The sequence below is a fragment of the Ambystoma mexicanum genome, chromosome 10 (genome assembly GCF_040938575.1).
Source record: "Ambystoma mexicanum isolate Mex_15411 chromosome 10, UKY_AmexF1_1, whole genome shotgun sequence".
Taxonomy (NCBI): domain Eukaryota; kingdom Metazoa; phylum Chordata; class Amphibia; order Caudata; family Ambystomatidae; genus Ambystoma; species Ambystoma mexicanum.
Genome location: NC_090932.1, coordinates 1,682,125,753 through 1,682,702,468, shown reverse-complemented (window position 1 = coordinate 1,682,702,468; position 576,716 = coordinate 1,682,125,753). Strand labels below are relative to the sequence as shown.

Below are 576,716 nucleotides of genomic sequence, written 5' to 3'. Positions count from 1 at the left end.
TTAAATGAATCAAGTGTGTCTCCATTCAAGGATGGACGTCAGACATCTGTGCTCCCAATGGATGAAGGTCTGGTCGCTGTGAAACAGGGTGGTCACTATCTATCTAAGCTAACATAACATATTCTCGATAATGCATGCACTAAATAACACTTGTTCAAGGTCTTTCAGTAGGTTATGTCTCTTTAAAAGTCACACATATATCTATACTAACAATTACCATTGGATTATAAAGGCCTTAGGGTCTTGACCGCTATAATACACCGGTTGAAGTGTGGGTCTGTGCTCACAAGAATCTCCGGTATGTGGCATTTGTTATTGATAAGCAACGATATACTATCAAAGGCAGTTCGCACCCGTGGATGAGCGCTGCATTGTGGGGCTGTCTGGGGCGCGAACGGCCAATGTGCCAAACAACATGTACACTTCAAAAGGTATCCCACGCCAAGGGGCCATCGGTCACATGGCCTCCTCAGACCCTGTGTCTCCAGCCAGGCCTCCCCTTGAAGCAGGCCGCCCCCCTGCAATCCACATAAGTGTGTCTCCATTCAGCAGTCTTCCTGTGCCTTATCTGCACGCCCCAGGCCCCTCCATCCCACCCACCCTCTATCAAAGGCGGTTCGCGCCAGTGGATGCGCGCTGTCAGGGGCGCGAAAGGCCAAGGTGCCAAACTACATGTACACTTCAAAAGGTATCCCACGCCAAGGGGCCATCGGTCACATGGCCTCCTCAGACCCCGTGTCTCCAGCCAGGCCTCCCCTTGAAGCAGGCCGCCCCCCTGCAATCCACATAAGTGTGTCTCCATTCAGCAGTCTTCCTGTGCCTTATCTGCACGCCCCAGGCCCATCCATCCCACCCCCTCTATCAAAGGCGGTTCGCACCCGGGGATGAGCGCTGGCATGGGGGGCTGTCACGGGCGCAAACGGCCAAGGTGCCAAACAGCATGTACACTTCAAAAGGTATCCCACGCCAAGGGGCCATCGGTCACATGGCCTCCTCAGACCCTGTGTCTCCAGCCAGGCCTCCCCTTGAAGCAGGCTGCCCCCCTGCAATCCACATAAGTGTGTCTCCATTCAGCAGTCTTCCTGTGCCTTATCTGCACGCCCCGGGCCCCTCCATCCCACCCACCCTCTATCAAAGGCGGTTCGCGCCAGTGCATGCGCACTGTCAGGGGCGCGAAAGGCCAAGGTGCCAAACTACATGTACACTTCAAAAGGTATCCCACGCCAAGGGGCCATCGGTCACATGGCCTCCTCAGACCCCGTGTCTCCAGCCAGGCCTCCCCTTGAAGCAGGCCGCCCCCCTGCAATCCACATAAGTGTGTCTCCATTCAGCAGTCTTCCTGTGCCTTATCTGCACGCCCCAGGCCCATCCATCCCACCCCCTCTATCAAAGGCGGTTCGCACCCGGGGATGAGCGCTGGCATGGGGGGCTGTCACGGGCGCAAACGGCCAAGGTGCCAAACAGCATGTACACTTCAAAAGGTATCCCACGCCAAGGGGCCATCGGTCACATGGCCTCCTCAGACCCTGTGTCTCCAGCCAGGCCTCCCCTTGAAGCAGGCTGCCCCCCTGCAATCCACATAAGTGTGTCTCCATTCAGCAGTCTTCCTGTGCCTTATCTGCACGCCCCGGGCCCCTCCATCCCACCCACCCTCTATCAAAGGCGGTTCGCGCCAGTGCATGCGCACTGTCAGGGGCGCGAAAGGCCAAGGTGCCAAACTACATGTACACTTCAAAAGGTATCCCACGCCCAGGAGCCATCGGTCACATGGCCTCCTCAGAGCCCGTGTCTCCAGCCAGGCCTCCCCTTCAAGCAGGCCGCCCCCCTAACACCACAAGATACATACGTCATTCATTCACAAACACACCCCTGTTTCTAATACTTTATAAACCACTTGATATGTCTCATGAGAACATCTTTGTGCTTTGCAAGTCAACTCCTGAACGTGCTACCTGGCAACCACTGAGATCTACGCTAATCTGCTTGTCGTCGTGCTATCCGTGAACTTCTGTGACCGCTTAGAGCAAACCCATCAGTGTGCTACCTGTGCCACCCACCTATTGTCCTGCAACATACTGCTCTGCTTGCTGAATCCAACTGTTTGTTGGTCAAGGTAAGGCCATGTATCCTAGTCATATTTCGCAGAGTTTTAAATTTCTATATATTTGCGAGTAGAGTACACAATATTGCTATGTTCATTGGTCTCATTGCTATTGACTTGAGTTTCCATTGCTATGCTATCAATAGATCTATTTATTTTCATCTTTGTCTATTGTCATCGAATTGCATCCTTCGGGGGTCCAGTCTATAATGTAAGCATGTTTCCTTCTCGTGCAAGACAGAACATCCAAGGGACGAGTCACATGTTCAGATTTTAGTCACATCATTTATACATTTCTGCAGCTTATGCAAATACTAAGCCGCACATAATAAACTGGTATAGTTCCGGCGACCAAAACAAACCTTGCATTGATCATTGTATGATTCATTTACTTTTGTATAAAATCTTTATTCATGAAGATTGTATAATAATGTCGAAATTTACTTTTCAGATTTATCAACAATGCCTGCCTGTTCAATTAGCGGTTGCCCTACGAAGACCCATGCGAAATCTGAAGGCACTACAATGCATGTATTCCCGAAAACTGTTGATCGAATAAGAGAATGGATCAAACATTGCGGATATCCACTGGATGAGCTGGAAAGTAGAGTCCAACAAGTCTTACAGGACAAGAGGGGTGATCGATACCGCATCTGCAGCCGGCACTTTTCCTTGGACATGTACACAACATCTTGGGTAACAAAGAAGAATAAACGGCGAACAACACGGAAATTGCTCGAAAACGCTATTCCCACTCTATTCGTCCACATTCCACCACCGGTGAGTCAAGTGTCTGGATTTAGTTTTAGGCCTTGCGGTAGTGTGTAGGTAGCCGAATGGATTAATTGATATTGTAGGTGTTCTATCCCTTGTAATAATTTCGATATTGATATGAGTGTATAGCTTTTTGAATAATGACATTTATCAATATATTCTTTTTCAATTTTATAACCCACAAACGAAATGTATATATATGTAAACAGGGAACTGTGCTGTATTGAGCATTTTTCAAGTATTCTGTCGCCATACATGGCTATTTTTAATATTGGCATTTCATTATCAATCATTAATTTACCTTTACAACTTCTTTACTATCCCTTGAATCTGAAGCAAGAACATTCTACATCCTTGACGTGGTCGCAGTTATCAACCACTTCTAGCGCGCATCAGGTAATCTTACTAGGCTAATCCGCTACAGACTTGTTTTATGCATGTCAAGTAATAGTTTTATTCTATCGTTTTATTATTTTACCAAATGTTTGGTTAGTGCTTTCCAATTGATATATACCTTAGTTATCGTCCACTGGTGTTTGTTTTCAGTTATAATTAGTGTTATCCATACTAATGCAAGTACTGTCTTTCAGGGAGAGGCTGAAGCGTCCGCCACATCTACAACATTTCTAGATGTTCTTCACCAGCAGGAGGTATGGATACTGACAGGTCCATTGTTTGATTGTTCTACACAATGTTTCATTCGTGGTTAGCCGTTGATATGTACCTGTGCTGTCGACCCCATGTGTGTATTATGTTTTCACTATTGTAATCCTCACTAATGCAAGTACTATGTTTCAGGCAGTTGATGGAGCGTCAACCCCTGCACTTGATGCAGAGCCTGACATTCAAGTAATTCCAGTGGAAGTGGAAGCGGGACCATGCGTATACGAATCGGCACAACAGCTTTCGGAAGTGCGCACTACATTTGCAACATCCATAGATATTCTTCAGCAGCACGAGGTATGGATACTGACAGCTCCATCATGCGTGATCATATAACGTGATTCCATTTGCTATACTTTCTTCCCTATTAACGCAAGTGCTGTGTTTCAGGGAGACGACGGAGCTTCCACTACAATCACAACATCCCATTTTGATGATGCAGATGTAAAGGAATCGGAGAAATAAGTCGATGAAATCTGCATATTTATATTTTCCTTGATTGTTTTAGACAATGCATCATTTGTGGTTATCTCTTTATATGTACCTGTGCCGTCGACCCCATGTGTGTGTTATGTTTCCAATATTGAAAACCATACTAATGCAAGTACTGTGTTTCAGGGAGATGCTGATGCCTCCTCTCCAATACAACCATTCATGGCAGTCCTTGCAGAGCCAGAGGTATGGATACTGACAGCTCCATCGAAATAGATCATCACTGGTTGAATACTTGTCGTTTGATTTTTGCACACAATGTTTAAATCGTGTTTGGCTATTGAGATGTACCTGTGTGTTCGTCCTCATGTATGTTTTATGCTAACAATATTTTGATACATAGCAATGAAAGTACTATGTTTCAGGGAGACGATGGAGCCTCATTCCGTGCTGTCTATGCGGATACAGAAAATATAGTCGTTGCAGCGCAAGAGGAATGGAGGACATGCGGAAACGAATCGGAGCTACAGCGTGCAGATGTTGAAGGTCGAGTCAAAAAAGTTGCAAAAAAAAAAAACAAAAAAAGGTTAGTTACAAACAGTTAATAACTTTAAAACATTGTTTGTGCTGGGGACTATTGTATGTTTTTTTCAAGTCAATTGGACTACACTTTATTTTATGTTTAAACTGAACATCCCTTTTCCAATCTCTCCTCTAGTTACCCGTGGGTGTCAGAACTATACATACACAGACAGTGAAGCGAATGAGAGATGTTGCTTGCCAGACCATGTACACTATGGAGGAACTATTAATTGAGGCGAGGCGTGTTCAGGCTCGAGATGCTCATGTCCAATGGCCAGAACATGAATTAACTGTGTTTGGAGAATACAGCAAAGTTGCATTGGACCATTGCTACAGTGCGACCGCACCACCACAAGAAGATGATATTGAATGTATTGAAGATAGCTCTTAAGTAGTTTCAGATCAATTCACACAATCTACACCCGCCAAAAAATTGCCACCCAAAAGCATGTCAAAATTGTTGTGTTCTCCCATCAATGTTGAAGTAGCAGATCTCGAAATGACAGAATGAACCAGCCGCAGCATCCATAGACGCATCAGAACTTGATAGCAGCGATATTACTTTCCAATGTGTTGAAATCTCTGCAACATCACAGGCCGAAACAACGTTGACGCAGGATGACAGTCTAATGAAAGAGAGCAAATACATTGTATTCGACAGTTGTTTGATGGAAATTATAAGTATGCTGAAATGTGGGCATTCAGTTAGAGGGAAAGTATGTGGGAAGCATTTGATTAATGTAACTCGTCAAATAAAAGGCAGTAACGTCAAATTAAATGCCGCCTGTCGATTAAATCATAGGTTCTCATGGTCTGCACAAACGATGCTGGGGAAAATGCCAGCAGGCAATCTACTGTGTGCAGCTGCATCACTTTTTAGTGGCTCCAGTTTTAGAAAGTTAGAGGCTTTCTTTCAGTTTGTGGGACTCCATTTCATTTCTAAATCGCTGTACTACATATACCAACGTGATTATCTGTTTTCAGGCCATTAGTGATGCTTGGAAAATTGAACAATTGTCTCTAGCAAGTACATTCGAAGGGAAACGTTTCAGGCTAGCCGGCGATGGAAAGTGCGACAGCCCTGGATTTTCTGCCAAGTACTGCACCTACCACTTTCAGGACATGGATAGTAAGAAAATTGTGAGTTTGGTGGTCGTGCAGGTAACACAATGTACATCCTCAGTGGCCATGGAGAAACTAGGATTTATAAAATCAGTGGAATATCTACAATCAAGGGGAATGCACATCGACCTCATAGCCACGGACAGACATGTTTCAATTGCCAAGACAATGAGAGAGCAGTTCCCGCTTATTAATTATCAATTTGACGTATTGCATCTTGCTAAATCAATCAGTAAGAAAATCTCGGCTGCAGGAAAAAAAAAGGTTATGAAAGTATTTTGCAGTGGTCCCAGTCTATTACCAACCATCTTTGGTGGAGCTCAAAAACTTGTGAAGGGTCAGTGGAAATACTACTTGAAAAATGGCGGTCACTGATGCACCACTGTACCAATGTTCACCGCTGGTCAGAAAACCTACATTTCCACCAATGTGAACATGACCCTTTGTCCCCAGAGGAGGCACGGAAGAAGAAGTGGTTGAATCCATCTTCACCGACACACAAAGCCATTGAGAAGATTGTTTTCGACAAAACTCTATCAAGAGATTTAAGAGGACTGACAGAATTCTGTCACACAGGAGATTTGGAGGTGTTCCACAATATGTGCCTAAAGTACAGGCCAAAGCGCTTGCATTTTAGCTTTCGGGGCATGAAACATCGCACTCTACTAGCGGTCTTGGCCGATAACAGCAATGTCGGACGTGAACAATCTAGGACTAGGGGTAAAGTAAGGATGCCTCGCTACACTAAGGTGTTTTCAAAACGAAGTAAGCAATGGGTGATCAAACCAGTCTATGATGAAATGCAGTTCGACTTTGTGAAAGGCCTTATTGTTGCTGTGTTAGAGAAGCACAGATATGGAATTTTGGACGTTTCTGTGCAGAGCAGTGATCCATTGCCACCGAACATTGCAACTGTGCCATGTGCACCAGAAGCACAGCTGGTTGTGAAGTACAAATCCCGGTTTAAATAATTGCAATACGATTCTCTTTTTGTAAATAAATGTTATTGTACAGTGTACCTGTAACCCTAACCCCTACCTTCACCAACATGGGTGGAGAACAAGCTGGTTGTCATCTTTGAATTCTCTCTATTCACCTCATATATGTGTATGTATATATTTTTCTCATGTCTCATCTCATGTAAATGTAAATGCTGCGCACTGTTGCGCACTGTTAACGGAGGGGAGGCTTGCGTATTGCAAATAATAAAACAAACAAACAAACAATAAATCTCACTTTTAACTCAACTCCTGTGGTACTTTATACTTTCCCTGACCTTCCGCCAAAAATTAAATGTCTCCATTTGGTCTGCAAAGCTCGCAGACAACAGGACAAAATTGGGGGCCTTAGAACGCACCAAGCGGGCCGTGGCATTTGGGAGAGAAGCCAGTTCGCATTTGCACATTGTGGCTCACTACATAGAGGGATTCTAAACTTCAAGTTCTCACAGATGCCTTTACTACGGGATGTTGCAAATAAAGAATAGGAAGGACAGCGCCCAGATGAGGCCCACAAGTCGCACTGGAAGTATAAGGGTCTATTGTTTTTTGACCTTGAGACAGGGACCATGCCGAAAGAACTTCATTTGAAGGGGGTGCGCAATAACGTAAGAGACGATAAGGCAGAAAATTTAGAAACTAGACCTAGTTTCATTTTAGTTCAGTATACGAAAAATCGTTGTCAAGAGCACGGTCCGATTTACAGACTACATTACGCAGAGACACAATGGAAATTTCAAATATAATGTGAGTAAATCTTTAGACGCTTTTATACCGGAATGATGAATTAATGAATGGATGCATGAATAAATGAATGAATGAAGAGCTAGGAAAAGCAAGGAAAACGTGTTCGTAGTGGGCACATGGGCATGCAGGTCCACTTGTCTCACCGATGTCGGTCCTTGGTCCAGCCACGTTTCCCTGCACTGCCTACCTGCACTACGGGACTGTCTCTGTATCCTTCAGCCCCTTCTCCCGGCATTTACCTTGCACTTGCCACCAGCTGGCCCTATTATTTATCTTGTATTCTACTAACCATGTACAGCACTTTTACCCCCCTCTCCCCTTCCCCATGCGCGATCTGAAAGACACCTGGCCTAGTAGGGTCGTTGTCTGTCTGCCCTTGTTCCCCCCTGCCTCATCGCGCCTTGAAACACTTGTGTATAGGCGCGTTACAAATGCCATATCATATATCATATCATTCCACACGCATGTAGACTAACTGTCGTTTCTCATTGTGTGTTGGCCTCGATTTATTTCGTTACTTTTCACATTGATTTTAGAGCCGAACATACTCCATTGAACTATCCTTGCAAGCAAATAGTTTCTCATCGGCCGTAATAAATAAAATGAGTAATATTAATGAAGATCGGCTGGCGAGACTAATTATAATTTTTTTGTTTTCATAACAGGTATTTGCTCCCCTTCTGCTACTGTCATCGGTTTGAGACACCGGCAGACGGATTCTTCAATAGACACCTGCAGCTTCGTGTGAACAACTGGAGCACGTTGACCATATTATGGGACGATCGCCAAGGGCCCACATCCCCTTACGCTGTACTAGTGGCTAGAAGCAACATATCAACCTTTACGGTGGACTAGTGCCTAGTTGATGGAACAGCCTTGCGGTTCACCGTGCTTCCAAAGTGCTTCTTTTAACGAAAAGCAACACCCTGTGTACCATAAAGGAACAGCGCGTGACTCAATATTAACTTAGACGGATTTGCGGATACAGATAAAAGAAAATAAATGGCTTTCGGAGTTCATATGGCAATTGCTGAATATTCTCTAAACATTTAATGTCAAATAAATGTACTTTACCAAATCTACCGTGTTGCTGTTTGATTTTAAAGTACAGTTTCATATTCCAAATTGTGGCGCGCTGTGTTGTGAGATGGTCTGTGTTGGTTTCCGGGTTCTGTGTGGAGTCGCGTAGAAGACGACTGGGCGCGTTTGCCTACGCAGCACAGAAACATCACGGAGAGAGGCGGGGAATATGAATGTTTTGATAATGACAGGCTCAGGGGCGGGGGATTTGATTTAGTGCCGCAGAAGCAGGTCAGCCAGGGCGATGCAGCAAGTGATAGTATTATCACAAAATGGCGGCTCCCTGGTGCCTGTTTTCGCTTGCGTTTAATGGACGAAAACTCGGGTAAGGTCCATAGGAACGTTTTCTAAAATTGAGCCACTTAGGCTTAAAAAAACATGCCCGACCCGTAGGGACAATAATATTTTTTACTGGACCATGCCTTTAAAGTCATCAGGGGTAAGTGACAAGGGTTCAGTCAGTAGAATACATGCGGAATGCAAGAGTGGCCACGGATACAAGAGTGCCCACAGGACATTAAAGTAATCAGGGGAAAGTGACAAGGGTGCAGTGAGTGGCAATACCTGCAGCATGCAAGAGTGCCCACAGGATGTTAAAGTCAACAGGGGTAAGTGACGAGGGTGCAGTCAGTGGCAATACCTGCAGCATGCAAGAGGGACCACAGGAAGTTAAAGTCATCAGGGGTAAGTGACGAGGGTTCAGTCAGTAGAATACATGCGGAATGCAAGAGTGACCACGGATACAAGAGTGCCCACAGGACATTAAAGTAATCAGGGGAAAGTGACGAGGGTGCAGTGAGTGGCAATACCTGCAGCATGCAAGAGTGCCCACAGGAAGTTAAAGTCATCAGGGGTAAGTGACGAGGGTGCAGTCAGTGGCAATACCTGCAGCATGCAAGAGGGACCACAGGAAGTTAAAGTCATCAGGGGTAAGTGACGAGGGTGCAGTCAGTGGCAATACCTGCAGCATGCAAGAGTGCCCACGGGATGTTAAAGTCAACAGGGGTAAGTGACGAGGGTGCAGTCAGTGGCAATACCTGCAGCATGCAAGAGTGCCCACGGGATGTTAAAGTCATCAGGGGTAAGTGATGAGGGTGCAGTCAGTGGCAATACCTGCAGCATGCAAGAGTGCCCACAGGATGTTAAAGTCATCGGGGGTAAGTGACGAGGGTGCAGTCAGTGGCAATACCTGCAGCATGCAAGAGTGCCCACAGGATGTTAAATTCATCAGGGGTAAGTGACGAGGGTGCAGTCAGTGGCAATACCTGCAGCATGCAAGAGTGCCCACAGGATGTTAAAGTCATCAGGGTAAAGTGACGAGGGTGCAGTGATTGACAATACCTGCAGCATGCAAGAGGGACCACAGGAAGTTAAAGTCATCAGGGGTAAGTGACGAGGGTTCAGTCAGTGGAATACATGCGGAATGCAAGAGTGACCACGGATACAAGAGTGCCCACAGGACATTAAAGTAATCAGGGGAAAGTGACGAGGGTGAAGTCAGTGGCAATACCTGCAGCATGCAAGAGGGAATACAGGAAGTTAAAGTCATCAGGGGTAAGTGACGAGGGTGCAGTCAATCAGTAAAATACATGCGGAATGCAAGAGTGCCCACAGGATACAAGAGTGCCCACAGGACATTAATGTCATCAGGAGTAAGTGACGAGGGTGCAATCCATCAGTTGAATACATGCAGAATGCAAGAGTACCCACAGGATGCAAGAGTGCCAACAGGACATTAATGTCATCAGGGAAAGTGACGAGGGTGCAGTCAGTCAGTTGAATACATGCGGAATGCAAGAGTGCCCACAGAATGCATGAGTGCCCACAGGACATTAATATCATCAGGAGTAAGTGACGAGGGTAAAGTCAGTGGCAAAATGCATACAAGAATGCAAGACTGCCCACAGGATGCAAGAGTGCCTACAGAATGTTAAAGGCATCCGCGGTAAGTGAAGAGGATGCAGTCAGTGGCAATACCTGCAGCATGCAAGACTGCCCACAGGATGTTAAAGTCATCAAGGGTAAGTGACAAGGGTGCAGTCAGTCAGTAGAATACATGCAGAATACAAGAGTGCCCACAGGATACAAGAGTGCCCACAGGACATTAATGTCATCAGGGTAAGTGACGAGGGTGAAGTCAGTCAGCAGAATACATGCAGAATGCAAGAGTGCCCACAGGATACAAGAGTGCCCACAGGATGTTGAAGTCATCAAGGGTAAGTGACAAGGGCCCAGTCAGTCAGTGGATGTGACTAATCAACTTCTGGGGCACCACTGGTCCAGGGATGAATATCGGTTTCTAAACCATCAAGGGATCCGAACAGATTGGAACACAAGTCAATTATAAACCGCCTTGTCCAATTTTTGGTAACGTGGAGGGAACGGCAGGCTTATCTCGGCAAGGTCGTGGATCGTTTGCAACGCAGCTCAAATACAATTATTACCCAATGATAAAAGAGACTGTCCAGTCAAGGTTGTATCAAAAATATCTACTTTATTATTCTTACAACAGACAGTTCTAGCACACTACAAAAAGCAACCCACACTATAAAGGAACACAGAGGACAGACAGTCTCACAAAGGAAATTGATGCACTCTGGATACTGACAGGAGGGTAGTCGGTAAAGCAATCAGTCTTAACTGTTCAAGGTTGTTTGGTTTCAGCACCAAGGGAGCAAGGGGTTGTAAATGTCACTAGGGCCCTTTGGGGAAGGACCAGGGGGACAGAACCACAATGTACCTGGTGCTTGAGATCATCTTGATGCACGACAGCGTCGAGTCGGTTCCAGGATGCTTTTCAGCTCCTGCGACAGAGTTCAAGAAAGGAGACAGCTGCAGGTATCAGGCGGCAGGCAATTTGGCAAGCAAGGCTGGACAGGCGGCTGCAGGTTGGCCTACATGGCAGCTCAGTGTCAAGAATCATTGTCTATGTGCTGGTTGGCAGATCTGGAAAGTTGGTCGAAGCGTCTCAAACAGCTTTAGTGACTGCAGCGTGACAAAAGTCAGTGGCACAGCCAGTCACGGTTCGAGGGCTCACTGCCTCAAAAATGTCCTTAAAAGATGGACACTGCTTGATGCTTGTGTGGCACTACTCCTAGCTTATTTTCAGGGATCGTGGCGTCCTCTCAAGGCGGATGGCCCAAAGCTGAGGAGAATGTTTGCAGGCAACATCCTTGTCCTTTGTTCAGAGACTCTCTGGCTTGCTGGCAGAACCTAGCAGGGCACGCTGTGTGCTGGCTGGGTGCAGGTTCAGGAGCTGGTGGACGGGTCCTCTGAGTCCGGTATCTCCCTCTGTTCTCTGGGAGATGTCTAGGGTAGGGATCTTGCTTCCCTCTTGGAAATCCTGGCCTTCCTTCACTGGTGGAAGATGTAAGGTAGACTGTGCCTTCAGACAGGGTCCAAATGAGTCCTTCTTGTTACTCCATGTGAGGTCTTCAGATGATCTGCTAACTGAGGGATTCAGCCCCCTTTCATAGTCAAATGGACCCCAGTGTTTGGTGCAGGCCATCCCTACCTTAATAAATCAATCCTGGGTCCCCACCAACAACATTCTGTTATGAATGAGGTCAGGACCAGAGTGCTTTTCAACAGGAAAGGTGAGGGGTGCCAACATATATTCCTAGGTCCCACCCATTGTCCTGTCTGTTGTACATCTAAGTGTTTCTCTGGTTAACTGAGCCCTCTGTGGATCTTGATCAAAGCGCAGGTCTCCCTTCAAGTTTATGATGAGAGCAGATGTCCTGTCACCCCAAATCACATACTTCTCTCTCTGAAATGGGTCGGCTCTGCAGGAGTTGCTTACGGTAATGGTGGACCCAGACATGCGATTCACTGGGCCTCATTCCGAGTAGGGCGGTAAGGGTTAACGGTCACTGGTAACGAGACTGGTGCCGTTAAACTCTTACCGTCCTACTACGAGTTCCCTTTGCGGGTCCTTCCTTAACACCTGCTTTTAGCAGGCATTAAGGACGGGACCCGCAAAGGGACTTTAGTGCTAATAACGGTACTGTAGTTTACGGTACCGTTATTAGCGCCTTCCCCATTCCCATCGAGCCCTATGGATGCTCAAATGGGAATGGGGAAGGGCCCTGGTGAATGGGGAATTACCGGTCCCTCCAACCTTGGAATGGACCGGTAATTACTCCATTCACCAGGCCGGAGTAGGAACGATTCTGGAGGCAGCCATGCCGCAAATAGTGGCATGGTTACCTCCAAAGTCAGAATGAGGCCCACTGCCTTTCATACGGAGGGGTGGGAACTAGCTTCAAGTTGACACATTGCATACCAAAGAGGTGTTAGTCCCACCTTCCTGTTGTCTGTCCTTCGACCAAGCCCCGTTGCAGGCTTGCCTTAATTATTTCTCATTAGTATGCACTGCCACCAGCAGAACTGGACATTATAGAGGCAGATCCATGGAGCCTTTGATATTTTAATTAGGCTGCGCAATGTCCGCCGGAAGGTGTGCCTTCCCCTTCTTGAGATGCTTTGATGTAGCTGGGGCTGTCACATTCAGATGAACATGACAGGGGAGGATGGCGCCTGGAGGCTGGGTCCTCCCGGAGTACATGTGACTATACGTTTCGGGCAGGGAAAATTAGTGCAGAATGGTCCCACACATTTTCGGAGGTTGGTCTCCTATTAATCGTTTTCATTTTTTTTTAAATTGAAAACCCCAGGTGAGCGGACACTCCCAGTGTGGATCGTCAAATTCCTCACATGCCCCCCAGCCTCAACATGTGAACCACTACCCCACTGAGGGTCTGGTTTGTCATCAAGACGAAAGTACCGGTTGAGGCCATCTGCATTTCCATGCTGGGAGACTGGCTTGTGCTGGATGTCCATAGTTAATCCCTGTAGGGACAGGGGCCAATGCAAAAGATTAGGGTACTCTCCCTGCATGGCCATTAACCATCGCAGAGGCCTGTGGTCCACCTGGATCGTAAAGTGAGACCCACAGATGTAGGGTTTCAGCTTCTTTATGGCCTACACGACCACATATGCCTCTTTTTCTATGACAGCCCAGTTCCTTTCCCTTTTTGTCAATCACCTGCTAATGTAGGCGCCAAGTGGCTCTATCCCTTCGGAGTTCAGCAGTGCTAACACTGCTCCAATCCCAAAATCACAAGCGCCTGTCTGGATAATTAATTCCTGACCATAGTCTGGCACTTTCAGAACTGGGGCCTTGCACAATCCATCCTTTAAATCCTGAAAGAAGATTTAACAGGCAGGGTTCCAAGTTACCTTCTTTGGCATTGTCTTGGAGGTTACATCATTCAGGTAAATGGCAATGGTCCCATACCCTCTGATTAATGACCGGTAGTACCCGGTGAGACCTAGAAAGGCTCTCACCTGCGTCTGTGTGGTGAGGATGTCCCAATCCTTCACAGCCTGCACCTTTGCTTCGAGAGGTTGTTTCTTACCTCCAGCAACTAGGTGGCCTAGGTAAGTCGCTGTGCCCTGCTCTATCTTTCATTTCGTGGTCTTGATAGTCAGGCCTGCATTCTGCAGCGCATGAAGCACTTGTTTCAGGTGGGATACATGATATGATATGATATGGCATTTATAACGCGCCTATACACAAGTGTTTCAAGGCAAGTGTTTCATGATCTACCCAGGTGTGGCTGAACACAGCAATGCTGTCTAAATAGGCGACACTGAGGTTTTCCATACCAGACAAAACCTTGTTAACCATCCGCTGAAAAGTGGCAGGGGCATCCTTAAATCCAAAGGGCATCACAGTGAACTGATAATGTCCTTCCGGGGTTGACATGCTTTGTTGACATTCCTTGGCTGAGATATGTGCATTAGAACTGGATCTGTACAGATGTGAGGACACACATACATTCTGTTTGGCTACAACTGATTTGATCACAGACTGACATGCAGTGAGAACCTGAAAATAACTTGGACTGAAAATGTAACTGAATTGGCCTGAATGACCAATACACTGATATGTATACACCGACACACAAAATGAATGCTTTTGACACTTTGACACTTGTGAAAGAGATATTGGCCCTCATTACGACCCTGGCGGAAAGGGGAAAACGATGGCGGAAAAGCAATACCGCCATCGAAAAGCGCTCGGTGCGACTATGACCCGTCACCGCAAAGTACGAAGCCATTAGCGACACCGTAGTGAACGCCAACGCTAACTGCACTAAGCACGCGCGCGCGCACCATGCCAAACCGCAAACACCACCATGGTGCAACGGTACGCCAATTCCGACCCTAGCGGACATGTACCTAACGCCATCAGGCATGGCGGAATGGACCATCCCGCCATGGCGAGAAATACGGCATCGTGAACCAACCGTAAATGGCCCACTGAGTGCCTGTACTCCACTCCCTGGCCACATTGCACAACTCCTGGCAGGCGCAATGTACTCACACCATGCAACCAGTGAAATCTACAATTCACCCATGCATGCCAACGTAGAAATGCATGCAGGTGTTCAAAGCGCCCCGTGAGTGGGCATCCATGTACGGCATGTCACCATAGCCGTACTGATGCAGCACAGGCATGTGAAGGTACAAGACATCAAAATGGAAATCAAGAACACATGACACAAAACAACAGTAGTCCCCCATCGCTTGCCACCAGCGCAAGGCAACATCCAAAACAGCATCCTGAGGGGGATTGCACCAGCCCTGTACTCTTGCCAGTAAACAAACCAACCATCAGCAGAAGCATGTACCACACAAGTTGGCAGAGTGACTGAGCAGCCAGGCACATCCCAAGAGGGGCCGATGGGAGCTGCAGGGCACAGATGGCATCAATACAGAAGCTATTCCAATGGACATGACCCCAGTCCCCCTCCAACAAACGCACGCAAACACAGGCACCTGTGACCAGCCACATTCTGAACATCCCATCATACCATCAATCGACCTGGCTGACAGGCACCAGTCGGCCAAAAGCCAATCCCCCGCCCCTGAACAGCACATCATGTAAACAGTCACAATGGCAGCCCCTATCCGTGACCACACTGTGCTACGTAGGCAAAAGCGGCCAGTACTGTACCACACAACTCAACTCAGAAGGCGGAACACAATGCAGATCATCTCGCAATACATACCGCCACAAATCGAAAATCGCCACATCACCTGCAAAGAATAACGCAACACGCCAAATATCGGAATACAATTTAAATGCACATCCAAATGACAAAGGCCTCACAGCAATTTGTAAAATAACACCAAAACATCCATCATCACCGAGGGCTGCATCTGCAATAATTGACCAGCTTCCACTTGTGTGACGCCCTGTACCATCATGGCACACAGGGCCAACATCAACGTTCCAAAAGGCAACATGGAAGCGGCAAGAACCGCAGGTCCGTCCCATGAGGCAGGCACTAGTCCAGCTGAAAGGCCGAAATGTTGCACCTAGCCACCAGAACAGCGTAAGGGCATGTGGCCCATTGGCGATCGTCCCATAAGATCGTAATGGTGCTCCACTGATTCACCCGAAGCTGCAGGTGTCGAGAGTAAAATCCATCTGGAGGAGTGGCGTACAGATGGCATCTGCAATAGGGCAGGAGATACCTGTCACCAAAATGAAACACAAATTAACCGATTGCACTACAGGACACATGATGCATCACTATCTTCATTCAACACACCAAATCCACACCCATATGCATGCTAGCCCACTCCAAAGGAATATACACACCCCTAAATCAGTATCGATACATAACGAAACCAATCGAGGTTAATACACCATTGGCAACGTCGGTTACTGTGCATGCGTCCGTCAAGATAGAACCCATGACATGGGATTAGTAACGTGCCTAGACACAAGTGTATGAAGGCGCGTCGAGACAGGGAGGATCCGACAAGGGCAGATAGACGTAAGTCCCACTATGGCAGCCTTGCATCACATAGCGCAGGGGAAGGGGATTGAATCAAAAAACACATGTACATGGCAGACCCTAAATGGAATCATCTGTCCATGCATCCATTCATCATTCCCTCATCCCGCAATGAAAACGCATGAACATTCACTCACATAATATGTGAAACTTCCATCGCGTCTGTGCGTAATGCAGTCTGCAAAAACCACTGTGCTCCTGGCCGGATCTGTAGTGTCGTGAAGCTAGATGGACTTGGGAACGTCCTGCCTTATCGTCCACTACGCTATTGCGCATCCCATTCAATTCATGTCATTCATTGCTTGCTCGTTATGGGCCCTGTCCCAAGGACATTCAACAATAGAACGTTACATTTCCAGGCAGACCTGTGGGCGTCTCCTCACCGCTACTTCGCAACCAAAAATCCTGGCCTTCGAATTCCTCACTTGCAACATTACGTCGAAAAGGCTTCTGTGAACGCTTGCATTCACAATTACATCAATGTAGTGCGGCTGTGTGTCATAATGCTAACTGGCTGCAATCACAAATGGGACGCCACGCCCGTCGGTGAAGTACGATACTGTGCTGCATGAGGGTCGGCCATCGATCGAGCCCTACATACCACTGACTCTTCACAGGTATGTAAGCGGCTGCAATCATAGCATGTGTAACAATGGGAGCATAGCATGAAAATCAGTCAAAGTACATCACACTGCCATCGGGATTTGATACATGATTCCAATCCCAAGATGCCATGCGGCCAAATGCAGCCTTACGTGCGGGACGTGCTCGGCCAGAAGGGATTGCATCCGCCACAGATTCATTCAATCAGCACAGGTGGAGGCCATACAGGCCGACAGCACATATATAGCAGACCCAAACCCCTCCCACAACCACTCCCACTCCAAAATGCTACCGGCAGGACTAGCGATGTTGGGCCTGGGGCACCAGATAGCACTGCAAGTGCTACAACTACAAGAAGACGACGAACAACAACAGGTACAACAACCGGGCGCACAGGGGAGACGGAGGAGAAGGAGGAGGAGGAGGGCAAGGCAGGGTCAGCAAGGCCCACAAGCACTGCCACTACCAACACGCAGGCGGCCCGCAATCCCACGCCTCCGAGCTGATCCGTTCAACCTCACTGCTGAGCAGATCCACACCCTCTACCGTTTGGACCGGGACACCATAATCGCCATTGTGGACATGACACATGCTGACCTCGTGAGCATGATAGATAGCCCAACCGCCATCCCACCCCTACTGAAGGTGGTGTCTGTACTCCACTTCCTGGCCACAGGCACCTACCAGCACACAGTGGGACAGTTGCATGGCATTTCACAGCCACTGTTCTCACGGACACTCTCCCAAGTGCACGATGCCCTCCTGAAGCACGCCGACGACCACATCACACTACCACGCACGTACCAGGAGATTACCAACGCAAAGGTGGGATTCCATGCACTTGGCGGCATCCCGGGTTGCATTGGTGCCATCGACTGCACCCATGTTGAATTGGTTGTCCCACATGCCATGGAGGTCCAGTACCGCAACCGGAAACAATTTCATTCAATCAATGTGCAAATGGTGTGTGACTCCAACAAGATCTTTACGCATTGTTGTGCCAGATTTCCAGGATCTACCCATGATTCTATGGTCCTGAGGAACACAAGAATACCACGCTACATGGAGCGACACGCAGGGCACAGATCCTGGCTACTCGGTGAGTCTCATTCCATGCATGACATCGTGGCCCATTTGATGCGTCAATGACCTTGCAGGAGGGGGGGGGGGCTACTTAGCACTATCATTCCACTGACACCCTTTATTCGTCCCATACAGGTGATGCCGGGTATCCACTGAAGAGATGGCTCCTTACACCAATCCGGAACCCACAGAACCAGCATGAGGAGGACTACAACCATGCCCACTCACGTAGCCGTGTGGTCATTGAACAGGCATTCGGCCTACTGAAGGCTCGTTTCCGCAGCCTCAGCAGGTCTGGCGGGGCACTCATGTACAGCCATGAGAGGGTTTCTAAGATGGTCATGGCATGTGTCATGCTGCACAACATGTGCATACGTAGGAATGTGCCCATGCCCCCTGACGCTGTACTGCATGCACCTGAAGATGATGATGATGAGGGTGGGGATGTGGAGGCACCCCAAGGAGTCCATGAGGCACAGGATGCACGTGCAATCCGACAGAGCATCATAGATGCATGCTTCTAGCAACCACGCATGGTGCCTATTACACGGAAAGGGGACCTGTGGCACTGTGTGTGTGTAGTACAGGCACATAGTGGACTGTACGCCTATGAAGGCCTCGTACGCAAATATCAATGTCCACACATGTCATTGGATGATAATGAAGTGCTGTATTGTTAATGTGATTTGATTCATACACCCTATGGACCCGCCACCCAGTGAAGCCCAACACACCCCCTCCACCCTACTTCCTCCCCCCCCAACACCAGTGTCCAAATATGCATGCTGCCCGTGGGTAGACGCTATTGCAAGCCCCCTCTACGGGTATCAGGGGCACCCCTGCCCGTGGAGCGCAGGTTCCTGCCAGATCTGCGTTGGGGGCTGCCCTGGACGGAACTTGCCACGGATGACGTCTCTGCCTGCTCGCGTCCATGCATGTCTCTGAGGGTTTGTGAGAGCTCCGAGAGCACACGGCGCACAGCAGCAAGTTCAGCACAAACGTCTTTGGACGTCGCATTCAGTTCCCCCCTCAGGCTCTCGGTGCTTTTCTCCATTTGTGCTCTCAGGCTCTCGGTGCTTCTCTCCATTTCTCCCCTGAGGCTCTCACTACTTTTCTCTATTTGTGCCCTGAGTGTCTCGGTGGATGTTTCCATGGCTGCCCTGGAACCCCCGCATTCATTCGCATGGTCCTTGAGTAGCGTGGACACTTCCTGCTGTTGCTCGATCAGCAGGTCGAGGGACTGTTGCCTCTGCTGGGCCATGGACATTTGCGGTGGTGTGACAGGGGGGCTGCTCAACACATGTTGCCTTGGCACAGGACTTGTGGGGGTTGGCCAGTCGTCGTCTTCTGGGTGCCCCTGCGTGGTTTCGTCATGGTGTAGGGGATGGGACATGCAGGGGGATTGGGAAAGGTCATGGATGGTACCTACGTCGCCAGCACTGTTTTCCGTGTCGGAGCATGCTGGCATGACAGCTGTGTCACCTATGGTGCTGCTACCACCAGAGGCAGTGCCATCAGATACGTTCTTTGGGGGGACCTGTGGTGCTGGGGTTGTGGACTTGCTGGCTGCTGGGGTGCCTGTTGCAGTCCCCTCCAGTGTGCTGGCACTTGATTCCTGCTGCTGCCGTGTCTTGATCCTTGCACCTGAGGTGGAGGCTCTTGGGACGTTGGTCCTGGCCCTCTTTGCAGGCGTGCTGGTAGGGGTGTCCTGCAGCTCGTCGTTGGTATCGGACCCTGTGGTGGAGTAAAGAGGGGCGAACGTTAGTTATGGGTCTGTCGGATTTGGAATGGCAACGTATCAAATGCATTGGGGTGGTACATGAGGCTGATATGGGACTGGGCCTTGGAGGTGGTCTCATTTTCGTGTGGATTGAGGATGCATTCATTTGGCTGCCTGCAGTTAGGGGGTGCATGCTGCACATGTAGGGGTTGTTTATGGCATCTTGATTAATTTGTTTATTCATTCTGACTTTTAGAGGGCGCTGTCAGGGCAAAGTATGTATTGCACTATGGGGTCACATGGTACTGCACATGTTCGTGGTTTGTGGATTTCGCATTGTTTCTCTTGGCCAACCTACCTGATTCTCCGGATGTCGGCACTCCTTTCTCCATCCCTCCGACTCCCTCTATGCTCTCCATTCCTATGGTGGAGGCGCAGATCTCCTCCCAGGGGGTCAACTTGATGGGCGACTCTGATCCCCCCCCGGTAGCTGTGGCGATGTTCCTGTTCGCAGAAAGTATGCTGCGTACGCGGATCCGCAGGTCGTCCCACCGCTTGCGACATTGCTGTGGCGTGCGGGGTGTTGTCCCCACCGCACTTACGCGCTGTGCCACAAGGGCCCATATGGCCTTCTTGTTGGCAAGGGCCGTCCTGGTCATTTGACTGGAGAAGACGACGGCGGCATTTTCCTGCAGGGTCTCGGTCAGCACGGTCAGTTCCTCTCGGGAGAAGTGGACCTGCCGCTTGCGATCACACGCTTTCTTGGCTACCTTTCCCATATTTATTTTTTTAACTGGGGTTGCTAACGGGTTGGGATGTGTGTCAGGGTCGGATTTTTAATGGTTGTGTTGGGATTCGGATTTTATAGTTGTGCGGCGTGCTGTTTCCCGTTCCGGCCACATGCTTTTACTTCCGTTTCCGTATATTTACGGTGCCCGTAATTTGCGGTGCCCGCTCATTACGGTGCCCGCTCATTACGGTGACCGCTAAGATGGGTGGCGGTATTGCACCTGGTGCAGCGTACGGCGGCGGTAAGGGCCGTTTTGGGGTCATTTCCGCCATCGCAGCCTTTCGGATTCCGCCATGGCGTAATGCTCGTGCCCGATGGGTCGTAATTAGCCGCACTTTGCTCCTTCGTGCAATGGCGGAAACGCTATTTACGCTGTTGCGGTCCGGTCAGTCAATTTCCGCAAGGGTCGTAATGAGGGCCATTGTCATTTTGTGCTTGACACACTGAAACTGAATCCACAGTACATATGCATTGATTCTATGCATTGCATTTTTCGTTTTGAATAATCTGCTTGTAGACACACTTTTGGCTTTACACTTTTGACTTGACTTTTTGCAATGAGAAACTTGAATATGCTATTCTGAATTTTGACACATTTGCAGCTATGCATTTGAAGTTTAGCTTGCCACTGCTAGAGTGAAATGCTTGCATTTTCTAGGGTTATTTGCATTATGAGATAGAATGTTTTTTCCCTTTGCAAATTTTGCTTGATGTAGCATGCCACATTGAGACATGTTTTGACAAATTGTTACTAATGATCATATAATGAAATGGGAGAGATTGTAAAACCTGATAGTATGGAGAAGCCTGGTTTGTTATCATTATGGAATCATTACCCATTATTATGAAATCATTGCCCATTGTTAGAGAATCATTACCCATTTAGGGATTAGTTATCCATCATTGCAGCCTGTTTAGTTATCCATCATACATTCTGATTAGTAGTGACATTAGACTATCCACATTATTCTGCCACTTTGTATGTATTTGCAATTCACTATAGAATGAGGCCTGTTTTATTTGAAGTGCCATGCAGAGACATATTTTATATTTGTAGAGACATGTTATATTTGTAGAGATATGTTGTTATATATTATGTATGCATTGTAGAGAGACACGAATGAGTGTGTACTTAAAATATGCATTAAGTCTGCATTATAGATAGCGCTTGGGTTTGCGAGAGAGAGAGTAAGCACTACATTCGAGAATAGAGAAAGCATGAAACCATTCTATTGAGACAGAACAGAACCACCACTTGGTTCTGTGCAAAGTTGTTATGGTACACTGTGAAAGATTGGAATGCGTAAACAGTTTGGTTGATAAGAGGTCGCCTTTGCCTTAGTAGAGACACGGAGAAGGAGGCTTTATCAGCCTGGCTGGTGCTTCGCAGACAGAGAGAAGGTGGGGGCAGGCAGCACAATGAAGAGAGAGGGAGAGCTTTGCAGGGAGAGACATGCAAGGATAGAAGGAGAGAGGGATTTGAATGGAGAAATATGAGAAGATGGTGACTGCAGGCAGACAGAAGAAGATATGGTATAGATATGATGAAAAATGTCATGATGACAAGAACACGCAGTGATTGAAAAGTACAAGTACATGCATCACAGACTTTTAGGCACTGCTCACATTTAGAAATGCTGGCAGACAGAAAGAGAGGCATTTTAGCTTAGAGAGAATGAGTGCAACCATGGATATGTATACATCATTGAAAGGTATAATGAGAGGTGAGGCTCTGAGATTTGAGGTGGTGGCTGCTCTCTGCTGCTCTGCTCTCTGAGGAGAGAGGGAGTTAGTAGTTCAAGATGCTAGTTGGAGTTGGAGATGACACACTGACACTCTGAGAGATCGAGAGTTGACTTGGAGAGGCGTTTGGGAGTGATTGGATGTACCTCGGGAAGCGGTTTTGGGTGCAGAAGAGCTGATGAGATCAATCTGGCAGGGAGAGGCCTGGCCCTGACTGACTGGCTGGTTGCAGAATTAGCTGGAGAGGAGAGACAGAGCAACACAGAGCAAAAGGGGAGTATTGAATAAGACACGTGCATGGGGAATTAGAACAGACACTCACACAGAGCTTTGGCTGACATGATAGATGGGGTAATCAGACAGGGTTTGTCTTAGATAGAGAGTGTGAAGTATGGTGTGGAATGAAGTTGCTATTAGATTGCTTGCATTAGAAGCCTGTAAGGCTTATAGTTATTGCATTGCTAGTAGATTTGCACCAAAAGCATAAAAGGTGCAAATTTGAGAGCTGCATTATAGTAGCGTTTGCATCATACATTGCTATGTATGAATAAAAGTGTTTCTATTGTTGAATCGATGCATGTGTTTTCTTTGTGTGTTATGTTAGTGTGTCCATAGGAGTAAGATAGGAGTAATCGAGGAGTAACACAGTGCACATGGGCCCTGCGATACAAGACCAGGGGGGCATAGTGATCCACACCCCCCTAGGAGTTTATCTAAGAATGACAACATGGTTGTCCACCAGGGGCTAGGCCAAAGGTAGATTTGTGGCAACTTTCCACAGCCATTCCTTCTGTTCGCCTACAGGGAGGTGTCACAGGACGGAGTAGGGCTTAGCCCCTTTGAGCTTCTGTTTGGACACCCTGTAGGAGGTCTCCTCAGTCTAGTGAAGGAGGGATTGGAAAGCAAACCCTCATCCCTGTCATGAGGTGTGGTGGGCTATGTATTTGGCTTTCAGTCTAGAATAGCAAAGTACATGGAAAAGTCAGCAAAGAATCTAAAGGCCAGTCAGGAGCTGATGAAGGACTGGCATGACCAAATGGCCACAGTGACAGTCTATTCTCCAGGACAGTGGGTGTGGATTATGGAGCCTGTCAAACCAAGTTCCCTTCAGGACAAGTGAACTGAGCCTCACTGTGTGCTGTAATAGGTCAGTGAGATGAATTATCTCATTGACGTGAAGGTACCTAAACAGATGTGCAGGGTCTTTCACGTCAACCGACTAAAACCCCATTATAACCAGGATGACTTGGTCATGGCCTTTGTTACTGACGGAGAGACTGAGGAGGAGACCGATTCCCTCCCAGGCCTCCTGCACACTGAAGCCACAGATAGGTCGGTTGAAGGGGTCTATCTTGCAACGGACCTGTCAGACCAGCAACTGACAGACTGTTGCTGTTTACAGGGTCAGCTTGCCGGTCTGTTCCGCTGACTCCCAGTCATGCAGATTGTTGCACCCATGATGTGGATACTGAAGACAGTAAGCCGGTGAAGAGTAGAATTCACCAGATGTCCGATAAGGTCAGGGACACCATCAAGGAGGAAGTTTACAAGATGTTTTCCCTAGGAGTGATAGAGCCATTCCTCAGCCCCTGGGATAGCCCAGTGCTACTGGTCCCTAAAAAGACCAGCAGTGGGAAACTGATGTTGGCTTTTGTGTGGACTACAGGGAGCTCAATTCTGTCACAAAGACAGATGCTCACCCATTCCTCAGGCAGATGAGTTAATTGACAAGCTCTGCGCTACCAAGTACATGAGTACCTTTGACCTCATGGCAGGGTACTGGCAGGTTGGCTTGACAGATGGAGTGAAAAAGAGTATGGCATTCTCAACCAAGGAAGGACATTATCAGTTCAATATGATGCCCTTCGGATTGAAGAATGCCCCTAACACTTTTCAGAGAATGGTTAACCAGGTTCTGTCTGAGCTGAACGTCAGTGTGGCCTACTTAGACAGCCTTGCTGTGTTCAGCCATACCTGGTAGGATCATTTATCCCACCTAAAACAAGTGCTTCAGACGCTGCAGAATGTAGGTCTGACTATGAAGGCCACAAGTTCCAGATATCGCAGGGTACCGTGACTTAGCTAGGCCATTTGGTCAGTGGAGGGAAAAAACAACCTCTCGAAGCGAAGGTACAGGCTGTGAAGGATTGGGACATCCCCACCACACAGACGCAGGTGAGAGCCTTTCTAGGTCTCACCGGGTACTAACGGTCGTCCAACAGGGGGTATGGGACCATTGCCATGCCGCTGAATGATGTAACATCCAAAAAGATGCAAAACAAGGTAACTTGGACCCCCACCTGTCAAACCTCCTTTCAGGATTTAAAGGATGGATTCTGCAGGACCCCAGTTCTGAAAGTGCCAAGCTATGGTCAGGAATTCATTATCCAGACAGACGCCTGTGATTTTGGGTTTCGAGCAGTGTCAGCCCCACTGAACTCTGAAGGTGTAGAGCAACCTTTCACCTACATTAGCAGGCGGTTGACAAAAAGGGAAAGGAACTGGGCTGTCATAGAAAATGAGGTGTATGCGGTCATGTGGGCCGTAAAGAAGCTGAAACCCTACATCTTTGGGTCTCACTTTACGATCCAGATGGACCACACGCCTCTGCAATGGTTAATGGCCATGCAAAGGGAGAATCCTAAGCTTTTGCTCCCCACAGGGATTAGATATGGACATCCAGCACAAGCCAGGGTCCCAGCATGGAAAGGCAGATGGCCTCTGCTGGTACTTTTGCCTTGATTATGAACCAGACCCTCAGTAGGGTGGTGGTTCACAGGTTGAGGCTGGGGGGCATGTGAGGGATTCGACCATCCGCACGGGAAGAGTGTGCTCGCTTGGGCTTTTTTTGTTTATTTAAAAGAATGAATGATGGGAGAACAACCTCTGAAAATATGTGGGGCCATTCCCGCACATATTTTCCACGCTCACTGCACAGCAGAAAAATAGTCGTGTACTTTGGTAGGACACAGCTTACCAGCGCCGCCCTCACCTGCCATGTGTGGCTGACAGCCATGGGTACATCAAAAGCCTTCAGCTGTGGGTAGCCTGATTAGAATTTCAAGGCCCCATGGATTGCATTTCCATTGTCAAACCCTGCTGGTGGTAGCCAACAACGAAGAATGTTAATTAGCAGACCTCATGGGAGGCCTGGGTGCAGAAAGTGACAATGGAGATCAGACACCCACACCTCTTTGTAATGCAGTGTGTCTACTTGGTACTAACACCCTTCCTTGGTATGAAAGGGCACTGAATGTCCTGTCTGGAACCACTCCTTTCAGAGCAGGGAAGTCTGTGAATTGTAGGAGACAAAAGTCTGCCTGCAACCCCCTACTTCAAAGGAGGTCCATGTTGTGATCAAGTGCCGCATAGGGCTCCGTTAATTAGGGAGACACGTTGATGTATAGCAGACAAGATGGGTGGGAATTAGAAGTATATGTTGTCATCCTTCCCCTGTCTGTTGCCAAAGGCCCTGGTTCTGACCTGAAGCATCACTGAAGATTGTTGGTGGAGACCCAGGATTGGCTCACTTAAGTTAGGCCTGGCCTACACCAATCCCTGGGCCCTGTTTGGCTTTAAAAGAGGGGTGAGCCCCTCACTGATCAGATCATCTGAAGACTTTGCATGGAGTAAGAAGAAGGAATCATTTGGACCCGAGTTGAAGGTACAGTCTACCTTACATCTTCTGCCAGTGAAGGAAGGCCAGCAGCACCAAGAGGGACGCAAGATCCCCCCTAAACACCTTCCAGGGAACAGAGGGAGATACCGGACTCAGAAGATCCATCCAGCAGCTCCAGAACTGGTACCCAGCCAGCACACAGCATGCCCTGCTAGGTTCTGGACTTCCCTGGATCCTAACCTATTGCTGGACTCCCCTGGCGCTTACCCTATTGCTGAACTCCCCTGGAAAATATCCTATTGCTGGACTTTTTTGACTCGTAGACTATTGCTGGACTCCCCTGGCTCTTAGCCTAACACTGGACTCCCCTGGATTGTATCCTATTGCTGGACTTCCTTGGCTCCTAGTCTATTCCTTATCCTATGGCTGGACTCCCCTGGGTCTTATTCTATTGCTGGACGTCCTCAGCTCCTAGTCTTTTGCTGGACTCCCCTGGCTCTTAGCCTATGGTTGGACTCCCCTAGAGCCTAGCCTGTTTCTGGACTCCCCAAGCTCTTATCCTATGGCTGGACTCCCCTGGATCCTAGACTATTTCTGGACTCCCCTGGATCCTAACCTGTTGCTGGATTCCCCTGGATCTTACACTATTGCTGGACTCCCCTGGCTCCTAGCAATAACAATAACCATAACAATTTGGCATTTATATAGCGCTACGAACCCTCAGGTATCTGAGCGCTGCTTATTATTACCCACGGTGTGTGGTGCTCATTTATCGACCTCGGAAGGATGAAACGCTGAGTTTGGCGCTGCCGGGATTCGAACCTGCGTTCGCAGGCTCTGCACTGATGTCAAAGCGAGCGCTCTACTCGCTGTGCCACTTGACCTAGCCTATTGCTCGCCTCCCCTGCCTCTTACTCTATTGCTGGACTCCCCTGGATCCTAGCCTATTGTTGTGCTTGCCTGGCTCCTATCTTATTGATGGACTCCCCTTGTTCTTACCCTATTGCTGGACTCCCCTGGCTCTTACTCTATTGCTGCACTCTCCAGGATCTTAGCCTATTGCTGGACTTCCCTGGCTCCTAACCTATTGCTGGACTCTCCTGGCTCTTACCCTATTGCTGGACTCCCCTGGATCTTACCCTATTGCTGGACCTCCCTGGCTCCTAGCCTATGGCTGGAATCTCTTGGCCTATGGCTGGACTCCCTGGCTCGGAGCCTATTGCTGGACTTCCCTGGCTCTCAACCTATTGCTGGACTCCCCTGGCTTGTATCCTATTGCTGGACTCTGCTGGCTCTTTGCCTATGCTGAACTCCCCTGGAGCTTACCCTATTGCTGGACTCCCCTGGATCCTACCCTATTGCTGGACCTCCCTGGCTCCTAGCCTATGGCTGGACTCTCTTGGCCTATGGCTGGACTCCCTGGCGCTGGGCCTATTGCTGGACTCTCCAGGCTCTTATCCTATTGATGGACTCCCCTGGCTCTTTGCCTATGCTGAACTCCCCTGGAGCTTATCCTATTGCTGGACTTCCTTGGCTCCTAGACTATTCCTGGACTCCCTTGGCTCTTAGCCTATGGTTGAACTCCCCTGGAGCCTAGCCTATTGCTGGACCCCCTGGCTCTTAAATTATTGCCGGACTCCCCTGAATTCTAGCCTATTGCTGGATTACCCTGGCTCCCAACCTATTGTTGGACTCCCCTGGCTGTTATATTGCTCGACTTCCCTGGATCCTAGCCTATTGCTGAACTCCCCTGGATTTTATCCTATTGCTGGACTTCCTTGACTCCTACACTATTGCTGGATTCCTTGGACTCTTAGTCTATTGCTGGACGCCCTGGGCTCTTACCATATTGCTCATCTTCCCAGGTTCCTAGCCTATTGCTGGACTCCCCTGGCTCTTACTCTATTGCTGCACTCCCGCAGATCGTAACCTATTGCTGGACTCCCCTGGCTCTTACCCTATTGCCGGACTCCCCTGGCTCTTACCCTATTGCTGGACTCCCTGGATCCTAACCTAATACTGGACCCCCCTTGTTCTTACCACGTTGCTGGGCTCCCCTGGATCCTAGCCTATTACTGGACTCCCCTGGATCTTATCCTATTGCTGAGTTCCCTGGCTCCTAACCTATTGCTGGACTCCCCTGACTCTTACCCTATTATTGGATTCCCCTGACTCTTAGCCTATTGCTGGACTCCCTTGGCTCTTAGCCTATTGCTGGACTCCCTGGCTCTTATCCTATTGCTGGACTCTCCTGGATCTTAGCCTATTGCTGGACTCCCCTGGCTCTAACACTATTGCTGGATTCCCCTGGCTCTTACCTATTGCTTGGACTCCCCTGGCTCTTGGCCTATTGCTGGACTCCTTTGGCTCTTAGCCTATTGCTGGACTCCCCCGGCTCTTAGCCTATCCCTGGCTCTTACTCTATTGCTTGACTCCCCTGGCTCCTAGCCTATTGCTGGACTCCCTGGCTCTTAGCCTATTGCTGGACTCCCCTGGCTCTTACACTATTGCTGGATTCCCCTGGCTCTTACCCTATTGCTGGACTCCCCTGACTCTTAGCCTATCCCCTGGCTCTTTACTCTATTGTTGGACTCCCCTGGCTCCTAGCCTATTGCTGAACTCCCCTGGCTCTTAGCCTATTGCTGAACTCCCCTGGCTCTTAGCCTATTGCTGTACTTCCCTGGCCCCTAACATATTGGGGGACTCGGCTGGCTCTTGGATCCTAGCCTGTTAGGCAGAATCCTGTACAGTGCCCTTAGGGACCACTACACACAATTAAGACTACAAGTGGTAATACAAGTTCACCTTTGGTACAAGCCTGTACTACACTGTTAAAGTGGTAGCAGTAGCGGAGCAGCCAGACTTATCTAAAGAGTATATGAGCAGTAGCAGAGATTACACAAAGGACTACAATTACTGTGACTCAAGCAAACACTGACTCAAGGTTTTTAGTTAAAAAGTAAAAGTACATTTATTTTAAACCATTTGTTCACAAAACACTTCACTTCTATTAAATTAGAACCACACGTAAAATGCACTACACACAACCAATTCACTTAGTGCAGCACCACTCAAGGTAAGTACCTTTAGTTTTGACAGACCAGTGTTATGAAACAACGACGTTACCCGGACTACATATGCGATCACTTTTTGACAGTAATGACAGTTCGGTCTTACTAAAGATATGCATAACCGCGGGAAGAAACGTTACAGGGGTAAAACAACACTTAGCACCTGAGTTACCACGAGAGAGTTGGGGCCAAACATTATAGGCAATACTTTTGTCAAGGCAGACAGAATCAGAGAACACTTTCTAACCAGAAGATAAAAGTCAATAAGCCTGCGCCAGTGTCAAGTGGAACAGGGTTCCTGTTGTCGAGGATTACACAGGCAGATAGTTCACGATTCACGGTTGCCAGGAGTACTTAGATATTGTCAACAGAGGAAGCAAAAGTTATAAGAGGGAAGGAAGACAAGGGCAAGCCTTGGATGAGGAGAAAAGGGTTCAGCCTTGTTCCTCGAAGCTGGACACAGTACCTTATTTCTTTGAAGAAGCTGATGCCACGAAAGGTGTTCCTCGTAGTTTCCTGCAGACTCACGGTTCCTAGTGCTTCCATCGTGGAGACAAGAAGGAGGACATCTGGAGTGATCTGCACTACCCAGGGATGAGGCCAGCAACAGCGACGGTGAATAAAAGGTGCGCTCCTTTAAAACAGGAGAGGCTCTTCAGATGGCTATCCGGACCACTACAGCAGTGTGCACCGATTTCAACCACGAATAGGATCCTCTGGCTGTGGAAGATGAGCTGGTTGACACCACCAGGCTCAAGGGAAGAAGACTCCAGACTGGATCTTCTCTGGTCGTTGAAGGGTAGATAGCTCAGGACTGCAGCAGGGCTTCACCGGGACTCGGGGGTTGCAGCAGCCGTCATCTTCTCCGCTTCTCTTCGGTTCCTTGCAGTTTCAGTGGTGACTTTGACTTCCAGTGCAAGAGTCCTGCCTTTTATGCGAAAACCCCCATTCACACAGCCTGGCTGTCAATCACGCAGCTGGGGGGGTTGTCCGGCCCAGAAAACGACCTCAGCCAATCGACAAAGTGCGACTTGGGTCTCCAAGGAGACCCTGTACAGGGGGTGACTACACCCCTCCCTCAAATTCAGCCCACCTAGACACCCAGGCACCTGGAGGAGGGCTTCTGAACAGAAGCCCGCCAAAAGACGGTGAACTAAGAAGGCAAACCTGGTTTGCCACGCAAAGTAAAACACAAGAAGGACTTTAACTAAAATAAATGGCGCATAAACCCGACCGGAGCCAAAAGAAAGAGTATTTCGTCAAGCGGGTTTATTTTCGAGGCTATTATAATAGCCTGGAACAATACCACGTTTAGATAGTATAATCTCGGTAGAAAAGTTAGGGTAGATACCACTGCCACCAGCCAAGTCTAAGGGCCTCATTACACGGATGGTGGTGGACCAAGGTGCTATTAGCAACTTGGTCCATGCCGGTAAAATACTGGCACCGCCTTGGTGGAAAGGGGAATTAACGCCCTATTCCAAGGTTGGCGGGGCGGTAATTCCCCTTTCCCCCATTGCCCTTCCCCATTCCCATTTTTGCCCCATAGGGCTCTATGGGAATGGGGAAGGCGCTAATTACGGTGCCGCAAATTGCGGTACCGTAATTAGCACCCAAGTCCCTTTGCGGGTTGGTTTTTAACGCCTGCAAAAATCAGGGGTTAAATTCACCAACCCGCAAAGGGACCTCGTAGTAAGGCGGTAAGGGTTTACCGGTACCGGTAAACCCTTACCGCCTACCATGTAATGAGGCCCTAAATGTTAAAAGAGCAAAACAAAGCTCAGAGAGGCACAGACAGAAAGGGGTAAGAATTAACCCTTTCCAGTACTCCATGTAAAACGGGGTGAACTGGGTCTCCAGTTTTTAAATGACTACATAAAGTAAATGGCAACTTTACCTGTTTCTGGGGGACAATAGTCAGCCCCAGAAAAATGGAGTCAGAGGGAAGTCTAAAAGACAACCCTGTGTCACTGCACTGAAGGTGCTGTGTAAAACACACAAAAAGTGGGGCTCATGGAGTAGTGTAGCTCCAGAGCCCAAGATCACACAAACAGTAGAAAAACACATGGCAAAACACATGCAAGGCTGGAAAAAAGGCTCACACTCTTACCAAGTGGCCAAAATAAACTCCAGAAATCCAGCAAAGCTGCTGAGGGACTCACTAGGTGAGGGAAATTAGCCATAGAATGAGAGTTCTCCCTAACATAGCCTATTGGTGGACTCCCCTGAATCCGAGCCTATTGCTGGACTCCCCTGAATCCGAGCCTATTGCTGGACTTTGCTGGCTCCTAGCCTATGGCTGGACTGCCCACGATCTTAGCCTGCTTCTGGATTTGCCTGTGACATGGAACTGAGACTGACCTGGCATGGGGTGATCTCTTTGCTTCAGACCAGGTTTTGTGTCACTCTTGGTTAGGCCGTGTGTAGCGGTCATCTTGGATACAGTGGACCATTGCATTCTTCTAACCAGGCTCTCCTCTACAGTTGGGGTTTTCGAACGGCTGCCAAGTAAACGGTTGCCCCACAACAACCTTCCTCCCCATCGTTCACTTCACTGAGAAAAGGGTGAATGCCACCAACTGAAAACTGAAGGCCGCCTTTGCGACTCAAGTCATATGTTGGCCACTCTTGGGCTGGACCGCTTTCTTGCCAGGACCAGACAGCCTTCAATTTTCCCCACTCGGAGGCAAGAACAGATTTAATCATCGCCCTTTCCCGCCCATACGTCCCCAAAATAGCTCTAAAAACACAACTCCTCTTCCCCACCTACTTCTTTGACTCCAGGGGGTCAAATGTGGACCTCAACCAAACTTCAATGGAAGGGATTGTCGACATGGGTGACCGCTTGGAGGCGGAATGAAAGCCACCTCTTATTTAAATGGACGGTGTATCTTCATCTACTTCTGTGCTCCTGGGGGAGGACACATTTGGACTTTGCAAAGCTGCTCTTCAGTTTGGTGAATAATTAAAGAAATTCAAATTGGCGCTCAGTGATGTGCTACATAATCTCGGCCCACAATGGCGCGCAGGCTTCCCGGTCTTTTGCGCCTGCGAGGAGCTCATCTCATCAGCTGCCTTGAAATCCCATTGGCCATCAGGAGCAATCATGAGGAATATGTTGGACAGCTGCTGAGCCCTACATTCATATTTTGGGACTTGTTTTTGTTCTTGGCTGAAATTGTTCGGCGCGAGATGCGCGCACTGACTAATGCGGTTTCAGGGGACGGCATGGCCTCCTGCTTTGCATAGGAGATGAGTGTCCTCCCAACACACAATTCTTGTAGCAAAAAAACAGGGCTCAACTTTTGTTGATTATCTCATGATTTTAATCTAAAAAGGTCCCTTAATCCCAACAAGATGGAAATTTGCATTCGCCGAGTCGCTGACGCGGACAAACCGCTGCAACTCGGATCTTGGATCCTACGTGCAAACCTCTATTTTCCATGCTATTTACATAATGGCAAATTTGCTTTTGCTAAAAAAAAGTAGATATGGCTGATTGAATCTTTTCCCTAGCCCCTTCCATTATCCCAGTGTTTCCCAAGGTGCCCGAGATGCCCTCTGCAATCTCCGGCATTGCCAATGGAAGCCCAGAGCCTCCTGCTCTACCATCAGAGCTCAGCCAGTAGGGTTGAGGTACCCCGTACACTGGGAAATCATGGTGCTTGATAATGAGCTGAGAGGAGTCGCCCGCCACATGTTCACAGCACAAAGGTATCGCAAAACAGGTGATGAACAGAGAGCAAACCTCGGATCCATCCTTCAAGGCCAAGTGTGCGAGGAGTTCAAGGTGAACAATGTTTTCACATTTCAATCCTGCATGCAGCCACGGCACCAAAGAAGGCCCTGCGGAGCGGATTGCGGGCTCTAGATCGATGATAACCTCCTTCTTCAGGAGAATGCCTTGACACGACTCTGCATTTTCAGTTACCTGGAATGTTCTAAATGCAGCCGCAGACCACCTCCCACTACCTTGAGGATACAGGAACAGCAAAGTACAGCAAATTCCCCTTTCTCAACAGCTATAAGGCAGTGTGACAGATTAACGAGGATTCTGTGCTGCGCCCCTACTTCTCTTCTCTCCAACCATATAAGTGTAGTAAAGTGGCCTCCATGCTTCTTTATAGGTGAAGCCCTGCTGCAGTCCTGAGGTTACAGTTATGTATATAGGACATAAAAACACTGGCACCCATCACCCAGGCAGGGGGAGCTCTCACTGCCCGAGTGCGGAACCCGCAACCAAACATTCTCACATTCCCATCACAACATTCCTCATGACATCACAGGCTTGCAACATGCACAGACAGGCACTATACAACAATAAGCTATATATTAGAAGGCATGTGGGGCTCCAGGAAGGCAGCCCAGCCCCTGCCTTCATAGGTACACAGGGAAGTAGCCGGTCCTGCTGGCTGCCAGCCACCATCTTCGATCACTAGGGGCTCCCCCCTTTTGATCATCAGTGCTGGCTTTCGGTGTGGTGGATCAAAGGGCACCAGCTGTGCCATCATGCTGTAACCTGGCAAAGAAAGGCCGAGTGCCCCACGGCTGCCTGGAGCGTGTCCTGGGGCTGGAAGCCATCAGGTTGGGCTCTGATCAGCTACAGGTGCAGCTGACTCTGGGGTGCCACCACAGGTTCGAGACTGTGCTCAAATCATAAACACTGAAGAAAGACTAAGCATGTGAAAGGGTAAAAGCGCCCATTGGCACCCACTCACCACCTCTTCTTGCCCAGAAAAATGCCATCAGTAAGGGAGATTGTCCACAATTTCGGGACACCCTCGACTGATAACGAGCACAGCCAAATCCCCTGCTCAGTGCGGCTCAAAAGCGGGTTTCCAGGAAATTCAGTTTTATTCTCTGGGGGTTACGGGCGATGTTCACAAAATGTAGGTGCCACTGTATTCCTGGGTGAATATGTTGCCCTCAAGACCACTCAAAGCGTGGGAGTTGAACCACACTAGAGAGGCTGCCCATCGTGTTTCCAGTGCAGATATTGGCTGCTGGGCTTCTATTTCCGTCTCCAAGACCCCCTGTTCCACAAGCTTCCTGCTCCCAGGAGCCCACCCTGGGGCACCCACCCAGTACCAGCTACACGACATAAAGCAACGGCCCCATGCCTTGCCCCCCAGGAACTAACATGACGATGAAAGAGGACCCTGTGTGGGGTGCAGGGCCCGAACATGTCATCAGATGGACAATAGCGCCCCCTCTGCCACAGAGGACACATTCCTCTTCTAAAAGTAGCGCCGACATTGCGACCATTGGGCTTAAAGAGGGCGCGTAACACGTCGATTAACTCCACGAATCAAGTCAACAATACGATTACAGAGGGTACACATCCAGATGCCTCCATCCCGGATATGCCCGCTGGCGGAATGTTACAACGCAAGTTGAGGGGTCGCAATGATGAGCCAGGAGACCAGGTTGGGTTAAGAGACTTTAGTGGGTTCGTGGTACATAAGTCACAGGTAATAAGTTACAGGCAGGATAAGTACATAAGGGAGGGAAGCATCCACCGGTCCCCCCTCTGTTCAGCTCATTTTACAACTGAACAGGGAGAACCTTGGCACTCACACCAAAATATTCTAGATGGAACACTATAATAGAAGCATTCCAGGCACAGGCTCACATATACTTAGGAAACAGCTAATGAACCAGGATAGGTAAGACATAACACATCTCCCCCTTACATGACAATACAATGAAGGAAGGAAACAGAAGGAAAAGTCATAAATGGACAATATATCTATAAAAAACTATCCTTCCATATCCCATCCAGCAAACCACTAATAGTCATATGCTATTCCCTTCCAATTCCATGATATAGCTAAAAATAGCTAATCCACTACAAGACACTAGCCAGAACCATAATGGCCATTTATGGAACTCAGCTACAGGGAACCAGCCCACAATCTAATAAACAAACCTGACCACCTACATCATATCATTAACCCTGTTACAACATTCTCCAACATCAAAAGCTTCTTGAAAGAAACTACAGGGTTAATACCCTCTACCTGCCTAATGCATATCATTTAGAGACACAAATTGCCTCCACATAACATCCTGCTGAGCACCAACCACGTTAACGGTGACAAATAGCACCAATGTTGATACCCAACCAAATGATCAATCATTAACTAACTAACACATTGACACAAAAAATGTGCCAACATTAAACCAGGTCTGTAACCTAGCTACTAACCTTGAAACACCAATGCTCACCACTGAGCACATTAACATTTGAACCTATGTAAGTTCACTACCTGAACAAGAGAATGCTCGCCACAACTAAGCATATTAAACATAGGCATGCTTAAAGGTCAAGGAACTAACCTATTACTAGACAATGAGCAAACCATGCTCTCATACTGGCAAACAGACGTTCACACAACCACAATCACACAGCTGACTTATTAATAACCTACACAGTTTGTTAAATAAACTAATGAACGAATTCAGCTTGAAAAATGTGGGAATATAAAACGTTTTAAGTGACACCACCATAGCGAGTCACAAGAATCATGCTGGCAAAGTTCAGTTTTGACATATACCTGTGGAAAAATTGTTAGGTTAATAAAAACATTGTCAAAGTGAACATATCAAAGAAATGCAGTAGTTCTATGGCACTCACAATATCCACACAAAAACAACAAGACGAATTCAGCATAACAAATGTTGATAATCCGAAAATTAGGTGCGCCGCAATAAAAGTTCAAAATGTTATGCCTGCAGAGTCTTTGTTGATATGTAACTGTGGGTTAGTTACTGCAAACTACACTATACATTTTATTACCTGCCATTTCTTTTGGTTGCATTAATTCCATTCCATTACCACTTAAAACCTGCTAAAAACATTGGTGCCATAGCCATTTCCAATTAAAACTTGCCAATAACCAACATTGGCACCATAACTTTAGGTCCAATGCAATTACTAAAACACTTGCCAAACAAACACATTGGCACCATAATAAAACACTGCTTATTGGCACATAGCCACCATATGGCTCCAAAAAAGAATTCAATTGCCCACCCTTGGGTAACACTCATGCTTACAGTTTGGCACACACCAATACCTATATTCACACCAATAAAGAGACCCACAGCACATGGCCACTGTTAATCAACACTCCTGCCAACGCTATTGGCACAAAAAACAGGAAACTCCTTTCCCAGAAGCATGTTATAGAATGCCATATAACAAACCATAAAAACTACACCACAATGCCTGCAAAATGTGACCCATGTTTGCATATATCACATTCCCAAAGTGATGCATTGCCTTCATTTTCATTTTCCAAACAACATTTTAGCAAGTGATGGCCTTTGCATTTACAATATAAAGAAACGTTGCATGCGTACATTGCATGTTGCTTTTTAACTCTTAAATATCAGCTCAATAAAATGGCAATGTCACAAAAAAAAAATTGCAATGTACATAAGGCAAAACATTTTGAGTTCACACATTACACTTTCAAGAGAATCGAAAGGCAGAAACACTTTCCTGAAGATCCGATCAGACAAAATGGAAATGCTAATAGAAAATAAATGCCTGCGCTTTCATTTTGATAGCCTTGAAATGCATCCTCCAGTCATTGCAGTACATGTAACGTTCCAGTAATGCCGAAGGTAATGAACAGTCAATCCAGCTGCGCCTTTAACTCAGTGTTAATATGACTTGCAGCCGCTCCTTTTTACAGCATGTTCAAACACAGCTTGTAAGAGTCTTATGAACGTGGGCGTGCTGTCAAATGCCCGGCTACTTCTATGCGCATTATCGCTGGAGCCACTTGCACTGCTGATAAGCAGAGTCTCTCTTTTGTTCCCCCGACCCCTTGCTCTGCCAATAACACGCCATTGACTTCTTGTGAAGCACCAAACTAAAAATGCGCCTATGCCTTCATATATTAAGTAGCCCTTGCTGTGGCAGATGCAGAACAAATGAAAGTGAGCAGCGCTGCCCCCCAAAATCACTATAAATGTCCCTCACTAATCAGTCATGCAGGACATGGGGCGCGCTCACCTTGGGTCCGGAGGGTGGGGGGGGCCGGTGGATGCTTCTGGTTCCTCACTCCTTTTTGGTGGGCAACTTCCTGTGCACCATATTCCTTCTGGCACATGTTTGCTTCTTTTCTGTCCTTTCTTGCTGCTTTTGAGCCCCAGGTACACCTCAATCACCAAAATCCTCGTTGCCAGTGTTACAACGCAAGTTGAGGGGTCGCAATGATGAGCCAGGAGACCAGGTTGGGTTAAGAGACTTTAGTGGGTTTGTGGTACATAAGTCACAGGTAATAAGTTACAGGCAGGATAAGTACATAAGGGAGGGAAGCATCCACCGGTCCCCCCTCTGTTCAGCTCATTTTCCAACTGAACAGGGAGAACCTTGGCACTCACACCAAAACATTCTAGATGGAACACTATAATACAAGCATTCCAGGCACAGGCTCACATATACTTAGGAAACAGCTAATGAACCAGGATAGGTAAGACATAACACGGAACCATAGCCACATGGCACAAAACCTCTATATAGTGATGGCATCATGGATGGGTGCACAGGCGCTGGCACCACGTTTATGTAGCCCTTCTTGACAGCTGTGCGGACAAATTCAGCAATGGGCACAAAGCCATCATCAGATGGAGGGGCAGTGCACATATGCCAGGGCATGCCAAACACAACCATGCACCCGAATATGCAAGTGGGTAGGTGAAGGACACCCTTCACGGTGGATGCAGAGGCCCACCGGGAAATCTCCAGAGTTCCCTATAGGCCAGTCCACCCCTGCCAGGGTGCAGAGGCTCACCGGGAAATCTCCAGAGTTCCCTACAGGCCAGTCCACCCCTGCCCTGGGGTGCAGAGGCCCACCGGGAAATCACCCACCTGGAAATCTCCAGAACTCCCTATAGGCCAGTCCACTCCTGCCAGGGTGCACAGGCCCACCGAGAAATCTACAGAGTTCCCTATAAGCCAGTCCACACCTGCCCAGGGTGCAGTGGCCCACCAGGAAATCTACGGAGTACCCGATAGGCCAGTCCACCCCTGCCCAGGGTGTAGAGGCCCACCAGGAAATCTACAGAGTTCCCCATAGGCCAGTCCACCCCTGCCCAGGGTGCAGAGGCCCACCGGGAAATAGCGCTCCGGGAAATCACCAGAGTTTCCTATAGGCCAGTCCTCCCCTGCCCAGGGTGCGTAGGCCTAACGGGAAATCTCCAGAGTGTCCCATAGGCCAGTCAACCCCTGCCCAGGGTGCATAGGCCTATCAGAAAATCTCCAGAGTTGCCTATAGGCCAGATCACCCCTGCCCAGCGCGCAGAGGCCCGCCGAGAAATCTCCAGAGTTCCCTATAGGCCACTCCACCCCTGCCCAGTGTGCAGTGGCCCACCAGGAAATCTCCATAGTTCCCTATAGGCCAGTCCAGCCCTGCCCAGCGTGCAGAGGCCCGCCGAGAAATCTCCGGAGTTTCCTATAGGCCAGTCCACCTCTGCCTAGGGTGGAGAGGCCTGCGGGAAATCTCCAGAGTTCCCTATAGGCCAGTCCACCCCTGCGATAGATCCTCTGGAAGCAAAGGACACAGATGTGACAGGGCAAAAGGACGTCATTCTTTGACCCCCCCTCCCCTCGCCCCCACTGCGGACAGAACTAGATGTAGATGCGGTCATCCATCATGCAGGCACACTAGGCCCCTAATAAACGACGATGGCCCTCATTACGACCCTGGCGGATTTTTTCCGCCATCGGCGGACTTTTCCGCCATGGCGCAAAGTCCCTTTACGCCATGGCGGATGGCGGACTTACCGCCCCATTCCGAGGTCGGCGGGGCGGTAAGTCCCCATTGGGCCTCATTACGACCCTGGCGCTAAGGGGTCTGCGCCAGCGTTAGCTGCGCGGACCCCTTACCGCCAACTACGAGTTCCTGGAGCGCCATGGTCATTTTTCCGCCCGCTTTTTGCGGGCGGAAAAATCCATGGCGCTCTGGGACCTTGGTGTTAATTACGCCACCGTATTTTACGGTGGCGTAATTAACTCCTTCCCCACTCCCATTGAGCCCTATGGGGCCGAAATGGGAATGGGGAAGGGTAAATGGGTCAATGGGGACTTACCGCCCCGCCGACCTCGGAATGGGGCGGTAAGTCCGCCATCCGCCATGGCGTAAAGGGACTTTGCGCCATGGCCGGAAAGTCCGTCGCTGGCGGAAAAAATCCGCCAGGGTCGTAATGAGGGCCATTGACCCATTTACCCTTCCCCATTCCCATTTCGGCCCCATAGGGCTCAATGGGAGTGGGGAAGGTGTTAATTACGCCACCGTACACTACGGTGGCGTAATTAACACCGAGGTCCCATAGCGCCATGGATTTCTACGCCCGCAAAAAGCGGGCGGAAAAATGACCATGGCGCTATGGGAACTCGTAGTTGGCGGTAAGGGGTCGGCGCAGCTAACGCTGGCGCAGACCCCTTAGCGCCAGGGTCCTAATGAGGGCCGATGAGCCATTTCAGGCCGCCAGAGCCGGGGCCCATCCCGCCACTGGGTCTGCGGCATGCTTCACTGCTCCCTCAGTGCACCCCTGGCACCTTGGCATCGGAGATCTCTGATATGCCACCACTCCACTGTCTGTACCATGAATGGTAAGCATGCCCGCTGGCCTGGCATAATGACACCAGCCGCCATCTCATGTGCCCTGGCGGCCAGTGATCCTGCGGCCTTGGTGGAATGAAGGGGGCGACACCAGTCCATCCCCAAAAGCAAGACTGGCCTGAGCCAACAGATAGTGCAGCAGACCCCGGCAACGAGATCCGAGTCCGTGCGGTGCGGTGCGCTAACTCGAGTGAGCTCCTCCACCCCAACTCTCTAACAGAACCGAAAAATGACAAAAGAAAAGGAAACAGTACACAAAGAAGCACCACAAAGAAACCCACCAGAGAGGCCTGAGACGAGAGAACCAGTAGAAGTCAGTCAAGCATTGCTGGTGACCGTCATCAGCACTGCACGCAGCACTCACTGAAGCCACCCCTGCAAGGCACCGTGCAGGACTCTGTCTGATTTTCTAACCATGACACACACATTACAGTGGCTTCATGAAAACTCCGCCTGAATATGTCCAGCCACACACGAACGCTATTGATCATGTACATGTGTGAACCACTTCCACGCGCACCTTGGCCACCTGGATTCATGCAGCACACTCCAGGGGCCTCCGCTGCACATGAGAGAAGGACTGATGTAGGCTCGACACTCGCTGCAACTCACTCCCTGCACGCTTAGCCACCGGCTGCTAGCACTCAGAGCAACCCTCCACATGGCAAGGTTGCAAGAGCTGGCAGGGCTTATTCCACTAACATGAAGTCACATGGTAGAGGCTCAGCAGCGCATGATGCCAAGATCCACAGGTCAGCCCCGCATGATGCCAAGATCCACATCCACAGCTCCACAATGCATAATACCAAGATCTACATTCACAGCTCAGCAACGAATGATACCAATATCCACAGGTCAGCAACGCCTGATGCCAAGATCCACATCCACAGGTCAGCAACGCATGATGCCAAGATCCACATCCACAGCTCTGCAATGCATAATACCAAGATCCACATCCACAGCTCAGCAACGCATAATGCCAGTATCCACATCCACAGCTCCACAATGCATAATACCAAAATCTACATTCACAGCTCAGCAACGAATGATACCAATATCCACAGGTCAGCAACGCATGATACCAAGATCCACATCCAAAGCTCAGATGTGCATGAAGCCAAGATCCACATCCACAGGTCAGCAACGCATAATGCCAAGATCCACATCCACAGCTCCACAATGCATAATACCAAGATCCACATCCACAGGTCTGCAATGCATAATAGCAAGATCCACATCCACAGGTCAGCAACGCATGATGCCAAGATCCACATCCACAGCTCTGCAATGCATAATACCAAGATCCACATCCACAGGTCAGCAACGCATGATGCCAAGATCCACATCCACAGGTCAGCAACGCATGATACCAAGATCCACATCCACAGGTCAGCAACGCATGATGCCAAGATCCACATCCACAGCTCTGCAATGCATAATACCAAGATCCCCATCCACAGCTCAGCAACGCATAATGCCAGTATCCACATCCACAGCTCCACAATGCATAATACCAAGATCCACATCCACAGCTCAGCAACGAATGATACCAATATCCACAGGTCAGCAACGCATGATGCCAAGATCCACATCCACAGCTCTGCAATGCATAATACCAAGATCCACATCCACAGCTCAGCAACGCATAATGCCAGTATCCACATCCACAGCTCCACAATGCATAATACCAAAATCTACATTCACAGCTCAGCAACGAATGATACCAATATCCACAGGTCAGCAACGCATGATACCAAGATCCACATCCAAAGCTCAGATGTGCATGAAGCCAAGATCCACATCCACAGGTCAGCAACGCATAATGCCAAGATCCACATCCACAGCTCCACAATGCATAATACCAAGATCCACATCCACAGGTCTGCAATGCATAATAGCAAGATCCACATCCACAGGTCAGCAACGCATAATGCCAAGATCCACATCCACAGCTCCACAATGCATAATACCAAAATCCACATCCACAGCTCAGCAACGAATGATACCAATATCCACAGGTCAGCAACGCATGATGCCAAGATCCACATCCACAGGTCAGCAACGCATGATGCTAAGATCCACATCCACTGGTCAGCAACGCATGATGCTAAGATCCACATCCACTGGTCAGCAACGCATGATGCTAAGATCCACATCCACTGGTCAGCAGTGCATGATACCAAGATCCACATCCAAAGCTCAGATGTGCATGAAGCCAAGATCCACATCCACAGGTCAGCAATGCATAATACCAAGATCCACATCCACAGGTCAGCAACGCATAATGCCAAGATCCACATCCACAGCTCCACAATGCATAATACCAAAATCTACATTCACAGCTCAGCAACGAATGATACCAATATTCACAGGTCAGCAACGCATGATGCCAAGATCCACATCCACAGCTCTGCAATGCATAATACCAAGATCCACATCCACAGGTCAGCAACGCATGATGCCAAGATCCACATCCACAGGTCAGCAACGCATAATGCCAAGATCCACATCCACAGCTCCACAATGCATAATACCAAAATCCACATCCACAGCTCAGCAACGAATGATACCAATATCCACAGGTCAGCAACGCATGATGCCAAGATCCACATCCACAGCTCCACAATGCATAATACCAAAATCTACATTCACAGCTCAGCAACGAATGATACCAATATCCACAGGTCAGCAACGCATGATGCCAAGATCCACATCCACAGCTCCACAATGCATAATACCAAGATCTACATTCACAGCTCAGCAACACATGATGCCAAGATCCACAGGCCAGCAATGCATGATGCCAAGATCCACATCTACAGCTCAACAAGGCATAATACCAAAATCTACCTTCACAGCTCAGCAACGCATGATGCCAAGATCCAAATGCACAGCTCAGCAAAGCAGGATGCCAAGATCCACAGCTCAGCAATGCATGATACCCAGATCCCCAGCTCAGCAACGCCTGATGGCAAGATCCACATCCACATCTCTGCAATGCATAATATCAAGATCCACATCCACAGCTCAGCAATGCATGATGCCAAGACCACATCTACAGCTCAGCAATGCATGATACCAATATCCACATTTACAGCTCAGCAACGCATGATACCCAGATCCACAGCTCAGCAACGCCTGATGCCAAGATCCACATCCACAGCTCAGCAATGCATGATATCATTATCCACATCTACAGCTCAGCAATGCATGATATCAATATCCACATCTACAGCTCAGCAACGCATGATACCCAGATCCACAGCTCAGCAACACCTGATGCCAAGATCCACATCCACAGCTCAGTAATGCATGATACCAAGATCCACATCCAGAGCTCAGCAATGCATGATATCAATATCCACATTTACAGCTCAGCAACGCATGATACCCAGATCCACAGCTCAGCAACGCCTGATGCCAAGATCCACATCCACAGCTCAGCAATGCATGATACCAAGATCCACATCCACAGCTCAGCTGTGCATGATGCCAAGATCCACATACACAGGTCAGCAATGCATGATGCCAAGATCCACATCCACTGGTCAGCAACACGTGATGCCAAGATCCACATCCACTGGTCAGCAGTGCATGATACCAAGATCCGCATCCACAGGTCAGCAACAGGTGATGCCAAGATCCACATCCACTAGTCAGCAGTGCATGATACCAAGATCCACATCCAAAGCTCAGATGTGCATGAAGCCAAGATCCACATCCACAGGTCAGCAATGCATGATGCCAAGATCCACATCCACTGATCAGCAACACGTGATGCCAAGATCCACATCCACAGCTCAGCAGTGCATGATGCCAAGATCGACATGCACAGGTCAGCAACGCATGATGCCAAGATCCACATCCACAGGTCAGCAACGTGTGATACCACTATCCACATCTACAGCTGAGCAACATGTGATGCCAAGATCCATAGCTCAGCAGCGTGTGATGCCAAGATCCACATCCACAGCTAAGCAACGAATGATACCAATATCCACATCTACAGCTCAGTAATGCACGATACCCAGATCCACAGCTCAGCAAAGCATGATGCCAAGATCCACATCCACAGCTCAGCAACAAATGATACAAATATCCACATCTATAGCTCAGCAATGCATGATACCAATATCCACATCTACAGCTCAGTAACGCATGATACTCAGATCCACAGCTCAGCAACGCATGATGCCAAGATCCACATCTACAGCTCAGCAACGCGTGATGCCAAGATCCACATCCACAGCTCTGCAATGCATGATACCAAAATCTAAACCCACAGCTCAGCAACACATGATACCAAGATCCACATCCACAGCTCAGCAGTGCATGATGCCAAGATCCACATCCACAGCTCAGCAATGCATGATACCCAGATCCACAGCTCAGCAATGTATGATGCCAAGATCCACATCCACACAATGCATGATACCAAAATCTACATTCACAGTTCAGCAACGCATGATGCCAAGATCAACATCCACAGCTCAGCAACGCATGATACCCAGATCCACAGCTCAGCAACACGCAATGCCAAGATCCACATCCACAGCTCAGCAACACATGATACAAATATCCACATCTAATGCTCAGCAACGCATGATACCAATATCCACATCTACAGCTCAGTGGCGCATAATACTCAGATCCACAGCTCAGCAACGCGTGCTGCCAAGATCCACATCCACAGCTCTGCAATGCATGATACCAAAATCTAAATCCACAGCTCAGCAATGCATGATGCCAAGATCCACATCCACAGCTCAGCAGTGCATGATGCCAAGATCCACATCCACAGCTCAGCAATGCATGATACCCAGATCCACAGCTCAGCAATGTATGATGCCAAGATCCACATCCACACAATGCATGATACCAAAATCTACATCCACAGCTCAGCAACGCATGATGCCAAGATCAACATCCACAGCTCAGCAACGCGTGATGCCAAAATCCACATCCACAGCTCCACAGCGCATGATACCAAGATCTACATCGATAGCTTAGCAATGCACGATGCAAATATCCACAGCTCAGCAACACATGATATCAAGATCCACAGCTCAGCAACGCATGACACCAAGATCCGGATCCACAGCTCTGCAACGCATGACACCAAGATCCACATCCACAGCTCAGCGACGCATAATACCAGAATCCACATCCACAGCTCAGCAACGCATGTTACCAAAATCCACATCAACAGCTCAGCAACGCATTATACCAAGATCCACCTATGACAGCCCCTCAACAGTGGGGCAGTTGGCCACAGCAAAGCATCATCCCATGCCAGACAGCAGACATCCAGTCACTGGTTGGGTTTGATTCCAGGTAGTGGCCATTGCCCCGCAGAGCTGCACTAAAACCACTTTGCCTCAATTCTTCACTTGAACCCAATTGGTGGTATTTGTGCACTCTGGACGGAAGGTATCCACAACAATGTCTAAAAATGAAAACAGACAAGGATGTGTGCAGTGCTACAGCTGGAAACACAATAACATATTCACAAGGGTCAACGAGAATTGGAAGCCCGGTTGAGGGCTCATTGACACAGGGCCATCTGCCCTAATCAAGTTGTATGTCCTGTATAACAGCCACAACCACATTTTCCTGCAACAAGCACTGTTAGGCAAGATTGTATGCAGTACCCGGCGGGAGACTGCACCATCCTTGTCCTCTTGGCAATAGGTAACCCAACCTTTGGTATAAGTCTGTACTACACAGGTTGGTAGAGTGACTGAGCAGCCAGGCTTATCTCAAGAGGGGTCAATGTGAGCTGTAGTGTTGCAACATCGAGTTTCACAGTGACAAGTATTCAAATAGCACTTATACTCAAGGTTTCTTGATTAAATAATTATTTATTAATTTAACGTTTGGTTTTAAAATAAGCCTTCTTTAGAAGGGAGCAAATGTGTAACACTTAAATATACTTCAAAATACACACTCTCAGTTTCAATAAACCAGTAGATAGCCATTTGGGTTGGCACAAAGCCACTTCCTACACCCTGGGGTGACTTCAATAACTAGGACACTGTGAACAATGATATATCAATGGTACATTTAGAGCAATACTGAGTTTGGTGTCAAAAAGGAAAAGGTTAGGGAAGGAAACAATGGTTAACAAGTTTCTCAAACAGGTAAGCACTTTTGAACCCCCAATGCAATGTACATTAACCCTTTCCCAGCTATACAAGTAGAGAATGTATGACATTTTGGAGGGACAGATCAAACACAAAGTCAGAGGTTAAAAGAGTCTTCAGGGAGCCAGGACAGCCAATGTCAATTGAGCAAAGTCCAGGCGAGATGAAGCACTTCCTGAAGGTAAGTAAAAAGTCTTGCACAATGTTATAAAGAGTTTTGTAGAAACATAAATCACTGTTGGCCCACAAGCTGGGAGGCTTGTGATGGGCAAAGCTGCAAACAACTCTGCAAAAGGCAGCAAATGCAAGTCTCAACTGAGAGCAAGTAAGCTACACAACAAGAGGTAAGTACCCCTTAGTTCACAGTTCCTTAGGTCTGAAGAAATTGGTTCCAGCTGGCTTCTGTTCCTGTTGTAGTATGGCAGGTCCTGTTGTTCCTGGGCCTCAGTCGTGGGGACAAGAGGGCGGACATCTGGGGACTCCTGCACCACGATTCGAAGGTCAGCGGCAGCAATGGGCAAAGTTTAGATCAGCAGCATTTTGCAGTTTCAGCTTCTCACTAATAGCACCACTGCAGTTCTTGGACACCTTGTAGGCTTTCCTTGCTTCTGGGGTCCAGCACTCTGTTGAGGTGGCTCAGGCTTGGTCAGCCATGCTTCGAGGTAGTCAGGGGGATCTTCCTGGAGCTGGGGTCCGGCTTAAAAATGATGCACTAAATTCTGGTGTTCCTGTCCCCTGGCACTCTGTTCCTGCAGCAGCAATGGAAGTACAGCCAGCAGAGAGAGAATTTCCAGTCGAGTTCGTCTTGGGGTCGATTCGTCCCACCAACCCAAGGGGAGAAAGGGTCCTTTGCCGGGCTTCTCTAGTCGAGGTGAATTCAGAGTTTCGGCACTGCAGCAGGGCTTCACCAGGAAAACCAACAGTCCAGGAGTTACAGCAAGCTTCTCTTCCAAGTTCTTCTTCAGATTCCTTCGTCCATTCGTCGACTCTGCCTTCTGTCTAAAACACCCCCCCTTTTATGCAGGTTTCTCCCATTCATTCACAGCCTAGATGTCACTCGCACAGCCGAGTGGCTGTCCTCCAAGGACAGTCAGTCAGCCAATCACCTTTGGGTGCATTCCTGTAACCAAGGAGACTAAAGCTTGTGCCCAGCCAGACACGCTGGAGCCAGATATATTATCAGGGATAATGATTATGGCGTGCCTACAAGCAGTAGGAGGAAGTGGTGAAGATCAGGTGTAGAGCTGCACACCCGGATGTACATGCAACAGCTGGAGGTTTCAGGGATAATGATTATGGCGTGCCTACAAGCAGTAGGAGGAAGTGGTGAAGATCTGGTGTAGAGCTGCACACCCGGATTTACATCCTACAGCTGAAGGTTTTGGGGACAATGATTAAGGCGTGTCTACACGTTGTAGGCGGAAGTGGTGAAGATCTGGTGTAGAGCTGCACCCCGATGTACATGCAACAGCTGTAGGTTTCAGGAATAATGATCATGGCATGTCTACAAGCAGTAGGAGGAAGTGGTGAAGATCAGGTGTACAGCTGCACCCCCGATGTACATGCAACAGCTGGAGGTTTCAGGGATAATGATTATGGCATGCCTACACGTTGTAGGCGGAAGTGGTGAAGATCTGGTGTAGAGCTGCGCCCCCGATGTACATGCAACAGCTGGAAGTTTCAGGGATAATGATTATGGCGTGCCTACACGTTGTAGGCGGAAGTGGTGAAGATCTGGTGTAGAGCTGCACACCCAGATGTACATGCAACAGCTGTAGGTTTCAGGGATAATGATCATGGCATGCCTACAAGCAGTAGGAGGAAGTGGTGAAGATCAGGTGTACAGCTGCACCCCCGATGTACATGCAACAGCTGGAGGTTTCGGGGACAATGATTATGATGTGCCTACACGTGGTAGGAGGAAGTGGTGAAGATCAGGTGTACAGCTGCACCCCCGATGTACATGCAACAGCTGGAGGTTTCAGGGTTAATGATTATGGTGTGCCTACACATTGTAGGAGGAAGTGGTGACAATCAGGTGTACAGCTGCACCCCCGATGTACATGCAACAGCAGGAGTTTTCAGGGATAATGATTATGGCGTGCCTACACGTAGTAGGAGGAAGTGGTGAAGATCAGGTGTAGAGCTGCACACCCGGATGTACATGCAACAGCTGGAGGTTTCCGGCATAATGATTATGGGATGCCTACACAAACTTAGTTGTGAGGAAAGCAATATATGGGTTACCTGTTTATCGTATTTTATTTATTTATTACATTTGTCTAACGCCCGACCCAAGGACATCAGGTAGAACATGGGGGTAAGAGAGGGAAGGAGCAAAAGGAGGGCATAGAAACAAAGGACTATAAGTCAGCCGGTCCGGTATTAAAGTGCCATTATTAACATTTACTGGCACTTTACCGGACTGGCCAACTAGTTACCTCTAGGTTCCCTACTGGCAAAAATCATTGCTTTTACTGGTACTGGTACTGCCAGTGCTGGTAATAAAGGCAAATATCCCATGGAGTCCTATGGAACGCCATGATCGGGGATTTACATCGTCACTCCGCCACTCGTAATCTGGCAGTAATACCACCGGACCGAGTGCCGGAGATAGTAATAGCATTTGCCGGTATCCTGGCGAAATTACCACCAGGGTACCAGCAACCTCATAATCAGGCCCAAAGTGTGGTAAAGAGTCAGTGATGGCCAATTAGTCATATTTGTTAAAGAGCCAGGTTTTAACAAGTTTTCTGAAAGTCAGGTAGGTGCATTTGTTTCTGCTGTTGGGCGGCGGCGACCAGAAAGCATCTGCCGCCTGCTTTTTTGCTGTCGAATCTGGATGTGCAGAGAGAGATGCTGGTGGAGGAGCGCAAAAGGTGCACATACGTTTTCGGGACAATGCAGTTGTTGAGGTAGAGCGGGCATCTTTGTCGATGCATCGATGGGCAAGGATCAACATTTGAAATTGAATGCAGGCTTTGATAGGGAGCCAGTGAGCATCTCGTCTGGAGGCTGAAATGTTATCTAAATGCCTTAGACCCAGTGCTGCGCTAAGTGCTTTGTTTTGTAGGAGCTGCAACTTGGCATTATTTCTCAAGGATGTACCCATGTAGAGGGCATTGCAGTAATCCAATTTACTGAGGATGATGGCCCGCGCGAGTGTGAGGCAGTTGACGTGAGAGAGGAACTGTCTGCTCAAGGATATGAGCTTGGTTGGAAGCCCTGGAGCCCTGCCCTGGAGGAAGCAAGGGCATTGATGTGGTTGTTCATCATGTGCTCAGCGTCGAGGTGCATATCTAAGGTTGTAACATGTTGTGAGACTGAGACGGGGATGCCGTCAATTGTGAATGAGGTGTAGGTGGGGTCTAGGCTTTTGAGGTGGGCAGGGGAGGTTGAGACGGAGGTTGTAAGTGGCCATCCAGAATTGAATGACGCTGTACGCTCTGTTTACAGTGGCTGCGTCTTGGGTATGATTTCCTGAGAGGGGGATCAGAATTTGGGTATCGTCTGCAAAGTTGGTATAACTGATACTGAGAGAACTAAGCAGGTCAAAAGAGGATTTAGTATATGTATTGTAGAGAGCAGGGGAGAGACAGGAGCCTTGGGGGACTCCAGAGGGAACCGGAATGGGGTCGGCAGCAGAGGGTCTAATTGAGACCCTAAAGTCTGAAGCAGCAGTGGAGAAGTGGAGGTTTGTGCTGAGGTGATTGTGGAGTAGATCCTGGTCGAACAGGTCAAAAGCCACTGAAAGGTCTAGTAGCAGGAGCAAGGCTCGGATGGAGTCTAACTGAATTTTGAGGTCAAGTTGTGTCGATTCAGTGCTATATTTAGGGCAGAATCATGATTGTCTGGGACCTAGGAGATTGTGGTGTTTGAGGCGGAATTGTACTTGCTGGTAGGCCATGTGGTCTAGAAATCTGTAGTAGAACGGCACTGTGGCGGTGGGGTGGCAGTTGGTAGGGAGAGCAGGGTTAAGTGATGGTTTCTTGATGTAAGGGGAGAGTGTTCCCTACTACTCTCTCCTCCCCTGTCCCTCCGATCTTTCATACTCTACTTCCCTCTCTCTCTATCCCTCTCCTACTACTCTCTCCTCCCCTGTCCCTCTGATCTTTCATACTCTACTTCCATCTTCCTCTATCCCTCTCCTACTACTCTCTCCTCCCCTGTCCCTCCGATCTTTCATACTCTACTTCCCTCTCTCTCTATCCCTCTCCTACTACTCTCTCCTCCCCTGTCCCTCCGATCTTTCATACTCTACTTCCCTCTCTCTCTATCCCTCTCCTACTACTCTCTCCTCCCCTGTCCCTCTGATCTTTCATACTCTACTTCCATCTTCCTCTATCCCTCTCCTACTACTCTCTCCTCCCCTGTCCCTCCGATCTTTCAGACTCTACTTCCCTCTCTCTCTATCCCTCTCCTACTACTCTCTCCTCCCCTGTCCCTCCGATCTTTCATACTCTACTTCCCTCTCTCTCTATCCCTCTCCTACTACTCTCTCCTCCCCTGTCCCTCCGATCTTTCATACTCTACTTCCCTCTCTCTCTATCCCTCTCCTACTACTCTCTCCTCCCCTGTCCCTCTGATCTTTCATACTCTACTTCCCTCTCTCTCTCTATCCCTCTCCTACTACTCTCTCCTCCCCTGTCCCTCTGATCTTTCATACTCTACTTCCATCTTTCTCTATCCCTCTCCTACTACTCTCTCCTCCCCTGTCACTCCGATCTTTCATACTCTAGTTCCATCTTCCTCTATCCCTCTCCTACTACTCTCTCCTCCCCTGTCCCTCCGATCTTTCATACTCTACTTCCATCTTCCTCTATCCCTCTCCTACTACTCTCTCCTCCCCTGTCCCTCCGATCTTTCATACTCTACTTCCCTCTCTCTCTATCCCTCTCCTACTACTCTCTCCTCCCCTGTCCCTCCGATCTTTCATACTCTACTTCCATCTTCCTCTATCCCTCTCCTACTACTCTCTCCTCCCCTGTCCCTCCGATCTTTCATACTCTACTTCCCTCTCTCTCTATCCCTCTCCTACTACTCTCTCCTCCCCTGTCCCTCCGATCTTTCATACTCTACTTCCATCTTCCTCTATCCCTCTCCTACTACTCTCTCCTCCCCTGTCCCTCCGATCTTTCATACTCTACTTCCATCTTCCTCTATCCCTCTCCTACTACTCTCTCCTCCCCTGTCCCTCCGATCTTTCATACTCTACTTCCATCTTCCTCTATCCCTCTCCTACTACTCTCTCCTCCCCTGTCCCTCCGATCTTTCATACTCTACTTCCATCTTCCTCTATCCCTCTCCTACTACTCTCTCCTCCCCTGTCCCTCCGATCTTTCATACTCTACTTCCATCTTCCTCTATCCCTCTCCTACTACTCTCGCCTCCCCTGTCCCTCCGATCTTTCATACTCTACTTCCATCTTCCTCTATCCCTCTCCTACTACTCTCACCTCCCCTGTCCCTCCGATATTTCATACTCTACTTCCCTCTTCCTCTATCCCTCTCCTACTACTCTCTCCTCCCCTGTCCCTCCGATCTTTCATACTCTACTTCCCTCTCTCTCTATCCCTCTCCTACTACTCTCTCCTCCCCTGTCCCTCCGTTCTTTCATACTCTACTTCCCTCTCTCTCTATCCCTCTCCTACTACTCTCTCCTCCCATGTCCCTCCGATCTTTCATACTCTACTTCCATCTTCCTCTATCCCTCTCCTACTAATCTCGCCTCCCCTGTCCCTCCGATCTTTCATACTCTACTTCCCTCTTTCTCTATCCCTCTCCTACTACTCTCGCCTCCCCTGTCCCTCCGATCTTTCATACTCTACTTCCCTCTCTCTCTATCCCTCTCCTACTACTCTCTCCTCCCCTGTCCCTCCGATCTTTCATACTCTACTTCCCTCTCTCTCTATCCCTCTCCTACTACTCTCTCCTCCCCTGTCCCTCCGATCTTTCATACTCTACTTCCCTCTTCCTCTATCCCTCTCCTACTACTCTCTCCTCCCCTGTCCCTCCGATCTTTCATACTCTACTTCCCTCTCTCTCTATCCATCTCCTACTACTCTCTCCTCCCATGTCCCTCCGATCTTTCATACTCTACTTCCCTCTTTCTCTATCCCTCTCCTACTACTCTCGCCTCCCCTGTCCCTCCGATCTTTCATACTCTACTTCCCTCTCTCTCTATCCCTCTCCTACTACTCTCTCCTCCCCTGTCCCTCCGATCCTTCATACTCTACTTCCCTCTTTCTCTATCCCTCTCCTACTACTCTCTCCTCCCATGTCCCTCCGATCTTTCATACTCTACTTCCCTCTTCCTCTATCCCTCTCCTACTACTCTCTCCTCCCCTGTCCCTCCGATCTTTCATACTCTACTTCCCTCTCTCTCTATCCATCTCCTACTACTCTCTCCTCCCATGTCCCTCCGATCTTTCATACTCTACTTCCCTCTTTCTCTATCCCTCTCCTACTACTCTCTCCTCCCCTGTCCCTCCGATCTTTCATACTCTACTTCCCTCTTTCTCTATCCCTCTCCTACTACTCTCTCCTCCCCTGTCCCTCCGATCTTTCATACTCTACTTCCCTCTCTCTCTATCCATCTCCTACTACTCTCTCCTCCCATGTCCCTCCGATCTTTCATACTCTACTTCCCTCTCTCTCTATCCATCTCCTACTACTCTCTCCTCCCATGTCCCTCCGATCTTTCATACTCTACTTCCCTCTCTCTCTATCCCTCTCCTACTACTCTCTCCTCCCATGTCCCTCCGATCTTTCATACTCTACTTCCCTCTTTCTCTATCCCTCTCCTACTACTCTCGCCTCCCTGTCCCTCCGATCTTTCATACTCTACTTCCCTCTCCCTCTATCCCTCTCCTACTACTCTCTCCTCCCCTGTCCCTCCGATCTTTCATACTCTACTTCCCTCTCCCTCTATCCCTCTCCTACTACTCTCTCCTCCCCTGTCCCTCCGATCTTTCATACTCTACTTCCATCTTCCTCTATCCCTCTCCTACTACTCTCTCCTCCCCTGTCCCTCCGATCTTTCATACTCTACTTCCATCTTCCTCTATCCCTCTCCTACTACTCTCTCCTCCCCTGTCCCTCCGATCTTTCATACTCTACTTCCATCTTCCTCTATCCCTCTCCTACTACTCTCTCCTCCCCTGTCCCTCCGATCTTTCATACTCTACTTCCATCTTCCTCTATCCCTCTCCTACTACTCTCGCCTCCCCTGTCCCTCCGATCTTTCATACTCTACTTCCATCTTCCTCTATCCCTCTCCTACTAATCTCGCCTCCCCTGTCCCTCCGATCTTTCATACTCTACTTCCATCTTCCTCTATCCCTCTCCTACTACTCTCACCTCCCCTGTCCCTCCGATCTTTCATACTCTACTTCCCTCTTCTACTACTCTCTCCTCCCCTGTCCCTCCGTTCTTTCATACTCTACTTCCCTCTCCCTCTATCCCTCTCCTACTACCCTCTCCTCCCCTGTCCCTCCGATCGATCTTTCATACTCTACTTCCATCTCCCTCTATCCCTCTCCTACTACTATCTCTAGGAGGAGGAGAAAGAGGAAGGAATGCCAGGCTAGGCACAGGCAGCCGGATACTCACAAGCATAGTTTTCTGGAAGCTTGGAGCAGCTCCAACATGAAGCTGGGTGGTTACATGAAGTCAGAGACCACAGCTCTTGCAGAGGTCTCAGCAATGGCGGGATAAAATCAGCAAGGCAGCACCCAGGAGGGCCCAGGGCCTGCTAGGGGGACTGGCCTCAGGCAGACCAGACAGAAGAACACAGGCGGACGCAGAGACTCTCCCAGCCACACCCAAGCCCAGAGGCGTGGACTAAAATAACCAAAGAGACAGACAAAGTGGGTATGGAGGCAGCGAGCCTCTGGGGAAGTACCACTGTCTACCGATAAAAGGGTGCCAACAGCAAACAGATACACAATGAATTGCAAACCAAGTGCTACCTGAATAATGCGCATTACAACAACGCTCCTAATATTGAAATTACACAATGGGCCTCATTACGACCCAGGCGGACTTCGCGGTGCTAAATGCACCGCGAAGCATGGCGGAAAGCCGCCGATAGCGCCATGGGGGTTGGCGGATTTACCGCCCCATTCCGACCTCGGCGGAGCGGTAAATCCCCAATCCCCATTCTGCCCTTCCCCATTCCCATTTTCGCCCCATAGGGTATAATGGGAGTGGGGAAGGAGTTAATTACGCCACCGTAAAATACGGTGGCGTAATTAACAACGAGGTCCCGTAGCGCCATGGTTTTCTCCGGCTGGTAAAACCAGGCGGAGAAAACCTCCATGGCGCTACGGGAACTCGTAGTATGGCGGAGAGGTACGCCATGCACTACGCTGGCGTAATACCCTCTCCGCCAGGGTCCTAATGAGGCCCAATGACATGAGCATTCATACAATTAAACATAGTCTTCTGTGTCCATAAATGTTAAATAAATAAATGCAGGTGCCCGGAGGTGTAACTGCCATCTTGTAGTTCTGCACAAGTGGGGCTGCCTTTTCCTGAGGAGAGAAACAGGCCATGAACCCTCTTCAATTATAGGGACCGGGAGAGAGAGGAAAAAAACAAAGTGACATGTTCCAAATGAAAGGGATTGTAAACAAGATCTGGGGCGTGGTCTGAGCAGCAAATCCGGTATACAGGAAAGGTCCAAGCCATTAAAATCAATGCAGTCCATTGAAAAGAGTGAGGCTCTATAGAAGACAATGGTTGTTCATAGGAATCCATGACCTTTAAAGCCACAGTTTACATAAAGGTTTTCCTTTCAGCCCAAGTCTGCTACATAGAGCACATTCTGTCAGTCCTTTCTGTTCCAGGGTCCACCTGGATCTAGGGCCAGGCCTTTTCTATCTATCAGTCACACGGTACACATGGGTGACCACCCACAAATCCACCTCCACAGGGTATGCGTGCCCACAGACCACTGCACTGTACTCCGGGTACCATTCTGAGTGCCGGCCTGTAATTTGATGGCACTGCATACAGGGATCATGTTCAGTTGCGCAACTCCCATGTGTCTGACAGGCTGCAGCTGCCCCATGGCATTCAATCCCAAATGGGTGGCAGAGAGTAGGCTGCACGGGGGGCACTAAAGATTGCGGGCGCTGGGCAGCCACTCAAGCGGTATTAGCCCTCCGTGGGGGGTGGTCATAGTTATTACATTTGGAAGTGGATGTTCCTCAGTATTGGGCTAAAGGCAATGCGGCTGGTGCACGATTGATGGCACCGCCAACCATCAGCATGCAGACGATGCCCAATTGTACCTTCAAATTTCATTGGAAAGTGATATTCTGAGATTGCACCAATGTCTGCTAGATCACGAAGCTTGGAAGAAAGCACGATGGCTGAAGTTTAAAAATCCCAAACTGAATTCATATGGTTTGGTGCTAAGAACATTCTGGAAATGGTCTCACCCCTATTCCAATCTTTATTTCCAGGCAACTATCAATTGGACTCAAATTCACCTGTGATAACTTTAGGATTCTTTCTGGATCCTAAGCTTTTTTTTTAAAACACACATTTATAAGAAAGTACAACTAGTTAATTATCAACCATCGTTACATCCTAAAATCAGATAATGTTTTTCCTTGGAGTTGTTGCCGCTCCCTTGTACAATCTTAGGTTCTGTCACGTGTGGATTGAGGGAATGCGCTACTGATTTGAGGTCACACTCTGCGTTAAAACCCTTAGAAATCGATGTTCCTATTGCAGAAAAAGCCGGAAGAAGAAAAATGGAGGTTCAGAATGATTCCCGGAGACAGAACAACCTGGCAAATCGCACTAGTAAAGATCCTCGAACAGTCTATGAAAATGATATCCGGACTTTAAAAAGTTTAAAAGTTTGAAAGAAAAACTCGGCTCAACAGAAATTTACTTTTGTAATAATCCAAACTGGATTAAACACAAATAATAAAAAAAAATTGCAGCAAAATTGATTGCTGGGGCCAGGACAGTTCACTCGATTCCACCCATTTTAAGGTCCTAACATTGGCCTTCTCTACACTCTAGAATTCTTTTTAAATGTAAAGGTCTGCGGTTACACCACGCTGCCTATCTTTCCAACAAATGTTGTATTTTAGGTAAAAAATGAAAATTCCAGAAATAAGGCTAATTTGGTACTTTTTATCCCAAAGACGAAGAAAGCTCAACCTAAAAAAACAAGCATTTTCCATCGCAGCTCCAATCTTTTGGTATTTCTGTCCAAGTCATATCCGTAGAACAGACTCTTAACCTAATTTTAGAAAATTGTTGAAAAGGTATCTTTTTTCTAGAAATTGAATCTGTTTATGTTGGATGTGATAAGTTCTTATTTTCTGTTATCTGAATCTTGTTCGTATGCTTGGATCATTTGTTGATAAAGTTCTTGCTACATCAATAAATTGAATAAATGATTTGAGGAAAGGGTAGGCTATTACACAGCTTAGAGCTTGCAATGCAGAATGCCCAGGTCTTCTCTGACATGTTTGGGTGTGTGTGATGATCCATGATGGATCGTTTGTCCAAGTGGGTCTGTGGGTGTTTACGATGCAGTCTTTTTACAGACTAGGTAGGGCTGGATACCGAGAATAATTTGAAAGATGGCGAAGGATATTGAATTTGATTCTGGAGTTCACATGGAGTGGGGTGAGGTTGCACAGGATAACTCCTGCACAAGCTAAGTTCTTCAAATAATGGTCTAGTTTGGCAGCTACATTCCTCATGTTCTAGACCATGTAAAGCTGATACTCTGGGAGTTCAGCATAGAGTATGATGGGCAGCACTGCTCTTTGGTGGTCTGGGCCACTCTATGGGAGGGGTTTTCTGGGCTGTCCAACCTGCTAGTTGGCTTATTTTGGGTTAACTTGGGGGGTAGGCTACGGACGCGCCTCAAGTAGAGACTAGACCGTTGTCTGATGTGGTGAATGAGTCAAGTGGTTGGGGAGGGAGGGTGCAAGGGGGCTGTCAGAGTTCCTTGAGAAGGCTGTAGGGTCCAAACACAAGGACCTTAACCATAGATCTGGAACCTCTGTCGCATCTCAAATATGTCCAGGTGCTACAGAATGTCCTGTAATTATATTTGCTGTCTGGGAAGTAGTGGAAGTTGAATAGGTGCAGATGGAGGACAGTCATTTGTGGGAGAATTGGGATGTCAAAACGGATAGCATACAATCTGAGTGCCTGGGGAAACCTTGCATATGACGAGCATTGATTCGGATGTGATGGAGACCAGGTTCAACACTTGAGTGCAACTTTGGAGAAATTATTTGTGCCAGTCCAGGGCCAAATCCCTGTTTCCTGTAGATGCTCTGATGAATCAAGGTTATGTGTCCTTTCTCCCCAAGGGGGAGACAACCCCTTTGAGGCTAGGGAGGCAAGCCCACTCCGCAAGACTCTCCCTGGGGGTCTGGGCAAGTGGGACCTCAATGGGAATGACTCCTCATTGGGGGGGCAAAGACTCCCATTCTGATGAGGAATCCCCTAGACAAAATACCTTATCTGCATATGTGGGAATGCCTACTAAGAAGACTAATCTGTCATCCTTATGTCTGGCTTCAAGCAATGTGGGAACAAAACAGCCATATCAAGGAAAAGGAGGTATCTCATTAAAAAGACATATGTACATAGCTAGGACGAGTAGCTCCTGTGAGGAGAGAGAATGTGTTACATAGGGGATGCCCCCTGAAGTGATTACGCCTCTGAGACGCCGAGTAGAATGAAGACGCAAGCCTGCAACTTTTGGAAAGGTGAAAAACACCAGAGTGAGACTCCGTAGAGCTGACAAATACAGCGGGAGACCCGTTGTACGAACAGGGAACGAAGACCCGTGGAAGGTGGTGGCATGACCATGGCTGGTTTGTGGTGGGTGAGCCGCCCAACTAATGATGCTGAGACCACCGGAGAAGGGAATATGGCAGCTCCTTGCAGTCCACATCCATAGATGGCACCCTACTTCAGAGAACGCTACACGGCGAAGCCAGGCACAGAGAAGAGCAAACGAGAAGCCAAATACCAGAGTGCGTGCCGGGCCCTGTGAGAATCCCTGCATCACAAAATCTACTGGGGAGAATGGGAGAGGCAGCAGGCTTCCGGGGGAACGTATTGGGAGGAGAGAAAACTCTCAAAGTAAAAAGTATGAAAGTTGAACATTAAGTGACCAGAATTGGAGATATCTGAACCCAATACAGAAGGTGATGAATAAAGCTGTTTGGGAAATATATAAAAAGTGGAACCGAATACACTGGGAAAAGGGAGAAACACCCAGGCACTGAGGCTTGGAGCGGAGAGAGCCCACTGCAAATACATATAACAAGTATTGTGAAATTAGACTGTCACAGGAACTGAGTCATAAAAGAGAGAATGCAAGGAACTAGCCAACCCTTCCGCAGTCTCCACCTCACCTCTTCCCTCCCAGGCCCCCTGCAAAGTACTGACTTCACGGCAAAAACTCAGGCCATCCTGAGCACCCTCACTTATCCTTCCCCCTCTCCTTACCCCACCCTCCTGCCACCTATGGCATCCCATCCCCCCTCCCTTTCTCTCCTCCTTCTCTCCTCCTTCACTCCTATCACATCTGATGAGGTCACTAGTGTTTTCCGCTCTATGAAGTTCTCCTCCAAACAGATCTCCCCCCTGTTCTTCCAGAACTATTAAGGACAATATTGGCACTCTTTCCCCGCCACTTGCTGAGTTCTGGAATCACTCTTTTGTTACTGGGTCTTTCCCCTCTTCCCTCAAGCACCCTCTTGTGCGTCCCCTCCTGAAAAAACTTTCTGCAGACTTGTCTTGTCTGGCTAACTACCGCCCGATCTCTGTCACCCCCTTCCTTGGGAAACCTTTGGAGAAGCTGGTCTTCCCCCAACTGACCCAGCATACTGGGCTTGTTGGGTGCCTACACGACCATCAATCTGGATTCTGAGCATCTAGAGGCAGGGAAACTGCTCTTCTGAACCTGTGAAGAACTGCTTGCAGCTCTTGATTCTATCCCTCCTGCCGTTGTCATTCTACTTGATCTCTCCTCTCCATTTGACACGGTTATCCACTCCATCCTCATAAAACGGCTCCACCCTAGGTATCTCAGAGTGTGCACTGGACTGCTGACCTCCTTCTCCACTGACTGTCCCTCTCAGGTTATCCTGGGCTCTTCCTCCTCTCCCACCTCTATCTCCATCTGTGGTGTCCCCCAGGGCTACAACCTTTCCCCTTGGCTCTTTAACATATATCTTGCCCCTTGCACACCTAATTTCCACCTACTCCCCTTACTTCCAGTGTTATGCAGATGACACACAGCTCTTCTTCAGACTTACCTCAGATCCTCTCCTTACCTCCTCCATTATTCCTGACTGTGTTTCTGCCATCCAGTCCTGGTGTGACTCCAATGATCTCTGCTTCAATGTCAGCAAGACTGAGATCCTTCCCATTGGTACTCCTGCTCCCTCTTTCTTCCCCTGACTCTAGCCACCCTCTATGGGTTCTCCACCTTCTCATTCATCTGTAGCCAAAAACCTTGGAGTCATCTTCGACTCCTCTCTTTCCTTCCTCCCTCCCATCTAGGACCTTGCCAAGAAGGTCCACTTTTAACTCCACCTCCTCAAAGGAATCCTTCCTTTCCCCAATTTCCCTCAGAAGCTCAATGTCTCTAGAGCTCTGGTTCTCTCTAGGTTGGACTACTGCAATAGCCTCTTCCTTAATCTACCCTCTTCCTCTCTACGTTCCCTCCAGCTAAGCCAGAATAGGGCTGGAGAGACTTATGCTTGGCCTCAAGCCCAAGGACTGCATCTCTCCAGCCCTAAAAACTCTTCACTGGCTCCCGGTTGCAGCAAGGATCACATTCAAATCCCGCTGCATCATCTACAAGGCTGTCCAGGACCAGCGCCACACTATCTACAACTGGCTCTCACTAAATTCACTCCCTCCTGATCTCGACGTTCCTCCGGCACAGCCTCTGTGTGTGTCAAATAATCTGCTATAAAGTGAGCTGGTTGACAATTTCTTTCTTGGTTAGCTCCCTCCTTCGGAACAGCCTCTCCTTCTTCTTTGTCTTGAGCCGGATCTCCTCAAATTCTGGAAGGTCCTCAAGACTTTCCTTTTCACCTCCTCCTCCCTCCTTTGCTAAACCCCACAGACACTGAGATTGGTGACCAGGGTCTTTATGTGCCCGCCTGGGTCCTGGACTTCCACCCCAATCGCCTTCAGCCATCACCCACTCCCAGCACTTGCCTTAGGTGCCCACTGGCCTGTGCTACCATAGGCCTGCACTTTCATTGGCAGTTGACCACTTACAGTGTGCTTCACCAAGCCTGCCAAATTCGTATTTTGCTGCTCCCAACTGCTGCAGTGTGCCTGGCACCTAGTCCTGCCAAAACAGTTTTTAGCTTTGCCTAGTCGCTGTGCGGTATCTTCATTACTTGTGTGTGCTACCCTCTGTCTCCTCCCCTCTGCCCCCCTCCACCCTTCCTTGTGTGCATCAGTGCTTCAGAGCTGTAAGTGTCCCCCACTCTGCAGCCTACCATGTCGCTATCTATCTCCTATCCCTCTCCTATCACTAAATCTGGCCGGAAGAAACTTAAGAAGGACATCCTGGCCTCCAACCCAGGCCTTCCCATTGCAAACACCTATGTCATGGCTTCCACCAGAGAGACTCTCACTGACATCCTCTTCTTCGTTAACTCGCCTGACCTATGGACTAGTTACATGGTCGGTTTTCTCTCTCCTATCACCTATTCTCCCATTAATGGTGGCACTCGCTGGGAGGTTATCCTTGACCTCTTCGCCATTTCAAGAGTCCCCATTAATGTCTATTTCAATGGAACCATCATGGTTCAGGGTCCTCAACCCAACCTTCTTCTCTTTGACAGGCTCCTCCCTCACCTCTCTCACCTACACCTCTCCCTCCGGCCCGGGTCCCTCACCCTCTGTGCCTTCCTCCACCTCCGACCAGGCTCCCTCGCCCTCTGTGCCTTCTTCCAACTCCAGCCAGACCCCCTTGCCCTGCCATACTGTCCTGGCCCCCTTGTCGGCCATGGCTCCTTCGCCATCCTCCACTTTCTCTATGGCCCTCTTGTCACCCTCGGGTGGGACCACTGTCCCCTGTGCCCCCCAGAGGAAGACCCTCAAAGATGGCAATCTACTCCACATTGCCACTCTCAACACTCGCTCTGCTATCAAACACTTGTCTGACATCTGTAACTTCCTCGAGCTCATGGATCTTGATGTGCTCTCCATCACCGAGACTTGGTTCAATGGGAGCTCTGTCACAAGCTTTGACACACTCCTTCCTGAAGGCTACAAAATCCTCTCTGTGCCTAGGCCTAAGATGAAATGTGGGGAGTGGCACTTACCTTTCCAGAATGGATACCTGTGTCCATTATCCCTACCCAGGTCTACTCCTCCTTCGAGGGCCTAGTATGCAGACTCTCACCTAAATCTTATCTAATTTTGGTCCACATGCTATTGGCCACCAGGATAGTCCTCTCGGAATGGGCTGACCTGGGGTCCTCTCTACTCACTTCCTCTTCACAACTCCTCCTGATGGGTGATCTCAACATCCATCTGGACTCCCCTGACTCCTCAGGACCGCTCCGTAAGCTATGAGATTCTCTCTCCCTATCTATCGTACCGTCTGCCTCCACGCACACTGCGGCCCACACCTTGGATGTTCTCATGCCTACTGACATCCCTATCTCTATGCCTCTCACTACCTCTCTCTCTTGGACTGACCACTCTCTTCTCGCAACACACCTGAAGCTCTCCTCCCCTCTTGCAGCAACACACCTGAAGCTCTCCTCCCCTCTTGCAGCAACACACCTGAAGCTCTCCTCCCCTCTTGCAGCAACACACCTGAAGCTCTCCTCCCCTCTTGCAGCAACACACCTGAAGCTCTCCTCCCCTCTTGCAGCAACACACCTGAAGCTCTCCTCTCCTCTCCTCTTGCAGCAACACACCTGAAGCTCTCCTCCCCTCTTGCAGCAACACACCTGAAGCTCTCCTCCCCTCTTGCAGCAACACACCTGAAGCTCTCCTCCCCTCTTGCAGCAACACACCTGAAGCTCTCCTCCCCTCTTGCAGCAACACACCTGAAGATCTCCTCTCCTCTTGCAGCAACACACCTGAAGCTCTCCTCCCCTCTTGCAGCAACACACCTGAAGCTCTCCTCCCCTCTTGCAGCAACACACCTGAAGCTCTCCTCCCCTCTTGCAGCAACACACCTGAAGCTCTCCTCCCCTCTTGCAGCAACACACCTGAAGCTCTCCTCCCCTCTTGCAGCAACACACCTGAAGCTCTCCTCCCCTCTTGCAGCAACACACCTGAAGCTCTCCTCCCCTCTTGCAGCAACACACCCGGCGCAGCCACTCCACTTCAAAGTCACCAGGCCCATGAAAAAAGTGACAGTAGCTGTTTTTGCCTAAACCTACTCTCCTCCTCCCATTCCAGCGGCTGACTCCCACCCTGTCAGAGCCCTCACCAACATCAAGCTTTCTATCTCCAACACTCTTGCCCCTGCCATGAGGGTCCGTCTGAAGCCTTCCAAAAAGTGCAGCTCTTGGTATGACTCCGAACTGGCTGCCCTTAAACGCAAATGTAGGGCAGCTGAGCGGGAAGATAACTCATCGGACGCACCATCTGACAAACTGGCCTGCAGCCTCCTTCAAAGGCAATATGGACTCTTCTGAACACCTGCGAAGACCTGCTCTCAAATTCTGACACTAACACTAACTGTCCTCATTCTCCTTGACCTGTCTTCTGCCTACAATGGTTAACCACAACATCCTGATTGAACATCTCCGGGACTCCCTCTGAATCACTGGTCAGGCTCTGGCGTGGCTAATCTCCTTTCTCTCAGACCGTCCATCATAGGTGGAACTCTGTGCCTTTCACTCAACTATTGCTATCTCAACCTGTGGCGGCCCTCAGGGATCTAATCTCTCCCCCTGGTTCTTCAACGTCTATATGGCTGCCTTGACATGTGTGATTTCCACTTTCACCTCTAACTTTCATTGCTACGCGATGACACGCAACTATCTTTTGGCTATCCTCAGCCACCTACTCCTCCACGTTCATATTCTACTGCCTGTCCGCCATTTAGTCATGGTGTGCTGCAAACTACCTCTGCCTCAATGTCAGTAAGACTGAGATTGCTTGCATCGGGACCCCTGCTCCCGTTTTTCCACTTTCGCTCTGGCTGGCCTCCCTTGGCCCTGTGCCCATACACCTGCGAGGCAAAAAACCTTGGGGTCATCTTTGACTCCAGCTTCTCCTTCTCTTCTCACATCTCTGCAATCTCAAAAAAATCTAACTATCAGCTATACCTCCTCAGAGGTATTCTTCATTTCCTCTCCTTCCTCCAGAGGCTCACTGTCTCTAGAGCCTTGGTTCTTTCTAGGCTGGACTACTGCAACAGCCTCTTCCACAACCTCCCTTCTTCGACCCTTCGCCCCCTGGAACACATCCAGAACAGAACTGTGAGACTTATCCTTGGCCTCAAGCCCAGAGACCGCATCTCTCCAGCACTGAAATGCCTTCACTGGCTCCCCGTGGCTGCGACAATCAAGTACAAGTCCCTCTGCATTGTCCATGAGGCTTTCTGGGGCCTGGGACCTACCTACCTGCAACGACTGTCCCTCACGAGCCCTCCGCTCATCTACCTCCAACCTTCTGTCAGTGAGCTGCTTCTCCAAGCAGAGAGTTGGTGGGAGATCCTTATCCTCAGCAGGTGCCTCCCTCTAGAATAGCCTCCCTGCCGCCCTACATCTTGATCCTGACCTTCTTAAGTTCCAGAAACTCCTCAAGACCTTCCTCTTCTCCTACTTCTTTCTCCCTCTACCTTGCTAACCTAGGTCTCTGCTCTTTCCCACTCTCCCTCCTCTTCCCTGCAGCTTGCTGACTGGCTGCCTGGTGTACCTCAAAGTCTCACAGGTCCCGGGCACCCCGCCAGTCCTCTCTGCACTTGCCTCAGGGCCCTGCACTCCACCCTCACCCGTGCAATTGAGAATTAACCCAAAAGCGTGTCTCTGTCTGCACTTACTCCAGTCTCCACCGACAGGGTGCACCTGGACCTCCCCCTCCCCGTGACCATCTGGGCCCGTGCAAGTTACGAATGCCCCTTTGCCTGGAAATCGTCTGTCTGTTCTCCCTTGTCTTCACCCTTTAATGTGCACTTGGTAAAACTGCAGAATCGCCGTCAGGCCTATTTGCTATATCTAAATTGTGAAATGTAATATATTCACATACTCTGCCTGTGCAGACTATTATCGTCTCAGAAATTCAAGGACTCTGAGTGACTGTTGTTTTTACCCTTGTTCCCGCCCTCCTTTAGTGCTTTGAAACACTGTCTTGTGTGCCAGTCACTTAACAGTTGCCACCCTCCTTGAGTGCTTTGAAACACTGTCTTGTGTGCCAGTCACTTAACAGTTTGCAACTTCCTAGCACTTCCCTCCCTGTTAGTCCTAGCACTTACCCCCTCCCACACCCCTCTCTCTCACTCTGCACTTGCACACTCTGAATGCTCACAGGGCCTAGTAGGACCTCTCTCTTTCATTGTTGTATTTGCCTTTCATTCCCATGTTCCCTCCCCGTTGCCCTGTGGGCCCTTTGAAACACAATTTACTTGATGTATAAGCACCTTACAAATGCACAATAAATAAATGAATAAATAACACGTGCCCAGGAGAAGAAGACTCATAATTTGGATAAAGCGATACAATACCTAAGGAATATTAACCTTAAATAAGAGATATACAAGTAAATACCAGAGTGTGAGAACCTATTTCAAGGATAATTGTTGTAAGTCAGGCATTAAAGAGAATGCAAGGCCCACAAGTACATGGGAAGAGCTACATGAGCTCATGCTGGAACCCTCAAAAGACTATCAGGGAAGATAACTTAAAGAAACCTTGATTCTAAAGAGAGACCTTTGTGTATCAATAACCACAGGAGAGAAGATACAGACTCAAAGAGAAAGACGCTGGGAAGAAAGCAAGGAGAGAGACGACCAGGCGAAGCGAGACATTCTCTTGGCCTATGTTGAGCTGTTAGTGATAGGGTCAGCTAGAGTTAGGTTTGGGACTGAGGACGAATCATACTATTTGACTTCTGACGACAGACATGAAGAGGGGCAGATGAATGTGGTCCCTCACTCATCCAGACATACAGAAATGACAGATGTACATAGTTCCTGACCCCCTCTTTGCCATTACCACTTTACCGCTGATGTGAGAAACCCCATTCACCCAGACAACCATTCAGGCCCTATCGTGATGGTGTTGTAGAGGAGATAAACCTGCAGACGATGGAGCAAATGTATTGATTGTGACTGCGCAGCAAGCCGAGGGCATCACAACTAAGGCCAAGATGTAGAGCATCCCTGCACAAAGCTACAAAGACACTTAGATTGAACCTTCTCTTAGACACAAAGAACATGCCTCTGGCCCACTTAGATAGAGGACATATACTCTTTGCAATACTGCAACACAAGACGCACGGAAATAAGACTTAAAGCTTGCCCAACGCTGAATGCAATTAAAATAAAGTAGCCACGAGAATCAAGATGGAGGATGGAGCAACATTAGAGTGAATGGAAAGCACAGAGAAGACACGAGAATGCAGTGAGAGGCCTGACTTGCTGATTCAGCAGGAAAGCACAGCCCAGACTGTTTGTGTAGCAGGTGAACGTGTTCCAGCCAAGGCTATCAAGGAAGAGAGTTTCACATCGACACTCAAGGATACAAAGACAGACATCAGAAACCGTTTGCTAGATTAAACACCTGCATGCATAAATGTTAGGAAACCCTCGTAAACGTGAAGCAGAAAAGTCAAGCCAGTGGTCTCTACACACGTGATCTGAGACTGGGGGACAAAGCCTATTCACTTGAGTCACACAGATATCTCTGTTCCCACCCAGCTCAGGGTAGACAATACAAAATATTATCAGGATGAAAGCTAAATGTACCATGCTCAAGGCCTGTAGGATCAGAGATGGTAGCCTTATTGTTGCTCATGGGCTGGTAACCGTCCAGAGTGCAAGGCTGAGATGGTCCTCACTAACCGATCCCTACCCACCTTCCACACCAGTACACATTTTATTGCACTGTCCAATTGTAATGCACTAACCTGACATGCTTGTATTTGCAACATTTGGGGGGTGGTCACAGGTGGAGCCACCAGAGAGTGTGCAGTCAATTAAAACACTAACCTCATATAGAGTCTATATGTAGTCTGCCTCACTAACCAAGCCCAGATTGCCTTAGATTTTGTGAAGTAGCGTGTCACTTATCACGTCGCAAGCCGTTAAAAGATGATGACAAGCCTGTAACGAGCTGAGAGAATATTGGAAATCATGTCGTATCCATTTCTGTCCCTGTTTCCGAGATCTCACAATAAAAAGTCGGGTTTGTCACATTTTTGGGCTTTTTCCATTTCTTGGGCAGAGGGATTTCCCCCAAATTGAACCTCTTGTTATTGTAATTGGGGCTTTTCCTCCCCCTCCCTCTTCAGACAAGCACCTTTAGTTAATTTAGATAGGCAGGGTGATCCCTTTAGTAATAAGGAGAGAGGGGCCTGTTTCCTTATATTTTCATTAATCAGAGGTAACATGTCTTCCATGTGTCCAACTCCTTCTTCTGACCCGCTGCAATGCAGACATTCTTTGTGGTTGTGAGAATGGCCTGGAAGGTTCTCAAAAGTGAGCTGCACTCAAGCTGAGTAGTGAGTTGGACACTTGGAGCCCCAGTGTCAGTGGCATGGGAGGATATAAAAGCCAGCTTTAGGCAAGGATGCTGGCGGTGTCAAGAGTTTGTTCATCTGTAGGGGTGTCTGTATGCTTCCAAATCACCCCAAGACCTCACCACACACCTGGCAGCATAGGTACCATCTTGTTTATAGTTCAGGACTTTGGGCTGCTTGCATTCTCAAGGTGGCTGCTGTCTTCTATAATGTTGCCATACGTATGGTAACACGGCAGGGAAAGATTTTAACCCTTCAGGGTTCCTGTATACATCCTTCCTGTCAAGCAGTAGTTAAAGGTGCTAAATGGGAAGGAAATTGGGTCACAACTACTTCTGTGGTTGTGGTGTTGTGATATCTTTTGTGTTCTGCCTGTGCGCTTTTGCTTTTTTCCACTTGTTAGGGTCTTCTCTCAAGGTCAATCCCCAAACCCAAGTTTTCCTCCCAGACAGGGCATAGCGGAATCAGGCATGGGTTGCCCATTTCTATGTGTACAGGAAGATCTTCTAGGAAGCAAGCAGTTTGTCTGGAGGCAGTGACATGGAAAGCCCCACAGCCCAGTATGCCTATAGAAGCCCCTGACCAGTGATAATACATACCCAGGTCTCTGGCTGCTCCCAAAACAAACACACTCAAATTCTAAGTTCCAACAAACAGTAGGCATATGAACTATGCCACCAACACATGGCAATTGAACTCCCCTCCCAAAAGACATCAAGCGCCAGACCGCTGGACATCTCCAACCAACTTACATGTCTTGAAACCTTGCGCTATAGGCACTCAAGGCTTCCCTCTTAACACAGGTACCCCAAGTGCTCTCTGCCCAAAGCCCCTAGAAAAGACTCACACAGCACACAGGTACTCCCAAACTGCATGGGTCAACACAATAGCAAAGATATCCTAAATATTCCTTCTCTCCCATCTAACCAAACCCAGACCCCCAACACTTTTCAGATCTGTCAGGTGCCAAGAGGCAATGCAAATGGCAGCACAGTGGGTTAATGTAATGGCACATGGTCGAGTTCTCTAGGCATTTTTGGGGAAGGCCTTCTCTTACTTATTTTATTAAGCATTTGTTGGGCACTTATACAACTGAATAGTGTTTCAAAGTGCCATAAGGCTCAATGGGAAGGGAACAGGGAAATAATAACAATGGCAAAAACAGTAAAATACAGTCATGGTCCTACCAGGCATGTGGCATTCAGACGTACAAGTGCAGTGAGGAGAAGAGCACGAGATAGGTGGGGGCAGAAGAGTGGGCAATTGCTGGTGGAGGGCATAGGCCCACAAGGCCAGTGCATTGGGGAGGGGTGCTAGTTTTGACTGGGAAGATGGGCCTGGATTACTGTGAGATTCATGAGGACCAGGCCACTGGTCACAGCGGCAGTGGGGTGATTAGCAGGGAAAGGAAAGAGGTAGAGAACCGCAGAGGCCAAGGATAAGTCTTGCAGACCTATTCTGGGTTAGCTGGAGGTATACGAAGGAAGGAGGGAGATTGAGAAAGATGCTGTTGCAGTAGTCCAGCCTGGAGAGGACCAGAGCTCAGGAGATAGTGAGCTTCTGGGGGAAGGTGAGGAAAGGAAGAACACCGCTAACAGGGTGGAGCTGGAAGTGGGGCTTCCTAGTAAGGTCCATGATGTGAGGGATGAAAGAGAGAGCGGAATCAAAGATGACCACAAGGTATTCGGCCTCACAAGATGGTAGAGGGCCCAAAGTGGTGGGCCAGAGAGTGGGGGGAAAGAGGGCGCGGGTTTCCTAATCAGAAGGATCTGCGTCTTATTGGCATTAGGGAAAAGATTGTTAGCTGCACCCCATGCCTGAATGGTGGACAGACAGTCAGGGAACAGAGAGGAGGGAGTAGAGGGAAGTTTGAAAGAAAGCTACGTATCATCGGCATAACACTGGAAATGAGGAGAGAAGGAGGAAATCAGGTGAGCAAGAGGGGCAAGATAGATATTGAAGAGCCATGGCGATAAGATAGAGCCCTGGGGGATGCCACAGGTAGAGAGTTAAGTGGTGGAGGAGAAAGGGCCCAATTGCAACTGGGAAGGGCGGTTAGTGAGAGAAGAGGTCAGCCAATCCAGTGCCTGGTCAGTGATGCCGATGGTGTCAAGGAGTCGTTTTATGAGGATGGCATGGTTGGCCGTCTCAAAAGCAGAGCAGAGATCAAAGGAGCATGAGAACAGCGGGAGAGTTGGAATCGAGATTTGCAAGCATGGTTTCACGCAGGTTCAGGAGGGCAGTAACGTGTAATGGACCGGCCCTGAATCTACTGCCTTTAAACATGTATGTTCTTATCTTGCTTCCTAGCTACGAGCCTGGCCTTGCATTACCAGGTTACTCTAGGAGATTTGCATCTCTATGTTTGCCACTTTCCTCCATTCACTGGGATAGTCCCATGGGAATCTATGAGAGATACCAATCCTGGCGAACAGGAGTTACCGGTAAGTATCTTCCTTCTCCGGCAATGGGTCTTTCACAGATTCACATGGTGCCTCTGGATGCCCGGAATCCAGATTGACGGTCATGAAGGCAACCAACAAAATCAGTGTGGGGGGTCAGTTGGGGAGGGCCAGCTGCTCCAGGAGTTTACCCGGGAAGGGGGTAGTGGAAATAGGGTGGTAGTTAGCCAGGCAGGAGGGGTCAGCAGATGGCTTTTTTAAGGGAGGGTGCACAAGGGAGTGCTTGAGGGATAGAGGGAAGGAGCCAGTGGTGAATGAGTGGTTATAGAAGCCAGCAAGAGCTGGGGCACAAAAGGAGATGTTGTCCTTAATGGTTCAGGAGGAGCTGGGGAGCAGTTGTTTGGAGGAGACCATCATAGAGCGGACCACTTTAGAGACTCATTCGGTGCTATTGGCAAGAAGGAGGAGAGTGAAGGCGGTGGAAGGAGAGGAGCCAAGGGAGACAGGGAGGCAGACGAGGGAGTGGAGGAAAGAGAGGACAAGATGTGAAATGGGTGGCCAAAGGGGTGCAGGGAGCCTGGTAACGGTGTGGGGAGGTGTAAACTGCAGCTGAATTGGCGAGTTCCTTACAGATTTTTGAAAACTTTGGCCGTGATGTTAGTGGATCCGGAGATGCAGGGTTGGATATGGGCCTGCTTCTTGGAGCGGATAGAGAAGCAATATTGCCTTTCGAAGAGGTGCCAGGCCAGTTTGTCAGAGGATGAGCCCAAGGTCTGCCACTTCCTTTCAGCAAGTCTGTACTTGTGTTTCAGAGATGCTAGATCAGAGTCATACCAGCTGTTGCTCTTGGAGGCAGGTTTTAGACAGATCCTCGTGACAGGGGCAATGATGTCAAGGGTGTTAGAGATGGAGAGGTGCAGGTTAGCAAGGACAGAGTCAGAGAGAGAGTCAGGGGTGGGGGTCGGAGGGATGAAGGTGCAGGAAAAAGCAGTGACTGATACTCGCTTCATGGGTCGGATGACAGCAAAGGAGGCTGGCAGTACTGGGGGTGGCTCGGATACAGTGCCAAGGGGTCCCAAGTAAGAGGAGAGACGAGAGTGGTCAGATCAAGAGAGGGGGGAGGCGACCGGATTAAAGATAGGGATGTTGCCAGAAATGAGTGTGACCTGGTTGTGACCTGCAGAGTGGGCCAGGCCGGAAGGGAGAATAGAGAGAGAGAGGGAGTCACAGAGGACACAGAACTGAGAGGTGGATGATTCAAGCGAGTTGAGGTGAATGTTGAAGTCACCAGGGAGGAGGAGTTTGGAAGAAGAGGTTGAGAGGCAGGAGGCAAGTTTGGCCCATTCAGAGAGGAAGAGAGAGATAGACCAGGGGGCCTATAGATGGTGAAATGGGTAAGAGAGAGTAGGTGAGACCCCAAGTTTGCAGACGAGGCATTCAAAAGAGGGGTATGATTGAGTAGGTAAGATGGAGTCAGGGACCCACTCAGAGAAGATCTGGAGGTGGAGTGGCCCTGGTCTGTTAGGTCCAGGTTTGGAGAGGATTTTGTAGCCCTCAGGAGGGAGAGTGTCAAGAGCATTGAACCATATCTCGATAAGAGCGAGGACGTCTAGGTCAAAGTCTTTGAGAAGGAGACTGATGTCAGAGGAGAGTTTGAGAGCAGAGCAAGAATTCAGAGTAGCTAAGTAAAGCTTGTTACCACCTTTGAAGGTTTTTTGAAGTGGTACAGGTGTGTGGTACTCCCATTGGTGGTGGTGAAGAAATTAGAGGAGAGGAAGAAGGAGTGGCAGGAGAAGGGAGAACGTTTTTGAGAGAGCGCAGGTGCCAGTCGAGTAGGAGAAGAGTAGGTTGAGAACCTTGGGCCATGATACTACCATTATGATAGACATTAATGATACACCTAGAGGATGAGATGTATGCCAGGAGTACTTCCCACCTACTGCCACCATTAATGGGTGAGGAGGAGGACGGAGAAGAGTGGAGACCAGATGGGGGGTCCATAGGTCAGGCGAGGGGACAGAGAAGAGGATGCCCATAATAGTCTGCCTGGAAGTGGCATTGACGTAGTGTCAACAAAGGGTAGGCCTGGGTTAGAGTCAAGGAGAGCATTTTTCAGCTTTTTTCTTCCAGACTTTGTGAGCGGGGTAAGATAGGTGACAGAATAGCAGTTGGAATATATAGGAGAGATAGAGAGTGCCATGGGAGTCGTGGAGGAGAGAGAGAGAAAGGGAGAGAGAGAGAGAGAAATAGGGGAGTTGTGCAGTGCACAGGAACTCACCAAGTGACCTAGCAGCCAGGCAGGTACAGCAGGAGGAGGTGTACAATGGAAGACAATCAATGCACAGATTTAAAAGCACTAAATACAGCACAAAATGGAGGATGCCCAGGCTTAGAAGGCACACCTGGTGCAACTTTCCTGAGTACACTAGAATGCACAGGTTTTTAAAAACACAACTAGATGCAACTAGAAAGCAGCAGAGCAGTGGTGGAGCAAAGTGGCAAACAGAGATGCAAATCTCCTAGAGTAACCTGGTAATGCGAGCCCAGGCTCATAGCTAGGAAGCAAGATAAGAACATACATGTGAAAAGGCAGCAGATTCAAGGCCGGGAATTCAAAGGTTTTTCTACACGTTTAAAGCAACTATTTCTGATGCCTGTATTTTGGACGTATTTAAAACTTTAAAATTCAAAAGAGAAACACTTACACTCTCCACTTGATGATGAGACAATGAAGCTAGAATCACTCCTATTTTGCATTATGCGCTTCTATTCCATTTTTTTTTAAATGGTCATGTTTGTTTATGTGATTTGTGTACTTTCCCTGCCCCTATGCTAGAACACAAGTCCCTTCATCATGTCTGTTATAGATGAAAAGTGCCCTGTCCCTATGATAGAACAAAAGTCCCTTCCTCGTGGACTGTTATTGATGAAAAGTGTCCTGTACCTATGCTAGAACAAAAGTCCCCTCCTCCTGGACTGCTATTGATGAAAAGTGTCTTGTACCTATGCTAGACCACAATTCCCTTCATCGTGACTGCTATTGATGAAAAATATCCTGTACCTATGCTAGAACAAAAGTCCCCTCCTCCTGGACTGCTATTGATGAAAAGTGTCTTGTACCTATGCTAGACCACAATTCCCTTCATCGTGACTGCTATTGATGAAAAATATCCTGTACCTATGCTAGAACACAAGTCACTTAATCGTGACTGCTATTGATGAAAAGTGTCCTGTACGTATGCTAGACCACAAGTCCCTTCATCGTGACTGCTAATGATTAAAGTGTCCTGTACATATGCTAGAACACAAGTCCCTTCCTTGTGGACTGCTACAAGTCCCTTCATCGTGACTGCTAATGATGAAAAGTGTCCTGTCCCTATGCTAGAAAACAAGTTCCTTCTTCGCGGACTGCTATTGATGAAAAGTGTCCTGTACCTATGCTAGAACACAAGTACCTTCATCATGGACTGCTATTGATAAAACGTGTCCGTCTCTATGCTAGAACACAAGTCCATGTCATTGTGGACTGCTATTGATGAAAAGTTCCTGTACCTATGCTAGAACACAAGTCCCTTCATCGTGGACTGATATTGATGAGAACACAAGTCCCTTCCTCGTAGACTGCTGTTGATGAAAAGTGTCCTGTACCTATGCTAGAACGCAAGTCACTTTGTCGTGGACTGCTATTGATGAAAAGTGTCCTGTCCCTATGCTAGAACACAAGGCCCTTCATCGTGGACTGCTATTGATGAAAAGTGTGCTGTACCTATGCCAGAACGCAAGTCCCTTCATTGTGGACTGATATTAATGAGAACACAAGTCCCTTCATCATGGATTGCTATTGATGAAAAGTGTCCTGTCCCTATGCTAGAACGCAAGTCCCTTCATCGTGGACTGCTATTGATGAAAAGTGTCCTGTACCTATGCTAGAACACAAGTCCCTTCATCGCGGACTGATATTGATGAGAACACAAGTCCCTTCATCGTAGACTGTTATTGATGAAAAGTGTCCTGTCCCTATGCTTGAACACAAGTCCCTTCGTCATGGACTGCTATTGATGAAAAGTGTCCTGTACCTATACTAGAACACAAGTCCCTTCATCGTGAACTGCTATTGATGAAAAGTGACCTGGACCTATGCTAGAATGCATGTCCCTTCGTCGTGGACTGCTATTGATGAAAACTGTCCTGTACCTTTGCTAGAACACAAGTCCCTTTATTGTGGACTGCTATTGATGAAAAGTGTCCTGTACCTTTGCTAGTCCACACGTCCCTTCATTGTGGCCTGCTATTGATGAAAAGTGTCCTGTACCTATGCTAGAACAAAAGTCCCTTCATTATGACTGCTATTGATTAAAAGTGTCCTGTACCTGTGCTAGAAAAGAAGTCCCTTCATCGTGGACTGCTATTGATGAAAAGTGTCCTGTCCCTATGCCAGAACACACGTCCCTTCGTCATGGACTGCTATTGATGAAAAGTGTCCTGTACCTATGCTAGAACACAAGTCCCTTCATCGTGAACTGCTATTGATGAAAAGTGTCCTGGACCTTTGCTAGAACACCAGTCCCTTCATTGTGGACTGCTATTGATGAAAAGTGTCCTGTACCTATGCTAGAACACGCGTTCCTTCATCGTGGATTGCTATTGATGAAAAGTGTCCTGTCCCTATGCTAGAACGCAAGTCCCTTCATCTTGGACTGCTATTGATGAAAAGTGTCCTGTACCTATGCTAGCACACAAGTCCCTTCATCGCGGACTGATATTGATGAGAACACAAGTCCCTTCATCGTAGACTGTTATTGATGAAAAGTGTCCTGTCCCTATGCTAGAACACAAGTCCCTTCGTCATGGACTGCTATTGATGAAAAGTGTCCTGTACCTATGCTAGAACACAAGTCCCTTCATCGTGAACTGCTATTGATGAAAAGTGACCTGGACCTATGCTAGAATGCATGTCCCTTCGTCGTGGACTGCTATTGATGTAAACTGTCCTGTACCTTTGCTAGAACACAAGTCCCTTTATTGTGGACTGCTATTGATGAAAAGTGTCCTGTACCTTTGCTAGACCACAAGTCCCTTCATTGTGGACTGCTATTGATGAAAAGTGTCCTGTACCTATGCTAGAAAACAAGTCCCTTCATTATGACTGCTATTGATGAAAAGTGTCCTGTACCTGTGCTAGAAAAGAAGTCCCTTCATCGTGGACTGCTATTGATGAAAAGTGTCCTGTCCCTATGCCAGAACACACGTCCCTTCGTCATGGACTGCTATTGATGAAAAGTGTCCTGTACCTATGCTAGAACACAATTCCCTTCATCATGAACTGCTATTGATGAAAAGTGTCCTGGACCTTTGCTAGAACACAAGTCCCTTCATTGTGGACTGCTATTGATGAAAAGTGTCCTGTACCTATGCTAGAACACGCGTTCCTTCATTGTGGACTGCTATTTATGAAAAGTGTCCTGTACCAGTGCTAGAACACAAGTCCCTTCATTGTGGACTGCTATTGATGAAAAGTGGCCTGTGCCTATGCTAGAACACACGTCCCTTCATCTTGTACCACTATTGATGAAAAGTGTCCTGTACCTTTGCTAGAACACACGTCCCTTCATCGAGGACTGCTATTGATGAGAACACAAGTTCCTTCATCGTGGACTGCTATTGATGAAAAGTGGCCTGTGCTTATGCTAGAACACAAGTCCCTCATGAGAGGACAACACAGACACTGTGGCAGTTCGAGTCCAAGCATCTTCTTGGGTCTTTAATTATTCATAATGACTTATTAAATAGGGTGTCCTGTCATCTCCAGTGTAGTTGTACAAAAGAAAGCACGGCGATGAAGCAGGAATGTATATTCATAAATGCGCTTCATTTTACGGCCGCCATGTCTCTCTCCCGGGGTGGGGGGAGGTTAGGGGAGTGCAAAAGATGCAAAGGCTCAAAGCAGAGAACCTTCTCCTCAAATATATTGTGCGTGGAAATGTGACCGCGATTGGACGAGACTAGTTAGTTGTACAGGGATAAAGCAGAGAGACGCCGGTAAGAGAGTCATCCTAGTGAGAGAGTAATCCCGGGGAAAGAGCGAGAGATCCTGGGCAGAGAGAGAGAGATACTAGGGAGAAAGAGAGATCCTGGGCAGAAGAGAGATCCTGGGGAGAGAGATCCTAAGTAGTGAATAGATGCTGGGAAGAGAGTTATCTAGGTAGAGAGTGATCCTGGGGAGAGAAAGACATCCTAGGGAGAGGGAGAAATCTAAGGCGAGAAGGACGCTGGGCAGAGAGTGATCCTGGGGAGAGAGTGAGATTCTAGGGAGAGGGAGAAATCTAGGTAGAGAGAGACCCTGGGAAGAGAGTTATCCTAGTGAGACAATGATCCTGGGCAGAGTGAGATCCTGGGGAGAGGGAGAAATCTAGGGCGAGAGAGATCCTGGGGGGAGAGAGAGATCCTAGGGAGAGGGAGAAATCTAGGGAGAGAGAGATCCTGGGGGGAGAGAGAGATCCTAGGGAGAGGGAGAAATCTAGGGAGAGAGAGATCCGGGGGGGACAGAGATCCTAGGGAGAGGGAGAAATCTAGGCGAGAGAGATCCTGGGGGGAGAGTGAGATCCTAGGGAGAGGGAGAAATCTAGTCAGAGAGAGAGAGAGACCCTGGGCAGAGAGAAATTCTGAGGAGAGAGAGAGGGAGAGCCTAGGGAGGCGGAGAGACCCTGGGCAGAGAGAGATCCCAGGGAGAGAGTGATCCTGGGGAGAGAAAGAGATCCTATGGAGAGGGAGAAATCTAGGGAGAGAGAGACCCTGGGCAGAGATATCCTAGAGAGAGAGTGATCCTGGGGAGAGAAAGAGATCCCAGGGAGAGGGAGAAATCTAGGGAGAGAGAGACCCTGACCAGAGAGAGATTCTGGGGAGAGGGAGAGAGAGGGAGAGTCTAGGGAGGCGGAGAGATCTGGGGATAGAGATCCTGGGCAGAGAGAGATCCCAGGGAGAGAGTGATCCTGGGGAGAGAAAGCGATCCTATGGAGAGGGATAAATCTAGGGAGAGAGAGACCGTGGGCAGAGAGATCCTAGGGAGATAGTGATCCTGGGGAGAGAAAGAGATCCTAGGGAGAGGGAGAAATCTAGGGCAAGAGAGATCCTGGGGGGAGAGAGAGATCCTAGGGATAGGGAGAAATCCAGGGAGAGAGAGAGACCCTGGGCAGAGAGAGATTCTGGGAAGAGAGAGAAGGAGAGCCTAGGGAGGGAGAGAGATCTGGGGAGAGAGATCCTGGGGGGGAGAGATCCTGGACAGAGAGAGATCCTGGGGAGAGACAGAGAGAGATCCTGGGCAGAGAGAGAGAGATACTAGGGAGAAAGAGAGATCCTGGTCAGATGAGAGATCCTGGGGAGAGAGATCCTAACTACCGAAGAGATGCTGGGAAGAGAGTTATCCTAGGTAGATAGTGATCCTGGGGAGAGAAAGACATCTTAGGGAGAGGGAGAAATCTAGGGAGAGAAATACGCTGGGCAGAGAGTGATCCTGGGGAGAGAGTGAGATCCCAGGGAGAGGGGGAAATCTAGGGAGAGAGAGAGACACTGGGCAGAGGAAGATTCTGGCAGAGAGAGAGGGAGAGCCTAAGGAGGCATAGAGATCTGGGGAGAGAGATCCTGGTCGGAGAGAGATCCTGGGGAAAGAGATAGAGAGAGAGGGATCCTGGGCAGAGAGAGAGAGAGATACTAGGGAGAAATAGACATCATGGGCAGCAGAGAGATGCTGGGAAGAGAGTTATCCTAGGTAGAGAGTGATCCTGGGGTTAGAAAGAGATCCTAGGGAGAGGGAGAAATTTAGGGAGAGAGAGACCCTGGGAAGATAGTTATCCTAGTGAGACATTGATTATGGGCAGAGAGAGAGATCCTGTGGAGAGGGAGAAATCTACAGAGAGACGCTGGGCAGAGGAAGATTCTGGCAGAGAGAGAGGGAGAGCCTAGGGAGGCAGAGAGATCTGGGGAGAGAGATCCTGGGCAGAGAGAGATCCTGGGGAGAGAGAGAGAGAGATCCTGGGTAGAGAGAGCGATACTAGGGAGAAAGATAGATCCTGGGCAGCAGAGAGATGCTGAGAAGAGAGTTATCCTAGGTAGAGAGTGATCCTGGGGTTAGAAAGAGATCCTAGGGAGAGGGAGAAATCTAGGGAGAGAGAGACCCTGGAAAGAGAGTTATCCTAGTAAGACATTGATCCTGGGCAGAGAGAGATCCTGGGGAGAGGGAGAAATCTAGAAAGAGAGAAATCCTGGGGGGAGAGAGAGATCCTAGGGAGAGGGAGAAATCTAGGCAGAGAGAGTTCCGGGGGGACAGAGATCCTAGGGAGAGGGGGAAATCTAGGGAGAGGGAGAAATCTAGGGAGAGAGAGAGACCCTGGGCAGAGAGAGATTCTGGGGAGAGAGAGGGAGAGCCTAGGGAGGCAGAGAGATCTGGGGATAGAGATCCTGGGCAGAGAGAGATCCTAGGGAGAGAGTGATCCTGGGGAGAGAAATAGATCCTAGGGAGAGGGAGAAATCTAGGGAGAGAGAGATCCTCAGCAGAGAGAGATCGTAGGGAGAGAGTGATCCTGGGGAGAGAAAGAGATCCTAGGGAGAGAGAGAAATCTAGGGAGAGAGAGACCCTGGCCAGAGAGATTCTGGGGAGAGAAAGGGAGACCCTAGTGGGGCAGAGAGATCTGGGAGAGAAATCCTGGGGAGAGACAGAGAGAGATCCTGGGCACACAGAGAGAGATACTAGGGAGAAAGAGAGATCCTGGGCAGAGGAGAGATCCTGGGGAGAGAGATCATAACTACTGAAGAGATGTTGGGAATAGAGTTATCCTAGGTAGACAGTGATCCTGGGGAGAAAAAGACATCCTAGGGAGAGGGAGAAACCTAGGGAGAGAAAGACGTTGGGCAGAGAGTGATCCTGGGGAGAGAGTGAGATCCTAGGGAGAGGGAGAAATCTAGGGAGAGAGAGAGACGCTGGGCAGAGGAAGATTCTGGCAGAGAGATCTGGGGAGAGAGATACTGGGCAGAGAGAGATCCTAGGGAGAAAGAGAGATCCTGGGCAGCAGAGAGATGCTGGGAAGAGAGTTATCCTAGGTAGAGAGTGATCCTGGGGTAAGAAAGAGATCATAGGGAGAGAGTGATCCCGGGAGGGAAAGAGATCCTAGGGAGAGAGTGATCCTGGGGGGAGAGATCCTAGGGCGAGGGAGATATCTAGGGCACAGAGAGAGACTCTGGGCAAAGAGAGATTTGGGGGAGCGAGAGAGGGAGAGCCTAGGGATGCAGAGAGATCTGGGGGGAGAGATCCTGGGCAGAGAGAGATCCTGGGGGGAGAGAGAGAGATCCTGGGCAGAGAGAGAGATACTAGGGAGAAAGAGAGATCCTAGGCAGAGGAGAGATCCTGGGGAGAGATATCCTAAGTACTGAAGAGATGCTGGGAAGAGAGTTATCCTAGGTAGATAGTGATCCTGGGGAGAGAAAGACATCCTAGGGAGAGGGAAAAATCTAGGGAGAGAAAGACGCTGGGCAGAGAGTGATCCTGGGGAGGGAGTGAGTCCTAGGGAGAGGGAGAAATCTAGGTAGAGAGAGACCCTGGGAACAGAGTTATCCTAGTGAGACAATGATCCTGGGCAGAGAGAGATCCTGGGGAGAGGGAGAAATCTAGGGAGAGAGAGATCCTGGGGGGAGAGAGAGATCCTAGGGAGAGGGAGAAATCTAGCCAGAGAGAGAGAGACGCTGGGCAGAGAGAGATTCTGAGGAGAGAGTGATCCTGGGGAGAGAAAGAGATCCTAGGGAGAGGGAGAAATCTAGGGAGAGAGAGACCCTGGGCAGAGAGGGATTCTGGGGAGAGAGAGGGAGAGCCTAGGGGGGCAGAGAGATCTGGGGATAGAGATCCTGGGCAGAGAGAGATCGCAGGGAGAGAGTGATCCTGGGGAGAGAAAGAGATCCTATGGAGAGGGAGAAATCTAGGGAGAGAGAGAGACCCTGGGCAGAGAGAGATCCTAGGGAGAGAGTGATCCTGGGGAGAGAAAGAGATCCTAGGGAAAGGGAGAAATCTAGGGAGAGAGAGAGACCATGGGCAGAGAGGGATTCTGGGGAGAGAGAGGGAGAACCTAGGGGGGCAGAGAGATCCTGGGCAGAAGGAGATACTGGGGAGGGAGAGCGAGAGATCCTGGGCAGACGGAGAGATACTAGGGAAAAAGAGAGATCCTGGGCAGCAGAGAGATACTGGGAAGAGAGTTATCCTAGGTAGGGAGTGATCCTGGGGTTAGAAAGAGATCCTAGGGAGAGGGAGAAATCTAGGGAGAGAGAGTCCCTGGAAAGAGAGTTATCCTAGTGAGACATTGATCCTGGGCAAAGAGAGATCCTAGGAGAAGGAGAAATCTAGGGAGAGAGACATCCTGGGGGAGAGAGAGATCCTAGGGAGAGGGAGAAATCTAGGGAGAGAGAGACCCTGGGCAGAGACAGATCCTGGGGAGAGAGATCCTAACTACCGAAGAGATGCTGGGAAGAGAGTTATCCTAGGTAGATAGTGATCCTGGGGAGAGAAAGACATCCTAGGGAGAGGGAGAAATCTAGGGAGAGATAGACGCTGGGCTGAAAGTGATCCTGGGGAGAGAGTGAGATCCTAGGGAGAGGGAGAAATCTAGGGTGCGACAGACGCTGGGCAGAGGAAGATTCTGGCAGAGAGAGAGAGGGAGAGGCTGGGGAGGCAGAGAGATCTGGGGAGAGAGATCCTGGGCACAGAACGATCCTGGGGTGAGAGAGAGAGAGAGATCCTGGGCAGAGGGAGAGATACTAGGGAGAAAGAGAGATCCTGGGAAGAGAGTTATCCTAGTGAGACATTGATCCTGGGCAGAGAGAGATCCAGGGGAGAGGGAGAAATCTAGGGAGAGAGAGACCCTGGGAAGAGAGTTATCCTAGTGAGACATTGATCCTGGGCAGAGAGAGATCCAGGGGAGAGGGAGAAATCTAGGGAGAGAGAGAGAGATCCTGGGGGGAGAGAGAGAGAGATCCTAGGGAGAGGTAGAAATCTAGGGAGAGAGAGATCCGGCGGGGGCAGAGATCCTAGGGAGAGGGAGAAATCTAGGGAGAGAGAGGTCCTGGGGGAGAGAGAGATCCTAGGGAGAGGGAGAAATCTAGGGAGAGAGAGACCCTGGGCAGAAAGAGATCCTAGGGAGAGAGTGATCCTGGGGAGAGAAAGAGATCCTAGGGAGAGGGAGAAATATAGGGAGAGAGAGACCCAGGCCAGAGAGAGATTCTGGTGAGAGAGAGGGAGGGCCTAGGGGGGCAGAGAGATCTGGGGAGAGAGATCCTGGGCTGAGAGAGATCCTAGGGAGATAGTGATCCTGGGGAGAGAAAGAGATCCTAGGCAGAGGGAGAAATCCAGGGAGAGAGAGAGACCCTGGGCAGAGAGAGATCCTGGGCAGAGAGAGAGAGATACCAGGGAGAAAGAGAGATCCTGGGCAGAGGAGAGATCCTGGGGAGAGAGATCCTAACAGCCGAAGAGTTGCTGGGAAGAGAGTTATCCTAGGTAGACAGTGTTCCTGGTGTTAGAAAGAGATCCTAGGGAGAGGGAGAAATCTAGGGGGAGAGAGACCCTGGAAAGAGAGTTATCATAGTGAGACATTGATCCTGGGCAAAGAGAGATCCTAGGAGAGGGAGAAATCTAGGGAGAGAGAGATCCTGGGGGGAGAGAGAGATCCTAGGGAGAGGGAGAAATCTAGGGAGAGACCCTGGGCAGAGGCAGATCCTAGGGAGAGAGTGATCCTGGGGGGAGAAAGAGATCCTGGGGAGAGAGATCCTAACTACCGAAGAGATGCTGGGAAGAGAGTTATCCTAGGTAGATAGTGATCCTGGGGAGAGAAAGACATCCTAGGGAGAGGGAGAAATCTAGGGAGAGAAAGACGCTGGGCAGAGAGTGATCCTGGGGAGAGAGTGAGATCCTAGGGAGAGGTAGAAATCTAGGGTAGACAGACGCTGGGCAGAGGAAGATTCTGGCAGAGAGAGAGGGAGAGCCTAGGGAGGCAGAGAGATCTGGGGAGAGAGATCCTGGGCAGAGAAAGATCCTGGGGTGAGAGAGAGAGAAAGATCCTGGGCAGAGGGAGAGATACTAGGGAGAAAGAGAGATCCTGGGCAGCAGAGAGATGCTGGGAAGAGAGTTATCCTAGGTAGAGTGTGATCCTGGGGAGAGAAAGAGATCCTAGGCAGAGGGAGAAATCCAGAGAGAGAGAGAGACCCTGGGCAGAGAGAGATTCTCGGGAGAGAGAGAGAGAGATCCTGGGCAGAGAGAGAGAGATACTAGGGGGAAAGAGAGATCCTGGGCAGAGGAGAGATCCTGGGGAGAGAGATCCTAACAGCTGAAGAGTTGCTGGGAAGAGAGTTATCCTAGGTAGATAGTGATCCTGGTGTTAGAAAGAGATCCTAGGGAGAGGGAGAAATCTAGGGGGAGAGAGACCCTGGAAAGAGAGTTATCATAGTGAGACATTGATCCTGGGCAAAGAAAGATCCTAGGAGAGGGAGAAATCTAGGGAGAGAGAGATCCTGGGGGAGAGAGAGATCCTAGGGAGAGGGAGAAATCTAGGGAGAGAGAGACCCTGGGCAGAGACAGATCCTAGGGAGAGAGTGATCCTGGGGGGAGAAAGAGATCCTGGGGAGACAGATCCTAACTACCGAAGAGATGCTGGGAAGAGAGTTATCCTAGGTAGATAGTGATCCTGGGGAGAGAAAGACATCCTAGGGAGAGGGAGAAATCTAGGGAGAGAAAGACGCTGGGCAGAGAGTGATCCTGGGGAGAGAGTGAGATCCTAGGGAGAGGGAGAAATCTAGGGTGAGACAGACGCTGGGCAGAGGAAGATTCTGGCAGAGAGAGAGGGAGAGCCTAGGGAGGCAGAGAGATCTGGGGAGAGAGATCCTGGGCAGAGAAAGATCCTGGGGTGAGAGAGAGAGAGAGATCCTGGGCAGAGGGAGAGATGCAAGGGAGAAAGAGAGATCCTGGGCAGCAGAGAGATGCTGGGAAGAGAGTTATCCTAGGTAGAGTGTGATCCTGGGGTTAGAAAGAGATCCTAGGGAGAGGGAGAAATCTAGGGAGAGAGAGAACCTGGGAAGAGAGTTATATTAGTGAGACATTGATCCTGGGCAGAGAGAGATCCAGGGGAGAGGGAGAAATCTAGGGAGAGAGATCCTGGGGGGGAGAAAGAGATCCTAGGGAGAGGGAGAAATCTAGGGAGCGAGAGAGACCCTGGGCAGAGAGAGATTCTGGGGAGAGAGAGGGGGAGCCTTGGGAGGCAGAGAGATCTGGGGATAGAGATCCTGGGCAGAGAGAGATCCTAGGGAGAGTGGGATCCTGGGGAGAGAAAGAGTTCCTAGGGAGAGGGATACATCTAGGGAGAGAGAGATCCTCAGCAGAGAGAGATCCTAGAGAGAGGGATAAATCTAGGGAGAGAGAGATCCTCAGCAGAGAGAGATCCTAGGGAGAGAGTGATCCTGGGGATAGAAAGAGATCGTAGGTAGAGGGAGAAATCTAGGGCGAGAGAGACCCTGGCCAGAGAGAGATTCTGGGGAGAGAGAGGGAGACCCTAGGGGGCAGAGAGATCTGGGGAGAGAGATCCTGGGCAGAGAGAGATCCTAGGGAGAGAGTGATCCTGAGGAGAGAAAGAGATCCTAGGGAGAGGGAGAAATCCAGGGAGAGAGAGAGAGAGACCCTGGGCAGAGAGAGATTCTGGGGAGAGAGAGAAGGAGAGCCTAGGGAGGCAGGGAGGTCTGGGGAGAGAGATCCTGGGCAGAGAAAGATCCTAGGGAAAGAGTGATCCTGGGAAGAGAAAGAGATCCTAGTGAGAGGGAGAAATCTAGGGAGCGAGAGCGCCCCTGGGCAGGGATAGATTCTGGGGAGAAAGAGAGGTAGAGCCTAGGGAGGCAGAGAGCTCTGGGGAGAGAGATCCTGGGCAGAGAGAGATCCTAGGGCGAGAGTGATTGTGGGGAGAGATAGAGATCCTAGGGAGAGGGAGAAATCTAGGGAGAGAGAGACGCTGGGCAGAGAGAGATTCTGCAGAGAGAGAAATCCTGGGCAGAGAGAAAGAGAGGTCCTAGGGAGGCAGAGAGATCCTGGCCAGAGAGTCATCCTGGGGGTGAGAGAGATCCTGGGCAGAGATAGAGATACTAGGGAGAAAGAGAGATCCTGGGCAGAGAGAGTACCTGGGCAGAGAGAGATCCTGGGGAGAGAGAGAGAGATATTGGGCAGCGAGAGATCCTGTGGGGGGGGAAGAGATCCTGGACAGCAGAGAGATCCTGGGCAACAGAGAGATGCTGGGAAGAGAGTTGTCTAGGTATGGAATGATCCTGGGCAGAGAGAAAGAGAGATCCTAGGGAGGCAAAGAGATCTGGAGAGAGAGATCCTGGGCAGAGAGAGATCCTGGGGGAGAGAGAGATCCTGGGCAGAGAGACAGAAATACTAGGGAGAAAGAAAGATCCTGGGCAGCAGAGAGATCTTGTGCAGCGGAGAGATGCTGGGAAGAGAGTTATCTAGGTAGAGATCGATCCTGGGCAGAGAGAGAGATCACGAGCAGAGAGAGATCCTGGGGGAGAGAGAGATCCTGGGCAGCCGAGAGATCCCAGGCAGCAGAGAGATGCTGGGAAGAGAGTTATCTAGGTAAAGAGTGATCCTGGGCAGAGAGATCCTGAGTAGCGAAGAGATGCTGGGAAGAGAGTTATCTTGGTAGAGAGTGATCCTGGGCAGAGAGATCCTGAGTAGTGAAGAGATGCTGGGAAGAGAGTTATCTAGGTTGAGAGTGATCCTGGGCAGAGAGTGCTCCTGGGCAGAGAGAGACCCTGGGCAGAGAGAGTTTCTGCGGAGAGAGAGATCCTGGGCAGAGAGAAATAGAGATCCTAGGGAGGCAGAGAGATCTGGGGAGAGAGATCCTGGGCAGAGAGAGATCCTGGGGAGAGAGAAAGATCTTGGGCAGAGAGAGATCCTGGGGGAGAGAGAGATCCTGGGCAGCAGAGAGATCATGGGCAGCGGAGAGATGCTGGGAAGAGAGTTATCTACGTAGAGAGTGATCCTGGGCAGAGAGATCCTGAGTAACAAAGAGATGCTGGGAAGAGAGTTATCTAGGTAGAGAGTGACCCTGGGCAGAGAGTGCTCCTGGGCAGAGGGAGACCATGGGCAGTGAGAGGTTCTGCGGAGAGAGAAATCCTGGGCAGAGAGAGAGAGAAATCGTAGGGGGCAGAGATATCTAGGGAGAGAGATCCTGGGCAGAAAGAGAGATTCTGGGGAGAGGGAGATCCTTGGCAGAGGGAGAGATACTACGGCAAAAGAGAGATCCTGGGCAGCAGAGAGATCCTGGGCAGCGGAGAGATGCTGGAAAGAGAATTATCTAGGTAGAGAGTGATCCTGGGCAGAGAGAGATCCTGGAGAGAGAGAGAGAGATCTTGGGCATAGTGAGATCCTGGGGGAGAGAGAGATCCTGGGGAGAGAGAGGGATCCTGGGGAGAGAGAGAGATCTTGGAGAGAGGGAGATGTTGGGCACAGAGAGATATTGGGGAGCGAGAGATCCCGAGTAGCGAAGAGATGCTGGGAAGAGAGTTATCCTAGGCAGAGAGTGATCCTGGGCAGAAAGAGATCCTGGGCAGAGAGAGATCCCAGGGAGAAAGAGATCCTGGGCCGCAAACAGATCCTAGATAGCACAGAGATCCTGGGGAGAGAGAGATCCTGGTCAAAGAGAGTGACCCTGCAGGGAGCAGGAGAGAGAGAGATTCTGGGGTGAAACAGAGATCCTGGGTAGCAAAGAGATCCTGGGAAGCAAGGAGATACTGGGAAGAGAGTGATCAAAGGGAGTGAGTGATCCTGGCCAGAGAGAGACCCTGGGGAGAAAGAGAGATCATGGACAGAGACAGATCCTGGGGGGAGAGAGATCCTGGGCAGTGAACAAATCCCGGGGAGAGAGAGAGAGATCCTGGGTAGCAAAGAAATCATAGGAAGAGAGTGATCCTAGGTAGAGGTACTCTGGGGAGAGAGAGATCCTGGGTAGAGAGAGATCCTGGGGAGAAAGAGAGCTTCTGGGCAGTGAAGAGATCTTGGTCAGCACAGAGATCCTGGGGAGAGAGAGATTCTGGGGAGACAGAGATCCTGGGCAGAGAGAGAGATCCTGGGGCTTGGGGGGAGAGAGAATGAGAGAGACAGAGAGAGAAATATCCTGGGGAGAAAAAGAGATCCTGGGTAGCAAAGAGATACTGGCAAGAGAGTGATCCTAGGGAGAGAGTGATCCTGGGCAGAGAGAGATCCTGGGGAGAAGGAGAGATCCTGTGCAGCAAAGAGATCATGGGGAGAGAGAAATCCTGGGGAGAGAGAATTACTGCCAAACCCGATTACTTTTACCACCACCTGGTCCCGTGGGTTTACCACAGGATTACAAGTGGTGGTAATTCCCCATTTTTTAAATCCATAGGACTTTATGCAGATTATTGTTCGATTTACCACAGGCGGATTTACTGCACTGTAAATCCACTTATTTTTACAGGTAAAGTGGTGAATTCAGCTCCAGCTTATTTCTGGAGGTAAATTCTCTACTTTACCTCCAAATTTATAATCCAGCGGTGCTGGAAAAATGCTGGTAAGTCTGTTACCACCACTTTTTTCCTGCACTGCCAAACTTGTAATATGGCCCAATGGTGCAGGTCATAGAATGAGTAAAGACACAAGAAGCCTGGATAGTGATTTTGGATGTCTGAGCCCAAATAGTCTGTACACATTATCGAGCAAGATGCAGGCCCGGCCATTAGGGGAAATTTCACCATTCTAACAGTGGTAACACATTATCAAGCAAGATGCACGCCCGGCCATCAGGGGAAATTTCACCATTCTAACAGTGGTAACACGTTATCGAGCAAGATGCACGCCCAGCCATCAGGGGAAATTTCACCATTCTAACAGTGGTAACACGTTATCGAGCAAGATGCACGCCCAGCCATCAGGGGAAATTTCACCATTCTAACAGTGGTAACACGTTATCGAGCAAGATGCACGCCCAGCCATCAGGGGAAATTTCACCATTCTAACAGTGGTAACACGTTATCGAGCAAGATGCACGCCCAGCCATCAGGGGAAATTTCACCATTCTAACAGTGGTAACACGTTATCGAGCAAGATGCACGCCCAGCCATCAGGGGAAATTTCACCATTCTAACAGTGGTAACACGTTATCGAGCAAGATGCACGCCCAGCCATCAGGGGAAATTTCACCATTCTAACAGTGGTAACACGTTATCGAGCAAGATGCACGCCCAGCCATCAGGGGAAATTTCACCATTCTAACAGTGGTAACACGTTATCGAGCAAGATGCACGCCCAGCCATCAGGGGAAATTTCACCATTCTAACAGTGGTAACACATTATCGAGCAAGATGCACGCTCAGCCATCAGTGGACATTTCACCATTCTAACAGTGGTAACACGTTATCGAGCAAGATGCACGCCCAGCCATCAGGGGAAATTTCACCATTCTAACAGTGGTAACACGTTATCGAGCAAGATGCACGCCCAGCCATCAGTGGACATTTCACCATTCTAACAGTGGCAACACGTTATCGAGCAAGATGCACGCCCGGCCATCAGGGGACATTTCACCATTCTAACAGTGGAAACACATTATCGAGCAAGATGCACGCCCGGCCATCAGGGGAAATTTCACCATTCTAACAGTGGTAACAAATTATCGAGCAAGATGCACGCCCGGCCATCAGGGGACATTTCACCATTCTAACAGTGGTAACACGTTATCGAGCAAGATGCACGCCCAGCCATCAGTGGACATTTCACCATTCTAACAGTGGTAACACGTTATCGAGCAAGATGCACGCCCAGCCATCAGGGGAAATTTCACCATTCTAACAGTGGTAACACGTTATCGAGCAAGATGCACGCCCAGCCATCAGGGGAAATTTCACCATTCTAACAGTGGTAACACGTTATCGAGCAAGATGCACGCCCAGCCATAAGTGGACATTTCACCATTCTAACAGTGGCAACACGTTATCGAGCAAGATGCACGCCCAGCCATAAGTGGACATTTCACCATTCTAACAGTGGCAACACGTTATCGAGCAAGATGCACGCCCAGCCATCAGTGGACATTTCACCATTCTAACAGTGGCAACACGTTATCGAGCAAGATGCACGCCCGGCCATCAGGGGACATTTCACCATTCTAACAGTGGAAACACATTATCGAGCAAGATGCACGCCCGGCCATCAGGGGAAATTTCACCATTCTAACAGTGGTAACACATTATCGAGCAAGATGCACGCCCGGCCATCAGTGGACATTTCACCATTCTAACAGTGGTAACACATTATCGAGCAAGATGCACGCTCAGCCATCAGTGGACATTTCACCATTCTAACAGTGGTAACACGTTTTCGAGCAAGATGCACGCCCAGCCATCAGGGGAAATTTCACCATTCTAACAGTGGTAACACGTTATCGAGCAAGATGCACGCCCAGCCATAAGTGGACATTTCACCATTCTAACATTGGTAACACTTTATCGAGCAAGATGCACGCCCAGCCATCAGGGGACATGTCACCATTCTAACAGTGGTAACACATTATCGAGCAAGATGCACGCCCGGCCATCAGTGGACATTTCACCATTCTAACAGTGGTAACACGTTATCGAGCAAGATGCACGCACAGCCATCAGTGGACATTTCACCATTCTAACAGTGGTAACACGTTATCGAGCAAGATGCACGCCCAGCCATCAGGGGAAATTTCACCATTCTAACAGTGGTAACATATTTTTGTTTTTGCTACTTTGTATGCAAGCCGGCAAGGCACTGTCAAAAATGAGACACAAGAAAGAGACTTTTGGGCAGGGCACCTTGGAAGCTTAGGAAATATTTCTGTATTGTTTCCATCAAATGTAGACAAGAGGCCTAAGTAACTCCAATTGACCTACTGTATGACCCTAGAAAAGCATGGGGGCTACGAAAACATGTACTGGCCTCTGACACTGTTTTAGTCTCAACACACTGCAGGACGCCTTTCTTAGTCCGGTTGGATTAAACATTCACAGCAGGCAATAATTTGGATGGGGCTGGCAGGGAAGACGTATTATGGTTTGAAAAACTGGAAGCATGTTGAAACGTTGGAAAGATAGCCCACTGCACAGCACACATGAAAACCTCTGGATGTGTGAAAAACATTAGACTGTGCAGGGAAGGCATGAAAAGCTACATTCCTTTTTACACAAACTGTGTGCCTCATTACGAGGTTGACGGTAAACCGCCGGTACCTCGTAACACTGTTCCCGCCGCTTGATATCCCTGTGCCAATGGGACATTACAAGTCGCAGCGGTCCGGGATGTCAGGCGCCGGGAACTTTAAGTCCCCATTCCCATGGAGTAACATGGGACCCAATGGGAATGGGGACACAGAAGGGTGCTGGTGCTTCTGTGAGAAAAAATGCGTGCCAGGAGATCTGGCCCCTGCAGGCATTCTTGGGGTCTGGCGTACGTTGCTACGGGCACCCTTATTTCCGGACCGCCAGACTTAGAATGAGGCCTGTCTCTTTTTGAATGTTATATTTTGGAATTTCTCAGCATCATTCTTTATTTTCATACTGGGTCCCACTTAGAGTCGTGGTGCTTAAGTGTTTGGACACATTACTTGCAAAACACTGGGTGACTAAGGCGGCCGTGCACTAGTGCCGCGACTGCTTATTAAGGCTTGAGTACGTGCCTGTTTCTTCCCAATTCTATTGCCCTGTGCATAAAGGGCCGTGCAGGACTGAGTTCCTTGCATGCTTCTTCTTGCAACCCATGGAGTTGTTTGAAGAGGTGGTATTTTCATTATTACTCTTTTATCGCTGGCTCTTGGTGGTATTTTCATTATTACTCTTTTATCGCTGGCTCTTGGTGGTATTTTCATTATTACTCTTTTATCGCTTGACCACCATCAGATGAAGACGTCTCTGGGACTTCGAAAGCTTATGCACATACCATCTCAGGCTAATATTTTCAGTTAGTCCAATAAAAGCTATCAAAACTTTGTGTTTGATTGTTAAAATTGGCCTTACACAGCGTGAAACCCTCTCTATACACACTATTTTGCCCATAAAGTGTATTTTCAGACATTAAAACATGTAAAGCTAGAATTGCGGTGAGTTTCTAGTCTGCGATTTCAGTGTCCATCCTGACACTAGACTGAGGGCTTACTGTAGCCCTCAGCATTCTGGTTTCATCTTCTTCCTGCATGTATGACTAGCTTGCGGTTGCACGCTATTCCCGCTATGCCCGCTATGCCCGCTGTTAAATGACCATAAGAAATAACTGATTTACCTGTAACTCCTATTCTCCGGCATTGGTTTCATAGATTCACTTGCAGTATGAATATTCCCTGCCGTCTGGCTGGCAATCCTCTGTACCATTAAAGCAGTTTGGATTTGAATCAGAAAAACTGCAGTCACTTTACTGTTCTCTTAGAGTCGTTGTAGGGCGGCTCCCTATCGTGTCTGCGGGTGTCATCAGGGGAAGCCAGTGGCCAGCCGTTAACCAGCAGCGACTACTCAGGTAGGAGGGGCCTGGGTTAGGAATAGAGCCTCACTCTACCCAGTAAACCTGGCCACATAGCAGACTCTCAGACTTAGGTGGTTTTTTTCTCTGGTATTTAAAACTGCATTGTGAAAGTATTTAACATTGCATTGTGAAACCTAGGCCTTTTTTCCCACTTACAGGGTTCTCAGACCTAGGTGTGTTTTCTCCATGCCCAGATCCAAACGTTCCGCGGGGGTGTGGCCCTGATCTTCCCTGAGTGGATTCCTGCCTCTGTCATTCCTACACAGGCCTACTCATCATTTGAATGCCTCATCTGTAGTCTCTCTCTCTCTCTCTCTCTCCTGGCCATTCTCTTACTGTGGCTACCATCTATCGGCCACTTGGTCAGATCTCCCCCTTCCTCTCCGAGTGGGTGTATCACTTCTCTTCTCTCTTTTCCTCAACCACTCAACTCCTCCTTCTTGGAGAATTTAACATCCACCTGGATGCTTCCTGTCCTTCCTCTGGACTCTTTCGTGACCTTTGCAATTCTCTCTCAATCTCTATTCTCCCTTCTGGCCTGACTCACTCTGCAGGACACACCCTGGATGTTCTGATCTCTGTAGACCTTCCCCTTTCTATCCCTCTCACCACTCCTCTCTCTTGGAGTGATCACTTTCTCGTTTCCTCCCAGCTCACCCGCCCCCCCGCAGGCCAAGCCAACTGAGCACTGCCACCTACCTTCTCGGTTATCCGACCCATGAAGCGTGTGTCAGTTGAGGCTTTCGCCACCACTTTCTCCCTCCCACCCCCGGCTGACTCACACCCTGACACAGCCCTTTCCACGCTCCACTCTGCCGTATCTGATACCCTCAATGTTCTTGCCCCAGTCATGAGGATCTGCTTGAAGCCTAAGGCCAAGTGCAACTATTGGTATGACTCTGACCTTCTCACCCTTAAACGCAAGTGCAGGGTGACTGAGAGGAAATGGAGTGCTTCTGGTACATCCTCTAACAAACTGGCCTGCCGCCTTCTCCAAAGGCAATACCGGCTCTGTCTGCACCAAGAAGAGAGCCCACATCCAAGCCCGCGTCTCTGCGGCCTCCAACAACTCGGCTGAATTCTTTAAAATCTGCAAGGAGGTGGCCAATCCTGCTGCATTCTCTACCTCTCCTGTCCCATCCCAGGCCTTCTGCATGGCCCTGGCTTCTCATTTCATCTATAAAACTCAGGACATCCTGTCATCTCTCTCTACCTCTCCCACTCCTCCCTCTATCTCTGGCCGTTCGTCTGCCACCTCTCCTCCTTCTTTGCCTTTCCACTGTTCTCCCCAGACGAGGTTTCCAGACAAGTCCGATCTATGAAAGTCTAGTCAAAACAGGCTCACCCCTGTTCCTCCAAAACCATCAAGGACCACATTGACACCCTGGCTCCTGCTTTGGCTGACTTCTGCAACCACTCCTTCGACACTGGAGTCTTCCCTTTCCCCCTGAAGCACTCTCTTGTGCACCATCTTCTTAAGAAAGCTTCTGCCGACTCTTCCAGCCCAGCTAACTATCGCCCGATCTCCATCACTCCTTTCCTGGACAAACTCCTGGAAAAGCTGGCCATCTCCCAGCTTAATCTTCACACTGAATTTGTTGGTTGTCTCCATGACCATCAGTCTAGCTTCGGAGCTGCCTGAAGCACGGAAAGTGATCTCCTGAACATCCGTGAAGACCTGCTCTCCAACCTTGATTCCAACACTCCATGTCCTCATCTTACTTGATCTCTCTCCTGCCTTTGACACGGTCAACCATGCCATCCTGCACAACCGTCTCTGTGATAACCTGGGTATCACTGATCAGGCCCTGGATTGGCTGACTTTTTTCCTCTCTGATCGACCCTCCCAGGTCCAACTTGGGTCCTTCCTCTCCTCTATCTCCATCTCTACCTGTGGTGTTCCCCAGGGGTCTAACCTCTCTCCCTGGCTGTTCAACCAATACCTGGCACTTCTTGCCCACCGCATTGCCACTCCCTGCACCAACTTTCAGCGCTACGCATATGACACTCAACTCATTTTCAGGCACCTTTTCACCACCTCTTCTCCTTCTCTCATCTCTGACTGTCTGTCTGCTATCCAGGAGTGGTGTGCTGCCAATGATCTATGCCTTAATGCCAGTAAGACTGAAATTCTCCTCATCAGCACACCTGCTCCCTCCTTTCCTGTCAGTTTCTGGGTGGCCTCTCTTGGCCCTCTTGCTGCTCCCACCTTTGAGGCTAAAAACCTCGGGGTCATCTTCGACTCCACACTCTCCTTCTCTCCTCACATCTCTGACGTCTCTAAGAATTCACGCTACCAGCTGCACCTCCACAGAGATATTCTTCCTTTCCTCTCCTTCCCCCAGAAGCTCACTTTCTCCAGAGCTCTGGTTGTCTCTAGGCTGGACTACTGCAACAGCCTCTTTCTAAATCTGCCTGCTTCTACTCTCCGCCCTTTGCAACTCATCCAAAACAGGACCGCAAGACTTGTTTTGGCCTCAAGCCCAGGGATCGTATCTCTCCAGGACTGAAATCGCTGCACTGGCTCCCTGCAGCGATGAGGATTAAGTCCAAAACCCTCTGCATTGTCCATAAGGCCTTCTGCTGTCTGGGGCCTCAATACCTTCAACTCTCTCTTCCTAAATATCTTCCCTATCAACCTCCCTGCCTCTCTGAAACCTGAGGAGAACCATCTCCGGTTCCGGAAGCACCTTAGAACCTGCCTCTTTGCTTCTGCTTTCTCTACTCTGCTCCCTTGCTGGTCTCCTGGTTTAAACTGAAACTACACTGGTTTACCTGGGCACCCTCTGATCTCCGTCCCAGGTCCCCTCCCCACCAGTTGCACACCTGCACTGCCCCCCCTGGCACCCCTTGCACTCAGGGACTGTTTCTGTAGCCCTACAACCCCCTACCAGCACTTGACAACTGATGTCTGCCCTTACCCTTGCACTTGCCACCAGCTGGCCGCACTTGCCACCAACTGGCCGCACTTTTTATTTATTGTCTTATTTATTTTTCCTTTTACTGTTATCTTATGTACCGCAGTGCCCCCTCCCCTTTCCCCTGCACTTCTCCCCTTACAACTTCCCAGCACTTGTGCAATCTCAATGTCACTTGGCCTAGTAAGATCGTTGACTCTGTCTTCCCTGTTCCGCTCCCTTGCCTCGTCGCGTCTTTAAACACTTGTGTATAGGCGCATTATAAATGCCATATCATATATCAGGTCATCTTGCCCAATAGACAATAGGAGGTGTCTCTCTTAGCTCCACCCCTGGAGGCCTCCTTCGTATTAGCATACTGCACATACCAGTGGTATTATGCGCCAAGAAGAGCCATAAGAGGAGTAGACGGGAGAGTCCCATGTGAATCCACGAAAGATACCAATGCTAGAAGACTGGGGTTACAGGTAAGTAACATAGTCCTTCTCCGGCAATGGATCTTTTACAAATTCACATGATCCTTACAAGATTACAAAGCAGTATGCACTAACACCTCCAATGTAAAATGGGCAGAGGAAATAGTCTGACGTTCAGCAATAGCTCATCTTATGCAAACAGATGGCAAAGCACTGCTTGTTCAACCCCGGACTCCTCGGTGGAATGCCTGTCGACACAGTAGAACCTTGTGAAGATGTGGACAGACCTCCATGAAGCTGCCCTGCATATATCCAACAGTAAGACACTGGGGAGGAAAACAGGGAGCGGCCTGTAGCCATGTTGTGACCGTAGGAGAAGCAAATAGACAGCAATCTGGAGATGGGGGATTTAGACAGCTCCTTGTCCACAGAAATAGGGGTGAAACTCCACGAGCAATAGATGATTTGCGGCACTGTTTGGTACAGGCCAGATAATACTTCAAGCCTACATAACATACAAGGAATGCAGCAAGCGTTCCACCGGAGTAGGAGAGCCTACGCAAACAGGCAGAACCGATGCCTCATTCAGATGGAACGGTGAAGGAACCTTGAACATGAAGTTGGGATCGGTTCATAAAAGGACGTTGGCATTGTGGAACACAAGACCGGGCAGCTTGCAGGATAGAGATTGGAACTCCCCCACTCTGCTGCAAGAGGTGATGGTGACCAAGAAGGCAGTCTTCCATGAGAGAAATGTGATGCTCACTTTGTGCATTGGTTCAAAGGGAGGCCCCTTTAACTTGGTAAGAACAAGGTTCAACTCCCAAGCAGGAGCCATTGCCTACACTGGAAGAGTCCCTTCAGGAATTATTTAATAAGCCTACGAGACAATAACGAAGGTGTGTCAGAGGTGCGAGTAAATCCTGAGATCGCAGCCAGATGGACTTTAATAGAGGAATGTGCAAGGCCACTCTGGGGCACTACGTAAGGTAGAATCTCTTGAGCCCGGAAGTGTAAAGCATCAACATTATTGGTGGCACACATTGTGAAACACTTCCACTTGCTTGCATAGTAAGAGATCGTAGAGGGCGCACAACCTTTAGCAAGAATGGCTCTGCACTCCTGAGGCCTGGGGACATGTCTGAATTCTAGGAAAGCAGGAACCAGGCAGTCAGATTTAGGGAGGACAGATTTCTTGTCCCTGAACAGGAGGTTGAAGATTTGAGGCGGTCTGATGAGAGGTGCAGACGAGAGACTGAGGAGCTCCGAAAAACAGAACTTCCTCAGCCAGGCCGGAGCCACTAAAATCAATTTGCAATGATGTTGCCTGAAAGCATGAAGGACCGGGATGAGTGGAAATGGAGGGGATGCATAAAGAAACTGGTTGGTCCAGAGGAACGTGAAGGAGTCACCCAGGATTCCTGCTTGTGGGAATCTGCTGGCATTTGTACAGCATTCCTTTTTTTTCCTAGAGGTGAAGAGATCTCTGTAACCACTCATGTGTGGAAGATGTGTAGAACTTGATCGTGGCGAGCTACGGCTCGTGGCTGGAGCGTAGTTCTCTCCTGAGGGATTGTGCCGCCAAATTGTGTATACCTGGGCAGTTGGAAAAGGGACAGGAACATCCTTTATGTCAGAGGCAATTAACAGAGGGAGTCACCTTCTGGTGATAGAAGTGGCACTGCCTTATTTCCGTATATAAAGCATGGTGATCATCCAAACCCCATTCCCTTGGAGATGGAGGCGAAAGGACTTCAGCTCTGAGAACATCACTCATAGCTCCAGGACGTGGATGATTAACAACTATTTGTCTTGCGACCACAGGCCTCTAGCGTGGTAGCTGCCAGTGTGGGCTCCCCAACCCTCCAAGGAGACATCAGTTATGACTGTGACCAGATGGACCTGCGGTTGAAAAACTGCTCCTTCCGTGAGGCTGGTGAGCATCGACTCCCAGCGCAGGCTGTCATGAAAGGGGCATGCATGCTGTACTTTGTTGTCCCAGTCATTAGAGACTTGCTTCCAATGGAACTCCTGAAGAAGCCTCATAGAAAGCCGCTAGTGCTGGATTAGAGGAATGCAAGAAGACCTCATCCCAAGGAGGTACTTTAGGTTGTGGACTGACATGACCTACTTCTATGAGAGCAAGTGTGTTTTCACAAGAATGGACTTGGCTCTGTCGGCCGATGGGGTAGCTGTGTAGTGTATAGTGTTCAGTTACACACCCGGGAACAACATTTGCTGGGAAGGAGCCGAGCAGGATTTTCTGTAATTGAAGGAGATCCCAGCAAGGATAAACAGCTGATTGTTGCTTTGGTTTGTTTGATGGCCTGAGGAAGGGGGCTCTGATCATCCGATCACCGAGGTATGGGTACACATGGACCACCGACTGACAGATATGAGCCGCTGCAAGAGCTACACATTTGGTGAATACCCTCAGTGCGGATTTGAGGCCGACGGGTAAGGCCTTGAACTGATAGTGTATTCCTGCCATGGTAAATCATAGGAATTGACATGGCAAATATGAATCGGGATGTTAATGCCCTTCCCAAAGTGTTTAGTTGTCGCCCTTCTTTGTTCGGAGGCACAGAACCTGGAGACGTGGATTTGGTAGAGCGTTTTTGAGCTGCCACGGACACCATGGAATCTGGGCTTGGTTGGGTAAGTAGGCATTTAGGGGCATTGACATGTCCTTTTTAGCAGGGGCCATGAATGGTTTCTTCATGGTCTGAAGACCATCCTCCAAGATGTCGTCCAATACTGGAATGGTCACTACTGTCTTTCGAGGCTGTTGCCTGCACTAATACAGGAAATCTTTCCTTTGCTCGGTAGGAAACAGGTCAAACATGTTGGTGGCTCGCAACATGGTTTCAATGCTTGATAGAGGGATCATAAGGTTCACCATCCTCAGGGACCAAGTCGTGAAACTCATCCATGGTAGCAGTGTGAGTGGATGTCCCTTCTTTAGAAGTGTTGTCCTCCAATTCAGATTTGGAGAACTCAGAAAGTAGGGAAGGGGCTGCTGGAGAGACGTGGGTAAGGTGTCTAGGTGGAGCAGGAGGCCGATCTAGTGGAGGAGGAAACAATCAGAATGACAGGAACACTGGACTACAATTCCAGAAACCAGTTTCTGCAATGGGGATAAAATAGCCATTACCAGATAGTGGGCTTCCGGTTGACTGGGTGCAGGCATCGGCTGAAGATAGTAAGTACACAGCATGCACAAGATGGCTGCAGAAGTGGTTAAGCTGCCGGCAATGAGAGGTCTTCCTCCACCTTTCCTTGATATCTGAGAAAAAACTTTCCAGGCCCTCAAAACCGGTCCTTCAGAGGCATGCGTTAAGGGCCAGGAATAGCAGGGGGGATGTGTTTTTATGGATGAGAGAATGTATCTGTAGATGGCGTTGAGACAGCTGAAGATTTAGTCGCTGACAAAACCATCGTCAATGTAAATGGAGATCTTATCATCGACAAAGTTGTTGTGGTTGTAGATGCGGTTAGGGCCATTGTTGACAGAGTAGATAACGACAAAGTAGTAGACAGAGTGGTGGATGAGGTTGTCAACAGAGTGGTGGACAAAAACATGAGTTTATGGTCATCGACAAGGAATGTGTTGACAGGACAGTCAGTTGAGTAAGCTTCATCGACAAATGTATCGTGGACCAAAGATGAGCCGTGCATGCCACAAGCATTTGAGCTTATGTCCCTTAGTTACGTGCCTATGCAATGGATGGGATCACACCAGAGTAATTCTGAGTACAAATAACAGAACTGAAGATGGCAAAGTACTGTTTTATTACAAATTATCTAAAACAGGTTACAACGAACATCAATGGACGTACGCTCAGTCGCTCAATGATCTCCACACAAAATATGGTTTTTATAATGAAAATGCGTCAGAGTGACGTCATGCTACGTGGCAATAGTGAAAAACCTATCAAGTATCGGGATTGGTTAAGGGAGACATCTAGGTATACATTTCTATAGTAGCTACGATCGTTATTGGCTCTCCGTTATCAGATGGACAACTTATGCCTACCTCTAAAAACATGTAATTTCAGAAAGATTTAGATACCCAGTTTCTCAATGGTCTTCAAACTATAAGGTCCTTCATTATATTATTTAGGTGTGTATTATTTGAAAATCAACCTTTCCGAGAAAACATTTGTTGCCATCACTTCAAAGCCCAGCATTGCGAGCCGACAAGGGGCTCTTGCTGGTGGCCGTGCGCTTCCTGGAGGAGGCGGGGCCTGTCCTGCACACGTGATCTATCACGTGATTTCTACCATCTACAAAGGCCAGAGCAAACCGCCCGAGCGGCGTGTGTATTATTTGAAAATCAACCTTTCCGAGAAAACATTTGTTGCCATCACTTCAAAGCCCAGCATTGCAAGCCGACAAGGGGCTCTTGCTGGTGGCCGTGCGCTTCCTGGAGGAGGCGGGGCCTGTCCTGCACACGTGATCTATCACGTGATTTCTACCATCTACAAAGGCCAGAGCGAACCGCCCGAGCGGCGTGTGTATTATTTGAAAATCAACCTTTCCGAGAAAACATTTGTTGCCATCACTTCAAAGCCCAGCATTGCGAGCCAACAAGGGGCTCTTGTTGGTGGCCGTGCGCTTCCTGGAGGAGGCGGGGCCTGTCCTGCACACGTGATCTATCACGTGATTTCTACCATCTACAAAGGCCAGAGCGAACCACCCTTGCAGCGTTAAGCCTGGCAGGGGTAAAGGCCGACTACTGTTACGTGACTGTTACGTGCTGGAGGTGCGAATTTCCGTTCGGGAGACTGCAAAGGCCTCCCTCTTTGATCCCCAGGATTCTTCTATGCCCCATTGGAGCATTACAACGAATTGAGTAGGCGTGATCCATACACAGGTGAGAAAGTATAATAGTGTGTAATACACTATCCCTCAAAATCTGATTGCTTACAGTAAGGAATAGTACAGATAAAGGGCAACTCTAGCAACATGGCTAAACCAAAGCCTGCCAAAGCCCAGTACGATTTGCGTAAAGGCAACGCTGTGAAAACGGACAAACTTCCATCTAAAAGCTCCAAGAAGGACAAACAAAATGGAGCAGATGGTGCTCCTGAGAAAGGCACGATCCCGGCTATGTTTGGTAAAAATAACACCAAAGTATCTTCTCTTACTGATAAATCGACAATTGATAATTACAATTCAGCACCCCCACTCCCACATAACAACAGTGAGGCTCTTGATTCTACTAATTTTAATGACATTGATAACAACTCACTTCTTGACCTGTGTCTGTCAATCCAAAAATCAATGGCCTCTTTCAACAAACCTTTTACCCCTCGAAAGGATACCCCAATAGTGGTAGAAGCACAAATCTTGAACGAGGCTCAGAATGATCAACAGAGACCCTTGGTCCCACTTAGCCCTAAACAAACAGGCAAGTCTACCTCAAACCTGTCTGGTATCCACTTTATACACCCTACCCCCATTTCACCCGTAGTACCAACTGCAGGGCGACTATCGGCTTCTCCAAATCTTTATATCGACACTGAAGAATTGGAACATACCGATAGAGGACCGAGCAACGTTACAGTGAGTTTAAATAATGCAGCAATCGTTGAATTACAAGCCTCAATGGCCTCCGTCCAATTTGCCCTGAAAATCCTTCTAAAGCTGTGTGGGAGAATCCATACCAATTCTATAATCCAGCTAGGGCTCCCTAACCCTATTGAAAGTATGGACCAAATACCGCAAAAATTGCCAACACTGAAGGGGGATCGGGACCCAGTGGCCCTGCTTGAAGTGGAAAACTTGGCGGAACCTAAGGAGATCGCTGTGGAAGCACCTTTAACTAAAAAACAACGTCGACAACCAAGACGAGAGGCCGCAAAAAATGTGGCGGTTGAGATAGCTTCCCCCTTACCAGCCACTAATGCTCCTGTCGTACGATCCAAAAAAGCTAAAAAAAGGGGTCGGAAAACAAAGAAGCATGCAAATAAGGGTGCAGGAACCTTAACGAGCTGGATTATTCCAGACATACCACAGGAAGCTACCAGCACGATCCTGGAAGATCCAGAATCTGAACTCTCAATTAATTCAATTGATGATACTTCAAAATGCTCTACCCTATCCGGGAATGTGAGAATCGAGGAAGATGAACATCATGATTCCATGGAGGTAACAGATAATGATGACCCTAACGTAAGTGAAATCTGCATTATTAAAAACCTAAATCAGAAGAAAAGGGACAAGTGGCTGACAAGATCTGAGGTCTTGACAAAACTACATCTGATCCCACAGTTACGTGTTATACGCTCTGAAGACTTTTCTTTTGTGGAACCACTCACAGTATGTAACCCTAATGTTACAGCCCTCCATTGCTGTGTCATGGCATCGGCCAAACTGATTCGATCTTACAAAAAAAGCCTTATGCGGGTTGGGATAGAGGTGGACGCCAGTAAAGAGAAGGAAGATCCCCACCTCCCAAGAGGTGATCATGTTCCATCCAAGGTTAATGGTTGCAGACCTGCCCAACCATTGGGGAGGAAAGTTCAGATGACGGACATACAAAATACCATGAAATGGTTGGCTGATTCACTACCAATGGTCCTACAACAACCATGAGATTATTCCTTATTAAGCTGGAACACTCACGGTCACCAACATTTTCTTATTGATAAGGGTTCTCTGGCACTCATCAATAGCCACCCTATTATTTTGTTGCAAGAGACTTGGCTGTTACAGCCCACGGCCATGGATGGTTACTCAACCCACCACACCCTGGCTAAGAAAGGAACAAGGGGGCGCCCCTATGGGGGTTTAGCTATTGGTGTGTCAAATAAAATTAAAAGTAAAATGATTCCAGTAGAGAGCAGTCATATATGCGCTGCAGCTATGTCCCTTAGAATACGAGATGCTTGGGAAGAAACACTGCTAATAAACATATATAATCCCCCGGGGGCAGAATATAGAGACCACATACAAGACGTTCTACATGATCTTCTGACTAATTGGAGGTTAACAAATGAAAAATATTTTGTCATTGTTGCTGGGGATTTAAATTGCCGGATAAATTGTGGGGGGGGCACTACTAATAACCGGAATCTAGCCAGTAACAGCCACTGGAAACAGGTAAACACCGATAATGAGGGGGAGTGCTGGAGCGGCTTCTTCAACTGCTGGGACCTTGAAATAATCAATGGCAGAACAAGAAGTGATAGACCTGCAAAATTCACTTGGAAGAATGGGAGGAGTGGGAGTACCCTCGACTATATCTTTACGAGTGCTGAAATTGCAACTATTATCGAAGATATGGTGGTGAGGGAATGTGAATGGAGCGATCACGAACCCCTGATATTAAATTTGGGATCTTGCATTCCGAGGGAGGGAATGGTCAACTTAGGTGAGCTCACAATTAACCATTCTTTAAATCGCATATCCTGGTCGGCACAAAATGTGCTGAAGGCATCTAAGGCATCGGGTGAATGGGGGTTCGATCAATCTAAGCTATTCACGCAGATGTCTCTTGAACAAATAGAAGGATGGATCAGAAACTTCTCTGGTCTGCACGGTTCCTGCAAAATGCGGTCGATGGCAGGAAAAGTGCCGCAAGAGGCCATCTATGACCGTGCCATCAGTGATAGGAAACGTAAGCTCAGAGGTGATATCCACGCTATCAGAAAGGGCCCACACCCTTCAGATGTCAAAGCCATCAAAATAAGAAAGCTGAAGGCTTCTTATCAAAAATGGCTAAAAATACACAAAAGACATAGGAAATTGGAGAGATGGCAGTTCACAGTTAGATCTTTAGGTAGTAAGAACTCCCGCAAAATTTGGTCTATATTAGGGGAGGTGAAGGGCAAGAAGACCATTAGTATGGTGAACCCCATTTGTTGTGATAAATGGATCTCCCATCTGGAAAAGCGAAACGCTGGGATCAGTAATAAGATCTATTCTTCTACCCTTTCTAATCCTCCCGATCCCCCCTTTCATGTCTCCACTGAGGACCTACAATGCAGAATTAAGGAACTAAACACCTCACAAGCTCCAGGACCAAATGGCCTCTCGAACGTGGTGATGAGAAACAACCCTTCCTTTTGGGCCAATCTACTTAAAATTTTGTTTGATAAAATCATGTCTGAAGGTCGTATACCAACATCTTGGCAGGCGGCCATCATCATACCAGTTTTTAAAAAAGGTAGCAGGACCGAACCAGAGAACTATCGGCTACTATCTATATTGGATTGTACCGGGAAGATGTTTGCTGCTCTCATTCTCAATGAATTACAAAAATGGACTGCGGGGGCAGGTATCTTGGACCAATTTCAATGTGGTTTCAGGGCTGGCTATTCCACCTCACTTTATTTATTTATTTATTATGAATACACTAAGAAATAAGGCCCTGGTACACGCCAATCCTCCACTATATGCACTTTATGTAGATTTCAGGGCCGCCTTTGATTCAGTTAATCGTTCCCTTTTATGGGAAAAACTGAGGAATCTGGGCTGCCCTGCGCCTCTGCTATATTACCTTGAGCTACTACACACTAACAACACTGTACAAGTTAGGTTGGATAATCAGGGTGCGGTGACTAAACCCATCTCTCTGATGCAAGGGGTAAAACAGGGATGTGTGACGGCCCCCATCTTATATAACCTATTTTTGTCTGACGTGCCTAAATGCTTTTTGGGGATTAACAACTGTCCCCCTAAGATAGGCTCCCACCATTGTCCCATACTGGCTTATGCGGATGACCTGGTGATACTAGACCACACTTTTAGTGGAATACTAAGGTCAACAAACCAGTTATGGCGATATGCAGAATCCAATGAACTCATCATTAACCACAGCAAAACCAAATTGGTATTATATACAGCAGGAAGGGTTGCCAGGCCTCGTATGATGGTGGGCCCAATTGAAATTGAATACACTTCCTCATATAAATACCTAGGTGTAGAGTTTGACAATAAAGGAAACTACCACATGTGTATTCAGGAACGTAGAACAAAAGCCGCCCAGCTTACAGCACTAATATATAAATTTACGTGCGAGCAGTGTGGCTTCTCAATCTGGGCTGCACGCCAGCTATATTTGCAATGCCTGGCCCCTATGGTTACGTATGGATTAGAGTCCCTGATTAACATGAACCTAGGATGGCTACAACTCGTGGAGGGGAAGTTCTGGAGAAAAGTTCTCGGTCTTCCCCAATGCATCCCCATGGCCATGATTAGGCTAGAGTTAGGTATTCCTTCCCTCAAGGCTATGGTTCTGAGGAAAAGGATGGAATTTTACATCAGGCGTAACAACAACCCTACAAATAAGCTCCTCAAGACCATCAAAGAGGACACTATTGCAGGTAGACAGGTAAAACTAGAAACCCAGACCAACATTCTGATTGAAGAAATCAGTTGGTCCCCGGAGTGGGGTAGGGAAAATGAACACATGATTACCCGCATGCGTAGTCGCTTAAACCTGTGGGACTGGCAGAGTAATTTCACCCACCTCAGATGCCTGAAAAGCTATAGTTTCATCACGTTTATACTCTATACCTATACGAAGCCACAGCCATACCTAAATCTTTGCCCGTCGGAACAATTGAGGCGTTTCATACTACTCTTAGGGCCTCATTAAACGATGGCGGTATTAGCACATGGACCAAGGTGCTATTAGCACCTTGGTCCATGCCGGTAAAATACCGGCACCGCCTTGGTGGAAGGGGGAATTACCACCCCATTCCAAGGTTGGTGGGGCGGTAATTCCCCCTTCCACCACTGCCCTTCCCCATTCCCATTTTTGCCCTATAGGGCATAATGGGTATGGGCAAGGTGCTAATTACGGCACCGCAATTTTGCGGTGCCGTAATTAGCACCAAGGTCCCTTAGCGGGTTGGTTTTTAACGCCTGCAAAAAGCAGGCGTTAAAGCACCAACCCGCTAAGGGACCTCGTAGTAAGGCGGTAATGGTTAACGGTCACTGTTAGCATTAACGGTGACCGTTAACCATTACCGCCATCCGTGTAATGAGGCCCTTACTCTTCAATTACTTACCAGTTTTGACAGCCCAAGGTTCAGCGATGGGCTTGGCTGCAACAACAAGGTATTGTAGGATATGTGAACTTTCGACTGAGCCGGAGAAGGCATGTCATGTATTAACGAAATGTTGCAGGTTGAAAACAAAGTGCAAGAAATATCTGAAGGAGTTTGTTCATGAGACTGATCATATCGAATACTCAGATTTTTGGGATCAGTGTGTTAATACCTTAAACCCCAAATTGCACCTAGCACTTTTCCAGGTGTGGCGTGAGGCCACCATTTATCTGAAAACAAGCACAAGGGTGGCCACCCATACGCACAAAGGATTTTACCTTTAGTAAATGGCTCCACAATGTTAATATGGAAGATAATTAGCCACACTGATAGGAGTAAAAGGATTGCCCTATGTCTCGTATCAGGTCCTATTAAGGATTTGATTTGTTTATCTTTCTCTGCCTTGATCGATTGATTTGTGGTGAATCTTATCATGTTTATAATGGTTTTATATAATCTGTATATTGAATACTCTTCTACATTTTAATTGTTTAATGTAATTATGTGTAAAGTTTTTTACATTTTGTACAAAACTGTATCACATTAATAAATAATAATAATAATAATATATTTGGTTGGCACGCTTGTGCCATATCTGGAACATTTGGTTCACTTAGCAGCACATAAGCCCAGACCCAGGTGCAAGGAGATAGGACATGAAACTACCTCACCACCCAATTAGCCCAGCATCTCTCATCGCGCATGCCTGAAATTGTCTCTGTACTTGGCCTTGCAGAGTATCCATGTCTTCGAAAATGTACAGGAGTGAGGGCACTCACTATTGTGTCTGGAACTTCAAGTTCAAATGTTATCTCCATCCTTGGCTCACGTGACAGGAGACTATGATGTGGTCCATTTTACAGCTTTTAATTGCTCTAAATGAATCAAAGCTTAGCATCCTTTTTGTTCTTTCTTGCACCTTAACGTGAGAAGGTTCATCCTGTGCATACTTCTTCTTCAGAATAAATAGTTGACTTTGCTTCGTGAATCTTGACTCCAAACCAGGCAGCCTCGCCACGCAGCTCCATGAGCCTATTATTCTTGCTCTGCCACAGTTTTCCATTCCCGCTTCATAGGCTCTGACTCACTCAATTCATGATACCAATGTCCAGTTTCTGTAAAATGGCGGCTTCGCCTGCATTCTATTCATTACTTACAGCTGGCTGCTATGATGACTTAAACTACCTTGCGTTTCAGCGTCTGTACATTTATTGGCCCTCATTACGACCCAGGCGGTAAGCGGAAAACGATGCCGATAAATGAATACCGGCATCGTTTTCCGCTAGGTCCGATTATGACCCGCGAAAGTGCAATTAGCGGCATCGTAGTTTACGGTGCCGCTAACAGCACCAAGGTCGCGCGCGCGCAACCCACCATGCCGTAAATACCGGCATGGCGCAAAGCTACGCAGATCACAAACCAAGCGGACATGCCCCTAACGCCATCCACAAGGCCGTAAAGTACCTTACCGCCATGGCGCTAATTCCGCCATCGCGAACCAACCGTAAATGGCCATGTGCAGTGTTCCCAGCTGCCACAGGTGCACAGAATCAGCAAAGGTAGAGGCAATACAGACTCTCCCAGTGCAAAAAGAGCACACCCCACCCCTACCAGCCCCAGTCACACTCCATAATGATACCAATAGGACTAGCAATGTTGGGGCTGGAGGACCTGATAGCAATGCGAGTGCTACAACTGAAACAACAACAACAACAAGCTGCACAGAGGAGACGCAGGAGGAGAAGGAGGGCAAGGCAGGGCCAGCAAGCCCCACCAGCACAGCCAGTGGTGCCACCAGGCAGCCCCCAATCCCACGCATCAGAGCCAGTCCATTCAACCTCACCGCAGAGCAGATCCACACCCTGTACCGACTGGACCGGGACACCATCACCAACATTGTGCACATGATACACAACGACATCGTCAGCATGATAGAAACACCCACCGCCATCCCGCCCCTACTGAAGGTCGTGTCCGTGCTCCACTTCCTGGCCACAGGCACCTACCAGCACACAGTGGGCCACTTGCATGGCATATCCCAACCATTATTCTCACGTACACTGATCCAAGTGCTCGATGCCCTCCTCAAGCATACAGACGACCACATCTCATTGCCACGGTCTGCCCAGGAGATTGCCAACACCAAAGTGGGTTTCCATGCACTAGCTGGCATACCTGGTTGCATTGGTGCCATCGACTGCACCCATGTTGAATTGGTGGTCCCACATGCCATGGAGGTACCATACCGCAACCGTAAACTATTTCACTCAATCAACGTGCAAATGGTCTGCGACTCCAACAGGATCTTCACACATTGTTGTGCCCGATTCCGCGGATCAACCCATGATTCAATGGTCCTTCGGAACTCCACAATACCACGCTACATGGAACGACATGCAGGCCCAAGATCCTGCCTACTCGGTGAGTCTAATGTCATGAGCATGGAAATGCGAAGTGTGTAGGTGATCGACGTACCAATGCATATTTCACCTGGCAGAAAGGGGGGGGGGATGATGCATACGTCACATGGCTGCGACTAGCAGTAGCCAGATCATACCCTGAGGCAGCACTCACGTCATCTGACAACTGTATACATGATGCCTGATCTAATCAGCCCTAACATGTGAATGAAAGTGTACCCCAACCATGACACAACCATCTGCAAGTGCATTGTACGAAATGTGACCACATTGACTCCAAAGGAACGCACCTACATGCACGTCACCAAACACCATCAACTGAAAGGCCTGTCCCCCATAACTGCGCACAAAGGAGGCACATGTCGGACAGGAACATCAATGCACCACTACACAGACAGCAAGACCCACAAACTCCCCCCATTGACACCAGTATTGTTCCCTGGGGTCATAATGAGCCAGACAGCAATGTTGCAATCATGTGAGCTTTGACATCACAGGACACGTGCCAGGTCACATAAAGTAACGGCCTGAACGGACACAGTGGATGGGCACTCACAAGGCACAAGGCAATTGTCCCCCCTGAATTGTGTCTTGGCATGCAAAACAGTACATGAGAGCCATGAACATATACCGGTTGCATAGTGTGAATCCATTAGCACAACTAAATTTGGTGCAAAGGAACAGTTGAATGCAAGGCATGGTGGCGCGTCATGTTCAGAAAGCGATCTCATTCCTGACACATACATTGTTGCCCATTTACAGGTGATGTAGGCTATCCCCTGAAGAGGTGGCTCCTTAGACCAGTCCGGAACCCACAGAACCAGCATGAGGAGGACTTCAACCGTGCCCATGCACGTACCCGTGTGGCGATAGAGCAGGCCTTTGGCCTACTGAAGGCACGTTTCCGCTGCCTCAGCAGGTCTGGCGGGGCACTCCTGTACCGCCATGAGAAGGTTGCGAAGATCGTCATGGCATGTGTCATGCTACACAATATGTGCGTCAGACGTAACATGCCTATGCCCCCTGACGCAGAACTGCAACCACCTGATGATGAGGATGATGAGGGTGGGGATGGGCCAGCACCTCAAGGAGGCAGCGATGCACAGGAGGGGCGTGAAATGCGTCAGAATCTCATTGACCAATACTTCTAGCACACACAGCGTGTGCGTGTAACATGTGGACGGCACTTGGGGCACTGTGTGTGTCTGGTATATGCACACTGTAGACTGTACAACAATAAAGCACACATACACAATGAGCAATGTCCACACATTTGGTTTGTGATAAACGAAAAAGTGTATTGTGCTTCTGAAAAGTTATGACACACCCAATCCCCTCTCCCCCCTGAACACCCCAACACACCCAATCCCCCCTCCCCCCTGAACACCCCAACACACCCAATCCCCCCTCCCCCTGAACACCCCAACACACCCAATCCCCCCTGCCCCCTGAACACCCCAACACACCCAATCCCCCCTCCCCCCTGAACACCCCAACACACCCAATCCCCCCTCCCCCCTGAACACCACAACACACCCAATCCCCCCTCCCCCTGAACACCCCAACACACCCAATCCCCCCTCCTCCCTGAACACCCCAACACACCCAATCCCCCCTCCCCCCTGAACGCCCCCAACACACCCAATCCCCTCTCCCCCCTGAACACCCCAACACACCCAATCCCCCCTCCGCCTCCCCCCAGAAATCCCTGCAAAGGAGTGCCAGTGCCTGTGGTGAAGTGGGTAATGTTTTAGTGGTCCACTGGACGGGCACTATTGGCAGCCCCCTGTCCCGGAACCTGGGGCCCCCCTGCCTGTACTCCTCCGGGTCCTGGATGACCTGCGGACGGGGCTGGATGGGGCCGAACTTGCAGATGAGGAGGTACCGGCCTGCTCGGTACGCCTTGTGTCCATGATTGTCCGTATCAGTTCACCAATCATATTCCGCACTGCGGCTAGTTCTGTGCATATGTTCGTGCTTGCTGATTGGATGGCTGCCTTGATGCTGTCAGCACACCTCTCCATGCCTGAATTGGCAACTCCACAATCAGCAACATGCTGCGTTAGGATTGACGCCAGTTGTTCTTGCCTCGCTGATATTTGGTCCAGCACCTGGCTGAAATCAGGCACAATGGAGGTTGCAATTGCAGGCCCAATAGGACTACTCCCCTCTTCCCCTACTCCCACTGGGCTTGGAGTGGCTGGCCATGAACCTCCAGGGGATTGCCCCTGTGTGTCCTGTCCAGCAGGCTACATGGGGACAGGTGTGGGGAGGTAAGTTGGGTGTTGGGGGGACCTTCCATGTCATCATCCCCATTCGCCACATCGCTGTCAGAACAGGCTGCGATGGCTGCAGTCTCCCCGACTGTACTGCTCCCCGCAGACACGATCCCCTCAGTGGGCGGCAGTGGTTGTGGGTCTGCCGTGGGTGCCATCATGTCCCTTTCCTCGGGGGGAATTGCTGCCCTGGGCTGTTCGGCAACAGGAATTGTGGCCTGCTGTGGGTTGGCCATGGGTCCAGCAGAGGTGGATGGTTGGTGGCCTCTTCCCTCTGTCCTGGTCTTCTTGGCTGGGGTGGTGCCACTCTCGTCCCTGCCGGTGTCCGAGTGTGAGCCTGTGGTGGAGCAGAGGAGGGAAAGTGTTATTGATGGTTCAGCGGACATTGAGCAGGCATTGTGATGAGTGCCATGGTTTAGATGGATAGATGGTGGACTTTGTAGGCCGTGACATACAGGTTGTCTCCCTTTTGGGTGGGTTGAGCATGCAGGAATGTGTGTGCCTGCTGTAGAGTGTACATGCTGCATGTGTGCAGGGTGTGGGTCTTCTGCTGATGTGTTGCGTTTGCCATATGGGGCGACATTGTGATTCCCATGTAAGTGTGATTCAGGGTGTTTTGCAAGGCTGCATTGGAGGCACCTAACTGTGTCTCCTGATGTCGAGGCTCCTCTCTCCATTCCGCCGACGCCCTCAATGCACTCTATGCCGATCAATGAGGCACATGTCTCCTCCCATGGCTGCAACTTCAGTGGGGAGTCTGCTCCACCGCCAGTTGCCAGTCCCAGGTTGCGGTTTGCTGACAGCATGCCCCTTACTTGGAGCCGGAGGTCATCCCACCTTTTGTGGCACTGTCTGGCGGTGCGTGGGGTGGTACCTACGGCACTGACGCGTTGTGCCACGAGTTCCCATGCTGCTTTTTTCCGGGCTATGGCTGGTCTCGTCATCTCTGATGAGAAGACGACGTCTGCCTTCTCCTGCAGCGTTTCTGCAAGCAAGGTTACTTCTTCGCGACTGAAGCGGTCCTACCGCTGCCTGTCGCAGGCTTTTTTAACAACTTTTGGCATGGTTAGGTGAGGAAATGGGTGGGTAATGGGATTCACAGGGTTTCAGGGTCGAATGTAGTGTGGTTGGGTAGGATGGCAATGGATTGTGTTTTTAAAGATGGCCGCTGTGCTCTTTCCCGTTCCGCCGCGATGACGCTACTTCCGGTTCCGCTTATTTGTGGTGACCGCTAATTACGGTGCCCGCTAATTACGGTGCCCGCTGATAACGGGGCCCGCTGATTACGGTCGGCGCAATGATGGGTGGCGGTAGGTCACCCAGCGTGGCATTCGATGCCGGTAAGGGCTGTTTACGCCATGGCCTAGTTTACATTACCGCCATGGCGTAATGCTCGTGCGCGATGGGTCGGAATATGGCGCTCTTTACGCCATCGGTACATGGCGTAAACGATGATTACGCCATGGCGGTAATGTATATTACTTACCGCCAGGGTCGTAATGAGGGCCATTGAATGGTTGTTCTCTGCAGCACTTTGTGTACATGTGATCTTTTTTATACTTGAGAGTACACTTGATCCTTACTTCACCATTAGCCCTCTAGGATCCACACATCATCTTCATCCAGTGCCTCAAGACGTCGTGCACACTTTCTTATGATGTCACTAGCCCCTCTTCTTTGCTCCTTTTTATATTCCATCAGGGAATTCCTCCCACAGGTTATCGTCACTTCAGGGGTACATTTGATAAGGATCTCTTATTGGGTATCTTCTTCCAAACACTTGCTGCAGTATGAACACAACGGCTGGTGTCAAACACAGCACGGTCTAATGTCGCCAATATAGTGGAAGTAGGGACACGGGATCTCCTGCAGAGGTATACAGCTGCTCCTCTACATTCCCCGCTCTGGTCGAGTCCTCGACCACCTCCTCAAGTCTCTCTGTGTCATTGTATTTTCTCTTGAAGAAGTGTTTCTTCAGTGTCCATATGTTCATCACGCCCCTCAAAAAGCCTACCATTTTAATTTGTTCATCCACACTCCAGGGCGTGTAATTACATTGTCCATTTTGGGTACAATAGACCCAACCTCCCACGTATTGTTATGATCCTTTGGGTACCAGAACTTCGTTCCTTCAGGTGCTACAATGCTTGCCTTTATATAATCTCTGACGGCATCGTCAGTCAGCTCCTTTGCTTCTGGTTCATCCTTTGCATCAACCATGATCTTCATTCCTACTGCTTTCCTTGCTGCTTTCTGACATTGTGCAATTATTATCGGGATTACCTAGAATCCAAACATGATCAGCACCAGTATTGCTCCAAGAAACTTGAATAAGTTTGTCATCCAATGAGGAATCCATGAGAACAGGAACGCGAACCAATTGTCATCTTCAATGCCATCTGTCTCTTCCTCCACCTTTGTGTGCAAGTCTGTCAGCATTGATATGACCTCCGCCAAGGTCCCATTCTCACAGTCATGAGAAGGTGTGAATGCGCAACATGATGGCCCGATCTTGGCACACACACCTCGTTCCATTGCTGTGATCATGTCAAGGACATACCTGTTCTGGAGGTTCATCAGTCGTATGGCCCTCAGCTCTTCGTATATTGCGTTAAATCCCTTTATAGTAGAATTGATTGTCTGTAGAAGCTCCCACCTGGTGATCTGTAGCCATTTGGCTAAAGTCCAGGCATAAATATAGATGTCATTATCATAGCAGTCTTGCTGAAGAATTTGTGTTAATCAGGAATGGCTTCATAAGCCTTTATTGATTTGGATAAAAATAGTTCTCTCTTTTCATCCTTCGAAGTTTAAGTGATCTTTTCTTTCTCAAATGGTCATCCACTTTTGGGAATAAATCAATGTTCAGATCGCTCTGAGGAATCACCAAGACTGGAACATGGACGAAGACCAAGGAACACCCTCTGCCTCAATTCCTGGGCAACTTCATGTAGGCTCTAGATCCGCAGGCCCAATATCGATCCATTAGGACAGCTGTACCTTTTCTCATTCCTGGAACGTCAATTGTAGTTTTGCACCTTTTATTCTGTCCAACGTAATTCTTTCTATGACCCTGGAAACACATTGTCACATTTACCAATGGAACTACAGCTACTGGGCCTGCTTCGTCGTCCACCCATGTCAGTAATTTGGAGTACTTGGCCCACAACTTCAGGCATTCAACATTCACCTTCTGTATTCCTTGCATTGCAGATGAGCCGCACAAGACATCATTCCATCTTCCCATGCTGTACTTGTGCTAACTCCTCCATTGATCAGCAGCTGATATTGGGCCTCATTACGAGTTATGCCGGTAAGGGAAAAATGATGCCGGTATGCAAATACCGGCATCATTTAACGTTCCGTAGCATTCTGACCCACAAACCCGGTATTAACGGCACCGTTATTTACGGTGCCGCCAATAGCGGCATAGGCGCGTACACGCACCTCCTCAGGTAGTAAATACCGGCATGCCGGTAATAGGGGACTATCACAACCCACGCAAACATGCAAATACCGGCATCACAAACACGGTAATAACGGGCTGCATGATGCCGGAAAAACAGGCATCGCGGACTACCCGCAAACAGCAACCAAGATACAAGGCAGCTGCCACAGGTGCACACAATCCCCACAGGTGGAGTCAAAGGAGGCTGTGCCAGTATGAACTGAGCACACCCACACACCACAACCCCCCCCCACAGGTGTAGGCAATGCAGAGTGGCCCAGTACAAAAGGAGCACACCTACACACCACACCCCTTCCTACACTAAAATGCTACCACTAGCATTTGCAATCATGGCACAGGAGGACATGCCTATACTGCTACCACTACAGCAACAACAGCAACAACAGCAACAACAGCAACAACAGCAACAACAACAACAACAACAACTACAGCAGCAAGAACAGGCAGCACAGAGGAGACGCAGGAGGAGAAGGAGGGTGAGACAGGCCCATCAATTACCACCAGCGCAGCCACCAGCGCCTCGTAGGCAGCCACCAATCCCTCGCACCAGACCCAGCCCATTCAACCTAACCCCTTGGCAGATCCACACCCTGTACCGGTTGGACCGTGACACCATCACCACCATAGTGGACATGATACACAACGACATTGCCAGCCACATACAAATACGCACTGCCATCCCCCCACTACTGAAGGTGGTGTCTTTGCTACACTTCCTGGCCACAGGCACCTACCAACACACAGTGGGCCAGCTGCACGCCATTTCACAACCACTATTCTCACGCATGCTGAACCAAGTGCTCGATGCCCTCCTGAAGCACGCAAGCACCCACATATCCCTACCACGGACTGGCCAGGAGATAGCCGAAACCAAAGTAGGCTTCCATGCACTGGCCGGCATGACAATTGTGTTGGTGCCATCGACTGCACCCATGTGGAATTGGTAGTCCCCCATGCCATAGAGGCGGTGTACCGCAATCGCAAGCAATACCACTCTATCAATGTGCAAATGGTATGTGACTCCAGCAAAATCATCACCCATTGCTGCACCAGATTTCCTGGATTCACACATGATGCCATGGTACTGCGCAACTCCTCGCTACCCCGTCACATGGAGCGACATGCTGGACCACGTGCCTGGCTGCTCGGTGAGTTGCACAACAGGCCCATGGCCATGCTGTGGGATACTCATGTGTGCGGATGCAGAAGGGGGGGATAGTACACCCGGGTGGGAAAGGGGGGGGATAGTTCACCAGGGTGGGAAAGGGGGGGTTAAAAGTACACCTGGGTGGCAATAGCCAGTGAGTGGAGAATGAATGCAGAGCTAAACACTCCTCACCTGACACAGCCAAACGGAAAATGACACATCACTGGGCCACATATCACAAATAATGCAAATGGATAACAACAAGTAAGAGGCACAACCGGGGCACCATGGTGATGGCAAGCAATGCATGACTGAATAGGATGGCAACTGTGCCAATGCGGCCAGTGTGACCATGCATAGCAAAGAGTATACTGCATGAATTGGAGGCTAAACATTGTTGCACTGCCACAGCACCTCTGCCTCAGCATGCATGCTTACACCCTGCATCATCTATTCAACCCCATCCAGTGTTCCACACCTCTTTACAGTATACATCCCATATAGGTGACTATTTTGTACAAGTACAGGGACATGTGCATGCTCACACCTAATAGCTGCTGCCATGACCGTGCTCCCTGAAGGTGTCAGTTCAGAGTGACACACACCTATTTGTATCTGCTTGCAGGTGATGGAGGATATCCCTTGAGGCCGTGGCTACTTACCCCTGTGCGGAACCCGCAGAACAGCCATGAAGAGGAGTACAATCGTGTGCACACCCGCACCCGTGTCGTGATTGAGCAGACCTTTGGCCTGGTGAAGGCGCGGTTCCGCTGCCTAAGCAGGTCTGGTGGGGCACTCCTATATAGGCCTGAGAAGGTGGCAAAGATCACCATGGCCTGTGTCATACTGCACAACATGTGCGTCCGAAGGAATGTACCACTGCCACCTGACATTGACATGCATGGCCCGGGTGAGGATGAAGGGGATGGAGACGGAGGCGAAGGAGCCCCCCTGCCAGTACGTGATGCACGGGACGGCCATGCTGTACGCCAAGCACTATTTGACGAATACTTTTAAGACACAGGGACCATGAATAACCTTTGTCAGTCAGACACTGGGCCAATGTGAAAATGCACAAAGGGAATGCTGTAATTTTGAGACGTAACACATTAAATGGATGCACACCAAAAATGACAATGTCCAGCCATGGATTGTTCTCCAGAAAACTTGTGTATTATATGAAAGTGCAAAACTGTGCCCACTCCCCCCTCCCACGATCCCCCAACATACTCCCTCACCCACCCCACAGACCCCAGTGAACAGCCCAACAAACTCCCTCACCCACCCCACAGACCCCAGTGAACAGCCCAACAAACTCCCTCACCCACCCCACAGACCCCAGTGAACAGCCCAACAAACTCCCTCACCCACCCCACAGACCCCAGTGAACAGCCCAACAAACTCCCTCACCCACCCCACAGATCCCAGATGTCCCCATGTGTGCAACAAACAGTGTTGCCTTCAACAATCCTACTCCTCACATTTCTTCCATTTTTCAAAAAGTCACTTTTTGGTGACTTTCAGGTCTGGGGGTGCCATGGCCATGCACCGTGCACTCCTGCGCGTTAAGCGCACGGGGCTTGATTGGACAGAGGTGGAAGGTGTTGATGTGGTCGAGGTGTCAATTGTCAATCCTCTGTCAGACCCATGGTGTGGCTGCTGCACTTGCCTGATGTTGGCTAGTAGGGCCTCGGTCAGTGACCCCATGCACTGCCTGAATGCAGATGTGGACGCCTCCACGGCTGCTGTATTTGCGGCAATGGCCGTGGCTATGGCCTTCATGGCCTCATTACCGGCAAGGACCTGTTGCCGCATTATCTGCAGCATCTCGTCTTGACGGGCCTCCACCCTTGTCAGACGGACCTCAAAGGGGGTTTCTGTCGCAGGTGTACCGGTGGAGGGCTGGGTGGTGGAGGGCTGGGTGGTGGAGGGCTGGGTGGTGGCAGGCACCGGTGTGGGGCCCTCGTCCTGGGCACTGTCGTCCTCAAATATGCCGATGTCCGAGTCCCCTAGGTCGGAGTCATGGAGACATGGGTCATCCAGGCTCTCTGTCTCCGCAGGCGGTGAGGGGGGGCCAATGGGTGTTGGGCTGGGCGATCCCAAAAATTCTTCGGCCTCTTCAACCACCTCTGTGGACAGGACGTCCATGGTGGCCGGCGGTACAGCTGGCACTGTCGCAGCAGGTGCCCCCTGCAGAGATGATGCCTTGCGTGGCACACTGGGAGTGGTCAGAGGAAATTTTTTGGAGGAGGGGGTTGCGGTGTCCCTGGTCCCCTTGCTTGCACTGGATGTGCCTAGCCCCCTGTCCTGGGTTCCACCTTCTTCATCGGTGCCTGAGGGATAGAAGAGATGCAGGTCATCAGTGAGATTGCCAAATGGCAGCTGTGATTTGTGGCAGTGTTATATCTTGATACATTCAGGCATGATTTCATTTCTGTTGTGTGGCATTTGGTGTACTGAGGGGACATGTTGGAAATGATTGCATGGCTTGTGGCAATGGATTGTCTAGGTGTGGGGGGGACATGGGCATGGATGGGTTTACAGATTTCACACAGCATGCGTGTGGTGCAGGGGGTGGCAATCAATATTCTGTTGGTGAGTTGATGTTGCCTTGGGTATGGGAATTGCCTTGCCTATTCTGACTCCCACCTCACTTGTGTCACATCATGTTTTGTTATAGGTGGATGTGATGGTTCACTCACCTTCCTCTGTTGTAGTAGCTGCCCCGTACTCCTGCTCTCCAATCCCCTCGATGGATTCTGGATCGATGAATCCACTTGCAATCTCCTCCCATGTGTTGAGCTTAACAGGGGAGTGTGTGCCACTGCCTGTCGCCATTGCGGCCCTCCGGTTCTCCGCAAGGATCTTCCGCACACGGAGGCGGAGGTCGTCGTAGCGCTTTCTGCAATCCCGGACACTCCTTGGGGTAACCCCCACTGCTGTTACCCTTTGCGCAACCTCCTGCCACACCTGTTTTTTATGCGTTTGGGCCGCATGCTTCAGGTCCGTGCTTCGGATAATGTCAGCATGCTGTTGTAGGGGGTCCGCTAGCATTGTCAATTCTGCATCTGAGAAGCGCTGCTTCCTCTTCCTTTGTTTGCTTTGTTTGCTTTTTCCGGTGGCCTTTGACATCCTGGTTCTGTTTTGGCACTCAACAACACGGGTGTAGTGGTAGTAATGGAGGATGGCAATGGATTGTGTTTTTAAAGATGGCCGCCAGCCCATTTCCCATTCCTGCGCGATGACGTAATTTCCGGGTCTGTTTTTTGCGAAAACGGTAATACCATGGTGGTATTACCGTGCCGGTATTTACGGGTTAGTGAGAGGCGGTAGCGCAATGGGCGGCCCCCGCGATGCCGGTATAGGGGGTTTGGAGGCCCTTTATCGGCATGGCGGTGTTGCCACTACCGGCATGGGGGAACGCGCATGCTCGCACACTCGTAATGACCCGCTATTAGCGGGTTCATACGTGCACGGACCCGCTCATTCCGGTATGAACACGGTTTTACCGGCATACTCGAATGAGGCCCATTGTTCCCAGCATCCAGGCAACCAAGCTTTTTCTGTCATATCAGAACAGTTCATCTTCTTAATTTCCTCAATAATCACCTTATCTTGTCCTGCAGCAGGATATACAAGCATCTTGTCTGTCCATCCAGGGTCCTCCATCTGAGTAGTCTTAATATATTCATCTTGGTATGGGAACGACTGTCTTGTTATCCATCGAAGAGTTGCCCAACTCCCTTGGAATAGTCCCCGAGTAGTACATGCTGCAGGATTGCTGAGGCATTTTGCATCGGATGCCGACAACTCCTTTGAAATAATAATAATAATAATAATAATAATAATTTAGCATTTATATAGCACTACGAACCCTCAGGTATCTGAGCGCTGCTTATTATTACCCACGGTGTGTGGGAAGGTCGAACCTGCGTCAGCCCTGATGTCAAAGCGACCGCTCTACTCGCTGTGCCACTTGACCGGTGTGGAAATGAAAGTCTTTACTGTAGTCATGGCATGGGGGAAAGGCACATGGAAAATAATATGTGCTGATGGCACATATTATTCTTTAGGTGAGCTGAATTATCTAGATACGTATTTATCCCCTGGTTATCTTCCTCTGCATTCCTTTTGTGTCATCTAACACATCCATAAAAATCAAAGAAGTTATGGTCATTTGTACTCATAGTAGGGAAAATCATAGGAGCTCTTTCTTCAACGACTCTGAAATGTGAGGTACAAAAAGATAAAGAGAATACACATGCATATGTACATTACGCATAGAAGTCTGGGGAACCATTTGTTGTGCCATCCCAATGCTTGCTGAGCTAGTGCTCTCTCTATAATCACATTATCCTCCTCACAAACCATTTTTAATACAGATATTCAATTCTTTACATTTGTAACTGCACAATCTGTTCAATTATAGTGATAAGGCGTCTTCTTATCACTGGACCATTTTCGGGATTCTATAAAAAGGTATGGTTATTGATGTCCCTTCTGACAAGAGCAGGGTAAGACTGAAGTATAAACACAAAAATGACAACCACAAGCCGATGTGTGTCGCTGTCGACAGGTATCATGTATTTTATCAATTAGAACAAATATTCTCCCTGAAATTAATCTGGATACTGATCTTTCCAATTTCTATTCAAGAACTGACATTTAGGCATAATGTTGATGCAACATTCACTTCTTCAATGAATTTCTAAAAGTTTGTTTCAATCTCTGGAATTTCTCTGCAAGTCTATGCACTTCCTGCTAAAATATATAAGGAGTGTCCATTGAATTCCAGTCCAAAATAAATATGTGGTAATCACTTGCTGCCTTATCGTCCTTCTTCTTGGTCATTGATTAGGTCTGCACACGTGGAAATTCTTCTTCTTGTCTTGCTTCTGGTTCAGCAACCGTTAGAGCGAGGGTCTCGCCTTTATAAACCTTCACGTCACTAAAATGCAGCTAAGCCCATCTTCCCAATACCTTAACTGCAGAAGGGGAGACTTCCTCAACAACAAAGGGGCCATTGAACCTAGGTTTGTGCCACCTTCTAGTGAAACTCTTTTAAGGATCAGACTCCCAACATATAATTTTGGCAGTGGCAATTGTTCACTTGGATTGATTACTGGATAGTCCTCTTCCATATTCCTAGACCTCTACCACCGATGCTTGACTTGATCTGAAATGAAAGAAATATTGGTAGTCATACATGTCAAATAATCATGCATCTCATCTCCTAAAGTCTTTGCTACACTCTGGCATCAATCCTCACTCTAGAGGGAGGCATAAGAGGCATTCTCATCCGACTCCCTGTCACTAACTCATGAGGTGTGAGGTGGTGGTCAGCGCTTGGCTGACTCCGGAGGGCATATAAGGCTAGGGGTAGCCTATAAAGCCATCCCATTTTAAAGTCAATTTAATCTTAGCGATCCTCTCTTTGAGGAGGCGGTTAAATCTCTCACATATTCAATTTGCTTGCGGGTGATACGGAGAAGAAAACATGTGCTTTATACTCAATAGAAGCCCTATTTGTTCGAATAGCTCATTGACAAAATGTGGCCCATTATCGGATCTTTTACTTCGCACACACCCCACCTTGGGAAGACTTTGTGCACTAAAAACCTTGCTGCGCAAGTGGCATCAGGGTGTGCACATGGACTGGCTTCGATCCACCTCGAGAAGGGGTACACCACCACTAATAGATACCTGTATCCATTACATGTCTACAGCATATCGACATAGTCGATGTGTAAATGCAGAAAAGTCTCATTCGGTTGAAGGTATTACTCCTCTGATTGTTCTCAGAGCATGCCCAGCAGTAAACATTTGACAAATGATGCAATTCACCATGAGCTTTGCAACGTGTTCCAGTAGATTAGGAACTAACCAGTCTTCTGCAATGGTGGCAGCAAGGCTTTCTCTGGTTATATGTGCATGGTAATGCAGTTGTTCAAGTGCAACTTTCAATAATGCCACCATCATCACTGGCTTTCCAGTGCTTTCCTGTTGCCATAATGCTTCTCCTTTGTTTCCATAGTGCTTGCTCTTCTCGAGGGACTCTTCCCTGAATCTCTATTAGTTGCGTAACTGACAGAAGCATGTTAGTATGAGAGGGGTTTAATATGCTGTCACAATGCCTGCCCCCAGACATCTGATGCAGATCAGTCAACCCAAAATCCTGGCACCCATGAGGACCTATAAGGCCCCAAAAGATTGCCTAAGGGCTTCCTGGACTCAGTACTGGCACCATTGGCGCCAGGCTCATATGGCCTTTTTCAGGCAAGTCAAATTATCAAGTGGTAAAGCCAGGTACAGCCCACCATGAGGCTGCTTGAAGGGACTACTTTATTCAAGGGACTATTTCATTGGGTGTGGTACTGGGACTACTTTACCTGGGAACTAGTTTTGGGAGACTATTTAAACCACGCCTGGAGAATAGAACACTCTTCGCGTTATTCTGCACTCGTGCAGCGTAACGCTCACTGTGCCTGTAGCTCCGGTCCAGTCTTCAGCCACGCCCGATCCGTCTACTCGATCTGCATCTGCAAAGGAAGAGAAGAGAACAGGTTATAGCAAGAACCTTACCTGGATTCACCCCCGCAAGCATTTGGGAGTTTGTACCTGCAAGGGAAGGAACACCAGGGGCCGCGCTATTCAAGGAAACATTTCAAGAACAATTAGCATAGCGCAGCGAAATACTCACCGATGCTCCGTTCATCCAGGCGATCCAGCGAGACACTGTAGAGTAATCACCGCCCGGAACAGCCACATCTGTGCAAGACAAAAAAGTCAATCGGTGAGTTACTTCTCGCTATACGACATTAAATCCGGCGCCGCAAGATACTTACCCGAACCTATATTCGTTTGCGGTCTTGCTAACCTCCCTCACACGAGCTTCATTTCTGAAAGTGCCGCACCTGCAGACAAGAAAGAGAGCAACAGGTGAAAAGAGTGAATGAACAATACCGCATTTTAAGACATTATTCTTTCTTCGTAATACTGAAACTTACCTTGGCATTTACATCGCTCTCTCAGAGAAAGAGACACCTGTCTGCGGCAATTCTGCAAAAAGGGAAAAACACACTATGAAGACAATAGTGCAAAAGTGAACTAAAGACAATTAGAATTTAAAAGCAAGACATAAGACTTACCTCGGAATCCTTATTGTCAGGAACTCAGCCACGGGATCAGTGAAGCTAACTGAGTACCCAAGCTTCAACGCACCCCTGCATGCAGATGCAGGATGGTGAGCTCATCTTTCTTAACAATCAGGTGAGACGCAGTAAGGAGAACATAAGGAGGGTACAGAAGCAGAAGCAGTAGTTAGATATTCTCCTATTGGTTAGCTAATTTACCATTGTCCTATTCTAGGAAAATCCTCCTTCGTGCCAGACAGACAAAAATCAGAGGGCAGGTGCAGTCGCTAGTCAATTCACTACGAGTCAAGCTGGTGGAGACCGTTGCAGTCCAGTTTCGTTCGGCGCCCCTGTGGAATCCAGGTGAGCGTAACAGCTTCTAGTTGAACTTTCTTTAATATCTTCAGTGTCAAACTTGATATATCTGGGGCATGTGCAACCCTTTTGGCTTCTACGGGCCTCATTACACGTTGTGCGGTAAAAATCTCAAATTACCAGCATGGCGCTCTTAACGTGTCCGCCCTCGCAAGAGGGCGCTAATAGCGTACCATTACGAGTACGCGGACACGAGCATAGTGCCATGCCGGTAATGACCCTGCCGCTAAAGACCCCAAAAAGTCACTTACCGCCCTCGACGAAAGTGCAGATAGCACCTCCGCCCTCACGCTGCATGCAAATAGCGGTCACTGCTATTAGCGGTGACCGTTAAATTGCGGAACCGGAAATAGCGTCATCGCACAGGAACAGGAAAGAGCACGGCGGCCACCTTTAAAAACACAATCCATTGCCATCCTCTGCCCCCTGGACCTGCTTGGAGTAGCTTGCAGTTGCAAATCATCAGGGACAACCTCAACATGCCCAAGGCATTGAAAAAACCACCAACCGGCAGCAGAAAGAAAAATTCACCTCAGAGGAGCTAATCATGCTGACCCAGACCCTTGCTGACAATGCCGCTGTTGTCTTTGCCAACAACATGCGGCGGGAGACACTTCTTAAAAAAAAGGCAATCTGGGCTGATGTTGCAGTGAAAGCTAGTGCAGTGGGGACCACCACCCGCAATGTGCGTGAGTGCAGGAAAAGGTGGGACGACCTCAGACTCCGGGTGAGAAGCATCCTTGCCAAAAACCACAAAATAGCCACTGCAGGTGGATCCCGGTCACCCATCAAACTAAAGGAATGTGAGGAGACCTGTGCGAACCTAATCGGAGTGGAATCCATTGAGGGAATCGGCACTATGGAGCATGGCGTGGCAACCACTTCAGATGGAGGTGAGTGCACATATGACAGGATGCTATGTGAATGTACTGGTCCCCCCAAATGTGAGCCCAGAATCATCTCATGGATGGACAAAAATCCACACATGCATCCATCCCTGCCCATGTCAGTGTCAGACCCAAAAACACATACATGCACACATCACTAGAAACAAGTGCAAAACACAACCATGCATGGATGAGGCACTGAACTGACACATCACCTGCATCCCCAACAATGAAGTCCCAATGGCCACAATTGCATTATTGATGTATTCTGCATAAAGTACATAGAAACGTAAACATGCCATCCCCCTTCTTGTCCCTGACAGGCTCACATACAGACGGTGAGGATGCCGGAAATGCATCCCAGGCACCAGCTACGAGTAAGAGACCAAGGGCACAGGACTCTGAGGACACCCCCACGACATCAATGGGCAAGGGGGGAAGGTTCCACATGATGAGTGTCAAGCATCGGAGGAGTGCCACTGCCAGGATAGAAGTAGCCACACCACTAACTACAGCCCCACCATCGGAGGTGAACCCACAACCACCAATCCCAGCCACGGAGGGCCCACCATCAGCTGCGCCAAGCTCCGCAGGAGAGGCAGCAGCCACTGCCCCACTATCTGATGTTGAGGACACAACAGATGTCACAATGGAGATGCACACCCCAACCCCCCCTGGCACCCCGAGCCATCACCACTCCAGACACCTGGGTCTGATGCCACTGGCGAGGACAACATTCTAGGTTCTATGACCCCCACGGTGGCTTCACCTGCTGACATGGATGCATCAGAGGGCACAGCAGCCACTCCACCAGCACCCAGCACTGCCCTCGACCTGGCCACCATCAGCCAGCGGCAACAGGAACTAACTGTGCTGGTTGGCCAGCATGTGGAGGAGGCTGCCCATCTCAGGGAGGAGATTGTGGAGACAGCAAGGCACTCCAGGGAGGGGATGGAGGCCTGTACAGACAGGCTGTGTCAGGAGATAGGCAGATTTAGGGAGGTCCTCACTCGAATAGCAGACACATTGGACCGCCACTTCACACCACCAGGACAGTCAGCCACGTTGTCATCCGCCGGTTCAATGCAGACAAGCCCCCTCCGCCGCTCCACACGCACCACCAGGCGCATGTCTAGCCAGCCTCCAAATGCTGCTGCAGACAATGGCCAATAGGGAGTTTATGGCGAAGCTTCTGCGTGCATGGCCGGATGGGAACATAGTGGCAGACACATGAGGAACTGTTGGGGGGGGTGGGGTAAAGGGTGTTATGGGTCTGTTGGAGGGGGTGGGGGAAAGGGTGTTCTGGGTCTGTTGTGGGGGGTGGGGGAAAGGGTGTTATGGGTCTGTTGTGGGGGGTGGGGGAAAGGTTGTTATGGGTCTGTTGTGGGTGTGGGGGAAAGGGTGGTGGGATGTTTGGGGACATGCACTTTTTCATCTTTCCGTTACTTAATACACTGGTGTCTGATCAAAACACATGCTTGGACATCTTCATTGTGTTTGTGTACTTTATTGGCGACAGGGTCCATTGCGTGCTTCAAACATACACCAGTGCATTCATACCCATATCCATGTGACAGTAAAAAACAACGTTACTCAGAATATTTGGTTGATCAGATGCTGCCTCACAGCACGTCCCTCCTGACCATCCCCTCTTGCATGTCCTGCATCCCCTTCACCTCCATCCTCATCACCATCATCATCCTCATCAGGTGCTTCTATTTCAACGTCAGGGGCCAGTGGCACATTCCGTCTGATACACATATTGTGCAGCATGACACATGCCATGGTGATCTTGGCCACCTTCTCATGGCCATACAAGAGAGCGCCACCAGACCTGCTAATGCACCTAAACCGTATCTTCAAAAGGCCAAAAGTCTGCTCAATCACGTTGCGGGTACGGGTATGTGCACGATTGTATTCCTCCTCGTGCCTGTTCTGTGGGTTCTGTTCAGAGGTAAGGAGCCACCTCTTCAGGGGATAGCCAGCATCACCTGTATGGGGGGACGAATGGGGACCTGTTACTGTTCAGCTCAAGTGCGGCCAGTTCATTTCAGGCTTTTTTAATTTGCATTGTGATTGAAGTGCACAATTAACAGCATACATGCAGACTGTCTGTGTGACTAGAATGTGCAAAGGTAAGGGCGACCATGCAAGTACACATGCCCCGTCAATGCCCACAACAGTAATTGACATGTCCTGGCCGAAGCCGTGTTAGGGGTTCCTTGGTCCTAGGCAGATTTGGTATATTCCAACATTTGTTTGTTTGTTTATTTGTTTGTTTGTTTGTTTGTTTGTTTGTTTATTATTTATAATGCGCACCAGACCCAGGAGCATCAGGGCGCAGCAGAAAGGATATGTTAAACTTAGTTACATGGCCAACAGGCCTACATATATAATAACACATCAGTATAAATATATGGCTACTGGGAGTTGTAGTGCCTTAATGAGCCAGTCCAATAAGGACGTGTGTTGTACTGGGGAGTTGCCTGTGTGGCGATAGCCCCTCCTTTTCCAAAGTGACATCACATAGGCGGAGTCACTGCACACCGTCACTTCCTGTTCTTCATGCTTCTCGAACGAGTCAATAAGCACTAGTAATTCTGCTGTTTGCGCTGAAAAGTGAGACGGTAGCCTTGCACTTGCTACGACTTCAAATTTCTCATGTAATCTATGTCTTACCACAATGGAGCCTGCATGGCTCACCCAACTTGTCCGGTAAATTTTTGAAGAACCATCAATAAAAATAATCTCCCTTCCCACTAAGGCATTCTCTTTCACATGGGGTATATCATCACAGAATTCAACATGATTCGCACAGTCATGCACATGATCACCTTCTTCTACTGGTTCAGCTACAAACGTGGCTGGGTTCACTATTTTACATCTTACGATTTTAATTGCTGGATTGGAAATCATTACTTCGAAAGCTGAAGCTCTTTGGGATGTCAACGTGCCTTTGGGTATCTCTAAAATAGCAAATAAGGCATGCTCCATGTAAAGAGTCATAGAGCAACCCATGACAAAACTGTGGACTTTTCAATTGTAAATGTGGTAGCATCCAAAGATTGTTTACACAGTTGTTTCATAACTGGATCTAGGATCCCGCTAGAGTATGCCAAAGGTTTGTACCCCAAAGTCGTCCTTTGTGTGAGCACTGCTGTCATTACTGCCCCATTCATGTGTGAAAACAAATAAAATTCCTCGCTGTAGTTGGGAATCCCTAAAACTGGAGCTGTACAAATTGCACTTTTCAACTCCTCACATCCTTCCTCCATTTCTTCAGTCCATTCTATCTTTTCCTTAGCCACTTCTGCCTTTTTTATTGCTTACAAAAGTGGCTTGGTGTACATGCTGTAATCAAACACCCAGGCTCTGCAGTAATTGCACAAGCCCAGATACTGCTGCATCTGTCTAACTGTGTTCGGTTTTGGTGTCTTCATAATTGTCTCAGCCCTTTCAGGTGTCACTTTCTTTCCTTCATGTGAAATTAACTGAACTATGTACAATACTTCATCTTGACAATACTGTAATTTCTCCTTGTCCACCTTATATCCTTTGCCTGCTAAAATAGTCATTAATTGGACAGAGTCTTGCCTACATTCATCCTCTGTTTTACTGCAAATTAATGTCATCTACGTACTGTATCACAGCGGTTTTAAGATCGATAATGCCTAGATCCATCTGTTGGACCATGTTAAAGATTTATGGGGACTCACAATACCTTTGAGGAAGACAAGTATGTTTTACTCTTTTTTGTCTAAACATAAATTAAGTCAGGTCTTGTGAGTCCTTATACAACAGGATCGTGAAAAATTCATTTTTCAAATCGATCACCGTGAAATACTGAGCTTCAACTGGAATGCTACACAATGTTGTTGCAGGATTAGGAACTAAAGGAAACTCTCCCTTTAGAATCTGATTTAGAGGCCCAAGGTCCCGGATAAATCTCCACGACCCCACTTTAGATGTTTTAATCGGATACACTGCAGTATTGCACAATGATTCCGATGGCACTAGGATATCCTGATTCATCCGTGCTGAAATATTTTGGAATATGCCCTCATCAGGTTCTCAGGATATAGGGTATTGTTTCGGTCAGGGTAAAATTGTTCCTGCCTTAAGTTGTATTTAAACCTCCCCTATTCCCTTTAATGGACCTACATCATAGGGGCCCGTTGACCACAGGACACTTGGCACCTTTTCTAAATCTTCCTGAAAATATGCTGGTCTTTTTCGCATTATCACAATTCGCTGTGGGATATCTCTTTTCTCAATCCTTATCCAGTATGTAATGCTCATAAAGAACACTAATTCGTCATTGATTCATTCTTCTCTGAACATATCTTCATCCGTTATGTCATTCAATCTTTACCCCTCGTCAAGGACAATCACTGTTCTCCATGATCTATCTTCCTCATCTACCACTTCAAGCATAGCTATCTTGCCTCGTATTTGTATTTGTTTTATTTATAAGGCGCAGACCATCAGGCCCGGAGGCATCAGGGTGCAATTTGTACAAAGTTACAATAATGCATATATACAGACATTAACAGAATACTAACAGTGTTTCTATCTACATACATTACAGGGGTTTCAGTGCCGCTAGGCTTAACAGTGGATATACCCATAGGGTTTACAGAAAATAGTAACGGAGGTCAGAGGGCCAGCGTATGTAAAACAAGAGCGCAGAGCATGTCTTAGTGCTGGTCAAAAAGCCAAGATTTGGTTATGGCCTTGAATGTGTTGAATGAGTCTTCAGCTCCGATTGTAGCGGGGAGGGAGTTCCATAGCTTAGAGGCTAGGACAGGGAAGCTAGTGCCCCCCGTTTTTGAAGTTTAAACCTAGGGATCGATAGACAGTGAGTCTGGGCAGTTTTTAGAGGTCGAGAGGTCGATTGGCGAGACAGCCGACTGCAGAGGTAGATAGGGGCCTTGTTAGCCAAGCATTTGAGCGTGAGGGCAAGTGTTTTTAGTGAGATTCTCTGCTTGACAGGTAGCCACTTTAGGTTGGTTCTGGATTCTGAAATGTGGTGGTTGCGGGGGGATGTTTAGGGCAGCTCGAACGGCATTGTTCTGGGTTGTTTGGAGTTTATTCAAGTTCTCTTGGCTAGTACCTAAGTAAAGGGCACTACAATAATCAATTTTGGCCATAATGAGAGTTCTAGCTAGTGTGACACTGTTAGGGGTGGTAAGAAACGGTCTGCAAACTGCAATAAGTTTTCACGTGTATGCAGAGGCAGATCTGACTGCATTTATTTGTCGAGATAAGGATAGGGTGGTGTCAAGGTAAAAACCTAACGTTTTGGTGTCTTTCAAGACTCGTATGGTATTACCGTCTATGGTGAATGACTGATAGGACGGCTCTAGTTTGCTCAGGCGTTGTGAGGTGCCCAGGATAAGGAGCTCTGTCTTGTTGTCATTTAGGCATAACTGGTGTTGGGCCATCTAGGCTTGGATGACCAGGTAGACGTCTTTAAGGGCCTTGGTGTCAGCTAGATAATCACCTGTGATGGGAATGAGTATCTGGGTGTCGTCCGAATAGTTAGTGTAGGAGACACCCAGATAGTCAAGCACATCGAAGAGTGGTTTCATGAAAATGTAACATTCCTCTGTAGAAACTGGTAACTTATCACTAAAAGGAACTACATTTTGCTAGCACGAGAGGAGTATGTGTATTCTGAGGGGTGCGCGGGTAGTTTTACATGCGATTTCGCTAGCGCAAGAGGGGTACGTGTATTCTGAGGGGTGCGCGGGGAGTTTTACATGCGATTTCGCTAGCGAGAGAGGTACGTGTATTCTGAGGGGTGCGCGGGGAGTTTTATACGCGATTTTGCTAGCGCGAGAGGGGTACATGTATTCTGAAGGGTGCGTGGGGAGTTTTACATGCGTTTTCGTGGTTGAGGGGCTGTATGCTGGTCCACTGGCCTTTGCGCCATGTACACGCAATCTGGCAGTATGGGCCATCCTGGGTGTGCCCCCTCCCCAGGCCCTGCAGGCAGCCCACACCACAGGGCACTACCCTACACCCCTGGCCATGCCCTGCAGGCAGCCCATCCACCCTGGCCATGCCCCGCAGGCAGCCCATCCACCCTGGGCATGCCCCGCACGCAGCCCACATGGCACCATGCTCTTGTGAGCCCCAACACATGTCCCACCCAGCATTGACAGGCAACTGCCAGCAGGCCCCCGACTCATGTCCCCCCACAACACGTCATCAGGATCCACACTCATGCCCCTTATGGCCACCCAAATCCCACCCCACGCCACCCCTGTCCAAACACTCAACCAAGTATCCCATGCACCCCACAAAGAAATCCCCATTACATGATACATCCCAAATGGCAAGTATGCACATCAATACATGTCCGTCACACACACACAATGGGTGCAAGTGAATGAGAAAACCCACATCGTGACATGCATGAAACCAATGATAGAATACCACACAAATGAAGTATGAAACCAAAATGTATTAAATATAAAAGCAAGGGAATCAAAGAAAACCACACAATGATAGGAATAATAAACAAAAGGCTGCATGTCCAAAATAATAGAAAAAAAAGAATATGAATGCAGAATCCAAATAAATACAAATGAAAATGGCTCCAAAGGGTTCGTCCATCAAAGGAAATCCAAAGGAAAAAAGAAAAATTAACATCCATTGCTCCATGGTAAAAAAATTAAAAAATGAAGTCTAATCCAGTCTTCAACTATATACAATGTACATATCCAGGGTCCATGAGCCCAACAATCCAAATGAAACCTACACAAAACCCTACCTAATAAACTTCTATATACAAAAAGGTGGGGCATGGTCCATGCGCCCGAAATTAAAGTAAAATGGAAAGAAAACCTAAGACTAATTAACTATATACAATGGCGGCGGGCAAGTCCTAAGACTCACTCTGTGATGTTCCGGGCCAGGGCATCATCGAACTCCACGTCGATGTCCCTGAGGTGGGCCTCTTCCCTGTCCTCGAGGTCTGGCAGGGATGCAGTCATGGCCTGTTCCAACTCCCTGCGAGTTGCCTCGAGGCACTCAGCCCGCCTCAATGTCCTGCACATGGAGTTCTCCGCCCTGACCATAGTGAGCCATGCCTCCTCCGCCCGCCGCCGCTCCGCATCTATCCGCTGGCCCAACCGCTGCCACAAGGAAGACACTCCCATTCCAGGATCCTCCTGCCCTCCGGCCGATGCCTGCCCCTCTGATGTTGATGGCCCCGAGCCATGATGCCTCCCACGTTAAGCCTGCCGCTGCCTCCGACGCAACTGCCTCTGCAAGCATGACGGCATCCGGGCTGATGGAATCCACTGGTGCCGTCGTGCACGTGCCCTGCCCGATGATGCCGGCACATCCTCCGTCTGCTGGGGTCCAGTTGCTGGGGTGTCCACCCCTGCTGGACCTCCGACTCCCGACTGTGGCAGGGATGGGATCTCCACCGAGCTGGCTGCGTTGGTCGGGGCAGGTCCACAGGGGGCTCTGGTGGCATCTGGGCCGGAAGACGGCATGGAGAATGACTGGCGCATAGTCTCCACAGAGGAGGAGAGGGCCGCCAGAGTGCCCGACACAAGTAGGAAACCCCCGACCATGGCCCCTCCCAACTGGGCCACGTTGGCACGCAGCTCTTCGTGATGATGTGCGTGCTCCCCCCAGGAAGCACGCACGTCATCACGAATGTCACGCGTGTGCAACGTGACACCAATCAGGATGGTCTCCATATGGTCACGGGTGCCCTCGTCCGCAGGTAGAGGAGTGCCAGATGACGTGGACCTTCCTCTACCTGCAGACGGGCCTGGGATGGGGCATCCCTGCTGGTGCATGGTGGTGCAGTCACAGTGTCAGGGACAGTGACATGCACAGGCCCCTCCATGGCGACCTGTGCTGCCTCCTGCCCCTGCCCCTGGACTGCACCACTTGCACTAGTGGTACCACCCCCACCAGGCCCCATGTGCAGCTCAGTAGCGGCCTCCTCCTCCTCTGTGCAAACCAACAACCTGGATGGCTCCACACCGCCTTCCGCCGTCGCAAGCCCCCTGTGGGGGCTCACCCACCCCTTCTGCTGCAGCCGTAGTGGCAGACGCGGCACCAGTCCCCTCGCTCCCGGATGATGGTAATTCCTGGGAGGGTGACTGGGCCTTGCGTCGCCAGCCTGTGGAGGCATCCCTGCCGCTTTGCTCCACAGCGCTGTCTCCGCCGTCTTATTCACTCGCTGCTGTGTAGATGGAGACATAGAACACAAGCATCAGGGTACTGTACAATAGTCCCCTAGACAGGAAACAATAGCACATGAGTGGCACTATCAAACGTCACTTCCATCATGTCTCCCAACAACACATGGGTCAGTGCAGGCAACACACATGCAGAAACCGGCATGGCACATGCAACAAAAACTTGCATCCATGTCCACCGCACCGTACATACATCCAATGGTGGGCTGCAACTCACATGCATCATGGGACATACTGATCGTATGCACACGCATCCCTGGAGAGTCATGCATCCATGGCGCACACACTACTCTGACACATGGACATGTACATCATGCATGTCCATGACAGCAGCACATTTCTATCACACCACGAACATGTCAAGGTACAGACACAGGCATGCATACATGTGTGCATTCCGCATGCTGCTCAGCATGATGCATTGTAACACATACACCATCCATGTGAGTCACACCTGACTAGACTCACATGCAGCACCGTCATTTCCCTGCACACACACATCCATACATGACCCATGTCACACATGCAGCCGAGTAGCTAACTACCACCACGCCTCAACATGCACTGTTTCAAATAGGAATAAATGGCCACTTAACGCTTGACTCCAGACGGGCCTGCATCCTGAGGATCTGGTGGTGAAGCACTGGGCGAATGCGCTCCAGGACCCTCATCTGCTGGGTGGTAAGATGGGCCCGGTGCCCCACTGCATCCACTGCCTCCAAGAGACACTGGGCCTTCGTGAGGGTCCTGGATTTGTAATCCTCCGAGCGCTTCCGGAGGTGTTTGATGTTGCGGGGTGCCACCCCCTCCGCGTTGATGGCACCCACTATGTCCTCCCAGATCATCTCCCGTCCTTCCTTGTTGGCGCGCGATGGTGTGAAGAGGGCATCATAATGCCCCAGAACTTGCTCCACCAGGATACCAACTTCCTTGTCACTGAAGCTGGTAGCCCTCTGCCTCTCTGGCTGGGGGTCGCCAGTGGTCTCTGATGGTGTTTGCCCCGACATGGCGACCCCCGAGGCAGGTGTGGGTGGGCAACTGGGTCCTGGGGCTGGGCTGGGAGTGATGGAACACCAGTTGGGAGTCTTCTGTTCCAGCAGGGGTGGTCACAGCCACTGGACCCCTGCAGATGGCAGATGTGCAGGCACCAAACGGCAGGGCACGGTGGCAGCAGGCATGCAGGCAGCAGCAGTTGGCTCATGGAAAGCTGCTCGGGGATCTGGGGGCAGTAAATTGGCTTTCTGGGAAGGAGCGTGGTCTTCCGTGTGTTGTTGCGTGGCCAGCTTGATACGTGGTGATTTGGCACGTGAAAAAACTGCACGTCAGCGTGTAATTCGAGGAAAGGGCCTTAGCGTGTAAGCGCGTATGTGACATAACACGCGCGGGCGTTTCCCTGCAACGGGTTGAGGGTCCCACGTGGGTTTCCATCGCTCTGTACGTGCTTTTCGTGAAAAGCGGTGCGTGTGTTTTCCAGGCATTGGGGTCACATGCAATTACTTCACAGCGGGTGGGTGTTGGCTACGTGTTCTTCTTCTACACGCAAGGCAGACGGTGAGTCGCACACAATATTTTTCCCACTGCGAGTGTCCCTGTTTGTCGTGTACCCCTTTTTTTCCGCCCATACTAGCCTGCGTGTTGATCATGTACGTATTTTTGGGGTTCCTGGCTGCCACAGCGTACTGCATGTGTTTTTCAACACGCACGTGGGCTACAGGGGTTGCTTATCTCTTTTTCTTGCTTTTATGGGATGCCTGTGTTGCGTGACACGTCATTTCTCCTAGGGGGCCACAGAATGGGACATTCATCGTAGCTGGATGTACGTGTTTGTTGTTTGCGCACACTTTTGTTATGCGCAGGGACGCTACCGCCTGCCTTTGTGTGGTGGACGTGTTTAGGCCGTGCGCATATTTGTTTGATTCCATGAATACGTGTTGTTAGCGCACGTGTGGGCATTGCGAGCATTTACCTCCCGTACTTCCCGTCACACCTAAATTTTCGCGAGTTGTTCCCCATTCCACGTGTTACGCCCCGTGTTCTGCCCACTTTTCTTGTGTGCGCTACACGTTGTGCGCTTTCCCTGTGCTCTTCACGCACAGCATTTAGTGACATGTGCGCCCGCGTGCGCCACCCACAGATTTGGCGCACATCCCAGATTTTACACGCGCAGCGCATTCCATGAATTGATGAACGGCTGCGTGTGCGGCTTTTGCACGCGTGCGCTGCATTTTTCACACTTGCGCTCCGCTTATCTCAAGAGGGAAATAAGCAGTATTCAGGGTTTACAGATTAGGGCTTCAGTACTATGGAACAAGGAAACATTGACCAAAGCTTTGTATTGTACACACTCTGATGTTCATATACAAATCACTATTATTAAAGTAAATTAAAACCAGTCAAGAAAAGTATACACAACTCCCTATTTAAATTGTAGACAAGTTTGAGCAAAAGTGAAAACTGAGCAAAACGGCACAGTGTACACCAGCAGAAATGGCACTCTAACAATTTCTCAGAAGGGAGGGAAAGGACAAGTTATACAGGGTTAAACTCTTCAACACACCAGCAACACTTCCCAAGTAGATTGTGAACAAGTTAGGCAAGGCAGTACTTTAGCATTTGCAATACTGAGGTGAAAACCAAGCAAAATGGCACTTCACAATATTAAAAAGGGGAAGGAAAAAGGGGGTTATAAGAGTTAGGTGCACCAACACATTTCTAGGTGAGAAGCAATCTAGAGAATGCAGTTGTAACAGATTTAGCCAAAGTCAATAGGCCTGTGCCAGAGTCAATGGTACAAGGCAATATGCCCAGGATCAAACTGTTCTACTAGCTGCAGTCAAGTCTTTGTTTAACGATTTGAAAAGGTGGTTGAAGAAGGTAAAAGACAATGTTAGATGATAGGGGCGGCCAACCAAGTAGGTAAGTAAAGGATTTAAAACACCTTTAGCGATACCCAATGAAACGGGAGGCCTGGCAGAACAATGTACCTTAAAAGTGGAAGAAGCTCCTTTGGTGGTGGTAGTTACTGGCAGTTCCTGCAGTTTGGGAGATCCAGCTGTCGGGGGGAAATTCTCTCGGGGTCGGCTGGGCCGTCCGCGGACCTCCGGGCAGGGAGGCCCCAACTCCTCCCGCGTATCCCAAAAATGAGTATGAGGCACACGCAAGAAGCAAGGTGGTTCTGCTGTTTATTAAACAACGGCAGGGATGGGTCAAGGATCGTACGCGTCCGTCCTGACTCTCTCTCAAAATTCGTGGGGCTCGCAGGCCCTTTTTACCTCAGTATGACGCGCTATTTGCGTCACCTGGGAAAGTTAGCAAAAAACCTATCGCCACTCTGGATTGGTTCCTCGAGTGGTAGGGTTAGTATAGCATACGTATAGAGAACGCTGTTAGTGGTTGAGGGTCAGTCAGGTGGTATACTTGGGTTGTCCCTTCTATTAGATACATGAAAATTGTTACATGAAGACCCCTGAGGATTGGCTAATGTTAATGGCGTCAGTGATAAGTGCCCCATGTTCTGATTGGTCCACTCGCGAGCCCCCCAGTCTGGGACCATCGTTGTTCCCAGCTTGCGGTGCACCTGTCGTTTGCAACAATGTGTAACTATGTGTTTGTGCAGACAATGCGTGGATTTGTTCATATGCTTGAGGGCAGACTACTCCCACCGCCGCAGATGTCCATTGAGTCGCTTCAGTGTTGCTGCCTGTGTCTCAAAACGTGGGATCCAGGCGCTTCCTCCCTCCTGGGTCTGGCACCCTGTCAGGTTCGGCTTGGTCACGTGAGGAGAGACCGTGGTTGAGGCAGAATTCTGCACATTTAATATTGCATTTTCCACTGTGTGTCTGGCTTAGTTTGCAGGTGTGACCTTGGCTTCGGCTTGTGGCATGCGAGTTTGCAACATTGTTCCCTTGGCTGTCCATTCTCGCCGGGCTCATTCTGCAGGGTCAGCAATTGTACTCTTGCTCGTTCAATGTTCGTGGAGGCTCTTGCTTGCGGCCTACTTGGGTCTGGTGCATAGGTGGGGATGTTTGATGCACGGCACTTTAAGTTACGGTATCATATTGCTTTATCCCCAGTATCATGTCTTCGTTATATTTCTCATTGCAATGCATGGGTTAGGGGAAGCGTCAGCAAGCATTTTAGATGAGTTCGTTGTGCGTCTTGCGTTTCTGCATTTTATAAAACCTATGTGAAAAATAATAAAGATGCGCGTCAGTGGGTGTGTCCGTCACCTACGTCATAGCACTGAATATGTTCTTTGTGTGGATTGGTGTGGGAGTGTCCAGTGTGCATGTTTGCACGGGTGTTCTGACCGTTGGCTAGGTCGTCATGGCATCTCTAACGATGTGTTTATTTACTGTTGAATGGTTCAGTCGAGTTCATCCATGCCGCAGGTGTCGGCTTGGGCAGGGCAGGCTGGTGGGCAGGCTGGTGGGCACATCCGTATGTTCCTGTACCAGGGTATTTGGTCGTCTGGTAGATAGGCAAACTCCTCTTGTGGCGGTGTCTGGGCCGCGATCCTCTAGGCCAGGGGCGCGAGGGGATTGGTGGGACTCTTTTGTACCATTCTCCCACTTCAGTCCCCCCTCTGGTCGACTTGTCGACCACAAACATATCTTTTTCCTTATCTCCTCTTACTCTCCATATTTTAGTTACTCCTCCCAAGTGTCCATAGTAGTTGACATGGTCTTCAAATGACCAATACATATATACACATGTTCCTCCAGGTGTGCAGTATACCCATTTCCCTATGTAGCTCCTTGGGTTTCTTGGGTTTTCGAGCTTCACAGATGGTGGGTCCAGGTGGTTGGTGATGATCTGTTTGCGCAGTTTTTCTCTTTCTTTTATTATTGTGCCTGTGTGCTGGCCATCACCTGTCGGCATCAAGGGGTGCATACCAACCATTTCGATCATTTCGTCTGTAGTGCGTGCCTTCCGGGCCTTCCAAAATCTTATTATGATCAGTGCAGCTCCAGCCAGTATTATGCATCCAACTATAATCTTCAGTCCGTCCGACAGCCAAGATGGCATCCATGATCATAACATTGAAAACCAGCTGTCATCCTTCTTCACTCCTTTACTTTCTTCCATCATTTTGGAGTGCATCTGCGCCAGTTGTGATACTGCTTCTGTCAGTGTACCATTGTCAGCATCGTTAGCAGGAATAAATGTGCAGCATGATTGTCCTATCTTTGCGCAAACTCCTCCTTCCATTGCTGTAAGGAGATCTAATATATATCTGTTCTGTAGTGCTACCATCCTCACTGCTTGCAGTTCCTCTTTTATTGCGTTGAATCCATTTACTGTAGAGTTAATTGTCATCATTAGCTCCCATTGAGTTATCTGGAGCCATTTTGCATTTGCGTAAGCTTGTAGTCCCGGATGTATTATGGACGAGAAGAACATTGCTGCTCTGCTGAATAGTCTGTGGTCTGGTGGGATTGAAGTGAGTGCTGTTTCCGACCTTCCCCATAGGTAATTTCCTGTCAGAGGTTCTCCTTGTCTCTTCTTTCTATTCAGGACATTGTTGTTGTTGTTGTTTTCGTTCTCTGACTCCTTCTGAGGTTTTACAGATCTCTTCTTCCTCTTGTTTCCTTCATCCATTTTAGGGAAGTTCGCCTTGTTCACATGTTTCTGGGGCACCACTAGTGATGGTACATTAACGTGTACCATTGTGCATATACCATTCCACAGAGGGGGCAGTGTGTGGTATGCCTTGTTTCCGCAGGCCCAGTAATGGTCCATTAATACTGCTGTTCCTGCTCCCCCCTCAGGTAACTCTATCACGCTTGCACAGTTGGTGTTGTATCCCACGTCCACTTCTCCTCTATGTTGGTAGCATATCTTAGGTGCAGACAGCGGCAGTATGCTTATTGGGTCTTCATCCTTCTCCATCCACGTCAGCATGGGTACATACTTGCCCCAAATCGTCCAACATCTGTTATTGTGTTCATCAATAGTTGTAATATTTTCTCTTGTTACCATGTTGCTGCCAATCACTCCTATGTCCCATTTGTTGTCCATGTACACCTTCCCTGTTATTGTTACCAGTGGTCTTTCCCAAAATCCTTGTTTACCAGGAACTTCAGTGGCGTACCAGTCACATGGTAGGTATTGTAGTGTTACTTTCTTCGTTTCTCCCTTTTCAGGACCACTTGTCATGTAACTGAATGCTTCAGTATGCAAACTGCTCTTGTGGTAACTCAAATAAGTCTTGAGGAAGTTGTTTTCGTATGGATATGTGTCTCGCGTTTTCCACACCAGTTTCACCACCGTCCCTTGAAATCTTCCTTTCGTTTGGAACAGTGCCAGGTATATTATACATCGTGCTGTCTTTTCACCTATTTCCGTGGCAACGAATGTTCGAGAAGCGCTCATGGCATATGGGATCAATGAGCAGACGTAGCAGCTGTCTTCTGTTGTCTGCTTACCTATTTGGGTCATGTGTTGGTACCACATGTTGTTCGAGATGTGTGCTGAATCTGTTATGTAATTATCAATACCTTTATTATCTGAGTATGTGCTGCGTTTAACACTATTTCCCTTATGTGGAGTACCACCTGACGTAACACCTGTTGCAGCCGTGGGTGGGGGTACATTAGGTTTGGGTACAGCCAAAATATTGATAGCATAACCTTTCTGCCATACAGAGGCAGCCAAAAACCCAGTGATCATCAAAATCCCTATTATCTTTATTACAGAAGCTAATCTCACCGGCATTTTGCTCTTACCTTGCTGCAGTCCGGCAGCTTATTCTTGCGACGTTAAAGTTGCCCGCCTGAAAATTCTCAATAGGCTTGTTATTAGTGTTAGTTGTTGTTTTCAAGCTCTCCCTATCAAGTAGTCGTTCAGTGCCCAGGCGAAGAGCTGTTCCCACGCCAATCTAAGCGATCTGTCTCTTAGGGCAGGCAAGTGTTGGTGAAGATGGGGCATTGATTGTTCTATGGCCAAGATAAATGCTGTGTAGTAGACACGTACCCTCCTTCTTTTTAGGTACTTTGGCCTTTTTATGTGATAGACAAATTGGTGTGATAGGGCTTCAGGGTAGTTATCGTCTGAGGGTAGCATCTACTCCTGGGCAATGAACTTTATTAGTTATCTGTTTTCTTAGCAATACAATAATACGCGGTACCTGCATGTGCGAAAAAGAAAAAAGAGAACATTCAAGTGGTTACATGTGTATATGTGCAAGACAATGTCCTTCAATTGGGTGGTTACTGTAGTGGGTGGGAGGTCGATGGGCAGAGGGTTTGGGGTTCAACTGGCCGAAGTCTCTTTACTCTTTGATCGTGTGACCATGGGGTGGGCGGTATGGGAATTACCAGTTTCTATTTCAGTGGTTGTCTCTGGGGAATCTGGGGGGTGGCAGGGTATGGAGACACTTATGTCGTCAGCTGTGGTAGAAGTCTCTTCCTCCGTGGGTGACGCTGTCGCTGTTCTTCCAATGGCCCTGTCGGTGACGCTAGGGCGGGTCTGGAGTTTACAGATCTTTACGTCGTGTAGGTGATTCCAAGCACGCTTATCCTGCAACTTTACTGCTCTCGTAGATACCTCCTCTACAAGGTGGGGACCAGTGAAGCATGGGCTGTTCCACTTTCTATTGAAATTGCGGAGTAGCACGTGGTCACCTTTAGCAATTTTGCACAGTTTTTCCTTTTCTGATCCTTGGTCCTCGTCTTCTTGTTGATAACTCTTAGACCCGCCCCGCGTGCGCTCGAGCTGTTGAGACACAAACACTACACTAGTAATCAAAGAAGACACATATTGGTACATTTCATCACCAAGAACAGTTGCAGTGTTTTCATAGTCTGTGAATGCCCTTGATGTTGGCATTAGAGGAAGGCGCATTTGACGTCCGGTCACCACCTCGTGAGGAGTGAGGTGGTGGTCGGAGCCTGGTCTATTCCTCAGCTCAAATAGAGCTAACGGAAGGCAATACAACCAACTCTTCTTTGTTGTTTGCTGTATCTTTGCAATTGCCTTCTTCAGTAGGCCATTCAGGCGTTCGCATATACCGTTGGCCTGCGGGTGATATGCACATGCAAATTTATGCTTGATGTTCAGTAAGGATGTGATGTGCTGGAACATTTCATTAGCGAAATGCGGGCCGTTGTCTGACCGCAGTACCTCGCACACTCCCCACCTGGGGAAAACCTCCCTCACTAGAAATTTAGCTGCTCTAAATGCATCTGGATGTGAGCAGGGTCCTGCCTCAATCCACCTGGAAAATGGGCATACCACTACAATCATGTACCTATTTCCTTGACATACGTTGATCATATCAACGTAATCAATATGGATGTGCAGGAAGGGTCCCTCTGGCCGGGGTATAGTACCTTTTATCACTTTCAGCGTGTGACCGGCCGTAAACTGTTGACACGTGAGACAATTGCTGATAAAATTTGTCACATGGGAATTTAACTCGGGACAGAACCAATCTTCCCTAATTCGTGCTGCAATAACTTCCTTGCCTGTGTGGGCTGGGTGGTGGAGTTGGCTCAGGGCGGTGTTCAATAGTGCCAATGGCATTACCATCTTTCCAGTGTTACCCTGGCACCATAGTGCGTCAGTTGGCGACATTGTACATCCTCTTTTTACCCATATTTCTTTTTCTGCCATTGGTGCAGCCGCTTGTAACTCCATTATCTGCGTGGCTGGGAGATGAGTGTACCCTTCTCTTATCAACATCTCGTTAGCTATCCCCCTCCCTCTCCCTCTCTCTGACTCTGGTGGGTTCCATATCTCACCAAAATATGCGGCATACTTCGCATGTGCGTCTGCTGCTGCATTTCCTTTTGAGATATGATCTTCTCCATTAGTGTGTGCGGTACATTTCACCAAAGCTAATTCTTCGGGGTCATTTATTACTTCAATTAATTCAGCTAATAAGAGAGCATGTTGCACTGGGGTGCCGTCAGCTCTCCTAAACCCTCTTCTCCTCCATTTGGACAATCCTGAGTGGACAGTAGATGTGACATATGCGCTGTCAGAATATATAGTCACTCTTTTGTCAAAGCTTTCCTTCAACGCCAAGATCAGTGCAACCAATTCTGCTGCTTGAGCAGAGTAATGTTGTGGTAATTGTACGCATTTCACCGCCACACACACCAATTCCTCTGTCATTTTTACCACTGCTGCCCCAGTTCTCCTTATCCCATCACTTTGGTCTATTGTTGATGACTCATCAATGAACAAGAGCTCTCCTCCATTTAGCGCGTCCTCTTCAACTTTTCTCGTACATGAGTACATTTCGGTAGTCTGCGTACAATCATGTGCATAGTCTCCTTCCTCAATGACTTCCGCTATAAACCTTGCAGGATTAGCTGTACTGCATCTAACAATTGATAATTCTGGTCTAGATAAGATGATCTCATAACCTGACGCCCTCTGCGTGGTTAGTGTGGACTTAGGCTTGTTCAATATTGCAAATAGTGCATGTTCCACAAATAGTGTGGTTGGGCACCCCATTGTAATTGATGATGCTTTCTCTACCGCGAAGGCAGCTGCGGCGAGACCTTGTTCGCAAGGGAAATGTCCTAACATTACAGGATCCAAGTGACTGCTGTAAAATGCTACTGGTTTGTAACCCATGCTTGTTTTTTGAGCCAACACTGCTTTCATTACTGCTGAGTCGCAATGTGAAAATATAAAGAATTGTCGTTCATAATCTGGGGTGGCCAGTACCGGAGCAGTTGATATTGCATCTTTCAGTTCATCAAAGGCCTCTTTCATTTCCATTGTCCACCCCAGTTTTTTCTCCCCTTTGTTAGCTTCCCTTTATGCCTCAAGTAGGGGTCCATTGTATGAGCTGTAATCAAATACCCATGCTCTACAGTAGTTGCACAGTCCCAGGAACTGCTGCAGTTCCCTCACAGTTTGTGGCAACGGCGTTTCTGATATGGCCTGTGCTCTTTGTGGTGCAATCTTTCTTCCGTATTGGGATATGAGCTGACCAATGTATAGTACCTGTTCCTGACAGTACTGTAACTTTTCTTTGTCTACCTTGTAACCCTTTTCAGCCAATATTGTCAGCATCTTCAATGAGTCCTCTCTGCATTTTTTTTCACTTGTGCTGCAAATTATTATATCGTCAACATACTGCAACACTGTGCTTTCCAATTCAATGTTTCCCAAGTCCATCTGTATTACTCTGTTGAAAATTGAGGGTGACTCGCAGTACCCTTGTGGCAATCTGGTGTGTTTCCATTTTGTGTTTCTCTACTTGAAGCTTGTTAGATCTTGTGAGTCTGGATGCAGGGGTATTGAGAAAAAGGCATTTTTGAAGTCAATCACTGTAAATCGTGATGCCTCTGCTGGAATGCCACACAATATTGTGGCCGGGTTTGCTGCTATGGGGTATTCTGCTTCCACTATGTTGTTCAGGGGCCTGAGGTCCTGGATGAAACGCCAAGACCCTCCTTTAGCTTTGCGCACTGGATACACGGCTGTGTTACATGGTGATTCTGATGGTACCAATATGCCATTATTTATAAGGGCCGTTATTGTTTCATACATGCCCTCATCTGCCTCTTTTGATAGTGGGTATTGCTTCACTCTAGGGAGTATTGCACCTTTTTTCAATTTTATTCTTACTCCCCCTATACTCTTTATGCACCCCACGTCATAGGGACTAGTAGTCCATAATGATGTTGGGACTTTTGCCATATCCTCCTCAAAGAAGGGAACTGGGCTGGATGTGGGTGTTTCAAGTGCCATTGCAATTTTCTGTGCCACTTGTTTGTATGTCACTCTTAGCCATATTTCTACACTCATCATAAACACCATTTCACCTTCTTCCTTTTCTTCTGAAAAGAGCTCCTCGTCTGACACCTGGGTGAGCCTGCATCCCTCAGCTAGGGCTATCACTGCCCTCCATGCTCTTCCTTCCCTGTCTTGGGCATGTACTGCAATATAATCAGCAGTTGCTATAATGCTCTCCATGCTCACTGAAATCACCTTTCCTTCTGGTTCATTGGCTGGTGTTTCTGGTACTGGAACAGTTCGCCATCTACTGGCTCAGCCCTCATCACTGTCTGTCCACAGTATGCTTGCATAATTTGTCGTGCAGTGAGCATGTTTATTCCTGGAGTGGAGCAAATTATGCCGTCCTCCGTAAAGGAGATCGTCATATTCAACCTGCTCATTAGGTCTCTCCCGAGTATGTTTACTGGTGAGGCCCTAGAATATAAAAGCGGGACGGACATGTCATAATCCCCTATTGATAAGGGAATGTTATCAGTAAAGGGAACCAACCCCCTAGCCCCAGAGAATCCTTGGGTGTTCATGGCATCACCTGACATCTTAAATTTACCTTCCCTTATGCAAGACCGGGTCGCCCCGGTGTCAACAAGGAATGATAATTTTTTGTCACCTATCGTTACCTCTATGCGTGGTTCCTCCGCACTATTAGGTGTTACCGACAGGATGGGACACACCAAGGCCGTCTGTGGGCTGTCCTATTGAGGGTATAATGATTGACCACTTCCTGTGTAAGGGTTGTGTCCCAGGACCGTCACCCTTCCCAGTTGTGTTTGCTGTAGTTGTGTATTGGTAGAGGTTATTTTATGGTCTTGAATTTGGGCAGGTTGCTGTACTTGCTGCACTTGAGGTTGTTGTGTTATCGCTACCTGTTGTTGTGGTAGTGAATATGTCTGTGGCTGTTGTTGTGTTACTAGTTGTTGCTGCACATTTCCCGGTTGCAGTGCCTGCTGTTGCTGGATGCCCTGCTGTTCCCTTGTAGGCCCTTGTTGTCCCTGTTCTCCCCATGATGGTGTGCCGAGTCTCATTCTACATGTGCGTGACATGTTCCCTAGTAATCCACAAATCCAACACACCGGTGGTTCCCTGTTCTGCCATGGAAAGCTCCCTGAATTGTCCTGGTATACTGGTTGCCCGGTGGGGTGGACATTTCTGAATCCTCCCCCTTGCTGTTGTGTGTTATAGCCGTATCCCCTCCCCCTCATCATTCCTCCCCTTCCCCTGTTATAATTATAATATCCAGCTCCTTGTGTTGAGTTTCCTCCTCCCATGTTTGTCGTGTATGGTTGGGGTGGTGGCAGCTGTTGTGCTTCAATCTGTGATGATTGTATTTGGGAGGGATCTTGTGCAGCCACTACTTGTGTGGGGTTTTGAGTCATTGTTGTAGGTGTAGTTATTAGTGCACCTTCCATCGTGTATTTAATAAGTTTTTTCTGTACCAATTTAGCCTCTTCCGCTTTTCTATCCTCTTCCTTTTGTTTCATCTTTTCTTGCCATGTCCTACAATGATGTACTATCGTCAGTTGTATTTCTGGCCATGCTTTTGCTTCCATCCCCACTATCTTCTTCAGTTGTTTCTGAACTGCTTCTGGGAGCCCTTGTATTAATATATGATAGAATATTGCTGGTGTTTTGTCCCATTGTTCTCTAGTTTCCCTACGCCACTTCTCTTGAATTTCCTGGATATAATCAACAGGATCCTCGTTCTCACGCATCTTGCGTGATGTAATTGCTCCTATGTCTGATGTGTCTGGGTACTGTACCCTCAGCGCTTGCCATAATGCATGTCTGCAGTTTGCGAATGGTGCCCCAACGTGTGATGTGTTTGTTATTGTGACCCCGGGGAAGCCTGCTCTCTTCCAGATGTCATCTGCTGCATCCCCCAATATTGATATTAGAAGGCCCTTTACATCCCCCACTGCCAGTTTCTGTCCTGCGGTGTGTTTTTCCATTTCATATATCCATTTTCCCGCACCTCCACTTAATGATGGGAGCCTGCACTTTATATTTTCCTTGTCTGCATGCTTCCAAGGGACGTATTGTGGTCTAACCCCTCCCCTCTCCAGAAGTGGCATTAAGTTGTGTCCTGTTATACCCCCTCAGTTCCCCAAAGTCGAGTCCGTGTACCCCTCCTCTTCTTCCGTGTCGTCTACATCGTCAATTGTGTCCATATTTCCCCTGCTCGTAACTGTTTCTCCTCCATCTCTTCCCCTTCTTTTATCATTTCCTTTATTTGATGTGGGTGTGTGTATTCGTTCTCCCTGCCTGCGTCCAGGGAGATCTCTAAGCCTGCCTGCATAGGGTGTGAATTCGTGAGGGGCGGGTGCGGGTGTAGGTGGGCATGTTGCACGGGATGAGTGTGGGGTGGTGGAGCATGTTGGACGGGATGATGAGGGTGTAGCTGCACGTGTCTGCCTTCCCGCCATTCCTCGCTCTTCCCCCTCACTTCCCTCCAGTTCTTCCTTTCTCCTGCAAGCCCATGGTGATTCTCTATTTGTCCGGGTGATGTATAATTTATCTAGGCTTTCTCTTTCACTATTTCTTCCTTCCTTCTCCATTCCTTCTTCTTCCTCACTACAAAAGCCATCCAGGAATGACAACCCCCAATCTGTCTTTTTCCCCCTAATCGTTACTGTTTTTAAGTCTATTAGATCCGTTCCTCCCGTTTCTTCTTTACCAATTGCTCCCCTTTGCGCTGATGTTGTTGCTACTTCTGTGTCTCTGCGTACATACCTCCTTACTTCACTCTCCCCTCTCCTATCTTCTCTTTCTCCTTCTTTTTCCTCTGCTATTTCTCTACCAATTTCCTCTCTTTTCTTTATTAATTCCTCCATTACTTCACTATTCATCTTTTCCAATATCCTTTCTTCTTCTCTCTTCCTTTCCCATCTCGCTCTTTCCCGCTCTAATATACTCTCTATCATCCTCCCTTCTTCGTATTTCTTTGTCGTTTCTGATAGTAATCTCCTCTTCCATATTTCCATTTCTTTTTCTTTCTCTTCTTCCTCTCTTTTCTTGTCACGCAGTGCTGCTCTGGATACCCTTTCTGCTACCGCCTTTACCCTTTCGGCCTCTCTCTTTTGCTCCTCAGTTCGTTCCCTCATTTTCTCCAACTCATTCTTACTTTCTTTCCTTTCCCGTGCTCTCTCTCTTTCCTCTCTCTCAAGCTGCTTGATCAGTGCATTCTGCTCATCCCTTAATTCTGCTAATCGTTCCTCCAAAATCTCTTCCTTTTGTCTTAACAGCTCTTCCTCCTTTCTTTTTCCCTCTTCCCCTTTCATTTCACTCTTTCTGGTATTATCCTCGTCTATTTTCCTTACTACCTCCTTCTCTTCTCCTGTTAATGAACCTCGTAATTTTAATAATACCTGCGCAGCTATCTACTCATGTCCTATTGCCGCGATCTGTTCTTCGCCAGTCCTCCCCTCCCCTGCGGGCATCTTCGTACGAGCTGATCCCGTCGTACTAGCCTGCTCCCCTCCCGTGTGGCCACCTGTAGCTGTATATGGTGGCGGGCTGTATGCTGGGTTCGAGTACCCCTCAGCCGCCCTTAATTGTTCTCTTACTATTTCTCGTAGTTCTGTTAAAGGATATAACCCCCCTTCCTCCTTTTTCACTACCTTCTCTAGGGGCGTATCGTCGCTCTGTTCCTTTTTTATTTCTTTTTCGTTTAGGTTGTTACTCTTTTCTCCTCCCTCTTGTCTGTTCCCCGTGTTCTGTGTGCCTTCACTCTCTTTTTCCCCATTCTCTTCTTCCTCCCTATTTTCTTCTCCTCCGTTGTTTCCCCCATAGTGAACATTCCGTTTGGTCCTGGTCGGGACCCTTGGAACATCCTCCATAAGTTAAACACCTCCACGTGGTGTGTCAAATTCTTCCCCTTGTATGTGTTATGCAGATGGGTTAATAGTGAATGTTGGGTATATAGATCCAAACTGCCATTAGGCGGCCATGGTGTCGTCATTTTGTTGTCCGTCCCCTGTGTCCATTCTATGCTGTATTTGATCAGTTTCTCCCTATGGGGTGACAGTGTTTTACATATATGCTGTAGCGGGGTAGTGAGGGTGCTCCCCGACCCTCCCGATCCTGTCCCGTATGACATAGTAGCACTTCACTTGTTATCCTGCCCCTATTTGGTAGCGGTTATCTTGCTAACAGTGTACGCTATACAATCTTAGATCTTTACCTGGCCCCGTAATTTTGGGGACTTGCGATTGTCCGCTAAGGAAAAATAGTAAAATATAGCATTTGCATTTGTATATTCTTTTCTTTCTTTTCTTCCTTTACCAAACACCTTTACGGCCCCCTACGGCCGAGGCGCACGTAGCCCCCTGCGGCTGCGTGCCCTGTGTGACGTTCTTATACAGCCGTCCCACTTTGTTTTACCCCTCCTCCTCTTTCTTCACTTTGTCGTGGCCGGCGTTCTCCGTGCGCGGCCACGTCCCCCTTTTCACCTTGCCCCGATCTACTCGTTGCCGTTTATCTCCGTCTCCACTCCCTTACCGTTATTCTCTTCCCCACCACTCTCCAAAAAATGCCTTGTGTTCAAGATATCCTATGAAAGCCCTACTGGTGACGTCACCGATCTCTTCCAAAACTACTGGTAAGTTCTTTACATGTTTTTTTTTTTTAAAAGTACGAAATACGCTTGCAATCTACCCCCGTTAACCCCACAGCTGTCCTCTTGTCACGCCTGGAACAAGGAAATCAACAATATAATCAGACTGCGCACGCTGCGTCGCCTCGCGTGTGATACGCCCCTCGACAGGAGGGCTTAACCAGCCAATTATCTTCCGTATTAGGCAACCAGCTAGCTACCGCCTACAGGGAAACGTCATCTATCTATCGAGTTTTCTGCTCGATCAATAGGGATCCTCATCTACTCATTGATCAATAATCACCAAATCGTAGGAAACCGCACATACACACACCCTTACAGGTGGTCGCGACTTAGGCCAATCAGTGTCTACGAGCGGCCGCACGTGATGTTTTCGTGCTCCGCCCCCTCCTCTTCCGTAACGTAGCGGACTGCTCTCGCACTTGTCCAGCTACCATTCACTTCACCGTCAACACTAATTTATCAAACCTTCGCCGCGCACCTGTGTAACACCTCCCACCTCCCGTATTCTATCCCCCCCTCCCTCACAATTTCACATTGCTTGTTGGGCGTGGCATACTCACCAAGTTCTCTTGATGCGGGGCCGCTCGACTGCGTGCACCCCTCCAAGCGGCTCGCCACCTCCCCTCGTCTGGACCACGTCTGGACACTCGCCAACCGCGGGCGGGATACTTCTCAACCGGTTCCCGAAGGCCAATATCCGGATTGTGCTGTCCGGTCTTCTCGCAGTTCCGCGATGGTCCTGTAGTCCTCAAAAAGGGGGCAGCGGCAGAGGGGGCCGCACTGCCGGGCCTCCTCGCAACGAGAGCACTTGGAAAAATAAAATAAAAGCAGATCTTAAACAGATCTCAGCAGTGCCTCCAACTTGTCGGGGGGAAATTCTCCCAGGGTCGGCTGGGCCGTCCGCGGACCTCTGGGCAGGGAGGCCCCAACTCCTCCCGCGTATCCCAAAAATGAGTATGAGGCACACGCAAGAAGCAAGGTGGTTCTGCTGTTTATTAAACAACGGCAGGGATGGGTCAAGGATCGTACGCGTCCGTCCTGACTCTCTCTCAAAATTCGTAGGGCTCGCAGGCCCTTTTTACCTCAGTATGACGCGCTACTTGCGTCACCTGGGAAAGTTAGCAAAAAACCTATCGCCACTCTGGATTGGTTCCTCGAGTGGTAGGGTTAGTATAGCATACGTATAGAGAACGCTGTTAGTGGTTGAGGGTCAGTCAGGTGGTATACTTGGGTTGTCCCTTCTATTAGATACATGAAAATTGTTACATGAAGACCCCTGAGGATTGGCTAATGTTAATGGCGTCAGTGATAAGTGCCCCATGTTCTGATTGGTCCACTCGCGAGCCCCCCAGTCTGGGACCATCGTTGTTCCCAGCTCGCAGTGCACCTGTCATTTGCAACAATGTGTAACTATGTGTTTGTGCAGACAATGCGTGGATTTGTTCATATGCTTGAGGGCAGACTACTCCCACCGCCGCAGATGTCCATTGAGTCGCTTCAGTGTTGCTGCCTGTGTCTCAAAACGTGGGATCCAGGCGCCTCTTCCCTCCTGGGTCTGGCACCTTGTCAGGTTCGGCTTGGTCACGTGAGGAGAGACCGTGGTTGAGGCAGAATTCTGCACATTTAATATTGCATTTTCCACTGTGTGTCTGGCTTAGTTTGCAGGTGTGACCTTGGCTTCGACTTGTGGCATGCGAGTTTGCAACATTGTTCCCTCGGCTGTCCGTTCTCGCCGGGCTCATTCTGCAGGGTCAGCAATTGTACTCTTGCTCGTTCAATGTTCGTGGAGGCTCTTGCTTGCGGCCTACTTGGGCCTGGTGCATAGGTGGGGATGTTTGATGCATGGCACTTTAAGTTACAGTATCATATTGCTTTATCCCCAGTATCATGTCTTCGTTATATTTCTCATTGCAATGCATGGGTTAGGGGAAGCGTCAGCAAGCATTTTAGATGAGTTTGTTGTGCGTCTTGCGTTTCTGCATTTTGAAAAACCTATGTGAAAAATAATAAAGATGCGCGTCAGTGGGTGTGTCCGTCACCTACGTCATAGCACTGAATATGTTCTTCGTGTGGATTGGTGTGGGAGTGTCCAGTGTGCATGTTTGCACGGGTGTTCTGACCGTTGGCTAGGTCATCATGGCATCTCTAACGATGTGTTTATTTACTGTTGAATGGTTCAGTCGAGTTCATCCATGCTGCAGGTACTGTTGAATGGTTCAGTCGAGTTCATCCATGCCGCAGGTGTCGGCATGGGCAGGGCAGGCTGGTGGGCAGGCTGGTGGGCACATCCGTATGTTCCTGTACCAGGGTATTTGGTCGTCTGGTAGATAGGCAAACTCCTCTCGTGGCAGGTGTCTGGGCCGTGATCCTATAGGCCAGGGGCGCGAGGGGATTGGTGGGACTCTTTTGTCCCATTCTCCCACTTCACAGCAGAGGAGGAGAGGCTCTCGTCGTGAAGAAAGTTACTGCACTGCCCAGGGATGAAGCCAGCCGCGGTGTTGCCAAAACGAATAAAAGGTACGCTCCTTTAAATCGTGGTCGTGGTGGACGGGTGCCTGGCTATCTGGTCTCCGAGTGCAGGGCACTGGCGATTCGACCAAGGCAGGTCCTGGAAGGCGATTGGTGAACTGGTTGGCCCCACCAGCTCAAGGGAAGAAGACTCTTGCAGGCGAAGATCTTCTCGAGTCGTTGGAGAAAAGTGGTGAGGATCTGCAGTAGGGCTTCACCGGTGGTTTAGTCACTTGCAGATTTCTTCAGCTTCTCTCCTCTTTGGGTTTCTAGTTCCAGTGGTGACGTCTTGTCCTCCAGTCCTCAGGACCCTGCTTTTATGCAGCAAGACCCCCATTCATACAGCCTAGCTGTCACTCACACAGTGGGGTGGCTCTCCTGGCGGGAGAACCCCCCAGCCTATCAGGGCAGAGTGTGACTTGGGTTGCGTAGGCAACCCTGTCCAGGGTGCTTATTCCCCCTCCCACACATCCTGTCTACCCCAGACTCAGTGGCGCCGAGAGGAGGGCTTCTGCGCAGAAGCCCGCCAAAAGGACGAACAACGTATCCCCGACCCGGGTTAGGATTTCAGAGAAAGACACGATTAAAAAAACACCAGATTAAAGTTAATATTAAAATAAACCGGTGGTATGTTAGAGGCTGTCAGTAAAAGTGGTAGCCTCGAACAATGGGAAAATCCCATTGGGAAATATTTGCGGTCGAATATTTACGGTAGTAAGCACTGCCACCAGCCAGAAACTTTGGAGAGAGGGACTGTACGGTACCCCCTCGAAAATGAACACTAGGGGAAAAACTATTAACCCTTTCCAGTACTTCCATAGTAAGATGGGTTGTACTGGTTGTCACGGTCCATACCCCCAAACATCAGGTACAGACCACCTTGCCCAAGGCGTTGGGTCCCATTGGGGCCTTGAAGGCCCCAAGGAATCTTACAGGGGCTTCCTGGACTCGGTCCTGGCGCCGTTGGCACCAGGCTCATACTGCCATCACCAACATGGCACGTTTCAGACCCAGAGAGGCACGTGCAAACAAATATGAGGCAGGGTGAAGGGATTATTTTCCATGGGACTATTTGCTTGGGTGTGGTTGCTGGAACTACTTTACCTGAGAACTACTTTCAGAAGACTATATAAACCACACCCTTCATACAGAACACGCAACGCTCACCGTATCTGCAGCTCCAGGCCAGCCATCAGCCACGCCCGTCCAGTTGTCTCGAGTTACCTGCAAAGAAGAGTGAGAAAGAAGAGAAGAACAAGATACTTCCCAGTCTCTTCATCGCGGCCGCTCGGGAGTCCACGCTTCTTCAGAACTGAAAAGGAAAGAACATCAGATTAGCCTTGCAGACCACACGCTCTTCATCGCAGTTCAGCGCCACACTAACACTTACCGGCGAACCATCGAAACGCCATCACTCGATCTCCGCTTCATCTTCCGATCGCCGCTCCGGGACTGCCGCATCTGTGTGACTTATAATCCTGCACGAGGCAGCTCTCACCTGAAGGCAGCAATCCTCACGGGCTCACAATTCTTCATCACGCAGCCTTTGTTCAGGAGATTCCGCAACTGCAGATTATAAAAGCAGCAAGTTAGTTGTGCAGAAAAACAGTATCGGGTGGAAAGACTTTTGCATAGCACTGGCGCAAATCTTACCTTGGGAAGCCAGCTACCAAGAACGTTGCTCCATCGTATGCACGAAGAGGGAATCTGTAAAGAAAGGTACAGACTGAACTTTTGCAACTTGAGCTCTTAGCTATCCATATCTTTGGAATAATACTTACCATAGAGTCACAGTTGTCTGGAACTTTCAATAGGATCAGTGAAGTAACTAGATCCAAGAACTACGACGAACCCCTGTGAACAGTGGCAGGACGGAGAGCCCGCTATTCGTAACTCAAAGGTGATATATAGCGGGGGGTGCAAGAGGACGCCACGGAAGGCGGGAGTCGCCCTCATCCACATGACTGGGTAATCTGTGATTTACCTTTCTAGGCAAGCCTGCTTTTGTTTCGGAGGGGAGTACAAGACACCACTCACCACCAGATCATCCAGCTCCGTTCGGCGCCCCTGTGGAGATCAGGTGAGCATAACAAAACGCAACACCTACACACAAACCTCTACCTGGGTTCCATGGAAACCTCAGAGACAGACCAATTAGCCCAGATTTTAGGTGAACTCAGAGCAGAGGTGCACTCGGCTAGACAAGAGACTAACGCTTTACGAAGAGAACTGATTGTAGCGAAAGAGCGCACTGATGATTTAGCCCAGCAACTACTCCAGGCTCAGGCTGGCCACACACCGTTGCCAACAATGGGAGCTTCAGTCCCAACCCAGTCCAGTAATCCAGTGCAAGTGGTCCTTCCAGGAGCCATACCTTTGGCTCCACCGGAACGCTTTGCGAGCGATCCTAAGCGGCTTGTGGTTTTTATGAACCAGTGCCGTCTACACTTCCTATGCAGACCAGGGGCCTTTCCGAATGACCAAGCTAAGGTGGCCATTATTCTTTCATACCTCAGTGGGAGTGCAGCGGATTGGTCCATACCGCTAGTGAATCAAGACGACCCCCTTCTTCGAGACTTTCAGGGGTTTCAGCAGAATATGGAGAAGTTGTTTGCTCGGCACTCCCAAGGTCAAGCCTTGCATAACGAACTGCTCTCTCTTCGTCAAGGGAACCAAGACCTGTTAACTTATATTGCGACCTTTAACAGACTAGTGGTGGAAACCAGTTGGCCGGAGGAAAAAAGGGTCACGTTATTTCATCGTGGGTTGAGAGGTGAGCTAAAAGATGTCTTGGCTCAAGTGGTCAACCCACCTCAAGATTGTTCGGAATACATTGACCTAGTGGTACAACTAGATCATAGACTGCAGAACCGGAAAGCTGATCGAACTAGATTTGAGAGTCGAGTGTTTGTGCGTCCTAAAGATACCACCGCCAAGACTACAGACACGTCGGAACCCATGCAAATCGGAGGTGTGCGAGGACCGCTATCTAAGTCCGAAAGGGATAAGAGAAGACAACAACAATTGTGCCTATATTGCGGCACGGCAGGCCATTTCCTCCGAGACTGTCCAGTGAAACCTCCCAAGAAAGCAGTCGGGGTTGCTGACAAGGTTAGCACTGAACCTTAGTCGGAAAACTACCCTGCCCGGCAAGCGTAGAGGTCCACTTGTCGAGTGAGAAGAAGGGTACCCAGACCTCACATCTAGCCTTGCCAATCATCCACATCAGTCACCAGCACCCGTCTCGTATGCACGCGGTCAGAGCTCACATCGACAGTGGAGCTATAGGTAACTATATGGATCAGGAATTGGCTTCAAGGATGAGTCTATCTCTTTGCCCAAAGGCAACAACTGATCTGGTCACCACTGTCGATGGAACAGAGATCTCTTCTGGTCCTGTAACGCACTCAAAGAGGGAGATGACACTGTTGTGCCAAGATGGACATCGAGAAACCATTGTGTTTGACTTAATTAAGGCCCCCAATTTCAAGTGATCCTAGGTATGCCGTGGTTAGAAACACATAATCCTTGTATAGACTGGCGAGAGAAGAGGTTGACCTTCGCAAATTGTGCTCACGCCTGCTACCCAGAAGAATCCAAGGCAATTGCAACAGTCCCAAGTCCGACAAACCGACTACCTCCGGAATACCAGGACTTTCAGGATGTCTTTCAGAAGGACAAAGCCAACACCTTACCACCCCATAGACCGTATGATTGCCAGATCGACTTAGAGAGTAGTATCTATGCACTCACAGAACATGAAAATCTTCACCTAAAACAATATCTGGACCAGTACCTGGCTAACGGCTTCATCCGTACTGTTAGAACTGATATAATATTGTTTTGTCCTCATTGTATATGTTGGCCTATGTCCATTCGCTTTGCGAGGAAAATCCGTATTACAAGGTCGTGACCTCAAGTGAATCGAGCCTCCATTTTAGGTTAGAACCGCCATTTTAGTTTATTATAAAATCACCCTGTAGTCTAAAATGGCCATCTCATGTGCTCTTGTTCTTGCCTTAACCTCTTCAACCTCTGTAGGAGGGTTAATGTCCACCCTGCCTTAGGCTACATGTTAGGGTCATGTAGACCTTGTCCTTTGTTGACCTCGGGATCAGGGGATTACTTGAATTAGCAATGTTAACCTACAAGTATACAAGAACAATAATGATATCCAAATACGACATACAAAACATTTGTTTGATTTGTATTAAAGCAATATGTAAAGAGTGTAACGTTAAATCAGAGAATAATAATGTCTGTTAGTAAATGTATTTAAAAGTAAACCGCGTGCACAAGATATGTAAATTAGAAAATGAACCTGGCGCGACCCTAGCCCAGTGTATAATTAACTTGTAAGAGGCTGGACATCATTATAACAAACGGTATAAATACGCTGATGTCCAGCTAGGAAATTCTGCTCACTGCTCACATTGAACCCTGCTGGTGGTCTCTGTGATGTATTGACAGCCAAATAGCTATTTGTGTACTTTGTCCAATGCTGTTCAGTTTTGTAATAAAGATTCTGGGAATCTTTACAAGCCTGTGTCAGTGTATTTTCATTTGCTTGGTGTAACAGCCTTAATATTGTATTTTTCTGATTCCACAGATGGCGCCCGAATAGGGACCCTCAAGATTGACTTTGTCTCGCTGAAGGTTGGCTCGTCTATCGGACCGGGATCGGACGGTGCCAACAGAAACGGCCACACTAGACGAGAAGCGAATTCATTGACGAAACTGCACAATCTGATCCCTGAACGGTGAGCTGTAGCCCAAGACGACGTCTTGACGAGGGTCCATGTATCGAGGTGGGTAAATTTGCCGAAAATCACCAGACACGTGGGTCCTTAGCATTTTCCTTAGTAACCCGATCGGGCCTCCCAGTCCTTTGGTAAGGTAAATCGTGTCCTGATTCTTAATCTAACCCTGACAATTTGAATTTGGAGCACTGTACTCGCGAGCACAATTATTTAACCAGGTAACACCAGAACTTTGATATGCCTGGGAAATTGTCTGCCTGCTTTAGGGCATTATTCCGCAGCGACAGACAATCTTTGGAAGATAGCCGCCCCGCACCATAGGAGGGGTCGCCGGCATGTACTATGTACTGTAAGAAAGGCTTTGGTAGTATAGCATTTAATGACATTTGGCACAGACAGACCAGACATAATTCTAATCTTTGGTGACCAACCAATGGCAGTTTTGAAATCCCTCATATAGAATATTTAGAGTCTGTATTAGTAAAGAAAAAGGCTAGACCTGCAGCATTTGACGCATTGCATAGTTGGAAAACAGAAGCTTTGCAGCAACAAAAGAGTAGAGAGAAACATATGCATAGACATATGACAAGTGTCGAAAAGGCACGGTTGTATGATCAAAATAAACAATTGGAGTCAGTTAGAAACACGGACAGGGCATTTCAATTAGGCATTCAGAAAATCTATCCTTCAAAAGATTTTCATACGTCAGACAAATTGATTAATAAACTTTTGCATGAACGAAGGCCCGGTGCCTCTGCACCACCTCCGTACGTCCCTCCTCCTGGCGCTTTGCCCCTTCCCGTTGTTGTTCCCCCTCCTATAGTTCCTCCGGTTCTCCCTGCTGTTCTTCCTATTGTTCTTCCAGCTGTCGTTCCTTTGCCTGCCCCCTTGCCTCCACCTGTTGATATTCAGAATGTGCCTACTCTTCCTCTTCCAAGTGATTCTGCACCACTTGTAGTAGACCAGTGAGCGAGACCAAGGGTTGTGACTCGTAATACTGTGTCCCAGATAAAAGGAGTGAATTGATTGCTTGGGCTAAACATTGTATGGAGAAGGGTGAGCAAGCCGATGTTTGTTCCACACTCGAAAATTTAAAAAGTATTCCTGAGAAAAATGTTTTTATTGAGGGATTAGGGACTCAGTTGAGTATAATGTGGAATAGACTAAATGATGTAGATTTCCCACAAGGGTTACGGGATTTGAATGCCTTAGCGTTGTCCAGAGATACTGCGGAGAAGATATATGAGCATGTTGAGAGGATTTTTGAGTATAGGAAGGAGTTGGAAGGGTTACAGAATGAGGAAGCAGATGGTGGTAGTTTAGATATTATGTACTTACAGAAACGGTTTTCTCCTCGCCGTGAATTAAAAGGTGAGGAAGCGCGAATTTGTACAAAGGATGCAAGAAGATGGATTTCGGATATGTTGATAACTCCAGATAAAGTATATGACACATATAGTCAGTATACGTTAGAAATGCAAAAGAAAGTGATACAGGTGATGGTAGAGTACCTGCAGAATGAGTGTGTAAAAGGAAATATTTGTTGTCCCGCAGAATTGTTGAGTGTTTATAAGAGAGCTTTTTCGATTGATACTTCTTCGACTGCCCTAGCGCTTGATTTGGCGTAAGCGTTCGGAGCTGCCTACTTCTCAGTTGCCTATGAGAGAGGTCGCTCGGACATTTGTCCCGAAAGTTGAGATTGCGGCCGATCCTGGACGAGGAATAGTCGCCGGAGAAATTCCTGCACATTACGTATCACAGTTTGATCACGTCCCTTTTTCAAGACAGGAAGTGAACACCATAAAGCAATCTATTCCCGATATAAGAAAGAATCTGACCGGGTTCTATAAGGAAATAGAGGCGGTCTTGCAGTCGTCGGTATTCACCTTAAGTGATATTGACCTATTATTTCCCGTACTCCTGCCAGTCGATTTGTGGAAACAGATTAGGACTATAGATGACATACCTGGGTTGGGAGATACATGGGATAACATGGTTAGGCTAGATAGAGAAAGACCAGCTGGCGAACGACCGCCTCAAGTGATATTAACCTTGCCTGATCGAATTATTGTAAAATTGAAAACTATAGTTCCTGAAAAAAGAATCATTTGGGACAAGCTTACGGCCTGTGTCCAAGGAAAGTCTGAGGGTGCTACCGATTTCTTCAATCGGTTCGAGGAGGTATTCTCATATTTCAGTGGACAAGACTTAGGCACAGAGTCAGGGAAAAGGCTGTTTGTCGACAAATTTGTACGTGGATTGCTGCCTGACATCCAGTTACAGATTATGTCTTCTGAAAGCGCTTGGCAGGCGAAGTCTCAATCAGAAGTACTGCATATGGCTCAGTACTTTGAAAATCGTGTAAATACTGAAAAGGAAAAACTTGAGAAAAAAAAGGGTGACCTGAAAACAAAAGTTTTATTACAACAGATTGTTAGAAGCCTTAGAGGGGGTAATCAATTTAGAGGTCAGTACATTCCACAGGGAAGTGCGCCCTTGGCTCCCGTAACCATTAACCAGTGTGCCTACTGCCGGCAGGAAGGTCACTGGCGCGCACAATGTCCGACCTTGCAGCAAAGGTCATTTGGGAACATGGGTAGATGATCCAGAGGTCACCCAGGTGCAGAGGGCCCTGGCAGAGGTCAGTTTGCACCAGAATCACAGCAACCTCCTTCACAAGATAAGCAAGTTTCGAATGTGGATAATAGAAACATTTTTGATCACCCTTCTGCCGCGTACGTCTCTGAAGAGCTTCCTTTTGATAATATTCTGTTTCGCTAGGATTGCCCGAAGCAGGATTTGGAACCTACGCCTATTCCCGTTCATCAGAAAGGCCCCTACGTTGAGATGGCGGTGGGAAATAGGAAGCATCTATTTTTAGTAGATACGGGAGCACAGAAATGTTCCATTGATCATTCACAGGTTCCAAATATTCCCCTGTCAGGGCAGTCCAACGTTTCCATAGGGTTTTCAGGCACACCTGTAGTTTGTCCGGTCTCTTTGCCGGTACCGATAACACTGGGTCCCTTCCTGGAACAGTGTCCATTTCTACTTACCACAAACTGTGGGGAGAACTTGCTGGGGCTAAATTTGTTGAAGGCATTGCATGCAGTAATACATTGTTCTCCGGACGGAGTTCGGTTAACAATTTCACCTCAGCAATCACTCGCCTCTCACTTTTTGACTCGACCTTTACCGCCAGAATTCAGTAATGTCCCAGAATGCTTATGGGCAGTTGATGATAATGATGTGGGCATTCTTCAAATTGAACCGTTAAAATTATTTTGAAACTTGGAGTAAAATTGCCTCGCATCCCGCAATATAAGATCTCAGTTGAAGGCGAACAGACTTTGAAATGTATAGTTTCTGATTTTGTACATCGTGGAGTAATTGAGGAGATTACAGGTAGCATATGTAACAGCCCCATTTTTCAGGTATACAAAAAAGGTGATAATGCGATTCCCTTTAGTTTTATAATTGATTTACGTGCTATTAACAAAATTGTGGCTCCTCAATTTCCTGTTGTACCTGATGTTACAACAATACTAACCATGATTCCGGCTTCTGCCACTCATTTTAGCGTTGTTGATCTTAAAAACGCGTTTTTCAGTATTCCCATACACAAGGATAGCAGGTATTTGTTTGCGTTTACCCTGGGTGGAAGCTCGTTCACATTCACTCGTGCACCACAAGGGTACACTGAGAGTCAAGTATTTATCGTAGGGCATTGAAGGAGCAGCTTGATATTCTCGAGTTGCCTACTACTTGCACATTACTACAGTATGTAGATGACCTCCTCTTGGCTGCTGATTCTGAGAGCTCCTGTAAAGAAGGCACTGTGTTGTTGTTTTGTCATCTAGCAAAACATGGCCACAAAGCTTCACTTAAAAAATTCCAATATTGTTGTCAGGAGGTCGCCTATTTAGGCTACCTACTGTCAAAGGAGGAAAGACGGTTGACACCTGAACAAATAAAGACTATTTCTGGCATGTCTGTCCCAAATACACAGAAGGAAGTCAGAGCCTTGATAGGTATGGCTTCTTATTGTAGATTGTAGATCCCTAACTTTTCGTTAACGATTAAACCAATGTTGGCTTTGACAAAGAAGGGCATTTCTTTGCTATTGCCATGGACTTTGGAACACCAGACAGCATTTAATTTGCTAAAATTCGCACTGTGTTCAGTGCCGGTTTTAGGAACTCTGAATTATGACAAGGCCTTTGTATTGTTTGTGCATGAACGAGATGGATGTGCTTTGGCTGTATTAACGCAGGAGCATGGAGGGAAGAATAGGCTGTGCGGTTACTATTCCTCCGCCCTTGATCCTGTAGCATGCGCTTTGCCAATATGTTTGCGCGCTGTTGCTGCTGCATCTGTAAAACAGAGTGAGGGAATGGTCCTGGGTCATGCGTTAACCCTAATGGTACCTCACTCTGTAGATATTTTATTGAATAGAACTCAAATGCAACACCTCACTTCTGCACGATTGACAAGATATGAACTAATCTTGTTTGCCCCCCACATTCAAATTCAGAGGTGTTGTGTATTAAATCCGGCTGAACTTTTACCTGTCTCGCAAGATACTGCTGATGGTGACGAAATGTCACACGATTGCCTTTATATGACAGAACAGGAGACTAAAGGCAGAATCGATCTGAAAGACACGCCTTTGAATAGCCCACAAGGAGAGCTATTTTGTGATGGCTCTTGTTTTAAACTTCCAGATGGTACATCCACGGCGGTTTATGCCGTTACTACTTTAAACACGATTGTGGAAACCAAAAGAATTATGCATAATTCCACGCAGGCTGCAGAAATTATAGCGTTAACTCGAGCTTGTGAACTTTCTGAAGGGCTTACAGTAAATATATATACTGATAGTCAGTATGCTTTTGGGGTGGTCCACAATTTCGGTAGACTTTGGAAAGAACAAGGTTTCTTGACCTCGCACGGAACGAAAACTCAGCACGGCACTTTAATAGTGCGATTACTTTCAGAACTCGCACTCCCTGTTCAGTTAGCTATTATAAAATGTTCAGCACATCAAAAGGTTACAGATGATGTAGGCAAAGGCAATGCTTTTGCCGATCAGATAGCTAAACAAACTGCCACTGATTTCAGTTCAGAAATGTATGCTGTAAAAGAAATTGTAAATGTTTGCACTTTGGGTGAACGTATCGATGCTGTAAAAGACATTCAAGCAGATGCTACCATAGAGGAAACTAAGAGATGGATCGAGGGTGCAGGGAGACTGGATGATGATGGGTGTTGGGTGGACAATATTGAAGGAAAATGGTTACTCCCTGACGCTTACATTACAATGATGGTTATTATGGCTCATGGTCCGACACATGTTTGTGCGCGTAAATTGACTAAAATGCAACACAGTGTATGGGCCAATGATAAGATTTTCAAAACTGTGGAGCGTTTTGTCCAAAGCTGCATGGTCGGCTTGCAGCACAATGTAGGAAAAGGTACCTCGACTCCTAGAGGAAGTTTCGCTCCACCTTCTGTCCCGTTTGAGGTTATTCACTTTGATTTTATTGAAATGGAACGTTGTAACAATCTTAAATATGTGTTGGTTGTCATTTGTGCCTTTAGTAAGTGGGTTGAGGCCTTCCCGGTTAGAGATGCAACGGCCATAACCACGGGAAAAACTCTGTTGAAAGATAATGGCCCACACTTTATCGCTACTGTAATCCTACAAATTTGCAAAGGATTACAGATTGACAAACGGTTCCATTCGGCCAGACATGCCCAAAGTACCGGATTAGTGGAAAGGCATAACGGCATTATAAAGAACAAGCTCACTAAGACGTGTGCTGGCACCAAGTTAAAATGGCCGGATGCCTTACTGATCGTGTTACTGTCGATGAGAACAACCCCTCAAACTAAGACTGGGCTCTCTCCCTTTGAGGTGGTAATGGGGAGGCCTGCTAATATTTGGGGTATGCCAAAAAGTCGCTCGTTGCGGGACATAGAAAATGTGCTTCTTTCAGATTACTGTAACCAGTTGACTAAAAATCTGTTTTCAATTTATCACCAGGTTCGAGAGGCATCACCTGTACGCTACGAGGGTCCCGGTCACAGTCTATGACCGGGGGACTGGATCCTCACGAAGGTTTCTGAGAGGTCGTCTTGCCTTGCACCTCGGTGGAGGGGTCCCTACCAAGTCCTGCTAGTCACTCAGACTGCTGTGCAGGTAGCGGGTCGTAAGAACTGGATCCATGTGATGCACACCAAACGGATCCCACAGCCCATGCCATATGATACAGAAGATACAGAATCCCTTCCCACTGCTGTAACTAGCGTGCCTGAAACAGCAACCACCAACAAGGGAGAATCGGAGACCGCTCCAGAATCCGCAAGGCCAGACAAAACGGCCATCTTGTCTCCGCACTCCCCAACAGTGGAACCTCCGGATCAATCCTTTTCTGATCCCATTTCCGTTCATTCGCCACTTCCAGGAGGAAGTGACGACACTTTGTCCTCATCAGAAATTGTGAAATATAATTTGCGTCCAAGGAAGTAAACATACAGCATGGTCTGACTGTGCGATTGGAAAAAAATCATTTGAGGGCTTGTCTTTTGGCCCGACTGTACGGGAAGATTCTGTTGGCTAAGGGTTGTGGGAAAGACATTAAGAAGACGCGTGACTGGAGTCGCCAGCAAACGAACAATTGGTTTCGGTTGAAGACTACAATGCCTGCACCCGCTACCGCTCGTACCAAACTTTTAGATAAATATGTGACTAGCATATATTTATGCATGTAAGGGGACCCACAAAGTGTATTGTTGCCTTTTTGTGATAATTACTGGATTTTTAGTAACTGTTGGTTTTGGGTTATGGTATCTGGAGGAAGCATATCCGCTAGAGGACTTTTTACCTATTGAAAATGTATCTGTTATCCCTACTTCTTCCGTGCAATTGCATACTTTATCGCCTACAGATTCTTTGCATAGACGGAACTATCAGAATAATACCCTTTTGTTAATTATGAATGCCAATCATGCAATTTTAAATAAGACCAATTGTTGGATCTGTTCACACCTACCGCAACATGGGGATAAGGGGCTAGGTTGGTATATTCATCCTTTACCTTTGACAACTGCCTGTTACGCTTCTCTTAGAGCACTATTTTTTGGCCGATGGAATGACAGCATCTCAGGGAACTTTGATGGTACAAATTTAAATATCTTTGAAAAGCATGTTTTGATGCCCCTCGGTTGCTCGCTTTTTGCAAATAAAAGTAAGCCAAAGGTTGCTTCTGTTAGGCCCTCTGATAGATTGTCTCGTCCTTTTCAGTCTTTAATTTCTTTCAAAATGGCTCCTATAGGCAATAAGGATGTCACGCCTCCATCTTATTCTGTTAACCATAGCCCCGATTCAGTATCCTTCTGCATACAGAGGAATGGAACACGGTCAATGGGTAATTTTAGAAAGTGCGCCAACGTTGCGAATTTGACTAGTGAAAACAGACCTCTGTACGTAGGCGAATCTGTCTATTTTGTTTGCGGTAATGTGGCATTTCCATGGTTGCCCAGGAATTGGCAAGGAACCTGCTATTTAGGGATTCTACTACCTGGGGTATTTATTGCTAGTACTGCAGATGTTTCGAAAACTCGTCCACGACGAGGTGTGAAAGGGGATGCTCCAGCGCAAACTCTAGGAGATATCATGAAATCCTTTGTGCCATTTTTTGGGCAAATTACGAATTCAGAAGATATCAGGGGACTAGCGAGAGTATTGGAGAGAACCATCAATCGAACCATTGACATATTCTATAATATGACGTTAGAACAGAAAGCGATAAGATTAGTGGCTCTTCAGAACCGGATGGAATTAGATGGCATTCTGGCCGAGCGTGGAGGAGTATGTAAATTAGTGGGGTCCGCTTGCTGTGTTTACGTACCAGACTCCTCTCCGACGATCTTTAGGGCTATCCAAAATCTACATGTTCTTAGTTCAGAAGTAGATGTTACTGAGGGAAACTGGGAACTTAGTGCATGGTTTTGGGACCTCCTACGGTCATGGGGATGGAAGTTGTTTTCGGCCCTGCTGATTATCTTGGAAAGTTTTCTGTTTCTTTGCTGTTGTATACAGTGTCTCCCTGGTATATGCTCAGTATTAGGGGGATGTTGCGTGCAAGCAACAAGTGTATTAGGGCATAAAATATACGCCCCAGAGAAGGTTTCCAAAGAGTATGTGTTAAAAGAAACTCTGGTGTCAGATCTGATGGCAAAAGATACGTCAGACAATGATTCGGGATGTATAGATGTTGAAGTGTGGAGTTAGTCGCAAAGTGATTGAAGGTAGTTTAGAACTTGGCATAGGCCAAAAGGAGGGTTTGTTAGAACTGATATAATATTGTTTCGTCCTCATTGTATATGTTGGCCTATGCCCATTCGCTTTGCGAGGAAAATCCGTATTACAAGGTTGTGACCTCAAGTGAATCGAGCCTCCATTTTAGGTTAGAACCGCCATTTTAGTTTATTGGACAAAGTCACCCTTTAGTCTAAAATGGCCGTCTCATGTGCTCTTGTTCTTGCCTTAACCTCTTCAACCTCTATAGGAGGGTTAATGTCCAACCTGCCTTCAGGCTACATGTTAGGGTCATGTAGACCTTGTCCTTTGTTGACCTCGGGATCAGAGGATTACTTGAATTAGCAATGTTAACCTACAAGTATACAAGAACAATAATGCTATCCAAATACGACATGCGAAACATTTGTTTGATTTGTATTAAAGCAATATGTAAAGAGTGTAACGTTAAATCAGAGAATAATAATGTCTGTTAGTAAATGTATTTAAAAGTAAACCGCATGCACGAGATATGTAAATTAGGAAATGAACCTGGCGCGACCCTAGCCCAGTGTATAATTAACTTGTAAGAGGCTGGACATCATTATAACAAACTGTATAAATACGCTGATGTCCAGCTAGGAAATTCTGCTTACTGCTCACATTGAACCCTGCTGGTGGTCTCTGTGATGCATTGACAGCCAAATAGCTATTTGTGCACTTTGTCCAATACTGTTCAGTTTTGTAATAAAGATTCTGGGAATCTTTACAAGCCTGTGTCGGTGTATTTTCCTTTGCTTGGTGTAACAGCCTTAATATTGTATTTTTCTGATTCCACAGTACATCCAAATCTCCAGCGGCTTCGCCCTTATTCTTCGCCACCAAAAAGGAAGGAGATCTAAGAACTTGTATAGACTACCGCGCATTAAACCAGGTGACAATTAAAAACCGATATCCCCTGCCTCTAATCCCAGAACTGCTGGACCAAGTAAAAGAAGCTCAAATTTATACTAAGTTGGATCTTAGAGGGGCCTACCATCTCGTAAGAGTTAAACAGGGGGACGAATGGAAGACCGCCTTCTGCACTAAGTATGAGCTCTTCGAATATCAAGTGATGCCCTTTGGGCTTTGTAATGCCCCAGCAGCCTTTCAATATTTTATGAACGATGTCCTTTGAGAGCTGATCGATGTTTGTGTCATCGTATATATATTGACGATATCCTAGTGTACTCAGCTTCTAAGCAGGATCATGTGAACCACGCCCGCGCCGTACTTGAAAAACTCTGGCAACATAAGTTGTATGCTAAATTGGAAAAATGTTTCTTCCATGTTACAGAGGTTGAGTTTCTTGGTTTCGTTCTATCTCTATGTGGTGTTCGTATGGACTCAAGGAAGGTGGAGGCTATCCTCAAATGGCCCTCTCCAACTTCAATTAAAGGAGTTCAGAGTATGCTTGGATTTACAAACTTTTATCGCAGATTCATCCCCAGCTTTTCACAATTGGTGCATCCCATCAAATCCTTATTACGAAAGAACAAACGCTTCCATTGGTCGGACGAAGCGGAAAAGGCCTTCCAAGACTTAAAAGGAAAATTCACCTCAGCTCCAGTCCTAAAACACCCTCGCCCGGATCTCCCATACGTAGTAGAAACTGATGCTTCTAGTTTGGCGATGGGAGCGGTTCTTTCCCAGAAAGATCTGGAGACAGGTCAACTTCACCCAGTGGCCTTTTGGTCGTGGAAATTCACAGCACCAGAACTGAACTATGCCGTAACCGATAACGAGCTGCTGGCCATCAAGGCAGCATTCAAGGCTTGGCGGCATTATCTCCTAGGGGCCAGACACACCATTACTGTGATTACAGATAACCGAAATTTACAATACCTAAAGTCGGTCAAGGCTCAGTCTTCTCCTCAGCTCCGATGGCCACTATTTTTTGCAGGATACGATTTTGTGATCACTTACCGACCTGGTTGCCGAAACGGCAAAGCTGATGCGCTGTCTCGCATAGGGATGGAAGAAGCATATTCAAATCCGGATCCGGTACCCATCATCCCAGGAGGGAGAATCCTTGGAATCACTACCACATTGACCCTGGATGACATCCACAAGGAAATTCCACGCCTCCTCGATTCCAAGGCCTTACAAGACTGGTCGACCAAAAGTGAACACCATTCAGTTGTCAATCATTTACCTTATTTCCAAGGACGTCTCTACTTGCCTAGTAAGGAACTTCAAAAACGGGTCATCTCAAATTATCATGAGTCATTGGTAGAAGGTCACCCTGGAATTGCAAAAACCGAAGCCAAGATCAAGAGACATTTTTGGTGGCCAACATGGCGTAAGGATATCAAACAATTTGTGCTTTTGTGCGGCATTTGTGCTCAGAACAAGGCCCAGAAAAAGAAACCACCCGGTCTACTTCAGCCTCTAGATGTACCACCTACACCCTGGCATACGTTGTCTCTTGATTTCAACACGGATCTGCCCCCCTGTAATGGTTTCAACACCATATTGGTGGTGGTGGACCTGTTTTCTAAAATGGCCCATTTCATTCTGTTAAAAGGTTTGCCCTCCGCTTCAATCTTGGTGAAAGAATTCCTAGAATAATTATTCGGATACATGGATTCCCCTCCGTCTTAGTCTCAGATCGGGGCAGTCAGTTTATTCTCAATTTTGGAGAAAATGGTGTCAGTGGCCCAGATTGACTTAAGACTTTCGACCAGCCACCATCCCCAAACAGACGGTCAAACCGAAAGAACCAACCAAACTCTGGAACAATACCTAAGGTGCATGTTACATCAAACTGAAAGCAATTGGAAAGACATCTTATGGATTACTGAGTACGCCTACAATAACTCTTTGCATTCCAGCACGGGGCAAACTCCATTCTATACAATTTATGGAATGCATCCACGAACCTCAGAACTCGACCCACATCAACATTTAGAAATGCCTGCCGTAAGTAGCCTACATGCAACCATCACCCAAGCTTTGAAAAGAGCAACAGAACATCTGAGGCAAGCTAAGGGGAGGTTCAGGAAATTTCCAGATCAACATAGGAGTGAAGCTCCGAACTACCAGATTGGAGATGAGGTTTGGTTAGCTTCCAGACATATACCACTAAAAGGAACCCACATGTTTAACCCCAGGTATTTGGGACCATACACCATCAAGGCCATCATCAACCCTGTGGCAGTAAAACTGAACTTACCACCGAACATGCGAGTCCATCCCGTATTTCACGTCTCCCTGTTGAAACCAGTACAACCAGGAACTCGGATAACAAAACCGCCAAAACCCATTTTGGTAAATGGGGAATCAGAATTTGAAGTCAAAGACATTATAGACTCAAAGTGGGTTAGATAAAAACTTTTCTACCTAGTTGATTGCAAAGGCTATGGTCCCCAAGAAAGGTCATGGGAACCAAGTGACTTTGTTCATGCACCACGCCTAGTAAACCGTTTCCATCGAAACCACCCGAGCAAACCTGGACCAGTGGGACAAACCCCCTTGTGAGGGGCCTTGGGGGGGAGTGCTGTCACGGTCCATACCCCCAAACATCAGGTACAGACCACCCTGCCCGAGGCGTTGGGTCCCATGGGGGCCTTGAAGGACCCAAGGAGTCTTGCAGGGGCTTCCTGGACTCGGTCCTGGCGCTGTTGGTGCCAGGCTCATACTGCCATCACCAACATGGCATTTCAGACCCAGAGAGGCACGTGCAAACCAATATGAGGCAGGGTGAAGGGATTATTTGCCGTGGGACTATTTGCTTGGGTGTGATTGCTGGAACTACTTTACCTGAGAACTACTTTCAGAAGACTATATAAGCCACACCCTTCATACAGAACACGCTTCGCGTTATTCTGCACTCCTGCAGCGAAACGCTCACTGTGTCTGCAGCTCCAGGCCAGCCATCAGCCACGCCCATCCAGTTGTCTCGAGTTACCTGCAAAGAAGAGTGAGAAAGAAGAGCAGAACAAGATACTTACCAGTCTCTTCATCGCAGCCGCTCGGGAGTCCACACTTCTTCAGAACTGAAAAGGAAAGAACATCAGATTAGCCTTGCAGACCACACGCTCTTCATCGCAGTTCAGCGTCGCACTAATACCAGCGAACCATCGTAACGTCATCACTCGATCTCTGCTTCATCTTCTGATCGCCGCTCCGGGACTGCGCATCTGTAAAACAGAAAGAAGACATCAGGTTAGCAGAGCAGTGGGAAGGCCTCATTCTGATTTATAATCCTGCAAGCGGCAGCTCTCACCTGAAGGCAGCAATCCTCACGGGCTCGAAATTCTTCAACACGCAGCCTTTGTTCAGGAGATTCCGCACCTGCAGAATATAAAAGCAGCAAGTTAGTTGTGCAGAAAAACAGTATCAGGTGGAAAGACTTTTGCATAGCACTGGCGCAAATCTTACCTTGGGAAGCCAGCTGCCAAGAACCTCGCCCCATCGTATGCACGAAGAGGGAATTTGTAAAGAAAGGTACAGAGTGAACTTTTGCAACTTGAACTCTTAGCTATCCATATCTTTGGAATAAGACTTACCATAGAGTCACAGTTGTCTGGAACTTTCAATATGATCAGTGAAGTAACTAGATCCAAGAACTACGACGCACCCCTGCGAACAGTGACAGGACGGAGAACCCGCTATTCGTAACTCAAAGGTGAGATATAGCAGGGGGGTGCAAGAGGACGCCACAGGAGGCGGGAGTCGCCCTCATTCACATGACTGGGTAATCTGTGATTTACCTTTCTAGGCAAGCCTGCTTTCGTATCGAAGGGGAGTACAAGACACCACTCACCACCAGATCATCCAGCTCCGTTCGGCGCCCCTGTGGAGATCAGGTGAGCGTAACACTGGTTTAGTTCATAATTATTGACTAGTAAGGTCAATGGGGACTTTACATGCCCTGGGAGACAGCAGTCAGTCCAGGGTATGGAGTCTATGTTTGATGGTCACTGTGACACTCCTGTGTTACTGCACTAAGGGTGCTGTGTAACACACATGTTAAAAAGATGATTCCTATGAGGGTGAGAAAAGCCCTATAGACCATAAGCACACGAGATAGCCTAAAACACACACTAGCAATCTGTCTAAGAGTGGGAAAAAAGGGTCTCACTATTAGCAGGAGAAAAAAAGAAACCCTTCAAATCCAGCAAAGCTGCTGGGGGACTCTATAGGTAAGGGAAATTAGCCCTAGAAGAGAATTCTCCCTAACACCTGTGAGCTGTCCTATTCTGGGTATAAGCTTATCCCCGTCCCTGTGAAAGGGTTTCCTCCCACCACAGTGACACTCCCTATCCTAGGTCTGAGTATGTGCCCCATATTCGCGTTTTGCTGTGATTACATAGGTGCTTACATTTGTGGAGGGTACATTTGTGGTGGGTGCATTTGTACTTTTCCCTGCTGCACTTGTGGCGCTTGTGCCTGATAGGATGTGTGATGCTGGGCAAAGCCTTCTCTTGCTTGTGTGCTGTATGGTGATGGATAAGCTGGCCCCCTCTTGAAAACTGCCCATTCTGCACATTCCCTCAGCTCCTGTATGCACGTGCAATATGCCCTGTTATTCCGCAATTCCAACACACTGGAGGTGGCCCACTGGCAAACCCTCCTTGGTTATATCCTTCCTAGGCATTCTGACTGTCATTCTGAAATCCACCAGGGTTGTTCTGAAATCGACCTCCTCTTCCCCTAAACCCCATACCTCGGCCTCTTGGCACAAATCCATATGCACCATGATCCATTAAAGGTGACTTATTCACCTGCGATGTACCCACTGCGTCTTGTATTCCCAGTCCTTCTCCACTTGTCAGTGGCGCCCCTTCTATGATAAATTTTAACAATTTTTTCTCAACTAATTTGGCTTCCTCAATGTTTCTATTCTCATCTTTCCTTTTGTTTTTCTCTTGTAATAACCAACAATGATGCACAATCGTGACCTATATTTCAGCCCATGGCTCCGCTTCCATCCCCACTTGTTTTTCCATCTGTCTCAGTACTGGTTCTGGCAATGCCTGACACAAAATATGATAAAATAGTGCCACTGTCATTTCCCATGGTTCACAAATTTCAAGCTGCCATTTCTCCTCAATATCTTGAATATAAGCAATAGGGTCTTCATCCGCCTTCATTTTTCATGTCATAATTGCACCCATATCTCATGTGTCTGGATATTGTACCCTGAGAGCTCTCCAAACATCTGCCCTACAATTATTAAATGGTGCGCCATCAAACCCTGTTTTTTGCACCGTCACACCTGCGTACCCTGCTCGCCTCCATATGCCATCAGCCCTTTCACCAAGAATAGCAGCCAGTAGACCTTTTATGTCTCCTAGGGCCAGTGTTTTTCTCCTGTCATTTTCTCTAATTCGCATATCAATTTCCCAGAAGTGGAACTAGGGAGCTTGCATTTTAAGTTATCCATATCCATCTGTGGCCACTGAATGTATTGCGGTCTTGCTCCCCCTTCTCTAACAAGGGGAACTGCGAGAACCCCATCCCGTAGTCAGGTCCCACTAATTGTCCCTATTCACCTTCTTGCTGGTAAGCTCAGGATATGATAATGGATCTGGTGTTCTTTCTTTCGGGTGTTCCAGATCTGACCATCTCACTTCTCTATCCATTGGAAAATTTCCTTGGGACATACACGCAACCGCTCCCTCTACCCCACGGCCCGATTCTCTTTGTTCATCTGACATTGCTAAACCCCAACTGGTGTGACTATCCTCCTCTTCTCGGTCTAAATCTAACCTACTTAAGGACACTGCTCTATGTTCACTGGTAAGCATATTTTCTTCTTCGACCCGTGATATTGGGTATTGCCCATCACTTCCTTGTATCCTATACTCATTATCCTGTCTCAGTTGTTGGTATACCTTATCGATCCTTTCCCCAATACTTTCCACATCATCTCTTTCTTCTTCTCGTATTATCCTAGACATCTCTGGCATTATTCCCTCTATCGGGTATCAGGTAATATTATCCCCACCAAAAATATCGCCGTACATATGGTCGTCGGGAACGGCCATAGGCAATATATTTGGTGGGGATAATTTATGGGGTAAATGGATGGGGGGGTTGCGGGGGTGTCCCTCGCTCCCTTTTAAAATATATGGGTGTTGCGGGGGTGTCCCCCGCAGGTTCCATGGGGTAATATCGCTACAAAAATATGGCGAAATGTTTGTTTGGCGATATTTTTGCGGCGATATTATCACATGGAACCCTTTATCGGGGGGATCTCTTTTATTCTATCCCATTGTATTTCTTCGTCCACTTCCCTTGGCTTTCTCGCATGCCTTCTTACCCTCTCTTCCTCTTGCCTTTGTTCTTCTCTTCTCACTTCCTGTATTCGTTCTTCTCTCCTTCTCTGTCCTTTGTCCTTCACACTTTGTGCTTCTTCCTCCTCTCTCTTTCTTTCCTTCCTATCCCTTTCTTCTATCGCTCTTTGTCTGTTGTCATACTTCCTTTGTTCCACTGCCCGCTTTTGGTCCTTTTCTTGTTCCTTTCTGTATATCTGTTCCTGTCGAACCCGGCTTTTCCTTCCTTGCTCATCCTCCCTTAATCTACTTTCTCGTTCCCTATCCTTCTTTTCTTGTTCGTCCTTATCTTCTCTCTGCCTAACTCCTTGATGCTTTTTTTCCATCCAATTCGAGTAATATCTGTCCACCCATCCATTTGTTCTGTACGAGCGTTACCTCGTCAGCGCTATTCTTTTCTCTCTTCCATCGCTTAATTTCTCAGTCTATATCTGTCGAAATATTCAACCTCTCACCTCTTTGTTCATTATCTCGTACAAACTTACAGGAATTTTCCTTTCTTTTACTCTCTTCTGGACTATCATCACTACTGTAAGCAGGGGGTTCATATCTCGGGTTACTATACCCCGCCACTGCTTTTAGTTCCTTTGAAGGATAAACTCCTATCTCATCTGTAATTGCAGACAAGAGGAGCTGAGGGCTCAATGCCCTCCCCCTTATGCTGATTAAGCATCCACTCCTCCAGTGGTGGGTCTTTCTTCTCCTCTTGGTAGATCTTCCAAAGTTCTAAAATTGCTAGCCTTTTCTCTAATGTCTTTCCCGTGTACACAGCGTGCACGTATGTGGTCATGTGTTGCAATACCACTTTTGACAATGATGCTCTTGTGACCATGGCATGAACATCTTATCTGCTTTGGCCTTTACCCATGCTGCACTGTACAGTTTGAGCTTGGGCGCATGTTTTGGTAATGTTTTACAAAGGTGCATGAGAGGAGTGTCTTCCATAATGACAAGTCAAGATTGACTGCGATACTTATCAGATTGTTAACTAAACTTTTTATATTATCTTAAATCACGACCTTCAATTTCTTTTTTAAAACACAAATATGAGCAAGCACCATCAATCACCACTCAATCCTCTTTTTTGTTTCAATAACCTATCTGTCTTTTGATTAGCGCCATTCGTTTACTACACCTTGACTTCAACCTCTATTACTGCCAACTTTTCATAGTTTTATTACTTCTTAATACATCACACAACAAATAACACTTAAAATAACCACACACTACACATTAATAACCACAGTGATCAGCTTCCCTTCATTATTAACCATTTACAATAAGGGGTATACTCCTCTCGCCTCTACTTATTTTACCCTATACAGGGTTTAAGATGTCACCTTTCACGGTCCTGACTGCGCGTATTCCCTTTTCGTTAATACTCCTGTTGGAGTTTGAGACGCCTTCTTCTAATTCCCTTGAAATAGGAATACTTAGGTGTTCCTTTATCTACACAAGATTCCCTGTTACTCAAAATATCAAAATCCTGCCCCTTTATATTGCCATTTGCCTTAGTCTGCTAACATTTGTTTATCAACTTGAGGCCTTCGGTATTGACTCCACATTCAATCCAACCACTTTACCTTCCGTCCGCAGAGTGCCCGTGGAAACCAAGGTGGGATTTCTTCAAAAAAGGACCTGCCCTCCGTCTCGATTCTTCTTGCAAGTTTATTTCCATCAGCCACTCTCCACAGGAAACACTGCAATCTCCCAGCTGATGGCGGAGGATGCCTGAGCGTCTGAAATTCTGGATCCAAACTGGTTTGGATCTTGAAACCATCCGCACTGCTACCACGTGAGCTTATGGCCCTTAGGAACGTGCATATGGAATGGATGGGATCACACCAGAGTAATTCTGAGGCCAAATAACGGAACCGACTCATGAAAATGGCAAAGTACTGTTTTATTAACAATTATCTAAAACAGGGAGGTTACAGCGAACATCAACTGACATACGCTCCGTCTCTCAATGATCTCCACAAAAAATATAGTTTTTATAAACAAAATGCATCAGAGTGATGTCATGCTACGTGGCAAAAGTGAAAAACCTATCAAGGGTCGGGATTGGTTAAAGGAGACATCTATGTATACTTTTCTTTAGTAGCTACGATCGTTATTGGTTGTCGGTTATCAGGTTGACAACTTATGCCCACCTCTAAAAACATGTAATTTCAGAAACATTTAGATACACAGTTTCTCATTGGTCTTCAAACTATAAGGTCCTTCGTAATATGGAATGGTATGATTGGTCGGCACGCTTGTGGCATGTCTGGAACATTCGGTTCACTTAGAAGCACGTAAGCCCAGACCCAGGTGCAAGGAGATAGGACATGAAGCTACCATTAGCCAAGCATCTCTCATCACCCATGCCTTCAACCATGAAATTGTCTTTGTACCTAGCCTTGCAGACTATCCTTCTCTTTGAGAATGTACTGGAGTTGGGGCACTCGCTATCGTGTCTGGAACTCCAAGTTCAAACTCTATTTCCATCCTTGGCTCACGTGACAGGAGACCATAATTTGATCAATTTTACAGCTTTTAAATATTCTAAATGAATGAAAGCTTGGCATCCCATGTGTTCTTTCTTGCACCTTAACGTGAGAAGGTTCATCCTCTGCATACTCATTCTTCGTCACAATAGATAGCCGACCTTGCTTCGTGAATCTTGACTCCAGGTTAGGCAGTCTTGCCAGGCAGCTCCATGAGCCTATTATTCTTGCTGCACCACAGTTATCCGTTCCCGCTTCATGGGTTCTGTCTTACTCAATTCATGTTACCAATGTCCAGTTTCTGATTCTATTCACTATTTATAGCTGGCTTCCATGATGACTTAATCTACCTTGCGTTTCAGCGTCTGTACATTTATTGAACAGTTGTTCTCTGCAGCACTTTGTGTACACATAATCTTTTTTATACTTGAGAGTACACTTGATTCTTACTTCACTGTTAGCCCTCTAGGATCCACACATCATCTTCAGTCAGTGTCTCGAGACGTCGTGCACACTATCTTATGACGTCACGTCTTCTTCGTTGCTCCTTTTCATATTCTTCAGGGAGTTTCTCCCGCAGGTAATCGTCACTTCGGGGTACATTTGATAAGGTTTCATAATGGGTATCTTCTTCCAAACACTCGCTGTACTGTTGGCACAACAGCTGATGTCAAACTCAGCACTGTCTCATGTCTCCAATATAGGTGGGGCGGGATCTCCTGCAGAGGTATACAGATGCTCCTCTACACATTGTTGAAGTGGTCATCGACGTAGCCACCACCCCGGCCTTCATTGACCCAGTCTGCTTATGAAGGATTTTGGTGGCAAGGCACCTTTTCGTGGGCATTCTGAGCGTGGGTGGAATGCCCTTTCTACACCATTTTCCCACTTTTGCTTCACCTGCCTCAGTGCTTTCCTGTAGCCAAGCGACTCCAGTCCTCCATATTTATCCATCTTTGTTTAATTTTTTGTTTTCCTGCGTTCGTCCGCTCTCTCCTGCCCACTCCATTCCCGCTTTCTGATTTCATCTTCACTCCAGCCTCATACCCCGTACCCGCCATCCGATTGTGCCATGTTGTACTGTGAGTCTAAAATCCCGGGTATACCTCGCACTGCTGCAAGCTTTGCTTTTGGGTACTTCTTGCCCATCTCTACACACCATGCCTCACACATCGCAGCTCAGAGCGGCACGCTGGCGCTCCAGTAACTTAAATATTGACCCATCCAATGAACTTCTCCCCTCTTCCTCAAACAGACTGCCGCTATTCTCCCCAACTGCCCACGCAGCCCCCTATATCCCCTCCTTTACACCCAGTTAAACGCTAACCTATGCCCCAAAACTATCCACACCAAACACCCATTGACCCAAATGCAGTGCAGACCGCACCCCTCCCAACTCAGAGCTGCATGTATGTTGCCCTGAAATGAAAATCATAGACCCCTCCAGCTTCCTCCCACCTTTACTCCCCAGCCCCTGCCACCCAAACACCCCCTCTCACACAGCCCTGTCCTCTCTCACACCTCTACCTGCTCCCACTTCTCCCCCACAGCCTTCCCCCTTCGCCACCAACTCACACTTCCCATTGCTAAGTACAGCAAGGGCCGCCCTTGCCAACACACTCTACTCGACAGCCTCCCCCCCACTCTCTACCACAGCCCTCTGGCTGCACGGACACCACAAAAAGGGTTATTGTCTTGGCAGTGTCAGAAACCCTGTCGGCTCTCCGCTTCTCCATCCTAGTCCCCAACCCCTGACCCCTCTCTACTCCACCCACATTGGACTCAGACATATCCCTCACCCAACAAACCACTATCGTATCCAATACCTGCTGTTTCCATATACGGATTCTCAGGAGTATTTTCCCTTACCTCACCTTTCCCCACTGCGTTTCGGCCATGAACTCCATCATCCTGCCCCGCCTAGATTGGTCGACGCACTGCCTTTAAAGCCATGTGCATCACCCACCAGGCCGTCCACAACACCGGACCAGAATCACTCCGAAACATAATTGGTCCCTACCAACCCTCTAAGAATCTCAGATCTCTCACAGCATTTTGCCTAGTGATCCCATCTCACAATTCCTCCAGGCTGGGCGGTTCCTCCTTCTCTGTCCAAGTGCCAATCATCTGGAACTCCTTACCACTACACATTCACAAACACTGAAAACCACCTGAAATTCAGAAAGGCCCTGGCTTTTCCCAATATTCCCCTGAACCCTTGAGACTACACTGCTGAAACCAGCATCCCTTTCACCAATTACAAAACAGTGAACAGCAGCTTTCCCAGCGGCTCATCTGACATACTATCACCCCATGCGCAACAACATTATCACCTGACAAATACACCAGTGAAGCCAGCAGCCTTTGCTGTGGCACACCACAATAAACCCACCCGCACTCACTGCCCCTCAGACCCTTGCACAAGAGAGACCATGAATAATGAGACAATTAGACCAGGGAAGCCTGCAGCCCTCGTTGAGCCACACCGCAATAAAGTCACCCACATTCAGCGCATGCTAGACCCTTTCTGTCGAGGATAACGAAACCACGCTGTCTGCACTGGACAAAGATCGCTCCAGCTGAACAACTCCAAAGACTATGGTATGTATAATCTTGAAGTCCAAGGTACGTATACCTTACACCATATCTGTGGACAGAGTCTGCAGGCACAGTCAAGCATCCATGCACCGTACAATGCAGCTACGGCAATGCTTTCCGGTCTAGCAGCACATATAGCCACCCACACTGAAAGCCCTGACGTACCTCAACACTGCTGCCACTAACATACAGCGACTACCAACTAAAAGAAATTCGGTATAGCTGGCCAGACATCAACACTCTCAAAAATAGCACTCTATCGCAACCATCAACAGCGCCCACCCACATGCCTGGCCCTCTTTTGGCTGCTTAGTCGAGCCTAGCCAGCTACCCAAGTCCTAGGCCGTCAAAAATGCACAAACGCATCTCCTAATCTAAACTTCTTAGAACTTCCCAGCACATTGACTACGGTCACCGAGGGCTTGCCAACCCAAAAAAGTGCATTGGGACCATACAAATGGGGAAAGAGTGCTATATGAATAATCAAATACAATACAATACAAATCTCCCCACCCGACCCGAATCGGGTGCTAGCTCTATTCCCATCCCACGCAAAATCACCAAGCCCGATCTGCCATCCTTCCGCTCCCACGCCATCCTCAACAACAACACATACTCTGACCCCAATCTTTTGTAATTGGATTGAATTGTAATTGGTTATTTATAACGCGCCTAATACCGAGAGGTTTCTAAGCGCGGACCCAGGGATCGAACCTGTGTTGATCCACATTGTCTTGCTCCCAAGGCGAGGGTGTTGGCCCTGAGCTATCCACCCAAGACAAACCGTAACACAGCCTCCCCCGGGAAACCAAACCAGCTCTATTTCATTCTCATCAACGTTGGGTTTGTCTCCAAAAACAAATTTAACATCTTCGACAACATCAGATGAAAAACCAGACATCCTCTTCATCACAGAGACCTGGTCCGCAGATGATTATGAACCTATGGCACACAAGGCTTTCCTAATGGGTACAACCGGATCGTTCGAAACAGACCCAGAAGAGGAGGAGGGCTGGCCATCATACACAAACACCATATCCCACTCCTACCTAAAGACACTGATTATGAATCATTGTTTGTAAAATTCCAACTGTCCCCATCCGCCTCCCACAGCTTTCTACTCTTTAACAGACCCGCTGGCTATAATAGGAACCCATATCTGTCCCCACCCACACCACAGGCCAAACCCTAGAGGTAATATTCTGCACCATGAACCTTATATCCACCTCCACCCGTCCCCTAATCTGGGCAGATCCCTACGCAATCTTCTTCTCCCTCCTGACAGCCCAAGCCACAATATCCTGGCTCTCCGGGTTGCCACCTCTAACGACTCTCTTACACCCCCCTCTGGAATAAGGTCACTATTAACCCAGATCTGGGCAATTGCCTCCTCAACTCACTCCCAGCACTCTCACTCCAGAAAGGGCCTCTTCCCAGTGAACTCTTCGATCGCTGCCTTTCCCGCGCACTCATACCCCTCACTTCAGAGAAACATACCTCCCAGAGGAAGGGCCACAAATGGTAAACATCCCACCTTAAATCTATCAAAACTCTCAAGCACCGACTGGAGTGGACTTGGACAACCAACCCCACTCCTCAAAACAAATCGTGTTCAGCAAGACTGCCAAAGGCCTACCGGTCAGAAATCAGGAAAGCCAAATAAATGTCTATGGTAACCAAATCCTCAACTTCCGCAACCCAAGCAAGGAACTGCACAGACTCATCTCAGAATTCAAGACGCCAAGTTGTTCGATCCCTCATCGCCCTAACTCTCTATGCGACATCCTGTTTGGACACTTCTACAACATTGCTATCGATATACACTGTGATATCCTTTCTAAAAAGCAAGGATGCCCTCTACCCCTCCCCGTTCTCCACCCGACCCCAGACCCACCTCCCTCCCTATGCCAGTTTTCTCCTCGATTTCCTCACGCTCCTAACGCAAAGTCAGCCATCTGGCTACCCATCTGGCTACCCTAGAGACCCATGCCCCTCCCCCACCCTCCTCAAGAACATCCTAACTACAACCTGTGTAGCCTGATGAGGCCCAACAAGGCCGAAACATGTCTGGGGATGCTTGTGGTCTCGTGCAGAAGGGATGTGACCTAGCGGTTTGGCTGGACTGCCCCTTTTGGGATGGGACCAAGCCTGATTTGCATATGGTCTTTCCCCTTCTGTACGGCTTGGCAGGTGAAGAACGATGGTCTGGAGGTTTGCCCAGAGCAATGCCAGAGGTTAAGATTAATTCCAAACCTTCCAGCCATCACCTCTGTTTTAGCCACACAGCATATAAACAGCTCTGCCTCGTCACTGAATACAACAACCTTCTTGACCCAGCCCAAACTGGCTTCAGACAACTCTGAGGAACTGAGTCGAACTGAGTCGTCCCATGTGTCGGTTTGGGATGTCTTAAAAAGAACCGCAGGTGTGTAAGAATGTGTGGCACTCATCCTTCTCGACCGATCTGCCACGTTCAATATCATTGACTGCACCATACTCACAGACAGGCTACTCTCTAGCAATTGGTTTAGGTTTGTTGATAACAATTATTTAGATAAAGAGACATGTACCACGAGAAGGCCACCTTAAGACACGTGATTGACACAGGACCACTCTCTGTAGGTTACTTGAGCCTCTGCTGTGAATTTAATTGTTGATATATTTTTCTGACCGCATGTCTATTTGTGATAGTCTTTTTGTTTTGTATATCTGTGAACATGTTTTAATTTATTGTGCCATTGTGCTCAAGGATGAAAATATTATTGACACATAAATGAGTTTGATTTTTTCCTATTGAGGACAAGAAATCCTGAAGCATAAATTAGATTTCCAGGACAAGCTCATAAAATTGTATTTGTAGTTTGTACTAGATAAACTGTGCTAAATTATAGGTAATAGGTTTTCCATTGCAAAATAAGTTTCCTGTCAGGACACTCTACTGTGCTTTGTGTTCATATTTACTCAGTCCTTAACAGAGTAGGGGATGCCCTTTAATTGCAATAACTAAATAAATCACGACTTTAATACACTACAAAAAGCCTCCTCGTGGGATCTCGACCCCTTGGAAGAGGACATACGCTCTAAGAGTCTACTGTGGTGAAGTGAAGCATGTCTCCTTACAGAAGTCGGATTTGAGCCCACCAACCCCATATCCACTAACCTTCTGTTTTGATCTGTTAACATAGATATTGTTTAGGTGGCAGCTGGAACATGCCTTGAAACGGATTTTCTTAGCCTTTGGGTGAGCCATAATGGGGTAAGGCACCACCCTTTCTAGGCTTCAACCATGAGGTGGTGAGTTCAGCTCTACAGGGGAGCACAAAATGGATGTAGGGCGTACCGTATTCCCAAGAAGGAAAGTACTGATCTTAGGCTTTCCTGTGAAATAATAATTGTCGAAATTCATAGAATATTATAGAGGAAAACATTGACTGTAGAAAGGAACTTGCGAGGACTCCCTAAACTTGAACGTGCAGTAAAAAATCTAAAGATGGCCTCCAGGGGTGGCGCTATGGGGGACTCTGCCTATTGGCTAAAGATCAAGATGATCCAAAACGGCAACACTAAATTGACTGCAGTTTTTCAGACTCAAAAGAAAACTGCTTTACGGTTACCAGGAATTCCCAGCCTGACAACGCAGAATAGTCAAGCAGCATGTGAATTAATGAAAGATCCCATTCTGAAGAACACTTGTTAGATCCGTTTACAGTCTTTAAACAGCCAAGATGTTCCAATACTGTTGCCTATAAGACAAAGTACTAGAATAACGCGCTCTCCACCGTCGCTGTAAATCTATCACCTGACTTGAGAGAGAATAAGCAGCAGGTACTCACACGCAGGTCAGAATACCTGTGTAGAGGTGGAGTCAAGTACCCCCACTCAAAGCTCTGCCCCCATGATGCCTATATGTTGGGAGCCAAAGTGTGAGACACGTGTAGTCCTGGTGGAAAATACCCATACCGAAAAGAATCCTGGAAGTGAGGTAGCTATTGAGGAAGTCACATATGCACTCACGACAATATGATGGTCATTTGAATGAAATCCCGGAGGAAGTGTGAAAACGAGCAAGAAAGAAGATTGGGGACGTCATGCGAGGCAGAGCTGACGCATACAGGAAAGAGGCTGAAGACCATAAACATTCTATTAGATCTAAGAAGAAGGTGTTAAAGACGAGCAACATTTCGGGCTCGAGATGAAGATGCTCGTGCTACAGAAACAATGAAGAAAATGCCAAGTCATTTTACAATTGTACAGACGCAGTAACGCAAGCAGATAAAGTCTTCTTAAAGGCTGGTTACGTAGTGATTAGATTGCGGCGATGTGCCAACGTATATGCATTGGAATGTATAGACTACGGATGTTCCACTACGCACTTTAGCAGAGCTTGGACCGTAAATAGAAAGACTTTTTCAGTGTGGCGCAGTTAAAAACGACTTAATGATGGAGGTAACATTCAAGAGAAGCTTAGCTAGCCCAGCACCAAGAGGTCAAGGCCACCGTGAGCCTGAATGTTCATGCAGTAGCTACAAAACGTGTGAAAAGAACAAACTCCTGTCTGAGGTGAGGAGCAACAACATTGAAGACGTCAGAGGTTCATCATCTAATAGGGCCTCATTACGACCCAGGCGTTAAGGGTTAACGCCGTCATTAACCCTCAACGCCTGATTCTGATTTTAACAGCTGCTTTTAGCAGCCGTTAAAATCCATGGCGCTAACCCGCCATGATGCTAATTACGCCACCGTAATTTACGGTGCCGTAATTAGTGCCTTCCCCACTCCCATTATGCCCTATGGGGCAAAAATGGGAATGGGGAAGGGAAAATGGGAAATGGGGATTTACTGCCCCACTCACCTTGGAATGGGGCGGTAAATCTGCCATCCACCATGGTGTAAACATAGTTTACACCATGGTGGTAAAGTTGGCGTTCTTAGCGCCTGGGTCGTAATGACCCCAATAGTATTTTAAATACAGAAAAGCTCTGAAACGTGGTCTCCAGTCACATGGTCGGATGACAATAGATATTGAGTTGAGCTGTATTGAAACCAAGAGACAATGTTTGCCTATACTCCGTTTTATTCTCAGGCGCAGAGAACATTTTCAGGGCTATGTTCATAGGCTAATTGACTTGCAGACAGCAAGAGTGATGATAGATGGCAGGCTAATTAGCTGGGAAGCTATGGTTATGACCAGCCAACCAGCACATGGGTGCCGGCCTGCATGCTGCTAGTGTCTGTGGAATAGTACAAAGGGGTACAAGGGTGCCAACCAATTGTAGAGTACCACGTAATAGAGAGCCCTATAGTTTATATAACCAATAGGAATTTGTGTATTTGATGACGTTCGTAGTGACTTTCACTAGAGGAGGGCTTAGTTGCCCACCTGATGTTAGAAACCCAATCACCTTCCCAATCAACTATGGAACGTATACCTACAGGTTCCCTATAATTCTATCACATCCCCAAGTAGGTTTTTGTAGTTTGCCACATAGATTGATGTCAATGATGAGTTTTTACTATATAAGCTCTTTTTTATGAAAATCGTTGAGTGAGAAGATCGAGCGGATGTTCGTTGATGTTCGTTATACTCCCTGTTTTAGACAATTGATATTAAAAGAGCGTTATTTGCAAACTTCCTGAGTCAGTCTGATTATTGAAGTTTGAGTATCTTCTGCATCTCCATCCATCTCAAAGTACTGCTCCTTCGTCTTAAAGGGCCTAGTGTTGCATACATGGGCTATTGAAAAAGGTCCCAAATTACAGAAAGGGGCTGTGCAAGAATTATTTTCATTGTCTTAATAATCTAAAGTAGGTTGTATTTTTCATAATGTTTAGATTGCTTAGCTATGGTTTAAAAAAGTAGGCTCTATCAAACATCAATGCTGTGGAGGAATGTGGCTTTTTGATGTTTCACAGAAATTAAAACTTAGAAAATAAAATCAAGGTGAACTGTATCCCCTTGGTCTCTAAAATGTCATTGAAATCCATTTACTGATTACTTAGTAGGAGATTTTAATCACACTGGAAAAGATCACAAATAACCACGATTTATAAGTGTTCCAACTCTCTGGCCCACCACTTCCGGGTTTCGGTCAGATCAGAAGGAAGACCTCTTGAAGAGACTTTGGGGACAGCAGTTCTGGTGATGTTTTAAGTGTAGACATCTTAGACTGGAAGTGAAATGACACATTGTGCATATCTTTGGTGTGACGTCATTGCACTACACATAGACCTCATTTTATTGACTGTGAACACAGAGTGTCATAACGACTAAGAGAAAGGCCAGGACGCAACCATTGGGGAATATTGGAAGACCAGAAAGGGAACGGAGGAAAAATACAATGAAGATGAACTGCACATGGACTCAATTCACTTTTATTCAATGTTTAAGTGCTGGCATGATTGGACATGCATTCAAACATTCATGCAAAATACCTGAAGCATTTGGAATAGTCTGAGAAAGCCCCACCGGCAAAATCCAACCCGATTGCTGCGTCGAAAATAAGTAAATAATTTGGTGCACTTTCATTTCTTGCAGCACAGCCGGTGTAACATGCCTGGCTCCCAGGTTATTTTCAATGCAGAAATGGAGTAAACCCTTGTGGGGCTCTTGCTCCATTGCTTTTGCAATAAAAAAATGTATATATACAAAAAAATAAATGGACATTTGAAACAAGTAATTTACATAACATTTATAAACTCTGGAATTCTCAAATCATTTCAGGATTTTGCGCCTTGAAACACTTGTGTATAGGCGCGTTACAAATGCCATATCATATCATATCATATATCATAGAATACAGATTTAGGAAACATCAAAACAGACAGTACAGTAAGCCTTGGAGAATGTAACAGAATCAGAGTTAGGGTCCGGGGTGAACAAGATCCTTCAACAGTCCACCAACAGATGGGGTCATGAAGCCACAGTGGAGCGTGGAGAGGGCAGGCGTGATGTACAACAGTATGGAGCACATTACTCTGCACAGCGGTACAGGCTGTGGGACAGAGCCCAATGTCCTCCAGTCACACGCGTAAAGACATTGGATGTCATGCTATAGTCACAAGAAAGCAGGAAATACAACACAGATTCAAAGCAGCAACACAATCCCACTATTGAAATCAAAAACATTTGAAAGTCAAGAAGATAAAAGTGAGTTATAAAAACTTCCCCTGAAACAATGCAAAACACAGCTCTGTTAGGAGGAAGGTTGACACTTGACTGGGGTATCACATTGTTTCCACAAAGTAAATTACTACGTGGTAATTTACTTCGTGGAAATTTCATCAACAGTTTTCCTCAAAATATTTTTTTTTTCAGTTAATGGATAAGGGGGGGAGGGTTGGGCAGGGGTAAGGGTTATACTGAAGGGATAAGGCGGGTCTGGGGAGGACTCCCCCGTAAAAAAGAAAAGAAATTCAATGAAAACTGTCAAAGTAATTTCCACTAAGTAAATTACCGTGAAGTAATTGACTTTGTGTAAATTACACGGGACCCTTGACTGGACCACTTTGGTGTACACTGGAATCAATGATTGCACCCCCCTGATCACTCCCTCCACCATCTGCCCCACTTCCCACCTTCATGACTGGCCCAGAATCAAATCCCCACACGATCCGAGCGCAGCTGCAACTGAGCCTGGTGGCTCGTCCAGGATTTCAATAAAGCATTTCACAGAATGTCTTTACAATCACCCCAAGAATGTCCTTAGCGTTTCCCTGCACGTAGGGCACTTTCACATGGGGGAGAACGCTCAAGTGAGCGCCTCGAGTGCTTAGAAGTTCTGAAGCTCGGGGATCTCCTTGTACAGATCCAGGGATTCTGGGTTGGAGAAAGCGCCTCGATGCTCCACGTCGCGGCCAGCGATGATCTGCTTGACTGCCACCTCCACTTTCTTGCCACTGATGGTGTACTGGAAACAAAGACAGAAGAGGGCAGGTTAGATTCCTGAGCAGTCCAAATGCTGCACACCCAACCAGGAAGGTCTTTAAAGGGAGGTCTCTTGGCACAAATCAAGGCCCAATGCTGGAGCCCCCTTCCCATGGTGGGATTGGGTCATGTTGCGACGGAAAAGATTCAGTGGACAAGCTTTCTGTGGCATAGCATACAATGGGTGAAAAGCAGGTTCACCTGCTCGGTGGTGAAGAGCGGGGCGTAGGGGCACAGGGGTGATGATGGTTCGAAGTCACAGGCATGTTCCCCTGAGTAGTTTGAAGGGACATGCCTCAGAAACACACAATGAGACACATACCACATCCCAGAGAATCGTGCATGTGAGGCACACAGAGTGACAGAGGTATGGAAGGGTGGTCAGTGGCCAGGAAAGAGATAGAGCTAAGGGGATCCCATACAAGGGGCAACAACAGAGCACGAGAGGGGCACAGATGACTCCTGGGAGTGGACCGCAAGGGGCAGGGGTGAGGGGGGGCAGCAGCAGGAACACCATTTCACCCAAAACAATGACCCCGAAGAGAGCCCCAACCCCCCTCATGGAAACGCCCACACTGGGGATGCCACCCACAATGCTTACCCTCAGGGTGACTCGGCCTTCCATTGCATGATGAGAATTAAATTCAGAGTCAGGGCCTCATTCTCCTGCTCTTTTCCGTCACGCTCTTTTCTATCACCCTCTTTTCCATCACTCACTCTCTTTTCCATCACACTCTTTTCTATCACGCTCTTTTTCATCACGCTCTTTTTCATCACTCTCTTTTTCATCACTCTCTTTTCCATCACGCTCTTTTCTATCACGCTCTTTTCTATCATGCTCTTTTCCGTCACGCTCTTTTCTATCACACTCTATTCTTTCACGCTCTTTTCCATCACTCACTCTCTTTTCCATCACGCTCTTTTCTATCACGCTCTTTTTCATCACGCTCTTTTTCATCACTCTCTTTTCCATCACGCTCTTTTCTATCACGCTCTTTTCTATCATGCTCTTTTCTATCATGTTCTTTTCTGTCACGCTCTTTTCTATCACGCTCTATTCTTTCACGCTCTTTTCCATCACTCACTCTCTTTTCCATCACGCTCTTTTCTATCACGCTCTTTTTCATCACGCTCTTTTTCATCACTCTCTTTTCCATCACGCTCTTTTCTATCACGCTCTTTTCTATCATGCTCTTTTCTATCATGTTCTTTTCCATCAGGCTTTTTTCTATCACGCTCTTTTCCATCACGCTCTTTTCCGTCATGCTCTTTTCCATCACTGTCTTTTCTATCACGTTCTTTTCCATCATGCTCTTTTCCATCACGCTCTTTTTCATAACGCTCTTTTCCATCACATTCTTTTCTATCACGCTCTTTTCCATCACGCTCTTTTCTATCATGCTCTTTTCTGTCACGCTCTTTTCCATCACGCTCTTTTCCGCCACGCTCTTTTCTATCAGGCTATTTTCCATCAATCAGGCTCTTTTCTGTCACGCTCTTTTCTGTCACGCTCTTTTCCATCACATTCTTTTCCATCACGCTCTTTTCCACCATGCCCTTTTCTATCACGCTCTTTTCCGTCACACTCTTTTCCGTCACACTCTTTTCCGTCACGCTCTTTTCTATCACGCTCTTTTCGATCACGCTCTTTTCCATCATGCTCTTTTCTATCGCGCTCTTTCATCACTCTCTTTTCCATCACGTTCTTTTCTATCACGGTTTTTTCTATCATGCTCTTTTCCATCACGCTCTTTTTCATCACGTTCTTTTTCATCACGCTCTTTTCTATCACGCTCGTTTACTTCGGGCACTTTTCCATCACGCTCTTTTCTATCATGCAGTTTTTTATCACGCTCTTTTCCATCACGCTCTTTTCTATCACGCTCTTTTCCATCACGCTCTTTTCCATCACGCTCTTTTCTATCATGTTCTTTTCCATCATAAACTTTTCCATCACGCTCTTTTCTATCATGCTCTTTTCTATTACGCTCTTTTCTATCATACTCTTCTTTTTATCACGCTCTTTTCCCTCATGCTCTTTTCCATCACGCTCTTTTCTATCACCCTCTTTTCTATCACGCTCTTTTTCATCACGCTCTTTTCCATAACGCTCTTTTCCATCACATTCTTTTCCATCACGCTCCTTTCCATCACGCTCTTTTTTATCACGCTCTTTTCTATCACGCTCTTTTCTGTCACGCTCTTTTCCATCACGCTCTTTTCTATCACGCTCTTTTCTATCACGCTCTTTTCTGTCACGCTCTTTTCCATCACACTCTTTTTCATCACGCTCTTTTCCATCACGTTCTTTTCTATCACACTCTTTTCTATCACGCTCTTCTGTTGATTATACACCCATTAGAATGAAAATGTCCACAAGGCGGAGACTGTTAATACTCCCTCCAAGTCAATGAACAAGTTCTGAGTCTATGATAAATCATGGAGGGGAACTAAGTACACGCTTAAACTAGAAAGCAAGAGCTATCAGGCCACATACCCCCCTCCTGATTGTCATTGATCTCCCAGCTTCTTCCCGCCACTCTTGGGTGTTTTACTACCATCACCTTAACTCAGTAAACCATATATCTCCCCCTCATCTCCAGACTCCTCTCCAAACTCATTGCCAATTTATGGAACCTTCTCCGCCCCATTCCTATCACCTCTATGCTCTCCACCCCTTCCTATCACCCCTAAGTGCTCTCCAATCTCCTCCTGATGTTCCCCCAATATTTCCTTCTCATATCCTTTCCATACCCTTCAAATGCCTGCTCTTCTCATCCACCTCCTAACAACCACTCTCCACACCGGGATCATCATCTCCACCACACTCCTGCTCTTTCTCTCCACCACACTCCTGCTGTTCCTCGTCAACACAATCCTTCTGTTCCTTGCCACCACACTCCTTCTGTTCCTCTCCACACTCCTGCTTTCCTTTCCACCTCAGTCCTGCTGTTCCCCTCCACCACACCTGCTGTTCCTCTCCACTGCACTCCTGCTGTTCTTATCCACCACAGTCTGGCTGTCTTCACCACACTCCTGCTTTCCTCTCCGCCACACTCCTGCTGTTCCTCTCCACCACACTCCTGCTGTTCCTCTCCACCACACCCCTCTGTTCCTCAACAGCACACCTCTCTGTTCCTCGACACCACACTCCTTCTGTTCCTCTCCACACTTCTGCTTTCCTCTCCACCCCACTCCTGCTGTTCCTCTCCACTACAATCCTGCTGTTCTTCTACACCACAGTTCTACTGACTTCTCCACCACACTCCTGCTTTCCTCTCCACCACTCCTGCTGTTCCTCTCCACCACACTCCTGCTGTTCCTCTCCACCACACTCCTGCTGTTCCTCTTCACCACACTCCTGCTGTTCCTATCCACTACACTCCTGCTGTTGTTCTCCACCACAGCCCGGCTGTCTTCTCCACCACATTCCTGCTGTTCCTCTCCACCACACTCCTGCTGTTCATCTCTACTACACTCCTGCTGTTATTCTCCACTACAGTCTGGCTGTCTTCACCACACTCCTGCTTTCCTCTCCAGAACACTTCTGCTGTTCCTCTCAACACTCCTGCTGTTCCTCTCCACCATACTCCTGCTGTTCCTCTCCACCACACTCCTGCTGTTCCTCCCCACTACACTACCGCTGTTGTACTCCACCACAGTGCAGTTGTCTTCTCCACCACACCCCTGCTCTTCCTCTCCACCACACGTCTGCTGTTCCTCTCCACTACACTCCTGCTGTTATTCTCCACCACAGTCTGGCTGTCTTCTCCACCACACTCGTGATTTCCTCTCCACAACTCTCCTGCTGTTCCTCTCCACTACTCCTGCTGTTTCTCTCCACCAAATTCCTGCTGTTCCTCTCCACCACACTCCTGCTGTTCCTCTCCACTACACTGCTGCTGTTGTTTTCCACCACAGTCCGGCTGTCTTATCCCCCACACTTCTGCTTTTTCCTCTTCACCACACTCCTGCTGTTCCTCTCCACTACACTACCGCTGTTGTACGCCACCACAGTGCGGTTGTCTTCTCCACCACACCCCTGCTCTTCCTCTCCACCACACGTCTGCTGTTCCTCTCCACTACACTCCTGCTGTTATTCTCCACCACAGTCTGGCTGTCTTCTCCACCACACTCCTGCTTTCCTCTCCACCACACTCCTGCTGTTCCTCTCCACTCCTCCTGCTGTTTCTCTCCACCACACTCCTGCTGTTCCTCTCCATTACTCCTGCTGTTTCTCTCCACCACACCCCTGCTTTCCTCTCCGCAACACTCCTGCTGTTCCTCTCCACTCCTCCTGCTGTTTCTCTCCACCACACTCCTGCTGTTTCTCTCCACCACACTCCTGCTGTTCCTCTCCACCACACTCCTGCTGTCCCTCTCCACTACACTACCGCTGTTGTACTCCACCACAGTGTGGTTGTCTTCTCCACCACACCCCTGCTCTTCCTCTCCACCACACGTCTGCTGTTCCTCTCCACTACACTCCTGCTGTTATTCTCCACCACAGTCTGGCTGTCTTTTCCACTACCTTCCTGCTTTCCTCTCCACAACACTCCTGCTGTTCCACTCCACTACTCCTGCTGTTCCTCTCCACCACACTCCTGCTGTTACTCTCCACCACAACTCTGCTGTTCCTCTCCACCACACTCCTGCTGTTCCTCTCCACCACACTCCTGTTGTTCCTCTCCACTACACAGCTGCTGTTGTTCTCCACCACAATCCGGCTCTCTTCTCCACCACACTCCTGCTGTTCCTCTCCACCACAATCCTGCTGTTACACTCCATCACATGCCTGCTGTTCCTCTACACCACTCTTGATATTGTTCTCTACCACCCTACTGCTTGTTATCGCCAAGCTCTCCTTTTCAAAGGCACCCCTTCTCTCTATCCGCAATCTTCTCCAGGAATTACCACAGAAGAGGGAGCTTTGGCTGATCTGCTTTGAGACCCACTCCCTGGACTCTAAGACACCATACGTCTGTTATGGTTCTGCTCTCCCAGCCTAGGCAGGTTTGATGCAGAGTGGCACGTCCTGGTCCTCAACAAGTGTTACCCCAATGTACCCTGTGAGTGGGTAGCAAGCACAGTTTGCCTCTGCCTTGGACTGCTCCTTCTAACCCTCAATGGATGATGGCTTTGTAAAGGTAAATTCTCCCAAAGGAGGCCCAAACTAATTCTTCCTTAAGTGTTTGTCCAAAAGTGAATCAGAGAAGGAGTGTGAGGAAAAAGTCTTCAGATGATCAGAATAAAGCAAGCTTGCTTACGGCCATGAATTCCTCCTGCCTTTGAGACGAGCAGTTTTTGCCATCTGACATCATACCCAAAGTGCTTCAAGTTAAAAGACGTGGAGGGGCTCAGGAAGTAAGAGAGATAGAGAGAAACAAGACAGTGGAATTTTCCTCCAACTAGGCTGAGCTCCCTCTGCCTGCACTAGCTCTGCCCCCTTTTCTGGTCAATAGCATCAAAGGCACTTTTGGTTTGGGGCACCCAGGTGTGGGGCTTGTTCTTTTGGGGTGGGTGTGCCCTTTGATACCTGTTTTCCAGGACAGCTCCTGCTTAGAGGCTGTCCTGCTGGAGAGAGGTGTTACCAGACCTCACAAAGGATCAAAGGAGAAGCCCAGCACTCAGTCTCCTGCCCTACAGTTGGCAGGGCCAGGCTGTCTGACAAGAGTACACACAATGCTCCACCAGTTAAGCTGGGCCCACAGTGCTGACACATGTATGATATCAATTTGACATGGCTTTAATAAGTATGGGAGATACCAGCCACTATACCTTAAACTCCGGTATGTCTTATATTGAAAGTTTACAACTGCCACCAGTATAGTAACTTTCATAGTTATGTAATTTGGTAAATCTGCCACTGCAGCTGTCACGAAAGCATCTGTGACCCCTGAACCTGCTGTGTGCCACTGGAGATCAGGTGCTGCATATCAGGCTACTGATTCCTCAGGGCACATATGCACACTGTGCTTTCGGCATGGAGTTTCCTGAAAAGGGGTCTGGTTAGCAGGCCCTCGGTTCTAAGACAGAATTACCTGCATCATTTTATTATTAATAAAAATCAAAAAAGCCAGAGATTTTACAGCCTTGCCAGATGTGCCTCCTTCACAACAGGAGAGTGGAAGACAAGACTAGGTGGTAGGATCCTGGCAGCAGGAGGAGGAGGTGCGACCCAGCGGAGGAGGAAGTGACACAGAGGAAGTAGCATCAGGGTGTTAGACCGATACAGCAGAGGTGGATGAAATACCACCTCAAGGAGCAGGGCAGGAACAGCGATGGGCAAGCTGGTGTAGAAGAGACTAGTGAGATAACATGAGAAAGAGAAGAAAACTGAGATAGGAACCTCAGGTGGAAAAGAAAAGGCAGAGGAAGGGAGAGAAGACCACAAAGTAGTTAGTAAAAGCAAGCAGGTTCTGGTGGGTCTGGCTGGTTGTAGGAAGGACCAGAAGGATGTAGGAGGAATAAGTGGGGGTCAGGGAGATTATTTTAAGAAATTGGGAGAAAGTGCAGAACCAGCTGGACCTGAAGAGCAGCTCTCAAGCTATCCCAGCTGTCTGAACCCACTGACATGCCTTCTCACAAGCTTTCCAACAGTGTCAATCAAATTGTGTGGTATGGGACCCCAGAACGCCCACATCTGGCTCAGATCAACAGGAAGCGCTCAGATCAAGCTAGAGCCTTCAATGACAGAAAGGGCTGAGTTAACCCCTATAGACTGTACAAACTGTGACTCTTTTCTCTGAGGCCGGGAAGGCTGAGCTACTGGCCCGCAGAAGAGACACTGAGCAAGGAGAGGTTTCTGAGAAGGAAGAGACCGAACTCTACTAAGCAAAAGGACCATCCTGACCTTGGTTTTCCTTGAAAAGAACCAATTTCTATGTGTGAAAGATAATAGAAAAGACTAGAAATACTGGAACATCCCAAGAAGGAAATACGCAGCCTTAGCTACTGAGGCCACAGGACCCTTCCATCAAACAGGACTTCAGGGTTTTTACCTGGGTCATCTGCACTGGGTGGATGCCATTAGTCAAAGACTGCTCGCATTCACCCTGGCCCAAGCTCAACCCCCTTTCTAGACCCACAATCCTTTTCTTCCCACCTGGATTTAATTTCTGCAAAGTAGCTTCCATGCACAAGGCCAATTTGGTGCGACAGCTTGCCAGGCGGCCTTGCAATGGGCGAGATCTGCAGCTCTGCAACATACAGATGCCAATGTATGCCAAGCCTAAGCACAACATCACCCAGTAACCTGACATCCAAATTTAGCAACAACAGTGAGAAGACCAACCCTGGAGGGACCATGTGAAGGACAGAAAGAGGTGAAACATAGCCACACATGATCGTCATATGAGGCATCCTGGCAGCAATAAGAAGACTCATTCAAGGACAGTTCTCCAATCAACACCAGGCCCAACAAGTGTATGAGCTATATGCCTGGCCAATAGTGTGCAAGGGGGCAAGGACTGACACATAGTCCATGCACACAGCCAAGAGTACATGATATGCCAGGCAGACCAAGACATGCTCTTTAACAACACGCACAAGGACATGTACTTCTCCACCTGCACCCCATCAGTTCTGACCATAGGTACAGGTGATGACCAGCAGAGCAGTTATGAACACACGCATATTGCCTTCATATCTTCATTACATATCACCGGGGTGGTCCCCCCCCTTACTAGATGGGCCTAATCCAACCTAACACTCTCCTGGAGAGGACTACACTGTGACAATATAGTACCAACAACCCACTACTACCTTAAACCCACATAGACAGCCACCCTACTTAGCCCCACACCTCCTGACAACTGTAAGCCTAGCACCCCAACTCCACCAAACAGCGCTCAGGGGATACCTAGCCAACCCACCTGAAGCACAGACAGCACAAAAGCACACAAGCCTACCAAATCAAGAAGAAACACAAGTACTTCCATCACAAGACACCGTAGTCAGCCATTCAAACGGCACCTCTGCACCGAGCACCAAAATGCCCCAGACTAGGAAGGGGCGCCGAGAAAGAGCACAAGACAAGGCCACATTGAACACAGATGCGCAAATCCAACCCACCCCCAAAGCAACAACCACAAATGAAGGAATCACACCGCCAAAAACCAAAACGACCAGAACGACCAGAACAAACTTCCAAAGGGAAAAATCCTTATATCTCACACCTTACCTTGCAACAACCCCTGAACCTGGATACCCCAACGACACAGAGACAGCAGAACACACAAAGAACAGTCTGAGACAACCAGGAAAAAGACGGGAGCACCAAAGAAGAGAATGGGTAGACTCCGACCCCATCACCCCATACATCACAAGAATAGACAGACAGCACCAACACTCAAGGCACATCGGACAAAACGACGACAAAGCCCTAACATCCAACAACCCAAACATCAACCCAAATGACCAATTCAATGAAGAAGAAGCCTTCGCTGACCTTCACCTAACCGGCATGAATAGAGAAGCACCGCTATTGTACAGCCTAGCTTTCAATCTAGCAGAGTGCTTCAATGAAGATGCAGCCTTCGCTGATCATCATCCTCCCCCAATCATCAGCAGTAAAGATGCACCGCAACCAAACAACCGCAAACCGAAACAAGGAACGACTAGCAAACAAGATCCACTGCAACCTAATCAATGCAAGGTCAATGGCCGAACATGCCACCAAAATATACGATAAGCGGATTCATGCCCGGTAGATCCACAAGAATGAACATAAGGAGAATACACTTAGTCATTGAACGTGCCCAGATCCTGAATATTCCCTTAGGAGTACTCGCAATAGACTTTGAAAAGGCGTTCAATTCCATCCATTGGGGGCACTCTGGGGGATCATGCGTAAAATGGTTTCCGAGAACAATTCCTATCCTGGGTCCAACTACTGTACAACGCACCAATGGCCAAAGTCAGAGTGAATGGCTGGACATCACGATCCTTTACCTTGGGAAAAGGGACGCGGCAAGGCTGCTCCCTATCAGCCCTCCTCTTTGCGCTGGCCATGGAACCACTGGCTCAGCTACTGAGAGACACATCTACATGGAAAGGCATCCCAGGTGGGCCACAATGGGAGGACAAAGTCTCACTGTACGCAGACGATTTATTGATATATCTGCGAGACCCCAAGGTGACATGCCCAGTAGTGACACAGCTACTCCAAAAATATGGGACCTATAGTTGCCTAAAAGTGAATTGGTCCAAATCCACACTATTTGCACTAAACCAATTAGGTATGGAGGCCCCTGAACCCTGGCCATATAGAAACGCCCCTGATCACTTTCGGTACCTGGGTATCAAGATCACAAGAAACCTCAATGATTACACACTTAACAACTTACAACCCATCACAGAGCGTTTTGCAGGGGATGTGCAGCATTGGGTGTCCCTACCCTTGACCCTGCTAGGTCGAGCTGCACTGTTTAAAATGCTGACACTTCCTCGTTACTTATATATACTCCAGAATGCCCCTCTGCACATACCTGTGAAGACGTTCCAAAAAATAGACTGCACACTCAGAAAGCTCCTATGGGGAGGTGGACGCCTGAGAATAACCCTGCAAACACTGCAAAGGTCGATATGGGAAGGCGGCATTGGCCTGCCAAGGCTACAAACATACTACTGGGCTAGCCAGATGTCGGTAATAAATGATGCACTGCATGCGGAAGCCACAATACCACATGTACGAGCATCACCTCCCTTGGAACTATATGCTGCAACACCCAGAGTAAACCCCCGAAAAATGGCATCACAGACGTCTCGCATCTGGGCAGAATCACATACTTTTATAGGTTGGGGGGACAAAGTAACGCCAATACAACCGCTATGAAACAATAGAAATCTCCTTGAAGTAGCTAAATTACCGAAATGGCCAGTGTGGGTGGGATGTGGTATAGAAAAAGTGGGAGACATTATAGTAGATGGTACTATCAGACCCTACGATGAACTGATTCTGTCTTTTAACCTCCCAGAAGCGGAAAGATACCACTACACGCAGCTTCGGCATGCACTACAACAGCACCTCCCTACCCTCTCTGACGTGTCAGATAGTACTCCACTAGAACGAAACGTAGTTACAGATCACATCCAAGCAAAAGTCACCACAGTAATTTACAGTGACATCACCTCCTTTGCCACACCAGAACTGGTTCGGCTTAAAACAAAATGGGAAACTGAAGTCGGGGAGATCATGCCAGAAGACTGGGTTCAGATACTAATGTACCCCTGCGAAGTCGCCATATCAACCAGGTTACGACTAGTCCAACTGAAAATATTACACAGGATCTATTATCCGAGGGTAGCCCTGTACCGCTGGGGTAAGATAACAGAGCCTAACTGCTTACGCTGCCATAGAGAGGAAGCAACCTTCTTCCACACCTTATGGGAATGCCCAAATATTAGCCACTACTGGCAGCAATGCTGCGATATCCTTAAAAGAGTCCTGAAACAGACGATCCCCAGAGACCCAAGCTACTGCTACTAGGAGCAGACAGCGAGATAGACCTGTCAAGATACAAAAAGCTCTGCTTCATGACTGCAACAGCAATAATCAAAAGAAATATAGCGCAACTATGGGGAGCTGCGGAAACGCCGCAAGTAAGCCAATGGATCACTGATGTACAAATTTGCATCGCCATAGAAAGGAGAGTATATAAAGCCAGTGGATGCCCTGAAAAAGCGGACAAGATTTGGCAACGATGGGAAGATACGATGTGAACTTTGAAATCTTTAATAACATAACACCAAAGAATGTGGGATATGAACATTGCAACGGAGAACTTACCATAAAACATATGTTGTATGTGATATGTATGAGCGCGTATTCCATCGAATGTTATTGTTGTTGTTATTGTGATCTGGCCCAGTAAGGACCAGTGGTTGTATGTTATAAAACCAATAAAATATGATATTAAAAATATATATATATATACGATAAGCTCTGCGACGGAGGGATCAACATCCTATTTGTAACAGAAACATGGCTAGACGACAACTACAAGATCACCCTCAACAACTGCCTGCCTGAATCCTTCAAATGCGTCCAAGCAAATAGAAAAACCAAAAGAGGGGGGGACTGGCAATCATCCACAAGGAACACCTGGATATCAAAATGAAAGACCCACTAAACACTGATAAATGCGAATCGCTAATCATTCGACTAGCAGTAAGCCCCAAAACAAACCTGAAATTCATACTGATATACAGACCACCAACCTACGATGCAACCTTCGCAGACGCCTTCACAGAAGCAAACACTGACCTAGCTATCAAACACAACCACCTGATCGTCCTTGGAGACTTCAACATCTGGTTCGATCAAGAAACCACGACCATACAAAAATCACTAACCAGCCAATTAGCAGCAATTAATCTGCAACAACTAGTCAAAGGAGCAATCCACTTGGCAGGGCATACACTTGACGCAATATTCGTAAACAAACAACTCGTTACCACGGCACCCCCAATTCAAATACTCTGGTGCTACCACCTCATCATCCCCTTCGTAACCAAAATGAACACTCCAATAAACAGTCAACCAGACAAAACACCGAACACCATGAAAAGAAGCTGGAGAACCATCAAAAACTCAAACTTAAATGAACTCCTGGAGCTCAGCAAACCACACCCAACTTTTATGGAAGAAGATGACCTAGACAACAAAGTAGCCCTGCTGCATTCCTGGATTATAACCACTATAGACAATATCGCCAAAGAAAAGCCTTTCACTCCCTCTCACATACGAGCAATGGCAAAATGGTTCACCCCACTTCTTAATACCATGAAAAGGAAAAACCGAAGACTAGAACTTGAATGGAGAAAACAAAACGCTGCTGCGAACAAGCTGAAATTCCTGCAACACAACTGCGCATTCAAAAAAGAAATACAAAAAGCGAAGAGGAAACACTACGAGAACCGAATCTTTGAAGCAGCAAACACCCAAAAAGGGCTCTTCAAAATCATAAACAAAATTTTAAATCCCCCAGGATGTAACAACACACCAACTCCGTCCAAGAAACTATGCAATGACCTTGCAGACCACTTCAAAAACAAAATCACCAGCATCCAACAAACATACAAAGCAGACTTCCCGATCTGACCACGATCCTCTGCTACATTCATGAAGAACACCCCCGATCTGACCACGATCCCCTCCTACACTCACGAAGAACACCCGAACAAACTACAAAGCTTTCAAGAAATAACAGTGGAGACATTAGTCAAACTGGTGAAGGAAAGCAATAAATCAGGGTATCCCGAAGACCTCTGCCTGCCAGACATATACAAATCAATACTTAAACAAGGAGCGCCCATGGGATACCACAGGAACGTCCTCAACCTTTCAATCGCAACTGGGAAAGTGCCACAAGCCTTCAAAACTGCATACATCAGGCCACTACTTAAGGATACAGCAGGACCTTTCCAACTACAGACCCATCGCCAACATCCCGTACACAGCCAAGCTGCTCTAAACCTACATATACAAAAAGACCCAAGAATACATAGAAGAGCACGGCCTACTGGACCAGACACAAGTTGGTTTCAGACCAATGAGAGGATCGGAATCAGCTCTCCTCTCGATATGGGATGATCTGAAAATGAACGCAGACTCCAACAACAGCACTGCCTTGATACTCCTAGACCTATCAGCAGCATTTGACACAGTTAACCACAACACTCTCATAACAAGATTGGAAGGTCTTGGAATAACAGACACCGCCCTACTATGGATCAAATCTTTCCTAACAAACAGAACGGAACTGTATGGATGAAACCCTTCAAATCCAGCCTGAGAGGTACCACAAGCGGAGTACCACAAGGATCATCCTTCTCCCCCCTACTATTCAACATCTACCTATATCTACCTATCAGAATCACCAAAAGCCACGGCCTCACCTGCTACAACTACGCTGACGATACACAAATAATCTTCAAAATACAAGACAACCTGGAAACAAACTATACACTAGAAAACTGCCTCCGCGATGTATTCAACTGGATGAACTGCAACTGCCTCAAAATCAACCCAGGCAAAACAGAAATAAGGATTGTCACAAAAAATAGAGGATAAAACCTTTAGTTCTCGGGAACTCGGGACAACCCCAGCACCCTCGCCAATTGTAGAAAACCTGGGGTCCTGATGGACAATAATCTCACGCTAGAGCCACAAGTAAACGCTCTCCTCAAGAAATGCTTCTTACTCCTGCGAGCGGCAAAAAGGATCTTACAGTTCCTATTGTTCGCCAACAAAACAACCATCATCAGCACTTGTCATGACCAGAGTAGACTACGCCAACAGCCTATACTTAGGCATGCCCAAACAACTTTTTAAAAAACTGCAATGCATACAAAATGCAGCAGCCAGACTGTTTCTGAAACTACCCCGAAGAGAACACCCCACACCAGCGTTGAAAACACTACATTGGCTACCAATAAAACAACGAATAAAATTCAAAACAATGTGCATCACGCATAGAGCAATACACAACCAAGTCGCTGAGTTTCTGAGAGACAAACTGCGCCTACATCAACCAACAAGAACACTCGGATCAAGCATCGACATCCGCCTGGAACCGAAACCCTGCAACAAAAGAAAACTTGGTGGATCCTTCTTCTCTCACCAAGCGCCGAAAACCTGGAATGACCTCTCAAAGTACATCCGTAACACAAGAAACCACCCACTATTCAGGAAACTACTCAAAACCTGGTTCTTCACGTCATAACTAGAAAGACTAGCCACATGGGCAGGGCACACACACAACTAAAAGATTAATGAATGAAGAGACCGGCCCGGATCCACACCAAGCAACCAATGAAAAACCTTAAGGAAACTATCCACCCCATACCAAATGACTTACAGGGAGACAGCCCTAATAGGACCAAAAAACGACTACATAGAAAGACAAAGGACAGAAACACCCGGACGACTCATCAATAGGACCAGGACCATACACTACAACCACCCACAACAGACCTAATCTCAGCAGATAGCAAGGGAACAGGAAACCCTGTACCATTAGCACCAACCAGAAGGTAAGAAACAGATTAAGCACTCACACTACACAAGGTCCACCAAGATACAGCGGGAAGCACAAAGCACCATCACACATTAACTACAACTAAACAATAACCCAAGGAAGTCAACCCACGAAAAAATAATTCAAACAATACAAGTTAAAGATAGTCATGGCAGGAGGAAACTAACCACTGAATACACAAGCTGGCCTAGACAGACACACTAGGACGCCCCACCAACAATACTCCGACCCTGAACCATTCAATGCCTCAAACGACCATGGCCTCACTTCACAACAAGAGAATAGATAGTACCAACCCAGTTCCACACCCGAAGAAAAGGTTCAGACACCCCTATCGCTCCATGGTAGGAGATGGTAAGCACTCCATACAATACTCACTACGATAAAGCTGGATCAGCGCAGCACTGGCACAGCGAAACGGTCCATAAGGAACCAGCAACAACCCCACCCACAGGGATACAGCCCCAACGGGACCAGAAGTACCTGACAAAAAACCTGGCATCAGGGTACAGACCCCACTACCCCAACATTCGACTTTCTGCATACTTAACCCACACAAAGTCACAGAACCATTTCTCTCCCAGCAATCCACATGCACTTTACCACACCACAGCAAAAACACATAAACACCACCCACAGCACACAAGGTCTCGCACGCTCTGATACTTACACCAAAGCCCAGCACTCGGTGGATACCGAGCTGAAACTGCCAATAGCACACCACCTCTCCCACTCTCCTACTCCCCACCTCCTCACTAACCTTACCCGCCCTCCTCCTGTTTGCAGATCCGCCAGAGCGCCTGGGGACCAATTCCGTTGGTGACGGTGCGCTATATAAATACCTTTAACACAACATCAATGTCTAGCATGAACCCCCCAGATAACCCTGCACGCACTGCTGAAGTGGTCCACGCCTGTTCCCTCTTCCTACCAGTCACAGAAAGTTGCCAACTTTCATAGGAATGTGAAAGGAAACTCAGGGGGCAGATAATACATATAATTCATTTTGGGAGCTCCGAAAGCAAATGGGCAAAAAGGAGCCTTATGAACCTCGGCGAAATAAACCAATTTCTGCCCTGCACATAAATCATGCTCGCTTGGACGTGTGCACGAGGTGCTGTAATGATTTGCTGATGCACACACCCACTTTCTAACACTAAATCTGCAGGAATTCATTTAAAATCCCTCTCGGAAGACCCCTCGCTCCAGGATTTAAGGATTCTCATTTTCTTAACTCAATGACAGGTAACTCCGCAGGGACTGATTGTCTCAAAGGCGTTTTAAAATGTGTAACTAAAAAGCTGGCTGTACAGTTCAACTAACTTACCAAAAAATGATATCTCTTCTTTATCCCTGTGGGTGAGTCCCACCAAAGCAGGAAGGATGGAGGAGTGCCAGGATACCATCAAGATAATGTAACTAGTACCCAAAAGCCTACATGTAGTTCAACCGATGGGAATCACACTGGGGGCAGAAATGCCTGAGAGGACAGATCACAAAACCTCACCGCAAGCATTTCACCCAGTGACGCACCTATCACCGGTAGTATGGCACCCAGTGATGCAGGCACCACCTGGAGTATGGCGCCCAGTGATGCAGGCACCACCTGGAGTATAGGGCTCAGTGATGCAGGCACCACCAGGAGTATAGGGCTCAGTGATGCAGGCACCACCTTGAGTATGGTGGCCCAGTGATGCAGGCACCACCAGGAGTGTAGGGCTCAGTGATGCAGGCACCACCTTGAGTATGGTGGTCCAGTTATACAAGTGTCACCTGGAGTATTGCGCCCAGTGATGCATGCACCACCTGGATTATTGCGCCCAGAGATGCAGGCACCACCAGGAGTATAGGGCTTAGTGATGCAGGCACCACCTGGAGTATGGCGCCCAGTGATGCAGGCACCACCAGGAGTATAGGGCTCAGTGATGCAGGCACCACCTTGAGTATGGTGGCCCAGTTATACAAGTGTCACCTTGAGTATTGCACCCAGTGATGCAGGCACCACTTGGAATATTGCGCCCAGTGCTGCAGGTACCAGCTGGAGTTTGGCATCCATTGATGCCAGCACCACCTGGAGTACTGCATCTAGTGATGCAGCTATCACCTGGAGTACTGCACCCAGTGATGCAGCTATCACCTTGAGTATGGCGCCCAGTGATGCAGGCACCACCAGGAGTATAGGGCTCAGTGATGCAGGCACCACCTGGAGTATGGCGCCCAGTGATGCAGGCACCACCAGGAGTATAGGGCTCAGTGATGCAGGCACCACCTGGAGTATGGCGCCCAGTGATGCAGGCACCACCAGGAGTATAGGGCTCAGTGATGCAGGCACCACCCTGAGTATGGTGGCCCAGTTATACAAGTGTCACCTTGAGTATTGCACCCAGTGATGCAGGCACCACTTGGAATATTGCGCCCAGTGCTGCAGGTACCAGCTGGAGTTTGGCATCCATTGATGCCAGCACCACCTGGAGTACTGCACCCAGTGATGCAGCTATCACCTGGAGTACTGCACCCAGTGCTGCAGGTACCACCTGGAGTACTGCATCCAGTGATGCAGCTATCACCTAGAGTATGTCACCCAGTGATGCATGCACCACCTGGAGTATTGTGCCCAGTGATGCAGGCACCACCTGGAGTACTGCACCCAGTGATGCAGATGCCACCTGTAGTAGGGTGCCCAGTGATGCAGGCTCTACCTTGAGTATTGTGCCCAGTGATGCAGTCACCACCAGGAGTATGTCGCCCAGTGATGAAGATGACACCTGTAGTAGGGCTCCCAGTGATGCAGGCTCTACCTGATGCATTGTGTCCAAATTCATATCTAAAGGACAGAGTTCAGATGAAGGGGCTCCATCTCGAGTATTATCCACAGTTCTAAGGCCACACCTCAGGGGGCACTGTGCTGAGTTTGGCTGTGCCAGCATCTGAAGACATGTGCACTGTTTGGCAGAGCCAACATCTAGAGATATGGGGCCGGTTTGAAGGTGCCACTGGAAGTACTGTGTCCACTGCTGGCAGGCACACCACCAGAAGGAGAAAAAGTGGAGACCAATGATGAACTAGCGACCAGACAGGGGCCCGACTGAACACAGCATTCTTAGCAGGGAGGGTTCATGTGTCTACACACTTCGACTTTTGAGGGAAGGCAGTGTATTCAAGGCCTTCAAACACTTGAAAGGAATAAAGGTTGGAAATGAGGCCTGTGAGTAATAAGAGGACGAGGAGGACTAGAGACCTGAGAATGCAACAGAGAGTTTAGAAAACATTCTTTTGACGAAACACAATGGCAAATTGATTAACAGGTCCTGCGCAGAACTAACTGTGCTGTACTGTTATGCTGAATACAAAGGTCCCGTATTGAACATGAGGATTGAGTGAAGGGGTAACATGAGGCATTTTATTTACATGTTTGGCCTGTGTCCTTGTTGTTTCTCTTTTTTCTCAAATGAAACAATGAGCTCTACACTGCCTGCCTGCCTATTTACAAAACACCAGTCCCTAGTGGAGCGTGGCAGAGTGAGGACGAGTGTGTTCCAAGTCCCTGGAGGAATTGGAGTTTGTCTTTACTGGTCACTATCTTGGAGCCTGCCTCTACACTGCCTGCCTGCCAGCCTATTTACAAAACACCTTTCCCTAGCGGAGCGTGGCGGAGTGAGGACGAGTGTGTTCTGTGTCCCTGGAGGAATTGGAGTTTGTCTTTACTGGCCACTATCTCGGAGCCCACCTCTACACTGCCTGCCTGCCAGCCTATTTACAAAACACCAGTCCCTAGCGGAGCGTGGCAGAGTGAGAACGAGTGTGTTCCAAGTCCCTGGAGGAATTGGAGTTTGTCTTTACTGGTCACTATCTTGGAGCCTGCCTCTACACTGCCTGCCTGCCAGCCTATTTACAAAACACCTTTCCCTAGCGGAGCGTGGCGGAGTGAGGACGAGTGTGTTCTGTGTCCCTGGAGGAATTGGAGTTTGTCTTTACTGGCCACTATCTCGGAGCCCACCTCTACACTGCCTGCCTGCCTGCTTACAAGACACCAGTCCCTAGCGGAGAATGGAAGAGTGAGGACAAGTGTGTTCCGTGTCCCTGGAGGAATTGGAGTTTGTCTTTACTGGCCACTATCTCGGAGCCCACCTCTACACTGCCTGCCTGCCTGCTTACAAGATACCAGTCCCTAGCGGAGCATGGAAGAGTGAGGTTGAGTGTGTTCCCTGTCCCAGGAGGAATTGGATTTTGTCTTTACTGGCCATTATCTTGGAGCCTGCCTCTACACTGCCTGCCTGCCAGCCTATTTACAAAACACCAGTCCCTAGCGGAGCGTGGCGGAGTGAGGTTGAGTGTGTTCCATGTCCCTGGAGGATTGGAGTTTGTCTTTACTGGCCACTAACTCAGAGCCCACCTCTACACTGCCTGCTGCTTTAAAACACACCAGTCCCTAGCGAAGTGTAGTAGATGGAGGAGCCTGCATCGCTGGGTGCCAAACCCCAGGTGGTGTCTGCATTGCTGCACGTAATGCTCCAGGTGATAGAGATATAGGCCAATATGATTGTGGCATTTTTCTACAAACATTTTCGTAGATTGGGACAATTATAGCTCTTCGCCATTCCCTTGGTATCAATTTCCTACTCATTATTGCAATCAAAAAATATTGTTAAAACAGGTCCCCATAATTTGTCATTATCTTGGTAAAACTCAGCCGGTATTCATCACTACCAGGGGCACGCCTTCCTTTGGCAAATTGGATTGCTTTTGTCATTTCAAACCCGTTAATTGCTCACTATATGTAGGGCGACCATTAAGTTATTTCCAAAAGCTGCGAGAATCATTATGTTTACTTGCTATTTCTAGCCTATCACATGCTTGATTGTCCGGCTCTATTTTACGTTTTCTAATCTGGTCTTTATACTTTGCCCTTGCTTGGCCAATCTCCTCCTTAGAGGACTGTGGATTTTTGAGTAGGCTTAGAAGGTTCACCTTAGCCAATCTACAGTGTTTGTCAAGCCAACCCACCTTCGTGCCCTTTTTCACTTTTGACACGCATCTCCCCATGCATACCTCTTCAATGCTCCCCATCAGGTGCATACATATTTGTACTATTATGACAGGGTTAGTATCTGGGTTCGAGTTTTACCAAGATAATAACAAATTATGGGGACCTGTTTTAACAATATTGTTTAATGAAATAATGGGTACGAAACTGATACGAAGGAAATGGCGAAGAGCTATAGTTGTCCCAATCTACAAAAAAGGTTGTAGAAAAATGCAGCAATCATCATAAATCGTATCAATGTCTCGTTCAAAAACAACTGCGTCCCGACTGACCTTAAGAACGCTTGGGTGCTACCACTACTAAAAAAGAAACACTCTCCACCCAAACATACCCACAAACTACCGCCCAATAACAACAGTACCCTTTCTACCTTCAAATACAGAACTATCTGGAAGCTAATAACCTCATTGGACTACGACAGTCAGGATTCTGCCCGAGACACGGGACGGAAACCGCCCTTTTGGATCTAAAAATCCAAATGGATGATCTAAAAGATGAAGGGAAGTTAGCTCTACTTCTCCTCCTTGGCCTCTCGGCTGCATTCGATCTTGTTGACCACAATATTCTCTGCAAACAGTTGGCCTCAGCAGCGCATTTTTCTCCAAATGCCACTCAATGGATAAAGTCATTCCTAACAGAGAGAACAATGAGAGTCTTCTCCCCTAAGGCTGAAGCACCACCTACCGCTATATTATGTGGAGGCCTCATGATCGTGCGTATCTCCAACATTATACCATATCTTCACAAAACCCTTATTCGACTACTTTGACAATTTGGGTGCTAACTACACTAACTATGCAGATGACACCCAAATCCTCATCCCGATCACTGGGGACCATGCTACCAACACCGCCACACTCAACACCATCTGTCTAACCATCCAAGCATGGATGGCTCTTCATGGTCTATGCCTGAACCATGAAAAGACTGAGTTGCTCCTTATAGGATCTCAACTCCGGCTATCCAAACTAAACGATGCCTTCAAACACTTTAATATTGATGGTAACTCCCTCCAGGTCTCCAACGAGGTAAAAACTCTTGGAGTTTACCTGGACTCATCGCTTACCCTCTCGAAACATTTAAATGCCACTGCTTCAGCTACCATTTTTGTCACCTGACAGCTGTATTACTTTGGCCTGAGTCCTCATCCTGACTCAACTAGATTACTGCAACGCCATCTATGCTGGCACTCAGCTGCACAACATCCAAAAACTCCAGGTGCTGCAAAACAATGCCCTTAGAGCCACACTGAACATCCCTAGAGCCACACACATCTCCTCAACCAGACAGTATGTCCATTGGCTACCGGTACAAGAACGTATTATGTTCAAAACACTCACCTTGACACACAAGTGTCTTCACAGGTCAGCCCCCTCATACCCATCAAACAAAATATCAAAACCTCTTCCTGGAAGGCCCACAAAAGCAGCCTACAGGCACCTTCTCGCCACACTGAGATTCAATCTCTAGAAAGCGGGTGGCAATAGTTTCCTTACGATTGCCAGTAAACAGTGGAATACTCTGCCAGTCAAACCTAGAGCCCAAGATTCCTTCTGGATCTCCCATAAACAATTAAAAACCCACCTCTTCACACAAAGTCTGGGCAACTAATCTATTGCCATATGTCTCTGTGTCTCTGTATATATTGTACTCCAAGTCCTTTGTGGACCCCCTCATGTAACTATGTAAATAATGTTAATAGTGTATTACCTTGCAATTACTGTATCTATTAATACATTGTATTTTGTACAATACGTAAATATGTAAACCACTGTAACATTACCTGCAAGAAAAGCGCCCAGATGCCCTTGGGTTAGGCGCGCTATATAAATAACAAAATAAATAAATATTGGCCTATATCTCTTCTGAATACTAGTTTTAAAATGTTTGGGAAGTGCCTACTCTATAAAGTAGAAGAGTGGGTCACAACTAATGAAATTCTATCCCCAATCCAACTGTGCTTTCGGGCCAAACTAGTGACAATGGAACAGTGTTTAAATGTGTATATGATAATTGCCCACTCTTTGCATATAAAACAAGAACCAATATACCTGGCGCTTATGGACTTGAGCACCGACCTTTGATAAAGTAAATCGGAAGAACATTTGTGGGAGGTGCTTAGGTCCTATGATTGCCCAGCTGTCTTGTTGGACACCCTGGAAGCCCTGCACAATGATAATGAGGCGTGCATCCGTTCTGGTAGTGAGGGCCATTGTACAGCTCGGTTCTCTATAATCGGGGGTAAGACATGGGTGCGTTTGGCACCCCTGCTATTCTCTCTGTATATCAAAAAACTCCTAGAGTTTCTATTGGAATGTAAAACTGATATACCAAGAATAGGGAACATGTCAATCCCAGCGCTAATGTATGCGGACGATACCGTCCTGATTGCACAGACTCCTAGAGCGCTGCAGATCTTGGTTAATAAATTCTCCACCTATATGAAAAATCTGGACCTGCGCGTTAACACCACCAGATCAGCAGTAATGTTGTGTTTAGGGAAGAAAAGAGCAGGCAAGTTCCCAAAAATATGGTGTGATGGATTGGCAATCCCAAGAGTGACCCTATTTGACTATCTTGGGCTACGTTTTAATGAGGAGAAGTTTAATGGACAGGCTCATGTACAGAAACAGGTCCCTTTGATGAAACAATCAATTGGCGGTATCTATACATTTATGAAACTGCACAAGCAGCAACTGCTTCGTATAGTGGAAAAGGTCTATAATTCCCACATTATAGGGGCAATTAAATATGGTGCCGCAATTTAGGGGTACAGAGACCTGGGCATGTCCAAAAAGAGGAAAATAGGCTTGTGAAATCTCTTCTGGGCTTACCCATGGCAGCGGCAAATTTTGCCTCCCATAGAGAGCTAGGCTGGGCCTTTTTAGAGGACCAACTGGTCCTGGAGCCCTGCAGGTTATGGTTACATGTATGATCTAATCAAAAGGCGGGGCTCTCACAGAAATTACTAAAAGACCTATTGGGGAAAAGGGGTGCTAATAAAATAGGCTGGCTTGAAAATGTAAAGAAAATGCTGGGGAAAGTGAATGCCAGTACTATGCTCAAGGAACCGTTACTAATATTAGAAAAAAGCAGGTGTCGCTTCCTCACAAAGAGACTAACAATGTGGGTAAACAACCCCAGAGTGATGGAAGAGCTAATGAAACTCACAAACAGAGAATTAATGAGAATATTGTCAATGACATAAAGGAATATCTTGTTTGGTCAAACTGGAAGTAGCAAAAGAGCATCGATTCCAAGGGTTTGCTTTGGGTCTCTCGAGTTGGATGATGTTCGAAGCCGGAGATTGAACTGGGCCTTCAAAGCTAAATGTCCTAAGTCTCATGCTGGGTTTGAAGATATAGCACACTTCCTATTTTTTTTGTCCAGCCTATAGTGTTCCAAGGAAAAAGTATTTATCACTGCTGTTCATAGGAAGAGGACTTTCTCAGTACAGGCCTGCACTGTATTACCTACTGGATGCATCCCTGCCAGCCATAGCCTGAAATGTATCTGTATATGTAAGAATAATTTGGCGAATACGTGAAAGGGGCCTAAGATCAGGTACAAGTGCAGAAAGTAATGACGGAACCAGCTGAGCCGATTTTTAAAATTTCTATACTTTTAAAGGCAAATATTGTAGCAATTCCATGATCTTAAATTGTGTTAAAATTGAATCAGATATGTAATCTCACAAATGAATTGAAGTTTTAATCTTTCAGGGTTTGGAAAATAGTTATGTAATAATTGTAGAAAGTGTTATCATTCTTTTTATTCCCATTAATAGTATGAAATTGAGTTATGTAATTAATACTGTAATGAATGAATTATGATCGTACGTCTAAATTTTAATTGATTGTGTCTAACGGTTGTAATGGTTGTGTACGTTGTATTTTTTAAGGATTTTTATTCATCCGAAATAAAGAAATTACTTAATTGCTAATGCTGGAGCAGGGTGAGTTTATTACCTCTACCCTTACCAGAACCACACTTAATGTTGGAAGAGAAATATATACAAATAAAAATGTTCATGTTCTTTCATTAGCTTTCCCTATAGAGTAAAAACAAAAATGAACAAAATGTCAAGACGCTGGTTAACGAATTTTGCCGCAAAACGATAACAGCACTATAAAATCTATTCATAGGAATAAAAAACGCTCCCGCGACCAGGGTTTGAGCCAGTCCTGAAGAAGGCATGCCTATAATCTGTAGTTGCTGAAACCGGTCGACAGTGTTTGTGAATAGAGATATCTTACAGTTTTAGATATATTTGAATAACTTTTCTGAGAGTGTTTTTTGTTGGCAACCTCTTAAGAAATAATTGCTGTTTTTCAGGCATAGAAAATAAGGGAGAATAAAGAGAGTTGCCCTTCTTTTTCCCTCAATTTTTTTTTATAAAAAAGTCTTTGAATCATTTTTTTGAATTTTGTTTTGAATATTTGGGGATTTTATGAATGTGTGCCATTTATAATTTACCCTGAGAATTTGTATTTGAGAGGCACACACTACAGTGAAGATTAGGTTCTTCTTCATTATCCTCTTTTTAGATAGGAGGCACATCACCACTCACTAGGGATAAGCACCATATTTGTATAGGGTGAGTTTAGGGTTTTCTATAGGGTTAGAGTTATCTATACATTTGTGACTGAAAGTGATTCTTTTAGCTATGTGTTATACCGTTCCGTGGAATTGAAAGAATCAAAATACTCGTCTGGCCTCCCTTTGGTGACATAAAATTGATGAAACTGTCATCTGACTTTAGATATAAACAACCATATCTAAAAGAGAAAAGCATAAAATGAAAAGGATCTATAAGACAGATGATTGTACATTTTTTTAAAACATGGAACATCCACAGAAGACAGATAATGAAGCTATTTTTTGTTTTCTGATCATTTTCACTACATGTCTTGCTCTTTGGGGGTTTCTACTCAGTCTGGTCTGGTCACCCAGAATAATAATGTCCTGAAGGTTCTGCTTAACTCAACCCTTTCCGCCAACAAACAAAAATGACGACAGCCATGGTCACCCATTCTCAGCAAATGGTGTACCTGCAGCCCAAATGACTACTGGCCATTGCTAGTAGCCAGCAGCACCCATTCCCGCAACCTGAAGGGCATGCAGCAGATTTACGCTTCAACCAACATTCCAAGCTCCGATTCCGAACCTGAGGGAAGCCACACCAGCTCCTATTACCCCAATTACATGTGTATAGTGGGGGAATGCAGACACCCCCGGTGAAGTGCCAATGGAGACTCTCTTGGAAAACCTCACCAAACTCCACCTCACATGGGCTGATTTACCTATGACGAACAAGGACTCTGGGCCTCATTACACGGTAGGCGGTGGTGTAGACCAGCCGTTAAAGTTGGGACCCGCAAAGGGAATTTGGTGCTAATTACGGTACCGCAATTTGCGGTACCGTAATTAGCCCCTTCCCCATTCCCATTGAGCCCTATGGGGCAAACATGGGAATGGGGAAGGGCCATGGAGAAAGGGGGAATTACCGCCCCGCCAACCTTGCAATGGGGTGGTAATTCCCCTTTCCTCCATGGTGGTACCGGTATGGTAATAGCACCATGGTTTACCGCATTCCGTGTAATGAGGCCCTCTGACTCGACCCTCCAAGAAATCACCACCACCCTCACAACCAGCATCAACCGCTATGCCTCAGTGAAACAAGGCACACTCAAGCCTAAACCTTCCGCACCCTGGTACACTCAAGAACTCAACTTCAACAAACAAATCATCAAAAAACAACAGAAGACAACAGAAGACATGGCGAAAATCCTGCAGCTATCCAACCTCGCCCTGCTAACGGAACTCAGTGCTACATGCAGACAACTGATCCCCACTACCAAGGCCAATTACTACCAAAAAACCATGGCCAAGGACAACAGTTATGGCAAATCCCTCTTCAAAGCCATCATGCACTGCATCATGCCTCTGCCCGACCCACCCGTAGAACATGCCACTGAGAACTCCACTGCAGCAACTTTCTTTATCAACAAGATAAGCATGATCTGCCAAAAAATAAACCACATCATATGTGGACGAAATCCTCCCTGCCTCCGTACTCAACACACTTCTGACTGAAGCCCTCTTCCCTTACCTCACAATGAATAACAGCTCCCTAACTCAAGGAACCTTCCTCTCGACCCTCAAGGCTGGAATAATCCTCCCACTTCTCAAGAAACCAACACTGATAACGTCAACAACTACCACCCCATTAACCATCTTACCTTCCTAGGTAAGATCCTCGAGAATGCAAAAGCCACACGACTCCTCCATCACATCGAATCCAACAACCTCGTTCAGTCCAACCAATCTGGATTCAGATCCAGCTGCAGCACATAAATGGCTACAATCAAGGTGATTGACGACACCCTTAAAATCCTTGATGATGGCCATACTTGCTGCATGGTTCTCCTTGACCTCGCTACAGCATTTGACACAGTAGACCACTAGGCACTCACTGACAATCTACATCGCTGCATGGGGATCAGCGTACCTTGCTAATCAACACCATTTCTGACAAATTGCTTGAAGATCACCAACTCTACCCATCTCCTGAGGAGTCCTGCAAGGATCCATCCAGTCCCCCGGGATCTTCAATATTTACATGGAACCACTTGAAACCCACCCTCGTTACACACAACATTCACATCCACGAATACACAGGTGGCACACAGCTGTACCTCAAGATACCCTCCATCGAAGACACCCACAGACTCAAGTCCTGCCTCTCATTGATCTAGTCATGGATCTCCAGTGCTTACCTGAAGATGAACCACTCCAAGTCTGAATTCCTGCTGCTGACCAACAACACAGAACACCCGGATATCCAAACCTGGCTCTCTGCTATGAACCTCAAGGGCTTTACAGCCCAGCTGGCCACCTGCGCCGAGTCCCTTGGCTTCAACATTGACAGACACCAGTTTAGTACCAGCTTTCTCTGCTGCAGAAAATCAAGTCCTTCATCCTAGAAGACACATTCAGATCGGCTGTCCAAGCCTTGGTCCTCTCCCACCTGAAAGGTGGCAATGCCCTATTGGAAGACCTTTCCAATGGCAATCCTGGCTCCTCTGAGATATATCCTGCATGCTGCATCACAATTCAAAAGACTCAGCAAATTCAACCCTATCACCCCGACTCTCATCGAACTGCACTGGCTCCCTCTACAAGCCTGTATTCTGTTCAAATCCTGCTGCATCATCTACAAGGCTGTCACCCTGAGGTCCCCACGTTACTCCACTGAGAAACTCAGCATCTCCAGGGGCCTACAATCCACCTGTAGTAAGGACATGAGCCGTCTTGAACTCAGGAAAATAAATACAGAAGACAGGCCGTCTCTATTTATGACCCAAGACCCTGGAAAGATCCTTCCCATCAACATCAAACTTGCCCTGTCGCTTCTACAGTTCAGGAAGGAGATCAAGACCCTCCTGTTCAAGGAACGGCTCCTACCTAACACCTAGGTCAATTCACCATCCACGCCACACCCTAGCTGAGACTAGGTGATCTGATCCCCACTGTTTCCTCCCCTGGTTACTTGCAGATCCATTGCTACCAATTCCCTCGTCCCCTGTTGTTATACCCCCTCTCCCTTTTTTCTCTGCTCCCTAACCTTGCTCTTCCCCCAATGATTGTAAAGCACGCCATTGCTTCGAGAATCTAGGTCTGTAATCAAAAAATGCCCTAACAATAGTGGAAAAAAGTGGGGAAATCACTTTCATATAGTTTGGAAGAATGGACAGAGGATGGTAGAAGCCAAGCGTCAAACACATTCTTAAACCTACTTACAGACTTCTTCCCTTCTAGGTATGAAATGTAAAAAGCAGGTGATATGAGTGAGGATATACAGAGGGGTAGCGAAGAACCAGGTGGTGAGTGAAAAGAGGCACCCAATTCAAGATAATAGATGTGTGCCCACGGTGGGGTCTTTACCCCGCAGAATTCAGTGACTCTTGTTGTGGGGAATCAATCCAAAAAGACATTGGGCTTGGTCTCTGAATCCTGTTGCTCTGGAGCATTCCCAAAGAGAGGTTGACCCACTCCGGAAAGGGGGAGCGTATTACTCTATCAGCTCTACACAGCTAACCAGACATGAAAGGTCGGAATTCACAATTATCCATAGAAAAGTGAAAAGAAAATCTACTCCACCCAGATAAAGGAATTCCATTAAAGAGCCAATGAATCCTGGTCACTGTGGGATTTCTCCAGGCATACGCAATGCACACTCGATAACTTCCTATCCTCATACACAGCCCACAACCCTCCTGACCCACCCAATTTCCCACCCACCAAGGTTTACACCAAGACCAAAAAGGTGAAGTTGAAACGCTGGATCCAATGCAGTGCAACTCTCAGGAATCCCTTGGGATAGTGCACCATTCCATCGTGCTCTATCTTTCCTACTGCCAAAGCGGACCTACCGTATGCAAATCAGTATTTATCCTGCCCCCTCATGGACCAGACCAGTCATAACTGTAGTTCAAGCTCCCTCTGCATGGGGGCGCAAGCAAGCACAACAGGGCGAAATGGTAGCAGAAGTGGGATGTGGGACGGGGTGAACTAGAGGACCGGATAGAAACAGGGGCGGGGAAGTTCTGATTGAGGCATGCAATGTCTTCATGAATTGTGCAACATTTCCTGTGGCTAGGAACAATGCCTTCGGTTGGCAGAGGCATGGTCAGGTTTATAAATACAGGCTTAAATATTGTATGCAACAAAAGGACCATTATATTTCCTCCCGCCCAGGCACATTTATACCCAACATTAAATAACTTCTGACAGTGAGAAGTGTTTCCAACCTCTCTGCCTCACTTACTGGAATGCCCTTGGTCTCCAGAATTAGAGAGGGAATGTGGCGTGCAGATAGAGCCTTGCGGATCGCCTCCCTGATCCTCTTCACCAAATCTTGGCTGAACACCTCGTTGGATGCCATTTTCAGGAAGAGAATCACACGCTCCTCGCCGTCAGGTCGGTACTGGGGGACGCACAGGCTGTCGGATACCTCCTCGAAAGCCTCAACTGAAGGAAAAGACTCAAATTAACCCATTGCTTCCTACTTCTTTGAGCGAGTTGCAGAACAAATCGATTATCGGGTCAGGGGGACGAGCCACGTCTATCACAGCTTTCTTGACAGCCATAAAACTAAATATCCTGCAAAAACATTCTTTTTAATTTCATTGTTGTCACAAATGTTGCCTTGCCACTATGCATTCCAACAAACAGCATTTAATTCAGTAATTACATTAAAAAGACCTTTTAAAAGCCAGCACCAGGTTCATTTTCAAAGCCCACAAAATTGCATAAATGTGATCCAGATTATAGCCCACATGAGAATATATCTGGCGCTACCATTTAGAGTGTCTACCTCCGATGCAGTGAAAGGGCATAGGGCATAAAACAAAGGATCAGAGGGTTTCTGGCACCAAATATGCCAACTCGTCAGACTGTGGGGCAGTTGCAGCCTGAGGATTGAAGGAACTGCAGTGAGGGTCTTGCTGCTCTAGGTGGCAGGCCCATTAGACACTGGGAGGGGCTGGTTGCCCTCGGACATGACACTTGGGCAGAAAAACGTATATGCTTCCTGATGCCAGTCTGTGGATTCAAATGGGACGAGAATCCGTGCAACCCTGGACAAGATTATCGCCATGAGAACTCTGCCTGGCGCCCTCACTGGTAGCTGGGGGCGAGGACCACAAACCGTCCTTTCTGCTTAAATACATTTGGAAAAGAACCGCTCACATGTGCAAGTCTCCAAAGAGAGAGACCAGAGACTCTGGTGGGACTTCAGGTCTATGGATCAGTGGGGTTGACTGTGACAGACAATGGGGATGTATATATAGTGCTGCAAAGCCCTACAGCTACTCAACTTGAAATCCTTAAGGGCTTTCTGCAATTCAGAAGTGGTGGTTAATGGTAACAGCCTGTCCCAAATGAGGGTCAAATCAGCTCACTAAATACGCCCTACACCAAGGCTCGCCCAAAAGTGGGGTGTACTAGTTCCCTTTTCTATAAGGTGGTCTCTGGCCCCCCAAAGCACATTACAAATAATTGCACTCCGCTTCCCCTAAGTCTGCTTGGAGGTAAAGAAATGTGTCTCAAAAAGCAGCAGAACTCGCCCTGGGAGTGTGGCTTCTTTATCGCTTAATGCAAACCTATTCTGCCCAAAGTGCGGATTCAGCATAAATAATAAACCTTTACTGTACTTTTTATTACTTGCAAACGGAAGAGAACCTTTTAGTTTGTTTGTTCGCATATTTTATCTCTTTTAAAATTGTAAATGATTGTGTACTTTAAGTAAACAGTAATTTCTAGTGTAGCCGCATTGAGCATAACATAATTTGCGTTAAGCAAAGACTAATCAACATTCCACACTTAATATTTAGAAAAGTGCGATTTGAATCAGAGGCATCCATTTCCTCTGAACACACACTAGCTGGAGTTAAACTAGAATCCCCAGCAGGATTGTAGTTTCTGGAAGCCACTTCACCTCAAACTCGGCACAAACGCGCCACTGCTGAAGGGTCGGGACAGTCTGCGACAGTCCGCGGCAAGGACGCGCAGATTTACTCTTGAGGGCCCCAGCATCAGCTCTTGTGGTGGGAAGAACTCCTCTATGTCCTCCCATGTTACTTCTGGATTTGGATTCCTTAAGCAGAGTGTTGGCAGTGTTGGAAACGCTGCTTTTGGATCCTATCTACATCGTTCTGCAAGGAAGTCCTTTTTTGCTTCAAAGCCTCTGCTCCGGTCGCGGAGCGACGCGGAGTGAAGCAGAGTGTTGGCAGTGTTGGAAACGCTGCTTTTGGATCCTATCTACATCGTTCTGCAAGGAAGTCCTTTTTTGCTTCAAAGCCTCTGCTCCGGTCGCGGAGCGACGCGGAGTGAAGCAGAGTGTTGGCAGTGTTGGAAACGCTGCTTTTGGATCCTATCTACATCGTTCTGCAAGGAAGTCCTTTTTTGCTTCAAAGCCTCTGCTCCGGTCGCCGAGCGACGCGGAGTGAAGCAGAGTGTTGGCAGTATTGGAAACGCTGCTTTTGGATCCTATCTACATCGTTCTGCAAGGAAGTCCTTTTTTGCTTCAAAGCCTCTGCTCCGGTCGCGGAGCGACGCGGAGTGAAGCAGAGTGTTGGCAGTGTTGCCAGGGGTGCACGGGGTGCACGGGCACACCCTCAGTGCAGTTGGAACTGGAAACCTTTATGACCACGCTGGAGCCCGGCCCTTCTGGGCTGATTATGGGAGAAGTTTCAATCCTTCAAGGAGGAGGTGATGTAGCACACCCGCTCACGAGACAACAGAGGCGCATCCTGGCAGCCGGTGGAGGAGGGACCACCGAGCCACGGGCGCCCCCTATGGCAAGCAACGGCAAACATCGCAAAAGGGTAAGCGCCTCCACTCCTCCCATATCCCCAATAAGTACTGAACCCCTCTTTGACTGCTGCCCAACAAACTCCTTAAAAACTGTAATGAATGTACCTTCACTCATGCTAAGGCACGCAGCTTATGGTCCGATCCCGGCGGGTGATCACTATAGGCACACATTGCCAGATGGCTCTTCAAAAGGCGAGATTGATGTTGAAGTTGGCAGACGATTGCACAATAATGTGCTACAAACATACACAACTCACAGTCAAGAGAGCGAGGGAGTAGGCGAGCCCCCATGTGTTAAACCCCTACAAGTCCTGGCAGGTCTAGCAGTGGCAAACAACAAGAGGGGTCGAGCGGGGGGCTACAACACAGTGGAGGGGTGTGCGATCTACACCGCGGGAGTGCAAGTATGGCCCCCCGCCCGGCTCAGTTCCACGGCGAGCCCCGCGGACGCCAACGAAAATGACACAATCGCGCACGACCACATTGAAACCAAAGCACGGTTGAATCCACAATGTGGACCTGGTCTCGACAGTGCGAACCCATCAAGGTACTTGCAAGTAGAATCCAGCACCGCAAAAAGAATGGACCGGCCCAGCTCGGCAAACTTTTTGGACCAAGTCTCTAGCCCTGGGACAAGCTCTAACCGGCGGAGCTCGATCACCGTTGCGGACAAGGTCCTAAAAGACCTTATTGAAATTAACATCAGATTGGGAAGCCAACAGAGCTCTGAGAGCACAGCTAAACCTCCATTGTCCGAAATTATTGAGCCCTCAAAACCAAACGAACAGGAGAGCTGTGCCCCTAATCCTGTAAAGGTGAACGTTGTCTCCCTCCCCACCACCATAAGAGGAAAAAATCAAAAGAGCAACCTGTGGGCGAATACACTGACGAAAAGGAAAAGAACCGACTCCATGAACGACGATGACAGCGATCAGCTGCCAGTTTCACAAAAAAGACATGCGGATGTAAGTGACTCAGCTCTCCAAATCATAGCCACACATGATGGTACCTCTTCCTTAGTCCTAGCTGGTCCCCCCCTGTTGATTTGCGCCCAAAGAAATGCAAACTACACAGAAGGAAATACAAAGCGGATAAACTAAAGGTAAGCTCTCGAGAAAAGGCTAGTGCTTCAACACAGTATTTGGCGGAGTGTTTATCGAGAGAAATCACAAGAGAGATAAATACTCTGATAATGGCCGCACATACTACATCGATGCTGCCATATATGAAACTATATGAACAACTGAATGAGAACATCAAGGACCAATCCATGCTCCTGGCTATGCTAAACTCGAAAATGATAAACGTGGAACAAGAACTAAACTTAATGAAACAAGCGAAGCTAGACGAACATTTAAGAACTGAAACAAATGTAAGGATAATAACAGAGCACACTAAGAACAGTGCGTCCGATAAACGACTATTCGCAGAAGTAGCTCGTGAAGCCATTGGATTACTAAAACTTCAGAAGTCACACACTTCCTGTAAGTGGCTAGCTCCAAAAGAGAATAAAGACCCCTGTGTAGTGATTGAGGAGGTGACACAGGTTGTTAACACACCCAACCCAGACACTTGCTACGCATCTCTAGACTTAGAGAATGTCGGACAGAGTAACATGAAAGAGTCAAGGAGTGAAGAGAGTGGCGAAGAAAATGAACCCATGAAATGTAAACGAAAACTAAATCGACCCAACAATGTCACCTCCCTGAAAGACAAAGCTACAAGGAAAAACGGTGAAGAGCCATTGAATGAGAGAAATGCTTCATTAGACTGTGCATCTCGAAACCCGGAAGGTGACACGGAAATGAATCCATCTCAACTGCATGTTGAGCATCATGGGCTTGCCAACCACCTAACACCTGAGCCCTCCATACTCTCTGGTGAATGTCCTGACACACCTACCTCCCAAGAGGTTCTTAGTATGGCCGTCCAGAACCAAAATTTAGTGAATTCACCAAATGAGAAGGATGAAAACGGCTCTGGAAGTGAACAAACGAACAATGTGGCCGTCATCGCCAAAGAAATGTTTTCCATCTTTTCAAAATCATTAGACTCCAATGCAGCTACCAAAGCGAGGGAGGCCACAATGGGTAAAAAATCGAAAAACACGAAGAAAAGAAAAACCCAAACAAGATCAAGTGTGCGCTCCTTTCTAAGGAATATAAAAGGCTTTTGCACAACAATACCTGACAAACAAAACGTCGGCGTCCCAATAAAGTCCATCTCTAGCAACGTGAAGAACCCCTCAACAATTGATAAACTAAACAGCCAGGAAGTAACCAAAGCTCAACAAATTGAAGGGTTGGGAACCACAAAGGACACAGCCGGATCCCCGACCACTGAAATTCAGACTTCCTTAGAGGATCTCCTTGACCTCTCAACGTATGAAGACAGCGAGGATGATCCAGAAGTCGAGAATGTTGTGTCCGAGGCGGCTCGAAATAAAGACCACGCTCTACCAAGTGCTGCTACAAACATAGACCTCAGTTCAATACCGAGTAAAGAGAAATTGCTATCCTCGAAACACTATCAGCCTGATCACCTTATAAGCAAATCAGCCCCAAAATCCTGCTACATATCTGTGAAGAAGTCAAGAAACCAACCTAGATGCGTCACAATGGACATGCTGAGTCAAGCTGGAAGCAGGCCAACTTGTCCAGAAAACAGAGTATCAGAGTGCATCACGCTAGAAGCAAGAAGAGCCTCAATTATAGCCCTAAAGAAACGTCAATCGCTTGACATGTCTCGCACCTCTCGTAACACGGATCTCCTAAAATACGAGCCAAACCTCATAGCCCTGGAGGCTAAAATGGCCTTAATGGATGCTGACATCTCTGAAATCTCCTTATATGCCAGGAGTAAACCCGGATCTGAAATCCGGAAAAACAACAATCTCTTAGTCCAACGAACGTTGAAAGATCCATCACCACCCAAAAAGAGCCTCCATGATAAGTGCTCACTCGCGACTGAAAACACACGGTCTATTGCAAGACCTAATGTCGCTGGTGGAATAGCTCATGGTAACCAATTACGAAGTAATAAGAAAATGGGGAAATACATGCTACGATTGGAAAGAATTGTGAGAGAACAAGATGGTCTCCTCCTAAATAGGAAAAATGTGATGAGATTATTACATCACATTCCGCAACTGCGAACCATCACGTCCGACGACATTCAAATTGTGGAATTTGAAGATGAAAAAAATAACGACTGTGTGATTCCACACATAGCGTCTAAAATCATTTGCGACTTACTTCTGAATACTGGTGCCACAATGAATTTGATGGGGTTCGACATAAACGAGATCCAGAGTCACAAAGAGTCGGAACATCTGCTGGATAAACAACTGCCATCAAGAGTCAAAACCACACCAAGCAGCAATCCCGCATTACTAGCAGAAGACTCCTGCACAGAGACTAAACATGTCATCTTAAGGAGACTACCTGATGACGCTACCCTAAAGACACCGGACGAATCAATTGCAACAATAATGGGGCCTCTCAACTCTACAGGTGGGAGGAAATCCATTTCAGGATATGAAGATCTTGACTGGTCTTGGGTCGCCAAAACCATAAACAATTCCAAAAATAGTTAACGCCAAAAGTCAAACGCGTATGGCAACTTATGTATAGCGTCATGGAACACACGTGGGCATACGCATTTGTTTGAAGAAATCCCAAACGCCCTGAAAGACATAGATTTACTGTGTCTTCAGGAGACTTGGCTAACGGAACCTCCCATTGCAGATGGCTTTGAGATTGCCTTCAACACAGCCATTAAAGGAACCAAAGGACGCCCCATGTCAGGAATGGCAATTTTTGCAAAAATTGAAAGTGGAGTTCGCATACTGTCTGCAACCAATGTGTCTGCGTACCTACAGGTATGCAAAATACAACTACTTGTGAGACCAACGATGAAAGCAAATCTACTTATGTTGATAAACATATATTGGCAACACTTAGCTATAGACCTTGATCGATTTCTAGAAACCATCTCAGAACTCATTTGTAACAGCAAAAGAAATGATAAAGATACGCACATCATTATATGTGGAGATCTTAACATAAACTGTATGATTGATAAAACCGATACTGCGCATGACAAGAAGGAAACAAATGTCCAATTAGCCGTTGCGCGCTGGCTGTCGGAAATGAAGGCGTGGAACCTCCACATGCTGAATGGGCAAACAAAAGGAGACATTCCCACCCAACCAACTTGGCGAAGAATCCACTCTAGATCGATAATTGACTATATGTTTGCCGACGATTCACTGAGACGTGAAGTATCCCATCTAACCATTACCGAAATGGAGTTCAGTGATCACTGCATACAAAAGCTATACCTGAAGTCATACAAAAGCGAACGTGAAACCGTCTTGTCAAAATATCCTTTTGAAGTTGGACCGGGACGTAATCGTCTGAGACTCAATGCGAACAAAGTGAGCTCACTGTGCAAAGCACTGGGAGAAAAAACAGAGAAAGAACAAATTGAATACACAACTCTACTAGAGACCTACAGAGAAAAGTGCTCCGGCAATGTTAAAGCAGACTTCAAACAGGTACATGCATGGGATGCAGAGCTTAATCTAAAGAAAAAAAATCTGCGAAAATCCTTAAGACTGCTCAAAAATAACAGAGTCAGCAGCAACCTAGACAAGGCAAAACAACTGAAACAGACTTACAAGAATTGGCTAATCAGTCATAAACACATAATGGTGCAAAGAGATGCCGAACACATGATGAAAGCGCTCGCAAATAGGAACACAAACGACTTTTGGAGCTACTTGAATAATATCTCAACCCCTCAGGGTGCAATCACAAAATCCATGATCCCAGAAGATACATGGGTAAGCCACTATGCAGGGGCCTTCAATAACAACTCAATAAAGACCATAACAGCCCCATGTCAAGAGCAGGAATGGTCAGTTGTAATAAAGAAAGATGACATATACAACAACATTGTCCGACTGAGTACCTCAGGAGCACCTGGCCCAGACGGCCTAACCAATCAACACTTGAAACAATATCCAGACTTATGGGCAGAATTTTGTTACTCCCTGTTCAGATCAATACTACAGTCGCAAACTATACCTGCGTCTTGGAGGAGAGCCATTGTGGTACCGATCTTCAAAAAGGGCGACCGAACAGACCCCAAGAACTATAGGCCGATAGCCCTGCTTGACGTTATTGGGAAAATCTTTGCAACACAGCTTCAAATCCAACTACTCAAATGGATTAAAGACGCTAAAAGATACGACCCCCGTCAAACAGGATTTGTAAAAGGAGTTGGTTGTGGGCTGAACTTGACCATCCCGAACTTCCTGAAGATGAAAGCTATTCGCCAAAACAGGAAGATATATTTTGCATTCATTGATCTGTCTAGCGCGTTCGACACTATCGATCGAGAGTTGTTATGGACAAAGTTGAAAAAATGGCTTTGCCCGGAAAACCTACTACAACCAATAAAAGAATTGCACTCTAACACAGAATTCAAAGTAAGGCTGGACTCTCGTGGAACACTGAGTCAGCCCATAAAAACAAATCAAGGTGTGAAACAAGGCTGCCCGTTGGCAGCCACACTGTTCGGCCTATTCCTGTCTGACATTGGAGAAAGCTTTGAAGCTGTCACATCATTTCCCCCAAAAATTAATGGTATGCCTGTAAGCTGGCTGTTATATGCAGATGATATTGCTATACTGGACCAAACCCCAATTGGGCTATCTAGGAAGCTGGCTGCACTAGAAGGTTACGTAAAAGAAAACAAATTGAAAATCAATCCTGCAAAGTCGGAAATAATAATCCTCCAAGACCTTACAAGAAACAACAAACGGAATCCCAAAACTACACCGAAATGGAGGCTGTGTAACGACAACTTGAGATGTGTGAAAAAGGCCAAATACCTAGGAGTCTGGTTTAACAGTAACATAAATGATGCCCCCTGGATGGAGAACATCATACAAAAATGCAAACAACTAGCATGCCAAGGGGTCATCATAAACAAAAAGTTCGGAAAATTTTCCCTACTCCCAGTGTTAGCTCACTATAACCAAAAAGTCACCCCAACACTCATTTATGGCGCGGAAAGCGCCCTAGGAGCCCCTGCTACCCTGTGGCCACAGTTGGAAAACCAATACTGGAGACGAGTCCTGCAAATACAGAAAGGAATCTCGAGTGCGTGCGTCAGATATGAATTAAACCTTATCTCGCTGCAGGCACGTGTGTTATGGAACATGCTATCCATCTATCGGAAAATAATCATAGAAGACTGTACTCCGCAGTTTAAGATCTTACAAGAAGCGCTCAAAGGCAATTCCGAAACCGTGCTGTGCAGATTGGCAGCTGGCTGTAAAAATCAGCTAACGCAACTTGGCACGGACCAACTCACACTGCAAAACAACCCAACCCATGTTAAGAAAAAACTATGGGAACAGGACTGGTGTCTAACAGTGGATGCGCGAAATCGTCATAAACTGTTTGATGATGCACCCACTGAAGCCAAAGACCGTAAACAGATGCTGCAATACTTGATAAAGACACCCAACGCTCGACACAGAATGACCTACATGAAATTTCGTTTAAATCTATTCAACACAAGAGTGAGTCAAGCGACAAGAGCACGAAAAGCAACAGCAATGCTTAAATGTCGCTTTTGCAATAAACAAAATGAGACTCTCAAACACCTCACACTGTATTGTGAAAGTCTAAAAGACCTTAGATCTGTTCACTTAGGAAGCCTGGTACTACAGTATGACACATTATGTGGAGAGGACTTATGGCGCAAATTCCTCAATCCAAGAGAAAAAGAAATCTTTGGGTTAACAAACTTTCTACAAAAACTAGAAATATTACTCAAAGTTGGATAAGAAAGGCGACAAACAGTGGGCCCCAAGACGATGGTGTACCGTAGAAATTGTGAGGCGAATTAGACCCAAAGACCAGCCGCTCTTTGTCGCCTGCTGACACCACGGAACTTCTCCCCACACTGTGGGTTGGGCATGGGAAATCTCTTTTCAAAAAGTTTTGTACAAACTAAATGAAATAAATATAAATAAATAAATAAATAAATAAACCTTTATTGAATAAAGACAAGACAGAGAAACACGGAGATCTGAAAAGTAAAGAGGCTAGCACTATTGCAGGTGTTCAGTTTACTACTTATGAAATGGAAAAGGGTTAGTAATTATGAAATGTACAGTATGCTCGTGTATCTTGTGACAGGGTGCGAGCCACACATAGACTACCAGAAGCAAGAAGAGTTTATTTTCCAACAATGTGTCACAGATGGCCCAAAGAACACCCAACTCTCAAAGACAGTTCAATGGGTTTTATTAATGTCTTTAATACGGTCTCACTATAGGCTGTGTTCTCTCTCATCTCTCTCTCTTTCTCTCTGTCTCTTTCCTTTGCTACTCTCTCCTCCTCAGCAACCCACCACTCTCCCCCCACTACTCTATACTCTCCTCCTACCCTCTTGCACACTCTCCTTTACACTTCTCTCCTTTTCTACTCTCCACTACACACTCCTCCGACTCTACACTACCTCCAACTCTACAATTAGCCCCATCCTATCACAGTCACACCTTACATTCTCTCATTCCCCTTTCTCACTCATCCTTACTTCCCTACACTCCCACCTAGTCTCATTTTCTCAACTTTCTTACCATGCACTCAGTCTCACACCCAAGCACCTCTTTCTCTCACTAACCAACAAGTCACCTGGCACACGCGCTCTAATCTTTCTCCATGCTCTGCTGCAGCAGCCTTTCTCCACCTAGCTTCTTGGTCTGCCTTCTTTTTCCTAGACCTCGTCGGAACAACCCAGACTCCCCCGTTCTTCCTGGGTCGCCTCACTCTCCCAGTGACCCATCCGCTCAGCTTCCCCGGGAAAATTGCTGCATTGCTTTTCCCTTTGGGGTGCATTACAGAGAGAAAACATCCTTTAAGCCAAGGCCTCTTTCTGAACCGGTCTGCCGGTGTCTTGTAATGGCAGCCCACTATGCGAAAAGTCAATTTTTTATTTTTTTTCAGTGCAAGATTGATTTTTTGACTGCCGGTCCTCAGGAAGCAACATTCTGTTTTCTCCCTGCTCACCGCCACCACCCTCGCTGTTGGGTTGTCTTTACCGTTCCCCGCCTCAAAACGTTCTTGTTGGGGGAGTTCTAAGTAAGAAGAGCCAGAAGCAGGTAGGTATGTCACGACTGTAAGTGGTACTTAACAATTTCAACCATGCACAGGTAAAAGAACAGGCACTTGGGCCCTTCCAACTCCCACACCCCGCCTCTGGGGCAGGACTGGCTCTGGCAAACACTCTGGTAGGTCTCCAAAACAAGGTTGTCAGTGGTCTCCATCCCACCTTAACATGGGGAAGTCCCTGACACAGTCACAAATAACAAAATGAATTGTAGAATATTCTTCCAGTCGCAAACATTTCCAGCCAAGAAGTGTATCTGCCCACCCCAGAAATCTATAACGTTTTGGGAGAATAGCTCAGTGGCAACGTGTTTACCTTGGAAGCAAAACGACACGGAGCAACACAGGTTTGATTCCCGGGGCTGCGCTTAGAAACCTCTGGGTATTAAGCGCGTTATAAATAACCCATCATATCATATCATATAACCTGGTCTGTCTTCAGGGTGTCTGTTTTGCAGAGTTACGGAATGCTTCTAAGCTGAGTACGATGTCAAGCCTTCCACGACCAGTATCCTAGGAGCTTGAACCATTCTGCAGGTCTCCTCCAGGAGATAGAGGCACTGGGTGAGTCTTCAAAGCACTGACCGATTCTCCTGGGCTCTTGGTGGGGCCTGTGATGCTTTCCGTTAGTTCTCCACCTCCCTGCTCTAGGGTTCTGAGGCCCAGGACAACCCCTCATTCACCATCATGAGTATAAGATTCCCTGAGATGGCACTGCCTCATACCTCCTCCCGCCTCTAGTTCCTCCCCTGAATAGACCTGGTCTGCTGGAACCTCCCTGCTCCCTCTTTCTAGAAGGTGACCCTCTTCTCTGTCCACCTCCTCATATACAATGGTGGCATCTAACTCTCTGGTTTCTGTGTCCGGCACGGATGCCAATGCCTTCCACCTCCTGGTATGATGATCTCTGCAGGGTTCCTCTCCTCCATCTTCCCCACACTCTCAGTCTCTGGATGGTCTGGAGTCCCCGCCCACCCCCCAACCTCCTCACAAGTCTCGCTTTTTCAGATCGTCTGCCTCATTAACTCCCAAAAACCTCTTCTCCCCCAACGACAACTCCCTTCCTCCAACCTCCCCCAGAATCAACCTCTGACCTCAGGCACTCCCCTCCTGATCCTCTCTTACCACTATCTGCCAAACTCCTTCATCCAACTCCTATTGGAACATGTGCTGAATCCTACAGGCGCCTCACTAATTTGCAGCCTAAAGTCTCCTCTCAGGTGGTCAGCGAAGGGCAGAAGCTTCCTGATCTTGGGGGTGGAGTTCTGTGGGAGGATCACCTGGGAGGAGAAAAGGCCTAGGGGAGTCAGAAGGAATCCTTGGGATGAGACACTGTATTTGTCTTCTTCTATGAATGCCAAAATATTTAATGGTTTTTTATAATAACCATCTTACTGTTCCACCAGATAAACATACGAGTAGGGGTGAACTCAATCATACATTTCTAAGCCTGAGGAGAAATCAAAACCCTTCTAAAGTTTGGGAATCCTGCAAAGCTGAAAACCCCCCTAATACCCAAAGAGGCAATCAAAGGAAATCTGTAAATGACATCAGCGTAAACAAATGGCCTTCACCTGTACAATCAAGTCTAATGACAAATTCTTATAGTGTTCCTTTAAAGAATGTTATACGGAACACACTCTGGTTTAATTGTAGAACAAAAGAAATATGAAAACATAATTTTTCTATTAGGGACTTCAAATCCAATAATTCCATGGGTACAGGGACGAAGAAGAAGGCTGAAGAGGAACATTGCTGCAGGAGTGGTCAGTTCACTTGTGCAGATGACCCACACCTGAGGGAGACTGGGAGGCTTCAAAGGCCCCCTCAGATGCATGCCATAGAGAAGGAGTTGGCGTTATTGGTGGAGAGTACAAGAAGCCTTAAGCATAAGCAACGCGGTGCATGCTGGCAGATCAGGCAGAAGCTGGAGGAGAGAGAAGACATCGAGACCATCGCCGGTCCTGAGAGGGTCTTTACCCACAGAAATCTGAAGTGCAGAAGTCGTGGAGACGGAAGCATGCAGAAGGAAAGCTTTCCCCTGGGGCTGCAGAGGCTGTGCAGCGGGAAGTGCACAAGAGGCTGTCTCGGGTGGCTGGCGTGCACCAGAGAGCCTCAGGAGCAAGCGGAGCTCCATTTGGAAGTGGCACGGGTGAAGGCAGAGTTACCAAAGCAGATTCCCGGGTCGCAGAGAGCCACAACTGCAGAAGTCCTGTGAGCAGCGAGGAGAACAGAGGTACACGTCTGATCCAGTGAGTTCAAAGATTGTCAGTGACCCCAGAGCAATTTGTCCACACTTACATATTGGAAAGAGGCACTCCGAAGGTGCACAGCACTCACATCGAAGCAGAATTAGGATGAAGCAGCAGAAATATTACTCGCATGTCACTGAAAGTAAGTCACCCGTTACTTGTGAAAAACAAACTATTGTAAAACAGCAGAAGCAGCATGAACGTGTAGGTGAAGCGGATTCCCAAGTTTTTTTTTAATGCCAAACCATGGAAAAGAAGCAAAACTATAGCAAACCGAAATCCAATGACTGTAATTTTGAGGGTGTGAGTCAGTGGAAAGATCAACTACTTGTTGGGGCAACTTTGTTAAGAGTTGATGGTAATAAGGATTGCCCAAGCCAAGAGAAACTGAAACCAAGACATATACACACTAGCCAATATTGCCAACAACAAAAGTAGGGCTAATGCAAGGTATATAAACTCTGAATCCTGTTGCCCATACTGTAAACATTTGGTATAAACTGGGATACACACATTGTCAAAACCAGGGGAGAAGCAAGAAGAGAACCTATGCCTAAATCGCTATCAGTCTTTGGTTACTCGTGTAGTTGGGAAACAAGAGTGGCAAAAAGGCTGCCCTTCTGGGAACAGATATCCAGAAGGAGAGGAGCATCATTTTGCAGAAGAATATTAAATTCCGGCCGGCACACCCATAAAGGCACACACAGTAAGGCTTGGCTCCTGTCTTGAGCCTGTCCGAAGCCGTACGGGCCGCGAGCCCGCCATGCTGCCCAGCCGTCTCTACTGCCACCAGGATTGATCCAGCGATCTGGTAAGCAATTGGAACTGTTGTCCACATTGCTATGACTGCCCTGCCCAACACGTCCCTACTCGCGCCTGCACTCCTTCTGCTATCGGGCACGCTGTGTACTCCCACTCCACCACATAACCAAATGGTGTTCCTTCACCACCCACACACCGCTTGAGCACCTCTAACTACCTTGATCCACGCGCTTTCAGCACCTCAGTTGGACACCCCACCGCTCCGCTGCAATCAATTGCCTACAACAATATGCTCGCCCATCGCTCCGGACGGCCCCCCACTATGTCAAACTGTTAACGCTGCCTACTGTATGCACATTGTTATGTATGTATCACTATTGTATGTTCTTCGTTATTCTGCTGTATTGCTTCTGCCATTGCATATTTACATATCAATCCTCATAGCGTGTACTTTATTCTTGTCAGCACTGCCTTGCGTGTATCGAGCCAGGCAACGGCAAGAATGCAGAAGGTCACTGTGCAACCACAAAGCCTGCCGACCAACCCGTGCAAGACCAGATGTTACAGGACTATCTTCAGCGCAGAGCAGTTGGCCAGACTTGAGCAGGAGTACTGCGAGCAGCGCTACCTGTCCCGGGCCGCACGGTTCCAATTGGCCACATCTCTGAGTCTGTCTGAGACCACAGTCAAGGTAAGCCCACCATCTTATCGACAAAAGGCTAGCATGAGGTGTGGACATCACAAATCCAGTCATGGGTGGTTGGCTCTTCTAGGTGCCGTGAGCTACAAACACAGGGATGAGTGCGTAGAAGGGATGAGTGCGTAGAAGGGATGAGTGAGTATATGGTGGATGAGTGGATAGAGCGGATGATTGTATAAGACCTGATGCTAAAACCTGACCTGATGCTAAGAAGCAGCTATTACACGAATGCCGCGCCAGTTGCACACATAGCCGGTGCTCACACACACCTTTGACTCTTTCCTCTCTCTCTACTGACTTGAACTTCGGTTCCCAAGGGCGTTCAACCTACCAGCGCCTTCAGACCATACCAATGGTACATAAGGTGCTTTATAAATGCAAAGTAACATAACATAACATACAACAACTAAACAAGGACATTTATGGCAGTTCAAAACAATGTTGATTGAATTCAATATGTAACAGCAGTCTCTTTTCAGAACCTGGGCAAATTCCCCTTTTCTTGTTTAAACGTGATTCTGCTTCACATTTCAAGAAAGAACACAAGAAAATCCAGATTCACAACAAAAGTTCCAATACAGTTCGATGCAACTTCAACTTATCAATTGAAAGTTCCAAAACTAAAGATATAATTCTCTTCTTCTTTAAATAGGTTCTCAGTTCTATGATAGCAACAATGATTGTCTCAGTCTGGATGATTTTCCCATTTAACAACTTAAAGAAATACAACTTCACTGTAACACCCTTGCATGGCTCTTTCTCCGGCACCACTAACAACATAAATTGTCTTTGTCAAGACCACCTTGTAGCACTCCTTCAACTTCCACTTGGCCTGTTTCCATGCTAGGCCAATTATCTCCAAAGGATAACCATCCGGGAATACTACCCTGCCCAAACTGCTTTTCACTACTACCAGTGCTTTTGTGGTCAATGCCAACTGACAGGAGGTTACAACAACTTCACAGCATTCAACAGATTCAAAAAGTTCAACAACTTTTCAGGGAAACCAAGATTCCCATTAATGCTCTTTAATTGATTGATTGATTGTTTATTTGTAGTGCGCGGCCAAACCCTCAGGTAGCTGGGCGCAAAAACTTGTGGGCCACATAGTTACATATCGTTTCACGACAAAAGTGCATAAATTCAAAGTTACATCGAATAATACAGTACGTGACAGGATAGGAGTGCAAAAGGCAGTATAGGACAGGGTATAGGACAGGGTTACAGGGTGGTCCAGAACATTTATGGGCTAGTATAGGCAGTAGGGATCTGCAGAGCGCTGATCAATTAGCAGGCGGTTAAAAGGTACATTAGACAGAGAGCCATGATTTCACCATAGCTCTAATAGCTCTAATAGAGAGAGGAGAGTGTACCAACAATGAGCAGCCAGAACTGGGAAGCTAGAGCCTCCTGCCGTTTTTAGGTTAAATTTGGGAATCTGGAGTTGGTGCAGGTACGGTGTTCTGGTAGGTCTGGATGAAGTATGTCTGGTGAATTTGTCAGATAAATATCGTGGGGCGGTCAGAGACAGGCACTTGTGTGTGATTACAAGGGATCTTAGTTTGATTCTGTCTCGGATAGGTAGCCAGTGGGCTTCCTTGCTGGCTGTGGTGATGTGAGCTTTGCGTGGGAGGTTGAGAGCGCATCTTAGGGCGTTATTTTTCAAGATCTGAAGTCTGTTCAGATTTTTAGTGGTGGTGCCGAGGAAGAGTGAATTGTAATAGTCTAGCTTGGATAGTATTAATACTCTAGCTAAGGTTAGACAGCTTGTGGTGGATAGGAATGGCCTACAGGCCTTAGTAAGTTTGTTGATGTAGCTGGTAGATGAGATGGTGGCATTTATTTGTCTTTTCAGTGATAGGGTGGAATCTAGGTACACACCTAGTGGTTTGACCTCTTTAGAGACTTTTATAATATTGCCATCAATGATGAAAGATTGGTATCTGGTGTCCAATTTGTTGAGGCGTGCCTGAGAGCCTACGATGAGCAGCTCTGTCTTGTCATCGTTAAGACAAAGGCTATGTGTCGCCATCGAAGCTTGGATTTCTAGGTAAATTTCATTGAGTTTAGCAACGTCTTCGTCATAGTGCCCAGTGAGTGTGATGAGGATCTGGGTGTCGTCTGCATAATTTGTGTAGCTGACACCCAGATCGTCAAGACGGTCAAAGAGAAGCTTAGTGAAGATGTTGTGAAGTGTGGGAGAAATTCAAGATCCTTGGGGGACTCCACAATGGATTGGGACAGGGTCAGCAGCAGCTGAGGGGGCGAAGACCCTAGTCGACCTATCAGACAGAAATGACTGAATCCATTTGGTGGCATTCTGGGAGAATGCAGCAGCCGAGGAGAGGTGTTGTGTGAGGATCTGGTGGTCAACCAGGTCAAAGGCAGCGGATAGATCCAACAGGAGCAAAATGGCCAGATTGCCCTTGTCTTTGGCTTCGTCCATTTGGATTTTTAGATCCAGGAGGGCTGTTTCGGTCCCATGTCTGGGTCTAAAGCCAGATTGTCACAGGCCTAGAAGGTTATTGTCTTCCAAATGTTGTTGTATTTGGAGGTAAGCCACTCTATCTAGTATTTTGAGAAGAAAAGGTACTGTCATGATGGGTCTGTAATTCGTGGGAGTGTTAGGATCTAGACTGGGTTTTGTAAGAAGGGGCAGGACCCAGGCTTCTTTGAGATTGTTTGGAAAAACTGAGTTCTTAAAGGAGGAGTTGATCAGCGCAGTGATAAATGGGGCTAGTTCTTTGGCTCCATCCTTAATGACTGAGGCCGGACATTGGTCGCCTTTGCAGTTAGAAGGTTTAAGTGTGGAGATTATCTTTACAACTTCATCCTCGGTGACTGGGGAGAAGTAGAAAAGGGGGCAGTCGGGAATGGTACTTCTCTTGTCGGTGCTAGGGTGGTCTTTAGCAGGGATGGTGGCTTTTTTAGACTATTTTAGCTTGTAGGAGGGCAATTTTGTTAGACAGGGCTTTTTGGATATTATTGCACCCGGCTTTATCCTTGATGCAGTCCTCAGTGGGTGGTCGTGGTGATTCGAGCTCTCTTAGAACCGAGAATAGTTCTTTTGTGCCAGATTTGGCGCTCTGTATTCTCAAGTTATAAATCTCTTTTTTAGCGCTTAAGATGGCGGATTTGTAGTCGGAGGTTGCCAATGAGAATGTATCTTTAGTGGTTGGGGAAGGTGCTTTTCTCCAGTTGGTTTCTGCCGCTCTTTTGTTCTTGCGGAGATCTTTTAGTTCTTCTGAGAACCATTTGTTGGTGTGGGCAATAGGTTTGGCCTTTCGTTCTTTGAGAGGGGCGATTTTGTTTAGGGCAAGTACCAGCGTGTTGTTGTAGAGATCTACCAATGCGGTTGGGTTGTCGATCTGAATAGCCTTAGCGATGGGCGTGAGGAGGGGTTTAAGGTTGTCTAAGGTGATGTTGCGATTGTTTCTGGAAGTTATTTGGGGTGCAGTTTTAGGTGAGGTTTTGGGTATCGTGAAGGTGATGAGGGGATGGTCTGTCCACGCGCAAGGAGTGATGTCAGTCAGTGAGAGGTTGCAGTTGGTGTTTGCTAGCCAGTCTAAAGATCTTCCTTTAGTATGTGTAGGTTTGTTGATGTGTTGGGTTAGGCCTAAGTGAGTGATGGTATCATTGAGAGAGGTGGCCTGGCTGTCATTGAGTCCCAGAATGAAGTCACCCATGATGATGATTTGTGATTTGGGTTTGGTGTTAGTGGTAAGCAAAAGCGAGATATCCTCTTCGAAAGTAGACAGGGCACCTGGAGGTCTATATATAATGTGTAGGAGAATGGTTTGGGTGTTAGATAGTGGAAGTTTGATGGAAAGGAGTTCAGCTGAAGGGAAGGAGGTGTTAGTTACTTCTCTGAAGTTGAGGTTAGATTTGGCAATGAGCGCCACTCCCCCACCAACTCTGGTTTTTCTGTCTGCTCTGATGATGTTGTAGTTGTCGGGAATGGCTAGAGCTAATGAAGGCCCAGCTGCTTTGTGGAGCCGTTCGATGATAGCGATGAAGTCTAGGTGGTTGGCCGTGATAAGGTCAGCAGCATCGGTGGCGTGGGCTATCAGTGAGCGTGCATTGATTAGTGCACCCTTAATAGAGGTGGTAATTGGGATGACACTTGTAGGTGGTAGGTTATGGGAAGTTGTGCAGTCCTGGTACACTGATGGTTTGATGAGAGTGGTCTGCAGTGAGTGAATCTTGGGCTGTTTGGTAATCAATGTGGTGGACTTATGCCTCTGGCTGGTGCGATAGCTGAGTCTAGTATTCCTCAGAACAGTGGGGCAGGCTGTGTCCAGATTAGTTGTAGTGGGTATGTTGAGGAGGCGTGAGCCTAAGCAAGCGTTTCTTAGAAGTGTGGGGCATGGCATGAGTGGTGTTGGCGGACAGGCAAATCTGTTTATCCAATCTACTGGTGATAGGAGTTCAGGGTAGCGTGGGCGAGTCTTGTTGGTGCAATTCCATGGTGGGGGGTTATGGAATAGTGGGAGGATTGTTGCCATGGCCAGCGTTGCTCTCCTTAGAGTGGTCATCTGGGAGGCAGGTGGCTGGTTAGTGACTAGTGAATGGCTAGTGACTGGTGAGGCCTGGGGTCTGTGGTCGCGTAGGTGCAAGGTCGAAGATGGCTCGGTCAATCAGGTACTCGGTTAGTAGTAGCTAATAATCACTTAAGTCAATGGTGGAGAAGTGTTAGGCAGTGTAATAATGAAATGCAGGATGCAAGGCTATCTATAATAGTGATGGTAACTTGCAAGGTGGGCATGACATGAGCATAGTGAACAACAATATAACAGCAATGGTATGAGGTGGTTCTGACAGATGGTGGATTAAGCATTGATAGATGCAGGCATTATAAGCAGCAATAATATAGCAGTGTAGCAGTGGTTATGCCGAGGAATAGCGTTCACTCTTGAACAAAGTTGATGGCCGCACCGGTGCGCCAAGTATAGGCTAGTTTAACAACGGTGGCACGCTGGAGAGCGATGGTGCAGGCTGCTGATAGGGTGGTCATAACATGGGCACAATTGGCAATTTGAACAGGGGTGTATTTGCAGTAATTGTTATTGTTATTTTGCATTTATATAGCACCTTATATACCATTGGTATGGTCTGAAGGCGCTGGTAGGTTGAACGCCCTTGGGAACCGAAGTTCAGATCAGTAGAGAGAGTAGGGAGAGTCAAAAAGGTGCGTGTGGGCACCGGGTATGTGTGCAGCTCGTGCGGTATCAGTGTAATAGCTGCTTCCTAGCAGTAGGTGTGGTGGTTGAGAGATCAGGAGTATGTGTTTGTTCTGGCAGGATTTATCCAGAGCGGAGGTGGCTGCGTTAGGCCTGAGGAGAACGCCTGGCTGAGGGGTGTGCAACCAGAAGTGATGGGGAGTATGCGGCAGATCAGTTATACGCCCCACGCACTCTAGTCTGCCCCACACACTCCATTCCGCCCCACGCACTCCAGTCTGCCCCACGCACTCCAGTCCATTCCACGCACTCCAGTCCATTCCACGCACTCCAGTCCATTCCACGCACTCCAGTCCATTCCACGCACTCTGATCCGTTTCATGCATTCGAATCTGTTCTATTTACTCCGATACGTTCCGAGTAATCTAAGTTGTTTTATGCACTCCATCCACAAATTTCACCCGTACCATCTTCATACTTCATCCGTTCCATCCACATATTTCACACGTTCCATCCACATACGTCGCCAGTTCCATCCACATACGTCGCCCGTTCCATCCACATACGTCACCCGTTCCATCCACATACGTCACCCGTTCCATCCACATACGTCATCCATCCACATAAGTCACCCGTTTCATACGTCACACATTCCATCGACATACGTCATCCATTCTATTCACATACGTCATCCATTCTATTCACATATATCACTTGTTCTATCCATATACATCATTCATTCCATCCACTTATTTCACCCGTTCCGTCCGCTCTGCGCACTCAGCAGCTCTACGTACTCATCCACTCTACACAATTGTTTGCTCCACGCAATCTTTCGCTCTGGGCACTCATCTGCTCTATGCATCTCATCCGCTCTACGCCAGTTGTCCGCTCTAGGCACTCGTCCGCTCTAGGCACTCGTCCACTCATACACGCTCAAACGCACTCGTCTGCTCCATACACTCGAAGGCTCTACCCACTAGTCTGTTCTACGCAATCATCCACTCTACACACTCATCCATTCTTGCGCACTCTTCCGCTCTGCACACTCTTCCGTTCTGCACACTCTTCCGCTCTGCTCACCCATAACGCTCTGCTCACCCATAACACTCTGCCCACCTATCCGCTCTCCACACTCATCCGCTCCCCGCACTCATCCGCTCCCCGCACTCATCCGCTCCCCGCACTCATCCGCTCCCCGCAATCATCTGCTCCCCGCACTTGTTCTTTCCACGCATTCATCTGCTATATGTACTCATCAGCTATACAAAGTTGTTCGCTCATACGCAGTCATCCGTTCTATATACTCATCCACTCTATACACTCATCCGCTCTATACACTCATCCGCTCTATATAATCATCCGATCTGCACATTCACCTGCTCCAGCGTTCTACACACTCTTCCGCATTTCCACACTCATCCGCTCTACACCCTCATCCGCTCTACACACTTATGCGCTCTACATACTCATCTGCTCTTCACTCATCCGTTCTGCACATTAATCTGTTCTACGCACTCCTGCGTTCTACACATTTCTCTGTACTTACGCACTCATCTGCTCTACACGCTAGTCCGCTCTACACACCCAACCGCTCTATACACTCATCTGCTCAACATACTCATCCGTTCTAAACACTCATCCAATCTACATACTCATCCGCTCAGCGTATTCATCCGTTCCACACGCTTCATCCATTCTAACTATTTCATCCACTCCATTCACTTCGTTCATTCATTATCCATCCATCCGATCTTCACATTCATCTGCTCAACGCATTCATCTGCTCAGCGCATTTATCCGTTCCACACGCTTCATCCATTATAACTATTTCATCCACTCCATTCACTTTGTTCGATCATTATCCATCCATCCGATCTACACACTCATCTGCTCAACGCATTCATCCGCTCAGCGCATTTATCCGTTCCACACGCTTCATCCATTATAACTATTTCATCCACTCCATTCACTTTGTTCGATCATTATCCATCCATCCGATCTACACACTCATCTGCTCAACGCATTCATCCGCTCAGCGCATTTATCCGTTCCACACGCTTCATCCATTCTAACTATTTCATCCACTCCATTCATTTCGTTCGTTCATTACGCATTACACCCATTTCATGAGTTTAAATCTCGTTGCTGTTTTTGGACGATTTATTCTTATTGTCCACTTCGCTGCTTTGATCTACTTTACTCGTTCAATTCTGTTTGTCCTTTTAGTTTATATTAGCGGTTATTATATGTCGATTTCTCGCATCTGGTAGTTTGTTGGATTGGTGTCATTGATGCTGTTATTCTGTTTGGGTTACTTTGCGTACGGGCTGGTTTTAGGGGAAAGAGCCAGGTTTTCAGTAGTTTGCGGAAAGACATTAGATCCTCAGTTAGGCGGGTGTGGGGTGGGAGTGCGTTCCACAGCGTGGGGGCCAAGGCTGAGAATGATGATCCGCCTAACCTGACTGAGTTTGTCTTAGGAATGACTAGGAGGCCGGCTGAGCTTGATCTTAGCATGCGTGGAGGGTGATAGGGTTTTAGCTTGTCTTGAAGATATTGAGGTTCAGTTTTATGCAATGCTCGGTGGGAGATGCATAAGGTTTTGAAGGTCACCCTTCTGGCCACTGGGAGCCAGTGCAGAGTCTTAAGGGCTGGGGAGATGTGGTCTCACACACTATGTATAAGTGTGTGGGACGGATATCCTTTGCTAGAGTGTTTCCTTTAGTTTATTTTGGGCAGGGAAATCCTTGTCAGGGTAGGGATACTGAGGTGTTCATCCAACCTTAAAAAACAATAAAATGGCATTTGTTGAGAAGACTTTACACCGTGGTACGCCTCACATTGCTGACCCCCCACAAACACCCCACACTGAACTAGCCGCTTTCTATTTTAGTTTTTTTTATTTGACATTTGTATGGTGCCTATACACAGGTGTTTCCAGGCGCCACAAGACAAGAGGGTCGGGGGGAGGACATGGGAATCATAACAATACAACAACAAAGAACAATGAAATGCTTATATTGGCCTTGTAACAATCCTACCATGTAAGTGCTTGAGAAGGTGGTAAGTTCAGGGGGTTAGGGTGTAGAGGGAGACGAGCAGAAGTGCGGGCAGGGGCAAGAAGGCAAGTGCAAGAGGAAAGAAGGGGGAAAGGGAGGAAGAGTGTGGTGGCAGGGTGGACAAGTTGGGCTGGTCTGGGAAATTGAGCCTGAGGGCAAGTGCTGTCAAAGGATGCAGGGGGACTGGTGGGGAATGGTCTGGCCCCTGGATGGGAACACCTAATTACACCACCCAGAGATAAGATGGAGTTACTATAGTTACTCACATTACGACATTTGGTATTTACATGACTCCCCAGTGGATGCGCTATATCACACCGCAATTAGCACATCGATTGAATAAGGGAGTTTACCCTATCTGTCTCCTGCTGAATGTAATACACCGGCTCAGCATCAGATAAGAAAAGTTGTTCTACACTGTAAGAGCTAGGATGTAACTGACAGGTCTTACTATAACCTAATTAGAGCAACAAGTTGGGTACTTCAGTTTAGTTCTGTGCGGTTCCTGATCGGGAACATCTGTAATTTATTTAGCATATGTGTGTATATAGGTCATCTGAGTTCCGAAATTTGATACCTGTTAAACTCTCTTCTAGAATTTAAATATTCTAGAATTTCTCCTGAACAAATATTATGCATTTCAAATGTTTGATTTTTCGAATACCCCAATCCTTATAGATTAACAGTGTAGACATGTGCTCACCATTATACTTGCAAGCGTGCAATATTCAAGGAATAAGTTTAGACACCACCTTAGGAATCAGTATTTAGGAAGGGAAATCTGGATGCAGAGGATGTTGAATTTGATCCTTGCAGTCACCGGGAGCCAGTGGAGAGATTTTAGGGTAGGAGAGATGTGGTCCCTGGGCTTGAGGCCAAGGATTAGTCTTGCTGTCATATTATGGATTAGTTCGAGGGGGCAAAGGGAAGAAATAGGCAAATTGAGGAAGAGGCTGTTTGTCATGCACCTGCCTGCATGGAGATTGTGGTGTACTTGGCGTATCTGCCGTCATTAGGATGGTCACCAGGTTCTGTTTCGTATTGTGTACTTTCTTCTCCTTGGTCTAAGGGCTTATTTACTTATGTCCCTTTTCTATGTTCCCTATCCTTTCCTCTCCATGGTTTACAGGTCTTACTATCCATTGTCCTCCTTCTTTGTTTACCATCCTATCGTCTACGTGGATTACGGTCTAGTCTTTATGTTTTTGGTCGGTCTTCTATCTTTAGTGTTTCCGTTAACAACGCATCCAGCCTTAGCGTTGTTGCGTTGCAACCCTTTCCACTTCGGTGCTTTTGGGTTTACACTCTAGTTCTTTCCTCCTCGACTCTTGGAGTCAATCCGCTTTCTGTCTACTGCTTACTTCCGCTTTTGCTCCGGTTCTATTTTCTTTCAGCCATTTCTTTTCCTTACTTCTTTCTCTTCCGCTTTCGCGGCTCCCTCTCCCTTCCCGGGTCTAGCCCGGTGCCTTACCTCAGCGTCTCGCGCTGCTCCGCTTCCGTCCTTTCTCCTTTTGTCCAGAGGCTTCTCCCTAGCCGTGTGCTATTCTCGTGGCTGTCCCCTACCTCCGTGTCACACCCTCTCCTCCTATAGCAGACTTCTCCACTGTCCACACATACCTACCATCAGCTTTTTTTAGCTTTGGCTTTTGCCTCTGATTAGCGCTCTCGGGAAGGCGTCCTCTACCTGCCTTGTTATTTCATAGCGGCAGAGTGGCTTCTATTCGGGGGAGGCTGGATCTCTTCAAAAAACTATGAAAGGAACGAAGGAGGCAACACATCTGTGCTATGCATATTCAGAAGACACAGGTGAGGAGGAGGGGGAAGATATATTCAGTGACGAACAAGAAGAGTTGGACAAATTAGACCATAGATCTGACACTGTTGCAGTAGTCAAGCCTAGAGAAAACAGGGCTCTGGGGACATTGAGCTTCTGGAGGAAGATGAGCAAAGGTAGAATGCCCTGAGAAGGTGCAGCTGAAAGTTGGACTTCTTAGTAAAGTCTGTGATGTGTGGCAAGAAAGAGAGAGAGGAGTCAAAGAAGAGTCAGTCCTCCGCTTGGGTGGTGTTTGAGGACATGGAGGGCACCTGTGTATTATAGTTTGTGCTTTCTTGTGTTTGAACCATGTGGTGGTGGTTCAGGTGGTTTGAAAGGGGGCTTACCTGAGATTACACCAGGTTCTGCTGCCATCTTAGAATTCAGTGACTATATGGATATGTGTGGGGTCGCCATGCGATCCCCTTTGGATCCTTCCTGCCTTTGCCAATCTGTGTCTCTCGGTTCTGTCATCATGTGCAGCTGGACTCATAAAATCTTCTATAAAATCATATAGGTTCCAACGTCTTCTTCACATGACATTTCAGGTTCTGTTATCCCTGCAACACTGGATAGGTTGGAGAGTTGCACGGGTTTACTTTCTTGCTCAAAGGATGCACGTGAACCACTTCTTCCTTGCTGGGGTGAAACTTCTGCGAATGGTGCAAGGATGCCGCACGATGTGGCAGGCCGAGGACGAGAATGCATTTCTTCAATCAATTGCAGCATTATTCCCTTAAAAGAAGCTCTATTTTGCATGCTACATGTGTGGGTCAGGCTAAGGCACTAGACTGGCTGTACTACTCAAAGATCTAACGACTACTTCAAGATCCCTCTTAGCCACCCTCTCAAAAAGAGTCAAATAATTGAGAAAACCACAGAGAGAAATGTCTAAACCAGGCGATGCGTCTGCACAATGCAGCCCAAACTCTCCCCATACATGATCTTGGTAAATGGTGCTATAGGGGTTAACAAAACTGAACCCAATATAGAGGGGGTTTCCAAGTTCAATGTTCACCTATGGATGGGATCCCCCAACTCCAGCTCAAGAGGTAGAATTGAATGCTCTCTCTAAGCCACAATACTACTCTAGAGCTGCCATTTTGTGGCGGACCCATATTTCAAAGCCAAGAAGGGCCGCTGCTAATGCTTCAGGTGCATAGGCTTCCTTACAAAAGGGCTTACACCAAGTAGATGATGCATGTGTTGGATTGCAGAATACGTCCCCTTGCCCGAGACAACGTCACAGAGCTTCTCTGTATATGCTCCAACCATTTCCAAGATGCTGGCCATCAACTGCCCAAATAATGAACGCTGGGTTGACATGGATTCATCAGAAATATTTATTAGGTACAAATATCTACAGGATCAACCACCTCGAGGTGCCGGACAACCAACCAGAATTTAACAAACTAACCAGAAACCGGCCACACAGGCTGTCTGAATATAAATTGTTTAAAGCCTCCTTGGAAAGTAGACAACCTGGAATGGCACCTTAACTTTGCTGGAATGCTATTTCAAAGACCGGGCCTTGGGCACATTTACTCTGCAAAACCAGAAGATTAGCATCTGACGGCTAACACACTTTTGGGCAGAGTCTTGTAAGTTTACAGGGAGCCAGTGGCGGCATTGTCTCAATTAAGATATATGGTCCAATCTATGGGCACCAAAGGTCAGGCACTGCTGCATTTTGTGCAGCCTGTAGTTGGTTTAAGAACGCAATGGGGGTGCACTTCACAAGTTTGCCTACAACCAGAGCTGCGTCCTCCTTAAGAATACAAAAACCCCAAGTCTTGTGTGGCCAGAAGCCCGCTTCTCCAGATTCATTGTGCCACCAGCAGCCCAATTTTCAACCTTTTACTTTGGCTCGTGGAAGAGGGGAATACTGGGGAGAGATTCTCAAACTGGAGCAAGCAGGAGATTTCTACGGCTAACTAGAAACTTAACTCGAGGCTTGTCTGCATAATGCTGGAGCCAATCAGTCCTCATCCAGTGATTGGCATCCTTCAGACAGTCGCCTGCTCCTCCATCTGGTTACTGGATATGGAAATATATCCAGGTTATATGGAAATTGGTATCATCCATATAGGAATGATAACTCAGACTGAACAAGTCAATCAAATGGACAACAGGGCCACTGTTAATAATGAACAGCACAGGTGAGACGGGGAACCCCACACGCAATGATTATGCAGTTGGAGAGGAATACCCCAAGAGTGACTGCAAGCAGGACAGAAGACACAGGAGGGCCTGTACAGCACTCGTATGACTTTCAACAGCCATGGAAGCAGGATGTCTAAATTAAAGGTGCCAAAGGTTGGGGAGGGGTCAAGCCATACCAGCAGGGTAATATCCCTGGCATCAGACCTTGGAAACTATGTCTTTAAGAGCGGTTTAATCGGTCCCAGAGTGAAACCAGCAAGCTCAAAACTATCTAAACAAACGTTTAAACATACAGGCGATAAAGGGAAGACTTGCAGAGTTTAAATTTAAGATCCGAAGAGCAGGGGCTGAAACCAGCTTCTGGGTGAGAGGCTTCACCCAGTGGGCAGGAGCTACCTCTGGGGACCCAGGAGTGAGTACAAAGCATATCACAAACCTGAATGCCACGCAAGAAGCAAACTGTCATCTTTTGTCCATTGTGTATAATCCATTATGCTGAAAATTTCTTCTAAAAGTGTTCTAATGTTTCTTTATCCACATGACCAAACATACAACGTTAATGCCACATCGGCATGGTTGTATTGCACCAGTTGGCAAGGGGAGCTAAAAGTAGCTACTGGTAGCTGTTGGCAGCAAGCTCACCAGGCTCTTCTAGGCTAGCAGCACAAGCTAAATAGCCACCCACCAATTTCGAACTTGGAATGGCATCAGCGCAAACCTGCAAAGACTGTGAAGGGATTATATGAATACTGTACTCAATTTCCTTGATGGCGTTTAAGAGGCCACACATAGTCTCTGGAGTTAAACGGGGCACGTCATCAGAGATAACCAAGGGAGGGAGAACATACTGCGCATTTGTGGAGCAATCAGGCTTAGCAGTCGCTGCAAGGCCCTCTTTTTTGGTCAATTGTCTGATAGAAGAAGTTAGCATGGGTCTGGCAGAAGTCTGCAGAGGACAGACAGGCAAGCGAGAGGCAACTTGAAGACAATTTCTGGATGGATACCAAAGGCTACGAGGATGACGGATGCCTCCAGTAATAGACCTATGCCAGAAGTCTTATCTGACCTTCGAGATGGCATAATGATACATCTTACATGTTATCCTGTACTCATTTCGGGAGGAGATGTATGAATTTTTCCCCAACTTGCTATCAGATTGCCAGCAACTCATTTTAAAAGTCATCAGATGCGATGAAAACCATGGGACTTTGTGATATTAATGCTTGGTATTACCAAAAGCAACCATAGAATCCAGAGCTTAGTTCACAATCTGAACCCAGCCACGCTCCCGGAAGATCTTTCCAGGGACAAGTCAGGGATTCCAGTGAAGAACTCAATCGCTCTTCTAACTGGACTATTTTGAACAGGAGTGACCGCAAGAAGCAACAGAGAAGAGGTTGGTAAGGAGTGATAAGACCAAATCTGAGATATCACTTCCAGCGCCACCTCAACTCCTTTAGAGAAAAGTAAAAATCAGTGGAATGCCTCCAAAAACGAGTAAATGATTGTAAGATCAGGTGCAAATCTAAGTTTGGGGCAAGTTTCGGAGGAGTCTGTAACATCTTATCTTTGGCCCATTGGGCCAACCGCTTAAAAATCCCCTCTTCTGGAGATGTCTAGGTGAGATCCAGATGCCTGACACACAAAGAACTTAACCAAGTGACTAAAATATAGCATTTGGCAAACTTTGAAGGTTGTTTCATGCTCGTCAAACACGTCTTTTCAAAGAGATGGGGATAGGACCATTATCTAAACAGTGGATTTATATTAAAGATGAGGAAGGCAAAATGGGAGATCTCAAGCACACTCCTCCATGGGTTAAGCCAGCTAGAATGAGAGATGTCAAGTACACTCCTCCATGGGGTTAAATCCAGCAAGAATGTGAGATGTCAAGTACACTCCTCCATGGGGTTAAGCTCAGTAAGAATGGGAGACATCAAGCACACTCCTACGAGGGGTTAAGCTCAGCAAGAATGGGAGACGTCAAGAACACTCCTCCATGGGGTTAAGCTCAGCAAGAATGGGAGACATCAAGCACACTCCACCAAGGGGTTAAGCCCAGCAAGAATGGGAGACATCAAGCATACTCCTCCATGGGGTTAAGCTCAGCAAGAATGGGAGACGTCAAGCACACCTCTCTATGGGGTTAAGCCCAGCAAGTATGGGAGACGTCAAGTGCACCTCTCCATGGGGTTAAGCCCAGCAAGAATGGGAGACGTGAAGTACACTCCTCCATGAGGTTAAGCTCAGCAAGAATGGGAGACGTCAAGCATACTCCTCCATGGGGTTAAGCTCAGGAAGAATGGGAGACGTCAAGCAGACCTCTCTATGGGGTTAAGCCCAGCAAGCATGGGAGACGTGAAGTGCACCTCTCCATGGGGTTAAGCCCAGCAAGGATGGGAGACGTGAAGTACACTCCTCCATAGAGTTAAGGCCAGTTGATGTGTGTGCTCCTTTCTAGTTAGATGGATCTACAAGTATGAATAAAAACTTGACAGACATTTTCTACAAAATGAAAAAAGAAAGAAGGCAGAACACAAATCCCCAGTGTGACCAACCTCGTTGACAGACCAAATCTGTTACCTTACGTACCACGACCTTGAATATTTTCACAATCTGGTAACCAAGCAAGCCAAGACCTACCTATGTTGTAGATTTCAGCACTGCCGAAGCGAACTCCATTAGGGTTCAGGGTCCCATCACTAAAAGATAAAAACATTAATTACTCCAATTGAACACATTGGGTACGCCATATTACACGCTCTCTACGGACGCTTGCCGTGAATGATGAATGTCAACAAGTTTCACCAATAACCAACCTAAGTTTGGTACTCTCCTCTAAGGACCAAATAGCCCCACGTCACCAACACACGGATGTCTACAGACCTGGGCTTCCCTTGTTCAAATGACAGGTAGCCAATAGACTCCTCCAATGGGCTCAAGCTGAAGCAATGGGACTAAGCAGGGACAACCAAAAAAGATGTTTTTTTTAAATATAACTCGTGTATAATAAATATTGTATTTGGTGCACACCAAACCAGCGACAAGCTACACAAGATTGTGAGAAAACCTCCCCGGACTGGCTGCAGCCTTGTAGCGAGGACTACTACAAGTTCATCAAACACATATATCTCGCCTAAACAAACATAAATGCTCACAAAGTATTGTATAGGGATTCTTCAAAGCTTGAGAGGCAGACAATACTGGCCAATGGATTGTATAGAGATTCTTCAAAGCTTGAGAGTCACACGATACTGGCCAAAGTATTGTATAGGGAGTCTTCAAAACTTGAGAGGCAGACGATACTGGCCAATGGATTGTATAGAGATTCTTCAAAGCTTGAGAGTCAGACGATACTGGCCAAAGTATTGTATAGGGATTCTTCAAAACTTGAGAGGCAGACGATACTAGCCAATGCTTGTATAAAGATTCTTCAAAGCTTGAGAGGCAGACAATATTGGCCAATGGATTGTGGCGAAAAGAATTTGGAGGAGTCGGACGATGATTTTCAAGTAAGCACAGAGGGCTAAGGTCTAAATAACATTTAAAATATGCAGTTTCAGTAATGTATAAAAATCCAAAATGTTTACAGCATGGCGTTACCACAACCGTACGAGAACGCAGTTTTTATGGAAACGCCAGAATATGTAGAACCCTGCATCCCTGCTGAGGTCCTAAGCATCTTCAATTGCTGTTCCCCTGGTGAGGCACTGTTACAACTTTGGGGACCATGGTGATTTACCACAAGGTTTGGGTTGGGTGTCAAGGGGAGACCTTGTTGATAAAATCCCAGACTATAATTCTTTCTTCTTTTTCAGCTTGTCTCCGTTGAAGAACCAAGGTACTTTCCCTCCCTTTTTTGATTGTCATTCTTTTATGAATTTCTTTAAATTTTTTATGCATTTCAATCAAATATTTATAATTTAAGAAAACTTGGCATATTTTTAAGTAAGCGTCCTTACAAGTCTGTGCTTACATGGAAATCATCCATGTCCCTTCTGCCACTTGAAGCCAGGTGCATGTTTTCTGCATGTTCCGCCTGGCATACATGTTTTCGAGCTTGATATAGCTACATAAAAAAGGAGTCTTAGGGATCACACATTGGAATAAGTTTCTATCTTGTTTTGAGATGTGAGCCCCGATGAAGGCCAAAATGGTCAACATTGCCCGTCTCTCAAGCTCTGAAGAACATGGAGTCACAAACTATCCAATATTGTGTTGAGCAACCCTCTTTAGCCCACAGTAGCACGCTGCAGCCACTACTGGGGGGGTGGCCTCACAGTCTCAGTAGCTTCAAAATGAAGCCGCCCAGGACCACACCTGTGACTGAGCCGCACATTACACATGCTTGGCAAGAAGGAGCCGGCATCTGGTGGCCCAAGCACTATGGGTCATCTAAAAGCCACCATCTAAAGAACCTCACCAGAGGCAGGGTGTGTTGCCAAAGGCAGACCAGGCTCCTCAAGGGGGAAGTAGTCAATACAATGTCACTACTCCAAGGAAGGGGGGAGGGGTAAAGAAGGTGCATCAGGCCCTCAAAGAGGATCCTGAGGGCAAGCGCCCACCCAGTCTCTCCGCTGGCTCTGCCAGTAGACTTCAGCCTTCTCGTTTGAAGACAATGTGAAAAGTATTGAGATTTCTTAAGGCAGCATGTTTCTCAAACACACACACAAAGGCACACATCCACACACTCACGACTAGTAGCTGAGAAGGGTGACTGACACAGGACAACTGGTTCCAGCAGATTTTTGTTAACACTCATTGTGGCCTGTCCACCTCTCTGTAATGAACTTCCTGAGCACCCCAGCCTGCTCGTCCAAACATGCAATGAGATCTGTGTGCCCCCCCTACAGTTGGTCCCAAATCCTGCACTTTGGTGGGTCCCGCATGAGGGGTCTGGACCGGGCACGGCCTGGGCTGTTCACTTGGTATAAACTGCTCAGAAGGGCCAAAGGCCCAATGTATAACCAATGGAAGGAATGCCAAACACACCACTTAATATGGTGGCACCTACGGCAGAGAACCTTGGCAGAAAGGATAATGGCAGTAAAACCAGCCGTAGATCGGCGCCTACGTCTTGCTATAAAGAGGGTGACAAAGTGTTAATACCTTCGTCCAAGCATGACGATCCCACCGGTCTTGGGGTTTATTTGGCAGTAGTCTCCGTGTGCCCAAACACCTGCAATGGAGACAAAAGATGATCAGTCAATTTATCGATACTGATGGTGGCTTCACAATACTTGGCTGGCGGTGAAGGTGCTGGGTGAGACTGGCTTCAACACCTGTAGTCCCTTGTGAGCAAGAGAACAAGGACTGAAGCATGAACCCCAAGACATACCTCCAGCGATTCACATGTCTTCTCGGTAGCGCACAGAAGGGAGCATAGTCTGTGTAAGACGCTGCATGGATCTGGCAACACCTCCCTGATTCATCTGCCTCTTTCGCTTACCGCCCCTTGGCTTCCATCATCACCTAAGACCTCCCACTTTTCCGAATGTGTTGCGGGTTCACTAGTGGTCCATCATGGGCAGCATTTCTCCTAGACTAGGTGTGACATGCCTAATCAGACTGCGCTCCAGAAGGCTCACCACCTCCTACCACCCACTCTTAGGATTAACCAGAAAAAATAGGCTTGGTTCTTGTACCCTTACCCCACCTGTCCCCCACTACTAACCTAATACCGCAGCCTGCCTCCCTTCCTACTAGTCATTTGCACGCACACTGATTCCCTCAAATGTGCCCTCATTAACGTCAGATCTTTAGACGCCCTTGCCATTGAAATCCATGACCTCACCCTAGAGGCTCACCTAGACATCCTAGCCACATGGCTACATAATGCCTCTGGCCCCCTTGTCTCACTAGCCATCCCTCTCGATTACACTATCTTCAGATGTGACCGCCTGAATGCAATATGAGGTGGAGTTGCCCTCATAGCTAAATCCTCCCTACTGGTCAGATAGTTCACCCTACTCTCCACCCCAGGCTACGAAATTCTGCTCTTGATGCTCACCATAGAGCTGCAGATTACCTTCAACCTGCTACTCATATACAGACAACCAAATGGACCCAGCTGTCCTGACATCAACGTTCCCCTACTCATCACACCTTTCCTGAAAACCTCCACCACGTGCATTATCCTGGGAGACCTCAACATGAGCTACAAGGATGCCACTGACACCAAAGCTTCAGCACTTTCCATTGCCCTCTCCGACATGAATTTCCTCCAACACACAAACACCCCCACACACGCTAAGGTTTGCATCCTTGATTGGGTCCTCACAACCAATGTCACTGAAGTCGAAGATCCGAATGTGGACCTCACGACCCCCACCCGACTTGCAGCCCGAAGGCAGAGATATGAGAGATGTACATCACTCCTGGGCCCTTCATCACCATCGTCGATGTATCGCAGATGTGAGAAACGGTACTCAATCAGACAGCCATTCAAACCGTACCCGACCAGCAATAATGAGGAGATAGAGTTGTCATCGATCGAACAAGTTGACTGATTATAACCTCGAAACGGTGCTGATGTCACTAACAACATCACAATGTAGTGCATTTAGACATGAAGCATATAGGCATCCATGCACAAAGCTATGAAGACACTTTTGTTTTTTTGCTGCTAGACACAAAACAAATGTTTATGACTCATCATAGACGACCGACACACTTACACCAGTATATCCTTTGCTAAGCAGAAACAGCAAGATGCCAAGAATATATATAACTAGCTTGCACATGCCTAATTGCAACTCTCATGGACAGCCATAAGAACAAAGATGGAAGCCATAGGTGCATTGAAATGAATGGGGAAAGACAGACAAACCTCGAATACATGGAGAGGCTGGCAGCCTGTTTCAGCTAAAGACAGACAGACAAGAGTTTCCAGCGCAGACATGGACATCCTTGCCAAGGACAAGCAGAGACGGAAAGTTTCCAGGTGGCCAAAGCAATAAGACAACTGCAAGGAATATAGACTAAAATCCTCATGATTAAAGGCAGGAGAGCACCATTTTATGGTCCACACACACTTGACCTGGAAAAACAGGGCAGTGCCTAGTCACTCGAGGTAGATGGGGGAAGCTGTTCCCATCGAACCAAAGGTGTAAAGATACAAGTATTAAACAGGCTCAAAGCTGGATGTTCCCTCTCACAGCATAGGCAATCAGAGAGGGCAACTTAATGGGAACACACAGCACCTTCGTGATCGTTCGCCTTGAATAGTTTCACTCAGTTTGGTAGCTGTCCAAGGTCCCAAGGCTGGGAAGACCTGTCCTGCCCAATCCGTAGCTACGTTTCACATTAAAGCTCACTATGTTTCAGGTGCCAATAATGTCCCTGTTAACCTTTAACTTTGTCATTGTAACACTTAGAGGTGGTCCAAGGAAGAGCCACAAGATATGGCAATCCAATAACCAGACTAACCCCAGGGAATTACATATATAGTTTTCCTCAACTAACCAATCCCCAACCTCTGATAGGTTTTTGGGATGCTACGTGTTTAATGAAATCACTAGCCTTTAAAACAGTGTAACCCACGTTTGGAGGACGAGAGCTCTGGAAACGACAAGCTGTTCTAGTGTGATCTCTGTCATTTTGATTTGTAATAAAGACAGTAACCTTTGCCCTACGGTTAAGTCTTCTGTTCCTGCGGTGGGGAGTTTGTTGGGGCCCAAGTAACCTCTTGCTGGTAATCAGGGCGACTGCTAGAAGTGGCCCGCCGTTCCTTTACATCACAATTAACACCTCAGACATCCCCCCAGTACCCTGGTCGGACCACTCACTAACCCAATTCAACCTCTCCTTGTCCAAAACTTGCAAACTAGCAGAGATGACATGCTGCCCTATCCAAGTCTGTAACACTTGCAACTTGAAACACAAGGACCTCACGCTCTTACTCTCAGCCTCGCGGTCAAGTACTCTCATCTTGCTCACAAGCCAATGGTTTGCAACCTCGCCAACCTCTATCACACAAGCCTACTCCAGGCCCTTGACCAGATCACCCCGATCAAATCCAAGATTCCTAAACCCCACAAACCTAACAACTCCTGGTTCACGGATGACCAGGTATGCCTTCGCAGAGATGAGAGATCTCTAGAACACACCTGTAAGAAACAGCCCACTGCTACTAACAGCTCAGCCCTTACCACTCTTGCTGTTAGCTACAGGAAAGCAGTTATCACCTGTAAAGCCAACAGCCTCAATGACAGAATGTCTAACGCCACCATCAGCAGTAGAGAACTTTTCACTATCCAAAGAGAACTTGAGACCCCTATCCTCCCCCATCACCGTCTCTCGTGCCGACAAAGCTTGGTGCACTACGGTTCAGAATGCCCTCTCCAGCAAAACAGAATCACTTTTGCCAGCAAGCCCCCCCTCAACTGAGTTTACTGACCACACCAGTCAGTCCCTGGCCCACAACACCCTCACATTCGCCTTCATGCTAGTTACCCATGAACAAGTTATCAACACCAAGGCCAAGGAAAAGCATTTACTACTCTACAAAAATGATTGGCGACTTTGTTCTATCAATCAAGGATATATTTGTGGATTTTTGTTGTAACAATTTAAGAGAAGTATTTTGTAGTGGTGAAAACTTCCCAAATTTAAACCAAATTGAACACATGCATTAAGCAGAACTGACATCTCAATCCTCACAAGTGGCACTTCTGTAGCGATTCCGCCATTGTGAAGAGAAGAAGCTTTCACAGCCTTCCAGCCTTGTCAGGACACTGCCCTCTTCTCTGCCACAGACAAGTCAATGCCTGACCAGTATATTATGAAACAAGAGCGCCACAATAGGCATTAAAATCACAATCAGGCGTTATTTTAGTATACCCCTCTGCACTGCCCACCGCTATAGACGAGACCCCTTTGCTCATTTGCAATTTCAATCTTTCTGTTCCCACCGTCTGCTGTTCACCCATCTAGAATAAAAACAGAGGCCCCTGCTTCCCCAGAAGCCCAGGCAGCTGACGCCTGGAGTGGAGAGGAGTGAAGTGCCTGAGAGAATGATGAGGAGGGGTACAGCTTTCTAGTGCTGAACAGGTGAAGTCAGGCTGGGATGGCTGTATCATGAATTGTTGGAGTCTGAAATCTCGGTCTACCAACTACCAGACTGAGATGCTTGAAGGAGAGAAGGTCAAGATGTGGGCGAGGAGAGAGTGGGAAGAGCACAGGAAGGTAGATGACTTCAAGCCTGGATAAGACAGCGTAGACCGTATAGAGCCATATAGCTGAGAGGCAGTCAGAGATGTTGAAAGAGCTCTGGGGGTGAAACCGGTGAAGGGCATGATCTGGGTCTCATCGACTAAAGTATTATGGGAGATTCCAGGAGAAGCACACGGTATGAGTCTCATCGACTAAAGTATTATGGGAGATTCCAGGGGAAGGACACGGTCTGGGTTACCTCGACTAAAGTATTATGGGAGATTCCAGGAGAAGCACACGGTCTGAGTCTCATCGACAAAAGGATGATGGGAGATTCCAGGAGAAGGACACAGTCTGGGTCTCATCGACTAGAGGATGACGGGAGATTCCAGGGGAAGGACATAGTCTCGGTCTCATCGACTAAAGGATGATGGGAGATTCCAGGGGAAGGACACGGTCTGGGTCTCATCGACTAGAGAATGACGGGAGATTCCAGGGGAAGGACACAGTCTCGGTCTCATCAACTAAAGGAGGATGGGAGATTCCAGGGGAAGGACACGGTCTGGGTCTCTTGGACTAAAGGATGATGGGAGATTCCAGGAGAAAGACACGGTCTGGGTCTCATGGACTAAAGGCTGATGGGAGATTCCAGGAGAAGGACACGGTCTGGGTCTCATCGACTAGAGGATGATTGGAGATTCCAGGGGAAGGACATGGTCTGGGTCTCATGGACTAAAGGATGATGGGAGATTCCAGGGGAAGGACACGGTCTGGGTCTCTTGGACTAAAGGATGATGGGAGATTCCAGGGGAAGGACACGGTCTGGGTCTCTTGGACTGAAAGATGATGGGAGATTCCAGGGGAAGGACACAGTCTGGGTCTCATGGACTAAAGGATGATGGGAGATTCCAGGAGAAGGACACGCTCTGGGTCTCATCGACTAGAGGATGATGGGAGATTCCAGGGGAAGGACATGGTCTGGGTCTCATGGACTAAAGGATGATGGGAGATTCCAGGAGAAGGACACGGTCTGGGTCTCATCGACTAGAGGATGATGGGAGATTCCAGGGGAAGGACATGGTCTGGGTCTCATGGACTAAAGGATGATGGGAGATTCCAGGGGAAGGACACGGTCCGGGTCACCTCGACTAAAGTATTATGGGAGATTCCAGGAGAAGCACACGGTCTGAGTCTCATTGACTAAAGGATGATGGGAGATTCCAGGAGAAGGACACGGTCTGGGTCTCATCGACTAGAGGATGATGGGAGATTCCAGGGGGAGGACATGGTCTGGGTCTCATGGACTAAAGGATGATGGGAGGATCCAGAGGAAGGACACGGTCTGGGTCGCATCGACTAAAGGATGATGGGAGATTCCAGGGGAAGGACACGATCTGGGTCCCATCGACTAAAGGATGATGGGAGATTCCAGGGGAAGAGCATGGTCTGAGTCTCATCGACTAAAGGACGAAGGGAGATTCCATGAGAAGGACACGGTATGGGTCTCAACGACTAAAGGTTGATGGGAGATTCCAGGGGAAGGACACGGTCTGGGTCTCATCAACTAAAGGATGATGAGAGATTCTAGGGGAAGTACATGGTCTGGGTCTCATGGACTGAAGGATGATGGGAGATTCCAGGGGATGGACACGGTCTGGGTATCATGGACTAATGGATGAAGCGAGATTCCAGGGGAAGGACACGGTCTGGGTCTCATCGACTAAAGGATGACGGGAGATTCCACGGGAAGGGCATGGTCTGGGTCTCATGGACTGAAGGATGATGGGAGATTCCAGGGGAAGCACACGGTCTGAGTCTCATCGACTAAAGGATGATGGGAAATTCCAGGGGAAGGACACGGTCTGGGTCTCATCGACTAAAGGATGACGGGAGATTCCAGGGGAAGGGCATGGTCTGGGTCTCATGGACTGAAGGATGACGGGAGATTCCAGGGGAAGGACACGGTCTGGGTCTCATCGACTAAAGGATGACGGGAGATTCCGGGGGAAGGGCATGGTCTGGGTCTCATGGACTGAAGGATGATGGGAGATTCCAGGGGAAGGGCACGGTCTGGGTCACCTCGACTAAAGTATTAGGGGAAATTCCAGGAGAAGCACACGGTCTGAGTCTCATCGACTAAAGGATGATGGGAGATTCCAGGGGAAGGACACGGTCTGAGTCTCATCGACTAAAGGATGATGGGAGATTCCAGGGGAAGGACACGGTCTGGGTCTCATCGACTAAAGAAAGATGGGAGATTCCAGGGGAAGGGCATGGTCTGGGTCTCATGGACTAAAGGATGACGGGAGATTCCAGGGGAAGGACACGGTCTGGGTCTCATCGACTAAAGAATGATGGGAGATTCCAGGGGAAGGGCATGGTCTGGGTCTCATGGACTAAAGGATGACAGGAGATTCCAGGGGAAGGACACGGTCTGGGTCTCATCGACTAAAAAATGATGGGAGATTCCAGGGGAAGGGCATGGTCTGGGTCTCATGGACTAAAGGATGACGGGAGATTCCAGGGGAAGCACACGGTCTGAGTCTCATCGACTAAAGGATGATGGGAGAATCCAGGGGAAGGACACAGTCTGAGTCTCATCGACTAAAGGATGATGGGAGATTCCAGGGGAAGGACACGGTCTGGGTCTCATCGACTAAAGAATGATGGGAGATTCCAGGGGAAGAGCATGGTCTGGGTCTCATGGACTAAAGGATGACGGGAGATACCAGGGGAAGGACACGGTCTGGGTCTCATCGACTAAAGGATGAAGGGAGATTCCATGAAAAGGACATGGTCTGGGTCTCATTGACTAAAGGATGATGAGAGATTCTAGGGGAAGGACATGGTCTGGGTCTCATGGACTGAAGGATGATGGGAGATTCCAGGGGATGGACACGGTCTGGGTATCATGGACTAATAGATGAAGGGAGATTCCAGGGGAAGGACACGGTCTGGGTCTCATCGACTAAAGGATGACGGGAGATTCCAGGGGAAGGGCATGGTCTGGGTCTCATCGACTAGAGGATGATGGGAGATTCCAGGGGAAGGACACGGTCTGGGTCTCATCAACTAGAGGATGATGGGAGATTCCAGGGGAAGGACACGGTCTGGGTCTCATCGACTAAAGGATGATGAGAGATTCTAGGGGAAGGACATGGTCTGGGTCTCATGGACTGATGGGTGATGGGAGATTCCAGGGGATGGACATGGTCTGGGTATCATGGACTAATGGATGAAGGGAGATTCCAGGGGAAGGACACGGCCTGGGTCTCATCGACTAAAGGATGATGGGAGATTCCAGGGGAAGGGCATGGTCTGGGTCTCATCGACTAGAGGATGATGGGAGATTCCAGGGGAAGGACACGGTCTGGGTCTCATGGACTGAAGGATGAAGGGAGATTCCAGGGGAAGGACACAGTCTGAGTCTCATTGACTAAAGGATGATGGGAGATTCCAGGGGAAGGACACGGTCTGGGTCTCATCGACTAAAGAATGATGGGAGATTTCAGGGGAAGTGCATGGTCTGGGTCTCATGGACTAAAGGATGACGGGAGATTCCAGGGGAAGGACACGGTCTGGGTCTCATCGACTAGAGGATGATGGGAGATTCCAGGGGAAGGACACGGTCTGGGTCTCATGGACTGAAGGATGAAGGGAGATTCCAGGGGAAGGACACAGTCTGAGTCTCATCGACTAAAGGATGATGGGAGATTCCAGGGGAAGGACACGGTCTGGGTCTCATGGACTAAAGGATGACGGGAGATTCCAGGGGAAGGACACGGTCTGGGTCTCATCGACTAAAGGATGATGGGAGATTCCAGGAGAAGGACACAGTCTGGGTCTCATGGACTAAAGGATGATGGGAGATTCCAGGAGAAGGACATGGTCTGGGTCTCATGGACTAAAGTATGATGGGAGATTCCAGGGGAAGGGCATTGTCTGGGTCTCATGTACTAAAGCATGATGGGAGATTCCAGGGGAAGGACACGGTCTAGGTCTCATGGAGTAAAGGATGACGGGAGATTCCAGGGGAAGGACACGGTCTGGGTCTCATGGACTAAAGGATGATGAAGATTCCAGGGGAAGGACGTGGTCTGGGTCTCATTCACCACCTGCTTAATAAGGATCTAACAGGCAATGCATGAAACCCCCTGCCCAGAGGCGTCACTATCCCTGCCCCCGAGCAGGACCAGGTGGGCGGCGGGCCAGGGGGCTGCAGAGGCGTCACCATCTCCGCCCCGAGCAGGCCCAGGGGGGCGGCGAGCCAGGGGGCTGCAGGAAGAAGGCCGCTACATACCTGGGAACTTGGAGAAGTAGGCCTTCTTGTACTTGAGTCCATTCTCGTCATTCCAGAAGTGTGTGGGCTGGCACGGGATGGGCTTCTTGCAGACAAGCTCGCCACTCTCACCCCAGACTGGTTTCCCTGTCACAAGAAAGAGGCATGTATAAAGGCATTCATGTGTAGGGTGGGCGACACCTCGGCATCAAGACAGACACACCTTCAAATCTGGCGATAATTACAGTACGTGCTCCTAAAGCGCCAAGTGGGCCATGCTAGCATTTCCAAGGCAGAGGCGCTGAAGCGAACGCATACAGACGCACGCCGACTCCTGCTGCCAGGAGCCGGACCAGTCACTTGCAAGGAGCACCTTGGGGGGCATAACCCCGGAGAGAAACCCACGGCTCACAAACCCAATCATTCAAAGCTGTCACCAGGGCCTATGGCAGCCGTGCAAAAGAGGAGCTGAAGCGCCTGTGTGCAACAAACAGGAAGACGCCATGTGATGAGCCGTGGGGGGCTGCAGTGATGGGAAACAGGAAGTGGCTTCCTAGGCGAAGCAGCAGCAATGACAGCGAGGAGGGGCCCAGTGGGGTGAGCAGAATGGAGTGCCCCCCCCCCCGCCAGAATGGGCGGGTGAAAGAGGCACCCCAGGATCAGGAGTGAGCTGGGGTCCCAAGAGATGGGGTGGGATGGGCAGCTAGGAAAGGCACCCCACGATGGCCGGCAATGGGAGGCACCCCACGATGGCCAGCCATGGGAGGCACCCCACGATGGCCAGCCATGGGAGGCACCCCAGGTTGGCCAGTCAGGGGAGGCACCCCAGGATGGCCAGTCAGGGGAGGCACCCCAGGATGGGCAGCCAGGGGAGGCACCCCAGGATGGCCAGTCAGGGGAGGCACCCCAGGATGGGCAGCCAGGGGAGGCACCCCAGGATGGGCAGCCAGGGGAGGCACCCCAGGATGGGCAGCCAGGGGAGGCACCCCATGAAGGCCAGTCAGGGGAGGCACCCCAGGATGGGCAGCCAGGGGAGGCACCCCAGGATGGGCAGCCAGGGGAGGCACCCCATGAAGGCCAGTCTGGGGAGGCACCCCATGAAGGCCAGTCAGGGGAGGCACCCCAGGATGGCCAGTCAGGGGAGGCACCCCATGAAGGCCAGTCAGGGGAGGCACCCCAGGATGGCAGCCAGGGGAGGCACCCCAGGATGGCCAGTCAGGGGAGGCACCCCATGAAGGCCAGTCTGGGGAGGCACCCCAGGATGGGCAGCCAGGGGAGGCACCCCTGGATGGCCAGTCAGGGGAGGCACCCCAGGATGGCCAGTCAGGGGAGGCACCCCATGAAGGCCAGTCAGGGGAGGCACCCCAGGATGGCAGCCAGGGGAGGCACCCCAGGATGGCCAGTCAGGGGAGGCACCCCATGAAGGCCAGTCAGGGGAGGCACCCCAGGATGGCCAGTCAGGGGAGGCACCCCATGAAGGCCAGTCAGGGGAGGCACCCCAGGATGGGCAGCCAGGGGAGGCACCCCAGGATGGCCAGTCAGGGGAGGCACCCCAGGATGGCCAGTCAGGGGAGGCACCCCAGGATGGGCAGCCAGGGGAGGCACCCCAGGATGGCCAGTCAGGGGAGGCACCCCAGGATGGCCAGTCAGGGGAGGCACCCCAGGATGGCCAGTCAGGGGAGGCACCCCAGGATGGCCAGTCAGGGGAGGCACCCCATGAAGGCCAGTCTGGGGAGGCACCCCATGAAGGCCAGTCAGGGGAGGCACCCCAGGATGGCCAGTCAGGGGAGGCACCCCATGAAGGCCAGTCAGGGGAGGCACCCCAGGATGAGCAGCCAGGAGAGGCACCCCATGAAGGCCAGTCTGGGGAGGCACCCCTGGATGGCCAGTCAGTGGAGGCACCCCAGGATGGGCAGCCAGGGGAGGCACCCCAGGATGGGCAGCCAGGGGAGGCACCCCAGGATGGGCAGCCAGGGGAGGCACCCCAGGATGGGCAGCCAGGGGAGGCACCCCATGAAGGCCAGTCAGGGGAGGCACCCCAGGATGGCCAGTCAGGGGAGGCACCCCAGGATGGCCAGTCAGGGGAGGCACCCCAGGATGGCCAGTCAGGGGAGGCACCCCATGAAGGCCAGTCTGGGGAGGCACCCCATGAAGGCCAGTCAGGGGAGGCACCCCAGGATGGCCAGTCAGGGGAGGCACCCCATGAAGGCCAGTCAGGGGAGGCACCCCAGGATGGCCAGTCAGGGGAGGCACCCCATGAAGGCCAGTCAGGGGAGGCACCCCAGGATGAGCAGCCAGGAGAGGCAGCCCATGAAGGCCAGTCTGGGGAGGCACCCCAGGATGAGCAGCCAGGAGAGGCAGCCCATGAAGGCCAGTCTGGGGAGGCACCCCAGGATGAGCAGCCAGGAGAGGCACCCCAGGATGGCCAGTCAGGGGAGGCACCCCAGGATGGCCAGTCAGGGGAGGCACCCCAGGATGGCCAGTCAGGGGAGGCACCCCAGGATGGCCAGTCAGGGGAGGCACCCCATGAAGGCCAGTCTGGGGAGGCACCCCATGAAGGCCAGTCAGGGGAGGCACCCCAGGATGGCCAGTCAGGGGAGGCACCCCATGAAGGCCAGTCTGGGGAGGCACCCCATGAAGGCCAGTCAGGGGAGGCACCCCAGGATGGCCAGTCAGGGGAGGCACCCCATGAAGGCCAGTCAGGGGAGGCACCCCAGGATGAGCAGCCAGGAGAGGCAGCCCATGAAGGCCAGTCTGGGGAGGCACCCCAGGATGAGCAGCCAGGAGAGGCAGCCCATGAAGGCCAGTCTGGGGAGGCACCCCAGGATGAGCAGCCAGGAGAGGCACCCCATGAAGGCCAGTCTGGGGAGGCACCCCAGGATGGCCAGTCTGGGGAGGCACCCCAGGATGGGCAGCCAGGGGAGGCACCCCAGGATGGGCAGCCAGGGGAGGCACCCCATGAAGGCCAGTCAGGGGAGGCACCCCAGGATGGCCAGTCAGGGGAGGCACCCCAGGATGAGCAGCCAGGAGAGGCACCCCATGAAGGCCAGTCTGGGGAGGCACCCCAGGATGGCCAGTCAGGGGAGGCACCCCTGGATGGCCAGTCAGGGGAGGCACCCCAGGATGGGCAGCCAGGGGAGGCACCCCAGGATGGGCAGCCAGGGGAGGCACCCCATGAAGGCCAGTCTGGGGAGGCACCCCTGGATGGCCAGTCAGGGGAGGCACCCCAGGATGAGCAGTCAGGGGAGGCACCCCATGAAGGCCAGTCTGGGGAGGCACCCCAGGATGGCCAGTCAGGGGAGGCACCCCAGGATGGCCAGTCAGGGGAGGCACCCCTAGGATGGCCAGTCAGGGGAGGCACCCCTAGGATGGCCAGTCAGGGGAGGCACCCCTAGGATGAGCAGTCAGGGGAGGCACCCCATGAAGGCCAGTCAGGGGAGGCACCCCTAGGATGGCCAGTCAGGGGAGGCACCCCTAGGATGGCCAGTCAGGGGAGGCACCCCTAGGATGAGCAGTCAGGAGAGGCACCCCATGAAGGCCAGTCAGGGGAGGCACCCCTGGATGGCCAGTCAGGGGAGGCACCCCAGGATGGGCAGCCAGGAGAGGCACCCCATGAAGGCCAGTCAGGGGAGGCACCCCAGGATGGGCGGCCAGGGGAGGCACCCCAGGATGGGCAGCCAGGAGAGGCACCCCATGAAGGCCAGTCAGGGGAGGCACCCCAGGATGGGCGGCCAGGGGAGGCACCCCAGGAAGGCCAGTCAGGGGAGGCACCCCAGGATGGCCAGTCTGGGGAGGCACCCCTGGATGGCCAGTCAGGGGAGGCACCCCAGGATGGGCGGCCAGGGGAGGCACCCCAGGAAGGCCAGTCAGGGGAGGCACCCCAGGATGAGCAGTCAGGGGAGGCACCCCATGAAGGCCAGTCAGGGGAGGCACCCCAGAACGGGCTCCATGTCTGTTCCAGGTTCAAATCCCTTCTGAATGGTTGGAGGGGAGGGGAGCATAGGCTAGGTATCTGGTCCCGAGTATTCTCTGCTTGCCCCCCTGCACCAGGCAGCTGTACAGTAGTGGGGGGAAGTTCACCAGGAAGTCATTCAAACATAACAGCTCTAAAGTGCAGGACGAGCCTGCTTCTGTACCAGGCCACAATATCCCCCGACTCGAACTGTGGGCACTGCTTCGAGCACCCCCTGTCCTGCTGCGTGGGCAAGCCACCCTGGGGTCCCGTTACAGTTCACAGTGAATAAACATTTCCCCGGAGTCTTTGTTTATTAGAAAAAGTGTACTGTCCCACCCTGTTTCAAGCGTCACTTCCTTCTATAGCGCCAACATGTCTCCTAGGTGATTGCAAGCACTTAATAATGTGCATTACAAACCACAAGTTACACCTAAGCAGACATGCATTTGAAACCCACTTTATCGTTATTGCAAATCCCCAGGTATGCATGTAGATGGGGGCCTTCCAAGTCTTGAACAAGTGACGCAGACCCTCCTGAAGGACCGCGCTGCGGGGGGGTCACTGCTACACACAGGGACTGGCCGCCTAGCTGGGGGGCAGGTGGGACTGCAGAGCTGCAGAGCTGCAATACAAGCGGCTGACTCTGGATGGCATGTGCAGGGACAGGCACAGGAGCCAAGAAAGACTAGGACATTGACGCCTAAACACATGGGGGGCAGTGAGGGGGGGCATCAGCTGCTGTCGCTAAGAGTAGCCTCCCCCCCTGTGTTCCAACCACCGATAGAAACCTACTCCATAAAAGCCAACATAGAAAACCTTGAATTACCTTCCTCGCTCCAGGCCTCCACCGCCATGCCAAGGTTCCGGGCCTGGATCTCGCCTTTGTAAACTGGAATCGTAACATTCTGCCCAGCAAAGCAGGATATGATGTCTGTTCCTCCTGAAAGAAGAGGCAAGCACAGGATCACTGGGCAGGTCAGAGCAAAGCGCAGAGTGCCTGCATGTAGGCGCTAGTTCAGACAATCGACCCTCCGCTGGACACAGTCATGTTGAACTGTTTATCGGGACGAACCATGCACCCCGAGTACGGTACACTACAAGCAGTGAGGTACACCCAGGAGGAACACTGGGCAAGGAGGCACGTCAACACTTTCTCACTAGCCACTAGGGTTACAGGGATTGGCCAGTTCCAGAAGGATTGGGTGGGTTCGTTTTGAGATGACTCGCAGCAGTGCCACTACCATTACTCCTATCAGGCGGTAGACGAATAAACCAACGGGCAGAATATTGAGCTGGGTGCCATGGGAGCAAGCTATATGTTGGCTCATTTCAGGAGACAACATAAAGTCCTTAAGACCTCAAGTTCCATATTCGCCACCACTGAAGAGATTCTGGTCAATGTATTGCAGGGCTGGCGACCAGTCTAACAAAGCCACCCGGTAGACCCGTGGCCTCCGGCTCCAGCAAAGAAGTAAAAACGTCCTTGCCCATAAATACGACACTTTGGGTGATACCGGGACAGATTCCTAAGTGTATTTGGCAAAATATCGGCACCCCTCGGGTCAGGCACATCTGGGATCAGAATCACAGGTGTTTGGAGGACGTTGGAGCCTCTTAAAGAGTGAGCCGGTTCTGAATGTGAACATTAGATGTTTGACCCCTCATCCTATTAGAAAAAACACCCACTTAAATCTCCTCTTTTACAATATTCAAGTAGGTGAGGAGGCGCCCTAGAGCGGCCCTCGATTCCCATCTAATCTTCCCATTGATCCCCAAAGGACTGGAAGAACGCGGCAACGCCAATTCCCATCACATTTACACCCATATGACAGGAGGCACCTTATACCTGTCCCCTATTCCCAAGACCTTGAACCGCGCAAGGGACAGGGGGGCAACAGCCCTACCTTGTGTCCCTACCAACTTAAGACTCACAAGTCAAGAATAGAAGCATTCACAATTCAGGTCACCAGTCCTCTATTCCTGTGAAGGTTAGCCAATATGTTGCACTTAGAAGAATTGTGAAGGTTAGCCAATAGATTCCACTTAGAAGAATTGTGAAGGTTAGCCAATAGATTGCACTTAGAGGAACTATGAATGTTAGCCAATATATGCACTTAAAAGAACTGTGAAGGGTAGCCAATATGTTGCCCTTAGAAGAATTGTGAAGGATAGCCAATATGTTGCACTTAGAAGGTTAGCCAATAGGTTGCACTTAGAAGAACTGTGAATGTTAACCAATATGGGCACTTAAAAGAACTGTGAAGGTTAGCCAATAGGTTGCACTTAGAAGAACTGTGAATGTTAACCAATATGTGCACTTAGAAGAACTGTGAAGGTTAGCCAATAGGTTGCACTTAGAAGAACTGTGAATGTTAACCAATATGTGCACTTAAAAGAACTGTGAAGGTTAGCCAATATGTTGCACTTAGAAGAATTGTGAAGGTGAGACTGTATCACACTTAGAAGAATTGTGAAGGTTAGCCAATATGTCAATATGTTGCACTTAGAAGAATTGTGAAGGTGAGACTGTATCACACTTAGAAGAATTGTGAAGGTTAGCCAATATGTTGCACTTAGAAGGTTAGCCAATAGGTTGCACTTAGAAGAACTATGAATGTTACCCAATATGTGCACTTAGATGAACTGTGAAGGTTAGTCAATATGTTGCACTTAGAAGAACTGTGAAGGTTAGCTAATATGTGCACTTAGAAGAACTGTGAAGGTTAGCTAATATGTGCACTTAGAAAAACTGTGAAGGTTAGCCAATATGTTGCACTTAGAATAATTGTGAAGGTGAGCCAACGTGTTGCACTTAGAAGAACTGTGAAGGTTAGCCAATGTGTTGCACTTAGAAGAACTGTGAAGGTTAGCCAATAGGTGCACTTAGAACAATTTTGAAGGTTAGCCAACATGTGCACTTAGAAGAAATTGTTTAAGATAGCCAATATGTTACACTTAGAACTGTGGGCACTTAGAATAACTGTGAAGGTGAGACTATGCATGACACTTGGAAGAATTGTGAATTAGCTATTAGGTTACACATAAAGGAATTGTGTATGTTAGCCAATATGTTTCACTTAGAAGAATTGTGAAGATTAGATTATGCATCACACTTAGAAGAGTTGTGTAGGTTAGCATATGTATTGCACTTGGAAGAATTGTGAAATAGCTATTAGGTTACACATAAAGGAGTTGTGTAGGATAGCCAATATGTACTGCAGGTAGAATCATTGTGTAGGCTTGCATCTGTACAATCTAGCCTCGGACTCAACCTATGTGATTTGGAGTGCAGCCAATGTGCCTAGTCTGGGTAACTGTTAGAAGTAGCAAATGTTGTTAACCATGTCGCACTCCAGGCATATGAAATTCTAGCCGAAGGCACGGCCTCCAACACGCAAGCATCTGCCATCATGCACTCGAAGACACTTTGCGCAACACATCTGCCATAAGAATGCAGCTTCTGTTCACGACAAACATTTGATAGGTGGCTGAACACGATGACTATCCCGCTCTGACACATCCTCTGTAGATTACTTCTCACCACCCATCCACATGGGTGGCTAGCAGGGACTTGGCCACACCTCATACCGTAAGCACTGGCCAATATACACAAACGCATACTGGCACCTCCCTGAATTTCTCCCCATACCTCGACTCCAGTCCCAGAGGACGTTCAACTTACAGCGCATTGGGAACACACTAACGGTGAAAGGCGCTATACAAATGACGCACTACTACATCTACTGTAGGACATGAGGTGCATTAGACTGGGTTGATGGCCCCCAATGACCCAGCCAGCCACATCACGCCACCTATCTAAGCGCTACCTGCACTCAACCATAAATGTACAAAAACCTGCCCTGATCTAATGGGTAAATATTGCCATTCAGCTGTCGGGCTCCATTGACACCAAGAGGTTCCTGCATTCTGGCATCTCAGTGAAGATCTTTAATCATGCAGGACAGCTGTGCAGCCACTTAAGGTGATGGTATTGCAAAGGGAATAGCCAACTAGGGTGCCGTTTAGCCGTCTTGGTCAGTGGAGGTGCAGCTCCGGTGCCGGAAGATGCAGTATGTGTCCAGACGCAAGAGTTGAAGTATCCCCGGAGAGCCAACCTTGACTTCAGTTTCTTCTATGGGAATTAGTCTTTAGCAGGGATAGGTCTCTGACCCGGTCAGTTGCCAATAAGCTCTGCGATAAAGTCACCAGCTTCTCACCTGAAGAGGAATGATGCTGCACCTTGGAGGACAGGGGGTCAGTCCGCTACATGATACGCCCACTGGGGGCAATGTAAGGACGATCACCCATACAGATAATGTGAGGACTTAAACTAGCAAAAGAGACCTCAGATCAGTCCATTGGTTGGAGACAATAAGGCTGATCGAGCCCAGATCTGTGTCACCAGGCAGAGAAACCAGAGAAAGTCAACCACAGAATCAGTCTTTTTCACACACTGTAGTAGCGTGCGTGATTTCACACGGTTCTGAGCTCGGGCACGGGTCTACAAGCTGAAGGTACAGATGGGCACACGCCAGGTGTGCAAGCTACATGGTACAAAAAGGGGTTTGCCCTGACGTCTGTAGTATTGGGGTCTACTTGTTAAATATAGCAGGCCTAGATTTCTTCTATCATGTCATATACATACAAAGACATTCTGGATGTAGAAATACTCATTAGGTTTGAGAGATACAGACAAAAATAGATGTGATGGGTACAGCTTTTTTATTATTTGTTTTCTTGTAAATGCATTACATAGTCATGCATTTATTCTCTTTTTGTGATTTTTTTGTAAAAAGGTCCAGTTCATTAAGGGTAGTTAATAATCACAAATCCTTGATGTAACTGTTTTCACAATTAAGTTGAATTCATACAAAGGTAAAACAATATGGTGCTTTGGGAATCAATGTGTAACCACCACCTATCGTGACAGGTGATAGTACAGGTGCATCATACAAAATCCATCTAAACAGACAACAATAGATGGTATAGCAGTTGGTTGTATGTAGCCAGGCTAAAGGGTGACCTAACATGTGTGCAAGCTACAGCAAGGATCCTGACCCGGACCTAACAGAACCGAAACCACAAGCACACACAAAAAACCATACAAGGCAAACACGCACAATCCACGCAGTGATGCAGCATAGAGAGAATCTCAGAAGAGTGCGGGGAAACTATGGATCTGGGACCATAAATCACCTGATCCCATCATGGTGGACAGTGTTTTGGTAACATTGGGCCCTGGTAACGGGGGTACGGTGCACGAGACTTGTAGAGGAACACAAACATCATGCACCGTAATGGGAGGGAAGACCACTATTAAGCCAGGGCCAATCACACTGCACGAAATTAGTAGAGAAATGGATCAGGAAATCAGATTCCTCATTTTTCCAATCACTCTGTTAGTATGTGGAATGAAATGCACAGGCCTCCTGACTGCCGGGGCGATATGGAGGTATTCCTGAGAGAGTGGAGTCATAGTACAGAGAGTTGGAGTGGAGAGCGAGGAGGGAAGAACTTGTGTTGACTAAGTAGTGACTAAGTAGTGAGGTAAGGACAGGAAGAGTGGAGAAACTGGAGATCAGAAGCTGTGTTGGGCAACTAGAATCCAGGAGTGCGAAAGGGGCTGCTTGAGCCAAGGGTACCAGAGCTGTAGAGAAACCAGTCTGAAGGGACGGGCTAGAGTGAGAGGCGCGCTGAGAACCTGGCCCCAGAGACTGGCAGGGGCCACACACTCATATTCATGAATCAGTGAGTGATAAGTCAGTGGGAGGCTCTATCTCAGACCTTGATGAGAGTTGCAAGCCGAAGGCCTGGAAGAAATCCTACTATAAAGTACTCAAGGCGAGTGAAGTCTCATACAGGGCTTGCCCTGTTAGCAAAGTGAGGCTATGGCCTTGTCCTACAATCCAGGACACACATGAGCTATTTGACACTAGACCAGGGATTAGACTCTGGTGGAGCTACGGTTCTTTCGATTAGGCATTTTGAGAAAACCTATGTTAATCCTTCTTCCTTCCACTGTTTTGCTTAGATCTACCCGCGTTGAGTAGTTAACCCTTGGTGTAGGCCACCTTCCAACGCAAACAGGCAAAACATTGAACAATTGCCCTTGAAAGTGAGACTGACAGCGTGTGCAAGCATCTGAGTGCATGTTTTTCTGAGAGTGACTGTGAGCATGCAAGTGTGTGCTCGTTCTGTTGTTGCCACGCGCGCCAGCTCAGTGACTGGTGTTCTCGTCACTTCACGTGGTCATCACAGGGATGCGCAGGAAGACTTCCTGTGTACAAGGTCCTTCAGAGCTTGTGGACTGACTCGAGTCCAACAGGTTAGAGCACCAGGAATGGTGGTGCTCAGTCACGCTGTGTCAGTTCAAGTGCAGCGCCACGGGATAGCTACACTGCCAGGAAAGGCCTCGGCAGTGTGTAGGTTCTGGAAGAGCACCTCATGAGCAGTCTTTGGGTTAGACCTTTCTTCCTTGCTCCAGGATCCTTTCCCAAGTAGTGCAAGGAGTTCCAGGGTTTAGGTGTGGGGTCCTAGGCTCCACTCACAGGGTTGCATCCACTGAAACATTTGACCGACACACAATTAGTGGGGTCTTCCACTAACATCTGTGACTGGCTTCCTCCTAGGCTCATTCTCAGGTTTCAGTTCAGGCAGGACCACAGACACTGTTGACACAGGAACATGAGGTCTTTGGTGAACTCCAGAAGATTTAGGGAGCAACAGGGAAGCAGGACTCATTGCCTGTATGATGGTTCCTCTTGGAAGCCACTGTCATCCCCAGTCTTTGTGGGAAATGATATTGTCCCTTTCCGTAAAGAATTCAATAATCACTCCTCTTTTGAAGAAACCATCACTTGACCCTGGTATTGCACGAGCTACCGGCCGAGCGATGGCCAACCCCGGGTCACAAATCCCTGAACAAGACTTTACATCCCGGCTTCAAAGGTTTCTTGAATCCAATAACACCTTGGAAACGTCCAAGTCTGGTTTTTGGCGTGGTCTTGGGACAGGCGGCTTTGCTGTTGGTTTGAGATGACATTCCATTGCCGCTTACTTGATCTCTCCGCGGCCTTTGATACTGTCAATCATCAGATCTTCCTATTTGCCGATATATTAATTACCTCAGAACCAGCACCAAAGGGTTAAACTGGGCTCTTTTCTTTCTTTCTTTTCAATGGTAGAAAGTGGGGCACCTCAGGGTTCCCCTATTGCTCTGTAATTATTTAATATCTATACTGACACCCTTCTATCAATGTTTACCAAATATTATTAATCCCATCAAGTGGATGCAGATTATACTCGGCTTTATGGTCGAGGAGAGCGACCGAAGGATGATTTTCACAATATTGCTCAGTCTATGGACGACATGACTTCCTGGACGCTCCATAATGGACTCCAGTTCAATCCCAAGACAACGCGCTTTTGGGCCCCAAATACAATCTTAATAACTTGTCATGGTGGCCCTTTAACTCTGCCCTTTTTGGACTGCCTGTGACTTCTACCCACAAAATAAAGACTTTGGGGGTTTATTAGGGTCCTGAAGAAGCCAAGTCACCTTTCTTTAAACTCTGCCTGCTTCACAAGATGTTCCCCACTTATCTAGCCAAGGATGGCCAAGCCACTGGTTGGTTCACTAATTAACTCACCACCTAAGCATGGTAAAGCTTGGTAGCTGGGTATCGCCTATAAGCTTCTGGGTCGGCAGGGAATTCAGAGGGCAGCAATCCGCGCAATAGTTGGTTTGCCCAGAAATCTCGCTTTCCCCTCCCCCTCGGGCAATCGCTGCATCGGCTGCCAGTGAGCCAGAGGAAGTCTTTTAAGACCCTGGGATTGGCTTTGAAAAGGCCTTATGATTTTGCATGTAAATAAGATCAAATGTATGTAGAATAACACATTTGAGAAAACTAACAAATGTGACAGCGCCACCCAGTAGCCATCACAGGAAGGTCAGCTCCAGGTCAGAGCCACATCAGCAAAGCATTATGGGTATGCCAATGGCCCATCTGCAAACCTTTTTCTCCATACAAATGTCTTTGTTTTACAGGGCAGCGCTGTTTTATACATGGCTTCTTGAACCCAAGACAGACAGTTCAAGGCTGCAGACCAATGCATACCAGTTTCACCCCCATTAGGGACCAAGACAAACGCATGCCAGTTTCAGCCGCATTAGGGACCAAGACAAACGCATACCAGTTTCACCCCCATTAGGGACCATCAGGGACGTACAGTCTAACTGCCTTTATTTTATTTCTGTTTTTCCATTTGGCTGCACATTACAAATGATTAAACAATTCCCCAATCAATTGAAAAGACATCCACCAAAGGACATGGTTGAAACATGGAGGCTTAGCAAGACCGGCCTCACCTGAGATGGAGCCCAGCAGGACGCTGCTCTTGATGTACTTGTACACGTACTCATAGCTTTGCGGCTTCAGGGGTGACCCCGTGGAGAGGATGGTATGCAGCGTCTGGAGATTGTGGGTTTCACCTGGAACATAAGGGGAAACACGAAGGGATGAGAGAAAACCCAGGGGGCACAGGTGCAGCAAATAAACCAAGTGTGTGCATGGGATGCAAGCAACCCCAAAGAGTTGGGGGGAGCAAGTAAATCCAAAGAGTTGGGGGTGCAAGTAAACCAAGACAGTTGGGAGTGCAAGTAAACCCAAAGAGTTGGGGGTGCAAGTAAACCAAGGGAGTTGAGGGTGCAAGTAAACCCAAAGAGTTGGGGGTAGAAGTAAACCCAGAGATTTCGGGGAGCAAGTAAACCCAGAGAGTTGGGGATGCAAGCAAACCCAACGAGTTGGGGGTGCAAGAAAACCCAGAGAGTTGGGGGTGCAAGTAAACCCAGAAAGTTGGGGATGCAAGCAAACCCAGAGAGTTGAGGGTGCAAGCAAACCCAGAGAGTTGGGGATGCAAGCAAACCCAGCAAGTTGGGAGGGGGGGTCAAGTAAACCAAGGGAGTTGTGGGTGCAAGTAAACCCAAAGAGTTGGGGGTGCAAGTAAACCCAGAGAGTTGGGGGGAGCAAGTAAACCCAGAGAGTTGGGGGGAGCAAGTAAACCAATGGCTAGGAGTAAACCCAGAGGGCAAAGGGGCTGTGGAGTAAGAGTAAACAGACATGGTAAAATGGCAAGGAGTAAACCCACAGTGGCTGTGAGTAAGAGTACACAGACAGGTCACAATGGCTAGGAGTAAACCCACAGGGCAAAGGGGCTGTGGAGTAAGAGTAAACAGACAGGGCACAATGGCTAGGAGTAAACCACAGGGGCTGTGAGTAAGAGTACACACACAGGGCACAATATCTAGGTGTCAACAGTTTTATATGTTGTAGTATTCATAATTTGTCAACGACTGCTACCATCCCTGTACCTGTGTAACTAAGCTCTTGCAAGTAACAGCGCCTCAATGCCCCTGGGCTGCTTGCACGCTATATAAATATAAATAAATAAATAAACCCACATGGGCTGTGAGTAAGAGTACACAGACAGGGCACAATGGCTAGAAGTAAACCCACAGGCCAAAGGGGCTGTGGAGTAAGAGTAAACAGACAGGGGACAATGGCTAGGAGTAAACCCACAGGGAAAAGGGGCTGTGGAGTAAGAGTAAACACACAGGGCACAATGGCTAGGAGTAAACCCACAGGGCAGAGGGGCTGTGGAGTAAGAGTACACAGACAGGGCACAATGGCTAGGAGTAAACCCACAGGGCAGAGGGGCTGTGGAGTAAGAGTACACAGACAGGGCACAATAGCTAGTAGTAAACCCACAGGGCACAAGGACTGTGAGTAAAGCACTCATGGGCACTTTATAGGCGCAGCAGCCAGTGTCTGGATGAAGCTTCAGAGGGACTCGTTTTAGGTATTTACCCTGTAAATAACCCTTGGCCACTTTATAGATGCAGCAGCCAGTGTCTGGATGAAGGTTCAGAGGGACTCGTTTTAGGTATTTACCCTGTAAATAACCCTTGGGCACTTTATAGATGCAGCAGCCAGTGTCTGGATGAAGCTTCAGAGGGGCTCGTTTTAGGTATTTACCCTGTAAATAACCCTTGGGCACTTTATAGATGCAGCAGCCAGTGTCTGGATGAAGCTTCAGAGGGACTCGTTTTAGGTATTTACCCTGTAAATAACCCTTGGGCACTTTATAGATGCAGCAGCCAGTGTCTGGATGAAGCTTCAGAGGGACTTGTCTTAGGTATTTACCCTGTAAAGCACCTTTGGACACTTCATAGGCGCAGCAGCCTGTGTCTGGATCTGGATACAGAGGGACTCATTTGGGGTATTTACCCTGTAAATAACCCTTGGGCACTTTATAAATGCAGCAGCCAGTATCTGGATGAAGCTTCAGAGGGACTTGTCTTAGGTATTTACCCTGTAAAGCACCTTTGGACACTTCATAGGCGCAGCAGCCTGTGTCTGGATGTGGATACAGAGGGACTCATTTGGGGTATTTACCCTGTAAAGGGCCTTCGACACATCAGAAATGGCGCCTCTACATCGCTTGGTGACTGGAGTTGCGCAATGCAGTACTTTTTTTTATTGTATATATTATTTTACAAAAAGCAAAGCTGTTTTTAAAGTATTTAACTTTTCAAGTAAATGTCAAGCATTCTGAAAGAATGCTCCCTGGACTATCAATATGTTTAATTTGAATATAAAAAATAAATGACAGTAACTTGCTTAGAAAGAAGCCAGAAATAAAAACGCTCGCGAGGGTAGCCCACTTTAAAACGGCAACCGGGGGTTGAAATATACCCAGGGCCCTACTTGACCTTGAATTAAGGCACCTAAAATGTGACCCGGGTCAATTACTCATAAAATCGATTCTGAGCGCTAGAATGTACCCAGCACCAACGCTGATAACTTGGGGTAAATCAGCCGATTGGATGGCGTCGCTTCTCGCCTGTGTGTCGCTCCTAGGAATAAGACCTATTCAAGGGTTACAGGAAGTGTGACAAGCGAAATAAATATGTACTTTATTTATGGGGTCAAATGAGGTCCGAATCCACATGAAGTTCGCGAATTACGCTTTTCTAACTCAGCCAAATTTAGGACTGGCTTAATCTGCCACTGTGGCAGGCTTCCTCCACTACATATGAATGTGTAGGGTATTCTTTGCGAAGTTGGCATTTTATGCATAACAGTGCTACTGACTGCTGCATTAAAAGAAACTATAGGAGGATGCACAGTCCTATAAGAACATTCGAGTAACCACGTGAGGTGCACGGCCTCTAATGCCACACGGCGTAGGATGGCGAGTAACCCCATGAGATACATGGCCTCTAATGCCACACGGCATAGGATGGCGAGTAACCCCATGAGATGCATGGCCTCTAATGCCACACGGCGTAGGATGGCGAGTAACCCCATGAGGTGCACGGCCTCTAATGCCACACGCCGTAGGATGGAGAGTAACCCCATGAGGTGCACGGCATGTAATGCCACATGGCGTAGGATGGCGAGTAACCCATGAGATGCATGGCCTCTAATGCCACACGCCGTAGGATGGAGAGTAACCCCATGAGGTGCACGGCATGTAATGCCACATGGCGTAGGATGGCGAGTAACCCCATGAGATGAATGGCCTCTAATGCCACACGGCGTAGGATGGCGAGTAACCCCATGAGATGCATGGCCTCTAATGCCACATGGCTTAGGATGGCAAGTAACCCCATGAGATGCATGGCCTCTAATGCCACACGGCGTAGGATGGCGAGTAACCCTATGAGGTGCACGGCATGTAATGCCACACGGCGTAGGATGGGGAGTAACCCCATGAGGTGCACGGCATGTAATGCCACACGGCGTAGGATGGCGAGTAACCCCATGAGATGCATGGCCTCTAATGCCACACGGCGTAGGATGGCGAGTAACCCCATGAGGTGCACGGCCTCTAATGCCACACGGCGTAGGATGGCGAGTAACCCCATGAGATGCATGGCCTCTAATGCCACACGGCGTAGGATGCAGAGTAACCCCATGAGGTGCACGGCATGTAATGCCACATGGCGTAGGATGGCGAGTAACCCCATGAGATGCATGGCCTCTAATGCCACACGCCGTAGGATGGAGAGTAATCCCATGAGGTGCACGGCATGTAATGCCACATGGCATAGAATGGTGAGTAACCCTTGAGATGCATGGCCTCTAATGCCACACGCCGCAGGATGGAGAGTAACCCCATGAGGTGCACGGCATGTAATGCCACATGGCGTAGGATGGCGAGTAACCCCATGAGATGCATGGCCTCTAATGCCACACGGCGTAGGATGGCGAGTAACCCCATGAGATGCATGGCCTCTAACGCCACACGGCGTAGGATGGCGGATAGCCCCATGAGGTGCACGGCATGTAATGCCACATGGCGTAGGATGGCGAGTAACCCCATGAGATGCATGGCCTCTAATGCCACACGGCGTAGGATGGCGAGTAACCCCATGAGATGCATGGCTTCTAATGCCACACGGCGTAGGATGGCGAGTAACCCCATGAGATGCATGGCCTCTAATGCCACATGGCGCAGGATGGCGAGTAACCCCATGAGGTGCACGGCATATAATGCCACATGGCGTAGGATGGCGAGTAACCCCATGAGATGCATGGCCTCTAATGCCACACAGCGTAGGATGGCGAGTAACCCCATGAGATGCATGGCCTCTAATGCCACACGGCGTAGGATGGAGAGTAACCCCATGAGGTGCACGGCATTTAATGCCACATGGCGTAGGATGGCGAGTAACCCATGAGATGCATAGCCTCTAATGCCACACGGCGTAGGATGGAGAGTAACCCCATGAGGTGCACAGCATGTAATGCCACACGGTGTAGGATGGCGAGAAACCCCATGAGGTGCACGGCATGTAATGCCACATGGCGTAGGATGGCGAGTAACCCCATGAGATGCATGGCCTCTAATGCCACACGGCGTAGGATGGCGAGTAACCCCATGAGATGCATGGCCTCTAATGCCACACGGCGTAGGATGGCAAGTAACCCCATGAGATGCATGGCCTCTAATGCCACACGGTGTAGAATGGCGAGTAACCCCATGAGGTACACGGCATGCAATGCCACATGGCGTAGGATGGCGAGTAACCCCATGAGATGCATGGCCTCTAATGCCACATGGCGTAGGATGGCGAGTAACCCCATGAGGTGCACGGCATGTAATGCCACAGGGCGTAGGATGGCAAGTAACCCCATGAGGTGCACGCATGTAATGCCACAGGGCGTAGGATGGCGAGTAACCCCATGAGATGCATGGCTTCTAATGCCACACGGCGTAGGATGGCGAGTAACCCCATGAGATGCATGGCCTCTAATGCCACATGGCGTAGGATGGCGAGTAACCCCATGAGGTGCATGCCATGTAATGCCACATGGCGTAGGATGGCGAGTAACCCCATGAGATGCATGGCCTCTAATGCCACATGGTGTAGAATGGCGAGTAACCCCATGAGGTACACGGCATGCAATGCCACATGGCGTAGGATGGCGAGTAACCCCATGAGATGCATGGCCTCTAATGCCACATGGCGTAGGATGGCGAGTAACCCCATGAGGTGCACGGCATGTAATGCCACAGGGCGTAGGATGGCGAGTAACCCCATGAGGTGCACGCATGTAATGCCACAGGGCGTAGGATGGCGAGTAACCCCATGAGATGCATGGCTTCTAATGCCACACGGCGTAGGATGGCGAGTAACCCCATGAGATGCATGGCCTCTAATGCCACATGGCGTAGGATGGCGAGTAACCCCATGAGGTGCACGGCATGTAATGCCACAGGGCGTAGGATGGCGAGTAACCCCATGAGGTGCACGCATGTAATGCCACAGGGCGTAGGATGGCGAGTAACCCCATGAGATGCATGGCTTCTAATGCCACACGGCATAGGATGGCGAGTAACCCAATGAGGTGCATGGCATGTAATGCCACATGGCGTAGGATGGCGAGTAACCCCATGAGGTGCATGGCCTCTAATGCCACACGGCGTAGAATGGCGAGTAACCCCATGAGTTGCACGGCCTGTAATGCCAAAATGTGTAGGATGGGTAGTAACCCGATGCACTGCACGGCCTGTAATGCCACAAGGTGTAGGGTGGAGAGTAACCCCGTGAGATGCACGGCCTGTAATGCCACAAGGCATAGGATGTGATTAAACCAATGAGGTGCTCGCCCTGTAATGCCACAAGATGTCGGTGTTGAGTAACCCCATGACGTGTGCAGCCATAAGAATGGTGAGTAACTGTCTGACGTGCACGGTCTGTAGGGTGGTGAGTAACTGCATGGGGTGCATGGCCAATGCCTCAAGATGTAGGGTGGTGAGTAACCGCATGAGTTGCGCGGCCAGTAGCGTGGTGAGTAACTGCATGAGGTGCATGGCCAATGCCTCAAGGTGTGGTATGGCGAGTAACCCCATGAGGTGCATGGCCTGTAATGCCACAAGGTTTAGGATGGCGAGTAACCCCATGAGGTGCACGGCCTGTAATGCCACAAGGTGTAGTGTGTTGAGGAACCTCATGACGTGCACGGCCAGTAGGGTGGTGAGTAGCCCCATGAGTGCACGGTCTGTAGGGTGGTCAGTAACTGCATGAGGTGCACGGCCAGTGGCCCGCTACCAGGTAGTGTATGGCTTTCGAGCAACATGGATTGCGCCATTAGGGACTATGAGCATGAAAGTCTATATGGGGAGGCACATCAACACAATGCATTACCCTGCACCCCCATAAGAGCATGGCCCAGAAAGAGCCACACAGGGGTCCTTACATGGTTTCAGGTTCTTCTCTTCCAGCACTGCCAGCCACTTGGCCCCGGTGCCAAGGATCGTAATTCTGTAAGAAGAAAAAGATGGAATGATCGCCTGCAATCCAGACACCTGATGGATCAAGAACATGACTTAGTACAGGATTACTGTGGGCCCGGGGATAGCACAGCCCGTGAGCCCCCACATTCTTGAGCTTCGACACCTGCCCCCTTCCCAACAACCCACACATCACACCGAGGAAATGTGCGATAACTGGCTCCTTTCACAAGCATTGTGGCCCACCATCTCGCAGCAGAAGGCCTTCCTGAACTCTGCAGAGTCTGGCCAGCCATCTCCCAGCAGAAGGCCCAGCAGGGAAAGCTTGGGGGGACTTCCTGAACTCTGAAGAGTCTGGCCAGCCATCTCTCAGCAGAAGGCCCAGCAGAGAAAGCTTGGGGGGACTTCCTGAACTCTGCAGGAGAGTCTGGCCAGCCATCTCTCAGCAGAAGGCCCAGCAGAGAAAGCTTGGGTGGACTTCCTGAACTCTGCAGGAGAGTCTGGCCAGCCATCTCTCAGCAGAAGGCCCAGCAGAGAAAGCTTGGGGGGACTTCCTGAACTCTGCAGGAGAGTCTGGCCAGCCATCTCCCAGCAGAAGGCCCAGCAGGGAAAGCTTGGGGGGACTTCCTGAACTCTGCAGGAGAGTCTGGCCAGCCTTCTCCTGTCCATGCATTGGGTCCCATTCCATTCATAGAAGTCCAGTTCTGCTTTTCATTCACATTAACAGACTTTTCCACCCCAGCATAAAGTCAGGACTAAAAGCCCCAGAGTACAAAGTAAAAAACAGGACTGGACTACCCTCTCCCAGGTGGAATAAGGAATGGTGACATCTCCGCCTCGCGTCCCGCTTGGGAGTGGTATTCACGTTGGAAGTGTACATATTCTGTCGCAGCTCGCCGTTATTTCTCACATTTCCCCTGAAAGGCAGACCTCTCACCTCACACCCCTCAAGTGACTTCAAAGCAGAATTGTTGCTCTTCTGCCCTAGAGGAAAAGTGCCTTTGTTCTCTCTTGAAGGACAGAAGACCCCTTTTAGGACGTTTTCCTACAAGCCCTCTGGCGAGGAACCGAGAAGTATCAGAAAACAGGAAGGTTTGCCCCATTAACAACCTCAGATCCTGGGGCTAGTAATCCTAATAGTTAAACAAAGGTGTATCTAAGGCTGACAAACATAGCACAACAATTTGTAGAAAAAAGCATATTCTTTAAATCCCAAACCAAACTTTTTGGCAATTCCTCAAAACATCAAACTTCATCCATGGGCACATCACCATATAACAATAGTAACACAGTCATGTGTAGATGTCAAGTGCCCCCCTTGTGGCACCACGGAAAAAGCAGCACGCAGTGATATGAAACATAGCATGTCCAGAAGGACAATGACAGGTACTCAACCAACCAAGATGGCCGACCGCCACTTCATCAACTTCCTACTTGGCCCCACAGCACTGCGAGCATTGTGATTGACTTCTTACTCCTACTTGTAAGCCAACCACAAGCCGGCAGGCTTGGAGCCGGCCCACAACCAAGGCACATACAAAGGCACCGTGCCTGTCTCTAGCCTGTCTACGCCGTCAAGCCTAGGGCCACAAACCCTGCATCTCACATGACTTCCTTTCACCAAGAAGGGTAAGCGTGCTGCTCTTATCTTTCATACAACCCTCCCTTGCAGCCGGGGTTCTGAACTTTCCTCCAACTCCCCTCGTTCTCTATGCTCTTACCTCAACACTAAACGTTGCCACCAGCTACAGCTCAGACACGGTCTGCAGCACACCAGCGCTGACGCTTACTCCTCATAGTGAACTTTAACACTGCTTATCTGTCACATGCTTTACCTGTGCTTTGCCTATGCCTGAAAAGTACATGTAAATGTAAATGCCCCACTGCTTTTTACCTAATTGTACTTCTCTGAACCTAGGTGCTGCCCCCTTGCATTTTTAGTTAAATGTACTATTCCGAATCTAGGTGCTGCCCCCTTGCATTTTACCAAAATGTACTATTCTGAATCTAGGTGCTGCCCCTTTGCATTTTAGTTTAATGTACTATTCCGAATCTAGGTGCTGCCCCATTGCATTTTACCAAAATATACTATTCTGAATCTAGGTGCTGCCCCTTTGCATTTTAGGTAAATGTACTATTCCGAATCTAGGTGCTGCCCCATTGCATTTTGCCAAAATGTACTATTCTGAATCTAGGTGCTGCCCCATTGCATTTTACCAAAATGTACTATTCTGAATCTAGGTGCTGCCCCTTTGCATTTTAGTTAAATGTACTATTCCGAATCTAGGTGCTGCCCCATTGCATTTTGCCAAAATGTACTATTCTGAATCTAGGTGCTGCCCCATTGCATTTTACCAAAATGTACTATTCTGAATCTAGGTGCTGACCCTTTGCATTTTAGTTAAATGTACTATTCCGAATCTAGGTGCTGCCCCATTGCATTTTCAGTTAAATGTACTATTCCGAATCTAGGTGCTGCCCCATTGCATTTTCAGTTAAATGTACTATTCGGAATCTAGGTGCTGCCCCATTGCATTTTACCAAAATGTACTATTCTGAATCTAGGTGCTGACCCTTTGCATTTTAGTTAAATGTACTATTCTGAATCTAGGTGCTGACCCTTTGCATTTTAGTTAAATGTACTATTCCGAATCTAGGTGCTGCCCCATTGCATTTTCAGTTAAATGTACTATTCGGAATCTAGGTGCTGCCCCATTGCATTTTAGCTTAAGTGTATCATCTGACTCTAGGTGCTGCCCCATTGCATTTTAGTTAAATGTACTATTTTGAATCTAGGTGCCGGCCCATTGCATTTTGGTTAAATGTACTAGGCAGTCCTGCAGGAGAGTCTGTTGCCCGTTTCTACTGTTTTCAGCGTGGGGGAGGACCCTTACATAAACCCCTTCTATCCGCGGAGCGGACGCGGAGTGGACGGAGAGTGGCAGTCCTGCAGTCATGACTGCCAGGGCTGCAAGGGCAAACAGAGAAATGCGGGAAACTGTCATGAACCCAGAGCAGAACGACCCTCCGAGAGAGGAAGAAATGGAAGAAGAGGGTAGACGCCTGAGGAGCGCCAAATTATGCCAGAAACAGCAGAGTCAAAAACAACAACAAACATCAATATCCAAGGATTACCTAGCGACATTGCCTCAAATGGGCTCCCCAAAACCGATGTTCCAGCAAGAGCCAGCGAACACCACAAAGGTACAACCAACCAAAAGCAAAGTCTTCCGGCCTCCAGTCTTAGAAGACCCCAAATCAGACCAACACGACCCCCAGGAACGACCATCCTTAACTGGAGGAGCAACTGATGATTTATGGGCAAAGAGCCTGGAAATCAAGACAGTCGAGGCCTCGGCTGGCCGGAAAGACACCCCGTCGCCACTCTGAGCCGCCGCGGTTGAGCGGGACCCCGCGGAGGCGGCCCTCGAAGGGGGACCGCGGTCAGCGCGGGACGGCGAGGAGGGGCCGACGGAGAGGGAAGACACGGCTAAGGAGGTCAGAGCCGCCGGGAGAGCGAGCCTCGGAGAGGGAGCTAGGCTCGCCGGTCCGGCGCAGCCCCCCATACCTCCCTCCCCCCGCGGAGCACCGCAGGGCGCTCCCCGCCCCACGGCGGGAGCTCTCGGAGGAGGGCTGCCGGGCGTGGAAGTTGCTGAGGGAGGGAGGGGAAAAGAGATGGATGGTACGACTGCCCCAGGAGAGGCAGAACCGGAGGAGGTGGCGGGCACCCCACCTGAGGAGAACGGGCAGGGGGAGCCCGATAGAGAGCTGCACACCACAGGATTATCACCGACGTGTTCACTAGCGGAAAGGAAAGCGAAAGTGGTGGCTCTCATTCACAAAGAGGCGGAGGAAAGTGCAGAGACCAGTTGGGTCTCAGAAAAAATCAATGTACAAGGGCCATCAAACCCCAACAAAAAGAAAAGACAGAGAACAAGCTCCTTGCCTCTCAAGAAACTCAAGAACCGTAAAACAACGAAAAACAAGATCAGCAGCAGAACGAAAAAAATGCCCCAGAAGCTCGAACAGCAACAAAAAACACCTGACCAATTGATGGTCAAAACAAATGAAAACGACCCACAGAGAGGAGAAGGAGGGGCACTTAAAAACTCAATAAAGGATTACTTTTACGCAAACATTAGACAAAAAGCAACAAAAGAGTACCCACAGAGGGAACTTAGAGATCTCGAAATACTGGAAGCTTTAAACGACTGCTTGCCGGTAGCAAAACTACGCAGAGTTGAGCACTATGTCAGTGATAACCGGCCACATAGTAAAAGACGGTCCTCAGGAGAAAGTAATAAGGCACAAGGACAGCTGAGTGACAAAGTGGGGCCTGAGGGGGAATCACCGTGCCCGATGTTACCCCAAAAGATTCCCACGAACTCACCAAGAGGCCAGCAAAATCTGAAGCCGACAAAAGCCACAGAGAAGGGGGAATTGAAGAGAAATCCGGGCAAAGAGTCAGAAATGGGGACTGTCATGTCCGAGCACAAAGAAAACCCCCACACCATCCAAGAGGAGAGCCTCATCATAGTTGACCCGAAAGGCCCAATGGATTCAACAACAGAAATAAAGGAAGGCTCCTGCAAGCTAAATCCGGCAACACCCTCACTCCCAGAGGGTACAGCCTTGAATGTTGACAACTTCATAGGAACAGATAGAGACAAAGTTCACAAAACCCCAAACAAAACGCTGGTGCCAGAAAAACTCAACCAAGCAGGGCTCTCCAAAGCCCAAAATGAAAACATGACAATAGGAAGGCCATCCATAGCAGACTTAGACGAACTAAACCAAGAAAACCTTACGAGACCCCAAATCAACCAAAACTTGAACATGGGGGGAAATGACAATCGAAGTTACCACATCGACAAAAATCGAAAAGGAAGAGCCTCATTAGAAACAACAAGGCCAATTCGAGGCAGTTGGACAAATCAGACAACAATGTTAACTGAATCCCCCTTAAGAAGAACCTCGCCACATCATTCGACCAGCCCGACGGATTCCTCAAATAAAAAAAAAATGGACTTACTGTCAATTATGTCATCAGTGAACATTGCATTGGCACCATTCATGAAACTTTATGAAACTATCGCTGACTCCTTGAAAGACCACACAAGCATCCAAACGATGATCCACAGCAAAGTTATCTTCTTAGAAGCATATGTCATGGCTTTGGAAGCCAGAAAATCAAGCACAGTTATAATAAACGACGAGGATTCGTCTTCACGACAAAAAGAGCAGTATGAAGACAAAGAACGAAGACCGGTGAGTAAAACCAGGGGGACTCAAACCATAGCTACTACAGGCCATACAACAAATAATCCACCAACAGAGGGTGCAAACAAAGAGGCGAATTTAAAACAAACTGAGAACCAATCAACAAAGAGACCACCACCTAGACAACCCTCAACTGGAAACCAAACTGCAGAAGGTATTTTTCAACTTTTCACACGACCAGTAAAACACAAGGAAAAATCACAAATGAAAGGCAAAGAAATAGAGTCGAGGCAAACAAAAAACCCTGAAACATCAGAAAAAAGAACCATCAGCCTATCGCCGTCAACAATTGAAACGCCAGAAAAAAGAACCTTTACCCTATCCCCATCAACAATTGATCGCATCGAAGGCGAAGAATTGATGAATCTGAGCCAACACCTGGCAGAAAACTCGCCTACGAGTCTAGCTGCACATTGCTCCAGTGAAGCATCAACTTCACAATCTCACAAAGAAAAGGAAAATACAGAATTCACAACAAGAAACGAAGAAGTGACTGGAGAAAAAGCAGCAAAAAATTCTAGGGAAAACGCGAAGAATATAAAGAACAAGGGCGCCAGTCCAATTGATATAGATAGACAGACAAAGCCAAAAAGGATGCAGAAAGAAACAAAAAAAGAAAACGAAAGGTCGAAATCGAGACCCAGAGACAATCAGACCTCAGGAAATTGGAAATAAGAAAAAAGATACAACTCCTCCAGACAGAAAGAGGGTGAACGCGGTAAATCAAGAAGATCAGAAGGTAGACGGAACGAACAAAAACACAAAAGAAAGCCGTCTAGAAACATAACACCAGGCAGACCGCGTTCTCAATCCACGAATGCCCACAAGAAAACCAACACTGAAAAACGACTCAGCCCGCCACGAGACAAAGGAGAAATGATCTTTCGGTACAGATCCAGAACACAGAAACATAACCTAAAACCGAAAAAAGTGGACAAAGCTAAATGGCGTATAAAGCTGACACAAGTGAAAGAAAACAGAGACGACATAATCTTGAACCGAAACTAAGTGCTAACACTGTTTAAATACATTCGAAAGCTGAATCAAATAAAATCAGAAGATCTGCTTGTAGTAGAGCCAAGCAACGTAAATGCAAAAGCAAAAACGGTACTCTACGTAACATCAACAACGTTGAAAAACCTGATCCTCGACTGTAGTGAAGAGCTGGACGAAATGGGCTACGAAGTCAAAGTGCAATCAACCAAAAGCGAAGAAGACAATAAAAGGGAGGCTGAAAACAAAAGGTGTATCACGCCCAGCAGAAAGGAAGTAGACAGACACCCAAAAAGCACCTTAGGAAGAACCGGTCGCAATAAATCGCCTGAAAAAAACAAGGACAGAGCAAGAGCCCGGGAAGTTGAAGAGAAACTGAGGGAAAATCGACAAGCCTCGAAAGAAAACAAAAATTATGAAAGTTTCACAAAAACCAAAGATACAAAAAAACTTAATAAAGCCAAGGCAATTCCAGAAATAACAGCCAAACTTTCAACAGAAAAAATTCCCCAAAAAAGATGTGAACCCACGAAAGGCATATGGACCTGGCTGCCCAAAATTCTGAGGGAAAAAAAGCAAACATAGCAACTCGCGAGAGACGAGCACATTTTACATGTTAGACATCGCGCGACCCCCTTAAAGTGCGAACTAAAAATGTGCTCATGGAACACGAGAGGACACATCCATCTACTGTCTCCAAAAGACATGGACCTGGGGTCATATGACCTTTTATGCCTCCAAGAGACCTGGCTGACTGAACCCCCTGCAATAGGGGGGTTCGAAGTCATCCTTGCACCAGCTAAACAAGGATGTCGAGGAAGACCTTCGTCGGGCTTATTGATTGCGTCTAAAAAAGACTCAGGGATCAAACTAGAAGAAACATTGACCAGCAACCAAATGATTCTGATGGTCAAGGCGGCATGGAGCCGTTGGAGTACCGTTAAAAACGCCTACGAGAAAGGCACCTTAATCGTAGCAAACACATACTGGAACCCCGCAAGCATAGAGCCTACCGCCTACATAGAAAAAATGGAGGACGCGATAGATGAGGCACTATCGGAACACCTGGTAAAATACTTCCTCATTTGCGGAGACCTGAACGCTACGTGCATGAGCTCGGAAGAAAGAGAGGCGGACCTAGGCCAAAACTCAACAGGCAAACAACGCGGCAACCTATGGGTCAAATTGATGAATTCAAGAAACCTTCACAATTTGCACGAAGCATTCCCAGACCTAAATCGCCCGCCATCATAGGAAAGGAATGAACTGACAGGCACCATAGACTACATCTACGTCACTGAACCATTACTGGCAATAACGAAAGATTTTGTAATTACAAGAGTTACAGCCAGTGACCATAACCCCCTGTCAACAACATGGAAGTCAATAAGGCCCCAGAATGAGTATGTTGAGCACCAAGTCATAGCCAACACGAAGGGAAACCGTCTACACCTTACAACTGAGGCCATTGAGGAAATAGAAAAAGGATTCAGCTCAATGCCAAATCACTTGGGCAAAAATAATACAGACTATACGCCATTCCTGATGAAGTTTAAGAAGACTCGTAAAATAAAAACAAACAGTGGAAATCCCCCAAGACACGTGTATGACCTAACACTGGTGGAGAAACGTCGGGCACTGCGGGAAATACAACGCAAAGCAAAATCTTCAGGATCTCCAGGGGCTGTGAGAGCGGCAGAAGCGGAAACCAAACTCTACAAAGCATGGGTAAAAGGCCATAGACTGTCTCTCTATCAACAAGATGCTGAAAACATCCTAAAAGCGATAAGTGGCAAAAACATAAAAGAATTTTGGAAAATTTTGAGAGCGGTTAACGAAACCCAAGAAAACACAATCATAACCGAGATTGGGGAAACTACTTGGACAAAACATTACACTACTATGTACCAGGCACCAAGTACCAACTTAAAACTACAGGGCGAAATGTCTCCTGAGCCATGGATAATCATAGATGATCCACAGGAAATCCGATTGAAAATCAGAGGCTTAAAAAACTCCCACGCCCCAGGACCCGATGGGATCACGAACTCCAATCTAAAAACACTTGAAAATGAGTGGGCAAGCCTGCTAAGTAAAATCTTTGGCAGATGCTGCAACTTAAAAACGATACCACCCTCATGGAAACAATCAACAATCGTTCCAATATTCAAGAAAGGAGACAAAAAGGACCCGATAAATTACGGACCAATTGCGCTCCTGGATGTCATAGGTAAAGTGTTTGGCTCAATGCTTCTTGACCGCTTCAAGATCTGGGCGGAGGAATCACCCTGTAACGATCCACTCCAAACGGGATTCAAAAGAAATCTGGGCACGACAGCCAACATTCTAATGCTAAACGTGCTGAAAAACAGAGTACTGGAAGGAGGAACGAGAATCTTTGTGGCGTTCATCGATCTGACACAAGCATTCGACCGGATAGACAGGGCCCGCCTATGGTCCAAACTTGAAACCTGGGATTGTCCACTGTCTATATTAAACCCGATTAAGGCACTATACACCGACACTACAATACGCATCCGACTTGATCAAAACGGCCTTTTATCATCACCCATCCCAACAGCGAGAGGAGTGAAGCAGGGGTGCCCGTTGGCCCCGGCCCTGTTTCTGGCATTCATTGGTGACATCCAAAACGAGGATCCAAAAATTCGAGCATTTCCTCCAAAAATCTGCAAAATCCCGATAACACGATTGCTTTACGCAGACGACTTGGTCCTAATGGATCACACACCAATTGGTCTGCAGCGCCAACTGACAAAGCTTCAAGGGTATATGCAAGAAAACAAACTGGAAATAAACGTAAAGAAAACAAAATTCTTAGTACTGGAAAAAGCGATCAGGAAAACAGAAAAACTGAAACTAACTTTGGAAGGATCACTGATCGAGCGAGTGTTCGACTTCAAATACTTAGGAGTAACCCTGGACTCCTCTTTGCAAGACAAAGCCATGCAATCGGTCCTGATGTCCAAAGCCAACAAATTGGCAGCCCAAGCTAGGGCCATAGATAAAAAGTTTGGAAGATTCTCACTGATCCCTGTGCTCGAACACTATAAGAAAAAGGTGATGCCGACATTAACTTATGGGGGAGATGCTATGATGAACTTACCACGATCCATTTGGACAAAAATTGAGGCAAAGTTCTGGCGAAAAGTCCTCAGACTCCCAAACTCGACCCCAATAGCCTCAATCCGACGAGAGCTTAGCTTACCCTCTCTCAGAAGTTCAGTCTCACAATCGTCTCTAAGACTGTTCAGGAAATGCCGGATGGCTGAGCCACCATCAATATACTTTCTCATCAATCTCGAAATAGAAAGGAATACAAGCAAATCCCTTAAAAAATGGAAAGAAGAAAACATCAGCTTGCTAGAACAGGTCAATGCAGACGAAGAACAACTAATAAAGTACCCAAAGAGAACCTTCACCAAAATCAAAGAACTCGACTGGATAAACACCCTGGAGACAGCAGGAAAAAATAAATTAACCTTACACCTGCCTCCAAACACGAAAAAACTCAATGAACTCCAGGAATATATAAAGAAGTGCCCATCCAGGAAAGGGAGAGACACGCTGATGAGAGCCCGTTTAAATGTCTTGCAGACAAATGAGATCTTGTCAATTAGAGGCCAGTCGGGAAATAACAGTTGTCGATTTTGTGAGTTACAAGAAAAGGAAACAATCCGCCACTTGCTCCTAAAATGTGCCTCAAACCAACATATAAGAAGTCGATACTTAAAATCAACCTTCACAGATTTCATCATAGAGGACGAAGAAATATGTTGGTCTCGTTTGATTGGAGGCGACAAAACATCATGGCAAATAGCTTCCTATAAAATCTTGGAAGCCATAAACTGGCCGACAAAGGCACATTTTTAGAGAGCTGTTCTCATTTTCCTTCATTTTTTCTTTCCGTCGCGACCACAGACAAAAGACAGAAACCTCAATTTTTGTAAAAATCTTTTGATTAAATACAAAAAAAAAAAAAATGTACTATTCTAAATCTAGTTGCCGCCCCATCGCATTTTAGTTAAATGTACTATTCGGAATCTAGGTGCTGCCCCATTGCATTTTAGCTTAAGTGTATCATCTGACTCTAGGTGCTGCCCCATTGCATTTTAGCTTAAGTGTATCATCTGACTCTAGGTGCTGCCCCATTGCATGCTGCCCCATCGCATTTTAGTTAAATGTACTATTCGGAATCTAGGTGCTGCCCCATAGCATTTTAGTTAAATGTACTATTCGGAATCTAGGTGCCGCCCCATTGCATTTTAGCTTAAGTGTATCATCTGACTCTAGGTGCTGCCCCATTGCATTTTAGTTAAATGTACTATTTGGAATCTAGGTGCCGCCCCATTGCATTTTAGCTTAAGTGTATCATCTGACTCTAGGTGCTGCCCCATTGCATTTTTAGCTTAAGTATCATCTGACTCGGTGGACAGTCATAATATCGAAAAAAAAATGTCGACTTTCGTTTTTTTTAATTATATATTTATTTTAGGGGTTCGGGAGTAAAAAAAAGGGAAAAATTAAAAAAAAAATTAAAAAAGGGGGGTTGGGGGGGAACCCCCCCATTTAAAAAAAAATGCATTGAAAAAAAAACTCGACATTTTTTTTTTCGACATTTTTTTTTCGACATTTTGACTGTCGACATTTTTGTTGTCGACATTATGACTATAAACCATCTGACTCTAGGTGCTGCCCCATTGCATTTTAGCTTAAGTGTATCATCTGACTCAAGGTGCTGCCCCATTGCATGCTGCCCCATTGCATTTTAGCTTAAGTGTATCATCTGAATCTAGGTGCCGGCCCATTGCATTTTGGTTAAATGTACTATTCTGAATCTAGGTGCCGGCCCATTGCATTTTAGTTAAATGTACTATTCTGAATCTAGGTGCCGCCCCATTGCATTTTGGTTAAATTAACTACTCTGAATCTAGGTGCTGCCCCATTGCATTTTAGTTAAATGTACTATTCTGAATCTAGGTGCTGCCCCATTGCATTTTGGTTAAATGTACTATTCTGAATCTAGGTGCCGCCCCATTGCATTTTAGTTAAATGTACTATTCTGAATCTAGTTGCCGCCCCATTGCATTTTAGTTAAATGTACTATTCTGAATCTAGGTGCCGCCCCATTGCATTTTAGTTAAATGTACTATTCTGAATCTAGTTGCCGCCCCATTGCATTTTAGTTAAATGTACTATTCTGAATCTAGGTGCCGCCCCATTGCATTTTGGTTAAATGTACTATTCTGAATCTAGGTGCCGCCCCATTGCATTTTGGTTAAATGTAGTATTCTGAATCTAGGTGCCGCCCCATTGCATTTTGGTTAAATGTAGTATTCTGAATCTAGGTGCCGCCCCATTGCATTTTAGTTAAATGTACTATTCTGAATCTAGTTGCCGCCCCATTGCATTTTAGTTAAATGTACTATTCTGAATCTAGGTGCCGCCCCATTGCATTTTGGTTAAATGTACTATTCTGAATCTAGGTGCCGCCCCATTGCATTTTGGTTAAATTTAGTATTCTGAATCTAGGTGCCGCCCCATTGCATTTTGGTTAAATGTAGTATTCTGAATCTAGGTGCCGCCCCATTGCATTTTAGTTAAATGTACTATTCTGAATCTAGTTGCCGCCCCATTGCATTTTAGTTAAATGTACTATTCTGAATCTAGGTGCCGCCCCATTGCATTTTGGTTAAATGTACTACTCTGAATCTAGGTGCCGCCCCATTGCATTTTAGTTAAATGTACTATTCTGAATCTAGGTGCTGCCCCATTGCATTTTGGTTAAATGTACTATTCTGAATCTAGGTGCCGCCCCATTGCATTTTAGTTAAATGTACTATTCTGAATCTAGTTGCCGCCCCATTGCATTTTAGTTAAATGTACTATTCTGAATCTAGGTGCCGCCCCATTGCATTTTAGTTAAATGTACTATTCTGAATCGAGTTGCCGCCCCATTGCATTTTAGTTAAATGTACTATTCTGAATCTAGGTGCCGCCCCATTGCATTTTGGTTAAATGTACTATTCTGAATCTAGGTGCCGCCCCATTGCATTTTGGTTAAATGTAGTATTCTGAATCTAGGTGCCACCCCATTGCATTTTGGTTAAATGTAGTATTCTGAATCTAGGTGCCGCCCCATTGCATTTTAGTTAAATGTACTATTCTGAATCTAGTTGCCGCCCCATTGCATTTTAGTTAAATGTACTATTCTGAATCTAGGTGCCGCCCCATTGCATTTTGGTTAAATGTACTACTCTGAATCTAGGTGCCGCCCCATTGCATTTTAGTTAAATGTACTATTCTGAATCTAGGTGCTGCCCCATTGCATTTTGGTTAAATGTACTATTCTGAATCTAGGTGCCGCCCCATTGCATTTTAGTTAAATGTACTATTCTGAATCTAGTTGCCGCCCCATTGCATTTTAGTTAAATGTACTATTCTGAATCTAGGTGCCGCCCCATTGCATTTTAGTTAAATGTACTATTCTGAATCGAGTTGCCGCCCCATTGCATTTTAGTTAAATGTACTATTCTGAATCTAGTTGCCGCCCCATTGCATTTTAGTTAAATGTACTATTCTGAATCGAGTTGCCGCCCCATTGCATTTTAGTTAAATGTACTATTCTGAATCTAGTTGCTGTCCCATTGCATTTTAGCTTAAGTGTATCATCTGACTCTAGGTGCTGCCCCATTGCATTTTTAGCTTGTGTATCATCTGACTCTAGGTGCTACCCCATTGCATTTTGGTTAAATGTACTATTCTGAATCTAGGTGCCGGCTCATTGCATTTTGGTTAAATGTACTATTCTGAATCTAGGTGCCGGCCCATTGCATTTTGGTTAAATGTACTATTTTGAATCTAGGTGCTGCCCCATTGCATTTTCAGTTAAATGTACTATTCTGAATCTAGGTGCTGCCCCATTGCATTTTCAGTTAAATGTACTATTCTGAATCTAGGTGCCGGCCTATTGCATTTTGGTTAAATGTACTATTCTGAATCTAGGTGCCGCCCCATTGCATTTTGGTTAAATGTACTATTCTGAATCTAGTTGCTGCCCCATTGCATTTTGGTTAAATGTACTATTCTGAATCTAGGTGCTGCCCCATTGCATTTTCAGTTAAATGTACTATTCTGAATCTAGGTGCTGCCCCATTGCATTTTAGCTTAAGTTTATCATCTGATTCTAGGTGCTGCCCTTTAGGCCTGCCCCTACCCAGAACAAACAAGTTACCGGCAAGCTATATTGCTCATCCAACCAGCTACACAATCCAGACCACCAGCACTGCACACCCTCATAGCCAGACCATGATCACCTGGCTCGCTCTTATCATGTTCCCCTTCTGTATCACGCTGGACAACGTCCCTTGTAGCGGCAATAGTTACATAATCTACAAGGATGGCCTAGCCAAACTTGGATGTCCTAGACACTACCCCATCCCCTGCCCCATGCCCTTCCTACCACCTCTATCCCCCTCCCCACCCACTCACCACTTGCCCTCTACCTCCCCCATAAACACTGACCTCCCAGCCAATGCTGATATAACCCACAGCCACCTTAGACCGAGTGATCTAGGTAGCACCCCACCCCTGACCAAACCCAACCTCACCATACTAAGCCTCCTGCCCCACCCAAGCTTCCTCGACTGAGTCCCTCCATCACTCCCAACCTCACTACCCACAACAATAGACTAGGCACCAGGCTCCCCATCACAACCAACAAGCCTACTGCCAAATCCAACACCAAAACTATCAAGAAACACAAGACACCCCTCAAGCCCAAACCTCTCCCAATAAAAGGAGCCTTACTCAATGTCAGATCCCTGGCCGCCCACCCCACAGAAATTGCTGACACCATACTCACCAATGATCTAGACTTTCTATCCTTAACAGAAACCTGGCTCCATGAAGCGTCCGGACCCTACTTATCGCTAGCCATCCCTGACAAATACTCTATCCTCAGAGCTGATAGACCCAACACCAGGGGAGGAGGCATAGCAATCATCCCTAAATCTTCCCTAGGCTTCAGATCAGTCTCCTCAGTATCATTCACATCCTGCAAGTTTAGTTTAGTTTAGTTTATTATTTATATTGCGCACGGCTAGACCCTGGGGCATCCAGGCGCTTGATATGATTACATAGTAGTGAAAAAGTGTTGCGTTCAGATGTTACTACTTACTATCAAGTTGCAAACCTCCCCCACAAGTATGATCACCTTTCACCTCATATATAGGCCACCAGGCCCCCCTGGGGTCTTTGAAGAAGACATCACATCTCTCATTGCCGAAAACTCCAAGCCATCTGCAGAAATGATCATCCTCGGAGACCTTAACCTTGGTTACCGCAGCCCCAATGACGCACCTGCTGCATCCGTAGCTAACGCCCGAACAGAACATGGCTTTGCACAACTCAATATCCTCCCCACCAACCAGAAGGGCAGAATTATCGACTGGGTGGCGACCTACAACTGCAACACAATCTGCAAGGACCCCCAACCTCTGGCATGGACGGATCATCACCTTATCCTTCTGGAGGTTAACATTAATCATGTAGTACCCAAAAAGTGCCCCACGGCACCAGCCTGCCCTACCCGAAACAAACGCAACATCACTGCTGAGGCCCTACTACCATCAATGCACTTCCAGCCAATGCTGATCTTAACCTAATGATTGACACACCTTCAATAACTCCATGGCCAAGGCGATGGATATCATTGCTCCTCTGAAATTGCGTAAAGAAAAACCAAGAGCTAATCTGAACTCGTGGTACATGTAACACTCACCTGATTCCCGTAGAGGCGCCGGTCTTGACTGGGCGTATACCGTATCTGCAAAGGTGATGTGTAACACACGGCTGGCTCTTTGGGCTGGACCTCTGTGCACTGTATGTCTGACTTGAAGGGTAAGATGTCTGCAGATAGAAAATATGGGATTAAGGAACTGGGTTATTGAATGTCTCTCTCTTCTTCCCTTTCTCTTCTCCTGTAGAACCCCAAAGGTTAACGCTCTCACCTTAGGTAAGTGAACGCCGTGCTCTCCATCTGCCTCGGGGCAGGGTGCTGTAACCAGTTTCTTCACTGGATAAGGGGAGCAGGCCTCTTGACTTCAGAGGACTGCTGTCCGTCGTTTACTGCACGAACGGTAAGTTTCGAGTAATTCTAATGTCTTTAAAGTCTTTAGTCATGATGTTTCTTGTTTTGCAGGGTTTCGGCGATGGCGGATGACGGGCTGAAGTGAGTTGAAGATGGAGCCCGTGTGATGAATAGAAGCGCCTGGAAGCACGTAAGTAAGCGCTTGTTGCCTGCTTCATGATGCGCTCTAACTGTCTTTTTATTTTGCAGGTACAAGTTCGGAGCGGCTGCAGGGTGCCGGAATACCCACTGGGTTAGATGTGGAAAGGAGTAATGGCACGTGAGTATTAAAGTTCCCCAATGTCTTTAAACGCACCTTGTTTTGTCTTTCAGATGTGGGATGCAGCGCCGAAGGCCTCCGGAGCGTGCAAAGAGTTGGTAAGCTTTTGTCTTTCAGATGCCGGAATGCAGTGTGAAGACCTCCGGAGCGCACGAAGAGTAGGTAAGCATTTGTCTTTCAGATGCCGGAATGCAGCGCGAGGCGTTGGTGACAGCCGATGGACCAGGTAAGTGAAGAGCTGTCCCTGAAGACCGTAATGCTAACATGTTCTTTCTTGTCTTTATAGGTGTTGCTGAAGACTGGATTCAGGATGGTAAGCCTTTTTCCTTAGGCCCAGGATCAGATGCAGAAGACACGATGAGCGTTCTGCTGCAGAGGATGCAGAATAACGCAAAGCAAGATTCATCCATCGGGTGTGGTTTAAATAGCCTTCTGTAGTGCTTAGGTGTCTCCTTCCACAGCCACGCCTAGGTAAGAAAAGAGTTCCTGCCTTCCAGAAGAGTTCCAGTGTTCTGAATCTAGGGAGTGGCTCCTGCCCCACCCAAAAGGAAAAGTAGTTCCAAACAGAAGAGGATCAGAGGCTCAACTGGCAGGCAAGTAAGCAGCATGGTCTGCTGCAGGTAAGTCCACCCAAGCATTATGAGCCCGGCGCTTCCAGCGCTGGGACTGGGCATATTTATGAGCCTGGTGCCACTGGCGCCAGGACTGGGTCCAAAAGGTCCCAATTGGGACTGGTTGGCACTCGGAACCTGGGTTATGGATCTGCTTCCAAGGGAGTTGGGAAAACCCTGACCTTTTGGAAGCAGAGATCATGACAGTACACCCCTGAACTCAAGTTACTTAGGAAAAAGAAAGCGAAGGCACAACTCACATGGAAAACCAATCCGTCTTCGAAAATAAATCAAATCTTATGAATATATCTTCCCTATACAAAAGTGAGATAATTTGCACCAAAAAAAGATGCATACAACGTCAGGATTGATCAGGCAGGGTCCTCCACTAAAGAATTATTTAAAATTCTAAAAGAACTTGAAAATCCTAACCCACCTACAGACACCTGCTTAAAAGACAAACCTTGGTGCACCAGCATCCAAAACGCCCTTAACAACAAAATCACAGGACTCCAATCTAAAATTGAAGACAAATGCCAACAACTTTCCAACAACAAGCCTACCAACCTTAGCTCAGCAACGTCCCTCGCTACCAAATCGGACTTCACATTTAAGTGAGTAACTACGGCTGAAGTTCAACGAATTATCACCTCCCTAAATCCCTCGAACTGCAAAGGGGACATCTGTCCCGCCCAGATCATAAAAGACGCAGCTAGAGATCTATCCCCATTCATCACTAAACTTATTAACCTATCATTCACCAATAACTCAGTTCCCAGCAACCTAAAACAATCATGGGTTCTCCCACTATAGAAAAAACAATCATTAGATCCAGCCATACCCCCTAATTACATCCCTATCACCATAGTCCCATTCCTGTTAAAAATCCTGGACAGAGTCGCCTACCTCCAAATTCAGGAATATCTGGAATCCAACCAACTGCTAGGACTACGTCAATCTGGCTTCAGACCTCAACACGGAACAGAAACTGCCCTTGTTGATCTCAAAAGCCAGATTGATGAAATCAAAGACAACGGCAATGCCGCGATCCTACTCCTTTTAGACCTTTCAGGGGCCTTCAATCTGGTCGACCATAATATCCTCTGTAGCCACCTAGCTACCGCAGCTCACTTCTCCCCCTCGGCCATCACATGGATACAATCCTTTCTGGCAAACAGAAACATGCGGGTTTTCTCTACAACAGCTGCAGCAGACCCCATCCCCATCTCATGCGGGGTCCCTCAAGGCTCCTGCGTCTCCCCCACTTTGTACAACATATTTACAAAGCCACTATTTGACCAACTGGACTGTCTGGGTGTCACCTACACGAATTACGCAGATGACACCCAGATACTCCTCACCATCACAGGCAACTACCATGCAAACGTCACCCGGATTAACAAAATATTCTCCATCATTCAGGCATGGATGGCCTCTCACGGCCTCTGCTGAATGATGAGAAGACAGAGCTCCTCCTTGTCGGCTCTCCCAGCAACCTATCTAAACTTAATCCCAACTACAACAACATCATTTTCGATGGTCACACCATCCCTATTGCTAAAAGCGTGAAAACTCTCGGCTTTTACCTTGATGCCAACTCTAACCTCACCAAACAAACCAACATGATCGCCTCAGCCTCCACCTACACTGGCAAGCTTATCAGGGCCAGTAGACCCTTCCTATCATCTAATAGCTGCCTCACTCTTGCTAGAGCCCTCATACAGTCCAAACTGGACTATTGCAATAGCCTGTACCTAGGTGCTAACCAATCTATAATTAACAAACTACAGGTACTTCAAAATAACGCACTACGTGCAGCGCTTAACATCCCCATGCGAGAGCACATCTCCACTGCAAGGAAATCGTGCAAATGGCTCTCCATACGACAAACAATTGACCTGAAAACCATTTGCCTCACATATAAGTCATTAAACCACTTAGCCCCACCATACCTCACCAATAGGTTCACCATGAAAACCTGCCACCAGAACCACTAGATCCTCCAACACCTTATGCCTGACTGTGCCCAGATTCGCCCTAAAAAGAGCGGGAGGGACGAGCTTCACAGTACTTGCCTCCCAACTCTGGAACACCCTACCTCTCAACATTAAAACTATTGAGTCCTTCCAGACCTTCAGGAAACACGTTATAGGTTGGCTCCTAAACAAAGAGTAGCACCACAGATAGGTGGGCACACCTCCCGCTGTGTTACTATGTCTGCAAACTCTATAAACTTTTGTATTTTGAAATTGTAGTACCCCCACTGCTTAACTATGTTGGTATACTCTGTAAACTGCTGTATATTGAGTTTGCTTTTGCCTCACTTTGTAACCATCCTCTTTAAGCGCCCTTCTACCTCTGGGTTTGGAGCGCTATACAAATAAATAAAACAAACAAACAAACAAACCGAGCAATTCATACAGCGGTGGATCCATAACATTGGTGCAAAAAAGAAGACATTTTCTAATCTTGCAAAACAACAGATTACTAGAAGAGACAAATACAGTGTGAGCTCTAACAGGGTCCTCTGAACTGTGAACCCTGCGCTAGTTTCACCCTTGACCCTGGGGGGCTGGTGGGGGCTAGTTTTCAGCAGCATTGGAACAGAGATTCTCAATGTGTTCCTGCCGTAATGAGGCTCCCAATGGTCCTAGGAACACAAACACAGGAGGAATCCAGTGTGTAGGGGCACAACAGATCAATATATAATGAATCAAGTGGCCTCATCCGGAGAAGATCAAGGGATACTCACTGTTCCAGAGATCTTCACGTCGAATTGCGCCTGGTCAGTAAAGGGAGGTACCTGTAACACACCCCATGCAATAGTGTAAGCATCATGTGTTAAAGCCAAGGAACAACAACTCTCAGAACCGAAATAAAATCAACACAGTGGTGGGTACAGCACTTACAGTGAGGAAAAAGAGCTTCAGGACAGGAAGTTGGATGGTGCCACGAGAAACAGCAGCTGTAGAGGCCCAAGCTAGGATGTGAAAGAGCAGAGAGGTTTGGGCAGCAGAAACAGTGCCTCTCGGGTTCCAGCAGGCAGCAGCGTCTCCCACTTCAGTTCCGTGGAGAATCACGGCTTCAGTAAGCTCCAAGGAAGCCCACAGGGCACCAGCAACATTCAGGCTCCAGCAGGCAGCAGGATCTCCCACTCAGTTCTATGGAGAATCATGGGTCTAAGAAGCTTCAGAGGAGCGCACTGGGCAGCAGCGCCACTCAGGTTCCAGCAGGCAGAAGGATCTCCCACTTCAGTTCTCTGGAGAATCGTGGCTCTAAGAAGCTTCAGAGGAGTCCACAGGGTGGCAGCAACACTGAGGTTGCAGCAGGCAGCAGGATCCCACACTTCATTTCTCTGGAGAATCATGGGTCGAAGAAGCTTCAGAGAAGCTCACTAGGCAGCAGCGCCACTCAGGTTCCAGAAGGCAGCAGGGTCTCCCACTTCAGTTCCGTGGAGAATCACGGCTTCAGTAAGCTCCAAAGGAGCCCACAGGGTCGGCAGCAACACCCAGGTTCCAGCATGCAGCAGGGTCTCCCACTTCAGTTCTGTGGAGAATCACGGCTTCAGTAAGCTCCAGAGGAGCCCACAGGGTCAGCAGCAACACCCAGGTTCCAGCATGCAGCAGGGTCTCCCACTTCAGTTCTCTGGAGAATCATGGGTTTAAGAAGCTTCAGAGGAGCGCACCAGGCGGCAGCGCCCCTCAGGTTACAGCAGGCAGCAGCGTCACCCACTTCAGTTCTCTGGAGAATCATGGGTCTAAGAAGCTTCAGAGGAGAGCACCGGGCGGCACGCCACTGAGGTTCCAGCAGGAAGCAGGGTCTCCTACTTCAGTTCTCTGGAGAATCATGGGTCTAAGAAGCTTCAGAGGAGCCCACAGGGCGGCAGCAACACTGAGGTTCCAGCAGGCAGCAGGGCCTCCCACTTCAGTTCTCTGAAGAATCATGAGTTTAAGAAGCTTCAGAGGAGCCCACAGGGTGGCAGCGCCACTCAGGTTCCAGAAGGCAGCAGGACCTCCCACTTCAGTTCTCTAGAGAATCACGGCTTCAGTAAGCTCCAGAGGAGCCCACGGGGCAGCAGCAACACCCAGGCTCCAGCAGGCGGCAGGGTCTCCCACTTCAGTTCGCTGGAGAATGGTTGCTGGGGCAACAATTTCGCAATTGCTTTCTGTAATGTAGGGGCGGGTGTTTTTGAGCAGGCGGAGGTGGTAGTTGCAGTTGTGGCTCAGTTGGTTAACGTCGGCATCTGCATTCAGTGAAGCCTCCAATTGAGCGCCCAAGGTTTTGAGCATGTTTTGCAGTTGGATGGAATTGTCCCAATTTCGAAGGTTTTATAATATATGCCTAGTTTAGCCAAGGCCTGCCTAGATCCACAGGAGGAGCTTAGTTTTGCTGCTGTTCAAGCATAGCCAGTTTTTAGACATCCATGTCTCAATTTGGTCATAACTAGTAGCCAAGGCAGCCGAGTCCTGGGCCTAGTTGCCCTTGATCTTCAAAGCTAGCTGGGTATCGTCAGCATAGTTTGTGAAAACCATACCCAGGTCATCAAGGAGCGAGCATAGCGACCTAGTGTATAGGTTGAATAAGGTAGGTCGCTAGGCAAGCCCCTCGAGGAACTCCGGGCAGATTGGGTGCTGTAGAGGAATAAGCAGGTCCCCATTGGATTCTCGACTCCCGATTTGTTAGAAAGGAGTGAAACCAGCTGGCAGCTTCTTCCGAGCAATTTCTCTGGTGGCGTAGGGAGTGCAGGAGGCAGTCATGGTCTACTAAATCAAAAGCCGCCAACAGATCAAGCGGCATCAGCAACCCAGCTTTTCCCTCGTCGATGACTTTTAACATGAGGGCTGGCCCAGTACTATATGAGGGCCGAAAGCCTGTCTGCCTGTCGTGGAGGATACTGTTAAGTTCCACATAATTTGGAAATTGGGAGGTGGCTTGGTTCTTTTGGATCCAGGCCCCCCTTCATAGGCAATGGGGTGACTGTGGGCCTCATCACGAGTTGGGTGGTCTCCTGACTGGGATACCGCCCAACTTTATTTTGGGTTATCACCCACCCGTCCGGCAGTATTATCGCCGGATCACGGGTTGGGCTGAAAACTTTATTCCCCATTCCCAGTTGGACCCAATGGGGAAATTTCAGTGAAATTACCGCCGGCAGTATTACTGCACTGTAATTGTGCCGAAAATCGGTATTTTTTTGGCATGTTTATCCCCAGCTCTGAGCTGGGGGTAAACACGCCATACTCATGATGGGGGGGACCCTTAAATGTGGCGCTAACCCTGTTACCACCAGAGGTAAGGGTTACCGCCCGACTCGTGATGAAGCCCTGTGAGTGTCTTCATTGAGTCAGGGACCAAACAGTCTTTGAAGGAGGTGTTCACAAATCTGGTCAAGAACGTGGCAAAAGGTTTTCTATGTCTGAGGATTAATTTTGACAGGAGAAGATTTTTGTGGGCAAGAGGTAGGCTGCATAGAGGATAGCATTTTTTGCATGTCTGGTATGGAGATTGGGGACAGGGCAAACGTATTCAAGTTTGCATTCTAGTCTTTTTTAAACACTATGCTGCGGGGTAAAACATTTTTGGTGCTCAATGTTATCCCTTACTGACTTTAGTCTATTGGGAAAACAGAAAGGTGATGGCTGGAAGGTTTTGAATTAATCATAATCACTGGCAAAGCTCTGGGCAACCCTCCAGACCATCGTTTTTCAGCCTGCCAAGCCATTACAGAAGGGGAAAAACCATATGCAAATCAGGCTTGGTCCTACCCCAAAAGGGGCAGTCCAGTCCGAACTGCTAGGTCACATCCCTTCTGCACGAGACCACAAGCATCCCCAGACATGTTTCAGCCTTGTTGGGCGTCATCAGTGAGGAGTAGCTTGGGTCTCTAGGCCCGGCAGACTCGGGACCCACGTCTGGGCATACCCGTCCCACTCGGGGTGACTTTGGCAAAACAGAAAGGTGATGGCTGGAAGGTTTTGAATTAATCATAACCACTGGCAAAGCTCTGGGCAACCCTCCAGACCATCGTCTTTCAGCCTGCCAAGCCATTACAGAAGGGGAAAACCATATGCAAATTAGGCTTGGTCCTACCCCAAAAGGGGCAGTCCAGTCCGAACTGCTAGGTCACATCCCTTCTGCACAAGACCACAAGAATCCCCAGACATGTTTCAGCCTTGTTGGGCGTCATCAGTGAGGAGTAGCTTGGGTCTGTAGGCCCGGCAGACTCGGGACCCACGTCTGGGCATACCCGTCCCACTCGGGGTGACTTTGGCAAAACAGAAAGGTGATGGCTGGAAGGTTTGAATTAATCATAACCACTGGCAAAGCTCTGGGCTCAGACGTGGGTCCCGTGCCTGCTGGGCCTAGAGACCCAAGCTACTCCTCACTGATGAGGCCCAAAAAGGCCGAAACATGTTTGGGGATGCTTGTGGTCTCGTGCAGAAGGGATGTGACCTAGCAGTTCGGGCTGGACTGCCCCTTTTGGGGTAGGGCCAAACCTGATTTGCATATGGTCTTTCCCCTTCTGTAAGGGCTTGGCAGGCGAAGAACGATGGTCTGGAGGGTTGCCCAGAGCAATGCCAGTGGTTAAGATTCATTCTCAACCTTCCAGCCATCACCTCTTTGTTTTTGTTTAGTCTATTGGGAGCAACTTTATCCAGCATTGTTACAAAGTTGCTGGAAAGGGAGCTCACCAGACAGTCAGCGGAGACGGTACTTGTTGTATCAGCCATGATTGAGTCTGGGCAATGTGGATAGTCTTAAGGGAGTATACAAAAAAGAAAAAGGTGACAGATGGTCCCGTAGAACCAAACTGCCACAGAGCTCTCTGTTAGTTCAAGGCAAGCATGAGGTTTTAAGGGAGCACAGAGTCACTTGTGACGCAGAAAATATAAAGTGTTAACCCCCACCCTGCATACATACTACTAGTTCTCTATAGTCCCTTAACCGATTGGCCACATCTTAATCTACGCCTGCCCTCTAACATGTGGACCCTACTCTGTCACCTTGGTTTCCCGCTACCTGATTGGCGAGCTCCCTAGAATGTTATGCTCCCCGCGGCTTGGTCACGTGGTGTGCACCTGGTCGCTAACATGGGCTCAGTGGATGACTCCAAAGCCACAGTGGCTCCTTAGAATAATGGTGCTCTTCTCTTAATGCTAGACATGCGGGTGCCCCCCCCATACCTCCCGATTGTTGAACAAAATGTGTTGGCATCACCTCCTGCTCCTCTTATCACAAATCACAGGGTGTTTCACTTCTGTCTCCCCCTTAGCAGCTGCCCCTCCTCTGAGCTTTGCCTGGGCCTTTCTAGGACCACAGTAATCATCCAAATTCTAATGGATTTGGGGTTTCTGTTTTATGGGCATCTGGCAGTTCAAATGGGATGGCCATTCTCCTGGGGCACTAGTGCCCTAAATCTAGACTGGACATTTTGGCAGCTCAAGACCTTTACCCCAGCTCCCATGGGTTTGTCCTTCAGAACGGGTGGAGATTTGCCCGTGCTCGGCGATTCACATTCCTTTCTGGTTTCGCAGGCCTACAGCTTGATACAAATGAACTTTTATCTGTTCGCCTAAAGGCATCTATGCCTTTTGGTTGGGTTGGGAAAATGATTCAAACTCTTTATCGCACTATGCTACCACACTTCAAACAGGGCCTGCAGAGTACTAGGCCCCACTAGTAATATGACGGTGCTTTGCTATTTCTAGCGCCTGGGACCAGGGTCTACGTCATCATTGCTATACACTATTTCCAACTGCTACACTACTATATCACTTGTTCCCTATACCTGGCCCTATCTACATTTCCATAACAATTATAAAACACCTATATTTACTGTTCACATTTTGAACGTTCCACCCCCGTGCAGCCGGGCGCGTTCACTTTCATGTGGGCTAATAGATTTTCCTGAGCCTGAATCGTTTGGGTGAGCATGGGAGCTGAACCCGCACCCCAACATTGGCAGTAGGGGTCACCTGCCTGTAGGGAATCTTTATTGCAGTAGAGAGACTGAGCTACGGAAGTTGGACCCACCTCAAAGGATGATGGAAAGAGTAGAGGGACTCCCAAACTGAACATGTTTTCCGGTTCTCTTGTGAGACTATTGTCAGAGAAGGAGAGAGAAGCAATTTGCGCGATTTGTTGAGGCCGCTATCTGGTGTAATGCGCAGCTAACGAGTGGGTGTGCACGTGGTACGTGCTAGAGGAGAAGACAGATACAATTATAGCGAAGCGCACATTAAAATGGATATTAACCTACCAGAGAATTTCCCTGGAATAAGATTAACCTTTCGCTGTAATAAATGTGGGATTTGATTAATGTTTTACAAGAAATAATTATATCCCCGGGGGGCAAACTTCACCTGCAAGAGCGAGCGATGAAAATCGTCTCCGCAACACAATGTAAGGAAGCGTTTAAAAGGTTCCTTTATAATACATATGGAACATGACAGACAGGTGTGCCTGGTCCTATCCATGTGTGCTTTGATTAAATGCTGCCTAAAAGCATGGTGGCAGGAGGACCAACATCTGGAGGACCAGCCTCCAAAGGGAGGGGTCTTAGGAGCCTGCTGTACAGCGGCATCAAGAAAGCCTTGTCACAGGTTCAGGGGTCAACGTGTACACAATTGCTAGACATGAAGGATCATTTTATTTATTTATTAGCATTTATAGAGCGCGCATCAGCCCTTAGGCATCGCGGGGCTGTTAAAATGGGTTGTGGGTTGTGTACCCGAGTGGGGTATGTGGGGGCGAGCAGCACAGAGGCCGCGGGTGTCGGAGACAGAGAGACTAGAAGAGGCAGAAAGTAACTCTGGAGAAGGCATTCCTCCCAGCTTACTGGCTCCTGATTGGTGCCTGGGCACTGTGGGTATCCGCCCATTCACGACCCTGGCATCGCCACAGTTCCTCATACGCAGGGCACATGTTTCAGATTGGCCACATGAGAATCCAGATAATGTGTTTGCTCTTCTAGACTAAATGGCGCATTAAAGGGTAATATAAGCACGTCTTTGAGAGGTTTACCGTGCCCACGGGCTGAATATAACTTCAAAATGATACTGGATGCAAGGTAAACAAAATCCTTAATGTGCTAATGGGGGACAAGCAAGTACCATTTAATTTATGTGAATTATCCTTCTAACAACGTGCTTCATAAATTAGCACTTTTCATATGTACCATTTAGAAGTGCAAAGCTTTCTTTCATTTTCAGTGGCACGCGGTGGGAAGGCGGCTGACTATATCCCCTGGTTCCAAAGTGGGTGTCATGGAAGAGTGGGTGCTGGAAAGCCACGACAAATGAAGGGTGTTACACAGAGGCCTAAACCAACTGTGCGAAAAGATCAAGGGCGTTACACAGAGGCCTAAACCTACTGCACAAAAAGATGAAGGGAGTTACACAGAAGCCTAAACCTACTGCACGAAAAGATGAAGGGAGTTACACTGAGGCCTAAACCTACTGCACGAAAAGATGAAAGGTGTTACACTGAGGCCTAAACCTACTGCACGAAAAAAGATCAATGGCGTTACACAGAGGCCTAAACCTACTGCATGAAAAGATGAAGAGTTACACAGAGGCCTAAACCTACTGCACGAAAAGATCAAGGGCGTTACACAGAGGCCTAAACCTGCTACACGAAAAGATGAAGGATGTTACACTGAGGCCTAAACCTACTGCACAAAAAGATGAAGGGAGTTACACAGAAGCCTAAACCTACTGCACGAAAAGATGAAAGGTGTTACACTGAGGCCTAAACCTACTGCACGAAAAAAGATCAAGGGCGTTACACAGAGGCCTAAACCTACTGCATGAAAAGATGAAGAGTTACACAGAAGCCTAAACCTACTGCACGAAAAGATGAAGAGCGTGTTAACACTGAGGCCTAAACCTACTGCACCAAAAGATAAAGTGTGCGTTAACACTGAGGCCTAAATCTGCACAAAAAGATGAAGGGCCTTACACTAAGCCCTAAGCCTACTGCATGAAAAGATGAAGGAAGTTATACCGAGGCCTAAACCTACAGAATGAAAAGATGATGGGCGTTACACTGAGGCCTAAACCTACTGAATGAAAAGATGATGGACGTTACACTGAGGCCTAAACCTACTGCATGAAAAGATGAAGGACGTTACACTGAGGCCTAAACCTTCTGCATGAAAAGATGAACAGAGTTACACTGAAGCTTAAACCTACTGCACGAAAAGATGAAGGGGGAGTTACACTGAGGCCTAAACCTACTGCACGAAAAGATGAAGGGGCGTTACACTGAGGCCTAAACCTACTGCACGAAAAAATGAAGGGGGCATTACACTGAGGCCTAAACCTACTGCACGAAAAGATGGAGGGGGCGTTACACTGAGGCTAAACCTACTGCACGAAAAAGATGAAGGGGGCGTTACACTGAGGCCTAAACCTATTGCATGAAAAGATGAAGAACGTTACACTGAGGCCTAAACCTACTGCATGAAAAGATGAAGGACGTTACACTGAGGCCTAAACCTTCTGCATGAAAAGATGAACAGAGTTACACTGAGGCCTAAACCTACTGCACGAAAAGGTGAAGGGGGCGTTACACTGAGGCTAAACCTACTGCACGAAAAGATGAAGGGGGCGTTACACTGAGGCCTAAACCTATTGCATGAAAAGATGAAGAACGTTACACTGAGGCCTAAACCTACTGTGCAAAAACATGAAGAGGGTGTTACACTGAGGCCTAAACCTACTGCACGGAAAGATGAAGAGTGTTACACTGAGGCCTAAACCTACTGTGCAAAAACATGAAGAGGGTGTTACACTGAGGCCTAAACCTACTGCACGGAAAGATGAAAGTCGTTACACTGAGGCCTAAACTTACTGCATGAAAAGATGAAGGGCGTTACACTGAGGCCTAAACATACTGCACGAAAAGGTGAAGGGAATTACACTGAGGCCTAAATCTACTACACAAAAAGATGAAGGACGTTACACAGAGGCTGCAACCCACTGCACAAAAGGATGAAGGGCATTACACTGAGGCCTAAGTCTACTGCACAAAAAGATAAATGAGGCATTACACTGAGGCCTAAACCTGCTGCATGAAAAGTTGAAGAGATTACACTGAGGCCTAAACCTACTGCACGAAAAGAGGAAAGGCGTTACACTGAGGCCTAAACCTACTGCACGGAATGATGAAAGGCGTTACACTGAGGCCTAAACCTACTGCATGAAAAGATGAACAGAGTTACACAGAGTCCTAAACCTACTGCCAAAAAGATGAAGGGCGTTACACTGAGGCCTAAACCTACTGCACGGAACGATGAAAGGCGTTACACTGAGGCCTAAACCTACTGCATGAAAAGATGAACAGAGTTGCACAGAGGCCTAAATCTACTGCACGAAAAAGATGAAGGGTGTTACACAGAGGCCTAAACCTACTGCATGAAAAGATGAAGGGGGCGTTACACTGAGGCCTAAATCTACTGCACGAAAAGATGAAGGGCGTTACACTGAGGCCTAAACCTACTGCATGAAAAGATGAACAGAGTTACACAGAGGCCTAAACCTACTGCATGAAAAGATGAAGGGTGCTACATAGAGACCTAAACCTACTGCATGAAAAGATGAAGGACGTTACGCCGAGGCCTAAACCTACTGCATGAAATATGAAGGGCATTACACTGAGGCCTAAACCAACTGCACAAAAAGATGAAGGGCGTTACACTGAGGCCTAAGCCTACTGCATGAAAAGATGAAGGACGTTACGCCGAGGCCTAAACCTACTGCATGAAAGATGAAGGACGTTACACTGAGGCCTAAACCAACTGCACAAAAAGATGAAGGGCGTTACACTGAGGCCTAAACCAACTGCACAAAAAGATGAAGGGCGTTACACTGAGGCCTAAGCCTACTGCACGAAAAGATGAAGGGAGTTACACAATGGCCTAAACCTACTTTTTTACGAAAAGATGAAGGGCTTTACACAGTGGCCTAAACCGACTGCACGAAAAGATGAAGGGAGTTACACAATGGCCTAAACCTACTTTTTTACGAAAAGATGAAGGGCTTTACACAGAGGCCTAAACCTACTGCACGAAAAGATGAAGAGCGTTTTTAACACTGAGGCCTAAACCTACTGCACAAAACAATGAAGGGCCTTACAATGAGCCCTAAGCTTACTGTACGAAAAGATGAAGGAAGTTATACCGGGTCTAAACATACTGAATGAAAAGATGAAAGACGTTACACTGAGGCCTAAACCTACTGCACGAAAAGATGAAAGGCGTTACACTGAGGCCTAAACCTACTGCACGGAATGATGAAAGGCGTTACACTGAGGCCTAAACCTACTGCATGAAAAGATGAACAGAGTTACACAGAGTCCTAAACCTACTGCCAAAAAGATGAAGGGCGTTACACTGAGGCCTAAACCTACTGCACGGAACGATGAAAGGCGTTACACTGAGGCCTAAACCTACTGCATGAAAAGATGAACAGAGTTGCACAGAGGCCTAAATCTACTGCACGAAAAAGATGAAGGGTGTTACACAGAGGCCTAAACCTACTGCATGAAAAGATGAAGGGGGCGTTACACTGAGGCCTAAATCTACTGCACGAAAAGATGAAGGGCGTTACACTGAGGCCTAAACCTACTGCATGAAAAGATGAACAGAGTTACACAGAGGCCTAAACCTACTGCATGAAAAGATGAAGGGTGCTACATAGAGACCTAAACCTACTGCATGAAAAGATGAAGGACGTTACGCCGAGGCCTAAACCTACTGCATGAAATATGAAGGGCATTACACTGAGGCCTAAACCAACTGCACAAAAAGATGAAGGGCGTTACACTGAGGCCTAAGCCTACTGCATGAAAAGATGAAGGACGTTACGCCGAGGCCTAAACCTACTGCATGAAAGATGAAGGACGTTACACTGAGGCCTAAACCAACTGCACAAAAAGATGAAGGGCGTTACACTGAGGCCTAAACCAACTGCACAAAAAGATGAAGGGCGTTACACTGAGGCCTAAGCCTACTGCACGAAAAGATGAAGGGAGTTACACAATGGCCTAAACCTACTTTTTTACGAAAAGATGAAGGGCTTTACACAGTGGCCTAAACCGACTGCACGAAAAGATGAAGGGAGTTACACAATGGCCTAAACCTACTTTTTTACGAAAAGATGAAGGGCTTTACACAGAGGCCTAAACCTACTGCACGAAAAGATGAAGAGCGTTTTTAACACTGAGGCCTAAACCTACTGCACAAAACAATGAAGGGCCTTACAATGAGCCCTAAGCTTACTGTACGAAAAGATGAAGGAAGTTATACCGGGTCTAAACATACTGAATGGAAAGATGAAAGACGTTACACTGAGGCCTAAACCTACTGCACGAAAAGATGAAGGGCGTTCCACTGAGGCCTAAACCTACTGCACAAAAAGATGAAGGGTGTTACACCAAGGCCTAAACCTCCCACACGAAAAGAAGAAGGGCGTTACACTGAGGCCTAGACTTTCTGTGCGAAAACATGAAGAGGGTGTTACACTGAGGCCTAAACCTACTGCACGAAAAGATGAAGGGAGTTACACTGAGGCCTAAACCAACTGCACGGAAAGATGAAGGGAATTACACTGAGGCCTAAACCTACTGCACGAAAAGATGAAGGACGTCACACTGAGGCCTAAGTCTACTGACGAAAAGATGAAGGGTGCTACACAGATACCTAAAGAAGGGCGTTACACAGAGGCCTACACCTACTGCATGAAAAGATAAAGGGCGTTACGCCGAGGCCTAAACCTACTGCACGGAAAGGTGAAAGGCGTTACACTGAGGCCTAAACTTACTGCATGAAACGATGAAGGGCGTTACACTGAGGCCTAAACATACTGCACGAAAAGGTGAAGGGAATTGCACTGAGGCCTAAGTCTACTACACAAAAAGATGAAGGACGTTACACAGAGGCTGCAACCCACTGCACAAAAGGATGAAGGGCATTACACTGAGGCCTAAGTCTACTGCACAAAAAGATAAATGAGGCATTACACTGAGGCCTAAACCTACTGCACGAAAAGATGAAGGGTGTTACACTGAGGCCTAAACCTACTGTGCAAAAACATGAAGAGGGTGTTACACTGAGGCCTAAACCTACTGCACGGAAAGATGAAGGGTGTTACACTGAGGCCTAAACCTACTGCACGGAAAGATGAAAGGCGTTACACTGAGGCCTAAACTTACTGCATGAAAAGATGAAGGGCGTTACACTGAGGCCTAAACATACTGCACGAAAAGGTGAAGGGAATTACACTGAGGCCTAAGTCTACTACACAAAAAGATGAAGGACGTTACACAGAGGCTGCAACCCACTGCACAAAAGGATGAAGGGCATTACACTGAGGCCTAAGCCTACTGCACGAAAAGATGAAGGGCGTTACACTGAGGCCTAAACCTACTGTACGAAAAGATGAAGGAAGTTATACCGGGGTCTAAACATACTGAATGAAAAGATGAAGGGTGTTACACCAGGGCCTAAACCTCCCACACGAAAAGATGAAGGGCGTTACACTGAGGCCTAGACTTTCTGTGCGAAAACATGAAGAGGGTGTTACACTGAGGCCTAAACCTACTGCACGAAAAAATTAACAGAGTTACACAGAGGCCTAAAGCTACTGCACGAAAAGGTGAAGGGAGTTACACTGAGGCCTAAGTCTACTGCACAAAAAGATGAAGGATGTTACACAGAGGCCTAAGCCTACTGCACGAAAAGTTGAAGGGAGTTACACAGAGGTCTAATCCTACTGCACGAAAAGTTGAAGGGAGTTACACTGAGGCCTAAACCTACTGCATGAAAAAATTAACAGAGTTACACAGAGGCCTAAAGCTACTGCACGGAAAGATGAAGGGTGTTACACTGGGGCCTAAACCTACTGCACGAAAAGGTGAAGGGAGTTACACTGAGGCCTAAGTCTACTGCACAAAAAGATGAAGGATGTTACACAGAGGCTGCAAGCCACTGCACAAAAAGATGAAGGCCGTTACACTGAGGCCTAAGCCTACTGCACGAAAAGTTGAAGGGAGTTACACAGAGGTCTAATCCTACTGCACGAAAAGTTGAAGGGAGTTACACTGAGGCCTAAACCTACTGCGCGGAAAGATGAAGGGTGTTACACTGAGGCCTAAACCAACTGCACGGAAAGATGAAAGGCGTTACACTGAGGCCTAAACCTACTGCACAAAAAGGTGAAGGGAGTTACACTGAGGCCCAAGTCTATTGCACAAAAAGATGAAGGACGTTAAACAGAGGCTGCAACCCACTGCACAAAAGGATGAAGGGCGTTACACTGACGCCTAAGCCTACTCCACAAAAAGATGAAGGAGGCGTTACACTGAGGCCTAAACCTGCTGCACGAAAAGTTGAAGAGAGTTACACTGAGGCCTAAACCTACTGCACGAAAAGATGAAGGGCGTTACACTGAGGCCTAAACCTACTGTGCAAAAACATGAAGAGGGTGTTACACTGAGGCCTAAACCTACTGCACAGAAAGATGAAGGGTGTTACACTGAGGCCTAAACCAACTGCACGGAAAGATGAAAGGCGTTACACTGGGGCCTAAACTTACTGCATGAAAAGATGAACAGAGTTGCACAGAGGCCTAAATCTACTGCACGAAAAGATGAAGGGAGTTACACTGAGGTCTAATCCTACTGCACGAAAAAGATGAAGGGTGTTACACAGAGGCCTAAACCTACTGCACGGAAAGATGAAGGGTGTTACACTGAGGCCTAAACCAACTGCACGGAAAGATGAAAGGCGTTACACTGAGGCCTAAACTTACTGCATGAAAAGATGAACAGAGTTGCACAGAGGCCTAAATCTACTGCACGAAAAAGATGAAGGGTGTTACACAGAGGCCTAAACCTACTGCACGAAAAGATGAAGGAGGAGTTACACAGAGGCCTAAACCTACTGCACGAAAAGGTGAAGGGAGTTACACTGAGGTCTAATCCTACTGCATGAAAAAGATGAAGGGTGTTACACAGAGGCCTAAACCTACTGCACGAAAAAATGAAGGAGGAGTTACACAGAGGCCTAAACCTACTGCACGAAAAGATGAAGGGAGTTACACTGAGGCCTAAACCTACTGCATGAAAAAATTAACAGAGTTACACAGAGGCCTAAACCAACTGCACAGAAAGATGAAGGGCGTTACACTGAGGCCTAAACATACTGCATGAAAAGATGAAGGGGGCATTACACTGAGGCCTAAACCTACTGCACGAAAAGGTGAAGGGAGTTACACTGAGGCCTAAGTCTACTGCACAAAAAGATGAAGGCCGTTACACTGAGGCCTAAACCTACTGCACGAAAAGAGGAAGGGTGTTACACAGAGGTCTAATCCTACTGCACGAAAAGTTGAAGGGAGTTACACTGAGGCCTAAACCTACTGCACGAAAAGAGGAAGGGTGTTACACTGAGGCCTAAAGCTACTGTGCAAAAACATGAAGAGGGTGTTACACTGAGGCCTAAACCTACTGCACGGAAAGATGAAGGGTGTTACACTGAGGCCTAAACCTACTGCACGAAAAGATGAAGGGCGTTACACTGAGGCCTAAACCTACTGTGCAAAAACATGAAGAGGGTGTTACACTGAGGCCTAAACCTACTGCACGGAAAGATGAAGGGTGTTACACTGAGGCCTAAACCAACTGCACGGAAAGATGAAAGGCGTTACACTGAGGCCTAAACTTACTGCATGAAAAGATGAACAGAGTTGCACAGAGGCCTAAATCTACTGCACGAAAAGATGAAGGGAGTTACACTGAGGTCTAATCCTACTGCACGAAAAAGATGAAGGGTGTTACAAGGAGGCCTAAACCTACTGCACGGAAAGATGAAGGGTGTTACACTGAGGCCTAAACCAACTGCACGGAAAGATGAAAGGCGTTACACTGAGGCCTAAACTTACTGCATGAAAAGATGAACAGAGTTGCACAGAGGCCTAAATCTACTGCACGAAAAAGATGAAGGGTGTTACACAGAGGCCTAAACCTACTGCACGAAAAGATGAAGGAGGAGTTACACAGAGGCCTAAACCTACTGCACGAAAAGGTGAAGGGAGTTACACTGAGGTCTAATCCTACTGCATGAAAAAGATGAAGGGTGTTACACAGAGGCCTAAACCTACTGCACGAAAAAATGAAGGAGGAGTTACACAGAGGCCTAAACCTACTGCACGAAAAGATGAAGGGCGTTACACTGAGGCCTAAACATACTGCATGAAAAGATGAAGGGGGCGTTACACTGAGGCCTAAACCTACTGCACGAAAAGGTGAAGGGAGTTACACTGAGGCCTAAGTCTACTGCACAAAAAGATGAAGGCCGTTACACTGAGGCCTAAACCTACTGCATGAAAAGAGGAAGGGTGTTACACAGAGGTCTAATCCTACTGCACGAAAAGTTGAAGGGAGTTACACTGAGGCCTAAACCTACTGCACGAAAAGAGGAAGGGTGTTACACTGAGGCCTAAAGCTACTGTGCAAAAACATGAAGAGAGTGTTACACTGAGGCCTAAACCAACTGCACAGAAAGATGAAAGGCGTTACACTGAGGCCTAAACTTACCGCATGAAAAGATGAAGGGCGTTACACTGAGGCCTAAACATACTGCACGAAAAGTTGAAGAGAGTTACACTGAGGCCTAAACCTACTGCACGAAAAGATGAAGGGTGTTACACTGAGGCCTAAACCAACTGCACGGAAAGATGAAGGGCGTTACACTGAGGCCTAAACATACTGCACGAAAAGTTGAAGAGAGTTACACTGAGGCCTAAACCTACTGCACGAAAAGAGGAAGGGTGTTACACAGAGGTCTAATCCTACTGCACGAAAAGTTGAAGGGAGTTACACTGAGGCCTAAACCTACTGCACGAAAAGAGGAAGGGTGTTACACTGAGGCCTAAAGCTACTGCACGGAAAGATGAAGGGTGTTACACTGAGGCCTAAACCAACTGCACGGAAAGATGAAAGGCGTTACACTGAGGCCTAAACCTACTGCACGGAAAGATGAAGGGTGTTACACTGAGGCCTAAACCAACTGCACGGAAAGATGAAAGGCGTTACACTGAGGCCTAAACTTACTGCATGAAAAGATGAACAGAGTTGCACAGAGGCCTAAATCTACTGCACGAAAAGATGAAGGGAGTTACACTGAGGTCTAATCCTACTGCACGAAAAAGATGAAGGGTGTTACAAGGAGGCCTAAACCTACTGCACGGAAAGATGAAGGGTGTTACACTGAGGCCTAAACCAACTGCACGGAAAGATGAAAGGCGTTACACTGAGGCCTAAACTTACTGCATGAAAAGATGAACAGAGTTGCACAGAGGCCTAAATCTACTGCACGAAAAAGATGAAGGGTGTTACACAGAGGCCTAAACCTACTGCACGAAAAGATGAAGGAGGAGTTACACAGAGGCCTAAACCTACTGCACGAAAAGGTGAAGGGAGTTACACTGAGGTCTAATCCTACTGCATGAAAAAGATGAAGGGTGTTACACAGAGGCCTAAACCTACTGCACGAAAAAATGAAGGAGGAGTTACACAGAGGCCTAAACCTACTGCACGAAAAGATGAAGGGCGTTACACTGAGGCCTAAACATACTGCATGAAAAGATGAAGGGGGCGTTACACTGAGGCCTAAACCTACTGCACGAAAAGGTGAAGGGAGTTACACTGAGGCCTAAGTCTACTGCACAAAAAGATGAAGGCCGTTACACTGAGGCCTAAACCTACTGCATGAAAAGAGGAAGGGTGTTACACAGAGGTCTAATCCTACTGCACGAAAAGTTGAAGGGAGTTACACTGAGGCCTAAACCTACTGCACGAAAAGAGGAAGGGTGTTACACTGAGGCCTAAAGCTACTGTGCAAAAACATGAAGAGGGTGTTACACTGAGGCCTAAACCAACTGCACAGAAAGATGAAAGGCGTTACACTGAGGCCTAAACTTACCGCATGAAAAGATGAAGGGCGTTACACTGAGGCCTAAACATACTGCACGAAAAGTTGAAGAGAGTTACACTGAGGCCTAAACCTACTGCACGAAAAGATGAAGGGTGTTACACTGAGGCCTAAACCAACTGCACGGAAAGATGAAGGGCGTTACACTGAGGCCTAAACATACTGCACGAAAGGTTGAAGAGAGTTACACTGAGGCCTAAACCTACTGCACGAAAAGAGGAAGGGTGTTACACAGAGGTCTAATCCTACTGCACGAAAAGTTGAAGGGAGTTACACTGAGGCCTAAACCTACTGCACGAAAAGAGGAAGGGTGTTACACTGAGGCCTAAAGCTACTGCACGGAAAGATGAAGGGTGTTACACTGAGGCCTAAACCAACTGCACGGAAAGATGAAAGGCGTTACACTGAGGCCTAAACCTACTGCACGAAAAGATGAAGGGAGTTACACTGAGGCCTAAACCTACTGCACGAAAAGATGAAGGGAGTTACACTGAGGCCCAAGTCTACTGCACAAAAAGATGAAGGACGTTAAACAGAGGCTGCAACCCACTGCACAAAAGGATGAAGGGTGTTACACTGAGGCCCAAGTCTACTGCACAAAAAGATGAAGGACGTTAAACAGAGGCTGCAACCCACTGCACAAAAGGATGAAGGGCGTTACACTGAGGCCTAAACCTACTGCATGAAAAGGTGAAGGGAGTTACACTGAGGCCTAAGTCTACTGCACAAAAAGATGAAGGATGTTACACAGAGGCTGCAAGCCACTGCACAAAATGATGAAGGCCGTTACACTGAGGCCTAAACCTACTGTACGAAAAGATGATGGGCGTTACACTGAGGCCTAAACTTACCGCATGAAAAGATGAAGGGAGTTACACAGAGGCCTAAACCTGCTGCACGAAAAGTTGGAGAGAGTTACACTGAGGCCTAAACCTACTGCACGAAAAGGTGAAGGGAGTTACACTGAGGCCTAAGTCTACTGCACGAAAAGATGAAGGGGGCGTTACACGAGTATACGTGAAAGAGTGACAGCCTATATAGCGCATCTGTTCTGAGTAGTGTCAGTTGGAGTTTGTGCTTGGAGACTGCTGAAGCACAAACTGTCCTCGCCCCTTGCAAAGGAGCGCTTGAGTAGTGGTCAAAGTCAGAGGTTCAAGCAAGCTCTGTCATAAGGGACATCTTCCAGACACACTTCATGGGTCACAAGATCCTTTCAAAAGGAAACTTCAGGCAACACTAGGGCTACTGAAGGGTGGAGCACAGCACGGACTGCACCATGCTAAAGGGTACGGAACCCAAGCAAAGCCCTGAGCGCGCAGGGCTGGCACTGCTAGGTGGCTTCCATCCTTTGGGCAGAAGTTTTGGTGAAACAAGTTGAGTCTCAGGTACACCGGGATCTCGTGCAATAAAAGACATTGACGAGTTCAATTGGTCCCAGACCCTCGCACACGCCACCGGCCTTTAGAGGACCTTTTTCTCTGGCCTTTTACCATAACTTAAAATTCAATACACTGTTTTTTTTTTATTGTTCAATGTTCGTGTGCAGCAAGAATACCGGCTCCTCAGGTTGTCTAAACCAGAATCCCATGAAGCAGCGAAGCGGTGAACATCCACCCCCAGGCAGGCCCAGGTTATCTCCTGCCCTGTTCCGGCAGTGGTAGAGTTACCATCCATCAGACCTTAAGGTTAGTAATTCTCAATGTCTCGTTTCCAGCTCAGCCGATTGCGGCAGGGATCAAGGATCGATTAGACTTATTTTCCCCATTCCTTCCAGATGGAAGGGCCCACTTCAACAGCAGGTCTGGGGGCGCAGGACGTAAATCTAACTGCGCGGTGGAGTTCATGTCTGTCATGGATGCAAGTGTGGCTTAAACCGACGATTATCGCAGTAGTCACTCAAGAAATATAAAGAAAGACCCCGGTCTGCAGGTACACTTTAAGTCTTTTATTGCTTGTAGTTCCAGGTTCCAGTTACTCTTACAGGTATGTTTTACAGGTATGTCGGGGGAAGACACTCACCGGTCCATCCTCAGGCATTCTCAGCTCTGGTCTAACTGACATTCATAGAACATAGACAAAACACATTCACCCAAGATTCTCTGGACTACCGCTCATCCACATGCACCAACATTCTACCAGCTGCAGGCAAGGAGAACCAGTGACAACACTCACGCTACTAGATATAACAGACCTCCTGCTCTTCCACAACACACACCTAACAACCACGCCAAACACAACACACCTCCCACTCTTCCACTACAAGGAAAATAAATAACCAAAACACTGGCACTTCACCTCTATCTTCCAGATAGGAAGAGAACAAACTTCTACTCCAGTCCTTGTTTGGGGGCCAGCCGGATCAGGACCCATGGAGCCAAACTCAGGTGAGACAGACCAATACTAAACCACCTTGGTCGCCAAATCGTGAGGATTCAAAGAACACACACATGAAGCAGAGGTGGGTAGCACTGGCGTCTTAAATGTGCTGGGTCTGTAAGAAACCCTACTTCCTCCACAGATCCTTCAACAGTCTCTATGGGTTTTGGGGATATGCACACTGAAATAACTCAGAATTTAGAACTGATCTCTCTGGTAACCACCATAGCGTCTTTACAATGGTGAGGCTGCATTCCAGTCCAGTAACATGTGAATGGAAACAAACACCTTGAAAGGTAAACAATGAGTTAAAACACAACACACCTCCCTCCCATTTAACAAACTCCACCACCACCGTCTCTCATCTTGTGGCCCTTAACATCACATTATCTTTATTTCAGGCCCTTCTATGCTCCAACACAACCTTGTCACTCAAAACCATCTTGATAGGCAAGGGCCCTGGAAACCTGCTCCGACCCTAAAGACCTTAAGAACACCAACCGGTCTGCACACCCACACCTTGTCACCTTCCTCTGCCCTGACAAGTCTAGTCTTTTTCTCACAAATCAAATCTCTCCTTCACGGTATCGTTCTTCTCCTTCACTCTCTCTCTCAGGGCTACTTCATCCCGTTCTACAAACCTCATCCCCCCCAGCCAATGGGGACGGACAGATGTCAATGCCTTTCTCCGCCTCAAGACCTCGAAGGGCACTAAGCCTGAAGTGGCATGTGGCGATAGCCTATATGCAAGCACAATCTTGTCCATATACTGCTCCCACTCGCTTCCTTCCCTTACCGCCATGCGCACACTCTGCACGAGGATCCGATCGAACCGCAAAACTACTCCATTAGTGGCGGGATGGAAAAGAGACATCTTATGCTGTATGATCCCCATTCCAGCCAATAAATCTCTCATGATTTATTAGGTGAGTTTCACCACATCATTGGCAAGATGCTTGCTAGGGAAGACCTGCCTTTCAAACACCTGATCCAAAAACTGAACCACACCTCACGAGTCTGCCTCACGTGCCACCATAACCTGGACCCATTTAGAGTACAAATCCACCAGTACAGTAACATACTTTTCTGCTCCTCTGTTCGACGAAATTGGTCCTAGGATGTCAACTGCATCAAAATCCCATTACATTTCTAGGCATTTCAGGGGCTTACGTGACTGTACGTAAGTTCTCAACACCTTGTACGAATCAGAACAGATACTACAACATTTTCTCTACCTCAAAATCCCGACTTGGTCACCAGTAACTTGCCCTTAGATGACCCTTGGTCTTGGTCATTCCCAGATGCCCCTCATGGTCAGCCTCGAACAACTTCCGTCTGACACCCACAGGTGGGAACCCCACGACCTGACCTCAAAACATGTCCCCCTTCAGCACTCGGCCACGACCATGCTCACAACTGTGAACAACTGTTAGCAATCATCTCTTTGCTCCTGCCCATTTGGACCCTCTTCCCAGTCTTGTTCAGTTATGGTACCATCACAGACCACAAATAATGAGTCTTCGACATACTCCCCCATCTTGGCAACATTACCCTTGCTACGGACTCTGGACAAGAAATCTGCAATGATATTCTCCTTTCCTGCAATAAACTCTACCTCAAACTCATGTCTTTGAAGCCAGGTGACCCACCCCGCAATTCTGTGCGACACACCTTCCAGCCGTTTGAAGGTGAAAATTGCGACCAAAAGCTTATGATCACTCAGAATCTTGAACACCCTGCCCCACAAAAATGCCTTAAACGTATTAATTGCACAAGGCCTCCTTCTCTATGATTGAATAGCTGGGATCCGCGCCCTTAAATACCCTGGGCGCAAAAGCAATAACTCTTTCTGTACCGTTCTGCTTCTGTAACGACACCACACCAAGCCCCATGCCACTGCCACCTGTCATCACATAGTGTCAAAACTGCCCAGTACGGACGCTTACGATATATGGCCTCCTTCATCCCTATGAACTCTTGGTCACAAGCCGGGATCCATTCAAACACCACTTCTTTTTTGCAAAGAGCCCTTATGTTTTTGCAGTAATCCATGAAATTCCCAACAAACCTTGAGTAATACTCAACCACTCCCGAAAAGGACACGGACCCTTGCTTATGCTTGGGTGGCTCCAACCCCAAAATGGTAGGCACCAAACTCTCCTTTGAGGCTAAACCATTAATGCTAAGTTTGTGTCCCAAATAATCGATTTCCATAACTAGCAACCGACTTTTGCAGAGTTAAATCTGCCCTTCGTAGTTCACCCAACATTAATGACAACTTTGGGCAAATTCTGTGAGGCTCTCGGACAGGTGATGAATTTGGAAGGGGAAGGTCTCTTCCATGGTTTGTCCACATCAAAAACTCTTTGGCAGCCCTAGATCTTTTAGGTTATAGAGTGAACACAGGTATGATTACGTAATCCATGGAAATTGTGATGAAAAAGGCCTGGGCAGCATTGAGGGCTAACAACATGAAAAGAGGGTACTTGTCTCTGTCTTGGGGCTTGGATTACTTGGCTTTCAAACAGAGCCCTTGGCATGAATGTTCGCTAGATATGATTGTTTCAAATTATGCCCAGGCCTTGTACATAGATTATAGAAAAGAATATCTGAGAGTACGAGAATATACAAATAAATTGAAAAACTCAGCCGGTAGTAATTGCCCATTATCTCTTTCATAACCTCGTTATCACCGATCAGGCCCTGGCCTGGCTGACTTCTTTCCTTTCTGATCGACCCTCCTAGGCCCAACTTGGGTCCTTCCTCTCCTCTATCTCTATCTCTACATGTGGTGCTCCCCAGGGGTCTAATCTCTCTCCCTGGCTGTTCAACCAATACCTGGCACTTCTTGCCCACCGCATTGCCGCTCTCTGCCCCAACTTTCAGTGCTATGCGGATGACACTCAGCTCATTTTCAGGCTCCCTTCAGCCACCTCTTCTCCATCTCTCATCACTGACTGTCTGTCTGCTATCCAGGAGTGGTGTACTGCCAATGATCTCTGCCTTAATGCCAGTAAGACTGAGATTCTCCTCATCGGCACACTCGCTCCCTCCTTTCCTGTCACTCTCTGGCCGGCCTCTCTTGGCCTCTTTCTGCTCCCACCTGTGGGGCTAAAAACCTCGGGGTAATTTTCGACTCTGCACTCTCCTTCTCTCCTCGCATCTCTGACGTCTCTAAGAAGTCACACTACCAGCTGCACCTCCTCAGAGGTATTCTTCCTTTCCTCTCCTTTCCCCAAAAGCTCACTGTCTCCGGAGCTCTGGTTCTCTCTAGGCTGGACTACTGCAACAGCTTCTTTCTAAACCTCCCTGCCTCTACTCTCCACCCTCTGCAACTCATTCAAAACAGGACTGCAAGACTTGTCCTTGGCCTCAAGCCCAGGGATCATATCTCTCCAGGGTTGAAAAATCTTTGCACTGGCTCCCAGTGGCTGTAAGGATTAAGTTCAAAACCCTCTGCATTGTCCACAAGGTCTTATGGGGCCTCAATACCTTCAACTCTCTCTTCCTAAATATCTTCCTTCTTGAGCTCTTAGCTCATCCGCCTCCAACTCCCTCAGGGTCAGTCGCTTCTCCAAGCAACAAGTTGGTGGTAGATCTCTTTCCACTGCAGGGGCCTCCCTCTGGAACAGCTTCCCTGCCTCTCTGAAAATTGAGGAGAACTATCTCCGGTTCCGGAAGCACCTCAAAACCTTCCTCTTTGCTTCTGCTTTCTCTCCTCCTCTCCCCTGCTGAACTCCTGGCTGAAACTCAAACTGCACTGGTCACCTGGCCACCCTCTGATCACGGGCCCAGGCCCCTCCCTCATAGTTGCACACCCGTACTACCCCTCTAGCAAACCTTGCACTTGGGGCTGTTTTCTGTATCCCCCACAAACCCCTACTAGCACTTGACACCTAATGTCTACACTTACCCTTGCACCTGCCACCAGCTGGCAGCACTTATTTTTGTTCTTATTTATTATTTTATTTATTTCTGTCAACCTATGTACTGCACTTCCACACCCCCTCGCCCTTTTCCCCTTTCCCCCTCCCCTGCACTTGCACGATCTCAATGTCACCTGGCCTAGTAAGATCGATGTCTCTGTCTTCCCTCCGTTCCCCTCCCTTGCCTCATTGCGCTTTGAAACACTTGTGTATGGCCGTGTTACAGATGCCATATCATATCATTATGTGGTGCGATCAACAAAGACATTACGCACTTTTATTTATATGCGAAGGGACGAAAGATCTGAGGATCAAATACCTTAAACCAATGCTTGTATTGCACGACATACGCACTTTAAGTGAAGCCGATCAATTTGCCAGAACATCTGATGATCTGGGAGTAGTCTATGTTGTGGCTTAATATATTCACTGAGCCTGGCTAAGTAAACATTTATTGTTAGCGGTTTAGACCCAAGAGTGCCACACTTGATATTTCTTTTTGGTATTTTGTTTATTGTAAGAAGTCTTATCTTAATTATCCTTTATATTTCCCTGCTGTAAAGTAATTTAGGACTTTTAAATGCTAGATAGGTAAATATGGAATTATTGTGTGTAATCGCTGATTTTTAATGAACTGGGAATATAATTTAATTGTATGTTTATACCAAGGTCAATGGTTATTTTGTCAAAATGGGTAGATACGTTTTAATCGCATTATATTTACTTGTTCAATGGAGTAATTAATTTTATGCAATTTAATGTTGATGTATTTTGCCTGAAGACTCTATAGTCAAATAAAGGATTATCAATTCAATTCACTAATGCAAACTTGATGTCATGCTCCTGCACCGTGCTGCCCATGACCAAGATGTCATCGTGATAGAACATTACTCCCTTCAGCTTACCAAGCACAGCATGCATAACCTTCTGAAAGAAGGCGGCTGAAGATATGAGACCAAATGGAATGCACCTACACCTAAATTAACCTTCCTGTGTGATGAATGTTGTGCATTCTCTAGACTCAGGGTGTATAACAACCCAGTGGTATGCGGATGCCAGATCTAAAGTGCTGAACACCTTGGCACCCGCTGCAAGACTAATTAGGACATAAAAGTTTGGTAGGGGAAATCTATCCACAATCACATCCTTCCCCACAGGTCCACACACACTACAATGTCGCCATTACTTTTGCGAACAACAACCACTGGGGAGATCCATTCTGAGGTCATGACAACTATACCGAAAATCATAGCTGTAGTCTCTCAAGACACATAAAGTAACACCAGTGTCTGAAAGTAAACGGTAAGTCATTTATTGCTTGAAGTTCCAGGTTCCAGTTACTCTTACAGTTACTTTGGAGGAGACACTCACCGGTCCATCCCCAGGCACTCCCAGCTCAGGTCTAACTGAGATTCATAAAACCATACACACATCACATTCACCCAAGATTCTCTGAGCTGCCATTCATCCATATGCACCAACATTCTACTAGCAAAAGGACAGGGGGAGCAGTGACAACATTCATGCTACTAGATATAACACATGTGTTAATGTAATTCATTCTTTTTGTTTAGTGTTGATTTTCAGTTTTGCAGTTTACACCTTCCTGCGACTTGTTCTCATTTTCCTTATATGGAAAGTGAATGAACTTTGCCAAAATGTTCATGAATATCTGCATATAACATAGGGCAGTCTGCTCCCCATCAACCCTGTTTCGACACCCACCTATTCATCATCAGGCCATCATGAAGCTTAATCCTCGCCAACTTATTTCCTGGACCTCCAAACATCTTAACTGCTGTTTGTGATTTCCTGAGGAATTAGTACTTGTTAAAATGGTAAACATTGAGTCCAAAGATCCAGAGATGAACAGTGCCACTCATTCCATCCAGTGCTTTGAGTCAAGCATCCAACTGCTCTGCATCTCAACACTGAATAGCTCAAACTACGTGGCCCAACATGAATGTGCACACAAGATACAACGGGTGACGCGCTGTGTATGGGATTAGAGAACAGCACTGTAGAACACTTGGGGTTTTCCATTAGCCGCTTATTCATACATAGTTCTTATACATAGCCTAGATTTCTAAATATGCTTTGAAGAATCATTGCAGTCCTAGTGCTTTCCTTTCGTGCCCTTATGGAAAAGGGACTTTGATAATTATTCATAGTTTATTTCGCTTACACCATGTCGCACATATGGGCTCCAGAATGTGTATTCTATTGAATTGCACTGTAGTAACTACAGAAGCATGGAATCCAAGTTGGCAGACAACCTCATTAAAGACTTGGTCCATCCTCTCAGCCAGATGAGCTCAGGTAAATTCAGAAGAGCGAACCAATATCAGAGTCCTATTAATGTGTAGGCAGGTGCAGACCCCCATGCACGTGCACAGGTGTCTTCTCCTTATATATATTCAGGCTCTCAGTCAATTGTTGTGGGGGTTTGGAGCAAGGAGGTTGGAGAAGGAATTCGAACAGAGATTGGTGAGCACGGAGCAAAAAAGGAGGTTGGGGACCAGGGAGGGAGAGGGAGAGGGAGATAAAGGGAGAGTGTGGAAAAGGTTTGTTTTCAGAGGGGCAGAAGGTGTTGGTAGGGCAGTGGAGGTTGGTGAAAGAGTGCATCAGAGGAGAAGGCTGAGAAGGGAGGAGGCTGGTAGAGGAGAAGATTTGAACGAGGAGGCTGGGAAGAATAAGGAGACGCATTCCCCGAGCAACTGGAGACATATGGGAAAGAGTGGGAGAAGGAGAAAACAACAGGAAGAGGCTTTCAAGAAGAAGGGTTCGAGGACCATGAAAGCCTGCAACAGAAAGTGAGAAGAGACGGGTTAGGAAAGCCCACAAACCTGCAACAAGCAGAGACTGAGAACCTAAAATGTGTGTGCCGGAGTCCTCCCACCGTGGAGGCAGCTATCCCAAGATTTCAGATGAATTTCATCGCTTATCAAGTCCTGTACCAATCCCAAACAAACACAGGGTTAATCATAGGTCTTTGATCTTGGTACTCCATAATCCAAGGGCGCTATATTGTAAAGCACTATATATAGTTCACCCCTCATATTTCCTAAGTAGATTGGATCAATGACCCGACTTGAAGTGGTGGGGTGCAGTCTGTGATCACCACACGGGGATCATATTATTGAAGACAAGGGGTAGCCTAGTAGCTGCGTAAGTGCAGGTAATGCAGTATATATATTACTACCCTGCTAGCGGGCAAAGCTCTGCTGGCAAAATATATATTAGAAGACAGACATCCCCCGACAAATGGCAGCCACTACTATTCGAAGGCAAAGGGCCTCTTTTCAAATGTCCAAGTGGGCCATTGCCAGCAGAACAATACTAATTCTAGAGTGTATGTGTGATGCGGGTTTTCCACGCAGCTGCTGCCAACTAATGGACTTTAGAATGATCTGGGAGGAGGGTAACCAGATATGTTGGTGCTCAAGGCTGAGACATGTGCATTAACCCACTCTGCTGTCAGACATAGGGCTGTTTCTCATTTGATGAGACATTTGATTGACTTTTTGACTGTATAGAACATGCTGACTTTATCCTTGCTCTATACATCTGCACAGCTGTGTGGACTAAGCTGAAAATATTCCTGTTTCTTTTGCGCCCTGAGACCCCGGGTCTGGTGCGCATTACAAATAATAAGACAAGCAAACAAGCGCGCACTCTGGCTTCGCTCATTCTCTGCATGTGTGCACCAGGGCACTGCTTGCACAGGTTCTCTTTTTGCTGTGGAGAAGTTCAAAAAAATGTGGATGAAAAAAAGAAAAGACACATTTGCCTATGAATTCCACTTATTTAAATGTAATAATGAAAACGTTGCTGTGGTTTTAAAATATAAACTTTGTCTAAACTGGTTAAACAATGGGATACAGTTTTAAGAGTCTTTAGTCGAGTGCCACATCGGTCCCCCTAAGAACTCTTATGGAACCCTAAACCTCCTGGTATTGCTCGTTGCAAGAACACTCATTAGTTTTGTTTTATTAATTTCATGTTTCCTAGAAACATGCCTGTGGGAGGTGGCAGAGAGGTCAGAAAAGAGCTTCACTGACTGGGGAACTTGCTGCTATAAGATGACTGAGGACTGAGAACCCCCGCAGAACCACAGAAGCACGTATCACTAATGCCAGGATGACTGGCACCGGCAATAGGGAGCACCCTGTAGAGCATACATGACACAGCGGGGCGAGCCCGCTATCAGTTGCCTTTAGAGCAGTGTGTGACATACAGTTTATAGTGAGAAGTTGGGGCATGCAAAGGGAGACGAAAGGTTCACAATACAATTATAATTAACAACTTCCAAAGTGTTCAGAGAATAAGACGATCCCCAGAAGCACTCATTAGTGTGTGAGAGTGCACAGTGCAGGGTGTGGAACACAGTAGTGCAGCTATATAAGCGCATGGAGACAGGAAGAGTGTGGCTAATGAGTGAGCATCGTAGGGGTGGTCATGGGGGGTGTTACTCCACAGCGATTCCCAAAAGTTTCTCTGACAGATAGGAGATGCTTTTTAGGGCAGTCTAAAGCCCTGAGTATTATTAGTAGTTCAGTTCTCTCCGTTTCAGGAGTGGGGCCGGGCGGTAAAATGTAAGGTGCCAGGAGGTAGAATGAGCGGAAGGCAGATGCACCTCGGGGAGGGTGGGACACTGAGGTTGAGGGTGGATTGAGATTGGATTGCCCTGGACAGGGAATGGTACAGTATAGACTCAGCAGGATGCAAACGGTAGCTAGATTTGAACACCGAAGGCTCTGTACAGCCCTCGAGTGCAGAGTAGATGGGCTGAAGCGGGGGACGAGTGAGGATTGCTCAACAGTACATATCTGGCAAAGTTTAATACCTTCCTCAGGGGTAAAGGGAGTCTAGAGGAATACCCACAACAGGGTCACTGGAGCAGTAAACGAGTCTGCTAAGAACCCAAGTGGAGAAAGGGGTTCTGGAAGAGTGGAGAAAGGGGTTCTGGAAGAGTGGAGAGGAGTTCTGGAAGAGTGGAGAGATCAGTTCTGGAAGAGTTGAGAGAGGGGTTCTGGAAAAGTGGAGAGGAGGGTTCTGGAAGAGTGGAGAGAGGAGTTAATGGAGAGAGAAGTTCTGGAAGAGTTGAGAGAGGGGTTCTGTAAAAGTGGAGAGGACGGTTCTGGAAGAGTGGAGAGAAGGAGTTCTGAAATAATGGAGAGAGAAGTCCTGGAAGAGTGCAGAGAAGGGTTCTGGAAGAGTGAAGAGGAGTTCTGGAAGAGTGGAGGGATGTTCTGGAAGAGTGGAGAGAAGGGTTGTGTAAGAGTGGAGTTCTGAAAGAGTGGAGAGGAGGGTTCTGGAAGAGTGGAGAGAAGGGTTCTGGAAGAGTGGAGAGAGGGGTTCTGGAAAAGGGGAGCGGAGGGTTCTGGAAAAGTATAGAGGCGTTCTGGAAGAGTGGAGAGAAGTGTTCTGGAAGAATGGAGGGATGAGTTTTGGAAGAGTGGAGACAAGTTCTGGAAGAGTGAAGAGGAGGGTTCCGAAAGAGGAGTTCTGGAAGAGTGGAGAGAAGCGTTCTGGAAGAGTGGAGAGCGGGGTTCTGGAAGAACAGATAGGGGTTCTGAAAGAGTGGAGAGACGGGTTCTGGAAGAGTGGAGAGAGGGGTTCTGGAAAAGGGGAGAGGAGGGTTCTGGAAAAGTATAGAGGCGTTCTGGAAGAGTGGAGAGAAGGGTTCTGGAAGAATGGCGGGATGAGTTTTGGAAGAGTGGAGACAAGTTCTGGAAGAGTGAAGAGGAGGGTTCTGAAAGAGGAGTTCTGGAAGAGTGGAGAGAAGCGTTCTGGAAGAGTGGAGAGCGGGGTTCTGGAAGAACAGATAGGGGTTCTGAAAGAGTGGAGAGACGGGTCCTGGAAGTGGGGAGAGAGGGGTTCTGGAAGAGTGGAGAAAAGGGTCTTGAAAGGGTAGGGAAGAGTTCTGGAAGAATGGAGAGAAGGGTTCTGGAAGAGTGGAGAGAAAGGTTCAGGAAGAGTGGAGAGGAGGGTTCTAGAATAGTGGAGAGGATGGTTCTGAAAGAGGGGAGAGAAGGGTCCTGGAAGAGTGGAGAGAAGGGTCTTGGAAGAGAAGAGAGGAGTTCTGAAAGAGTGGAGAGAAGGGTTAAGGAAGATTGGAGAGGAGTTCGGGAAGAGTGGAGAGGATGGTTCTGGAAGAGTGGAAAGGAGGGGCTGAGGAGAGGTGGTTGCATAAGTCTTTGTGATTTACTAGGTGAAAGGCAGCCGATAAGTCTAGTAGTAGAAGGAGGGCAAGTTTGCCATTGTCTTTTAGATCTTCCATTTGTGTCTTTAGGTCAATCAAAGCCGTTTCCATACCATGTCTTGGTCTAAAGCCTGATTGCCTGAGACCAAGGAGGTTATTTATTTTGAGATGTTCTTTAATCTGCAGGTAAGTTGCTCTATCAAGAATTTTCAGTAGAAATGTTACCGTAGTGATTGGTCTGTAATTAGTGGGGATGTTTGGGTGTAGTGTCGGCTTTTTTAGTAATGGAAGGACCCAAGCATCTTTCAAGTTAGTAGGGACTATACATGTTTCAAAAGAAGCGTTGATTAAGGTGGTAATGAATGGAGCCAGTTCCTTGGCTGCATCTTTGATGATGGGAGCATGGCAGATGTTTCCCTGACATCTGGAAGGTTTTAGTTTAGTGATTATGTCCTCCACCTCTTTAACAGAAAGAGGAGAGAATCTAAATAGTTTGTGAGTATTGGGCTATGGTGCTGATGGGGTTGGTTGAGATGTGTCAGAGAGACTGAGTTTTTTAGATTCTATTTTAGCTTGTAGCATCGTTTTTTTGACCAATAATGCTTTCTGAATATTGGTGCACCAAGTGATATTGTGTCCGGTGGTGAGGCTGGGCATTCCAACTCTCCAAGTATATTGAAAAGTTCTTTGGTACTAAATTTGGCTTTAATGATATGGTCGTTGTAAGTGTCTTCTTTGGTCTGGAGAATAGCCTCTTTGTAGTTGAGGGATGCTATTAGAAATTTGTCTTTGTTGAGGGCTGACGGAAGACTCTTCCAAAGAGTTTCTGCATTTCATTTGAGTTTGCGTATAGATCTAAGGTACGGCGAGAACCACGAGTTTCAATGCGTGCAATGTTTGGCTTTGCGCATTTCTAAAGGTGCTATTTTATTAATGGCATCGAGTCGAGTAAGGTTTGGTTGTATAAGTCTACTAGGACAGTGGGGTCCATGTCTGTGGTAGTGAAGTTGATGATCGGCTGTAACAAGGGCAGTCGTTTCTCAACTGTTATGTTGCGGTTATTCCTAGTACATATAGGTGGAGATAGAGGGTTCTGGTGGTTGAGATGATTACCTTCCTCTATGGTGAATGAGATGTGGTGATGTTCCGACCAGGCGCACGGTGTGTTAGAGCGGATATTTGTATCGCAATTGAGGTCAGCCAGCCAGTCTAGAGTCCTTTCTTTGTTGTGTGTGGGTTTAATGATGCCTAATTCTGAGATGGTATTAGCTAGGGCTAACGCATTGACATCTTTCGGGTCCTGAAAGCCTAGTTTCAGATCACCCACTTAGTATAATTTGTGATCCTGGTTTAGTGTTAGCAGTGAGGAGGAGAGTAATGTCACCTTCGAAGGTAGATAGAGGCCCTGGTGGTCTATGTATGAGGTGGATGGTAATCCTTTGGGATGCTGGGATAGGTAACTTCATAGACAATAGTTCTGCCGAAGGAAATGATTGACTTGGTATAGGCCTAAGGCCTAAAGTAGTTTTAGCAATAAAGGCGACACCCCCGCCTTTAGTTCGCTTTGACTCTCTGTCAAGTCGAGTGATGGAGTATTCATCTGGAATGGCAAGAGAGAGTGAGGGCCCTGCCGCAGCATGTAGCCAGGTCTCTTTTATTGCTAAAAAGTCAAGGTCACTCGATGCTATGATATCAGCAATATCTAGTGTGTAAGCTGACAAGGATCTGGCGTAAATTAGTGCACCCTTGCTCGATGTGGTAGCACTGTGCAGATAACGTTTTGTGTGGGAAGAGTTTTCCCTGGGCCAGGAGGCGTAGTTTACTGTATTTGCAGTGTCAACTACTTTTATTCTTGTAGTAAAACCTTTGGCGGTAGCATTGTTTTTGGAATTAGGTGAAGAATGAGCTGGCGAGAATCTGGAGTCTAGTCTTGAGTTCCTACTTATCAGTGGGCAGGGTTGGCTGGGTGTAGGTCTTGGGGCAAATCGTTTGATCCATTGGGCCGGTGTGATGAGATGAGGATTGCTTAGTGTAGATAGTGTGGTGAGAATAGGTTTAGCTACTGCCCGAAAGCAGGAGGGTAGGAATGCTGAGGGTGGTATACTGTCAGATGAAGGAAGTCTCAAGGACATAGATAGAGACATGCTGGGCGTACTGGGCGTAGTTTCAAGGTCAACTTTAGGTGGCAGCAGGTTATTACTAGCCTCTTTAGTGGCCATGGTAGGCAGGAGCATGGAGCTGAGTATAATTGCAAGGCACGAGATAATTGAGAGAAGCATGAGCACGACTTGGCAGCGTACACGTTATACTAGGGTCAGTTGAGTGACCTGGATACTATACAGTTGTTGCGATTTAGCATACTAGGATAACAAGTAGGCTATAAAGTTAGTTAAATTAGAAATGGTCTAGGATCGCAAGGGGGAAGATAGCTAGAATAACCTTGTGTAACAGTTTACCAACTCGCAGAAGTGGCCAGAGTGATCGTACATAAAGTGTGTTAGCTCAGTTACAGTAGCGCGAGAAGGGGCGGGTGACATTAGCTGGAAGGAAGATAACTTTAGAAGGGTTGAGGATTAGTGAGAGCAGTGACTAATAGTGACTAATGGAGATGTGAGTAGAGGACTCAGGGGTCAAGGAGGGGGATGTAAAAAGATTTCTGGAAATACTCTGCAAGAGATGGTAAAAGAAATGGAAAGAGGACATTGGCTTGCCAAGTGGGCATATCCTGGTCAGGTACAGAGCATCATAGTGGCCAGCAGCATAGGTGCAGGATCTACGACATTCTCTTCAACATCACTGAAAGTATCTTATCCCGTTTCCCCCATTTCTGGATCCCAATGGAGCCCAACATTGGGGGAGCGGAATCCGGGAAAAGAGCAAAGGTTACGGACTTGAATTTCAGGAGCGAGTCAACTTTGTTCATTCATTTCCCAGCATTAAAAAGCATCATCTTCACTTACCCTAGTCGGTCTACCAAATCCCAGAGCACGTTGGGCGACGGCACAAGTGGCGACCCATCATACAAGACGACTGACGCTCCAGTCGCAAGTGCCGACACGAACCAGTTCCACATCATCCAGCCAGCCTAGAAGCGACGAGAGGTTATAAATGCACAAGATGAGACCACGCCCCACTAAAGGAAACATGCTGTATGGCATATACGAAAAGAGGATAGGATATGATATGGCATTTATAACGCACCTGTACACAAGTGCACTGCTTGGACTCTGCATGAGAAGCACTGAACATGTATGTGCATCAGAGAAGTCACATGCACATTATAACACAATGCATGAAACACAAGCCATATACCCCGCAGGAGCTACTGTACAGAACAGGCTGCAAGGGGTACAGGCCTTACCATGTACACGGTAAGGAGAACACGCCATATGAGGTGCAGAACCCTGCGGCACGAGATACACACCATGTCACATGTGTATGAGGATCCCCGGCATATAAACATCACTGCCCAGAATACAACAAATAGACCTTTCCACAGCAGAAACTCTGAACAGTGCATGGCACCATGATACTGTGTTCCCACCAGGGGGTGCAGGTGACCACTCTAAATGCCCAAACACTGCAGCCACACAGAGGGCAAGAGCTGGGGAGGCTGGGGGTAAGGTAACAGTGCAAGGGGATGGGAAGGACCATCCCAGAAGGCAATCAGGAAAGGGAGCCTGAGGGCAAGAGGCTGGGTGATGTGGTGCACAGGAGTACCCACGAGGGCAAGTGCCAGGGGAGGCTGGGGGTAAGGTAACAGTGCAAGGGGATGGGAAGGACCATCCCAGAAGGCAATCAGGAAAGGGAGCCTGAGGGCAAGAGGCTGGGTGATGTGGTGCACAGGAGTACCCACGAGGGCAAGTGCCAGGGGAGGCTGGGGGTAAGGTAACAGTGCAAGGGGATGGGAAGGACCATCCCAGATGGCAATCAGGAAAGGGAGCCTGAGGGCAAGAGCCGGGGTGATGTGGTGCACAGGAGTACCCACGAGGGCAAGTGCCAGGGGAGGCTGGGGGTAAGGTAACAGTGCAAGGGGATGGGAAGGACCATCCCAGATGGCAATCAGGAAAGGGAGCCTGAGGGCAAGAGCTGGGGTGATGTGGTGCACAGGAGTACCCACGAGGGCAAGTGCCAGGGGAGGCTGGGGGTAAGGTAACAGTGCAAGGGGATGGGGAGGACCATCCCAGAAGGCAATCAGGAAAGGGAGCCTGAGGGCAAGAGGCTGGGTGATGTGGTGCACAGGAGTACCCACGAGGGCAAGTGCCAGGGGAGGCTGGGGGTAAGGTAACAGTGCAAGGGGATGGGAAGGACCATCCCAGATGGCAATCAGGAAAGGGAGCCTGAGGGCAAGAGCTGGGGTGATGTGGTGCACAGGAGTACCCACGAGGGCAAGTGCCAGGGGAGGCTGGGGGTAAGGTAACAGTGCAAGGGGATGGGAAGGACCATCCCAGAAGGCAATCAGGAAAGGGAGCCTGAGGGCAAGAGCTGGGGTGATGTGGTGCACAGGAGTACCCACGAGGGCAAGTGCCAGGGGAGGCTGGGGGTAAGGTAACAGTGCAAGGGGATGGGAAGGACCATCCCAGAAGGCAATCAGGAAAGGGAGCCTGAGGGCAAGAGGCTGGGTGATGTGGTGCACAGGAGTACCCACGAGGGCAAGGGCCAGGGGAGGCTGGGGGTAAGGTAACAGTGCAAGGGGATGGGAAGGACCATCCCAGAAGGCAATCAGGAAAGGGAGCCTGAGGGCAAGAGCTGGGGTGATGTGGCGCAACTCACAAAACAGACTGTTCCCCAAGAGTGCAGGACCAGGAAGCGACTGGAGTTATTTATTTATTTATTGAACATCTGTATGGCGCCTACACAGCAGAAAGTGTTTCCAGGCACCACAAGACAAAAGAAGGGGGACAGACATAGGATAAAACAACAATAACGGTTCTACTAGGCCTTGTGACATTCAGATTGTGCAAGTGCAGTATCAAGAAGTGCAGGTGCCGGGGGCAGGACAGGAAAAGGATGAGGAGGGGGAAGAGGGAGAAGTGCTGGAGGGGAGTGGATGGGCAAGTGCAAAGGAGTGCCCAGGAGGGCAAGTGACAGGGGAGGCTGGGGGTAAGGTAACAGTGCAAGGAGATGGGGAGGACCATCCCAGAAGGCAATCAGGAAAGGGAGCCTGAGGTCAAGAGCTGGTAGGGATGGACTGGACGAAGGAGGCCTGAACCCAGGGGACACAGGCATCCCGACGTAGCAGCGGAGGACACTAGCAGGGGAGGAGAAGAGAGGAGGAGAAAAGGAAGGTCTTGAGGAGCTTCCAGAACTTAAGGAGATCCGGTTCAAGACGGAGAGGGCCAGGGAGGCTGTTCCAGAGGTAAGCTCCAGCTGAAGAGAGAGTTCTACCACCCACTTTCTGCTTGGAGAAACACCTGACCTGCAGAAATTTGGAGCTAGAAGACGGAAGGGCTCTAGCAGGGATGTATTTATCGAGAGAGAGTTGAATGTAGCGAGATCCCAGGCCTGTGGATGATGCAGAGGGTCTTGAATTTGATTCTTTCAACCACTGGGAGTCAATGGAGGGATTTTAGGGATGGACAGTGTGGTCCCTGGGCTTGAGGCCAAGGATAAGTCTTGCAGGATTAGTTGAAGAGGGCGACGTGAGGAGAGAGGAAGATTAAGGAAGGGGCTGTTGCAGTAGTCAGCCTAGAGAGGACCGGACCTCTGGAGACATTGAGTTTCAGGGGAAGTTGAGGAAAGGGAGAATGCCTCTGAGGAGGTGAAGCTGATAGTGGGCCTTCTTGGCAAGGTCAGCGAGATGATGTGTGAAGGAGAGGGAGGAGTTGAAGACGACACCCATGTTTTTAGCCTCACATGAGGGTGAGGAGAGGGGGCCCAAGGAGGGCAGCCAGAGAATAGGCAGGAAGGAGGGAGAAGGGGGCCTGATGAGAAGGATCTCAGTCTTACTGGCGTTAAGGCAGAGATCGTTGGCAGCACACCATGCCTGAATAGCAGTCAGACAGTCAGGAATGAGAGAGGAGGGAAGCTTAAAGGAAAGCTGTGTGTCATTAGCATAGCACTGGAAATGAGGAGAGAAGGTGGAGATCAAATGGGCAAGGGGGACAAGGTATATGTTGAAGAGCCATGGCCAGAGAACAGAGCCCTGAGGGACTCCACAAGTTGACAGTGAGATAGAGGAGGAAAAGGGCCCAGTTACACTTGTGAGGGCCAATTGGAGAGGAAACAGGGTATCACAAATCATATTTATGAGGATGGAGAGGACAGATTGAGGTGGATAAGAGTGGAAGGAGAGTTTAAATTGAGGTTTGAGAGCAGGTCGTCACGGGTGTTCAGGATACCAGTTTCCGTGCCTCTGGATGCTCTGAAGCCAGACTGGTGGTCATGAAGGCAGCCAACAGATTCAGTATGAAGGATTATTTGGGAGATGACCAACTTCTCCAAGAGTTTGTCCAAGTAGGCGGTAGTGTACATAGGGCGGTAGTTCACCGGCCAGGAAGGGTCCACAGACAGCTTTTTTAGGAGGGGTTGCACAAGAGAATGCTTGAGGGGTGAAGGGAAGGAGCCAGTGGCAAAAGAGTGATTACAGAACTTAGCCAGGGAGGGAGCGAGAGAGGCAATGTTGTCCTTGATATTTCTAGAGGAGCAGGGAAGCACCTGTTTGGAGGAGACTTTCACAGATCAGGTTGTCTTGGTGACCTCATCAGGTGCAATGGGTGAGACGGAGGAGAGTATGGGGGCAGAGAGGGGGGCTAGAGGAAGCCTGCATGCAACATTGGGAGGTTGTTTTGCATTCCACCCCTGGGACTGAGCGGTGCAGTTCTGGTGACATGCAGAATGTGCTCAGGAGGATTGCTCAAAGGTGTGCGGTGCAGGTGTCGTGCAGTATGCACTCGGGTGAACCCAATACATTGGATAAAACACTCTGACTTCATCTTCATAATCATCCTCCCCAAACACCCAATGACAAGCATTAACACCATCATCCAAACACTGGACTATATACCAATAAATGAACCAATTGACCAACACTTGGCAATGCCACACAGCACCTTCTCAGAACTGCAGAGCTGGCCGCAGTGGTCTGCACATCACCCGGTAAGAACAAAACACCGGCTGATTCAAAAGCTCCCTCAGAACTCTCAAACTGAAAGCTTGAGGGGCTGACTCAACATGGGGGTGTAGAGGGGTCAGGAACTGCATCTAATTCCAACCAATAGAAGACATGCTCTTGGCTAGGCCATGGGGGTGGAGAGGACAGTAGGGGTTCAATTAAAATTCAGGGTTTATAAGCCAACACCTCCAAATTCATAATTTTAATATTTTGGAGCTATGGCTTTGAGGTTAAAAAGAAAGTGGTTGCACAAGAGGGAGAACTGCCTGAAAATCATCTGGGTGAATACTGAAAGAGGATTGCAGAATGCAACCTTGCAGGACAGCTGCCTGAAGTCATCTGGGTGAATACTGAAAGAGGATTGCAGAATGCAACCTTGCAGGACAGCTGCCTGAAGTCATCTGGGTGAAACTATTGAAAGCTGGATGGAGATTTAACATTGCTTGGGAGACAGCAATTGGGAAAGACTTAAAAGGCTGGGATATTAGCAAGGAGAGCAAGATAGAGGGATGAATGCTGGTGGCTATCCATAACTCACGTGTCTCACCAGATCCCAGTGTCGAACCCAGAAATCGAATGTAAGTAGTTTGTCCAACAGAACCAAGTGTGTGTATTAGTTTGATTTAATACTGTGATGTATCTGATGGTGCCTTCACGTCTTTCCCAGTGGTGACCTCTCCTCATGCAGCTAGGGAGCAGCAGCTGCTACCTGATCCTGACCCACAGGATGGCTCTAATAGGGAGGATCGCATCGGCAGAGACAGCCTCTGGGGCAGTAGCAGGGCATCATCGGAGAAGGCGAGGTATTCCCCTTTGTCTCTTGAGGATACCCTATCCATACCCCATCATGCCTTAATGGCATACTGTTACACCACCCCTCATCCTCTAACAGGATCTGTACATTCCCAATCAACATTTGACTTAACCTCTACGAATTGATAAAAGATCTTTTCAGATTCTACCTGTAAGTCATCCATAGCTGACTTGCACTTAAAAAACACTCACCCAGACTTTACATGTAAAACATTAAGAACGGACTACCATTCCCATAACCACAAGAATACTCGGACGAGGAAGATGAGATGAGTAACGCAGAACGGAAAATACCAAGAGTACAGGAAGCGCTCCAATTGTTGTGAGCACCTGCCTGTACCTGGAATAGTTAAACATCAGCAACTGCTCACTTGGGCGAGCTGCTGGGGGGAATAAACTGCTTCTCTTGCTGAGTACAGAGAGACTGTGGGGATACAGAGACTGCTGTGAAGCCATCCGGCTCAAGGAGGCAGAAGAGGGAAGCCAGCATTGAGAAGGAACACTCTGCAGGTACACCAAAAGCCAAAGCTGGGCTCCTGGGCATCCGGAAGGTGTTCAGAGGCAGCGTTTACCTTACTGGAGCCTAACACGAAGCAGAGGAGCCCAGCAGGAACCTCAAGAGGCAGAGCAGCCGAGGAGCAAAGGCGGCTAGATGGGAAGAGACGCAGAATGACCGCCAATGGCTTCCCACAGGAAGAGTGAAGTATGCCAGCGGGAGCTATTGAGTCACGGACACTGTGGCCTATTGGCAGACATGCCGCATGTAAATAACTGTTGAAAAAGCAAATAAAGTGCTTGAAAGAAAAGAAGCCAGTGAGCATTTTGTAAAAAGGGGAAACATAAGTAAGGTTTGCGAGTGTATGCAATACACATTTAAGAAAAACCCTGGCAGGATAGTATGCCAGGAAGATGCAGTATCAGAAAAAGCAAACATGAAAGCATATTAAGTTTGGAAGTGTGTGCAGGGTCCACAAGAGACAAGCCCTACAGGCAAGGTAAAGCTGCAAGTGTGTGCATTTAAGAAAGCCATGGCAGCACAGTTCACATGACAATTGCAAGTGTGTTCATCTAAGAAAGTCCTGGTAGGAGAGTATACCAAGCAATTGCAAGTGTGTGCATACAAGGAAGTCCTGGAAGGAACGTATATCAGGCAGTTGCAAGTGTGTGCATACAAGGAAGTCCTGGAAGGAAAGTATATCAGGCAGTTGCAAGTGTGTGCATACAAGGAAGTCCTGGAAGGAAAGTATATCAGGCAGTTGCAATTGTGTTCATGTGAGAAAGTCCTGGTAGGGAAGGACACCAGGCAAAGACAAACTGAAGATGGACAGTTTGTATATTTAAGAATGCCCTGGCAGGTGAATATACCAGGTAATTATGGGAGTGTTCATGTAAGGAAAGCCCCGGTAGAGAAAGACCCCTGGTAAGGATATACTGAAGAGTGTATAAGAAATACAACATTTAAAGCGTTCCTGAGAAGGCTATGTGAAAACTGGAGAAGAGTGAAAACCTGGCAAAGGAGTATCCCAGGTATACCACCAAGATGCAAACCCATAGCCACGTTGTTTTGTGCATTATTTATAATAGTTGAATAAGAAAAGAGGAAGGAAACCCCTGACACGGTAGTACACCAGGTATCCTAACAAGACAAAGACATGGAGTCAAGTTGTTTTGTGTATCAGTTTGGTTGTGGAGCTAGAGAAACTCAGGAAACTGACATGTTTGAATATACAACAGATGGAAGAGAAATCCTGGGGAAGGGATCCACCCTCTGGAACAAGGAACTCTATCCTTCTGGAACTTTTGTGTTGGTGTTACGCATTTTCCTTTTTGAATATATATAAATCACTCAAAGCCAAAGACATTACCCTTTTCACCTCAGAGTTTGGTTTGCTAGAATATGAGGGGCAGAATAGTACTTTGGACACAGGACGTTTTACTTTGGACATTCTGACATCCGACAGATCCTTCGTTTTCTTTGAGGTAGGGAAACACCTCTTAGTGCAGGGGCAGAGAGGCATTTTCCAAACCCCTTTTCTTTTATCAATACAAGTTTAGGGCCAAAACCCTATGTTTCTGTGTCAGTGTCTCATTCCTGGTTCCTCACAATACCGTCCCCTTAATTAATGGGCAGGGGGTAGGGAAGTAGACCCTTAGTATAGTTTGCTAAATAATACTTCAATTAATTTCCCTATAGCTAAATAACACAGGTGAATTTGTTAACATTTGAAATTAACAAAACTCATTCCCAGTGTGAATAAAAACTATAGTCTGTTAATGTAATCAGGCACACCTTTTTTTCTTGTCAACCCCAGAAGTCCCACAAGGGAAGGGGTGTCCTTGTCTAAAAACGAAATTCCTATCTGTTGCCATTCCATAGACCTGGCTTTTAAGCAGAGGGGTGCTGTATGTAACTGAATGTCCAGGTTTTTGGTGCTGGATAGAGAAGTGCTTTTCTAAATGAAACAAACAGTAGTTCCTAATTGAAAGATTTACACTTTCTCCTGAGAGTGAGAAAGCGACCCTGATAGAAGAGAGATTTTGTATTTCTTCAGAAGAAGGAAAAGGGAATTTATCGATCCAAAATACTATCACAAGACTGTGGTGCTTTCAAAACCGCTAGCATTTACAAGTGTGCAGGGAAATGAAACATACAAAGTGCTGTATGTGTGTTCTGGAGGAAGATATTTAAAACTCCCAAATTTGATAAGGGATTCAATGATCAGATACGAATTTGGGACTAATATCGCTTTATGCAAAAACGGTCTGGAAGTCGCTATTGTTATTTCGGAAATGCTTGCTAGCAACTCCATCTCTGCCTTTTGAAATCGTTAGTGCAGAGTTGGGCAAGATGGGCCCAGACATTTTCAGACAGTGGAAGAGTTGCTGTAGGGCCATGCTAGAATTCCTAGGTGCAAATATAGAAGCACTGACAAGCAACCACGACAAAGAATTTGGTAGCTAGACTGGATTCGTATAATAGAAGACCTCAATACCCATCGTTTTCAGTAAGCCCTAGGGAAGGAAGTTAAGGCCTATGGGTGCAGACCACAATATTTACAGCTCTTTCCCTCATCTTAGTATCGGACACAGTACATGAGATTCCAGTTCAACTTGCATCCAAGTAATAAAATTAAGATGATCTACGGGAAGAAAAACGAGGTTACTTGTAGATTTTGTGAGTCTGAGTTCCAGGTAGAAACACTGCAACATGTAACAATATTTTGCAGGGGTTTGAACTAGGCACTTGGTTGATTGGATTAGAAAAAGACAATGGCCCTCATTACAACTTTGCTGGTCTGGAGCTTACCGGCACCTTTGTTTCCGGACCAGAAAAGTACAAGAATGCGGGCGGGTTTCCTTTATGCCTGCCAGGTCTGCCCTGGCGGGCGGAAAGGCACCCGCCCGCAGACTTTCATGGAAGCACTGGCACTTTTATTAACGGTGCCGGTGCTTCCATGGTCCCCATTCCCATTGAGTCCCATACTGCCGCCTCACTTACCGGACTGCCGAGGCTGTAATGCCCCAGTGTTTTCCGGGAAATCAGGAGGCGGTAAATCATCACAAGTCAGGGGGCATTTGGCTGGTTTTACCGGTACGGCTACCACTCAACTCGTAATGAGGCCCAATGCTATGGGGCAGAGAGGTTTTGGACCCTTCTAATGGGTGGGGAAGACTTGGGGACAATTTTTGTGTTGGTGCAGTTTTTGAAAGTGTAGATGAGGAGGGAGATGGAACAGAGGGACACATTGTATATTAGGATAAGGAGGGTGCTTGTGGGATTGGGGATTTTAAATGGAGTTGTCTTTCTTCATTTTATTAATGTATGATGAATTGATAAACGTTTGCAATAAACTATGAAATAAAAATAAAAGGAAAAAAAAGGGTTGCAGTTGGTTAACACCTAAATCTTCTGAGGGAATGCTAATGGTCATGATCTTGTTATGTTCCAAGGTATTGTCTAATGTTGACATTAAGTATTTCTGTGCAATAGGAATGTTGAACTGTTTATTTGGCCTGTGTTCCATGTACATGAGACCCAAAAGTGATATCCCAAAACGTGAGTTTATGTATTGAAGCGTTGTTTTGTGGCACAGAGAAGGTGGTGTGTGTAATCTTTCGGTGCAAAAATGAATTGAACCAATCATATCATACTATATAATAAAAGTCCAAATGTATGTGTGTCCAAAGTCCTCCTTCCCGCTTTGCCTTTTATCATTGGTAGAGGGAGCTCTTGCCTTACGCATACAAAAATAAGACTTCAAGTTCATCTTCCAGGGAAACAAAATGTGTATTTCAACAATGATAACATACAATTAGCTGCAGAAAAGGCCCAAGACAGGGATGCCACTTTAACAGCATACTTCAAGTTGCATACACTAAGAAAATATGTACATTTTAATAAAAAAACATACTGAAGGCAAAATGTCTCTCCCGTAAAGAGCTTACAGATCTAAAAAAAGAAACCCATTTTGGCTATCATGCAGAGAAATGAGTGCAGATGCTTAAAAAACTAGTATATGAAAAATGGGCTTAAAAGAAAGCATTGCCAGGGGTTAACAGCAAACTAGCAAAAGATACTGGCCGCATTAACATGTGGGGACCATAGACAGATGCAGAGAGTTTTATCAGGGGTGAGAGGTGCAGTGGAGCGAAATATGTTAAATCCTATCACCGAGGAAAACTGGGTCAATTTTATGGAGGAGAGGATGTTTGGCTCGAAGATCAGTGATGGTGTGGTTGAACACAGTGTACATGGGTGGCAGCTTCATTTTTGCAGGAAAACTGTGGGGCAGCACATTAAGAATTTGAAGATTTCAAGGGCTCCAGGACCAGATGGATTGGCAGCTGCAGCACTAAAAGGGGATACTCAGTTATGGTCGAAGGTATTGTGTAGTCTATTTGATAGTCTGTGTATCGATCACATGATCCCTGGATCTTGGAGAAAGTCGATATTAGTACTGATTTTAAAGACTGGTGATCGTTTGGTTCCGGGAAATGATTGGTTATTACCTTTACTCAATATCACGTGCAAAGTTTTTTCCACATTTGTTTTGGAACATTTGCAGACTTGGGTGAACACGAATAAGATTCTACACCAATTCCAAACTGGTTTTCGTGCGGGGTCCAGCGCTATCCATAACATCATAACATACGAGTGCTGGACACAATCATTACTCAAGTAACCAAGTGTGATGCACCTTCTGTATACATCACATTTGTTGACTTCAGGTCTGCCTTTGACCAAGTAAATCATACAATTCTTTGGGAAGAAATGGGGCTGCCCGGGCTGGCTGCTTGGGATTGTGATGGCTTTACATTCAAATTCTACTGCGCAGATCCGTCTCGATGATTGTGGGAACCTGTCAAGACCATTACGTATTAACAGGGGGCTAAAGCAGGGTTGCATGTTTAATATCTATATATCAGATTTGCTAGCACGTCTGGCAAACATTGCAAAATGCCCACCTAAGATCGGAAACATCACAGTGCATGCAATGTTGTATGCGGACGATCTGGTGGTATTTGATCATGTATTAAGGCGAATGCAAGAGGTACTAAACAAACGAGTTTTGTATGCCAGAGAGCACGATTTAGCGGTAAACCTGGGCAAAACTAAAACTATGCTGGTCTCAAGGAAAAGGGTAAAGCGACACACACTAAATACCTGTTTGGGGACCATTGAGTACACTAACACTTATAATTATTTAGCGCTCAAACTATCCTGCAAAGGGGGACTATAATGCCATTGTTGAGTCCAAATACAGAAGAACAAAGCAAATCACTCATTTGACATGTAAACACGTAAATGACCATGCAGGCTTCTCTCTGAGGGGTGTGCTAACCTTATACAAGCAATGGTTCTGTTCACCCATTTTGTATGGCCTTGAGGCATTAACCCTTGGGGGTACAAAGTGGTTGGCTCAGGCGGAGGGGTACTTCTGGCGTTATGTCCTAGGTCTACCCCGAAATAAACTGATCAAGTATATTCGTCTTGAGCTGGGTTTTACATCGTTAAAAGCTCTATTTATCAAGCGAAAGGCTGAACTGCTTCTTCGGGCGTCAATGTCACTGTTATGCCCTCTATTGAGGATACTGGGGGGACAATTTGTTAGAGCTCTGGGAATAGGTCCGGGGCTGACCCCTTTGTGGGTACGGTTAAGGACCTGTTTGCAGTGTTAAATTGGTATCCAAATCGTAAAATATGTTTAAACAATTATGAACACCAGTTGCATACCAGTTGCACATGTTCCCGATGGTAGCTCAGGTGGTCCACAGATATCTGCGCCCGGAAGGCTACTTATTGCTTTGTCCAGACCCAGCGGTCTGCAGGTTTCACCTAATGATGCGCACAAATCAGCTGCCGGTGCGTGCCACATATGGGGGTAGGTTGAATTTACCAGCCACAGCTCCATTCTGTCGAATATGCACCATCCACACAAATGAGGAGACGGCGAAGCATATAATGATGGACTGTCCACGGTCGGGACCTCTCTATATGACCATGTTTGGAAAATGTGTTTATAACTTAAACACAATTAAGTCAGATGGTTTTTCGGCACAATGTCTGAACTCGGATTTGGTTACTTTGCACTTAGCACTTTATAGGCTGTGGATGGGGCATAAAACAAACTCCTTTAGGTCTGCTAAACCTGGATAATCTAAACTGTGGGTTGGCACTGAATCAGTCTCAAAACGGGGAGTTTAAAGTAAAAGTGTGATGCATGTTGAAAAAGAAACAGACCGGGAAAGTCCCAAAGTAAGATGAAACAAAGTATTAGCTATGTTTTATCTTTGAATGAAATTGACTTATGAAATGAAATGTAAAATTATGCATTTTTTTAATGAGGTTAAATTCTTGATAGAACTATACACAATAAATAAATAATAATAAAAAAATAAAATACATATAAGCAGAAATTCACTTGATTAAGCACTATTTCTCTAACCAAATAAATTACTTTCTTTTTTCAATGTATTATGTAATTTGTCATTGTAATATTTCTTTGTATGTATTATTATATCAATAATATTCTTTATTTGACTTCAATTTACTTTATTTTATGATCTCATGTCTACTTCGACTCATTCTGCATGTGAATTGTATCACTCTGACATCCGTCAACATTATGGGCCTCATTACACGGAAGGTGGTAAGGGTTAACGGTCACCGGTAAGGGTACCGGTGACCGTTAACCCTTACCGCCTTACTACGAGGTGCCTTTGCGGGACCCGACCTTAACGGCTGGTGTAGACCAGCCGTTAAAGTTGGGACCCGCAAAGGGACCTTGGTGCTAATTACGCAATTTGCGGTACCGTAATTAGCTCCTTCCCCATTCCCATTATGCCCTATGGGGCAAAAATGGGAATGGGGAAGGGCCATGGAGAAAGGGGGAATAACCGCCTCGCCAACCTTGGAATGGGGTGGTAATTCCCCTTTCCTCCATGGTGGTACCGGTATGGTACCGGCAGCAACCATGGTGCTAATAGCACCATGGTTTACCGCCTACCGTGTAATGAGGCCCATTATATTTGAGTCCAAAACCAGTAAGTGGAATTCAAGACCATGAGGAGCAGATACAACAATTGGCTGTATGTCCAACTTTCTACGGATTCTGTGAGATTTTGGGTGAGGTTACTACTCCTGCACATAAAAGAAGCAAGATCCTTTAAAAATGTTTTTCATTAACATAAATTATGTTAAAATACACCACATAATATGTTTACACTCTGAAAATGTCTTCCTTTGTGCACATTAGCCTGTGTACATGGGTTTCTCCAGTAGTTATTTAATAAATATATAGTCTCTCTGTACCCCGGTCTGGTCCCTGGATTATTGGTGGCCCGGTGGTGGGCGGTCTAGACTGAATCAAACAAATGATATATTGTGTGGCGCTTTAACTGGGGGGGCATTGAACTCCCCATGGTATGGCGGACTTTGTCAGGAAGTCCAACTTTCTGCTCCACCTCCTGAGAGGCATCCTCCCTTTCCTCACCTTCCCCCAGAAGCTCAACGTCTCCAGAGCCCTGATCCTTTCTAAGCTGGACTACTGGAACAACCTCTTCCTCAATCTGCCTCTTTCCTCCCTTCACCCCCTTGAACTAATCCAGAAAACGGCTGCAAGACTTAGCCTTGGCCTCCAGCCCAGGGATCGTATCTTTTCAGTCCTAAAATCTCCCCAATGGCTCCCAGTGACTGCAAGGATCAAATTCAAGACCCTTTGCATCATTAACACAGCTGTCTGGGGCCGGAGACCACATGTCATCCAGCATTCCATCTCTAAATACCTCCCTGCTAGAGTTCTTCGGTCCACTGGCTCCAACTCTCTCTCCAGGCAGAGAGTGGGAGGTAGATCCCTTTCCTCGGCAGGTTCCTCCCTCTGGAACGGCCTTGCTGCGCCCCTCAGACTTGAGCCGGATCTTCTTAAGTTCCGGAAACTTCTCAAGACTTATTTTCTCCTCTTCCTTCCCTCTCCCCCTCCCCTGCTAACATCTCTCTCCGGCTGAGACTGGGGCCTCGTCCCTTCTAAGTCATACAGGGGACAGACCACCCCCCTACCAGGTCCCTCAGCATCCCTTGCCAGCACTTGCCCTCTGGCACCCTTCTCCGGACTAGCTGTAACCTGGTCCACCGTGTCCATCGCACTCATCTTCCCTTCCCCCTCTCTTTCCCTTGTATTTGCTGTCTTGGGGCCACAGCACTTGCTTGCCCCCTTTGGCACCTGACTCCTGCACTTCACCCACTGTCCCCCTCCCCCACACTTATCACCTTGTCTTGCACTTGCAAGGTAGGATTCTTCCAAGGTCAATATAATCATCATTGTTGGTTTTCTTGTCCCCCCTACCCCAAATTTGTCTGGTGGCCCCTGGAAACACGTATGTATAGGCGCCATACCATTGTCCAATAAATACATAGGGGGGTCATTACGACCCTGGCGCTAAGGGGTTAACGGCGCCGTAAAAGGCTGCGCCTAATCTGAACCAACCGTTAAAGTAGGGACCCGCAAAGGGACCTTTGAGGTAATTACAGTACCCCAATTTGCGGTACCGTAATTACCGCCTTCCCCAGTCCCATTGAGCTCTATGGGGCAAAAATGGGAATGTGGAAGGGCCAATGTTCAATGGGAAATTACCGCCCCGCCAACCTTGGAATGGGGTGGTAATTCCCCATTGAACATTGGCGGACTTGTTACAACACCGGCAGCAACCATGGTGCTAATAGCGCCATGGGTTACCGCCAGTGTTGTAATGAGGGCCACAGTCTCTAAATATATTGTTACAAGTCTCCCAACTCTCTTTAATACTCCCAGCAAACTTCACTGATGTTTACTCCTTGAGTAGCCCAGCAAAACCCCCCAACATTCCATGCAAATCTCTAGTTGTGTGGCTATTTCCATTGACAGCCCTACTGTTCTAGGAAAATGTCACACTGAACATTAGGGCGGCATAAGAGCAGTACAAGGTCTTACAGGAGACCGGTACAGTGCATTCTGGTAGATGTAGTGTTTTTATCTTGATCCTGCATATTGAGTAAGGCTTCTTTGGAGACTCATTATTATTATAATTATGATGGCATTAATTTGACGCTGACCTAGGTCCGGGAAGCTCGTAGCCCTGTCCAGTCGTAGGGTGAACAATAAGGTTAGGGAGCGCAGAAGCAATGGAGTGCGCATCTAACAGGCGAGGGAGGGCAATTGTCAGGAAGCAGTGGGGGTCAGATCACTCAGTCTCAGGTATGGTGGGAAGTGGAAACCCGATCCTCCAAACAGTTGCACCCTCTGCTGGCGAGCGGCAGATGCCACTACATCTGCCAACATTGATACAAGTCACTGTGCCTCGCGCCTAAATGTTGCATAACGTGATTGCGCAGAGGGAAGGATGGTGGCTTGCATCTCCAGATCCCATCCATCCAGACTCTCAGCGCTGGAGGACTGAGGGTGGGCTTAAGGGTGAGGGGTGGTGTGTCCAGCTTCCCACTGGAAGATTACTCATTCTAATAAAACGTCCAAGGTGGCACCAGCTTGGGATCAGGGGTGATCTGGTGATCCACTCTTCCTCTGCACAATGTGGGCTCCTGAAGGAGGATTCCTGTGGTCACTCTCAACCTCCCAGACTGGCCTTTCCACGGCGTGCGGCTGAGTGGGCATTTAAAACCTTAATCCTCCAGCAAATCAATCTCACCAAATGTGTATCACACTGCTGCGTACACAATCTACAAATTACAGCTCCTCGAAACACTGCGACTCGAAATCCAGGCACACACGGGAATCGCTGTACAAGCATTACAACACAAGTCCTGTCTAGTGCACTGAAAGTGACACGCGTGTCTCAAGCTCGGACACCATGCACAACTGTAGCCCAACTTGCAGATGAGCACGCAGACCCCATCCAAGCAGCCCCCGGCTTGGCAACACTTGCCGTTGTGTAGTACAGGATGATGTCGCTCGGGCCCATGTTTCCATGCAGCATGTGCTCCTTCAGGTGCTGGATCAGGGTTCCCTGTGAGAAGGGAGAGAACACGTCAGTTTCACTCCACCTACGTGACACAAAGTTGCAAAGTGAAGAGTGACTTGTTTATGAATCAAGAATGCAGCAGAGAATTGGGAATAGGCGCAGTGTAACTGGGCTCCAAGTTGCAACCTAAAGAGCTGTGCACATCCTACAATGCCCTGGAGGGGCCTGCTGGGTGCCTTATCCTTTTCTGCCCCCCCCCCACCCCGGCTGCCACAGGTTCATTGGGTTCTCTTTCCTTCTGAGGCAGCTGTTGGCCTAGCAGGGCGGCACCGAGAGACACTGCCAGCAAATCTACAGATGTTGCTACCTAGCACTGGCGACTCCACCCAGATTCAAGCTCAAGAGCGAACTGGTCTAAAAGGGGGACATGGGCCGTTCCGGTGCTTGACATGGCCCGAGGAACCGGACATGCCAATGTCCCCAGATTTGACGAGATGTCTGGAGTGAGAGAAAGAGATTTCTAAACTTACAAGAGATGAGAAACTCAAGACCGAGGGATTAACTCCACGGGCCAGGTTTGGCCCTTTTTAGGGGCACCCACTTTCAGGAGTGGACTGGCCTATACGGAACTCTGGAGATTTCCCGGTGGGCCTCTGCACCCTGGGCCTCTTTTCTGTGGTATTTCCACATTTTCTCATAGGAAAAGCATTGGGCTTGTCTGAAAATGTGTCATTTGGGGCCACTTTGAACTTCATTTCCAGGGCCTCTTTTGGTCCCCAGTCCAGCCCTGCCCACTTTGGAGGTGAGAAGCGCCCTGAGGAGAGGCAGTCTCTATAGCAAGTGGGGCATACACCCTTTTCATAAGTCTACCGCATATCATAGCAGGGTACACCCCAACCCCAAGCCATGAGCCCCCCATCTCATTCTATCTGCTGCCCAGCACCGAGCCAGCAGATCCTGACAGCGGCCAGATCCCGAGAACCAATGGGCTTGCTCAGACTCCATGCACCCCCAGAGGCAAGCTCAGCTGGACACATCCATGCAGTCCTCGAAACAGGGCACTCCCTCAAACAAAGACAACGACCTCAAACACCTGCTTCTCCTCCACCGCGTCCCACGCTCCTAAACCTCTATCCCTCGCTGTGACCTGGGTCAGCATCACAACATTAAGAAGGGTTCTGCTACCCGCCCCCACCCAGCTCCTCTACCCCCCCCCCCCCCAGAAAAGAACAGGAGGCTGACATGGTGCAATATCTCGAGGCAGAGAGAGTGTCCATAATTACAATGTCGACCTTCTGTTCACAGTTACCAAACTCCCACCCAACCCTGCAAGGCAATGCACTTCCACATCCCAGGGGGGGGCTGGGAGGGGGAAATTCTGATCGGAGGCCAGACCTACCCCTGCAGAATGCACCATGCATTTGGGTGCCCCTGTGGTGCCCGAAGAGTACATGATGAAAAGCGGGTGACTGAAGGGCAGCTGCTCAAACTCCAGCTGGGGGGCCTGCCCGCCTTCCTTCCCGGTGGCAAGGAAATCCTCCAAGAACACACTGTGGGGGGGAGAAAAAGCCGTTAGACCTGATCAGCTGTGACACACCCAAAAATGACTTCCACTGAAAAAATACAGAACCTTATACAGCCCCCCTAACCCCCTCCTACAAAGCCTTACAGGGCTGCGAGTGGCAAGGGTACATGCTGGCACGGGGAATAAAATGCAGATTATAAGTACGAGGCAGGAACTGAGGTAAGTATTTTAATGTATTTTTATTTGAGTTGATCAATCGTGAAACACAGGCTCACCAACCACCAGTGGAAAGCGAGGCGATTGGTTGACGCAGAGTCAACGCTGCCTTTCATTAGCTAGCCCAGTGGGGTGTGCTCCCACGTGCAGGGAGATCTACTTGATCTCTGGGTCATCAAGACGCTTTCTTCTGCTGCCTTCGGCCCGTTTTCTGGACCTCTTCACTAGCTCGCTCCATGCAAGCTGGATCCCTTACCAAGGCAACAGAACTGTGAGCCAGTCTCCAGTCGATCCTCACTAATGCACTAGATCCCTTTGTGTACATTGATTCAACTTGTGTAAATACACCCCGGAACCCATTCATTCGTTTCCTGCTCTCGTTCATGTGGGTATCACAAGACATTATCATTCTGAGAGAATGTTCAACACAAGCCAACAGGCGTTCCGTGGGGAACACCTCCCTAGAGGACAAGGGCCGTGCTCTCACTTCACAGCTAAACAGTATTCATTCACTTGTTTTTTATGTTTGAGAATAAAGGAAGTCCCACCCACCCTAGAGAGTTGTATGTGCCAGTGTCTCTGGCTGCCTGGCTTCCCAAGTGTCAGTCTTAGTAACCCTTTTCCCGGCTGCCCCAAGCAGGGTTAATTTCTCCTGCATGTACTATTCTTTCTGAACTAACCTCTCCTGGTGTCAGGACTCAGGGCTGGCAAAGACGAGGGCCCTCATTACGACCCTGGCGGAAAGTGACTGACCGGACCGCCACAGCGCAAATAGCGTTTCCGCCATTGTACGAAGGAGCAAAGTGCGGCCCATTCCGACCCATCGGGCACGAGCACCACGGCATGGCGGAAGTGCAAAGTCCGCGATGGCGGAAAAGACCCCAAAATGGCCCACACCGCCGCCGTACGGCGCCCTAGGTGCAATACCGCCACCCATCACAGCGGACACCGCAGTGTGCGCCTACCGGAAAGTACGGTGACCGGAAATATACGGAAACGGAAGTTAAAACATGGGCCCGGAACGGGAAACATCCCGCGTACACCTATAAAACCACTAAAACCACACAACCACTAAAAACACTACCCTGAGACACACCCCAACCCGTCATCCACCCTAGCGAAACCAAGAAAAATGGGAAAAGTAGCGAAGAAAGCGTGCGACCGCAAGCGGCAGGTCCACTTCTCCCGTGAGGAACTCACCGTGCTAACAGAGACCCTCCAGGAGAATGCTGCCGTCGTCTTCTGCACGCAAATGACCAGGACGGCACTTGCAAACAAGAAGGCCATATGGGCTCTGGTGGCACAGCGGGCAAGTGCGGTGGGGACCGCACCCCGCACCCCACAGCAATGCCGAAAGCGATGGGACGACCTGCGGATACGCGTCCGCAGCATACTCTCTGCCAACCGCAACATTGCCACAGCCACCGGGGGAGGTCCTGAATCACCCATCAAGTTGACCCCCTGGGAAGAAATCTGTGCCTCCACCATCGGAATGGAGAGCATAGAGGGAGTCGGAGGGATGGAGAAAGGAGTGCAGACATCCGAAGATTCAGGTAGGTGGGCCAGATAAAACAATGCCAAATCCACAAAGTCCAACCATGTGAAGTACCATGTGTCCACATAGTGCAACAGAAACACATGTCCAGGAGAACGTCCACACACATCGGCCTGATAGCGCACGTTAAAACCCACAATAAATACATAAATAATTAAAAACCCCTAAAACACGCACTACACGTGCAGCAGGCACACCCTAACTGCAGGCTGCCAAACAACTGCACCCTCACTCCACACACAAATGAAAGCACCTCCAAGGCCCCGACCCAAATCACCCTCAGGTACCACCCCAATGCATGTGATACAATGCCATTCCAATTCCCACAGACCCATCAATAACCCTCGCCCTCCTTTACTCCACCACAGGGTCCGATCCAAACGACGAGCTACAGGACACCCCTACCAGCACACCTGCAAAGAGGGCCAAGACCAACGGCCAAAGACCCTCCACCTCAGCTGCACGCATCAAGACACGGCAGCAGCACAAATCAGGTGGCAGCACAGAGGAGGGAACATCAACAGGCACCCCAGCAGCCAGCATGCCCACACCACCACCACCACAGGTCCCCCCAACGGATGCCACAGAAGGCACTGCCTCTGGTGGCAGCAGCACCATAGGTGACACCCCATTGATGGCAGCATGCTCCGACACAGAAGACGGGGATGTCGAAGACAGATCCATCCATGACCTGTCCCAATCCCCCTGTCTGTCCCATCCCGTACAACATGAGGATACCACGCAGGGGCACCCACAAGACGACGACTGGCCATCCCCCACAAGCCCTGTGGCAAGGCAACATGAGGCCAACAGCCCCTCTGTGACACCCCCGCAAATGGCCATGGCCCAGCAGAGGCAACAGTCCCTCGACCAGTTAATCGTGCAACAGCAGCAACTGGCCACGCTCCTCAAGGACCATGCCGATGAATGTGGGGGCACTAAGGCAGACATAGAAACATCAACTGAGACACTTAGGGCAGAAATGGAGAGAGGTACAGAGACACTAAGGGCACGAATGGAGAGTAGCACCGAGAGCCTGGGAGTCCAAATGGAGAGAAGCACCGAGAGCCTGAGGGGGGAACTGCATGCGACGTCCAAGGACGTATGTGCCGAACTTGCCGCAGTGCGCCGTGTGCTCACTGAGCTCTCGCAAACCCTTAGGGACATGCATGGACGTGAGCAGGCAGAGACATCATCCGTTGCAAGTTCCGTCCAGGGCAGCCCCCAACGTAGATCTGGGAGGAACCTGCGCTCCACAGGCAGGGGTGCCCCTGATACCCGCAGAGGGGGCTTGCAATAGCGACAGCCCACTGACAATGAGCATCTTTGGACACTGGTGTTCGGGGGGGAGGTAGGAGGGTGGAGGGGGTGTGTTGGGCTCACTTGGGTGGCGGGTCGATAGGGTGTTCAACATGATATCACATATGCCATAAACAGTGCACGATCAACCAATGAGATGTGTGGACATTGATCTTTGTGTACTAGGCCATCATAGGCGTACAGTCCATATTGTGCATGTCCCAGACACACACAGTGCCACGAGTCCCGTGTCCATGTATCAGCCACCAGGCGTGAGTGCTAGAAGCATACATCAATGAGATGCTGACGAATGTCACGGCCCTCCGGTGCCTCGCAGACTCCTTGAGGTGCTGCCACATCCCCGCCCTCATCATGACCATCATCAGGTGCTTGCAGTTCTGCGTCAGGGGGCATGGGCACATTTCTACGTACGCACATGTTGTGGAGCATGACACATGCCATCACCATCTTTGCAACCTTCTCATGGCGGTACAGGAGTGCCCCGCCAGACCTGCTGAGGCAGCGGAAACGACCCTTCAGTAGGCCGAATGCCTGTTCTATGACTACACGGGTACGTGAGTGGGCATGGTTGTAGTCCTCCTCATGCTGGTCCCGTGGGTTCCGGACTGGTGTGAGGAGCCATCTCTTCAGTGGATATCCAGCATCACCTGTATGTGGACGAGAAACGTATGATGTGGAATGCCATTGCTACGTACGCACACCCCCCCCACCCTTCCTGCCAGGTCATTGCCGAATCACATACCCCACATTATCATGCATGTAATGAGACTCACCGAGTAGCCAGGATCTGTTCCCTGCGTGTCGCTCCATGTAGCGTGGTATTGTAGAGTTCCTCAAGACCATAGAATCATGGGTTGATCCAGGGAATCTGGCACAACAATGTGTAATGATCCTGTTGGAGTCACACACCATTTGTACATTAAGAGAATGAAATTGTTTTCGGTTGCGGTACTGGGCCTCCATGGCATGTGGGACGACCAATTCCACATGGGTGCAGTCGATGGCACCAATGCAACCCGGTATGCCGGCAAGTGCATGGAATCCCACTTTTGTGTTGGTAATTTCCTGCTCCGAGCGTGGTAGGGAGATGTAGTCGTCTGCGTGCTGCAGGAGGGCATCGAGCACTTGCAATAGTGTCCGTGAGAACAGTGGCTGAGAAATGCCATGCAACTGTCCGACTGTGTGCTGGTAGGTGCCTGTGGCCAGGAAGTGTAGTACAGACACCACCTTCAGTAGGGGTGGGATGGCGGTTGGGCTGTCTATCATGCTGACAAGGTCAGCCTGTGTCATGTCCACAATGGCGGCTATGGTGTCCCGGTCCAGACGGTAGAGGGTGTGGATCTGCTCATCAGTGAGGTTGAACGGATGTGCTCGGAGGCGTGGGATTGCGGGCTGCCTGCGTGGTGGTTGTGGCTGTGCTGGCGGCCCTTGCTGGCCCTGCCTTGCCCTCCTCCTCCTCCTGCGTCTCCTCCGTGCGGCCGGTTGTAGTTGGTGTTCGTCTTCTTCCTGGAGTTGGAGTACTTGCAGTGCTATCAGGTCCCCCAGGGCCAACATCGCGAGTCCTGCCGGTAGCATTTCGGTGTGGTTGTGGGAGGAGACTGGCTGTGCAATTTATGTGTTTTCAGGCTGTATGGCCTCCACCTGTGGTGATTCATTCCACCTGTGCAAACTGCTCTCCCCTTTGGCCGAGCACGTCCCGCACACAACGCTGCAATTCGGGGAATGGCATCTTGCTATTGCAATCATGTATTTGTACCCGATGGCCGTGTAACATTGGTTGATATGTTCATTCTGCTATGGTCCCATTGTTTCACATACTATCTGTGCAGTCGCGAACAGACTTGTGAAGGGTCAGTGGTACGTAGTACTCGAGTAACGGTGGGCCCTCATGCATCACTGTACCGAGTTGCAACGACGGGCGGGGCGTCCCATTTGTGGGTGAAGGCAGTTGCCATTTTCACACACAGCCGCACTTGATGGATTAATTAGTGATTTCAAACGGCCACAGATGCTTCTTCGACGTGGTGTTGCAAATGAGGAATTCGAAGGGCGGCGCTTTCGGTTTTCAGCTAGCGGCGGGGAAATGCCCACAGGTCTGTCTGCAAATATAACGTACTATTGTTCAATGTCCTTGGGACAGGGGCCATGGCGAGGATGCAATGATTGATATGAATGGTTTGGGATGCGCAATAGCGACGTGGGCGATGAGGCCGGATGTTCCCAAATACATGTTACTTCACAACACTGGCATTACGGGCTGGGGCACTGTGGATTTTGCAGGCTGCATAACGCACAGACTCAATGGATATTTCTAATGTTATGTGAGTAAATATTCAGGCGTTTTCATTACGGGATGAGGGAATGATGAATGGATGCATGGACAGATGATTTGATACAGAGTTTGCCATGTACAGGGCTTCTTGGAATCTATCCGCCTCCCCTGCGCTATGTGATGCAGGGCTGCCATAGTGGGACCATCGTCTATCTGGCCTTGTTGAGCCCTCCCTGTCTCGACGCGCCCTCAGACACTTGTGTCCATGCACGTTACCAATCCCATCTGATGGATTCTGTTTTGACAGACGCATGCACAGGTACACTCGTTTGTGATGGTGTTTACATCTCGATATAGATAGTTATGAGTCGCAAGTGGTTTTTGGGTGGTGATGAACCTTTGGAGTGGGCTAGCATGCATATGGCTGTGGATTTAGTGTGATCATTGAAGTGAGTTGTTCGAATGTAGTTCTGATGGCCATTCTGTTCTTTTTCTTTTCTTTTGGTTGACAGGTATCTCCTCCCCTTTTGCCACTGCCATCTGTATGCCACTCCTGCAGATGGGTTTTACTCCCGACACCTGCTGCTTCGTGTTAATCAGTGGAGCAGCATTACGATCTTATGGGACGATCGCCAATGGGCCACATGCCCTTACGCAGTACTGGTGGCTCGGAGCAACATTTCGGCCTTTCAGCTGGACTAGTGCCTCCCCATTGGGACGGCCCTGCGGTTCTGTGCGCTTCCATGTTGCCTTTTCGTACGTGAATGTGGCTCTGTGTACCATGATGGAACAGGGCGTCACACAAGTAGTGGCTGGTCATTTCTTGCGGATGCAGCCCACAATGGTGAAATGTGTTTTGGAGTTCATGGCCTGATGGCTGTATGGGCTTGGTGATTTTGTTGTGCATTAAATTTCTATTCTGATTTGGCCCGTGTAGCGTTCTTCTTTGCAAGTGATGTGGCATATTCCTATTTGGGGAGCGATGTATTGTGAGGAGATCTGCATTGGGTTCCAGCTTCGGAGTTTAGTTGCGTGGTACTGTACTGGACGCGTTTGCCTACGAAGCCCGTGAGGTCAGGGATGGGGGCTGCCAATATGACAGTTTGAATGTTGTCATGCTCAGGGGCGGGGGATTGGGTTTTGTGTAACAGATGCCGGTCAGCCAGGTGGACTGGTGGAATGATGTGATTTTCGGAATATTGCTGGTCACAGGTGCCTGTGTTTGCGTGCGTTTCTTGGTGGGGGACTGTGGTCATGTCCATTGGGATGGCTTCTGTATTCGTGCCATCTGTGCCCTGCAGCTCCCATTGGCCCCTCTTGTGTTTCATTTGTTCGTTGGCATGCATGGGTGACTTGTACATTTCAATGGTTGCATTGTGACTTCATTGCACCTACGGGGAGTTGTACTTTGTGGGCAGGGAGCGGTGTACAGGCACTCAGTGGGGCCGTTTACGGTTGATTCGCGATGCCGTACTTCTCACCATGGCGGAATGGTTCATTCCGCCATGCTTGATGGCGTTAGGTACATGTCCGCTAGGGTCGGAATTGGCGTACCCTTGCGCCATGGTGGTGTTTACGGTTTGGCATGGCGCGCGCGCGCGTGCTTGGTGCAGTTTGCGTTGGCGTTCACTACGGTGTCGCTAATGGCTTCGTACTTTGCGGTGACGGGTCATAGTCGCACCGAGCGCTATTCGATGGCGGTATTGCATTTCCGCCATCGTTTTCCGAATTCCGCCAGGGTCGTAATGAGGGCCGAGGAGTGTCTAGATATGCCTCTTAAGCTGGGAAGGTCTAGAAACTATAATTCCCAGCATTCTCTGGGTCTGCGTGTAGTTCAACACGCGCGCGCTTGGCCAGCTGTCTGGGATTAAGGACAGCATATTAACTGGTAACGGCAGCGTGCAGGTGTGGCTTATTCTGATTCAGCATGGAGGCAGGCAGGCCGCGTGCGGAGACGAGCGATGGAGAGCAGGACTGCATGAACTACATCCGGCCGCATTTCGGAAGGAGCAGGAGAGTGCAGATAAGGATTGCGGCTTTACGGTCATTGTCTGGGAAGTCCCGAGGGGCTCCCAGACATAAGATAAGTAGCGGCGAACGTTTTTGGAATGTTGTGCTGAGAAAACACAGTGTATGCGCTCATGTACTGCTGCTGCGTTGGGAAATCCAGGGTGTTCACTCATTTACGGTTGTGCTGGGCAAACCCAGTGTGTATCAAGCAATAGTGAATCTGCATCTTTAATGGGTGTCTATGAGTAATGAACTATTTACTGACAAAAGACTCAATATGATACATGGACATTACGTTTACCAAGTTCACCAAATCTTCACTGGTGCAGTAAACTAGTGTAGGAGGGAAATCATTTATGTTATATGTTGCTTTGCTGCCCGAAGGGCCATGTGTCTTGTCTATCATGATGGGAAGTTTTCCTAATGTTTGTTTTCATCATGTTGCTTGCTTATGTGTTTTCTTGTGAACCAACAGGAGTTAGTACACGTAGTAAGGTGTACTAGATAGGAAGTTAGGTTATATACGTGGTCAGTGTTACATGCTGGACAGAGTAGGGTTCTTCTTTCCTGGTGTTTCCCCTGTCCCATCCAAAGTAGGACTTCCTTACCCTTTTTCCGGTGTTCCTAAATTCCCCATCCTATCCACAACCTCTCCCTAACCCCTCTTCCCCCCATTGGCTGCCACGTGGCGACCTGTTTTATATATCAGGCGTCTGTGCCAACCACGGTGGGAGGGTCGAGTTCATTCGGCTTCTGTGGTTCAGGGGAGAGTGTCGATCTCTCTTCCTTTCCTGTAAAGCGTGATTGTGACACGTGGACCTCTTAGCAGTTGTGAACTATCTGACAAGCGCATGAACCAGCAGAGCATTCGGCTGTGAATTATCTGAAAAGCGCATGGACTGGCAGTGCATTTGGTTGTGAACTATCTGACAAGCGCATGGACTGGCAGGGCATTCGGCTGTGAATTATCTGACAAGTGCATGGACTGGCATTGCATTCGGTTGAGAACTATCTGACAAGCGCATGAACCAGCAGTGCATTCGGTTGTGAACTATCTGACAAGCGCATGGACTGGCAGTACATTCGGTTGTGAACTATCTGACAAGCGCATGAACCAGCAGTGCATTCAGTCGTGAACTATCTGATAAGCGCCTGGACCAGCAATGTATTCGGTTGTGAACTATCTGACAAGCGCATGAACCGCAGTGCATTCGGTCGTGAACGATCTGACAAGCGCCTGGACCGGCAGTGCATTCGGTCGTGAACTATGTGATAAGCGCCTGAACCAGCAATGTATTCGGTTGTGAACTATCGGACAAGCGCCTGGGCTGGCAGTCCATTCGGTTGTGAACTATCTGACAAAGGCATGGACTGGCAGTGCATTCGGTTGTGAACTATCTGACAAGCGCATGAACCAGCAGTGCATTTGGTTGTGAACTATCTGACAAGCGCATGAACCGCAGTGCATTCGGTCGTGATCTATCTGACAAGCGCCTGGACCGGCAGAGCATTCAGTCGTGAACTATCTGACAAGCGCCTGGACCATCAATGCATTTGGTTGTGAACTATCTGACAAGCGCCTGGGCCAGCAGTGCATTCAGTTGGGAACTATCTGACAAGCGCCTGGACCTGCAGTGCATTCGGTTGTGAACTATCTGACAAGCGCCTCGACCAGCAGTGCATTAGGTTGTGAAGAATCTGACAAGCACCTGGACCGGCAATGCATTCGGTTGTGAACTATCTGACAACCGCATGGATGGCAGTGCATTCGGTTGTGAAGTATTTGACAATCACATGGACTGGCAGCGCATTCATTTGGGAAACTATCTGACAAGCGCATGGATGGCAGTGCATTCGATTGTGAACTATCTGACAAACACATGGATGGCAGTGCATTCGGTTGTGAAGTATCTGACAAGTGCATGGACTCGTAGTGCATTCAGTTGGGAACTATCTGACAAGCGCAAGGACCAGCAGTGCATTCGGTTGTGAACTATCTGACAAGCGCCTCGACCGGCAGTGCATTTGGTTGTGAACTATCTGACAAGTGCCTCGACCGGCAGTGCATTCGGTTGTGAACTATCTGACAAGTGCCTCGACCGGCAGTGCATTCGGTTGTGAACTAGTTGACAAGCGCATGAACTGGCAGTGCATTCGTCGTGAACTATCTGACAAGCACCTGGACCGGCAGTGCATTCGGTTGTGAACTATCTGCCAAGCTCATGAACCAGCAGTGCATTTGGCCGTAAAATATCTGACAAGTGCCTTCGGTTGCGAACTATCTGACAAGCGTATGAACCGCAGTGCATTCGGTCGTGAACTATCTGACAAGCGCCTTGACCGGCAGTGCATTCGGTCGTGAACTATCTGACAAGCGCCTGGACCATCAATGCATTTGGTTGTGAACTATCTGACAAGCGCCTGGGCCAGCAGTGCATTCAGTTGGGAACTATCTGACAAGCGCCTGGACCTGCAGTGCATTCGGTTGTGAACTATCTGACAAGCGCCTCGACCAGCAGTGCATTAGGTTGTGAAGAATCTGACAAGCACCTAGACCGGCAGTGCATTCGGTTGTGAACTATCTGACAACCGCATGGATGGCAGTGCATTCGGTTGTGAAGTATTTGACAATCACATGGACTTGCAGCGCATTCATTTGGGAAACTATCTGACAAGCGCATGGATGGCAGTGCATTCGATTGTGAACTATCTGACAAACACATGGATGGCAGTGCATTCGGTTGTGAAGTATCTGACAAGTGCATGGACTCGTAGTGCATTCAGTTGGGAACTATCTGACAAGCGCAAGGACCAGCAGTGCATTCGGTTGTGAACTATCTGACAAGAGCCTCGACCGGCAGTGCATTTGGTTGTGAACTATCTGACAAGTGCCTCGACCGGCAGTGCATTCGGTTGTGAACTAGTTGACAAGCGCATGAACTGGCAGTGCATTCGGTCGTGAACTATCTGACAAGCACCTGGACCGGCAGTGCATTCGGTTGTGAACTATCTGTCAAGCTCATGAACCAGCAGTGCATTTGGCCGTAAAATATCTGACAAGTGCCTTCGGTTGCGAACTATCTGACAAGCGTATGAACCGCAGTGCATTCGGTCGTGAACTATCTGACAAGCGCCTTGACCGGCAGTGCATTCGGTCGTGAACTATCTGACAAGCGCCTGGACCAGCAATGCATTCGGTTGTGAGCTATCTGACAAGCGCCTGGACCGACAGTACATTCGGTTGAGAACTATCTGACAAGTGCCTGGACTGACAGTGCATTCGGTTGTGAACTATCTGACAAGCGCCTGGACTGGCAGTGCATTTGGTTGTGAACTATCTGACAAGTGCATGAACCGCAGTGCATTCAGTCGTGAACTATCTGACAAGCGCCTACACGGGCAATGCATTCAGTTGGGAACTATCTGACAAGCGCCTGCACCGGCAATGCATTCAGTTGGGAACTATCTGACAAGCGCCTGCACCGGCAATGCATTCGGTTGAGAATTATCTGACAAGCACCTGGAACGGCAGTGCATTCGGTAGTGAACTATCCGACAAGCGCCTGGACCGGCAGTGCATTCGGTTGTGAACTATCTGACAAGCGCCTGGACCAGCAGTGCATTAGGTTGTGAAGAATCTGACAAGCGCATGGATGGCAGTGCATTCGTTGTGAAGTATCTGACAATCGCATGGACTGGCAGCGTATTCAGTTGGGAAACTTTCTGACAAGCGCATGGATGGCAGTGCATTCAGTTGTGAACTATCTGACAAGCGCATGGATGGCAGTGCATTCGGTTGTGAACTATCTCACAAGTGCCTGGACTGGCAGTACATTCGGTTGAGAATTATCTGACAAGCACCTGGAACGGCAGTGCATTCGGTTGTGAACTATCTGACAAGCTCATGAACCGGCAGTGCATTTGGTCGTGAACTATCTGACAAGCGCCTGGGCCGGCAGTGCATTTGGTTGCGAACTATCTGACAAGCGCCTGGACCAGCAGTGCATTTAGTTGGGAACTATCTGACAAGTGCCTACACGGGCAATGCATTCAGTTGGGAACTATCTGACAAGCGCCTGCACCGGAAATGCATTCAGTTGGGAACTATCTGACAAGCGCCTGCACCGGCAATGCATTCAGTTGGGAACTATCTGACAAGCGCCTGGACTGGCAGTGCATTCGGTTGTGAACTATCTGACAAGCGCCTGGACCGGCAGTGCATTTGGTTGTGAACTATCTGACAAGCGCCTGGACCAGCAGTACATTAGGTTGTGAAGAATCTGACAAGCGCATGGATGGCAGTGCATTCGTTGTGAAGTATCTGACAATCGCATGGACTGGCAGGTATTCAGTTGGGAAACTTTCTGACAAGCGCATGGATGGCAGTGCATTCAGTTGTGAACTATCTGACAAGCGCATGTATGGCAGTGCATTCGGTTGTGAAGTATCTGACAAGCGCATGGACTGGCAGTGCATTCAGATGGGAACTATCTGACAAGCGCAAGGACCCGCAGATCATTCGGTTGTGAACCATCTGAGAAGCGCCTGGACCAGCAGTGCATTCGGTTGTGAACTATCTGACAAGTGCCTCGACCGGCAATGCGTTCGGTTGTGAACTAGCTGACAAGCGCATGAACTGGCAATGCATTTCGGTTGTGAACTATCTGACAAGCGCCTGCACCGGCAGTACATTTGGTTGAGAACTATCTGACAAGCGCCTGGACCGGCAATGCATTTGGTTGTGAACTATCTGACAAGCTCATGAACCAGCAGTGCATTCGGTCGTAAACTATCTGACAAGCGCCTTCGGTTGCGAACTATCTGACAAACACCTCGACCGGCAGTGCATTCAGTTGTGAACTATTTGACAAGCGTCTGGACTGGCAGTGCATTTGGTTGCAAACTATCTGACAAGCACATGGATGGCAGTGCATTTGGTTGTGAAGTATCTGACAAGTGCATGGACTCGTAGTGCATTCAGTTGGGAACTATCTGACAAGCGCACGGACCGGTAGAGCATTCGGTTGTGAACTATATGACAAGTGCCTGGACCGGCAGTGCATTCGGTTGAGAACTATGTTGCAAGTGCCTGGACCAGCAGTGCATTCGGTTGTGAACTATCTGACAAGCGCCTCGACCGGCAGTGCATTTGGTTGTGAACTATCTGACAAGTGCCTCGACCGGCAGTGCATTCGGTTGTGAACTATCTGACAAGTGCCTCGACCGGCAGTGCATTCGGTTGTGAACTAGCTGACAAGCGCATGAACTGACAGTGCATTCGGTCGTGAACTATCTGACAAGCACCTGGACCGGCAGTGCATTCGGTTGTGAACTATCTGCCAAGCTCATGAACCAGCAGTGCATTTGGCCGTAAACTCTCTGACAAGCGCCTTCGGTTGCGAACTATCTGACAAGCGTATGAACCGCAGTGCATTCGGTCGTCAACAATCTGACAAGCGCCTGGACCGGCAGTGCATTCGGTCGTGAACTATCTGACAAGCGCCTGGACCAGCAATGCATTCGGTCGTGAACTATGGACAAGTGCCTGGACCAGCAATGCATTCAGTTGTGAACTATCTGACAAGCGCCTGGACCGACAGTACATTCGGTTGAGAACTATCTGACAAGCGCCTGGAATGGCAGTGCATTCGGTTGTGAACTATCTGACAAGCGCCTGGACCGACAGTACATTCGGTTGAGAACTATCTGACAAGCGCCTGGACTGGCAGTACATTCGGTTGAGAACTATCTAACACGCACCTGGACCGGCAGTGCATTCGGTTGTGAACTGACAAGCGCCTGGACTGGCAGTACATTTGGTTGAGAATTATCTGACAAGCACCTGGAACGGCAGTGCATTCGGTTGTGAACTATCTGACAAGCTCATGAACCGGCAGTGCATTTGGTCGTGAACTATCTGACAAGCGCCTGCACCGGCAGTACATTTGGTTGAGAACTATCTGAAAAGCGCCTGGACCGGCAATGCATTTTGTTGTGAACTATCTGATAAGCGTCTGGACCAGCAGTATATTCGGTTGAGAACTATCTGACAAGCGCCTGGGCCCGCAGCGCATTTGGTTGCGAACTATCTGACAAGCGCCTGGACCGGTAGTGCATTCGGTTGTGAACTATCTGACAAGCGCCTGGGCCGGCAGTGCATTTGATTGCGAACTATCTGACAAGCGCCTGGACCGGCAGTGCATTTAGTTGGGAACGATCTGACAAGCGCTTACACGGGCAATGCATTCAGTTGGGAACTATCTGACAAGCGCCTGCACCGGCAAAGCATTCAGTTGGGAACTATCTGACAAGCACCTGGACTGGCAGTGCATTCGGGTGTGAACTATCTGAAAAGCGCCTGGACAGGCAGTGCATTCGGTTGTGAACTATCTGACAAGCGCCTGGACCAGCAGTGCATTAGGTTGTGAAGAATCTGACAAGCGCATGGATGGCAGTGCATTCGTTGTGAAGTATCTGACAATCGCATGGACTGGCAGCGTATTCAGTTGGGAAACTTTCTGACAAGCGCATGGATGGCAGTGCATTCAGTTGTGAACTATCTGACAAGCGCATGGATGGCAGTGCATTCGGTTGTGAACTATCTCACAAGCGCCTGGACCGACAGTACATTCGGTTGAGAACTATCTGACAAGTGCCTGGACCAGCAATGCATTCAGTTGTGAACTATCTGACTAGCGCATGAACCGCAGTACATTCAGTCGTGAACTATCTGACAAGCGCCTGGACTGGCAGTACATTCGGTTGAGAACTATCTGACAAGCGCCGGGACCGGCAGTGCATTCGGTTGTGAACTATCTGACAAGCGCCTGGACTGGCAGTACATTCAGTTGAGAATTATCTGACAAGCACCTGGAACGGCAGTACATTCGGTTGTGAACTATCTGACAAGCTCATGAACCGGCAGTGCATTCGGTCGTGAACTATCTGACAAGCACCTGAACTGGCAGTACATTTGGTCGTGAACTATCTGACAAGCGCCTGGACCACCAATGCATTCAGTTTTGAACTATCTGATAAGCGCCTGGACCAGCAGTATATTCGGTTGAGAACTATCTGACAAGCGCCTGGGCCCGCAGCGCATTTGGTTGCGAACTATCTGACAAGCGCCTGGACCGGTAGTGCATTTGGTTGCGAACTATCTGACAAGCGCCTGGACCGGCAGTGAATTTAGTTGGGAACTATCTGACAAGCGCCTACACGGGCAATGCATTCAGTTGGGAACTATCTGACAAGCGCCTGCACCGGCAATGCATTCAGTTGGGAACTATCTGACAAGCGCCTGCACCGGCAATGCATTCAGTTGGGAACTATCTCACAAGCGCCTGGACTGGCAGTGCATTTGGTTGTGAACTATCTGACAAGCGCCTGGACCGGCAGTGCATTCGGTTGTGAACTATCTGACAAGCGCCTGGACCAGCAGTGCATTAGGTTGTGAAGAATGACAAGCGCATGGATGGCAGTGCATTCGTTGTGAAGTATCTGACAATCGCATGGACTGGCAGTGCATTCGGTTGTGAAGTATCTGACAAGCACATCGACTGGCAGTGCATTCAGTTGGGAACTATCTGACAAGCGCAAGGACCCGCAGAGCATTCGGTTGTGAACCATCTGAGAAGCGCCTGGACCAGAAGTGCATTCGGTTGTGAACTATCTGACAAGTGCCTCGACCGGCGGTGCATTCGGTTGTGAACTAGCTGACAAGCGCATGAACTGGCAATGCATTTCGGTTGTGAACTATCTGACAAGCGCCTGCACCGGCAGTACATTTGGTTGACAACTATCTGACAAGCGCCTGGACCGGCAATGCATTTGGTTGTGAACTATCTGACAAGCGCCTGGACCGGCAGTGCATTCGGTTGTGAACTATCTGACAAGCGCCTGGACCAGCAGTGCATTAGGTTGTGAAGAATGACAAGCGCATGGATGGCAGTGCATTCGTTGTGAAGTATCTGACAATCGCATGGACTGGCAGTGCATTCGGTTGTGAAGTATCTGACAAACACCTCGACCGGCAGTGCATTCAGTTGTGAACTATTTGACAAGCATCTGGACTGGCAGTGCATTTGGTTGCAAACTATCTGACAAGCGAATGCACCGGCAGTGCATTCAGTTGTGAACTTTCAGACAAGCGCCTGGGCCGGCAGTGCATTTGGTTGCAAACTATCTGACAAGCGCCTGGACCGGCAGTGCATTTGGTTGGGAACTATCTGACAAGCGCCTGCACCAGCAATGCATTCAGTTGGGAACTATCTGACAAGTGCATGGACCGGCAGTGCATTAAGTTGGGAACTATCTGACAAGCGCATGGACAGGCAGTGCATTCCTTTGTGAACTATATGATAAGCGCATGGACCGGCAGTGCATTCTGTTGTGAACTATCTGACAAGCACCTGGACCGGGAGTGCATTCGTTGCGAACTATCTGACAAGCGCATGGATGGCAGTGCATTCGGTTGTGAAATATCTGACAAGCGCATGGACTGGCAGTGCATTCAGTTGGGAAATTATCTGACAAGCGCATGGATGGCAGTGCATCCGGTTGTGAACTATCTGACAAGCGCATGAATGGCAGTGCATTCGGTTGTGAAGTATCTGACAAGCGCATGGAGTGGCAGTGCATTCACTTGGGAACTATCTGACAAGCGTATGGACCGGCAGTGCATTCGTTTGAGAACTATATTGCGAGCGCCTGGACCAGCAGTGTATTCGGTTGTGAACTATCTGACAAGTGCCTCGACCGGCACTGCATTTGGTTGTGAACTAGCTGACAAGCGCATGAACTGGCAGAGCATTCGGTCGTGAACTATCTGACAAGCGCCTGGATTGGCAGTGCATTTCAGTTGTGAATTATCTGACAAGCATTTGGTTGAGAACTATATTGCAAGCGGCTGGACCAGCAGTGTATTCAGTTGTGAACTATCTGACAAGTGCCTCGACCGGCAGTGCATTTGGTTGTGAACTAACTGACAAGCTCATGATCCAGCAGTGCATATGGTCGTAAACTATCTGACAAGCGCCTTCGGTTGCAAACTATCTGACAAGCACTGGGACCGGCAGTGCATTTAGTTGGGAACTATCTGACAAGCTCCTGCATGGGCAATGCATTCAGTTGGGAACTATCTGAAAAGTGCATGGACCGGCAGTGCATTCAGTTGGGAACTATCTGACAAGCGCATGGACTGGCAGTGCATTAGGTTGTGAACTATCTGATAAGCGCATGGACCGGCAGTGCATTCGGTTGTGAACTATCTGACAAGCGCCTGGTACGGCATTGCATTCGGTTGGGAACTATCTGACAAGCGCCTGGACCAGCAGTGAATTTAGTTGGGAACTATCTGACAAGCGCCTGCACCGGCAATTCATTCAGTTGGGAACTATCTGACAAGTGCATGGACTGGCAGTGCATTCAGTTGTGAACTATCTGATAAGCGCATGGACCAGCAGTGCATTCCGTTGTGAACTATCTGACAAGCACCTGGACCGGCAGTGTATTTGGTTGGGAACTATCTGACAAGCACCTGGACCTGCAGTGCATTCGGTTGTGAACTATCTGACAAGCGCCTGGACTAGCAGTGCATTAGGTTGTGAAGAATCTGACAAGCGCATGGATGGCAGTACATTCGTTGTGAAGTATCTGACAATCGCATGGACTGGCAGCGTATTCAGTTCGGAAACTATCTGACAAGCGCATGGATGGCAGTGCATTCAGTTGTGAACTACCTGACAAGCACATGGATGGCAGTGCATTCGGTTGTGAAGTATCTGACAAGCACATGGACTGGCAGTGCATTCAGTTGGGAACTATCTGACAAACGCAAGGACCCGCAGAGCATTCGGTTGTGAACTATTTGACAAGCGCCTGGACTGGCAGTGCATTTGGTTGCAAACTATCTGACAAGCGCCTGGACCGGCAGTGCATTCAGTTGTGAACTTTCAGACAAGCGCCTGGGCCGGCAGTGCATTTGGTTGCAAACTATCTGACAAGCGCCTGGACCAGCAGTGCATTTGGTTGGGAACTATCTGACAAGCGCATGGACCGGCAGTGCATTCATTTGGGAACTATCTGACAAGCGCATGGACTGGCAGTGCATTCCGTTGTGAACTATATGATAAGCGCATGGACCGGCAGTGCATTCTGTTGTGAACTATCTGACAAGCGCCTGGACTGGGAGTGCATTCGTTGTGAACTATTTGACAAGCGCATGGATGGCAGTGCATTCGGTTGTGAAGTATCTGACAAGCGCATGGACTGGCAGTGCATTCAGTTGGGAAACTATCTGACAAGCGCATGAATGGCAGTGCATTTGGTTGGGAACTATCTGACAAGCGCCTGCACCTGCAATGCATTCAGTTGGGAACCATCTGACAAGCGCATGGACCGGCAGTGCATTCAGTTGGCAACTATCTGACAAGCGCATGGACTGGCAGTGCATTCGGTTGTGAACTATATGATAAGCGCATGGACCGGCAGTGCATTCTGTTGTGAACTATCTGACAAGCGCCTGGACTGGGAGTGCATTCGGTTGTGAACTATCTGACAAGCGCATGGATGGCAGTGCATTCGGTTGTGAAGTATCTGACAAGCGCATGGACTGACAGTGCATTCAGTTGGGAAACTATCTGACAAGCGCATGGATGGCAGTGCATTCGGTTGTGAACTATCTGACAAGTGCATGAATAGCAGTGCATTCGGTTGTGAAGTATCTGACAAGCGCATGGACTGGCAGTGCATTCACTTGGGAACTATCTGACAAGCGTATGGACCGGCAGTGCATTCGGTTGAGAACTATATTGCAAGTGCCTGGACCAGCAGTGTATTAGGTTGTGAACTATCTGACAAGTGTCTCGACCGGCAGTGCATTTGGTTGTGAACTATCTGACAAGCGCATGGATGGCAGTGCATTCGGTTGTGAAGTATCTGACAAGCGCATGGGCTGGCAGTGCATTCAGTTGGGAAACTATCTGACAAGCGCATGGATAGCAGTGCATTTGGTTGGGAACAATCTGACAAGCGCCTGCACCGGCAATGCATTCAGTTGGGAACTATCTGACAAGCGCATGGACCGGCAGTACATTCAGTTGGGAACTATCTGACAAGCGCATGGACTGGCATTGCATTTGGTTGTGAACTATATGATAAGCGCATGGACCGGCAGTGCATTCTGTTGTGAACTATCGGACAAGCGCCTGGACCGGGAGTGCATTCAGTTGGGAACTATCTGACAAGCGCATGGACTGGCAGTGCATTCCGTTGTGAACTATATGATAAGCGCATGGACCGGCAGTGCATTCTGTTGTGAACTATCTGACGAGCGCATGGATGGCAGTGCATTCGGTTGTGAAGTATCTGACAAGAGCATGGACTGACAGTGCATTCAGTTGGGAAACTATCTGACAAGTGCATGGATGGCAGTGCATTCGGTTGTGAACTATCTGACAAGCGCATGAATGGCAGTGCATTTGGTTGTGAAGTATCTGACAAGCGCATGGACTGGCAGTGCATTCACTTGGGAACTCTCTGACAAGCATATGGACCGGCAGTGCATTCGGTTGAGAACTATATTGCAAGTGCCTGGACCAGCAGTGTATTAGGTTGTGAACTATCTGACAAGTGCCTCGACCGGCAGTGCATTTGGTTGTGAACTAGCTGACAAGCGCATGAACTGGCAGTGCATTCGGTCGTGAACTATCTGACAAGCGCCTGGATTGGCAGTGCATTTCAGTTGTGAACTATCTGACAAGCGCCTGGACCGGGAGTGCATTCGTTGTAAACTATCTGACAAGCGCATGGATGGCAATGCATTTGGTTGGGAAACTATCTGACAAGTGCCTGGATAGCAGTGCATTTGGTTGGGAACTATCTGACAAGCGCCTGCACCGGCAATGCATTCAGTTGGGAACTATCTGACAAGCCCATGGACCGGCAGTGCATTCAGTTGGGAACCATCTGACAAGCGCATGGACTGGCATTGCATTTGGTTGTGAACTATATGATAAGCGCATGGACCGGCAGTGCATTCTGTTGTGAACTATCTGACAAGCGCCTGGACCGGGAGTGCATTCAGTTGTGAACTATCTGACAAGCGCATGGATGGCAGTGCATTCGGTTGTGAAGTATCTTACAAGCGCATGGACTGGCAGTGCATTCAGTTGGGAAACTATCTGACAAGCGCATGAACTGGCAGTGCATTCGGTCGTGAACTGTCTGACAAGAGCCTAGATTGGCAGTGCATTTCAGTTGTGAACTATCTGACAAGCGCATGGACTGGCATTGCATTTGGTTGTGAACTATATGATAAGCGCATAGACCGGCAGTGCATTCTGTTGTCAACTATCTGACAAGTGCCTGGACCGGGAGTGCATTCAGTTGTGAACTATCTGACAAGCGCATGGATGGCAGTGCATTCGGTTGTGAAGTATCTGACAAGTGCCTCGACCGGCAGTGCATTTGGTTGTGAACTAGCCGACAAGCGCATGAACTGGCAGTGCATTCGGTCGTGAACTATCCGACAAGCGCCTAGATTGGCAGTGCATTTCAGTTGTGAACTATCTGACAAGCGCCTGGACCGGCAGTGCATTTGGTTGAGAACTATCTGACAAGCGCCTGGACCGGCAGTGAATTCGGTTGTGAACTGTCTGACAAGCTCATGAACCGGCAGTGCATTCGGTCATGAACTATCTGACAAGCGCATGGACCGGCAGTGTATTCGGTTGAAAACTTTCTTACAAACACCTCGACCGGCAGTGCTTTCGGTTGTGAACTATCTGACAAGCGCCTGGACTGGCAGTGCACTCGGTTGCAAACTATCTGACAAGCGCATGGGCCAGCAGTGCATTTGTTTGTGTCCTATCTGGCAAGCGCCTGGGCTGGCAGTGCATTCGGTTGCAAACTATCTGACAAGCGCCTGGGCCATCAGTGCATTCTGTTGTGAACGATCTGACAAGTGCCTGGCCCGGCAGTGCATTCAGTTGTGAACTATCTGACAAGTGCCTGGACCGGCAATGCATTCGGTTGGGAACTATCTGACAAGCGCATGGACCGGCAGTGCATTCAGTTGTGAACTATCTGACAAGCGCATTGACCTGCAGTGCATTCGGCTGTGAATTATCTGACAAGTGCATGGACCAGCAGTGCATTTGGTTGTGAACTATCTGACATGCACATGGACCGGCCGTGCATTCGGTTGTGAACTATCAGACAAGTGCCTGGAAAGGCAGTGCATTCGGTTGTGAACTATCTGACAAGCGCATGGACCGGCAGTGCATTCGGTTGTGAACTATCAGACAAGTGCATGGACCGGCAGTGCATTCGGTTGTGAACTATCTGACAAGTGCATGGACCGGCAGTGCATTCGGTTGTGAACTATCTGACAAGCACATGGACCGGCAGTGCATTCGGTTGTGAACTATCAGACAAGTGCCTGGAAAGGCAGTGCATTTGGTTGTGAAGTATCTGACAAGCGCCTGGACTGGCAGTGCATTCGGTTGGGAACTATCTGACAAGTGCATGGACCGGCAGTGCATTCGATTGTGAACTATCTGACAAGCGCATGGACCGGCAGTGCATTCGGTTGTGAACTATCAGACAAGTGCCTGGAAAGGCAGTGCATTTGGTTGTGAAGTATCTGACAAGCGCCTGGACTGGCAGTGCATTCGGCTTTGAAGTATATGACAAGCGCATGGATGGCAGTGCATTCGGTTGTGAACTATCTGACAAGCGCATGGACTGTCAATGCATTCAGTTGGGAACTATCTGACAAGAGCCTGGACCGGCAGTGCATTTGGTTGTGAACTATCTGACAGGCGCCTGGAACGGCAGTGCATTCGGTTGAGAACTATCTGACAAGTGCCTGGTCCAGCAGTGCATTCGGTTTTGAACTATCTGATAAGTGCCTGGAACGGCAGTGCAGTCAGTCGTGAATTATCTGACAAGCACATGAACCGGCAGTGCATTTGATCGTGAACTATCTGACAAGCGCCTGGACCGGCAGTGCATTCGGTTGTGAACTATCTGACAAGTGCTTGGACCGGCAGTGCATTCAGTCGAGAACTATCTGACAAGCGCATGGACCAGCAGTACATTCGGTGGTGAACTATCTGAAAAGTGGCTGGACTGGCAGTGCATTCAGTTGCAAACTATCTGACAAGCGCATGGGCCAGCAGTGCATTTGTTTGTGTCCTATCTGGCAAGCGCCTGGGCTGGCAGTGCATTCGGTTGCAAACTATCTGACAAGCGCCTGGGCCATCAGTGCATTCTGTTGTGAACGATCTGACAAGTGCCTGGCCCGGCAGTGCATTCAGTTGTGAACTATCTGACAAGTGCCTGGACCGGCAATGCATTCGGTTGGGAACTATCTGACAAGCGCATGGACCGGCAGTGCATTCAGTTGTGAACTATCTGACAAGCGCATTGACCTGCAGTGCATTCGGCTGTGAATTATCTGACAAGTGCATGGACCAGCAGTGCATTTGGTTGTGAACTATCTGACAAGCACATGGACCGGCCGTGCATTCGGTTGTGAACTATCAGACAAGTGCCTGGAAAGGCAGTGCATTCGGTTGTGAACTATCTGACAAGCGCATGGACCGGCAGTGCATTCGGTTGTGAACTATCAGACAAGTGCATGGACCGGCAGTGCATTCGGTTGTGAACTATCTGACAAGTGCATGGACCGGCAGTGCATTCGGTTGTGAACTATCTGACAAGCACATGGACCGGCAGTGCATTCGGTTGTGAACTATCAGACAAGTGCCTGGAAAGGCAGTGCATTTGGTTGTGAAGTATCTGACAAGCGCCTGGACTGGCAGTGCATTCGGTTGGGAACTATCTGACAAGTGCATGGACCGGCAGTGCATTCGATTGTGAACTATCTGACAAGCGCATGGACCGGCAGTGCATTCGGTTGTGAACTATCAGACAAGTGCCTGGAAAGGCAGTGCATTTGGTTGTGAAGTATCTGACAAGCGCCTGGACTGGCAGTGCATTCGGCTTTGAAGTATATGACAAGCGCATGGATGGCAGTGCATTCGGTTGTGAACTATCTGACAAGCGCATGGACTGTCAATGCATTCAGTTGGGAACTATCTGACAAGAGCCTGGACCGGCAGTGCATTTGGTTGTGAACTATCTGACAGGCGCCTGGAACAGCAGTGCATTCGGTTGAGAACTATCTGACAAGTGCCTGGTCCAGCAGTGCATTCGGTTTTGAACTATCTGATAAGTGCCTGGAACGGCAGTGCAGTCAGTCGTGAATTATCTGACAAGCACATGAACCGGCAGTGCATTTGATCGTGAACTATCTGACAAGCGCCTGGACCGGCAGTGCATTCGGTTGTGAACTATCTGACAAGTGCTTGGACCGGCAGTGCATTCAGTCGAGAACTATCTGACAAGCGCATGGACCAGCAGTACATTCGGTGGTGAACTATCTGAAAAGTGGCTGGACTGGCAGTGCATTCAGTTGTGAACTATCTGACAAGAGCATGAACCGGCAATGCATTTGGTTGTGTACTATTTGACAAGCGCCTGGACCGGAAGTGCATTCGGTTGTGAACTATCTGACAAGCGCCTGGACCGGCTGTGCATTTGGTTGAGAACTATCTGACAAGCGCCTGGACCGGCAGTGCATTCAGTTGTGAACTATCTGACAAGCGTGTGGACCAGCAGTACATTTGGTTGTGAACTATCTGAAAAGCGCCTGGACCGGCAGTGCATTCAGTTGTGAACTATCTGACAAGTGCATGAACCAGCAGTGCATTTGGTTGTGAAGTATCTGACAAGCGCATGGACTGGCAGTGCATTCGGTTGTGAACTATCTGACAAGCGCATGAACCGGCAGTGCATTCAGTTGTGAAGTATCTGACAAGCGCATGGACTGTCAATGCATTCAGAGAAGGCGATTACAAATTGAGCGACATGAAGACCAAATGTCATTCAGGAAGAGGTAAACTGCTTTGCAGGAAGAGTGTAAACTGGGGGGCACTCTTCCACACTGCTCTAGCATGCAGCAATTTCTAAATATACTTCTATACCAATGTCATTCCTGGGAGTTCAAATTTGGAGATTGTTAATAAAAAGATATATTAAAAAATAAACAAAGGGAGTGCACATGAGAGCCCCAACCAGTAGGTAGAGTTTCATTATAAAATATCAGAATGCTGTATTAGAGAATATTACTTTATCTCAGGAGCGCGGGCCATCACAACTGCTAATCTCCATAGGCCGCAGTAAAGGCTCACCTGTGCCGTGCGATGCGCCGGCTCCACCTGGGTCACCCGGGGGTGACCATCAAAACACTTACCAGGAGGAGGGCCGGCGCTAGACGTGTGCAGCATGTGCGGCTGCACCTGGCCCCACGCCTGCTAAGGCCCTGCGCCAGGGAACTGTGGTCTCCCTCTTTCAGGCTGCAGCGTGGGTCATGTGCTCAGAGTCCCTAAGCGTGCTGCAGTCCACTCCAAGCACACAGGCGGCACATGCTGAGATGTGATCCTCCTCATCGACACACCTCCGCCATCCTTTCCCCTCACTCTCTGGTCAGCCACTCTTGGCCCTCCTCTTACCCCCACCTGCGAGGCTAAGAACCTTGGGGTCATCTTTGACTCCACACTTTCCTTCTCCTCCCACATCTCTGAGGTCACTAAAAAGTCAAACTTCCTACTGCACCTCCTCAGAGGTACTCTGCCTTTCCTCTCCTTCCCCCAGAAGCTCGCTGTCCCCCAAGCTCTGGTTCTCTCCAGGTTGGACTATTCTAACAGCCTCTTCCTAAATCTACCTGCCTCTACTCTCCGCCCTCTGCAACTAATCCAGAACAGGACTGTGAGACTTGTCCTTGGCCTCAAGCCCTGGGATCGTATCTCTCCAGCTCTGAAATCTCTCCATTGGCTCCCAGTGGATGCAAGGATTAAATTCAAAACCGTCTGCATTGTCCACAAGGCTTTCTGGGGCCTGGGTCCAAAATACCTTCAACTATCCCTCTGTAAATACCTCCTCTCTCGAGCTCTTCGTTCCTTTACCGCTAACTCCCTCAGGGTCAGTCGTTTTTCAAAGAAATGAGCTGGGGGTAGATCTCTGTCTTCGGCTGGGGCCTCCCTCTGGAACAGCCTCCCTGCCACTCTAAAACTTGAGGAGAACCATCTCCAGTTCCGGAAACACCTAAAGACCCTCCTCTTTTCTTCTGCCTTCGCCCTCCCTCTCCCCTGCTGATCGGCTCTCTTGGCACCCTGCACCTGGCCACCCTCTGTCCCCTGGGCCCAGGTACCTGCTCACCCTGCCACCCTCCTGTACTGCCACCCTACTGTACTGCCACCTGGCCACCCCTTGAAATGGGGACTGTATCTGTACCCATATAGTCCCCCACCCCCCCCTTTTTCTTCCTTTTCTGCACTTATTTAGACTTACCCAGTCTGCTGCCGTAAACACAGCACTTGCCACCTGCTGGCTGCACTACCACTGTTTATTGCCTCTATTATCTATTTATTTGTATTAATTATTATTTATCTTTTCTCCCCTTCGCACACGCTGCAGCATTCATGATGACGGGGAAGCGTGCTGCAGTCCACTCTGAGCACACAGGCGGCACACGCTGCAGCATTCATGATGACGGGGAAGCGTGCTGCAGTCCACTCTGAGCACACAGGCGGCACACGCTGCAGCATTCATGATGACGGGGAAGCGTGATGCAGTCCACTCTGAGCACACAGGCGGCACACGCTGCAGCATTCATGATGACGGGGAAGCGTGCTGCAGTCCACTCTGAGCACACAGACGGCACACGCTGCAGCATGCATGATGTCAGGGAAGCGTGCTGCAGTCCACTCTGAGCACACAGGCGGCGCACGCTGCAGCATGCATGATGTCAGGGAAGCTGCTGCAGTCCACACCGAGCACACGGGCGGCACACGCTGCAGCATGCATGATGATGGGGTAGCGTGCTGCAGTCCACTCCGAGCACACAGGCGGCACACGCTGCAGCATTCATGATGACGGGGAAGCTGCTGCAGTCCACTCTGAGCACACAGCGGCACACGCTGCAGCATGCATGATGACGGGGAAGCTGCTGCAGTCCACTCTGAGCACACAGGCGGCACACGCTGCAGCATGCATGATGACGGGGAAGCTGCTGCAGTCCACTCTGAGCACACAGGCGGCACACGCTGCAGCATGCATGATGACGGGGAAGCTGCTGCAGTCCACTCTGAGCACACAGGTGGCACACGCTGCAGCATGCATGATGACGGGGAAGCTGCTGCAGTCCACTCTGAGCACACAGGCGGCACATGCTGCAGCATGCATGATGTCGGGGAAGCTGCTGCAGTCCACTCTGAGCACACAGGCGGCACACGCTGCAGCATGCATGATGATGGGGAAGCTGCTGCAGTCCACTCCGAGCACACGGCTGGCACACGCTGCAGCATGCATGATGACGGGGTCGCTGCTGCAGTCCACTCTGAGCACACAGGCGCACACGCTGCAGCATGCATGATGTCGGGGAAGCTGCTGCAGTCCACTCTGAGCACACAGGCGGCACACGCTGCAGCATGCATGAAGTCGGGGAAGCGTGCTGCAGTCCACTCTGAGCACACAGGCGGCACACGCTGCAGCATGCATGATGACGGGGAAGCATGCTGCAGTCCACTCTGAGCACACAGGCGGCACACGCTGAAGCAAGCATGATGTCGGGAAAGCGTGCTGCAGTCCACTCCGAGCACACAGGCGGCACACGCTGCAGCATGCATGATGACAGGGAAGCTGCTGCAGTCCACTCCGAGCACACAGGCGGCACATGCTGCAGCATGCATGATGACGGGGAAGATGCTGCAGTCCACTCCGAGCACACAGGCGGCACACGCTGCAGCATGCATGATGACAGGGAAGCTGCTGCAGTCCACTCTCGGGGAAGCGTGCTGCAGTCCAATCCGAGCACACAGGCGGCACATGCTGCAGCATGCATGATGTCGGGGAAGCTGCTGCAGTCCACTCTGAGCACACAGGCGGCACACGCTGCAGCATGCATGATGATGGGGAAGCTGCTGCAGTCCACTCCGAGCACACGGCTGGCACACGCTGCAGCATGCATGATGACGGGGAAGCTGCTGCAGTCCACTCAGAGCACACAGGCGGCACACTCTGCAGCATGCATGATGTCGGGGAAGCTGCTGCAGTCCACTCTGAGCACACAGGCGGCACACTCTGCAGCATGCATGATGTCGGGGAAGCGTGCTGCAGTCCACTCTGAGCACACAGGCGGCACACGCTGCAGCATGCATGATGACGGGGAAGCTGCTGCAGTCCACTCTGAGCACACAGGCGGCACACGCTGAAGCAAGCATGATGTCGGGAAAGCGTGCTGCAGTCCACTTCGAGCACATAGGCGGCACACGCTGCAGCATGCATGATGACAGGGAAGCTGCTGCAGTCCACTCCGAGCACACAGGCGGCACATGCTGCAGCATGCATGATGACGGGGAAGATGCTGCAGTCCACTCCGAGCACACAGGCGGCACACGCTGCAGCATGCATGATGACAGGGAAGCTGCTGCAGTCCACTCTCGGGGAAGCGTGCTGCAGTCCACTCCGAGCGCACAGGCGGCACACGCTGCAGCATTCATGATGTCGGGGAAGCGTGCTGCAGTCCACTCCGAGCACACAGGCGGCACATGCTGCAGCATTCATGATGACGGGGACGCTGCTGCAGTCCACTCTGAGCACACAGGCGGCACACGCTGCAGCATGCATGATGACGGGCAAGCTTGCCCAAATAGCTTTCTCAAAAGTGGCTGTTCTCCCTCGAGGTTTCTTTTGTTTCTTCTGGGGAGGTAACTTGTCACATGTCAACCTCCTGCTGTGACTCTGGAGAGACAAACGCCCCCCCTCCCAGCGGCTCAATAGGCGCTGGGGGCCTGATAAGCACTGCTGATCACTTTCTTAAAGCAGAGCGTTTAAAGTGGGTGCAATTCACTATTCATGGCCTATTTAAGAGACCATTCTTGTGTTAAGAACTGCAAAGGGGATTTTTATTTTAAAAGCACATGCTGCCGAAAATCTGTGCCTTCCAGAGGTGTAGACAGGGTAGGGCCTGAGCAGGCAAGACCCACTCAAAATCTGTAAATGCCCACAGAGCAGCACTCTCTGGGCATTTACAGGTGTCAATGTCCCTGCAGGTGGCCCAAATATATTAGCGTCAGGCCCCACTTGTTAGACAATCCTGACTACGCCTCTGGTGCCTTCCTCCAGCACAATTAAACATATCGCACAAAACTGTTTTACCCATTTGCCTTATGTCCACATGTTTATATTTACCCAGACAAAAAGTGTTTAAGTAGAATGTAACAGTTTCCTCACATTATATATGACGCCTGCAAGTCAGCCATGGATATTTACCCGAGATGTGACAAGAGAGGTTGTCTTCCTGGAGACTGGAGGGGGGATTTTCTCTGGTTCTGGCCCTGTGCTGATTTTCAGGGCACAAGTAAATGCATGTAGGTGGACAGCGTCCACCCACCGTTTTCAACGGGTAGACGCAACCCCGTTCTGTGTTTTTGAGGCCAGCATTAAAAAAAACGTTGCTTGCTCGAGTGTTCAGCTACTAGGATTTTACACCAGGTGGTCATGTTTCCAATGCAGACGCTTACCCACAAGAACACATAAAAGTGCCATTAAAGCGCATGCCTCATGCATGGATTTTGTTTCCTTTGGAATATTTCATTATAAATTGTTAGGCTTAAAAGGTGGGCACCTTTCATACGTTCCTGATCTAGTTATTTGAAATGGTACTCTCGGATTACCATGTTTTCCCTGCTGCCTACGTACGTACTCATTATCATCTTTTGATGTTACATCCTGTGATGTCACTTCCTGTGATGTCACTTCCTGTGATGTTATCAAATGCAAATTAAGGGGTCCCGCACTTAATTTGCCGCACTTGGCTCTGCAAATCCTAGGGCAGACCCTGACCAAGGGAGTAGATTTCTGGATTTCTGATGGGGGGTTAGGGGGCGGTGGGCAACTCACCACAACTCACAAGGCAAGACAAGGTGTTACATCAAACCTTCCACAAGCGGCCAGCAAGAGTCCCTGCTGTGTAGCAGAACCAGTGGCGGGAAAGCCTTCGCTGCCCCACCCCCACCCAGAACCCTGCCAATATATCTCATTTACTGAAATGTCGCCTCCAAAAGGAGATTTCATGCGGAGCAAACCTTTTCTTTCAAATGATCTATAAATCAAGCCAAAGAGCTGCCACATTTGCTCCCTTTATATAAATGAAAAGCTGAAACTTTCTTTAGGATATCAGCGGCACGTGGCGATCAAGCGCTACGCCGCAGAGGGGGGCGGGCGAGTGGGCGCTTTAATGAGAGCTGGCGCGTTGCATAGGGAAAATGAAGCGGGTAATGTCATTTTACTGGACGCTTCCAGTTTATATCAATTACTGGGGCTCAGATGGAGGACGAATATGAATAAAAGATACAGTGGGGGTGTTATTAGAGAAGAGAAATGGGGCGCTTGCCAAGATGCTTTAATCAGGCCTGGGGGCGCAGTTGCCAACTCCCCCAGGATTGCAACAGCTGCCCCTCTCGCTACCTCCCCCAAGACCTAGTGCCAGCATATCAACAACCCAGTGTATATATAGACACAGGGGCCGTGTCCAATCAAAGCGCGGTCATGGGGTCAAGCTGAGCAACGTAAGCCTGTACAGAGATCCTTCGGGGGGCCACTCGGCTTCGGGGGCTCTCATCTGATACCGGGACCTTCACATGGGGCAGAACCCGCAGGGCATCGAAGCTCCGCTGGCCCAGAAACTGCCTGGCACTCGATGTCTGTAGCAGTGGGGCCGGCATCCCTGGGGGCGAGAGATGCCCGAGGGGGTCATAGGTCGGTGCCAGCTTGTGACGTGCTTTAGCACTTCCACCAAAGTAGTCAAAACGAGTAAGAGCAGCTGGACCCATCCAAGGAGAGTTCAGGGAGATGGGGGGGGGGGGGGGGCAGGGGGGGCTCTTTTTTTGTAATAATAGCTTAATGTGTGCATTTCAGAACACAACCTTTCAGAAAAAGTGGTCAAACCATTACATTTACAACTGTTTCTACATTCCAATACCTGAGCACATTGATCAGATGCCACTCACCCACAGTAGGGGGCGTATTACAACACACTGGCCCTCGGTATTGGTATCCCGGAATACAGGGCCATTACAGGCGCCGGCAAGGGCGGTAAAACCCCATTCCACGGAGGGTTCTGGGGGTATTTCTGGCACCGTTAAGACTGGTGCCAGAAATACTGGCTGCTTTTTGCCGGTGGGGGCCTGTTTTATCTCCAGAGCTGGAGGTAAATCAGTGACCCCCACCGGTAAACTTGCAGTTCTGTGCTGCGGAAAAAGAGGCAGTGTGGGAATTACTGCCACTTTTACCAGCACTTTTCCTGAACCGCAAAACCTATAATGAGGCCCATTGTCATAATGCCTGTCCCCACAATACAGGCCATTATAGCCCCTGTAAAACACACATGCATGATCACTATGGCAACACTATGCCTGCATTACCACAGAAAAACACTTTTCTGGAGCCCAACCAATAGATACAAACATGGCCACTGCAATAACACACTCTAAAATATACCCAGTATAGCCACTGTGAAATAATGTCATGCTGCTGTGCACACTAAATGCCAGTATAGCCACTGTGAACCCTTTTCATGCTGCTGTGCCCACTAAATGCCAGCATAGCCATTGTAAAACATTGTCATGCTGCTGTGCCCACTAAATGCCAGTACAGCCATTGTAAAACATTGTCATGCTGCTGTGCCCACTAAAGGCCAGTATAGCCACTGTGAACCCTTTTCATGCTGCTGTGCCCACTACATGCCAGTATAGCCATTGTAAAACATTGTCATGCTGCTGTGCCCACTAAATGCCAGCATAGCCATTGTAAAACATTGTCATGCTGCTGTGCCCACTAAATGCCAGTACAGCCATTGTAAAACATTGTCATGCTGCTGTGCCCACTAAAGGCCAGTATAGCCACTGTGAACCCTTTTCATGCTGCTGTGCCCACTACATGCCAGTATAGCCATTGTAAAACATTGTCATGCTGCTGTGCCCACTAAATGCCAGTAAAGCCATTGTAAAACATTGTCATGCTGCTGTGCCCACTAAATGCCAGTAAAGACACTGTGAAACCTTTTCATGCTGCTGTGCCCACTAAAGGGCAGTATAGCCACTGCGAACCCTTTTCATGCTGCTGTGCCCACTAAATGCCAGTACAGCCATTGTAAAACATTGTCATGCTGCTGTGCCCACTAAATGCCAGTAAAGACACTGTGAAACCTTTTCATGCTGCTGTGCCCACTAAATGCCAGTATAGACACTGTGAAACCTTTTTATGCTGCTGTGCCCACTAAATGCCAGTATAGACACTGTGAAACCTTTTTATGCTGGCTGTGCCCACTAAATGCCAGTATAGACACTGTGAAACCTTTTTATGCTGCTGTGCCCACTAAATGCCAGTATAGACACTGTGAAACCTTTTCATGCTGCTGTGCCCACTAAATGCCAGTATAGACACTGTGAAACCTTTTCATGCTGCTGTGCCCACTAAATGCCAGTATAGCCACTGTGAAACCTTTTTATGCTGGCTGTGGTCAATAAACGCAATTAATGCCACTTTAAGACCCCACTTCCATCCTGGCTGCGGCTCAGATATGTCAGCATGCCACTGAAGAACATTTCCATACCGGCCGTGTTAATCTGGCCAACATTGCCCTTTGGAATCATTTTTGAATCCGCCTGGGCAGCACAAGAAAAAAATAATGTCAAGATGCCATTTTTCTGTTGGTTGTTCCTTCATCCCCTACCTCTAACCTCAGCCCAGCAACCCTCATGAAAAAACAACAGGGTTATCAAATTGTCATTTGTTGAGGATGATCACAACTCATAAAAAAACCCACCTTAGGTAAAACTATATATATGCTGTTCCTGCTGTTTGCAAAACCTGATAGTTGGGATCGCTTGGAGTTAAGGACTGTTTGTAAGGCCATCAACCCGACCAAGAAAACACCCAACAGGCCTGCCATCAACCCGACCAAGAAAACACCCAACAGGCCTGCCATCAACCCGACCAAGAAAACACCCAACAGGCCTGCCATCAACCCGACCAAGAAAACACCCAACAGGCCTGCCATCAACCCGACCAAGAAAACACCCAACAGGCCTGCCATCAAACCAAGGAACAAGGAAACACCCAACAGGCCGGCCATCAACCTGAGCAAGGAAACATCCAACAGGCCAGCCATCAACTTGAACAAGAAAACACCCAACAGGCCTGCCATCAACCCGAGCAACGAAACACCCAACAGGCATGCCATCAACCTGAGCAAGGAAATACCCAACAGACCTGCCATCAACTTGAACAAGAAAACACCTAACACCCAACAGGCCTGCCATCAAACCAAGGAACAAGGAAACACCCAACAGGCCTTCCATCAACCTGAGCAAGGAAACACCCTACAGGCCGGCCATCAACTCAAGCAAGGAAATACCCAACATGCCTGCCATCACCCTGAGCAAGGAAACACCCAACAGGCCTCTCATCAACTTGAACAAGAAAACACCCAACAGGCCTGCCATCAACTTGAACAAGAAAACACCCAGCAGGCCTGCCATAAACCCAAGCAACGAAACACCCAACAGGCATGCCATCAACCTGAGCAAGGAAATACCCAACAGACCTGCCATCAACTTGAACAAGAAAACACCCAACACCCAACAGGCCTGCCATCAAAGCAAGGAACAAGGAAACACCCAACAGGCCTTCCATCAACCTGAGCAAGGAAACACCCTACAGGCCGGCCATCAACTCAAGCAAGGAAATACCCAACATGCCTGCCATCACCCTGAGCAAGGAAAAACCCAACAGGCCTCTCATCAACTTGAACAAGAAAACACCCAACAGGCCTGCCATCACCCTGAGTAAGGAAACACCCAACAGGCCTGCCATCACCCTGAGTAAGGAAACACCCAACAGGCCTGCCATCAACCCAAGCAAGGAAAGACCCAATATGCCTGCAATCAACTTGAACAAGGAAAATCCCAACTGCCCTGCCATCAACGTGAGCAACATAAAACGCCCAACAGGCCTGCCATCAACCCGAGCAAGGAAACACCCAACAGGCCTGCCATCAACTTGAACAAGAAAACACCCAACAGGCCTGCTATCAAACCAAGGAACAAGGAAACACCCAACAGGCATGCCATCAACCTGAGCAAGGAAACACCCAACAGGCCTGCCATCAACCTGAGCAAGGAAACACCCAACAGGCCTGCCATCAACTTGAACAAGAAAACACCCAACAGGCCTGCCATCAACCCGAGCAACGAAACACCCAACAGGCATGCCATCAACCTGAGCAAGGAAATACCCAACAGACCTGCCATCAACTTGAACAGGAAAACACCCAACACCCAACGGGCCTGCCATCAAACCAAGGAACAAGGAAACACCCAACAGGCCTTCCATCAACCTGAGCAAGGAAACACTCTACAGGCCGGCCATCAACTCAAGCAAGGAAATACCCAACATGCCTGCCATCACCCTGAGCAAGAAAACAACCAACAGGCCTGCCATCAACTTGAACAAGAGAACACCCAGCAGGCCTGCCATCAACCCAAGCAAGGAAATACCCAACAGGCCTGCCATCAACCCGAGCAAGGAAACACCCAACAGGCATACCATCAACCTGAGCAAGGAAACACCCAACAGGCCGGCCATCAACTCAAGCAAGGAAATACCCAACAGGCCTGCCATCAACTTGAACAAGAAAACACCCAACAGGCCTGCCATCAACCCAAGCAAGGAAATACCCAACAGGCCTGCCATCAACCCGAGCAAGGAAACACCCAACAGGCATACCATCAACCTGAGCAAGGAAACATCCAACAGGCCGGCCATCAACTCAAGCAAGGAAATACCCAACAGGCCTGCCATCAACTTGAACAAGAAAACACCCAACAGGCCTGCCATCAAACCAAGGAACAAGGAAACACCTAACAGGCCGGCCATCAACCTGAGCAAGGAAACACCCTACAGGCCGGCCATCAACTCAAGCAAGGAAATACCCAACATGCCTGCCATCACCCTGAGCAAGGAAACACCCAACAGGCCTCTCATCATCTTGAACAAAAAAAAACCCAACAGGCCTGCCATCAACTTGAACAAGAAAACACCCAGCAGGCCTGCCATCAACCCAAGCAAGGAAATACCCAACAGGCCTGCCATCAACTTGAACAAAAAACACCCAACATGCCTGTCATCAACCCAAGCAACTTAACACCAAACAGGCCTGCCATCAACTTGAACAAGGAAACAACCAACAGGCCTGTCATCAACTTGAACAACAAAAAAGTCCAAAAGGCCGGCCATCAACCAGAGCAAGGAAAGACCCAACAGGCCTGCAATCCACTTGGACAAAGTCTGGCAAAGTTGGGTTGCTGCTGCCTGCAGTGCCGACTGTGCGTGGGAGTTATACTATGTTTACCATGGTCTGTGAGCTGACCTGCCTGTACCTGCTGGATGTTACGCCTGCCACCTGCTGCAGGCAAGCGTTTATGAGCCTGCTTGTGAAAGCAAAGGCACCTGACGAAACCAGCTGCTGTTCCCTGTGGGGAAAAGCCCACTCACCTGCCTGCTCCTGCTGGCTCTGCCTGTGGCCCTGTGATCCTGCTCGGCTTGGTTAGGTTGCTTCCATCGTTGCCCTGGACTCCCAGACTTTAGCCATTCCCCCTCCAGCCCTTTCAGCGGCATCCAGACTATAATGACATCAGGTCCTGGGTGAAGTGGGGCTGCTCCTGTCCGCAGATGGTCTATGCTATGTGACCTTTCTTTGGTCTTGCTATTCCATCTGTTCTATTGTTCCTCCGTCATCAGATTGTTTCCTTTCAGCCACTGCTTTGCATGGCTTCCCCTATCAGCAGCGCCGACAGGCATGTCACTCACAGGGATTTTTCTATATAAGATACATGCGCCTGTCCACTGCATAGGTTCTCAATTCTTTTTTATTCAATATGACTCAAGCTATCCCTGCTCTCTACTCTTTCCATTCACCGCCTCCCCATTATTCTACTCGTAACTATGCGAATCCCGTGTACCCTCCTTCTACTCCTTCGTTACCTTTAAGTAACCGTGCCCTTTGGAAGGCTGCTGGAGTGTAGAGTCCGGGTCCAGTACTGAGCTGCAGCCAGGCCATGCAGGGGTGAATAGGGGAACCACTGCATCCTGCTGCTCTGCGGTGCAGGTGGGCAGGGAGGATACACGTGTAATGATGCGTAGCGATGCATGCACTAGAACACACCCTCAGCCAGCAAGCCCCCCGCCCAGGAAGCTTCAAGACTTGCAATATAGCACTCGTACCTGTTTGGAATTTTTGACAGATCGATTCTTTCCTTTGGCGACACGTAGGCAAGCACTACCACTTTTCTCAAATCTGGCAACCCTGAAAAGAACATAAAAAAGCCACTGTAATGAACATTGACAAAATACACACATCATCAGAACCACCAGGCGGCAGGCAATCAAAACCACACTGGGGGTCAAAGGGGTTGTACTGGCGTCAGGACGGCAGGGGTTCGACTAATGATACGCTTTCCAGAAGGATCTGTGAGCTAGATGCTTTCAGAGGCATAAGCCATCGGTGGGAACCCCTGGAACAGAGGCATAAGCCATCAGTGGAAACCCCTGGAACAGAGACATAAGCCATCGATGGAAACCCTGGAACAGAGGCATAAGCCATCAGTGGAAACATCTGGAACAGAGGCATAAGCCATCCTTGGGAACCACTGGAACAGAGGCATAAGCCACCGGTAATAACCCTGGAACAGAGGAATAAGCCATCGGTGGGAACCCCTGGAAGAGAGGCATAAGCTATCAGGGGATCTCCTGGAACAGAGGCATAAGCCATCAGTGGAAACCCCTAGAACAGAGGCATAAGCCATTGGTGGAAAGCCCTGGAAGCACAGCTTCTGAATCTCTCAGTCACAGAGGTGCTGCCACGCAATAAAGACACAGATATTGGTTCTATGTGATATTTCTGCATTTTAAAGTCCGAACACAAAAAAGACCAAAGATTTTCAGCCGATTTTGTGTTGGCTTTAAAATGCCGAAATATCAGAAACTGCCCCCCTCCATTCCCCAAGGTGATCACTTCTCCACCCCACCCTTTTCGGCTGGTTATCTTGTTAATCGGGGGGCGGGGGGGTAAACACCCGAACCTCCCATTTCCTCAACCACCACCCCCTTCCCAGCACAATACAGACTTACTCCCCACACATACATGCACAGACACACACACAGACACTCACCTGACACTCACCTGACACTCACCTGACACTCACCTGGCACTCCCTCTGGATCTCGCTATGCCGGTCAACCCCTGCGCGCACTTGTGTGTGGCAGGAGCGTGCCAGTTCGATTTAGAAATACCGCTCTGTGCGGTCACAGGGCGGTCTTTCTAAATCGATCTTTTTTGTTCGAACAATTGAAAACTTTTTTTTAACTTACTAGATACTAGCACCAATTCTGGAGATGAATCATAGGTTTGTAAAGTGTTCGTTATTTTGAGCCATGAAGACCATGCAGTTGATTTTGTGTAAAAGGCAACAGTGTGGGCCACCGTGCGCTTACAGATTGCCTGCATCAACTGCGATGCAACCGCCGCTTGCACACCTGCTAGAGTGTGTTTACAGATTGCCTGCATTACCTGTGGGGCAACCGCCGCTTGCACAGCTGCTAGAGTGCGCTTACAGATTGCCTGCATTAACTGCGAGGCAACCACTGCATGCACACCTGCTAGAGTGCGCTTACAGATTGCCTGCATCAACTGCGAGGCAACCGCCACTTGCACACCTGTGCATTACCTGCGAGGCAACCGCCGCTTGCACACCTGCTAGAGTCCGCTTGCACACCTGCTAAAGTGTGCTTACAGATTGCCTGCATTACCTGTGGGGCAACCGCCACTTGCACAGCTGCTAGAGTGTGTTTACAGATTGCCTGCATTACCTGTGGGGCAACCGCCGCTTGCACAGCTGCTAGAGTGCGCTTACAGATTGCCTACATCAACTGCGAGGCGACCGCCACTTGCACACCTCTGCATTACCTGCGAGGCAGTGTGCGCTTACAGATTGCCTGCATTAACTGCGAGGCAACCGCCGCTTGCACACCTGCTAGAGTGCGCTTACAGATTGCCTGCATTAACTGCGAGGCAACCGCCGCTTGCACACCTGTGCATTACCTGCGAGGCAACCGCCGCTTGCACACCTGCTAGAGTCCGCTTGCACACCTGCTAAAGTGTGCTTACAGATTGCCTGCATTACCTGTGGGGCAACCGCCGCTTGCACAGCTGCTAGAGTGTGTTTACAGATTGCCTGCATTACCTGTGGGGCAACCGCCGCTTGCACAGCTGCTAGAGTGCGCTTACAGATTGCCTACATCAACTGCGAGGCGACCGCCACTTGCACACCTCTGCATTACCTGCGAGGCAACCGCCGCTTGCACACCTGCTAAAGTGTGCTTACAGATTGCCTGCATTAACTGAGAGGCAACCGCCGCATGCACACCTGCTAGAGTGCGCTTACAGATTGCCTGCATTAACTGCGAGGCAACCGCCGCTTGCACACCTGCTAGAGTGCGCTTACAGATTGCCTGCATTAACTGCGAGGCAACCGCCGCTTGCACACCTGCTAGAGTGCGCTTACAGATTGCCTGCATTAACTGCGAGGCAACCGCCGCTTGCACACCTGCTAAAGTGCGCTTACAGATTGCCTGCATTAACTGAGAGGCAACCGCCGCATGCACACCTGCTAGAGTGCGCTTACAGATTGCCTGCATTAACTGCGAGGCAACCGCCGCTTGCACACCTGCTAGAGTGCGCTTACAGATTGCCTGCATTAACTGCGAGGCAACCGCCGCTTGCACACCTGCTAGAGTGCGCTTACAGATTGCCTGAATTAACTGCGAGGCAACCACCGAATGCACACCTGCTAGAGTGCGCTTACAGATTGCCTGCATTACCTGTGAGGCAACCAGACTACCTGCATTACCTGCAAGGCAACCTGCAAGGCAACCACCGCTTGCACACCTGCTGGAGTACGCTTAGAGATTGCCTGCAACCGCTTGCACACCTGCCTACTTAGCAGCAACTCCGGTGAGTCGTGCTCCTCCAAAAGCCAGCCCATTGCTAGGCTCAAGACAAAACCTGCATGCAAGGATAACATCATGAACTAGGCCTTCCCTTACTATGCCCCTGAAATCCGGTCTCCATGCCAACGCTCGAAGTCAGGGAAGGAACTCAAGACCGTACTGTTCAGTCATTACGGGGTCATTACAAGTCATTACATGTTTGGAGGCAGCCATGGTGCAAACAGCACCATGGCTGCCTCCAAACCTGGGTCCGTGTCCGGTCTCACTGAATGGGGATTTACCATGTCATTCCAATCTTGGAGGACCCGGTAAATCCCCATTTAGTAAACCATTCCCCATTCCCATTTGAGCCCCCATAGGGCTCAATGGGAATGGGGAAGGAGCTAATAACGGGCCCACAAACAGTGGGCCCGTTATAAGCTCTATGGTCCCTTAACAGGTCCCGCTAAGGAGAGCTGGTCAGACCAGCCGGTCCCGGTGGGACTCGCTAAGGGACCTCGACATGTGGTGGTAAGGGGTTAATGGCACCGGCATCCTTAACGGTGCCGTTAAGCCCCTACCGCCATACTCGTAATGACCCCCATTATCTAGAGGACACCAGGACAACTTGTGTTCCCACATATGGTAAGCCACCATCCTTACATCCCCTGAGCAACATGTATAGCGCCCTGTTGCTTCCTTGGCAGGTTTGTGCTGTGTAAAACCCCTTGCTGCCGCCATGTTGAATCTGACAGACATGGCAACCTGCTGCCACTGGCACAGCCGGATGTGGCAGGTCGAGAATGGCTAGAGGAGAAAGGCAGCCACCACGCAAGCGCGGAATAAGGTGCGATTCACCGCCTGACGCACTTCCTCTCTGCACCGTGACTTCTGGCTGGCTCCAATCCCAGAACACGTGACATGCTGCCCAATCAAAATGGCAGAAACGTCCTACTAGTCAGAGGGCACAGACATTTAGGAGAAAAGGGGAATTGCAGGGAGGAGTGTATAGGGCCAACATGTCTGGGGTTGCGAGAGGCCCTATGAATAAGGGGTGCGACCGAGAAGATCAGGAGTCAGAATCAGCGTTTGAAAGATCCAAGAACCGGGCTCTGAAAGGGATAAAGTCTTGTTCTCATATTCTACAGATTGCTCACATGAGGTCTATTGATTAACTTATGAAGCGCTTTCGCCAAAGCACTGCACACAAATGGCCGGTACAATAATAAGAAAATGAAAGCATTCCCAAAAAGAGAGAAAAGGGTAAGTGGGGAGAAGATGGGTTTTCACAGAAGCGTGAAACGTAGCTAAGGTACAAGGAGAGCCCTTTTATTTATTTATTTATTTTCACATTTGTTGCACGCTCTAAGCCCAGAGGCGTCAAGGCACTATTGATTACATGTTACATGTTACTCTCAATGCTTAAGGATAAGCAGACATAGAGAAAGGAATAGTTGGAGAAAAATAAGCCGCGGAAAGGTGAGTTACACAAACTACCATGTTGTAAGGGTTTTCTGATAGACCACGTAGGATGTTACTGCCCTCTGGGCGCGTGGCATAGAGTTCCAATGTTTAGCTGCCATGGAAGGGAAGCTGCAGCCTTCTGCTCGGACCCTTCTAAATGTGGGCCGGGTGATGCGATGAGCGTAGGTGTCTCTGGTAGATCTGCTTGAGTGGGCTTTCCTGATTCTCTGCGTGAGGTAAGGGACGCAGTGTTGGATAGGCATTCGTGAGCAATAGACAGGGTTTTCAACATAAAGTGTTCTTTTATCGGCAGCCAATGAGCATTTCTTCTGGCCATGAGGATGTGGTCCCTTCAGGGGAGGTTGAGTGCTGCACGGAGAGCGTTATTTTGTATGATTTGCATTTTATGTATGTTGACCACTGAGTTGCCGGCAAACACTGCATTACAGTAGTCCAGCCTAGAATCAAGAACTGCTTGCGCAATAGTCGGACAGCTGTCCGGCGAGAGAAAGGGTCTGGCAGCATTAATCAACTTTATCGAGTAGATGGCGGAAGAGGCAATGCAATTGACTTGTCAGGTGAGTGATAAGTTTGTCAGGTGAGTGATAAGGTTTGTCAGGTGAGTGATAAGGTTTGTCAGGTGAGTGATAAGGTGGCGCCACATAAACGCCTATGGTCTTTACAGATGGGGCAACCAGGATAGTGTTACCATCAATGTTGAAGGAGGCAGAACAGGAGTTGAGTTTTTTTCTCACTGCTGCTGGGCCTATGATGAGGATCTCAGTCTTTTCATCGTTAAGAAACAAGTGTTGGGTAGCCATCCAGTCTTGGAAGGTCAGGTAGCCAGGCAGTTCCATTACCTGGGGCGAGTAAGACAAAGCAAAGAAAACAGGACAGTCTACACTGAGGTTTAGGGACATACAAGAAAATGAGAGACTGAGAATGTAAAGAGCAAGTAGGAAGATAAGGGGGGCAAGCCACGCAGACATTTTAAGACGAGGCAAAGAAAATGGAAAAGAAGCCGAGATTCAAAGCAAAGCAAAGATATGGAGAGAATAGAGCAGGAGATCGACGTACGGGAGACATGGAAAAAAGTAGTCAGATAGAAAAAAGCAATCGAGTCGATAAGCCGGGAGACCAATAAGAGAGCGGAGAAATGGCCGCGACTGGATAAAACCCGAAGATATAAGAAGCTCGGCGGCTTCCAAGGCAAGAAAAGGGCGAGCTTTGCAAATGTTAAAGAGTTGCAGAAAGGAGACACCAAGTTGTGCGCACAGAGGGAGAAAGTAATAAGAGAAGGAGGGAAAGAGATAAACAGCAAGAGGTGAGGAGCGAGATTGGGGAGAAGAAGGAAACAATAAAATCTTAGATTTAGAAGAATTAAGACGTGAAACGCGGGAATGCATGCAAGGCTGGATAGAAAGGAGACAGACGGTGATTGTCCAGTGAACAGTATCAGAAAAGGAAGGAATGGACAAGAGATCTGAGAGTCTTTGCAAGGACATGACAGCAAAGATCAAAGAAAGTGTTACTATCAGAAAGAGGAAGTGCAAAGGGAGAAAAGAAGGGGACCAAGAACAGAGCCTTGGGGATCCCCATATTGCAGGAGAAAGTGTCAGAACTTCCCAGCCAAGGATATAGAATAAGTGAGATTGGGGAGAGGTAGGATTTAAACCACAGAAGTACAGAAGCAGAAGTAGCAAAAGAAGAGAGAAGTAAGTTGTGATCCACGGTGTCAAAAACAGCAGAGAGACCAAGCAGAATCAGGATAGAAAACTTGTTGTCATAATGAGCAGAGAATCGAGAGTTGGCGACACTGACAAGAGCATCTTCCGTGGAGTGGCGCAGACGTAATCCAGGCTGCCAGGGAGAGAGCAGATCAAGGTAAGTAGATACTTGAGTGTATACTATCCGTTCAAGGATTAGCGATAGACCAGAGGTTAGCAGGGATAGATGGGTCAAGAGTAAGGGAAACAGGAAGTGGAAAGACAGATTGAAAAAGGGAGTAAGAACGGGAATGAGAACTGGGTAAACGTTAGGAATAAGCAGACGGAATGGGATCAAGAGGGGAGGCAGTCAGGTGGGCACGAGCAGTGTAGAGAGCAGGATCAGAGACGATGAGCCAAGAGAAAGATGAGAGGGAGCAGTTTAAAGGGGGAGGAGGTGCTGAAGAACTTGACAAAGAAACGTAAAAGCAAGACTTTAGTAATAAAGAATTGTACAAACTCAGTGGAGGAGAGAGAAAAGGATGAGGAGGGGTCAGTAGAGGAAGGGGATAGATAGCATGTGCTTAAGTATTTGAAATAGACGACGAGGATGAGCGGAAATTGAGAGAATAAGATCAGAGTAGTAATGTTTCTTGGCAAGGAGTAGGCCTGAATATGTGGGGTTTAAGAGTGAAGAGACAGGGCCTGGGAGGTCAGCCATGGCTGTGGAGGTGCCTGAGAAGGTCGAAAGGGACCTCATGGGCAGAGGGAATCCAGAGTGGAAATGGGACCAGAAGTGAGAGAGGAGAGTGCTGAGTCAGCAGTGAGATGAGATTCGTTTGAAAGGGGGGGGGGGTGGGAGAGTATGCGAGAGTAAATTAGGACAGTGGTCAGTATCGAATTGATGAAGATCACGTCAGAAGACAGAGGAGCAGAAAGGGGGAGAGATGGCAGGAGAAGGAGGAAAGAAGAAGGAGAAGGAGAGAAGGGAGTGAATAGAAAAAAGAAAGGCGAGATTGAAGGAGGTGGACAGTGGAAGGAGGACATTCATTCAAGAGAAGAGATGTGAGAAGGGGGTGTGGGAGATTGAAAGCGGCGCGAGCAGTGAAGAAGAGGAAGAAAAGGAGCTGAAGCCTGAGTGGTAAAGAGATGGAGACTGAGATCACCAAGAAGGAAGAAATGAGGAAAGAAGAGAGTCTGGGTCTTCACAGAAAGAGGAAAGAGGTCCCGGAGGCCACTATATGATCAGAAAAGCTTAGTGGAAAGGCTGGCTGATATGGCTAACATGATACTCAAAGGACTGGAAAGAGGGGAAGAGGAAGGAGACGAGGAGGAAAGAGAGGAGACGCAGTGGAAAAGAAGTCCCATAGCACCAGCAATGCCAGAGATGCGAGGGGGTGAACAAAGCTGGAACAGGGCGACGCCATGGAGGTGGGAGGAAGGCCGTGTCTTCCCAGTTATCTATTCTTCCTGCAGCTCCATCAAGATTCCATCTTCACATCCAGAAAGACTGACTCAGAGGGCTTCCAATGGCTAACTCTGCTCCACTTTGGCCCCATTGGCAATTGTCTGCTACATGAACGCTGTTTTTCTGGCAATTATCCAAGGGCGCCGTCTTCCGGCCTCAGTATTCACTCTGGACAGAGGGCAGCCAGAGCTACAGGGCTCCAGATGTTGAGCTCAGAGCGTTACCACCAGCCAAGGATCATCCCGTGGCTTCCAACTCCCTTAACGCAATGCCGGGCGACTACCTGGGTGGGTGCCAGAGTTACTGGATGAGCCTTTCTTTACGCTTTCCCCAGACTTCACCGGTTTGCTGCTCTGACGTGTGCCAGATCTCTGCGTTGGAAGGATTGCCATCAATATTTAATATTCAAGAGGACTGTGTCCATTGACAGTAAAAACAATAATACGAAAATGAGCAAAACTCCCTGAAAACCAAAAAAATGGAAGGAAACAAAACGGGAATGGCAAGGAGAGGTATAGAGTAGAAAGGGGTACATTGGGTGTAAAGGGGGGATATGAGCATCCCATCCACAAAGAAAGGCTAGTTCCTTCTTTTCACCGCTGGTACTTTTCTTTCCCCAGTTTTTAGAGGGGCGTCTACTTGCCAGTCCCTGAGCTCTGGCCCAAAGGTCCAGCCTTCTCGCCAGCTGCGGCTCCACGGGTACAGCACTTTTGCCTGATCTAGCCGGCTACTGACTTGGCTTTCTGGCAGGGCCACAGAGCCACGCCATCTTGCTCTCACTGCTCAACTCTCAGGAACCCTGTCCTATCTCTTCTCTCAACTCCACCACTCTACAGCTTCTCTAACCCCTTTTTGTCTTGAGGTTCATTGTAAGTTTGGGTCATTTCGGGTTCGGATAGCTGGTCCTTCTCTCTGCCAGTATCATGTCTCGTGATTGGTCCATTTTGTGCAGCCCTGGCTCTCTGAGCCTGTTTTTCGTTATAGACTGTTTCTCCAACTAGGCACCCTTCCTGCCATGGCTACATGAGCAGAGCATATATATAGGACTGACCCTGGTCAGGCAGTCCTGTGCCGCCTCCCCACTGATTTCACAACCAGTCTCATGCTTTGAGGGCCCCTGCCGCTGTGGCTTGCCAACAGGCTCCAGTAGCACTCATTGTGCCTTCTCACACAGGTGGGTTTGCAGGAACGCAGAGTCTGCAGTCTGCATGCGTGCGCGTTCTGTTCTGCTGGCAAACCTGCGGGTTTGCATGCAAAGGTTGCGGAACGCATGTATAATATCTGTGAGGGTACAGATAATCATTCTGGAAGTTGCCATGTTTTATCCAAGGGGGCCCCCCAGTGAAGGACAGGAGAATTTTGGGCTACACTGTGTCCCCCGTCAAGAGGTTGCATCATGGAGCGAGCAGCTCCCCAAAACCTGGGGCTTCACTGTGTACCCCCGTCTAGAGGTTGCATCATGGAGCGAGCGGCTCCCCAAAACTCCTCAGTCCTCCCTTATGGTCACAGTGCAGCTACCCAAGAGCTAGAACTTTCTAGTTTCCTGCAGTTAAACGGTTCAGTGCTAAGGGCATGTATGTTCATCCTGAATTCCCATAAAGTAAAATCGTAGGCTCCGCCCACTCCCACAGTTATGTTTAAACTAAGAATGCTTCAACTTCCTGCTGCATTCAGTTCCGTTTAAGCGAAGAATGCTTCAACTTCCTGCTGCATTCAGTACGTTTAAGCGAAGTATGCTTCAACTTCCTGCTGCATTCAGTACGTTTAAGTGAAGAATGCTACAACTTCCTGCTGCATTCAGTTACGTTTAAGCGAAGAATGCTTCAACTTCCTGCTGCATTCAGTACGTTTAAGCGAAAAATGCTTCAACTTCCTGCTGCATTCAGTACGTTTAAGCGAAGAATGCTTCAACTTCCTGCTGCATTCAGTTACGTTTAAGCGAAGAATACTTCAACTTCCTGCTGCATTCAGTACGTTTAAGCGAAGAATGCTTCAACTTCCTGCTGCATTCAGTACGTTTAAGCGAAGAATGCTTCAACTTCCTGCTGCATTCATTACGTTTAAGCGAAGAATGCTTCAACTTCCTGCTGCATTCAGTAAGTTTAAGCGAAGAATGCTTCAACTTCCTGCTGCATTCAGTTACGTTTAAGCGAAGAATGCTTCAACTTCCTGCTGCATTCATTACATTTAAGCGAAGAATGCTTCAACTTCCTGCTGCATTCAGTTATGTTTAAGCGAAGAATGCTTCAACTTCCTGCTGCATTCAGTAAGTTTAAGCGAAGAATGCTTCAACTTCCTGCTGCATTCAGTTACGTTTAAGCGAAGAATGCTTCAACTTCCTGCTGCATTCAGTTACGTTTAAGCGAAGAATGCTTCAACTTCCTGCTGCATTCAGTAAGTTTAAGCGAAGAATGCTTCAACTTCCTGCTGCATTCATTATGTTTAAGCGAAGAATGCTTCAACTTCCTGCTGCATTCAGTTACGTTTAAGCTAATGCTGCATTCAAAGTGGCTGCGCTGTGGCTGGCTACAATTCTATGAAAAGGAACTGGTGATCCACCCTTTCTATTCAATCTTATTGCTTTATTTTAAACGATAACAACACGCTCTTTCCGACTGAACTAAGAAACATAACTTACATCTAGACCATTATGAAACAAGGAAAATATATATGAGTATGCAGTTCTAAAAAGACAGAAGATTAAAAAACAGAAAAAGAATCCTGTACCTTTGACCACACTCTGCAGCTTCTCCAGGTGGGCGTGCTCTTTCCCATTGTAGATCACGGCGTCGACAGAGAAGATGAGTTTCGGCTGAATTTGAGAAAACCTGTCCAGCACACCCTGCAGAGATAGAATAACAAGAGGATGAAGACACACACACAGCAAATAAGCAGCACATCTGTCCTTAGTGACAGCCGAAGACATTAAGAGTGTAATTTCCAAAGCAAATTTACATATGTAGTCGAAAATTGATCACGCTTGTTACTAAATTGTTTAAGTGAAAGTTCTGTACGCAAATCAAAATGTTCGTAATGCAGTCAATAACTACAGGTATTGACTGCATTCCAAGCATTCTAACTTCAGAAGCAGCCAGGGAAACAGAAAGCATTCCTCTGCATTTGAGAAACAGCAATGCCATTCCCCAGCAAGATTCTATCAACAAGACACTCCAACTTAACAGAAGAAAGTGGAAGCTAAAACATGGAACGAAACTTTAACATTGCACCTAATAGTAAAACTGTTCCAGTTCAACCGAGTGCACAATTAAATTGCATATTTTATAACGACAACCTATAAGGATTGAAAGGGCGGAGTGTGTGTGAGAGAGGATGTAGAGAAACTTTGAATCTGCCGCAGGCTACAGCACTGCTGGTGGGAGTTATTGTTGGCATCCCTCCTCTCAGTGTAAAGGCCAACACAGTGGACACTTATACAACATTCCAAAAGGTGAGTGTAAGGTTGAATGGGCAAGTTGTGGATTTAACTCAACCGACAAGAGACACCTCGGGCCCCCTCAGTCACTGAGAGGGGAGGTGCGGTTTTGTTGTCTAATTGTTTTGAGGTTCTGTCTTCTCTGGACACGATTGACTGAGTGAAGCCGCAGATTGTTGTGGACACATTATTGGGCTTTCTGCGGGTCTCTGTTGAAGTGGCAGATAAAGTGAATTATGTCCCGGAGGACTCCACTTCTTGCTATTCAGGCTTTCTTTCTTGGAATATAGCTGGAGCCCAGACGACAGTAAGGGAGCAGCAATACGAAGGAGGTTCGGCAATTTATACAGAAGCAGAAGAGGTAGCAGTGTTACCAAAAAGATAGCACGGGGTGTAGTGGTATCACCGCTGAAAGAAGAACCGAGTCTATTAGAGAGTGCATTAAGACGAATAGACGCAGTAAACCCTCCAAAGGTTAGACAGGGAGGACGAATGGAGTGATGACAATTGCGGAACAATGTGTTCAGATGAGGAAAAGTACGGAAGTGAAGATGAAGGAGAGGAAGGGACCACACAAGGCCCCTCCATGAGCATGAACACAAAGCGGGAAGGACAGTGATCCGATATGGAAGAATTCAAAGGGGGAAGACCCAAGCCCATACCAGCCCCCAAGCACTCAAAAGAAGGCATGCAGGATATAGAGGAGAAAGCCCTCTATACAACCAGGTTGAGAACGTTACTGGGACGAAGGAAAGTGAACATGGCATGAGCCTTCACTAAAACAAAGGCTGCAACCAGTCCTGGGTGCAATGGAGGAGTAACACAATTTCCATTGTTAGAAAAGGGCGAGGGTGACAGCAATGTATACCATGTCCACAAATGGATAAGGACAATTTGAGGTGTAAGCTACCAACATTGACTTGCGGTGCGGGAAAGTGGATTCATGAGCTGGAAAAACTGATGACAGGAATGACGATAGCAATCAGTGACATAAATAGCTTGCTTGCACCACCATAGGTGAGCGGACTGACGACAAATGAAAAAGGGCAGGACACCCTGAAGTGACTGCACAAAATACAGCCCACAACGGAGCACCACTCAATAATTGCAGAGCAGATGTATGGAGGGCACTCCGAGTACAGTACCCAGACACATCAGACATGAGGGCGATCATGATGCGCAAGATGGGTGAAGACAAAGACCCCATTGCGTACATTCAAGAGATTCAGGAGCAATGGCGTCTTGAAACTTGTGAACCGTGAGACAAAACTGTGCCCATTTTCTATCACATATTTTGTCAGGGGCTACCCAAACCCGTGCAGAGAGAGTTGAAAAAATGAGTAGGGATGGAGGTGAAACCATGGCCCAAGATCCAATTGAACTTAGTTTACCATTGTTGATTATTACAAGGAAAGAACAGAAATAACCTTGAAGAAAGAAAGAAAGATAGAAGAAGCAAAGTAAGTACAGAAACAATTGTCAAAATGTTCAATGGCAGGAGCGATGTTGACAAGTGGGGGACGGGGATTACACCAGAAGCGCAGCAAGGACAGCCAAAGGCTGGAGGGAACATCTGGGGGAGAGTATAATTATTGGCGGTGAGGAACAGGGTTTGCCTCTAGAGGAAGAGGATGTGGACCACAGGTTCCGCAAGGAGGAGGGTTTAATGGGGGACAGCCATGACCTATGGGACTACCACAGCAGTGCTGAACATGTGGGAAGATGGGAAACATCTCACGAGTGTGTAGAAGTGGGGAGGGATGCAACAACATTGGCAGGGTCCAAGAGGGTGGCATTATATCTGCCACCTTATAGCACAGAGCCACCAAAATATTATGTCCAAGATCACACGGAGTACCAGACTCCTGCATTGCAAATACAACCTGTACAACAGCTACAGATTCAGACACAACAGTCACAGATACAGACACTGAAAGTGCTGATACAAACACCAGCAACAGTGCAACAGAATACTATGGCGATCTGGCACCCCAACACAGGAACACAAGCACGCACACCTAGATTGAGGAGTTTGACAGTGGTTCTGTTACTGGCACGGGAATTAATCTATATCCACAATAGGGCAGCCCACAGACTGACTTGATGTGTTCAATCCTATAGGTTACACCTGGCCCACAAGAGGAACAACCGATCAGAGTAACCGGAGGTGACAAGACAATTTATTTCCTTGTAGACACAGGGGCGACCCGGACGTGTGTTAGGGAAGCAAAGCACTCAATGTCAGTCACTGCCATGAATGCACAAGGTTTTTCTGGCGCTACACATTTGGTTCCATTCACTGACAACTTACCCATACTTTCCAAAATTACCAATTCCAATCTGTGGGTGCTTATTCAGTCCTGGTCTTATCTTTGCATTCTGGGATTTTCCCATTGTAAAACTCGGACTACAAGTCCATGAATACAAAGAAAAAAACAGGACTGGATAAGCGCCATCAGAACGGAATGGGTCATGTTGGCAACTATTCTTACCCATTACCATGGGTGAGCATGATTTGTCCATGCCACTATTATATTCTCTCCAAACACCAGTCAACATCATGTGAAGGGGATCATGATGAGTAAACTCAACATGACCATTCCCTTGACTGACCTGGGATTCATTATATAAACGCACGCAAGTTTCTATTGGCCTTTTCAGGACAGAAATCACAGAGAGGTGTGCCTATGGATTTTGAAGTATTTCAATATGGTGTGGATCTCCTGGTAACATGACTTCCTGGGATCAGGGGCAAACGATTACGACTACCCTTAAAATTCTCATTCAGACCAGAGGTTCTTATGGATGAGGAAGAAGGACATGGATTCCCATTGGAGCTGGAAGCAGTCATAGTTAGGGAAGAAAGGGTGGTCATCCGCGGAACTGATGACGAAGGGAAGGCGTGGTGAGCAGTAATAGCTTTGGATGAAGTACACAGACTGGCTGATTTGACAGACAAGGAATTTATCAAAGACGTAAATTCAGATGATGAAGTAATATTCTTCATAGGTCTCACATATTGGGTGACGATTGAGAACAGGGAATTGCCACCAAGGATGGCAATGATAGAAAAGACACCACCATTTTTCAGGAAGACTGCCAGACACTTCATGGACCAGCAGTCCCTATGCCGATGGCCTGCTTAAAGGAGTAGGTGCAGTTAAAATTAAATTAAACCCAGGAGCAATCTTACCGAGAGGAAAGCAATATCCCATTTCGAAAGAAGCAGTCAAGGGCATTTATGAGACAGTCTCAGCACTTGTAAAGCAGGGGATACTGGTCCCCTCTGAATCCCCATGTAACACAGCAGTGTACCCAGTGAAAAAATCGATTGGGGTCGTGGAGATTAAATCAGGATTAGCGCCCCCTAAACAATATTGTTGAAGCCGAATTTCCATTGGTCCAAATTCCAGCCCAGCCACATTTGTATGCAATATTCCAGCCAGAGGCAAATATTATACCATTCTTGACTTGAAAAATGCATTCTTTCCAATCCCACTTCATGAAGAATCACAAGACTTGACGTCCTTTTCATATAGAAATAAAAAGTGGAAACATACTCAGTTACCACAAGGGTACTGTGAGTCCCCACCGATCTTTAACAGAGTATCCAGATGGACGTAGGGAACGTACATCTTGACAGCACTGTGATCCAGTACGTAGATGACATATTGGTGTGTATTGACTCAAAGGAACAGTGCAGAAAAGATTCAATACAGCTGATGACAATCATGGCAGACAAAGGATATATGGTAGACATGAAGAAATTAGAGCATTGTCAGGAGAAATATTGTACATTGGACAGTTAATATCTCAAGATGGCAGGAAAGTAACCCCTGAGAGAGCAGAAGCGATCATGAAAACGCCTCAGGCAAGGACAGTGAGGAAGATGCAGCAATGTCTGGGTCTTTGTAACTAATGTAGGACATGGGTCTTTGACTACAGCACATACGCCAGACCCCTTTTGAAGGGACTTAAGGAATGCTCAGAAAGAGGACAGCAGTGTAGTTTGGACCGGTGAAATGACAGAAGCATTTAATGAATTAAAGGAAGCAATATCCACAGCATTCGTTTTAGGGATCTCTGGTTACAGTGCAGAATTCTTCCTATTTTCCCACTCAAATGAAGTGTCAATCACAGCAGTGCTAACTCAGAAAACTTATTTGGGACATAAACCATTAGCTTATTACAGCAGAATTTTAGACCCCGTGATGGCCATTATCCCTTTGAGCAATCACTGGCTGCTGCAGCTATTGCTATTGAGAAGTCAGCCACTATCCGGATGGGCTGTGAAATGATGTTGTATGTGGAGCACGGTCTGTTCGCCATTCTTGAAAAACCCAAAAGAACATTGACTGTGCAGAGAGCATCTGGGTATGAGGTGATTATCTCGAACCCAGCAGTCAAGACAGTGAGGTGCAAGGTAGTGAACCCAGCAATGTTCATAGCAGAGCCAATAGAGAAAGGAGATAACATACATGACTGCACAAAGTACATTGAGCATTATGACGACATACCCCATGTCAGAGAAAATGCCCTCGTAGGAGGGGAAATATTCTTTATTGACGGGTCATTAAGCATTGACCAGGACTCAGGGGAAAGGCACACTAGGACCGCAGTGGTCAAATTAAAACTGAATGGCAAATTTGAGGTAGTGGCGAGCGCAAGATTGCTTCTACATTATTCAGTGCAAGCGGGCAAGCTAGTAGCACATATTATAGTCCTTCAAATGCATTAGGATGAGGAGATCACAGTGTATTCAGACTCTGCCTATGCAACGTCAACAGTACATATAGGGCTGTCATGTTGGAAGAGGCAGGGCTTCCTTCGCGCGGACGGAACACCAGTGCAGCATGCACCATTATTGTACCGGCTCATAGCCGCACTACAACTCCTGTTGTCCAACACAATGGAGAAGTGCACCACACACACAACGGGTGGAGATTTAATTTCCCACGGCAACAAGGACGCTGACCCAGAAGCCAAAAAAGCAGCATATCTTCCCAAAGTATTTGAATTTGACACACCACCTAATACACACACGAGAGTTTGTAGCATGATGATGAAAGAGAGGTTTAATTCTCTACCATAACCCAAATAATTGAAGTGCAGGGACGCGCACCACAGATAGAGCAGGAGATGTGGAAAAGTAGGGGGTGTTTGTTATCCCCTACTAACACAATGTGGTGGCAGGACAGCACCAGCAATCCAGTCATGCCCCTCGCATTACTAAAGGTAGCATTAGATCAGCTCCACCATCCTGCACATACAACATGAGAAAGTCTTGCAGCCTTGATTACGGAGGATTGGTTTTCACCTAATCTTGCTGAGCATGTTGCCGCTTTTATAGTAAATTGTACAATGTGCCAGAAATATACTGCCCAGCATACCCTGGGAGTAGTGAGAGGAGCAATACCCTGCCCTTCTGGTCCCTTCCAGCATTTGCATATCGATTATGTATCTATGCTCCAAAATTGCAACGGCTACAGATACATGTTGGTAGTCGTGTGCCCTTTCTCCCAATGGATCGAAGCGGGTCCAGGCACGCACCCCAATGTCACCTGTACTGTCAAATTCCTCATTAGAGAGGTTTTCCCAAGATGAGGAGTGTGCAAAGTCCATCGGTCTGATAACGCGACGCACTTTGTGAATGAATTGTTTGAGCACATCACAACCCTACTGGTTACTAAGCACAAATTCTCTTCCGCTTATCACTCACAGGCAAACAGGGTTTGTGAGAGGCCCAATGGCCTCCTCAAAGTGAGGATAGCCAAACTAAAAATGACTGTGAACAAAGGATGACTCCACTGTCTACCCTAAGCCTTATTCGCACTACGAAATCAGCCCAGTTCAGACCATCACCTGACTCCTAATGAGCTTGTGACAGGACATCGGACGCACACACCGCTTGCTCATCCTACTAGAGCGCAAACAGATGAACACTGTACTGCTGATATTCATGGAAATGAACTGTATGAAAATGTGGCTGTTGTGACGGCAAGTTTTTCTCTTTTATATCCCAACAGATTTGGACACGGCGGTAGGGTTGAAGAAGAATGATAAAGACAACCAACAAACTGACCTACAGAGTTTGCTACAACCCTCTGCCCTATATGGTGGTGTTCTTATGTATGTGAAAAACTTTACCAGATTCTGGCACAAACCAAGATTTAGGGGCCCCTTTGTGGTGGAGGAGGTAACTCCCACCTTCGTCAAGGTACAAGGAAGTAGAGCCCGGCTTCACCTCAGCAATGTTAAACCCTGTAAAGGCGAGACCCACCTGCTGTGAACCTGCTGTGAACCCCAAATGCCGAGACAGAAGAAGAAGTGACGAGGGCCTAGACGAGATCAGTAACAAGGAGCAGACAGCTCTTAGGGGAGAACCATGCTTTCCTTGCACAGAGCCGATTAACCAGCTGGAGCAAACTCTTCCCTCAAACAACCTTCTCACCTGTACAATAAACAATTACCCGCACTTCGAAGAAAACCAGACTCAAACACGTTATCACACCATGTTATTCAATGTTACCTCTAAGAACATTACTGTATATAATTCTTGCTTTTATAATTGACAGCTATAAGGAATTCAAGACAAGTAAGGTGTCTCTTATTTCACTACTAGTAAACCCTGAAACTAGCATTGTTTTAAAACGTATTATCTTTGCAATTATGATGCACTTTCATGGTCGGATTGGAGAGTGGGGGCCGGTTTCTGGCCACGCCTGAGCCAGTTTTGAAAAAAAAAAACTTGAAAAAACTGAAAAATTAGAAAAAAATACATTTCTTTTTGAAAAAGAAAATAACACCTGCAACGGCATAATTCATCAAAGCAAGGTAACATATGTAACCTTGCTTTGATGATTTATTTGCATGCATGATGTGTACATCATAAATTATGATGCATACATCATACACATGCTGCTGCAGCATGCAAAGTTGAGGGGCCGGGGCCGCCGCCGGGCTGGCGGCTGTCACTGTGCCGCCACTCCAGGGGTCACGGTGACGCCTGGAGTTGCTGTGCTGTTGTATTAGTGATAAATATGTATTAGTGATATTAGTGATAAACTACCAATTTTAGAGTAGAATAAGCATCCATTTCGGACTATGTATTTTGCCTTTTGCGAGTTGCAGTAATAGCATGTTTTTTTTCTGCCGTTGTCTCTGTTACGATCACCACAAGACATTCCATCTCGGTGTCCTCGGTCACTTGCTAAAATCCTTGTGCCTAAAAGCTTTTGCTCAGTGTAGAAATATTTGACCATTGCACATCAAGTGGCCCTTGAGTTCATTGTGCCACAATGAATGCTTTGATGTAATGGGCCTCATTACAAGTTTGCCGGTACAGTAACAAAGGTACCGGTAAGCTTGCTGGTACCACTGTTACCGTACCAGCAAACTATGAGTTCTGCTTGCGGGTGCCTTTCTGCCCACCAGGTCTGACCTGGCGTGCGGACCAGCACCCGCGAGCAGACCATGTCGGATGCACCAGCACCATTCACAAATGGTATCATTGCATCCGGCCTCCCCATTCCTGTTGAGCCCTATGGGGCTCAAATGGGAATGGGGAAGAATATTTTCCGGTGCCCGAGAATGGGCAATTACCGGGTGAGCCGGGGTTGTAATACCCTGGTAATTGCCCATTCCCAGGCACCGGAATAATTTGCAGGTTCGGTGGCAGCCTGCCGGTTTTACGGCTACTGCCGAACTTGTAATGAGGCCCATGTGTCTATCTTTCCAATCTCCCTGGCATGCTGTTCAGGATGTTTGTTTGCATGTATGAGGTAACGAGCGCTCAGGATATGGGATGTCCTGTGAGTGTGCTGCTTTCCCTATTTTGCCAACCTCTGAAGCCTAAAAGTAGATGCATGCAGTCTTGGCATGCGGCCAACTTTGCACCAGACCTGCAGATGAACTTAACTGGTCTGCTGTTAAATCTCAGTCACCAGTTTAATGGTGTCCACTACAGAATAATTGCTCATTTTACTATAGCCGATATGATAGCTCAGTGGGTTGATCGCTCACTGCTGTGATGTGTGGGTGTGTGATCTGCAGGTTCGAATCCCAGCAATGCCATCTCAGCCTTTCATCCTTCTTAGGTCGATAAATGAGTACCAACACAGGTTGGGTGATATTGTATGCATATTTGTTCTATAAAAAAAGAGCTTAAGCGTTAAGTGCTGTACAATAACATATTATCATTTGGCCTTGGATGTCTGCTTGCATTCACAGTAATTTGACAATATGGATCTATACACGCAGATATTAATGATACATATGGTGATCCATTCTTGTATGAAATGTTTATCACATTAGTGAAATCATAACCATATTTTTCATATTGTACTCAGGAACAATGCTATTGGATGCCACTTCCTGTTTTGCCAAGGTGTGAAAGGTCATGTTTGATCGCTTCCTGGGATGTCACTTTAGGGTAGGGTCAAATAACATCACGTCCGGTGATGTCAACAGAGGTCAAGGGGTCGTGAGGCGAGGGGTGGGCCACTTTTATTTGGGTGTCCGGGCCTATTTCTTGTCCCAGTCCGACCCTGGGCACTTTTTCCTATAGGTACCCATCCGCAGTCAGAAGATCAACGTGAAAGTATTGAGTACAAAAAAAGTCTGGAAAATGTATCTTTTTTACTCTGCCAAGTATATGCTTTTAGCATGCAGACCGCCTTACGGCCGTGCCTCCTTGCAACACGTGCACACATTAGCAGTAATTATCGTAGCTGCCTTTTTTCCTTCTGCTGTCTCCATCTCTCTATCTCCCTGGCACTACGAGAAGGGATCGTATACTAACATGACGCCCATATCTATGTTGGATGAAGCAGCAGCCCAACCCTTCTCTGGTGCCACTAAACAGATCAAAAGATTAAGACGAGATACTGACACCAATTTCCAGCACATACATGCCTACATGGCAGCATCTGCCCAAATAGGTAATAATATGTGGTACCAGCACATGACCCAGGTAGGAAGAGGGCCATTGTATGAGAGCTGCTACGTGTGTTCTCTCATTCCCTATGCCACAGGCGCTTCCAGGGTGTTTATAGTCACAGAAATACCTGAATGAAAATCACATTGCTTGACGCATCTAGCACTCTGTTTGACCCGAGGACAATTCCAAGGGCAAACTGCATCCTTAGTATGGGTGAACAAAGCAAGGTCCCAACAGGAAGATAATAATATGCAAGGAATTAAATCCACGATAAGAAAAGGAGACAATACCTCAGGTAATAAGATATCAACAACCTGAAGCAGCCAGAGCAGGAGTAAGATTCGAAGAGAATAGAATGCTGCAATGCAAAGATAAAAACAGGAAGGAAATACCCAGATGTTGGGGGCGAGGAAGCTGCAAATAAAAGGAACAGTGCTCACACCTGAGGGGTGGGCTGAAGGGCTAGTAATATGCAAAGCATTAGCATTATTGGAACAATGGGAAGAGGTTGCGTTGAATGCAGATATTACTCACATAGCTCGATGATGAGAAGGGACCCGTATGTAAACAAGTTGCTGACGTTCCAGGACTGAAAGCAGGAATTCCAGTGTTAATGGATCACTATTGGGCCTGTAGATCCAAAGCATACATGAAATTACCCCCAAATTGGCGAGCACTATGCTCCCTAGTGCTAATGAACGTGCCAGCTCTGGTGGTGCCTCAAAGCGATTTACAGACCACAAACTTTCCCAGAATGGATGCACACCTGAGAAAGAAAAGGTCCTTCATCCTTGAATGAGAAAAAAGGGAGAACGAATTCTCAGCAAAGTCAGTAGAAGCATATGATGATATACCAGATGAGCACAAGTTGTTTAGCAAGACAGCAGCAATTTTCTCTGCTAACTTTCTTCCCAAGTGCAAAGTGGCTGCAAATCTGAAGGTGGGAATTGCTACAGACAATTAGCACCACAGTGAAAGGCTTTAATGCCATCAGGGAAGAGTTAAGGGCCATAAAATTGATGACCCTTCAAAACAGGTATGTCCTTGATCTAATAACAGCCATGGAGGGGGGTGCGTGCTCAGAAATTGGTGCATCTTGCTGCACATACCTACCTGCTTATGACGAGGAGACTGTGACTCTTACAGAGGCAATAACGTTACTAACCAATTTGCAAACAAAAATGACAGAAGAAGTGGAAGACATCCTAAATGATGATTGGCTCTCATACTTGCTCTCCTGGGTCCCCGCGTTGTTAGCAAATGTATTCGAAATAATGCTAGTACTGCTGGTACTGATGATAGTGGGTTTCTGCATCTTGAAAATAGCACTAAGCCAATGCAAGAAGACTACGAAAAAGGTGACAGTGATGAAGATAGTGATAAGCATGGGTACAACAATGCATGAATGCACACAGCCCGAAGACCTTCCTCAATTGGACTTAAAGCAAAGTCCTATCATCCCTCCAGGATCTAAATTGTGTTACCCCTGAGAGAGATGGGTTGAGGAGCCTGCTGCGGTCCCTGCATCACTGATGCTGGACTGCAAGAGGCAGGTCACAGAGAAGGATCCAGTAGAAGAGTGATGGGCTGAAGAACCTTCTACCCATGTAACAACACTCACGAATGACGCCTGAGAACTGTGCCCAGGTTTTAACACTCTAACACTTGTTTTCCAGACCAGTAACTAGGATATATCTCTTAATTGTTCGGTAACTAACAGCTGCAGAAAACCCCAGTTGTAGGAAACTCTTCCCTCGCAAAGGTTTCCACCCCGGTTAAGTAATAATGAGGATTGTTTGTTGTGCAAATGTTCTGCAAGTTATATATAATAAAATGTATGCTTTGTCAACTAGTGACTTACAAGGACATAGGTTTATCAGACAGGCTCTTCTGTGGGTTGCCAACATGATCCATTCAAATCAGTATGTGCTTATCCAGGCCTTGTTTTTTTCTATTGCATTCTGGGACTTATAGTTCTGCTTTTACCATTATGAAACTCAGATTAAAACTCTCAGAATGCAAAGAAAAACCAGGACTGGATAGGCACCTACAGACTGGAATGGATCATGTCTGTAACTATTCTTTAACCTTGTAGAACCTTTAGGACTGTTTAAGGCCATCTCTAGTTGTCAAATGTCAGGTGTAAAATAATGAATACATCGCTTTCAAGCTCCTATCATGTTGCATTTTGGTACTTATAGTCCGGCATTTATAATCTGAAGAGGAACGCAAAATGACCTGCCAGGGTTTACAGGAAGTTATGTTAGAGCTGTTTCTGCATATTTTAACGGTGTGAGTCGAGTAGTCATGTATGATGAAATAAGTGGGTTTCGGCCAAGCGTACCTGCATTTCTAGCTTTGGTGGGCTTTAGAATTCATATTGTGCAGACGACTTTGCATGTCAAATATAAAAGTGTAATGAGGAGTTAACAGATAATTATTACCCCACTTGGAATAATATCCCACAGAGCAAACTGTCAGGGAAGGTCTCTGAAATCATGCAGAGTTACTGCCATGAGCAATGAGTACAATGTCCCAGAATATCCTGCAAACAAATGCAAGCAAGGAAACAATAGCCCTCTGCAGTACCAATAAGTCACTCCGAGTTTTACGCCAGAATGACCTGACTAACTTTGCAGAAGAATCACTGAGACCTGGCAGACAAGGGACGTGCGACACCGCAGACGGGAAGCGCGTTTCTGCAGTGCAGCGTAGAGTGCGCGGGCAGCTAGCTGACGCATTGGCTGCGTGACATCATGGACTTGCCTAGTGACCTCACGACTGTCGCAGCACGGCAGGGCAGGTGCCTCCACCCCAGTAAAAACAGAAAGAGGACGATTGCTGCTGCAGATCAGCTGCCTGTCCGGGACCACTGAGAACAAGAAAAGACAAGCACCTATTGAATGCCATGGGGGTCGCTCGGGGCTTGGGGGTGCGGGGATCGCTGGGTGGGAACACAGCCAGATGATATATGGTGGCCTAGAATAAACTGCAGCATGAGTGCTGCATGAGGACCCTCAACAAAGTGTTCTGCATCGAGAACGAGACAAGAGCCCCTTGACAGGAAGCGATGGCACAACACGCCTCACTCTTCCGCGGACGTTGCCCCCAGCGCTTTGGGGGAAGAAAATGAGGACCAGACTTCCGGGGTCCCTCTCAAGCATTGGCCCAAGTGTAGAACTAGAGACTGAGGCCAGCTAAAGAGGTGTAGGGAGTGGCAGCGACAGCAGGCCCGCAGGATGGAGTGGCGGTGCAAAGAGCGCCTGGTAAGTGCCGCGGCGAGTGTCTGCCACGGTGTAATAAGTGCACAATGCACACCGAAGTAAGGAGGCCCACGCAGGCGACCTGCTCTCAACTCCTTTATTGCTCCAAGTGAGGCTTCCCGCCTCACGTAACGTCACTTCCCCAACTTGCCCCCTCCCTAGCCCCGCCTCACACATAAGCAGGCCAACAGCGCCCAATGTGCAGCCTCGTTCATAGGAAGGCACATATATGCTCATGGCCAGAGTGCATGGGCAGCTCATCAGAGAGATGGCACTTCTGCGCTGCCCACCTGCGCCAGCTCTGCTGAATTATATCATATGAACATCCTTTGAAAAAGAGGCTTAAGCGTGGTTAAGAAAAGATGTCGCATGGAGCTCCCCTCCCTAGTTCAGCAAAGCTCACCCAGTCTCCCCAATCAAAAGGAACTCTCCAATTGGCCCCCAGAAATACGTAGGCCTTTACCATGCCTTCCAAAGGGTCGAAGGTTCAGCCTTTATTCTAGCGAGGTTCAGAACACCTAGCAAAACTAAACAGAAACCTTTGCCTGGACTGGAGCAGAATTCCAACCCATTTACCAAGAAACTTGCCTCAATAACCGCAAATCCTTTTGCACCCTACCTGCAGCCCAACAGGGATCACCCTGGTACCCCAACCGTGGCAAAAAAAACACTGAGCAAAAAGCAAACCAAACCAGGACTGCATTTTCAACCAGAGAAACTGGAGTAAAGTGGCTCAGCTTTGCTATCCGACAGATCAAAACTGCCAGCGAGAGCAAGAAAGCGCCCTGGCTGCAGTCATCAGTAATACACGCGCTCCACCTAATGGCCAAAAGAGGAAGTGGACGGGAATGTATCTATTTATTTATTTATATGTATAAAGCACACAGCGGCCCTCAAGCATCGTGGTGCTGTTACAAGGATATTTGCTTAGTTACACCTTAGACAGATTTACCAAGACAACGTTACAAATGTTTGACAGAGGAAATACAGTAGAAATGTTCATGGTTACAGAGGAACAGCATAGAGGTAGCCTCTAGTTGAATAACTTGGTTTTTAGAGCTTTTCTGAATGCAATGAGAGCATTTTCCTTTCTGTGTTTGGGTGGTAGGGCGTTCCAAGATTTTGGTGCTAACACTTGGAACACTTTAACACCAGGGCTCTCAAGTGCCATGTGCCATGCATGAGAAGGTCGGTTATCCGGTCCTGTTTTTTTAACTTTGGATTCTGGGACTCGTAGTTTTTTTTTCGTCCAGTTTGAAATGTAGGAAGACTACAAGTCCCAGAACGTCAAGCAAAAACACGACCGGATGGTCTTCTAATGCAGGATCACAGGAAACCTGAGCGCTCTGTAACACACAGTACATTTTACTCATTTATTCTAGAACGGCGTACTCCAGATAGGAAACGTTTGCTCACTGAAAACAGATGACCCTCGGATGGTATTGGCGGGCAGAGATGTATATCATTTACTAAGGGAGGGAGGTGGGAATAACGCAAATGTGCCTGGGTGGCTCCCCACAGTGAGTTAGAGGGAGAGGAGTCTAGGCTATTCACAGCACCCAGCTGTAATGTATACATTTAAATGGCAGGTTCTGAGACAGTGGGGATAATGTTGGCACCCCATACACCATTGGTCTGTTACAATCACTGTCTTATCGCGACCCCCTTCCTACTTGCCAAGCAAGAAAAGGTCTATATCTTATTACAGTTTCTCGTCGCTTTCATTCTGCAAGAATTCTTCCCCGATGTTCTGGTGAATTTCTTCATCACGAGTCTGATCACGACACTGGGCACTACATTCTTCTCTGCCTCCTCGCCACCAGAATGAGCTTCTAAGACACAGTCTGTCCAGAAGAGCACGTTGCAGTCTTCCCCTCTCCCAGTGTCCTGCAGAGTCCTCCAAGGCTCCATTCTCTCGCCAATCCTTTCTGATCTTTACATGGAGCCTCTGATCACTCTCCTCAAAGATCCCAGTATAGCCGTCCACCAATACATGGATGATACTCAGTTATAAATGAGATTCAAAAGACCACAGGACATGAGTCATCTCCGTGATTACCCAGCAATCATCCAGTCCTGGATGTCAACTGCCTACCTCAAACTTAATCCTTCCCAGACCGAATGTGTGCTCTACAGTCTCCCCACTAAACAACTCATCCAACAATGATAAGCGCCTAGAAGGACCTTTCATCCTGCTTCTAGACTTGCAGACAGTAGTCCAGGCCCTTGTGGCCCCGCACATCGATGGGGAAAACTTTCTCCTGCCAGGGCTCCCAATCACCCACTTGGCTCCCCTAAACGCAGTCCACCATGCCGCAACATACCACATCCCTGCCCCTCTCACACTTGAGCCGGACCACCTGAAGTTCCAGAGGCAGCTCAAGACCCTCCTTTCCTCCTCTGCCTTCTCTCTCTCTTGCTCCCCTCCTAACTTACCTGTCTGCTGCGCCGACTGGTTGCTTGGTTCCCTCAGTCTCACTGGGTTCCAGGCTCCTCCACGGCCAGTTTTCCTAGCACTGCCTCCTGGCCTATCAGGCACGTAGGGGCTGTAACTGTAACCCCTACCAGGGCCGTAACGAGAGGGGTTCAGGGGGGGCAAATGGCCCCGGGCCTCGTGCTTGCTGGGGGCCTTGCGGCCCCCTCTCCAAAGTGGAAGGCAGCACAGTCTCCCGTGTCCTTTATTCACACGGGGGACTGTGCTGCCCCTGCAATGATTTTGCTGTTTCTTGTGAAGCCGTTTGACTCCGCAACAAACAGCAAAATAATGGGAGACAGCAGGGCTCAGAAGTGGGCTCTGCTGCCTCCCGTCATTCAGCTGACAACGTGGACATGCTGCATGACAAGAGAGGACGCCTCTCCTGTCAGTCAGTGTGTTCATGTTGTCAGCGTGATCACGCTGACTGATGGGAGAGGAGTTCTCTCTTGTCAGTCAGTGTGTTCACCTTGCTCAGGATGACCACGCTGACTGATGGGAGAGGAGTTCTCTCTTGTCAGTCAGTGTGTTCACGTTGTCAGCGTGATCACGCTGACTGATGGGAGAGGAGTTCTCTCTTATCAGTCAGTGTGTTCACCTTGCTCAGGATGACCACGCTGACTGATAGGAGAGGGCTCCTCTCCTGTCAGTCAGTGTGTTCATGTTGTCAGCGTGACCACGCTGACGGATGAGGGAGGAGTTCTCTCTTGTCAGTCAGTGTGTTCACCTTGCTCAGGATGACCACGCTGACTGATAGGAGAGGACTCCTCTCCTGTCAGCCAGTGTGTTCACGTTGTCAGCGTGATCATGCTGACTGATGGGAGAGGAGTTCTCTCTTGTCAGTCAGTGTGTTCACCTTGCTCAGGATGACCACGCTGACTGATAGGAGAGGGCTCCTCTCCTGTCAGTCAGTGTGTTCATGTTGTCAGCGTGACCACGCTGACGGATGAGGGAGTTCTCTCTTGTCAGTCAGTGTGTTCACCTTGCTCAGGATGACCACGCTGACTGATAGGAGAGGACTCCTCTCCTGTCAGCCAGTGTGTTCACGTTGTCAGCGTGATCATGCTGACTGATGGGAGAGGAGTTCTCTCTTGTCAGTCAGTGTGTTCACCTTGCTCAGGATGACCACGCTGACTGATAGGAGAGGGCTCCTCTCCTGTCAGTCAGTGTGTTCATGTTGTCAGCGTGACCACGCTGACGGATGAGGGAGTTCTCTCTTGTCAGTCAGTGTGTTCACCTTGCTCAGGATGACCACGCTGACTGATAGGAGAGGACTCCACTCCTGTCAGCCAGTGTGTTCACCTTGTCAGCGTGATCATGCTGACTGATGGGAGAGGAGTTCTCTCTTGTCAGTCAGTGTGTTCACCTTGCTCAGGATGACCACGCTGACTGATGGGAGAGGAGTTCTCTCTTGTCAGTCAGTGTGTTCACGTTGTCAGCGTGATCATGCTGACTGATGGGAGAGGAGTTCTCTCTTGTCAGGCAGCATGTCTACGTGTCGGCTGCGTGGATGCTTTTTAAGGGTGCATGGAGGTAAGGTAAGTGTTTTTTATTTTAAATTAAAAGTATATATGTGTATTTAAATTAAATTAGTATGTATATGTGTATGTATGAATGCATGAGTGCATGCTGGTGTTTGTGTCAATGCTGTGTTTGGTTTTATGTATACATGCATGTATGGAGTTGTGTAACTGGTGGATGAATGCATGGGGGAAAGTGTTTTTTGTGAGGGTGTGTTCAGCACCAACCCTAAATGTAGCCGCCCTGCGGGCCTCTTAATTAAGGGGTGGGGTCATGGCATCAGAGGTGCTCCTAGGCTAAATTTTCAGGGGGGCGACGGAGTGGGACTAACACTTCAAATGTTGGGAGGGACGCTAACTTCAGAGCCTGTGGGGGAGGGGCAAACTTACTTGTGTGGGCACATCTAATATCTTTCCATATTCGAAGAATGAGACTATTCTGATGAGGCTTCAATTGTACAAGCAGCTAACTCACGCCCTCATTTCTGAAACGTCACACTTAAGGACTGATGCGAGAATGAGATGTCTCATGTCATCACTTCCCTTCTAATCACTCCCCTAGCATGCAAGTGCTAACCCCACATCACAATTTCAATTGCCTAAATATGTATGGATATGAATGCAGGTGCTAACAGTGAAATGACTTCTCATGGCCATGCTAATCCCTATGGCAATTCTCACCCAGTTCCTGCCCTCTCCACCCAAAACACCTCCTGACTGGAACTCTTTGAGCTAGCTTTAAACATGCCTTGCCATCAAACTTGTCCCTCAATGTGCCTGCAAGTGTTTCCTCAAAGGATTATTCTGAGAATTCATGACTACATTGGAGTTGTAAACACGTAACTGGTGTAATTAAAATGTCTTAATCAGGTCTGCCTTTGGCCACTCAATTTAAAAACACCCTGCGTGTCTTTCACTGAAGTGCCTTTAAAAATAAGCATTGGCAAAGCCAACAGTTTTGGCTTGTGTATAAGTATTAGGCATTTACGGGGCACTGCTATTAGCTGCTCAGGTACTCAAACCATTTTGCACTGGCACTATCAATGGCCAGCTAATACCAAAACAGAAGTGCCTTTCCCATGCCTACACGAATGCCCAAACTGTTAGCATTGTCAATGCTCTTTTTGCTTTACCCTTGATGCACAGGACTATGCATCAAGGTTAAAGCAAACATATTACTTGGCTAAATTGGCCCACATTGAACGTAGGCCAATCTAGCCAGTAATAACACTTATGGTACACAGTCAGCCTGGATATACTTTCTGTGGCATGGCATTTTTACTGGCTGGGAGTCCGTACATGGTAACAATGGCACATATTGATGTAGCCTGCATGGACATACATGGGAACAACCAGCATGAATATATTTTTATACTAGCATATCCCGCGTGGAAAGGCGGCATGGAATGTATTGGAAAATGTTCCTGTGCACAATGTGTGGTTTGCAACTATTGGGAATTTCCATGTGCTTCCATACAAAACCAATTGCAAACTGTATGGAGTTCTACCAAATTTTGCTAAGAAAGTCGTCTAAAATGCATACTTTTAACACAATGTTTCAAACATTTTCTTGGGAGTGAGAACCCCCGTCATGCAACCCTTGTTTGGTATGGGCTCCCTCACTGTGCTCTGTTGATCCTGCATAATTGGCACAAACATTTAAGCCTCTTAAGTTCAGAAATGTACCGGCCTCCACTGTACATCATTTGTCACTGTGTATGATGTATGTTTTAATGCGCACACAGGGGCAGGGTGCTCCTTAATGATATGATATGGCATTTATAACGTGCCTGTACACAAGTGTTTCTAGGCGCGACAAGGCAAGGAGGGAGAAACAAAAGAGTAGGACAAAACACAGATTTTACTAGGCCTTGTGTCATTCAGATCGCGCAAGAGCAGGGAAGGTGGGAGGGGAGAAGTGCCGAGGATGAGGTAGGATGCAGAAATGCAGTAACAAAGGAGAAACAAGAGTGCAGCCAACGGGTGGCAAGTGTGGGTACTCATAAGTGCAGCCAACGGGTGGAGAATAAGTGCAAGAGAGGGACTGTAGGGTTACAGATACAAACCACAGGTGCAGGGGAGCCAAGAGGCAGTGCGATATTGCAACAGGACAGGCAGGGACCTGGGCCCAAATTCAGAGCTTGACCAGGTGACCAGTGCATGGGTCAGGCAGGTGATCAGCAAGGGAGAGGAAGAGAAAAGGCAGAAGCAAAGAGACAGGTCTTGAGGTGCTTCCGGAACCGGAGATGGTTCTCCTCAAGTTTCAGCGAGGCAGGGAGGCTGTTTCTAGAGGGAGGCTCCAGCCGAAGAAAGAGATCTGCCCTCAACTCTTTGCTTGGAAAAGTGACTGACCCTCAGAGAATTGGAGGTGGCGCAGTGGAGAGCTCATGCCATCTTAGATATATTTATTCATATGATAAAAAAGTTAGTCTGGCATGAACCTTTCTTCAGTAGAGAAATCTAACTTTGCCGTAGTTGATTCGGAGTTGTAGTAATAAACCATATTTGGGATCCTGCGCACAAACTCAAGGGTAGATTTCTCGAGTCTCCCGTTTGCGGAGGTGCCGCCGCTGGCTGAGGGCAAAAACCTGTAAGGGGACCTCACCAAATGTTTTGCCCCGGGCCTCACCATATCTTCTGACAGCCCTGACCCCTATAGCCCCCTTGCCTCCAGCACTTACCTAGAGCCGCGCTGCCCTGGCTGCACTTACCCAGAGCCATGCTGCCCTGATTGCACTTTCCCCTTTTCCTCTCCCTTGCACCTCCCTCTCACCTTCCCCTTGCACTCCTAGTGTCGCACTTGCACGATCCGAATGATACAAGGTCTAGTAGGATTGTTTGTCTTGTCTTGTCCTCTCTATCTTGTCTTGTGGCGCCTAGAAACACTTGTGTACAGGCACGTTATAAATGCCATATCACATCATATTATGGGTGTGCAGAAATTTGACGGAATCACCAGCGTCCTATGTGAACTACACTGGCTCCAGGCCAGGATACTGTGTATCATCTAGAAAGCAGTTACCAGTAGCACGCCAGTATAACTGCTAGTTAAGCTTCACAAATCTGGTGGCACACACTCCTCACACAGCAAATTCACCAACTGGCTCAAATCACAACTAGTTCGCAAAGAGAGGACCCACAAACAATCCTTCTCTTGTTACGCACCCACCTGCTGCAAATCTAACACTGTATCTGCTTGGAATGGCCCCCCACAAAATTGCCTTTTCAACAACACCTGCCCAAGGACTAGTCTCGACGGATGCACAGACTGATACACAGATTGCAAAGCACAGACCACAACGCACAGTACTCCACTACTGTTAAAAGACGCCAGCCCAAACGCTGGTTACCCACACCCTGTACAGCGCTCTGCTGCTCTGAAGCTGGGTCCATGCTTTAAACAATCAAATAAAAATAAAATTAGCGAGTTCATTACACATACAGTTTAATGGCATTCTTAATAGCATAGATGGGACTATGTGGTGGTTTTGGATTATGTGTGGTACTCACTTTTGGGTGCAGTGGAAAGCCACACACAGAAAGAAGTAACATTCAGGTGTTAATTATTATCAGACTACAAACTAAGAGGGTCATTGAGAGTTGGGTGGATTTTTTTTTATAAAATTCCACTGGGGAAAGTTACCACCTCCACTGTATTTTTGAACATCTGCCCAATTCAGAGTTAACCACCAGTAGAGGTGGTATTTATGGAATACCCTCAGCTGTATTTCAGAAATGCCACTTCTGCCGGTGGTAACATAAAAAGGTGTTTCATCTTCAATGTGAATTTGGAAATGGGTCATGTATAGCAGGAATTTGACCATGCGCACAGGCAGTGTGCGCTCGCCTGGACCTTTTTTGATTTTTTGATAATGAAAATGAATTATGGGAAATCAACCTCTGAAAATGTGTGAGGCCATTCCGCACACATTTTCTCTGCTCACCACAGGAAACGCATAGTCACGCTACTTCGGGTAGACACAGCCTACAGGCGCCGTTCTCCCATGTCATATTCAGCTGGAATGTGACAGCCACGGGTACATCAAAGCATCTCAAGAAGGGGGCAGGCACATCTCCTTCTCGCCATGGGCAGCCTAGTTTAAATTTCAAAGGCTCCATGGATCTGCCTTCCTATTGTGGCAGTTCGGCTGATGGCAGTGCATACTAACGAGAGATAATGGAGGCAAACCTGAAGGGGCTTGGTTGCCAAAAGCGGGGCTAACACCCCTTTGGTATGCAATGTGTCAACTTGAAGCTAGGTTCCACCCCTCTTTATGAAAGGCATTGAATGGCATGTATGGGTCCATTAGTTACCGCAGGTGTCCCTACAGAGGAGACCCCTTTCAGGGGGACGAAGGATGTGATTTGGGAGAGACAGGAAGTCTGCTCCCATCAGAAGCTTCGAGGTTGACCTGCACTTTGATCAAGAGCCACAGAAGGCTCAGTTAACCAGAGAGACACTTCGATCTACAACAGACAGTAAGATGGGTGGGACTTGGATATATGTTGTCACCCCTTACCTTTCCTGTTGCAGAGCACTCTGGTCCTGACCTCATCCATAACAGAAGATTGTTGGTGGGGATCCAGGAATGGTTCATTAGGGCAGCCTTAGACTGCACCAATCCCTGGGGCCCATTTGGCTTTAAAAGAGGAAAGAGGGCTGAACCCCTCACTCAGCAGATCATCCGACGACTTTGAAAGGAGTAAGAAAAAGGACTCATTTGGACAAGGCTGAAGGTACCATATAACTTCTGCCAGGGAAGGAAGGCCAGGAGTTCATAGAGGGAAGCAAGATCCCTCCTCTAAACATCTCCCAGGGAACGGCAGGAGATACCAGACTCAGAGGACCCGTCCAGCAGCTCCAGAACCAGTAACCAGCCAGCACACAGTGTGCCCTGCTAGGTTCTGCCAGCAAGCTTCCGAGGTGGGAAATGCTGGAGAGTATCTGAACTAAGGACAAGGCCGTTCCCTGCAAACACCCTCCTGAGCTTAGGGCCGTCTGCCTTGAAAGGACACAAGCCATGCAAAGAATCTAGGAGGAGTGCCACACAAGCATCATCCAGCGTCCATCTTTCAAGGACATTTTTTGTGACAGTCGAGTCCTCGAACCGCAACCAGCTTCACCACTGACTGTTGTCACGCCGCAAATAACCTTGAACCGTAAGACCGATTACTTTACCAACTATCCTCCTGTCAGTATCCGGAGTGCATCCCTTTCCTTCGTGAAACTATCTGTCCTCTGTGTTCCTTTACATGGTGGGTTGTATTCTGTAGTGTTGCTAGAACTGTCTGTTGTAGTAATAATAAAGTAGATATGTTATATACAACCTTGACTAGACAGTCCCTTTTATCATTGGGTAATAATTGTATTTTTGCTGTGTTGCAACTAACCAACGATCCACGACCTTGCGGAGATAAGCCTGCTGTTCCGTCCACGTTACAATAATTGACTTGTGTTCCAATCTGTTCAGATCCCATCTGGTGTACTAGAGGTGTGGGGTTGTTTGATGGTTTAGAAACCGATATTCATCCCTGGACCACTGGTTCCCCAGAAGTTGATTCGTCACAGGGTCATACCACTACTGTGCAATTTTGGTATGCACAAAAGGGTAATTTCTGATTCTTTTATGCGTTACATGGGTAAGGTGGTGGGAGGGGGCATCAGACATGCTCACAATTTCACTCCTGTAACATGGCCATTTGTAAATACTTGTTTTCACTTTACTGAAAGGAAGCTCCTCTGCTTTCCTTCTGGACAGAGAAAAAAAGGTTTTTAAAAATGTGGGGCCAGTTTCGATTTGTTGGGGCCAGTTTTAGGTGGAGGAAACAATGGGTGGATTTTCTGTAGAAATTCTGCCTAAAATACCGCCGCCGGCCTACCCATGGAATAGCACTGGTGGTATTTGATCAAAACTTGAAGTGGGTGAATGTTAAAATCTATGGCATTTCCCAAATACTGATTTCCCATGGCATTTCCCAAATACTGATTTCCCATGGCATTTCCCAAATACTGATTTTACCGTTATCACGCAACTCTGAGTGACGCCCTAAGGCTGTGATCGTTTTTCATTATCTTGTTTGCAACTCACTCATGAGACCAACAAGACTCACATGCAAATCGACATAAGATTCACTGATGTCTATACAAAGTCAAATGAACTCAGGAACATCCTTTCACATATGTTACACAATTATACTCCAGCACACCACCACAGTCACAGAAACCGAAACATAAACCCAAGCACATACATACAGCAAGACCCCGGCCACAGCTCCTTGCCATGTCTGGCCGAGGCTGACTAGCAAAGGAAGGTAGTCTACTGTCTACATGTGAGCCAGGGCAACAGAAGCAGGTTTATGAACATATGTTTCATTTAAGAGTTCACTCAAGTCTTTTCAGGCTGCTTTATCATGTGACTTTATGCTTTGAAAGACCTAAATAATATAGAGAAAGCTACTGAGTTATCATTGAATTGAATTGAATTTAATTGAATTGATATTTTATTCATATCGCGCTCATACACAGGTGTTTCAGTGCGCGACAATGCAAGGGAGGGTAACAGGGGAAACCCCAAAAAAATTTAAAATAAAAACAACGATCTTCCTAGGCCCAGTGACATTGAGAATGCACAACTGCATGGGAGAGGGGGAGGGGAAAAGTGCTTGGAAGGGGGAGAAGTGGAAAGTGCGAAGCAGAGGAGAAACAGCATAAATAATAATAAAATAAATAAATATGAGGCAACAGTGGTAGTGCAGCCAGCAAGGGGCAAGTGCTAGGTTTAAGGCAGCAGACAGGGTAAGTCTGATCAGTGTAGGAAGAACAAAGGGGGGAATGTATGGGTAAAGATACAGACCCCAGTGCAAGGAATGGCCCGGGTGCAGTGCGGGAAGGTGGCAGGGTTGCAGGTAGCTGGGCCCGGAGGACAGAGGGTGGCCAGGTGCACGGTGCCAAGAGAGAACATATCAGCAGGGGAGAGTGGGAGCGAAGGCAGAAGCAAAGAGGATGGTCTTGAGGTGCTTCCAGAACCGGAGATGGTTCTCCTCGAGTTTTAGAGTGGCAGGCAGGCTTTCCAGAAGGAGGCCCCAGCCGCAGACAGTGATCTACCCCCAGCTTGTTTCTTTGAAAAACGGCTGACCCTGAGGGAGTTTGAGGTAGAGGAGTGAAGGGCTCGAGAGGGGAGGTATTTGAGGAGGGATAGCTGAAGGTATTTTGGACCCAGGCCCCAGAAAGCCCCTTGCATCCACTGGGAGCCAATGGAGTGATTTCAGAGCTGGAGAGATACAATCCCAGGGCTTGAGGCCAAGGACATGTCTCGCACTTCCTGTTCTGGATTAGTCGCCGAGGGCGGAGAGTAGAGGCAGGTAGATTTAGAAAGAGGCTGTTACAATAGTCCAACATAGAGAGAACCAGAGCTTGGGAGACAGTGAGCTTCTGGGGGAAGGAGAGAAAGGGCAGAGTACCTCTGAGGAGGTGCAGGAGGAAGTTTGACTTGTTAGAGACCTCAGAGAAGAAGAAAAGTGTGGAGTCAAAGTTGACCCCAAGGCTCTTAGCCTCGCAGGTGGGGGTAGGAGGAGGGTCAAGGGAGGACGGCCAGAGTGTGAGGGGTAAGGATGGTGAAAGTGTGCTGATGAGGAGGATCTCCGTCTTGCTGGTATTCAGACAAAGGTCATTGGCAGCATACCAATCTTGAATGGCAGTTAGGCAATCAGAGATGAGAGAGGGAGAGGAGGTGGCCGAAGGCAGACTGAAAATGAGTTGAGTGTCATCAGCGTAGCACTGGAAGTTTGAGCAGAAGATGGCAATGCAGTGGGCGAGAGTTGCCAGGTATTGGTTAAGAAGCCAGAGCGAGAGGTTAGACCCCTGAGGAACACCACAGGTAGAGAGGAAGATAGATGATAGGAAGGACCCAAGTTGGACCTAGGAGGGTCGATCCGAGAGAAAAGAGATCAGCCATTATAATTATAATCTGAATTTGTAAAATGTAGTGCAATTTCAGATGTGTTGCAGACTCTTAAGAGGTGTCCCTACTGTAGATACGTTGTTTACCGTGCACTAGCTCAGCCCTTGAATAACAACTTTGCAGAAAGTGTTTTGTTGGTTCTAATATTGAAGATACGAGAAGAGGAAGTCTCCCCTACTGAGCACAAATCCCTGTCTCTCGCGCTTCATATGTTATGTGATCCTGGGAACATCACTTTTCATCATGTGCCACTCTAGCCACGCTAGCTCGTGTTTGATCACTTTTCATCATGTGCCACTCTAGCCACGCTAGCTCATGTTTGATCACTTTTCATCATGTGCCACTCTTGCCATGCCAGCTCGTGTTTGATCACTTTTCATCACGTGCCACTCTTGCCACGCTAGCTCGTGTTGGGGCACATTTCATCATGTTCCGCTCTTGCCACGCTAGCTCGTGTTTGATCACTTTTCATCATGTGCCACTCTTGCCACGCTAGCTTGTGTTTGTTCACTTTTCATCATGTGCCACTCTTGCCAAGCTAGCTCGTGCTTGATCACTTTTCATCATGTTCCGCTCCTGCCACACCAGCTTGTGTTTGATCACTTTTCATCATGTTCCGCTCCTGCCACACCAGCTTGTGTTTGATCACTTTTCATCATGTGCCACTCTAGCCACGCTAGCTCATGTTTGATCACTTTTCATCATGTGCCACTCTAGCCACGCTAGCTCGTGTTTGATCACTTTTCATCATGTGCCACTCTTGCCACGCTAGCTTGTGGTTGATCAGTGTTCATCATGTTCCGCTCTAGCCACACTAGCTCGTGGTTGATCACTTTTCATCATGTGCCACTCTTGCCACGGTAGCTCGTGCTTGATCACTTTTCATCATGTTTCGCTCCTGCCACACCAGCTTCTGTTTGATCACTTTTCATCATGTTCCGCTCCTGCCACACCAGCTTGTGTTTGATCACTTTTCATCATGTGCCACTCTAGCCATGCTAGCTCATGTTTGATCACTTTTCATCATGTGCCACTCTTGCCACGCTAGCTCATGTTTGAGCACATTTCATCATGTTCCGCTCTTGCCACGCAAGCTCGTGTTTGATCACTTTTCATCACGTGCCACTCTTGCCACGCTAGCTTGTGTTTGAGCACATTTCATCATGTTCTGGTCTTGCCACGCAAGCTCGTGTTTGATCACTTTTCATCATGTGCCACTCTTGCCACGCTAGCTCGTGCTTGATCACTTTTCATCATGTGCCCCTCTTGCCACGCTTGCTTGTGGTTGATCAGTGTTCATCATGTTCCGCTCTAGCCACGCCAGCTCGTGTTTGATCACTTTTCATCATGTGCCACTCTAGCCACGCTAGCTCGTGTTTGATCACTTTTCATCATGTGCCACTCTAGCCATGCTAGCTCGTGTTTGATCACTGTTCATCATGTGCCACTCTTGCCACGCCGCTAGCTCGTGTTGGAGCACATTTCATCATGTTCCTCTCTTGCCATGCCAGCTCCTGTTTGATCACTTTTCATCATGTGCCACTCTTGCCACGCTAACTCGTGCTTGATCACTTTTCATCATGTGCCACTCTTGCCACGCTAGCTCGTGCTTGATCACTTTTCATCATGTTCCGCTCCTGCCACACCAGCTTCTGTTTGATCACTTTTCATCATGTTCCGCTCCTGCCACACCAGCTTGTGTTTGATCACTTTTCATCATGTGCCACTCTAGCCATGCTAGCTCGTGTTTGATCACTTTTCATCATGTGCCACTCTTGCCACGCTAGCTCATGTTTGAGCACATTTCATCATGTTCCGCTCTTGCCACGCAAGCTCGTGTTTGATCACTTTTCATCACGTGCCACTCTAGCCATGCTAGCTCGTGTTTGATCACTGTTCATCATGTGCCACTCTTGCCACGCTAGCTCGTGTTGGAGCACATTTCATCATGTGCCACTCTAGCCATGCTAGCTTGTGTTTGATCACTTTTCATCATGTGCCACTCTTGCCACGCTAGCTCATGTTTGAGCACATTTCATCATGTTCCGCTCTTGCCACGCAAGCTCGTGTTTGATCACTTTTCATCACGTGCCACTCTTGCCACGCTAGCTCATGTTTGAGCACATTTCATCATGTTCCGCTCTTGCCACGCAAGCTCGTGTTTGATCACTTTTCATCACGTGCCACTCTTGCCACGCTAGCTTGTGTTTGAGCACATTTCATCATGTTCTGCTCTTGCCACGCAAGCTCGTGTTTGATCACTTTTCATCATGTGCCACTCTTGCCACGCTAGCTCGTGCTTGATCACTTTTCATCATGTGCCCCTCTTGCCACGCTTGCTTGTGGTTGATCAGTGTTCATCATGTTCCGCTCTAGCCACGCCAGCTTGTGTTTGATTCTGAGAGTGTAGCCAGAATGGCTCGGCTCTACCACTGAATGCTCCAGCTTCACCACCGCTCACATTGGTCCAAAACTAAAGACGGCATTGGGTGGGCTGGGAAATAATGTAGCCTTCTGTCAAATTGCAAACTGGGACATGGGGAAACTGGTCTCGACTCCCAGCTTTCCCATTTTGGCCATTATATTATGCTGGCGAAATCATTTAACTAAGTTGGGTACGTGAGAGAGGTTCCCGGGGTCTGGTTTGCTAAGAAACTAGAAATATAACTGAAGGATCTGTTGCATACCAGCAAAGTAATGTGAATAATGTCTCCTATACACACATATGTGTGCGTGGGGGGGAAAGGTTTCAATGAGTTCAGTGGTTCTGGAACTTGGGGCCACAAGGTGAGCACTTTGCAGTTGTGCTATCCACCAGGCGAGCTTGCGATTAGTGTTTCAGCTGCGAGGCCTGGCCTTGCTATGCTCCACCCCCTGTTGCCTTATTTTCCCCATGGTTAGTCCATCGCGGTTACTTTTACCAACAGGCTATAGGGTGCGCGTGAGGGTGGGGCGGGGGGAGTTGAAAACCTTGCTCTTAACCCCACCCCGCCCCCACAACAGTTCCCGAATTCATTAGCAGGTGTCAGAGTGGGTGGACCTAGAACTTATGGACAAGGGACCCTGGAGTGCATTCACACCCTGGCCCCATGCCTGCCAGAGGAAGCGGAAGGTGTCACCAATTGGAGACCAGACATGCCACGCGGAACGCCAGGGCCTTCTAAACTGGCTGAGACGTTGTCTGTTATATTGTTTTTAAGGAAGTAATATGATTTTCTGTGACCTGTGTAAAAGTACAGAGTGGAAGGGTGCACTCACGTTGTTTCCGCCTCATTTCCTGCCTGTCAGAAATCATGGGATAGATTCTGAGCACACGCCAAAGAAACGGGGCTATATTTGCAAACAGGCGAGTCCGTCCAACCCGCCCACACGTTCTGCTCTGTGGGGTCTCCAGCTTTACCCCCAGACGGTTTTAGAAATGTTACAAATTGAGCTCCTGGGGGGCCTGGAACTATTCCTTGGACGGACATCTAATGATACAAAGATAGAGGGCTGGGCTAGTTCCGGAGACAAAATCTGACTTCATTTATGGGACAGCAACTGTGTGATTTCGATTAGACCTGGTTTCGAGGACACATGGGTTTGCTTGACTGATAAGCCACGGGCACAGAGGGGAGGGTCCGCCCACATGGCACTCTGGTGAGCCAGAGGTTTCTTCCCTGAACTGAGACGGTCCAGTTCCTCCCGAGTGAGGCTTCTCTCTGCAGGACTCTCCCCCTTTCCATGTCTCAGGGGCAGAAAAGCTCAGGCCTGGGATCCTGCGGTGCTTCGCTAGGGCAGGTCAGGCTGGGGTCAGAAAACTCCCCGAGTAAACAAGACTCGTAAAGGCGCCGTGGCGGCTGGCGTCATATAGCTGCCCGTGTGCCACACCCCCCGAAGAGCACCCTTCCTGTAGCTCCCACAAAACAGTGCATGGCTTCAAGCCTCAAGAGGAGAGAGCACGCGAGTGCACCCACACTTCTCACACACCCCATCACCCACTCGGAGTTTGCTGGCTTCAGTTGGCTTAGTTTTGGGGCCTTATGCACACGTGCCAAAGCCAGGATTCAAACCAAGACTGTCCACCGAGGGGCACTACCCCCAAAACCACACGAAGGGCTGCTCTGACACCTGTGCTATATCAGTAGCATGTCGGGTCTAAAAGGGGCGCTCCTTCTGGACTTTGATTTTCAGCAACATTATAGTAATCCTTATTTTGAGAAATGTGTGATTAATCTTCGAAGAGGTCGATAGCTTATTGGCCAGTGCAATTTCTTTTAGAATGAAAACACCTTTCTACCGATAAAGCCAGAGCACAATAGGCAGCTTCAGTTAACAGGTGAAAAAAGGAACAGGGCCACCCAGTAGGATATAGTGTGTGTATCGATTTTTTTTATATTGAATGCCCATATATCGATTTTTTTTTATTTTGAAAACCTTTACAGTGAATGCATTTAGGGATGTGCTGAAGGGTTAAATATTTTTAGGAAACGGTTGGGGTGGGTTTTTAGGGGTCGGAAACAGTGGTTGGAGGGGACCCCCGCAAAAGAAAGTGCATTCAATAGCAAATATAACCACCTAGTAGCGGTGTGGGAACGAGTCCCGGAGGCAGAAGGCTGATGTGGAGAGCAACACAATGTCCCAATACCGGCCTCAAGGCCCAAGAAGGAAACCAAGACGATGAGCAAGAAATATGTAAGACAAAGCAAAGGGCGAGAGAGCGGGGGGGCCTAGGGAGAGATATTAGTGAGGGGCGGGGGGGGGGGCGGTCAGCGGCGCCTCCCTGGTGCCCTGGGGAGGGCATGTGGACTTCTTCAAAGGCACAGCCAGGGCACCAGGCCAGAGGGGAGTCAGCACACACGTGTCCTTGATCGAGCACGTGTAAGTAAACTCCTGCCAAACAAAGGATGCTGCAGGTGTTTTCCTGCCACACACAGGGTGGCGGTGGGGTGTTGGCCCCTTGCCCCTTGCCGCACTGTTCTCCTCCATTGGCTCAATTCTTGTCGTCTATGACAGGGTGTGTACGAGGCGAGTGTCCTTTCAATGGGTACCGGCGTCACAAAACACTGTTCCCATGGTAACTTCCGTCAGCTGAAGCCTCTGATCCTGCCCGCTGCGTTAAGTGATGTTTGCCCCCACTAATGGGTGGTATTCGGAGCACTGCCGTGTGGCGTGTCTGCCCTGCCCCAGTGCTGTGGGAATGCAGGCTGGATGGGATTCTGATGGGCAGAGTGTTGATGTGTGTGAGGGCCCTTAATGTTCCATGGATATATGTTGGAGCTGAGAGCCTGCGAGAGTGGGAGCCGGTGGATGCTTCCTGTACCTTCCTTTATACTTACCTTGTAACTTACCTGCTTGTTATTACCGCGTCAACTGGACCTTAAGCAAAGGAGTTCCCTTCCCTACCTGGTGTCTCTGAACATGTCATCCGAAGTGTCACCATTCACCACACGGTGGCACCAGAGACCGTGCGATATAAAAGGAAGATGAAGCCTAACAAGCACAGCTGGACGCCAGATAATGAATAATGAAAATAATAGTTTACATTACATTACATTACATTAAAATATCATCGCACACGCCTGCCACAAGTGCAACTCGGGTCTAATAGAGAAATTCTACAGTAGTTTAATTTAAAAAATAAGAGCTCTGCAATAGACGCTGAATTGAAAAGTGCGGCGTGAGCCTGGTTTTAAGAGGGAAAAATGCAAAAGGTCTGAACCCAGCGGCCTTGTGCTCAGTCACACAAGTGGGAAGGGGCTCGCCGAGATTTCTAATGACAGTAATAATAGGAGGGGGCGCCAGGGTCCAGCTCCAGGAGGCAGGATTCATCCTGCTGCATGTAAAGACAGGCGTTTGCTGCCCCCAGGCGGCAATGTAGGAAATGACAGTCTTTGCCTTCTCCCAGCTCAGCCATCACCCACCCACACACCCTGCAAATGCACGGGTCACTCACGTTCACCCCGAAGTCTGGGGAGGTCGTGCTCCAAATGGCCCCGATGGCCGCCGCAGCCAGCATGGCCTCCAGTGTGTGGACGCTGTTCGGCATGTAACCTGAAACAAAGAGAACACGCATTGGCAAAGCCAACCGGGGTTGGTTGTCATATCAAGCGGAGCCTCCGATACCCCAATAACGCCCTCATATGTCGAGCAGAGCAGCCATGTGATTGGGGCCGAGGCCAAACGTGCAGGAGCGGCCCCCACACGCCGAGAGCAGCCTCCCAAAACGCTGCATACAACCTCCAAATACACCAGTACGTGTGCTGTGTTGCAGGCAAACCTCACGTGACTTACACAAGTGGCCTTTCCTCAGGAAGTCTAACCTTGCATTCTTGCTTGACACAAACTTCACTGCATCCTAACTGCAAGCTTGCCTTTAACATCCGCCTTTAAAACCTTTAACGTAAACCCACTAATCCGATAAAGAACACAGACCCCCAACTCCCCCCCCCCCGACCTGCCAAGTAAATTATGTTTGCATTTTATGATGGTGCTATTATCGAGTACATTTCTTTTCCAGTTTATAATGCTGCCCAGCACTTCATGGCAGCCGCATGGAAGCAAAAGGTTTCTGCTGCAGATCACAACACGCAACAGCAAGAGGGGGCAGTGAGTAGCTTCCAGAAGAGGCGCAGGGGGCGCCAGAAAAGCCTGGCCGGCGTGTGTCTGCACAGGGTGGGCGAACAATGACACCCACACGCCAGCAACTAGACCCACCATCATTCATTCATTCATTAGAATGTCCTGCACGTTTAGACACATTGGGAAAAAGTGCTGCTCACCCAGAACCCAGATGAAGACCCCCTCCCGGGGGCGAGGGCAGCAATAGCACTACCTCCCCAGCTCCTACGCAAGCAAGCTGCACATCGCCACCAAATTAAATTCGCCCTCCTCTGCTCCCCCAGCCCTAAAACTACTATTCCCATTCCTAACCACATCTATATAGTTTTAAAACATTCGTTATTTTTTTTAGATGTTTTGTGTTCGTTTAAAAATCCACTGGTTGTTTTCTATTCGATAACATCACTGCAGAACGTATATATTGGTGCAGCCAGCATGGACATGTAAAGCCACAACCAGCATGAACATGAATTATATACTGACATATGTTGAGGGCAAAGACATACTGAAGATGCGTTGGAAAATGGTGCTGTGCGCTGAAGTTAACTTGCAATTTCAAACTGTGTGGCTTAGTACCTTATTTTTCACAGACAGTGCTGCAAAAGACACCATTTTAAACAATTGTAAAAAAAATGTTCCTCTTCCCTGCTTGTCTGAGAAGTACCACTCTCCTGGGATCATATTGTGTGCAAGGATAGCTGTGCCAGGATCACACTGTGTGCTGGGATGGCCATAGGAGGAGGAGGGTGCGGTTTGGGGAGTCTCAGCTGGGATCATATTGTGTGCAGGCGTGGCTGGGAAGGACCCCTCTACCGGGACCGTACTGTGTGCAAGGATAGCTGTGCCAGGATCACACTGTGTGCTGGGATGGATACCGGAGGAGGAGGGTGGGGTTTGGGGAGTCTCAGCTGGGATCATATTGTGTGCAGGCGTGGCTGGGAAGGACCCCTCTACCGGGACCGTACTGTGTGCAAGGATAGCTGTGCCAGGATCACACTGTATGCAAGGATAGCTGGAAATAACAGCTCCACCCAACAGGACTCAGGTCCTGTTGGATATTTTCCCTGCTTGTGTAAACACCTGCCTCACACTTTGGCATCACCTCCAATCTTCCGCCTTGGACGGCTTTCAGAAGGATTTCACATGTAAGTGTTTCTGCCATGTTCTTGCTCGTCTCAAACGTCTGTTTGGGCCTTTCACAGTGTGTGCTCGGGCACCAGGACAGCAAGTGAGGGTGAGTGGGCACAACCTAATGTAAACACAAATTACAATCTAACAGATGCACTATAATACAAGCATCAGGAGTAGTGCAGGGCCCCAACCCGGACACCTGGATAAATACAGACCCACATCATGAGACTGAGGCCGGCTGGCACCAGTGCTGTGTGCTCGCACGTTATGTGCAGGAAGTGGACTGTAACGGTAGTTACACAAAGAATGAGATATGAACACCCTCAAAAGTCTTAAAATGCAAAAACTAGTACGGTGGTTAAATACCAAAAAGTGCAGTTTTGAAGGCATGTCCCTCTGTACGCACACTCCAGAGTAAATACAACCCACTAGGGAATAAAGCCAAGAGATAGGCTGCAAGGATTACAAGGTTTACTTGTATGAAATACAAGTGCCAGCAAAGAACTCTGCTGCTCGAGAGCGCTCTGGTCTTACATCATCAAACATGAGTTTATAAACACAAAAAGCATCATACCTTTACTGGGAATTCTGGTGTTCCTGATTGGAGGCACCCTATACATGGGGCCTGCTCCATAGGGGATGCCAGGCGCTAATTGGCTGGTTCTTCCCCGTTGATCTTGGTGCACGGGGGTCAGCTGGGCTCATCCTTGCAGTGAAGGTCAGGGCAAAGATTAAATATAATATATCTAATCTAAGTTAAGAAACAGAACCCGGTTATTCATTCATTATGGAAGGCACCTGGGCATCACAGAAAAGGGGTTCCAGGGAGAGGGGAGGTTAAAATACAGTCATGCTGACCCATACATTCAGGGCTTTATCCCCCCTGTGGTTTGATCTGTGATTTACCCTTCCCGGTACCTCATGTCGCAAGAGACGTGTGCTGCTATTGGAGAGATATACAGTCATGCAGGCTTTAGATCTGTGGTGGGCACCTTAGGGAGGTCAGGGAAAAGGTAGGGGGTCAGGTCGATGAAGGGCGGCCGGCTCCGGCCTGGCTGGGAGGGGGTGAGAGGCCTGATGACAGTTTAGTGGAGATGGATGGACGCAGTGCGGGGCCTGGTACTGCCTCACGCTCTTCGCAGGTCGCATTCCTGGAAGCGATACTAGATATTCGCACCACTGGAGGGTCAAGAGGTAAATGGACTTCCGTGGGAACAGTGCTCATGCAGAGAAGGCCTGGTGTGCCGATATTGAGCTTGGCATCTCTGTGTGAACTCGGGACGTGAGCATCGCAGGCCATCAGCATGTCCTTTCTTAGCCTAATAGAAAATGGAGTTGTGGGGCATGGACATGGCTAGCACTATTCACCTACTTCTATGCGCTACAGGGCCTTTATGCAGCTGCCCCCTTTGCCTCATATGGGGTTCGCCTAATTTGGAAGCGCCTAGAGGAGTGGGATAGGCTCATTTCCATCCCAATAATAGTCAAACAAAGGAAAACAGAGAACATGGCCAATGCATTTCGGACTGCTATCTAGCCTCCTCCGGGGCAGCCCTACACACTACACATGAGGAATAATAAACAGGAGAACAAGAAAAAGAAAAAAACAATACATCAGAACAGAAAAGAACACGCATGATATCATGTCAATATTCAAAATTCAAAGCAATGATCTGTCAATCTAAAGTGTGCTATGCAGTACATAGGAGAGCGTGCCTGTGCCCATTGAGTACCATCCACTTCAGTCTCACACACTGGTTCACAAAGATTCTAAAGTCATGACACTGTATGCACACATCTCTTAGTAAACCATTAAACAAATCGAAAACGCACAAAAACCGCAATATTATGGTGGAATACCGCTAACGCTGTCAAAGGAACAAGAACAGTGCCGTGCACAACTCCATGGGAGGGCTTAGCATAGTTGGAGAGAGAAGAACGTTGGACATAACATACATAGTAACAGTGAGACTCAGAAGAACAGGCAAACACAGGAGATGTAGCGCCCAGACGAACTGCAAATAAAAAGAGGCCCTCCGGATCTGGAAGGCTAACGTGGTGTGTGATAGCGTGATTACATCACCATACAGCAACGTGAGAGAACAAGGAACCACTAGCCCATGAACCTGAGAAATGTGTCAAGGCCAGTGAAAAGACAGGCCTCGAGCACGTCTAAATGGACGTGTGAAAAACGGTAAAAACAACATACAAAGGTAAAGAATATAGCTTCCACCCGCACTTTGGGGGCCAGACATGGCCGGTAATGGCCACCAGCCCGTACCTAGGTAGGCCCGACGAAGTAAGAGCGAGTGCTGTGGGCCGTTACCAGCCAAGTCCGCCACCCGTATCAGGGGTGAGAGTCATTTGCACCCTGGCGTCTATTTGGGGTGTAAATGCTTTTTCTTCCCTCAGGAGATCTCCAATGAAAACAAAATGAAAAAAAGATGCCCGCTGCCATAGGGAAAAGGGACTAACCATGTCCATGGTGGCACAGAGACGGGAGGAGTGCTGGGACCGGAACACACGGGGGAGGAAGAGGTACGGATTGTTTTGGGGGGAGTTTTGAGCACCCTTACGCGAGTGCAAATAATGCATATGGAGGAGGAAAAGAGCAAGAGCGTCCAGAAGTGACTAGAAATAAAATAATGAACCTGCCGAAACGAGTGGAAATGAGCAAAGAGCCGCTGCGTGGGAGTGTGTACCAGAACACTTCACACATCGGCAGATCTCGGCACATCCCAAACTTCCAGGAACAATTGAACATCTTGATAATGGTGGTCAACCTGTGTGTTATGCCAGAATACCTAAAATGACCCTTTACATGCTTCTTGATCTTCTAAGCTCGGTTCCTCGGGTGCTTAAAGGCACAAGAAGCCGCCTTGACCACCAACGCCATAAGCAGCAGCCCCTGAAGGAGAAGAAAGGCTTGAAGAAGGCAGGACAGCGCCCCATCAGCCAGCCAGCATTGTAGGCTCATATGAAGAGCCTATTGTGGGGTGCATTTAAAGGCCCCAAACAGAATTCCCTTTCTCCTGAACAGCAGCATTTAAACACTGCAACCAAAAACGGCCTGGCTTTTTCTTTTTGTTCATGTAAAATTAAAGAACCATGGGGAAAGAGCCCTACCTGTCCTTATCAATGTACCAGCAGTAATGTAATTCACCCAAAAAGGAGGAATCACAGAATCCTGTGACATGGAAAACAGGATTTGTAAACATTATAAACAAAAACGGCCTGCACCGGTATTTGCAAATAAAAATGACTTTAAAAAGCCACAATGAAAAAAGATACCACTGCTTACAGAGAAATGTAATGAAAGCAAAACCTGATGTGTGGGGGCGACCAAAGCAAATTTATATAATGTTTCACCCAAAAAACTCCCGTAAACATGTGAAAAGACATTTAATTCACGAAAAACCTGTTCTGGCTGATTTCTAAACTTCACAATGAAATGCCCTGCTTCCAGCTAGATGTCGCACCTCCCAGCCAACAACCCTGCAATAAAATGGGATGCTGTTGGAGGCATCAAACTTGCCTATTCTGCAGACTGGCTGGCAGGAGAGCAGACATTTCAAAAGACGGCAATCCTTGGCTAAGGCATGACAAAAAAAAATGTGAGCCCTTGCTGCACACACTTCAAAATAGCCCACACCACTTCAAAGAGCCCACACTAATTTCAAAGAGACTTATACAAAAAAACTCTGGTCACAGGCGAGCCCAGGAAGACAGATTGCTGTGGGGATAAAGCGGCCCTCCCACATGTTGAACAGAGACACTCACAATTAATAGTAAAAGGCTGTTTTCGTTTTAGGCATTTTGCGCAGCCATCAGACTGGGGGTTGATTTCAATTGTATGCCATTGTTCATGTGATTTCCAGGTGGGTTTGGGGATATAAATTGCCTTTACCTGGGACTCTGGGAACTGTAAAGGCCAGTTAGTCTAGATTTCTGGCTGATCCGGACATGTGACAAATGTAAATGTTGGTGAAAAGATGGAAAATGAAATTGGGACTTACATATTTATAACTGTTGTACATTTTAGGAAAACGACAAAAATGTGGCAGATGACCATGACACATCGTACAGATTGGGCGATCGGCTCATCTAATTCCCCATGGTCATCTCAAACCGAATATATGTTTCATATGGCAGTAGCTGGTACAATTATGAAGTTATGATACATAACTATTTTTTTCCGAAAGGTTTTAATGAGAACAAAGAATGGTAATAACGGGAAAAAGACAGATGGTACTCCAAAATCGCTAATCCAATCCTGACAGGGGGCGGAGAGAGAGAGAGAAACTGTCCAATCCTGGTGGCAGGGATTATTGAGGGTACTTCCCCTAGATTGTAAAGTTAGTGATGTTATTTCTGCTATGTAAGGGGGACTGTATTATGACACAGGGACAGACAACAACCGGGGAAGACAGAAAAAGGGTGACGGAGAGAAGGCTGCTGAAACTTACCATCCTTGAGATTACAGTGACTAAACCCTTGATCTTTCCAGTGGGTCCTGGGATGCAGCTGGCTTTCCTGAATCCTAAACCAAGGCTTGCTATGTAAGTAGCAATACCCCTAGCCCTAAATTGCATAAGCCCTTCAATTTTTGTAGCAGTGCATCCAATATTTACTTGAAAACCCCAAATTGCCTTTGTAGTTCAGCCATCTCCCCAAAGAAGAATCTCTTGTTTGCCTGTCTATGTTAGCATATCTCCATTGAAAAACCCCTCATTTGAACGTGTAAATCCTTAGTTTAGTTGTTAGTTGCCCCAGTAAAATGAAGGTGATTCTCCTTTTCATTTTTCAAAAACTTTCTTTTCATCCTTTAAAAAGCATTTTCCTAGAGTATTTCCCTTCCTCTATCATGCTCGGAGCTCGGTTTTGGTATTGCCTTTCCTTCGTTTTCAATGGTTTTGAGTTTCAACAAAATGTAGTGAGAGTTGCAATTTTGTTTTTCTAAATTTTTCTTTTCACCTTTGAAAAATCGCTTTTCCTATTCTATCCTTCTTCCTCTATCATACCCTGATCACAGATTCGAATTATATTCCCTTTTATTTTTTTGTTTTTCTTTCTCATGTGCTGCCTGTGTTCAAATCGAATTTCCTAAGTGTGCTAGCTAGTCTGTTTTGAAGCCTGATTTGTTCTTTAATGTAAGCAGCCCGAAGTACCCATGTGTGCTGACCTATAGCAGTAGTATTGAATAATTGAAAAACCAATGTTCCATTGTTGCAGAGGGGAGTGCTTAACTGTTGGTGCTATCACTTTGTGGTAAATTGTTCTTTTTCTGTTCTGCCATTAAAAAAACGGACTTGACTGTAATAGTATATCTTAACGTGGGGGTTTTGTAGAGACGATTATATTTTGTGTTGCCACAACATTAGTGGCTGTGCAGTTGGTTGATTTTCCTTTTTCATTAAATTATAAATTAATATGTTATTGATACTCACCGGCCTGGTTCCTAGTCCATTGTGACACGGGGTGTTTGTGGAGGTTGGGTGCGAGACGGGTTGGAGGCCTACTCAAAATAATCTCTAGTGTAATAAAAATAAAAAGCGCTTTATTGTAAGCCACATCCATTGTAGGGGAAGGACTTCCCTGGCTGGTATCTGCCGTGTAATAAACCGTGACACTATGACCCATAGCTCACAAAGTGGCAGTCTGCGACAGGAGGGCCTTGACACTCTAAGAGCTGTGCAAACAGCCAGGTAATGCTAGGAGTCATCAACATCAGGGAAAGGGTTTTCAAAGTCGGTAACAAAGGAAAGAATAGCTCCCGATTAAGATGCAAATACAACAAAACTATATGGGAAAAAGGGGGTGCAAAAAATAACCTTACACTTTTAAAACACTGAGTAGAGCTTGTGGGAGGCTTTCTAGCAGGAGGAGGAAGGGGCAAGCGGTTGGAGAAGGCCTTCAGAAGAAGAAGTTAAAAACAGCATGCTGCAAAGAAACACAAAGGTCTCAGAATTGGAGGATAAACAAGATTGACCAGAATCCACCTGGACACCAAACGGAGCTCAAGATTCCACCTGGACTCCAAACGGAGCTCAAGATTCCATCTGGACACCAAACGGAGCTCAAGATTCCACCTGACACCAAACGGAGCTCAAGATTCCACCTGGACACCAAACGGAGCTCAAGATTCCACCTGGACACCAAACGGAGCTCAAGATTCCACCTGGACACCAAACGGAGCTCAAGATTCCACCTAGACGCAAAACTGAGCTCAAGATTCCACCTAGGCGCAAAACTGAGCTCAAGATTCCACCTGGATGCCAAACTGACCTCAAGATTCCAGCTCAAGATTCCACCTGGACGCCAAATTGAGCTCAAGATTCCAACTGGATGCAAAACTGAACTCATGATTCCACATGGACGTGGATGCCACCTGAACGCTAAACTGAGCTCAAGATTCCACCTGGACGCCAAACGGAGATCAAGATTCCACCTGAACACCAAGCTGAGCTCAAGATTCCACCTGGATGCCAAACTGGGCTCAAGATTCCACCTGGACGCCAAACTGGGCTCAAGATTCCACCTGGACACCAAGCTGAGCCCAAGATTCCACCTGAACATCAAGCTGAGCTCAAAATTCTACCTGGATGCCAAACTGAGCTCAGAATTCCACCTGAACGCCAAGCTGAGCTCAAGATTCCACCTGGACGACAACCTGAGCTCAAGATTCCACCTGGAAGTCAAGCTGAGCTCAATATTCCACCTGGACGCCAAACTGAGCTCAAGATTCCACCTGACACCAAGCTGAGCTCAAGATTCCACCTGCACGCCAATGTGAGCTCAAGATTCCACCTGGACGCCAAACTGAGCTCAAGATTCCACCTGAACATCAAGCTGAGCTCAAAATTCTACCTGGGTGCCAAACTGAGCTCAGAATTCCACCTGAACGCCAAGCTGAGCTCAAGATTCCACCTGGACGACAACCTGAGCTCAAGATTCCACCTGGAAGCCAAGCTGAACTCAAGATTCCACCTGGACGCCAAACTGAGCTCAAGATTCCACCTGGACACCAATGTGAGCTCAAGATTCCACCTGGACGCCAAACTGACCTCAAGATTCCATCTGGATGCCAAACTGAGCTCAAGATTCCACCTGGACGCCAAACTGAGCTCAAGATTCCACCTGGATGCCAAACTGAGCTCAAGATTCCACCTGGACGCCAAACTGAGCTCAAGATTCCACCTGGACGCCAAACTGAGCTCAAGATTCCACCTGGACGCCAATGTGAGCTCAAGATTCCACCTGGACGCCAAACTGAGCTCAAGATTCCACCTGGACGCCAAACTGAGCTCAAGATTCCACCTGAACATCAAGCTGAGCTCAAAACTCTACCTGGATGCCAAACTGAGCTCAGAATTCCACCTGAACGCCAAGCTGAGCTCAAGATTCCACCTTGACGACAACCTGAGCTCAAGATTCCACCTGGAAGTCAAGCTGAGCTCAAGATTCCACCTGGATGCCAAACTGAGCTCAAGATTCCACCTGGACACCAATGTGAGCTCAAGATTCTACCTGGACGCCAAACTGAGCTCAGAATTCCACCTGAACGCCAAGCTGAGCTCAAGATTCCACCTGGACGACAACCTGAGCTCAAGATTCCACCTGGAAGTCAAGCTGAGCTCAGGATTCCACCTGGATGCAAAACTGAGTTCAAGATTCCACCTGGATGTCAAACTGAGTTCAAGATTCCACCTGGACGCCAAACTGAGTTCAAGATACCACCTGGACGCCAAACTGAGCTCAAGATTCCACCTGGACGCCAAACTGAGTTCAAGATTCCACCTGGATGCCAAGCAGAGTTCAAGATCACACCTGGACGTCAAGCTGAGCTCAAGATTCAACCTGGACGCCAAACTGAGTTCAAGATTCCGCCTAGACGCCAAACTGAGTTCAAGATTCCACCTGGATGCCAAGCAGAGTTCAAGATACCACCTGGACGCCAAACTGAGCTCAAGATTCAACCTGGACGCCAAACTGAGTTCAAGATTCCACCTGGACGCCAAACTGAGTTCAAGATTCCACCTGACACCAAGCTGAGCTCAAGTTTCCACCTGGATGCCAAGCAGAGTTCAAGATCACATCTGGACGTCAAGCTGAGCTCAAGATTCCACCTGGACGTGAACCTGAGCTCAAGATTCCACCTGGATGCCAAACTGATCTCAAGATTCCACCTAGACGCCAAGTGGAGCTCAAAATTCCACCTGGATGCCAAACTGAGCACAATATTCCACCTGGACACCAAACTGAGCTACTGGATGCCAAACTGAACTCAAAATTCCACCTGGATGCCAAGCTAAGCTCAAGATTCCACCTGGACGACAACCTGAACTCAAGATTCCACCTGGAAGTCAAACTGAGATCAAGATTCCACCTGAACACCAAGGTGAGCTCAAGATTCCACCTGGATGACAAACTGAGCTCAAGATTCCACCTGGATGCCAAACTGAGCTCAAGATTCCACCTGGACGCCAAACTGAGCTCAAGATTCCACCTGGATGACAAACTGAGCTCAAGATTCCACCTGGATGCCAAACTGAGCTCAAGATACCACCTGGACGCCAAACGGAGTTCAAGATTCCACCTGGATGCCAAGCAGAGTTCAAGATCACACCTGGACGTCAAGCTGAGCTCAAGAGTCAACCTGGACGTCAACCTGAGCTCAAGATTCCAACTGGATGCCAAACTGAGCTCAAGATTCCACCTGGACGACAACCTGAGCTCAAGATTCCACCTGGAAGTCAACCTGAGCTCAAGATTCCACCTGGAAGTCAAGCTGAGCTCAAGATTCCACCTGGATGCCAAACTGAGCACAAGATTCCACCTGACACCAAGCTGAGCTCAAGTTTCAACCTGGAAGTCATGCTGAGCTCAAGATTCCACTTGGACGCCAAACGGAGCTCAATGGGAATCGGACAACAAAACTCTGATTCCCGCAAAGACTTCAGGGGACAGATTAACCCACCAGGGGCGCAACAGCAAAGGCGAGTACCATTTGCTTCTGTACAGATTTCTTGTGGAGCCCTTACTGGGAATTCCAAGTGGCCACAGACGAGTTCCTCTGAGACCGGCGGTCAAGCTTAGTGACAGTGTTCAGAACTGACTACCATAGCTGAGACAGACGACCCCAACCAACTGCAAGTCGAAGGAAGAACATCACCAGGTCCAAGAGGAATGAAAACCAAAGCCCATGAGGTCAAAAAGGGGGCACACGAGTCACGTGATTGTCTTTACTCCAGAGAAGAGAGGGGAAACGTTCAGCTACAGAAGCAAACTGAGTGCACTTGGAAGTTCAGATAGGAGACAAATGGGCCTATTTTGAGATGTCCCATCTCCCGAATAATAGGGAAACCGTTGAGGAGCTCACACTTATGAGGGCGTAGGTGAATCAGGTGAGGCCATGAACTAGAGTGGTGTCTGAATGGACAGCAGAGAGCATTGAGAGATGCTGAGGCGCTACCGTTTAAAAAGTTCACAGTCAGGGAGCACAGGTGACGTGAAGGGACGCCTGCAAGCATGTGGACTTGATCAGACTGGTCACACGACTGTCACATTTCCAGAGACAAGACTAGGATGCTAGCATGTAAAGGTGGTCCTGAGGGGACCACAGACTGCAAACTCAACTAACCGTGGGTGAGAGCCCTCCACATCCTGAGAAGTCTAGCACGGCTGATCTGAGCATTGTGGCAAAGCCAACCCCTCTAACTCCATCCCTAGGCCAGGAGGGGACTCTGCAGAGCAGTGGGCTACTTGGAGTCTGTAAAGAAAGGGAGTTTCAGACCCTCCGCTCCCACAAGCCTACGGCTATGCCTGGAACTTTGGGAGATTTACAGTACAGGACTAATCCTACATGCACTAGGGAAATGCCCGACCTCCAATTCCTACATGAAAGTACAAGAAGAACCAATTCCTTGAAGGCCCTTATAGGATTTAGCAATACTTGTGCCAAGTTGTCCCTAAGGAACCCTAAGGCCAGGAACAAGAGCTGACCAGGTAGGTCTGAACAGGCTCTCTCTGGGAGCACTTGCAGAATATTCTGCCTGACCCCGTATGCCAGGCGAGTCCCAGTGGCAGACAGTTATGGAAATCCCAAAGACCGGGAAAGGAGAGCAAAGAGCGTGGTCTCCGATGCAAGTTAGGATTTGTCCAAGACATTCCATCGAACATACTCATTAGACTCTTCCGGGTAGGGACATTGATATTTAGGGACTCAGGTGGGGGGGCGGGGGGAGGGGCGGGGCTGGGGGCGAGCGGTTTTTCTCAAGAGCATTAGAAGTCGTAGAGATTGGTAATTTCATGGAGGACAAGGTCGTACTTTTTGCTACAGGTGGCGATGCATTCTTGTCATCATGTTTGTATCCAATATAAAACATTTGTACTGCAATAATCCGATGGTACAGACAAGAGAACATGCGTTAAATTTATCTTTGACATATCTGAGCATTTACATGTGACAATGGGACGAATCCAAGGAATTAGTCCCTTCTCCCCAAGGGGGAGCCACCCTCTTTGGGACTAGGCAGATGAGCCTGCTAGGCTTAACACTTCCTAGGGGACAGAGCAAGCAGGATACCAATGTGGGTGACCTCCCCCCACCTTAGAGGACAAGGAATCACCAAACAGGGATTCTATTCATCCTGGCTTTAGTCTCATTTATGTGTTGGTTATATGGGAATTAAAGAGCCCAATTGTATTCCCTTTAGATATGGCCGTTATGGTTCCTGACCCTGTCAAACTAACAGCGCTGTCAGAATCTCAAAAACAGGAGGGTGTCCAATCTCTTTATAGCCTGGAGATTAAAAGATTTCTGAGTGCGTCAAAGAGGGAGGAGGAATTCCCTTGGACCGAGCAGCAGGAAGAAACGCTCACTGGAGGGTAGAGTCTGGAGATTGCCCCAGCAGACAGCATGCAGAGCTGAGGGGCTCAGGAATACGTAGAACGCTGCTCTCCCATAGCCGTCCCCAGTCAAGGGGGCTTGACCGCACCCGAAGCGGGGATCTGACCACGCCAAAGCAGGTCAACTGCCACCCGCAACCAAGGACGTTGAAGACCTGTCGAGCTCCAAAAGAACGAGCCAAATCCGATGAAGATATGCGGTAAACCAAGAAGGGGAGAAACACTGCTCCCCCCAAACAAGGCAGGTGGTTGTTGCAGGGAACCGGGTGGAGGGCGGAGTGGATCGACAATGTGGCCAGTTGGAGAACCATTGACTCGCAAGAGAAGGGAAAATAAACAGCGCTGGGAGACAACTCAGCCAATCCAAAGGCAACAGATGGAAAGGGCAGACCAGCACACAGAAGACAAGAGAAGTAGCCCCACAGGAAATATCAGCACCCAGAGTGTGAGAAAGCCAGAATCAGTGCAGAGAACTATGGGCTGTGGTGATGCAAGCCAGAAGAGGCCAAGGGCAGACCAGCACACAGAAGACAAGAGAAGTAGCCCCACAGGAAATATCAGGACCCAGAGTGTCAGAAAGCCAGAATCAGTGCAGAGAACTATGGGCTGCGGTGATGCAAGCCAGAAGAGGCCAAGGGCAGACCAGCGCACAGAAGACAAGAGAAGTAGCCCCACAGGAAATATCAGCACCCAGAGTGTGAGAAAGCCAGAATCAGTGCAGAGAACTATGGGCTGTGGTGATGCAAGACAGAAGAGGCCAAGGGCAGACCAGCATACAGAAGACAAGAGAAGTAGCCCCACAGGTAATATCAGCACCCAGAGTGTGAGAAAGCCAGAATCAGTGCAGAGAACTATGGGCTGTGGTGATGCAAGCCAGAAGAGGCCAAGGGCAGACCAGCACACAGAAGACAAGAGAAGTAGCCCCACAGGAAATATCAGCACCCAGAGTGTGAGAAAGCCAGAATCAGTGCAGAGAACTATGGGCTGTGGTGATGCAAGCCAGAAGAGGCCAAGGGCAGACCAGCACACAGAAGACAAGAGAAGTAGCCCCACAGGAAATATCAGCACCCAGAGTGTGAGAAAGCCAGAATCAGTGCAGAGAACTATGGGCTGTGGTGATGCAAGCCAGAAGAGGCCAAGGGCAGACCAGCATACAGAAGACAAGAGAAGTAGCCCCACAGGAAATATCAGCACCCAGAGTGTGAGAAAGCCAGAATCAGTGCAGAGAACTATGGGCTGTGGTGATGCAAGACAGAAGAGGCCAAGGGCAGACCAGCATACAGAAGACAAGAGAAGTAGCCCCACAGGTAATATCAGCACCCAGAGTGTGAGAAAGCCAGAATCAGTGCAGAGAACTATGGGCTGTGGTGATGCAAGCCAGAAGAGGCCAAGGGCAGACCAGCACACAGAAGACAAGAGAAGTAGCCCCACAGGAAATATCAGCACCCAGAGTGTGAGAAAGCCAGAATCAGTGCAGAGAACTATGGGCTGTGGTGATGCAAGCCAGAAGAGGCCAAGGGCAGACCAGCACACAGAAGACAAGAGAAGTAGCCCCACAGGAAATATCAGCACCCAGAGTGTGAGAAAGCCAGAATCAGTGCAGAGAACTATGGGCTGTGGTGATGCAAGCCAGAAGAGGCCAAGGGCAGACCAGCACACAGAAGACAAGAGAAGTAGCCCCACAGGAAATATCAGCACCCAGAGTGTGAGAAAGCCAGAATCAGTGCAGAGAACTATGGGCTGTGGTGATGCAAGCCAGAAGAGGCCAAGGGCAGACCAGCACACAGAAGACAAGAGAAGTAGCCCCACAGGAAATATCAGCACCCAGAGTGTGAGAAAGCCAGAATCAGTGCAGAGAACTATGGGCTGTGGTGATGCAAGCCAGAAGAGGCCAAGGGCAGACCAGCACACAGAAGACAAGAGAAGTAGCCCCACAGGAAATATCAGCACCCAGAGTGTGAGAAAGCCAGAATCAGTGCAGAGAACTATGGGCTGTGGTGATGCAAGCCAGAAGAGGCCAAGGGCAGACCAGCACACAGAAGACAAGAGAAGTAGCCCCACAGGAAATATCAGCACCCAGAGTGTGAGAAAGCCAGAATCAGTGCAGAGAACTATGGGCTGTGGTGATGCAAGCCAGAAGAGGCCAAGGGCAGACCAGCACACAGAAGACAAGAGAAGTAGCCCCACAGGAAATATCAGCACCCAGAGTGTGAGAAAGCCAGAATCAGTGCAGAGAACTATGGGCTGTGGTGATGCAAGCCAGAAGAGGCCAAGGGCAGACCAGCACACAGAAGACAAGAGAAGTAGCCCCACAGGAAATATCAGCACCCAGAGTGTGAGAAAGCCAGAATCAGTGCAGAGAACTATGGGCTGTGGTGATGCAAGCCAGAAGAGGCCAGGGGCAGACCAGAACACAGAAGACAAGAGAAGTAGCCCCACAGGAAATATCAGCACCCAGAGTGTGAGAAAGCCAGAATCAGTGCAGAGAATTATGGGCTGCAGTGATGCAAGCCAGAAGAGGCCAAGGGCAGACCAGCGCACAGAAGACAAGAGAAGTAGCCCCACAGGAAATATCAGCACCCAGAGTGTGAGAAAGCCAGAATCAGTGCAGAGAACTATGGGCTGTGGTGATGCAAGCCAGAAGAGGCCAAGGGCAGACCAGCACACAGAAGACAAGAGAAGTAGCCCCACAGGAAATATCAGCACCCAGAGTGTGAGAAAGCCAGAATCAGTGCAGAGAACTATGGGCTGTGGTGATGCAAGCCAGAAGAGGCCAAGGGCAGACCAGAACACAGAAGACAAGAGAAGTAGCCCCACAGGAAATATCAGCACCCAGAGTGTGAGAAAGCCAGAATCAGTGCAGAGAATTATGGGCTGCAGTGATGCAAGCCAGAAGAGGCCAAGGGCAGACCAGCGCACAGAAGACAAGAGAAGTAGCCCCACAGGAAATATCAGCACCCAGAGTGTGAGAAAGCCAGAATCAGTGCAGAGAACTATGGGCTGTGGTGATGCAAGACAGAAGAGGCCAAGGGCAGACCAGCACACAGAAGACAAGAGAAGTAGCCCCACAGGAAATATCAGCACCAGAGTGTGAGAAAGCCAGAATCAGTGCAGAGAACTATGGGCTGTGGTGATGCAAGACAGAAGAGGCCAAGGGCAGACCAGCATACAGAAGACAAGAGAAGTAGCCCCACAGGTAATATCAGCACCCAGAGTGTGAGAAAGCCAGAATCAGTGCAGAGAACTATGGGCTGTGGTGATGCAAGCCAGAAGAGGCCAAGGGCAGACCAGCACACAGAAGACAAGAGGAGTAGCACCCACAGGAAATATCAGCACCCAGAGTGTGAGAAAGCCAGAATCAGTGCAGAGAACTATGGGCTGTGGTGATGCAAGACAGAAGAGGCCAAGGGCAGACCAGCATACAGAAGACAAGAGAAGTAGCCCCACAGGTAATATCAGCACCCAGAGTGTGAGAAAGCCAGAATCAGTGGAGAGAACTATGGGATGTGGTGATGCAAGCCAGAAGAGGCCAAGGACAGACCAGCACACAGAAGACAAGAGAAGTAGCCCCACAGGAAATATCAGCACCCAGAGTGTGAGAAAGCCAGAATCAGTGCAGAGAACTATGGGGGGCAAAGGGCAGATCAGCACACAGAAGACAAGAGAAGTAGCCCCACGGGAAATATCAGCACCAGAGTGTGATAAAGCCAGAATCAGTGCAGAGAACTATGGGCTGCGGTGATGCAAGCCAGAAGAGGCCAAGGGCAAACCAGCACACAGAAGACAAGAGAAGTAGCCCCACAGGAAATATCAGCACCCAGAGTGTGAGAAAGCCAGAATCAGTGCAGAGAACTATGGGCTGCGGTGATGCAAGCCAGAAGAGGCCATGGGCAGACCAGCACACAGAAGACAGGAGAAGTAGCCCCACAGGAAATATCAGAACCCAGAGTGTGAGAAAGCCAGAATCAGTGCAGAGAACTGTGGGCTGCGGTGATGCAAGCCAGAAGAGGCCAAGGGCAGACCAGCACACAGATGACAAGAGAAGTAGCCCCACAGGAAACATCAGCACCCAGAGTGTGAGAAAGACAGAGTGCAGAGGAGAGACCTGAGACAGTCCTGTTGAGAGAAAGGACTTTAAGGTCTTCAGTCATCCGGGCAGGAAGGTTGGTGAGGTCCTCAGTAATCGAGGTCCTCGGTTGTCTGGAGAGGAAGGTTGGTGAGGTCCTCAGTCATCTGTAAAGGAAGGTCGGTGAGGTCCTCAGTCATCGAGGTCCTCATCCGTCTGGGGAGGAAGGTCGGTGAGGTCCTCAGTCATCTGGAAAGGAAGGTCGGTGAGGTCCTCAGTCATCAAGGTCCTCAGTCATCTGGGGAGGAAGGTCTGTGAGGTCCTCCGTTATCTGGAGATGAAGGTCTGTGAGGTCCTCTATCATCTGGTGAGGAAGGTCAATGAGGTCCTCAACCATCTGGTGAAGAAGGTTGGTGAGGTCCTCAGTCATCGAGGTCCTCATCCGTCTGGTGAGGAAGGTCGGTGAGGTCCTCAGTCATCTGGAAAGGAAGGTCGGTGAGGTCCTCAGTCATCGAGGTCCTCAGTCATCTGAGGATGAAGGTCAGTGAGGTCCTCAGTCATCTGGGGAGGAACGTCGGTGAGGTCCTCAGTCATCTGGTGAGGAAGGTCCGTGAGGTTCTCTGTTATCTGGGGATGAAGGTCTGTGAGGTCCTCTCATCTGGTGAGGAAGGTCAATGAGGTCCTCAACCATCTGGTGAAGAAGGTCCGTGAGGTCCTCAGTCAGTGAGGTCCTCAGTCATCTGGGGATGAAGCTCAGTGAGGTCCTCAGTCATCTGGGGAGGAACGTCGGTGAGGTCCTCAGTCATCTGGGGAGGTCCACCAAATGTCTGCGGCATGGACTAAGGCAGAGTCTTAGAAGCTGGACCCCCTTAGTCGCCTGACGGGAAAGAGGGGTATAAAGAGAACTGTCACAGATGACCTCAAGATTTCCACATTTCTGTTTGTATTCCATGTTTTTTTTTTAATTTTTCTATCAATCATTACTGGATTACAGGAGGGCCAGACTAAGGGATTCCCTGGTCTAGACTCAACCTCTGATGGGCTCCCTCGACCCTACGGCAGACTTTCCTATTCCCCAGAGGGCTGTACATCAAGACCTGAGACAGGTGTTAAGAAAGATTCTCTTTACTGCACCATTCCTTCCATCTTTATGGAACCCCCAAACGTTTTGCTTTTATTTTTCAATCTGACCTGTACTTTTCGCAGTACAGTGAAGCCTTAAGCTTCACTGTACCAGCCTTTGCTCACATGTTATGGGGAAACTGATATGTCCTTAAGGCAAGGACATATGTACACAGTCACAAGTACTAGGAAACAGTGTTTCCCTTAGTCTTGTGACTGTGTTGCTACTTGTGGTTACTTTTGTATCACATGTGGTAACTTTTTATCATTGCACACAGCAGCCTTCACTGCAGTGCAATGGGGTTCATATTTTCACTGCAGTGCAATGGGGTTCATTTTTGTTTTGCCCTAGACTAACACTCAAAGGATTTTTTGGTTACTCTAGAGGTGCTTAAAAGATGGGCTGGTGGCAGCAGTGACTTTTCCCCACTTTTTGGGGAATTTTGTTTTAGCTTTATTGCGTTTACCGCATTTGGCTACTGACTGTGGCTACTGGTCAAACATGGCCGTGCCACAAGGTTTTTCACCCATTCTTTTTGCATCTTGTTGTTTAGCCTTCTTCCTGGCCTCAGATCCTTATAAGGACTTCCAGTTACCGGGAAAGCAGCAGCTTTTGGTGGGCTACTGGAGGGCTTTGTGTGTTTGCAGGCAGGATGTGGGCTGGGTCAGGGTGACCCCAATCCACATCCTGGTTTCTGTGTGTCTGAGTGGTATGCATGAGTGTTCTCGCCAGTGGTCCTGATTGGACCACGGTGGGGTGTGTGTGTGGGCTATTTATGCCATTGGCTAGTGGGAGTGTTGACTCCTACCTGGCTTTTAGGATAAGAAGAGGGCCCCTGCATGCATTTCTCAGAGATCCTGGAAGAACCTGAAGGAGCCAAGAATCCGTCCAGCTGAGAAGACCTGCGAAGAAACCTGTAACCTGCCTGAAGTCCCGGTAGAGCCCTGTCTGTCTCGTGATCTTCAGTAGGCCTGCAAAGGTGCTACGACCCCTGGAGTGGAGGGACCATCCATTCCCGAAGCCTATTCAGTGCCCAGCACAAAAACCACCTTTGAAAGTGCCCAGGAATCGTCCTGTGGCTGACCAGCTTTGTTTTTGGGCTACCGGGTTATCTTTGTTGCCGTTCTGAGTTTCCACCTGAAACTTGGCACACCCTCAGCTGCCACTGCAATGACACCCTCTGCAATATTTCGGCATCCTAGCACCAAGGGTTCCCGAGAAAGATCGGAAAGTTCGACCATGGCTAGTGAGTGCGGTTGCATCACTGTGCGCGGCCTGCACCGTCAGAAACCTGCTTTTCTGACACGCCTCCAGTCCCGAGAAGGGTGCTGCATCATTTTTTTTTTGTTGCATTTCTCCACCAAGAGTCTAAATCACTCGAACCTGCAACCCGTGAAAATCAAGGACTGCGGATTTTGGCTGGAAAAGCAAGCCAGGACACCGTTCCTTTGTTCTGTAAAGACTTGGGAAGATTCGCAGTGAGGGGGTAAGTTACTGAGCTTTAAACATACCCCTACACTCCCATTATAAGTCAATGGACTTATAATGACCTTTATTCCAACACTATTGGCTTTGCCATTACTTGCCTTGGCAAGACTCCTGACTGTTGGGGGTAATTTTGGGCACTTGTCTACATAGAACCCTGACTCTAAGAATCCATCGCTGGACACCAAAGACCCTACCTACATTTTTTTTTCTTCATCCTAAATTCTGTGCAATTGTATCCTGAACAATAGGGCACAAGGCCCCAGACAACTTAGGGTTGGACAATATTAGTTAGGGATCATCTCTGTGGACCTTTTTGTGTGTGATATTCACCTATTCATTCCTTTGCAGGAGTATTTTGATTTGTATTATGCACTTGAACCTGTGACTGTATATATTTATTTTGGTTTGCTGTTATCAGTGGTCGAAGTGAGCGGGGCGGTCGGGAGAGGTGCTCCATTTTACAGCATCTATACTTTTATTTTAAAAATAAACAGTTCCGGAATGGTTTCATTTTAAAATAAAAGTGTAGGAAGACGTTGCAGCTTGCACTTTCAGTGCCCAGCATTGAATGTTCCCTTAAACAGCAGGTGCAAGTGTTTGGGGGTTTGTATTGTGTGTGGGAGGGGGCGTGGTGATGGAGTTTGTGGGGAGTGGGTGCAGGCCAGCAGGGAACATAGTTCCACTACTTCTTTTCGTACACTTCGACCACTGGATGGTATTGGTTGGTAAGTCTACCTGTTAATGCGTCTGATAGTAAGCATTTTTGTTCAATTATACTCGGATCGATGTACTCGAGTGAAGAGCCTTTATGGGATCCAGTGTGTTTTTTGGGCAGTTGGCAGCTATGAGTTTTTCCCACAGTAATGGTCTGTCCACCATGTCGAATGCCTGTGAGAGGTCGAAGAATGCAAGGTACAACCGTGAAGATCTTTCCCGGGCTTTGCTTTTAAGGGTGCTTAGGAGCATGATGTTGATGATCGTTCCAGAGTTTTTTCGGAAGCCTGCTTGGAAAGGTTCGTTTAGAGTCGCCGTTTTGAACCAGACTTGAAATTTGCGTAGCAGTAGTGAGGCGAACACTTTCCCAATCGTGTCTAAAAGTGCGATTGGTCGGTAATTACGGGGGTTGGTCCTGTTTCCCCTTTGGAAAATTGGGACGATCACAGCTGTAGTCCAAGATCTAGGCAGCAGTCTGCTGGAAACGCAGGTTTTAAAGACCATAGTAATGAAGATGGATCATTCTTCTGGGAAATTTTTCAGATCAACATTGGTCACCCCATCAGGTCCTGGGGCCCTTGAGTTTTTTAGTCTAAGGATAGCTGTGTGGATGGTCTCTCTATCTGCTACATCAACCCATTCTTCGGATTTCTCGATTGTGTTGGTTTTGTTCGCTTCGAGAGGGCCACCGAAAACCTCATTGAAGTGGGCCGTCCAGCTGGTTTCACTCACGCTGTTCGACTGACTTGGCTCAGGGTGGGCACCTGAAGATTTAATTAGTGTCCAGAATGCTCTAGCATTCTTACCTTCCAATTTTGCAAGCATCGTTTCAGAGTCTTTTTGGTATAGCAAGAGTCGTCGATTCCTTAGCCAGGCTTTATACAGAGTCGTTTATTTGCGCATTTCCAGTTGCAATTTCTCTGTGTTTGTGTTTCTTGCCTTTCTCTTTATGCGTCTTATTGTAGCTCTTTTCGCCACCAGTTGCTTATCATAATGGTGTGCAGAGAGATCTTTCGCGGGAGGCTTTTTTGATGTTCTTGCTTTAGACGGGCTTAGTAAAGGTTGATAGTCCGGTTCTGTGGCCTCTTGCGTTATTTTGGCCCCCAGGCAGTTGTGGTATCTGGCGGTTAACTCTTTTATTCTGTGCTCTTAGTTTTAGTCAAGACCCTTGTTGGTTGCACTCCATGTGTGTCCCAGTCCACTTTGTTTCCCAGGTGGACATCGTCCAAGTTGCTTTAAGCAGATTGTGGTCGCTTGCAATCGTTTTTATTACTTCAAAGGAGGTTGCCAGGTTTAGCATTTGGTTACTCGCAAAGATGTAGTCGATAGTGGCGCTTGAGATGTCGTTCTCCCACGTCGGGTGTCGATTTGGATTAGGAAACACTTGCTCAAAGTTTGAGCATCCTCTCGACTCCATCAACTCCAACCAACGTATGCCTCTCTTTTCTGCAGGGGTGATGTTATGTCTCGTTTCTTTCAGCGTTGCCGGGCATCTGACATTTAAGTCTCCACATATTATGATGTGGGTCACTTCTTGTTCGGTGTATAGGCTGTCGACTGTTGTTTCGATGGAGTGTATTAGGTCTTCATCCGTTATAATTTGAGGATTCCAGTAAACTACGATGATTGCAATTAGTAGTTTTATATCTGTTCTGTTTTTTTTTAATCTGGCAAGGTCCAACTGGTGAGTACTGCAAGGTGGGTCCAGGATGCTGACAGGGTCCGTTCCATAGTAATTCCTCTGCCTGATTGGACCGCCAGAAGAATTCCTTCAGATGGGCGGCCTAGTTCGTTTTTTCTTGCAGGTGAGTCCACAATAGTGAACCCGTCTAGGTGTGGTATTTCGGATAACCAGGTTTCTTGGAGAGCCAGGATGTCGTAGTCATTTAGGTTGACATCTCCTCTTTGCATCAGGTGTCTGTACCCACGCGTATTCCAGGATCCGAAGGTTAGTACTGCTTATGACAGGTCCGGTTTTGCTAGCTTCCCCTAAGCTTCTATTGCTAAACAATTCTATAGGTGAGGACCTAAAGACCACAACAGTGTTTACCTCCCTCTGAGAATTCCTAATGGCCAGAAAGCCTGAGGGCCTCCTCATGTACTTACCAAATTCTCAAGCCGGAGTGGGTCAATTCTGGCAGACATCTGATCAGATTAACAAAGCAATGCAAGAAAATAAAAGTGAGAATATTACGAATGCTTTGGGCGCTCCAGTGGCCCAGAATCTCCAGATAGCTGAGTGCTATAAGAGACATAAAGATGTAGGTCCTTTTAGAGCTTGGGCTATATAGAACATTTCACAAACCTATGCCATTTCCGTAGGCAGCGCGTGCCAATTAATGGATAAAAGAAGCACCCTTAAATGTGCTTTTATTTTGTTTATTTACGTGTTTGGTTTACAATTAAACCTTTCACAATCAAAATAAGAATAATGAAAACAAAAGAAAACCATACATAAGTTAATATTTAGATCAAGCTAATCATCACATTCAAATACAAACATTAGAAAAAAGAGAAGCAGAACGTGTATAAAACCTCTCACAGTTAAAATAAAGCCAAGAAGGGCAATACAAAATGTGCACTTCCTATGTATAGCCAGCATGACTTAATAGGGTGCAATTTAAGCAATAAGGCTCGAGCAGGGTGGGCATTACCACTTCAGGTAATGCCGGGGCCCATAGTTTTTTTTGTTCCGAAACGCTGTGGCATTTCGGAAAGAAAAAAAAGAAATTTAAAAAAATGTGCTGTCGGGGAAGGGAAAACGAAGCCGTTTTTCCTGTCCATGCCAGCCATTGGAAAAAGTAAACAAAAAAAATGGCCGCCACGGAAATGGGAGAAGGGTTCTCTCTTTCTATTAAAAGAAGTAAACAAAAAAAATGGGCGCCATAGAAAGGAAGAAGGGACTACATGTAGTCCCTTCTTCCTTTCCATGACAGCCTGTGAGAGATCGGAAGCGGTCGCGCTGGGGACAGAAGTGTTCCCAGTCGACCGCTCCTGAAATGGACTGAAAAGAAGGTAAGTGGGGGTGGGGGGTCAGGGGGAATTCTGTGGATGGGGAGGAGGGAGGGGAGAGGGAGAACACAACGCTAACCTCATTCCCTCGCAGGGGAAGATGGCGGCCTCCACCTGTGAGGCGGCTTGGAGCGGGTGGATTACCGCTGGTAATGCCCCCCGTTCCGAGCCTCCTTATTGGCTGAAAGGCTGACATAGAGGCTCTTAACACTGGTTTAGTTTTGCCATAAGTACTATAGCCCACCGCTCATCTGGACACATAATTCTAAAATACAAAACGACCGAAATACAGCTCCCTCTATTCCTCTAGGAATGGGCATACCACCACAACGTGTTGCAATGTCTCCACCTCCCTCGACCTGGAACTTGATTCGGCTTTCAATGTACACCTAAAATTGCTCTTGTAGGGTATAAATTCATACAGAATCTTAAAATTGGTCCCTCCACCAGCGATGGGTGAAACGTCTCAAATACCTAGAAACCACACAGAGAGGCATTGCTTCCAGATTACAGTGCTGCCACAACTTAGATGTTCTACATTCTAACTGCGCATTGGTCCAATGCCCTAGCAGAGGTTCGCGCTTCACAGCTAATCGCTTACTAATTAAAGTGTCTGGCATAATGTCTAACGTGTTAAGAATAGCTAAACACATTTCCTCCCAGATATAAAGGAATCTATCTTTTCTGGTTTTTAATATTTCACTAAGTACACAAAACAAAGGGCCTCATTACGACTTCGGCGGAAGCCGCTGGCGCTTGAGTCAGTTTTTGTTTCCGGCGCCCGGGAATGGGCAATTACTGGCTCATTACGGCCCCACCGGACCTGGTAATTGCCCATTCCCGGGCGCCGGTAAAAAATGCTCCCCCTTCTCATTCAAGCCCCATAGGGCTCAATGGGAATGGGAAGGCCGGATGCACTGGTACCATTCAGAACGGTGCCGGTGCATCCGACATGGTCTGCTCGCGGGGGCCGGTCTGCCCGCCAGGTTAGACCTGGCGGCCGAAAAGGCACCCGCAAGCAGGCCTCGTAGTTTGCCAGTACGGTAACAATGGTACCGGCAGGCTTACCGGTATTGTTGTTACTGTACCGGCAAACTTGTAATGAGGCCCAAAGTTTTAGGTTCAGGTAATGGGCACTTCCTAAATAATTAAACTCGTTTGCACTGTTCCATGGATGACAAGCCCAATTCATAACGAATAACTTGAACGGGGACTGCATTTGGAAGGTGCAGAACTCTCCTCCAAAATAAGCCCTCTAATTTTTTCCACAACATCTAGGAGTAATTAAAGGGAGTTTCCGCAGTATGATGTCCATTCTTCCCCCGTTATTTTTTTTTGCGCTGCACTTTTTGCCAAAACATTTTTGCCAAAAAACATGGGAAAATATGGGGGGTGAGGGCATATAAGGTGTAGGGTGAGGTGGTGCATCAGGATAAAAATAGGGGAGGGGGATTTTGGGGTCCACCCCAAATAAAAATAATGTGAGTCTTTATTTCTGCAGATGAACACGGAACGGTTTCTGCGCCGCCGTAGGTTATGGAGAGGAGAGGACTACCACAGCAATATAAAACTTCAACAGGAACACTATTGAAACCCGACCTTGTTTAGCAATTAAAGCAGCTCCTTAAGAAGCCAATAAAGTGACTCTGAGCTTAAGCTGAGAAATACAAGGGATGTCAGACTCGCTCCCCCGACGCAAAATCCTAAATAGGTCAACGACGTGGCCCTTTCCATTGGTTCATTGAAAAGGGTCCTCCCACGCTTCTTTATCAACCTCATTACCAACACTTTTGATTTGGCCCCATTGCCCGCCATTTTTTAAGCTAGTGCTGGAGGCCAGCCGGGCTCTGGTCAAGGAGACCCAGATGATGCGCCTAGAGCAGCCAATTTATAGCATGGCCACTCATTCGCGGAGGGAAAGACCTGGCCTCCTGGAGAGTTTGTTCTAAGTCTGATATGAAAAGGTTGAATAGAATAGGTTGAACATCCTCCAGCCAAGGTCTACAGCCAGGAACATCCTCAAGGGTCTAAAATACAGGTTTGTTTTAAGGGTCCGAACGTTGGAATTTGGTTAGCGAGCTTACCATTTGCATTCAGCCTGACACATAGTGAGGTAGCGGACTGGGGTTCCTTCAGTAGCTCTAAAAGAGGGAGAGGCCAAACCCACATTAACAATCTTTCCGTATTAGTGCCCAAATAATGCCGTCAAATGCAAGGGCAAAGTCTGTGAATGCCACGTAAATAGCAATGCCTTCGGTAAGGGCTCTTTCTTTAAGAAGATTTAAGCACCAACCATTCAGGGCTCTCCCAGTTCCTTGCACTAAGCCAGCTTGAAACTTATCTAAAATGTTGTTCTTGGCCCATTCATTCAGGGCAGCTAAGATTAAGGAGGCAAATATGTTCCCTATCGCGCCTAACAATGCGACTGGCCAGTAGTTTTTGGGGTTTAACCGTTCCCCCTTTTTGAAAATGGGCACCACAATGGCTGTTTTGCAGGAAGAGGGAACCTTTGTAACTTTCAACACTTCATTAAATTTAGTACACTAAACGTAAGCCCATATGTCAGGGCAGTTTTTAAGAAACCATCTGGACAATCCATCAAGACCCGGGGCACGAGAATTGTTAATTTTCTCAATCAAATAGCGCACATCCTCCTCTATATTGAATTTTAACTGCCAAGCTTCACCCGTATTTGTTACAAAAGTATTGACCTTGACTAATTCTTCCGAGTAAATCTGTTGGAAGTGATCGATCCACGTTTCTGTGGGAAGCGGGTGGATTTGCAAGGCTTGCTGAGGACTGTCCAAAGCTTTAATAAGTTTCCAAAAGTCAGTATTTCCTTTAGAAGATAAAGCCTCAAAAAGATGCTGCGTCTTTCTGCAATATAGAGTCTCTATGGCACGTCAGCCAATTTTTACATTTCTTTTTTAGTTTTTTTATCGTGATTGCACGACTCAGAGGCGAACTATAGGGATCAACGGGCCTTATAGCTGCCCTTAGGAGTCTCTTTTTCTGTTTAGCTTCAAGGTAAAAAACGTACCTGTGCTTAAAAAAGGGTTTCCTCGGAACCCACGCGACCCATGCACGTTGCCAGGTGAACACATTTGAAGCTCGGGATTGCCTCTGTCCATGACCAGTGATGGTATTCAACTTATTTTTGTTTTCCATGTTGGCCACTTGCTTTTCAGTTCTTTCATATACCTGTGCCAACTCCAGGACTTCTTTTAATGGGAGAGATACTCTCAGAAGATGCCTCCGAAGTTGTGATGACGTACACCCTTCAATTATTCTCAGCCTAATAGCGCCATCATCGTTAAAGCTTGCAAATTCACAATACTTTGCCTTTCTCTTTAACCGTAATGCAAATTAGGCAATTGTTTCATGTGGACTCTGTGTGCACTGGTTAAAGGCATACCTTTCATAGTCCCGATTGGGAGGGACCACCAGATGTTTACCAATAGCAGAAATCATTTGTTGATACGTAGCTCTTTCTTGAGCCGGAATGCTCATCACCACACTGATCACTTCCTTCCCTAACAAATTAAAGAATATGTCTATTTTGTTTGAGGCATCCTGGTTTCCTGCTGCTCTCAAAAAGACCTCAAATTCCTCTATCCATTCCTGCCACCGTTGCCCTTGATCTTCATGTGGCTCAAGTACAAATGGGTCCGGACAATGCAAGTAGTTCACCAGAATCCCATTGTTCTGGGCTGTTCTTGTATCCCTACTTATGTTATTCAGAACATGGTTACCTTCTTACAGTCACTTCACTCTTTTCTTATACTAACAACTACCTACCCATGCACCAGGATAACTGATGACCTCTTTCGACCCGGCGTTACAGTGCAGGTTGCTGTATGCATCTGGGTGTGGATGCAATTGGTACATAGTCTTTTGTCTCCGTCTTCTCACTTTGGCCTCTATGTGGAAACAGTTTATTAGTTTCCGTGCACTGAAATATTACACCGTCATCGGCTGTGCTGTGTTAAAGGTGTAGTAACCTTTCTGCTGTAAAGACTATTCTGTGCATGGTGCAAGGAACAGGGCTATTCTATTGTAATGTTTTAGGGCCAGGCCTCTCCGTTAGGTTTGAAAGATTCTTTACGACTTATTCTTTATTCCTTATTGTTATGTACTTTCTTTCCCTTCTCCACTATTCCTTAATTCTACTCTTCACTGTTATCTCTTTTTGTCACCATTTCTGCAGCATGTTATCATGCACCTTCTCTAACATTAGTTCCAGGTTTGAATAGGCACATGAATTTAATTGGTCTTAGAGCTCATTACCACACAGAGTTTACATCATTTCACTTGTGGCACAGTTTCCTCCAGATGTATCGTTGCTCAATAACTGAAAAAGGAACATGTTTGCATGGGCCCTGAAAAATGTTCCCCTGTTCTGTAGTTATGGTGATTCTGTTGCAATAATTCTGCAGCAAAGGCGTGTGCTAACAGTACATAAGTGCAGTATAGGATAGTATTTCACTTGTTTTAATATTTGCTCCTCTATTGTACTGATTATGTGTGAATACTGAAAAAGCACAGGGTATCTTTCGTAGCATTTGCCATGCTCTTTATATTTTTAATATTACACAATATTGTGTTTCGCCCAGAACTGACTGTTGTGTACCTTGTTACACAATTATAATCACCATGTTTCCATTAAATAATGCCAGGAGACAGCCTACATGTCTCAACCCATTTATTCCATATCTTAACTGAACTCCCTTCATGCCATTCTTCCCCAAGCTCTATTCACAATACATTCTACATTCTACTCAGTCACACCCCTGACCTCCAGACCTGGAGCGCACCCCCTAATGGAAGCTGCAAAGTCCACAAAGCTCAGAGTCATCTGCAGCAAGGACTGGTCACTCAGCCAGGATCAGGTGTGATCACTCAGCCGGGATCAGGTGTGATCACTCAGCCGGGATCAGGTTTGATCACTCAGCCGGGATCAGATGTGATCACTCCGCCGGGATCAGGTGTGATCACTCCGCCGGGATCAGGTGTGATCACTCAGCAGGGATCAGGTGTGATCACTCAGCCAGGATCAGGTGTGATCACTCAGCCAGGATCAGGTGTGATCACTCAGCCGGGATCACTTGAATCTGTGTGAAATCTAGACACGCAGCAAAAAATAAATACCAATCCCTGCTTCATCCCCCTCCCCTCAGTGACTGATCTCCTCAAATATCCATATCCTCTCACGTGCTCCATCCTTCCTCAAGAATGGTGACCATTCCATCTTCCAACAAGGCCTCTGATGGCAAAGGGCATATCTAATGTTCTCCATCATATACATGTAATTATCTCAACTTTAAGGACCACGCTGCCCACCCACCGGCAACGAGACCCTTTCCCACTGTATGACCAGACGAGCCCTCGCCGCTAAAAGGGTGGAATGCACCATATGTGGGAGTCACATCCACTCTTATTCCTGCTTCTCAAGTCCAATGAGCACCAGCATCTTATCCAGTTCACTCTCAAGCCCGTCCAACTCCCTGATCCACCCAAGCACCTCTTTCCAAAAGCTCTGTACCTTCGCACAGCCCCACCACATGTGCCAGCATGTAGCCCTTTCACCACATTCCCTCCAACAGCCAGGGTCTACCGCCAGGAACACCCTCAAGAGCCGCACCGGGTTGTATTGCCACCTGTACAATAATTTTAAGGCCATGGAATTTATACAGACAGGCAATCAAGGTTGTATGTGCACCAATGCAAAGCTCTTCCCAAACCTCATCCTCTAGTTCAAAGCCCAAAGTCCGTGCCCATTTTTCCCTCCGATTCCCTGCCTCTCCTTGCACAGCCACTAACAGTGACGGATGAAGGTTGGATATCAGTCCTGTGAAGGCATCATGAAGCAAGACACAGCAGCAGATTCAAAATAAAACACATTACCAACTTAAATGTCAGGATGGAAAAAGGCCTAGCTTGCCCTATAAGGTGGGATTTCCCTACAAAAATGAAACTAAGGAAAGTCTGAGAAAAAGAGTTCAACTTAAAGGTCTGTCTGTGTCCAAAACCTATACTTGCCCTCACAACTAAAGGGATGTCAGCAGATGTCAACAGCTCGGGATGTCAGCATCCAAACTACACGGTGTTCAACATCAAGTTCAGGGATTCATCCATCTAGCACCTTCCTTTCAGCTCCCTTCCCCAAGTTTGAACCAATTCCACAAAATGTCTCAAAATTCCCTTTGTTAGGTTCAAGGTGATACAGTTTTAAACAATCATCGGGGCTCCCTTCCGCGAGTTCCAAGTAATACAGCTCGATCACAAAAGAATCTTGAGGCTCGGTCTACAAGGCAACAAATGTAGTTCCTCAAGTCTCAGGGTTCACTTCCCCAAAACATTAATTTCATCATCCCAAGTGTCCTTGCCTTCTTATGAGTCTCTGTTGCTCTTGCGCCCCTTTTCCATAATCTGTTTTCATGTGGGCATCGTGGCTGTATACAGTTAATTCTGCCTTATTTTACTTTCAATTTGCTCAATTTGAATGTTCTATTTCATTCAATCTTCAGTGTACCTTTGTTTAGCTCAATTTTTAAAGTTTCATTCAATTTGAAATTTAACATGCAGTGGTGTTCATTAATTGTAAAGTTCTGTTCATTTCGCAATTCAACAGGCAGTAGTTTTGCTTAATTATAACGTTTTCATTCAGTTCGGTTTTCAATTGGCATTGGTTTGGGTTTGAGATTCAATTTCCATTTAGCCCGATGTTCAATATTCATTTGTTTTATGTGAAATTCCCAGCACTCAGACTTTCGAAAGCATTCCCCGAGACATGCAAACACTCCAATACAAAGTATTCCTTGCGCTTCAATATTCAACAATGGAAATGATCTTAAACCGAAGACTTTCAATAAAGCTCTCTCTGAGACATGCGACCACTTCGATACAAAGCATTCCTTGCACTTCAACAACGGAAATGTTCAGGCATTTGCGCACCGTGTTCCTCATTTAACAGAAACTCACTGGTCGCTTTGATCGTTTTCCCAGCAGAACTGGCAACACAGACTACTGCTTCTGCTGTCAGGGGTCCAACTCGTGCCCCTCAGACACTCCTGTGTTGGCTCCTTAACACAGGGGGACGAGCACTTCTGATACAAAGGAAAGGGACAGCGTCTCCTCATGGATCCCTTCTGTGCCCTCAGTCCGCTCCAAAGAGCCCCAGCTCCCATGCCACGCTTCATGGGACCACCTCGCTCTGTGGATCCAAGCACCTCAGCATCCTGCATCATTGGACCAACCCACAGCAGATTCCTCCAGCATCTCCTCTCTCCTCAAACAAGGTTCTCAGCTGATCGCACAGGTCTCCCTGCTGCTCCTCTCTGTCTTGCTTCCCCCCCTCCTTTTATACACCTGCAACCCTTTAACAGGTTGCAGGTGTGCTTTCCAAATTAGGCTTGCCTGATCATGATTATGGGGACATGCCTGACCTTCACAATACTTTGCAGGCATCTTATTAGTCACAGTGTAAAATGGCATAACGTTCATTACTCTCAGCTGCTCTTCCTCGTCTCAGTACTGTCAAATGTCACATATGGGGAAATGAAGGAAGCTGACTTACAAAAAACAATAAAGGGTGGGGAAAGGTCAGGTTGGTCATCAACAGGGGAAGGGGGATACAATGTCTCACCTGGGTGTACCCTGCTCCCAATCCCCAAGGACTCTCCACCCAACGATCCTCCCTCACTTTTCCACCCCCAGGGTCAGGATCTAAGAGTGATGGCCTTTCCCTGGTCACAGGCAAAGAGACTCCAGGGGGTTTAGGAGTGAGGATTGTTAGGCAGAATCCTGTGCAGCGCCCTTAGGGACCACTACACACAATTAAGACTACAGGTAGCAATACAAGTTTTACCTTTGGTACAAGCCTGTACTACTATGTTAAAGTGGTAGCAGTAGCGGAGCAGCCAGGCTTATCTCAAGAGTATATGAGCAGTTGCAGAGATTACACAAAGGGACCACAATTACTGTGACTCAAGAAAACACTGACTCAAGGTATCAGGTAGAAAAATATAAGTACATTAATTTTGAAACCATTTGTTATAAACACAACACTTCTATTAAATTCAAAACGATACGTAAAATATAGTACCACTAACCAATTCACTTTGTACAGTATGACTCAAGGTAAGTATGTGTTTGAATGGACCGGTGTTACGAAACTAGACACGTTACCGTGAATACGATTGCGATCACTTTTTGACAGTTCGGTCTACTAAGTAAACGCGTATCCGTGACAAGAAATGCTACCGGGGCAAAAACACACTTAGCACCTGAGATACCCAGAAGGAGTTGGAGGCAAAAATCATAGGCAATATTATAGTTAGGCAGACAGATTCGAAGAGCACTCATGGACAGGAATTTAAGAGCCAAAGGGCCGGAGCCAGGGTCAAGTGACACCAGGTGCCTGTTGTCGAGGATCACACAGTCAGACAGTTCACGATTCAACGTAGCCATGAGTACTTTGATATTGTCAATGTTCGGAAGCAAAAGTTATAAGAAGGAGGGAAGACAAGGGCAAGCCTTGGAGATGAAGAAAAGGGATTCACCCCAATTCCTCAAGCAGAACACAGTACCTTATTCAGTGGAGAAGCTGGTGCCCTGGCAGTTGTTCCTGTTGGTTTCCCGTAGACCCACGGTTCCTGGAGCTTCGATGTGAAGGAGGACGTCTGAAGGGGTCTGCACCACACAGGGATGAAGCCGGCAGCAGCGACAATGAATAAAAGGTGCGCTCCTTAAAAACAGGAGAGGCTCTTCAGATGGCTATCCGGACCACTACAGCAGTGTGCAGCGATTTCGACCAAGGAAGAGGATCCCCCGGCTGTAGAAGATGAGCTGGTTATCCCCACCAAGCTCAAGGGAAGAAGACTCCGGACTGGATCTCCTCTGGTCGTCGAAGGGTAGATAGCTCAGGACTGCAGCAGGGCTTCACCGGGACGGGGTAGTTGCAGCAGCCGACTTCTTCTCTGCTTCTCTTCGGTTCCTTGTAGTTCCATTGGTGACTCTCTGACTTCTAGCCCAAGAGACCTGCCTTTTATGCGAAAAAAAAACCATTCACACAGCCTGTCTGTCAATCACGCAGCAGGGGGGTTGTCCAGCCTGGACAACCACCTCAGCCAATCATGGAAAAGTGTGACTTGGGTTTCCTGGGATACCCTGTGCAGGGGGTGACTACGCCCCTCCCTCACATTCAGCCCACCTAGACACCCAGGCTGCTGGAGGAGGGCTTCTTGGCAGAAGCCTGCCAAAAGACGGCGAACAAAGAAAGCAAACCTGATTTGCCACACAAAGTAAGACACAAGAAGGACTTTAACAAAAAGAAATGTCGAATAAACCTGACCGGAGCCAAAAGAAAAAGTATTTGGTCAAAAGGGTTTAAGTTCGAGGCTAATATAATAGCCTAAAACAATACCACGTTTATCTAATATAATCATGGTAGAAACCACTGCCACCAGCCAAGTCTAGATGTTAAAAGGTCGAAACAATGCTCTAGGAGGTACAGATACAAAGGGATATGAATTACCCCTTTCCAGCACTCCATGGAAGATGGGGTGTACTGGATCTGTGGTAATTTGACTAAGTAAAGTCAATGGCAACTTTACCCTTTTCTGGGGGACTATAGTCAGCCCCAGAAATGGAGTCGGTGGGAAGTCTAAAAGACAAACCTGTGTCCCTGCACTGAAGGTGCTGTGTAACACACAAAAGAAGGGGGCTACTGAAGTGGTGTACTCCAGAGTACACAATCACAAAACAGGTGAAAGACACATGGCAAAACATGGGTAAGAGTGGGGGGAAAGCTCACACTCTTACCAAGTGAAAGAAATTAAACTCCAGAAGTCCAGCAAAGCTGCTGGGGGACTCACTAGGTGAGTAAAATTAGCCATAAATGAGAATTCTCCCTAACAAGCATACCCTCAGGTTTCTCACAGCCCCCATAGATGTGCATTGAGTGGCACCATCAATTCTTATTGGAAGTTAGATTTCCACTTGCTAGCCATCAGAACCCCCTTCAATTACAAATAAATAAAAACATAGAGCCATCCAATATGCAAGCTGCTCTCCAGTTCTGCCAGGGAAATAAACTCATCAACTTTCACTAATTGACCAGCCCTTTCCAATCCTGTTTCAAGCCAAGGCTGGAAGTGAAGAGGTTCTGCAATGCAATAACAGACCGCAGGGGCCCATATATGGCTCGTAGGGGAAGGCCAAGAAGTGACCCCCTGGGGATCCCCGCATACATGTTATTTTTAACATTCCATTTCCAACGAGACTAAACAACCCTGATGTGTGAAGCATTATTGCCCTGTGGTTCCCTGCGTCAAGTGGAAGATCACTGAAGTACCCTAGACCCATGCTTGCGTAATGCGTGGAGATGCCTGAAGTGAAACTGAAGCCTCTTCAGTTATCGCTGAAGCTGGCGTACCTCCTGTACATGCGGATTACCAGCACCACAGATTCCTTTGCAGCCTCATCAAACAGAACAATGCAAATGGCTAACGCCCTGTTAAAGAAAGGACCTGATTGGCCAAAAGGAGTACAAACCCTACTGGAAACGCCCTCCTCATTAAATGGACACTAAATACTAGGAACCATTAGCGACTGGCTGATGCATTTAGTTTTCTTCTTCAATCCCATGACAAGCATAATGGAATTCCTTGGGAAAATAGGCACAGGAATGTCTACAAGATCTAAGCACCAGGGCTCTGAACCTGACTGACAAATGGGAACGGTTTGGAACTTTTACCAAGCGTTAAATCTACCCATCTCTGTCAACATTTATGACGTTTCCTTTTGTTTTCAGTAGTTTAGCAGAAACTGCATCAGTGAGTAGATCATCATCCACTGAAAGCAGTCTACGGCCTTTCATCTACCCGAGCCAGATCTTCTCATCAGTACAAGCGTTTTTGTTTTGTTTTTAATTGATATTTTAGGTACCAGTGCAGATCTTGAGTGAACATCAGCGACTGGTCCAATGTTGAATAATATTGTTCTTTTGTCTTGTCACTCTTATTTCCATGTTTCTTAGGCATCCTCCATGCTTGTTCTACTTCTCATGGGGGGAGGTTAGGGGTTGTCATGTATTTTAACTGAACAGGGAAAAATATATTCAGTTGATATGAACATTATTACAAACCATGTAGTCTTTTCATATGCTTAGTGCAGAAATGTAGACGTACAGACAGCATGACAGTAGAAAGTTGCATTTGAATTGTATTCACAAACTAACACTTACAAAGGACTCCTTTGCCATCTTCTGTGCATGTCCGGCCTTCGAGCCAAATTATCAGTTGTTTTGATACACGGGGAGAACACTATAAACATAGGTTCTGGGCTGCAATCCAGTGGCTGTTTTGTTTATTTCAATAGTACCGGATGTTCCACTTAATTGTAAACAACGTTTTGGTGGACTCCATGATACGGCTCTGGCTTGACGAGGCTTCCAGGCAAAACCAGATGAGCCTGAAGAATGTTATTCATTATTCTTGCTAATCATGGTTCAATATTCTCAAAGAACTTGTTTAATGCACTTTGGGAATTACGCATAAACAAACTGGACATATATAAAGGGAGGATCTGGGAGGGGTGAGATAAAGCTGTTCGAATTCATCATTGCATGCTGTTCAAGTGAGGTACAGCTGAGGGCCCAAGCAAGCTGGATAACCTTTTTCATTCTGGCATATGGAGGAAGGAGGGGCAAATTGCTCCTTTTTGTCTGACCTGGGAGTTTAACAGCACTAAATTTGATTTTTGATCTGCTTTTCTTTTTTAATTGTTCTGTGTAGGGAAGTGCCTTTAACTACTGCAGCTCAACACCCATTGAACATTTGTATTCAGATTTGGCTTACCTTTGCATCATGATCCCATCCAATTGGCACTACATCTCGTGGAAGGCTTTGTTACAGCCACTAGAGGCCACGGTGGGTTCTTATTTGGTTTTTGCCACTGGATTTATTATTTTGGGGGTGGTTTCATGATTTGGGGATTGCTTCAGGTGATCAGATCTCTACTGTCCCAGAGGATTGGTGTGAGCATGAGAGATGGTTTTAATATCACATTGAGAAAGAGGAGAGATATTGAAAAGGCAGTTCAATTCATGAGGCTTTCTGGAGAGAATTGATGCTTCTCAGGTTTTTTGGGATAGTTGATCCATTTGAATGTGCGATGTAGGCTAGCAAATGATTGAAGTGTTTTCATTGCTAACCTTTCGCACATTGAGTGTGCTATGTGTAGTCACAATAATAGTTGCAATGCTTTTCTATGACTTTTTTACCTAATAAAAAGACACGCATTTTGCGGGAGAGTTGTCTTCACTGAGAATCAATTCCTGAACATTTATGCATGTGAATTAGGTGTGGGGCATCTACATGAATGGGCGTATATTTTCTTACAGTATATTGTTGATGTTGTAATAAGAAATGAGTTTGTAAAAGGTTTAACAGTAGTCACTCTATAAATTAAATCTCATCAGTAAATCAGCAGGGGCTTATTGTATATGCTTTGCTCTACATCTGTTCCTACCAAAACCCCTCTTGGGGAGAAGGGTCTGGCACACTCTTGTGGGTGGAGGGAAGGCTCTGATTGTAGAGGTGATGAAAAGCGTGCAAAGTGGGGGGAGAAAGTGCACGTGAGATGGGGGAGAAAGCACGTGTGAGGTGGGGGAGAAAGCATGCACAAGGTGGGGGGAGAAAGCACACACGAAGTGGGGTTGGGGAAAAAAGCATGCGCGAGGTGGGCGGTGGGGGGAAGCACGCGCAAGGTGGGGTAGAAAGCGTGCGCGAGGTGGGGTAGAAAGCGTGCGCGAGGTGGGCGTAGAAAGCGTGCACGAGGTGGGTGAGAAAGCACTCACGAAGTGGGGAGAAAGCACGCACGAGGTGGGGGAGAAAGCACGCACGAGGTGGGGGGAGAAAGCAAGCACATGGTGAGGGAGAAAGCATTCACGTGGTGGGGGAGAAAGCACGCGTGTGGAGTTGGGAGAAAGTGTGCAAGGTGGGGCGAGAAAGCACGCGCAAGGTGGGGGGGTGAACGAGCACCCTGGGAAGGTGAAGTGCCCATGAGCTGGGGAGAGAAAGCATGCGTGGCATGGGGAGAGAAAGCACGCACAAGCTGGGGAGAGAAAGCGCGCGCGAGGTGGAAGAAAAAAGCGCGCGTGAGGTGGGGGAAAAATCACGCGCAAGGTGGAGAGAGAATGCGTGCACGAGGTGGGGGGTGAACGAGCACCCTCGGTAGTGGGGAGCATGCAGGGTAGTAGGGGAATAGGAAGGGTGTGAGAAAGGTAGAGATGGAGAGACAGAGGGTGAGAGCAGAGACCCTGGCTCTGAGGAAGAGTCAGAACAGCAGGAAGACCTAATCAGCAAAGGCATAGATGAGTGGTCCAATGGGAGAGCCAACTGGGAAGGAGTGAGACAGAGAAGCCATGATATAACCGGAGGAGATGATGTCAGAATCCAGGATATAACCGGAGGAGAGGGTGGCAGAGAAGCTGGGATATAACTGGAGCAGATGATGGCAGAGAAGCCAGGATATAACCGGAGGAGATGATGACAGAAGCCAGGATATAACCGGAGGAGATGATGGCTTTGCACTGCGGGAGAATGCATCCAACCCCAGTCCTGCTGTTCTATAAACATAACAGAGAAGTGTACCCTGGGAGATAAAGGGTCCAGTGGGAGAGGGCATGAGGTAAAGCCCTGCATCGTGAGAAAGAACTGTACCCTGGGAGATAAAGGGCCCAGTGGGAGAGAGTATTATTATTATTATTTGAAATTTCTTAAGCGCGACGGTTGCCGAGAGGCATCTTGGCTCTAGAGGAGAAGCAAATGTCCGAGTATAGGGAGAGGGCCGCAAAAGCCAACCTATAAGAGAAAGGTTTTAATTGCTTTCCTGAAAGCTAGATGATTGGCTAGTTTCTTTATAGAAAGCGGCAGCTCGTTCCATACAATAGCAGCAGCAACAGAGAAGAAACGGCCCCCAATCCTAGCCCGATTGAAAGATGGCACAACAAGCCTATCTGCCGACGCTGAGCGGAGCTGACGGTTGGGGAGATAGCGAACGAACTTGGAAATCAGAAATTCTGGACCAACCTTGTGGATTGACCGATGGACAATATTAGAGCTTTGAATCGAATACGCTGAAGCACTGGAAGCCTGTGAAGAGAGCGCAAGACGGGAGAGATGTGTGCCCCATATGGGTAGCCAGTGGCTGTTCTAGCTGCCAAATTTTGTAAACGATGTAGTCTCTGAATAAGACCTCTCGGGTTGGGCAAGGTATAAGGAATAACAATAATCCAGCCTATATAATATAAGGGCAGCCACAAACGGGGAGCCAAGATGTTCTGGATTAAGAGGCAATACTTTGAGAACTTTCAGTTGTAAGTGGCCAGTTTGGCATACTGTGGCAACCTGACTCTCCATAGACAGAGAAGCAGTCAGTGACTCCCAAGTTCTTAACCTTCGTGGTAGGAATGCCGAGGTTGCCCAGGGATATAGGCCTGAAAGAAGACACCCAAAGTGACGGATTAGGCGGACACCCCACCACCAGCACCTCAGTCTTATCGCCGTTCAATTTGAACCAGTTGAGGTTCATCCAATTCCCCACGGCAGTCAGGCACTCGTGCAGACACGACGCCATCTCAGCCTGATCTAGATCTAAGCGGATCAGGATCTGAGTTTCGTCTGCATATGAATAGAATCTGACGCCGAAGGAATGGATGAGACCAACCAAAGCCCAAATATAGATGTTAAAGAGAATCAGTGATAGAGAGGGGCCCTGTGCCATTCCTCAGCTAAGAGGACAGGGAGTAGATAGAAAAGGGGGCATGGTGAGAGTCTGGGTGCGATCCGCCAGGAACGAGGTGAACCAGGCTATTACTTGACCAGATATAACCATCTGGACAAGACGGGACAACAGGATGGGGTGGTCGACGGTATCTAAGGCCGCTGATAGATTGAGTAGAATCAGGGCCCCCAACCCACCTGAGTCCACCAGCCTGGCCATGTCGTCCTGACCGGAGACCAGAACACTCTATGTGCCTCTGCCAGGTATAAAGCCGGCTTGAGCAGGGCTGAGAAGAGAGAAAGATTCAAGGTAGGAGGAGGGTAAAGTAGAGACCAAAGGAAGAAGTGAAATAGGACAGAAATTGGCAAGGGCCGTAGGGCCCAGAGTGGGTTTCTTTAACAAGGGGATCACTCTAGCCACCTTCAGTTCTGGGGGGATAATCCCAGACTGACAGGAGTTGTTAATGGCTGCAGTGATTTCCCTTAGGAGAGCGGGAGAGATAGTTATCATAATAGCTACCGGAATAGTGTCAGAAGGAGAGGAGGACTTGAACCTATAGATAGCTGCAAGGACTTTTTCTTCCAAGAAAGAAGGAAAAACAGACCAAGTAGGCAATTCTGATAGAGATGGCTTTAAATTGGGTTTGGTGTTATAACTATCAGCCATAGGAGTGATTTTAGAAATGTTATGGCGGATATCGCTGATTTTGGTAATAAAGTAGGGAATAGTTTCTTACCTGTAACTCCATTTCTCCAACATTGGTATCTCCGGCCCAGAACATTCAATATAGAAAAAAAGAAAAAGCGGAGGGCAACTGAGGCTCGCGGTGGCCCGAGAAAGAAGGGTGCGTGTCCCAACAAGACCTGGGCCTGCCGCGACAATGGAGGATACGGCGGACTCTCCCGCGCCTGCTCCGGTGGCAGACATAGCATCGGGAGCGGGGTGGGGTAGGCCAGGTGCGTGTGCAGAGGCTCACAAGCCAAATTGGGAAAAAGGTGAACATGAGGAAACAGAGGTACGCGGGCCCCCAAATAACGAAGGAGGGGGTGTGGCCTCACATCTGGACCCGGTGCGGTGAAAACAAAAAAAAAAATGTAAAAAATAAAGGACAGTGAGGCCTGCGGTGTCCCCGGACAAGGGAGGCAACAACACTGGCCGCTTATTCCCAGCCACACGGGCCACTCTCTCCAGCCCACCAGCAACCATCAGGTGAGCCGGGGTGTCCCAGCCCCAAGCAACAAGGAAAAGGGGACAATCTTACCCCGCAGCGCTTCCGCCACCCTCCACCAGAAGGGAGCGCTGCACTGGTCAGCTGGGTGGTCACTGAAAAAAAGGCCTGCAATCGCCCGGCCGCCAGTTGAGTGTGGGCCAAATCTCAAGAGATCGAGGAGAGCCAGGAGCCCAGCACCACCCAGGTCCAGAACGGGCACGCCATGAGCCCGGACAGCCCATTAGGGCTAGGATGCACTCTGGGCCCATCAATGTGTGCTTCACAGAGGCTCTCAATTTGCCACGAAGAGCCAGGAAGGGTAGCTGCTCCCTGGGGAGTGCTTGTGCGCAGTCAGGGGTTTTGACTCTGAACGAAGATCCAGGTGCATGCCGCCAGTGGACACGGCGGGGGAAAAATCAATGAGCCCGCGCGAATAAGGGAGTGCTGGGAGTGGTCCAGCGTCGAAGCCCCCACCCTGCCATCGTGCTCCCTGAATCTTCCTGCAACTACCTAGAGATCAGACTGTGGTGGTGCCCGGGCATTCCCAAGTGCAGCGCTGCCTGCCCTGAACATGGAGCTGGCCCGTCATGACTACGCCAGCAGCCTACCACACTATCTGCCTCCACCCGCGAAGGACTAGGCTGATGTGCCCCCTGGGCCTCCCCAGGTGCGGCTTTGCTGGTTTTTCTTTGTGACTTTGATGTAGCAGGATGAATTGAACATCGGTGAGGACTCAAGCTGGCCTCCTGCAACGCCCCGATGGCGGAAGAAGGATATCGTCACCAACATCCCCATGAAGGCTTGGAGCCTGCAGACACAGACTTGCTTAAAATGGCCCTGTCGGTGGGAAATGTAATGTGGTGCCATTAGCTCCCATCTGGGTTTTTGTGAACGTAGAACCACTCACCCAGGTTAATAAAGGGTGTAAAAAAAACTAATAGAGTGGTTACAGTAGTAGTAGTTGTGGTTGTGTTGGGGTTTTTGGGGTTTTGTTTTGTTGTTAGGAAAAAGGAGGAGTGTTGCATGGCACCCCTCCTGGCAGCATGGTAGCTCCCAGGATGTTGTAATGGGTCACGTGGCAGTAGCCACGTGACCAACTTAATAAAAGATACGAGCCGCTTCCGGCTCAGCAGTCACTCCGAGACGGACTCTGGTGTCGTTCATTATGTGCACCTGGCTGCGTGGAGTAGGCCCAGGGACGGGGCCCTCCACGAGGCCGGCGCCCCTGCTCGGCAACGCCAACCTCGACTGAAGCCTGGCCATGTGATCGTGGCTGGGGGCTGCAACCCCAGTCTGGGTGCCCCCAGAGCGTGTGCTGGGTCCCAGCAACGTGGGTAGCTGCGGTTCTCCGTAGCGGGTGGGGTGACCCCCACTCACCTTCCCGCGGCGTGATCGCCGCACTGCGGGACCATGTCGGGTGCTCCCAACATGCCGATGGGGCCTGCCCGGTGGTCCAGGGCAAGCCCCCAACACCAGAGCAGGATGCTAACTGCTGTTTAACTACAGCCTTAAGCTGAGGACCACAGATTTTACGCCAAGGCTGTTCTGCCTGTCTAAGTTTAAGCCTCTCTGCCTGAAGAGATTCGGAGAACCATGGTTCTGATGGTAATCGGCGAGGCTGTGTAAGTCTAAGAGGGGCGACCCCACCTGCTGCCTCCTGCAATGGAGGAAGGAGAGAGCACGAGGTACAGCCCTGCATCGCCCCTAAGCGTCAGGAAAGCGTGAACGGCATGTGTGGTGCACCACTCTGTGGAGTCAGAGGCGAAGTGTGCCACAGTGCGAAGCACAGGTCACGCCGAGCCAATCCTGACCAGTTCAGGGTCCGGTACTAACTCCTGATCCATGTATAACTCTCATCAGAGGTGAAACGTGGCGGGCGTGGCCTCGGAGTCAGCCTTCACTGTCGCTGACAGTCACCTGTCCACATGCATCACCTGCACACATTACACAGAGAGGAGAAAGCCACGCGTCAGAAGCAGCCCTCCCTGAGGCTATCCAACCAACACACCAAAATAAACAGAGATAAAGGCGCGCACACTAACACGTACACGGAGAAGAGTGCAGACACCACCGATAAACCTATGGAGACAGGCGGACACACGCAAGCATGCACACGGGCACTGACACACACACACAGGCACTGACACACACACGGGCACCCACACACACACGGGCACTGACACACACACGGGCACCCACACACACACGGGCACTGACACACACGGGCACTGACACACACACGGGCACTGACACACACACGGGCACCCACACACACACGGGCACTGACACACACACGGGCACTGACACACACACGGGCACCGACACACACAGGGGCACTGACACACACACACACGGGCACTGACACACACACGGGCACCCACACACACGGGCACTGACGCACACACGGGCACCCACACACACGGGCACCCACACACACACGGGCACTGACACACACACGGGCACTGACACACACGCGGGCACTGACACGCGGGCACCGACACACACACGGGCACCCACACACACACGGGCACCCACACACACACACGGGCACCCACACACACGGGCACTGACACACACACGGGAACCCACACACACGGGCACCCACACACACACGGGCACACACACACGGGCACTGACACACGGCACACACACGGGCACCCACACACACGGGCACACATACACGGGCACACACACACCGGCACTGACACACACACGGGCACTGACACACACACGGGCACCCACACACAGGCAGGCACCCACACACACGGGCACCCACACACGGGCACTGACACACACACACTGGCACAGATGTACAAGGGCTTGGCGCAGGCAGGGGGGTGTCTAGTTTCTCGGCGTTGTGCCTCTCCTACACCCCGGGTCGGGAAGGACTTCTGGGAGCATCCCGAGAGCCCGAGTCGCCAGGGCCCCGCCTCCAGGGGGCTGTTGCTGTTGCACTTTCGGAATATTGTAGTTTTGGTTCAGAACCTTTTTTCTTCACGGTAGCACTGTAGGGCCGATCTCCTGTGCATCTGGGGGCGGGGTGGGGAGGGCGTACAATGGCCCCCACACAGCAGAGAAAGAGGCGGCTGTTCGAGGCTGCGTGTAATTATAGATTCCAGGAGCAGCCGCTGGGTTTCACAGGGAGCCTGGACCAGGAGCCGTGCACGAGCTGTGCACGTGCACAGGGACTGCGATGCACGAGGCCGCTCCCCAGGTGCTGCCAGGAACAGAGCACAAGCAAGAGCCCCGCCAGGAGGTTGCAGGGCCATCTGGCCCCGCCACTCCCGGGTGGGCCTCCCCTCTGCACGCCCAGGAGGGCCGTGGCAGTGCCAGCTGAGCCCACCTCTGCCCCTTCTGCACACCATCAGGGACCATGGCAGTGCCAGCTGAGCCCACCTCTGCCCCCTCTACACACCACCAGGGGCCATGGCTGTGCCAGCTGAGCCCACCTCTGCCCCTTCTGCACACCATCAGGGACCATGGCAGTGCCAGCTGAGCCCGCCTATGCCACCACTGCATACCAGCAGGGGCCATGGCAGTGCCCGCTGAGCCCACCTCTTCCCTCTACACACAATCAGGTGGCCATGGCTGTGCCAGCTGTACCCACCTCTGCCCCCTCTGCACACAATCAGGGGCTATGGCAGTGCCAGTTGAGCCCACCGCTGCCCCTTCTGCACATCAGCAGGGGCCATGCCAGCTGCACCCAATATCTGTACTATCTGCCCGGCCAGCAGGGGGGGCATAGCCGTCCCAGGGCCAGCTGCGCCCACCGCACCTGGGTCTACACCCTGCAAGTCCAGCAGGGGACCTGGCAGTGCCAGCATCACATACCTCTGCCGCTGTGCACAGCCAGGAGGGGCCAGCGGTGGGGTGCGCTATATAGAAGAGGGGCCGGGGGGGGGGGGGGCGGGGAGGGCAGACACGGCTACCAACACAAGTTGGCTTCACTAGCGCCTTAGTATACCTGGCACCCGCCCCACCCCCCGCTGCGTTTACTAGTAGTATACAAAGTTGCATATGGTGCAGCGTTTATGAAAAGGTTCCAGAATATTAGGATGTCCTCGCCCTCCCCAATGACCGACCCCCAAGCGCCGTCACCAGTGCATTACTATTTCTGTAAGTCCTCCAGCCAGGTCTATCTAGTGCTTGGACCTGTACTGCCTGTTTCTAGCCCCCTCCCCGTCCATAGTCGCTTTATCTATGCTTTGAGCAGCGGGCAACTCTCGCCAATAATACACCGCGTGTGCAGTGATTACCAGTGAACCATCTAATGATTGCAGCCAAAGAAGACACAATCAAAACAAAAGGCAAACCCTGGGTCACGAGGGTGTGTGTGTTTGTAGGTCTGTGTGCGTGGAGGGGGGATGTGGATGTCTGTGCATGTGCCATCGAGACGGTGCCACAGGTGCACACGTCCTATGAAGCCGATGTCACCGTGGGGAGGGCCCAGGGCCCCACCCCGGGCAAGGGGGGCTGGTGTTGCCCGGTGCAGTGTGGAGGTGTGGTGTCTAAGCCACTGACGCACAAGGAGACTTTCGAGCCCGGCACAGACGTGATGGCACACAGCGAGTCACTGGCGGCACTCTGCACGCCCCTGCCGTGTGACACGTGCTCACATTTCTGCATTCCTCGGTGACCTGCCAGACTTGCCTGCAAGTCACACAGGACGCGCGAGGCGGGAGACTCCTCTCGAGCAGGACGTCCACCACCACACGTGCACTCTCACACCTTGACGCCGCACCCTACCTTTACTGAAAGTGACAGTAGTGCCGTGTGTGGGCGGCTTAGTCATCGACTGCTCGGTGGAAGGCCTCGGGCGGTGCCAGTACTGGCGCTCCTCACCCTCCCACATGCCCAGGTTATTCCCTGGGCTGCCTCTGGTGCCAGGACCCACCAGGAGACCTACAAAGGCCGCAGTGATAACTTCCAGGTCGCAACCTACAAAGGCATGTAGTGAACACCTACCAAGAGATTGGGAAGCAGGAGGGAGGGTCCAGGACCAGCAGGGGGCAGACACCAGGTGCATCCTTAGCATGCGAGCATAGAGTCAGGTATGAGTCCAAGGTGCAGCAGTGTGATTATTATTCTGATTATTAGGATGTTTATTGAGCACGCGCCTTGCTTCGGGGAAACAACAGAGCGATTTACAAGTCATGGGGTGAAGGGGTGGGCGGGCAATTTATCAGCACAGGCTCTACAATCAACCAGGGGAGCAAACAGTGGGGAGCAGATCCTCCAGCATCAGATGCGGTGGGGAGCGTAGGCGATGCAGATCCTCCAATATCGATGCAGTAGGGATGTGGATCTTCCAGTATCAGATGCGGTGGGGATGCGGATCCTCCAGTATCAGATGCGGTGGGGATGCGGATCCTCCAGTATCAGATGCGGTGGGGATGCGGATCCTCCAGTATCAGATGCGGTGGGGATGCGGATCCTCCAGTATCAGATGCGGTGGGGATGCGGATCCTCCAGTATCAGATGCGGTGGGGATGCGGATCCTTCAGTATCAGATGCAGTGGGGAGAGGAAGGGATGCGGATGCTCCAGTATCAGATGCAGTGGGGAGCGGAGGGGATGCGGATCCTCCAGTATCAGATGCAGTGGGGAGCGGAGGGGATGCAGATCCTCCAGTATCAGATGCGGTGGGGAGCGGAGGGGATGCGGATCCTCCAGTATCAGATGAGGTGGGGATGCGGATCCTTCAGTATCAGATGCAGTGGGGAGCGGAGGGGATGGGGATCCTCCAGTATCAGATGCGGTGGGGGTGCAGATCCTACAGTATCAGATGCAGTGAGGAGCGGAGGGGATGCAGATCCTCCAGTATCAGATGCAGTGGGGAGAGGAAGGGATGCGGATGCTCCAGTATCAGATGCAGTGGGGAGCGGAGGGGATGCGGATCCTCCAGTATCAGATGCAGTGGGGAGCGGAGGGGATGCGGATCCTCCAGTATCAGATGCAGTGGGGAGCGGAGGGGATGCGGATCCTCCAGTATCAGATGCAGTGGGGAGCGGAGGGGATGCGGATCCTCCAGTATCAGATGCAGTGGGGAGCGGAGGGGATGCGGATCCTCCAGTATCAGATGCGGTGGGGATGCGGATCCTTCAGTATCAGATGCAGTGGGGAGCGGAGGGGATGGGGATCCTCCAGTATCAGATGCGGTGGGGGTGCAGATCCTTCAGTATCAGATGCAGTGAGGAGCGGAGGGGATGCAGATCCTCCAGTATCAGATGCAGTGGGGAGAGGAAGGGATGCAGATGCTCCAGTATCAGATGCAGTGGGGAGCGGAGGGGATGCGGATCCTCCAGTATCAGATGCAGTGGGGAGCGGAGGGGATGCAGATTCTCCAGTATCAGATGCGGTGGGGAGCGGAGGGGATGCAGATCCTCCAGTATCAGATGCAGTGGGGAGCGGAGGGGATGCGGATCCTCCAGTATCAGATGCAGTGGGGAGCGGAGGGGATGCAGATTCTCCAGTATCAGATGCGGTGGGGAGCGGAGGGGATGCGGATCCTCCAGTATCAGATGCAGTGGGGAGCGGAGGGGATGCAGATCCTCCAGTATCAGATGCAGTGGGGAGCGGAGGGGATGCGGATCCTTCAGTATCAGATGCAGTGGAGAGCGGAGGGGATGTGGATCCTCCAGTATCAGATGCAGTGGGGAGCGGAGGGGATGCGGATCCTCCAGTATCAGATGCGGTGGGGATGCGGATCCTTCAGTATCAGATGCAGTGGGGAGAGGAAGGGATGCGGATGCTCCAGTATCAGATGCAGTGGGGAGCGGAGGGGATGCGGATCCTCCAGTATCAGATGCAGTGGGGAGCGGAGGGGATGCGGATCCTCCAGTATCAGATGCAGTGGGGAGCGGAGGGGATGCGGATCCTCCAGTATCAGATGCAGTGGGGAGCGGAGGGAATGCAGATCCTCCAGTATCAGATGCGGTGGGGATGCGGATCCTTCAGTATCAGATGCAGTGGGGAGCGGAGGGGATGGGGATCCTCCAGTATCAGATGCGGTGGGGGTGCAGATCCTACAGTATCAGATGCAGTGAGGAGCGGAAGGGATGCGGATGCTCCAGTATCAGATGCAGTGGGGAGCGGAGGGGATGCGGATCCTCCAGTATCAGATGCAGTGGGGAGCGGAGGGGATGCGGATCCTCCAGTAGCAGATGCAGTGGGGAGCGGAGGGGATGCGAATCCTCTAGTATCAGATGCAGTGGGGAGCGGAGGGGATGCAGATCCTCCAGTATCAGATGCGGTGGGGATGCGGATCCTTCAGTATCAGATGCAGTGAGGAGCGGAGGGGATGCGGATCCTCCAGTATCAGATGCAGTGGGGAGCGGAGGGGATGCGGATCCTCCAGTATCAGATGCGGTGGGGATGCAGATCCTTCAGTATCAGATGCAGTGGGGAGCGGAGGGGATGGGGATCCTCCAGTATCAGATGCGGTGGGGGTGCAGATCCTACAGTATCAGATGCAGTGAGGAGCGGAGGGGATGCAGATCCTCCAGTATCAGATGCAGTGGGGAGAGGAAGGGATGTGGATGCTCCAGTATCAGATGCAGTGGGGAGCGGAGGGGATGCGGATCCTCCAGTATCAGATGCAGTGGGGAGCGGAGGGGATGCGGATCCTCCAGTATCAGATGCAGTGGGGAGCGGAGGGGATGCGGATCCTCCAGTATCAGATGCAGTGGGGAGCGGAGGGAATGCGGATCCTCCAGTATCAGATGCGGTGGGGATGCGGATCCTTCAGTATCAGATGCAGTGGGGAGCGGAGGGGATGGGGATCCTCCAGTATCAGATGCGGTGGGGGTGCAGATCCTACAGTAGCAGATGCAGTGAGGAGCGGAAGGGATGCGGATGCTCTAGTATCAGATGCAGTGGGGAGCGGAGGGGATGCGGATCCTCCAGAATCAGATGCAGTGGGGAGCGGAGGGGATGCGGATCCTTCAGTATCAGATGCAGTGGGGAGCGGAGGGGATGCGGATCCTCCAGTATCAGATGCAGTGGGGAGCGGAGGGGATGGGGATCCTCCAGTATCAGATGCGGTGGGGGTGCAGATCCTACAGTATCAGATGCAGTGGGGAGCAGAGGGGATGCAGATCCTCCAGTATCAGATGCAGTGGGGAGCGGAGGGGATGCGGATCCTCCAGTATCAGATGCAGTGGGGAGCGGAGGGTATGCGGATCCTCCAGAATCAGATGCAGTGGGGAGCGGAGGGGATGCAGATCCTCCAGTATCAGATGCAGTGGGGAGCAGAGGGGATGCGGATCCTGCAGTATCAGATGCAGTGGGGAGCGGAGGGGATGCGGATCCTGCAGTATCAGATGCAGTGGGGAGCGGAGGGGATGCGGATCCTCCATTATCAGATGCAGTGGGGAGCGGAGGGGATGCAGATCCTCCAGTATCAGATGCAGTGGGGAGCGGAGGGGATGCAGATCCTCCAGTATCAGATGCAGTGGGGAGCGGAGGGGATGCAGATCCTCCAGTATCAGATGCGGTGGGGATGCGGATCCTCCAGTATCAGATGCAGTGGGGAGCGGAGGGGATGCGGATCCTCCAGTATCAGATGCAGTGGGGAGTGGAGGGGATGCGGATCCTCCAGTATCAGATGCAGTGGGGAGCGGAGGGGATGCGGATGCTCCAGTATCAGATGCAGTGGGGAGCGGAGGGGATGTGGATCCTCCAGTATCAGATGCAGTGGGGAGCGGAGGGGATGCGGATCCTCCAGTATCAGATGCAGTGGGGAGCAGATCCTCCAGTATCAGATGCAGTGGGGAGCATAGGGGATGCAGATCCTCCAGTATCAGATGCGGTGGGGATGCAGATCCTCCAGTATCAGATGCAGTGGGGAGCAGATCCTCCAGTATCAGATGCAGTGGGGATGCAGATCCTCCAGTATCAGATGCGGTGGGGATGCAGATCCTCCAGTATCAGATGCAGTGGGGAGCAGATTCTCCAGTATCAGATGCAGTGGGGAGCATAGGGGATGCAGATCCTCCAGTATCAGATGCGGTGGGGATGCAGATCCTCCAGTATCAGATGCGGTGGGGAGCGGAGGGGATGCGGATGCTCCAGTATCAGATGCAGTGGGGAGCGGAGGGGATGTGGATCCTCCAGTATCAGATGCAGTGGGGAGCGGAGGGGATGCGGATCCTCCAGTATCAGATGCAGTGGGGAGCAGATCCTCCAGTATCAGATGCAGTGGGGAGCATAGGGGATGCAGATCCTCCAGTATCAGATGCGGTGGGGATGCAGATCCTCCAGTATCAGATGCAGTGGGGAGCGGAGGGGATGCAGATCCTCCAGTATCAGTTGCAGTGGGGAGCGGAGGGGATGCGAATCCTCTAGTATCAGATGCAGTGGGGAGCGGAGGGGATGCAGATCCTCCAGTATCAGATGCGGTGGGGATGCGGATCCTTCAGTATCAGATGCAGTGAGGAGCGGAGGGGATGCGGATCCTCCAGTATCAGATGCAGTGGGGAGCGGAGGGGATGCGGATCCTCCAGTATCAGATGCGGTGGGGATGCGGATCCTTCAGTATCAGATGCAGTGGGGAGCGGAGGGGATGGTGATCCTCCAGTATCAGATGCGGTGGGGGTGCAGATCCTACAGTATCAGATGCAGTGAGGAGCGGAGGGGATGCAGATCCTCCAGTATCAGATGCAGTGGGGAGAGGAAGGGATGCGGATGCTCCAGTATCAGATGCAGTGGGGAGCGGAGGGGATGCGGATCCTCCAGTATCAGATGCAGTGGGGAGCGGAGGGGATGCGGATCCTCCAGTATCAGATGCAGTGGGGAGCGGAGGGGATGCGGATCCTCCAGTATCAGATGCAGTGGGGAGCGGAGGGGATGCGGATCCTCCAGTATCAGATGCAGTGGGGAGCGGAGGGGATGCGGATCCTCCAGTATCAGATGCGGTGGGGATGCGGATCCTTCAGTATCAGATGCAGTGGGGAGCGGAGGGGATGGGGATCCTCCAGTATCAGATGCGGTGGGGGTGCAGATCCTTCAGTATCAGATGCAGTGAGGAGCGGAGGGGATGCAGATCCTCCAGTATCAGATGCAGTGGGGAGAGGAAGGGATGCGGATGCTCCAGTATCAGATGCAGTGGGCAGCAGAGGGGATGCGGATCCTCCAGTATCAGATGCAGTGGGGAGCTGAGGGGATGCAGATTCTCCAGTATCAGATGCGGTGGGGAGCGGAGGGGATGCGGATCCTCCAGTATCAGATGCAGTGGGGAGCGGAGGGGATGCGGATCCTCCAGTATCAGATGCAGTGGGGAGCGGAGGGGATGCAGATTCTCCAGTATCAGATGCGGTGGGGAGCGGAGGGGATGCGGATCCTCCAGTATTAGATGCAGTGGGGAGCGGAGGGGATGCAGATCCTCCAGTATCAGATGCAGTGGGGAGCGGAGGGGATGCGGATCCTTCAGTATCAGATGCAGTGGAGAGCGGAGGGGATGTGGATCCTCCAGTATCAGATGCAGTGGGGAGCGGAGGGGATGCGGATCCTCCAGTATCAGATGCGGTGGGGATGCGGATCCTTCAGTATCAGATGCAGTGGGGAGAGGAAGGGATGCGGATGCTCCAGTATCAGATGCAGTGGGGAGCGGAGGGGATGCGGATCCTCCAGTATCAGATGCAGTGGGGAGCGGAGGGGATGCAGATCCTCCAGTATCAGATGCGGTGGGGATGCGGATCCTTCAGTATCAGATGCAGTGAGGAGCGGAGGGGATGCGGATCCTCCAGTATCAGATGCAGTGGGGAGCGGAGGGGATGCGGATCCTCCAGTATTAGATGAGGTGGGGATGCGGATCCTTCAGTATCAGATGCAGTGGGGAGCGGAGGGGATGGGGATCCTCCAGTATCAGATGCGGTGGGGGTGCAGATCCTACAGTATCAGATGCAGTGAGGAGCGGAGGGGATGCAGATCCTCCAGTATCAGATGCAGTGGGGAGAGGAAGGGATGCGGATGCTCCAGTATCAGATGCAGTGGGGAGCGGAGGGGATGCGGATCCTCCAGTATCAGATGCAGTGGGGAGCGGAGGGGATGCGGATCCTCCAGTATCAGATGCAGTGGGGAGCGGAGGGGATGCGGATCCTCCAGTATCAGATGCAGTGGGGAGCGGAGGGGATGCGGATCCTCCAGTATCAGATGCAGTGGGGAGCGGAGGGGATGCGGATCCTCCAGTATCAGATGCGGTGGGGATGCGGATCCTTCAGTATCAGATGCAGTGGGGAGCGGAGGGGATGGGGATCCTCCAGTATCAGATGCGGTGGGGGTGCAGATCCTTCAGTATCAGATGCAGTGAGGAGCGGAGGGGATGCAGATCCTCCAGTATCAGATGCAGTGGGGAGAGGAAGGGATGCAGATGCTCCAGTATCAGATGCAGTGGGGAGCGGAGGGGATGCGGATCCTCCAGTATCAGATGCAGTGGGGAGCGGAGGGGATGCAGATTCTCCAGTATCAGATGCGGTGGGGAGCGGAGGGGATGCGGATCCTCCAGTATCAGATGCAGTGGGGAGCGGAGGGGATGCGGATCCTCCAGTATCAGATGCAGTGGGGAGCGGAGGGGATGCAGATTCTCCAGTATCAGATGCGGTGGGGAGCGGAGGGGATGCGGATCCTCCAGTATCAGATGCAGTGGGGAGCGGAGGGGCTGCCGATCCTCCAGTATCAGATGCAGTGGGGAGCGGAGGGGATGCGGATCCTTCAGTATCAGATGCAGTGGAGAGCGGAGGGGATGTGGATCCTCCAGTATCAGATGCAGTGGGGAGCGGAGGGGATGCGGATCCTCCAGTATCAGATGCGGTGGGGATGCGGATCCTTCAGTATCAGATGCAGTGGGGAGAGGAAGGGATGCGGATGCTCCAGTATCAGATGCAGTGGGGAGCGGAGGGGATGCGGATCCTCCAGTATCAGATGCAGTGGGGAGCGGAGGGGATGCGGATCCTCCAGTATCAGATGCAGTGGGGAGCGGAGGGGATGCGGATCCTTCAGTATCAGATGCAGTGGGGAGAGGAAGGGATGCGGATGCTCCAGTATCAGATGCAGTGGGGAGCGGAGGGGATGCGGATCCTCCAGTATCAGATGCGGTGGGGATGCGGATCCTTCAGTATCAGATGCAGTGGGGAGCGGAGGGGATGGGGATCCTCCAGTATCAGATGCGGTGGGGGTGCAGATCCTACAGTATCAGATGCAGTGAGGAGCGGAAGGGATGCGGATGCTCCAGTATCAGATGCAGTGGGGAGCGGAGGGGATGCGGATCCTCCAGTATCAGATGCAGTGGGGAGCGGAGGGGATGCGGATCCTCCAGTATCAGATGCAGTGGGGAGCGGAGGGGATGCAAATCCTCTAGTATCAGATGCAGTGGGGAGCGGAGGGGATGCAGATCCTCCAGTATCAGATGCGGTGGGGATGCGGATCCTTCAGTATCAGATGCAGTGAGGAGCGGAGGGGATGCGGATCCTCCAGTATCAGATGCAGTGGGGAGCGGAGGGGATGCGGATCCTCCAGTATCAGATGCGGTGGGGATGCAGATCCTTCAGTATCAGATGCAGTGGGGAGCGGAGGGGATGGGGATCCTCCAGTATCAGATGCGGTGGGGGTGCAGATCCTACAGTATCAGATGCAGTGAGGAGCGGAGGGGATGCAGATCCTCCAGTATCAGATGCAGTGGGGAGAGGAAGGGATGTGGATGCTCCAGTATCAGATGCAGTGGGGAGCGGAGGGGATGCGGATCCTCCAGTATCAGATGCAGTGGGGAGCGGAGGGGATGCGGATCCTCCAGTATCAGATGCAGTGGGGAGCGGAGGGGATGCGGATCCTCCAGTATCAGATGCAGTGGGGAGCGGAGGGAATGCGGATCCTCCAGTATCAGATGCGGTGGGGATGCGGATCCTTCAGTATCAGATGCAGTGGGGAGCGGAGGGGATGGGGATCCTCCAGTATCAGATGCGGTGGGGGTGCAGATCCTACAGTAGCAGATGCAGTGAGGAGCGGAAGGGATGCGGATGCTCTAGTATCAGATGCAGTGGGGAGCGGAGGGGATGCGGATCCTCCAGAATCAGATGCAGTGGGGAGCGGAGGGGATGCGGATCCTTCAGTATCAGATGCAGTGGGGAGCGGAGGGGATGCGGATCCTCCAGTATCAGATGCAGTGGGGAGCGGAGGGGATGGGGATCCTCCAGTATCAGATGCGGTGGGGGTGCAGATCCTACAGTATCAGATGCAGTGGGGAGCAGAGGGGATGCAGATCCTCCAGTATCAGATGCAGTGGGGAGCGGAGGGGATGCGGATCCTCCAGTATCAGATGCAGTGGGGAGCGGAGGGTATGCAGATCCTCCAGAATCAGATGCAGTGGGGAGCGGAGGGGATGCATATCCTCCAGTATCAGATGCAGTGGGGAGCAGAGGGGATGCGGATCCTGCAGTATCAGATGCAGTGGGGAGCGGAGGGGATGCGGATCCTGCAGTATCAGATGCAGTGGGGAGCAGAGGGGATGCAGATCCTCCATTATCAGATGCAGTGGGGAGCGGAGGGGATGCAGATCCTCCAGTATCAGATGCAGTGGGGAGCGGAGGGGATGCAGATCCTCCAGTATCAGATGCAGTGGGGAGCGGAGGGGATGCAGATCCTCCAGTATCAGATGCGGTGGGGATGCGGATCCTCCAGTATCAGATGCAGTGGGGAGCGGAGGGGATGCGGATCCTCCAGTATCAGATGCAGTGGGGAGCGGAGGGGATGCGGATCCTCCAGTATCAGATGCAGTGGGGAGCGGAGGGGATGCGGATGCTCCAGTATCAGATGCAGTGGGGAGCGGAGGGGATGTGGATCCTCCAGTATCAGATGCAGTGGGGAGCGGAGGGGATGCGGATCCTCCAGTATCAGATGCAGTGGGGAGCAGATCCTCCAGTATCAGATGCAGTGGGGAGCATAGGGGATGCAGATCCTCCAGTATCAGATGCGGTGGGGATGCAGATCCTCCAGTATCAGATGCAGTGGGGAGCAGATCCTCCAGTATCAGATGCAGTGGGGATGCAGATCCTCCAGTATCAGATGCGGTGGGGATGCAGATCCTCCAGTATCAGATGCAGTGGGGAGCAGATTCTCCAGTATCAGATGCAGTGGGGAGCATAGGGGATGCAGATCCTCCAGTATCAGATGCGGTGGGGATGCAGATCCTCCAGTATCAGATGCGGTGGGGAGCGGAGGGGATGCGGATGCTCCAGTATCAGATGCAGTGGGGAGCGGAGGGGATGTGGATCCTCCAGTATCAGATGCAGTGGGGAGCGGAGGGGATGCGGATCCTCCAGTATCAGATGCAGTGGGGAGCAGATCCTCCAGTATCAGATGCAGTGGGGAGCATAGGGGATACAGATCCTCCAGTATCAGATGCGGTGGGGATGCAGATCCTCCAGTATCAGATGCAGTGGGGAGCAGATCCTCCAGTATCAGATGCGGTGGGGATGCAGATCCTCCAGTATCAGATGCAGTGGGGAGCAGATCCTCCAGTATCAGATGCAGTGGGAAGCATAGGGGATGCAGATCCTCCAGTATCAGATGCGGTGGGGATGCAGATCCTCCAGTATCAGATGCGGTGGGGAGCATAGGGGATGCAGATCCTCCAGTATCAGATGCGGTGGGGATGCAGATCCTCCAGTATCAGATGCGGTGGGGGTGCAGATCCTACAGTATCAGATGCAGTGGGGAGAGGAAGGGATGCAGATCCTCCAGTATCAGATGCGGTGGGGGTGCAGATCCTACAGTATCAGATGCAGTGGGGAGCATAGGGGATACAGATCCTCCAGTATCAGATGCGGTGGGGATGCAGATCCTCCAGTATCAGATGCAGTGGGGAGCAGATCCTCCAGTATCAGATGCGGTGGGGATGCAGATCCTCCAGTATCAGATGCAGTGGGGAGCAGATCCTCCAGTATCAGATGCAGTGGGAAGCATAGGGGATGCAGATCCTCCAGTATCAGATGCGGTGGGGATGCAGATCCTCCAGTATCAGATGCGGTGGGGAGCATAGGGGATGCAGATCCTCCAGTATCAGATGCGGTGGGGATGCAGATCCTCCAGTATCAGATGCGGTGGGGGTGCAGATCCTACAGTATCAGATGCAGTGGGGAGAGGAAGGGATGCGGATCCTCCAGTATCAGATGCGGTGAGGAGCTGGGGGGGGTGCAGATCTAGGTGTTAAGGAGCGGACATTGCTTGAGGAGAAGTCATTGCTTGAGAAGGGGCCATTGCTTGAGGAGGGGTCCCTGTCCTCACATGTTCCTACTTCTGGGGGATCATTGGCTCGTTGGCCTCCAGAGATGCTGAGTTTCTCAGTGATAAGCTTGAGGAACTTTAGGGTGACAGCCTTATAGATGAGGAAACATACGTGCTTGCAGCGGGAACAGAAATGGCGTCTACGCTTAAAGTCACATATTTCTGCCCTCCCCCATCCAGTATCTAAAACGTGCCTTGTCATACACAACATTAGAAAATCAACGCATTGACGCCATTCCGTCATGCGGCCCTTTCCTTCCACATATTCACTTTCCATAGACAGGGCCTTGTTACGTGCCTTTTTAAAATGGCGCCCAGTGGCCTCTGCAGACAGAAGGTTTCAGCATTCGATCACGCCATCCTTTTCCAAAGACCTTTCATTTGCTGAATATGGCGGTTTCATTTGTATTATGAAACTAGGAGCCATCTAGTATCAAAACAAAAAACGAATTCAGTGTATATGGTTTCAGGGCATATTTATAGTGAAAAACTCATGACCCCTCACGCGAACACAGTCACACCGCCCTAGAACGTTACAAAATACTGCACGCTGACAGTACTAACAGACCCTTCCGATAAGCAGGTAAGTCTGCACAAGCTTATAAAATGTGCCATGTACTTACATTACTTCACACACTCATTTTTTTGGAGGCACATTTTTTTTTGTCTTTCTAAATAGAAAAGAAGATTCACTTTGCATGGATTTGAGGGTTCATCGCCGCTCCTCACAAGAAATACCTGTGGAAATGAAACTTTCTTAACACAGGTGTCTTCACCCCTTAATTGCACTGTCTAAAACTGCAGAATCGCCATCAGGCCTATTTGCTTCCCCCAAACTGCCTTACTCTGCCGCTGCAGACTATTATCGTCTCAGAATTTCAAGGGCTCTGAACGACTGTTGTTTTACCCCCTTGTTCCCTCCCTCCTTGAGCGCTTTGAAACACTTGCCTGTGTATAGGCGCTTTATAAATAAACAATACCTACCTACCAACCAGGGTCGGACTGGGAGAAGAAATAGGCCCCGTCACCCCAAAAAAAGTGGCCCAACTCTCGCCTGAAAAAAGTGGCCCACCCCTTGCCTCACGACCCTTAACCTCTGATGACATCACAGGAAGTGATGTCATTTGACCCCACCCCAAAGTGACATCCCGGGAAGCGATGAAACACGACCTTTCACCCCTTGACAAAACAGGAAGTGACTTCAAATATGATTGTTCCTAATCCAAGCAGATGTCCGAGGCCAAATGATAGATAATATGTTATTGTATAGCTCTTACGCTTAAGCTCTTTTTTATAGAACAGATATGCATACAATATCACCCAACCTGTGTTGGTACTCATTTATCAACCTAAGAAGGATGAAAGGCTTTTTTGAGAAAAAAAAAATATTTGTTTAAAATATTTTTTCTTCTTCCAAACCGACTCAGGCATGGACAGAAACTGGCCCCCACTCCCCAGGGACGATTTCGGCCCGGCCACGGGCCGAAAGGCCGAGGGGCCAATCCGACCCTGCTACCAACATTAAGACGAAGACAGATCAAAAAGCGTCTGATATCCTCGTCACAACTGCGAGGCCTACCCAATACGAAGCTTTGCGTTGTGTACTGTGTGTATTGTTTTTTCGAGTAAAGAGCCTCAAGATTCGTACTAGTGCCCCATTCCAGAGCCCTGGTCTTTAAGTGCTCAAAGCTGGTTGCCAAAGTAGCACAGTCATTAATAGGATTATTCCAGCCAATTCTATAGAGGAATGTAGTAACTGTCCATCGAAAGCAAGAAAGGAGGCATTATTCCAATGCATCTTAAAGTCGGCCACTATACGCGACATCAAGGAGTCATCATCGCTCATCGCACAATTTACCATATTTACGATACTGCAGTTTCCAGAGAGTCAGTAGCGAGGCGATCCCCAGTTCACATCTTATTGCTTCGAGGCATATTGAGGCGACCCTCAATATACCTTTCCACAGTTTCCCCCCCCAAGTTTATCCAGCCACCCAAGATGTTTCTCTTGTAGTACCTGTAATCTATATACGCTTGATTGAATCACACCCATCTTATATATCTTTAGAAAACCCTCCATGGAGTAGCCACCTTTCCGGATTCTTAATCTTTAGTGGAATTCCATTTACTAGCAACTCTATCGCAAAGGGGCGTCACGTAAAAAGACTTAGATGGAAAATGTCTAATAGGAACGCCTAGATAACGATACGTATCAATTACCTCCAACCATGAACCATCAAGATTGAACTTGAACGAGTTACACCTGCAGAGCCTCCCACCTATGGCCATGATTTTGGTGCTGCACTCCTATAGGTGCATGATCCAGGACCACAGTGCAATCTGCATGAGAGAGCCACAGTATATGATCCTGGCCAATTGTAGGCAGGAAACTGGTAGCATTCTTAGAAGCAAGTTCCATGCCGGCCACATAAAGATTGCAGGCCACAGGGGCCAAGACACAGCCTTGCTTTAATCCCAAGTTAGTACTAACAGGTTTAGTTAATGTCCCACTGGCATCAAGCCGTACAGCCACAGTTGTGTTGCTGTACATTAGTTTGATAAAGTGGAGAAGGGCCGGGGAATCCCCCATTGTTGCAATTTAGCCCATAATCTCTCTCTGACAACACAATCAAATGCTCCCACATAATCGAGGAAGCAAAGGTAAAGACTCTTTCCCGGCCGGCAACTAGTGTCAGCCATCATGTACCGCAGCGTCCAAACACTGCCCGTAGTACAATAGTCGGGTCTGAAACCAGTCTGCGGGCGAGAAACAATCTTTCTGTCTGAAATCCAGCAATTTAACTTGTGGAGTACCATAGCGCAGAATATTGAGCAACTTGTATCCAGCATCGCTAATAAGCGATTGTTGCCAGGTACTGTTCCGTCATGCTTTATAAATACAGGTATACACATTTATTCCCTCCAACTCAGCGGGATGCTGCCATAATTCCAGATGGACTAAAACATATGATTAAACAGCTCTGTCCACCTCTCTGGGTTAGGTTTAACAAAAGCGTTGCCAATGCAATCGGTGCCAAGAGCTCAAGAATTTTCAGGATTGACAATAACATTCAACACGTCTTCAAAATCAAACAGAAAAGTTCCACAGGCGGTTAGTGGACGAGTCTGGGGGGTGGGGGAGGGACTGTAGATTTCGTAGTAATATACCTTTTTTAATATAAGCCTCCCACTGATTTTTAGCAGAAATATACCAAAATGTCGCGTCCAGAACTCCGACTGCCGAATATTCCGGCAATCTCCCTTCACTCCATTTCTAGTCATCTTGTGATCTACGCATAGCGATAGCGTCGTGTTTACAAGAACGCAACAAGTCCCTGTATTTAGTATTTTGCTGGGCCACAACTCAAATCTTTCCACAGGAGCAAGGCGAGTAGATCTTTTAATAATTCGCAAAGCTTTCTGATGAGACAACTTTTTTCTGTTAATTACAACATCGTAAATATTGTTGTGCTTTTTCCCGGAAGGAAAGGTGACTTTGCATAGTGATGTCTTATCTAGTAGTTGGAGAAATTCTGCATAGTTGGAAATGTGGGAAGAACCAGTAATATCTTCAAGGAAAAGCAGACAGGCCACAAGTAGTTGGTTAAACCTACGTAAATTAGCCTCTGTCCTCATAATCCTATTCCCACCAATATCTACGATGCCGAGATCACAAGAGAGATGTTCATGGCACTTTTCGCCTATGGATAGTTTTAATACACAATGGTCACTCAGCTGTGTTTTAAGCAGAGTCAATAGTTCCATATATGTCCTTAGTCTTTGATCAAGGAATATATAATCTATTCTGGGGGAGCTTTTACCATTAGACCACGGGTCCCATTTAGTGTCCACATTTTTAAATGTGGGATTAATAATATCTAAATGAAATCCCCCAGAAATTCACGCCATCTCAGGCCATTCGTCTTCTGCAAATCATTGTATAAAATCCAACCTGACCTTCAGTAACAAAGTAGCACCATCAGTAAGAGCTCCAGGCTGATCTCCTATGGTGGTGGGTATTAGCGTTGTATAACAATGGGAGTTCCAAAGTAGCACCATTGGTAAGAGCTCCAGGCTGATCGCCTATGGTGGTGGGTATTCACGCTGTATAACAATGGGAGTTCCATAGTAGCACCATCGGTTAAGATCTCCAGGCTGATCTCCTGTGGTGGTGGTGAGTACGAGCGTTGTATAACAATGGGAGTTCCAAAGTAGCACCATCGGTTAAGAGCTCCAGGCTGATCGCCTATGGTGGTGGGTATTAGCGTTGTATAACAATGGGAGTTCCAAAGTAGCACCATCGGTAAGAGCTCCAGGCTGATCTCCTATGGTGGTGGGTATCCACGCTGTATAACAATGGGAGTTCCAAAGTAGCACCGTCGGTAAGAGCTCCAGGCTGATCTCCTATGGTGGTGGGTATTCACGCTGTATAACAATGGGAGTTCCAAAGTAGCACCATCGGTTAAGAGCTCCAGGCTGATCGCCTAGGGTGGTGGTGAGTATTAGCGTTGTATAACAATGGGAGTTCCAAAGTAGCACCATCGGTTAAGAGCTCCAGGCTGATCGCCTATGGTGGTGGGTATTAGCGTTGTATAACAATGGGAGTTCCAAAGTAGCACCATAGGTTAAGAGCTCCAGGCTGATCGCCTATGGTGGTGGGTATTAGCGTTGTATAACAATGGGAGTTCCAAAGTAGCACCATAGGTTAAGAGCTCCAGGCTGATCGCCTATGGTGGTGGGTATTAGCGTTGTATAACAATGGGAGTTCCAAAGTAGCACCATCGGTAAGAGCTCCAGGCTGATCTCCTATGGTGGTGGGTATCCACGCTGTATAACAATGGGAGTTCCAAAGTAGCACCGTCGGTAAGAGCTCCAGGCTGATCTCCTATGGTGGTGGGTATTCACTCTGTATAACAATTGGAGTTCCAAAGTAGCACCATCGGTTAAGAGCTCCAGGCTGATCGCCTATGGTGGTGGTGAGTATTAGCGTTGTATAACAATGGGAGTTCCAAAGTAGCACCATCGGTTAAGAGCTCCAGGCTGATCGCCTATGGTGGTGGGTATTAGCGTTGTATAACAATGCGAGTTCCAAAGTAGCACCATCGGTTAAGAGCTCCAGGCTGATCGCCTATGGTGATGGGTATTAGCGTTGTATAACAATGGGAGTTCCAAAGTAGCACCATCGGTAAGAGCTCCAGGCTGATCTCCTATGGTGGTGGGTATCCACGCTGTATAACAATGGGAGTTCCAAAGTTGCACCGCCGGTAAGAGCTCCAGGCTGATCTCCTATGGTGGTGGGTATTCACGCTGTATAACAATGGGAGTTCCAAAGTAGCACCATCGGTAAGAGCTCCAGGCTGGTCTCCTATGGTGGTGGGTATTCATGCTGAATAACAATGGGAGTTCCAAAGTAGCACCATCGGTAAGAGCTCCAGGCTGATCTCCTATGGCGGTGGGTATTCACGCTGTATAACAATGGGAGTTCCAAAGTAGCACCATCATTAAGAGCTCCAGGCTGATCTCCTATGGTTCTACAACAATGGGAGTTGACATCTCCTGCAAAAAGAATGGCAGCTCCAGGCTGCTCTAGAACTCCCCCATCAATAACCCTCTCCACGTGCACTAGCCGCCAGGAGGATCGTATACATTGATGATACGTAATTCACCTGTAGGCCAGAGACCAGTGACTAGACCACACACTACAAAAGGTATTTTCACACCTGGGTTATTTTCCTGTATGGCCAAGTGAGATTTTATACCGATACAGAGACCACCTGAAACTCTACCAGTACCATGGTATTACGCATGATATATGAGGCTATGAGTGTGCGACCCTCGAGACCAAGAAGAGAGCAATATCGCCTAGTGTTCCAGGAATTCAAGTCACACCTACTGGATATACTAGAACGTCATACACCACCAGCTTTGACACTCTCGAGTTCCATTGCTCTGGTGGTGTGGCTCTTATTACTTCTCTCTCTGGTTCAGCATAAGAGTGTAACAAAGTAGCTAGTCCAGAAACATTGTAGGCAGAGTCACTGGCATTATTTACGCTGACTGTAACCAACTTTTAGGCTATTTTAGAAGCCATTTTCCTACACGCAATGACATCACAGCCCATCCTTAACAGAGGAGCGACACAGGAAACAATCAGATGTACAGTAATAGGGGAAACATATTGAATTAGAGACCAATGGTCTCCACTATAGAGGTCAGGAAGCTGCACAGAGAGAAGGTAAGATGAAGTAATTGACCTCAATTGAGGAATCGAAAGCAAACGTTCCAGCACCCTGCAACGGTCGTCCCTCCTAAATCATTCAATGATTTTGATATAGTTGCCCAGATTCCAGTCATTCCCAACAGGCCATTTAATGTTCATTTCAGGGGCGTAGTCTTGAGATTAGTCCCTTGATCAACCTGTAGCGACATTGGAGGGTATATTGAGGGAAACATCTCAGAAACCACTGGTGTTTCCACAGGCTGATCTTGTTCAGTGGCCTTCAATTGACCACATAGCCACTAATCCATAGGTCCCCTCAGTTGCACATTATGGATAGGTTTCGTCTGCGTGCCTGACTGCTCCTGGAGGGTAGTCAGCGCGTATTTTGAGACTGTATCGACACAGATAACATCCTTCTTATCAAGATCCGCAAGCGAGGCAGCATTCTTTCAGACAGATTTTGTTTGATACATATTATGGGAGCTTTGATATCCAGTCTTGAACCTTTTCTTTTGCGTTTGCGACGAAACCTCTTACATCTGCCATAGGGTCATGTCGGGTTCGTCGTCAAAAGAATGCCGAAGATTATTAATGGCTTGCTCCACAACAATGATATTATCCACAACTTCATGATGTGCGGGCACTTCCATGATGTCATTAGCGGCAGCAACAATAATATTCTCTTGAGTATTTGTGGCAGCATTAATAGGTAAAGGTGGTATCGAGTGATCAGTGTTAGCTAAAATAATATCCCCAATTTTAGCAGTGGCCATGCTGAGGTCTTTGTGTTCTTTCATAAGTGAGGAACAGAGGCCAAAAACTGCATCTAACGTTGCGGCAATGGAGCCGCCAGTAGACTCCAATTCATCGCTCGACGATTCCACATCCGCTGCTATTTGGGTTAAGTCGGGCGAGGCAGAAAGGTTTGTCCCAATAATGTTATCATATTCATTTTCCGTGGGAGGTGCCAACGAAGTCGGTGAGCCCTGTGATTCCCTAGAGAGTCCACAGCATAATTCCTGGAGGGAATTGTTGTCCACCATAGAGCCATGCTCCCAAAGGGCCAGTAGGATTTGTGCATTTCCAATGGAAGCATCATTGACACCTACATTGCCTGTTTCTTTGTTGGTTGATTAAAAAAAAACATGATCTTCTCTTTTCCTTAGAATGTTTAGCTGACTTGCCATTCTTGGGCTGAGTTGGGTGTCGAGGAGATGAATGTGAACCAGCAGATCGCGGGCTCCTCTTTCTATTAGCACATCGAGGAGCGGGTAATAGTAGGCCTTATTAGAAAGGCAAGCAAGTGCGTCTATATCAAGCAACATAATGAGCGCGAGCTAAGCAGGTAAGCCCCCTGGTGCGATACAAGTATGCCGTGAAGCAGACAAGAGAGGAAAAAACAAAGTTGAAAGGAGAAACAGTAACGGCAACACAATCAAAGACGCATCCTCAAGGGCAAGACGACACAAACAAAGCTTCGTTTAGCCACTAAGAGCCACAACTCACCAGTTCATGCAACAGGTATGGCCACAGCGTGAAGTCCAGCGGAGAGTACCGTAGGCCGGCGCTTTGCGCCCCGCTGGTTGGTTTTGTATTCTCCTCCTTACGTGAAAGTTAAAGGAACCATAGCTTCAGATCACATCCAAACGCAGCAGCACACCGTCAATGCAGACTACTCTAGACCGGCACTTCTGCCGCCACTTTGGCTTTTTTTTTAATGTTTAAGATAAAAATGTGCAGCCCACACGTGAATATGATCCCTGAAGAAGGCCGCGTGCGCAAATGGATTATGTGCGCTTCATGGTGGAAAAATGTTGGACTACTTTTTTTTTTTAACTATCATTTGGAAAAAGTCTCTAGTTTATTTCTTTGGGAGCTTACATTTCCCATAATGTTACATATTTGCATCAAGACATTATTATTTTGGGATTATCGATTCACATTTTTATACTCTTTCTTCCTTCTCTTTTTCATTACAAGGGATCTGAATGCAAAGTAATGAATGATTTTTGTTTGTAAATTCGACACTACATTTGTAAATGTCAAGTGAATTGCGTTTCGCAAACTCATCTATGTATTCTAGAATATATTAAAAATATATATATTTTTGAAGCACATATCATGTAACAGAATTTTTCATTCCTTGGACCTTTTCTTTGTTCTAAATTGGCACTTAATCAGCACATTTAGAATCAACCTAATTATTCGTTTTGTCTTGAAACATAACCCCTTTTACAGCAATGCAATTAGTGCCCATTGGTGCCTATTTTTTGGGTGCCTTTCTCTGTTCAATATAATTTAGTAACATTTTCTGTCACGGTTTTTGCTTTCAAAACACGGATGGCCAACGGGGAAGCAAACCAGAGTGGCAAAAGTGCTTAAAACAGTTCATAAAGTAGCAGTAGTTTAAAGTAGTTCAAACCAGTTCAAGCCAGTGGATGCACCAGTAAAGTACCCAGCAACATAAGACCCCCCGCAGCGTTTCATCAGACCTTACAGTGGCCTTTCTTTCCTTCCTGATGTAGTGTGAGCCACAGTCTTGGATTAGTGCTTTGCTATTATTTTCTTAATGGAATTTTGCTTTCTCCTGAGGAAGACTAATGCCAAAACACGTTGAGTGTAAATTCGTTCACAAGTTTAATAATCAAACAAATCTTTTATATCCTTTACATCAACTTATTTTCACTTATTTGGGACTAAAGTATTGTGCTATATCTTGACATTTATCATTTAAGAAAATGTGGTCCCTTGTTTCCCAAGAAACCCTGGACATTTCATTGTTCAATAAGAACTGACTGCCAACATCTCAATTATTTTGGTTACCATCGTTTTAAAAATGTATTCATTTATTTTAAATGCGCTGAAAATCTCAGAGGCACCAAAGCGCAGAAGCTAACTTTTGTTGCGTAGAGTGATCATTTTACCTTTTGTGATTTGCAAGATAATCCTGCATAGCCTTAATGACCCGGAGATGGGGTGCAGTTGGCTGGTAATCGCCTGCCAGCCCGATCAAAGGAATCGTGGTGGCCCTCCACTGCATTATGGCAATGGAAGACAAAGTTAAAAGGACCGAGCACAGGAAGAGTGTTTAACAAGGTGTACAGGCCCATAACGCCCAGTAGGGCCTGAAAGTGGAGTCTATGAAGCATGTTCTACTTCGGGGGAGGGGCGGGATGTTCACTCCGCTTTGCAGGGGGCCTGTTACATTTTACATTTGCCTGGGCAGTTGTGGGGCATTGGCTGCAGGTGCACTCTGTACTGCCAGGAGTCTTGGGAAGTCACATTCTGACCACTCTGCGGTCTCTACCAGTTATTAACGCTGTCGGATTGACCAAATGAACATTCAGAGGATCCTAATAGGTGTTGGGATGCCCTTCTGCTCACAGAAGCTTAACTTTGTCACAAGGTTGTTGAAGGGTCACAATCAACCTACGCTTGTTGAAGGTCACAATCAACCTACGCTCGTTGAAGGTCACAATCAACCTACGCTTGTTGAAGGTCACAATCAACCTACGCTCGTTGAAGGTCACAATCAACCTACACTCATTGAAGGTCACAATCAACCTACGCTCGTTGAAGTTCACAATCAACCTACGCAGGTTGAAGTTCACAATCAACCTACACTCATTGAAGGTCACAATCAACCTTCACTTGTTGAAGGCGATGATCAACCTTTGCTCATTGAAGGTCACAATCAACCTACGCTCGTTGAAGGTCACGATCAACCTACGCTCTTTGAAGGTCACGATCAATCTTCGCTCGTTGAAGGTCACGATCAATCTTCGCTCGTTGAAGGTCACGATCAATCTTCGCTCGTTGAAGGTCACGATCAACCTCTGCTAGGCCTCGAGACAGGTACAGCAGCGCATGGCGGACCAACCTACGATTAGCGATGGAAGGTACCGTTCAGATTCCAGGTTCTGAATTCCGGCACTAGTAATCCTGGCACGCATTGTGAGGCAGAAATCAATCAGGACTTGCATCCCTGGATAAACCATTTGGAGGTTCTATGTTAGAACAGCGCAGTTTCTGGTTGCAGGTAATAGAATACATTTTATTTTGTTTGCTGCAAAATGCAGGGAGAGATTCCACCCCCCCCCCCACTGACCTACCCCCACCATACTTTGCATGATATATCTTAGCCCCTCCCCACCCCATGTACCTTTGCGGGGGAAATAGCAGTTAAAAAGAAGCGGTTACAAATGTGTTGTTTTTACCTGTGATCATGTTGGTGATCCAATTGTACCCAATTTACAGATGATTTTCTGCAGCAGGAAGATTGGCCACGTGGCAGGGGAAGATTAAATTCCACCAAAATGGCATATGCTTCCAAAAGTGACAGTACAGAATAAATAAATGGCGTAAGTTCTAGTGACCTATTACAAATGATCAAATTCCCACCAGAGGTATCTTGTGCCCGTGAAAGACTAGAGAAGTAAAATGTCCAAGAGCGGCACTCACCTACAACCCGGTCTCCGGGCTTCACGCCCATTTTCCTCATGGCTGCGGAGAAGAGGGCCACGTCCTGCCGGAGTTCCGCAAAGGTGACCTTGGAGATCTCCTCTCGCCCTTCCCCTGGAAAAATGAACACATCAGCTCAGAATCTATACATTGACAGCTGCTCATACGACTCTGAAGTGAGGAAGCTGGATACAAGCTTTATTAATGCAGACTCCATGGAGCGCCAGCCACCACGGACCGCCCGAACTAACAGCAGGTAAGAACCCTGCATACATTTCATGGTAAACAGTGACATCATCGTGTTCTGTGTTCTGGTTCTACCAGAACGCCTACCATGTTTCCATTGAATAATGGGATGAACCAGCCCCTCCCCTTCAATAATCCCGTACTATGGGTGGACAATCTGTTCCACTTGTTTACGCACATTATGAGTGACCACATCTCTCCCAGGTCTTGGTCAGGTTCAATCTTAGTACCAATCTTTAAAAAAGGGAATCGTACTGACCTCTCCTGCTACCGGTCATTCTCACTTCTTGATTCTTCTTCAAAGGTTTTTGCTAATTTGGTGCTAAAAGAATTACAACAGTGGGCGGAAAATAAATTCATCTACTATACCCACTACAGACAGAATACAGGAAGGTGGTTGGAACTATCACGAGTGGTTTAGCCCTTAAAGCCTGTCTTTCCGATGTAGGATCTTATTCAGGGAAAAACATATGTAGCAGCAATCGATCTCCCCTCCGCATTCAATAATGTTGACATCAACAGACTGTGGTCTAAAATGTTGAAAAACAGTATTTATCCGGCCTTATTGGCTATGCTTCAGCTACTCTACTACAACAAATCTACTATAGTCAGACTTAATGCTCTGGGAAATCTATCAAGAAAAACTTTGTTGACCAAAGGAGTCCAGCAGGGGTGTGTAGTCGCCCCCACTCTTTTCAATTACTATATAGCAAACCTTTGGGACGCAACGAAGAGTGGGGAGGATTTGTGCCAATGTGGTTGGGATTTAAATTAAATTGTATCGTGTATGCGGACGACATCCTATTAATGGAATACACTCCTGCCCGCCTCCAGCGTCAACTTTATGTGGTCAATCCGTACTTGACGGAGAACTCTACAAATAAACGCCACTAAATCATACGTAATGGTTAGCACCCCCAAGAAATATGTGTGGAAATTGAACAATGCAACCATACAGCGAGTCGACTCAATTTGATATCTAGACTACGAGATTGGGGTGAAGAAACAAAGGGAGAAGGAACTATCCAAAATAGATGAAAAAATCTCCTCTTTTTCCTTGATGAAAAGGATAAAAAGCAAATTGTATGCATACTCTGTTTCCGATAATAGAATGTTATAGGGTCAAAGTTTCGCCCATTGTTCTTTACGGATGCAAATTGATGCACATTAAAGATAGGAGATGCTTCGATGTTTTGGAAGGAAAAATCCCAAAACAAGTGTTGGGTCTCCCCATCTCGGAACTATAAGTGTCATCAGACTTGAGCTAGGCCTAACATCCTGGTGGTCACAGTATGTTAGCAAGACTCTGTCTCCGATTTATTCTTTGGGTAGATCCGGAGAGAACACATTGGGGTACCACCTGAATATTCTCTTTTCGAAAAATACAAATCCATTCATGAAAAATCTAAAAATGAGAGGCGATAAGTTCACAAACATACTGGGTCTGGATGGCTCTGAGTCCAAAATAAAATTCAAGAAAAAAATTCAACAATGGGATAAACACAGTGATCTATTGGATCTGAGTCGCCTATATCTTTACGAGGGTAAAGAATTACTGCATTCACTCCCCACTAAGTTAAGAACTAATTTTGTAAAATTTCCTAGCTCAAAGTATCATGACTGGTATTTAAAATTTCGGTTAAACTGCTTTCCAACCCTGGAGGTTGCAGCCCTAAACTGGGAGTACCATGTGAGCTGAGACGATGCAGAATGTGTGATTTGAATATGATTGAGTCCCTGTTACATTTGGTGGTGTAATGTCCCAAATTTAATAACCAGAGAATGAACTATTTTAAACGATTCATTCACTCATCATCACCGTTGTGACTTTTGATCTGTGGTATCGGTTAATGGCGACTTGTCAAGTGTCATTAATTGGTAAAAATGTTAATCGATCTCTTCGTTGAGATTGACAAAGTGACGAAGCAAGGAATCTCTGATTCAAATAACATATGTTAATGAAACGTGATCAATTAAATTAAGGAGGATAAGCATTGTGATTGAGTTTTCTGTAAGGTTTTTATTTTAAATTCCCATTTTCTTTTCTTTTTAAATTAAGAATTTATGAGTGTAATGTTGTATAGCATACTGTTCCGGTTTAATTTTAGGAAAATGTGATGATGCGCATAGATTTTTGTTATGAATTGTTATAAAAGGTTTTGTAAATGTACAATTTGTACAATTGACACAAATAAAAAAATACATTTAAAAAATAAAATTATACTTAGAGGAAGTCTCAGTCTTTTGGAAAACAGTGTTTTTTGCACACTTATCGGATCCCACCCAGACAATTCTCACCCTGTTGGGGTGGATGAAGGAAGAGAAGTGCCAAGCCAGGGCATTGGGGTCCGGTCAGGTTTCCCCATCTGCCTCCCTTTAAAGTTTAAGTCTCTCTAATCGCCCACAAAACGGATCCATGATGTTTGGTTGAATAAATCTGGTTGGATCCCCATTCTGGCAATTTATTTTTACCAGTTTACCACAAAATGGGGGCGGGGTGCGATCAATCATCACCTACCCTTCACCCCGCCTTTCTATATATCTAGCCCCAACCTACCACCGATACTTTTGCAGAAATAAAATGTCGCTGAAAAATGGGATACGGCCACATTTGTATGCAACCAAACGGGGTAATTCCCTAATAAGCCACGGAAGATTGGTGGAGGACTTACTTGCGGCGTAGATGGCAACCTTGTCATTCTCCTTATGCTTCAGAAGGTTCTCGGCGTAGTTTAAGCGGCTGCCTTTAAACCACTCAGGAGCCTTCTCAATACCCATGGAGCGATCAACCACCTGCAGGTGCAAAATCAACCAATCGTAAACATGGATCCCCATCTGCCTCAATCTCCGGCCACGCCGCCACGCGCCCACGCCCTCACGCAGGCTTCTATAGCAAGCAGTCACTGGCAGGCGTAATGCTAGGCCACAAAGCATCACAGGCAAGTTAACTGGGCAATGCATGCTGCGGTGCCATGCATCTACTTTGACATAACATAAAAATCAGGGATCACACAATGCACACAAGGTGTATCAGCTTATAGTTGATTTAAACAGATTTTAAACGTGTGTGTATGTAATGCCATGATATCTTCATACAATGCAGCATTCAGAGCCCTCGTGTGCGCAGCAGGGTAAGACTTCAGCAAAGATATGCCCTTTGCAAGTGGTAGGGAAGCACAGTGCTCTAGTGTCCCTGAGGAGTCCTAAGTGGAGGCCTCCTCAGGGATGCCAGTGTGACAGATACACCCATGAAAGACCCTGAGTCCCTCAGGGTGGGGGGGTTGTTGGACCCTCAGGTACAGGATATACCAAGGGCTCAGTGTACGCATTCTCACCTGATGGGTTAAAAGTGCTCTACTGGTTAAATCCCGCATAGTGTCCCACAGTCAGACCTGGGACTTCCTTCACCCGACCCAATTATTGCCATAAAATTAGCAAACCAGCCCTTCATGGACAAAATGGCTGACACGGACGTAGTCTTATAAGGGCATTTTCTGGATGAGCCACCTTGGAGGTCAGCCCTGAAGAAGTACAAGGGGGAGCAGAGGCTAAAACCCCCACTCAGCCCTTGCACTGCTACAAACCAAGAGCCAACACAACCATAAAGATAAAACAGGCACAGTTAAGAGATATACCTCCTTTGCCTTTTCCTGGAATATGATCCTAGGGAAGGCTGTGCTTTTAGGAGGGGTGTGAATGTCATTCAGTAGCCACCCAAACAGCAAAGTAAGCAGTCCCAAATAAAGGGAATGTCCAATCATGGTTCTGTAAAAATCAATATACTTTAATAAAACACACCATCTGCAAAACTAACTAAATAAAAAAAAGACTACCCCTGAGGAAAGAACAGAAAATAAGAAAGGAGAGCACAATGCAGCACTCAGAGTAATGAATCAGGGGTGTAAGGCAAGTAAACCAAAATGTTCTTAAAAAGGATATGTTTCTTGGGTGAAAAAGGTGCTTAAGTGACCTAACCAGTGTCTGGGGCCCACAATGTGCAGAGGGGGCAGTTATGGGTCCACAGTACCCTTTTTCAGTTCTTTGGCGTGTCAATGGTGTAAACCCCGCCTTTGAGCAGTGGTCAAGTGGATCAAGCTCAGTTTGGGTACAGTGGATCGTGTGTCCTAGCAGCAAGCTGGCGTCGAGCAGGGCCGAATGCGGTGGCTCTGTGCAGTTCAAAGACAACGTTCGCAAAGCAGGGCGGGGTGCTCACCAGGATCTGTTAGAGATTGCGCTGGGTCGAGTCAGGTTTTCCACACCGGGAAGGGTCGATGAGTGATGCTCCAGTGTTTCAAGTCAGCTGGCAGCGAGTTGTTATCAGTTATCAGTGATAATGTTGCTCCAGTGTGCGGTTTGGCAAAAAAGCAGTTCGAAGGCTGGTAGGTAAGTCATGGTAGAACCCCTGTTTGAGTCACCAGTGGTTCGCGTTGGGTCTGGGCATCGAGCGGTTGATATGAGTTGAGCAAGGTACGAGAAAAGCAAGGGCACAATGCAGCGTTGAGCAGGCTCAAGATGCAGGACCTTCTTCGAAGATTTGGAGGAACGCCAGAAAGCAGCTCCAGCAGGATCCCTCGGCGCCGAACGGCAGTTTATCCAGCATCAGGCGGGCAGACTTCGCTGACCCATCCTCCAGGCTGTGAGACCTATTTCAGGTGCTCAAGGACAGGATTGGTCAGGTTAGGGTCTATTCGCACAGATTCAGGAGATTCTGGTGCAGAGTGGAAGGTCCTAGTCCACAGCAACAGTCATCCCCAGAATGCCATGGGAATGTGTAGGGGAAAGAGCTTTCTGCTTCCTTAGACTGCTCCTTCTTCACCTCAAAGGTTGAGGGCTTTGGAAAGTACAACACTCCCAAAGGAGGTCCAATGAATCCTTCTCAGGTGCTCTTCCAGAGTGAATCAAAGAAGTGGTGGGAGACCCCTTCTTTAAAGGTAAATGTCCACAGGTTATTGGACTAAAGCTAGCCTGGCTTAGTGGTCCAATCACTGTTCTTGAAAGTAGTGGACTTTGCCCTTCTGACATCACACCCAAAGTGCTTTGCGCCAGAGGTAGAGAAGGAGGTAGAGAAGGGGACAGGAAGGCGGGAGAGAGGAAGATGGTGTAAGACTTCCTTTACCGTACAGAGCCCTCCTGCTTATTCTAACCTTACCCCTTCCCTTCTCACTGAGATTAAAAGCCTTTGTGAAAGCACAACCCTGTTGTGAGGCTACTCCCTTTGAATGGGTGTGCTCCTTTGATGCCTGGACCCATGTCAGCTGCCTGGTAGCTGGCTGTCTCTGGCGGAGGGTATTACCTACCCTCACAAGAGATCAAAGAAGAGGCATGGACATTCAGGTTCCCGTCCTGTCCTTTGGCAGGCTCAGCCTGTCTGGCCTGAATACACATCACCTCAATAGCTTGTGCTGGCTCACAGGAGCTGACGTGTGTGATATCAAATTGCTGTGGCTATAATAATGATGAGATCAATTTCCACCATACCATACCTCAGGTATGGCTTAGAATTATAGGATTTTGGAACAGGACTAAATGTCTTAATGAGACTTGGCTGTCACTCCAGCTGTCAAATTGGCACATGTGTCCTCTGAACCTGCTCTGTGCAACTGGTAGGGCAGGTGCTGCAAATCAGGATACACATGCAGCCGGAAACAGATACACAATATGCTTTTGGCATGGAGCTTGCGAAATTGGAATGCGATCGGCAGATGTGCTATCAGAGATGGAATTACCCACAACATTTTATTAAATTAATACAAATCAAAAAAGACATCGCTCCTACGACCTCACCAAATGGCAATCCGTCACAATGTTTGCAAATGCATGTGCGTGTGTATGAGCGCACGGTGTGGTTTTCTGGTTGAAGAACAGCCTTGACATGGGGCTCCCCAATTCCCACCCCAAAGAGTAAAAAGGGCGTAGAGAGTGAAAATCTCATGAAACGTTAAAGAGTAAGAGACCCAGAGAAAGACTAACAGAGAATGTAAACGTAGGGACCTAGTGAGTCCCGGAGAAACAGTGGGACACAGAGTGAGGGATGAAGAAAAAGGCTTAACGATAGACCCAAAGAGACTGACAGGGGGGTCATGGACAGTGGTAAGATGAGGGGATGTTAAGCAAACAGATCCACAGAAAGATAATAGAAAGGAAAGAGGACTTGCACCAAGAGACTCCAAGGGCGACAATGGGTAAACAGACAAAAACACTCTCCACCCCCCCACCATTGCAAGTACTGGCTGCGGTGCACGCGAGGAACAGATAAGGCTTAACTCACCTCATCGTATAGACATGAGGACACAATTCCACTGAAGTTCCAAAACTCAGCCCAGAACTCGGGGTAGTGTTCCACAGACCACTGGTACAACTCATTGTAGTTGGCTGAAAAACACAAACGGTTCCATCACAAGGTGCTCACCAGAGAGTGCAATCACGTACACAGCTGTAGGGCAAAGGCATACATATACATGAGTGAGTGTGGCCCAATGGACCTTTGCTGGCTGGAGGAGAGAGCTGAGGAGTTTATAGCGCTTCTTGGACAGGCTGAAATGTCCTAGTTCTTTAACGTTATCCACCACGCTTGATCCACAGGTAATTATGAAGGTCAGGTAAGTACACATGGGAACAACTGCTTGTCCATCCACACACCAGCCATCTCACCAACTATCACTCCTACTGAGTGCTCACCCAGCACTCCCCTGCAGGATTTCATGCATGCCCCCGGGCACTCCGTACACCAGCATACATAGCATAAAAGGGAGAGTACTACACCTCTTCATAGCAGACATCAATTCACTGTAGTCCTCTGGGAGATGCGTTCCACACTAAACAGCAGGCTGATTCTGCGTTCCACACTGAACAGTAGGCTGATTCTGCGTTCCACAAGGAACAGCAGGCTGATTCTGCGTTCCACACTGAACAGCAGGCTGATTCTGCGTTCCACACTAAGCAGCAGGCTGATTCTGCGTTCCACACTAAGCAGCAGGCTGATTCTGCGCTCCACACTGAACAGCAGCCTGTTTCTGCTTTCCACACTAACAGCAAGCTGATTCTGCGTTCCACACTGAACAGCAGGCTGATTCTGCGTTCCACACTAAGCAGCAAGCTGATTCTGCGTTCCACACTAAGCAGCAGGCTGATTCTGCGTTCCACACTAAGCAGCAAGCTGATTCTGCGTTCCACATAGGCGTGAGCGGCATGGATACGAAGATGTTGTGGTAAGGCGCGGGCTGGCAATGGGAGGTGAACTCAGGGAGCCTCCCACCTCACAGTGGTGCTACTTCTGCACACCAGGCCCGTATAGATGTCCTACAGCTCAGTGTATGCATAGAAATACGCCCTCCGCCCCAAATGCCCCCGGGCGCTACTCAGGACATGACACTAAGGACAACTTGAGGCTCTAAATGCCCCCGGGCGCTACTCAGGACATGCCACTAAGGACAACTTGAGGCTCCAAATGCCCCCGGGCGCTACTCAGGACATGCCACTAAGGCAACTTGAGGCTCCAAATGCCCCGGGGCGCTACTCAGGACATGCCACTAAGGACAACTTGAGGCTCCAAATGCCCCCGGGCGCTACTCAGGACAAGCCACTAAGGACAACTTGAGGCTCCAAATGCCCCCGGGCGCTACTCAGGACAAGCCACTAAGGACAACCTGAGGCTCCAAATGCCCCCGGGCGCTACTCAGGACATGCCACTAAGGACAACTTGAGGCTCCAAATGCCCCCGGGCGTTACTCAGGACAAGCCACTAAGGACAACTTGAGGCTCCAAATGCCCCCGGGCGCTACTCAGGACAAGCCACTAAGGACAACTTGAGGCTCCAAATGCCCCCGGGTGCCCCCGGGTGCTACTCAGGACATGCCACTAAGGACAATTTGAGCATTACTAAAGAACACAGTTGGCACTATGGGTGCATGTACAGCCTATGAGAATTATCGGTTTGGGTCTATTTGACCTAAAACATTTATTCAACCTTTTTTCAGTCTAAAATGCATGGGTGACCCCCGCAGCCTCCCCTGCACTTCCCCTCACCCAGCCCCATATACATATTTAATTAGATTTGACCGAAAAAATTGCCAAAAAATTCGATCAAATGTTTTTAGGTCAATTATGCTAATACCGAATTATCTACCCAGCCAACTAAATAAATACTAAAATAACGTCTAGGCGAGCGAGAGTTCTCATGGAAGGACAGCCACAGGGCCTCTCCATAAAGAACTGCAGGAACACACATTTAGAAGGGAGATCCACTTCTCGTTGTGAACGAAGGTTCAGACGGAGACCTTCCCAGCTGAGGACTCCACGCCACCAGTGGTAATGAGGCCAGAAGGAATGAGTGCGAAAGCACAAAATCCTAGACTCAACTGGCCCAGTGGGCGGAATTGAGTGACATGGGGGGTCCTGGGGAGCAGCACGCGTTACACATTGCCCACGGGGAGATTTGGGCGCTGCACCCAGGCCAGCGAGCCACGCGGGGGTGCAGAGCGCTCCCTTACTCTATTTATAGGGGTTCCAGCGAAGGTTCTGGAACAGTAGGCGTTGACACCATTTCGGTTTGCATGGACCTTCGCCGGCCCTGCCGCTGTGGTGGGCAAAGGTTTTTGGTCAGGGTGGGAGGGGGGACCAGCGAGGGGTTTTGTCTCCATCCTCGGATGAGCTTACTGACTGTTGGGGTCTTGGGAGGCTGGTCCTGGTGGGGAGCCGAGCCCTGTCAGCCTTCCTGGGGAAGTTTTATTTCTTGGGGGGCCAGAGTACCAGCGAGGGGCTGGACACACTGCCAGCTGGGCAGCAGCGCAGTGAGCATGAGGCCGGCAGGGGCCATAGGGCCCCTTTTGGTGCTGTGCCGGTTTTGCCCGGTTGGGGGCGGGGCCATGCGTTGGTCTTTTTATGCCCCCCCCCCTCCTTTTTGGAAGTAAGGTGGCAGAATTACTTAATGGGAAGTGGGGAAGCTCCAGGGGGAAGGGGGGTGGAGCAAACAAATAATGATTGTGGGGATTATAGGTATTATTTAGAGGGTAGATAGTGGTGCAGGGATATGCAATTTGGTGGTAATTTTCGGAGCCCTTTCTGCCCCCTTGCCCCCTTTTCTGGCTTTTTGGCTTCTGGGTGCCTCCAGTGTTTGTTTCCTGGGTGCGGCGCCTGGCTTTGTTAGGAGGGGGCCAAGCCACCAGGGTTTTTTGAGAGGTCTGGGGGGAGGGGTTGACCACCAGGTAGGAGGGAGTCTTGGGGGGATGACATGCAGGGGGATATGAGGGCATAAGGTGGGGAAAGTGGGGGTTCATAAATAGGGGGTTGTCTCATATGTGGGAGGGGCAGGCATAGGGGAGGCAGGGATGAGTTGGGGGAGTGGGAGGGATGCATGTGACGCTGTCCTCATCGAGCAGTGACACGGGAGAAGCCTGGACGGTTCACCATGAGAGTTAGCGGAGGTCCTTGGGGGTTTGGGGCCAACAGGGAAGTATTGGGGGAGTTGGGGGCGATGGGAGGTAGGGTAGCAGTGTCTGAAGTGGGAGGGCAGGCTGGGTGATGGGGCGAGTGCCAAACAATTGGTTCCATGGGTTGGGAGTGGTGGGTTCGCTGGATGGTGGCAGGGTAGGAGAGGGCTCAATATGGCCCCAAGGTGGTCTAAAAGGGCGAGGGTATTTGGCGGGTTGCCATCAACCACAGCGAGCAGCAGTTGTGGGAGCGACTAAGGCGGACCACCACGAGAGCTGTGGCAGAAGGGGAACTGGACGTCCCTGGGGTCGGAAGCAAAGGTGAGGGGAATCGGTCAGGGCACCTTCACCCGCAGAAGATTTGGGAGGGAGTTTGGACGGCTCCCCTGCAACAGTGACTTCAACAGCAAGCGGGTGTATGCCCCACAGCGAGCGGGTGTACGCCCCACAGCGAGCGAGTGTACGCCCCACAGCGAGCGGGTGTACGCCCCACAATGCAACGCAGTGGAGAGAGGTCTTAATTTCTTTCACATGAATGAGGTGGTAGGAGCGGGAAGGTGGTGTGAGGAGGACCAGTGTGGTCGGAATGGACGGAAGGGTGCTCCAGTGGGCAACAAGGGGAGCAGGGAAGGGAAGGGAAGGTGCATTGGCAGACAGGGAAAAGGACACTAGGGTTTCAGGGTTTAAGAGAGGAAGTGGTGAGGGGGGCTGGCATGTGGTGACCCAAGGCATACAGCATGCAGGGCGACATCCCGCGTGGACGAGGAATGCGGAGGTGCTACGTGAGGTAGCAAGGTGTGCGTATTTAAGTGCATGGACAGAGAATGCACGGACGGCCGCTGGTGCATTGGGAGAGCAGTGGGCAGAGGAAGCATTGCAAGGGCGGGCATGGGCTGCATTGGCAAAGGAGGAGGGATGTGAAGGTACTACGTGAGGTGTGGAGAGGGAATTAAACTGCATGGAGAGAGGGTGCGCATACGACCCGTGGTGCATGGCAAGGAGCAGGGCAGCCATTGGTATTGACGGGCTTGAAGGATGACAAGGGAGTACCCATGCAGGATCACGTTGTACATGGCCCTGAGACCCCTAAACAAAGCAAACTTGAAAGGTCTAGGAGAAAACTGATTACAGTGCATTGGAAAGGGAGGAGAGCGGGCACATGTTATGGTTGAGGTGATGAATATGGCAAAGTATAGAGGGTGATCACGATAACATTTGCTGTGTCATTGTGGAGATAGCATACTGTCTGTGGGGGTAACCCTTGGTGGGTGACTTTTGCAAACATGCTTATTACCTTGCCACCACATTACCTTCAGTGCTCTTCATTTTCTAGACTAGCAAGATGTATGCGAAACATCGATGGGGCCCTCAGGGTCCGAGGGAAATTGCGTTGGCGACAGTGGAGGGCTGGTGGGCAGGCTGGCCCGGGTGAAGGGGAGCAAGTGAAGGTTTAGGACAGGAGGATATCTGTGTGGGTGAGTTGGGAATGGAAAGGGTGATTAGTTTACGGGTTGCAAGCTCAGGTGGTCTGGGAAGGTGTTTCCAGGGTGCCGCTAAAGGTGCAGGTTTGGACTTTCCCGCTACGGTACTGAGGAAGAGGTTGTGCGGGGCGGGGGGGGGGGGGGGGGGGAGACTAGCTGGCAAGATGGTTTGAAAAGAAGAGAGAAGGACGGTAGAGGGGAGAGAGACAGCAGGTGGGGGAGTCAGGAAGAAGGTGGTGACAAGAGGCTTAGGGCCATAGGGCCCAGGTTGGTTTATGCATCGTGGGGGACATTGGTTCAGGTTTACAATTTATTAATTTTGGGGGTATTTTTTGCGATATTGGAGTTAAGAGTCAGCAAAAAAAAGAAAAAGAAAGGTGCTGTTATCACTGGGGAGGAAAGGGACGGGCAGTGTTGTGCCCAGTTATGGGTGACAGAAAATAGGCAAGCAGGTAACAGGTAGGTGCCGGTTTATCATTCTAGTAAGGGGTGGGGGAAGGGACAGCAGTGAAATGTTCAGGGGTGGGGCTTATGGAAAGCATGAATAGCACTGGGGAGACTGGGGGGCAGCAAGACGGAGATCCTCCTCATCGGCACACCTTCACCATTCTTTACCCTCACTCTCTGACCGGCCTCCCTTGGCCCTCCTCCTACCCCCACCTGCGAGGCCAATAACCTCAGGGTCAACTTTAACTCCACCCTTTCCTTATCCGCCACATCTCTGATGTCTCTAAAAAGTCAAACTTCCTGCTGCACCTCCCCAGAGGTACTCTGCCTTTCCTCTCCTTCCCCCAGAAGTTCATGGTCTCCCAAGCTCTGGTTCTCTCTCGGTTGGACTATTGTAACAGCCTTTTTCTAAATCTACCTGCCTCTACTCTCCGCCCTCTGCAACTAATCCAGAACAGGACTGCAAGACTTGTCCTTGGCCTCAAGCCCTGGGATCGTTTCTCTCCATCTCTGAAATCTCTCCATTGTCTCCCAGTGGATGCAAGGATTAAATTCAAAACCCTCTGCATTGTCCACAAGGCTTCCTGGGGCCTGGGTCCAAAATACCTTCAGCTAGCCCTCTGCAAATACCTCCACTCTCGAGCTCTTCGCTCCTCTAACTCCCTCAGGGTCAGTCGTTTTCAAAGAAAGGAGCTGGGGGTAGATCTCTGTCTTCGGCTGGGGCCTCCCTCTGGAACAGCCTCCCTGCCAGTCTCAAACTTGAGGAGAACCATCGCCGGTTCCAGAAGCACCTCAAGACCTTGCTCTTTGCTTCTGCCTTCGCTCCCTCTCTCCCCTGCTGATCTGTTCTCTCTTGGCACTGTGCACCTGGCCACCCTCTGTCCTCTGGGCCCAGGCACCTGCTCACCCTGCCACCGTCTGGCACTGCCTCCGGGACACCCCTTGCACTGGGGTCTGTATCTGTACACATACAGTCCCCCCTTTTTTCTTCCTGCATTTATCAGACCTACCCTGTCTGCTACCTTAAACCCAGCACTTGCCAATTACTGCCTGCACTACCACTGCTTGTTGCCTTTATTATTTATTTATTATTATTTATCTGTTTCTCCTTTGCTCCGCACTCTCCACTTCTCCCCCCTTCCATGCACTTTTACCCTCCCCCTCTCCCATGCACTTGTCACTGGGCCTAGTAACATCGTTGTTTTCTTCTCCCCTGCTCTCTTCCCTTGCCTTGTCGCACTCTGAAACACTTGTGTACAAACACGATAGAAATAAAATCTCTTTTGTGGGGGTTGCACTGCGGGAGGAGGGGATTAATATTACAGACCAGTCTAGGTGCTTCTCATAGAGTAACAGCAGGCAATTTGTGAGATAAACCAGATATTAGCGCTGAAACCAAAATTCCTCATTCCAACCTTCTCTCACTTGTGTCCCGTTAGTGAACAGCTTATGTTCTTATCACTTCCTCCAAATGATTGTTTTCGGACTTAACCGAAAGTAGACAATTAGCCATAACAATTACTGCTAGTGCACTCAACTGTAGAACACACTGCCTTCTCCAAATCCTGGGAAGCCGGATCTGAAAGCACTCTTTCAACTAACATAACATAGAAGATGACAGGTTTGAATTAATACAGAGGGCCTCATTACACGGTAGGTGGTAAGGGTTTACCAGTACCGGTAAGGGCACCGGTACCAGTAAACCCTTACCACCTTACTACGAGGTCCCTTTGCGGGACCCGACCTTAACGGCTGGTGTAGACCAGCCGTTAAAGTTGGGACCCGCAAAGGGACCTTGGTGCTAATTACGGTACCGCAATTTGCGGTACCTTAATTAGCTCCTTCCCCATTCCCATTATGCCCTATGGGGCAAAAATGGGAATGGGGAAGGGCCATGGAGGAAGGGGGAATTACCGACCCGCCAACCTTGGAATGGGGTGGTTATTCCCCTTTCCTCCATGGTGGTACCGGTATGGTACCGGCGGCAACCATGGTGCTATGGTTTACCGCCTACCGTGTAATGAGGCCCAGAGGAAGCAATAACGTTCTAATACCTGCCCCCTTCAAAACGTCCTTATAATGTTATGGAGCCAAAATGGGGGACAGAATGGAGGGGAAGGGGTATGGTTTGGACAACGTGGACAGAGCTTGTTGAAGGGGTGGAATCTGGTGATGCTGCGGAGTCTGGCAGAGGTGGAGTAAAGTTGGGGGGTGCATGCACTCATTGGGCCTAGGGCAGCAGAAAGCCTCAATACGCGACTAATAAGGCCCCTAGTAATTCATTTATCAAGTAGGGTTGGATTATTAAGGAAAACAACACTGTACAAAAGGGTCTGACTTGTGTGCCTACCTATAACACAACTTGAAAAAAAAAATTATGTATTTAAACCCATTCGTTAATTACGACTAAATGCATTGTTTGCAGAACAAGAAAGTGAGGCTGAACCTAGTGACCTGACAGATGAAACTCAATATATAGAGTCACGACCGTGGCACTGGAACGCCAATTGGCACCCATTGTGGACTAATTGGGGCTTGACATTCATCACCATACTCTGCCCTGCCGAATACCTGACTATTCCAAAGCAGCAGTATTAGAACTACAACCCCCAGAAGCCCTACAGAACAGTGCTGCTTTCTCTTTCCCAGGTCCAGAAAGGGAGGAGGCAGAATACCTTCCGATGTGGAGCTCCGGGTGCTGCTAACGAGCCTGCCTCAGCACAGGGTGTGTATTTAGGCAGCTACTTGCAGGAGCACCGGGCTTTTATCCTTGCCCTGCAGCCCTGTTATTGGGACTACTTTCTCCTACCGCCTACCCTGCAGCCCTGTGGTTCCTGCCCTGCTCCCCTGCTTGCAGGCCTCTCTTCCCTTCCTGTACTCTGTGTTGTTATTGCCTTTAGTTTCCTAGATTGCAGTTCTGAGTTTCCTTGTTACCTGTCTGCAGTGCTGCCCTTGTCATCCCAGTACAGAGTCTCAGTCCTTAGTTTTCTTGTTACCGGGCTACAGTTCAGCTCGCTGTACCTCGATTCCGGGCCTTGGTTTCCAGTCTGCAGTTCCAGTGTCCTCTACCATTGTGCTTAGATTCCTATCTTCTTGATTATGCTCGTTCTGTCAGGGATGGCACTCTATTAAGAGTGGCACAGGACACCCAAAAAGGGTTTGGGTGGTTGTGCCTAAATCAAGTGGACAGAGAAGCACACACACACAGAGGAAAGGAAAGAGAACGAAGAGTAGGCAAGAGTAGCAAGGAAAGGTACAGAATGAATTCCCTCTTGGGGTGTATGCAGATATAGGAAAAGATTATTCCACGAACCTTAGGAAATACTCAAGCCTTCTGCACAGTTTGCTACAACAGAGGCCAACGCTGTTTGCTCATGGCTTGGAACAGCAGCTATGGGTGTCTGCAATGTAGAAACGAGACAAGGGAAGGGGCAGAGGTTGACTGATGGGAACCAACAGACAAGCTCTGTACAAAAGGGTCTACAAACAGGACAAGAGAAGATACTTACAGACAAATCCAGGAAAAGGAGGTTGATAGCAAACTAGCAGAAGGAAATGAAGGGAAAGTCGTGTAACAGGATAGGATAGCAGAGGACAGTAAGGAACAAGGTTGAGAGCTCAGAGGAGCATGAAAGCAATGAGCAAGCCCACAGGAGCAGCGCTGTAAGGTAGAGAGCCCAGAGGGAAAAGGCTTAGGGCAGCAGAGTAAAGCAGGCTGCACGGCAAGGAACCCAGAAGGACCGGGCAGCAAGGAGTGAGCCCTGAGGGGCAGGGACGCTGACCGTAGAAGGTTGCAGAGGACTGTAGAGGGCTGCTAGGCCGAGAACCCAGCGGAAAAAGGTAGGTAGTAAGCAGCGGGGCGTGATCAGCTGCAAAGTAGGAAGCCCAGAGGACAAGGTCTGTAGGCAGCCGGAGTGAGGCAGGCTGCAGAGCAGGGAGCCCAGAGAACAAGGGCTGTAGGCAGCCGGAGTGAGGCAGTCTGCAGAGCAGGGAGCCCAGAGGACAAGGGCTGTAGGCAGCCGGAGTGAGCCAGTCTGCGGAGCAGGGAGCCCAGAGGACAAGGGCTGTAGGCAGCCGGAGTGAGCCAGTCTGCGGAGCAGGGAGCCCAGAGGACAAGGGCTGTAGGCAGCCAGAGTGAGCCAGGCTGCGGAGCAGGGAGCCCAGAGGACAAGGGCTGTAGGCAGCCGGAGTGAGCAGCCGGAGTGAGGCAGGCTGTGGAGGAGGGAGCCCAGAGGACAGGGGCTGAGGCTGGAAAGCAGCAGAGCGTGATCAGCTGCAATGTAGAGAGCCCGGCAGGGCAAGGGCGGAGGCTGGAAGGCAGCAGAGCGTGATCGGCTGCAATGTGGAGAGCCCGGCAGGGCAAGGGCGGAGGTTGGAAGGCAGCAGAGCGTGATCGGCTGCAATGTGGAGAGCCCGGCAGGGCAAGGGCGGAGGCTGGAAGACAGCAGAGCGTGATCGGCTGCAATGTGGAGAGCCCGGCAGGGCAAGGGCGGAGGCTGAAAGGCAGCAGAGCGTGATCAGCTGCAAGGCAGGAGCCTGGAAGAGCAGGGCTGAGACAGGGAACCCAAAAGGCTAGGGCTGTAGGCAGCAGGGTGTAGTAGACTGCAAGGCAGGAGCCCACCAAGGCACTGGAACAAAGAGCAGGTGAACTCAGGAAACAGATGACAAAGTTTGTAGCTCGAAGCAAATAAGGTGCGGGAAGGACACTCAATGCAAGAGTCTGAGCTCTCGCAGGCAGCAGCCTTTATACTGCCCAGCCCAGCCCAGCACAGAAGCAGGCTAATTGGTTGCACCTGGCTCAGCACACCTGCAGACAATCGGCCACCTCCCTCTCTGTTCCTGAGCTGGTGGAAGCAGAGCAAATCCCTAGGGCTTCTGGGGATTGTAGTTCTGATGAAAAAAAATAGGAATAGCCAGGAATGGATGGTTATAGCCAAGTGCATTATGGTAAGTGTAGTTTTCTGGGAAAAATAAAAAGGCACCAAAGTTTTGCAAATGGGAAATAAAGTCCAAATAGTGAATAGCGGTTGATCCAGGAGTTTTCTGTAGATAAATGAATAACAATTTGTCCATATTGATTGCCAATGTATGCGCCCCTGGCGCAGGCATGACACGTTCTTCTCGTTCTCTGCATTGAACCTTGCTCGCTTTGACTTCCTGTTCTTTCCCTGGATATTTCTGTTACGTTTCTTGTCCTCGCTTGTGTTTGTGTTATTCCTTTGTACATGATTTGGGTGATGGGATTCCCAGCGGGCAATCTCTGTATGTATGTATGTATGTATATTTCTAGAGCGCCAAAGCCCTTAGTTATCAGGGCGCATACAGAAACACAAGACAAGAAGACAGCAACAGGACATCATAAAGAGGGTGACTATTCTACACAAACACAAGAGTTTTCACATGTTGTCTAAACGTACAGTGCCATTTTTCCCTTAGTAGTTCCATTGGGAGTTCATTCCACACCTGGGCAGCCCGTATTGGGAATGATCTACCATTCCCTCTGGCTCGTTTAAAATGCGGCATTGTGAGCTGTTGTACATCACAAGACTGCAGGGTGCGGCGAGGGTTGTAAAATTCATATTTTTCTTTCAAGTAGATAGTGGCATCTCCAAATAAATATTTATGTCCCACCATAATGAAGAGGGATGGACGAATCCCACCCCTGCTCCCCCTCCCATAAAATACATGGCCCGGAAGAAGAACCAAGATGCCGCGATCGCCCATACTATTTTGGGCCACTCCCTAGTGCTCCTATAATAGACAAATATGTCGAAAGGTACCCACTCAGCCAAGTCAGCCCAGCAGCAGTGCAAACGTTATCCAGAATGGATGAAGAGCCTCAGGCTGCAACTAAGGAGACTTCAATTGACAGTATCGATTAAAGCACCAAGAAGCCACCCTTGATGTCATTAGAGACACCACGACATAGCAGCGTTAGACAGGAAGCACACATGCCATCCGCACATCGGGACACAAACACGCGCCCGAATACATGAAGAACACATGTGGAACAGTTCTATAAATTAGAGGACAGGTACATATATATAGGGCCTCATTACGACCCTGGCGGTAAGGGATTACTGGTACCGGTAAGGGCACCGGTACCTGTAATCCCTTACCGCCCTATTACGATTTCCCTTTGCGGTTCTTCCATTAATTGCTGGTAAAACCAGCCGTTAAGAACGTGACCCGCAAAGGGACTTTAGAGGCAATAACGGTACCGCAACCCTATGGGGGCTAAAATGGGAATGGGAAGGGCCATGGTGAATGGGGAATTACCGTCCTCGCCAACCTTGGAATAGGGCGGTAATTGCTCCTTTCACCATGGCGGTTTCGGTAAGCTTTTGGAGGCAACCATGGCACTAATAGCGCCATGGTTACTTCCAGGGTCGTAATGAGGCCCATACTGTCTTTGCTCTATTATTTTGTCATTAGCTTAACGGCAGCAACGCTGAAGCCGCAAGAAGCAAAAGATCCGGTGTAAAAGCTTGCAGACGCTTATATGCAAATAACCTTATGGAACTGCAGGAGCACCTATGGGACTGACAGAGCCATGTATCACTAAAATATGTAAGTTATAGAATAACACGAACATGTAGAAGTCATGCCATGGCTTAGGAAAATCACAGTGGGCCACAAACTTCTCAGTAAGAGCTGAGCTGAACAGAATTCAGACTGAACGAGAGAGCAACCGTTTGAGACGGGCCAGCTGCCAATGCCACCAGATACAAGTGACGTTCCATTCCTTGAACTACAGTAACACCAGCCTCACCAAATACAAATAATTCTTCATAATTAAGAGTAATTCTGAGCTGCAGAGCTCAAAATCACATTCTCAGAACACGTGACCCGCCCAACTCGGATGATGACTCGAAACCGGCACTGGGAAAGAGGAGCAATCTCACGCCGCCAGACAGAAGCTTGCAACAAAGATGTTTCAACGTGAGGCAAGTATTGCACGATGTGAACGGGCACTCTCACAGACTATGGTGTTACACACAAGTTAAAATGCAGACACATAGAGCATCATTATAACGTTGGCGGATACGGTATGAATGGTACCAGTAAGGCACCAGCACCGTTCATACCATTCCGCCGCATTACGAGTTCTGCTGGCGGGTTCCTGACAGCCCGTCAGGTCTTACCTGGCGGGCTGTGCAGCACCCGCGAGCAGAACTCGTAATTGCACCAGCACCGTTATCAACGGTGCCGGTGCAACCATGCTCCACAACCCTCATTCTGCCCTAGGGGGCAGAATGGGGATCGGAAGCCCGGCAATACCGCCACCCGCGAATGGGCAATTACCGGCCCATTCAACTCGTAATGGGGCGGTTATTGCCCAATCGCGGGTGGCGGTGGCGGTAGCGAGCATGGCGGTAGCCGTGCCTGCCATACTGCACGGCTACCGCCATGCTCGTAATGAGGCCCATAGTCTCTAGTATTACCTTGAGAAGGTACTGTGATGCTGGAAATGCATCGGAGGGACAGGGCCTCCGTATCCTTGTCCTTTACTGCTTTTTATTGTGTATTACCTATTACCTTGTTTTTCCAAAGTCCTGGGAAGCCCTGACTCTGTCCCTTCCCCCTGACTGGCTGTTGGGTGGAAGTGCCATATATGGTGGTGTTGTGAAGGCCCGGCCAGACTAGCTGGTGCCTTCCCGGTGATGTATGTTGTGGGTACCTCCTGTGGGTGCGACCTGGGTGAATGGAGTGTGTGACCAATATGCACTTCTTGTTGTGGTTATCTGGTTTCTGGCATGAGAGACAAAGACTGAGACAGCCCTGCCCGAAACTGGCCTGAATGCAGTGTGTAGTGTTGAATGGCTGGGTACTTGTCCCTATCCACATTCCTTGTTCTGAGTGTCTGAGCGGGAGAAGGATGGCCTGAATGCACTGCGTGCCTTGTTGGCTGACTGACTGCATGAATGCCCTTCTGGATGATTGGCTGCTGAGTGTGACCTAGCAGTGTGGATGAGAGACCGAATAGTATATCTGGGGACCTCTCACCACTGGAAACTGTTCAGAAGCTGAAGTCCACTACGACGAGTAACTGGAGTAACTGAAGCTTGACCTTGAAGCCCTGCTGACACCGAACGCCGAGTTCCTCGACGCCTCTCGACGATCCGTGGCTCCTGCTTTAAAGGGAGTCACTCAAGAAGGATCGGTCGACGCATCTTCGAAGAACTCTACTCCACCAGGTACATTGGGGGGGTAAAACCTTAGTAAGAGGAAATAAGACTATTGAACATATGGACTGGGCTTGTGCTATATATCTTTATTTACAGGTTGCCCAGGTGGGGGGGGATCTCCACACAGAATTGTGCCTACCGGTAGGGGTCAGCATTCTGCCTATTGTTTCAACCATCTTGCGTTCCTTCCTACCTCTATTGCTGATTTCCACGTTATTGATCTGTGAGACATTTTAACCGTATAGTTGATGCACTTTAATGAGATTTGATAACATTGGTGGTACCACTTTAGAAATGTATATATTTATCATTGTTGATTTCCGAGTACAAAGTGCGTTATTGTGATTGTGTACATACCTTCGAATATTAATTATATAAAGACTGTGTTTTCAGTATTACAGTGTGTGGACATTCCTTTGTGGGGGTTCGTGGACTACACTGTACTTAAGAACCAGCCTGCATCACCTCCTGAGAAGCTAGGCCTTGATTTCTCGACTACGTTACCAATAATAGAGAATCTTGGCTGGGGTCCTCTGTGCCTCTCCTCTACCATATAGAGAGCGGAAGTACAGACACCCCCTACCAGTCTTTACAGGTACACTGAGAGCTGGGAATAATTTCGGGTCCCAGGCCAGAGGACGTCAGTTCTAGCTAACCACAGTTCAGTATCCTAGGGGTGGGTAGCAACGGGCAAGAACCAATGGTAAGACCCTCACACTGAAACATTGTGTAGAAGTAGTAATGGGCGAAGGACCAGGCCAACCACCTGACATACGAGAGCCAGCAGACTAACATGTATAGGGTCCACTATAGGGGTACTATCACTCAACACCCAATCCCAGATGGCGATAGGTTTCCTGGAGAGGGGCCCAGGTTGTGACGTCATTGTGATGTAATGCTGTAACAAAACTGGCCTGCGAGCCAGGAATCATTGAGATGTGTTGGGACTTCGAACCTTGTTTCTTTCTGGGCTCTGGATACTGGTTCTCTGATGGAGATATTGCAGACGATACGTACTGTGTCATTCAGGATTTTCTGCATTCTCCCTAAACATTCTTTGCTCGCCACTCCTAAAAGGGAGTTACAGTAATCAAGTCTTGGTAATATGATAGCCCGGCCAGCGTTTCACAGTTTTTTTTTAAAGATTAATGGACTTATCTGCCACAAACCTTTTGGTAATAATTTGAGTTATTTACCACATAATTCACGCGCGCATCCGCATTCAAAGAAGCTTCCATGTAGATACCTAGAGTTTTTACCTTGTCGACCACTGTGATTCGACAACCTTCAATTTAAAACTCATTGTAGGCTTGGCACAGATTTGTCCTGGCTTGTTTAGACCCATAAGTCATCAACTCGGTTTTTGCACTATTCATGCAGAGCCAATTAGCTGTCATCCAGTCTTTAATAGCCTTATACACTTGATTACATTTTTCCTGGTCTAAATCATGATCGCCACCGAGCTCCATAACCAGCTGCATATCACCAGCATAATTGGTGAACTGTAGGCCGATTTCTTCCATTTTGACACACGGTGGTTTGATGTAGAGATTGAACAACGATGGAGACAGGGAAGCACCTTGTGGTACCCCATGGAAGATCTGGGATGGTTCTGATGTGGCATGCCCCCAACAAATACGAGATTACCGGCCCCTGAGGAAAGTGTACATCCACTTGATCACATTCTGGGAGCAGTTACCAGTATCTGCCAAAGTGTTGAGTAGCCTTTTGTGATCAAGCAGGTCAAAGGGCGCTGATACGAGAAGTATCAGTGGCCTTGTACTACTCCTTTCCAAGGCAGTCAGCATTTGTGTTCGTAAGTCGAGAAGAGCGCTCTCCGTTCCATGGTTCAGTCGGAACCCCGGTTGTTTCATATGTAGAAGTTCATAAGCTTGCATATGTTCTTATAACTGAGCTGTGGCCACTTAATCCATTATTTTAAGCAGGAAGAGAGTATTCATAATTGGCCTAAGATTGGCAGCTTCCTTGGGATCCAATCCACGTTTTTTTTACTAGAGGAGTTATCACAACTTCCTTAATAATGGATGGAATTGATCCGAGGAGAAACAAATGCATTCACGAATCTCCTAAGCAATGGAGCAAAAATGTTCCCATTTTCCAGAATAATTGTCTCCGGGGCAATCAGTAGGATGCATGTCCTTTAGAAACGTTTCCATTTCAATAACCGAGATGGGACAAAACTCAAACAGCACTCCACAGACTGAATGGCCCTCCGTCTTTCCTGGGTCTATCTGTGATAATAAACGCCTTTTGTTAAAAAATGACTGCTTTTATTATGTGCTATAGCAATTTTATCAGCGAAGGACTTCTGAATTTTAGCACAATCTTCCTTTTTTGGCACAAAACACCTTTTGAGGATGCTGGGTTTTCCCTACATGTTTAAAAATTCAAAGAGTCTCCTTGTTTAATTATCTGCCCTGTTTATTTGTTGATCATAATAGTTTTTCTTTGACTCGGTGATTCTCATTGTGTATTCGTTCTCAATTCATTTCCAAGCCTCTTTGTTTTCGTCAGTTTTTTATTTTGAACAAATACGCTCATCCTGCTTTTCGCTTGCTTAAGCAACGTCAATCCTGGGGTAAATCAATTCTGATGATTCGGGCGGTCATTTATATTTGTAACTTTCAAAGGGACAGTTCTAGCCACAAAGGCTTGCAAATGGGCTTTATATGATCCCACTAAGATCAGAAGAATCCTGATCAGTTGTCAGGTTCATAGGTTCTTCGAGACATATGGCCAGCTCTGGGATATTTATTTTCTGAAATTTCCTACTACAAACTTGTTTCGAGATTCTATGATTTTGCTGCTGGAGTACCGGTAATTGCACCTTGCGTACAATGAAGGAGTGATCCGACCGAATAAACGGTATGAGAGGGATCCGAATTATGGATGTGTATGTCCAAGTTATTTAGCATACGCTCTGGGTCCCTGGCTTACATGTCCTTAGGATCACCTTTCCAACGGTTGAAATCGGTGTTCGATTTGTAGATAAATGCAATTGGACCACCCGGATTCCCAAGGCAGTTATCACACATAACCGCTATAGTGGCGCCATTGTAAAGTTTGCCCGGGACTATGGCAATGGGGCGGTAAAAGTATCCTGGAAAGCATATTCTGCCCCGGCTAGATAAACGGCACTATATGGGGCCGAGTTATGGCGAGGAACTAATTGCAGCAGACTAACCATAAGTGAAAATGAACTTATTAAAATGTTCTGGGGCTCCCTAGTAGTACTGCTAATATACCTCTCTTCCTAGAGGTAGATGTGTGGAGAATTGACTCTTTATGTAGGTCAAAACCCTTACTTTATTGGGTCAGGGTATGGTCTTCTCCAGGGCTCGGTTGTTAGGGGGAGTGGCTAATTTCCCTTACCTACTGAGTCCCTCAGCAGCTTTGGTGGATTTCTTGGATTTATTTTTTCACCTTGTCAGAGTGTGAGCCTTTTTTCCCACTCTTACATGTGTTTTGCTGTGTGTATTTAACATTTTCTTGTGTTCATAAGACTGTGAAGCCTCACCTACTCCATTGGCATCATCTTTTTAATGTGTGTTACACAGCACCTTCAGTGCAGTGACACAGGGTTGTTTTTAGACTTCCCAACTCAGACTCCATTTTCTGGGACTGACTACTGTCTCCAGAACATGATAAATTGCCATTGACTTTATCAGTCTGTTTAAATCCACAGACCCACTACAAACTATCTTACATAAAGTACTGGAAAGGGTTAATACTTACCCCTTTTTGTCTGTTTCTCTTGGAGCATTGTTTCGCTCCCTTTTCATTAAGACTAGGCTGGTGACAGTGGGAACTACCCTATTTTCCCTACTGCGGTTATCTTAAATAACCCTGGTATTGTTTTAGGCTATTTTGGTAGCCTCAAACTTAAATCTGCTAGACCATATACATTTTTATACGGTTCTAACTGGGTTTATTGGCCGTTTCTTTTTGGTCTTCTCTATTCTTTAAACTAACTTTTCTGTTGACCAACTTCGTCTCGAACTCTTGGCAAAGACTTAACCACGAACTACCCTGAACCGTGTGATATTGAGCAAAAGACTTTTGTCCTATTGACTTTGGCCCTAAGCTTTTTTGATTTGATACCATCACTGTAGTTCCTCTTTATAGATTGCCCTGCTTACTTACCTGCTGGTGTTATTCATTTTTTGTCTAACTTTGTCTTTCCCTCCCTTTTAAATTGCTGGAGTGACATTTTGCTCACACTTCATTTTGAGCCTAACTTGTCCAGAATCTATTGGGTGTGGTGTAGTGTATTAAGAGTGTGATGTTTCAACTGCTTTACTTGAGTGAAATGTTTTACAACTGATGTGTAAATAAATGTATATTCTTTTACTTAGAAACCTTGAGTCAGTGTTTGTTTGAATCATAGTAATTGCTGTCCTTTGTGTAACTTCTGATACTGCTCACTTTACTCTTGAGATAAGTCTGGCTTCTCAGCCATCGCTACCACTTTACTGTGTAGTACAGGCTTGTATCAAAGGTGAAATTGTACTGTCACTTGTAGTCTTAATTGTGTGTGGTGTTCCCACTGCATATCATTCTGCCTAACATCGGTGCGTATAGATCGGCACTCGAAGACATTCTATGCCAGGAGGGAGGTTGTTCTCTGGCATGGATGAGACACTTCAGGGATGCCTTCAATTCATTGGGCTTTAGGGAGTGCTGCAAGAACCCCAACTGATTGGCCATGGGGTAAACAAATGGATTAATTAAACCCTTATGTATAGCGAAGTAAGTGGAACCCTGGTCGACATCTTAAGTAGCGTCAGAGGAAGGAAATACCAGGATTTAAAACAGAGCCTTGGATATGAAAGTTATCTGGACATTGTGTCCCCAAAATTCTAGGGGTGTTACCCTTTTCCGAACTTCGGAACAGATGGAACTGTGAGTACTCAAAGAAAGGTCTTGTTTGTGCAAATGAAATGGCGAATGTAACACACTGGCCCTCATTACAAATGAGCCAGTATTTTGCAGGTGATTCCATAGATCCAGTGGCACTGTTTCTGGCTACCATAATCAGGGAATTACAGGCATATCACAACATCGTGGAGGCACGCATTCCGACATGCCGGAAACGGTGCAACCAGCATAACAGAAACAACGTAATTGCTGGGTGAAATCGGTGGCCCTGCCAGCAACAATGCCGGCTGCATCATTTATGGCATGTCACTCATGAAACACTGGCACTGGAAACAACGTAATCGCCGGAGATGGAAGTTCGCCGGTGGCCATTTTGGAAAACATAATCCATTGAAAATCACCCAATTCATGTTGCCATCTGGGCATGCAGACACCAGCATCTCACTAGCAGGCATGGCATCTCGGATCCCTGAAAGACGGCAGCGGAAGCCAGGCTTTTCCGAGCAGGAGCTAACCATCCTGACAGACAGCATTGTATAACATGCTGGTGAGCTGTTTGCGACGGACCACCGGTGTAGTACACAAACTCACCGGTGCAGAAGGGGTCATCCGTGGGACCCGTACCCTGCATAGTACACAAATGCCGCAATCGGTGGGATGACGTCCGCCTGAGGGTCTGCAATCTGATGTCGGCCCACCGTAAGGAATGCCTGGCCACTGGCGGTCAGACCACCTCACCAATTTAACTCATGCCATGGGAGGACAAATGCAGCAGTGTGCTGCACCTTGAAGGGATCGAGGGAGTGGGAGCGGCGGAGGCTGGTGCAGGGACACCTGCAGAGGGTAGTGAGTATAACGTGCCACACCAAAACAATCACAGTGGGCATGAAAATGCAGCGTACAACAAACAAAGACATGCCCAACTACATGACACCAAACCACATCCAACCCACAAAGTGTACAATGAACCAGACATGATGACATGAGAAGCAACACATACACGAGGCTCACTCCCTCCAAAGCAGCATGCATGCACTGCAAGCAATCTTCCCCTGTGACACACTCACATGCATCAAATGCGCCCTGACGGACCTGACCCTGGCATGGTTGACTGCCTACCTGTCAGACCAACACCCCCAAATGCAATAGTGTCCTTCCCTCACCTCCACCTGACTCTCCACCTGCGGCGTCCCTCAGGGCCCATTCAATCGCCATGGCTCCCCAACATCTACCTTGCCCCTCTGGCCAACTCGACCACCACCATTGCACCCCACTCCCAGTGTAATGTGTGTTTGTTTGTTTGTTTGTTTATTATTTGTAATGTGCCAGAATACCCTAGGGTAACAAGGCGCAGCAGATACAGGAATTTGCAAAGCTTAGTTGCAGACAATAAAATATATACATGGCATATACACAATAATAATAAAAGAAAAGCAAGGAGTATATACATATATACAGTTACCAATTGTGTGTACGGTATATCCAAGTGGCACGAGGGAGAAGCAGATCATGGCTCAGTATGGTTATACAACGTCTGCCTTCAGCTAATGCTGAGGACACACCGCTCAACTTCAATCTTCCATCCTCTACTCCTCTCCATCCTCTCTCATACGAGTGCCTGACTGCTAATCATGCTACGTGCCCTGATAACGTTCCCTGCCTTAATGTCACTGAGACAGAGAAGGTCCTCATTGTGACGCCTGCGCTGTTACCCTCCACTTTCTAGCCACCCTCTATGCGCCCCCTCCCTTCCCCCCTCTGAGAGGCTACAGACCTTGGAGTTACCTTTGGCTCATCCCACACCACTCCTCTGCACATCATGGACCATGGCAAGAGCATCACAACCCCATAGGCACCCTCCCTTACCTTACCTACCCCCAGAAGCCCAATGCCTCCAGAGCTCTGGTTCCCGCTACCCTTGACAAGAGCAATAGCCTCTCCCTCAATCTACCTCTTATGCCCCTTTGCCCGTCAAACAAACCCAGAATAATGCCGTATGAATCAACCTAGGCCTCAAGTCCTAGGACCACTTCCCTCCAGCCCTGGAACCCCTCCACTGGCTCCCTATGACTGCAAGGACCAATGTCAAGACACTCTGCCTCATACACAAGGCTGTCAGTGGCCTAGTGCCCCATGAGTCACACTGGCGCCAGCCCATTCCCTTACTAGCACTGGCCCATGGACAGCCTTCCCTGGACTATCCTGAATCTGGACCTCCCCATCCTTTGCACTGTTCTCCCCTCCCCCTTTCACCATTTGCACCTGCCCATGTGGCTCCCATCACCACTTGGCCAGCCCCTTGAGGCTCCCTCCCCCTGCACTACATCCCCTCCCATCCCGGTCCCATCACACCTCGCTCCCCTGCACGACATTATTCCCTGCACTTGCACGGTAACAATGACACAAGGCCCAGTACAGCCAAATCTCCTAATTTGTCCACCCATGTCCACCACCATCTTGCTGGTAGTGCCTGGAAACACTTGTGTGTATGTGCCATTCAATTTGGCAATGCATGAACTGTAAACAACATGCACAGGCATCATATCACACTCTGTTTGAACTGCATGTTACAAGGCCATAGGATGACACAGAGGTGACTAACAGCATACCCATCTCACCCCCATAGGCACATCATCTGACAGCGACCAAACAGGACCAAGCGCCTCGCGGACACCCACACAGAGGAGGAAAGCCACGCAGTGCAAAACCGCTGCCAAGGCAAAACCAGATCCGGTCATGCAAGGCACCAACAGGACGCCCATTCCCCCCTCCGTCTCCCCCACACCAGCCTCCCATATACGTGGGCGCATCTACAGACGACGATACTGGGCAGGAGGCCATGGACACAACTGAGGGGACACCAGCACACACCCCTTACCACCGTCCCTCATTCAGCCCCTCCAACCTCCACAGCCCCCCACCTCCGCCACCCATCCCCAGCATCCAAGACATGGATGCATGCATACGGCGCATCGAGGAACGGCATGAGCAGATGGTAGGACTTGTGCACCAGCACCTGGAGGAGAGCAGGATGCTGAGGGTGAGTGTGCAGGCCACTGACCGGCTCTATGCACGTGCCCTGGGTCGCTCATCATGTGCAATGGTCCTGCTCGCACAGAGGGGACGGGAGGCGAATGAGGCAATCTGGGCACCAGCTGAGTCCCTCACCCTTTCCCTGCAGGCAGCACTAGAACACAGGGACATGGCAGGTTCTGACCCACCCTCAACCATCACCACGCCTGTCAGCTCACAACAGAGCAGCCCGAGGCACTGATCCATACGCCTGTCAGGCTCACCCCAGTAGGACAGGTCCAGTGTTAAGAAGCCACGGAAGTGAGCCAGTTCCAGACCCCAAGTGGCACAGATGCCACCTAGGAAATGTTTTGGGAATGGTGTGTTTGGGAGGGTTAGTCGGGGTGGGTCAGTTTGGGTGGGTCATTTGGCGGTGTTGTTGGGGGGTGGGTTAGTGGGGGGGTTAGTTAGGGGCTAGTTGGGGAGGGGGTGGTGGACACACGTTTCTTGTTGTTTGTTCATGTAATAATACACATGGTTATGCATATGAATTCACGTCTGGTCATTCAATTTGCGTATAGGAGTGCTTTATTTGTGCACTGACTCACATGCAGTGTGTGCCCTGGGTCGTGTGCAGGTGCTGGGTGCAATTGAAAATGCTGGCTGGGAGATGCCATGCAGCTCCCCCCGTGTGCTGGAATGTGCCCATGACAAGAATCTGCAGCACAGACACCACCTTCAACAGGGGGAAAGGAGGAGTATGACAGTCCGGATGCCAATGACGCTCTGGATGTGGACCTGGATGAAGTGCACTATTGCAAGGATGGTCTCCCTGTTCAGGCGGTAGAATGTGTGGATCTGCCTGTCAGACAGGGACAATGCATGCCATGTGTGTGTGCCTCCAGGATGTGGGCTGGACTGTCTAGTTCCAATACCCATCCTGGGGGCCAGAGAGTCTGGTGTGCTAGGAATGACCGGTCCATGCTTGGTCCACGTCTGGGATGGCTGTATGTGAGTAGATCTCTCATTGGGCCCGCTTTGGTTTGGCACAAAGGAGATTCTGGATAAGAGAAGGCATTTTACACCCATTCCAGTTCGATCTCTTGAGTTCACACCAAACTTAGGATAGGAGCCCAGTATCCGAAACCAAAGAGCCGAGGAACCTCTGGTGACCCACTGGAAGGTTTATATAATGATATGGTATGATATGGCATTTATAACGCGCCTATACACAAGTGTTTCAAGGCGCGATGAGTCAAGGGAGGGGAAACAGAGGGAAGATGAAAAAACAATTCTTCTAGGCCAGGTGCCATTCAGATTGCGCAAGTGCAAGGGAAGGGGTAGGGGAAATGCAGGTAGGGGAAGGGGACAGTGCAGTACATGGGGTAATAGAATAAATAACAATAAGTAAAAGTATGGCCAGCTGGTGGCAAGTGCAAGGGTAAGTGCAGGCATCAGGTGTCAAGTGCTGGTAGTAGTACTGTAGGGATACAGAAAACAGTCACCAAGTGCGGGAGTTGCCAGGAAAGCAGTGCAGGTGTGCGACTGGCGGGGGAGGGGACCTGAAGAGAAAGGTTTTGAGGAGCTTCCGGAACCGGAAATGGTTCTCCTCAAGTTTATGGGAGGCAGGGAGGCTGTTCCAGAGGGAGGCACCAGCCAAGGAAAGAGATCTACCACCAACTCGTTGGAGAAGCGGCTGACCCTGAGGGAGTTGGAGCCGGATGAGCGAAGAGCTCGAGAAGGAAGATATTTAGGAAGAGAGAGTTGAAGATATTGAGGCCCCAGCCCCCAGAAGGCCTTGTGGATGATGCAGAGGTTTTGAACTTAATCCTCGCAGCCACTGGGTACCAGTGCAGAGATTTCAGTCCTGGAGAGATACTATCCCTGGGCTTGAGGCCAAGGACAAGTCTTGCAGTCCTGTTCTGGATGAGTTGTAGGGCGGAGAGTAGAAGCAGGAAGATTTAGAAAGAGGCTGTTGCAATAATCCAGCCTGGAGAGAAGCAGAGCTCTGGAGACAGTGAGCTTCTGGGGGAAGGAGAGGAAAGGAAGAATACCTCTGAGGAGGTGCAGCTGGTAGTGGGACTTCTTAGAGACGTCAGAGATGTGAGGAGAGAAGGAGAGTGTGGAGTCGAAGATGACCCCAAGGTTTTTGGCCTTGCAGGTGGGAGCAGGAAGAGGGCCAAAAGAGGCTGGCCAGAGAGCTGCAGGGAAGGAGGAGGCGGGTGTGCCGATGAGGAGAATCTCAGTCTTACTAGCATTAAGGCAGAGGTCATTGGCGGCACACCACTCCTGGATAGCAGACAGACAGGCAGAGATGAGGGAATGAGAGGAGGAGGCCGAGGGTTGCCTGAAAAGGAGCTGGGTGTCATCTGCATAGCACTGAAAGTTGAGGCAGAGAGCTGTGATATGATGGGCAAGGAGTGCCAGATATTGGTTGAACAGCCAGGGATAGAGGTTAGACCCCTGTGGGACACCACAGGTAGAGAAAAAGATAGCAGAGAAGAAGGACCCACGTTGGACCTGGGAGGGTCAGTCAGAGAGAAAAGAAGTCAGCCAAACCAGAGCCTGACCAGTGATACCCAGGTTATCTCGGAGACGGTTGAGCAGGATGGCATGGTTGACGATGTCAAAGGCAGAAGAGAGATCAAGCAAGATGAGGACACAGTGGGTGTTAGAGTCAAGGTTGGAGAGGAGGTCTTCACAGATGTTCAGGAGAGCAGTTCTGTGCTTCTGGCAGCTCTGAAGCCAGACTGATGGTCATGAAGACAACTGTTGTGATGCTCATAGTTCAAACGTCATATTTAGAATGTGTACTTGTCATAAGTTGAATGTGGAATGTGGCAGAACTCTCTTTCAGTTAAGATTAGACATTAAAAGTATATTGGCATGATTATATTGGTCTCCTGCTCTGATAATACATGGCATATGTTACAAAACAAATGGCGACGAGGATGGGATGCGAAACAGCAAAATCAATTAGATGTGTGGTGCAGCAGCGGAACGAAGAAACGCGGAAGACAATCGACAGAAGTGAAACTGAATAGGAACGGGAGAAGCAACAAACGCGTAAGGGGACTGCAGTCGGACTGAGGAGTAAATGCTGGTAGGACGAGAATTTTGAACTTATTGAAATTACATTAGCGGAAAACATAAGTTAAAGAAAAACGAAGGGAACGTACCCAGAGCGAGACGCAGCGCGAGCGGGCGCGAGCGGTGTAGAGTCAGGCTCAATGTAATGTGAGCTTGCACGCTTGTCGTTAGAGAAAGGCACCTGCAGTACGTGCTGGTGTGTGCGGCCATTTTAGACAGCCGGAAAAAAAAACAGCAACGTTACCATGACAACACAACACCGGAGCGTTTAAATCATGTATATACAGCAAAGAGACTTAAAAATGTGATAATTTATAAATTGAAACGTGACTAGACATATAACTGGGAGAACTGTGATAAGAGGAAGCACATGAAGGCATACTTAGTAAAATATATATAAAATTGAAACTGTGTGACCAGCAACAACGAAATACTAACACTACCATAAACCTAATTAAATAAAGAGATAGTATATCTGACATTTGGAAAGGAATACATTAAAAACATGTCTCACAACAATGAAAATGAAAAGGGAGATGTAAATGTGCCATTGCAAATAACACCAGAAACATCAACTATATCAGCTGATCCTGTAAACTTTGCAAGAAAACCCCCTTCATTTACTCTAGAACCCCAGGAAAACCAGGGACAGAGATGGCAGGAATGGTTGGATGACTTCGAAGAGTTTCTGAGAGATGTGGGCAGCCAAAATGCTGCGAATAAGTTGGACATCCTCACGAATTTAGTGGGAAGAGAGATGAAGAATGTCATCAGGACAATTCCTGAAGAAGAAAAGACCACATACACCTTATTGATAGCAGCAATAAATGCAAGGATCATCGTTCCAGCAAATCGGGACTATGAGAGATATATTTTCAACCAGTGTACTCAAAGCACAAGTGAAACAATTGCACAATTTGCATTGCGGCTGCAACGTAAAGCTATATACTGTGACTTTGCACATTTCAACGATGATGAGACGATCAGGTTGAGAATAATTGAAGGATGTGTATCGTCACAATTCAGGAAGCACTTACTAAAGAAATCACTCCCTCTGAAAGAGGTACTCAAGCTAGCACGTGTTTACGAGAGAATAGACACCCAAGCAGCTAACATAGAGAATCCCAAAGGACTAAATACAATAGCAGCCATGGGTCAGAAGCAAAGTATACAGTGGCAAAGGAAAAATCCAGGTGAAGTACAGTGGCAGAATGATCATAGAAGCTATGGGGAAAGACACTGTTATAGATGTGGATAAGAGTTTCAACATAGGGGTCGATGTACAGCACTATGACACATGTGTTCACGCTGTGGCCAGGAAAATCATTTTGGAAGCATGTGTCGAGAGAAACTGCCTTGGACACCTGCACAAAAATCAAATGCACGAGGGTCACAGAATGGAAGGTATCTTGAACAAAGACTATCTGATGGGAGAACAAATGCGGAAAGGAGAGATGAGGGAAGGCCAAAGTTGAATCAGCCAAATTTGCGAATGGAGCAGTCAAACTTGCGGCCCAGATTTGTGAGAACTATGGACATGCTAGGAAGTGAGGAGAATGAACAAAGGATCTCAGAACTATTAAGATATAGTGATCCTTATGAGAATCCTACTTACCACCAGGAAGAGAATGGAAACATGAACACAGGAAGAAAAGATGAAGGAGTAGACTACGACATGTATGGCAAAGAATATGTGAGACTAATATACGAGACATCTGATGAAAAGAAGGCCATAAAAGTAACCATAAGATTGGGAAATCAAAATATACCTTTTTTAGTGGACACTGGAGCCACGGTGAATGTGATGAACAACAGAACATATGAGAAAATAGCACACTTATATCCCTTGAAATTGTCAAGAGCCAATATATTTCAATGGGGTGCAGATCATCCATTGTCTGTGAAAGGAACATTTATATGTGATCTGATACACAAGGATATCCACATGCCTTCTGAGATATTTGTCATTGACAGCCCAGTAGAAGGAAGGTGTCTCATTAGTTGCAAGACCTCAACTGATTTAGAAATCATAAATGTAAACTACAATAAGAATGAGACAATAAAAGGAATTCCTCATCCAAAACGAGATATATTGAATATATTAAAGAGTGAAATGAATATTGATATGATCAAGGAGAGATTTCCTAATTTGTTTAAAGGGGTCGGGAAATTGAAAGGAGACCCGATACATCTGCACATTGATCCACGAATTAGATCAACTCCACAACATCCAAGGAAGATAGGTTTTCATCTTCAAGAAAAAGTATCAAGAGGACTAAAACAATTAATTGATAACGATATAATTGAAAGGGTAGAAAGTGGTCTGACACCCTGGGTATCGCCGTTAGTAGTGGTTCCAAAAGCAGATGGACGTATCCGCTTATGTGTAGACATGAGAATCCCTAACATGGCGATACAAAGAGAAAGACATCCAGGACCCAGTCTGGAGGACATGATTATCAGACTGAAAAGGGCAACGAGATTTACAAAACTTGACTTGAATCAAGGGTACCATCAACTAGAAATTGATCAAGAATCACGATGTATCACTACATTTGCAACTCATGAGGGATTATACAGGTATAAAAGGCTGAACTTTGGAGTGTCATCAGCGGCAGAGGTTTTTCAGGAAGCAATTAGAAAAGTAATATCTCCTGTGAGAAACACGTTTAATTACAGTGATGACATATTGGTATACGGCGTCACTCAGAAAGAACATGATGAAGCGCTAATGGAAGGATGTCAAGCCTTACAAGATAGTGGATTGACCCTAAATGAATGCAAATGTGAAGTGAGTAAAAGGAGTCTGAAGTTTTTTGGGCACGTATTCTCTGAGAAAGGAATAAGGGCGGATTCAGGTAAAATAAACACAATCATTAACCTGGAACCACCAACGAAAGTGAGGTCATTTCTAGGTATGACAGGGTATTGTGCCCGGTATGTGCCAAATTTTGCGGTTTTAACACACCCTTTACGACAACTATTAAAAAAGGAAACAATGTTCACGTGGGATGATAAATGCATGGCAAGTTTTGAGCAAATAAAATAGGAGCTCATAAATGGCCGACAATTGTGTTACTACAATCCGAAGTGGGAAACAGAAGTTATTGTAGATGCCAGTCCTGTAGGGCTGGGAGCAATTCTAGCACAAGTTGAGCCGATGAATCCGGACAGGCATGTCATAATGTATGCCAGCCGTGCTTTAAACAAGATTAAAAAGGGATACTCGCAAGCAGAGAAGGAGAGTTTGGCTGCTGTATGGGCTTGCGAGAAGTTTCACCATTTCATAGTTTGTGCTTGTTATGGATCATCAAGCGTTGATATCCCTGTTTGGAAATCCAAGGGAAAGAATGCTGCACCAAATAGAGAGGTGGGGCATACAACTACAAGAGTATGATTACACCATTGTGCACAAACCAGGTAAAGAGGCCAACCCAGCAGATTACCTATCTAGGCATCCGGGAACGGAAGAAGAAGATGAAATGCAGATTGAAGCAGAAGAGTATGTATCATATTTGTCTGCTAATGCCTTGCCACCAACGATTTCAAGGGCATTGTTTATTGAGAAGAGTAAGCATGACCCGACAATTCAAGAGGCAATACATTTAACAACAACTGGTCAATGGCAGAAATTATCTAAAGCACAATAATTACAAAGGTTGGCAAGGATTAGTGGAGAGTTAGTATCAACAAATGATGGCATGCTTTTGAGAGGCAATAGGTTGGTAGCACCTATGAGTATAAGGACAACGCTGGTGTTGTTGGCGCATGAAAGGCATAGAGGTATAACATATAGGAAGAGGATGTTAAGAAGTCATGTTTGGTTCCCGTGGATGGATACAATGGTTGAAGAGACTGTAAAGGGATGTTTTACATGTCAAATATCCAAGTCGGATGATAGGACGTGCCCTATTCAAATTGTGCCGTTGCCAGATACTCCGTGGAGTAGAGTGGCTATGGACTTCTATGGTCCCCCGGAGGAAGGAGGATATCTGCTCGTAATAATAGATGAGTATTCACGATTTCCATTGGTAAAGCATGTTGTGTCAACTGCATTTCCGAATGTGGTCAGTGTGCTAGATGAGATTTTCAGTGAATGGGGAATTCCAAAAATAGTCAAGACCGATAATGGGGCTCCGTTTCAAGGACATCAATTTGAAAAGTTTGCGGCATATCAAGGATTCAAACATCAAAAAATTACTCCGTTGTGGCCGCAAGCGAACGGAATGGTTGAAAAATGTATGCTCAATCTGAAGAAAACAAGGCAAAGGGCCAAAATGGATGATATGGCAATGAGTCAAGCAATATCGCAAATGCTGAGGAATTATCGGAACACTCCCAATGAAATAACAGGGCGTACGCCAGCAGAATTGATGATCCGTTATAAGCCTAGAACGAGAGTGCTTCATATGGACGACTATACTTTGGAAGAGGATGAGGAGATAAGAAAACGTGATGAAGAAAAGAGAAGGAAAATTAAAGATTGGACTGATCGGAAAAGGAGGGCCAGAGAAAATGTCATTGGAGTGGGTGACAAGGTACTGGTTCGTCAGAAAGAGCGATCTAAGATGGACACTAAATATAAACCAGTGATTTGGAAAGTGAGGGAAGTAAAAGGACCAATGATCACTGCTGTAGATGAAGACAGCCATGAAATTACACGGAATGCATCGTTTTTTAAGAGGATGTTCCAGGAAAACGTCAGTGATGAAAAGATGGGCGCGAAAAGAATTGAGCATGATGAAGTGATTGATGACTCAATGTGGGACCATATGTCATTGCGGAGCCGGGATAATGCAAAGATAGTTGTACAAGTGGAAAGCAATGATGGTCAAAGGGGTTTTGATTCTGTAACCAGTGGTGAAATGTTACATCAATGTGTTGGAGGAAATAATAGTGAAGAATTTTATGATAATATCAGAGATAAAGTGGTAAGCAGTCGGCCTCAACGAGTAATCCACAAGCCAGAGCGACTTATTGAACAGATATAAGTGCAATGTCAAGTCAACAAACTGTAAGTTATTTTATTCATATAAATTTGTCATAGTGATGAAGTTGCAATAGGACAATGGTAAGGTAAATTGGATGTTAAAAGATAAGTAAGAGGTGATTGTTGTGATGCTCATAGTTCAAACGTCATATTTAGAATGTGTACTTGTCATAAGTTAGAATGTGGAATGTGACAGAACTCTCTTTCAGTTAAAATTAGACATTAAAAGTATATTGGCATAATTATATTGGTCTCCTGCTCTGATAATATATGGTATATGTTACAAAACAACAACCAACAGATTATTCTGTGTGGAGATTTAGCTGGGAGATGGCCAGTTTCTCCAGGAGCTTGCCCAGGAAGGGAGTGATGGAGATTGGGCGATAGTAAGCCGGGCAGGCGGGGTCAGCAGAGGCTTTCTTAAGAAGAGGGTGCACAAGGGAGTGCTTTAGGGGGGATAGGAAGCCTGCAGTGGCGAAGGAGTGATTGCAGAAATCAGCCAGGGCAGGAGCCAGGGAGTCGATGTGATCCTTGATAGTTTTAGAGGAACAGGGGTGAACCTGTTTCAATAAGACTTTCATAGATCAGACTTATCTAGCACCCTTGTCAGCAGAGAAAAGGGGAAAGGCAGAGAAGGAGGGAGGGGAGGTGGCTGCAGAAGGGCCAGAGGAAGATCAGGGAGTAGGGGGATGGGGGGATAGGAGGAGAGTGAGGACAGGATGTCCTGAGTTTTAGAGATGAAGTGAGAAGCCAGTGCCGTGCAGAGGGCCCGGGAAGGGACAGGAGAGGTAGAGACTGTGGCAGGATTGGCCAGTTCGTTGAAGATTTTAAAGAGTTCAGCCGAGTTGTCAGTTGCCGCCGACACGCCGGCTTGGATATGAGCTCCCTTCTTGATGAGGACGGAGAGCCGGTATTGCCTTTGCAGCAGGCCAGTTTGTCAGAGGATGTACATGAAGCACGCCCACCCTGCACTTGCGTTTTAGGGTGAAGAGGTCTGAGTCGTACCAGGAGTTACACTTGGCTTTGGGCTTCAGGCGGATTCTCATGACAGGGGCAAGGATATCAAGAGTATCAGATATAGCAGAGTGGAGGGTGGAGAATCAGCCAAAGGGGGAGGGGAGCTGAAAAGGTGGCGGCGAAAGCCTCGCCCTTCATGAGTCAGATAACTGAGAAGGTGGATGGCAGTGATGGAGGTGGCTTGGCCTGAGGGGTAGAGAGGGTGAGATCGGAGGAAAGGAGAAAGTGATCACTCCAGGAGAGAGGAGTGGTGAGAGGGACAGAAAGGGGAAGGCCTGAGGAGTTCAGTACATCCAGAGTGTGCCCTGCAGAGTGAGTCGGGCCAGAGGGGAGAATAGTGAGTGAGAGAGAGTCGCAGAGGTCACGGAAGAGTCCTGAGGGAGGACAGGAGTCATCCAGGTGGATGTTGAAGTCTCCAAGAAGGAGGAGTTGTGTAGTTGAGGCCAGGAGTGAGGAGGAGAGGTCAGCCCACTCAGAGAGGAAGGAGATCTGACCAGGTGGCCGATAGATAGTAGCCACAGTAAAAGAATGGCTAGGGTAGAGAGAGAGCCTGCAGACAAAGCATTCAAAAGAGGAGTAGGCCTGCATAGGAGTGACAGAGGCAGGAATCCATTTGGGGAAGATCAGGGCTAACCCCCCACCAGAGCGGTAAGACCTGGGTGCGGAGCGGATCATGTAGCCGTCAGGTAGGAGCGTGTCAAAGCTGGTGACAGAGCTGGCCGTGAACCATGTCTCAGTGAGACCGAGGACATCTAGGTCAAGTTCTTCCAGAAGGCGGCAGATATCAGAGCAGTGTTTGACAGCAGAGCGAGAGTTTAGAGTGGCAATGTGGAGAAAGTTGCCATCCTTGAAGGACTTCCGGGGAGGGGTACAGATGAGAGGTACGCCCTGCGGAGGTATAGAAGGAGCCCGAGAGGGTGGGGGAAGGAAAGGGGGCCAAGGAAAGGGGAGAGGGGACAGCCAGAGAAAAAAAAAGGAAGTTGATAAGGCATGGGAAGCGTCTATCAAAGAGGTGAAGGTTGGCCTGAGGGCCTTGGACCAAGATGGTCCCATTAGAGTAGACATTAATGATGACCTTAGAAGAATGGAAGGAAGCCAGGAGAACCTCCCACCGGTTGCCACCATTAATGGGAGAAGATGAGAAAGGAGAGAGCACAGAGACAATATGAAGGGTCCATAGGTCCGGCGAAAGCACGACAAAGAGGATGTCAGTGAGAGTTTCCTAGCAGGAGGCACTGGTGTAGGTGTAGATTTGGCTTGTTGTACCACTGGATGGACCCCTGTTTCTGATTGAACTTAGAAGGTCTGCAAAGGCGCTTAGACCCATTGGAATAGTGGGACTAACTATTCTTGGCACCTCCACCTTAACGTGAAAGCAAGCCTGCTCAGTAGTGTTCCTGGGCCAATAAGCAAACTGACCATCTTTCACGGGACCTTTGCCCTGGAACCGCCACCTTCTCGGATTGACACTTGAGACTTTGGAGATCGTAAGCAGTGGGTATAAGGCACTCTCCCACCGAGTTTCATACACCTAGCATTCCCAGGTCTGGAATTGGGAGAGTACGCCTGAACCCGCCTGAACGCTGTCACCGTGTAGCCCAGCCGTGGTGAAGAGTTATGAGGGTGCCCTGCTACTGTGTCCCCCTGCGCCCTAAGATGAGCTGCAGTGGAATTGACCTGATCCCTTCTTCAGGAGTGGAGAAATCACCACTGACCTGCCTCAGAATCATCCCTGGAACTCAGACTCTGAAAGCCACAGAACCGCACAATTGCAGGATTTGAACCCGCAACTGAAGTGGACCTGACTGCCGAAGTTTGGTCTGGAGTGCGCCGAGGGTCGGTGAGTAACCCCTACCGGTGGCCCCTGGCGCATCCATCCATTTTTATGCATGAGTGTCCCCTGAGGGCACTCCTCTTTATCGAGGTAGTCTGCGCTACCGCCCTAATCCCAATTCTTGGATCCTGTTCTGCCCTTTTGGGGAGACCCTCATCGAATAGTGGGAACTTATTCTTCACTGCCTCACCCACCTTCCTGAGTCGCTACAGCCCCTGCAAGAGACCCCGTTTTGGCTCTGCCACACGATTGCGTGCACCTGTACCGAACAGTACTTTGGAGCACAAGGCTCCACTCTTCTTGGGGATTGGACTGCCTCCCATTTAGGGCTTGATAAGTGAAGGACTGACTAAAGTATATTCGCACAGTATGCTCCCTTTCTTTACAGGATGTGGACCCTTACTGTGCACTATTCCTTTAGGCCATTTGTAACTGTATATATGTTTCACTGTAGTGTTGTGTTTGTTTAGTTATTACTGCTGATATTTGTTTTGTGTTTGATTTAAAAGGCGTTGAATAAATGTATATGTATTTTTGATATATGCACCTGACTGAGAGTAATTTGTAGTGTCATTTACTGTGTGTGCTCATTGTGGGCTTTCAAACACGCTCACCTCTCCTGAGACCTAGTCTTGACCGCCACCAATGCTACCTTGATTGGTCTGGCTTGTCCGGAAGGTTACCCTGTTCCAAGAAACTAGGCTGGCCTTCTGAACCTCTGCCCGCCAGGTCAGAGTTCAGAAATCCGTCTTAACAGTGCACGCCTGCGGGGCACTCCTTGCTGCCCATTGTTCCTCTGCATTCTCCTTCTCATCATCATCCTCCTCCTCCTCCGCTGCCTGTCGGCTTATTGCCTCTGTTGCACCTCCTGCTCGCACAGCTGCGCTCCTGCATGCAGCACCCCCATGTCCATGCCTGCTGCTGAGTGGTAGCATGGTTATGTTGGAAGGTGTGTGTGGTGTTGGTGTGATCCGTTTCAGCAGTCTCTGTGCTCATTGTGTGCAGCTGGGTCAATTGGGTGCACCTGTGGCCTGGTTACCACCTGCTCCGTGGTGCCGGTGTTTCCAGCATGGTTTTCCTGGTAGCACGGGCATTTTTGTGGAACGTTTCTGGGAAATCTGCGGTTGTAATGCTGCTTCTTTCTGTGGTGCCGGAGTTTCCGGCACTGATTCACGAGGGTCCCGCAGTTTCAGTTACCTGTGCGACCGGCAACGATAGAACAGTGTACGCTGTTGCCTGCACTGTTGTTACCGGCATTCTCTCTCGTAGTGCTGCGGTACGGAATGAGTGCCGGTAATCGGAATTACTGGCAAGTAATGAGGGCCGCTTTCTTTTATTTTGCCCCTCGTATTATTATTTTAGGAAGAGACATCTTATGCCGTGTTTCTGGCGCAGACCCGTCACAACTGCGAGCGTAGAATTGTGTGTTAAGATGATTTAGCTGTGTATGTGGCGGCAAACTATTTAAGGAGTGCATGGAGGGCGAACTCGCATTATATTATTTAAATCTAGCGATCTGTTTAGGAATAGGGGCGACAACTTAGTGTTTTGAACTCATTCGCTTTTCTGCATTTAAGAGGGTATTAGTCCACCAGTCTCATGCCCTCGTTGAATGACATGCAATTTTTAATAACGTACTTTTTAAAGTAAAGTCAGAAATTTGATGGGAACTAAATGAAATGTTATGAAGTCTTTTAACCAATGTTGTTTGAAAAATAGTAAAGCTGAGAGATGGCCTCTACAGACTGCCTGATAATGCACCATGAGTTTGATTGTTTTGTATTTATATTTATAATACTTTTATGGTTTTTGGGTCAGAATAAAGGAAGTAGATCTGCACTGGCCTCCGCCCAGTGAAGATTTAGCATTTGCGTGTCTCTCTGCCATTCTTGTACAGATTCCTGCAGTCTGGGGTGGACAGCTCAGGGGCAACATACTCACCTTGGAAGCAAGACGACACGCAGCAACAAGGGTTTGATCCCCGGGTCCGCGCTTAGAAACCTCTGGCTATTAAGCGCTAGGATATCATATCAGAAGACACTAAGCGTGAGGAGTTGCCAATTAGCTGTGAAGTACACAAATAGACGACATAAAAGTGCAGATTGAAACAATGGTAATCGATAAATTGTCATGTATCTGCTGCTGGTTTCAAGAAGTAAAATGTCACCATCACGGGAAAAGAAGCTGAGGAGCTCTAAATATAATCATTTAAACTTAAGCAAACCACTGCATTATCTTACTAAAAGTTCAAATGCGAAGCAAAAAAGTCCAAAACAAGACCCGCCAAATAGCTTGGCAGCCAATCAAATCTCTCCCAGGTAATACCGAAGACCAGAGGCGTTGCTAGAGGGCCCGGGGGGTGTAGCCCCGGATAGAAGCTCAGGGGCTACAACTAAAAGACTGGCTAGCCCCCGAGTCCCGACATTAGTGTGGGATCTTTTCCAGACCAGCAACACCCCTGCCAAACACCATACACTCATCAGCAGATCCATCGGTGTGAGGCCCACCCGAGAGCTCAGGGGGCTGCCAGAGTCTGTCTCCCCTCTACTGCCTCCAACAGGGCCTTAAGTGGGGGGGGGATCGGGGGCGTACATCACTATCCGCTGGCGCCCAGGAGAAGGAGGTTCTGCTCTCTCCTGGAGGCCAAGAGGTACGGAGGGTGCACTCGGCCTGGCCAGACCAGGGCTTGTCTCTCTGTCAGCAAGAGCCCAGTGACTTATCCTAAAGTTCTACCCTAGTGGCTTTAATGTTAAGCCCTAAAGTGGTCTCGTGGGCATGTGTCTCGCCCCTGATTCCAACAAGCCGGGAGCATTGCTTGAAGCAGTCAAACACAATAAAACAAGAGTACAAATGGACTTAGAAAATCCGGAGAGCATTTTTTGCCGGATCCCAGATCTGGGAAGATCCAGACCAATGCCAGCACGTCCTATGATGAAAAAAACAAAAGTTGGCCCCCAAGGTGCAAATAATTACGCAGGCACTGCTAAAGTCACTAGTTCCTGTCTCAAGGCACCTGTAACAACCAGCTACCCCCCACCCTCCAAGGTGCCAGTAGCATTCTCACATGTCTGTCCCCCATCCCTTCCTGGTGACTCCATCCGGTCACAGAAGACTTAATGCCCGCTTAGATAAGGTGCAGTAAGGAGCGCTTAGAGAGCCGCATTGTGCCGCTAATGTTACCCACGCTACACGGGCTTGGTAAATAAGCCTTGGCAATGTCAACAGTTTGGGCTTTCGTGTAGGCATGGGAAAGGCACTTGCCAGGCACAGCTGTACTGGTATTAACTACCCATTGTTGGTAGCAGGTGCAAAATGGGGCGAGTACCTGAGCATCTAATAGCAGTGACAGGCAAAAGCTTAAAGCGTATGCACACGCCTAAAATGTTGGGTTTGCCATTGCATGTTTATTCTTTATACAGGACTTCAGTGGCTTTGCCAATGCTTGTTTTTAACAGTACTTCAGTGAAGGACAGGCAGAGTGCTTATAAATCGAGTCGCTAAAGGCAGGCCTGGTAAGACATTTTTATTACACCAGTAGCGTGTTTATAACTCCAATGAAGTCATTAGCTCTCAGAAGACTGCTTTGTAGAAAGACTGGCAGGCACTTTGAATGCAAAGCCTGATGGTAAGGCTTGATCAAAGCAAGCTCATAGAGTTCCCATTAGGAGGCATTTTGGGCAGGGAGAGGCAGGAATGGCCATAGGTATTAGCATGGCCGTCGGCAGACAATGGATGGACACATAACCAAACAACACCTACAGACTCTGTGTCCCTCTTAACATGGCATTCCTCCCTACCTGTACTCCAATGCAATAGTACACCTAACAGCCCAAACTAAAACCAGAAACAAAGCTGGTGGGGCTGGTAGTGGAACACAGAGGAAGGGTGATGCTGCAGACCTGTGGTGTTTATAAGTGCAGTTTGGAAGCACCCCATTACCTGTGTGCTGGTATGGATTCTGTGTTCGGGGTGGGGGAGAAAACCGTGGGGCGGTTCCAAGGTTCAGAAAGCTGTGATGGGTGTGGTAGAGGTTTCCCCAACACATTAAGTTACTCGAGACCCAAAGCTGCCCCCAAACCTTGCCTTCCCTCTTCTGCGGTCTCTTAACCGATAACCATCACCCCACTGAGCCAGCAGGGCCCGTCACACCCCGGGCCCCTTCAGTCAGAATGATTCCTCCTCCCCCCCACTCCACACCATGTGCACTCACACTTGCCCGAGCATGCCCCAAGTCCCTCACACAATCCATCGGCATCCCCTTGAGAAGTCCCTTCCCGCTCCATCACTCAGGCAGCCATTGTCCTCCCACTGCCTCTTGCTCCTCTCCTACTCAGCTAAGCCCTTTCACCCCCCCCCACTCCCATGTCACTCTACCCTCAACCAACCCGGTGATCACCACTGAAGGGAACATGGATGTGCCCCATATCTGTACTGTGGCAAGATGTGTCCAACTTGTCAAGCCAATCTATGTCCCCGGTGACTGTTGCATTTACTGGTCTCCACAACCTGGTCAGAATGTCCCTCAAACGCACCCCGTTGTAAGAAGCTCCTGCTTCCGGGCAAACCTGATTTCTTATCTATTGTAAGTTCTTTTGTGATCAAAAGAGCATTGCTCCTCCTGTATCTAAGTAAATAAAGGAAATAAACAATGAAGTACCCTGAGAATTGTATTGCACTCTTTCAGCCAGCTTGACCTTTATTACCCCTTGTTATTCATCAGCCAAGCTCTTTACCCCCTCCCTCTGGAGCCCGTCCCCATCCCAGCCTCCTTACTCCCCATCACTCACCCAGCCGGACCCCCTGGCTCTCCTCCAGCCCGACCCTGAACCGGTCCATGTTCGTGTTGTGCTTGGAGTCAGGGAACCAAAGTGCCTGGCCGCCCAGGATCTCCTGCGAGGGGGCCGTCATGGTGGGGGGTCCTGGGGTTCTCAGCTTGCTGCTGTGCTTGGGGGTGGAGGAGGCAGTGCTCGGAGGCTGTGCTCTCCCTTAAGGTTATGTAAGGGGGCTGCAAGAAGGGTTCTGGAGGTTCCCCTGAGGCCCCTGTCTCTGGTGGGGCACTGAAGGACTCTGGCTGCTGCCCCTGAGGTCCCAGGTGGGACACTGCAGGACTCTGGCGGGTGCTCCTGTCTCACGTGGGGCTCTGCTTTCCCCCACAGGGCTGCAGGCAGGATTGTGGCTTGTGCTCCTGTCTCAGGTGGGGCTCTGCTTTCCACCACAGGGCTGCAGGCAGGATTGTGGCTGGTGCCCCTGAGCTCTCAGGTGGGGCTCTGCTTTCCCCCACAGGGCTGCAGGCAGGATTGTGGCTGGTGCCCCTGAGATCTCAGGTGGGGCTCTGCTCCCCCCCACAGGGCTGCAGGCAGGAGTGTGGCTTGTGCTCCTGTCTCAGGTGGGGCTCTGCTTCCCCCCACAGGGCTGCAGGCAGGAGTGTGGCTGGTGCCCCTTAGCTCTCTGGTGGTGCTCTGCTCCCCCCACAGGGCTGCAGGCAGGATTGTGGCTTGTGCTCCTGTCTCAGGTGGGGCTCTGCTTTCCACCACAGGGCTGCAGGCAGGATTGTGGCTGGTGCCCCTGAGCTCTCAGGTGGGGCTCTGCTTTCCCCCACAGGGCTGCAGGCAGGATTGTGGCTGGTGCCCCTGAGATCTCAGGTGGGGCTCTGCTCCCCCCCACAGGGCTGCAGGCAGGAGTGTGGCTTGTGCTCCTGTCTCAGGTGGGGCTCTGCTTCCCCCCACAGGGCTGCAGGCAGGAGTGTGGCTGGTGCCCCTTAGCTCTCTGGTGGTGCTCTGCTCCCCCCACAGGGCTGCAGGCAGGATTGTGGCTTGTGCTCCTGTCTCAGGTGGGGCTCTGCTTTCCACCACAGGGCTGCAGGCAGGATTGTGGCTGGTGCCCCTGAGCTCTCAGGTGGGGCTCTGCTTTCCCCCACAGGGCTGCAGGCAGGAGTGTGGCTGGTGCCCCTTAGCTCTCTGGTGGTGCTCTGCTCCCCCTCTCCCTACAGGGCTCGGGCAGGTGCTCCTCTGCTCTGACTGCAGGACTATGTGCGTGCTCCTGTGTTCTGGGCGGGGTGCTGTGCTCAGTCTCACCCAATCCTCCCTCCCCTCCTCGGGCCCCACTCCTCTCAGGGCACCATGTATCCTTCCGCTCTGAGAGAAAAGTAGTGCTTTCAGGCACTGGCACATTAGAGAAGACCAGGGGGGGCCTGAGGCTACGCGTCACGTGGTCCAGTCACGTGACAGATGAGCTGACAGCACACACCCACGCACGACCCCAGCAGGCAATGGGTGCAAGCAAAGGACAGGGCACACCACAGCACAGGGCAGTCACAGAAATGCACATAACGCTGCAGACATCCATGCACCCAGCATTGCAAGGAGCATTTTAGCAAAGTGCCCCCACTCCGAGCTGTGCACATCCCTTGCACTGTCTCCAGGACTCGATATAGCCGTGCATTAATCAAATACACGTGTACAATATAAGCACATTGGACACTACGGCCTTACAGGAATATGTCCTGCCAATAATTGTGCATTCAGTCATGCAGAGGCACAGAGATAGCCCACGCATCGCACGCAGGCCCTAAAGCAGCCAGCTGTGCACTGTGATATGATATGACATGATGAGGCATTTATAACGCGCCTATACACAAGTGTTTCAAGGCGCGAGCTGTCATGGTGGGGAGTCCTGGGGTTCTCAGCTTGCTGTTGTCTGTGCTCGGGGGCTGTGCTCTCCCTTTAGGTTATGTAAGGGGGCTGCAAGAAGGGCTCTGGAGATGCCCCTGAGGTCTCAGGTAGGGTTATGTGAGGGGGCAGCAGACAGGTGTGTAGCTGGTGCCCATGAGGTCTCAGGTGGGACACTGCAGGACTCTGGCTGGTGCCCCTGAGGCCTCAGGTGGAGCACTGCGAACTCTGGCTGGGGCCCCTGTCTCAGGTGGGACACTGCATGACTCTGGCTGGTGCCCCTGTCTCATGCGGGGCACTGCAGGACTCTGGCCGGTGCCCCTGAGATCTCAGGTGGGGCACTGCAGGACCCTGGCTGGTCTCCCTGTCTCAGGTGGGGCACTGCAGGACTCTGGCTGGTGCCCCTGAGGTCTCAGGTGGGACAGTGCAGGAATCTGGCTGGTGCCCCTGTCTCGTGTGGGGCACTGCAGGATTCTGGCTAGTGCCCCAGTCTCAGGTGGGGCACTGCAGGACTCTGGCTGGTGCCCCTGAGGTCTCAGGTAGGGCACTGAAGGACTCTGGCTGGGGCCCCTGTCTCAGATGGGGCACTGCAGGACTCTGGCTGGTGCCCCTGAGGTCTCAGGTGGGGTACTGCAGGACTCTGGCTGGTGCCCCTGTCTCAGGTGGGGCACTGCAGGACTCTGGCTGGTGCCCCTGAGGTCTCATGTGGGACACTGCAGGACTCTGGCTGGTACCCCTGAGATCTCAGGTGGGGCACTGAAGGACTCTGGCTGGTGGCCCTATCTCAGGGGGGGGCTGCAGGACTCTGACTGGTGCCTCTGTCTCAGGTGGGGCATTGCAGGACTCTGGCTGGTGCCCCTGTCTCAGGTGGGGCCCTGCAGGACTCTGGCTGGTGCCCCTGAGTTCTCAGGTGGGGCACTGCAGGACTCTGGCTGGTGCCCCTGTCTCAGGTGGGACACTTCAGGACTCTGGCTGGTTCCCCTGAGTTCTCAGGTGGGGCACTGAAGGACTCTGACTGGTGCCCCTATCTCAGCGGGGGCACTGCAGGAATCTGGCTGGTGCCGTCTCAGGTGGGGCACTGCAGGACTCTGGCTGCTGTCCCTGTCTCAGGTAGGTGGGGCACTGCAGGACTCTGGCTGGTGCCCCTGAGGTCTCAGGTGGGGCGTTGCAGAACTCTGGCTGGTGTCCCTGTCTCGGGTGGGGCACTGCAGGACTCTGGCTGGTGCCCCTGAGGTCTCAGGTGGGGCACTGAAGGACTCTGGCTGGTACCCCTGTCTCAGGTGGGACACTGCAGGACTCTGGCTGGTGCCCCTGAGATCTCAGGTGGGGCACTGCAGGACTCTGGCTGGTACCCCTGAGGTCTCAGGTGGGACACTGGAGGACTCTGGCTGGTGCCCCTGTCTCAGGTGAGACACCGCAGGACTCTGGCTGGTGCCCCTGAGATCTCAGGTGGGGCACTGCAGGACTCTGGCTGGTGCCCCTGAGTTCTCAGGTGGGGCACTGCAAGACTCTGGCTGGTGCCCCTGAGATCTCAGGTGGGGCACTGCAGGACTCTGGCAGGTGCCCCTGAGATCTCAGATGGGGCACTGCAGGACTCTGGCTGGTGCCCCTGAGATCTCAGGTGGGGCACTGCAGGACTCTTGATGGTGCACCTGTCTCAGGTGAGGCACTGCAGGACTCTGGCTGGTGCCCCTGAGATCTCAGGTGGGGCACTGCAGGACTCTGGCTGGTGCCCCTGAGTTCTCAGGTGGGGCACTGCAAGACTCTGGCTGGTGCCCCTGAGATCTCAGGTGGGGCACTGCAGGACTCTGGCAGGTGCCCCTGAGATCTCAGATGGGGCCCTGCAGGACTCTGGCTGGTGCCCCTGAGGTCTCAGGTGGGGTACTGCAGGACTCTGGCTGGTGCCCCTGTCTCAGGTGGGGCACTGCAGGACTCTGGCTGGTGCCCCTGAGGTCTCATGTGGGACACTGCAGGACTCTGGCTGGTACCCCTGAGATCTCAGGTGGGGCACTGAAGGACTCTGGCTGGTGGCCCTATCTCAGGGGGGGGCTGCAGGACTCTGACTGGTGCCTCTGTCTCAGGTGGGGCATTGCAGGACTCTGGCTGGTGCCCCTGTCTCAGGTGGGGCCCTGCAGGACTCTGGCTGGTGCCCCTGAGTTCTCAGGTGGGGCACTGCAGGACTCTGGCTGGTGCCCCTGTCTCAGGTGGGACACTTCAGGACTCTGGCTGGTTCCCCTGAGTTCTCAGGTGGGGCACTGAAGGACTCTGACTGGTGCCCCTATCTCAGCGGGGGCACTGCAGGAATCTGGCTGGTGCCGTCTCAGGTGGGGCACTGCAGGACTCTGGCTGCTGTCCCTGTCTCAGGTAGGTGGGGCACTGCAGGACTCTGGCTGGTGCCCCTGAGGTCTCAGGTGGGGCGTTGCAGAACTCTGGCTGGTGTCCCTGTCTCAGGTGGGGCACTGCAGGACTCTGGCTGGTGCCCCTGAGGTCTCAGGTGGGGCACTGAAGGACTCTGGCTGGTACCCCTGTCTCAGGTGGGACACTGCAGGACTCTGGCTGGTGCCCCTGAGATCTCAGGTGGGGCACTGCAGGACTCTGGCTGGTACCCCTGAGGTCTCAGGTGGGACACTGGAGGACTCTGGCTGGTGCCCCTGTCTCAGGTGAGACACCGCAGGACTCTGGCTGGTGCCCCTGAGATCTCAGGTGGGGCACTGCAGGACTCTGGCTGGTGCCCCTGAGTTCTCAGGTGGGGCACTGCAAGACTCTGGCTGGTGCCCCTGAGATCTCAGGTGGGGCACTGCAGGACTCTGGCAGGTGCCCCTGAGATCTCAGATGGGGCACTGCAGGACTCTGGCTGGTGCCCCTGAGATCTCAGGTGGGGCACTGCAGGACTCTTGATGGTGCACCTGTCTCAGGTGAGGCACTGCAGGACTCTGGCTGGTGCCCCTGAGATCTCAGGTGGGGCACTGCAGGACTCTGGCTGGTGCCCCTGAGTTCTCAGGTGGGGCACTGCAAGACTCTGGCTGGTGCCCCTGAGATCTCAGGTGGGGCACTGCAGGACTCTGGCAGGTGCCCCTGAGATCTCAGATGGGGCCCTGCAGGACTCTGGCTGGTGCCCCTGAGTTCTCAGGTGGGGCACTGCAGGACTCTGGCTGGTGCCCCTATCTCAGGGGGGGGCAATGCAGGACTCTGGCTGGTGCCCCTGTCTCAGGTGGGACACTTCAGGACTCTGGCTGGTTCCCCTGAGTTCTCAGGTGGGGCACTGCAAGACTCTGGCTGGTGCCCCTGAGATCTCAGGTGGGGCACTGCAGGACTCTGGCAGGTGCCCCTGAGATCTCAGATGGGGCACTGCAGGACTCTGGCTGGTGCCCCTGAGATCTCAGGTGGGGCACTGCAGGACTCTTGAGGGTGCACCTGTCTCAGGTGGGACACTGCAGGACTCTGGCTGGTGACCCTGTCTCAGGTGGAGCACTGAAGGACTCTGACTGGTGCCCCTATCTCAGCGGGGGCACTGCAGGAATCTGGCTGGTGCCGTCTCAGGGGGGACACTGCAGGACTCTGGCTGGTGCCCCTGTCTCAGGTGGGACACTGCAGGACTCTGGCTGGTGACCCTGTCTCAGGTGGGGCACTGCAGGACTCTGGCTGCTGTCCCTGTCTCAGGTAGGTGGGGCACTGCAGGACTCTGGCTGGTGCCCCTGAGGTCTCAGGTGGGGCGTTGCAGAACTCTGGCTGGTGTCCCTGTCTCAGGAGGGGCACTGCAGGACTCTCGCTGGTGCCCCTGAGGTCTCAGGTGGGGCACTGAAGGACTCTGGCTGGTACCCCTGTCTCAGGTGGGACACTGCAGGACTCTGGCTGGTGCCCCTGAGATCTCAGGTGGGGCACTGCAGGACTCTGGCTGGTGCCCCTGAGGTCTCAGGTGGGACACTGGAGGACTCTGGCTGGTGCCCCTGTCTCAGGTGAGACACTGCAGGACTCTGGCTGGTGCCCCTGAGATCTCAGGTGGGGCACTGCAGGACTCTGGCTGGTGCCCCTGAGGTCTCAGGTGGGACACTGGAGGACTCTGGCTGGTGCCCCTGTCTCAGGTGGGACACTGCAGGACTCTGGCTGGTGCCCCTGAGATCTCAGGTGGGGCACTGCAGGACTCTGGCTGGTGCCCCTGAGTTCTCAGGTGGGGCACTGCAAGACTCTGGCTGGTGCCCCTGAGATCTCAGGTGGGGCACTGCAGGACTCTGGCAGGTGCCCCTGAGATCTCAGATGGGGCACTGCAGGACTCTGGCTGGTGCCCCTGAGATCTCAGGTGGGGCACTGCAGGACTCTTGATGGTGCACCTGTCTCAGGTGAGGCACTGCAGGACTCTGGCTGGTGCCCCTGAGATCTCAGGTGGGGCACTGCAGGACTCTGGCGGGTGCCCCTGAGGTCTCAGGCGGGGCAATGCGAACTCTGTGGAGTTCGCTGCATTGAATGCTTGCAAGGGCATGACTGCACTAAGCCCTGCACGGATTTCAGCACGGTGCTCTGCAATGTGTGCCTGCTTTCTTGACTTCTTCTCAATCTGCTCCACTCTGTGTAAACTACCTTCTAGGCCCCTGCTTTGTGGGATCCTAGCGCTTAGAGGCAAGGCAAATCTTGAAACATAAACAGCGTACCCGACATTACCCCAAATGAAGAAGGAACAAGCGTTGGGGTGCCATTTAGTCAGATCTCAGTGGCAGGACGGGGGGGGGCACATTGCTAGCATTCATTTTGCTGCACCCGCCTCTCCTTTTGTTTTTTAATCTGTTACACGGTGTTGTAAAAGGGCTGCCTTCGGGGGTCAGTGCCTGGGGTTAAGAAACAAGGGGAGGCGGTTTCAGCAAAAGGAAACGTAACAATGCGCCGGTTTCTCCACCTGAGCCAAGAACTGCCCATAAAGCCTTTGGTGCAAGGTATGGCTACTGCGGTGAGCCCCGGCAGAGCTCTACATCAGGAGGCGCTAGCCTGGCCCACATAGAGCCCTGCCCCTGACTGCCCTATGACTGATGAACATCAGTGCCGGATTAAACCCTTTGGAGGTCTCTGGGCAGTCGGAATGTCGGCCCCCCCCTCGCAGACGATCTCCTAATACATTTTTAATTCTCTGCACCGCTTTATTTTGATCAATTGTCGTGGGGCCCCTACAAGGAGTGGGGCCCATAGGCCGGTGCCGACTTAACCTAATGGATAATCCGGCACTGGTGCAACACTATCCTGGTGCACACCAGCCACTACAATCCCAGTCTTAAGACATCCAGGTAACGCTCCCACAGTGCCCCTCTAGCCTGGCCTGTCCCACTAGGGACAGATCCACGGGTCTCACGATGCACCTCTGTTCTCACCTCAGGCACGCGCTGCCTGTCCCAGTATCAAGACATCCACAGCACAGAGCTCCCACAGTGCACCTCTAGCCTGACCTGTCCCACTAGGGACAGATCCCCGGGTCTCATGATGGACCCCTGTTCTCACTTCAGGCATGTGCTGCCTGTCCCAGTATCAAGACATCCACAGCACAGAGCTCCCACAGTGCACCTCTAGCCTGACCTGTCCCACTAGGGACAGATCCCCGGGTCTCACGATGCACCTCTGTTCTCACCTCAGGCATGTGCTGCCAGTCCCAGTATCCAGACATCCACAGAGCTCCCACAGTGCCCCTCTAGCCTGCCCTGTCCCACTAGGGACAGATCCCCGGGTCTCATGATGGACCCCTGTTCTCACCTCAGGCATGTGCTGCCTGTCCCAGTATCAAGACATCCACAGCACAGAGCTCCCACAGTGCACCTCTAGCCTGACCTGTCCCCCTAGGGACAGATCCCCGGGTCTCACGATGCACCTCTGTTCTCACCTCAGGTATGTGCTGCCTGTCCCAGTATCAAGACATCCACAGCACAGAGCTCCCACAGTGCACCTCTAGCCTGACCTGTCCCACTAGGGACAGATCCCCGGGTCTCACGATGCTCCTCTGTTCTCACCTCAGGCATGTGCTGCCTGTCCCAGTATCAAGACATCCACAGCACAGAGCTCCCACAGTGCCCCTCTAGCCTGACCTGTCCCCTCTAGGGACAGATCGCCGGGTCTCATGATGGACCCCTGTTCTCACCTCAGGCATGTGCTGCCTGTCCCAGTATCAAGACATCCACAGAGCTCCCACAGTGCCCCTCTAGCCTGACCTGTCCCACTAGGGACTGATCTCCGGGTCTCACGATGCACCTCTGTTCTCACCACAGGCATGTGCTGCCTGTCCCAGTATCCAGACATCCACAGCACAGAGCTCCCACAGTGCCCCTCTAGCCTGACCTGTCCCCTCTAGGGACAGATCGCCGGGTCTCATGATGGACCCCTGTTCTCACCTCAGGCAGGTGCTGCCTGTCCCAGTATCAAGACATCCACAGAGCTCCCACAGTGCCCCTCTAGCCTGACCTGTCCCACTAGGGACAGATCCCCGGGTCTCACGATGCACCTCTGTTCTGACCTCAGGCACGTGCTGCCTGTCCCAGTATCCAGACATCCACAGAGCTCCCACAGAGCTCCCACAGTGCCCCTCTAGCCTGACCTGTCCCACTAGGGACAGATCACCGGCTCTCACGATGCACCTCTGTTCTGACCTCAGGCACGTGCTGCCTGTCCCAGTATCCAGACATCCACAGAGCTCCCACAGTGCCCCTCTAGCATGACCTGTCCCACTAGGGACTGATCTCCGGGTCTCACGATGCACCTCTGTTCTCACCTCAGGCATGTGCTGCCTGTCCCAGTATCCAGACATCCACAGCACAGAGCTCCCACAGTGCCCCTCTAGCCTGAACTGTCCCCTCTAGGGACAGATCGCCGGGTCTCATGATGGACCCCTGTTCTCACCTCAGGCATGTGCTGCCTGTCCCAGTATCAAGACATCCACAGAGCTCCCACGGTGCCCCTCTAGCCTGACCTGTCCCACTAGGGACAGATCCCCGGGTCTCACGATGCACCTCTGTTCTGACCTCAGGCACGTGCTGCCTGTCCCAGTATCCAGACATCCACAGAGCTCCCACAGTGCCCCTCTAGCCTGACCTCTCCCACTAGGGACAGATGCCCGGGTCTCACGATGCACCTCTGTTCTCACCTCAGGCATGTGCTGCCTGTCCCAGTATCAAGACATCCACAGCACAGAGCTCCCACAGTGCACCTCTAGCCTGACCTGTCCCACTAGGGACAGATCCCCGGGTCTCACGAAACACCTCTGTTCTCACCTCAGGCATGTGCTGCCTGTCCCAGTATCAAGACATCCACAGCACAGAGCTCCCACACTGCACTTCTAGCCTGACCTGTCCCACTAGGGACAGATCCCCGGGTCTCACGATGCTCCTCTGTTCTCACCTCAGGCATGTGCTGCCTGTCCCAGTATCAAGACATCCACAGCACAGAGCTCCCACAGTGCCCCTCTAGCCTGACCTGTCCCACTAGGGATAGATCCCCGGGTCTCACGATACACCTCTGTTCTGACCTCAGGCACGTGCTGGGCTGCCTGTTCCAGTATCCAGACATCCACAGAGCTCCCACAGTGCACCTCTAGCCTGACCTTTCCCACTAGGGACAGATCCCCGGGTCACACCATGCACCTCTGTTCTCACCTCAGGCATGTGCTGCCTGTCCCAGTATCAAGACATCCACAGCACAGAGCTCCCACAGTGCCCCTCTAGCCTGACCTGTCCCACTAGGGACAGATCCCCGGGTCTCACGATGCACCTCTATTCTGACCTCAGGCACGTGCTGCCTGTCCCAGTATCCAGACATCCACAGAGCTCCCACAGTGCCCCTCTAGCCTGACCTCTCCCACTAGGGACAGATGCCCGGGTCTCACGATGCACCTCTGTTCTCACCTCAGGCATGTGCTGCCTGTCCCAGTATCAAGACATCCACAGCACAGAGCTCCCACAGTGCACCTCTAGCCTGACCTGTCCTACTAGGGACAGATCCCCGGGTCTCACGATGCTCCTCTGTTCTCACCTCAGGCATGTGCTGCCTGTCCCAGTATCAAGACATCCACAGCACAGAGCTCCCACAGTGCCCCTCTAGCCTGACCTGTTCCACTAGGGACAGATCCCCGGGTCTCACGATGCACCTCTGTTCTGACCTCAGGCACGTGCTGTGCTGCCTGTTCCAGTATCCAGACATCCACAGAGCTCCCACAGTGCACCTCTAGCCTGACCTGTCCCACTAGGGACAGATCCCCGGGTCACACCATGCACCTCTGTTCTCACCTCAGGCATGTGCTGCCTGTCCCAGTATCAAGACATCCACAGCACAGAGCTCCCACAGTGCCCCTCTAGCCTGACCTGTCCCACTAGGGACAGATCCCCGGGTCTCACGATGCACCTCTGTTCTGACCTCAGGCACGTGCTGTCTGTCCCAGTATCCAGACATCCACAGAGCTCCCACAGTGCCCCTCTAGCCTGACCTCTCCCACTAGGGACAGATGCCCGGGTCTCACGATGCACCTCTGTTCTCACCTCAGGCATGTGCTGCCTGTCCCAGTATCAAGACATCCACAGCACAGAGCTCCCACAGTGCACCTCTAGCCTGACCTGTCCCACTAGGGACAGATCCCCGGGTCTCACGATGCACCTCTGTTCTCATCTCAGGCATGTGCTGCCTGTCCCAGTATCAAGACATCCACAGCACAGAGCTCCCACAGTGCACCTCTAGCCTGACCTGTCCCACTAGGGACAGATCCCCGGGTCTCACGATGCACCTCTGTTCTGACCTCAGGCACGTGCTGTGCTGCCTGTTCCAGTATCCAGACATCCACAGAGCTCCCACAGTGCACCTCTAGCCTGACCTGTCCCACTAGGGACAGATCCCCGGGTCACACCATGCACCTCTGTTCTCACCTCAGGCATGTGCTGCCTGTCCCAGTATCAAGACATCCACAGCACAGAGCTCCCACAGTGCCCCTCTAGCCTGACCTGTCCCACTAGGGACAGATCCCCGGGTCTCGCGATGCACCTCTGTTCTGACCTCAGGCACGTGCTGCCTGTCCCAGTATCCAGACATCCACAGAGCTCCCACAGTGCCCCTCTAGCCTGACCTCTCCCACTAGGGACAGATGCCCGGGTCTCACGATGCACCTCTGTTCTCACCTCAGGCATGTGCTGCCTGTCCCAGTATCAAGACATCCACAGCACAGAGCTCCCACAGTGCACCTCTAGCCTGACCTGTCCCACTAGGGACAGATCCCCGGGTCTCACGATGCACCTCTGTTCTCACCTCAGGCATGTGCTGCCTGTCCCAGTATCAAGACATCCACAGCACAGAGCTCCCACAGTGCACCTCTAGCCTGACCTGTCCCACTAGGGACAGATCCCCGGGTCTCACGATGCTCCTCTGTTCTCACCTCAGGCATGTGCTGCCTGTCCCAGTATCAAGACATCCACAGCACAGAGCTCCCACAGTGCCCCTCTAGCCTGACCTGTCCCACTAGGGACAGATCCCCGGGTCTCACGATGCACCTTTGTTCTGACCTCAGGCACGTGCTGTGCTGCCTGTTCCAGTATCCAGACATCCACAGAGCTCCCACAGTGCACCTCTAGCCTGACCTGTCCCACTAGGGACAGATCCCCGGGTCACACCATGCACCTCTGTTCTCACCTCAGGCATGTGCTGCCTGTCCCAGTATCAAGACATCCACAGCACAGAGCTCCCACAGTGCACCTCTAGCCTGACCTGTCCCACTAGGGGCAGATCCCCGGGTCTCACGATGCACCTCTGTTCTCACCTCAGGCATGTGCTGCCAGTCCCAGTATCCAGACATCCACAGAGCTCCCACAGTGCCCCTCTAGCCTGACCTCTCCCACTAGGGACAGATGCCCGGGTCTCACGATGCACCTCTGTTCTCACCTCAGGCATGTGCTGCCTGTCCCAGTATCCAGACATCCACAGCACAGAGCTCCCACAGTGCCCCTCTAGCCTGACCTGTCCCCTCTAGGGACAGATCGCCGGGTCTCATGATGGACCCCTGTTCTCACCTCAGGCATGTGCTGCCTGTCCCAGTATCAAGACATCCACAGAGCTCCCACAGTGCCCCTCTAGCCTGACCTGTCCCACTAGGGACAGATCCCCGGGTCTCACGATGCACCTCTGTTCTGACCTCAGGCACGTGCTGCCTGTCCCAGTATCCAGACATCCACAGAGCTCCCACAGTGCCCCTCTAGCCTGACCTCTCCCACTAGGGACAGATGCCCGGGTCTCACGATGCACCTCTGTTCTGACCTCAGGCACGTGCTGCCTGTTCCAGTATCCAGACATCCACAGAGCTCCCACAGTGCCCCTCTAGCCTGACCTGTCCCACTAGGGACAGATCTCCGGGTCTCACGATGCACCTCTGTTCTCACCTCAGGCATGTGCTGCCTGTCCCAGTATCCAGACATCCACAGCACAGAGCTCCCACAGTGCCCCTCTAGCCTGTCCTGTCCCCTCTAGGGACAGATCGCTGGGTCTCATGATGGACCCCTGTTCTCACCTCAGGCATGTGCTGCCTGTCCCAGTATCAAGACATCCACAGAGCTCCCACAGTGCCCCTCTAGCCTGACCTGTCCCACTAGGGACAGATCCCCGGGTCTCACGATGCACCTCTGTTCTGACCTCAGGCACGTGCTGCCTGTCCCAGTATCCAGACATCCACAGAGCTCCCACAGTGCCCCTCTAGCCTGACCTGTCCCACTAGGGACAGATCACCGGGTCTCACGATGCACCTCTGTTCTGACCTCAGGCACGTGCTGCCTGTCCCAGTATCCAGACATCCACAGAGCTCCCACAGTGCCCCTCTAGCATGACCTGTCCCACTAGGGACTGATCTCCGGGTCTCACGATGCACCTCTGTTCTCACCTCAGGCATGTGCTGCCTGTCCCAGTATCCAGACATCCACAGCACAGAGCTCCCACAGCGCCCCTCTAGCCTGACCTGTCCCCTCTAGGGACAGATCGCCGGGTCTCATGATGGACCCCTGTTCTCACCTCAGGCATGTGCTGCTGTCCCAGTATCAAGACATCCACAGACCTCCCACGGTGCCCCTCTAGCCTGACCTGTCCCACTAGGGACAGATCCCCGGGTCTCACGATGCACCTCTGTTCTGACCTCAGGCACGTGCTGCCTGTCCCAGTATCCAGACATCCACAAAGCTCCCACAGTGCACCTCTAGCCTGACCTGTCCCACTAGGGACAGATCCCCGGGTCTCACGATGCACCTCTGTTCTCACCTCAGGCACGTGCTGCCTGTCCCAGTATCAAGACATCCACAGCACAGAGCTCCCACAGTGCCCCTCTAGCCTGCCCTGCCACATGTATTATAGCAGCATGCACGGAGCTCTGGAATTGCTCTGGGATGCCCCAGGGGCATCGTGTTTCACCTGTCATGTGGGGGGTGTGGCCGAGCAGTTCAAAATCACCTGCCAAGTTAGGGGTCGGAGCAAGCCTGATTTGAATATGGCGTTTGCCCTTCTGAAATGGCGTACCAGGCTGCAGAACCAGGGTCTGGGAGGTAGCCCAGAGCAATGCCAGAGCTTATTCCAGCCATCACTCATCTGTGTTGCTATAATAGTACCCTGGGCCTTCAGGAAGCACTTCTCCTACAAGTCTCTCATAAGGCACCTCCATCGTGACCTTGCGGCATGGATAGTTTCATGACTCCCTTATTATGGCCAACACTGGGCACTGAATCCCAAGACCGAGTCATTTACTGAACTCGCTCAATGCACCTCTATCCTGCACTGCGCGACATGCACCCATGCTATTACACCTCTATCTCCCCCGTGGCATTCCTCTCTCCCTGTGTGTCTAGCATCTATTACCCGCTTCCCCATCCTTCTATCTTACCCTCCCTAATGTTCTTTCCCCCAGCAGGCTACGGTCTGGGTACCCTGGGGTGCAGGACAGCACTACATGGTCACGCCTAGGCACGCGGAAGCTCCAATGGTGGCTATTTCACACAGTATAAAAGCATGTTAACATAACTGTGCCCTGTTATTCGAATAAAAGATTTGAAGTGAGCGTTTACAATAAATACACCATTTATAATGCTTTGCTCTGCTTTGTTATTTTCCTGATTGTGTGTTATTTTACCTGGTGCTGTTTTATTGTGTTCCTGAGGGTGTAGTGTGTTGTATTTTGCTGGGACTGGAAGTGTTGTGATGTGTGCCTGCAGGTGAGGTATTTCATCCATTAAAGGCCTTGTTTTGTTGTTGTGCTGAGCCTAAAACTGTGAGGCCAGGGCCAGCTGGGGTGGAGTCCGGGTGTTAGGCAGAATCATGTGCAGTTCCCTTAGGGAGCACTTTCTCTCAAGGGAGGGAAAGCACAAGTTATACAGGAATATCTTCTTACACACCCTAGCAACACTTCCCATAAGTTTGTGAACAAGTTTAGGCAAGGCAGTACTTTAGCATAGAGAATACTTAAATGAAAACCGAGCAAAATGGCACTTCACAAGTTTAAAAAGTGGGAAGGAAACGGTGGTTATAAGAAGTAGGTGCACCAACACAGTTCTAGTTGAGAAGCAATCTAGAGAAGGCAGTTCTAACAGATTTAGCCAGAGTCAGTAGGCCTGTGCCAGAGCCAGTGGAACAGAGCAAAAGGGCCCAAGAGCAAAATGTTCTTGTAGCTGCAGTCAAGTCTTTGGTTAACGATTTTGAAAAGGTGGATGCAGAAGGTGAAAGACAATGTTAAGAGAGAGGGGCGGCCAACCCAACAGGTAGGTAAAGGATTTAAAACATCTTTAGCACCACCACGCGAAAAGGGCGGCCTAGCGGAACAATGTACCTTAAAATGAAGAAGTGGCTCCTGCGGTGGCGGTTGTTCCTGGTAGTTCCTGCAGTTCGGGGTATCCAGCAGAGGAAAAGAGGCTCTCGTCATGGAGGAAGGTTCGAGTTACTGCACTACCCAGGGATGGAACCGGCCGCGGTGCTGCCCGACGAATAAAAGGTACGCTCCTTTAAATCGCAGTCCGGGTGAACGGGTGCCTGGATATCCGGTCTCCGAGTACAGGGTACTGGCGATTCGACCAGGGCAGGTCCAGGAAGGCAATTGGCAAACTGGTTGGCCCCACCAGCTCAAGGGAAGAAGGCTCTTGCAGATGAAGATCTTCTCTCATCGTGTGGAGAAAAGTGGTGAGACGCTGCAGCAGGGCTTCACCGGTGGTCCAGTCGTTGCAGGTGTCTTTGGCTTCTCCCCTCTTTGGCTTCTTAGTTCCAGTGGTGACGTCTTTCTCTTCCAGTCCTCAGGACCCTGCTTTTATGCAAAAAGATCCCCATTCATGCAGCCTGGCTGTCACTCACACAGTGCAGTGGTCATCTTGGCGGGAGACCCTCCAGCCTATCAGGACAGAGTGCGACATGGGTTGCTGAGGCAACCCTGTCCAGGGGTCCTACTCCCCCTCCCACTCAATGGACCCACCCCAGACTCAGTGGCGCAGAAAGGAGGGCTTCTTGGCAGAAGCCTGCCAAAAGGACGAACAAAGGATCCCCGAGCTGGGTTAGGAGTTTAGAGAAAGAAATTATATTAAGGTTCTGGCAAATAAAACCTACCGGAGTAAAGTTAATATTAAAATACACCGGCGGTATGTTAGAGGCTGTCAGAAAATGTGGTAGCCTCGAACAATGGGAAAATTCCATAGGGAAATATTCGCTTTTGAATATTTACGGTAGTAACCACTGCCACCAGCCAGAAACGTTTGAGAGAGGGACTGTAGGGTACCCTCTCGACAATGAACACCAGGGAAAAACTATTAACCCTTCCCAGTACCTCCATAGTAAGATGGGTTGTACTGGTTTAGTTCATATAAATTGACTAGTAAAGTCAATGAGGACTTTACATGCCCTGTGAGACAGTAGTCAGTCCCAGGTTATGGAGTCTATGTTTGGGGGTCACTATGACACTCCTGTGTCACTGCACGGAGGGTGCTGTGTAACACATGTGTAAAAAGATGGTTCCTAGAAGGGTGAGCTAAACCCCATAGACATTAAACACAAAAAATAGACTAGAACACACATAGCAAATATGCCTAAGAGTGGGAAAAAGAGTCACACTCTTAGCAGGAGAAAAAAACAAACCCTTCAAATCCAGCAAAGCTGCTGGGGGACTCTGTAGGTAAGGGAAATTAGCCATCAGATGAGAATTCTCCCTAACACCTGGCAGTATCAAACAATTGCTCCGGAGCTGGGGATCCCTTCGTCCTCAGCTAATAGTGTCTTAAATGCTATGTTTGCTCTACTGCTATCAATTTACAAGCTGCATGTATTTAAGACAATCTACAGAGAAGCTCTGCTGAAAGCGGTACATATGGTTTGTGATTTGCAGACATGTCTCTGTTAGGGTGTATTTGTATTTGTATTTGTTTATTTATAGTGCGCACCTTGCCCCAGGGCACATGTTTAAGGCAGTTACAAGTTACAGCAGTAAGATACAATATACATGTTATTAATTAACAAATTTACAAAACCATACAAAACACCTTATAACGATGATGGAAACGAATCTAAATATACAATATAAATAGACTATATATAATGCACAGTCGGCGATGGTAATAACAGATGACAGGGTTATAGAGAGGAGGCAAGGGCATCCTGTTCATGTAGCCACAGTTTGGTTTTAGCTTTGAAGGAATGGAAGTAAGGAACGTTCCTAAGAGCATTAGGTAGGGTGTTCCAGAGCTTAGCCACGAGGACTGGGAAGCTCGACCCTCCGGCTGTCTGAAGCTTGTAACTAGGAATAGTCAGTGTGTGAGCCTGGGCAGATCTTAGGGGTCTTGTAGCTGTATGTTGTGTGAAGCACGTGGATAATCTAGGCCGGGGCTGCATTCTTCTGCGCCTTACGGGTTAAGGAGAGTGCTTTGAGGGATATGCGGTGAGTAATGGGTAGCCAATGCAAGTTGCGTCTGGTGTTGGATATGTGGGCACGCCTAGGTACGTTGAGAGCTGCCCTTATGGCGTTGTTCTGCATGACGTGGAGTTTATCAATGTTTCTTTGACTAGTCCCTAAGTAAAGGGCGTTACAATAATCGATTTTGGACATGATGAGGGTTCTGGCAAGAATCAGACAATTCTCTGTTGTCAGAAAGGGGCGACATGCTCTAATCAGTTTACACGTATAGGAAGATGCTGAAACAGCTGCGTTGGTTTGTCGATTGAGGGACAGAGTGGAATCTAAATATATTCCAAGAGTTTTGGTGACGTTAGAGACTTTAATATCATTCCCGTCAATAAAGAAGGATTTGTATTGGGGGTCAAGTTGAGTGAATTTGTATTGAAAGCCAAGAATTATTAACTCTGTTTTTTCATCATTGAGGCAGAGCCCATAATGTGCCATCCAGGCCTGGATGACAGTGTAGACTACATTGAGTGCTTTGGCATCTGTTACATAGTCGCCAGTGATAGGGATGAGTATTTGGGTGTCGTCCGCATAATTCGTGTAGGAGACACCCAGATAGTCAAGTATATCAAAGAGCGGTTTAGTAAACACATTGTAGAGTGTGGGGGATACACAGGATCCTTGCGGGACTCCGCACGGTACATGGGCAGGCTCAGCTGCTGCTAAGGGCGAAAAGACCCTCATGGTTCTGTTTGCTAGGAAAGAGCTGACCCACGATGTGGCAGCATCAGAGAAGTGGGCCGCGATCTTAAGGTGGTGGCAGAGGATTTGATGATTGACCAAATCAAAGGCTGCTGATAGATCAAGGAGGAGAAGGAGCGCCTGTTTGCCCTTGTCATTCAGGTCCTCAATTTGGGTTTTCAAGTCAATTAAGGCTGTCTCTGTGCCGTGTCTGGGACGGAAGCCGGATTGTCTAAGCCCTAACAGATTTTTAGTTTCGAGGTAGTCCTGGATCTGGAGATAGGCCGCTCTATCCAGAATTTTAAGCAGGTATGGCACCGTGGTGATGGGCCTGTAGTTCGAGGGATTATTGGGATCAAGATTAGGTTTTTTGATTAACGGGATGACCCAAACGTCCTTAAGGTTGTCAGGTACAATACCTGATTTGAAGGAGGCATTGATGAATGAGGTAATGAATGGGGCATGGTCATGTGCAGCTTCCTTTAAGACCGGTGCAGGGCAGGCGTCGCCTTGGCAGTTGGAGGGCTTGAGCTTTGTTATGATATTTCCGACTTCCTTAATGGTGAGGTGTGAGAAGCTGAAAGGTTTGAAGGTGTGTTTAGGAGATGTGGTTTTGTAGGATGGGGGTTACCTGTGGAGTCAGAAAGGTGGCTCCTTTTAGTATTGATTTTGGCTTGGAGCAGGGCAATTTTGTCAAGCAGTGCCTTTTGAATATTGGAGCACCACTCAGTTTCAGGAGTGCACGTATCAAGCGGGGCAACTGCAGACTCAAGTTCCTTGGTTTTAGATTAGGCTTGAATGATGCTTTTGTTGTACACTTCCTTTTTTGCAGCTAAAATGGCTTCTTTATAGGTAAGGGAAGCTGAGATGAGGTTATTTTTGTTGACTAGAGATGGTGAACTTTTCCAGTGAGCCTCAGCTTTTCTTTTTTCTTTACGCAGGTAAGTGCAGGGTAAACCAGGAGTTAAGGTGGAGACTCGGTTTTTGTTTGCAATATCTAGGGGATGCGCAGAAACAGAGCGTGCATTGATGAGCGCACCTTTGAGTTTAGAGGCAGTGATGACATTATGAGCCTGAAGGGTAGAGTCAATTTTAGGAGCCGAATGGGCCATGGTTTTGTTGTCGCTGGAGTTGGAAATGTTGTCGATTATGGGATTGTTCAGGTGGTAGGACCAGTGATGACATCTGGAGGCTAGTCTTAGGTTTCTAACAGATGAGGGACATGGTTGACTGGGTTGGTTGAGTGAAGTCAGTAAAGGTGGGTGAGGCAGTGGTGGACAATTAGCGGCAGTGTGCGCCTGAGCTAGATAAGGGAGTAGACTCAGAACCGGATTCACTAATCCTAAATCAGGCACAGTGTGTTGTCTAGCATGTGTAGCTATGTTATCGATTTTAGTGGATTGAGGGCGCAGTGGGTGGCGCAGGTGCCAGCTAAGCCTAGAGTTTCTCGAGAGGATGGGGCATGGTTGATTAGGAGTGGGTTTGGTGGCAAAGTGTAATAGCCAAAGGGCCGGCTCGTTTAGATAGGATTGGGACCTGACATGATGACAGTGAAAGGCAGTTCGGGAGGTGTGTGTTGTGACCATTTAAATGAGCACCAAGCCCAGGGTGCATTAGAAGGGCTGTATTTCTTTAATTAATATCACACTCAGCCCAGCACTCCGAAGGTCAACATGTAGGACAGCTAATAGAGTGTGTTCTTTAGAGGAGGGGGGAGGTGCTGTTTCAGGACATGAGGCATTGTTCTGCCTGCACCCGGAGAACCTGTGCTACCAACTTGGAACCCCCTGTGCTGCTGGGAGATTAATCCTCTCGTCCCACCTCTCCAGCAGCCCAGCATACAGAGCACAGAAGTAGCAGCACTTAACACTCTCTCTTTTTTTTTTAAAAGGGAGCATTTAAAGGGGACGCAATTTATAAGAGATGGCTCATTCCATTGACCATTGTTTTCTACAAAACTGCAATCAGGACATGTGTATGCGGAAAGCACCATTTCACTACCCACATCTATGTATTCTTTCAAGACAATTACAATATGTTAAATAGAAGTTTAAAAGCCCCTTATTGTTATGTGAGCTTGAGAAACCTAAAAACTTTTTTGTTGAATGTCCCATTTTGCACACCTCATATATAAAGCATGTCTTTGTGATGCAATGAAAAACAACCAAGTTACCTTTTACAGTCTTTAAGTCTTAAATTACATTTACAAAAAATAGGCATTTGTTTGGTCTTGGGCTGAATTGCATTCTGGTATTTGTAGTCTTCCATTCAAGACAGAGAAAATAAAGCCAGAGTCCCTCTTTTTGCTTAACATATTCAAGGAATTCATATATTTGTCTGAGTAATTTATTATGATTTGTTTACTTTTCAAGACCTCACCATCAAACAGAATAGTGTTGACAGCCTATATGAGCGTGAGCAGGGGAGAGGCAGAGAGGTTGATTGGCCAGGTGTGTGGGATTATAACTCGGGGGCCCGGAGAGGTTGTTTCCCCTGGTCCCGGCCCTGTGCTGATTTTGTTAGCATATGAAGGCATAGGGCATTGCTGACACTCACTGCCGCAAGACCTCACTGGTAAATAGGTTCTACTTTGATCACACTGTAAGGCATTTGTGCAGTACAGGTATTTTGCCCTGTCTGCCTCGGCCCAATCCATTCCATGATGTCCTGGCACTCTGCGGTCACAGCCAGATAAAACTGCAGGGTGTGTAGCTCACCCTGTGTTTTAAAAAGAATAAAAGCATCGCTTGAGGGTTCATTTGACAGTCCAAATAATCCTCAAACGTGGCTTCTGAATTAAAAGCAGATTGCGAATTTTAACAATAAATCCAGATATATACACCATCAAAATAAAAGTAATCATGAAACAGCTTAAAAAACAAGCGTTTAGCACAGTATGTCAAACACAATGTCTCATTCGGTAATGAACAATTCAACGAATTCTGTAAATGAATCACCTATAGGAAGTACCAGGCGGGTTCGGGGGAGGAGGGGAGGGGCAAACAGCCCCAATGTGGCAGAACCAGTCCTGGAATTCCTAGTGCCCTGTGAGTCAAAACATGTGTGAGTCCCCGAATTTGCATTTTTACAGGCATCAGTGACATCACAGATAATGATGGCACAGAATGAGTTTGATACTTGAGGGGATCAGAAAAGGTTACAATAAAAGAGTTTGCTGAGAGTAAGCCAAGAGACAAACCCTTTGTAATGTCCAATGTATGAGTGGCCATTGGTATTATTATATTAGTACAATATCAAGAGGGAGGCGTTTTTTGGGAGTAACGGACAGTGTAAGCCTAATGACTTGTATGGATTTTTAATTTCGTCAGTGAAAAAAAGTCCAGATTAATTTGCAAATCGAGCAAGTGAGATTTATTTACAACGAGTAACTAAAATGGATGTAAATAGAACCCCCTGATACTATGCTGACTGAAAATACATATTTGAAGGGTCTCATGACTTATTGTTTGGCGCAGGAGGTCCTTGACTACGCATTCTGCCCAGCCTCCCCACCTGAATGCCACACCTAGCACCTCCTCTCTTCCCCTTAGAGAGCCCCCTCGATTTCTCATCCCACTTAAAGCACTGGTCCGCCTGGGTTAATATGTGCTGAGTACATGGGGGTAAGAGGGCAATTTCCCCCTAGCCCCCTCCCCCTCCAGTTGTTGGCAGTGCATCCTCGGAGGTGTGTGTGTGTAATATTTGCTTTTAACTCATGCACCGAATCTAGTGCTGTGATTTTTTGGCAGTATCACGGATCCACAGCCTGAGTTCTTTGAATGTTGAGTGACACATGCAAACCAAAAAGCTCCAAGGGTAGCGCAGAAGGTTGAGCAACTGTTGCTGAGATGTTATATATCAATCTAGTCCTGACTGTAGATTCTTGGCGTTTTTCCGATTCCTTCTGAGAAATGTGCTGTAAAGTGCAAGGTTTGTGTGTGGGCAGGCAGGGTGTGAGCTTCCTCGACTCGTTGGGTTCCAGGGTCATAGTCATGGCAGGGCATTGCTGCACCCTAAACTAAGGCCAAGGGTTGGCTCCTGGCCCTGGCTCGGGCATCTGGAGCTGTGTTTTCGGTATTTAGTGTCTGCAAACTCATATTGTATTGTTTTGTCCCTCACAGTCTCCAGCAGCCCCAGGCGATGGCTGGCATTCTGGGACACGCCAGCGTCATCTATTGCGTCACTGGCAATAGCCCCGCCCCCTTGAAGGCTCACGCAATGGGCCGCCTGCCTGTGGCTTCTGATTGGGCACACCTCCCTCCATCCCCGTTGCTCATTGGTTCGCTCGCAAGATGGTGCCTTGCCGTCCCATTTGTGATTGGCCAGCAGGGTTGACAGGTCGCCGATTGTTTCGCCAGCCTTGGCAGTTCGGCTCGCTGGGCCGATGTGGTCCCAGCCGAGGCCCAACCAATCAGAAGCCGCTGTGGCCTAGGCAGATCCTTCCGCGGCCTGAGCTGTCAAGCGGACTCGCTGTTCCGGAAGTGAAGGTTCACTGAGGCGCGAGGGGCGTGTCCTTCCGCCAGCGCCGACTGGTGGGAGATAAACTGTGGGCAACAGTTACGAAAGCTGGGGGCAAGGGCGGAGTCACGCCTGATGACGTCACTAACTGAAAAGAGGGGGGGAGGGGGACACCAAACGGTCGAAACACAAAAACACGAAGCGTTTAGAGCTCAGACTCGCTCCCCCGGAAATAAACCCTCTGCTGAGCTAAAATAACGACGTATTATTTTATTTAAGTTAATTGTTATTGAAAGTTAAGAATAATTAAGTAGACATTATAGCAAGTTGCATGAAAAGTGAGATACAACACACTTATAATTGATGATGCTGTGGTTTATTATGTCTAATACACAAAATATTCAGGTTCCTTCAGTTTCCTACTGATGAAGCAAATGGCATAGCTCTCAACTCACCCGCTTTTGGCGGGTGTCACCCGCCCTGAAAGCAGATGAATCACCCGCCAAGTCCCTCATTCGCCCATTCACTTCTATGGGCCTCTCACCCGCCAAAAAGAAAATCGGGTGTTTTCACCCGCCTTGGTGACAAAAAAGGTTGGGAGCTATGAAATGGGGTGCTCCCTACCTTTCTCATCCAGTTGACTGTGGACTGCACCTATACCTAAATTGGAAGCATGTGTTTGCACAATGAAGGGTTGGTGGTAGTCAGGAGCTCTGAGAACTGGAGCTTGACAAAGGGCTTTCTTCAGGCTTTCAAAGGCTTGATTGCACTCCTCATTTCATTTGACCTTTTTTGGGAATTTTGGAGAGGAGATTACATTCAGTGGAGAAGCTATGGACCCATAGTTCTCAATGAAATTCCTGTAATACCCAGTGATGCCTAAGAAGGCTCTCACCTGGGTTTGAGTAGTAGGGGTTGTCCAATTTTGCACAGCTTCAATCCTGCTGAGCAAAGGCCTTATTTCACCACCTCCTACCTCATGACCAAGGTAGACCACTTTACTCTGACCAATTTGACATTTGCTTGCCTTTATGGTGAGTCGGGCCTGTTCAAGAGCCTGTAAAACATATCCTAGGTGGTCAACATGTTCTTTCTAAGTAGGGCTGAACACTGCAATGCCATCCAAGTATGCAATGCAGAAGTCCTCCATCCCATTCAGAACCTGGTTAACCATCCTTTGGAATGTAGCAGGTGCATTCTTTAATCCAAAAGGCATAATCTTAAATTGTTATAAGCCAACTGGGGTGGAGAATGCAGTTTTCTCCTTGGCATGGTCTCTCAGGGATATTTGCCAATAGCCTGACGTGAGATCAAATGTGCTGAGGAACTTGGCTGAACCAAGTCTATTCACCAGCTCATCTGTCCTTGGCAAAGAATGGACATCAGTCTTAGTGACTGCATTCATAGCTCTATAGTCCACGCAGAATCTCAACTCCTTGGATCCTGCCTTTGGTACTAACACAACTGGGCTAGACCATGGACTAGTAGAGGGCTCTATTACCCCAAGATCAAGCATCTTGTTGACCTCTCCTTTGATGTGGGTTCTTACATTCTCTGACATTCTGTAACTCCTGCTTTTGACAGGTAAACAGTCACCAGTGTATATATCATGCTGGCCCCAAGGGGCCTGGCGAAAGTGAAAACAAGGGGGCAAATTGATTTAACAAAACTTTGCACTCCTCCTGTTGTTCAGAAGTCAGATTAGAAGAGAGATTAACTCCTTCTACTTGTTCATCTAAAGGCTCGCCTCTGAAGAGGTCAGGCAGAGGTTCACTCTCCTCCTCCTCTTGAGCTGAAGCTAGAAGAAAAGCTCCCAGTTCGGGTCTCGAGACATAAGCTTTTAGACGGTTGGTGTGAAAGACTCTGGGAGCCTCCTTAGGATTGCCTAAATCCACTAGATAGTTCACCTCTCCAGGTTTTCCCACAACCTTGAAGGGTCCTATCCATTTGTCCTGCAAGGCCTTCTGCCTTGCTGGCACCATAACGAGAACTAGCTGGTCTTGAGCAAACTCAACCATGTTGGCCTTCTGGTCATGCCAATGCTTAACCAGAGCCTGACCTGCTTTCAAGTTGTCACTTGCCTCAGCCATCATGTGTGACATTCTCCTCTGAAGTCCTATCACATAGTCAGTCACTCTGACTGGCTTGGGGGAAGGAGCACTCTCCAACCCCTCCTTAAGCAGGGCAACTAAAGAAGTTCAAAGGGACTGTAACCCACTCGCTCCTGAGGGACTTTTCTGTATGAAAAGAGAAGGCATGGCAGTAGAAGGTCCCACTTTTTCTTAAGGGGGTCTTCTAAAGCTCCTATCATGCTCTTCATGGTTCTGTTAAACCTTTCTACCAACCCACTGGTTTGAAAGTGGTATGCTGTTGAGAACTTGTAGGTAACTCCACAGTTTTTCCACATGGCCTTCATGTAGTGGGACATAAAATGTGACCCCCTGTCGGATATTACCTCCTTAGGAAACCCAATCCTGGTAAAAATACCAAGGAGGGCCTTAGCCACTCCCTGAGCTGTAACAGTCGTCATCGGAATTGCTTCATGGTACCTAGTAGCATGGTATACTACAACAAGTATAAACCTGTTGCCTGAAGAGGTTGGAGGGTTGAGAGGACCAACAATTTCGATCCCTACCCTCTCAAATGGTACTCCCACCACAGGGAGAGGCACTAAAGGTGCCACATTCTTGGAGCCACTCTTACAAGAGGTTTGGCAAGTGTGGCAACTCTTGAAATACCTATCTACGTCAGCCCCCATTTTAGGCCAATAAAAGTAGAGAGAGAGCCTTTCCTTGGTCTTCTTGAAACTCAAGTGACCAGCCAAAGGTATCTCATGGGCTAGTTGCAAGAATTGGAATCGGTTCTCTTGGGGCACTACAAGTCTCTTGTAGTCTCCAGGGATTGACTCAGTCGGTTCACCATAGAAGAGGCCATCTTCCCAGTCTAACCTCTACTTCCCAGGCTCTTGCCCTTCAAACTGAGAAGCTTCCAGGTGGTGAAGACCTTCCAGAGTTGGACATTCTCTTTGTCCCCTACTGAAGTCTGCCCTGTTGGGGCCACCTTCTGCCAGTAAAGACTGCAGCTCAGGATGGTCCACAGGGTCCATATCTCCAATAAGATCCTGGCCTTCTACTAGATCTGAATCCACAGGCTCTAGATCAACCACACAGGGTTATACCTCCCTCTCAGCCTCACCTGGAGGAGGAATCACAGGTGTGATTTTGGACAACCTAGGAGATCTCCTGGTTGGAAGCACTGGAGTGGTTTCTGCTGGTTTCTTTTTGGAAGTCTTTGCTTCTGGTTGCTTAGAGATTGCAGTTAGTAACTCCAGTGGAGTAGGAGTGATTTCTTTTTCTATCATCTCCTCAGGATAGCCCCTCAAGGTCCTCTCCCTTGTAGGTCTGGTGAGCTCCTTTAATCTTTTACTAGGAGGTCTGGGAGTACTTGACACTACTCCAAGATCTTTAAGATCATTTCCCAACAACACCCTTCCAGGTACTTCAGATTGGATACTAACAGGTATTCTGACAGTCATGTCATTGCACTGGATGAGAGCTGGTAACTGGGGAAGCATCTGCACAGGCCCTCCAGCTAACTTGGTGAGGCATTTGGGTGCCTTAGCAACATCCTCTACCTTGAAAAAAGATTCATCCACCACAGTTATACTGGACCCAGTGTCTCTAATGGCAGGGGTTTCCTGACCATTCACTAGGACACTGTCCTCATAATACTCTTTAGTATTATTTGGGATATAATTATATACATCTAAATTCTGTTGTTCCCACAAACCAAAGGATACTAAAGATACACTAGCTGAGACTCGAATGGGGTCTTCAGTTGAAAGTTTCCACTGGTCATTGGTACTTCCTCATCTGGAGTGAAGGCTAAGGAGACCGTGTGGATCCCTGAAGGTTTACACTTACATCTGGGATCCCCTTTCACATGGTCAGTTGAACCACAAACATAACATTTTCCAAATGTCTTTATGAATGGTGGTTTGTTCTGACCCCCTTCTGGTCTGGGACCAGAAGGTGCACTAGCCTATTTGGCTTCCCTTGGGGCTTACCCTTAGAATGTTGTTCGTGGCCCTCTTTGAAATTGGAATTATTTGAATTCTCCTTGTTGTCTTTCTTTGTTTCTTTCCCTCATCCTTTTTCTGAGTGACCCCTGAATCCTTGTGAGTAGCCCTGTTGGCAACCCACAGGTCAGCAGCCTTAGCTAGCTTCTTAGAATCCAGTTCTTTTGAATCAGCCAAGTGCTGTCTGAGCTCAGGAGAACAGGCATCATAGATAGACTCCAACATTACAAGACAAGATTTCTCATTCCTTCATAAGTGTTCACTCTGTAACCCTTAACCCATCCCTCTAAATTTTTCAAACACTCATTCACCCAAGTAGCCCAAGGGGTACCATCATGCTTTTTGAGGGTCCTAAACCTCTTAAGGTACTGGGAAGGGGTCTTCCCAAATCTAGCGATCAGAGCTAGTTTCACACATTCATAATCCAACCTATCCACCTACCCCAACTCCATTACCACATCAGATGGAACAGGGGGGAGCCTAGAGAATAACCAGGGGATCAGATGATTCCATGTGATTTCCTGGAGCTCATGATTGTATTCAAACATAGCCAGCCAATCTAATACATCCAACTTAGGTTCATACATACCCACAATCTCTTTAGGCATCCAGGGTATTTTTGGACTGGAAGATCTAGAGGATCCGGGGAGAGAAGCATTTTCCAAAGACAATTTCTTCATCTCTAGCTCATGATTGAGCTCCATTTCTGCCAACGATATTTGATTTTCCGGTCCAGGGGGAAGGATGCCAGGGCCCTGAGGGGCTTACGCCTCTGAACTGTCGTGGCCCGAGGTCCTGAAATATTTGCAGTGAGGCCCCTTGATAAGTCAAGTCTCCCTGGGTGTGACTTAAGGTCATAATTTCCTGGTTCATGGTAAAGAAGTAGACCCGCATAATCATTTCAGGCGGATCCGCTGTTGGGGAGTCCCCGCAGTCTGTGGGTGTGATCCCACAGGTGTAAGGACTTGTTGCAGTTGGGGAGGAGAGTTTTCAAGAGGTCGTTAATATATGCTGGCATGGCCTGGTCCGAGATTGAGGCTGGTACTCCTCTGATTCAAATGTTATTCCTGCAGGCCCGGTTCTCCAAGTCCTCCTGTTTGCGTTTCAAGCCCTCGCTGTCCTCTTCCAGAGTCTGGAGTTTCCGTTGCTGGTTCGCAAGCTGCATCGAGTGGTTCACGACCTGATCCTCTGTTTTGCTGACCCTACATTGCACTTCCTCCATTCGATTATCTAGCCCTTCTATTTGAGCCCCCACCTCCATCATGCAGCTCTGGAATTCCGACTTGATGTCTGCTAATAGGGCTTGTATGTCGTCCTTCATGGCCCATTGACCCGGGCATCTCTTAGGCGAGAAGGCTTGGGTGCGTCTAGAGTCCACTTTCTTGGACTTCTCCTGCTGCTGTAGCATGCTGGCAAAGATTGCTGATTTGAGGTCTTTTGTTTGGCCACTTTGGCTGGGGAGGTTGAGACCGAGCTAGAGAGATGTGGTTAGACTTACTATAAGCTTCCGGCCTGCGCCCGGGTGAATTTAGGTCTCTCAGCGCTTCCTGCATTGTGTGGCCACCCTGCTGTGCCTTGTGACTGTGTGTCTCGACTTCGAGTTTGTGGCCCCTCTGTTCCTGGTGCTGCTCCCAAAATTGCCTGGCTGCCCTGCAATAGCTTTGGCTATGTCCTTAAATGTGAGGGATGTGGCTTGTTGCGTTCCTGGACCTGTTAGTGGCCCTGGTCCTGCTTGGGGCTCAGGGTCCTGGTGCGCCTGGCCTTCTTGGCCCAGGGGCGCCTTCCTTTCCCTCCGCTCCACTGTTCTGACCCACTAGTGTGAACCTCCTTGCACTCGAGGGGCAGAGAGGGGAAGAGAGAAGAAGAGCGGGCAACTGAGCCTCCCACTCACTAGTTTTATGCCGGTTGAGGAGTGGTAATCCCTTGTCCTTGAGGCTTACCTGACATGACTTATGAGTGTTGCTCTATCTTCTGTACGGAAACAACAAGTGGTGTAATCTTTTTTTGTTGACAATAGGCTATACTGACATGCAGTGAGTGCTTGATAATTTAAATGTAACAAGCTGCCTGGCATCACAGATTTTAAGTGCCACTGTAGCAATGAACTTTACTGCTGGGATAATCAGGGCTTTGAGACAAACATAGGCTTTCTTTAGAGAGCTTTGTGACAAGACCTCCCGTGTCCTACTTGTTTTAGCCCTGGGGCACTGGCTCCAGGTCCGTGGCCAGCTGGGTTGAGAGCATAAGTCCTGTGATGCTGATGTGTTTGGCCCCCTCGCAGGTGGTGGAGTGGCCGGGCCAGGGTTGTTGGAGCGGCCGCCCTGTGCAGCGCGCTGGATTGTGGTCACCCACTTGGGGCTGCAGGGGTTCACCTCCTTTCCCTCCTGTCTGGCTGTTGGGGGGGTTGGCCCACCTGTCACCGAGATTCTCTGCCCCTGGCAGGTTGTTGCGTCCGACAGGGGTGTGGGGGGTCTGCCAGGTACTATATGACCCTCGGGGCATGGTTCTTTACTGTGGGGGGCTAGGGACCAGCCTTATCTTCAGGGCAGCTGGTGTAGCCCTATCGGACTTCATGGGAATGGGAAATGACCGCTGCGCCACCAACTATGATATCCCTGTGGCACTGGGATGTCAGGCTGCGGATATGGTGTTACGGGTTGGTGGTAGCTCGCTACCTACTGGCCAGGTTCACCACCAACCCCGTAATGAGGCCCATTGTCTCTTGTGCCTAAATTGAATAGTTCTGGAACTGCCGCAAAAGTTCTTTGCTCTTTTCCCTTAGACTTTAGGATTTTTTAAACGTTCAAAGTATCTTTATTTTAGTAAGTCTCTGTTTTGGCTCTTGGTAGCCGATCTCGTCATCATCCGTGGGGCTTCTTCTCTTGCTTCACTGTCAGCGGGTGCCAGGAGGTAGGGGTCTCTCCTTTATATGGCTTAATGTCATTCAGATGTAGCCAGGCTCTTCTTCCTACACGTTTTACTGAAGTGGGTGTGATCCCCTCTACTAGGTATGGTTCCTCAAAGCAGGGTTTGTTCCAAGTACGCACAAAGCTTCTTACAAGCACTTGGACCCCTGGATACAAACTAGGCTGTTTCAGCAAGTCACTAGGATTGACTGTTTGGTTGTCTTCATCAATCTTCTTCGACCCTTCCCTCTGATTTTTGATCTGTTGGGAAATAAAAGAAACACTAGCAGTCACATTTGTTAAATAATCATGCATCTCATCACCTGATTTTGCTACACTGTGGGCATCAGTTTGTAGTTGAGAGGGAAGAGCAAGAGGCACTTTCATACAGCGTCCAGTCACCAACTAGTGAGGAGTCAAGCGGTGATCTGAACCAGGTTGATTTCTTAATGCATACAAGGCAAGGGGTAGGCAATGTAGCTATCCCCTTTTCAAGGTTATCTTTATCTTGGTTATCCTTTCTTTAAGGAGGCCATTTAAATGCTCATATATACCATTCACTTGTGGATGGTAAGCAGATGAAAATGTATGCTTTATACCTAATAAAAGAGTGATCTGGTCAAATAGCTCATTTACAAAATGAGGCCCATTATCAGACAGCAGGACTTCACACACACCCCAGCTAGGAAACACCTCACGTACGATAAACGTGGCAGCACATATGCCGTCCAGGTGCATAAATGGACATGCTCGATCCATCTGTAAAAGGATTGTACTGCCACTAGCATATACCTATAACAGTTGCAACTTTATAACATATCCACATAATCTATATGTAGATGCTGAAATAGGCCATTGGGTGTAGGGATTGCTCCTTTCACTGTTTGCAAAGTATGACCTGCTGTCAATTTCTGGCATCCAATGAAATGTATAAAAAACTGTGCCACGTGGTTTAATAAACTTGGCGAGAACCAGCCTTCTGCAATTGTGGCAGCAAGACTCTCTCTCTGGTTGCGTGTGCGGGGCAGTGAAGCTGCTCCAGCACCACCTTCAATTAATCTAGAGGCATAACTGGCTTTCCAGTGCTGTTCTGTGTCCTTAGAGCCATTTAATGTAATATCATTGCTGCACACATAAATTATTTGTACCACACAGTTATTTAAAATGGAAAACACCCACGAGTTGCTTCTCACCCGGGGACCCACTGGCAAACTTCAAGGCGTGCACTGCACACTACCCCTTTGCCAGACCCAGTGGTGCCCAATGGCGTAGAAGACAATTTGACAGCTCTGCTGCGAGCCACGCTGTGGGGGCCAGCCTCAGCTCCTTAAAGCACAGGGCACGCCACAAACTGGGCTGTCCGGACCACCATGTGCGTGGAATGTCCATGATGATTATGCCACTGCAGGGGCATGCACTACTGCAAGTGAAAGAAGTAAATATACTTAACAATCAAAGCTTAAATCTTTTACGTAACACAGAGAGAAGAGGTGGTGCCTGGTCCACAAATATACTAGCCTCTAATGGTGGCTTGGGAGTTGATTTTTGGGAGGGTGTAAATATTTGCCACATGTATGTGATTGCGACTGAGCATAGCGAGGGAGCCCGAACTAACGAAAATGGGTTGTGGGGTGGGGATGGGGGGAGGATTCTTCTCCCTCCCCAGAGTAAATGTTTTGAATCTTGTGTTAAAATGGTGCATTACAAAGCACACTTTCTGGGAAAATGTGGGTAAAAGGCCAACAATCGGTTTTGTAGGGTGCAGGGTAAATCATGAAAAAAAGTACAATAGATGCAAGTCACCAAAAGTGCACAGGGCATTTCCCAATGCATTATCAAGGCCGGTCCCTGCAACATATGCCAGTATTAAAAACATTTTCATGCTGGCTGTACCCATACATTTCCATGCTGGCTCCACCAACATATGCTAGCATTCCCATATAAGACCATACTTATGTTCACTTTAAGACGTTTTTCTATAGTATCATTACTGGCACTGGGCACAAAACCGTATCTGCCAACATATGACAGTACTACTATGTAAGTACATACTCCTGTTGGTTTGGCCATTAAAATTGACATGTCACAATAGGAAAACCTGTCCAAACGGGTTCCAATGTAAGCCAGTCTAGACCCATAAGAATACTTATCTTGCATCATAGATGCTCAGTTAATAAAAGGTCATGCTACAGTGAAGAATATACAGGCCGCTGCACCAAAACACCAGTCTAGCGAGGTAACACTACTTATCATGCTTGCTTTTTTAAAGATGCCCAGTAATAAATGTCTTGCCACAGTAAGCAATGGATAGACTGACTGCACCAAAATGCCAGTCTAGCCAGGCAATGGAAGACATGAACTTGCCTTTGCGTAAAAATACCAGTAAAACATGCAAATTCAATAAAGAATGTGGCAAAAATGCTCCATTGATCCCCAGTCTCCCAGGGCCTTATGCACACATGCATCCCCTTTCACCCACTCTTCACTCGCCCATATATCTTCTCTCGCTTGCTCACATTGGAGTCACCACACAGGCACACACCAAACCCCACCCAGAACATTCAAACACACACTACCACATGTATGCTCATTCACCCACCGGTCACTCACTCACCCCTTCTCTTAAATGCACTAATTGCATTCTCTACAAAGGCACACACCCACCCACCCAGAACATTCAAAAACACACCATCACATTCATGCTCAGTCACCCACCAGTCAATCATTCATACACCTTTTCCTACCTCCACCCATTGCATTCTCTACACAGGCACCCACCCACCCAGGACATTCAAAAACACTTCATCACATTCATACTCATTCACCCACCAGTCACTCACACACACATTCTCTTACATCCACTCATTGCATTCTTTACACAGGCACGCACCCACCCACCCAGGACATTCAAAAACACACATCACTTCTCATTCACCCACCAGTCTCACGCCTTATCTTACATCCACTCATTGCATTCTCTACACAGGCATTGTGCATTGTGCAGTACACATTTAGGGTGAAATTTGTGGAATTGGATGAACTCTTGTTGGGAGCGCATGAGATATTCCAGATGCCAGGCCTGCCACAGTACACTTTAGTATTTCTCTGCAGCAGATCACATACGTGACCAGCAGAAAATGATGCTTCTGATACAAACTCTGTGCCCGATTCATGGAATTATTTGCGTGGAAAAAGGGTATTTGCGTGCCAAACAGCGCGCAAATCCGTTTTTGTCGATTCATGGAATTGAATGTGCAGTACTTTTCCTGGACTTGCTTGGAGTTCGCGCAGGCTCGGCACGTCGGGACTTGCAAAGACCCCATGCAGAGCATGGGCGTGGCTTGCACAGAGGGCTGCAAAGGGGGCAGAACACCAATTATGGGAAACATGTTGACTTGCGAAAAGTGGGCGTACTGAGGGACGGCTTGCAGCCAGTCCCTTGCACGCCACAAAGGTAGGTGTTCTGGCTGTTTATACTTTGCATGTGGGCCTGTCGGGGGCATTCCAGTGGCGACTTGTGAATACGGTTACTTTTGTGCATTTTTCTTTCTGCACGCAGGATTGCGCAGTGTCCTTCTCAGCGCGCGGCCCCTGAGGCATTTCTGCACACATTTGCCTGAATCGGGCCCATCTGAGTGCATAATAGAGAAACCTTTGGGCCACGTCACTCACACAGTGTGCCTGAGATTATCCTCACCTGAAGGACCCTCATGTGTGATCTCCTGAGACTAAGGGCCTCACTCCAAGTTTGGTGGTACGGTGGAGGATTTACCTCTGGCAAAAGCAGATGGTAAATCCTCACATACTGCTTAAAATCAGCAAAATCAGCAGAATCAGCACTGACAGAAATATGCTGAAATCCCCATGGAGTTCTATGTACTCCGAAAATGGGGATTAACACCGCCCCACCACAACTTGTAATCATCCACAGGGCTAATTGGCGGTAACGATAATCGAGTTTGGTAGTAAATGAGTGGATTTACTGCCGCATAACGAGGCCCTTAATATTCAGAGCTCTAACTTCTATGTCTATGGCAGCCGGACCAGGGCTGGGTGAGGCAAAATAAAAGAAGGACTTCAGCCTGCATAAGGTGTGTGAAGAGCATGCAGGCAAGACCGTGCTGGAATGAGAGCGGGGTGTGAAGGAACCGGAAGCTCAGCAGGCCCTGCCATCAGAGCAGAGAACCGGTGACCGGCAGTATCAAGCCGCGAGGTCTGTGCACCTGATGTGCTGGTGAGAGGCAATGTTTTGATTACTTACCGGTAATCTTCATTACTCCTAGTCCTACTCTTCCTCGTCACAGTACTTACCTCATGAGGCACCCGCCTCCGACACAGGACCTTCTTCTATTTCTTCTTATTTCTATAACTCCTCCCCCACACCCACGTCACTTAGTTTCATATTACCAAGCCGTAGCATGGGACCTTCCCCGCAGGGAGGGTGAGGAGGGTCGTCAGTACTGTGACGACGAAGAGTAGGACTAGGAGTAATGAAGATTACCGGTAAGTAATCAGAACACTACCTCCACGTCCACTCTTCCTCGTCCCAGTACTTACCTCATGAGGTATACCAAAGCAACAAACGGGGAAAAAGGTCCCAATGAGACACAGAGTCAAAACAGTGCAGAAACACACACCTTTAATAACTCCAATTTTAGATCCCCACAGACAAAACTCCAACCCCGAAGGAACCAACCCCCGAGTGGGAGACATTCAACCTATAGTGGTTGATGAAGGTGCTCTGATCAGCCCAAGTGGCAGCTCTAAATATCTCCTGTAGAGAAACCCCCCTAGCATCGGCCCAGGAGACCGCCAAACCTCTGGTGGACCGCCCCTGAACGTGCGCAGGCACAGGCAGGCCCGAAGCCACATAGGCCATGGAGACCACAAGACGGATCCATCGGCTAATGGACACTACAGATGCCTTACGCCCAGCCCCAGCCGAGCCAAAAGTAATCAGAAGACTGTCAGAGCGGCGGACAGGGGCAGTTCTAGCCAAGTACTCCAACACCGCCCGCCGCACATCAATGTTATGCCAAGCCACTTCCTCTGGCGTTTGCGGATTTTGAAAAAAGGCAGGGAGAACCAGATCCTGAGAGGTGTGAAAACGAGAAACAACTTTAGGGAGAAACTTCTGATCACACCTCAGCACCACCGAGTCCGGCAGAACCCTCAGGAAAGGGGGGGTGACATAACAGAGCCCCAATCTCCCCAAGCCAACGGGCAGAAGTTATGGCAATCAGAAAAGCAGTCTTCAGCGTCAGATGTTTCATATCAATTTCGGAAATGGGCTCAAAGGGAGGCCCTTGAAGAAACTTTAAGACAAGAGGGAGATCCCAAGGAGGAAGCCCCTTATAGGTACAAGGACGGGAAGAAGAAAAACCCCTGAGCAACTTCCCCACCAACACCTCCCCATCCAAGTGCCCATCAGAGTCCCCCAAAAGGAATTTTATGGAGGCCCACTGAGAGCGAAGCGTGGAAACCGCCAGGCCCTTGTCAAACCCATCCCGGAGGAATTGAAGGATAGCGGGGAGGCCAGAACGCTGGGGGGGGGATCCCAGACCGCCCACACCAGTCCCGGAAATGGCTCCAATGTCTGCCGTAAGCCTTCAGAGTGGAGGGTCTAAGAGCATTCATTATGGAATCCACCACAGGACCAGAAAACCCCTAAAATATCAGCCTAGCCCGTGCAATATCCACACTGCCCATTGTATCTGGCAGACCCCCAACCATAGCTCCCCCAGAAGGGGACAAGGCCACTTCGGAACCAGCCAAGGCTCCTGGCACCGAAGTTCCAACAGAGAGGGGAACCAACTCCGGCGGGGCCAGTACGGAGCGAACAACAATACAGTCACCCTGGATATTCTGATGCGCTGAACCACCCGAGGCAGAAGAGGAATAGGTGGAAAAGCATAAAGGAGACCCTGAGGCCACTGCACAGAGAGGGCGTCCACCCCCCACGCACCCTCTGTCTGAAAACGAGAGCAGAAGAGGGGAACTTTTGCTGCGGCTGTAGATGCAAACAGGTCCAGAATAGGGGTCCCGAACCTGACACAGATCTCTGCAAAAACCTTGGTCGAGAGGACCAGTTCCACCGAGGAGGGAAACCGGCGGCTGAGTAGATCCGCCCGCACATTGTCCACCCCCCTGATATGTGAAGCCACCAGGGACACCAGATGTGATTACCCCCAAGCACCTATCTGAGCTGCCAGGGCATTCAAGGAGCGGCCGGAACCCCCTTGGCGGTTGACGTAAGCCAAAACTGTCGTATTGTCCGTCCGGACCAAAACTGCCCGGCCCATCAGCAACCTCCTGAAGTACACCAGAGCCCGGAGAATGGCACACAACTCTCGCCAATTGGATGTCCGATGGCTCTCTTCCGGATCCCACAACCCCTGAGCAGAGAGGACTCCCAACGTAGCTCCCCAGCCCCTTCCACTGGCGTCGGTAGTAAGTGTGGTCACAGGAGGAATGATCAGGGACACCCCAGCCCGTAGTTTCGGACCCCTCAACCACCACTGCAGGGAGACCCGCAGCGCCAGAGACACCGGAATCAAAGCCTCGAAAGCTTGAGATGAAGGGAGCCAGTGGGAGAGAAGGTAGGACACCAGGGGGCGTAGATGAAGACGGGCCCAGGGAACTAGAAACACGCAAGAAGCCATGTGCCCCTGAAATTTCAGCAATAGGCGGGCCGGGGCATACTGCCTCCCGAGAACCCTGCCCAGAACAGTCAGCAAGCGACGGACCCTCTCCAGGGACAGGAACACCTTCCCCATCCTGGTGCAAACCTGTGCACCAATGAAAACTAGATCCTGAGAAGCCTCCAGTTGGGACTTCTGCCAGTTCACCAGGAAACCCCAGTCCAGCAATGCCTGGCAGACCAATCGGAGATGAGAAATGACAGTCTGCCGGCAGGACGCCTTGATCAACCAATCGTCCAGGTAGGGAAATATCTGAATGCCCCGCAGATGCAAGTGCGCCACCAGGGGAGCCACCAGCTTGGTGAAAACTCTGGGGGCAGATCGCAGTCCGAACGGGAGCACCCTGAACTGAAAATGTCGGGATCCCACTGCAAAGCGGAAGAACTGCATGTGCCAGGGACGGAGAACCACATGGTAATAAGCGTCCTGGAGATCCAGAGATGTCATCCAATCCCCCTTTAATAACATCGGAAGAATGTTCTGTAAAGTCTCCATCTTGAAGTGTTCCTTTTGGACGAAGCAGTTCAGGGCTTTGAGGTCCAGAATTAGACGGTACTTCCCCGAAGGTTTGGGGACCAGGAACACCCGTGAGTAGAACCCCTGACCCTGCACAGGGAGTGGAACGGGCATGATGGCCGCCTTCAACACTAATTCGGAGAGAGCGGCGTCCATGGCCAACCTTTTGAGCCGAGACCTGGGAACCACAGTCCAAACCATGCAATGCTGGACAGGAGGAGACAGGAAATGCACTCGATACCCCCATCGTACTGTGTCCAGAACCCATGAGTCGGAACACCACCTTTCCCATACTGGAAAAAACTGCCGGAGCCGCCCGCCCACCGGCAATTCCAAACCGTCAGGACTTAGGTGCCGGCCCAGGACGTGAAGAGCGTGGAGGACCCTGACCCCCCTTAGCTCTCCGAAAAGAATGTGATGAGGAGCCAGGAAAAGACCTGCTGGTCACTGGACCAGCCCCAGAGGAAGATTTCTTGGCCGTTGAAGGAGGCTTGCGTCAAAGTTTGTCAGCATGTTTGTCCGCCCTAAAAACTTTGTGCACCTTATCCTCAAGGCAATCACCAAAAAGCCTGGACCCAGTGAAAGGAAGTTTCAGGGCAGCCGCCTTCTGAGACCCATCAGTCTTCCAGTCCCTTAGGTGCAAATGCCTACGGGCAGATATACCAGCCCCCATGGCCATGGCTGAACCACGCACCCCATCAAAAGCCAGATCGGCCAAAAACTCAACCTGTCTCTGCATGTCTGCAAGCAAAGGGGCACAATCATAGCCTTCATTGACAGCCTTTTTCAACTCCCTGAAACCATTCAACACTGTTTCAGCTGTGTAGGAACCATAGATATTTGCTCGAAGGGCCAGATGCGCCCCTGCATGAACCTTCTTAAGGCCGGAATTAACTCGGCGGTCCACTGGATCCCGGACGGCCGCCTCCTCGGCCGACATAGAGGAGCGACCCACCAGGCTGGCGAGGATATCGTCGACCTCAACTGGATCAGACAGCAAAGTCTCGCCCTTCAAAGGGTAAAGTTTGGACATGAAGCGGGGCATTGCAATCTTCTCCGGGTCATGCCATTCCCAGAGGATTTTTTCCCGGATATCGGAAATCAATGGCAACCCCTTCCTAGGTGTATGCCTATGCTGGCGAATAGAAGGGTCGGCCCCCTCCACCGGCACCAGGGGCTCTGAAAATCCCATGCAATCCCCAACTTGAGCCAGCACCTCCTCCACTCCCTCTATGTCCAGATACTTCCCTTCAGCATCAGCCGAAGAGGAACAAGAAGAGGCTGATGACTCAGCGCCAGAAGAAGAGGAGGATGAGGAAGACAGACGCCTGCGCTTGTGTCCATGAGCACGTGTGCGACTCCCTCTACGATGCTTAAGCAGCTTCTTCAACTCCTTTCTGGTCAGGGAAAAATGCTTAGCCTTCTTCTTTCTCTTTCTGTGTAAATCAGGAGAAGAGGAAGACGAAGAAGAAGAAGACAGGACCAGATGCCTGCTCTTTGCAGAATGTTTTCCCATGTTGAGTAAGCTCAAAAACAGTGACCAAGGAAGCCTGCTTCACCAAAGACCCCTGTACACCGAATCAAGGCTCCACATACAAACAATTGCTAACGTGCCTCTCCCACATTCAAATAGAAGCCAGAAAGAACAACAACCAATAGGAACAACATCAATGAATTCCTATGGCAACATGCCTGCAGCACCAGAGGAGGAGCCCACCCTCCTCCGGAGCACGTGGCTCAAACAAGAAAAAGGAGCCGCCAATCCGTGTACAGCCGCCCATGCAGCATGGCCATGCAACAGGAAAAACATGCCCCCCTTCTCCTTACCTTAACCCGGGTCCGTTCTCCCAGAACCCAGGCCACTATGCCCTGCGCTGGCCAAAGCCCAGCAGAAACCAGGCAAGGCAGCCTGACTCAACCGGGTCCCAAGCCCCGCAGGGAACCCAGGAGTCTTGCCACACCTGAAGGAGCCGAAGGCCCGCCACACAGCCCCACCAGGGGGCCAGCATTCGGAGCTCCCCAGCTCCCCAGCGCCCCGCTCCGGGAAGAAAAAACAAGCCCAACCTGCCGGAGGCATGAAAAATTAAACTAAGTGACGTGGGTGTGGGGGAGGAGTTACAGAAATAAGAAGAAATAGAAGAAGGTCCTGTGTCGGAGGCGGGTGCCTCATGAGGTAAGTACTGGGACGAGGAAGAGTGGACGTGGAGGTAATGTATGTAAACAGCTCAACCTACATTTAAAAAACCAGGATCTGTGGTATCGAGAGGGAGACGTAGCCGCAACTGCCAGCTTAGATTGAAACATATATGGCATATTCATCTAGAGCTTTACTTTTAATAAGCTGTCCCAATTCTCTACCCCACTTGTTCAGCTTTTTTTTTTTATTATCAATGTCTCAGTATTAAGGTCAATAGCCGCCTCAGCTAGAGAAGTTTCACAAAAGTTCATGACATTTCTCAAAGAGTTGTCCGCATACTCTTGGTTTAGAAAATAGTGAAGCCACATTATCCGTCTTAATTTCAAAATAAAGCCTCAGTTTGTTCCATTTATAAATTAACCACCTTGAGTTCAGCCCAAGCTCTAGGCGAATCAGTCCAATGGGTTATAACGGAGGAAAACCAAAAACTGAGTGCCATATTTTCCCCTCATCTTGGGAACTCCAGGCCATACATAATCATTGGGGTCACCTTGGTCTTGTAAAATTCTATGAATAGAGAAAAATGACAAACGTTAGCCTGAATTATCTTCATCTGAGGGATGAATGAGACAGTCCTCACAGTTAGTTTCTCTTTTATTAGTGTTATATGATCTTAAAATCACAGAGAAGCACATTATTTGACTGTGCTAATTTGGCAGAAGAGATGTGTGCAACAAAAGAGTTACTCCTGTGAGCTGGTCTGTAGATGACTTGGAAGGCGGTGGATTCTTGAGCGATAGAGGGAGCCGGTGGGCAAGTGATTCAAAAGAGCTTGTTCTGTGAGAGAAGATGGAGAATGGCCAATCGCTCCTATGGATGATTGCCACTATGTTTCCTGCCCTTCCTGGCCGTTCGGCATGTTGAATGCAGTAGCGTTCTGGTAGGAGGCTGTTGAAAACAGGGGGGATGATGGGTTAAACCATGCTTCAGTGATAAACAGCGCATCAAGATTGAGATCAGAGATTTCTGTAGTATGAGCAACTGCTGAGCGAGCAGTGACCAACATGAGAGGGCATGTGCCTGTGATCCGTGGGTGTTGGATAGGGGCAAGGGTAATATTGATGAGGTTCGCTGGGGTAGCTTTGCAGGCTTCCCATGGTGCTTGGCTATTTGAACCCTAGTGAGAGTGGGGAGGGCTGTGGAGGGTGAAGACACATGGTGATGTCTTTTGGCAGGTAGCAGTAGCAGCGACTGCTTTGCAGGTGAAATGCAGGATAGCAGGTCTGACTCTTGGCCCTATGATGCCCAAACAGGCACAGACAGGCAAGGTCCTTGTCTTCGCCCATCCTTTGCTGAGGATGCTGGCGAGGATGCCTAAGGAGGCCTAGTGAAATAGGTGGTGGGCGGCGCACCTGAGTTGCAGTACCTAGTCACATGATCAGCAGCCTAATCAATGCTGTCTGCCTGGCGCTGGCTTAGAGTCCTTATGTAGAGGCCTGGAAGGTGTGAAAACAAACTGATGGTGGGTAGAGCAACTGAGTAGCAGGGCCTGGACAAATGACCAGCAACCTATTCAATGCTGTCTGCCTGGCGCAGGCCTAGAGTCCTTATGTAGAGGCTTGAAATGCACAAAAAGTGGTAGTGGGCGGTGCAGCTGAGTGGCATGGCCTGGGCATGTGCCCAACAGCCTACTCAATGATGTCTGCCTGGTGCTGGCCTACAGAATTTAAGTAGAGAACTGTTTATATATTCTTCATTTTGATTTTAGTCATTTTCAGTAAAAGTTATCTGTACCCCTTCATTTTCATGGGGCAGTTTTACAGTGACCACTTCTATGGCCCAGGGTTAACAAGGAAACAATCGCTCCAATGCCAGATATCACCGAACCACTTGAGAGGCCAATGACTATATAATCAGAGGCAGAATGAGAGGGGACAGGAGGTGTGGGAGCTGGATTAGTCAAATTGGTTGAGGTGAAGAGAGGACATCAGAGAAGGAGGAGAGAAGAGAGGACATCAGAGAAGGAGGAGAGTAGGACACTGAGAAGGAGGAGAGTAGGACACTGAGCAGTGGCCCAGAAACTTTGCTGCACTTTACCGCACGCCTATTGGAGGCTACAACTCCAGTCCTGGCAAGGGCCAGAGGAATTTGAAGAACCATACGCTGCCAAGATCCAGCAGAGGGCTCTATCCTAGGAACTGGCAAGAGCCTCAAAGGCAGCACAAGCTGAATACAGGAGTGCTTGTAGGATTACCCGGTGGTGGGCTCTGTCTAGAAAGGTGATGCTCGGCTGACAGACAAGACTAATCCGAGTCTGAAAGGCAAGGGGGGGAGAAATTCCTGCCTGGTATGTGTTTGTATCTCCTAACTCTCGCTGGCATAATTTTGATGTGCTCGTAGGTGTATCATTTGGGTAACACTAAGGCAAAGTGGGTGTGAGGAGACTAGGGCCCAGAAACCCAGGAGAAATATAAGGAATTGAAGAAGAACCATCATAGCAGCCAAGGGGCATACAGGTTGAAGAGGAAGTGGCAAACATCATCCACACTCCAGCCACTCCCTTCGAAGTGCCAGGTACGTTCACACCAAAATATGTGACGTATGACGAACAGATAAACCAGCAGAGAGCTGCAGCTGGGCTGCCCAGTGCCTATAAGCGTAACAGCACCTACTGAAGTACAGACACCTAAGAAAACAGTAAGGTACCCATTGAGAATGCCATATCTACAAGCAAGACAAAATGACATTTGTCAGAATGGAATACCCGAAGAAGCCAAGAAGATATTAAAGGAAAACAAATGGTGACGCAATAAGAAATTGGACGGACGCACATATAGAAGATATAATGACCTGAGAATACTGACAAAGAGACGAAATAGCATGGATAAGTGACATTTTGAGCCTAAGTTGAAGCAGTGCATGTCAAGATGCAGAAACCTATGCCATATGCACGATGAAGATATTAAGTTAGTTTAAACGTGTACAGATGCAAGGAACTGCAAGAAGCGAAAAAATCGTGAAGCTTGCTTATGCTTAGTAGTACATTAGACTGCAGCAAGTGCCAACTATACAGATATATACCTCAAAAGAAATTTATAGATGAGTGTAAATCCACTATGCACATGAGCAGAATTGAACAAAGGTTACCAAAGGTCTCAAGAAGAGAGTGCTGCAGCAAACAAGAGAAATAAGACGGATAGAAACCCACTGAACGTAACCATGCCAAGAAGCCAAGGTCGTATCGGGCTGGCAGAGGCCAAAAGTGGATACAATTAAAGAGAAAAAGAACAGAATATCCTGTTCAGAGAAGGTCAAGATAAGCCACAGAAGGTAGGAGACTGGCAGAATTAAATCAAATACATGAAAATGCATGAAGAAGAGGCCGATTTCACAGTGCCCTAGACAGGTGACAAGGCAGGCAGGAAAGGATGAGACTTTCACACCTACGCATGGATCCCTGCATTACCCATACTCCTTAGCTTTCTCAGACCAAGAGCAGACTCGAGGCCAAACTACAAAGAAGTAATTGACACATGACCACTGAGGTGATGAATGATTGTAACATAATTGGAGGGAAAGCTGGGGTGCAGACTAACTCCCTGCACCTGGCTGGTTATTCTGCATGCTGCTAGGCGCAAGTGGAAAAGGGTGAGTGGGGTTGATGCCAACCCAATCATAGTGGACCATTTAATCTATTGTCCTATAGTGAGTAGAACCAATGAGACGTCATACTTTTAATGATGTTTATAGTGGCCGTTTTGAAGGAAGGGCTTAGTTGCCCCACCTGACATTGATTATCCAATCCCCTCTCCCCGTTACCACATACAGTTATAGTACCTATGTTAAAGTTACCTTCCAATAACCAATCACGTTGCATGTTAGGTTTTTAAGATTACGTGTCAGTGATGATGAGTTTTTGATATAAATACTGTGTTTCTTCTGAAATTAAGTGGAGTTAAAGCGAGAAGGAAGATTGAGCGGTTGATGATGTTCATTGAACTCCTGTTTTTTGCACTTGTCATTAAACAGACTCCCTTTGCCAAACTATTGAATTGTCATAATTATTTGGTGCAAGAGTACGAATCTGCATCCCCATCCATCTCGAGGGTGCTGCTACTCATCTTAAAGGGCTGTTTGGCGGCCCTCAGTCTTATGGGCCGGCTGGGGTCCATCCACTTCACTTGGTAGCAGAGGATGGTTAAGATTAGATAAGACACCCATTGACCGACGACATAAGTAACTTCGGGTCCTCTACAATATCACAAGTCCTTTGCCATCCGGCTGAAAGAACGAGAAGCTCCCCTTAGATAGTGGTTAGTTTAATTGAAAACCCTGCAGGTTAGATGTGAAGGGACCTTTGCTTTCCCCCAAGAGCACCTTCCCACGTCTATGAGCAGCTGATCGAACGAGCGGCACGGAAAGGCGGTAACAAAGGCGGTGATCCCGAGCGTCCAGAGAGGAAAAACATGCGAACGGTAAGTGAAAAAGACTGAATGCTTTGGGAAAAAAGTTGCAAGCCTTAAAGCAAGTAAAAGGAAGGTAACGGAGGGAGGTGGGACGAGAATAACGTCAGAATAGAGTATAATGTATATATAAAGGGAAAATATTGACTCGAGGGTGGTCGAGCAATATAGAGAGATAGCGGGAGTGACCGAGATAAGAGTATATGTCCAAATACTGAGGTTTTAAAGAGCGCTAGCAGAAGCCTTCATTTAAAATCCTGAACTGATAGCATGATGTAGACAACCTGATCAATTAAAGACGATCTGAAAGAAATGGGCTAAATTTCATGTCGGAATACAAATTAGGGGCAGGATGCATCTGAGGAAGGAGATGGCATGACATTTGTGTAGCCAGCCGGAGTGTGTCTGTTTTATGTGTTTTAGTAGATCTATGACATCATAAGGTAAAATACTTTTTTTAAGTAGCATGAAAATTGCACGATTGTGATGATAAAATGTTGCATGGTATGGATTTATGGTTGTAGTTTACAAAAGTAAAAGTGAAATTATTGTTGGAAAAATGGGATTGGAGCTTGCGACGATTGGTGCTCACTCATACTGTTGATCTTGTTTGTGAAACGTAAAGCATAACAAAGTGTTATTTAGAGGAGAGGATAAACAGGTAAAGCTTGGAAGACATTACCCCATTGATACACATGTGCAAACAACTGCCAAAGCCTGCACCCAAGCTTAAACAGTACAGTGCAGAATGGGCAAAAGGGACCGCAAACAAAATGTTTATGCCATGGCCACAAGGCAGATCGCTATCTAAAACGGTCCTGCAGCTCATGATGACATATTTGCATGTCACGTATACTGGCAAAAAGTTAGACAAGTGCCTAGCCAGTTTAGAGCTTTGGAAAATGTACCAAGAGGAAAAGGAGGAGGAGCCACCATTAGATTGGATACGGAATATATGAACAGAGGGGGGTAAAGAGCCTTCTGCACCACCTGCCCCGTCTGAGACGAAAAGTGAAGCTAGTAAAGACAAAGGATTATACCCATTGAGGGAATTTTAAGCAGCCACGGAATATAGCAACCCGGCATATGAGTCGCCAATGCAAAGTAGTGATGAAAGCCCAGAGAAAGACAGAGAAAGAGATATTACCTCCAAAGTCCTGAAGTACAAGGAGAGAAGCAAAAAGGAAAAAGGAGACCGAGCACAAGCAAGTACATCTCTAGATACGGGAAGAGAGGGAAAGAGATGGAAAGGAGATGAGGAGAGGACCGATGAAACGGCATTCGCACAGAACAAATGGATGAGAGGTCAGATTTTATTGAAACTCGATGGTAAAGGCATTGAGGATATGAGACAAAGGAGAGAACAAGAAGAATTAGAAAGGGAATAGAAGGAAAAGGGAAAATGATTAAGAGACAAAGGGGCTAAGAAAAAAGATAGGCAGAAACGAGAGCAGTTATATCGTGATAAGCAGGTCAGAAAACAGGAAAAGGCAGAGAAACAAAGAAAACACGATCATAAGCAGAGAACAGCTGATGATCAGGTTAGAATAGAACAAAGGAGAATAGAAGAAGAAGAACTAAAGATACGGGAGAAGAAAATAAAAAGACGAAGAGATGAGGAAATGCGAAGGGCAAATGAGCGAAGAGATGCGAGGAAGCAGGAAGACAGGGTTAGAGAGGAAGCGAGGCAGCATAGAGAGTTTGATATGACATAGAACGTAAGCGAAGACAGAGAGCACGGGATCTCGAATATCTGGAAAGAGAGGTTAAAAACCTGTTCCGGAAGTAGTCTGGGAAGATATAGAAGAATTCTTCCCTGTACAATTCAGTACCAGGCACGTCTGGGGCAAATATCGAAGATGACTTCGACACCAGAAGCATCAGAGAGACTAGGCAGGAGGGCCCCAGCTGGCCCATAGGACTGGGGTTTTCCCAAACAGCACTTTAAGATGGAATAGCAGCACCCATGAGAGGATGGGGATGCAGATTTGTACTCAAGCATCAAATCAATAATGACAACTCACTGGTTTGGCAAAGGGAGTCCGTTTAATGACAAGTACAAAAAACAGAGAGTTATGAATATCAGCAGTGGCGCGATCTTCCTTCTCATTTCAACTCCAACGAACTTCACAAAAATTACATCCTTTATACTAAAAACTCGTCATCACTGTTGTGAAACGCTAAATATGTTGCATGCAATTCTATTGGTTATAGGAAGGTAACTTTACTATAGGTACTATATCTGTATATGGTAATGGGGAGAGGGGATTGGGTAACTAGCGTCAGGTGGGGCATCTAAGCCCTTCCTTCAGAATGACTACTATAAACGTCACAAAGAGTACGAGTCTTATTGGTTCTACAGTCTATAGGCTCCTAGATTACTTGGTGCATTGTGATTGGGATGATACCGCGTCACCTTGTGCTATTCCACTCTGCCTAGCAGCATGCAGAATGGTCGTCCAGGTGCAGGGTGCCCGTTAGTTCCCCTAGCCTCACACCAACCAGTACCACCATCCATCACTGACCCACTGGCCATGTGTCAATTAGTTTCTAATTTGTAGGGCTTGATGCTGCCTCTCTGTCTGGGAGAACTCAGATATCTGTGCATGGCTCAAGGCTGCGCGTAGGTGTGAAGGGCCCAACTCTTCTTGCTTGGCAGGTCACGTGTCTTAGGCACTGTGAAATCGCCTCCGTCTCCATGTAATTCATGTATTTGATTTTAGCTTTCTGTCTACCAAATGCCTTCTGCTGCTTATCTCGACTCCTTTGAACAGGATACTCCGCTCTTGGTGTGATAAATTGTATAAGCCTGTGTCAGTTTAAGATGACCTTGGTTTCTTTGCACGGGCCTCATGCCTCTGAGGTTCGTTTCTGTCCTTGGTTTTCGATTCCCGTGGTCGAGGGCCTTCACTCCTGGAGCCTCTGGTAACCTGCGGTTGGTCCTGCCTTTTTGCAAAGTGGATATACATGTTATATAAAGTGCTCCTTTTGAGGTAGATATGTATATGTGGCACTTGCCGCATCTAATTTCCTACCAAGCATAGCAAGCCGCACGATTTCCTCAGCTTTCTTGCGTTTCCAAGCATATTTACACGTGTAAACTGGTTGCATATCTTCATCCCTCTTATGGCATAAGCTTCTTATACTTGACATCGTACTTTTAACTTCAACTCAGGATGTCGTTTATCCATGGTGTTTCGTCTCTTTTCGTCATTCACCGGTTGTCGTTTTCTTTATCTGCGAGTCAGTCTGAGTTCTTGTGACATCACCATTCGTCTTCTTTGAGAATTTTCGTGGCTTCTTCAGGCATCACATCTTGACAATCATCATTCTGTCTCACTTGTCGATACGGTTTTCTCAACGGGTACCTTACTGTCCAAGGTTTCTTTGGTGTTGGTACTTCAATGGGTGGTGTCGGTTTGATTGGTACTGGGGAGAGCCCTACTGCGGCTCTCTACTGGTTTATTTGCTCACCGTACGTCACGTATCTTGGCATGAATGTTCCTGGTACTTCAAAATGGGCGCTTTGAGTGTGGGTCGTGCTTGGGACCTCCTCTACACTCCCCCCTCTGGTCGATTCATCAACCACTTTCACTTTTCCCTTGGTAACCACCTTTTCTGCATCTTTTGCATTCAATTTCACTTCATCGTCTGGGTCTATACATGACTGCCTGAAGAAATGTCTCTTTGGAGTCCATATTTTTATCACTCCCTTCAAGCTTCCTTCTGTTCTCACGCTCACGTGTTCATCTTTGTTCCATTTCATATGTTGGCATTGTCCATTTGGGTTGCAGTAAATCCATTTCCCCACATAGTTTCTATGTCTCCTTGGATATCGAAACTTTGTTCCTTCTGGTGCGTGAATGCTAGCTTTTACAAAGTCTTATTTTTCTTCATCAGTCAGGTCTTTGGGTTTCCGTTCTGACTCGACATCAATCATGATGGCTCTTTTTGCAGTTTTCTGGCATTGAGAGTTTATTATCTTGATAACACAAAATCCAAGCAATATCATCACTAGCAGGGCTCCTAGGAACTTGAATGCATCTGCCATCCTTTGTGGAACTCCTGAGAACAGTGATCCAAACCAACTGTCATCGTCTACTTCGTCGGTTTCATCAATCATTTGATTCTGTAGTTTTGTCAGCATACCTATGGCTTTTGTTAGAGTTCCATTTTCTTCATCATGAGAAGGTATAAATGTGCAACATGATTCTCCGATTTTTGCACAAACACCTCCATCCATGGCTGTGATCATGTCAAGGACGTATCGGTTCTGAAGAGTCATTAGTCGAATCGTCCTTAATTCTTCCTTGATCGCGTTGAATCCCTTTATGGTTGTATTGATTGTCTGCAGTAACTCCCATCTGGTTATTTGTAACCATCTTGTATTTGCTCCAACTTGGATTCTCGGCATGAAGATTGTCGTGAACACTGATGAGGTCTGACTGAACAGCCTGTGTTCATATGGAATCCCGTCAAAAGCTTCTATTGATTTGGCAGAGAAATCATTTTTCTCTTTCCATTCTGCTTCTTACTTCCACAGATCTCTTCTTCCTCAGGTGAGCATTTGCTTTTGGAAAACTGTCAATATTCAAATCACCTTTTGGAATTACCAGCGCTGGATCATGGACATTTACTAAGGTTCATATGCCTCCCCAGTGTTTCGCCAGTCTGATATATGCTTTGGATCCACATGTCCAATAATGATCCATTGTCACTGCAGTACTGTGTATCATTCCGGGAGCGTCAAAGATTCGTCCACAGCTCTGATTTTCTCCCATTTTTCTTGTACCATTGTTTCTGAAGCACAGTTTTGGATTCTCCAATGGCACTATCTGTAGGGGTCCTCCTCTGTCTTCGACACATGTCAATAGTTTTGCAAGTTTTGGCCATAGTGGCTTGTATATCTTCTGCGCATTTTCAATTGCTTCTTTGCAGGCTCCGGTGACCATCCATGCTCTACAGATCACTACTCCTTTCTCGCATCCGTCTGGTGATGCCACTGTTCCCCATATTTGTATTTGGCCTCTTTTCTTCCATTTTGTGGCCTCTTCTGCAGATTTTCCTTTGACTTCAAGTTTTTTATTAATTTCCCATCTAATGCCAGCTCCTTTCTCTCCTGGCTTCTCGTATCTGATCACATGATTTCTCGTGTGGGCTCTGTTTCTTGTCTTTATATCTTGTATGTATTCATCTTCATCTGGATCTGTCTTTTCAGTTGCCCATTTAAGGGAAACATCAGTTCCCATGAATTGACCTCTTGTCTTGCACATTGCTATGTGTGGTAGACAGTGGCCCTCATTACGACCCTGGTGGTAATTTGCGGACATTACCGGCATGGCGCAATCAACGTGTCCGTGCTGGCCATATAGCGCTAAAAGCGGCACATTACGACCTCTCAGCCACGAGCATTGCGCCATGCCGGTAATGTAACAACCGCCCTGGCGGTAAAGCACTAAAAACGCCACTTACCGGTATCTTATGCCGTGCAAATAGCACGTCCGCCACCTCAGCCATCGATATCAACGATCACCGCCATTAGCGGTGACCGCAAATAGCGGGGACCGCTATTAGCAGTGACCGCAAATAAGCGGATCCGGAAGTTGCGTCAACGCACAGGAATTGGAAAGAGCACGGCGGCCATCTTCAAAAACACAATCCATTGCCATCCGCCGCAACCAGTTGTCACCTGACCCCCACAACCGCGGCAAACCTTCCTCTACCTCAATCCTTCACCACAATCCCAAAAGTTGTTAAAAAAAGTGGAGAGCGGCTGCGGCAGGAGCGCTTCTCTAAGGAGGAGCTGAACATGTTGGCCGACACACTTCAGGAACACGCAGATGTGGTGTTCTCCACTGAGATGGCAAGGCCAGCAATAGCCCCTAAGAAGGCCATATGGACCATGGCTGCACAGAGGGTAAGTGCAGTTGGCACTATACCCCGCAATGCACGACAGTGCAGGAAGAGGTGGGATGACCTACGGCTCTGCGTAAGCCGTACCGTTCCTTTCTGCCAACAGGAACCGGGCCATGGAAACTGGTGGAGGAGCACAGTCCCCAATAAAAATGCAGCCATGGGAGGAGACATGTGCCGCACTCATTGGCACCGAATGCATCGAGGAGGTCGGGGACATGGAGAGAGGAGCCCCGACCTCATGTGACGCAGGTAGGTGCCTCAAATCCAGCCATGCCAAAGTCACTGAAGTCCACTTTGATGGGAATTACAATGAAGCCTGACAGGGTTAACACAACACATCTGCACAATACTGCCAACAGGCAGTTCTGACCTCCACCTTGTACACATGCAGTATGCACACCCTTCCCGTAGCCACACACATGCCTCCATGCTTATACCACCTACAAGTATGTCACTGCCTCCAACGTGCCACATGTAGAAATCAAATTGAATGCAGCCATCACAATGACTGCTCAAAGTCCACAGAGGCATCACTAACCCTTTCCCCCCTTTGCTCCACCACAGGCTCTCATTCGGACAGTGACGAGGAAGACACTGCCACCACACCTGCAAAGAAAGCCAGGCCCGATGTCCCCACACAACAACCCTCCACCTCTGCTGTAAAACACAAAATCCCTCAGAAGCCAAAATCATCGGTGACAACACAGGCCGGGGCACAGATATCCACCAGGCCAAGCACCATGGTTGCACCAGCATCAGACACCCAGCAAGTGTTGCCCACCGAAGGCACTGGTTCTGCCGGAAGCAGCACAATGGGCGAGACTGCCTCCACCGCAGGTGGCTCGGACGAAGATGCAGGGAATGCAGATGTATTTGTAGGTCCCCCCACTGGCCACCTTCAGTCCCCCTACCTGTCCCCATGCAGCCTGCACGATGAAGCCATACAGGGTCAATCCCCTGATAACTCTTGGCCAACCACTCCATCCCCAGTTGAAATTGTGCAGGAGGGGAGCAGCACATTCGACACGTCACTGGCATCCTCGTCGGCCCCGAGAAACCAGGAATCAATGGAACAGATAATCCAGTGGCAACAACAAATGTCCTCACTGATGAAACAGCATGTGGACGAATGTGGGAGTGCTAGGGCCGAAATGCAAAAATGTGCTGATACAGTGAAGGCGGCAATAGAATCCTCAACCAAGGACATATGTACGGAATTAGTCGCGGTGCGGCACATGCTCACAAACCTTGTTCAGGTTCTGAGGGACATGCGTCCTTGTGAGGGGCCAAGTACCTCCTCGGCTGCCAGTTCTGCCCCATCCAGCCCCGTCCGCAGATCTGCCAGGAACCTGCGGAGTACAGGCAGGGGTGCCGGGGTGCAGGTAGAGGGGGGAGGGGGCAATAGAGTCCGCCCAGTGGGACAATCCCACAGGATGCATCCACACACTTTTGTGGGAATTTGAGGGGGAAGGGAGGATGGGGTGTGTTGGGGAGTTGAGGAGGGAGGGGGGATGGGGTGTGTTGGGGACTTGAGGGGGGAGGGGGATGGGGTGTGTTGGGGACTTGAGGGGGGAGGGGGATTGGATGTGTTGGGGACTTTAGGGGGGAGGAGGGATGGGGTGTGTTGGGGACTTGAGGGGGGAGGGGGGATTGGGTGTGTTCATTCAAATCACAATTTCAATACACTTTTTGGTTATGCACAAATCATATGTGTGGACATTGCTCATTGTGTACGTGTGCTTTATTGGTGAACAGTCCACAGTGTGCATGTCCCAGACACACACAGTGCCCCAAGTGCCATCGCCATGTGACACCCACCATCCATGTGTGCTAGAAGCATTGGTTAATGAGAGTCTGACGCATGGCACGTCCCTCCATTGCATTGCTTCCTCCCTGAGGTGCTGCCCCATCCCCACCCTCCTCATCCTCATCGTCAGGTGGTTGCAGTTCAGCATCAGGGGGCAGGGGCACATTCCGTCTGATGCACATATTGTGTAGCATTACACATGCCATGACGATCTTTGCCACCTTCTCATGGCGGTACAGGAGTGCCCCACCAGACCTTCAAGAGGCCAAATGTCTGCTCAATCACCACACGGGTTTGTGTATGTGCACGATTAAAGTCCTCCTCGTGCCGGTTCTGTGGGTTCCGGACTGGGGTAAGGAGCCACCTCTTCAAGGGATAGCCTGCATCACCTGTATGTGGGCAACAATGTATGTGTCAGTCATGACATCAGATTTCAAATCATGACGTGACACCATGGCATGCATTCATCTGTTACTTTGAACCCCATTTCCATGCACGATTGGAGTCACACGATGTGACCGCTATATGTGTATTCCTCTTATGGACTGTTTTGGAGGCCTTCAACCACTGTATGCAGGGGGGTCCAGTACCTTATGAGTGCCCATTCACTGTGTTAGTACATAGTGGTTGTTTTGGTGATCTGGCCGATATCCATGTGTTATCAATGCTCTCATCATGGCACCAGTACTGTCAGCCTCATGATGACCTCACTGAGCACTTCAAATGTTGTTATGCAATTCATTTGGGCCTCTGTGTCCATGTATTGGTGTTTTGATGTTCATGTCCGTCATGTGGCTCCTTTGTGCGCAGTTATGGTGGACTGCCCTTCCAGTTGATGGTGTTTGGTGCTGTGTATTGGCTGAAGTCATTGCATGTAGGTGCAATTCTTTGAGGTGGATGTGGTCTGATTTTGTACAGTGCACATGCATTTGGTTGGGTCATGGTTGGGACACATCTTCCTTCAGCTAAAGTCTGGACTGCTTTAGGGTATGAGCTGGCTCCATTACCTCTGCTACTCACAGCCACATGAAGTATGCATCCTTCCCCCCCCTGTCAGCCAGATGAAGTATGCATTCCCCCCCTGTCAGCCAGATGAAGTATGCATCCTCCCCCCCCTGTCAGCCAGGTAAAGCATGCATTGGTACGTCAATCACCTATCCACTTCACAATTCCATGGCCATGACATGAGACTCACCAAGTAGCCAGGATCTCGGCCCTGCATGTCGCTCCATGTAGCGTGGTATTGTGGAGTTCCGCAGGACCATTGAATCATGGGTTGATCCGGGGTATCGGGCACAACAATGTGTGATGATCCTGTTTGAGTCACATACCATTTGTACGTTAATTGCGTGGTATTGCTTACGGTTGCGGTACGCTACCTCCATGGCATGTGGGACCACCAATTCCACATGGGTGCAGTCGATGGCACCAATGCAACCAGGTATGCCGGCCAGTGTATGGAAACCCACTTTGGTGTTTGCCATCTCCTGGGTAGTCCGTGGTAAGGTAATGTAGTCGTCTGTGTGCTTGAGGAGGGCATTGAGCACTTGGTTCAGCGAACATGAGAATAATGGTTGTGAAATGCCATGCAAGTGCCCCACTGTGTGCTGGTAGGTGCCTGTGGCCAGGAAGTGGAGCACAGACACTACCTTCAGTAGAGGGGGGGGGGATGGCGGTGGGTGTTTCAATCATGCTGACGATGTTGTTGTGTATCATGTCCACAATGGTGGTGATGGTGTCCCGGTCCAAACGGCACAGGGTGTGGATCTGCTCAGCAGTGAGGTTGAATGGACTGGCTCTGATGCGTGGGATTGGGGGCTGCCTGCGTGGTAGCACTGGCTGTGCTGGTGGGGCTTGCTGGCCCTGCCTTGCCCTCCTTCTCTGTCATACCTGCCTCCCCATCCGGCTCCGTTGCTACACCTACACGTTCCTGTTTCCCGGTGTCATCAGCTTTGAGAACGGCTAGACCATTCTATACTCAGTGGAAGCTGTCCGGGAGACGCTATTGCTAAAATCACGTATCACATGACCGGCACAGTCTACGTACGTACGCATGTCAGCTGACACCATTTAAGGAAGCGGAAGCCTTACACATGCGCTTCTGATCGTTGTTTGTGATCCTTCGCTTTCCGGAGCTTGTCTGCTGTTCCTCGCAGACGCCTGCCTTCCAAGGCACTTGTTTCGGAGAATTCTGCTGCTGTTTCCTTGCAGTTGCCATACTTACCAGGGTATGGTTGCCTTCCTGCGTTCTGACGCAGTTTCCCACAACTCCAGTTCCTCCTCGAGCTCGGTCCTTTCTGTGCTCTAAGCGGCACTCCTCTCCTCTTTCCAAATGGAGTCACCGCACAGCCCTATTCTAGGCTACACCATCAACCAGCTCTGCCTCTATCTGTTTCAGACCCTGCAGAGTCCCGCTCTGCATACCGCTCTGCTTCAGACCTTGCAGAGACCAGCTCTGCATTCCGCTCCGCTCCAGTCTACCAAGATTCAGCTCTACCTCAGTCAACCATCACTGCCTTACTTACCGAACTCCTACTGCTTGGGCGTGCTTTCCTGGATCAAGCCCTTCCTCACATCTCCTACATGTGCACAGGTTTCTGGACGCTTTCCTGCGTGTGCACCAACCCGTCTCTAGTGCGGCCCTCGTTCCGCTCGGGTTAGTACCCTCACTACCCTTCCCTTGCCGTTGTTTCCTTGGATTCTTTGGACTTCCTAGGACTTCCTTGGCTGCATATCCAGGTCAGTGCTTACAACGTAGGTTCATATTGTCTTACTTCGCAAACAGCATTCTAAATAGTTCCTCTTTTTCTCCAGCTTTGTGAATCTTGGTCCACCCATGCCCTTCCCACTAATAGCTCTATCTGACTGTAGGTTTTACTAGTCAGAGAGTGACATTAGTTAGAAGGTTCTCTTTTGATACGCTACGTTCTACCTCCGACGTCTCCGTTGGAAGAAGTCTTCGAGTGTATCCTTTGCTACTACCAGCCTGTATCCTTTACAAACCTTGATTTATTCTCTGGTGTTCATTTTGTTTAATTGTCTTGAATCAAAGCTTAACATTCTCCTCCTGTGTCTCCTGTGTGCTGCCTGTTGTTGTAGTAGTTGCTGTTGCTGTAGCGCTTCCATTGCAATCAGGTCCTCCAGCCCCAACATTGCTAGTCGTATTGGAATCATTGTGGAGTGTGGGAAGGGGTGAGGTGTGCTCCTTTTGTACTTGGACAGTCTGTATTGCCTCCACCTGTACTGATTGTGTGCACCTGTGACAGCTGGGAACACTTCACACGGCCATTTACGGGTGGTCCGCGATGGCGGTATTAGCACCATGGCAGTAAGGTACTTTACGGCCTTCGCAAGGGGGTTAAGAGCATGTCTGCTCGACTCGTGATGTTCCCCAATTTGCGCCATGCCGCTATTTCCGGCATGGGGGGTCGCGTGCCCGCGCCCTTGGTGCTGTTAGCAACACTGTTAACTACGGTGCCGCTAATTGCACTTCCTCGGATCATAATAGGACCTAGCGGTAAGCGATGCCGGTAATCCTTTACCGGCATCGTTTTTCACTTACCGCCAGGGTCGTAATGAGGGCCAGTGTGATATCTGGACGTCAATTTCTACAGCTACAAAGATCTTTGACTTCCCCATGCTGCAGGGTAGGATACGCAAACAGAGCATTCCCCCTCTGAGCTCTGTCTTCCAACTTCTTTCATATGTTGTTTCCCAAATGTGCTGTGCTATTCAGGTAATCGTTTAGTTCACTGTCATCTCCTTGTATGCTTCTCTTGATTCTCAATGTTTTCATGTAGTTTGCTATCATCACATCTTTAATAACATCCATGTAGCTTCTTCTCACTGGGGGATTCACAGGCACTTCCATCCATGGTTTAGGCCTCTTCATCAGTACCAATGAGGTAGGCGAAAGTCTTGCAATTTTTCCCCTCATCTCCTGTCTTTCCTTGGCTCTGGTTATGAATGACCAAATCGATTCTGCCACTATCTATGCACGTGATAGTTTTGCGGGACTTGTGCTTGTTCTCTTCATTGGATCAGGTGTGTTTGTCAATGCTGTCTCTGTTGGTTCGTTCTTCAGCTCTTTTCGTCTTTTCAATGGCTCAGCTTTTCCCTTTTGTCCTCTCTCTTCACTTGTGGGGTAGCTTCTCACAGTTGGTTGCTCTAATTTCTTCCCTTCTTTGGCCTGTGGTTCTGTAGCTACTGAAATTAGACCTGATGTATGTGCACTCGTTGTTTGCATGCGTGTGGTTGTAAGCAACTTGTTTTCACTCATATTTTGCTGACCCTGTCTCAGGCTTATTAACGTGCTTGTTACTGCAACTATGTGTGTGTCATTGCTACACAAATCCATCTCAAGTTCACTCACTCCATTGTCAGATCTTCTAGGACTGGAATGACTGCATATGGTCTGGGTGCCTTCGTAGGCATCATGCGTGCATCGTTAGGTGGGTGTACTGGACTTTGAATGCTTTGTCTACCAATAAAAAATGCAGTTCTAATGATCAGCGACAATAAAACAATGATGAATATAATGCATAAGTACATGATACCCTTATAGGTTAGCCTGCAACATTTACTTCTGGAAGAATGCAGGCATCTCTCCTCCTGGGAGAGACCATGGCTGCTATTTTCATTTCTCATCTCAAACATTTTAAGGACAAGGCTAACGCTTTAATACAATCGTAGACAATATTATTCCTGGATACTGCTGGTTCCTCTTGCGAATTGCATATACGGAAACAATTGTCCCTCTTGTCTGGATGCTGGATTGTCTGTTATCTCTGGATACAGTTTTCCCTTTCTACTTATGAGGAAATGTCAAAATCGGGTGATGCGTTTCTTTACTGTGCATGTTCAAAGTATACGAGTTCCCAGTGGATGCCTCTTATTTGCTTCATCCCAGACGACATGTCACGTCCTTGTCAGTGTGAAAACAAATCAGTTTACCCTTACTGGTGAACAATGCTCAAGGCAATTATTTAGTTGGACCGATACAGGAGTTTAGGCCGGTCCACAAGTTTAGTAAAAAGGTTGGTCTGCTAAGTGGCAGATCCAAGCAAGGGGTCAAAATGTACAAAACGCTCACTGTGTTCAAGAGTACAAAGATTAGAAAGCAATGGTTTATTTGCTAATACAAACAAACATATAGTGCATGAAATTTAAGAAAAGGCTGAAAAATGCAACAATCATATGTAAAAGCAATAACAATTCATAATGACATCAAATAACAAAAGAAGAGTGTTATATGTACAACAAGGTGAACATAGAATACTGTATGATTAGTATACAGATGGATCTCAATAGTCTCATTATTGTATGACAATATACATGCTAATCTAAATGGATGGATATTTTGTGAATAAATCCAAAGGAAAAATGGGGAACAGGAGGGGCTATAAAGTCGCCCAAATTTCAAAAAGTGTCCTAATTCGTAGGATATTTCCTATTTATGTTTAGTATTCCTTCTAATTATAACAATAAATGTACCAGGGTCATGGGGAAAACAAGATATCTTTTAGGCCAACGTGGCAGAGACTGAATATACAGAGTCTGGTACAACAGGGAACCATAAAAAGCTGGTGTTCCCAGTTGGTGTCACGTTTCGGCGGATTTGCATCAAATTGCGTCCGCCTTCATCAGAGCTCTGTGGGGGCGACCCTGCCGGTGCTATAGATCCCAAGTTCTCGGCTTTCATTCATTAAGAGGCCAGTGGCTCAGCATGGGACTTCCTCAGGCTTGGTCCTGCTGGAAGGTGCAGACCCGTACAGTGGTGGGTATGAACTACACAATGATGCTGCTGGTCGGGTGATAATGATTCAATGGTGGGTTAAGAATGCAGTGTTATTTCTTCTGGTCAACCGACTGTATGCTTAGAATGATTCCTGGATAGTTCAGGATAACTTGGCTGGAGGCACAAACTGGTCCGTCTCAAGCGCAGGGAATGCACTGGCCGACTGGCATAGAACGCAATTGAGCGTTGTCAGGGGTTGCGTGAGCGCTGGATGCCGTTGTAGAAGTAAAGGCGTCCCTGACGACCGCGCATGCGTGGAGCTCGAAGAATGTCGGTGTAACAAGAGTGAGGTCTCTGGCAACGCTTTCTTGATCTGTCCCTCAGTGGGAAGCTTCAAGGTTTCTTCCAGAAACTCTGGTGGAGATTGGAGAGCTTGATTTGTACTACAATACCATGCAGGAGCATGCCTAGCTGGGTGGATTTTTGCTGGGTCTCTGATGAACGTGAGGATGTCAACACCGGCAGGTCTCCCTACAAGTTCTGGAAATTCCTCAATTAGGCGAAAAAATACATTATTCACCAATATGCTATCTTCTGGTGACAGGGACATGTGTTTGTCCCTTGCTGAATTCTGGAACAGTTTGGTACTCACTGTGGATAGCTTCTATGATCTAGGTTGATGTGGAGAGTGACCTGGATGATGATGCCATTCAAGATTATGCTCAAGCGTTCTGTGTTTGCCGGATCTCAAAGAAATGTTAATACATCAGTGTGTCTTCCGACAAAGTTTGGGAGCTCTTCAATTAGATGAAAAAATATCATGTTGATGAGTGTATTCGCTTTTTCCTCCGCTTGAGACATTTGTTTTTTCCTCTCTGTATTCTGGTAGTCGGAAGAACTGCTCGGCGATCACGGTGAGCAGCCTTCTTATTATCTTGCTATTTTCAGGATCTTGCAGAAATTCGGGGATGCTAGGTCAAAGCAGTTCAAAACGTCTTTAGTGATGTCGCGACTGTGGGACGCCATTTGTGAGTCCAAACAATGCTCATGTCTTGAATGAGTCTGGATACTGTATTTTCTTCCAACTCGTGTGTTTGCGATTGAAATTTGACATGTTCATTTCTTATCAGGGCTTCAGTGGGACTCAGTCTAAAGTTCAAAGTCAATAACCTACCTTGTGGCTTGCATATGCACTTCTCTTCTTCACCCTGCAACTAGGATGCACAGAGTGTCCGTATTTTTTATGTCCTTATCCTCTTCTCTTCTTGCTCAGAGGAATGTCCCTTTTCAGGCCACAAATTTGCACAAAAGTTCTTTGTCTCTGCATTGCTGCTGATCAAACGTCCTTCTTCCTCGTCATGGATCTCGTCTGCATGTGCTATGGTTCTTCTCCATTGTCTGTAGTCTCTTCAAGGTGGGTTGCAGGCAGGGGGATTTCTCCGAAGTATGGCTTGATATCGCCCTTGTAGTTTGACTGCAGATGGAGTAACGTCTTCAACTGTGAATGGACCATTGAACCTTGGCTCGTCCCACTTTTTCCTTGTGTGATTCTTCACCAGGATTGTGTCTCCATGGAGGATTTGGAGCTGTGTCTGCAGTAGCATCTCCTTCTGTGCTCTCTGCTGCCCTGCACCCTTTTCGTCGTCGCTGCAGCTGGCCTGCAATTACAGTAAGACAAGATGTCATGCAGTTCAAGTAATTTTGCATTTCAGACCCTAAGATTTCACTTGTCATCTGAGCATCACATCTAGCTCTGCTC

At 48.6% G+C, this 576,716-nt stretch overlaps 1 protein-coding gene across 2 annotated transcripts; it reads right to left on the bottom strand.

The window, feature by feature from the left end:
- Positions 1-178,520: 178,520 nt before the first annotated feature.
- AACS (acetoacetyl-CoA synthetase) lies at positions 178,521-520,096 on the bottom strand. 2 transcript variants are annotated; one of them, XM_069620120.1, is made up of 18 exons: positions 518,769-520,096; positions 481,863-481,966; positions 478,267-478,387; positions 475,349-475,462; positions 410,289-410,386; positions 379,493-379,607; positions 369,365-369,446; positions 334,452-334,602; positions 333,017-333,097; positions 317,634-317,758; positions 266,827-266,891; positions 260,427-260,549; positions 252,885-252,998; positions 248,125-248,250; positions 239,781-239,850; positions 237,315-237,373; positions 208,005-208,207; positions 178,521-180,071 (listed from the first exon to the last, which is right to left on the bottom strand). In XM_069620120.1, the coding sequence occupies exons 1-18, from the start codon at positions 518,887-518,889 to the stop codon at positions 179,934-179,936; spliced, it is 2,010 nt and encodes a 669-aa protein (XP_069476221.1). In that variant the 5' UTR covers positions 518,890-520,096; the 3' UTR covers positions 178,521-179,933. The 2 variants fall into 2 exon arrangements, with proteins under 2 accessions (XP_069476221.1, XP_069476222.1); XM_069620121.1 differs by lacking the exon at positions 518,769-520,096 and adding an exon at positions 489,885-489,924.
- Positions 520,097-576,716: the final 56,620 nt, after the last annotated feature.

Excerpts from the sequence above, each read along its gene's own strand:
- AACS (XM_069620120.1), bottom strand. The coding sequence starts at position 518,889 with ATGACGGCCCCCTCGCAGGAGATCCTGGGCGGCCAGGCACTTTGGTTC. Across the intron at positions 369,447-379,492 it reads GCTGCAGAGTGTGGTCAAAG|GGTTGCCAGATTTGAGAAAA; the intron begins GTACAGGATTCT and ends TGTTCTTTTCAG. Across the intron at positions 248,251-252,884 it reads GGAGGCCTGGAGCGAGGAAG|GGAAACCAGTCTGGGGTGAG; the intron begins GTAATTCAAGGT and ends TTCTTGTGACAG.